Source organism: Lissotriton vulgaris, chromosome 2_1 (assembly GCF_964263255.1).
Source record: "Lissotriton vulgaris chromosome 2_1, aLisVul1.2, whole genome shotgun sequence".
NCBI lineage: Eukaryota > Metazoa > Chordata > Amphibia > Caudata > Salamandridae > Lissotriton > Lissotriton vulgaris.
The window spans coordinates 589,901,203-590,398,686 of record NC_141687.1 but is presented as its reverse complement, the minus strand read 5'-3'; the positions used below and the strand labels follow the sequence as shown (position 1 = coordinate 590,398,686).

At 45.8% G+C, this 497,484-nt stretch overlaps 1 protein-coding gene, 1 non-coding gene and 2 pseudogenes across 6 annotated transcripts; all 4 read left to right on the top strand.

Annotated features, from left to right (window-relative positions):
- The first annotated feature begins 10,162 nt into the window (after positions 1–10,162).
- LOC147730802 (4-galactosyl-N-acetylglucosaminide 3-alpha-L-fucosyltransferase FUT6-like) lies at positions 10,163–266,839 on the top strand. 5 transcript variants are annotated; one of them, XR_015308399.1, is made up of 3 exons: positions 10,163–10,273; positions 149,438–149,563; positions 150,731–150,878. XR_015308399.1 is itself a non-coding variant. In XM_086955626.1 (3 exons), the coding sequence occupies exon 3, from the start codon at positions 263,690–263,692 to the stop codon at positions 264,749–264,751; it is 1,062 nt and encodes a 353-aa protein (XP_086811752.1). In that variant the 5' UTR covers positions 10,163–10,273; positions 149,438–149,563; positions 263,682–263,689; the 3' UTR covers positions 264,752–266,839. The 5 variants fall into 5 exon arrangements, 4 of the variants coding, with proteins under 4 accessions (XP_086811752.1, XP_086811754.1, XP_086811755.1 ...); XM_086955626.1 differs by lacking the exon at positions 150,731–150,878 and adding an exon at positions 263,682–266,839; XM_086955627.1 differs by lacking the exons at positions 10,163–10,273; positions 150,731–150,878 and adding exons at positions 119,125–119,187; positions 263,682–266,839.
- On the top strand, positions 40,880–42,710 carry LOC147730805 (18S ribosomal RNA; annotated as a pseudogene).
- Positions 43,621–43,773, top strand: LOC147730804 (5.8S ribosomal RNA). The gene has a single exon (XR_015308978.1). It is a non-coding gene; the product is annotated as a 5.8S ribosomal RNA (ribosomal RNA).
- On the top strand, positions 49,706–50,668 carry LOC147730803 (28S ribosomal RNA; annotated as a pseudogene; the record flags this gene model as incomplete).
- Positions 266,840–497,484: the final 230,645 nt, after the last annotated feature.

Below are 497,484 nucleotides of genomic sequence, written 5' to 3'. Positions count from 1 at the left end.
GCATTGTAGTCCACTCTTTACAGTTAAATCACAGCCGATCTTGATCTATGTATACAAAGGTAGCGCTGTGACGACTTGATCAAAACAACAAAAGATGTGGACTCATGTGTCGACGTTTCGGCCTTATAGTTGACCAATCCTCAAGGCCACAGTCATGAGTGGACTACAACGCAAGTGGATTTTAAGAGTAACTAATCTAAGTCTTGTCCACCTGTATTTTTGTTGATTCATTTGCACAGATTTTAATGAAATTGTACCCTATGAACTGATATTTTGATATAAAGTGATATTCTACAAATTCTACTTCCCGTGTAGCTTGTTCTATTATGAGTTATTACCATTTACTAAATTTGTTACTGGTATTATGAGTTATTACCTCTTCTGGAATTTACAAGTTCTTATTTAGACACAAACAGGTTTAAATCAAATTAAGGTGGTACTAAATTTTCTCAGACCAACCTCCTGTTTCTGAACACAATCACATTACAATTCCCTTGTAAGCAATTTTCCCTATTAGTTGCAACATACTAATATGCCTGTGTGAGGTGCCTTTTGCTACTGCAAAGTGTCCAGAGCAATTTGTCCAAAAATGCAACGGTATACAGTGTATATAGGCACCCCTTAATTAGAGGGATGGGAGTGATAGGAGGAGTGCTGGGAGGCAGGCTGCTCAAGGGGACATTATACTGAAGACTGTAAAGTCTGTGACAGGTCTGTGGAAAGGTACTGCATGCATTGGCAAGCAGGCAGCATTATAGGGTTTTTCTGGATTATATATCAGTTGTTGGATGTTAACTCGAATAAATATATTATTTACTTTAGCACCATAATGCTTGAGTATTTTATAATACAAAGGTGTGTGCTGTTCCTGGATGAGGGTCTGGATTCTGGTATCTCTTATGTACCATGCAAAAGCTTCTCTTGTTGGTCTCTTTTTTGGAGCATCTCCATCTTCAATTTCCTTTCATTTCACACAATGGAGGAGGTGGGAATTGCTGCCTTCTCATACAGTTGGTGGAGCTGGTTGTTTTAGTAGGCATATTCAGCTTGGCTTCCCTACCTGTTTAAATGCTTGAATTCAATGTTACCGCATTTGTGTGGATTCATTTCTTCCAACACCCACACAATGTTTGTGGTGACCTGTGGCTTCCTGAAGTTGTAAAGTACATCTTCCTAAGGTAAAGGAAGTCATTTTTCTTCTTATAAAAGAATTGACATTTATTTTGTGTGATAAATATCCCAACTGAACTAGGTGTTCCATCCCTTTCTACACTACAGGAGTACCCCACGACTGTTAGGCATGTCATGGGGTACATGACCCAACTTTAACCCAATATTTTCATGGAGAAAAGTGTAAGTACTCCTGAGGCCATCCACCCACAAAAAAAATAGCATATTTGGGAGCCACAGCCAACGGCCAATAAGCCAAGGGAGCCATGGGTTGAAAAAGTTTGGGAACTACTAATATTTTAAAGTTCAAAAACTGCACACTTAGAAGAATTTGCAACTAAGACCAGTCAATGTCAGCCTATGAAAGGAAATTCACTTAGCATGTAAATAGTGTTATTATTACTTTTTCTTACTCAGGGGTGTCTCAAGGAAGGCGGAGAGTTGTTTGTTGACGGTCTTCTCAATGACTTTGGCTGGAAAAGGGAGGAACGAGATGGGGGAAGTTCTTGAGGTCCGTTGGGTCCGCGGTGGGTTTCTTCAGAAGGGCGCTCAGCTCGGCAGGTTTCCAACTCTCCGGGAAGGTGGCGGATGCGAAGGAGCTGTTGATGATGTTCCGGAGTTGGGGTGCGAAGATGGAGTCAGCTTTATTGAAGATGTGGTGTGGGCAGTGGTCGGTTGGGGAGCCGGAGTGGATGGTGTTCATCAAGCGGGTGGTGTCTTCGGTGCTGACAGGGGTTGCTGACAGTGGTCCAGGTGCAAAGGGTGATGGTGGGGGGCGTTGGTTCAGTGGTTGGGTGCGTGGTCTGTGTGCCGAAGCTGTTGTGTATGTTGGCGATCTTGCGGTGGAAGAACGAGGCAAGTGAGTCGCAGCGGTCTTGCGAGGGTGTGATGTCGTTGTTGCAGGCGCTGGGGTTGGAGAGCTCTTTAACAATGCTGAAGAGTTCCTTGCTGTTGTGGGTGTTGTTGTCCAGATGTTCTTTGAATGTTGTCCTTTTGGTGGTGTGGATCAGCTGGTGGTGTTTGCGGTTGGCGTTCTTGAGGGCTGTCATGTTTTCTGTTGTCTGGTCGTGGCGCCAGGCTTTCTCGAGGGTGCGGCAGGTTTTCATGGAGTTTTTGAGGTTGTTGGTGAACCACGAGGCTTTCTTGCTGCCGGGTCTGCTGGGAGGGTTCTTCAGTGGTGCGATGTCATTGGCGCAGTTGGTGAGCCACTGTGTGAGGTTGCGGGCTGCTTTGTTGGGGTCCGTCGTGTTGGTGGGAGGGTTCCGGCTGATGGAGGTGGTGAGCTGGTCGGTGGTGATCTTGCTCCAGCTTCTGCGGGGAACCTGTTGCGGGTGGTGGTGGGTCGTGATTCTCCTGAAGTTGAAGTGGACGCAGCTGTGATCTGTCCAGTGTAGTCCGGTGGAGTGGCTGAAGGAGATGTGCTTACTATGTGATAACTATGGGGTGAAACTGGTCTTGAGGTGCATTGTTAATGGTGTTAACTGTGTGCTGCGTGCCTCATCAGGGTGACAAAGTTAACCGTGGGCTATACTGGCCGGTCAGGACCTGGCCGTGTTGAGTGTCTCAATAAAAATGGGCTTTAACAAGCTAGGGGTACATCACTTCCCCTCTCAATTAAAATTGCATCGATAAAGCTGTGGTAATACTTCTGGCCTTAACACCTTGGACTCCAATGAAATGAGCATCGACAACTAATGTTTTCTCTCTCGACAGAAAGGCTTTTTTTTTAAGTACTGAGGTGATATAACTTCCTGTCTCAGTGTAATGAACTATAAAGGAGACAAGCAGTGCCTTCACGTCATCACCTCTCTCAATATATCGGACTCGAACAAAGCTGGGCTTCATGTCCCGTTACTTCCCGTGTCAACAAAATGCACTCGAAAAAGTGAAAGACTTACAGTCTCAATTACATGCCTTAACTCCAACATATGAGCACAGGGTGACACCATTTCCTGTCTCAACAAAACCCACACTTATTTTGTATTTGGAAAGCTTGAATCACAAGTCAGCCTCCCAGATTACGGATTTGTAAAGTGCACATTCCCCAAGGGTATTTCGGTGCTGGGTAAACAGATGCTTGTTGTTATGAATAAAACCTTGCCATCACAAAGCTTAAAGAGATTCCATTGATTAAAGCCAATACTGGCTCCCAGTCACCTATTTCCTTTGCTGGTTAACCAGCTGCACATTTTTGCATTTCTTTCAGGATGGCACCCACCCTGGCAAGCCGGGTTGTTCGTTGTACAGGGAACAAACCCGTGACTTTGGCATTGGTTTTTTTGGGTTTTATTTTGGAAAACCTTTATTGTTCATTTCAATAACAGTACAGGCATGGGCCTACAACCACAGGGGCCGGCCGCTAATCAAAAATAGGAGCAAGTATACTACGGTATGCCACAGCTCTTCAGCCATCTTCCCTGAGGCCCGGCAGCGATTCAGGATGAAGTTCGTATTAAACGCAGAATTTATTCACAGAATAAAATAAAGGTTTTATTTTTTATATTAACTAAATAAACGTATTGCGTGCCACACAATCAAAAATACTAATACGGTGGCTAGCCAGAGTAACAGGATATGCAGATCAGGAACATCTATAATTGAGACACTGGCGTTAAAGCATACTATCCAGGATATAAGACCACACAATACACAGTCTACATCAAGTGCCAGTCCTCAGAGCCCGCCCCCCGAAGATCAAGATAATGAAAGAAGCAAGAGCACCCAATACGGATACACGATACAAATCAGAACGTTTCGCCAACTATACTAATAAAAAGAAGAAAAGGAACGGAAGAAAAAGGCCATAGAAACAAAATAAAGGCAAAACAAACCCCCCCCTCCAGCCCCCCACCCTGCACCCCTGCAGTTGGCTACAGCCTAACCCCCCTAGCAGCGTGCCTGTCGCCCCGAATAACTAAAACCCTATAAGTAGGAAGAAATGGAGGAGGCGGAAGCGTATAAGCACCCGGTCTCCTTCTCCCCAGCCGAACACCAACCACCCCTATGAATAGCACAAATAATAACTGGAGATATGACGGTGAAAATACCGGGGAATCACTAAACCCCACCCGACCTCACTCTAATACCAGATCCAAGTCCCATGTCCGCCAAGGCCCCAAAGTCAAACCCATCGAAGCAGTCTCATCCTTGGCCCTTCCGATCTTGCACGCAAGCACCATCCGGCAGCAGCACCGCAGTCATTGTAGATCCAGGATACGAGAGGAGTACCGAAGAAGATAGTTCACAGAGAGCCCGAAAAACAAAGTCATTAACAGCCTCGATCATCCATGGGCCCTCTATCATCGGCACCTTGTCCAGGTGATGTTCCCTCCGAAGAAGCGGCAAAGCAAACGGGGAAGGCAGAGATGTTGTGGCAATCCAGTCGGCTCCGACGGGAAGCTCCAGGATAAAGACGCCAAGTGGAACCACCCCAGGAGACAACAATGGCGGGTGCGACCAACTCTCAGGGGAACCAAGTTTGCTACTCTTTGTCGGTACACAACTCAAGGGCTGCACCAAATCATTTTGCCCTGGGCGGTCATCATTGGCCCGCCCAGACCTCATGGGAAGCGTCGATATTTGTAGACGTAGTGGAAGATCAGAGCCCGGTCCCAAGCTGTCTACGTCAGTCCCATCGGCAAGCATATTATCGAGTCGAGATTCAATATGCACCTGTAGCTCCAGGACGGCGGCCAGCACGGTCCGCAATGTCGGCTCTTTATTAGTCAGATGCGCCTCCGCTCTTCCGATCACACGCATAGTGGTAGGCCCCGAGGAGCCCGGTCCTCCTGGGGGGGCCATGACAGAGCGGAGCGGGTCACAACTGAGGGCATCCTGTAGACAAAGTGACCCTGGACAGCAGGTGAGGGCCCCACCCCAGCGGACCCCGGCAAAGTCTAACCGGGTCCCCGGGCGAGGAGTCCCAGAACCTCCACAGACGCTCAGATCAATTGTCCGACGACATCGAGAAAACTACGTCGATCGCCATCAAAATCAGATCTGAAGACTTCCACTGCTGAGACCGGACCCTGTCGTAGTCACACGGCCGATGTTGTTCAACTACGTCCCGGTTGGGCTCAAACTCGAGGCCCCGGCTTACAAGCTGCGTTAGGCCAGGATCCAGAGGATGACATAACTCCGTCAATTCTGGCGACAAAGGTCTGGGGATTGAACCAAACGATTCAGCAAGGCTTCATCTCCCTGGCGGTCGGGCATGATTTCAGGATAAGTTGCAGGATCATCCGGCTGGAAACAAAGGTCGGCGGAGCCGGGCGCCTAAGTGGCCATCTTAGTTGGTGACGTAGCTCCTCCCGACTTTGGCATTGTTAGCACCAAGCACTAACCAACTGAGCTAAGAGGCCACTTTTCTCAGTGTAAATTAATTTACGTGCAGAATACTCGTCTGCTGCCTTAATAATATTAACATATTATTACCCGAACACCTCACTGCTACATTCTACCTGTTTTGTGCAATAGGAGCCCTCGTCAAATTAAGTCTGCCGTCCCATGATAACAGGCCTTTCCTCCCAATGCGAAATATTTTCCCCTCCTGAAAACCGGAAACTCCTGTGGTACAGTGGAAAGGGGCCCGTTTTCAGCCTTCACATGCAGGCAGGGGCACCAAGTTACTCAATATCTATGCATTACGATTTTTTGGGACATGTTCTGGTAAGCGCTGCATTTGATCTCAGAGGGGTGCATATTGCAACATTAGGGCACATTACTCCTTAGTCGTTCATATGAATCGAGGACTTTCCCATGGAGCACCGCAATATTGGCTACCCTGTGAAGTATTTCTAAGCGTAAAGGCCTCAATATGCAACAGCCTCCGGCCGCGAGCCGTGCTGCTGAAGTGGGGAGGGGGGAAAGGGCCCTCCCACCCACGTTCCTCGCACCAGAACCATGCCAAAATTCACCTGGGGATACTTTTTCAGCATTGGTAGGATTCGAACCCTGGCCTGTGAGGGCTGGCGCCACCAAAGGTACAAGACTTCACTTTGAGCTATAGCTCCTTGCAGAAGCTACAATTCTGATGCTCCTTTAACATCTGAGCATCCCTCGGACAAGAACCTCGCCAGCCACAACTACAACTCTGATGCTCCCTAACCTATGTGCCAGTCTCCCTAAAGACTTGCGTCTTTGTTAATGCGCTGTAAGCAATGGCTACATCGCTCTGTTCTCCACTGGGCCCAATGAGAACCAGATTGCCCCTTACAAAACCTATTGTCACTACCTGCAGCCGCCGATGCAACTGCGACAAAACCGGGCACTCAGACTTTCATTCTTCCATTACCGGCAGCTTAGCGGCGGGTGTTTATTTGCTTGTGTTTTAGTGCTAACGCAGCACACGGAAAAAAGGGGGAGTGGAAAGCTGGGTACTGCACCCTGTCCTTTTAAATTACATGAAGGCACGCTACAGTATGGCAACAAAGGATTCCTGCTCCGGGGCCGTAGGACACCCCGGTATTGGATCCTGGTTTGTGGCAGTGTGTTGGGCAGCAAGTAAGTAGACCCTCCTGGTCGTGGCTGTAGGTACCGTTGCCCTCCCTTGCACGCTGTTGGGTGCGCAGTCGCCTGCTTCCAAAGTAAGGTGCGCTGAGAGAGTGAAGTCTTGCCCGCTGCTCCCTGTCCCATGCTGCCTTATCCGTCTCCTCTTCGGGAACAACTGCCCGAGACTTTTCCTCGATCCCGGCCGCATGCTGGTTGAGAGTCCGGACGCTCTTCCGACTTCGTCGCTTGGCTGTACGGGTCCCAGGGGCACAAACTCGGTCGGCCGGCACAAGTGTGGGAAATTGCATCCACGTGGAGCCTGGGGAGAGCTACGCCGCACGGCCCGCGCCAAACCAAGGATCGCAGACTCGAAAATCCTTCTGCTCCCCTCCCCAGCTCCACGATATAGTGAAGAGCTGCAGTGTAGGGAGCGGCGTTTTATAATCCCACACAATTTTCCCACCATGAAACGGGCGCTTGCTGCCATTTGGGGGAGGGTCGAACCTCACCTGCCCCCCCCCCCATTGGCCAGGTGACTAGGCGCCATCCTAGGCCGAGTTCTGTCGCGATGAAAGTGCCCCTTCTGCTTCGGGGCACTTTCCGGTGGCTGGAACCGGATCCTTCCCGGGCTCTGGCGTCCGTTATGGCGCCGGCCCTCAAGGCCCCCTTCGGGGGCAGCCTCTGCAAAAACAGAACGAGATAAATGAAGGTACAGAGACATAAAGTGGATGTAAGACTACTCAAGCTTTGTTTTCACTGCCGCTATATTTAACTACTTCACTAGCCTCGGACTTCTGAACAGAGCTTTGAACACTGGGAGTAATTGTTTTACTATTATTTTAAGCACTGAGACTGATGTGTTGGAGAAAAAAATGGAGTTGCCGTCACAGAGGCCGGTAACTTTGCCCTCTGTCCCGCTCCAAAGCCCGTTCCTCAGCTGGGATGGGGCAGGTGAGGGCGGCGTCGCGGGCCCGCTGTCCCCGGTGAACTCCTGAGCTGCACCCAATGGTTCGATGGGATTGTTGGACGCTGACTGCTGCCGCTCGCTCTCCGAGTCCTGAACCTGTGCAGGGCAGGGTGTGCCGGCAGCATCCACCCAGGTACAGCGCACAACCCACCCAGGTACAGCGCACAAACCACGTAAAGAAACAGCCCCGTATTCACGCCATTGCCTCGGCCGCCTTCCCAGTGACAGCGCTCCACATGCACCACCAACATCAAACATCCGTGTCTAGAGGCAGCTGGTGTAGTGTGACCAACTGGCATAGGTGCAAATTCAGGACGGTGAATGTAAAAATTCAGGACAAAGGGGCAAAATTCAGGACAAAAATTCAGGACAAAGGGGCAAAATTCAGGACAAAACTTCGAGACAAAAGTTAAGTTTTACAGACACTTCAGAGGTGGTAGCGCAATAGTATATAAGTAAGTAAATAGACAACAACCTAAGTACAAGTCAAAATAAGTTTATATTAGGTTGAGACAACCGTGCAGGTATCGATTTTTCAGTATGGCCGCAGCTTGCTACCTTAGACGATTCAAAATTTGCATCTCGCTCCAGCAGGTACTTAAGTCACCAGACAATGGTGAACAACACCTGAATATAAGTGAGGCCGCTTTTATTGTTGATTGAAAACTACTGGATATACAAGGAGCTTTGCAGTGCCAGCCCCCAGTAACAAAACGGCTCTCCCCCCTCCCAGTGAAACACCCAATGCCCAGCCGGCCTTGCTACCACCCTCCATTGGTGCCCCTAATCTTCACTTAGACCGCCTCTCATGTGTATTTAATTTCTTTTATAGTGTTACTCATCCCAAGTATGTAGGGCGGGGTGTCGGAGTACGTTACATCACACACACATTATATAGAGACAATGACTCATATTAACGTGAAAGCCATTGTATAGGAAATGTTACTTAAGATAATGGGTGCTGCAAGGTGTAATCATTCTTCCATCCATCATTCAGTCTTTCACCATTCATTCTGTCCTTCCATCTGTGTGCCCATCTATATCCAAACATATTTAACCATTTGCAAACCTATCCACCATATATCCTTCCATTCATCATTTCACTCATCCATCCCTTCATCCACCCTTTCACTCTTCCATCATTCATCTACCCACCCTTTCACCCCATCCATCCGTACAGTCATCCATCCACTCTTCCACCCATCCATCTATTCAGTCACCCATCCAGCCATTTACCCTTTCACCCATCCAGCTATCCATTCACTTACTCATCCATACACCCATTCACTTGCCCATCATCTACCCTTCCACCCATACATCCATCTATTTACCTTTTCTCTCATCCATACTTTCACTCATCCATCCATCCTTTCTTTCATTATCCATCCATTCATCCTTTCAGTAATCCATCCAGCCATTCACACATTCCTTTACTTATTTACTTTCCCATCTTTTCACATTATGAGCCCAGTCTTTGTCTGCAGAGTCGCAGACAGAAGAGGCCCATCAAGAACTTCACCTTGCTGTAGTTCCTAAACCAACGGGGTGGGGGAGGGTTCACTATGCCCCTGCACACAGGCAATCTGAAAACGTACAAGTCATGAGTCATGCATGATGCACAATACCAGGATGTGAGGTGACTGTGACATGGTGTTGTTTCCATGGCTTTAAGTGGTGTAAAAAAACGTGGGTGTCTCTTCAAAGTGTGTGTTCGATGTAATTAAGGGCGTGGTTTAAAACACCTAGGCAAAAAAATCTGTGCTTAGCATAGTCTTCCGCCCAACTGGTATTATGTTGTTTCTGTCATTGCATCCAGATGTATAATACAGCACGTACCATTACACCAACAAGAAGCCAGGACTATTGGCTTTGTCAATGGGTGTTAGTTGCTTAAAATAAAAAAGTAGTAACCAGGGCTTTGTTGAATATAATATTGAAAATACCTCACTCTAAAATGATGGGACAGTAAAAGAACGATAACCCCTTCTTTTTAACTTGTTTTTTAGGCTTCTTTAAATAAACTATTTTCTCATGTTGCAGCATGGGCGTTTTACCTTGTTTCTAACGGATTGCCCTGCTGTACACTAAGGTAGGAGGAGGCCGCCACATGCTTCAGCACCCCCAGACTGCCACATTGTGATTCTGTATGTGGCAATCAGCCCCATACAGAATGACAATGGGCGGTTGGGGCTGCTCTTGTGCTCAAGGAGGAGAGCGAGGCGCCCCATCAAGGGGGGTGAGGCCTCTCACAGCTGCTGGTGCCAAAGACGAGGAAGTGCACCAGGTGTGGATGAAGTGACAAATGCGCGAGCGAGGACCCAGTGCGCGTGAGGACCTTGTATGTCATGTACATCATGTACAGTAACCTTACGGACCTGCCCTCTCTTACATCACTTGAAAGAGAAGCCGCCCTGAAAAAACACACGGCGCCTCACAATGCGTCTCCTCTACCTTTTCCACCCTGGAGGGACCACTCCCCCTCCCTCCACCTATGCTGCACCTCCCGGGCTTTAGCGCTTTATTCCAGCCCAGGTCTCGACAGGTCAAGGAGACATATTTTATCCCTTACTCCGCCACAGAGGCAGTCTATCCCTGATTGTACTCCGAATCACCCAGAACCTACAGCTACAATTTACTCCCCAAGAAGTAAGCATGTTCTTTTTACTTGCTGTATGTGGTGTGCGCCACACTTACTGTGGGAGGCAGAGTTCATTCTATTGGTGCCGCGTGTGACGGGGCCCTCTCTGGAAGCCTTTCCAGGGTTATCGCCACCTTCCTGTGAAGGGCTGTGCGTGCCCTGCCGCTCTGTGATGTGAGGTTGGATATTGCTGCGTGATAAATGTGAAGTACTTCTCTGGTGCAATGAGCTGCTGTTTAAGGTAGGGTGCGGTTATACCGCCTTTCTGATATTCCCCTGGTGGTCTGCAGGCCACGGGCAGGGCGGACTGAGAGCAAAAAACAGCACTGGCGATTGTATTGAACCGGACAGGGGGGTGGGGGCGTTGCAAGGGGTGGGCGAGTGTGCAGGAGTGAAGCACTGCAGCATCATTAAACCGGCTCCAACAGTGCTACTTTTGATACTGGGGGCTGAAATTGCGGCATCACTGCAAAACCGGTCCCCATCGCTCCATAACCGCCCCCCACCCTCTCAGCCTCCAAGGAAACACCCAGTGCCCGCTAAAACCCGTCCGGCCCTGGCCACAGGACTGCTTTCAGAGCTGGGTGAGCTGCCAATGCCCAAGAATGAAAGCTCCCTTTACCCTTTTCTAGTCGAGGTCACCGCCAGTGAAGCATGTGTGAATATTTCTGCCTCGACAGCTGTTGGATTCCTGCCCTCGAATTGTTATATACTCTGTCTGTGTAATTCTACTCGTGAAGAGTTGTGTAGCCATTGTGTAGGTTTTGTTCCTGCGTGTTATCCTGTGACTAGGTATTTGCTGGCTGTTTCCTTATAGTTCCTTGTTCACTCTGCTGCCCAGTGTCCATGGTTGAGTGCTCTGTCGAGTTCGGTCCCCTGCTATAGGTCGCCAGAAGTCAGGGTTAGGTGGTGTGATTTACCCCCGAGTATGAATGTGCGTTACATGTTGCCTTGGGCATGGGTGTCCGCAGGGGGGGCAAGAGGGGGCGCTTGCCCCTCCCCCACTCCCCCCTGGATCCAGGCCCGGTTCTAGAGGATGGGCCCACATACCTGGGCTGACTTTCCTGCTGGGGCGATACCTGAAAGGCTGCTACAGTACAGCCCGAGTGTGAGTCCCAGCAGGTCACAGAGGCAGCCGTCCCATTGTCATGGGCAGTATGACAATGGGCCGGCAGAGGAGACACAGCATGGAGCATCTCCCCCCATCCCAGGCCTCAGGAGATGACGTTGAGTTCTTGGGGAGCTGCTGATGCTTTCAAGCAGCACACTTAGCAGGGGCCGTGCGCTTTAGTCCCTCACAGCAGGCCACAACGATTAGATACAAAGCTAAGGGGCGTTGGTGGGGCGTCGTTTGGGGAGCGGGGTTAGTGCCAACATTCTTAGTTTAAAAACTATGAAGTGACAGACCGGATTGAAATTGAAAGTTTCATTGTTATAAATTTGTGCAATGGGGAGAATGCTAATACAGCTAAGAGTGGAAATACTCCGGAAAAAACACTAAGGACTGAAATAACTACATTTAAAGAACAATATGACTTAAAATGGAAAAAAAATGAAAATTTGATTTTGACAATGTTGTAGTGGAAAAATGTAACTAACCCTCCATGTTGAGGCTAAGGGAGACGTAAGAGCAGAGGAGAGATAAAAGAGAGAGACAAAGCCAAAAGGAAAAATAAGAGACGGAGTGGGGAGTAGAGACAAACGGAGAGGGGGAGAGGAAAGAGTGAGAAATAATTGACGAGAGAAGATAGTGAAAGAGGCGAGGGGGGGACATTATTATAGATAAGCACAATGAGGCAGGGAGACAGAGGGCGACAGACAGAAGGAGACAGACAGAGGGAAGGGGGAAACAGAGGGAAGGGGGCGACATAGGGAGGGAGACAGACAGACAGGGAGACAGATAGAGGGAGATACAGGGTGGGAGACAGACAAAGACCGACAGAGGTAGAGTCTGAGAGAGAGGGAAAGAGAGGGAGACCGAGATAGAGAGAGAGACTGAGAGAGGGAGACCGAGAGAGAGGGAGACCGAGAGAGAGGGAGACCGAGAGAGAGGGAGACAGAGAGGGAGGGGGACAGAGAGGGAGGGGGACGGAGACTGAGGGACGGAGACTGAGGGACGGAGACTGAGGGACGGAGACTGAGGGAGGGAGACTGAGGGAGGGAGACTGCGGGACGGAGACAGAGGGAGACAGAGACAGACAGAGGGAGACAGAGAGAGAGGGAGACAGATAGGGTGGGGGACAGATAGGGCTGGGGACAGAGGGAGAGAGACAGAGGGCAACAGACAGAGGGAGGGGGACGATAGAGGGAGGGAGACAGACCGGGAGAGAGACAGACAGAGGGAGGGAGACAGACAAAGGGAGGGAGACAGAGAGAGAGGGAAACACAGAGAGAGGAAGACAGAGAGAGGAAGACAGAGCGAGGGAGACAGAGCGAGGGAGACAGAGGGAGGGAGACAGGGAGGGAGGGACACACAAGGGAGAGAGACAGAGAGAGACAGAGGGAGGGAGACAGAGGGAGGGAGACAGAGGGAGGGAGACTGAGGAAGGGAGACTGAGGGAGACAGAGAGAGGGAGACAGAGAGAGGGAGACAGCTAGGGCAGGGGGCAGATAGGGCGGGGGACAGAGGGAGAGAGAGAGAGAGAGAGAGAGGGAGGGAGACAGATGGAGGGAGACAGGGCAACAGAAAGAAGAAGGGGGCGACAGAGGGAGGGACACAGACAGGGAGACAGATAAAGGGAGACAGTCAGAGACAAACAGAGGAAGGGAGACAAACAGAGGGAGGGAGACAGACAGAGAGAGGGAGACAGAGAGAGAGGGAAACAGAGAGAGAGGAAGACAGAGGGAGTGAAACAGAGGGAGGCAGAGGGAGACATAGAGAGAGGGAGACATAGAGAGGCAGAGGGAGACATAGAGAGAGAGACATAGAGAGAGGGAGACAGAGAGGGAGGGAGACAGAGAGGGAGGGAGACAGAGAGGGAGGGAGATAGAGGGAGGCAGGGGGAGGGAGGCAGAGGAAGGGAGGCAGAGGGAGGGAGGCAGAGGGAGGGACACAGACAGAGGAAGGGAGACAGAGGGAGACAGAGGGAGGGAGACAGAGGGAGGGAGACAGAGGGAGAGAGAGACAAGGAGACAGAGGGAGGGAGGGAAAGAGAGGGAGACAGACAGAGGGAGACAGACAGAGGGAGACAGACAGAGAGAGGGAGACAGACAGAGAGAGGGAGACAGAGGGAGGCAGAGGGAGACATAGAGAGGCAGAGGGAGACATAGAGAGAGGGAGACAGAGAGTGGGAGACAGAGAGAGGGAGACAGCTAGGGCAGGGGGCAGATAGGGCGGGGGACAGAGGGAGAGAGAGAGAGAGAGAGAGAGAGAGAGGGAGGGAGACAGATGGAGGGAGACAGGGCAACAGAAAGAAGAAGGGGGCGACAGAGGGAGGGACACAGACAGGGAGACAGATAAAGGGAGACAGTCAGAGACAAACAGAGGAAGGGAGACAAACAGAGGGAGGGAGACAGAGAGAGAGGGAAACAGAGAAAGAGGAAGACAGAGGGAGGGAGACAGAGGGAGGCAGAGGGAGACATAGAGAGAGGGAGACATAGAGAGGCAGAGGGAGACATAGAGAGAGGGAGACAGAGAGGGAGGGAGACAGAGAGGGAGGGAGACAGAGAGGGAGGGAGACAGAGGGAGGGAGATAGAGGGAGGCAGGGGGAGGGAGGCAGAGGAAGGGAGGCAGAGGGAGGGAGGCAGAGGGAGGGACACAGACAGAGGAAGGGAGACAGAGGGAGACAGAGGGAGGGAGACAGAGGGAGAGAGAGACAAGGAGACAGAGGGAGGGAGGGAAAGAGAGGGAGACAGACAGAGGGAGACAGACAGAAGGAGACAGACAGAGGGAGACAGATAGACAGAGGGAGACAGACAGAGAGAGGGAGACAGACAGAGAGAGGGAGACAGAGGGAGGCAGAGGGAGACATAGAGAGGCAGAGGGAGACATAGTGAGAGGGAGGCAGAGAGAGGGAGACAGAGAGAGGGAGACAAAGAGAGGGAGACAGAGAGAGGGAGGCAGAGGGAGGGAGACAGAGGGAGGGAGACAGAGGGAGGGAGACAGAGGGAGAGAGACAGAGGGAGGGAGACAGAGGGAGAGAGACAGGGAGACAGAGGGAGGGAGACAGAGGGCAACAGACAGACAGAGGGCGACAGAAAGACAGAGGGCGACAGACAGACAGAGGGCGACAGACAGACAGAGGGCGACAGACAGACAGAGAGCGACAGACAGACAGAGGGTGACAGACAGACAGAGGGTGTGAGACTGTGAGACAGAGAGAGGGAGGGAGGGAGGGAGACAGAGGGAGTGAGACAGACAGAGGGAGTGAGACAGACAGAGGGAGGGCGACAGACAGAGGGAGGGCAACAGACAGAGGGAGGGCGACAGACAGAGGGAGGGCGACAGACAGAGGGAGGGCGACAGACAGACAGAGGGAGGGAGGGAGACAGACAGAGGGAGGGAGGGAGACAGACAGAGAAGGAGGGAGAGAGAGGGAGGGAGAGAGAGAAAGGGAGGGATAGAGAGGGATGGAAAGGGAGGGGTAGAGAGGGAGGGATGGAGAGGGATGGAGGGAGGGAGACAGAGGGAGGGAGGGAGAAAGAGGGAGGGAGATGGAGGGAGGGAGGGAGAGGGAGAGAGAGTGAGGGAGACAGAGAGAGGGATGGAGAGAGAGGGAGGAGAGAGAGGGAGAGAGACAGAGGGAGAGAGACAGAGGGAGAGAGACAGAGGGAGAGAGAGAGAGGGAGGGAGAGAGAGGGAGGGAGGGAGAGAGATGGAGGGAGGGAGAGAGAGGGAGAGGGAGAGAGAGGGAGGGAGACAGAGAGGGATGGAGTGAGAGGGAGAGGGAGAGAGACAGAGACAGAGGGATAGAGACAGAGGGATAGAGACAGAGGGAGAGAGGGAGAGAGAGAGGGAGAGAAAGAGAGAGAGAGGGGGAGAGAGAGAGGGAGAGAGAGAGAGGGAGAGAGAGAGGGAGGGTGAGGGAGAGGGAGGGTGAGAGAGATAGACCGAGTGAGTGAGACAGAGGGAGACAGGGAGAGGGAGAGAGAGAGATAGAGAGAGGGAGGGAGACAGAGAGAGAGGGAAGGAGACAGAGAGAGAGGGAGGGAGAGAAAGAAAGATGTGTGTATGCCGGGTCTGGTGGCTCAGCAGATGAAGGCGTCCGCTGCAGGGACCTGTGTTCAACCTCATGGTCATGGTTTTTTTGTTGCTCTAGCCCCACCCCCCTCCCTCCCTGACCCCGCCCCCACCAGTGCGGCCCTCGGCCACAAACCACACTGTAATTAAATAAAGTAAGACAGAGTGGTAGCAAACTGGCCAAACTGATTTTATTCACACCTAAACACATTAGCGCCACTTTTACAGAGTTTGCCAGTGAAGAGCTATTTTTGTTTTCTTGTCTTTGTTTCCCCTGGACTTGGAACTCGTGCACCAATCCTGGAGGTACCAAAATGTGTGGATTGGAAAACAAAATGTGTGCTATGGCTCTGCGTCCAGGGATGTGGTCTTTTTACCATACTGCTTACGTTTTGTAAGGATATAAGCAATGGCCATTGAAATGGGTCCATTCAGGGCCCTGTAGTTGTGTCCTTAACTTTTCAGGCAAAAGCACTCACTGATTTCTGAATAGTGAGTGTAAAAGTATTAAGGTAACCATGTTGTTCCTGCTTACATTTCCCATGGTTTACTACATTTTGCATTCCCTATAAGTGTTTGCTACTTCCAGGATGATGTTCCTTTTTTTTTGTAGACCGCATATTGATCTTGTCTAGTGCCTAATTTAAATTGCGCATCCAGGTGTTTATAGCTGACAACAATTGGGTTTTAGTTGGAAACAGTGGGAGTTTTTCTCAGTGGGGCAGTACGGTGTTCAGTGGGGGAGAGGATGTGGCACTATGGTCAGAGCTGCTAAATTTGGAACTGGGAACCAGGTACAGCCTTAATAACCAGCCCACCAGACCACTCTCCTGCGAGAGCACAATCACATGCTAGACCTTAGAAGGCTTCGCAACACCTTATAAGCCCTAGTGTCTACGTACTAGCAGGTGGATCCTAGCATGACAAGTGTAGGTTAACCTTCAATGCTTGTCCACCACTATCCATACTGAAGTTCACCTCTAGTCTTGCGGGCAGGCCTATGAAGCAGCACATCCTAGAACAACAGTCACTGAGGTCACAAGACCCTTGAGAAGGGCCAGCTCTAGGGCGGTGCAACCAGTGTGACCGCACCGGGTGCTGACTTTAGGTGAAGGCATCATGTTTGCAAGTATATTATGGTTTTAAAAACGCTTGCTGCCTCCTTCCTGGCTTCCAGCAATTTTCTGCAACAATAAAAATATCATGAAGACTCTGGTGATTAATGTTCTTCCTATAGAGAGATCAGAATTTTGTCTAGTGGAAGTTTTGACTCATGGAAAGGTAGCTCAGATGGTTAATGTACCGGCTGAAAGAACATGTGCCATGCAGATCACGAAGTGCACATAATGTAAATAGGTCAGTGGGCTACTGCTTTTGTCAGAGATCCTTTTGTTACTTGCAGTTTATAAGTTAAAATCCTAACTTAGAACAGTAAGCTATTAACTGTCATCTAAGAGCTGCATACAAACTGCAAGGTATAAATTTGAGCGTTATGTTCCCCCCGTCCCCCAGTCTTTGATTATCCTAATGTCCCAAACAGTGTTCTTTTGGACAGAAATCAATTCTGATTATTAAGGAGAACCCCCAACCATAGTATTACGTTTTAAATTCCGGGTATTGTGTTTCTCCAGACCAATCACTATAAAACTATACGGGCTACTAGTATGGTTGTCATGTGACTCCTACACCTTGTAGTCCTTAGTCTAATGTAACATTTTCTATACAGTGATTTACACACATATTGATTGTCATTGTGTAATGTGTGTGATGTTAAGTGCTCTGACACCCTACAATGGTATGAGTGGCGCTGTAAATCAAATTAAATCCATCTGAGAGAGAGTGGTTATGGAGACTTGGGGGGCACAGTTAAGGATGGTAGTGAGGGAATGCTTGGGCACAGGTGGTCTTTGGGGGGCACTAACAAACATTAATGCACAGGACACCACCAGTGCTATGGCTGTCCCTGCCCTTGAGGCCAGTCTTCCTCACCCAAAGGTACCTCCATTGGCCTTGTTTCAGCAGCAGTAGCTGCAATTCACCAGGGAATGGCAATGCAGGATTTTCACACACCAAACTAAGTTCGCAAACTTCACAGTCTCCCTGCTTTATTCACAAGCACTTTTAACATGTGCTGCCTGCTGTGGGGCTATTGGAATTAATTATGCAGCAAAGGATGACAACATTATGCCGTAGTGTTGACTAAATTATGCATTAAAAAAAAGGCTGCTGCGTAATGCAGTACATTTTCAGATATTTTATTATTTTGATGTGTGTACACATGCTAACAGTCTCTGGAAGGATTTTGCCTTATTAGTACCAGTGTAACATACAAATGCAGCAGTGAGAAGGGTGACCAGTCAACCTTTGCAATAGGCCATCCACTCCGCAGCAACACAAATCACATTTTATATTAACTTTTGATATGTTTGAGCTACAAATAATTTATTAGTTTAAATGGTCAGATCATGCAGCAGATCTTTAATTATGAGGCAAATATGGCAGAGCCATAATTTTAGAGAAAACATTTGCAAACTAGGATATTTTGTCATTCATGTTTGAACTGCTGTTCTTGAGAAAAGGGTGAAGTGCTGATGACAGAAACTCCATGGCTCGGAGCCAAAGTGCTTGTGTTTCCACATTTTATCATATTTGGTACATTCTGTGATTAGAAGCATATCCCACTTTGTGAATATATTTTAATGTCAATAACTCATTATAACCTTAAATAATCATGTGTATCCATTGGTTGATTAAACTGGGCAGTGAAATGCCAAACAAATACTAAAAATTGGGATGTCTGGGCATTCTAGCCACACCTCTGGCTCCACCCACAGATCCAATCCTTGGGTTATTCCCGCCCTCTGATTCTCCGTCCACTGTTCTACTACTTTTTCCCCCCACTTCGACCACTGTGTAAGACTCAACATCCCTGAACCTGTGATGAGGCGCAGCTGCGGGCGCCGCATGTGCCACACATCTACGGTGCCGGGCTTCCGCATAAGGGAGCTGGCCATTATTGTATCCCTAAATGTGCGCAAGATGTCAGTTTGACATTGACTAGACGTAGAGGGACTCTAAGTTTCTTTTCAAAAATATAGCTAACATTTGGACCTATACATTTTATTTTGTATAAATTAATTGAATGTGTGTAAAATTTAGCAATGCCCGGGGGAATTCTAGTAAAGGGAGCACCAACTGTCAAATCACTAGCGTTTGTGATTGCTGCATTATTTATTACTAACTTTGACGTTGTGCTTTAACTTTGGATAAAAGTTATTATGAATTCTTGCACCAAGAAGGAAATATTGGTAAATATGTGTGCTACAAATAATCCCTAACATACACTATGTCTGTGCATACAGTATATTTAATCTGGTGCTTTAATCATAGGCTGTTTTAAAGTATTCTGATAAAAACCGAATCGTGCTGAAAACAGCCTTGATTGGTGTTGGATCTAGGACCCAGAATTCTGCACACCTAGCAGACAGAGATAAAGCACCTTGTCAGAAAGTTTAGCGTTTTCCCTACAGGTGGTGTTTGTTGGCCCGTGGCAGGGTCAGTCACATGTCCTGGATTCCTGGCATTTAATTGAGTCTATCCTAGTTCTGCGCCCCAGTGTTTCGTGTGCCCCACCTGGCACACATCATGTCGGAGGATGGTGATGACATTAACATTTTGCCCCCCCCTGGAAAAATTTCTGCGGACGCCCATGCCTACATAGGTTTGTTACTGGACTATTTCCCAGGGTAAAGCGTGATTTGTAATGTGATCTCTGTGCAGTGTATAATCTGTGAAAGAAAAAAGTGCTGGTGCGGAAATTCTGCTCAGGAGGAGCCGGCGGCTGGTGCAATAAAACTTCGGGGCGCAGGAAACCAAGGACGCTCATCTTTAATTCACTACCAGGCAGTCCCTGGCCCATTTTCTCACTCTTGCATGTTCCTTCTTTCTGTTTAGGACTGGTTTGCCGTCTTCCCGATCTTTGTGGCAGATTTACAAGCTCCTTGCGACACTTTTATGCCACCGTTGTGTCACTTTTGTGATGCAGTGGCGGCGTAAACAATGTGCCACTATGTGACATATTTACAACGTGACTCATCTAGGGAGATGCGTCACGTTGTAAAGCCGTATGCCACAGGAAACTGGCGTTAGGTTTCATGTGGGGGTTCCGGCCCAGGGTGGGCGTTCCTTAGCAGGAACGCCTCGTAAAAGTGATGCAGGGAAATCTACAAGATTTCACTGAGTCACTTTTATGTCCATGCTGCGTCAAAACCCTGCACCTGCTTGAAGCAGGCGAAAGGACTTTAAACTAAATCAAATGTAATTATTTGTAACATGAATTTTATGTCTGTGTTTACTTTAATTACTAGTCTGGGGTCGTTAATGCAGTTCTAGAATACATTTAAATGTGTTTTCTATTTACTTTTGCTATTTGAAGTATTTATAGAGAAGTGCTAAAAATATCGGCCTGTAGTGATTTGGTTCTTTTTTTACTGGCCAGGACATTAAAATATCGGTGGTGCCGACAGAAAAATGGATAGGTGGTAAACCTAGTAGCACTATATCATAGCTGCAAGGCCCTGAGAAGCCTCCCACCCCCTCTCCTGTGCCTCGAACCACTATACTATAACAGGAGGAGGGACAGCAGAGGTTCACTGCACCAGGGCTGCAAGCGATGGGGCTCCTCTCCTGTGCCTCCTGTGCCTCACAGTCACAGTGTAGTGCTGTGAAGCACAGTAGGCATAGGGGCTCCCTTGAGGCACCCCCCTAGGTTTCTAAGCACTGGACCATGGATGTGAGCCCTAGGAAGGATTAGGTCAGGGCTTTAGGTGGGCCGGGTCCCACCCGTGCTGAGCACCGGCAGTTTTTAAAAGGGGACCTCGAAACGGGTCCCTGTCGGATTCTGTTTTCTGGCCTTGTGCAGGCAGTCTGTTTTTCTGCGGTCTGCAGTGAGAGCATGCACATTGAGGTGCACATGCTCAGTTTGTTTACTTCTCACTAGTTACATAACATGTCCCTTTAAGGGTAATAAGCGGCTTGCGCATTTAAAAGGGGTATAGTAGGAGGCAGGATATTAAATGCCTACATATGCCTTGCCCACAGGTGCAGAAGGAATTTGCACATGCAGGACATTTGAGACTAATAATAGGGCTAATTCAACCCAAGGGCAAAATGAAAACTTGACAGATGGCAGTAGTGTCTTTATATAATCATGCCTGCCCCAGCCCCGCCCAATGGAGAAGTGTGGCTCAACGGTTAGTGGCGGCAGACCCAGAGGTAGAGGTCGGCCTGGGACCAGGGTTCAATTCCCGACGCGGCAGGGTGCAGGACCAATGTCAGCGGGCCCGATAAATCTCGCCTCGGTGCCACTCTAACCATGGGCTCCCACGCTGCAACTCTGGGCAATAGCTTGCTTAATCTCCACTCCGGCCCCATCACCGCCGGGGATGCATGGCTGCACCTTGGGGATGCCCAGTAAAGGGACCATCCCACAGGGAAAGCCAGGAAAGGTTTCCCAGTGGTAAGCGCTGGGATGCTCCAGAGTAACCATGCGCTCAACATTCAATAAATCCAACATTCAATGCCCACCTCCCGCTCAACTTGATGTGTACCTGTGCTTATTCTTTCCCATTTAAAGCACTGACTTCAGCTCTAGTACTTGTGTTCTCTGCGAGATAGGCAGCCAGGGAAGGCTCCTCCAAAGCTTCCACCAACGGGCCTCTAGCGGCATTTTTCTGGGGACCAAAAAAACGTATGTCTCATCATCAGAATTTGACCCGGCATATGAGAGAGAGAAGGGAGAAAGAGGGAAGTGAAAGGCAGGAAGACAGCTAGAAAGGGAAAAAGCATGGGTGAAAAGGGACATGCAAGAGAGAAATTACAGATATTGAATGTAGGGCGGTGGAAAAAAGAGGTATGAAGTAGAATCGAGACTAAGCCGCCTTGGTATTCCGCAGTCTGGGTGTTAAACCGGAACTGCTTTTTCACCTCCAGGAGTGACGTGGACATGGAGGTGCCATCCAGTGGCCTCAAAGAAGAGATTATGATGTGAGCACTTGGGTGGCTTTTCTACGCTGTTTGGAACCTCATGATTTTCTGGTGTGTTTAGAGGCGGGGATACCTTTCTTCACCCTGGTTTGGTGTAGTTGAGGTACACCCTCAGTGGCGTAACAAAACCTTAGGGGGCCACCCTGCAAGGTATGCTTATGGGCCCCCACCCAATAAAGTTAATACTAAGACCCATCATGGACCTGTGATGACCCGTGCAACATGCCCAAAGTTATCGGCATGAGTTTTAATGATATTTATTTTGTATAATTTTTTATTGAAAAGCAGCAGTATATACATAATAATGTCAATTACACACACATATATCTGTATATAGCTATGTATAGACATATAGCGAATCACTGACACAATATCGTGCTAAACAATAATATAGTGGACAAAAATATTGTGTCAAAAATATCCTTTCCCATAATATTGTGCTCCTATACTCATAATAGTAACTACAAAAATATTGGAAAAAAATTATTGCTGACACCAACATCATCAAAAAAAGACAAATATATATTTTTTTCATATAGAGTTTAAAGTAGTAAATGTTAAATATTTTAATAGATAAATGTAACATCGGGAGAGGAGTTGGCCTAATGGCTAGGGAGATCGACCTCTAATCTGGGGAACTGGGTTCTAGTCTCAGCAAACACGTGTGACATCCTGTGATTCTGGGCAAATCACTTAATCTCCCAGTGCCTAACAAAAATCAATGTGTCTTCATGTAATGCAACTGGTGCTAGTGTAAAGCGCTCTGATATCCGATTCCTTCGGGTCAAGTTTGCGCTATATAAAACTCTGCAAAATGTAAATTAAACATATTCCACTAATATTTAATACTATATATAAATATATACCTATATAAACACACAAACACATATATATGTGTTTGTATGGGTATGTGTGTGTGTGTGTATATATATATATATATATATATATATATATATTCACTGAAAAAACCATAGGTTTCAGGAATGTTAGAGTTAGTTGGATATTTCACTCAAACAAAACCATTGAAATTCCGCTGTTATAGTTAGTTGAGCTAACTATAACTCGCGCCCCCGCAATGCACTGCTAATGACATCACATATTACACCATACATGACATGGTCAGTGACATCACTGATTACATCTCAAATGACATCACTGATTACATCATCCAGTGACTATGTGCTTCTGTAAAGTTCAAATATGTTTTATATTTATATCCCCAGATGTATTGAAGAATGAGTGGGCGTATAAGTGTCTGGATGGAGGATTATGTAGGTGCATGATTGACTGTACAAGTGAGTGATTCAATGTATCTTACTGAATGCATGGGTTAGTGACTAAACTGTGTGAATGTCTGTATCAGTCTATCTATTGCAGTGTAAGCTGCTGCATTGGTTGGTGAGTAGCTACGTGAGTGTCTATATGAATTATTGATTGGTTGCGTGAGCATCTGTATGGGTGTCTCAGCGTATGTGTGAGTAGATGGGAGGTGTGTCACTGTGCTTAGATGTGTGAGTGCTTCATTCACTGGGTATATGGGTTCAAGAGTGCATGTGCAAACACCTGTATGAGTGGGTGAGTATGTGTATGGGTGTGTTGGTGAGTGAATGCATATCTCAGTGCTACATGTCCAAGTAACTACATATGTAAAACACAGTGCATGTGAGAGTTTGAGTATATAAATGACTATACCTGAGAGTCAGTGATTGTGAGAGTGGCTGTATTTGATCAGTGGGTACTTGTATCAGTGATTGTATAAGAGAGTAAGTATCTGATAGTATCTTATGAATAACTGAGGTAGTGTGTGTATAACTGTATAGGTGAGTAAGCAGCAGTGTGATTGATTCTTTGCATGACTGACTAGGTGTTTGAGTAACTCTGGATGAGTGGTGGTGTGTGAGTGTTAGTATATGTGTATGACTGCCTATAATAGTGTTGTGTTGATGAGTCACTGCATCTATGAGTGACTGTATGGATGAAGGAGATGATGTGTGTGTAGACCAAAGAATCCATGAATGCATACGTAGTAACAGGTATTGGTGTCTCTATTCTTTCAAAAATGGTAGTCTGTATTTTAGAGTGGGTGTATCGAAGGTTTTATTAACCCCTTGGGTGCTGATGACGGCCCCCGTCCGTCATGCACCGCGGTGGGCGTGTGCTGATGACGGCTGGGGGCCATCATGAACCCGCCCACTGCGGAAAAAGCCGCACATGTGCATCAGATTTTCACATGGATGATGTAATCAGTGAGGTCATCAGTGATGTCATTTGAGATATCATCAGTGATGTCACCAGTGATGTCACTGACCATGTCATGAATGTTGTAATATGTGATGTCATCAACAATGCATTGCGGGGGGGGCGAGTTATAATTAGCTCAACTAACTATAACAGCGGAATTTCAATGGGTTTGTATGAGCGAAATGTCCAACTAACTACAACGTCCCTGAAACCTATGTTTTTTTCATTGAATTTCAAAGGTTTTTTTAAATGCTAATTTGTAACTATAACATTCCTGAAACTTATGGTTTTTTCAGTGAATTTCAATGGTTTTTTAAAGGCTAATTTCTAATTATAATCTTCTTTAAACCTATAGTTTTTTCAGTGATTTTAAATTTTCACTCCATTCTCAGCCTTCCAGCAATAGCTTCCACAAATGTTTTTTTGCCACAAATGAGATCAACAACTAACGGTAATAATATGCAGAGTAGAAGTTCCTGTACAAAAATAACATAAAAGCCACACTTCCCGATATTTTCAACGAGCAACCAAATCTGGGATGCAATCCAAAAATAGGCAATAAGCAGCGTTAGCAGTAGGAATCTAACATTTGCTTTTTACTGGTGTAAACCAGGACAACTACCTACAATGTGAAAAGGAGCCCAGCCCAGAATCACATCTGAAGACAAACACATGTCAAAGAGCTACTGATCATGCAGCTCAGACACCCATGAAGGCCACAACACCCACTGCCACCAGCCTCAGGACATCCCCCCGGACCACCCTCCCCTCCCTACTACCACCGAAGCAGCGCAGAACAGGGCAGCGGACCTTCCAAAAATGGCATGGTCCCTCATCCACACAAAACTTGAATGTTGGCAGATATGGCAACCAAGTATGTGTGAAGGACGCAAGTCACCCATAAATAATAATAATGCACACAACACCAAGTGTAGCAGTGATGTGCTGGACAGACATCACTATGTAGACCACAGACCTCTCCTTGTGTACATATACTGCTGGTGATTGTAGTGTTGTGGACAGTAGATGCAACCATGTTACCTCAGGCAGTGGGGGACGATCTCGGTCATGTAGCTGTGTTGTCCCCCCTGGAAGCGGAAGCGCAGGCAGCTGGTCCAATGTACGCCGCTCCATCATAGGAGTATGAATAAATAAGCCTGGGCTCTGGGCGTGGTTCACTTGTCTGAAGGCCAACGAGTCCAACCCTGCCACGTGGCTGCCACCATGACCGCAGACCGCCTCGACACATCCCCACTGCCAACCCAGCGGCACAGCACCTCAGACTTATGTCTGTACAGACTACTGCCTTCGATCTACACTGCGGATAGCAGGGCTCACAAGTCAAATGGATTGGTGATTGCAGATGACGCTGTCCAGTATGCAAGAGACATTGCGGCCCCCTGGACCATGCATCATCGCAGGGTGCACACACGCTGAGTGCAGGGTATGTAAACGGTGAGCTCCAAAGGCACTACGAACTCAGTGCTACAGAAGTCAGCGCCACATGGCCTTATTAAGGCAGAATTCAATAGACAAAAGACATTGATCCGATTGCGGCTCCCCCGGAACACGCATCATCGCAGGGTACGTACACGCTGAGCGCCAAAGGTACTACTAACTCAGTACACCATAATTCATCGCCACATGACCTTATTAAGGCAGAATTCAGGTGCCATTAACTCAGTGCACCACTTCTCATCGCTGGTTGCATACACACTGAATTGCCAATACTGTGCAACTCTACTCTACGCCACGTGGCTGTGCGACCTTGCTCACTGCTGCTTCCTGTCTACACTGCGGTCATCAGAGCTCACAATTAAAACTGAATTTTCAGTCAGTAAGTACAGAGTGGAGTAGGCAACTAACTACAACATCCCTAAAACCTACATAATATCCTTTTAGTATCTTTGCTTTAAGAACTTTTTTGATATCAATTATAGCATCATCACAGGGTGCACACACACTGAGTTTCTTCTGGAGCCACTAACTCAGTGCAGCACACCCCATGGACCCTTTATGATATAATATTTTGTTATGTTCAACAAAATAGATTACTGCATGCCGTTGATACCTGTGGTCGTTCTTATGAAGTCAAACATTTCTCTCCAATTTAAAAAATCGATAGTTCCTAGAAATGTTGAACAAGGAATAGCTGAAGAACTTCAAGGGAGACATACCCAGGCTCGAGTGTTTACACTGGATTGTAGTAGTATTTGCAGTATACGTCAACAATCTATTGATATTTTACTACATTTACTAAGACAATACAGAAAAAAAACTGTGAAATAGAAGATTAAGATATTACAAGAACTAGGTCCTTCCAAAGTGAGAAAAAATACAGTGTTGCAAGGTCATTCTCTGGCTTGTCTTTCTAGGAAAGTGTGTCAAAGTCGTTTTCATCATTTAACAATGTTAGCAGTACATCATTCCGAAATGCAAAAGTTAGTTAGAAGATTATACTACGTGAAAACTCCTGCTTTATGTCCAACTGAGATTACTTCAGCTCTTTTGCATGGTTCAGTGTTGGATGTAAACCAAGTTTCTGATGATATAGAGTTACGTTTCTTTGTTAGTAAGAGTAGTGTACAGAAAACAAGAGTTTGATAAATGTACATGTTGAAGAAGAGATGGAAGATAGCACTGATGTGAAGTTTGAAAAATAAATAACAAAGTTTAAAGTAGTTTCTGGTGAAAATCCCAACTAAGGGGCCTATTACGATTGCGTTTTTTCCGCATCCTCCGGGCTGGCGGAAGCCACCGCCGGGCCGGAGGATGCGGAAAAACCACAGCGGACCCACCAAAGACCCACCGTCACATTAGGATGGCTGGTGGGTCCTGGTTTCCGTCCGCAGCTTTTCCTCCGCGGTTGGCTTACAACCGCGGCGGAAAAGCTCTAATATGGTGGCGGTGTCTCTCAGACACCGCCAGCAATATTAGGATGGGCTTTAAAAAATGCTTTTCAGCGGCGGGTTTTCCGCCGTGGAAAAGCATATGGAACTTCACTGCGGGGGCCTCTTGCAGGCCCCCTGGGTGAAGGGGGGGGGCGTTGGGGGTGCACATGGTACCCCACCTATGGTACCCCCCTGCATTTGTATGCAGAAATCGGCAGGCACCGCACGGTGCCTGCCGCTTTCTGCATGCAAATGCAATGTATGCATTTTTACCATTGCGGCGGGTGCAGCTTGAAGCCGCACCCGCCGCAATGGTAAAAATAGAGGATGTGACCGCCAGGGTGGCGGTCACATCCTAATTGGACAAGAGGGAACTCCACAGGCCATGCGGAGGTTCCCTCATCCTCTATGGTCGCGGACGGACTCAAGTCCGTCCACGATCATAATGGGCCCCTATGTTTGTATTTGTTCTCAACGTACTCATTATAAAATTCAAACTAGGAATGTAGATGATAAATAGAAGAATTTGCTGATTATCTGTTTATGGAAGGTTGTTTTGAGTTACGTTCTGGACAATGTATTTGTAAATATTGTTACAATAAATTAGAAGAAAACAAAATGCCAGCTAGAGTTATCCATAATGTCTTAGAATTAGTTGCTATACCTCCTAAACTTACAGATTTAAATACATATGAGGCCATCCTTACACAATCGGTGCCCCCTTTTCAGGCTATAATTCATATGTAGCCTAAAACATCTTAGCTGCCTCCAAAAGATCTACAAAGAGTTTTAAAAGGAAGAGTTGTGTATTTACCTTTAGATTTTAAGAAAACTGTTGAAACTGTTGGTGTACCAAAGAGAGGATACTGAACCTGTAGTCATTCTTGTTAATGGTGTACCCACAAAGAGTCGGAAAATATGGCAAGCGTTAGTACATGTCACGAAAGTCCAAAAGGCTATATTATATCTGGTGCAAAACAATATATACTATAAAGTTGTAATTGTAGAAGAAAAAGAATTGCCTTTAGAAGATGAACAAGTGGACAAATAGAAAAAGCGGACAATTCAAGAAAAGAAGAAATGTATGAACATTATACTATACACCCTCAACATTCAAAAGAACTGATCGGAGATACTATTGAATTGTTCCAGATGAAAAAAGCAAAAGGAACTCCCATGAGTGTGTGGGAAACAAGTTTAGAATCTTGTTATTTTCCACAGCTGTTCCCTACTGGAAAAGGTCTACGATATGATGAACAACCAGTTCAGATTCTAGCTTCAGAATACCATACTTTACAACTGTACTCAGAAGAAACAAGATTTCCTCAGTGTATTCCATAAATGTTTCATCTTTTGTTCCATACACCTACACTGTGGTCAGCAGAGCTCACAATTTAAATTGAGACATCATTTATTTATTACAGAGAGAATTGTACTCTATGTCCTCGAACTTTGTCAAGAGGAACTGACTAAAAACATTCCTCGATGTCTGACCACTGTCTCCGATGTACACTACCGATAGCAAGGCTCACAATTCACATCGAGTCACGATTGCAGATAACGCAGTCTAGGAGGCAACAAGCATTGCTTCCAGTGTGGCTCGACCACACCACGCATCATCGCTGGCTGCGCAGACATGAATGCTTCTGATGGTCCCATATCAGTGCAGCACAACTCATGGACCCTTTATGATACAATATTTTGTGTATAATTTCACATCTGCTGTCCTACCTCAGTGCACCACAAGTCATGAACCCTTTGCAATAGAATCATTTCAGTATTATTTCACATCTGGTGCCTGTACCTTAGTGCTGCACAAATCATTGACCCTTTATGATTGCATCTCTGTGCCTGATCCAATGATTACTGTTGTACTTGTTGCCAGCACCAACCATTCCCAGAGGGTTGGCTTACAATCACCCCACGCACATCCAGCACAGACGTCACTGGACATGTGACCCTGGTAATAGAAAGGAGTCGAGCGCACATGCCCGTACCCAGTTCCAATATCTATCTGTGTCTGTGTGTTCATTATGTATGCAACATGCTGCCCCTGGGTCCTACCACATTACATAGTTCTCTGGACAGCATGTGCAACCATCTTTCCTTTGACAGAGGGGGAAAACTTTAGTTATGGAACTTTGTTTTGGTCATTGTACATGTACGTACATAGAGACTGGATCCTTAGAATAAGGAAAGGACAGTGTATAGTGAATTTATAAGTGTGTGGGGATTGACGGAGTGAATGTATAAGTACATATGTTGGCACAGCCTAACTCTGACAACGAGCTGGTCTCTAATTGTCTTCCCTCCATATGCCAAAAACTGAAACTTCAACTTTCCATATCTCTGTATTGCTACAGCTACAATACTCCACTGAATGTGCAATAAACATTGATATCCACACAGATGTCTCATGTCCACCATCTTTCTTGTGTAGAACTATGGATGAATGTAGGGTCAGTGATTCCCCGTACCTTCCATGTTGGTCATGTTGTGGAACTTGGCACAGAGTGACACTTTGGCTTTTGCAACACGGGTGGCAGCACTACTCCAACAGGGACAACCGCATCCATTGTTGTCAGACTTTTTAAGCTTTCTATAGCCCAAAGCCAACCAAAAAGTAGCCCAAAGTAGCCCAATAGTGCTACTTTAAGGAAGGAGGGGCAGGGACAGCATCAAGCAGGTGGTGAATGCATTGAAATTGATGTTGCAGAAGTAAATATTTGTCTAATAAAGCGCTTTGACATACTACTTTGCTGGAGCGCTGTATATATATTTATAATCTGGCAACTAGCATAAACCATCATTTTACCGCTCAACTGAAAAAATATACCCCAATTGTGCATTTTCTAGCCCAATCTGGCAACACTGCCCGCATCTGTTCATTCCTCATAAACCTCACGACGGAGCCACGCCAAAAGGTCTGCAGTCATTCTCCACAGCCTCATGCTGGACAGGCAGACGCCAGTCCAGCCCACTCCGCTTACGCTTACAAAGAAGGACAACCACGCTACATGGCCCAGATTTTCATTGTAGCGATCTGCTGGTCAATGTCTAGTTGTTAGTATAGCCACTCACGGCTGGTATACACCCACACCACACCCATCCAACACAGGCGTCACAGGACACGTGAACCTACTAATAAAAAAGACCGGGTGCACGTGCGCTACGCCATTTTAGAGTTGCTCGCACTGCGGCTGGCACAGTTATACCACTACGATGATGGCCCATCCCGGTGGTCCGGACAACTTATGTTTTGTGTGCTCTGCTGCACCACAGTGTAGGCCTGAACCCAACATTGAGGGCCTAATGCCACGTGCGTGGACTCACTTGTCACTGAGTGAGTGGCACCGCAAGCCCTGAGCGGTGTACAGCCTGTGATGCTGATAGGTGCACTAGTATGTCCTCTGCCACGGAGGTAGCAAGACTCAGTACCAAATGTGAGACCTGTTACCTTTGCAGAGCGGAGCTGTATGATGTGGAGGATACCCTGTCCGCAAAAAGGTGAGCAGTGAGGCCTGGGTGTGCAGCGGCAGGCAGATACCTTTGGGCGGCAGGAGTGGATGGGGTACAGCAGCCTTGATGCAGAAAGATGGCACAGCGATTTAGGCCTATGCAGTCGTATATCCTCTGCCATTACTAATTCTGTACTAAGTTTCAAATGTGGGAGCTTGAGGGCTCCACTACGTCCCGGCACGTGGATGGAGACACAGCTGTGGCGTGAAGGTGAGCTATGACGGTTTTGTCCACAGTGTGGGCACTCAGTGTCCCTCCTCATCTCTTTCTTTCTCTCCCTCACACTATTTCTATCTCCCTTTTCCTCTTAAACTGTTTGTCTCTTTCTCTCTCTCTTCTTCTCTCTCTCCTTCTCTTTCTCTCTCTCTCACTCTTCCTCTGTTTCTCTGTTCCTCTTTCTCACACTCTTTCCCTCTTTCTCTCTCACTTCCTCTCTCTCTCTCACTGTTTCTCTCTCTCTGAAACCTCAGGGGCTCAATTCAAATGAGCAACTAGCCAGCCATCTGAGTTGAGAACTAATGTAGATGTTGATATATTTATGCAGTTTTTCTGATGGGTTCAACGGTTTTCTTGCAATATTTTTATATATTAATACAGGTGCAGTCCCTTTTTTGATAGAGATTAGCATGGAATGGTCTGTCTTCACACACCTCAAGAACTGATCATTGGAGTATAATAACTAGCAATATTATATTATTGCTAAATGCAATCCTGAGACAAAGTGAAAGGAACCAAGAGTCAAACACGGAATGTCTTTTTGTATGGTTTGCCCACTTGGGCGTTATGGGGTTTTAAGCCACTGCATGTTGATATTTTATCAATGGACCTTGAATTTATTGAAATTTATGAAACATGTGACAGTATAGACATTAGCTTGGCAAAGATGGTTATTGGACGTTTGCCTCTTGTTACCATGCATTTAAGGTTCTTAAGCAAATTTGTCTGGTGAGATAGGATGGGGATGCTCTCTCTCGCTAAACATTGAGGGGCAGATTTACGAGCCCCTTGCGTCACTTTTGCATCACTTTTCCCATGTTAAAAATTACGCAAAAGTGGGGCAAGGGGCTTGTAAATCTGCCCCTAAGTATTAATTGTTAAAGACTATATAGCACTTTATTACATGTATTTGAGTGTTTAAATCATTTGTTTTCACTTAAAATTGTGCAATATGTGAGGTAACATTAGATGTGTTAAGATGGCCAACGCCTTTTCTCTGTTAGTGCACGGTAATGTGGGGTGAAGTCAGTTTTTACTTTCTGTAATTAATTTAATACGGAGGTTTGTGGTGTGGAACTGATGACCGTGAGCAAGGCCTAATGCCGAAATGCGTGTTTTTGTCATTAAATTGAATATTTAGCATACAGGAGAGTCTGAGTATTTCTTGCTCTTTGGGAGTAGAATTTTGTGCATACTAAGGGATATCCAGTGAACCGACTCAGTTTTCGACAAAGTCTAACGTCTGCTAAAATCCTGACTTAGCCATCCCTAACATAGGAGGTGGATTATGCTGATACAACCCTGTGAGTCGTATCAGCAAGGTTATCGCCATTTTGCGGGGAACATCGCTGGAAAACCAGCGATGTTACCTGCAAAAGGGAGATAACCTCGCTATCTCTGGAATTTTTATCGCCCTGGAGTAACTCTTTGTTAATTACGCGCTACCAGGACGATCAATACCAGAAATAGCCTGCAATAATATAATTATCGCTAAGCACGGCCAGCGATAATTATCGTTGGCCGTTGTTAATGTGCCCCAAAGTGAGCTTGTCGCACCGAACATGTTATATCAGCAAACTTGTGCCATGGCACCCCAAAGTGGCTCCTATGATGTGAGCCTATTGTGTGCTGACTCACTGTAATGTTACCATGCCAGCAGCATTATTACTATTGTATTGCAAAATGTATGCAGCACTTACTACCCCCATGAATAGTGCTGAAGCGATTGGCTACACGAGTAGAACACTAACCTGGAATGAATAAAAGCAACCACTGACACATGTTTAACTGTCATTACAACTCTTCAGTTGGTTTTAGCTTTGTCCAGACACAAGGGAGCGTCCACTATAAGTCAAAACAATACTCTTTCAGGCTTAGAGTGCCACATAAATAATGCAAAAATCAAAGCAGAGAACTCTGGGTAATTCCCATGTTTAGATGGAGGGGAGGTCCTATATAGGGCACCCTACAACACCAGTAACCCTCCCAATCTGCTCACCACAAATGTCTGTTTTTGTAGCAAAGCTTTTAAGCATACAATTAGCACAGTGCCATCCATGCCTAGTTGTTTGTGAAGGTGCAGTTCCATAATTCTTTCCATAAGTCCTCACAGGTCAAATGTAAATGCATTGAAATTCTCATTTGAAGTTGCAGTTCCACTAGTCATTAATGGGTGTCCATCAAGTCAAGTGCTAATGCATTGATATTCTATTGAGAAGGAGCAGTTCCATACATCGTTAATAGGTGTCTCTCACAAATCAAATATAAAAGCACAGTAAATCTTTCATCAAGTCGCAGTTCGTGTACCTCAAAAGTCAAACACAAAAGCATTGAAATTCTTTCATGAAAATGCAGTTTCATAAGTCACTTCCAGTCAATTGCAAAAGCCTCAAAAATCTTACATGAAGTTGGAGTTCCACCAATCATAAGTAGGTGTTCCTATTGAGTCAAATCAAAAGCATTGGAATTCTTATGTGAAGCTGCATTCCAACTAGTCGTTATTAGATGTACCTCTCAAGTTGCCCCCGTTGTAGATATAGTTAGAATCATTGTTGCTGCCCGCCACACCTACATGTTCGCAATTGCGAACTTACACCGCACGCCGCAAAATTGTATCACCAAGAAAAAAGACCTGCCGGTGACCAGTTGGGCTATGCTCAGACCTCACCTCTCCTCCATCCTGCGGGGCTCCGGACCACGGCATTGCAAAGTGCTCGGGACGGGCTCCATGGTTCCCAGGCAGTCCTCCCCTGGGCTTCCTCCTCCAGGCCAATGACGTGGCAAAGTGCTCAAGATGGGCTCCATGGTTCCCGGGCAGTCCTCCCCGAGCTTCCTCCTCCAAGCCAACGGTGTGGCAAAGTGCCCGGGACGGGCTCCATACGTCCTGGGCAGTCCCCCCATGGCGCCTGGGGTTCCCTCCTCCAGGCCAACTGCATGGCAAAGTGCCTAGAACGGGCTCCATGGGGCACCCTTCTCCAGGCGAACGGCATAGCAGAGTGCCCAGGACGGGCTCCATGGGTCCCGGGCAGTCCTCCCCCTGGCGCCCGGAACTCCCTCCACCAGGACAACGGCATGGCTGAGTGCCCGGGACAGGCTCCTTGGGTCCTGGGCAGTCCCCCCCCCTGGCATCCAGGGCTCCCTCCTGCAGGTCAACCCCACGGACCCATGGTGCCCGGAACTGGCTCCATTGGTCTCAGGCAGTCCCCACCCGGGTGTCCGGGCTCCCTCCTCCAGGCCAACGGATTGGCCGAGTGCCAAGGACGGGCTCCATGGGTCCCGGGCATTCCTCCCACGGGCGTGCCGGGTCTCCCTCCTCCAGGCCAACGGCATGACAAAGTGCCCAGAACTGGCTCTATGGGTCCCGGGTAGTCCCCCCCGGGTGTCTGGGACTCCCTCCTCCAGGTCAACCGCTTGGCCTAATGCCCAGGACGGGCTCCATGGGTCCCAACCAGTCCTCCCCCAGATGGGCGGGCTTCCCTGGAAGTTCCGATGAGGTGCCATTTACCTCCCTGATCCCAACGAGGGCTCTAGGAGGTTGAGCGCCTCCGTGCCCTGGGTTCCCATCGTCACTCTGTGCACGCGGGTTCCAAGAAAGAGGGGTAACCTTCTTCCGGTTTACTAGGGGCAGGGTATGCCCGGACACTCCTCCCAGGCTGGCGGTTCTCTGCCGGGGACCAGATGGGCTATGCCTGGGCAACACCTCCCTAGGTGTCCGGGGCTCCCTCCCCCAGGCCAATGGCATGGCGAGTGCCCGGTACGGGCTTCATGGTTCCCAGGCGGTCCTCCCCCGGGCCTCCGGGGCAACCTTCTCCAGGCCAACAGCAGAGCAGAGTGCCAGGAATGGGCTCCATGGGTCCCAGGCAGTCCTCCACCTGGCGTTTGGGGCTCTCTCCTCCAGGCCAACAGCATGGCCGAGTGCCCGGGACAGGCTCCATGGGCCCCGGGCAGTCCTCCCCGGGCATTCAGGGCTCCCTCCTCCGAGTCAACGGCATGGCAGAGTGACTGGGACGGGCTCCATCATGGGTCCCGGGCAGTCCTCCCCCTGGCGTCTGGGGCTCCCTCCTCCAGGCTAACGGCATGGCAGAGTGCCCGGGACGGTCTCCATTGGTCCGGGCAGAGCTCCCCTGGGCGTCCAGGGATCCCTTCCCCAGGCCAACGGCATGGCCGAGTGCCCAGGACCCGGGCTCCATGGGTCCTGGGCAGTCCTCCCCTGGGCGTTCAGGGCTCCCTTCTCCAGGCCAACGGCATGACAAAGTGCCCGGAACTGGCTCCATTGGTCTCAGGCAGTCCCCACCCGGGTGTCCGGGCTCCCTCCTCCAGGCCAACGGATTGGCCAAGTGCCCGAGATGGGCTCCATGGGTCCTGGGCAGTCCTCCCCCGGGCGTCAGGCCCGAGAGCTCTGGTGGTCTTCCCCGTGTCTGAGACCCAGCCGGGGTCCCCGAGCCCCTGAGCCCTGCCCTGCGTGGGCAGGCAGGAGCCCCATCAACAAGACTCGGGGTGGGCAGCTGGGAGTCCTTTCGATCCAGGCCATCTGGTCGCACCTTTCCCCTCGGCCATCTGGTCGCATGCAATGCTTTCGAAATGCTTTCCTCCTCCAGGCCAACGGCATGGCTGAGTGCCCGGGAGGGGCTCCATGGTTCCTGGGCAGTCCTCCCCCTGGCATTCGGGGCTCCCTCCTCCAGGTCAATGGCATGGCCGAGTGCCCAGGACAGGCTCAATGGGTTACGGGCAGTCCTCCCCCGTGCGCCCATGGCTTCCTCCTCCAGGCCGACGGCATGGCCGAGTGACCAGGATGGGCTCCATGGGTCGCGGGCAGTCCCCTGGGTGTCTGGGGTTTACTCCCCCAGGCCAACGGCATGGCAAAGTGCACGGGACGGGCTCCATGGGTCCCGGGCAGTCCCCACCGGGCGTCTGGGGCTCCCTCCTCCAGGCCAACAGCATGGCCGAGTGCACGGGATGGGTTCCATGGGTCCCGGGCAGTCCTCCCCCGGGTGTTTGGGCCCGAGAGCTCCGATTGTACTCCCCGTGCCTGCAGCCCAGCCGGGGTCCCCGAGCCCTGCCCTGCGTGGGCAGGCAGGAGCACTACCGCAAAGGCTCGGGTGGGCAGCTGGGAGTCCTTTCGATCCCGGCCATCTGGTCGCACCTCTCCCCTCGGCCATCTGGTCACACCTAATGCATTCCCATGGGGCGACCAGAAGGCTGGACTTCCCTGGAAGTCCCGATGAGGTGCCATTCACCTCCCAGATCCCAGCCAGGGCTACAGGCGGTCATGCGCGTTCGCGCCAAGGGTCCCCTGAGCCTCGCGGTGCGCACAGGTTACCAGAAAGAGGGGTAGCCTTCCACCGGATTACTAGGGATAATGTCCTCTGGGACCCCTCTCGGCCTAGCGGTCCATAGCCGGCAGCTGGATGGGCCAGGATGCCACCCCAGCCCTGGGTCCGTCCCTGGGCCTGCCACGTGGCAGGATTCCCTGGATGGGGTCCAGTGGGCCTGGGGAGGCGTCCTCTGCGCCTCCGGGCCTAGGAGACCCAGCTGGGTCCATGGGCCCGGTTGGGCACTGGGTCGGGCCCTGGGTCGGGCCCTAGGTCAGGGGCTAGGGCCCTTGGCCCTCTCCCCCAGCCTGCCGCACTGCCAAAGGCCCGGGACGGGTCTCACTTGTGCCCGGGGAGCCTCCCCTTCCTTGGCTGGATTCAGGAGCTCCCCACCCTGGGCTCCATCCTGGGTCCAGCCACGTGGCAGGGTGCCCGGGACGGGGTCCGGAGGGTCCGGGGAGGCATCCCCTGCGCCTCCAGGCCTGGGAGCCCCGGCTGGGTCCAGGGGCCTGGCCAGGCTCCAGGTCAGGTGCTCAGGCCCTGGGCCTGCTGCACTTCCAAAGGCCCAGGACGGGGTTCCGTTGTAACCGGGGAGCCTCCCCTTGCTTGGCTGGGTTCAGGAGCTCCATCCTGGGCGGCTTCCCCACCCCATGCTCCATCCTCGGTCTTGCTGTGTGGCAGTGTGCCCAGGATGGTGTCTGGTGGGCCCGGGGAGTCTTCCCCTACGCCTCTGGGCCTGGGAGCCCCGGCTTGGTCCAGGGACCCGGGCTGGCCCGGGTCAGGTGCTAGGGCTTGGGCCCTGTCCCCCGGCCTGTAGCACTGCCAAAGGCCCGGGATAGGGTTCCCGGGGTGCCCTGGCAGCCTCCCCTTGCTTGGATGGGTTCAGGAGCTCAGGCTGGGGCCCCTGAGGGCCCCAGGGAGGGCTGCCTCCCACCCCGGGCTCTGCCCTGGATCCTGCTGCATGACAGGATGCCCGGGAGGGGGTCCGGAGGGCCTGGAGAGGTGTCCCCTGCACCTCTGGGAGCCCCGGATGGGTCCATGAGCCCGGCCGGGCCCCGGGCCAGGTGCTTGGGCCCTGGGCCCTGTCCCCCGGCCTGCTGCACTGCCAAAGGCCCGGGACGGGGTTCCATTGTGCCCAGGAAGCCTCCCCTTGCTTGGCTAGGTTCAAGAGCTCCATCTGGGGCCCCTGAGGGCCCCTGGGAGGGTGGCCTCCCCACCCGGGGCTCCGTCCTCGGTCCTGCTGCATGGCAGGGTGCCTGGGATGGTGCCTGGCGGGCTCGGGGAGGCTTCCCCTGAGCCTCTGGGAGCCCCGGCTGGGTCCAGGGGCCGGGCCGGGCCCTGGGCCAGGTGCTCCGGCCCTGGGCCCCGTCCCTCATCCTGCTGCACTGCCAAAGGCCCGGGTCGGGGTTCCGTTGTGCCTAGGCAGCCTCCCCTTGCTTGGCTGGGTTCAGGAGCTCCGGCCAGGGCCCCTGAGGGCCCAGGGGAAGGCGGCCTCCCCACCCCGTGCTCCGTCCTGGGTCCTGCCGCGTGGTAGGGTGCCCGGGACGTGATCCAGAGGGCCTGGGGAGGCGTCCCCTGTGCCTCTGGGCCTGGGAGCCCCAGCAGGGTCCAGGGGCCCGGCCGGGCCCCGGGTCAGGTGCAGAGAGCCCTGGGCCCTGTCTCCCGGGCTGCTGCCATCGGTCCCATGCGGGCCTCCCCTGCTTGTCAAGGTGTCCGTGGGCCCCGGGTCAGAGGGCCTGTCGGGTCCCCCTTGCAGCCTCCATGGCTGGGGCCCAGCTGGGGCCCTGGGCCTCCGGTCTGCCATGCCCCCGGCGCCCGCTAGCTCCTTCGTTGCGGCGCATGGTGTCCAGATGGCTTCCCTTTCGTGCCCGGCCATCTGGTCACCCTGATCCCCTCGGCCATCTAGTCGCCCAGATTCCCTCGGCCATTTGGTCCCCCGCAATGCTTTACTATGGGGCGACCAGATGGCAGAGCTTCCCCTGAAGTCCCTATGAGCTGCCATTTGCCTCCCGGATCCCAGCGAGGGCTCCAGGAGGTCGTGTACTTTCGCGCCTTGGGTCCCCTCTGTCACCTCGTGTGCATGGATTACAAGAAAGGGGGGTGATTTTCCTACGGATTACTAGGGAGAGGGTCAGTCAGACCTCCGTGAGGTCCAGCAATTCTGAATCAGGGGAAGGCAGAACCCGGGCCCGCCCACCGGGGCCCCCACGGGCATTGGTACACTTCTGCCTCTCAGCCCCTTGCCGTCGGTCCTTTTTCTCCGAGTTTGCTCAGGCATACCTCCGTGAGGTCCGGTGATGCTGAGACGGGGGTAGGCTGCACCCCGGCCTGCCCGCCGGGGCCGCCATGTGTCTGGGTATGCACCTGCCTCTCAGGCCCTTCCCAATGGTCTTTTTTCCCTGAGTTTGCTCAGGCAGACCTCCGTGAGGTCCGGTGAAGCTGAGACGGGGGAAGATGTGGCACCTGGGCCCGCCCGCCGGTGCTCCCAGGGGCCCAGGTATGCACCTGCTTCTGAGCCCCCTCCCGATGGTCCTTTTTCTACGAGTTTGCTCAGGCCTCCGTGAGGTCTGGCAAAGCTGAGATGGGGGATGGTGGCACCCGGGCCCGCTGCCGGGCCCCCAGGGGTCCGGGTACACACCTGTCTCTCAGCCATTTCTCGATGGTCCTTTTTCTCAGAGTTTGCTCAAGCAGACCTCTGTGAGGTCCCTCGATGCCGAGACGGGGGAAGACAGCCCACAGGGCCCGCCTGCCATGGTCCCCAGGGGACTGGGTACGCACCTGTCTCTCAGCCCCTTGCCTATGGTCCTTTTTCTCCGAGTTTGCTCCGGCATACCTCCGTGAGGTCCGGCGAAGCTGAGACGGGGGAAGATGTGGCACCTGGGCCCGCCCGCCGGGGCCCCCAGGGGCCTGGGTATGCACCTGCCTCTGAGCCCCTTCCCGATGGTCCTTTTTCTCTGAGTTTGCTCAGGCCTCCGTGAGGTCTGGCGAAGCTAAGATGGGGGAGGGTGGCACCCGGGCCCGCTGCCGGGTCCCCGGGGGCCCGGGTACACACCTGTCTCTCGGGCCCCTTTCTGATGGTCCTTTTTCTCCGAGTCTGCTTGCCCTGGCAGCATGCAGGCAGGGGATGCTAAGCCAGCATACCTCCTTGCTTGGCTGGGTTCAGGAGCTCCGGCCAGGGCCCCCGAGGGCCCAGGGGAGGGCTGCCTCCCCACCCCGGGCTCGCTCATGGGTTCTGCTGCATGGCAGGGTGCCCAGGAGGTGGTCCGGAGGGCCTGGGGAGGCGTCCCCTGAGCCTCTGGGCTGGGGACCTCGGCTGGGTCCAGGGGCCAGGCCGGCCCCGGGTCGGGTGTTTGGGGCCTGGGCCCTGTCCCCCAGGCTTCTGCTCCACCAAGGGCCCAGGACAGGGGTCCATCGGTCCCATGCGTGCCTCCCCTGCTTGTCAAGGTGTCCGGAGGGCCTGTCGGTCCCCTTGCAGCCTCCATGGCTGGGGTCCAGCTGGGGCCCTGGGCCTCCGTTCCGCCATGCCCCGGCGCCCGCTCGCTCCTTCATTGGGGCGCATGGTGTCAGATGGCTTCCCTTTCGTGCCCGGCCATCTGGTCGCCAGATCCCCTCGGCCATCTGGTCACCCAGATCCCCTCGGCCATCTGGTCACCCGCAATGCTTTACTATGGGGCAACCAGATGGCCGAGCTTCCCCGGAAGTCCAGATGAGGTGCCATTTGCCCCCCGGATCCCAGCGAGGGATCCAGGAGATCGTGTACTTTCACGTTTTGGGTCCCCTCTGTCACCTCGTGTGCATGGATTACAAGAAAGGGGGGTAATTTTCCTCCGGATTACTAGGGAGAGGTTCAGTCAGACCTCCGTGAAGTCCGGCGATTGTGAGTCAGGGGAGGGCAGAACCCGGACCCGCCCGCCGGTGCTCCCAGGGGCATTGGTACACTTCTGCCTCTCAGCCCCTTGCCGATGGTCCTTTTTCTCCGAGTTTGCTCAGGCATACCTCCGTGAGGTCCGGTGATGCTGAGACGGGGGTAGGCTGCACCCCGGCCTGCCCGCCGGGGCCGCCAGGTGTCTGGGTATGCACCTGCCTCTCAGCCCCTTCCCGATGGTCTTTTTTCTCTGAGTTTGCTCAGGCAGACCTTCGTGAGGTCCGGCGAAGCTGAGACTGGGGAAGATGTGGCACCTGGGCCCGCCCGCCGGGGCTCCCAGGGGCCCAGGTATGCACCTGCTTCTGAGCCCCTTCCAGATGGTCCTTTTTCTACGAGTTTTCTCAGGCCTCCGTGAGGTCTGGCGAAGCTGAGATGGGGGATGGTGGCACCAGGGCCCGCTGCCGGGCCCCCAGGGGCCTGGGTACACACCTGTCTCTCAGCCCCTTCTCAATGGTCCTTTTTCTCTGAGTTTGCTCAGGCAGACCTCTGTGAGGTCCCTCGATGCTGAGACGGGGGAAGACCCGCCTGCCAGGGTCCCCAGGGGCCTGTGTACGCACCTGCCTCTCGGGCCCCTTTAGGATGGTCCTTTTTCTCCGAGTCTGCTTGCCCTGGCAGCATGCAGGCATGAGATGCTAAGCCAGCATACCCCCTGCGCAGGGTGGCCTGCCAGGGGATGCTCCAGCTGTACTCGGATCGATTGGGCACTCTCGGTCTGTTTAGGGATGGACTGCTTGACCAGCCTCAGCTGTTGTTTCAAGCAAAGAGCTTCCACCCCGCATGGACCGTCCGACTCGAGAGAGGACCTGCTGCATGGTGGTAGGTTGTTCACCCTACACAGCACAGCAGAGCATAGGCTTAGAGGCCCCGGCTGCTCAGGCCCCCCCAGTGGTCTGACCCAAGCGGAAGGGATCAGGTGGCATCAGGCCCTTGGATGCTGCCTGGCCTGCAGGTCTGTGGGCCCTCTGCGCAACGCCGTCACCCCTCTCCGCCCAGCATGTTTCCGCAGCAGCTCGAACAATCGTTCAGAGGGGTTCCGCCGCTGCCAGGCCCCAGCACCTCTGCGTCTCGCTCAGGCTGTGCCTCGGCCTGCCTCTCCCTCCTGGGGGAGATGGCTGGGCCGGCCGGTGCCCATGGGACCGCACCGCTCCACACCCCTCCAGCGAGCCCTCCCACCCAGGGGGGCGGGCTCCTTCCCCTGGCAGGCCCCTGAGAGAAGGAGGGGGTGTGTGAAGGTTGCAGGTCGGGGAGATGGGCACGTGGCCCCCACCCCGTCATCAGGTGCAGCTACATGGTTGATCCTGCCAGTAGCATATGCTTGTCTCAAAGATTAAGCCATGCATGTGTAAGTGCACAGGGCAGTACAGTGAAATTGAGAATGGCTCATTAAATCAGTTATGGTTCCTTTGATCACTCCATCTGTTACCTGGATAACTGTGGTAATTCCAGAGCTAATACATGCCGACGAGCGCTGACCTCCCGGGATGTGTGCATTTCTCAGACCAAGGCAAATCCCGGCTCGCCCGGCTGCTTTGGTGACTCTAGATAACCTCGGGCCAATCGCATGTCCCCGTGACGGCGACAATACAATCGGATGTCTGCCCTATCAACTTTCGATGGTACTTTCTGTGCCTACTATGGTGACCATGGGTAACGGGGAATCAGGGTTCGATTCTGGAGAGGGAGCCTGAGAAACGGCTACCACATCCAAGGAAGGCAGCAGGCGAGCAAATTACCCACTGCCGACTCGGGGAGGTAGTGACGAAAAATAACAATGCAGGACTCTTTCGAGGCCCTGTAATTGGAATGAGTACACTTTAAATCCTTTAAAGAGGATCCATTAGAGGGCAAGTCTGGTGCCAGCAGCCGTGGTAATTCCAGCTCCAATAGCGTATATTAAAGTTGCTGCAGTTAAAAAGCTCATAATTGGATCTTGGGATCAAGCCGGCGCGGTAGCCTGCTGGGACAGGCGGTAGCCGCGAGGCGAGCTACCGCCTGTCCCAGCCCCTGCCTCTTGACGCCCCCTTGATGCTCTTGGCTGAGTGCCCTGGGGGTCTGAAGCGTCTACTTTGAAAAAATGTGAGTGTTCAAAGCAGGCCGGTTGCCTGAATACTTCAGCTAGGAATAATAGAATAGGACTCCAGTTCTATTTGGTTGGTTTTCGGAACTGGGGCCATGATTAAAAGGGATGGCCGTGGGCATTCGTATTGTGCGACAAGAGGTAAAATTCTTGGACCGGCGCAAGACGAACCAACGCGAAAACATTTGCCAAGAATCTTTTCATTAATCAAGAACGAAAGTTGGAGGTTTGAAGACGATCAGATACCGCCGTAGTTCTACCCATAAACGATGCCGACTAGCGATCCGGCTGCATTATTCCCATGACCCGCCGAGCAGCTTCCAGAAACTAAAGTCTTTGGGTCTCGGGGGAGTATGGTTGCAAATCTGAAACTCAAAGGAATTGACGGAAGGGCACCACCAGGAGTGGAGCCTGCGGCTTAATTTGACTCAACGCGGGAAACCTCACCCGGCCCGGACACGGAAAGGATTGACAGATTGATAGCTCTTTCTCGATTCTGTGGGTGGTGGTGCATGGCCATTCTTAGTTTTTGGAGCGATTTGTCTGGTTAATTCCGATAACGAACGAGACTCCTCCATGCTAACTAGTTACGTGACCCCCTGCAGTCGGCGTCCAACTTCCTAGAGGGACAAGTGGCGTTCAGCCACATGAGATCGAGCAGTAACATGTCTGTGATGCCCTTAGATGTCGGGGCTGCACGCGGGCTACACTGAACGGATCAGCGTGTGTCTACCCTTCGCCGGCATGTGCGGGTAACCCGCTGAACCCCGTTCGTGATAGGGATTGGGGATTGCAATTATTTCCCATGAACGAGGAATTCCCAGTAAGTGCAGGTCATAAGCTCGCGTTGATTAAGTCCCTGCCCTTTGTACACACCGCCCGTCGCTACTACCGATTGGATGGTTTAGTGAGGTCCTCGGATCGGCCCCGCCGGGGTCGGCAACAGCCCTGGCAGAGCGCCAAGAAGACGATCACACTTAACTAACACTTAAAAAGTAGTAACAAGGTTTCCGTAGGTGAACCTGCGGAAGGATCTTTAATGGCGGCGCGGCCCGAGTGACTGACGGTGCCAGCCTGAAAGCACACACCTGGCACGCCCCGGCCGGCGGAGCAGTCCGTGGCCACATGGGGTACTTGGGTGAGGACAGGGACTTCAGAGGGCCTCTTCCCTCCCGGGGATGGCCTGACTGACGTGTGAGGGACAGGGGATGGGGGGCGGCCCCTGTTCCCTATCCCTCTCTGAGACGGAACCCAAGTTCACCTGGCACGACATCCCCTCATGTGGGGGGAAACCGAAAGGCAGTGCATCCACCCCTCCCTTGAAAGGCCCTGGTGCCGGCTTGGCCCTCCCACGCCCTAGTCCTGGCCCAGCCTGACTGGGTTCCGGGCTATTGGGAGTGGCCTTTCTCGCATCCAGGGCAGCCTGGATGAGAACGGGCCAAGGGCCTGTGAGGGGACCATGGCTCCTCTCGGTGGGAGGCGTGTGGGATAGGGAGCCACCTGGCTCTTCCCTTCCGGCGCCTCCAACCCGGGTGAGGTTGGTGGTGGGCTAATTGTCAGCCCGCTGGCATGGCTTGGGGCTGCAGGTGGAGTGACCATGCCTCGTTGCCAGGTACCCGATTTGACCCGGTCCCATGTGGCCGGGCCGAGGGGTTTGAAGTCTTGTGTGGTCCCTCCCGGTGTCCCCTGGAGGGCCCGGCGACTGTAGGGCTGCCTGCTCCCGTCGCACTGGGAGTCCCCTTTCCCGCCCGTGGGTGGGTGGGAGGACTCCCGGGCTGAGCGCCTGGCAATGTTTTTTTCTTCCAAGGGTGCAGTCGGACTCCCAGAGGGGAAGCCTTGAACGTGGCGCCCGGGCCGTCTCGCAGCACGGGTGGCGGATGGACGGCGTTGCCTTCCTCCTGCCTCTCCTGCACCCGAAGGTTGGCGAACGTTTTCAAAAAGTTGCCTTTGACTCTTGGCAGTGGATCGCTCGGCTCGCGCGTCAATGAAGAATGCAGCTAGCTGTGAGAATTAGTGTGAATTGCAGGACACATTGATCATTGACACTTCGAACGCACCTTGCAGCCCCGGGTTCCTTCCGGGGAATGCCTGTCTGAGGGTTGCTCGATCGTCAATCGCGCCGGGGCTTCCCCAGGACGTGGCTGGGGCCGTTGCAGGATTAGCTCCGCTTCCCCTTTGTCCCCCCACAAGGTCAGACCCCCGATCGCCCCTGGCAGGGTCGCTCGCCGGGTCCTGCCGCGGAGGTATGCCGCCAGCGCGCCCGGCCCCCGAGAAAGGGGCCCGGGGACAGGTCCACCCCGGGACCCATCCTGGGGCGCCTGGCTGTGTGCCATGCATGGCTGTCTATGGTGTCCCACCGGCTGCCAGCGCGCATGCACCTTGGGCGCCCACCTCCGCGGACGGCTTCCCGGGGAGGGCAAAACCCTTCCAGATGCGATCTGGGGAAAGAGGGCGCGTGCTGCTGGGATGCCAGGCCCCCCTGCTCCTGCAGTGGGGCCTGGCCTTCCCCGGCAACCCCCTTTGATGCTCTAGCATCATTCTTCCGACTACGACCTCAGATCAGACGTGGCGACCCGCTGAATTTAAGCATATTACTAAGCAGAGGAAAAGAAACTAACCAGGTGACTACACAAAAAAAGTCACTTATTTGAATTACCCAAAGGAAAAATATACCTTTGACTTATGTGGAGACGTAATGGGAACTTTTAAAGAACTGAGAAAACATGTCTCCAACAAACACAAAGGCTTCTATCTTAAAATGTACTGTTCAAAATGTGATAAAGTAGCTGAATACCACAATATTGCATGCCATTATGCCAAATGTAAAGGAAGACCTCAAAAAGGAGAGCTGCCCCTGTGCAGCTTCTTCGACCTCAGATTTGGAACAAAAATTGGTGTTTCTCAACATGCTCGGCATGCGCATCCAACAGTGCAAAATGAGGCTAGACTAGCAGCTCTAACAAGCAGCAAACCATCAAAATTATGGTCACAGGAAGAAATACTGCTACTAGCAGAATTGGAAAAAGTATATATTAATGCGCTGATGGTTCCACATTTTGACAATAAAAACAGAAAACAAATTGCAGAAAAAAGAAGAGATAGAAGAGATAAAAGCAAAAAATCCGCAAAAGATGTACTGCAAGCATCAAATGTTTCGGAAAATGACTCTTGCGATAAACCAGAGGTTACAATGGAAGTAACAACAGAAAGACTTTATCAACCGCAAACGTGCGCAAAAAATCAAGAACTTTGATGAACTGGAAGACAGAATCACAGAAATCGAGAAGTACACACAAAACGTAGAGCAACACGATGCTGCTATGGATCTGATGGATGAGGTAGTGGCTTATATCGCAGAAAACACCACTGATATAAGTCCTACACCAGCAAGTGTACCAACAAATGAACCAGCAAGAGAACTCAATAATGAACCTATGAACTCTGCTCAAGATGAGCACCAGAATGCCTCAGTAGAGAACAAGATAACAAAAAAAGACAAGAAAAACGTAAGGCTTAATCGGACGCACAATAAAAATTATGCCAAAGCAAAGGGCAGCTATAAAGAATACCAGGCAATGTTTCAAAAAGACAAAAAGAAAATTGCCAGTATTATCACTGATGGGCAGAAGATGTCACTTGCCAAATCAGTGCTGATGAAATCTTTCAATACTACAAAAACATAATTGAGAAAAGAAAACAAGAAAAATCCTAATTTCATGCCAATTGATCGGATACCAGAGGATTATGAAATTAGAAATCTATGTAAAGAAATAACACTGCTCGAAATAACTCATGCCTTTGAGAACTCCAATTTAAAGAAAGCAGTGGGGCCTGATAAGATTGGTCTGAATGACTTATATAAAGTACACAGCAAACAACCAAGACTGCTGCCCAGAATTCTATTGTCTTGGTTGATGATGTGAAGAGTACAATCAATCAATCAAAAACATTTATATAGCGCACTACTCACCCGGAGGGTCTCAAGGCGCTTGGGGGAGGGGGGTCCGCTATTGTTCGAACAGCCAGGTCTTGAGCTTCTTCCTGAAGGCGAGGTGGTCTTGGGTCAGGCGGAGGTGGGTCGGGAGGGAGTTCCAGGTCTTGGCGGCCAGGTAGGAGAAGGACCTTCCTCCTGCGGTGGCTCTTCGGATGCGGGGGACGGCGGCGAGGGCGTGGCTGGTCGATGGAAGCTGGCGAGTGGGAGTGTAGAAGTTGAGGCGGCTGTTGAGGTATCTTGGGCCTTGGTTGTGTAGGGCTTTGTGGGCGTGGGTAAGGAGACGGAAGGTGATTCTCTTGTTGACCGGGAGCCAGTGCAGGTCTCTCAGGTGTTTGGAGATGTGGCTGTGTCGGGGGATGTCGAGGATGAGTCTTGCGGAGGTGTTCTGGATCCGCTGGAGTCTCTTCTGGAGCTTGGCGGTGGTTCCGGCGTAGAGGGCGTTGCCGTAGTCCAGTCGGCTGGTGACGAGGGCCTGGGTGACCGTCTTCCTGGTCTCTGTGGGGATCCACTGGAAGATCTTACGTACCATGCGTAGGATGTTGAAGCAAGACGAGGAGACGGCGTTGACTTGTCTGGTCATAGAGAGGGAGGAGTCCAGGATGAAGCCCAGGTTGCCTGCGTGGTCTGTTGGTTTGGGTGCGCTGCCCGGGGGGGGGGGGGCAACAGGAGTCGTCCCCGGCGGAGGGCGAGGAGCCCAGGATGAGAACTTCCGTCTTGTCTGAGTTCAGTTTCAGGCGGCTGTTCATCATCCACTCGGCTACGTCTTTCATCCCTTCGTGTAGGTTGGTTCTGGCGGTGGCGGGTTGTTGGTGAGGGAGAGGATCAGCTGGGTGTCGTCGGCATAGGAGATGATGTTGAGGTTGCGTTGGCGTGCGATGGCCGCAAGGGGGCTCATGTAGACATTGAAGAGGGTGGGGCTGAGCGAGGAGCCTTGAGGAACGCCGCAGATGACTCCGGTGGCTTCTGATCTGAACGGGGGTAGGCGGACTCTCTGTGTCCTTCCGGCGAGGAAGGAGATGATCCATTCTAGTGCCTTCTCCTGGATTCCGATGTTGCTGAGGCGCTGCACTAGGGTGCGGTGGCAGACAGTGTCGAACGCCGCGGAGAGGTCCAGGAGGATGAGGGCCGCTGTTTCCCCATTGTCCAGCAGGGCTCGGATGTCGTCCGTGGCTGCGATGAGGACGGTCTCGGTGCTGTGGTTGGCCCGGAAGCCAGACTGCGAGAGGTCGAGGGATCCGTTAGTCTCGAGAAAGGCGGCCAGCTGCTTGTTGACGGTCTTCTCGATGACTTTGGCTGGAAATGGGAGGAGCGAGATGGGACGGTAGTTTTTGAGTTCGGTGGGGTCCGCTGATGGTTTCTTCAGTAGAGTGCTGAGTTCGGCGTGCTTCCAGCTCTCCAGGGAAGGTGGCGGTGTCAAAGGAGGTGTTGATGATGTCCTGCAGATGGGGTGCGATGACAGCGACGGCTTTGTTGAAGACGTGGTGAGGGCAGGGGTCGGTTGGAGATCCGGAGTGGATGGAGTTCATCGTACAGATGGTGTCTTCCGTGGTGATCGGGGTCCAGGCGCGGACGGTGGTGGTGGGGGGTGTTGTTGCGGTCGTGGGGTGCGTCGGTTGTGTGCTGAAGCTGTTGTGTATGTCTGCGATCTTGTTGTGGAAGTAGGAGGCGAGGGAGTTGCAGAGGTCTTGAGATGGGGTGATGTCGTTGTTTCCGGCGTTGGGGTTGCAGAGCTCTTTGACGATGTTGAAGAGTTCCTTGCTGTTGTGTGTGTTGTTGTCCAGTCGTGCCTTGAATGCAGTTTTCTTGGTGGCGTGGATCAGTTGGTGGTGTTTTCGCGTGGCGAGCTTGAGGGTGGTCATGTTGTCTGGTGTCGGGTCTTTGCGCCATGCTTTCTCGAGGGCTCGGCAGTTCTTCTTGGAGCTCTTGAGTACCAGAAATGATCAAAAAGAACCGATCAATTTTGATACCCAAGAGTGTACCGATTATTGAACTTAAAAAAATCAGTAACTGGTATCCAATTACCACCGGTACTGCATTCATGAAGTTATTCACAAAGATATTAACGAAAAGACTCTCATTTTTTGTTGAATTGAATATGAGACAAAAAGGGTTCATGAAGGTGAGAGGTTGTCTCGAGAATCTGACTCTCCTGCAAAATATAATAAAAGGGGCACGAAAAAACAGTCACTCATTAGCAGTTGTGCTCATTGATATATCGAAAGCCTTCAACTCTGTCAGCCATGGTTACATTATACATAGTCTCGCAAGGCAAAGAGTTCCATCATACATCAGAGACATTATAAAAGACTTGTACACTGACTCAACAACATCTTTCAAGGGAAAGAACAATGAATGAACTCCTGAAATAACAATGAAATCTGGGGTCAAACAATGTGACTCTTTATCCCCACTACTATTTAACATTGCCATAGATCCCCTGATCTGTGATCATCAGAAAAATGGCAAGGGCTTCACCTTTGGATCAGATGGTCTTATTGAGCAAATCACCGCTCTCGCCTTTGCTGATGACATCGCAGTACTCAGCCGTACCTGGGAAGGAATGAGTACAAATCTGAAAATCGTTGAAAAGTTCAGTAAAACCACAGGATTAAAACTTAATGTGAAAAAGACACATGGATGTTATATCGGTCACCATAAAGATAAAATCCTGGTTAACAACTGTAAACCATGGTCATTTGAAAAAGAAAATATTGAAAATATTCATCCAGGAGAAAGTGAGAGATACCTCGGATTTAACTTTGATCCACACACTGGTCATACAAGCAACAACAAAATTAATGAGGTTCTTGTCAATTGGGCTAAAATACTTGATAATCTACCACTTAAGCCCACACAAAAAATAGAAATGTGCCAGTACTTGGTACCTAAACTATCATTCAAATTGGAAATGACAGTAACAGAAGCAAAAACTTTAAATGTTCTGGATCAAACAATAAAAAAGTATGTCAAACACTTTCTACACCTTCCTGCATACACATGTGATGGTCTCCTATATTCAAAAAGATCATTTGTGGGCCTCAGTATTCCAAAAATATGTACACAAATTGGTCTCAATAAAGTCAATAGTTTATTGTATCGCAGGGCAGCTCCAGACCTGTACATAGTGCATTCATTCATGTATGCAGGAGAAAATATGAATGAAAAAATTAATAACATCATCAAAACACACAAACTTAACCTTTTAGACAGTAACTTTCTGAGCTATGATTTGAATTTGTTAGCAACATATGATTGGAGAAAAGAAGAGTTTGAGAAATGGGCAAATCTCCCTCTCCAAGGTAATGGTATTAAATACTTAGCAAGTAATCCAACCTCAAACCTCTGGATCAGCAGGCATAATACAATGAAAGAAAACCAGTACATAGCTGCGCTGATGCTAAGAGCAAATGTTTTATATACCAGAGAAACCATCACTAGGGGAAGAAATCGTACATTTGCTGCATGTACGTATTGTAATGATGTCTGTGAACAATTTCTCATATTTCAGGCGCATGTCCTACAACTAAGGACATTAGGATAAAAAGATATAACAAAATTCTGGAATTGCTCATTGATAGAGCAAAAAGGTGTGGTTGGATGGCCTACAGGGAACCTCATGTTAAGAATAATCAAGGAGAACTACGAAAACCAGATGTAGTGTTTACCAAAAATGGTACACCTGTAGTGATTGATGTTTTAATTCGTTATGAACATTCTCAGAATTCCCTTGAATTAGTGTTTGAGAGTAAAGTGAAATACTATCAGGATCTGTCACAGCAAATCAAAGATCTCACAAAATGTAACACTGTTAAATATCATGGCTTTATCGTTGGATGTCGTGGTATTTGGCCTCAATGTAATGATGTTGTTCTGGCTGATTTAGGTCTACAACAAATGGCATTTCCATTCAAGAAAAATGTTTGCCTGACTACTTTAATGGACACTCCTAAAATGTGCCAGGTATTCGTGGACAATTGAGTATCAAGCTTATACTGAGATGTACACTTCCTTGCAGCACACATGTCACCCTTATAAAGCATAAAATAGTTGACACAAGAGTTAGTATAGATGTAAATTTTTATGGATGTGAAGAGACATGAGAGGTGTAGGATAAGTGGGAGGCCCTCGGTGAAATACCACTACTCTTATTGTTTTTTCACTTACCTGGTGAGGCGGGGTGACGAGCCCAGTGGGGCTCTCGCTTCTGGCTCTAAGCGCCCGGCACCCGCCAGGCGCAACCCGCTCTGGGGACAGTGGCAGGTGAGGAGTTTGACTGGGGCGGTACACCTGTCAAAGGATAACGCAGGTGATCTAAGGCGAGCTAAGGGAGGACAGAAACCTCCCGCGGAGCAGAAGGGCAAAAGCGGGGTCTCACGATCCTTCTGACTTTTTGGGTTTCAAGCAGGGGTGTCAGAAACGTTTCCACAGAGATAACTGGCTTGTGGCGGCCAAGCATTCATAGCAACGTCGCTTTTTGATCCTTCGCTGTCGGCACTTGCTATCAAGCGTTGGATTGTTCACCCACTAATAGGGAACGTGAGCTGGGTTTAGACCATCGTGAGACAGGTTAGTTTTACCCTACTGATGATGTGTTGTTGCAATAGTAATCCTGCTCAGTACGAGATGAACCGCAGGTTCAGACATTTGGTGTATGTGCTTGGCTGAGGAGCCAATGTGGCGAAGTTACCATCTCTGGGATTATGACTGAACGCCTGTAAGTCAGAATCCCCCCTAAACCGTAATGATACCGCAGTGCAGTGGAGCCTTCGTTGGCCTGGGATAGCCGGCCTCTCTCGGGGGGCCGGTGCATAGAGCCACTCGCTTGGGGACCGGAGTGCGGCCGGAAGGGGGCCGCCTCCCTCGCCCTTAGTGCGCCGCATGTTTGTGGTGCACCCAGTGCTAAATCATTCGTAGACGACCTGATTCTGGGTCAGGGTTTCGTAAGTAGCAGAGCAGCTACCTCGCTGCGATCTATTGAAAGTCATCCTCTGAGCCAAGCTTTTGTCTCTCTGTGGGTCGGTGCCCATGGACGCATCCCTCCACCATACCCAGGGATGGGTCCCTCTGCTGCCAAGCCGGTGGGAGTAATGCGGAGTGGGTAACACGGGTCCGCGGGAGGCTGCCTCCACCAGGTGACCTTCAGCATGGGGGCCTCCCCCTCATGTTCCTGCCCCACCGGGGCAGGGGGACAGGGGCCACCATCCCTCGCGGGCAGCAGGGAGACCAGAGGGCCTCCCCTTCCCGCTGCTCCCGGGCAAGTCGGGCAGGGAGGTGAGCAGCAGCCACCCGGGGGAAGGAGCCTTCAGAGGGGCTGCCTCGGTGCACCCGGCCATCCTCGCCAGACTGTAAGGGCGACTGGGTACGGCACCCTCCCAGGCCATTTGGGCGCTGGGTCATCCCGGGCCATCTGGTCGCCTGGCTGTGAGACCAGATGGCCCTGCGGGCAGGGTGACCAGATGGCCCTACAGGCAGGGTGAACAGATGGCCCTGCGGACTGGGTACCAGATGGGCTGGCGGCCGGGCTAACTCCAATTTTTGTCCTTCCCCAAAATTCTATAAGCCCCCACTACGAGGGGGCTTAATAGTCAAATAAATGGGCTCCCCGGGCAGGCCGTCGGAGAGAGGATGTGGACTGGGCTTACCCTCCTTGGTTTCGGCCAAGGGTCTGGGTGCTGGGGACAGGGGTCCACCCGGGACCGGGGAGGCTCTCCCCGGCCTGGTTAATGCTTGGAAGCTGGGACCGGTCCCGGGGCTTGAGCTCCGTCCGGCAGCCCCCGGGTTGCGTGAGCCCCCGTCCTGCAAGCCATCAGAGGGTCCAGGCGCTGGGGACGGGAGTGAACCAGGGCCCGGGGAGGCTCTCCCGGGCCTGGCTAGGGTTCTGAAGCTGGGACCGGGCCCAGGGCTTGAGCTCCGTCTGGCGTTCCCTGGGGTGCATGAGCCTCCTGTCCTGCAAGCCATTGGAGTGTCCGGGTGCTTGGGACGTGGGTCCACTGTGTCCCGGGGAGGCTCTTCCCGGCCTGGCTAGGGTTCAGAAGCTGGGAGCAGCCCGGGGCTTGAGCTCTGTCCGGCAGGCCCCGGGGTGTGTGAGCTCCCGTCTTGCAAGCCATCAGAGGGTTCGGGTGCTGGAGAAGGCGGTCCACCGGGGTCCGAGGAGGCTCTCCCCGGCCTGGCTAGGGTTCGGAAGCTGGGATCGGCCCGGGGCTTGAGCTGTGTCTGGCAGGCCTCAGGGTGCGTGAGCCCCCGTCCTGCAAGCCATCAGAGGGTTCGGGCGCTGGGGAAGGTGGTCCACTGGGGCCCGGGGAGGCTCTCCCCGGCCTGGCTAGGGCTCGGAAGCTGGGACCGGGCCCAGGGCATGAGCTCCGTCTGGCAGGCCCTGGGATGCGTGAGCCCCCCGTCCTGTAAACCATCAGAGGGTCCGGCCGCTGGGGACGGAGGTCCATCGGGACTAAGCATGGGCGGAAAATCCGTTACGCTCGCGGATTTTGCGGATTTTCGGGAAATCCGCAATCCGCGAGATTTGCGAATTTCCCGCAAAATCCGCAAATCCGCGAGCAGCGGATTTTGCTCGCGCTGCTCGCACTGTTCGCGTGAGTTCGCGCCCCGCGAATAAGTGCAAAATTGCAGAAATACGATCTTAGCAAAACTGAAAGTAACTACTTACCAGGTTCAAAAGTTCAGGCACATCATTAGTAGCCATTTCCTGTAGTGCTTCCTGAGGGGCCCCTCCAGAGTTCAGTTGCCAGTTGAAACTATTATGTGACCCTGCTCTGAACCTCAGAATAGTTACACATATGCCACAAAGGTCCTGAATTACAGCTAAGGGAGACAAGCAGGAGCCAGGCTGGAAGTTAAAATCCATTAATCAGCCCCTAATTCATTATTGTCAGTTGGGGCAGGGCAGGTGTTGTAACTAATTTTGCAACAATGAAAGCACTTAGCAAGTGCAAAAGATCACTAATCAGGGCGCACTAAGGAAGCAGGTGCCAGCTAAAAAAATTTCTGTGACACATTAATCAGCCCCAAATTAATTCAGGTCACTTGAGGCAGGGAAGGTGTGCTTTGCTTTGCCGAAAATAATGTACACTGGACAACCAGAGGGTGTGGTGATGAAACAGAGGGTGGCATGGGTGGGCCAGAGGGTGGCATGAGTAGTCAGAGAGTGGCAGTGGTGACAGAGAGTGGCAGTGATGAAGAAGAGTGTCCCAAACAGGCTGGACACGTAGAAACAACAAGTTCGCAAAACTTGCGACCCGACAGGTAAGTTCGCAAATTGCGAAATTGTAAAAACCCTCGCGAACTGGCAGAAACACGGGCGAACACAAAAAAAAAAAAATCCGCAAATTCGCGGGAATTCGCGGATTTTGCGGATTGCGAATCCGCAAATCCGCAAAATTCGCGGATTGCCAATCCGCAAAATCCGCTCATGCTTAATCGGGACCCGGGGAGGCTCTCCCCGGCCTGGCTAGGGCTCCAAAGCTGGGACCGGCCCGGGGCTTGAGCTCGGTCCGGAGGGCACTGAGGTGCATGAGCCCCCCTTTCTGCAAGCCATCAGAGAGTCTGGGCGCTGGGGACAGGGGTCCACCGGATCCGGGGGTGGCTCTCCCTGTCCTGGCTAGGGTTGGGAAGCTGGCAGCGGCCCAGGGCTTCAGCTGTGTCCGGCTCATGCCCCGGGGTGCATGAGACCCCATCCTGCAAGCCATCAGAGGGTCCGGGCGCTGGGGACGGCGGTCCACCGGGGCCCAGGGAGGCTCTCCGCAGCCTGGCTAGGGCTCGGAAGCTGGGACCGGGCCCGGGGCTTGAGCTCCGTCTGGCAGGGACCCGGGCTGCGTGAGCCCCCCATCCTTCAAACCATCAGAGGGTCTGTGCACTGGGGACGGAGGTCCACCAGGACCCGGGGAGGCTCTCCCTGGCCTGGCTAGGGTTCAGAAGCTGGGACCGGGCCTGGGGCTCGTGCTGGGTCCGGCGGGCCCCGGGGTGTGGGAGACCCCATCCTGCAAGCCAGCCGAGGGTCCGTGCGCTGGGGACAGAGGTCCACTGGGGCCCGGGCAAGCTCTCCCGGCCTGGCTGCTTTCAGAAGCAGGGACTGGGGAGCAGGGTGGCTGGCTTCATCCACTACGCTGTCAGAGTGGAGTTTTCTGCCCACCCCTAACAATAATGAGTCAATATTTCAATACATTTTTTGTTTTTTATTTATAGGGACATTAATTCACTGGTAAGTACAAGTACAACTAGCTAGCTTTTTATTGGCTGTTTATGTTTTGGAGGGTAGAAGTTTTGACTTTGATTTGAGAAGAGTGTTTACTGCATAGTGCTCGTAAAACACTCCAATAGGGGAGATGCAGTTCCACAAGTGTTTACTAGAGGGCTCTCTCAAATCATATACAAGTAATTGAAATGTCAATCACAATCCTGTGGGGAGTGTGGCGTAAACCGAGCTACTCTAATGATGTGTCAATTCTCAGTAAGATAAATAAATATACCAAGTTGGTTTTGAGTGAGGACTGGACATTGTAATTTACAATAAATGCTTTAAGAGTTATGAAAATAGTTGATGCATCCACAAAACAATTAATGACTATCAGTCATTTGAAAGTGTAAGTGTCTAACAACTTCTATTTTTCGGAGATCAATTTTTTAGGTGCGTGTATTCAACTGCAACAGCAAAATGCAGTCATTCAAAGTGAAATCATCCAGTGGCTGGATTGGAATGGCTCGTTTGTTGATCTATACCTTTTGCTGGGGAAGGAGGGAGTATAATTTGAGTGGAACATCAACAGATCAATGGTGAAAGAGTGTTGATTGGGATCCCATGTATATGTATGTATTTTTTTCTTAAAACATGTAAAATTAAAGCTGTCTTAAGCCAGACTTGATAAATGGTCCTCACCAGGATTTGTACTTGTAACTACATTGTACTTAATATACCATTATGGAGAACTAAAGTGCATTATGGGGAGGGAGAATCAAGAAGATATCAAACCTTAATCTCCTCGAAAAACATGTAAAATCTTTTGGGTATCATCAAAATCAGGTGTGCATTCTCAATAAAACTCATGAGATAAATAGTTACCACTGCATCAAAATATTGAAATGAGCAAGAGTGTAATTTTAAAGATAGAGTGCTCTTGTAAACTCAGTGCCTTAGTTACGAGAAAGTGACAGCGCAGTGCCGCAAGCCATTTTGCTGCACTGCACTGTGTCACTTTCAAAGCAAAGGGAAGAGTCATATCTACAACGATATGATGATTCCCTGTGCTTCCGCCTGTGCTGCTACACAATTGGCTGTCATGCGCCAACGCAGGCACCCTTGCACCATGGTGCAAGGTTTTCTGCATTTTAGGGGAGATTGTTATTTGCAGGAAGGGACACAAGAGGTGATTTCCTCTTTCTATGTGTGCGAATAGAGCATAGAAAGAGGAAAAAACAAGGAGAAATGAAAACATTTCTCCTTGTTACGTCTCCTTACGCCTCCCCAGGGCAGACATAGCATTCTGGCGCATTCCCAGGGTTAAGAAAGGTTGTAAATCTGGGAATGTGGCAGAAGCCCTGGGTGTTGCGCGGGAGCACCCACTGCAACACCCATAGCACGCCCATTTCACGCAAAGTGCTGCGTGAAAAGTGGCCATATTTACAAGGAGACGAAAAACCACACAGGGTGGCTTTATGTGTCCTTGTAAATATGGGCAGCAAAAAGCGCCCCGTTGCGTCACAAAAAGTGACGTCCCGGCCGCGCAAGGGGCTTGTAAATTAGCCCCTGAATATTTTGTGTTTGCATCTGTTTGTGCATGGGTTTATGCAGTCATTGTAGATTTTTGTATATCTCAGCATATTGTAATGCTTCATATATTTAAACATTTGTCTACCAAAATGTTACTGTATTAAAATAAGAGAGTGCCTGAGAAGGTAGGCTGAGTAAACAGATGTGGAAAGGAGATGCTGTACTTATGCAGACATCTCATTCTCTTTAAATATTTTTTGCCTCTTCAAAAATAGATAATGTCCTAAATTACTAAAAAAAACACTCCAACCCTCATATTTGTCACCTTCTGGTTTCATGCTGTCTTTAATATATCAATGCTCCTCAGAAAAGGTGTTAAATTCAATAGCTCCTATTGAAAAAAAATGTTTTTCAGGAGTGCCTCACTTTTGTCTTGAACACAATATTTTGGAGCTGTTGTTGAGCATTAGAACTCTCATATAATCTGATTATCAAAGAAGAACTAGCCTGAGCAAATTTATTTTGCTGGTTTAAGCAGAGTAATTTTGGCAATGTTTGTGTTTCTGTCTTCTAATGCAAAATTATGTGATTACAGCAGTTTGCATATTTATTTGTAAATTGGCACAAAAACCCTACCACAATAGCACAGAAACAATAACTTTAGTAAGTTTGGGTTGGGTGGCTGTTGGTTGCTGTTGTTCATGTTCGGTTTCATTTAGTGCTATTCTTTTTAGTACTAAATGCATCCTTGGATCCATTTTGGACTCTACGGTGCATTTTGCGCTAAGATAATTTGCACTAACTGCTCGATTATGCTCCTTACGTAATTCTGCATAATAGCAGGTAATTTTGATGTAATCTCTTAATATTAAACTCCAGCAAACTATGTGAGTTACGCCCACGCCTAAGAAAACCCCCTGCTCCAGTACCCAATGTTTTATACTATAAGCATCACCCTTTGCCCATTGTTTCCGCTCCAATGGTGACTCAGACCACCCATCATCTGGTTCATGGGGGATGCTACATATTATGGAACTCTAAAACAGCAGTGTTTGCTATAAAATTAGGAACCACTTCATGTAAATGAGTGTGCTTCTATGTGTGCAGGGATGAAGGGATGTTCCATCAACCTTGCCTCAGCTCTAATGTATTAGCTCTGTCCCCAATTATTCTTTGGCCAGACCATGTCCCTGTGTAATTTTCATCCCAATTAGTATATTGTGCTAAGCATGCTCCATCGTGACAGAGTATTCTTAATGCCAATATAATGGTCCAACTGCCAAATTTATATGCGGGTGGACCATAGTTTGGCAATATCAGAGACTATTATGTCTATGCCGTAGCCAAATGCAGGGATATCTATATATATGTCCATTTACCCTAATTATATTGCCAGCAGTAAAATTCTAGTGGTAAGAGACAGTAAAAATAAAAAAATTACCCCATTGCCATTGGAGAAGATTCTCCGAGTGGGGAGGGCATTGTTTTTGTTTTATTTTCACAAACAAAACCCTACTTTGGGCCATGGTCATGTTTAATGGAGCTGTACTGTAAAGCTCCAATATTTATTTATTTAATATTTATTTAGTGTATTTGTAGAGCGCAAACCTGTCACCCAAAGGGCATCCTGGCGCTTTGATCAAGAACCATAGACTTTAACAGCTCAGGCCATTTATGGAAACAGGTGGGTTTTTAACGCTTTTCTAAAAGGAAGGTAGTCCTTGTGAATTCACTGACCAGAACTGCCTTTGCAGCGGTTCCAGTGAATGGTAAAAATGTCAGTCAGGGGGTCAGCTTAAATTTAGCAGGTGGGAACACCATCAGGATAAAGGAGTAATTTACTCTGTCGGCCTGATGGAGTACAGTCTGTCTCAAATATTAAATCAGCCCCTCATTGTCTATTTTTTTTTAAGTACATACATTTAACATTAGCAAGACAATATGGTATCACAGGTCAGCATGATGACAGAATAAAAACATAGCAATGTACATTCAGCCGCAAAATAAATTCCCACCCATCCAGAGCCCCATGACCCATACACGGTAGCACTACAGCATAATGAGGCACTAAACATGTCAGTTTTCCGAAAACCAAGACTGTTCCCATGCCCCTACCCCAATGCCCAGGGACCCTTAAATCCCTACCTCTCTCCACATATGGGCCAACCTTCACAGCTAGCTCAGCTCATGTAGGCCGAGTGTCCAGGGGGTCCACAGATCGGTGAGCATCGCAACGCTTACCCGCAAATCATCTGAAAGTGTATCATCCCTGCGGCTTACTAATTCAGCCATGTCGCTTTTCCACTCAGTAAAAGTGGGGTCCCTTTGGGACAACAATCGTATAGCTAACCTGCGTTTGGCCAATATGTGCCACAATGCTAAAAACGTCCTGCTCTCAGAGCGACTATCTCTGTTTCTCTTCAAATAACACAAGAGCAGAATGCTGCTAATTCTCATTGCCCCCGTCAGAACGTCCCTGCGAAATTTTTATGACTCCCAGCAGGTAAGTACCTACGGGGGAAAGGGGATTGGGGAAAGAGAGGTGAAAGCACTGGATACTCGCTTCATCTTCTTTTCCCCGCCCCAGGTATGTTTAAGTGTAGAGAGGATCATCCACTTCCTGCCCGTCCACCCATAATAACTCAACAATTAGTTTATCCAGTTCTATGAACACCTTCCTGGGGATCTCGTGTAAGCTTCCCTGAAAAATATATACAGGCAGCGAGTCAATACTATGATCTTAACTAGCACCATCTTTCCCATTAAAGATACATGCATAGTGTTCCAGAATCTTTTGGATGGTTTTAGATTCTCCAATACTCTCCTCAGCCCCTAAGTGTCTTATTTGGTCCTCTGTTCAGAGATTGATTCAACATACAGTCAGTCTCATGAAAGTTAAAATTGTGTCCACAGCGGCCATTCAAATTTTCATAACATATAGGGCCGAGGCGCATGGTTAAAACATAGTAGTACATGTCACAATCTCTGGGTTATGTCTGGCTAATGGGTTTCATTGCTGAACATCCTTGTGGCAAATTTATCAGAACCAGAGAACCAAATGTCTGTGTCCGTGTTTTGTTTGATGCCGAGAGCAGCTGTTGCTGGTTAGTTGATTCACGAGCCGAGAGCTACGAGCTGCCCGCCGCCCGCCGCCCGCCGCCCATAGAGTCCGCACAGAGACCGCAGAGACTGCAGAAATCCTCCCGCCCGCCTTCCTCTTGCTCGGCGGATGCTGGTTGTGGGCCCGGAGCGGAGCGGAGTAGGGAAACAAGCGGCTGGGCCAAAGAAGCCGGGATCAAAGCGGCCGAAAGTGGAAAGCGGCTCGCCCCTGATTCCGCCTCTGGCTCGCATCTGACTCTCGCCTCACATTGGAGCGAGCTGCACAACACTGCATCCGCGGAGAAACAGCGGATAGTGGGGCTTGAGAAGGGCCGAGAGCTAGCCGTCTCCAGCTTTCTCCGCCTTCATCGCCTTCATCGCCAGCCAGCCAGTCAGCCAGTCAGCAAGTCAACCTGCCAGCCAGCTAGAGGTAAGCCCGAAATACTGTTGTATCTATTTCTGTTTTACCTGGATCTTTGACTCCGCCATCACTCTGCTTGTTAACTGGCTACCCCCGACGGGTGCTGCTGCTGCTTCCACCCACAAAGGAGTGGCTTATTGATTTTGATCTCACATATCAATGAATGAATTTCTTTGAGTACTGTGTAATTATGTTTATGTAAGGCTTCTCTTTGCTGGGGCTTTTGTGTTGCTGACCTGACTGGGCGCTCTCATCAGCGGAACTTCGGAAGGACTCTGTCTTGCTGTCTCCCGGTCGCGGCTCCCGCCCCACGGTAGCTGCTTGACCCCGGACACCGCCCTCGCCGTCCACACCGCTGCGGGACTGCGAGGCAAACCAACACACCTGCAGCCTCTTCCCGCAGCGACAACGCCCCTCTGCCTGGCTTCAGAAATTAATCTCGCAGCACACGCTGCGCTAGTACTTCTCTTTGCTGGGGCTTTTGTGTTGCTGACCGGACTGGGGGCTCTCATCAGCGGAACTTCGGAAGGACTCTGCCTTGCTGTCTCCCGGTCGCGGCTCCCGCTCCACGGCATCTGCTTGACCCCGGACCCCGCCCACACCGCCTACACCGCTGCGGGACTGCGAGGCGAACCAACACACCTGCAGCCTCTTCCCGTAGCGGCAACGCCCCCCCGCCTGGGAGGATAAAAATAGTGCATCCGTCACGCGCAGCGGGATGCGCGCGGGACGCTGGAGCTGAGCTTACTTACTAACTGGATTTATAGTTTCCTATATTAATATCGGATTTGTTAATAGTTGTATTTGGTTTGTACTATATTCTAGAGCACTTAGATAATTGTACCAGGATGACTGCTAAAAAGCTAAGGTCTGGGAGAGTCCTGGTGGGTAGAGCATGCTCTAAAACTAAATCTAACCCTCTTAGAAATAAGGTAGGTCCTACTACACAGTTAAAGGGGAATTGTCAACTGTTCAGCCTCTGGGAACGTGGTTCGAACAAAATTACAATGGCGTCACCCAAATCCAAAGATGAGGTAGATATTAGTAAAGGTACGCCAGCCCTACTTGCTCCAAAGGACTTTGCTACTCCTGAAAAAACTCTGGGGGAAAATAAAAAAGAAGAAGTTACTGGTCAGACTAAGGTCGCAACAGTGAGCGACTCTTGTCCATAAAATCTCATCTACATCCGAGAGAACAATTTTAAAAGTGAGAATGTGTTACTTCATAATTTACCCTCGAATTCTAAGGAGCTTCCTTCTAAAGATTGCTCTAAAAGGTCTTGTCGTAAATCCTCCTTAAGTTCTTCTACTCCTGAAAGAGAGGGCAGTAATAAATCATTATCTTTTGAAATAGATATGGAGCTTTGTGAGCGGTATGTTGCCGATGAGTCCTGTAGAAATTCTAATTTGGTAAAAACTCCGGCGGCTTTTGTCCCCTCTGGACTCCAATTGTATAGCAGCACGCCCTCCAATAAATCTATTTCCAATAGTGTATCAATGAGCCCTGATCTTAACATAATAGATCCAGATATGTTGAACCTTGCAAATTCTGTTAAACCAGTTTCTGATTCCCTGATCTCATTGGAACGCCTACTCTCTTCTATATTGTCTTTACTTGAAAAGTTTGTTGGGGGGTCCGATTGTGTTTTAGAAACGGTTACGAAAATCCTAAAAGTATTGTTGGATAATTACGCAGAGAAGGTTTCTCCCCTTAATATAGTAACAAGCTCTATGGAGGGGGAAGGGCTGAATGATAAAATTCTATCCGAATGTACAGATGCTGTTACTGATATTCACCCGACGTCTACAGTGGTGGAAAAGATAACTTCCCGCACAACTAATTTCACACCCAACTGTGCGGTGATGCTTGATAGTCCTATAGTTGTACTGTCCCCTGACATGAATGCGGTGGAGCCTGATAGTCCCATTGTTGTACTGTCCCCTGATAGGAATGTGAAACCAGTGAAAGAGTGTTTTGCAATCTTCAATCATCAGAGTGGTAAGGAAGATAAGGCGGGCTTGGAAGTAGCTGTTAGATCAAAAGTTGGGAAATTAAATAAGAAGGGAAGAAATAAAAGGAAGTTAATCCGCAGGATTGAAAAAAATAGGCGGAGGAAATTCCTTTTTGAATCCCAACAAGATATAGCGCCCACAGAAGAGGCCCATATGGAGCCCCCAATCGGCCCAACAAATACATTAAGGGATATAAAAGTAGTTAATGTGCCCTCCCCTCTCCCCCCTCTTGTCCCAATGACAATACCACCAATATTAGACTCTTCTTTACCAGTATCTAAGTTAGCCTCTGTTGTTCATAATGGCATAACGGGAGAATTACAAGTCGAAAAGGGGGAATGTAAGTCAAGACATCTGGGTGTATTGTCTAATAACCACCCGGTCTCAAGTGTGTCTGTCCTCAACCCTTTGGCCAAATCCTTTCCTGGTAAGGCGGTAGGTGTAGAGGTTATAAACAATTCTTCTGATTCTAGAAAAGAGGAAAATGTAAATACTTTTATACTCAAATTCCTTCCACTGTTTGAAGCAGATTGTATCTTGAATAGAACCGCCCTTCTTAAATGTTTCCAGGAGTCCGGAAAATTGGAATTAATTCAATCATCAGACGTGGATCTAATCTTCATATTGGAAATAGAGGGAGGTTTCTTAACGAGGGCTAAGTTCCATTCTAAACTCATTGTTAATTTAATCCTCCAGCATTCTGAGATTTTTCAGAGTAGGGGTATAGATGTTACACCATTTTGGGGTAATTTTTTGTCAGATAGACCTTCTAAATCCCCTAAGGGAGCATGCTATTCTGCTCCGCTCTTTCCATCTGCCTTGGGTAGGAAAGAACGATTTGAGGCCTACAATGACTTAAAAATATTCCTTTCAAAAAATATACGCTGCGTATCTGAAATTACTTCCCTTCCTTCCACAACACGCAGCAAGAATGAGGATGAGTGTTCCCATTGGAATTGGCTTCCAGGCGTCCTCACGAGGAAACACACAGTTAGTCAGGAATTGCAACCTGACGTTTAGCAGTAATTTAAAAATTCTGTCTTGGAACGCTGCAGGATTAAAGAATAATTCTGATAAAATTGCGTTCCTCTTGTCCTCTAAAGCTGCTGTGATTAGTCTACAAGAGATATGGAGTACCGAGAATCTTGTTGTGGGTAGTGATTATATTATCCTGGAGGGGAAAGCCTCTCCCTCCCCTAGAGGACACGCAAGAGGGGGTATTGCTTGCTGTCTCCTAAATCGGATTAAATGGTCCTGTTCTCATTTTCTGGATCCTAGCAATTTATTTCAGGCTGTAACATTATTCAGCCTGGGTAATACGGAATTTCCCAGCCCGATTGTTCTGATTAATGTGTATATCCCTCCTGATGTATGTTTTAATCCTATTCTAAAGAAAGTTTTCTCCTATGCAAAAAAAAGCCAGAGAGGAAATGCCGTCCTCAAATATAATCTTGGTAGGGGATTTTAATTGCAAAATTTCCAACTTAAGTTTATCCCTATTTAGGAATAAATATAGGGAAGAATTTCTGCACATTCCCTAAGCCGTGTTTCCTGCAAACATTAAAACCAACAAAAGAGGGAAAATACTTTTGGAAGAGTTATTTGAGATGGATGGAATCGTGGCGAATGGAAGACTTCCTTCCGATTCGCCGGTGAAATATACACACGACTCATACCAGGGAGAATCTATTTTGGATTATGTATTGGTGGATAATTCCGCCTTTATGTTACTAAATGACCTTGAGATCTCGAAAACTCCTTTAAGTGATCATTCTCTTCTGGCTATTGTAATAAAGATTTGCCCCCCTATGTCTGACCGATGGTCGCTAAGCAGGGATTTGGTAAGCTTTGGTGGTTCATCGGGGAGATGTTTTTGGGATAAAAAGTCCCTTAGCGGACTGGATAGTATCCTTGATGCGACAATAGCTGATCTACCGAATTGGGATGGTTCTGAAATTGATCATTTCTTAGATTTATTGCTGAATGTGGCCTCTATAGCAAGACACCCTAAAAGAACTAGGCTCCCAGCCCCCCTCCCAGTTCCATCCGTTTATTAAATAAAGATATAAATAAATTGGTAAGGGACCAATATTTAAAAAACATACCTGAAAGATCTCGCAGAATAGCCTTATTAAAAAGGAGAAGGAAAAGGCTAAAGCTTAAAATGTGTAAGGAGAGGGAAGACCAAATCTGGATACAATTGAGAGAGGCAGCCTTTCATGGCCGAGTAAGAACATTTTGGTCTTTAATTGGTAAGGGTTGTGGGGCAAGGTTGAGTCCCTCTCCAATTCCTATAGAGGAACGAATCTGGGTTGAGCATATTAAAAATCTGTATGCAAGCAATGGGGATTATTCACTTCAGGGAAGTTACAACGTGGTGCATTTAGCTCATGTGGAACCTCCTTCGGAAAAATCCATTGAGTTGGCCATCCGTGAAATGCGTACATCTGGGGCCATGGGCCCAGATGAGTTGCCTATTTCTGTCTTAAAGCAGAGTAGCACAAAGTGGAGTAAAATCTTATTCCCTGTATTTGCTCGCTGCTTTTTTAATAGGGCTGTTCTCCCATCTTGGAAGGGGAGTATTTTGGTTCCCCTCTTCAAGAAGGGTGATCGACTTCTGCCTCATAATTACCGCCAGATTGCCCTCCTGGATGCCGTCGGCAAGGTCTTTGCCAAATGCCTTTTGAAATTATTATCTGAATGGGTAGTCCAGAACAATATTCTCCCCTTTGAGCAAACGGGTTTCCGTAAAGGACATGGAACTATGGATAATCTAACAGCTTTACAAGTGATTATGGACAAATACATCAGAGTACGGGGTGGAAAGGTATATGCTGCCTCTATAGATTTTTCCACGGCCTTTGATAAGGTTGACCGGCATCTGCTGTGGAGGAAACTATTATTTTTAGGTATCCCCCCCTTACTGTTAGATTTAATTCGGGATCTCCATACGGATACCTGGTGCAGAATATTGTTGGGAGGAGAAAGAGGTTTGTCAGATCCTATTCCCTCGGCCAATGGACTTAAACAGGGCTGTTTGCTGGCACCATTATTGTTCTCTCTTTATGTTCATGATCTTCCTCAAGCTGTAACTTTGAGTGGCGGAATTGCTCCTGTATTGGGGGATATTGCTATTGTGTGTTTAATGTATGCCGATGACATATTATTGTTAGATTTGACACCCAAAGGATTGAACAAGCGTCTACAGGCATTACATACTTTCGCAGAGGCGCACTTTCTTCAGATAAACATCTCTAAAAGTAAAGTTATGTGCATATCGGGGAAGAGAAAATCTGCTCATGGGAGCTTCATATGGACATTAGGTGGCCAAAAGCTGGAAATCGTAAATTCTTACCTATTTTTGGGGAAAATACTTTGCGGTAATATGAGTGATAAGGCCCATATTGAGAACAATAAGCGTAAAGCTCTGATACAGGGCAAGGGTCTAAAGGCTCTTTATAAAGCCACAGGAAAACGTCATTTTCCCTTCCTGCTAGAAGCTTTCCGAGCAAAAATCCCCGCCTCATTACTGTACGGAACTGAACTCATTGATGTGAGTAACTGGGGTTTTCTCCATATTATTGAAGGTAGACTCTTGCGAAAATTATCCTCCATTAATTCCTCTTGTTCTGTGGCCTCTCTTAGGCTTGAGTTTGGCTTAAGAAGTAGCTGGGTCCAAGGACTAGCTGGGATAGTCAGATGGGTCTTCTTTCTAGCTAAATGCGAACCCTCCACGCTAAGACATTTCATTCAAAAAGAATTATTGGGCCCTTTAAAAGAACTTTCTCCAATCGTAAAAAACTTTAGAAAGGCGGTCTCTTTGTTGTGACTGGAGGAATCTTCTTTGTTTTCACTCTCTTCATGCCAATTAAAGGCATTATTAAAAACAGCTTCATGGAGGTTAAGTTTTATGCTGGATAGAGACTCTATTGTATCAAGGAAAAGTAGTCTGCCGGTGATTAATTCCTATGTTTTTAAAACTATGCAATGTTACGCATCTTGGAATCTTCCACACAGCATTAGGAGCTTTTGGTACTTGCTAAGACAAGATATGTTACCCTTGAATAATCTTCTATCCAAATGGTATGGTTCTTCCAACATATGTACCTTGTGTAACCATTCGATTCAAGACCTCTTTCATGTTCTGTTTATTTGCCCAGCTTTGTTATATTTGGGGCGTAAGTGGATAAGACCAATTTGTTTGAAACTAGGTATCTTGTCTGTTAATGCATTTACTGAAGCGATTTTAAGCTTCAAGACATGAAATGTTTTGTTCTAGAATATTTAACTTTTTAAAATGTTTTTTGAACTTATATTAATTTCTGGTCTGTTATTTTTTACCTTGTCATTACTGCATGATTTTATATACTTGTACTGTTTTGTAGCTGTACTTTTTATGTGGACCTCTCACGAGTTCCAAATCATAAAATAAAAAACTTGAACTTGAACTTGCTGAACATCCTTGTGGCAAATTTATCAGAACCAGAGAACCAAATGATCACCCATTATACACCACACACTGTCCGGGGACATATGGTTTGTGGTGTATAATGGGCGATCAACTTAACAGCCCTTCATCCCACTATACATAAAAGCACACCAATGATGAGAAGCCTGTGCCAATGGAATAAACATCCAGAGCAGCTATCTCGGTTAGCTTATGTGAAGTGTCTCCTATTTTTACAGCAACTACAGCTTTTTTCGTTCCACAATCAGCAACATCCCTGCTGAACCAGGCAATGGCTAATCTGAAACACTTTTGGAGTCTAAAGAATGGGCTATGGGTGACGTTTATGGCAGAAAATGTCATGTACTGCAGAAGGATTTTTTTCTTCAATTGTCATATATGCAACCTCATCCCAAAAACAGATGCAAAGAAGCATTTTATGCTAAAATGTAGCGCAAAGTGATGGATTTGAATTTGATGTATTATGCAAAAGTAAATTATGTGAATTTTGCACACTGCAAATTAAAATGTAACTTTTGGTGCCTTTATTCCCCCTCCCTAGCCAGTTGCCCTTCTGTGAAGTCATGCGCCTTCGGGGCAGGGGAAGGGTGGTCAGCTGGGAGGCAGGAACAGGAAGGACACACTGGAGGGGAGGGGCCGCGGGGGCAGCAGTAGTTGGGAGCGCAAGAGAGAATAGAGTAAAAGAAAAGAGAAAAGAGAGCAGAGAGACTAAAGAGAGAAAAAAGAAAAGAGGTCACCAAGAAAAAAGCCAAGAGAGGCGGATTAGCAGAAGAGCAGAGTGCTCTCCCACTAGACCACCAGGAATTAGGTGCAGGAAGGAGCCTGCTGGTGGAGGAGAGCCTCAAACACCTTGTAACCGAGCTCAGGGGTTTCAGGGGCAGTGCTTAGTGGTGGAGCTGACCATGCCAAGTGGAATTGCCAGGTCTAGTTTCTCTTCCCAGTGCAGCCGTGGTAGCACTGTTAGCAATGTTCCTTCTCATTTAATCACATCTTGCAGCACAAACGAATGCTGTACTCCACTGTTTTTTGTTCTTCAGAAAATGCCATGTTATATTATGTGTATTTGTATTGCCCACAACTTACTCTGGAAGGTATCCTGGTACTGACCATCTGCTCCTGGGTATTTTGAGACCTGGCAGCCACAACTGCTATAACTAGCCATAAGTGAGGATTTAAGGTTGAACCGTACACAAGGAACTGGCAGCAAGCACACATCAACACGTTCACAGTGTGCTGATAAAGCCCATACGCTCAGGGATATACATTGTGTCATGCTGAAAGTGGCCTTGGATAAAAGAGAAAGATCATCCCACAGGATTGGGAACATCCTGAGCTTGTTATCATTCAGTCATAGGCTAGACTATCTAGAAGGGACAAGTGGAGATGAGCTGCTGGTGGGGTATCACTCTTGCATTGGGGGGAACATTATGATTTAGGAAACTTTTTGTAAGCCAGACTAAGCTTTTAATCAACACTTGCATGACTTAAAATATAGGATAAGAGTAGGTAGGGCCACATTAACTGGATAACTGGATAGATAAACAGAGTTACATAGCTAGGAAGACAGAAATGCAGCCAGACAGATTCCTTTATGTGGTGCTAGCTTTAAGGACTGGGGCAGATGGCAAAGAAAGAGTCAAAATGGGCCTAAAGGGGAAGGTGTAGCAGGCATTAACTAGTGGTGGTTGTGTAGGTGTAATGTAGAAGATGGCAATATGTCTGCCTATCCTCTTGAGTTGCCGTTTCCCGAAGTCTGATCCTTAGCATCCCCATCTTCTTTTTATATGGCATATCCATGTAAAAGCTAAAAGCACCACATTTGAGCGACACTCCACAATGAACCCCGAAAGAACAATGCTTTCTTTAAAGTATGCAGTTGCAGTTGTTCTATGAAAGGTCTCCATTATTACAACAGCATTTTCTTCTCCAACGGAAAAATATTTTTCCTAGTTTAGAACCTCCCACCCCTACGCTCCCACCAGTGTTTGGGTCATTCTGTTCTCATTATCACAAGGGATATAGATGTACTCCTGCCTTTAACAGCAGCATATCCCTCACCAGAGTGAAAATGTGTAATAGGTAAGTTTGTGAATACCTATACATGTGTGAGCTTGTGGGGGAAAACACATTTTCAAGGTGTTCCAACCCTGGAATGTCGACTTACCCCATCTTGCCTTATGCCTCTAATATACTGTGTGCTGGATTTTCGCCAAAAGCTGATGTGCCAGTTTTGCTGGAGTTGCCAAATGTTTGTCCTGTTATAAGAAAAACGAGTTTCTTCTTTGTCTGGTCAAAATTCCCAAACCACAGTTTTACTCTTGTCAGTTTTATTGGCACCAATATACGTGCAAATGCACTAGACCAGATTGTTGTAAAGCTCATCTCCTGAAACATTGAGAATTTTACCTTTTTTCTGGTTGCTGCAAGTTTATTTTATAACCAGTGTGCCCCACTGAGAGTTTTTTTTTATCTATCCTACCGCTTTATGATAAATCTTTAGAGGCCAAGGGCGTGATCTACAATTTTTTGGACAGGAATTTACTCCGTCAGGGTGAAAGAGTAAAGTACTCCGTCACTCTGAGGGAGTACCTGCCCTCCAAATTTAGAGATGTCTGCTGGTCCAACAGACATCTCTTGCCTTTCCGGAACATCCGTCATGGTGGTTCCTGTAAAGGTAATGAAAGTTTGAGAGATGGCTCTATCAACATGACTGAGCCAAATGTCAAACTTTCAACTTTATTTATTTTCAAAAACCCAAAGCATTGTCTTCATTTTGAAAATTTAAAAAAAAAACAACGAGCCTCCTCACCATGGGAGATTTCTCCCACTGTGTGGGGGTCATTTCGCAGGTTCCACTGCCTGTTATTACCACGTTTTACCTGGCAGTGACAGACTGTAAAAACTGGCCATGTGTTCGCCCACTCTAAATAGTGTGGGTGAACCGAAGGCCCTTTGTCAGGCCATCAAAGGTGTATGTAGGCAGCAGAGAGTGAAAATGTGAAAACAGTTAATCAGAAATACCCCAAATTCTAAATTTAGTATATTTGACTTATTTGTGGTGCGAAAACATGTTTTTATAAAGCAAATTCCTAATGGTTAAAAGCCTTTTCAAAAGGTCAGTGCACTTTAGGTCTGGCTCCGAAAACAACATTAGCTGTTTTGCTAGACTATTGTGTTCCAATAAATACATACATAATATACATAGACGCAGGTGCTTTTGGTCATCAGTTTTCATCCATTGGTCTGTTAAATTGTCGTTCACAATTTGGTTCATCCCACTTCAACAACAACATGGGGCAATGGGTCGGCCCGATCTACAAATTGGCTTCCTTCACTTTGAGAAACCTCACAAAGCTTGTACACACTGTGCACATCTCCTTAATAATAGCTCCGTTCTCTTTAGTGACAAAGCTCTGCCAAACTCAGCTTTTTAAAATTTTGTATTAGTATACTATCATTAAAAAAAGGCTATTTGTTCCTGCACTTCAGACTTCCCATTACATAGTGATTTAGCTATTTTCTTCTTTTTAAAGCTGTTTAAGTGGCATTGCAGCTGCCTGCAATCTGAGTGCTTGGATGCGTTGTGATTGCTTATTTTGCTTTCACAAAAAATAATAGTGCAAATGCATAGCACAACTGAAAGGATTTTTCTCTTATAAAATGATCAGTCATAAAACAGCCACGTTCGCGAATGTGTTTTTAACATTTTTGTAGCAAGCATAAGGTTACCCCATTTAGTTGATGGCCTCTTTTCTATTTGTTTAATTTTGTGGCATACGCTCGCACTAAAAATTAGAAAAAAAATGATTGCACCAGCATTACAAGGCCATAGCTATTGGCTTTGGAAATGCTCTTTTAAACCTTGGACATAGATCATTTGTAAAGGGTTATTCTTTTTTCAGTTGCTGTAAAACAAATGCTTAGGGGCAGATTTACAAGTGGAGCAATGCGCTTAGACTCTCAGCAGGGCCTCTCTAGGCTCATGGTGGCCCTGTGCAGGGAGCGTAGGTGGGGGCCCCGGAAGAGGGGGTCCGGACGGGGCGGAGCTCAGGAAGGTGTTTTAATAATACGAGCACAAGAACAAACGTTACGTTCGTAGGCAAAGGCAATGGTGGCACTTGTGCAAGTATCAAAGCAAACAAAATGCCATTACCACGCAGTCCCCAGCCTAGGGCCGGGCCTGTTTACCTTGCTGCCAACACCAATGGTTAATCTTTTATGTCCAAGTAAGCGTGGGCGGAAAATCCGTTCCGCTCGCGGATTTTGCGGATTTTCGGGAAATCCGCAATCCGCGAGATTTGCGGATTTCCCGCAAAATCCGCAAATTCGCACAGAGCAGATTTTTTTGGCGGCGCGCGGCGTTGGTGATACAATTTTTGCGGCGCGCGGCGTTTATCATCGTTTGCCGAGTTGTTTTTCTCGATATTTTGCGAGTGCTGCGCCATTTTGGATCTTGCTGTGTGATCCCGCGGGAATTTGGCGAGCGCGATTACGTCATCGCGGCTTGCCAACTTGCACAGCGAGAGTTTGTCAACGCGAGTACGGCGAGATCACGTCTCGCGGTACTTCGCAATTGCGAGATTTGAGATGCGGCGAGCGAAAATATAAATTTGCAATTCTGCACAAGAAATCCACCAGCAAGCAGCATAAACCTTCTAGAAATGATGATTTTTATGTGAATAACTCCTTAGTTTGACATTTGCCTGCACTTTTTTAGCGAGGAGTCCATTTTGGGGAGGGGGCAGGGGGGTGGGAGGAAGGAAGTGCCCCATAGTCTTCAACTTCCTGTTCCTGTTCAGCAGGCTCCTCCCAGTGCTTTGTCCATCTCCTGGTCACTTTTCATTTGGATGTGGACCTGGAAGGATTACTTTTTGTGGATGCTGCTGGATCTTTGGATTTGAGGCCTTTTTGACTTTGTTTGGATCACTGTTGGATTAGAAATTTTACAAGTAAGTTTGTTTGGGGCATTACAGTTGCTGCAACTAAAATTTTGGGATTTTCGATTTTTGGGCTGTTTTGGGGCCTTTTGCCCAGGGGTACTCAGTGGTGGGTGGACTGATTCTTTCTGTGGGTTGTCTTGAACTTAAACATCATGGAGGCCATAGATGAATTGGGATTGTGCTGATTTTTCTGTGTTTTTCGATTTTTTTTTTTGTAAAATTTTGTGTTTTTCGATTTTTGACCTGTTGTTGGGGCCTTGACCAGGGGTAGTGAGTGGTGCATGGGCCTAGTCTTTCTGTGGGCTGTCTTGAATTTAAACATCATGGAGGCCATGGATGGAATGGGATTGTGCTGATTTTGCAGTGTTTTTCGATTTTTGGGGGTGTTCATGGGGAGGGACATGCCATGTGGCTGGTGGCCATTTTGAGTGCAGCTACAGGCACTGGCCATGTGCTGGCAGGCAAGTGGCCATTTTGAATGCAGGCTTTGTTGTTAGGCCTCCAACCATTTTGCCTACTTTTCAACCTTTATTTATGCCCAGGGGTAGTGAGTCTTGCATGGGCCTAGTATTTCTGTGGGTTGTCTTGAATTTAAACATCATGGAGGCCATGGATTGAATGGGATTGTGCTGATTTTGCAGTGTTTTTCGATTTTTGGGCCTGTACTTGTGGCCTTTTCACCAGGGGTATTTGAGTCTAGCATGGGCCTAGTCTTTCTGTGGGCTGTCTTGAATTTAAACATCATGGAGGCCATGGATGGAATAGGATTGTGCTGATTTTGCAGTGTTTTTCGATTTTTGGGCCTGTACTTGTGGCCTTTTCACCAGGGGTATTTGAGTCTAGCATGGGCCTAGTCTTTCTGTGGGTTGTCTTGAATTTAAACATCATGGAGGCCATGGATTGAATGGGATTGTGCTGATTTTGCAGTGTTTTTCGATTTTTGGGGGTGTTCATGGGGAGGGACATGCCATGTGGCTGGTGGCCATTTTGAGTGCAGCTACAGGCACTGGCCATGTGCTGGCAGGCAAGTGGCCATTTTGAATGCAGGCTTTGTTGTTAGGCCTCCAACCATTTTGCCTACTTTTCAACCTTTATTTATGCCCAGGGGTAGTGAGTCTTGCATGGGCCTAGTATTTCTGTGGGTTGTCTTGAATTTAAACATCATGGAGGCCATGGATTGAATGGGATTGTGCTGATTTTGCAGTGTTTTTCGATTTTTGGGCCTGTACTTGTGGCCTTTTCACCAGGGGTATTTGAGTCTAGCATGGGCCTAGTCTTTCTGTGGGCTGTCTTGAATTTAAACATCATGGAGGCCATGGATGGAATAGGATTGTGCTGATTTTGCAGTGTTTTTCGATTTTTGGGCCTGTACTTGTGGCCTTTTCACCAGGGGTATTTGAGTCTAGCATGGGCCTAGTCTTTCTGTGGGTTGTCTTGAATTTAAACATCATGGAGGCCATGGATTGAATGGGATTGTGCTGATTTTGCAGTGTTTTTCGATTTTTGGGGGTGTTCATGGGGAGGGACATGCCATGTGGCTGGTGGCCATTTTGAGTGCAGCTACAGGCACTGGCCATGTGCTGGCAGGCAAGTGGCCATTTTGAATGCAGGCTTTGTTGTTAGGCCTCCAACCATTTTGCCTACTTTTCAACCTTTATTTATGCCCAGGGGTAGTGAGTCTTGCATGGGCCTAGTCTTTCTGTGGGTTGTCTTGAATTTAAACATTATGGAGGGCATGGATGGATTGGGATTGTGCTGATTTTGCAGTGTTTTTCGATTTTTTTGTGCTCTATAACTGAACTGATGTTCCTCTGTCTTCCATTTTTTTTAGGTGCACAAGACTCAAGAGAACCACCAGTGCCAGGAAGAAGTCCTGCAGCGGTGTGTGTGTGCAGCATAACGTCACGCGACGTCACGTCTGGCCTCAGACAACTCTACAATTCGTGCAACTGCGGCCTGCTGTCTGACCTGCTCTGAAGAAGATGGCCCCGCCCCCAAAGAAAGTTCTCCGTAGCTCCTCTAGCAAGAAAGTTGCTAGTAAGGAGCAGAAGAAGCAAGTTACCAAGGAGGCTGGTGTGCCACCCGCCACTTTTTTTGGGAGCAAAAAAAAAAGTACGCCTGCAGCAGCAGGATCTGCTGGGGACCAACCTGAGAGCAGCACCCCTGCTCCATTGGGTTCAGTGCCTCCACCACCAAGGCAACTTAAGTCAAAGCCCTTGAGTGCTTCAGAGGCAGTCAGTGTACTTCTCCAATCACCATCGACCAGTGATGTTGGCTCATCGCAAGAAAGTAGCAGCAATGTCCCTGAATCAACACAGGTTGTTGTAACTCATCTGACAAGTGTTGAACAACCACAGCCGCAACAACACCATGTGCAAGTACACGCCCAAGTACATGTGGAAGGAGAGGCAGCAAAAGGAGATGCGCAAGCAAAGGTTCATGGAGGTTCACAAGTGCCCACAATAGTTGTTCCTCCCGAAGTAGGGGCACATTTGGAAATCGACATTGAAGCTGAGGTATCATTGGAAGCCACTCCTCCTGATGATCATTCATTGTCTTCCACATCCCTAGCAAGGAAAAGATCAAGGGGGGTGTCTACATCTTCTTCAAGCCCACCTCGTTCCGGTGCAAGTGATCTGTCTTGGGAACCACAACTGCGGTCTGACAGTGAGGCAGAGGCACACCATGATCTGACACCGGCACCTAAGCGTAAAAGGAAGGTCGTCCAAAAACTCAAACCTATGGAGTGTGATGAGGCTCAACAAGAAGTGACAGATACTGCTGGTGATGAAGCCTCTCACGATGACGACGAGCCAGTCATCACAAAGGTCACTGCAGCCCCACCGGGCATGCAGCAAAGAGACATTTTGACCCTATCCCGAGAAGCTGCTGAGCGTGATGATGATGTCGGCGAGGAGGCAATGGAAATGGAATCATTAGATTTGGAGTTAAGTAGTACACCAAAACCTACCGCTTCCATATTTCTTCGCAAGAAGGTACCCACCTCGTCCTCGACCTCAATTCGTGGTGGTGAAAGTGCAAAACGTACTGAAGTTCGGCAATCCACATCCTCCACTTCATCTGTCATTAGCAGCAGGACCACCACCACCAGTATCGCCGCCTCCTCCGGCCCCCGAAGACATTTCAAGTCTCCAGTTTGGGACTTCTTTAGTGTTTGCCCAAAAAAGGAAAACATAGCCATTTGTAGCCTTTGTAAGCTTCGATTTAGTCGTGGTAAGCTTGGTTCTAACTATGGTACCGGAGGCCAGAGAGGTCATCTTGAGAGAAGGCACGCTGTCGAATGGTTTCCGCACCTAGAGGCGGTCAAGAAAGCCGGAATTGCACGTAATGAAAACGTTGATTTGTCATCTGCTGATGACGAGGAGGTAGAAGAAGACGATCCAAACACTTCACTTACACCCAGTTCCCATGTCAGCAGCACACCCCATGGGAGCCACACTAAGAGTGTGGGAGAGAGTGAGACATCAATGCGGAAAAGTTCATCAGCGAGCGTAACTGGGTCGAAGAGATCATCATCATCCCGTAAATCATTGGTCCAGGGCAACATTAAAAAGATGTTGTTTACAGAAGCGCAATATGAACGCAACCACCCAATGACCCGTCTGTATAACACTAAGCTGGCTAAAATGCTAGCTCTGGACCTTCTCCCTTTTTCTTTTGTAGAAGGGGTTGGTTTTCTAGAATTAGTGACAGCGCTCTGCCCTAAATGGAAGGTTCCTAGCCGGTTCTATTTTGCCCGAGTTGCGGTTCCAGCACTACATGAAGATGTTCTGAAGGTGATTGGGGCAGCTTTGCAGAAGAGTGCTGTTCACACTATACATCTGACAACAGACATGTGGACCAGTGGCGCAGGCGCTGATTACATGTGCATCACTGCACACTGGGTCTCTTTTTCAGGGGCTAAAGCAAAGCTAAACTCAGGTGTTGACACTAACATTGTTTTTAAAGGTGCTCGGAAACATGCAACACTAGCCATGTTTGGTTTGGAGAAACGTCACACAGCAGAAAACATTTTGGATGTCTTTAACACAAAGGTCCTTAACTGTCTGTCCCCACTAAAACGCAAGGTTGGTTATGTTTCCACGGACAATGGCTCCAATATATTTAAGGCCATGAGGGACGGTTACTATTTCAGAGTGCCGTGTTTGGCGCACTGTATAAACCTGGTTGTCCAAAAATTCTTGGGTAATAAACGCAGTGCAGCGTACAGTGTATTGGAGAACTGCCGAAAAATTTGCAAGCATTTCAGGCATTCTTTTAAGGCCCGCAAGCAGCTGAGGAGCATGCTATATCAATGTCAAATGCCAGTGAAAGCACTCATCCAGGAGGTGGTAACACGTTGGAACTCAACCTTCTACATGCTTGAGCGTCTGTATGAGCAGTATACGCAACTCGATCAATATTTCTTGAAAGAGGGTATAGAGGAGCTGAGGATGGGTGGGCCGCAATGGAACATAGTTGAAAGCCTAACACGCATGCTTCGTCCTTTTGAGGTCTTCACGCGTGCAGTCAGCAAGGAGGACTCTAATTTGGGAAAAGCTATCCCATTGTTGTACATGCTGGAGGACCAACTGAAGGAGGTGTGTTCTGTGTTTCGAAAAGATGACAAAAAGAAAGACTCTTTGCTTCTGGCTGAGCAATTATTAGAGCTCCTACAAGGTGATGAACGTCTTAAAAAGATCCACTCAGAACAGCATTACATTTGTGCTACTATTCTGGATCCACGCTACAAAAAGGCGCTGGCAGGCAGAGCATTCTTTCCTTTTGCTGATGAAGATGTTACAAAGTACAAACGTTGGCTAGCCTTGTCAGCCAAGAAGTTTGAAACAGAACGGCTGGAAATTGAAGGAAATGGCAGTACATCAGCAGGCCATCCCCAGTCAAAACAATCCACTTCTGCACCTGTGGCTGTGGCACAAGTGACCTCTCAGCCGTTGAAGACACCGGCAACCGGATCATCTGCACGAAAGACAACAGAAACATTGGAGGCTGAAGAGGATTGGCTAGCTCTGCGTGGGTTTGGTTCTCAAAAGGTCAGAGGCACAGCAAGAGCTACGCAAAGTGGAGGAACCTTGGAGGAGGACCTTGAGTCGATGGTGAAGGACTATCTGAATGACTCCACAGAGGTCTATGTTAATTCTGACCCATTGGCGTATTGGCATGGGAAAAAAGAATTGTGGCCACAGCTCACCAACCTGGCTTTAAACTACTTGTCTTGCCCACTCGCAAGTGTGTCTTCTGAACGGGTTTTCAGTGCGGCTGGTGGGATTGTAACTCCCAAACGGAGCCGCCTCTCGCCCAAAAATGTGGAGAGGTTAACAATGATCAAGATGAATCAGCACCTCATACCACCAGATATAAGAGTACGAGAGAGCGTGCCGGATGAAGAGGAGGTGGCCAGCACCATAGATGAGGGAATTTCTACTCTGTCAGGTGGCACTGACCTCACCCTGGCTGAATTCGCAGAGTATGATGACGAAGCCTTATTCTTATTCCTGGACCGTGATACCGACTTCGAGCCCTGAAAATGAGACAACGAATCAATAACTTTCTTTTTCATCCTTATTCACTTTTATTCCTGTGTGTCTGTCTTTCTTTGTTGTGCACAGTTAATATAATTCAAACTTTAATCAGATAATCACAAAAACAAGCCCATCAGCAGAACTGTCTTCACTTGTTTGCTAATTTATTTGAAGGTGCCGCAGTCTGCATTCCTCAGGTTCACAAGTTCAGAAGAACATGCTCCTCTATCCTCCTCCTCCAGACTCCTATTTCCATCAAAGCAGAGGGCTGGTTTACGCCCAATGAAGAAAGACTCAGCACTTGTGGGGGTGTTGTTCTACCTCTTTGCAGGTGAGTTGACGGGTCTGGGGCCATTGCTGGGAAGCACTAAAAGTGGTTTGTGCCAAATCCGAGGCGGAAAATTTTTTGTGTTTTTGATGACTTGCTTGCCTTTGAGGTGCTCTTAGGGGGAGTTCCGTCTGTTTGTGGGTGAGTTTCGTGGTCTGAGAGCATTGCTGGGACACTCTAATCTTGATTGCATTTGCTTTTCAGGAAATCCGTCGTGCCAACCCCGACTTATGGCCTAGCTACGCAGCGCGTTTGGACCGAAGGCCCAGAAATATTGCAAGTATGAGATTTTGCTTTTGGCCTGTTTGGGGGTGTTATGCTTCTTGGCGGGTGGGTTGCCGGGTCTTGGGGCATTCCTGGGAAGGTCTAATACCGGGTAGAAGTGGTTGGGACAAAATCCAGGCCGATTTTTTTTTGGGCTATTTCTGACATTTTGCTCTATGTAGCGTTTTCGGGGGCCTGTTTGGGGGGCTTCCTGGTGTTTGTGGGTGAGTTTCGTGGTCTGGGAGCACTGCTGGGACACTCTAATCTTGATTGCATTTGCTTTTCAGGAAATCCGTCGTGCCAACCCCGACTTATGGCCTAGCTACGCAGCGCGTTTGGACCGAAGGCCCAGAAATATTGCAAGTATGAGATTTTGCTTTTGGCCTGTTTGGGGGTGTTATGCTTCTTGGCGGGTGGGTTGCCGGGTCTTGGGGCATTCCTGGGAAGGTCTAATACCGGGTAGAAGTGGTTGGGACAAAATCCAGGCCGATTTTTTTTTTGGGCTATTTCTGACATTTTGCTCTATGTAGCGTTTTCGGGGGCCTGTTTGGGGGGCTTCCTGGTGTTTGTGGGTGAGTTTCGTGGTCTGGGAGCACTGCTGGCTATATATACTTTACTTTGCAAGAGGTTTGAAGCAAATCCATGGTGGCTGAGGGGACTTAGGGCCTAGCTGCAGAGCGCGCGCGGAGTGATTTGGGAAATTTGTGAAAAAGTGACTAAGTCCCCATTTTTGTACTTTTGCTCTTTGGCTGTTTGGGGGTCTTCTACTCGTTTTCTCCTGGGTTGACGGCTCTGGGGCCATTGCTGGGAAGCTCTAATACCGGATAAAAGTGTTTTGGACCAAATCCCAGGCGGAATTTTTTTTGTGTTTTTGATGACTTGCTTGCCTTTGAGGTGCTCTTAGGGGGGGTTCCGTCTGTTTGCGGGTGAGTTTCGTGGTCTGGGAGCACTGCTGGGACACTCTAATCTTGATTGCATTTGCTTTTCAGGAAATCCGTCGTGCCAACCCCGACTTATGGCCTAGCTACGCAGCGCGTTTGGACCGAAGGCCCAGAAATATTGCAAGTATGAGATTTTGCTTTTGGCCTGTTTGGGGGTGTTACGCTTCTTGGCGGGTGGGTTGCCGGGTCTTGGGGCATTCCTGGGAAGGTCTAATACCGGGTAGAAGTGGTTGGGACAAAATCCGCGCGGAAAAGCCTTTAGTTTTGGCACTTTTTGTAACTTAGGGTTCGTTAGGGTTAGCCCTAGCAGCAGGATTGCATGTGTTTCGGGGTGTTCTAGATTTTTCAAACTGAGTTCTGGGGTCTTAGAGCACTCGTGAGAATGTGTAATTTTGGTTGCAAGTCATTTGAAGAAAATCCATGGTGGGAAAGGGGGGATTTGGCATAGTTAAAGAAAGCCTTTGCCACTATTCTTAACTTAGGGTTCGTTAGGGTTAGCAGTATTTCTATTGCATGTGTTTGAGTGGGGGGGATTTCGAGTCTTGGAGCGATGCTGGCTATGGCTACTTTTGCTTGGTTGCTTGCAAGTGGTTTGAATGCAATCCACGGTGGGTAATGGGTAATTAGGGTACTTCGGCCTACTTTTACTTTCAAAGTAAGTTTTGTCACCAGTTTTCTGCTAGGCCTCGTTTTTTGAGATTTGATTGGGGGTCTTCTACATTTTTGCGACTGGCTTTAGTAAGGGTCTGGGTGGGAGCACTGCTAGGAAGATCTAATTTTGTTCTAAAACACAGTTTACAGCCTACATACCTTATATTTATTTATCAGTGGTGTTGTAATATTATATCACTTCCTGTTTTTCGTTGAATAATTACAGGCCGGGTTTCAGTCTCTGCAATGGGGAAAAAAGGATGGAGTCAGGCTTCACAGTAGCGAGCCACAATTCAGCATCAGGCAGGCAGTGGACAGGGTGTCTTCTGGTGACCAACATCGATGGACGAAGCGTCGGCTGCAATGGAGGAGTGCCGCTAATAGGAGGATTTTTTTTCTGCGGGCAACTTACTTACCACTTCCAACAGGACCACTACAACCACATAGATACAGTATCCCTTGCCTTTTTCTCTGACTGTGACTGCATTTCTTGGCTCTCTCTCTGCTTCTACATTGATCCCTTAACACATCACTTAGTCCACTCCACTATCACATCTGCACCACACATAGTCATTTGTAAGTGCTCCTACGTAATTCGCAAGTCGCAGCACGCCCCAGGCCGTAGAGGACTGGGATGGCCCCAATGATGAAGCATGTCACCAAGGGGCAACCCTGGTGAGTGAGGGGACACCTAGAAAAAAAGCAATTTCTCCTTTTCTATCTACTATACCTTCTGTCAGGTTACGCAGCCCCTAAGCGCCTACCGTACTATGAAACTACATTTCCCATGAGTAGGCGGGAGACTTGCAGACTATTTAGTGAGACTATATGAGAGTACCCTTGTATGTTAGGACAGCACTTCACTGATGCCTGTCTTGTCTTCTGTTACAGGTATCCTTTCCCTGCTGACCCTACCTTTACCCATCCCACATTTTTTATTTTAGTTTGTTATTTTTCTCCCCCGCCTAATGCCTCGAACACCCTGTGTTTACACTTCTGGGTGTTGGTGACATTTGGAGGTGGAACCATATTTGCATCGACTGGATCACGGGGAGTAAACCTGACACCTTCCAGACCAACCCCATTGAGTGTTGTTGTGAATGGATTTATAGTGACCAGCAAGGCTCTCAGGTATCTGGCTACAGAGACCTTATGTTGAATATAGTTATCAATATTTCCACCCACGCCCTGTACTGTCGCATTCTTTCTTCCACAGTTGTCGAAAGTACTAATTACTTTTAACTGACATGCATGCAGTTACAGTAGTGTATGCACTTTCAAAGATTGATGGATAGGTTTGTACCCAAAGATTTGTTTATGTTCACAATTGTTCGTCCATGCTGTGCTACTTTTTCTTGTCTCCCAAAACCTTTCCCAAAAACCCCCGTACCCATCCATTTTTCAAACCCTAACCCTCTTCCCCCGGGCTGTGTGGTTTTGATTGATGTGTGACTAAATTACAGCAATAAATCCACACACTTGCTGGGGAGGATAAGGTGATAGCAACAGGCTGGTGAAGAAATCCGAGGATATATTCTTACTCTGCTTGACAAAGACCCATGGCTAATGTCAAAGAACTTCAACCGAATTAGTTATACTTTAACATTTGTTAGGCTACAACGTGGCACTGTTCTAGTGTACTTCTGTCACCTGCTATATTCTGTATTGTACCTTTGTATTGCTCAGGAGGACAAACCAGATTTCATTTTCTTTTTTTCATAGGCAAGCAACTGCCACTGTGTCACACCACTAGTACCACCGCTATGAGGAAATTTTATCCGCCCAGGATTGCCAACCTTATTTGCTGTTTCCCGTGGAGCCAGCCCTGGGCCTAGCCCTACTTGCAAACAGAAATTACAGGTAAGATAGGCGTTTGGTTGGAGGTAGTATAATGGAGTATTAGGAGAGACGAGAGATTTGATTGACGGTAGTACTACTAAAGTCCTAGGACTATTCAGGAAAACAAACTTACTGTTATGTTAAACCCCCACCCACCAGACTCAAAAGCAGTAAAAAACAGGTATGGTCAGATAAAGTTTCAAAAAGTATATTTTTATAGCCCTAACAAAAGAATCTCCCGCAAGACCCTCCCTAACCCCAACGATTGTCCTTCAAAAGTCCCCAAAAATCACAACTCCCAATTCCCACCCCCCAAAAGTCTCTAAAAAAGGGGCAAGGGACACTATGGCAGGGTGCTGTTGGAATTAGCAGCCAGGGCATCATGCTCCTTGCGGAGGGTGGCAAGTTCGAAGCGGAGGCCCTCCACCACGTTCTTATAATTATGGACCTCCTGCTCCAGGTAGGACAGTCTGAGGGATAAGCGGCGCCGGTGTGCCTTGCAAATCCTGTGAGGGGCAGCTGCTTTCTTTGCTGCTGGGCGGTGGCGTTTGGCTTTGGTAGCCCGGCTCCGTACCGCTGGAGCACTGCGCTGGCTGGCAGCCCGCACGGAGGAGGAGGCAGCTGTCCCAGTGGACGTTGTTGTTGTTCCAGACTGCGTCTCCTCCTCCTCCAGGGACACCAGCCGCCGATATTCAGCAACAGTGGCATCCAGCCTCCGTTGCCGGGCCATTCGAGCCTGCTCCTTCCTCCTTGATGGTGTCTTGGATTTGGAAGGAGCAACTACATGAAAAAAGAAAGACATAGTCTGTAACCAATGCTCCTTAAGATTAACACAAAATGATTGAGCAGAAAGTTGTCACAGTACAAGTAGCAAATTGAAAGCACAGTGCATAACTATTGAGGACAGTATCTATGTAACCTCCGACTTCTTCATCCTTGCTCTAACATTAGTGGGAGTTTAAGGAACAAATTCTACGAGCACTATGGACTTCTATTACAGTCGACTATGACAGTACACCACTCTTATTCTTCTTCTTCTCTCTTGTTTAGGAAAATTGGTACGTTATCTTATGCAAGCCGGCATAATGCCAGCGCAGTGAACTTGCACCCGAGAAAAACAGACGCACACCATGGTGAGTGAGACAGACTTGCGTTACTGTACCGGTCCAGTACATGCAGGTGGTGAAGCTCTTACTTTTCTATTACGGGTGGCACTGAGAATACTCTGTTAAAAGGGCTACTGCTTAATTAATTTAGCTTTCACCCTACAGTGCAAATGAGTATTAGAAAAGGAAAATAAAGAAGCTAAATTATCTGATTATCTATCACTTCACATGGGATGTATTTGATGACATATGGGATGACTTTAGGTGCTTTGCTTATTATTGAGTGAACAGTGATACCCCCACACATGAATGACGTACTACTACTAAACTAAAGTTATTAAGGGAGGTAGGGAGTGCCCACCGTAATAACTGGATATATGCTGTGCTTGCAGTTGCAATACAAACTACTGCTACTATTCATGGTAGTCTTTGGACAACGTTACAACTTCTTTTCCTTGCCTTTCCTACACTGGAACGGACGTGCGGGACGGGTGCGGTGTTACATGCTCTTCAAAGTAACACTTAGTTCATCCAGTGACCGTCTACTCTCTCTAGATTCACATATGCTATCTAAGAGTCAGATAGTACCATGAATGATCCAGGCATCCATCCATTCAAAGTATATTGCACACATACAGTTTCTGTCTCACCCACCCAGGCTGTTCTCCTTCCACCCATCCTTGCTTCATCCTTCACCCAGCCATGCACCATACCATTTTCTTACCTTCCCAGCCACCTCGGGGACCAAGCAAACACATATCATTCTTCTTTGCCAGTCATCATTACATTTCTCGTGCTTCCACACTTACTTACACCCTTCTTTCGCTTTTCGTTCATCCCATCCATCAAGTTCACCTCAGATCTGATTGGGATTCTTCTCGCCAAAAACTTCACAGCTAAGTCGAAGTACATTTAGAGGAGGCTACTACCTGCTTTTTTTATAATACACCCGTGCAGAAAGCACACTCTGCAGTCTTCAATCTCAATGACTAAGGAATGTATAGCTTACCTCTGCCCGCCACCACCGTGTGAACCCTCACAGGCATGTCCTTTTCCGGCACTTGCACCGCCTCCTCCCCAGAGTTGTCCTCCTCGTCCAATGCCACCACCTCCGCGCTGGCCCCGTCTCCAGATGTTCCACCTACAAAGTACATTTAATAATGTTAGAATACACCACTCACTACTATATAATATTTGGTCTAGGAGGAAGAAAGAAATGTGAAAAAAAGTGTACAATTTAATAATTTTTGACTGTGTACTCTAGAGTAAAAATGTCCCTTTTTCCAGGGAAGGCTGTTGTCTTGCTGCACTTTTTGGCACAACTGATGAATGTTTGCTTTTTACTTTTTAACACGCACCACTTTTTCTCCTAACAGACAGAACCTTGACTTCTAAGAACACGAGCAGGATCAAGTTCAAACCAGGTGAGAGCTCGGCTCGACCACAAGAAATGTGTCCAATTAATCGTCAGCACTAAGCACTTTTCCATTTTCAGTTACACGTTCACTTTTATGACAAACTTGAATTTAATAAATGTGTTTACTTTTAATAAAGCTTTTAAACTTAAATAGACTCTGTGGTTTTTGGTCCTCCAGACTAGAGTGGATGAGCTAAAGGTTTTCGAATTTTTGCAAGCATGAGTCCGTGCCTCTGCCATCGGTGACTTTGGGAGCTAAATGACTCTGCCACACTATCTAGTCAGTAAGGAGATTGGGGGTTCAACTACAAAGTCTGTTATCACTGAGGTATGTGGAAAGTCTAACAGTTACAGCACCTATTATAATTGATAAGCTAAGCGATGCATTATTTAGTGTCCATAGTTCTGTTTGTGCAGATTTGTCCCTGCAACAGTAGTAGAATGGATTGTCCTATCCAAACCAAAAGTAAAGTAGTATCTTATTATTTCTTGGTGGTGGTCATTCACCTTTTTATTGTTGGCAATGGTCAAAGCATAAACATTTAGAATACTTGAAAAGACATTATGGACAATCCCAGAGGACTACACTCAGTGCATAGAGCTATTGCTGACTAGAATGGGAGTCCAATGGAAATGCCAAATGTGCAATCTCAGTTAGCTACACAGACAGACTAATAAGAATAATCTAGTAATACCACACGGAGTCATAGGGATAAGAATTTAGATCCTGTCTACAAGAAGATCAAAGACGATTTAGAAAAAATCGAATGAGGAACGCTAGGAAAAAATAAGTACTCTATATTAAAATTAAAACTTACTGGGGCCAGCAAAGGAGCCCTCGACTGCCCGGTCCTGGCCTGCATCGACAACAGCACCCTCCTCCTCCTCCTCCTGTGTCCTCCTCTTGCCCCTGGGGGAAGCTGATGTACAACATGAAAGAAAGAAAAACAGAAAACATGGATGATATTTATTTCTCAACCAAATCAAACATTTAAAAAAGAACTAACAAAGTAACAAAATATTTTTGCGAAATAGCAAATAGGGAACGACTCCACGGGATATATTATTGACCAATCTCATGTGGTCGACTACGTCATTACTTTAGTATTGCTTGATTTGCGGACCGTCGAATTGGAAACTACCCTATGTAACTCACTAAACAAAGTACTAAAAAGGTTTGCCTAGGATTGGCAGGCAGCAGTCCGCAGCACGCAAAGTGACAGCCAAAGTCCATCGTGATTGAAGATCAGCGACAACACTAAAGTTTCCTACTACATTCACCAGTCATTAAAATACTCAAACTATTAATCCACCACCACTATTTCTTCTTATCGCCATGTGTACAAAGGAAGGACTGGACTTGAGTCTGTAGGGGCTGATTTATAAGGCCCTTGCGGCTCTTTTGCTCCATTGTTGCGTGACTTTTGTGACGCAGCGACAGCACAAAAGAGGCGCAATGGTGCGGCGTATATTAACAACGTGACGCATCTGGGAGATGCATCACGTTGTAAAGCCCTGCGCCAATAGGGGTGTTCCGGCGCAAGGGAGGGCGTTCCTGCGCAGGAACGCATCCTAAAAGTGGCTGAGGGAAATCTACAAGATTTCAATCAGTCACTTTGAGGACAATGATGCGTGACTCAAACCCTGCGCCTGCTTGAAGCAGACGTACGGCTTGACGCAGCATTGGGGAGATAGGGCACCCCAGAGAATTGATGGAGCTGCACCATCGTTGCGACGCAACTCCAGCAATGCGCCACCTTTACGGCACAGATGCGTAACGCTTTGGTGACGTTTTGGGCCCATGGCGCGCCGCATTGTAATACGGCGCACCATGGGTGATGGTGGCGTGACGCACAATTACTGGCGCATCCCTGCAACTTTGCAGGGATGCGCCGGTAATTAAAAATCTGAACCTTAGTGTGTAGCATTGCGCAGTTCTTTCAACTACACTCATACATAATTTCACAGGCCAATGAAATGAACACAAAATCTAAAACAAATAAGCATAGTAGCAACACTACTGAGAAGGAGAGCAGTGTACCTGAAATGCACAGAAGATTTTGAAATAAAATGTACCTACAATGTAATGAGCAGCATTATTGCTCTTGGTAAAAAACAAAAATTTGCAATATAATAACACAGCAGGAGAAAACATAGTAGTAAAGACATAGCTACTACTACTCACCAAGCCCGGGGATCTCAAGGCCAAGGAGGTCGAGCAGATCTCGCTCACGGGTCAGGACATCCGTCCAGCGGTGGGTGGCCTGGTTGTAGGTGCGCCAGACCCGAGAGTGGTGGTAAATGGCCTGGCACACCTTCTCCCACCGCTTCCGGCGCTCCCGGGCCCCGTACCCGGCACTGATCTTGCCGCCTCCCATGATGGTCCTGGGGAGGCGGCGCTGAACATAAAAAATGAGTTGGGCCACCTCCTCCGGGGTAAAGATCTCCCGTGGCATCACTAGCTCCCCCCTCAAACGCCCGCACGGGAGCCGGACACGGGGTGCGGGACCCTTCCCCTTCTCGGGATGCTTCCCGGCTCCCTTCACCATGGTCTGGCCGGAAAGGAATAAAGAAAATAGAATAGGGAAGAGAAGAAAAGAAAAGAGTTTACAAAAGTAGTTTAAAATTAACCAAAAGTAGCAGTAAACACAAAAATATAGGGCTAGAAAAATAGAGGGATAGATAATAAGTAAAATAGATAAAAAAAAACTTCAAACAAGCAAAGGATGGCAGAGATTGACAGAGGATACAAAGACCATGCCCAGAACCATAGCAATGAATGAGAAACAAGATGGCCGCGCCCGTTCACGACCGCGCGGGTAAGTTCGCGCGAGATTTTCCTTGCGAACACGCGCGAGACTGTACTGGCAAACCGCGGACTTTGCGAGATTACACTTCGCGCCCGGAAACGGAAATACGTCAGGCAAACAAGATGGCTGCGCCCTTGAACGACCGCGAGGGTAACTTCGCGTCTTGCGCTACGAGCGGCTCGCAAAAACGCACAAAACCTTGCCAACTAACACGCCGCAAAAAAAACAAATTGCATATTCGCACGAATTTGCGGCTTCCGAATCCGATCTTGCGCGTGTTCGCACCCCGCGAACCCCGCGAAATTGCAGAAAAACGAGTTTTTCAAAAGTGAAAGCACTCGGCAGGGGCAAGAGTTCAAACTCATCATTAGTAACAATTCCCGGTAGTGCTTCCTGACTGGGGCCCCTCCAGAATTCAGTTGCTAGTTGCAACAATTGTATGACCCTGCTCTGACCCTCACAGCAGGCTCATACAATAGCTACAAGTAGGCCACAAAGAAGGTCCTGGGGAAAAAAATGCACTGCAACAGAAAGCAAAATTACAGATAAGGAAGCAGGTGCCAGACTGGAATTTTAAAACAGTGACACATTAATAAACTAACCCCAAATTAATTCATCTGAGTTGAAGCAGGGATGGTGTGCTTGCTTTTCCCCCCCATAATCTACAGTAATGATGAACCAGAGGGTGGCATTGATGTAACAGAGGGTTGCAGTGGTGAAACAGAGGGTGCTGGGAACCTGTGATGATGAACCAGACGTAGAAACAACATAATTCGCGACCGTTGCGCGACGAAATGTAAGTTCGCAATTGCGAACTGGTACGAAACCCTCGCGAACTGGCAGAAATCCTTGCGAACACAAAAAAAAAAATCCGCAAATTCGCAAGAATTCGCGGATTTTGCGGATTGCGAGTTCGCAAATCCGCAAAATTCGCGAACGCAAGATCCGCAAAATTCGCCCATGCTTATGTCCAAGAGGGACAATTCATGAGGTGAAAGTAATTTTAACAATAAATGAGCCAAACAAGCCAGGATTCACAAAGACAAATCCAACATCTGTAGATATGAAGTTTGTGCTGCCAACATAGTCAGATCCAAGAACGAAAGTAAGACCTGCCTAGTGAGCACCAATTCTATCCTGCCTGAAGTCGCCTTCTTTTAATGTTCAACAATGAAACTGAGTTACCACTACCCAGTGACACTAGCAGTAGTACCTGTGGCCTAACAGGAGTATCCCCTGGGTTTTACTGACCCAAGGTCAGTCCAGCTTCCACAGCATGTCTCTGCCGCTGCTCAGATTAATGCACCAACCCCAGGTTGCACCACTGTCCACCCAAAAAAGAAATCTAAACAAAAGGGCCCGCAATTAGGCCATTCCAAATTCAGAAAACTAAAGTGGAGATAAGAGGATTGATAATACGCCCTTAAGAATTCCAATAGAAGCCCATGTTCTGCTGTGAACATGGGCTTCTATTGGAATTCTCAAGGGCGTATTATCAAGCCCATCATTGCCGATTTAGGGACAGTTTTCTGCAACTAAAGCGGCGATAATTTTAACTCAGGTTCTAGATGATATGCCCCTCAGTGCGTGAGGTCGTTTTTTCCAGCCATTAAATCACAAGGAACCCCATATTCCATGTGGATTTGCCACATACATTTACCACCTGCTGTAAGTAGGTTGAACATTTATAGGGGGACCTGTGCATAGGGTAAGGGGTACGAAAGGGTGTAGGTGTTGGGGGGGGTGATGCATTGTATGATTTTTCTGGTTAAAAAAAAGTGGGTCAAGATCTTTCTTACCTCACTCGTGAGTGACTCACTCCAAACTCCAAAGTCTCTATACCAGGTAGCCAGGGGTGGCATAGCTGCCAAGGTTTCAGATTGCTATGTGTGACATTTTTCAAAATGTCAGTGTAATTATGTGTGACATTTCAACGACTAGGAGTGACACTTTCTCACAAGCAAAATCAAGCAATGAAGATGAGGGAAGCATAAATATCAGAAATTACACCCATTTGAGCAACAAGAAACTCCAAGAACATCTTAAAAGTGCTTTAAAGCACTGGAAATGGTCTCTGTCCACATGGGACCTGGCCCAACAGGAAGGATGTGTGAGGCACCAATATGAACAAGTTACCCACAAAGCCATCTCAGTTATCTAAGTGTCACACTGTCTCAGCTGACACGTGCACAGACAGACTAGACTGCCTAGCACCATTCTGGTGCATTAATCTCCCATACAATATGGACGATAGCTTACTGCTGTCAGAAAACCTTTAAATTACCCCCTGCAGTTTTGAGAAATAAACCGCAAACTCAAAGGAAGGCACAGAACCGCACACTTGGTTACAGCTATTATCATTCTTTTAGCACTAAAGTGACAGTGGAAGTGCATACAATATTGCATACATGCTGTTTTGAACATGCTGTCGAATACAGGTTGTTCATTAAGGCATCACATGACATTCACTGCAGACTATGTATGTAAACATTTCTAAAAGGTGGAGGTAAAGGGATGAGAAGGAAAAAGAGAACGAAGAAGAGAAAAAAATGAAGGCGGGAGAGGAGAGAGAAGGGGGAGACAATGCGAGCAGGGAGAGGGGTGAGAGGAGAGGAGGTAGACAAAAGGAGGAGAGAGGGAAAGAGTTAAAAAAGAAGATGTATAGGTGAGATTGGAGGAGAGAGAGATGGCCAAAAGCAGAAATGGAAGGGGAAATGCAAATGTGAGGCACTTGACATGGCTATTGCAGCAAGTAAATATAGCCAAACATGCGCTGGACACCTCAGTTGAATTAGAGATAACATCTCAGTTAAGGAATGGAACACTGGTGAACAGTCATGGAGCAGAGTCAAATTAAGGTTATTTAAGTATTGAAGGGTTTCAACATCATTATATGTATCGATGGTTCACTGCAGCAGTTGAGTAGTTTGACATCTTCACTGCAAAGCGCTCTACCGTCCCACGCCACTTTCGCTCTTATAAAAACACGGACATAAACAAATAAATAAATAACTGTGAAACTGGTAACATGCATTATCGAGTCAATGGAATCTGGCAATGCCCGAGTAGGGCCTTGTCTCCTGTAAAAGGCGCTTTACATCTTAGCAAGCTTTTAACAATGTGCTTTAATAAATGCTTTTAGGAAGCCGGGTGTTATGACAACCGAGGCTCGTTTGTAGGGTGAGATTAGAGGAGGTAATTGCATGCCTATGGTCGGACAGGAACCCTGGTGACTCCTCGCCTTGTCTTGTAACGAGGGCCCCTCTACCTTGCGTTTCGTCACCAATTCGATTGCTTCATACAGAGAAAACAAAAGGCCCAAATCGTGTGTTGCATATATAAAGTACGCAATTCTATGAGCTATAAGCTCTTATGTAATGAGAATATGCCATAACATTAGCGCATTTCATTCTTCTACGTTTCTAATTGAAAGAGGCCCACTTCACCCATCACCTTTCATCCCAATTAGGCAGACTGAGACAAGAACAGTTTTAAACATGGTAAATAAATGCTAAATAAATTAGCACTAGTGCAACATTCAGCCATGCAAGGAGGGCACTACAAGTTACAGTGATTTTTTTACACGACCACCCACTGTGGCAGCTGCCGATCACGCGCTCTCTGAAATAATTAAATAATCACAGCGCAGAGTAGACTCGCACAGTCCGGTCTCTCACTTACTTAACGAAGTAGCAGTAACTCGAACAGGAGCCACTGCAGCATTTACCGTCGCGTGCCTCCAGAGTCTTCTGGGCCAGGCCTGAACTCGGGTCAAGCAAAAGTCCGGTGGATGGAAGAGAGCAGCACAGCGCCGACTGCCCCAGGCCAAAATGAGCGCGAGAGCGCGTAGCGGTGAAGCGCCTGACGACGCTCACTGCTACGTCCTACTCGTCATTGCGACGCGGGGGCAGGGCTGGCAAAAATAATAAATTATTTTATGTCGCCCCAGGGCCGTCATTGGTAGCGAATCTGATTGACGGCCCTGGAGGCTGGGACAGCAGCAAATTCAAACGCAGGAGTCGGGACCGGGACGTTGTGGAGGCCGCCAAATCCTGCCAGGGGGCCGCCACTGCCTCGATTATCAGATCCTTCCGATCCGATCCTCGTCATGGCGGCCCCTGGGGTTTGGCGGCCCTGTGCAGGTGCACACTTTGCACATGCCTAGGGCCGGCCCTGCTCTTAGTCAAAAACAACGGCGAGTAATACGCTATCCGTGGCAAGGCCATGCGAGTAGAACGCTACCCGTGGCATGGTCATGCTTTTTAATATCTGCATTAGTGCGGGCGATGCTGGGAGCACATCCTCATTTACGAACAAGATTGGGGTATTTGTAAGCGCAGCGAAAGTCGAGATTGTACAGAGATTACCAATATGGGCCTTATTGTGGGCGATGCCGGAGCACATCCCATTTACGGGGTACTTATGAGCGCAGCGAGGGCTGGTATTGCAGAGAAGATCACCAATAGAAACAAGTGTGCGTTAGAAAAGGACATGGGTAACAGACTGAGAAAACTGCAACATCGCTCACGCGCTACATCCCAAAGATCAGTAGAGGCAAATCAACACAAAAAGAGATGGCGGATACATCTCGGGTATGCACTGAGATCGAGACATATTTTCCAGCACCCAACGAAGTATATAGAATAACAAGACTAGTATGAGTCGCTTAGGCTCAACAAGCATGCTTGCGTAGATGATACAATCCTGCTTAAAATGAACATGTTTTTGATTTTGTGTGGAGGCGCTTTTGAGCTTGCCTTGGGTGGTAGTTTCAGTTCATTCAACTAGTGTGGGGCTTTATTCTCTTGTATCCATTCTGTAAACGTAGCATGCTAAAGACTTTAACAAGTAATCTGTTCTGTCGGGGTCTGTGCCAAATCAGATTATTCTGCTTGTATTTTGCAACTGTCATTTGATAAATAAAGGTTAAGTTTTGTTTCTAAAAAAAAAAAAAAAATGAACATGTATAGAGGAATATTCAGAACAACAATTATTTCCTGGTGTAAATAAGGAGAGTTTTTAATTAATTGTTTTGACGAATGGAATGCTTCACAGTTTGGTTCTCGCGTGGTCTTTAACTATGACTGTGTATACCACTTTCTCTACACCATAGAGCGGTGCACTATCTTCCTGAGCTGTTGCCAGGCGAGGAGAGGCACGTTCCTCTTACTTTAGAGGTGAGCGAGAGGAGATGTTTTGTCAAAAATTGGCTAACAAGTAGCCCTTCAATGCAGAATTGTTTAAACAAACAGGCAATGACAAAAGATGACTTACACTAATTATGGTAATGTCTATTTTATCTTTGTATGTGTCTTTTATCCATGTTGTTTGTGTCTTGATGACTGTTATCCTGGGACATCCCCTGCACAAATAGGAGGACTACCATGGTTTGAACAGGTGACATCTGTATCAAATCATTTTCATTTTTTCACTTTAGAGCAGTAGCAAAAAACTTAGGCCCTGAAGAAGCGGGAGATACTGTGAGATCTTTAAATTACTGCAGAAACATGTCGACCATTACATCGGGCCAGTAACTATTAGGTCTATTTACTGGCTATTTTGCACTGAATTGCTTTTCATTTTGGAAGTGGACGGCACCAGAATAAAATTAATTTGTGTTCACTATTCAATTTTATTATAGAGCACTTTCCTTTTCTTTCCCACAACACTTTCTTGCACTGCTTTCAGTTACTAATAATATTCCCCTTCAGTCCTTTACCTAACAATAGGAGCTATTTCCACAACAGGTGGCAACATAGATTCTCCACTTTGGGAAGTGGTTCAGATGATGAAAGGGCGGTTAAATTATTATTATTATTATTAAAAAAGATTTGGTACCGCGCACGTACACCAATTGGTTTCTTGGCGCTCTAGACCAGGTGGGAGAAGAACATTCAGGAACAAGGCCGCTAGCCGTGCGCCAGACGGAACAGGTGAGTTTTCAAAGAATTGCGGAAGCAACGATAATCAGTGGTCAGACGGATGGCAAGAGGAAGGGAGTTCCAGGTAACAGGAGCAAGAAAAGAGAAACAGGCTCCCCCATGTTTCTTACGATTGAACCTGGGGGTGATCAGAAGGTTATGAGTCGAAGATCTAAGGTGACGGGAAGGGACATAGGCGTGCAAACAGGAAGAGATAAAGGCAGGGGCACAGGTAAACAAGGATTTAAAGATGGTGCAGGCCATTTTAAAAACACACCGCTGTGCAACTGGGAGCCAGTGTAAAGTTTTCAGCAAAGGGGTGACATGCTGATGTTTAGGTTGCTGAAAAATTAATCTGGCTGCCTGATTCTGGACCAGTTGGAGTCGGGAAAGATGGCAGGCAGGGACCCCCACGTATAGACAGTTGGCATAATCTAGACGTGAGGTAATGAGGGCAAGGATAACAAGAATAAGGGCCTCTTGGGATAGAAACCTGCGAATCTTCCCAATTCGGCGAAGATGAAAGAAACAAGCCGAAGTGACGGTGTTAATGTGTGGCCGCATTGAGAGGTCACTGGAGATGGTGACCCCCAAGCTCTTCACAGTATTAACTGGACAGGGAGGGGAACCCAGAGCTGTAGGCCAAAAGTTGGGAGACCAGGGAGTAAGAGAGCCACCGGTCACCACCAGCTCCGTTTTGCTTGGGTTGAGCTTAAGTTGGCTCAGGTTCATCCACTCATAGATAAAGAGCATGGCATTTTGAAAATTAGAACAGGAAGAGGGAGAGGAATTGAGAGGAAAAATAAGCTGCAGATCATCTGCGTAGTTGAAAGCAGTAAGTGAAAACTGCCGAAGAGAGACAAGAAGGGGCTGCATATAAAGATTAAACAGAAGCGGGGACAAAGCAGAACCCTGGGGAACACCACAAGAAAGAGAGGATAGAGGGGCAGAAAAAGAGGAAAGACGGACGGATTGAGAGCGAGAATGGAGAAAAGATATCACCCATGACAGGGCCAAGCCCGAAATGCCAGCATTTCTGACACGGTCAACCAAAATACCATGGTCGACCGTGTCGAAAGCGGCAGAGAGGTCTAACAGTACAAGGGCCTGTGCCAGATTCCTGTCAGCTCCCTGTTTCAGCGTGTCCATAACTGCCACCACAACTGCCTCAGTGGAATGGGCAGGTCTGCTGAACCCAGCCTGACGATCGTCGAGGAAGTGAGTTTCCTCGACGAAGGCACTGAGGCAGCGGGTGACATAAGTCTCTAAAACCTTTCCCAAATAAGGGAGGAGGGAGATGGGGCGATAGTTAGCCAGCGCAGTAGGGTCAAGACCCGGCTTTTTTAAAATGGGGACCACCACAGCGCTTTTGAAAACATTAGGGACAACGCCTGGCCGAAGAGATTGGTTTAAGAGATCAAGAGGGGGGCCGGGGCAGGCCACGAAGGCAGCTCTTAGAATGGACGTGGGACAGCAATCATTGGGCGAGCCGGAGCTCACCGTCTGGAGTAGTGAAAGAAAGATATCCAGGGAGAAGGGGGAAATTTAGAGAAAGAATGGGGATTCGAGATAGGGAGGACAGAATCATGGGACAGAGTGGTGGAGGGAATATTGTTTTTAATAGCGGAAATTTTGTCAGAAAAAAAAGAGTTAAGAGAATTGCACAGGGCTTGTGAGGGTAGGGGCTGGGGGGTGACCCGGTCAGGTAGGGAGAGCTCAGCTACAATAGAAAAAATTTCTTTGGTCTTGGATGCCGAAGTCAAGACCTTCTGGGAGAAATAAGAAAGTTTGGCCGAGATGATCGATTGTTTATAGGTTTTTAATAAGTCGGAGTATGTGATTTTGAGTAGAGGGTCATAATTCCGCCGCCAGCGGCGCTCAGCCTGTCTAAGGCGAAGTTTGTCCGCCTTAAGAGTGGAAGTAAACCAGCGCTGAGCGTCGTGGGGGCGTTTAGACTTAACAGTTTTGATGGGGGTGACGACGTCACAGGCAGAGGACAGCCAAAGATCAAGAGAGATTGCTTGGGAATTCAAATCAGAATAATCAGGGAGAGATGTTGAAGCAAGGATAGAGTGAAAATGAGGAATGTCGGCGTGTTTCCAGTTTCGGACCTGAAGGTTATGGGGGATAGGGGGGCGGGTAGACAAAAGTAGGTGCAAGGACAAGGAAATAAAATTGATCGGACCAGGGGCAGGGATAAACCAAGGGAGAGGGAATGTCAAGGTTGGTGGACCAGATCTGGTCTAATGTATGGCCTTTATTGTGTGTGGCCACAAAAATATGTTTGGAGAAGTTTAACGCAAGCAGTGAGTCAGTAAACTCACGAGAAAGGGAGGATTCCTGGGGGTCTGAAGGCCAATAGTTAAAGTCGCCCACCACCAAAACCCTAGCAGAATTGATGGCTATTTGCGAGATCATGCTACTAAATAGGGATGGAAAAAGGGGCATGTTATCAGGGGGGCGGTAGACTAGTATGCAAATAAATGAAGAGTTAGGAGAGGTAAATTTCAATGTGAGAATGTCCGTATTAGCTATGGCTGGAGTGGAGAGGGTGGTGAACTGTAAATGAGAGCGGATAATGGCGGCGACACCGCCGCCAAGTCTGCCAGAGTTTCTATTAGAGTGGAGGATATAGTAACCGGTGGGAATGGCGGCCAAGATATCAGGGTAAGAGTCGGCATTTAACCAGGTTTCCGTAAGGAGTAAGATGTCGATGAGACCTCCTTCTAAGAGTTGGAATATATCTAACTGGTGTTTAGGAAGAGAACGAGTATTGAGATAGAGTAATGTGAGGGAATCGCTACCACTGGGACTGGACTGAGTCAGCCGAGGAGCAACAGGTTAAAGGAGAGTAACTGATGGATATCTTCCCATACAGTGTGATATCCTGTTGTGTGCTCTACTAACACACTTAGAGTGCACTTCTAGTCATCACGACACACCTAGACACATAGTTGACCCACAGTTAGTCTTCTAGTAGTATATATTGTGTAGAGGGGGTAGTAACTGTGTGGTCGTTAAACATCCCCTGGGACCCTCGATATATCTGTTTGTTGCTATGTTATGCAGATTTACAAGCCCCTTGCGCCCCTTTTACGCCGCTGTTGCGTCACTTTTGTGACGCAGCGGCGGCGGCAAAAGATGCGTCATGGTGCGGGGTACTTACAACGTGACACATCTGGGAGATGCGCCAAGTTGTAAAGCCCTGCGCCAGAAGGAGGTGTTCCTGCGCAGGGGGGGGCGTTCTGGCGCAGGAACGCCTCCTAAAAGTGGCTGAGTGAAATCTACAAGATTTCACTCAGTCACTTTTGGGCCTATGCTGCATCAAAACCCTGCGCCTGATTGAAGCAGGCGTAAGGATTGATGCAGCATTGTACAAATAGGGCCCCCCAGAGCCTTGCTGGAGCTGCATCATGCTTGCGACGCAACTCCAGCAATGCGCCGCTTTTATGGCACAGATGCGTGATGCATATGTGCCATTTTTTGCTCCATGGTGTGCTGCATTGTAAATGCGGCGCATCCATGATGGTGGAGCCGCGGCGCACAATAACTGGAGCATCTCTGCTGATATGCAGGGATGCGCCACTTATTGTAAATCTGCCCCTTAGTGTACTTAAATGCCGGGGGAAAGACCCTGCATTCCTAACCACCTCTTACTGCTTTTACCCTGCACCGTGCCCATAAACACATTTGCTACAGCTTACTGCAGGAGAGGGGTAGATGGTCGACCCTAGCTCAGCATGTATTGTTTTAGCAACTAGTTAGTTCTACTCAGTATGGTTTGTCATTTCGATGTTTTGTCAGTGTCCTTTTAAATGCACCATGTTCCAATCTAATTTCCAATAACTCCTTCATACATATTAATGTTAGTATGCATGGGAACATGGGGAAAGCTCTTTGAATTTCTGCTATAGAGCCAAATCAGAACAAAGCAGGCGTCATTCCCAGATGCACTTGGTTAGACTGGTTAGACTTGATTAGGCTGGTCTTCTGGAGGGGTGGGGAGGGGGGATTAGGTAACCCGAATGATCACAACAACCTATATTGTTCAGTGTCCCATCTTGTTGAGAGTTTCTCTAGTTTTGCTACTGCAAAACAGGCCACAGAAATTTAACGCTTGCTGCATCTAGGATTCGATTTGCTGTTGGACTTTCAAGGTGAGTAAATAATGCGTGCAACACATGTTTAACCCCTCCCATGCTCATGACGGAGCCGCTCCGTCATGAGCATCGGTTGAGCTGTGCTCATGACTGAGCGGTTCCGTCATGGCCCTGCCGCCGCGCCTGCGCGGCACGTTGTTTTGAGCGGGCGGGGCCATGAAGGAACCGCTCCGTCACAAGCACAGCTCATCCGCAGCTCGTGACGGAGCGGCTCCGTCACGAGCATGCGGCCGCCGCTGCCCCCCCCCCCTAGTGCTGCGGTGGAATTGCCGCCGCAGCGAAGGGATTAAGGAGCAGCTTTCAGGTTTAGCAATGCTCGTTGATAACGATGACTGCCTTTTCATTGAATCAAGCAAAGGTATCTGTAGGCTGGTAATATCGAAAATGCATGACTGACTACTCATTCACCACCGCCCTGCGTCCAAAACCTTTTTGCCAATTACACAATCATTTGTATTTGTTGTTTATACTGCTATCTTGTTCGTGTGAGAGGTTAGACAAGAGGTGCCCGAGTAGGCCGTCCCCTTTTATGATTGTATATCACAGGGTGGCGTTCCCCTTACTTTATAAATTAATCACCCTGCCCTTTTGATTTAGATGGTATATTTGAGTTAAGGTCAGAGGTTACCTTTTGAGGTTGTTTGTTCTAGGCCTACAGTGTTTTCTATGTAAAAAATGTTTATAGTTAAACATTATTTGTTTTTGAAAGATTATTTCAGATGTCCATATCAAATTGGCAATAATGTGTCATTTCTATTAAATGTTTGATATTCACAGTCATATGTTTTGTAATATTTTTATCTATTTTTGTTTTTAGACATGTTTGACACACTGAATTTACATTTTTCACTATAGTTTGAGTGTTGTGTAAGATTATGATTATGTATTTAAGTCCTGAAGAAGTTGGGCAAAATCATATGTGAATACACCAAAATGGGTCAACATATTGTCACAAACTCCTTGCCACACGTATTAAAAAAAGAATTAAAAGCCAATCTCATCAGCAAAAAAATAAATAATGCTGTCTTGTTTTCGCTGTACATGTGAAGGCCGATACTAATTCGCTTCAATATAATTAGGTCAGCTGAATACCAGTGGCGGCCTCCAAACACAAAAAGAGGAGGAGCGGGAGGAGGGGTGGGAGGGAGCATGGAAGGGGGCACAGAAGGAGGTGCGGGTGTGTTTATAATAATATCAAAAAATAAAAAGTTACGCTTACCTGCTGCTGATCGCGCCTCAGTGCTGGGACTTCCTGGTCCCAGGAGGCACACTGTGACTTCATCACAGACTCCCTGTCCAATCCCTGCACTGAGGATTGACCTGAGCATGCTAGAACGATGACCTGCTCAGACCAGAGAGTCTGTGGGCTTTCTACAGCATGGCTACTCAATACAGCCAGGCTGGAGAAACCTAAGTGCACATGTGAGTATTGGTCGGACCTAGACGACCGGCCAAACACACATGAGCACTTAGGGTGTGCTCCTAGAACTCCTCCTCCCCATCCCATCCCTCTGCACTGCCCTTCCCTGTACACGATGGCAGAGCCAGAGGCTTAAAAATAAAACAATATTGAAATATTGTTTTATTTTTTTGCTGATAGCTCTGAGCCAGTGGGGCGAAGCTCCTCCGCCATTGCGGAGGAGCTGCCCCGGTTGATGTCACATTCCACTCCTGCTTCGGGAACAAGAATTATGATTGGCCAAAGCAGTCCCTAAGTCTGCTACATAGAGGCTGAAAAAGAGAAGGGTGAGCACTCCACCTTGTGTCAACCCCCTATAAAAATAGATCATAGAGGATAACGCAGGGGTGCTTTTAACTCTATTTGAACTGAAGTTCCACTTTATAGCTGCCAGATATTTTGATATTTGATATTTGTGGGGTATTTCTAGAGCGCGGCGTTCGCTCCGGAGGGAGCATCTTGGCGCTGAAGATCCTGAAAAAAACCAGTCCAAGAGGATTAGATGGAGGCTTTGGAGTAGTCGTCAGCAGTAAGCAATTCCCAAGTTAGTAAATGTATTCTACAATACGTTTCTATCAACTCCCCAAAAAATGTGCTTTAAAGTTCATGAAGCAAGCATACAGTAGTTTCCCAGCATTAAAATATTTGCAACCATAGGCAGTGCTAACATTGTGTCTGCTGTACCATCAAGGAAGCCGATTTAAAGAATGGCATAAGATGTTGGTGTGCAACCCAAGTTTGTAAAAGATGTGACAACTTCAACATAAATGAATGTGATTAGTCAATAGTTACATAGGTCCTTGCATGAGGCTATTCTATATAGCGGGTGCAGCATTGCCCCCTTCCCTGTTGATTTTTCCTGCTTCCCCATGCATGTTTATGGCCCAACCAGGTGTTTTCATGGTTCACCCAGGTTGAAAATCCTGTTTGAAGCCCTTATAAATTGCTATAGTTTCCGCTCTGCGCCCTTCCTCTAACATCTTTTCAAAAAATAAAGTGCTCTGAGGTAGCTACGAGTGATGAAAAGTCGAACCTGCGCTGCTCTTCCTGGTTCAAAGTATGATGTCACCTATGTTACCCCAGACATTTTAGTGAATTGACCTCCATGGCACGGACTGTCCTAATTCCGACCAGTGTGAGAACCGATTGTTGGTGAATCGTGTATTGGTTGGCCTGAATCGGTGAGCGGGTAAAGATTTGGGGGCAGATTTATGATAACTGGCGCATCCCCAGCGATGCACCAGTTATTTTGCGCCGCTGCTCCGCCACCCATGGTGCGCCGCATTTACAATGCGGCGCACCATGGGTCAAAAACGGCACAGATGCGTGACGCATCTGTGCCGAAAAGGTGGCGCATTGCTGGAGTTGCGTCGCAAGCGCGACGCAGCTCCAGCAAGGCTCGGAGGTGCCCCATCTTTACAATGCTGCGTCAAGACCTACGCCTGCTTCAAGCAGGCGCAGGGTTTTGACGCAGCATTGGCCTGAAAGTGACTGAGTGAAATGTTATAGATTTCACTCATCCACTTTTGCGAGGCGCACCTGCCCCGGAACGCCCACCCTGCGCCTGAACGCCCACAAGTGGCGCAGGGCTTTACAACGTAACGCATCTGCCTAGATGCGTCACGTTGTAAATGGGTCGTAGGGATGCGCCACGTTTACACCGCAGTTGCGTGACGCAAACGTGGCGCATTCCCAACATAAATCTGCCCCTCGAATTTTATTTTCCATCATGGATGTTTTAATTAGACGCACCTGGGGCCTTATTTATGAAGGCCTTGCGCCACCGGTGCGTCACTTTTTCCCATTTTAAAAGTGACACACCAGTGGCGCAAGGCTTCATAAATAAGGACCCTGGGGGCAGATTTATGAAGGCCTTGCGCCGCCGGTGCGTCGTTTTTAACATGGGAAAAAGTGACGCACCGGCGGCGCAAGTCCTTCATAAATCTGCCCCCTGGTTCTTTGAAACCCACACTAAAATGCTGTGTTGTTCGTTCAAGCTAGGTGTTTGAAATATCAATTCCAAAGATTTTGAAAATACACCTAATTTGATTTGCTTACGGTTACAAGGGGTTAACTACCATGCCAAGCATGGGTAGTGTGTCTTACAAGTAAATAATTAGCCTCGCTGGTTGTGAGCATTTACAAACTCCTCTTTGTCCTACCTTGGATATGGTTGTTCGGGTACACTAGTCAATGGTTGGAATGCACACTTTGCAAAGTCGCAGAGAGAAGAGAGTACCATAAACTCTCAGGGGTTGTATGCCAAAGGTTTTATATGCAAGAAAAACAGGATTTTTTGTGCAATTGCTCCCATTAGGCACTGGTTTTCCAAAGTGCAGAATTATTTTTTACAAACACTTCCACACTGGACCACACGACGGAGGATGCCACTGGATGCACCCACCACACCACCGATGCCAGACCATCACAGTGTGTCCAGCGGATGACAAAACGGCGTCGGGGTAGTGGGCAAAGAGGGCGCCCAGTGACGGGGAGAGGTATATGCACCTCATCCCGTCCCCTTTACCCGGAAGTGACGCGGCACACTGGACCCCTGAGGGTCCCAAACACTGGGAGGCTGCCTCCTGTGCCTCTAGTAGCACTAAAGAGGCTTCCCTTTTAGCAGGTCTCCTTCGTGGATCCCGGGCAGCCTGCAATGGCTGGAATGCACACTTTGCAATGTTGCAGAGAAAAGAGAGTACCAAAAACTAAGAGGAGTTTTTGGGGAAGGGTTTATATGCAGGAATTCTTTTTTGTGCAATTACACACCCTTTAGGCACTGGTTTTCAAAAGTGCAGAATTATTTTGTACATACACTTCCACACTGTTGTAATGCAAATGTGTAAAACAGTCACACCTGTCCTAGGAGTATGACTTTAAGCCTGCGACTGTTACAGCTTTCAAGTCATACCTTGAAATCCCAAAAATTGTAGAGGTGTGGTCAGGCTGGAGATGACATTTCCAAAACATAATTCAGAAAAAGGGGGTGGTGATGAACAGAGTGTCTGAATTAAGCAGACCACTCTTACCCAGTCAAAGATCAGGGCTTGATCCATCACCGTTTTTTAGCTCACTGCACCATCCCAGCTCAGAACTTGGCTATATGCAAATTAGTCTGACCCTGGCCCAGTGCATCATGGGAACAGGGCAGACCAAATACCAAGCCAATTCTTATACTGGGAAGGAAACAAGCTACCGGGGACCGATTTCTGGCATTTCAGCCGTCTTCGGCCCGGCTTGCTTGAATCCTGATGGTGCAATGAGCTAGGGACTCACATCTGAGTATACCCTTCCACGCTTATGGTGGACAAAAATGATTCAGAAAAAGGGGGTGGTGATGAACAGAGTGTCTGAATTAAGCAGACCACTCTTACCCAGTCCAAAGATCAGGGCTCAATCCATCACCGTTTTTTAGCTCACTGCACCATCCTAGCTCAGAACTTGGATATATGCAAATTAGTCTGACCCTGGCCCAGTGCATCATGGGAACAGGGCAGACCAAACTACCAAGCCAATTCTTATACTGGGAAGGAAACAAGCTACCGGGGACCGGTTTCTGGCATTTCAGCCGTCTTCGGCCCGGCTTGCTTGAATCCTGATGGTGCAATGAGCTAGGGACTCACATCTGAGTATACCCTTCCACGCTTATGGTGGACAAAAATGATTCAGAAAAAGGGGGTGGTGATGAACAGAGTGTCTGAATCAAGCAGACCACTCTTACCCAGTCCAAAGATCAGGGCTTGATCCATCACCGTTTTTTAGCTCACTGCACCATCCCAGCTCAGAACTTGGCTATATGCAAATTAGTCTGACCCTGGCCCAGTGCATCATGGGAACAGGGCAGACCAAACTACCAAGCCAATTCTTATACTGGGAAGGAAACAAGCTACCGGGGACCGGTTTCTGGCATTTCAGCCGTCTTCGGCCCGGCTTGCTTGAATCCTGATGGTGCAATGAGCTAGGGACTCACATCTGAGTATACCCTTCCACGCTTATGGTGGACAAAAATGATTCAGAAAAAGGGGGTGGTGATGAACAGAGTGTTTGAATTAAGCAAACCACTCTTACCCAGTCCAAAGATCAGGGCTTGATCCATCACCGTTTTTTAGCTCACTGCACCATCCTAGCTCAGAACTTGGATATATGCAAATTAGTCTGACCCTGGCCCAGTGCATCATGGGAACAGGGCAGACCAAACTACCAAGCCAATTCTTATACTGAGAAGGAAACAAGCTACCGGGGACCGGTTTCTGGCATTTCAGCCGTCTTCGGCCCGGCTTGCTTGAATCCTGATGGTGCAATGAGCTAGGGACTCACATCTGAGTATACCCTTCCACGCTTATGGTGGACAAAAATGATTCAGAAAAAGGGGGTGGTGATGAACAGAGTGTCTGAATTAAGCAGACCACTCTTACTCAGTCCAAAGATCAGGGCTTGATCCATCACCGTTTTTTAGCTCACTGCACCATCCCAGCTCAGAACTTGGCTATATGCAAATTAGTCTGACCCTGGCCCAGTGCATCACGGGAACAGGGCAGGCCAAACTACCAAGCCAATTCTTATACTGGGAAGGAAACAAGCTATCGGGGACCGGTTTCTGGCATTTCAGCCGTCTTTGGCCCGGCTTGCTTGAATCCTGATGGTGCAATGAGCTAGGGACTCACATCTGAGTATACCCTTCCACGCTTATGGTGGACAAAAATGATTCAGAAAAAGGGGTGGTGATGAACAGAGTGTCTGAATTAAGCAGACCACTCTTACCCAGTCCAAAGATCAGGGCTCAATCCATCACCGTTTTTTAGCTCACTGCACCATCCCAGCTCAGAACTTGGCTATATGCAAATTAGTCTGACCCTGGCCCAGTGCATCATGGGAACAGGGCAGACCAAACTACCAAGCCAATTCTTATACTGGGAAGGAAACAAGCTACCGGGGACAGGTTTCTGGCATTTCAGCCGTCTTCGGCCCGGCTTGCTTGAATCCTGATGGTGCAATGAGCTAGGGACTCACATCTGAGTATACCCTTCCACGCTTATGGTGGACAAAAATGATTCAGAAAAAGGGGGTGGTGATGAACAGAGTGTCTGAATTAAGCAGACCACTCTTACCCAGTCCAAAGATCAGGGCTTGATCCATCACCGTTTTTTAGCTCACTGCACCATCCCAGCTCAGAACTTGGCTATATGCAAATTAGTCTGACCCTGGCCCAGTGCATCATGGGAACAGGGCAGACCAAACTACCAAGCCAATTCTTATACTGGGAAGGAAACAAGCTACCGGGGACCGGTTTCTGGCATTTCAGCCGTCTTCGGCCCGGCTTGCTTGAATCCTGATGGTGCAATGAGCTAGGGACTCACATCTGAGTATACCCTTCCACGCTTATGGTGGACAAAAATGATTCAGAAAAAGGGGGTGGTGATGAACAGAGTGTCTGAATTAAGCAGACCACTCTTACCCAGTCCAAAGATCATGGCTTGATCCATCACCATTTTTTAGCTCACTGCACCATCCCAGCTCAGAACTTGGCTATATGCAAATTAGTCTGACCCTGGCCCAGTGAATCATGGGAACAGGGCAGACCAAACTACCAAGCCAATTCTTATACTGGGAAGGAAACAAGCTACCGGTTTCTGGCATTTCAGCCGTCTTCGGCCCGGCTTGCTCGAATCCTGATGGTGCAATAAGCTAGGGACTCACATCTGAGTATACCCTTCCACGCTTATGGTGGACAAAAATGATTCAGAAAAAGGGGGTGGTGATGAACAGAGTGTCTGAATTAAGCAGACCACTCTTACCCAGTCCAAAGATCAGGGCTTGATCCATCACCGTTTTTTAGCTCACTGCACCATCCCAGCTCAGAACTTGGCTATGTGCAAATTAGTCTGACCCTGGCCCAGTGCATCATGGGAACAGGGCAGACCAAACTACCAAGCCAATTCTTATACTGGGAAGGAAACAAGCTACCTGGGACCGGTTTCTGGCATTTCAGCCGTCTTCGGCCCGGCTTGCTTGAATCCTGATGGTGCAATGAGCTAGGGACTCACATCTGAGTATACCCTTCCACGCTTATGGTGGCCAAAAATGATTCAGAAAAAGAGGGTGGTGATGAACAGAGTGTCTGAATCAAGCAGACCACTCTTACCCAGTCCAAAGATCAGGGCTTGATCCATCACCGTTTTTTAGCTCACTGCACCATCCCAGCTCAGAACTTGGCTATATGCAAATTAGTCTGACCCTGGCCCAGTACATCATGGGAACAGGGCAGACCAAACTACCAAGCCAATTCTTATACTGGGAAGGAAACAAGCTACCGGGGACCGGTTTCTGGCATTTCAGCCGTCTTCGGCCCGGCTTGCTTGAATCCTGATGGTGCAATGAGCTAGGGACTCACATCTGAGTATACCCTTCCACGCTTATGGTGGACAAAAATGATTCAGAAAAAGGGGGTGGTGATGAACAGAGTGTCGGAATTAAGCAAACCACTCTTACCCAGTCCAAAGATCAGGGCTTGATCCATCACCGTTTTTTAGCTCACTGCACCATCCCAGCTCAGAACTTGGCTATATGCAAATTAGTCTGACCCTGGCCCAGTGCATCATGGGAACAGGGCAGACCAAACTACCAAGCCAATTCTTATACTGGGAAGGAAACAAGCTACCGGGGACCGGTTTCTGGCATTTCAGCCGTCTTCGGCCCGGCTTGCTTGAATCCTGATGGTGCAATGAGCTAGGGGCTCACATCTGAGTATACCCTTCCACGCTTATGGTGGACAAAAATGATTCAGAAAAAGGGGGTGGTGATGAACAGAGTGTCTGAATTAAGCAGACCACTCTTACCCAGTCCAAAGATCAGGGCTTGATCCATCACCGTTTTTTAGCTCACTGCACCATCCCAGCTCAGAACTTGGCTATATGCAAATTAGTCTGACCCTAGCCCAGTGCATCACGGGAACAGGGCAGGCCAAACTACCAAGCCAATTCTTACACTGGGAAGGAAACAAGCTACCGGGGACCGGTTTCTGGCATTTCAGCCGTCTTTGGCCCGGCTTGCTTGAATCCTGATGGTGCAATGAGCTAGGGACTCACATCTGAGTATACCCTTCCACGCTTATGGTGGACAAAAATGATTCAGAAAAAGGGGGTGGTGATGAACAGAGTGTCTGAATTAAGCAGACCACTCTTACCCAGTCCAAAGATCAGGGCTCAATCCATCACCGTTTTTTAGCTCACTGCACCATCCCAGCTCAGAACTTGGCTATATGCAAATTAGTCTGACCCTGGCCCAGTGCATCATGGGAACAGGGCAGACCAAACTACCAAGCCAATTCTTATACTGGGAAGGAAACAAGCTACCGGGGACATGTTTCTGGCATTTCAGCCGTCTTCGGCCCGGCTTGCTTGAATCCTGATGGTGCAATGAGCTAGGGACTCACATCTGAGTATACCCTTCCACGCTTATGGTGGACAAAAATGATTCAGAAAAAGGGGGTGGTGATGAACAGAGTGTCTGAATTAAGCAGACCACTCTTACCCAGTCCAAAGATCAGGGCTTGATCCATCACCGTTTTTTAGCTCACTGCACCATCCCAGCTCAGAACTTGGCTATATGCAAATTAGTCTGACCCTGGCCCAGTGCATCATGGGAACAGGGCAGACCAAACTACCAAGCCAATTCTTATACTGGGAAGGAAACAAGCTACCGGGGACCGGTTTCTGGCATTTCAGCCGTCTTCGGCCCGGCTTGCTTGAATCCTGATGGTGCAATGAGCTAGGGACTCACATCTGAGTATACCCTTCCACGCTTATGGTGGACAAAAATGATTCAGAAAAAGGGGGTGGTGATGAACAGAGTGTCTGAATTAAGCAGACCACTCTTACCCAGTCCAAAGATCAGGGCTTGATCCATCACCGTTTTTTAGCTCACTGCACCATCCCAGCTCAGAACTTGGCTATATGCAAATTAGTCTGACCCTGGCCCAGTGCATCATGGGAACAGGGCAGACCAAACTACCAAGCCAATTCTTATACTGGGAAGGAAACAAGCTACCGGTTTCTGGCATTTCAGCCGTCTTCGGCCCGGCTTGCTTGAATCCTGATGGTGCAATGAGCTAGGGACTCACATCTGAGTATACCCTTCCACGCTTATGGTGGCCAAAAATGATTCAGAAAAAGGGGCTGGTACTTCTTGTGTTTCATGCCACTTTGGGAGAACAACTAGCTGGACCTACCACTCTCTTTTGGAGTGCAAAACTCGCCCTTTTTACTGTCTCCCTTCTTTGAAAACAACATTTTTATTTTACTGCCTGGGCCTATTCTCTGTCCCAGTCCAACCCTGGTCGCATATACAGATATTTGCGGTAGATGCGTTCCTCCCCCCATTGTACAACAAATAGAATTCTGCCAGAGAAATATTTAGCAGTCGCATTATCTTGCAGGAAAACATTTGTTACTAAAAGCTCAATTTTTCAGTGAACTATCTCATGTTGGATATTTGCAGATGCTAATTACAAACTCGCCATTTTTAGTATGTTAGTGGGTTTTTTGGACAATATGTTCACCAAATCATTTAAAAAAGCCCTCACCCCCACACATGGAGTAACCATTTCTATTTAAACATGTAAACTAACTGCACGAGAGAGTTCATCCTTGATACTTTTCCGAGTTGTTACTTAAAGGACCATTTTCAGTGAACAATCTAATGTTTACATATTTGCAAATGCTAATTACAAACTAGCTAGCTTTGGTATTTAGTTAGTTTTCCGTGTACAGCAAATCATTTAAAACAGTCCTCAACCCCCACACATTGAGTAACCAAATCTGTTTAAAAATGCAAACTAACTTCATGAGAGACGTCATGCTTGGAATTTCCAATGGAAACTGAGTCTTCCTACAGTTTGCTTTGCTAAAACGTGCTAAAGGCAGGTGCATCAAACTCCGGCGCTCTAAACCTTTGTAAGTGCACCCCATGAACCTCTTGTCTTGTTTATATCCTCGAGCCTAGTGTTCTGTCCTGGTGGTGTCTGCACTTGCGGTTTTATTGTGGTATTTATATAATGTGAACCTAGCCGAAAGGTGCTCTGAAGGTGAAGTAAGCATCCCCCATGTTGATGAGAGACATGCATAGCACTAGTTCCATGTTTGTGGGTAAACATTTGCATGTGTATGCCTACAGCACCAATGTCTACATGTTTCTGTGATTACAGGTCATTTTTTCACCACAAAGAGTGTAATTCTGGGTTGTGCAGTAACAGTGCAATGTGTTCGAACACAATATCAAGTCCAGAATATCGACCAACATTATATAATCAAGTAAAGGACATAGTTAAGATTGACTACTCCTAGCTTCACATCTTGATGGCATTGATATATCTTTATAGTACATAGATATGGAGTTAACAATAGTAAAGCTTTACTTACTTATTTTTGGCTTGACCATATATTGGGGGTTGATATTCTGGACCTGAAATTATGTCACTCAATAATGTGACATTTAAGCGTGCAATATTAGAGAATCCCGTGCAAAAAGCTGGGACACCACCAATCCACAACATTCTCAATGATCAGCCATATCAGCGATAAGACCCCAAAACAGGCGATAAGGCGCGTTAGCAGCAGATATTTAACACCTGCTCTTACCTGGTGTTAAGTCGGACGACAACCTGCACCATAAAAGGGAGCCCAGCCCAGAGCCAAACCTGAAGAACAACAGATGCCATGGAGCTACTGATCATGCAGCTCGGAGCCCCAAGAGAGCCACAACACCCACCGCCACCCTCCCAGGCCAACCACCCCCCCAAACCACCACCTCCCTCCCCCCGGACTACTACAGAGGCAGTGCAGACAAAGACTGCGGACCTTCAGAAAACGCACCAGCCTCACAGACCTAACACCAGAGGATGCCATTGCCCACTACAGGCTCAAAATGACAACCATCCTCCACATCCTGACCATCATTGCCCACAGGCTGACCATAACAATACTGTGGACAACCAACATCCCTTCGCAGACAAAGCTGCTGGCTGTGCTGCATCTGTTGGCCTCTGGTACCAACAACTGCCAGAGTCGGAGGAGTCTCACAGCCAGCCCTATCAAAGTTCATCACAACTGTCTTGGATGCCATCATCAGCTAGGTACCCCAGAACCTTCACTTCCCCAACACTACGCAGGAACAACTGGAGACCAAGCAAGGCTTCTACGCCATAGCTGGCTTCCCGCATGTGTTGGGGGCAATTGACTGCACACATATCCTACTTATGCCCCTTGTCGACACTGCACACAATTACCGCAACAGAAAGTACACACATTTCAACAATGTACAGGCAATAGTGGACCACCGGGGACTCTTGACCAATGTGGTCGCCAACTACCCAGGTAGTGTGCATGATTCCTACATCTTCCGACACTCCATCTTCAACCAGCGCTTCCAGGGGGGCACCTATGGAAATGCACTGCTTGTTGGTAAGTACCAAATGAACACACAACACACCGCAACAATCATACAACTCACAACTCTGGGAATGCACACGTTACAAACTCACATACAACATGCCAAACAGCATGCCCACCTACCAGACACAACAGCACAACTTACTGTGGTAACCTGGGCTAGCCAGGTACATAAGCCATCAATGGCATGGCACCTCAGCCACACAATAGCAGATTGTGGGGAGAGCTGGGAACCAGGCATGCGCGAAGGAGGCAAGTGACCCATGAATGAGAATGTGCACAATGTCAAGTGTGGTGTGGATGTGCTGGCCAGACCTCAGTATGCAGACCACAGACATATTCATCTCGACATACGCTGCTGGTGTTTGGACTGTAGTGGACAGTGGACGCAACCATGTTACCTCAGCCAGTGGGGAAGATCGTGGAAATGTAGATTGTTACACCCCCCCCCTTGTAAGCCTGAGCAGAGTGGACTGGCCCGGCGTACACCAGGTTAGAGTAAGGATGTAAATAAAAAGCACGAAGCTCTGGGCGTGGTTCTCTTCTGGAATGGCCAACGTATATGCCAGGGCAATGCCTCTTACCCCGCCACGAGGCCAAAGCCGTGAGTGGTGTTGCCTGTGATCTTATGCACCTGCTGCACACCGGGCCGCTGGTCCCCAGGCCCTTCTTGCCCGCCCCTGCACACCCATGCCTCATTGCTCACCTGCCAACAGCAGCGTGTGTCAAAGAGGGCCCACCACGTGCCAGTACAAGCTCCAAGCCGAGGCCCACAACCTTGGCAGCCTCCTCAGACCATCACTGGCCTTCGCGACACAGGCCCTTATCACTCCTTACTTGCTGACATACCCCACCGCAGTCTCCGGCCTACACTGCGGCCTAGAGGTCAAACATTTGGAACTGAGTCTTGATATCATGATGGCCGAGTTCATATGTTAATGGGATGTCCCTGTACTCCCTTCGATGTGGTGCCACAACTCTGTGCATAGCATTCCAATGACACATATCTGTGGTCCCTTGCTGACTACTGCCTTCGGCCTACACTACGGTCAAGTAGGTCACACATTTGGAACTGAGTCTTGATTTCTCAATGGCAGAGTTCATATCATTGTACGCAAGAAGAGAAGTAAGAGGAAGTCTTGGTTCAGTCTGGAGGAAAAAAGGATCATCGTTACGGTGGTGATCGAACACTACCAGCATCTGATCTGGTGTCACTAACTCTGTGCATCGCAGGCCAACGACACATGGCTATGGGCCCCTGCTGAACACTGCCTCCAGCCTACACTGCGGACGAGCAGGTCACATATTTGGAACTAAGTATTGATTTATTTATGGCAAAATTGATATAATTGTACAGGCCTCATCCAGACTGCATCCCCTTTCAGCTCCGGTACCACTAACTCGACATTCATGGACACTCACTGGTTGAACTTTGGTGGCATCTGAGTATATGACCTTGGGGTTGTCTTCATCATCATGTAGCTGATACTGACTTGGTGTTAAGAATGAGTGTCCTCCATTTTGCCTGTTTCTGCTTGGTTCTGCCCTCTGCATCATGCCCTGGAAGAACACCTTCCACTGTCCCCCGAAACACAGCGTGACATTCACCTTGGACTTCGACGAAGACCCACTCAGCTCTCGTGGCCCTAACTGAGTGCACCACAAATCCCTGTCCTGTGGAGGTGTGCCTGTACCGTCCCCAGTGCATCTGGGGCCACTAACTCTGTGCATCTCCAGTCATGGACCCTTACTGTTTGAACTTTGAACTTCTGATTGTCTGATCACTGTTCCAATGACCACTATCTGCCCTTAAAAAATGAAACGAAAATGTTTATTCTTTTCTTTTTTAAATGCATCCCGTTTTCCTTTATTGAAAAGCAGTTGCAGATATGGAGGTCTGCTGAGCCAAGCAGGCCATAATTCCTCGGAGGGCTAGCAATTTATCAATATTCATGAGCCTCGCATTTTGAGACCCCATTGGGAATCGCTGACACTGTTGTACATTTGCTTTTGCGACTCACAATTTTTCGCAATTTGCGAGTTGCAAAAGCAAATAGTCGTACATCTGGCCATATGGCATTTGCTTAACATTGTCTTCTGCAGCCCCTGTGGTGTGGGGCTCCCCGAGCTTCAACAGTCCCCCTTAGGCACTGTGCATGGGTGTCTGGCACCTGACGTGAGAGCTCCTGACTGGGTCTAGGTGGGAGGGCTCAATGTACTTTGCAAAGGGCCCCTCAAGTGTCATTAGACCACAGATTGAAGGCAAAGGGTGTATGCTGAACTGGCTCCCACTCAGCAAAAGAATTGAGTTATTTAGAGTTTTGCAGATGTGGGCCATCTGTGACTATGATGCCCCCTGCATCAAACTTGTAGTGTCCCCGCTCTATTGAGAGTCAGGGAAAGCACCAGGTTTCTGATGACACAGACTCATCTGGCTCCTCCAATGGAATAATTTTCAATATGGGCTTCCACCATGGTCCTGTAGGTCAATTTACTACATTTTTCCTGACAGGGAAAGCCTTGCATTCACAAGCAAGATACAACAGAAATTATTGTTACCTGTTAGACCCTTCGATGATTTGTACAATAGAAATAGACTTCTGCATTTTGCTGCTTGTATTAGCGAAACAAAAATAAAATGCTGACCATCCAGCATGCATGGTGAATGACTGGAATATCAATTATGCTCACAGGCTTCTATTTCCTTTTGGCAAAACTAACCAGCAGTGCTGACAGGCATTTCTATGTATGGTGGGCAATCTGCTGCCCAGAAAACCTTCACCGGCAGGGTGGACCATTTGCAGTGCTCTAAATGACTACATTTGTACCTTGAGCAAAATAAAAGAATTCTTGCACACCTGTCTTTCGTAGCTCATGGAATGTCACCAATTTGCATTCAGGCTCTTAACAATGATTGACAGTTTCCAAATCCAGACTGTAGAATATGCAGCCCTAAATTGTGGAATCCCATCGCTTGTTCTTTAAAATCGATCACAATTCACCTTAAATTCAGAAAAAGGGCAGAGGCATGGCTGTTTTGAATTCATACTCACTACATGTGTGGTGTCCGTAGTCTGTATAGCAACACAAGGATATAGTTAGATAAAGATAGATATTTGTAGAAGACCAAAGCACTCCACCACCAAAAGTGTAAATAAGAAATCATAGAGATTGCTAATCTTGAGCTATAAATTAGTCACTTGTTTCAACCTTAATCACTGAAAACTCGTGAGCGCCCAAGGGTAAAAGAAATAGGCAAAACAAACGGTTTTTATTATAATCACCTGAAATGCTAACGATCAACTGTGGCAATCGCTGACAAAGAGGAAATGTAGATCCCTCTTCTTACGAACGCCTACTTAATGCCTACAAGTTCAGAATAACTCATGTCAGAACCTAAATATGAGAAGACATACCACTGGTAGCAGAATATCACACCTATCCAATAACCTAATATTTTAACTGTCATTCTAAAAATATACAGAAACACGATCCAAAGTAAATATATTTACTATAATATCACGTCCCTTAATGTATTTGGTAAAAATCAAAGCTTCTTAGTAAACTCAGAGAAGATAATTCCCTAATTATTAAAGACACACATATTCAACGAGAGACATTGTGAGATGTATGGTAATCCCAATATTATAAAATCGCACTATACCATGTTGTATCTTTTGAATAAATACAGCGTCTGGAGCAATTCCGTTCAGCTCCCTAAATAAATATAAAGCAAAGTTTGTCCAATTCTGTCCCAGGCTCCGTATTATAGTAATCCGGTTAAGGAAAGTAGTATTCAGAGTTCTACATCTGTCTTTGAACTAACTTGTGCCTCTTGTACTGCGAGATAACCGTCAGGCTAAAACTGCGCTGCCCGAAAACCTTGTCATAGCCTTGACCCGCCCGCCAGTCTCCAGCAGCCGACCGCACGTGATTCTAACTACAGCGGGGCTGCCTGGAGGAGACCGGCGAGGGGCTGGAAACTACAATACCCAGCAGCCCTCACTGGGGTCCAGCGTCATCAGCTTTAAATTGCCATCGAACCCGTCTCGCGGGACGCGAGTGGGACGCCGGGAGAAGCCCGGGCAAAGGGCGGGCCCTCTTTGGCCCTCAGGGGCCTGAAGTGGACGGGACGGGCCACCCCCTTAACACCTCCTCCTAAGGCACCCTGCAATAAGGTAACCCGTTTACTAGATACACGGTACACAGTTATATGTTTACATCGTAAGGATGACCAAAGTTAAGAAAACTCTGATGGCAACGAGATCCACAACAAGATTAAAATCTGTGAGCACACCACTACCTACAATAACTGCCATAGACCTTATGTTACAAAAAACTATTAGGGTAGTGGCGGACACAGGACACAGAGAGACGACTTTCCTTGACCCCAGACCTGTGTTTTCCAAACCTGTCCTGATAACATAAATATTTTGGATGCCGCAATTAACTCTCAGGAATCATTATTAATGCAGGTTGTTTACAGATTTGCGAGGGTCGCATTTAAGGACAATACCCCGAAACCCCTGTTTACATGCCCTGCAGGGAACACCATGGAGAGTAGTCCTCTGGTGTCGACTAGCCATGGTAGCAACATAAGCTGCCTGCACACATCGTCTTTAGATCTAGAGGTTCAACTTGTGGAGGGCCAAATACCTGCTACTCAACTGGCCCCGGCGATAACTTATGAACCAACAAGTATAACTCAGCATCATAAGAAAAAACGAAAGACAAAACACCTGTTGAGAAAAACCTACTGCCCAATAGTTAAACCGAAACACTCAATTAAAGACATGTGGCAAAAACTTAGACAGGGGAAATCTTCCGCAACAACCACAATTGGGACTCCTTTGACACCTACCCAAGACCCGGATACATTCCGAAATGAGAAGAATAATATTGAGAGTATTTCGGTGAAAGATCAGACAAGGCAAATAGATCAGATATCCACAATGAAAGTATCCCTCCTGAATGAAATAGAATCTATGGTTAAATCTCTCTTACAGCCCATCAGTAAACGAGTTATCAACATAGAGAAGGCTCTAGGAAAATTCGAGAGAGCACAAAATGAAGTATCCTCTAGCATTCTTAAAATGCTAAAAACGCCTAATTCAACTTCTATCTTTGTTCCAGCAAGCAAAACCCTCAAAGCTATTAAGACTAAAATCACGAAAACCACTAGTGACACAACAAAAAGTACTATCAAACAGACATCACCTCAGCGACAGGGATCCCCAGCTACATCCAACCCAGTAATAACTACACAAGTAGTGTCCAACCCACCGCAGGTAGTAGCCACACCTGTGAATAACACACAAATCATACAGGTACACGACGAAACTGATGATAGTGAATGGGCTGCTGAGGGTCACTCTCCAGAATCAGTTATAGCAAATGTGGAGTCATTGAGGCACCCCACATTATTAACGCCGAATATTCCCATCAAGACAGCAGGGACAAATCAGCCTAAACCGACGATAGAAAAAAGACCTATCCATATAAATCTTCCACCTGATTCTAATGCATACAAAATTGTCATGATTGGGGTCCCCAAACTGGCTGATAACAGGGGGGAGACCTATGTGGAACTAAAAAATAAGGTCATGCAATGGTTAACCACACACAGGCCACTTCCCTCTCATATAAATGGGTACATTTCTCGTGTGAAGAGACTAGATTGGGTGGGCTCAAGATTTAAATCAACAGAGGGAGACTGTATTGTAGTTAATTTTAAAGACAGACGAGTGGCGAAATTCATCATTAACTGGAGGAGTCCCTCGACAAATACCCTGATTTGCACGATGGGTTTAAGCTATTTCCACCCCTATAATACAAATGGGCAAAGTAAAAATCCCCAACCTTATCATGGCCACGAGTGGTCTTTGGAGCCCCAAGCCCATCTTCAATCATCGGCACCCCCTCTCGCTCCTAGTCAGGGGACGCCCTTAGACTTTGAACAACAAAGAATGTACAATCCTGGGAAGGTAGATCATATAACCACCCCCCTCAAACAACGTATGAAAGAATGGAACCCGCACAATATACATATAAACGAGATCATGCATATCCCTATCTCTTTCAAAATCAATTTGAGGTTCCAACATCAAATAGATACGATGCAGTGTATTCCTATGACCATTTGGACGTAGTGGATTGACTGACATCTGTCCTGCCCCCCAGTACTTTACCTGACCTGTCAAATTGCATGGAAAAAACGAACATAATAAGTACTGATAAACCAACAAGTACTTTAGCCCTCTCAAGAGTGGCACCAGTTACCAATACAATAGAGCCCGTAACACCTTTCCTTGAGAATCTCTCCCTACAAGTAGAACCTACTCTCTCCACTCTCGAATTAGGTAGCTCTTCTTCTACTTCAGCCCATAACATGCTACATAGCACTAGAAATCAACCAGCAGCTGTAACAAGCCGATTTAATCAAAACCCGTACCCGTTTCCTAACACGACTCAAGAGCTACCGAATGATCACGATGTACTTAACACCATAAAAATCTTGTCGTGGAACATTGCAGGACTGTCCGCAAAAGTAAATGACCAGACGTGGATGAAATTTATCAGGAAATTTGCTATACTGTGTTTTCAGGAAACATGGCTCACAGATAATAATGTCTTCATTGAGGGGTTCCAGAGTTTCTTTGTCCCAGCAACTCCATCGCCCAGTAGCAGATCAAAGGGGGGCTTGGCAATATTCATCAGCCTCTCCCTCATCTCCCAGGTCAAAACCAAACAATTGGAAAACAGGAACATTCAGGTCTTGGAGCTTAGGAAGGGTAAAAAAGCACTAACCTTGGTCAACTTTTATAATTCAGTAACATCAGGAGAGTGCAATATCATCAAGCTTCACAATTACTTGCGAGACGAATTGGTAAAATTGCCACGGGACAAAATAATCACTGGTGATTTCAACGCACATATCTGTGGAAATCTGACCATGACAACCTTGGACTCTTTGGGATGTGGGAACAGGTCAGGACTTCACTGTCCGCGAGGTACCAATGTGAATAATCTAATAGATGACCTGAACCTGAGTGTCGCTATGTCCCTGAAAGATGACTCCTTCATCTTTGAAATACCAACTTATAAAGGCTCTGAGCACGGCTCTTTCATAGACCATATTCTTCTTTCTGTTGATCTGGCAAATTTAGCCTTAAATTACAAAATACACGAAAGCATCTTTAGTGACCACAATCCAATCTCAGTTGAACTAGGGGAGGGTCTTTTTGAACTACGGAAAAATCATAAAGACACGGGTGCTTTAAAGTTGATTAACGGAAATCGCCGTTTGAAAAGGTCCATGATAAACAGTGATACTTTGTATAAGTCTGTTAAAACAAGTTGCAAACAGGAACTCAATCTTTGTGTCTCTGAGTCGACACCACCTGAAACTATTTTATCTGCTTTTGCTGTTGTAGTTCAAAGGATCGACCAACTGCTATCTGTTCCAATAAAAGGCCCAACTGTTTATCAGCCAAGATGGTTTGACCACGCTTGTTCGACAGCTAGTCAAAATTTGAAAATGGCTCTCAAGAAAAAGCCAAGGGATTCCGCACATATTAAAATCTTGCGATCTGAATATAAATCAACCATGGCATCCCGTAAAAAGGAGATAAAAGCAAATATCTTGGAGTCTCTGCTTGACCCATCAACTCTGAGTAACCGCTCCAAGTTCTGGAGCATAATCAACAAGCCGATGTTTGATGACCCTAATGCTGCCAGCCTTGGAACTAATATACCTGAGAATGAGTGGGTTTCCCATTTTAGTTCAATCTTCAAGAGCGATGATCCACAGATGTTACAAGAAATTAAATTCCCAGAAGAAGCACCCTTGCAATTCACAGTTAAAGAAGTCGAAAAGGGGATCCGTGGCTTAACCAGTAATAAGGCCCCGGGCCCAGATGGCCTTCCCCAGATTTATTTAAATCAAACATCTCACTTTGGGCCCCAATCCTCACCGCGGTTGTCAATGCTGGTGTCGCAATCGGGAGCCCAAAGTCCTGGGGGGCCTCAACCATAGTACCCGTTTATAAGAAGGGTGACAGAAGCAAGGGAAAATGTTATAGGCCCATCTCCCTGATAAACTCAGTTGCCAAAGTAGTGGCTGACCACGTGGGCTAAAAATAACAACGTAATGTCAAACGTTCAATACGGGTTCAGACCAGGGCACTCAACAATTACTCAATGCCTGAATCTATACTTAATCAGTGGCAAGTATACTTTGGCCAGATATGGAACTTTATATATGGCTTTTATGGACCTTTCATCGGCCTTTGATTGTGTTGATAGAAATAGACTCTGGGACATCCTATTCAAAATGGGGGTTGAGAAGAATCTGATTAACTTTTTAGCCGACCTCCATAGTGACACGCGAGCAAATGTTCGCTATACCAAAGACCTGAAAGTTACTAGAGACATCAAGATAAATCGGGGGGTTAGGCAGGGCTGTATTTTAGCGCCATTTCTTTTTAATTTATATATTAATGGTCTTGAGGAGCACCTTTTAAAAACAAAAACTGACTATCCACACATAGGGAGAAAGGGCGTACCTGTTCTGCTCTATGCAGAGGACGCTGTCCTTATCTCCAGAACTGCACTAGGCCTTCAAATATTACTTGAATCTTTCTTCCTATTTATGAAATCACGGGGCCTGAGCATCAACAATACTAAATCATTTGTTATGAAGTTAGGATCTGGTTCAAAAAAGTCTTATCCCTTTTCTGTCAATGGGGAAAAAATACCAATAACAAAGACTTTCTCATACCTCGGTGTATTGTTTGACCACAAACTCACATGGGGTGTTGCAGTAAGGAAGAAGAAGGGAGAAACAGCAAGGACTAATGCTGCAATAACTGATTTTGCGCGTAAAATGGGAAATACACCAGTGGTTGCTCTGATGAAACTGTAGCAAGCTAAAAGCACCGCTGTGGCCTGTTACGGGAGTGAAATTTGGGGCTTTGTCCCTGTGGGCGACCTTATAACAACTGAAAACAATTTCCTAAAACAAGTATTATGTCTACCTAAAGGCACAGCCAATTTTTCTATTCACGAAGAACTAGGTATGCCTTACCTAGGGGACAAGATTGCTGTAAACTCCTTGTTGTGTTGGTTAAACTGCTGGGTGAATGATGATATACCATTTACCCAAAATATCCTTCTCGAAGAACTCAACTGGGAAGGGAAATTCAAGATACCCTGGTTAAAATATATCAGAAACTGTCTTCATGATCTGGGTCGGTTGGAACTTTTCCTAGCACCACAGCAAGTATCCAAACATGACGTAACTTATGTGAAGGACACTTTCCTGTTGAATCGACAGCTTGCTAGGGAAGAGTTAGAGCTCAAAAAAGGTAGCGTGAGGAGGCATGTCTTAACAAAATCGTGTATGCAAATTGAACCCTACCTATCCTGGCCCATCTCTAGATATGAGCGTTTCCTGTTGTCCAGATTTCGCTTTGACTTATTTCACTTGTTGCTAGCTGTGCCTAGTGGGGCCCACCGGGGACAAGTGTTGCCAGCTTTCGGCTGCGACAGTAAGTCTCCGCAAGATCTGGCTCACTTTTTATTTATATGCTCCTACTACATGATACCACGAAAACAGTTTTTAAAACCCCTTTTTAAACAATTGAACTTTGTTCAAATAAGGGCTGCATTACTTTATCTTCAAATGCTACACTGTGAAAGGACCTTGTTTCTATGTAACTTCCTAAAAACAGCCCTGAAATTTAGAAAAAGTATGGAAGGTTAACCTCTATTTGTATCATCCCTCCCCTGGAAATATGTTTTAGATAAACAGTATATTTATATTTGCTTTAGAAATTATATGCTCTCTTGCGATTTCTTGCTCTTGATGAAATGTCTTTTTAACATTATTATGTATATATATGTTTTTTATTGTACTTTTATGACTGCATTGTATACAGTCGAATAAAGGAATTTTGAATTGAATTGAGTTCTACAATTAAACAAACCAAATGTATGTCAATAAATCTTTCGGATTGGCCCAATATTACAGAAATACACACCTGGTCCGATCCTGTACACTAATCTCCCGACGTACCTAGCATCCATTGGTCTAAATATACACACAACAACTGACTATAATGGACCCTCCTATACTAAAGACACAGGGAAAGACTCTTGATTTGCAAATTCCCAAAGTTACTAAATAGTCGAGACGACTTAAATGGCCGAAGTGATGAACATAGATAAGTGTGAGATTACTGTACACTTGTTTCATGCTTAATGTGCCTATTTAGTAACTTTGGGAATTTGCAAACCAAGAATCAGTTTCAGAGAGACTGTAGAAATTTCGGAAAGAGAAGTGCAGGTTTATTCTTCTGTCTCCGATTTGGGTTTCACAAGTTTGGTTTCCTTTAGGAGTTGAACTTGCTGTAGAAGATCCTTGTATGATGCCAGTTCACTAGGATTTACTGGTAAATCCAAATGGGGAAGAACACTCTTTGGTGTTAAAAGAAAAATGGAACCTTCTTGTTCGGAAGATCTCACTGTTTCTTTTCCTGAAAGACCAGATACACTGGTTTTTCAGGAAAAGCTAAAGATTTATTGGATGAATCATGGACACCAGGTACTAGAAAGAGGAATAAGGGAGTTTGGAACAAATGGTGTTGTTGGTTCATGGAAAGGAATCTGGATCCTGTGGAGGATCTAGTGTCAGAGATGGCAAACAAATCAGCCAAATTATTTCAGTCACGTTTTTCTTACAGGACCAATAATTGCTACAGGTCAGGTGTGTCAGCTGATCATGCTTTGAAGGCCAATACTGCTGTTGGAAGTGATACTTTAAGCCATAGGGTGATAAAAGAAAGGAGGCTTTAGAGGCCACCTAGGGCCCTTTATCTTTCTTTTTTGGATGTAAACTTGGTTTTCAACCTATTTTTATCTTGGCCGGCAAACTCGTCTTTTATTAAAACAGATATCTCAAAAGCTAGCAACTTTTCTATGTTTAATATCCTTTGGAAGGGTCAACAAGTTTTATTCCACAGACGGTGTACACTTTGATATTTGAAAGAGAACTAAGACTATGTCTGAGAATACTTTTATGATCACAAAGAGAGAGGGAAGGGCCCGAGGAGATATTTTAGGACGTAGCACTGCTACAATCCCCAACATACACAGTTAAATCAACAAAATGTAGCAGTGGGTCACACAAGCAAATTGGCTGGCTAAGTATCTGAAAAGGTAGGTTAGACAACAAACATGAGTGATAAAGCTATTGTGTGACTAAGCGATATATACACTAATCAAATGGGTACTCCTATGTGAAAAAAATACCCATCAGTTGTCGATCGATACCGCTCTGTTCATCATCTGGGATCCGTCACACCAGGAAGGTAAGGTTTTTTGTACTCACTGGGGATAAGAAAGATGTATACAACCTATATGACCAGCGAGGCCCTGTGAAAACTATGGTGTACCTGGGTGTAAAGTGACAACTGTAGAGCAGTGCACAAGAAACGTGAAATAAGTGAAAGAAAATGTGCTGGAATAACTAAAATTGGATAGTGAAGAGGGTAAAACCCTTTAATAAAACACCTCTTCACTCCCAAATCAATAAAAGAGTGCGACAAAAGTAGTCTCAAGAAATAACTACTACTTATTGTGTGCGGTCAACATGTTTCTACAGACTACGTGGACCCCAAAAGGTATCCTGCTGCTTTCATCAGGACCATTATCGCTACTGCTCAATGTTCTGGTGAGAAATAAAAAATATTTTTATCACCTGGGTATTATGTAGGTCATCATTCTCCTGGCTAGATGGCAGGAGAGAAAAACTCCACCTCACCTGGCCACACCTGGGCTGTCTCAGGGAGACAGCCCAAAAGGACGTCAGGAGTACCGACCGGAAGAGCGGTGCTCCAATTGCCTGCGCTGTGGCCAGGTGAGGTGGAGTTTTTCTCTCCTGCCATCTAGCCAGGAGAATGATGACCTACATAATACCCAGGTGATAAAAATCTTTTTTATTTCTCACCAGAACATTGAGCAGTAGCGATAATGGTCCTGATGAAAACAGCAGGATTCCTTTTTCGGGTCCACGTAGTCTGCAGAAACATGTTGACCGCACACATTAAGTAGTAGTTATTTGTTGAGTCTACTTTTGTCGCACTCTTTTATTGATTTGGGAGTGAAAAGGTGTTTTATGAAACGGTTTTACCCTCTTCACTATCCAATTTTAGTTATTCCAGCACGTTTTCTTTCACTTATTTCACGTTTCTTGTGCACTGCTCTACAGTTGTCACTTTACACCCAGGTACACCATAGTTTTCACTGGGCCTCGCTGGTCAGATAGGTTGTATACATCTTTCTTATCCCCAGTGAGTACAAAAAACCTTACCTTCCTGGTGTGAAGGATCCCAGATGAAGAACAGGGCGGTATCGATCGACAACTGACGGGTATTTTTTTCATATAGAAGTAGTACCCATTTGATTAGTGTACATATCACTTAGTCACACAATAGGTTTATCACTCATGTTTGTTGTCTATCCTACTTTTTCAGATACTTAGTCAGCCAATTTGCTTGTGTGACCCACTGCTACATTTTGTTGATTTAACTGAGAATATTTGTATCCATCATTTCATGACTGCATGAAGTTGTGATGGTTAGTTGTATGAAAGTGTATGAATAATGAATGTTGGATTTCAGACCTGAGGGTGAAGTAAAATTGTTGATCTCTAATGTCAGACCTTATAAAGCTGTATCAACTGCTGCAATATTGAGATGGCTGAGATCAGTTATGAGTGAAGCAGGTTTAGACTTATCAACTTTTGGTGTGCATTCAGCTAAGGAAGTCATGGTCAGCAAGGTTTTTTGGACTTACATATTTTACAGCGATTTGGAAGGCAGCTGATTGGTCAAATGCTATTACGTTTGCAAACTTTTATCTGAGACTGGTGAAGCTTGTGAGCAGTTTAGCTGTGGAAAGCTTTAAAATTGCATAATGATAGCCACCAGTTTACTAATGAAATGGTAATTCTCCAATTAACATGCAGAGATTATCTTGATTTAATTAAACACAACGGAGGCTATCATTATCCCATCAACCTCGCCCTAAAATGTAAATTAGTAAGGTTCTGTTTTTAAAAAAGGAGAAGTATTTGAAATGAATAGCGTTTTTTAAGTATTGTAAATTAGTAAGGTTCTGTTTTTAAAAAAGGGGGAGAAGTATTTTAAATGAATAGCATTTTTTAAGTATTGTGAATAGGAGTGAGACTACTAAATTCGTTATATGAAATAATTCAATTTGTTTCAAATCAATTATATATTTTGTCCTCAATTCTGCACTTTCGGAGTTATTTGTGAAAGAAGTTCCTAATTGTTTTCTTTCTCTGCAAGAATCAGCCCATAATAGGAGTCTGTTGTTGGGAGAATGACTGAGACATTTTAAGATGTTCCAAGTTTTTGTATCTGAGCCTGTAGGCGAATGTAGCTGTGTGACATGGGCGTATATACCCTGTTAATCATTCCAGAATGGAACTTGTTGTTTTGTGATGTTTTAAGTTATTTAAGGGGCTGCAGTTGAGGGAGCTAATAAAGAGTATTGAATAATGATAGCCTCCTTTGTCTTTAATGAAATCAAGATTCTCACTGCATGTTAATTGGAGACTCTCCATTCCCTTCAATCGAGAAATCACAAGCAGGAGATGCAATCTCTCTCAGGAGCTACCCCACAGAAATGACGTACAGCTTTATTGCATCACCCTGGTCTCCACTCCTCATAAAAAATGCTAAGAATTTTTTCACTCTGGATCTGGTGCCCACCTAATACTTATATTTGCCTAAATCCTCTTGGGTTGATGGATCTTCTGTTACGCATATCTTTTTTCTGAGTAGTTCCTCACTTTGGTGCATTTTACTCCTCACTTACGACTAACTGCTGGGTTTTCAGGAGCAGCACACATGCACTGCTGGGCAAAAAGGTTTTTGTTGATAATCCTCTGTTTTGAGCCCACAATTGTGCATGGATGGTTTGAGTACATTTAGGTTACAAACTCTAGAAAAGCTTGTCAACATCAAAGTGAAATGTGTTTGTTGAGGTAAGGTAGCCCTGCCAACAGAAGTGCTGAGCAGAGCTAATAATAATAACAGTATTAGAGGTAAGGTGGTCGGTAATGTAAAGAACTGATGGTTGGAAAACAAGGCATATATCCATACAGCATGTTACATCCCAAAATTCAATGCTTTTACCAAAATGTATATTATGTACAATCTGGTCAGGGTCTTGTTTGACCTAGGCAGAGGGTAGCAGAAATTGCAGGGCTGCGATCTCATGTTTCAGGGTGCCAGAGTTCAAAAAGGTGCTAGAATGCGCGCGTTATCATTAGCGGAGCTGCCAGGTGGATGCTGGTTGAACTGAGTGGCCTATAGACATTTCTTCATGTCAGAGTTAAAACCACAGAAGATCATGAGGGGTCGAGGAAACAATGCAAACAAGGAATGAGTCAAGGACTTCAAAGACGATTTTGGTGGCAGGTTGGTAGAATACAATAGAATGAAGTCTGAAATAAACAATTATTGTGATGATGATGTCCTCTTGTCTTCAAAAGAGTGTGTCCTTGATTAGTGGCTGTATACAAAGAGTAGGCCCAGGATCTAGATGTTTGGTGCTCCACCTTCCAGTTTTTTCAAATTAGTAAAACAGGTACAATAATCCATGCATATGTCACATGGGTGCACCTCACTCCACCAAGCGTTCAGACAGAGGCACTGGAAGCTTGATTGGGGGCAGAGGGATGCAGTAGCACCCCCCAAATAGCCATGCTGTAGTTAGAAAGTGGATAAGCAAAAAAGATGCCTTTACAATTTGTTTATATCTTGTCTTCATTTGCAGTGCCTTCAAAGGCAAGGGTCAAATGTCAGACTATGTATGGTTGTTTACATTTCTTTTCCTCACAGCAAAGTTGGAGGATTTTGTAAAGTGAAAATGTGAAATCTTGCTAGGGTACACAAAGATTGAAAAGAGAAGCTGCAGGATTGTACTTTTTCCTAGCACAAATCAAAAGTTAAATGCCTGTAAATGAAGTGTAACAATATCAGCCATGGTCCAAGCAGGTAACAGCAGTGGAGCAGTGGGGCCGGGTGGATAGGGGATTTCGAAGGACGATGCAGAGGGAAAATTAAACAAATAATTAATTTTCCCTCTGCATTGTCCTCCAAAATCCTCCCCCACCCCCAACCAGGTCCCACCGATGTTATCTGCACGGACCGCAACTGACCAATGTTACAAAACTATCACCAGCAATTAAAGCACAAATGAGCCACATTTTTAATTTTGAAGAATAACGGAAACTGATATTTTTGATAGGATTAAAGCTAATCAATACACTTTATTTGGTGATGCGCAAATTATAAATTTTTGCTGAAACCTGTTTTTTATACAGTATCATTTGTTCGCTAATTGTTTTATCAGTAACACGGTATGTCTGCGCAAATTTAGTGCCTATTTCAATTAACAATATGCTATTTGTAAATGACAGTGTGCTACCACACCATGCATTAGTAATATATTTGCGACAGTGTGTTCCAAAATGCACTACTCTACACATACTACACCATACCGCTCTCCTGCAACAGTGGTGTGGTTCATTTGCTACACTTCCTTGTGTGGCCTTAGTTTTCACATAGTCCTTGCGATTTCTGTGATGTAACATTGATGCCAGAACACCTACTCTGAAAATTGTTCTAGCATTACTGGTTCAGAAATGTGAGGTTAGCCCAAAGGGAGCTTGCCCTGAATTTGGGGCTGCACTTTGAAGTAATTATGACTTATAGCGTCATTACAAACCATACAATTACTAGAACATTAGAATGAACCACCCACTGTTGTGCAACTGTACGCTGATCGTGACACAAAGCATGACTGACTCGCACAAGATTTCAAAACCAAGCCCTGAAAGACTGGCATTAAGTTGTCACAACCATGGATAATATCTACTTCTTAACTAATGTAGGGCAGAATGGCTCAAATGTTGAAATCAGTGACTGGAGAAATAAGCTTTGGCAAAGCCAATAGGTCTCGGCAATGCAAGCGCTATTGGCTTTATCAATGAGAATGGGCCCCATTTTGAGTTTGGTAATCCAATGGACCACCAAACCGATGGTGGCATTGCGGTTCTCACTGTAAAGGTGGTCAGGCTACCCTATTACAAGTTGGTCAGCCAGACTACCATGGGTCTGCTGCTGCAGCCAGGCATCCGTGATCCCTAGCGGCAGTGCTTAATTTGTGCAGGTGCTTTCAGGTGCTGAGCACCGGCACCTTTTTCTCAGGGCCGGGTCTATGAAATTTCTCTCCCATGCACAGCCAGCACTGTGCACAGGCCATTAAAAAGCCCCAGCCTCAAGCGAGGCCTGTGCAGCTGTACGTTCAGATTTGGTGCATGCTACTAGTGTGCTTGCTTTGGCGCACACCAGTGCCTGGTCCTCAGGGTGGGGGAAGGGCAGGTGTGTTGTGTCATGCGCAGTATAAACTGAACAAACGATTAACTGGGAGCATAATTTCAGCTGCGCTACCCAGCAGTCTGCGCTTTCCAGTGTAGCCAAAGCTGCAAGGTTAGGTGAGTTGTGTGTGCGTTATTTTACACACAACTGTTATCCTACAGGTGACAGAATAATGCTTGGCCGTGGGGCACCATCGATAAATTCCTGCACAGTGGCACCCGCAGGAGACTGTTCAGTAGCTGCCTCCCTCAGGAGCCCAGACAAGGCCTTGCAGCGTAAAAACAATATATGGGAAGCAGCTGAGGGTGGTCCAAAAGTAAAAACACGTCTTCCTGTCAATCAGTGTATTAGTCCCATGCTCCTACCTGTCCCAGTACCATCTCGTCTCTATCAGACCCGTCCTCTCCCTTCTGCAATGGGCACCATTGCAGCCACAAGCACCTTGAAGAACACCTCCCATCCTTGCCACTGTGAAAGTGCCCCACCGCTCCCTCTGACAGTGTCCCTCTCTCCACAATGGCCTTCTTCCACTATCCCAGTGCCTCTATCTCCACAGTGCCTGTCTCACCTATATCTAAGTGCCCCTATGCATACAGTCCGCCTCCCCTCTGTTTCACATTGCCCCTCGCTGCAACAACACTCGCGTACTCCTGTTACAGTACCCCTTAGCTCTCAGAGCTCCCCTCCCCACCATTGCTTTGTATTAAAGCATGCACTGGGCCCTGAGTATCCATCCTTTGAGTTCGCACGTGAGACCGCAAAGCCCCTCTCAGTCTTGACCACACGAACCAGTAGGCTTTCCCAATTACCCCCTAACCAGAGAGAGGATACACAGGGAATTTCTCACCTTTGACCTGTAGAAAAATAGCATTGATTCCAAACGTGCTATCAGAGGGGCTAGGCTGTGTTGGGCGCTCTGTACCTCACCCCACCCCCACAAGCCTGCTGAGAAGTATCGCCTCACAACTTCTCTTTACCTCCAAAGACTCATGTCCCGTAAACCCCTGCTGCATATTTACAGCCTTATGTCCCTGTTGGAGAGAGATCAGAGTTTTGTGTATTTGAAGTTTTGACTGTAGCACAGAGGGGTAATGTAGAACATGTACCATGAAGATGGCAGAACTATATTATGTGGATAGCTCAGTGGGTTTCTGTTTTTCTTCACAGATGTCCTTTTGTTACACGCTGATCATAAATTACAATCCTAATATAGCAGAGGCAGAAGACTCAGTTTAATTTAGTGCTTTATTAGTTAAAAAGTATGTGTGGAAGCTTGTCTGAATGGAGTTGAATGTCTGACTTCATTTGAAAATAGGTGACGGTGGGATTTTGCGACTTATAGTCTGATCATGTAATAGAACTATTTATTTGTAGCATGAAAGTGTGGTTCTCCATCAAGGCATAATCCCAATGGTATAATTGACACTTTATTACGTTTTATCAGGAATGTCTATTGTGACATAACAAAACATTTTTTTATGGCATAAAACTTAACACAGTTAAAGAATCGCTATTGTGTGTCTTGGACAACACTGCTGTGCATTGATGAGACAGGCCAAGAATGATACACACCTGTCACCTCTCTACTTTACATAATTAATGACTGTATATTTAATAAAGCAGAGGCGTACTCTTTGCTTGCTCTATCTCAGTATCTGCTTTTCTTCCTCCCCTTCATATCTCATACCTTCACTTCTCTCCAATCTTACTTCACTTTCTGCCCTACATCTGCGTTTTCTGTAATCGCCACCTCCCCTCATTAAAAGCTTTTCATTGTTCACCTTTCCATCTTTCCCCTCCACTCTACTCTCACATGCTCCCCACTGTTTGCTTTTCTTCCCTTGCCTGTCTCCTCTTTTCACTTTTCCTTCTCATCACGTTCCACTCCAATCTTGTAGTCCCAAACTCTGCTTTCCACATTTCTCTTCACATTGTCTACTGCATCTATCTTTGTCTTTAGACCTCTCCTCCTCCCTCACTCTCCCTTTTAATTTTGTCCTTCTTGCACATATATTTATATTTACTCCAGGAATCTGTGTTCTATCTCAGAGTCATAAATTGAAATCTTGGGTGTGGCCACTCAGTCTTTTATCTTTAGATAAAATCAGTGCAATTGAGCTGGATAACAACATTTTTAATTTGGTGTCAAGGCCCCCTCTAGTAAATATGTACTTTACAAACATACATGGTGTGTTTCTCCCTCCATTCCTTCTTTCTTCCTTTTACATTCTTTTCTTTTTTCCTCCTTCTTTCATCTATTACTTATTTATTTCCTTACTCCAGTGCTCCTCTTCCTGCCTGCATTTGTTACTGCCTTCTATAATGTATTCCTTCCTTCCTTCGTTTCTTTCTTTTAAACAGCCCAGTGCAAGCACATTATCTTTTGTTTGCAAAGTTGCCTCAAGTCCTCAAATGACCTTTCTCTAATTTGAGTACACTTTTAAGTTTTTGTCCTAGGCTTCCAATATGTGATATTATGTTATATTGATTTGTATAGTGCACTAATCACCCAGGAGGGTATCCAGGTATTTGGGCAGGTGTGTAGGTGTGAGGTGCCTGAGTTGCCTTTGTGAAGAGCCAGCCCTATATCTTCTTGGGGAACTCAGTACGGGAAGAGGTGACTCTGATGTGTTGAGGCTTGTGGTACCAATAAAGGGAAGTGGGTGGGGCCACTGGAGGGATTGGGTGGAGCTCAGGAAGTGGGTGTGGCCTTGTTAAAGACTGTGAGCACCTGCACTTCATATTTTACAAATTCAGCATTCCCTGGCGGTCTTACAGCAGTCTGAGGCCCCAAATATGCTGGTGGTGCTGCTGCCGCACAGCCAAACATTTAGGAGTTTCCTCAAGCCTGCCTTGAAAAGTGTGGTGCTAAGGAAACAACGGGGGCCCTAAAAGGCCCCCTGTTCTCTGTGCCAAGGGATACATGCAGGAGGGCACATGGTGTGCCCCCCTGCATGCATGCACCCCCAGTTACTGCAGGGCATGGGACTTGAAAGTCCATGCTCTCAGGAACCTGCAATGGCGTTCCCATTGTGGTGCCTTTCTAAGGCTCAAATGTTTAGGGTGTGGTAACGCACTCTTTGTTTGATGTAATTTTCTGATTAGTAATCAACTTTCACATTTGTCGGTGGTGCATAGGTAGGCTACCCTGCTGAGCTATCAGGGTTAGTTGTAGCAATGCTCTGACATGCGTTTCCTGTGTCACAGGACCCACTCCTATCTTGCACTCCTTTTTTATTTTCATTCAATTATTACTCCACTCTTTCAATTGTTGTTTGCAAATTTTATTTTCATTTCCAAACGTTGCTTGCTAGTGAGTTTTTTCGTTCTTCATTTGTCATTTTTTATGCATTTCTTTTCAAATGATTGTTTAGACTCAATGCATTTCAAGCGTAAAGCCCTTCCTCAGGGGATTTCTTTTATCTGAAAACATTATACATCCTGATGAGTACACGGTAAACCATATTCATATATAATATTACTTCACAAAAAATACTTAACAAAACATTTCTACTCATGTAATGTCCATGCATATTTGACATTTTTCGGTGAGGAAGGGCTTTATGCTTGAAATGCATTGGGTCTAAACAATCATTTGAAAAGAAATGCATAAAAAATGACAAATGAAGAACGAAAAAACTCGCTAACAAGCAACGTTTGGAAATGAAAATATAATTTGCAAACAACAATTGAAAGAGTGGAGTGATAATTGAATGAAAATAAAAAAGAGTGCAAGATAGGAGTGGGTCCTGGAACACAGGAAACGCATGTCAGAGCCTTTCTAAGGCTCACATATGAGCCTAAGCACTGCACCGCTGTGGGCCAGCATCCGCAGGACTGCCCGACCTGGATTTCATTTGGAATCCAGCGGGTAGTCTCATTTTGGCTTTGGTGGTGTGGCAGCGGGGGAGGCTGGAGTGCCAACCCGCTGCTACACCACCAAAGTCATAATAAGGCCAAATGTCTTTTAGATGTGGTGTGTAGCAACATGGCTGCTGTTCACCATGTCTGAAAGTCAGGTAAAAAAGTTCTATGACTCTTCTTCCAGTTTCTTACACTTTTCCATTGACCCCCTCTAAGCATAGGCTGTCCATTCTCGATGACTTATTCATTTGTAACTCAGTAAAAGAAGTTTGAATGCATAGAACAAAAATAAATGAAAAAGTACCTGAATATACCACTGAAACTAAACATTTCCGTTGCTGGGCTGTGGACCAGTGTCCCTCACAAATGAACCAGGAATGTGAACTGATTGAGCCCTTTATAGTGGAAACATAAAGCACAATTTCATGATTGTTTCGGTTTCACATTAGAAGGAAATAACCACTGCATTCTCAAAAGGGCGAGCATTTTACATCTGTGCACAGTGACAGCAGTACCCTGGCAAATTAATGTAGTCAGGATGTGTTTCATACATTGGTTCAGCCGCTCAGTAAATGATCTGCATTTTCAGTGTTAAGAAACGACATTAATTGGTGACTATGTGCTGGTTAAAAACAAATTGTATCTATTATATTCTGTGATATCTAAGTTGATCAATATAATTCTGTTGCAGTCTGAGTATAGAGTTTTAAGAGCTTAACGCTATTCCACATCATACAAGTTGTCACAAGGCAGGACAGGAGGCACGGAGCAGAGCCTGTCACAGAGCAGGCAAACACAACACAAAATAAATGCTTCCCTCAAAGGAAATCTGTAAATAATGGAGTAGGCTAGTCTCGCGAGTCCTTGATTCATACTTAGGATAAAATTAGAGGAAATACCTTTGAGTGTAGAAGAAGGGTTTGCTAACTTTCAAGGAGGGGCATGTTTTTTTACTATCCAAAAAAGAAATTCGGAAGGGAAGATGCATTAAAAAAAATCTGAAACTGACCAGATGGAGTTAAAAGAGTGTAACCAGTTTCGTTGTATACTTTTAGACAGCTAAAACTGGTTATACATGTAAGCTGCCAGGTGTGGTAGAGTGAACTTCTGACCACTTAGGCAGATATGAGTTTTTCATGGCGTACATGAATGTGATATTGTACAAATCACAAGTCTCTTATTAAAAAAGATGTAAGGCGCTTTTACATGGTACATACTGGGACTCGACCTAACATATGGCTTGTTGCAATGTGTAAAGCAAAGCTTTGCTCATTATGTTTTCAGCGACCAAATCATTTTCATATAACAATCCCGCTGGCATATTCACAAGCAAAGAGCTAAATAGTTTCTGTTATAAAAGAAAGGCCGAATACAAAAGTAGAAGGGATTATAGAATTAATTATTAAAAACATAAGAAATAGCTTACACACAATAATAAAAAATACTAGGCAAGAAAGGGGCACAAAATGAACAGAAAAACAAATAGGGGAAAAAAAAGCAACTAAGAATGAATACTAATAATAGTTCATAATGGATAAAAGGAAAAGGAAGTTAATAGAAAATAAACATTTAAATAAGAAAGACAGTCTGAAAAGAACTAAACAGCTATCAAAAATATATGGATAAGCAGGATTTCAGGTCAAATCTTCTAAGTCAAACCGTTTTTGATAATAAGTCATACCGTACACTATGGGCCCGATTCACAGAACTAACTTAAGACAAAATCCTAAACTTACTACTTTTGGCATTCACAGAAGTTAGGATTTTGGCTTAAGTTTGTCTTAAGACAGACTTAAGACAGACTTAAGACAAAATCCTAACTTAAGTCTGTCTTAAGTATGTCTTAAGTCTGTCTTAAGACAAACTTAAGACAAAATCCTAACTTCTCTGAATACCAAAAGTAGTAAGTTCAGGATTTTGTCTTTAGTTAGTTCTGTGACTCGGGCCCTAAAAACTTAAATGGGTATCAAGAGTACAGCACTTTTATTTAGTCGACTGGGTTCAACTGTGGATCATGCTCCACAGACTGCATACCATGGTGTACTGTACTCTGAAATCCGTTGAGTTTGTGATCTTTTAAACAACTGTGAAACAAATACAATTGAAAATAAAACGACTTTCATGTTAGTCCGTGTTCATGCAAGGTATATATGACCGCTTCAGGAAAACTTAAAAGGATTAAGGGTGCTTGAAAGATTGTGTGGTTCAGGTGACTAGGGCAAAGGAGAATTGGTTGCAATGAAGCTGAACTGAGATCAGATACGTTCTGTGATTAGAGAGACCAGCCAGTTTGATGTCTTTGTCTGACGCTATAGTCCATCTGTTGATTAGTGTCTAATTGTTTTTCCTGGACTTTTGAAAGAGATTTTGCTCTCACCTGGCAGCCTTTTGTTCTGGGGAGGCAGTCCTAGTATAGTATAGAAAAAGTGTGGTGCGTTATATTAGGGGGTGGCAGAATGTAGTTCATCTACATTTTTGTAATGTACCTCCTTCAAGGAGGTAGTGTGAGTTAGAGACAGTTTAACAATCCTTCTTGGGGAAAGAGTTGAAAAGTACACCACAAAACGTATCAGCATACCTACGAAAATTGCAGATACAAAACACACTAAAAGTGGAGGACAAGGAAGCTTGCACACACACTTTTGAGCAATAGGAAACATAAATACACCGGAACACAGCATTCTCCTAACACAAGTTCGCCATGATCTAGGGAAAATCCATATCCAGAATTAGCAACATTTCAAAATATAATGCTCTGATTCAAAAATAAACAGTGACTAACCAACTGACATCTAAGTTAGAGGGCTAATGCACTGTGTGTTGATTCACTTTCCATTAGTGTGCATACAATATGCGAATCGCCCCCATTGTCCCCGCAAACCTATTCCACATAGCGACAACGCACGGATATTTGATCTTCACAGCATAGCCTTTAACTTTTTACCTTCAAGGTACTCTTAATTTTCTTTCTTGAATATTCACTTTCTCAATTTTTCAGACAAATGTAAAACACACTTTGTTCATTACTTCACTTATGAACAACCTGAAGAGGCAGAAGGTTGTATATACATTACAGGCATGGCATAAACCATCAAGACACGCAATTTGTTAACCCCTTGCGTGCTGATGACAGAACGGTTCCGTCATCAGCATCGGTTGAGCTGTGCTGATGACGGAACCGTTCCGTCATGACTCCGCCCGCGCAAGGCGGAGTCAGCACAGGCGGGGAATACGCCCCGCACGCAAGGGGTTAATGACTTCGACTGTGCTCGCTGTGCCAGCAGACCACAACTTGCACTGGCCCCTGAGTACCACCAAGGGCATCCAACAGCATAGATGTATCACTTTGACCACCTGTTATTAATGACTTTTTCCAGCCCTCCAACCCAGAAGTACAACCACTAGGGCACCGCATAACGCCTGGGTCCTACTGGGGTTCCTGAACACAGCCCCCCCAATGTCTCCTAACACACCGGCATCTCAGGTAGAGCAGGATTGTCCAGGACCCCCAGCAGGTCATTCCCCCCTCCCGCCAGCTCGGAACCCCGTTGAATGCTCGCCCTGTCCCAAGGGTCGGTCAATCCATGCCAAAAAGGAGTCCACACCATTTTTTGCTGCCAGGGACCTTGCCCTTCTGCCTTAGGGATGGGTGGGTGGGTAACTTGCCACAGGTCCACCACTTTGGAAGCTGCTAGAGAGGATAAAGAGCATTCACCCGTCTGCTTTTATCTTTGTCGCAGACAACTTGCACCCTCCGATGACGTCACTGGTCCTCACCCAGTCTACAATTACTTTCGGGTCATCTTGGTGGGGGGAGAGAAAACAGACTCCTGCCAGTGATGCACCTTTGGGCGCAATGCCCCTAGGTGTGGGTGCCGATGATCATAGTGTGCATACAACATGCGAATCGCCCCCACTGATTGTCCATCCATACCCTCCCTCGCAAACCTATTCCACAGAGCGACAAAACATAGTTATTTGATCTACACAGCGTAGCCTTTTATTTTTTACCTTCAAGGTACTCTTCACTTTGTTTCTTGAATATTCAGTTCATAATTTTTTCAGGCAAATGTAAAACACACAGTGTTCATTACTTAACTTATGAAAAACCTCAAGGGGCTGCCTTTCAAAGGATACATTTAGGCAGAAAATTGTATATACATTACAGGCATTGCATAAATCATCAAGACACGCAATTTGTTATTGACTCCAAATGCGCTTACTGTGCCAGCTGGCCCCAACTTGCACTGGCCCCTGAGTACCACCAAGGGCATCTAACAGCATACATGTATCAATATGACCACCAGGCACCTTTATTAGTAATTACTTTTTCCAGCTCTCCATCCCAGAGGTGCAAACACTAGGGCACACATAATGCCTGGACCCCACCGGGGTTCCTGAACACAGGTCCCCCCTCAAAGTCTCTTACACAACGGCATCTCGGGTAAAGCAGGAGAGTCCAGGACCACCAGCAGGTCAGTTCCCTGACTGTGTGGAGTGAGGATCCATCCAATAACTTTGCGACAGCCTGATTCAATTTCTTTACTGACCTGTTCATCACTTGCGTAGGTGTGCCCTGGCCAACATCTGACGTGGTATCGCCTCAGACCAAAATATGACGGTGACCGGTAAGAGTTTCTTTACCCGTGACAGCATAGAGAACAACGCTTCATTCACTCCCCTCCAGCCTTAGGGTATGTAAATGTAAAAAAATGTAAATTGATACTTGTATAGCGCACTACTCATCCGCAAGGGTCTCAAGGCGCTTGTACGAATACCGCTGTGGAACCCATCCTGGCTTTCCCTGTGAGGCGTCCACTCCTGGGCACCCCCAAGGTGGAGACCGGGCATCCTTAGCGTTGAATCCCCTGAATGGATAACTAGGACGTCTGGGTCGGTAAGACGTGCCAATTTCCAATGCCCCTTGCAAGTGATTGGGCAGCTCGCTTAACCGCTGCCTCCCATTCCCCATCCAGTGGTGTTTGAAGCCCACCGCGATTTGTACCCTCTCTAATTCTGATCCACGAAAATATTGTTATGCTATGCGCACATAAGGATGGCCACACCAGCATACCTGAATCTGTGGCAGCTCGTTGACTGTCGAAAAAAGGTCCAAAAAAAGGGGGAGGGAAAAATTTCTAGTCGCCATCGTGATAAGGAAAAGTGCTGAACAGTCCCTCTCCCATATTACGTAAAATGCAGCCTGACATAGCACTCAAAGCAAGATGAGTTCCACCTGCTTACCCTTTGTATCGCATCCAGTGATAACTCAAACGCAGCCGCTGTGATGGCAGCCCCAATGCGAAAGAATTGTGATGTGAACTGTGACATCTCCTCGCCCAGCACAGTCAAAGAGCACTAACATCATTGTGTGAACTGGAATCTGGGGGCATATTATCAAGGGGGTTTATCTCCGCTTTTTTGGCTTTAAAAGCCAAGAAAGCGGAGATAAAATTATCTCCCTATTACCAAGCTGTCGCTAACACCAGTTAGTGACAGCTAAAAGGAGATAGCGACCATCTTGGGCCCCGCTTTGCATGTCAGTGATATTTATCACTAATGACATACAAAGTGGGCGTGCCAAGATGTTAGCGACTGGAAACAGTCCCTAACATCTCTATCTCCTATTACCAACTTTTGGAGATATTCGCGCTAAGCGCGAATATCTCCAAAAGCTAACACCTGCCCTGAGCAGTTCTTAGCCATGTTATCCAATGGGAGGTGGATAACATGGCTAAGAGCATTTGCTCGATAATGCATGAATATCGCTGACTTTCCAGCGATATTCATGCATTGCGGACGTTTTTTATCGCATTTGCGATAAACCTTGCTAATAGCAAGGTTTATCTGCGATAAAAATCGCCGATGTGCGGCGATAATTTTTGTCTCTAAACAAGTTAGAGACAAAAATTATCGCTAGTTGTTGGTAATATGCCCCCTGGTCAGCGGGGACCATTTGCGTGTATTAATAGCCTAGAGTCCCCACCACCAGGTCTCATATGAAGTAATGCCTGCATCAGTGTTATTGAATAATAAGTGGCCCATGGGGCTGCCCGCAGGTGCACCCAAGTGCCATTCCCCAATGAGTTGTCTTGGATCTCATTACCCTGATCTGCAACATGTCCTTAGATACCATGACATCAGAAAAATTGACTCCCCCACCTCTGTCCCCTTTTGAGGACAGTATTAGTTCCGAAATTCTGAATGCTTCAAAGAATGCAAGAGAATAAGCTAGGCTTAACAGGTGCGCCTCAGAAGGTGATGCACATACCTGGGGTAGTATACCCAAAATAAAAGGACAACCTATCCTCATCAATTGGTCTCCTATTGTCCTTAGCCCCAAGGGCTAAGCCTTCCCAACCTTTCACCACCTGTTGCACCCTGGTATCCTTCGTAAGAACAGAAACCCCCTCCAGCCCGGCAAAGAAGGGAATTGCAGGGAACTGCCTCCGAACCAGTGCTAATGATTTCCCATTCTCATTTTGCTTAACCAAAAATCGCAATACTCCTTGCGGAGTGTTTCGCTCTTCAACCCCTGTAGAACCGAATGAAGACATACTATTAGTGTTGGGGGCCAGTAAGGCAGCTATCAGATCTAGGGCAATGGGGCACCAAGCTTCCATAACTACTCTGAGAAAACTGACATCCTGCTGTCTGCATGTGGCCTTCGTGCTCTTAACTAGTACATAATGCCCATTTGTGCTTCGCTTGCTGAAGGAACTCATCCGCTGCTACCTGGCGCGAAATGTGTATTTTGTTGCCAAGTGTGTGCAGGGAGTTGCTGATGCTCTGTCTCATTCCAAGTTAACAGAGTTAAGAGCACAATGGCCACATGCAGACAGCAGGATGTCAGTTTTCTCAGAGTAGCTGTGGAAGCTTGGTGCAGACATGCTGTTTGACCAACACACAATACGCTTGTTAGCCAACAATATTGGGAAATAGCTCCAAGGAATTCACATTGCGTGTCAGCCCTGGGACACCCATTCAATGGGCCAGTATTTCACACACCACCTTGTGCCCAACTCACGCTGAACCCTATGCTGCCTGCTGCATCTGTATAGAGGGCCACTTCGCATTGGATTTAGCTGTTTGTTGCCAAAGCAAAGCACATTTGAATTCAGTCAAGGTCCCTTGTCAGGTGCACACTCATCTTTTACTACAGAAGAGAGTCTGAAGTGGTGGTGTTTCGCCAGTAGCCCCGCCATTGCACTGGCAATGATCCTAGAGAACACCCTGCCCTTGGGTATCACCCTAACAGTAAAATGTAGCTGCCCTACTAGTACCTGCAATTGATGCAAGATCACCTTTCTGGCTGCTAGACACTCATCAATGGAAGTTTCAGCACTCCGTCCATTATCTCCTTGTGTTTGCTTTGTTTGCCATAAGTTGCCAGGGTATGCCCAGCTGTGGGTCCCTTGCTCACTTTGACACTGGATTCAAGCTAACCTGGCTGATGCAGGGAGTTACCCATAAATCAGTCCCAGGATGCTTGGTTCTGGTTCATGAAAGACCTGGCTTGGCAGTTCAGGCTGGACTGTTCCCATTAAGCACTGGGTCCAGACTGATTTGCATATAGCTGGGTCTGAACTGAGGCGGCGAAGTGCGCCAAAAAATTATGATGAATTCAATCCAGATCTGTGACTGGGGATGAGTGTCTGCAAAGTTTCAGCACTCAGTCTATCATCTCCTTGTGTTTGCTTTGACTCATTATTGGAAGCCCTGAAAGCCAACACTTTCACTTGAGGAACCCTACACACCCCTGCTATTGTATCTATCTCGATGCCCAGGAAAGTCATGCATGTAGCGGGACCCTCAGTCTTGTCTGCCGCCAAAGGAGCTCCTAAGGACCTAGCCAACTGTTGGAATCCCAGGAGGGCCTTCCCACAGGCCACGCTCCTGGGGGCCCACAGGAAGAGAAAGTCATCCAAATAGTGTACTATGTCTTGGGAAGACACCAGATCTTTCACTGCCCACTCCAAGAAACAGCTAATTGACTCGAAGACAGAACAGGCAAGAGAACAACCTATTGGCATGCACAACTCAACAAAGAAATTCCCCTATTGCTGTCTCACCTGACGAGACTGCCTGGGCTTGTGTGCCGCCCACATAACAGGTTCCTGCTAGGTTTCTTTGTATCGAACTGGGACCTTCCTCTGATGTTTAGGTAAGGGGGCAGCCTTCTGCGACCCCTCTTCTGAATCTTGCAACAACAGATGGCATGAACACAAACAAAGCACCAGGCAATAAATCAACGGACTCGGGAAATCCGCTCTTCATACTCCTTTGGCCACCTAGCATCCCTGTCATGACCACCTTATGGCTTCCTGTCCCATGGGTTCATTTACATCATCTCACAATTCCAAAATTGCACACATCTGCGACATGGGTATCTGGGGTACTTACCACCCAATTGCCACCATCGTGAAACAACCATACTCGAGGCACCCGGATTACTTGCTACCCCAGTGCCCCGGTTTATCTTATCACGACAGTAAAGTAAAACTTGCCGTCAAATGCACACGCCGAACATCCCGGGGCACCGGGTATACTCACCCACCTAGTGCCAATGATTAAGTTAACCACCAGTTGGAAATTCACACCATGCATAGAGGTAACATGCGGTCATCTGCATGCACCAAAATGAACCAGGGGCCCCTTGGCTACTCATTACCCTAATGCCTTGGATTAACAAGCATTTACAATGCAATGGTCTGGACATTATTAAAGGTAGAGCTATTGGCAATGCTCATGACATTTTTTTCATTTTTTTATTTTAAAAACATAAATAAATGGTATTGTCATTTACAATGGCAATAGGTGAGCATTAGAGAGTAGTAGAGAGTTTTCGTGGACACAGAGCCACACACACAGAAAGCCACACAGAGCCACACACACACACAGAGCCCCCCCACACACACACAGCAGAGTCCCCCCACACACACAGAGCCCCACACACACACACACAGCGAGCCACACACACACACAGAGCCCCGTGCACACACACACAGAGCCTGACACACACACACACAGAGCCACACACACACACAGAGCCCCACACACACACACAGAGACAAATTCCTTCAGTAGCAGAGTAGTTTGCACTCGCGTGTCTACTGAAAACGTGTCTATCATGTTCTCCTGTGAGTCTGAATCAAAGCTAGTGGCATCAATGCTATCCAAGATAACTGTTTTGGGCAGGAATACCAAAGTAAGCTAGAAATGTTAGGCCGAGCGCTATACTGCGCATTATGGGGTGGGAGCAGGTCAATTCCACAAACCTTCATGTGATTTTAATTGAATGTACAAATGAAATCACAAGGTCATTTTGATTGATTCATAGCTATAGGACATATTCGATAGGGTCACAACAGTACTGTGGCAAAAGTGGTTGCCCAGTCCATAACTTCAACTATAAACAACCTCACATTAACAAACTGGTGTGATACTTTCAATCCTCAATACTTCAATTTGAGTTGCCTGGCTTGTGGTCGAGCATGTCTATTTCATTAAAATATTTAAAGAATTGTTAAATGAATGTACTTACTATGTACATATAATATATCTCTTCAGCATATAATAGAAAATAACCTTTAACCTAAGACACGTGGTGGTGAAAATAATTAACTCATAGAATGCCGTTTGTGGCACAGTACCTGCGGTTTAGTGTCATCAATTTTCGAATGTATCGACATATGACAGCGGTAAGAAACGAGTTTAAAAAACAGTCAATACAACAGTACTGCCCGAGTGTAAAACGTTGACGTAATATTTTAAGGACGAACTCCAGCGTTTCGTTATTACACGCGTAGCACTCCTACACTTTCAATAAAGTTGTGGGTAATCCTTTTGGAACCGACAACCAAGCTTTAAATTCCTAGTCGCGAGTAGGCAAAGGAGTTCACCTTCAAAACATTTGATGTCAGTTTGTACCATGTATGTAGCACAAATGGATAAAACGGTTTATTTATTCCCTGTAAATACTTGCTAACATGGCGAGCCTCTCAAGAAACACCTATTGCACAGAGCACTCTGGGGTAGGGGTGGTACTATCCAATCTTGGGGTTAGCGTTACCGGACCTGCGAATGGGGTTAGCGGGTAAGTAGAAAAACAAAAAGAACAAAAATACAGAAGGGCTAAAAGGTTAAAGCATCACACCTCTGTAAAGAAATCAGCAGCGACAGTTACTAACGGAAAGCTCATAAGACGGCATCTAAGGGGAGGGAGAAAAATAATGTATAGCGGAAAGAGGGATGTCTCACAGCTCCGACGTGGTTACATACAGGTGCCGCAATAAGACTGAACGATATATAGTGGTTATTTTTCTGGAATACAAGTCACTCTCCGATCCTACGTAAAGGTTCCGGAGAGCACCTTAGGTTACCTGTAGAAACAAAGCTCGGGTTGGAAATACGCGTCCTCAACAAGGCCTCTGGCTGGAGTTGAGATCGGCGGTCTGTCTCCGTTGCTCCCTGGGGAACCTACAGAGAACAAGGGGCTAAAAAAGATGCTCAGGTGCTTCAGAGGCAGTCAGTAGAACCACCCTTCTTCGATTCAGATCCAGAAAATGGCGGACGTTTGCCTCTGAGTCACAACGGGGTTTCCCAGACCCAGTGCTCTGAATAACTCTTTCCATTAGTGTGCATACAATATGCGAATCGCCCCCATTGTCCCCGCAAACCTATTCCACATAGCGACAACGCACGGATATTTGATCTTCACAGCATAGCCTTTAACTTTTTACCTTCAAGGTACTCTTAATTTTCTTTCTTGAATATTCACTTTCTCAATTTTTCAGACAAATGTAAAACACACTTTGTTCATTACTTCACTTATGAACAACCTGAAGAGGCAGAAGGTTGTATATACATTACAGGCATGGCATAAACCATCAAGACACGCAATTTGTTAACCCCTTGCGTGCTTATGACAGAACGGTTCCGTCATCAGCATCGGTTGAGCTGTGCTGATGACGGAACCGTTCCGTCATGACTCCGCCCGCGCAAGGCGGAGTCAGCACAGGCGGGGAATACGCCCCGCACGCAAGGGGTTAATGACTTCGACTGTGCTCGCTGTGCCAGCAGACCACAACTTGCACTGGCCCCTGAGTACCACCAAGGGCATCCAACAGCATAGATGTATCACTTTGACCACCTGTTATTAATGACTTTTTCCAGCCCTCCAACCCAGAAGTACAACCACTAGGGCACCGCATAACGCCTGGGTCCTACTGGGGTTCCTGAACACAGCCCCCCCAATGTCTCCTAACACACCGGCATCTCAGGTAGAGCAGGATTGTCCAGGACCCCCAGCAGGTCATTCCCCCCTCCCGCCAGCTCGGAACCCCGTTGAATGCTCGCCCTGTCCCAAGGGTCGGTCAATCCATGCCAAAAAGGAGTCCACACCATTTTTTGCTGCCAGGGACCTTGCCCTTCTGCCTTAGGGATGGGTGGGTGGGTAACTTGCCACAGGTCCACCACTTTGGAAGCTGCTAGAGAGGATAAAGAGCATTCACCCGTCTGCTTTTATCTTTGTCGCAGACAACTTGCACCCTCCGATGACGTCACTGGTCCTCACCCAGTCTACAATTACTTTCGGGTCATCTTGGTGGGGGGAGAGAAAACAGACTCCTGCCAGTGATGCACCTTTGGGCGCAATGCCCCTAGGTGTGGGTGCCGATGATCATAGTGTGCATACAACATGCGAATCGCCCCCACTGATTGTCCATCCATACCCTCCCTCGCAAACCTATTCCACAGAGCGACAAAACATAGTTATTTGATCTACACAGCGTAGCCTTTTATTTTTTACCTTCAAGGTACTCTTCACTTTGTTTCTTGAATATTCAGTTCATAATTTTTTCAGGCAAATGTAAAACACACAGTGTTCATTACTTAACTTATGAAAAACCTCAAGGGGCTGCCTTTCAAAGGATACATTTAGGCAGAAAATTGTATATACATTACAGGCATTGCATAAATCATCAAGACACGCAATTTGTTATTGACTCCAAATGCGCTTACTGTGCCAGCTGGCCCCAACTTGCACTGGCCCCTGAGTACCACCAAGGGCATCTAACAGCATACATGTATCAATATGACCACCAGGCACCTTTATTAGTAATTACTTTTTCCAGCTCTCCATCCCAGAGGTGCAAACACTAGGGCACGCATAATGCCTGGACCCCACCGGGGTTCCTGAACACAGGTCCCCCCTCAAAGTCTCTTACACAACGGCATCTCGGGTAAAGCAGGAGAGTCCAGGACCACCAGCAGGTCAGTTCCCTGACTGTGTGGAGTGAGGATCCATCCAATAACTTTGCGACAGCCTGATTCAATTTCTTTACTGACCTGTTCATCACTTGCGTAGGTGTGCCCTGGCCAACATCTGACGTGGTATCGCCTCAGACCAAAATATGACGGTGACCGGTAAGAGTTTCTTTACCCGTGACAGCATAGAGAACAACGCTTCATTCACTCCCCTCCAGCCTTAGGGTATGTAAATGTAAAAAAATGTAAATTGATACTTGTATAGCGCACTACTCATCCGCAAGGGTCTCAAGGCGCTTGTACGAATACCGCTGTGGAACCCATCCTGGCTTTCCCTGTGAGGCGTCCACTCCTGGGCACCCCCAAGGTGGAGACCGGGCATCCTTAGCGTTGAATCCCCTGAATGGATAACTAGGACGTCTGGGTCGGTAAGACGTGCCAATTTCCAATGCCCCTTGCAAGTGATTGGGCAGCTCGCTTAACCGCTGCCTCCCATTCCCCATCCAGTGGTGTTTGAAGCCCACCGCGATTTGTACCCTCTCTAATTCTGATCCACGAAAATATTGTTATGCTATGCGCACATAAGGATGGCCACACCAGCATACCTGAATCTGTGGCAGCTCGTTGACTGTCGAAAAAAGGTCCAAAAAAAGGGGGAGGGAAAAATTTCTAGTCGCCATCGTGATAAGGAAAAGTGCTGAACAGTCCCTCTCCCATATTACGTAAAATGCAGCCTGACATAGCACTCAAAGCAAGATGAGTTCCACCTGCTTACCCTTTGTATCGCATCCAGTGATAACTCAAACGCAGCCGCTGTGATGGCAGCCCCAATGCGAAAGAATTGTGATGTGAACTGTGACATCTCCTCGCCCAGCACAGTCAAAGAGCACTAACATCATTGTGTGAACTGGAATCTGGGGGCATATTATCAAGGGGGTTTATCTCCGCTTTTTTGGCTTTAAAAGCCAAGAAAGCGGAGATAAAATTATCTCCCTATTACCAAGCTGTCGCTAACACCAGTTAGTGACAGCTAAAAGGAGATAGCGACCATCTTGGGCCCCGCTTTGCATGTCAGTGATATTTATCACTAATGACATACAAAGTGGGCGTGCCAAGATGTTAGCGACTGGAAACAGTCCCTAACATCTCTATCTCCTATTACCAACTTTTGGAGATATTCGCGCTAAGCGCGAATATCTCCAAAAGCTAACACCTGCCCTGAGCAGTTCTTAGCCATGTTATCCAATGGGAGGTGGATAACATGGCTAAGAGCATTTGCTCGATAATGCATGAATATCGCTGACTTTCCAGCGATATTCATGCATTGCGGACGTTTTTTATCGCATTTGCGATAAACCTTGCTAATAGCAAGGTTTATCTGCGATAAAAATCGCCGATGTGCGGCGATAATTTTTGTCTCTAAACAAGTTAGAGACAAAAATTATCGCTAGTTGTTGGTAATATGCCCCCTGGTCAGCGGGGACCATTTGCGTGTATTAATAGCCTAGAGTCCCCACCACCAGGTCTCATATGAAGTAATGCCTGCATCAGTGTTATTGAATAATAAGTGGCCCATGGGGCTGCCCGCAGGTGCACCCAAGTGCCATTCCCCAATGAGTTGTCTTGGATCTCATTACCCTGATCTGCAACATGTCCTTAGATACCATGACATCAGAAAAATTGACTCCCCCACCTCTGTCCCCTTTTGAGGACAGTATTAGTTCCGAAATTCTGAATGCTTCAAAGAATGCAAGAGAATAAGCTAGGCTTAACAGGTGCGCCTCAGAAGGTGATGCACATACCTGGGGTAGTATACCCAAAATAAAAGGACAACCTATCCTCATCAATTGGTCTCCTATTGTCCTTAGCCCCAAGGGCTAAGCCTTCCCAACCTTTCACCACCTGTTGCACCCTGGTATCCTTCGTAAGAACAGAAACCCCCTCCAGCCCGGCAAAGAAGGGAATTGCAGGGAACTGCCTCCGAACCAGTGCTAATGATTTCCCATTCTCATTTTGCTTAACCAAAAATCGCAATACTCCTTGCGGAGTGTTTCGCTCTTCAACCCCTGTAGAACCGAATGAAGACATACTATTAGTGTTGGGGGCCAGTAAGGCAGCTATCAGATCTAGGGCAATGGGGCACCAAGCTTCCATAACTACTCTGAGAAAACTGACATCCTGCTGTCTGCATGTGGCCTTCGTGCTCTTAACTAGTACATAATGCCCATTTGTGCTTCGCTTGCTGAAGGAACTCATCCGCTGCTACCTGGCGCGAAATGTGTATTTTGTTGCCAAGTGTGTGCAGGGAGTTGCTGATGCTCTGTCTCATTCCAAGTTAACAGAGTTAAGAGCACAATGGCCACATGCAGACAGCAGGATGTCAGTTTTCTCAGAGTAGCTGTGGAAGCTTGGTGCAGACATGCTGTTTGACCAACACACAATACGCTTGTTAGCCAACAATATTGGGAAATAGCTCCAAGGAATTCACATTGCGTGTCAGCCCTGGGACACCCATTCAATGGGCCAGTATTTCACACACCACCTTGTGCCCAACTCACGCTGAACCCTATGCTGCCTGCTGCATCTGTATAGAGGGCCACTTCGCATTGGATTTAGCTGTTTGTTGCCAAAGCAAAGCACATTTGAATTCAGTCAAGGTCCCTTGTCAGGTGCACACTCATCTTTTACTACAGAAGAGAGTCTGAAGTGGTGGTGTTTCGCCAGTAGCCCCGCCATTGCACTGGCAATGATCCTAGAGAACACCCTGCCCTTGGGTATCACCCTAACAGTAAAATGTAGCTGCCCTACTAGTACCTGCAATTGATGCAAGATCACCTTTCTGGCTGCTAGACACTCATCAATGGAAGTTTCAGCACTCCGTCCATTATCTCCTTGTGTTTGCTTTGTTTGCCATAAGTTGCCAGGGTATGCCCAGCTGTGGGTCCCTTGCTCACTTTGACACTGGATTCAAGCTAACCTGGCTGATGCAGGGAGTTACCCATAAATCAGTCCCAGGATGCTTGGTTCTGGTTCATGAAAGACCTGGCTTGGCAGTTCAGGCTGGACTGTTCCCATTAAGCACTGGGTCCAGACTGATTTGCATATAGCTGGGTCTGAACTGAGGCGGCGAAGTGCGCCAAAAAATTATGATGAATTCAATCCAGATCTGTGACTGGGGATGAGTGTCTGCAAAGTTTCAGCACTCAGTCTATCATCTCCTTGTGTTTGCTTTGACTCATTATTGGAAGCCCTGAAAGCCAACACTTTCACTTGAGGAACCCTACACACCCCTGCTATTGTATCTATCTCGATGCCCAGGAAAGTCATGCATGTAGCGGGACCCTCAGTCTTGTCTGCCGCCAAAGGAGCTCCTAAGGACCTAGCCAACTGTTGGAATCCCAGGAGGGCCTTCCCACAGGCCACGCTCCTGGGGGCCCACAGGAAGAGAAAGTCATCCAAATAGTGTACTATGTCTTGGGAAGACACCAGATCTTTCACTGCCCACTCCAAGAAACAGCTAATTGACTCGAAGACAGAACAGGCAAGAGAACAACCTATTGGCATGCACAACTCAACAAAGAAATTCCCCTATTGCTGTCTCACCTGACGAGACTGCCTGGGCTTGTGTGCCGCCCACATAACAGGTTCCTGCTAGGTTTCTTTGTATCGAACTGGGACCTTCCTCTGATGTTTAGGTAAGGGGGCAGCCTTCTGCGACCCCTCTTCTGAATCTTGCAACAACAGATGGCATGAACACAAACAAAGCACCAGGCAATAAATCAACGGACTCGGGAAATCCGCTCTTCATACTCCTTTGGCCACCTAGCATCCCTGTCATGACCACCTTATGGCTTCCTGTCCCATGGGTTCATTTACATCATCTCACAATTCCAAAATTGCACACATCTGCGACATGGGTATCTGGGGTACTTACCACCCAATTGCCACCATCGTGAAACAACCATACTCGAGGCACCCGGATTACTTGCTACCCCAGTGCCCCGGTTTATCTTATCACGACAGTAAAGTAAAACTTGCCGTCAAATGCACACGCCGAACATCCCGGGGCACCGGGTATACTCACCCACCTAGTGCCAATGATTAAGTTAACCACCAGTTGGAAATTCACACCATGCATAGAGGTAACATGCGGTCATCTGCATGCACCAAAATGAACCAGGGGCCCCTTGGCTACTCATTACCCTAATGCCTTGGATTAACAAGCATTTACAATGCAATGGTCTGGACATTATTAAAGGTAGAGCTATTGGCAATGCTCATGACATTTTTTTCATTTTTTTATTTTAAAAACATAAATAAATGGTATTGTCATTTACAATGGCAATAGGTGAGCATTAGAGAGTAGTAGAGAGTTTTCGTGGACACAGAGCCACACACACAGAAAGCCACACAAAGCCACACACACACACAGAGCCCCCCCACACACACACAGCAGAGTCCCCCCACACACACAGAGCCCCACACACACACACACAGCGAGCCACACACACACACAGAGCCCCGTGCACACACACACAGAGCCTGACACACACACACACAGAGCCACACACACACACAGAGCCCCACACACACACACAGAGACAAATTCCTTCAGTAGCAGAGTAGTTTGCACTCGCGTGTCTACTGAAAACGTGTCTATCATGTTCTCCTGTGAGTCTGAATCAAAGCTAGTGGCATCAATGCTATCCAAGATAACTGTTTTGGGCAGGAATACCAAAGTAAGCTAGAAATGTTAGGCCGAGCGCTATACTGCGCATTATGGGGTGGGAGCAGGTCAATTCCACAAACCTTCATGTGATTTTAATTGAATGTACAAATGAAATCACAAGGTCATTTTGATTGATTCATAGCTATAGGACATATTCGATAGGGTCACAACAGTACTGTGGCAAAAGTGGTTGCCCAGTCCATAACTTCAACTATAAACAACCTCACATTAACAAACTGGTGTGATACTTTCAATCCTCAATACTTCAATTTGAGTTGCCTGGCTTGTGGTCGAGCATGTCTATTTCATTAAAATATTTAAAGAATTGTTAAATGAATGTACTTACTATGTACATATAATATATCTCTTCAGCATATAATAGAAAATAACCTTTAACCTAAGACACGTGGTGGTGAAAATAATTAACTCATAGAATGCCGTTTGTGGCACAGTACCTGCGGTTTAGTGTCATCAATTTTCGAATGTATCGACATATGACAGCGGTAAGAAACGAGTTTAAAAAACAGTCAATACAACAGTACTGCCCGAGTGTAAAACGTTGACGTAATATTTTAAGGACGAACTCCAGCGTTTCGTTATTACACGCGTAGCACTCCTACACTTTCAATAAAGTTGTGGGTAATCCTTTTGGAACCGACAACCAAGCTTTAAATTCCTAGTCGCGAGTAGGCAAAGGAGTTCACCTTCAAAACATTTGATGTCAGTTTGTACCATGTATGTAGCACAAATGGATAAAACGGTTTATTTATTCCCTGTAAATACTTGCTAACATGGCGAGCCTCTCAAGAAACACCTATTGCACAGAGCACTCTGGGGTAGGGGTGGTACTATCCAATCTTGGGGTTAGCGTTACCGGACCTGCGAATGGGGTTAGCGGGTAAGTAGAAAAACAAAAAGAACAAAAATACAGAAGGGCTAAAAGGTTAAAGCATCACACCTCTGTAAAGAAATCAGCAGCGACAGTTACTAACGGAAAGCTCATAAGACGGCATCTAAGGGGAGGGAGAAAAATAATGTATAGCGGAAAGAGGGATGTCTCACAGCTCCGACGTGGTTACATACAGGTGCCGCAATAAGACTGAACGATATATAGTGGTTATTTTTCTGGAATACAAGTCACTCTCCGATCCTACGTAAAGGTTCCGGAGAGCACCTTAGGTTACCTGTAGAAACAAAGCTCGGGTTGGAAATACGCGTCCTCAACAAGGCCTCTGGCTGGAGTTGAGATCGGCGGTCTGTCTCCGTTGCTCCCTGGGGAACCTACAGAGAACAAGGGGCTAAAAAAGATGCTCAGGTGCTTCAGAGGCAGTCAGTAGAACCACCCTTCTTCGATTCAGATCCAGAAAATGGCGGACGTTTGCCTCTGAGTCACAACGGGGTTTCCCAGACCCAGTGCTCTGAATAACTCTGAATAACATTTCCACTTTACTTTTTAGAAGATAAATAATTTTATGATCTATTTTTTTCAGAAAATAAGTATATTACACAGCCTAATGGAAATTTGATTCTTTAATAATACAAAATCAATTTTAGAACATGTTATCCGTGCATTCCATATATAACAGTGTGCTACCAAACCATGCTTTAATAATATATTTCTGATAGTGTGTGTTCCAAAATGCGCCCCTGGACACATACTACACCCTTACCACTCTCCTGCAATACGAGTGTGGTCATTTGCAACACTTCTTTGTGTGACCTTGGTTTTCATGCAATCCCTGTGATTTCTATGATGTAACATTGATGTCAGCAAGCCCACTCTGAAAATTGTTCCAGCACCACTGGTTCAGAAATGTGAGGCCAGCTCAAAGTGAGCTTGCCCTGGATTTGGGACTGCAAATTGAGGTAATTATGATTTATAGCATCATTACAAAAGATGCAGTTACTAGAACCTTAGATTGAACCAACGGCTGTTGTGTAAATGTACGCTAATGGTGACACAAAGCATGACTGACTCGCAAGAGGCTTCTTGCCAAGCCCTGAAAGACAGGCATTGAGGTTTTACAACCATGAATAATATCTACTTCCTTACTCACGCAGGACAGAATGGCTCAAATGTTAAAATCAATGACCTGAGAAAGTGGAGACTGCTCTCACCGTTTTTGCAATTATATTATCATATTTATATCTAAACCACATCATATATTAGTGAGGCCTATGAATAGTAAAAGCATTGTTAACTTATAGTAAATATGTTATGTTGGTAAGCAAAATATAAATTACATATAATTCACAGGTGACAAACATAAAGGAAAATCAACTTCAGTTGTTACAACATGAAGAAGCAAAAAGACATGAACAGCAAGCAAAACACCTGATCTAGGAATGTGTGACCATTTTATATGTGATCAGTTAAACGTGCGGGCAACATACAAGATGGAGGAAAGGGACATCAAGAATGTCTGGTATTAATAATACAGTGGAAGATGAGACCTGGAATCTATATAGGAATAACAACCAAACAATGGGCAACACCTTGGCCATTCAAACCTATGACATAGACCTGGGTGCGGGCTATGCAGTCTCCCTTTCAGACTAGAAGGTTACTTTAGCATTAGTACTTTTACAAAGGGCATTGCAGTAATCACTTGACCACTTCAGACAGGTGAAACCGATCATCAAGGCCAACCCATGTTTGAACCATCAGCCACACACTTCCGTATCCCAATACCTTATACCTTTAATGAGCCTTCTTTGGAAAAAACAATTGGATTTTATATTGATCTTTGACCACAAGCAACACTGTGGAGTCTATTTTCTTCTGGCAGTCAAGGCAAGAGAAGAAGGCACAGCCATTACTTCCAGCCCTTGGCAGGAAGCTTTTCATCGTTGGTTGGATTCTGAGACTTCTGATCTACACTCAGGAGCATTTTAACAAGTTCTTACATCCACTTCGTCTATCCCAAACCCTTCCAGTGTGGAGAAAAGGCCACAGGGCGCTAGCCCAATGCTCTTCCCTGGACATTACTGGTATCTGATGGCTGTTTTTGAGGGTATGGCAGATAGTTTTCATGGAACACCGCACCTCGAGGAAAGCTAACAGAGAAAACAAAAATGGCCAAATGTATTTTTTAGGATCCATTTAAAAAAAAAAAAATTTTTAGTGACTTTTCACAAAGCAGAATCTCAAACAGAGTTACAAAAGAAAGAAAATTCAAGACCCCCCCACCCTCCTCCCATCTCTCATATGTATTAAAGACCAGTAATACAGGTACACATAAGCATACTCAGTGAGCAAGAATAGAGCAAAATAATATCATAACAAAGGAATATGGCAAAGAAGATATTATGGGTATCTAGTAACCCTATTATGTCTCTGGGTCCCCTTGCCCTTGTTGGTCGATCCATTTAGAAAATACTCCCCAGATTTCAATCCCCATCCTCCTTTTCCTTTGTCCTTTCTTGGCATATACAGATTTTTCTAAATGGTATGTAGCGACTAATCTAGCCAGCCATTGTGCATAGGAGGGGGACTCAGAATCTAGCCAGCCGGAGGAGACACATATCCTCCATACTGCCATTGCAACAAAAATCAGCCCTTCCTCCTTCACGCTTCAAGAGCCAGATTGTGTTGCTAAAAGAATGGTTGTGGGGTTTAGGAGTATTGATTGGTTAGTTATTTCGCAGAGTAAATTCTGTATTCTGAGTAGGGTGGAATTGATAGTTGGACATGTTGCAAATATGTGTATAGAGTCTGCCCCTACTTCAGAGCAGCGTGGGCATAATGTTCCTCTCCCAGATCCCCATTTAATGATTTTGCTAGGTGTCATATACAGAAAGAATATAGTTTTGAAATGTTGTGCTTGGAGTTTAGCAGAAATTAAGATATGTTGTGATAACCGCAGGGAGTTGTAAAATATACTTTTGGGGGAATCAAGTTTAATATGCCATTTGGAAGCAATGGTTTCTAAGTCATCTGGGGTTTCCTTATTTATTATTTGATAGAAAGTCCCAATGCGAACAGAGGTTACGTTCCGGAGAGTGTTCATAAGCTCAACCTCGGCAAATCCGTTGGCTCCTCCCACCTTCCTAGATAGGTAGTCGTGAATGGCCATGTATTTAAATAATTCTTGACTTTTTAGTTTAAATCTAGTCTGTAAATTTGAAAAGGTTTCGATCCCCCTGGTTGTTATAATATCCCCTAGTTTTGTTATACTTGCTCTGTGCCATTCAGATAAATAAGATGAACTAAATATAGCAGGTAAGTTGTTGTTATTAGTTATAGGGGAGTGAAAGTTATATCTACCAAGTCCCAAAATTCTCCGGACATGGCGAAAAACTTTATAAGAGTTCATTAGCGTCTTAAATTTAACACAATTGTAATATCCATAAGCTGTTTCTCGGAGTAGACAGCCCCAATATTGTTCCCCTACCAGAGACCGAAAGGGTGAGGGTAAAGACGGTTCAGTTCCAAAGGTGGAATCTCTTAGTAGAACTGAACTATATTGCAGGACTGCCGCCCAGTAATATAGGGTTATGTTAGGAAAAGCCCATCCCCCTCTGTCTTTTGGTAATGTGAGATGTTTTAGTGCACGTCTGGGCTGAGCGTATGCCCAAATGAATTGAGTAAAAATTTGTTGGAATTTAAGTAAGTCTTTTTTACTAAACTCAAGGGGAATGCAACGAAAAAAATAAAGTAGTTTGGGAAAATAAGTCATTTTAATGACATTGCACCTACCGACCAACGTTAAATGTAAGTTATCCATTTGCTTTAATGCATTCTTCGTCTGGACAGCAAGGGGAGCCAAATTGACTGCGACTATTTCCTCCAGTCTAGGTGAAACTAGTACGCCCATGTATTTAGCCTCTTGTACAACTCTGGTGTCAACCCAGGTGATTTTGCTATTTATTAATATCTGTGTTTTGTTTCTATTTAGGGCGTATCCAGATAATCTCCCAAATTTGTGGGCTTCATCCTCTAGTGCCAGTGTGGAATTGACAGGGTCTGTAGTGGTAATGGCAAGGTCGTCAGCGTAAGCCAAGATTTTACAGCTGTTTTGAAAGTATGTTACTGGAGAAATGTTGTGATTTTTCTCTATTTGTTTGATAAGGGGATCTAGCTAAAGGGCGAACAGTAATGGAGAGCAGGGGCATCCCTGCCTGGTGCCTCGTGATATTTTAAAGGGTTCTGTCAGTTGTCCATTTATGGTGACACTAGCAGTTGGATTATGATAAAGTGCCTGCGTCGCCTGCGTAAATATACCACCGAACCCCATACTGTCCATTACCTTCCAAAGAAATCGCCATGAGACCCGGTCAAAAGCCTTCTCGGCATCGAGTAATATGAGTGACATTGGGTCTCCGGCTACTTGGGCAGCATCAAACAGAGTAATAACTCTCCTGACATGTTCGGTAGTCCCTTTCTTAGGTATAAAACCATGTTGCCATTTTGAGAAAAGGGGTTCCACTACTCTGGATATTCTGGAGGCTAATACCTTGGAGAATATTTTAGAATCGCAGTTGATGAGAGTTATTGGTCTATAAGAACTCATTTCTAGTGGGGATTTATCCTTTTTTGGAAAGATAGAGATCCTAGCACCAGACCAAGAGGCTGGAGGGGAGGTGCCGCTGAAGATGGATATAATTACCTCTGTAAATATGACCTTGATTTGATTGGCAAAGATTTTTAAAAATTCAACCGGGATGCCATCAGGGCCAGAAGCCTTCCCATCTGGGAGGCTATTGAGGGCATTCAGGATTAAGATATAACAGTCCGCTATCTCCTAGGCTCAGTTTGCTTAGTTCTATCTCGCTGAGATATTCAGAGATCTCTCTGTCTAGAGCATCGGCCGTGCAACAGATTTCTTCCTTGTATAGCCTAGCATAGAACTCTTGAAACTCATGCCGAATATGGCTAGGATCCGTAACCTCTGTTCCTGAAGCAAGTCTGATTTTGTGGATTTCACTAGAGGTAGTTTGTTGTCTCGCCCTGACAGCTAAATGATGTTCAATGCTGTCATTACACTCATACGTCTTCTCCCTTGCTGCTGCCCACTTAGCTGCGATTTTTCCCATAAAACCGCCCCTATTTCTGCCCTAACCAAAATTGCTTATTGTTGAATTGGCTGACAATCTAGCCCTGTGTGAATTGTTTGGGTTAGCTTTATTTCTGTTTTTCGTAATTTTTCTTGGAGATTTTTGATCTGGGTTTTTTCCGCTCTATTTTTTAGGACAGAGAACCTAAGGGTCTCGCCTCTGATCCCTGCCTTTAGGGTATCCCAGACAGTCATTTGGGAAGCGGAGCCAATGTTTATCTCCAAGAACACCTGGATCCATCCTTGCATGTGATTTATATAACTAGGGTCGTATAATAAAGCTTTTTCAAAACTCCATCTGGAAGCCTCTCTGGATTGCCCAAACTCCCTTATGGTAAGAATAATAGGGTTATGGTCGGAAATAAAATGGGGTGCAATATCTATAGTGAGGCTGGGGGCCAATGATGCAGAAACAAAAAAATTGTCTGATCTAACCAATACTTGGTGCGGGCTGAGTAAAAAGTGTGCCCAGAAAGTGATGAGTTTTTGCTCGCCCAGCCATCTATCAGACCGTGAGATTGAATGAGGTTAGTTAAAGCTTGAAAGACTTGGGGTTTCCTTCCTTTGTATCTCCAGGTTGTATTGGTATCCCAGTTGCTAGGTAGATGTATGTTAAAATCTCCGCATAGAACTATCGGGGTGGGCCAGTGTACTAATTCACTAGAAACTTGGTTAATGCCCCGGGATCATCAACATTGCTACCATATAGTGAGCAGAGAGTGAAAGAGATGTTATTAGGGAGTTGAATCTGAGTGATGACCCACCTTCCTAGTGAATCTGATTTGGTTCGTGGATTGCTAATAGCAAATTTTCTATCAGTTAAGATTCCTACACCCTTTGTCTTAGCTCCTTGTGTAGTAGCACCCACTACTTTAAACCCTAATGTGTTTAGTAAATATGTTTCGGACTGTTCTACATGGGTTTCCTGTAGGCATATGATGTTTCCCCCAAGTGTTCGTAGACCCATCGCCACTTTTTGTCTCTTTGACGCATTGTAGGAAATGGGATCCCTGGCCGGCCAGGGCTTGCACCAAAGTCAGTCAAAGACCACCACTCCCACGTCAGGGCAAGGGGGTCACACGCCAAGACAACCCCTGCTCACCCTCTAGGTAATGCGGCGCGAGCAGTCAGGCCTATCTCAGAGGTCATGTGTAAAGCATTTGCACACGCACCCCCAGCAACAACCTCCCGGGCCCCCCACAAAAGGAACTCCACACAAGGTATATATGAAAATAGTCTTTGTATTAAAAAGGACACATAGGAACACACACTTTACAAGGTGCCAGAGGCACGGGCAGGGTTTACAAGGGACTAGGTACAGGGCAGGGCCAAGGGACCACTTCAAGGGGTATGCACATGATGGAACAGGCATTTAGAACACATATCAACTGGGAGCTTCCTAGAAATAGTACTAGAACACATAACAACCAGGAGCCGCATGGAACTAGCAGTAGAACTCATTCTAACCAGGAACCACATACATGGGACATCGGGTATTCAGGAGGAAGGAAGGACAAGGTACATAACACAACAGAGGCCCCATCAGCCGGGCAACACGTAATAACTCTCAGAATCACATTAAGATTAGCCAATAGTGTTCCACAGACCAGCTGGCCTTTCTGGGGCTAGGACGCCCAATGTCACGATGTTCAGGGCAGGCTGCAGGTAGCCCGGGACAAACCTACACGTGGCAGCTGCCCACGAAGTGCTGGGCAGCTGAGGGGCATTGTGGGAGCCTCGCAGGCTCGGGGGAATAAATGTGCCATGAAGGAGCCTCTAGGGCTCGGGAACAAGATGCTGGGCTGAGCCTCACAGGCTCGGAGGGACAAAGGACACCAGGTGGAGCCTCTCGGGGCTCATGAACCATGGGGGAGTCCCTTTCAGGGACTCGATCTTACTGGGGGCCCCACGGGCCATGAAGGAGCCACTCGGGGCTCAGGAACAAAGGGGGAGTGGGCGGAGTCCCTCCCGGGGGACTCGGCTTCGCTGGAGGCCTCCCAGGCCTGTCTGCGCAAGGCAAGGGCTTTGCTGAAGAGAAGGGGCGGGCACCGGCAATGTGCCCCGATGCCCCCTCTCCTTCTCGGCACTCACCGGATCGGTGCGCCGCTCTCCTCGGCTCCGCTGGTCTCCTCTCGCTTGTCGGGGCTCCCCCTCAATCTCGGAAGCCCCGGCGGGAGTTCGGCGGCATCTGGTGACAATACAGGAGCGCGGATTAGGCTCCTGCCGCTACCTGTTCTACCCTTTCTTCTTGCTGCTCTCTGACGAGGTGGCCGGGCTCCCTGGACATCCGGGTGCGCGTGGGGAACCCCTCAAGGTCGGGCCACTCCCTGCGCGGCCCAGCAATGACGCAGCAGTAGTCCAGGCGGTCACGACCAATAGGGGTGCGGCAATACTTTCTCCGGGGCCGCCAATGGCAGCGCATCCCTGGATAGGGAGGCGGGCGCAGCGCCTCCACAGCCGACTCCGGGCTGCGGCGGTGAACTCGGGGAGATAGCGAGGAGTAGGCTCCCTCGTAAATACGCCAAGTAAGGGGATAGGTGAGGTAGGCACTCGCTGGGCGTCAGGCACCTCCGTAGAACAGGGCAAATGCCGGGTGGGCACCGGTTTGTTGAACACAGTGCTAGTAACAGGGATGAGGCGCACCCAAGCGCTAGAGCAGGAATATAGCGCTCCCAGCGCTTTAAAGGAAAAATAGAGCGCTCCCAAGCGCTAGGGGTCAGAAGGAAGCGCTCCCAAGCGCTAGAGGAGGATAGCAAAGTCCATAGGGAGTCCAGGACCTCAGGTGGAGCATAGCAGCTCTTAGAAGGGAAAAAGGCCATCAGAAGTCCAGGAGTAGGGCAGGGCCCAGGGAGGCAAGCCAGCCCTGAGCCCAAGCAGCAGCAGCCCCTGGTAGATTCAAGTTAGGAAGAAGAACCTTTTCAGAGTGTCACAGCACCCTTTTTATACACAACATCCTTTGTCTAAAGGGGCAGGCAGGGAGAGAACCAGCTGGAACTGGTTATGGGGGATTCTTTTCACTGGCCAGGCTAGGGACATCAGACGCACCCCAGGGAGTGGAGCCTGCATTGTGTTGGGAAAACCCAGCCTCATTCAGGACACTCAAACCAGACAGTCAATCCACAAGCAGGCCCCGGCTCACTTCTCCCCTCACATCAGCATGCTAAACACTCCATTCACCACCGGGGCAGACCCTCCCAGATTCTGGGAGCCAGGCTCACCAGCCAGCCTCAGCCAATCACACGCCAGGCACACATTCCACAAATATGCCAACTTCTAAAAGTGGGACTTCTACACTAGACACACTCATGCCGCATATACCGTTGCGCAGCATTCAATCTCGCGAGTTCATACATACCAGACTTGACCCTGCACACCCTACGCATCGGGGACTACCAGGGACACATACATTCCCAAAGCATTCCTATGGAAGGGCAGGTCTCTCTCTCTCTCTTCTCACGCACTCAGAGTAAGCGTGGGCGGAAAATCCGTTCCGCTCGCGGATTTTGCGGATTTTCGGGAAATCCGCAATCCGCGAGATTTGCGGATTTCCCGCAAAATCCGCAAATTCGCACGCAGCGGATTTTTTTGGCGGCGCGCGGCGTTGGTGATACAATTTTTGCGGCGCGCGGCGTTTATCATCGTTTGCCGAGTTGTTTTTTTCGATAGTTTGCGAGTGCTGCGCCATTTTGGATCTTGCTGTGTGATCCCGCGGGAATTGGCGAGCGCGATTACGTCATCGCGGCTTGCCAGCGAGAGTTTGTCAACGCGAGTACGGCGAGATCACGTCTCGCGGTACTTCGCAAATTGCGAGATTTGAGATGCGGCGCGCGAAAATATAAATTTGCAATTCTGCACAAGAAATCCACCAGCAAGCAGCATAAACCTTCTAGAAATGATGATTTTTATGTGAATAACTCCTTAGTTTGACATTTGCCTGCACTTTTTTAGCGAGGAGTCCATTTTGGGGAGGGGGGCAGGGGGGTGGGAGGAAGGAAGTGCCCCATAGTCTTCAACTTCCTGTTCCTGTTCAGCAGGCTCCTCCCAGTGCTTTGTCCATCTCCTGGTCACTTTTCATTCGGATGTGGACCTGGAAGGATTACCTTTTGTGGATGCTGCTGGATCTTTGGATTTGAGGCCTTTTTGACTTTCTTTGGATCACTGTTGGATTAGAAATTTTACAAGTAAGTTTGTTTGGGGCATTACAGTTGCTGCAACTAAAATTTTGGGATTTTCGATTTTTTTGCTGTTTTGGGGCCTTTTCCCAGGGGTACTCAGTGGTGGGTGGACTGATTCTTTCTGTGGGTTGTCTTGAATTTAAACATCATGGAGGCCATAGATGAATTGGGATTGTGCTGATTTTTCTGTGTTTTTCGATTTTTTTTTTTTGTAAAATTTTGTGTTTTTCGATTTTTGACCTGTTGTTGGGGCCTTGACCAGGGGTAGTGAGTGGTGCATGGGGCCTAGTCTTTCTGTGGGCTGTCTTGAATTTAAACATCATGGATGGAATGGGATTGTGCTGATTTTGCAGTGTTTTTCGATTTTTGGGGGTGTTCATGGGGAGGGACATGCCATGTGGCTGGTGGCCATTTTGAGTGCAGCTACAGGCACTGGCCATGTGCTGGCAGGCAAGTGGCCATTTTAAATGCAGGCTTTGTTGTTAGGCCTCCAACCATTTTGCCTACTTTTCAACCTTTATTTATGCCAGGGGTAGTGAGTCTTGCATGGGCCTAGTATTTCTGTGGGTTGTCTTGAATTTAAACATCATGGAGGCCATAGATGAATTGGGATTGTGCTGATTTTTCTGTGTTTTTCGATTTTTTTTTTTTGTAAAATTTTGTGTTTTTCGATTTTTGACCTGTTGTTGGGGCCTTGACCAGGGGTAGTGAGTGGTGCATGGGGCCTAGTCTTTCTGTGGGCTGTCTTGAATTTAAACATCATGGATGGAATGGGATTGTGCTGATTTTGCAGTGTTTTTCGATTTTTGGGGGTGTTCATGGGGAGGGACATGCCATGTGGCTGGTGGCCATTTTGAGTGCAGCTACAGGCACTTGCCATGTGCTGGCAGGCAAGTGGCCATTTTGAATGCAGGCTTTGTTGTTAGGCCTCCAACCATTTTGCCTACTTTTCAACCTTTATTTATGCCAGGGGTAGTGAGTCTTGCATGGGCCTAGTATTTCTGTGGGTTGTCTTGAATTTAAACATCATGGAGGCCATAGATGAATTGGGATTGTGCTGATTTTTCTGTGTTTTTCGATTTTTTTTTTTGTACAATTTTGTGTTTTTCGATTTTTGACCTGTTGTTGGGGCCTTGACCAGGGGTAGTGAGTGGTGCATGGGGCCTAGTCTTTCTGTGGGCTGTCTTGAATTTAAACATCATGGATGGAATGGGATTGTGCTGATTTTGCAGTGTTTTTCGATTTTTGGGGGTGTTCATGGGGAGGGACATGCCATGTGGCTGGTGGCCATTTTGAGTGCAGCTACAGGCACTGGCCATGTGCTGGCAGGCAAGTGGCCATTTTGAATGCAGGCTTTGTTGTTAGGCCTCCAACCATTTTGCCTACTTTTCAACCTTTATTTATGCCAGGGGTAGTGAGTCTTGCATGGGCCTAGTATTTCTGTGGGTTGTCTTGAATTTAAACATCATGGAGGCCATAGATGAATTGGGATTGTGCTGATTTTTCTGTGTTTTTCGATTTTTTTTTGTGTAAAATTTTGTGTTTTTCGATTTTTGACCTGTTGTTGGGGCCTTGACCAGGGGTAGTGAGTGGTGCATGGGGCCTAGTCTTTCTGTGGGCTGTCTTGAATTTAAACATCATGGATGGAATGGGATTGTGCTGATTTTGCAGTGTTTTTCGATTTTTGGGGGTGTTCATGGGGAGGGACATGCCATGTGGCTGGTGGCCATTTTGAGTGCAGCTACAGGCACTGGCCATGTGCTGGCAGGCAAGTGGCCATTTTGAATGCAGGCTTTGTTGTTAGGCCTCCAACCATTTTGCCTACTTTTCAACCTTTATTTATGCCAGGGGTAGTGAGTCTTGCATGGGCCTAGTATTTCTGTGGGTTGTCTTGAATTTAAACATCATGGAGGCCATAGATGAATTGGGATTGTGCTGATTTTTCTGTGTTTTTCGATTTTTTTTTGTGTAAAATTTTGTGTTTTTCGATTTTTGACCTGTTGTTGGGGCCTTGACCAGGGGTAGTGAGTGGTGCATGGGGCCTAGTCTTTCTGTGGGCTGTCTTGAATTTAAACATCATGGATGGAATGGGATTGTGCTGATTTTGCAGTGTTTTTCGATTTTTGGGGGTGTTCATGGGGAGGGACATGCCATGTGGCTGGTGGCCATTTTGAGTGCAGCTACAGGCACTGGCCATGTGCTGGCAGGCAAGTGGCCATTTTGAATGCAGGCTTTGTTGTTAGGCCTCCAACCATTTTGCCTACTTTTCAACCTTTATTTATGCCAGGGGTAGTGAGTCTTGCATGGGCCTAGTATTTCTGTGGGTTGTCTTGAATTTAAACATCATGGAGGCCATAGATGAATTGGGATTGTGCTGATTTTTCTGTGTTTTTCGAATTTTTTTTTTTGTACAATTTTGTGTTTTTCGATTTTTGACCTGTTGTTGGGGCCTTTTCACCAGGGGTATTTGAGTCTAGCATGGGCCTAGTCTTTCTGTGGGCTGTCTTGAATTTAAACATCATGGAGGCCATGGATGGAATAGGATTGTGCTGATTTAGCAGTGTTTTTCGATTTTTGGGGGTGTTCATGGGGAGGGACATGCCATGAGGCTGGTGGCCATTTTGAGTGCAGCTACAGGCACTGGCCATGTGCTTGGCAGGCAAGTGGCCATTTTGAATGCAGGCTTTGTTGTTAGGCCTCCAACCATTTTGCCTACTTTTCAACCTTTATTTATGCCCAGGGGTAGTGAGTCTTGCATGGGCCTAGTCTTTCTGTGGGTTGTCTTGAATTTAAACATTATGGAGGGCATGGATGGATTGGGATTGTGCTGATTTTGCAGTGTTTTTCGATTTTTTTGTGCTCTATAACTGAACTGATGTTCCTCTGTCTTCCATTTTTTTTAGGTGCACAAGACTCAAGAGAACCACCAGTGCCAGGAAGAAGTCCTGCAGCGGTGTGTGTGTGCAGCATAACGTCACGCGACGTCACGTCTGGCCTCAGACAACTCTACAATTCGTGCAACTGCGGCCTGCTGTCTGACCTGCTCTGAAGAAGATGGCCCCGCCCCCAAAGAAAGTTCTCCGTAGCTCCTCTAGCAAGAAAGTTGCTAGTAAGGAGCAGAAGAAGCAAGTTACCAAGGAGGCTGGTGTGTCACCCGCCACTTTTTTTGGGAGCAAAAGAAAAAGTACGCCTGCAGCAGCAGGATCTGCTGGGGACCAACCTGAGAGCAGCACCCCTGCTCCATTGGGTTCAGTGCCTCCACCACCACGCCAACTTAAGTCAAAGCCCTTGAGTGCTTCAGAGGCAGTCAGTGTACTTCTCCAATCACCATCGACCAGTGATGTTGGCTCATCGCAAGAAAGTAGCAGCAATGTCCCTGAATCAACACAGGTTGTTGTAACTCATCTGACAAGTGTTGAACAACCACAGCCGCAACAACAACACCATGTGCAAGTACACGCCCAAGTACATGTGGAAGGAGAGGCAGCAAAAGGAGATGCGCAAGCAAAGGTGCATGGACGTTCACAAGTGCCCACAATAGTTGTTCCTCCCGAAGTAGGGGCACATTTGGAAATCGACAATGAAGCTGAGGTATCATTGGAAGCCACTCCTCCTGATGATCATTCATTGTCTTCCACATCCCTAGCAAGGAAAAGATCAAGGGGGGTGTCTACATCTTCTTCAAGCCCACCTCGTTCTGGTGCAAGTGATCTGTCTTGGGAACCACGACAACTGCGGTCTGACAGTGAGGCAGAGGCACACCATGATCTGCCACCGGTACCTAAGCGTAAAAGGAAGGTCGTCCAAAAACTCAAACCTATGGAGTGTGATGAGGCTCAACAAGAAGTGACAGATACTGCTGGTGATGAAGCCTCTCACGATGACGACGAGGCAGTCATCACAAAGGTCACTGCAGCCCCACCGGGCATGCAGCAAAGAGACATTTTGACCCTATCCCGAGAAGCTGCTGAGCGTGATGATGATGTCGGCGAGGAGGCAATGGAAATGGAATCATTAGATTTGGAGTTAAGTAGTACACCAAAACCTACCGCTTCCATATTTCTTCCTCGCAAGAAGGTACCCACCTCGTCCTCGACCTCAATTCGTGGTGGTGAAAGTGCAAAACGTACTGAAGTTCGGCAATCCACATCCTCCACTTCATCTGTCATTAGCAGCAGGACCACCACCACCAGTATCGACGCCTCCTCCGGCGGCGGCCCCCGAAGACATTTCAAGTCTCCAGTTTGGGACTTCTTTAGTGTTTGCCCAAAAAAGGCAAACGTAGCCATTTGTAGCCTTTGTAAGCTTCGATATAGTCGTGGTAAGCTTGGTTCTAACTATGGTACCGGAGGCCAGAGAGGTCATCTTGAGAGAAGGCACCCTCTCGAATGGTTTCCGCACCTAGAGGCGGTCAAGAAAGCCGGAATTGCACGTAATGAAAACGTTGATTTGTCATCTGCTGATGACGAGGAGGTAGAAGAAGACGATCCAAACACTTCACTTACACCCAGTTCCCATGTCAGCAGCACACCCCATGGGAGCCACACTAAGAGTGTGGGAGAGAGTGAGACATCAATGCGGAAAAGTTCATCAGCGAGCGTAACTGGGTCGAAGAGATCATCATCCCGTAAATCATTGGTCCAGGGCAACATTAAAAAGATGTTGTTTACAGAAGCGCAATATGAACGCAACCACCCAATGACCCGTCTGTATAACACTAAGCTGGCTAAAATGCTAGCTCTGGACCTTCTCCCTTTTTCTTTTGTCGAAGGGGTTGGTTTTCTAGAATTAGTGGCAGTGCTCTGCCCTAAATGGAAGGTTCCTAGCCGGTTCTATTTTGCCCGAGTTGCGGTTCCAGCACTACATGAAGATGTTCTGAAGGCGATTGGGGCAGCTTTGCAGAAGAGTGCTGTTCACACTATACATCTGACAACAGACATGTGGACCAGTGGCGCAGGCGCTGATTACATGTGCATCACTGCACACTGGGTCTCTTTTTCAGGGGCTAAAGCAAAGCTAAACTCAGGTGTTGACACTAACACTGTTTTTAAAGGTGCTCGGAAACATGCAACACTAGCCATGTTTGGTTTGGAGAAACGTCACACAGCAGAAAACATTTTGGATGTCTTTAACACAAAGGTCCTTAACTGTCTGTCCCCACTAAAACGCAAGGTTGGTTATGTTTCCACGGACAATGGCTCCAATATAGTTAAGGCCATGAGGGACGGTTACTATTTCAGAGTGCCGTGTTTGGCGCACTGTATAAACCTGGTTGTCCAAAAATTCTTGGGTAATAAAGACAGTGCAGCGTGCAGTGTATTGGAGAACTGCCGAAAAATTTGCAAGCATTTCAGGCATTCTTTTAAGGCCCGCAAGCAGCTGAGGAGCATGCTATATCAATGTCAAATGCCAGTGAAAGCACTCATCCAGGAGGTGGTAACACGTTGGAACTCAACCTTCTACATGCTTGAGCGTCTGTATGAGCAGTATACGCAACTCGATCAATATTTCTTGAAAGAGGGTATAGAGGAGCTGAGGATGGGTGGGCCGCAATGGAACATAGTTGAAAGCCTAACACGCATGCTTCGTCCTTTTGAGGTCTTCACGCGTGCAGTCAGCAAGGAGGACTCTAATTTGGGAAAAGCTATCCCATTGTTGTACATGCTGGAGGACCAACTGAAGGAGGTGTGTTCTGTGTTTCGAAAAGATGACAAAAAGAAAGGCTCTTCTTTGCTTCTGGCTGAGCAATTATTAGAGCTCCTACAAGGTGATGAACGTCTTCAAAAGATCCACTCAGAACAGCATTACATTTGTGCTACTATTCTGGATCCACGCTACAAAAAGGCGCTGGCAGGCAGAGCATTCTTTGCTTTTGCTGATGAAGATGTTACAAAGTACAAACGTTGGCTAGCCTTGTCAGCCAAGAAGTTTGAAACAGAACGGCTGGAAATTGAAGGAAATGGCAGTACATCAGCAGGCCATCCCCAGTCAAAACAATCCACTTCTGCACCTGTGGCTGTGGCACAAGTGACCTCTCAGCCGTTAAAGACACCGGCAACCGCATCATCTGCACGAAAGACAGCAGAAACATTGGAGGCTGAAGAGGATTGGCTAGCTCTGCGTGGGTTTGGTTCTCAAAAGGCCAGAGGCACAGCAAGAGCTACGCAAAGTGGAGGAACCTTGGAGGAGGACCTTGAGTCGATGGTGAAGGACTATCTGAATGACTCCACAGAGGTCTATGTTAATTCTGACCCATTGGCGTATTGGCATGGGAAAAAAGAATTGTGGCCACAGCTCACCAACCTGGCTTTAAACTACTTGTCTTGCCCACTCGCAAGTGTGTCTTCTGAACGGGTTTTCAGTGCGGCTGGTGGGATTGTAACTCCCAAACGGAGCCGCCTCTCGCCCAAAAATGTGGAGAGGTTAACAATGATCAAGATGAATCAGCACCTCATACCACCAGATATAAGAGTACGAGAGAGCGTGCCGGATGAAGAGGAGGTGGCCAGCACCATAGATGAGGGAATTTCTACTCTGTCAGGTGGCACTGACCTCACCCGGGCTGAATTCGCAGAGTATGATGACGAAGCCTTATTCTTATTCCTGGACCGTGATTCCGACTTCGAGCCCTGAAAATGAGACAACGAATCAATAACTTTCTTTTTCATCCTTATTCACTTTTATTCCTGTGTGTCTGTCTTTCTTTGTTGTGCACAGTTAATATAATTCAAACTTTAATCAGATTATCACAAAGACAAGCCCATCAGCAGAACTGTCTTCACTTGTTTGCTAATTTATTTGAAGGTGCCGCAGTCTGCATTCCTCAGGTTCACAAGTTCAGAAGAACATGCTCCTCTATCCTCCTCCTCCAGACTCCTATTTCCATCAAAGCAGAGGGCTGGTTTACGCCCAATGAAGAAAGACTCAGCACTTGTGGGGGTGTTGTTCTACCTCTTTGCAGGTGAGTTGACGGGTCTGGGGCCATTGCTGGGAAGCACTAAAAGTGGTTTGTGCCAAATCCGAGGCGGAAATTTTTTTGTGTTTTTGATGACTTGCTTGCCTTTGAGGTGCTCTTAGGGGGGGTTCCGTCTGTTTGTGGGTGAGTTTCATGGTCTGAGAGCATTGCTGGGACACTCTAATCTTGATTGCATTTGCTTTTCAGGAAATCCGTCGTGCCAACCCCGACTTATGGCCTAGCTACGCAGCGCGTTTGGACCGAAGGCCCAGAAATATTGCAAGTATGAGATTTTGCTTTTGGCCTGTTTGGGGGTGTTATGCTTCTTGGCGGGTGGGTTGCCGGGTCTTGGGGCATTCCTGGGAAGGTCTAATACCGGGTAGAAGTGGTTGGGACAAAATCCAGGCCGATTTTTTTTTGGGCTATTTCAGACATTTTGCTCTATGTAGCGTTTTCGGGGGCCTGTTTGGGGGGCTTGCTGGTGTTTGCGGGTGAGTTTCGTGGTCTGGGAGCACTGCTGGGACACTCTAATCTTGATTGCATTTGCTTTTCAGGAAATCCGTCGTGCCAACCCCGACTTATGGCCTAGCTACGCAGCGCGTTTGGACCGAAGGCCCAGAAATATTGCAAGTATGAGATTTTGCTTTTGGCCTGTTTGGGGGTGTTATGCTTCTTGGCGGGTGGGTTGCCGGGTCTTGGGGCATTCCTGGGAAGGTCTAATACCGGGTAGAAGTGGTTGGGACAAAATCCAGGCCGATTTTTTTTTGGGCTATTTCAGACATTTTGCTCTATGTAGCGTTTTCGGGGGCCTGTTTGGGGGGCTTGCTGGTGTTTGCGGGTGAGTTTCGTGGTCTGGGAGCACTGCTGGGACACTCTAATCTTGATTGCATTTGCTTTTCAGGAAATCCGTCGTGCCAACCCCGACTTATGGCCTAGCTACGCAGCGCGTTTGGACCGAAGGCCCAGAAATATTGCAAGTATGAGATTTTGCTTTTGGCCTGTTTGGGGGTGTTATGCTTCTTGGCGGGTGGGTTGCCGGGTCTTGGGGCATTCCTGGGAAGGTCTAATACCGGGTAGAAGTGGTTGGGACAAAATCCAGGCCGATTTTTTTTTGGGCTATTTCAGACATTTTGCTCTATGTAGCGTTTTCGGGGGCCTGTTTGGGGGGCTTGCTGGTGTTTGCGGGTGAGTTTCGTGGTCTGGGAGCACTGCTGGGACACTCTAATCTTGATTGCATTTGCTTTTCAGGAAATCCGTCGTGCCAACCCCGACTTATGGCCTAGCTACGCAGCGCGTTTGGACCGAAGGCCCAGAAATATTGCAAGTATGAGATTTTGCTTTTGGCCTGTTTGGGGGTGTTATGCTTCTTGGCGGGTGGGTTGCCGGGTCTTGGGGCATTCCTGGGAAGGTCTAATACCGGGTAGAAGTGGTTGGGACAAAATCCAGGCCGATTTTTTTTTGGGCTATTTCAGACATTTTGCTCTATGTAGCGTTTTCGGGGGCCTGTTTGGGGGGCTTGCTGGTGTTTGCGGGTGAGTTTCGTGGTCTGGGAGCACTGCTGGGACACTCTAATCTTGATTGCATTTGCTTTTCAGGAAATCCGTCGTGCCAACCCCGACTTATGGCCTAGCTACGCAGCGCGTTTGGACCGAAGGCCCAGAAATATTGCAAGTATGAGATTTTGCTTTTGGCCTGTTTGGGGGTGTTATGCTTCTTGGCGGGTGGGTTGCCGGGTCTTGGGGCATTCCTGGGAAGGTCTAATACCGGGTAGAAGTGGTTGGGACAAAATCCAGGCCGATTTTTTTTTGGGCTATTTCAGACATTTTGCTCTATGTAGCGTTTTCGGGGGCCTGTTTGGGGGGCTTGCTGGTGTTTGCGGGTGAGTTTCGTGGTCTGGGAGCACTGCTGGGACACTCTAATCTTGATTGCATTTGCTTTTCAGGAAATCCGTCGTGCCAACCCCGACTTATGGCCTAGCTACGCAGCGCGTTTGGACCGAAGGCCCAGAAATATTGCAAGTATGAGATTTTGCTTTTGGCCTGTTTGGGGGTGTTATGCTTCTTGGCGGGTGGGTTGCCGGGTCTTGGGGCATTCCTGGGAAGGTCTAATACCGGGTAGAAGTGGTTGGGACAAAATCCAGGCCGATTTTTTTTTGGGCTATTTCAGACATTTTGCTCTATGTAGCGTTTTCGGGGGCCTGTTTGGGGGGCTTGCTGGTGTTTGCGGGTGAGTTTCGTGGTCTGGGAGCACTGCTGGGACACTCTAATCTTGATTGCATTTGCTTTTCAGGAAATCCGTCGTGCCAACCCCGACTTATGGCCTAGCTACGCAGCGCGTTTGGACCGAAGGCCCAGAAATATTGCAAGTATGAGATTTTGCTTTTGGCCTGTTTGGGGGTGTTATGCTTCTTGGCGGGTGGGTTGCCGGGTCTTGGGGCATTCCTGGGAAGGTCTAATACCGGGTAGAAGTGGTTGGGACAAAATCCAGGCCGATTTTTTTTTGGGCTATTTCAGACATTTTGCTCTATGTAGCGTTTTCGGGGGCCTGTTTGGGGGGCTTGCTGGTGTTTGCGGGTGAGTTTCGTGGTCTGGGAGCACTGCTGGGACACTCTAATCTTGATTGCATTTGCTTTTCAGGAAATCCGTCGTGCCAACCCCGACTTATGGCCTAGCTACGCAGCGCGTTTGGACCGAAGGCCCAGAAATATTGCAAGTATGAGATTTTGCTTTTGGCCTGTTTGGGGGTGTTATGCTTCTTGGCGGGTGGGTTGCCGGGTCTTGGGGCATTCCTGGGAAGGTCTAATACCGGGTAGAAGTGGTTGGGACAAAATCCAGGCCGATTTTTTTTTGGGCTATTTCAGACATTTTGCTCTATGTAGCGTTTTCGGGGGCCTGTTTGGGGGGCTTGCTGGTGTTTGCGGGTGAGTTTCGTGGTCTGGGAGCACTGCTGGCTATATATACTTTACTTTGCAAGAGGTTTGAAGCAAATCCATGGTGGCTGAGGGGACTTAGGGCCTAGCTGCAGAGCGCGCGCGGAGTGATTTGGGAAATTTGTGAAAAAGTGACTAAGTCCCCATTTTTGTACTTTTGCTCTTTGGCTGTTTGGGGGTCTTCTACTCGTTTTCTCCTGGGTTGACGGCTCTGGGGCCATTGCTGGGAAGCTCTAATACCGGATAAAAGTGTTTTGGACCAAATCCCAGGCGGAATTTTTTTTGTGTTTTTGATGACTTGCTTGCCTTTGAGGTGCTCTTAGGGGGGGTTCCGTCTGTTTGCGGGTGAGTTTCGTGGTCTGGGAGCACTGCTGGGACACTCTAATCTTGATTGCATTTGCTTTTCAGGAAATCCGTCGTGCCAACCCCGACTTATGGCCTAGCTACGCAGCGCGTTTGGACCGAAGGCCCAGAAATATTGCAAGTATGAGATTTTTCTTTTGGCCTGTTTGGGGGTGTTATGCTTCTTGGCGGGTGGGTTGCCGGGTCTTGGGGCATTCCTGGGAAGGTCTAATACCGGGTAGAAGTGGTTGGGACAAAATCCGCGCGGAAAAGCCTTTAGTTTTGGCACTTTTTGTAACTTAGGGTTCGTTAGGGTTAGCCCTAGCACCAGGATTGCATGTGTATCGGGGTGTTCTAGATTTTTCAAACTGAGTTCTGGGGTCTTAGAGCACTCGTGAGAATGTGTAATTTTGGTTGCAAGTCATTTGAAGAAAATCCATGGTGGGAAAGGGGGGATTTGGCATAGTTAAAGAAAGCCTTTGCCACTATTCTTAACTTAGGGTTCGTTAGGGTTAGCAGTATTTCTATTGCATGTGTTTGAGTGGGGGGGATTTCGAGTCTTGGAGCGATGCTGGCTATGGCTACTTTTGCTTGGTTGCTTGCAAGTGGTTTGAATACAATCCACGGGGGGTAATGGGTAATTAGGGTACTTCGGCCTACTTTTACTTTCAAAGTAAGTTTTGTCTCCAGTTTTCTGCTAGGCCTCGTTTTTTGGGTGGGAGCACTGCTAGGAAGATCTATTTTTGTTCTAAAACACAGTTTACAGTACACCTAGCTTGAGGGGCAAGATCCGCTACATTAATTTGCCCATACTTACTTATCCTTCAAAAGGTGACTCAGAGTACGCACTTTCAAAAACATTGTACTGTCTGTCTACTAGGAAAAACAAATTGTGACTTTTTGCACTCCACAGCCTACATACCTTATATTTATTTATCAGTGGTGTTGTAATATTATATCACTTCCTGTTTTTCGTTGAATAATTACAGGCCGGGTTTCAGTCTCTGCAATGGGGAAAAAAGGATGGAGTCAGGCTTCACAGTAGCGAGCCACAATTCAGCATCAGGCAGGCAGTGGACAGGGTGTCTTCTGGTGACCAACATCGGTGGACGAAGCGTCGGCTGCAATGGAGGAGTGCCGCTAATAGGAGGATTTTTTTTCTGCGGGCAACTTACTTACCACTTCCAACAGGACCACTACAACCACACATAGATACAGTATCCCTTGCCTTTTTCTCTGACTGTGACTGCATTTCTTTGCTCTCTCTCGGCTTCTACATTGATCCCTTAACACATCACTTAGTCCACTCCACTATCTGCACCACACATAGTCATTTGTAAGTGCTCCTACGTAATTCGCAAGTCGCAGCACGCCCCAGGCCGTAGAGGACTGGGATGGCCCCAATGATGAAGCATGTCACCAAGGGGCAACCCTGGTGAGTGAGGGGACACCTAGAAAAAAAGCAATTTCTCCTTTTCTATCTACTATACCTTCTGTCAGGTTACGCAGCCCCTAAGCGCCTACCGTACTATGAAACTACATTTCCCATGAGTAGGCGGGAGACTTGCAGACTATTTAGTGAGACTATATGAGAGTACCCTTGTATGTTAGGACATCACTTCACTGATGCCTGTCTTGTCTTCTCTTACAGGTATCCTTTCCCTGCTGACCCTACCTTTACCCATCCCACATTTTTTATTTTAGTTTGTTATTTTTCTCCCTCGCCTAATGCCTCGAACACCCTGTGTTTACACTTCTGGGTGTTGGTGACATTTGGAGGTGGAACCATATTTGCATCGACTGGATCACGGGGAGTAAACGTGACACCTTCCAGACCAACCCCATTGAGTGTTGTTGTGAATGGATTTATAGTGACCAGCAAGGCTCTCGGGTATCTGGCTACAGAGACCTTATGTTGAATATAGTTATCAATAATTCCACACAGGCCCTGTACTGTCGCATTCTTTCTTTCCACAGTTGTCGATGATATATTCTTACTCTGCTTGACAAAGAACCATTGCTAATGTGAAAGAACTTCAACCGAATTAGTAGTTATACTTTACCATTTGTTAGGCTACAATGTGGCACTGCTCTACTGTACTTCTGTCACCTGCTATATTCTCAGTTGTACCGTTGAATTGCTCAGGAGGACAAACCAGATTTCATTTTCTTTTTTTTCATAGGCATGCAACTGCCACTGTGGCACACCACTACTACCACCGCTATGAGGAAATTTTATCCGACCAAGATTGCCAACGTTATTCGGTGTTTCCCGTGGAGCCAGCCCTGGGCCTAGCCCTACTTTCAAACACAAATTACAGGTAAGATAAGCGTTTGGTGGTTTGGGGGTATAATGGAGTATTAGTACGAGAGACGAGAGCCTGAAGGTAGTACTACTAAAGTCCTAGGACTCTTGGATTCACTTCACTTAGTCTGTGAGAGGCACTTAGTGTTGAAAACATTTGGGCATTTACACTTAAAGGAAGAAAATGGAACTAAACTTTCAGGAAAACAGTCAACGTTAAACCCCCACCCACCAGGCAAGCAGTAAAAAACAGGTATGCTCAGATAAAGTTTGAAAAAGTATATTTATATCCCTAACAAAATAATCTCCCGCAAGACCCTCCCTAACCCCAACGATTGTCCTTCAAAAGTCCCCAAAAACCCAACTCCCAATTCCCACCCCCCAAAAGTCTCTAAAAAAGGGGCAAGGGACACTAGGGGTGGATGCTGTTCACTTTTTGGGCCAGGGCATCATGCTCCTCGCGGAGCAAGGCGAGCTCCTGCTGAAGGCGGGACACCATCAGGGTGGTGCGGCGCAGGCGTGCCTTCACTGCCTTGCAGGTGCAAGGCCTGTGAGAAGCAGCTGTTGGCCTTGCTGCTCGGCGGTGGCGTTTGCCTTTGGCAGCCCGGCTCAGTCTCGGTGGACCACTGTGCTGGGTCACGGTGGCAGCCGGTGAGGCCACGGAGGACGACGTTGTCGTTGTTGTCGACCGCACACTTTCCACGTCCTCCAGGGCCACCAGCCGCCGATATTCCGCAACAGTGGCCTCGATTCTCCGTTGCCGGGCCGCTCTAGCCAGCTCCTTCCTCCTTGTTCGTTTGGAAGGAGAACCTATATGAAGAAAGAAAGACATAGTCTGTAACCAATGCTCTTTAAGATTAACTCAATCATTCAGCAGAAATGTGTGCTGCAGTACAACTAGCAACTTGCAAGCGCATTACATAACTATTGAGGCCAGTATCTATCTAACCTCACACTTCTTCATCCTTGCTCTAACATTAGTGGGAGTTTAAGGAACAAATTCTATGAGCACTGTGGACTTCCATTGGAGTCGACTATGAAAGTACACCAGTCTTATTCTTCTTCTTGTCTCTTGTTTTGGAAAATTGGTACGTTATTTTCTGCAAGCCGGCATAATGCCAGCGCGGTAAACTTGCACCCGAGAAAAAGAGACGCACGCCATGAGGAGTGACCTAGACTTGCGTTGCCGTTGCGTTACTGTACCCGTCCAGTACATGCAGGTGGTGAATCTCTTACTTTTCTATTACGGGTGGCACTGAGAATACTCTGTTACAACTCAAGGGCTACTGCTTAATTAATTTAACTTTCACCCTACAGTGGAAATGAGTACTAGAAATGGAAAATTGAAGAAGATAAATAATCTGATTATCTATCACTTCACATGGGATGTTTTTGCTTATATATGGGATGACTTTAGGTGCTTTGCTTTTTATTGAGTGACAGGCAGTGATACATCCACACATGAATGACTGAGTACTACTAAACTTATTAAGAGAGGTAGGGAGTGGCCACCATAATAACCGGATCTATGCAGTGCTTGCAATACAAACTACTGCTACTATTTATGGTAGTATTTGGACAAAATTAAAAGTTCTTTTCCTTGCCTTTCCTACACTGGAACGGACGTGCGGGTGCAGTGTTAGTGTTACATGCTCTTCAAAGTTACACTTACTTCATCCACTGACCGTCTACTCTCTCTAGATCATGGGTACTCACAAACTTTCTCTCAGGGGCTACATTTACAGTGTAGTTTGGGGCCGAGGGCCGCACTGGTGGGGGCGGAGTCAGAGGGGGCGGGGCTAAAGCAAAACGATAACTTGTGACCATGAGGTTGCACACAGGTCCCTGCAGCAGATGCCCTCATCCACTGAGCCACCAGACCCAGCATTTACATACATCTCTCTCCCTCCTGCTGTCCCTCCTGCCCTCCCTCCATCTCTCTCTCCCTCCTGCCCTCCCTCTCCCTCTGTCATCTCACTGTGTGTGTGTCTATCTGTGTCAGCCTTCAGCCCGGGTTGAGACCGCTTCCTCAACGCGCACACACAGACAACAACACCAAAGTACTTAACAGGTCTTTAAAAGACCATTAACATATTATTGAGGCTTTGTTTGTTTTAGCGCCCCTGCTTCTCCACCCTGACAATCACTGCTTGCCCGGCCCCACAGAGCAGAGGCTTAGTTCTATTTCACCTCTTTGTGGCCTTGCATCTCCACTCTGCTCTGTGGGGGCCGGGGGAGCAGTGATTGTCAGAGTGGAGATGCAGGGGCGCTAACAGGTGAAATACAAAAAAGCCTCTGCTCTGTGGGGGCCGGGGGAGCAGTGATTGTCTGCAAGGTCAGCGCACCGCCAACGAAGGCTTGCCGGGCCACCACCGGCCCGCGGGCCGTACTAGGAGTACCCCTGCTCTAGATACACATATGCTATCTAAGAGTCAGATAGTAGCATGATCCAGGTATATGGACACATACAGTTTCTGTGTCACCCACCCAGGCTGTTGTCCTTCCACCCATCATTGCTTCATCATTCACCCAGCCATGCATCTCATATTCTTGCCTTCCCAGCTAGTCTTCAATCTCAATAAGTAAGGAATATATAAGAGCTTACCTCTGGCCGCCACCACCACCGTCTCAACTCTCACAGCTGCCGCCGCCGCCTCCTCCCCTGAAGCATCGCCCGATTCGCCCTCCGCCTCGGTGTCGAGCACCACCACCTCCACACTGGCCCCGCCACCAGATGTTCCACCTACAAAGTACATTTAAGAATGTTAGAATAAAGCAGTCACTAGTATTTGGTCTAGGAATGAAGACATGTGAAAACAATGTAATTTGTGACTGTCGTTAAAGTTAAAAAAAAAATGTCCCTTTTTCCAGGGAAGGTTGTCTTGCTGCACTTTTTGGCACAACTGATGAAGGCTGTTTTTTTAACACGCACCATTTTTCTCCACACAGACAGAAGATGGACTTCTAACAACAAGATCAAGTTGAAACCAGGTGAGAGCTCGGCTCGACCACAAGAAATGTCTTCAATTAATCGTCAGCACTAACCACTTTTCCATTATCAGTTAAACGTTTAGTTTTATTATGACTTCATTTTAATAAATGTGTTTACTTTTAATAAAGCTTTTAAACTTAAATACAATCTGTGTTTTTTGGTCCAGACTAGAGTGACTGAGCGAAAGGTTTTGCAATTTTTGCAAGCATGAGTCCAGATAGAACACTTCAAAAGACATTATGGACAATCCCAGAGGACTGCACTAAGTTGATAGAGCTATTGCTGACTAGAATCATGGGAGTTTCGCCAACCGTGCAATCTTAGTTAGCTACACAGACAGACTAATAAGAATAATCTAGTAATACCACAGGGAGTCATAGTAGAGGCAGGATAAGAATTTAGATACAGTCTACAAGAAGAGCAAAGACAATTTTGAAAAAAGTCAAATGAGGAACGCTAGGAAAAATAGGTACTAGTCTAAAATGAAAACTTACTGGGGCCAGCAGAGGAGCCCTCGCCTGCCCGATCCTGGCCCTGTTGATGAACAGCATCCGCCGCCTGCTGCTCCTGTGTCCTCCTCTCGCCCCTGGGGGGAGCTGACGTACAACATGAAAGAAAGAACAGAAAACATGGATGATTGTTGCTTGTCAATGTCAACCAAATCAAACATTTCAAAAGAACAATAACAAAATATTTCTGCGAAATTATATTGATTATGGTTACTTTTCATTTATATGCGGACCTGTGACTTCGAAAGTCACGTAACTCACTAAACAAAGTACTGAAACGTTCACCTAGGACTGGCAGGCAGCAGTCCGCAGGCAAGACGCAAAGTGACAGACAAACTCCATTGTGATTTCAGTCAGATCAGTGACAACACTAACAGTTGCCTGCTACATTACCAGTCATTTAAATATTCAAACTATCAATCCACCGCCACTATTTTTCTTATTGTCAGGGTTACAAAGGAAGGGGCAGATTTAAGCCCTTGCGGCTCTTTTGCGCCGTTCTTGCGTGACTTTTGTGACGCAGCAGCTAAACAAAAAAGGGCGCCATGGTGCGGCGTATAATATTATAACAACGTGACGCATTTGGGAGATGCATCCCGTTATAAAGCCCTGCGCCATCAGGGGGCGTTCCGGCGCAAGGGAGGGCATTCCTGCGCTGGAACACATCCTAATAGTGGCTGAGGGAAATCTACAAAATATCAATCAGTCACCTTTAGGACAATGATGCGTCACACAAACCCTGCACCTGCTTGAAGCAGACGTACGGCTTGACCCAGCATTGGGGAGATAGGGTACCCCAGAGCATTGATGGAGCTGCGCCATCGTTGCGACGCAACTCCAGCAGTAAAGCTTCGGTGACGTTTTGGGCCCATGGGGCGCCGCCGCCGCATTGCAAATACGGCGCACCATGTTTGGTGGTGGTAGCGGGCCGCACAATTAATGGCGCATCCCTGCTACTTTGCAGGGATGCGACGGTAATTGCAATTCTGCCCCTTAGGGGCATACTTACTTACGCGTTCTGGCGCATCTCCAGAGATGCGCCAGATCAAATGCGTCACGCAAAACTACCCTTGCGACACGGCAGATGTGCCTCATTTACAATGCGGCGCGCCCTGGCGCAAGGGTAGGCACTTGCGTGACGCATCTCGTCACGTAAGAGCGGCGCATCGCTGGAGTCACGTCGCCAACGCAATGCAACTCCAGTAATGCTCAGGGCCACCCAATACTTTACATGCTGTGTCAGTCCTTTCGCCTGCTTCGAGCAGACATAAGGAATTGAATTGACGTAGCAGCGGCGCAGAAGTGCCTGCGTTAAATCTTGTAGATTTCACGCAGGCAATTTTGCGAGGCGCACAGCCGCTGGACCGCCCACCCTGCGTACTAGGAACGCACCCATTGTGGTGCAGGCCCATGGCTTTATAACGTGACGCATCTCCCTAGATGCGTCATGCTGTAAATGACTTGCAGGGATGCGGCACGTTTACGCCGCTGTTGCGTCACGCAAGGCAACGTAAACGTGGCGCAAGGGGCTTGTAAATGTAATCTGCCCCCTAGTGTCTAGCATTACGCAGTTCTGTTAAGTACACTCATACATAATAGTTACTCAGGCCAATGAGACCACGAAATAGAAAACAAATAAGCATAGTAGCAACCCCACTGAGAAGGAGAGCAGTGCACCTGAAATGCACAGAAGATTTTGAAATATAATTTAACTACAATGTAATCGTCATCAGCGGCATTATTGGCTTGCTCCATGTAAAAAACAAATATTTGCAATACAACAACACAGAGCAGGAGAAAACATCATAGTAGTGAGTGATTAAATGCCAATGGCTACTACTACTCACCAAGGCCGGGGATCTCCAAGCCGAGCTGGTCCAGCAGGTCGCGCTCGCGGTCCAGGAGGTCCGTCCAGCGATGGGTGACCTGGCTGTAGGTGCGCTGGACCCCGTAGAGGTGGGATATGGCCCAGCACACCTTCTCCCACCGCTTCCGGCGCTCCCGCATGTTATAGCCGCCGGCCGCGATCCTGCCGCCTCCCGCGATGGTCCTGGGCAGGCGGCGCTGGACAAAGTACACCAGCGCGCCCACTTCCTCCGGGCTGAATATCTCCCGGCGCGTCACCTGCTCCCCCCTCGATCTCACGCCTGCTGTCCTGCCACTGGGTCCAGCACTACTCCCCGCCGCCGCTGCGGCCCTCAAGTGCCTGGGCAGCTTCACGGCGCCTGGCTTGACCATGGTCTGGGCAGGTAAGGTAGGAAGAAGTAGAAAATTAAGAAAGAATAGGATAGGGAAGAAGAAAAGAAAAGAGTTTACAAAAGTAGTTTAAAAGTAAAGAAAAATAGCAGAAAAGACAAAAATATACAGCTAGGAAAAGAGAGGGATAGATAAGAAGCAAAATCGTAAAAAAAAAACTGAAAACAAGCAAAGGATGGGAAAGATATCAAGAGGATTAAACACCATGCCCAGACACAGGAAATGAATGAAAAACAAGATGGCCGGCGCCCGTTTCCGAGCGCGAAAGTCAGTTCGCGCGAGATTTTCCTCGCGATCTCGTGCGAACCTCTAGATTTCCCGCGCGATCTCGTGCGAACCTCTACTCGCAATGCGCTTACTGCGCGAGATTATACATAGCGGGCGGAAACGGAAATACGTCACGCAAACAAAATGGCCGCGCCCGTACTCGACCTTGGGGTAAATTCGCGTGTTGCGCTGCAAGCGGCTCGCGAATACTGCAAAAAAACTCGCGAAACAACAAGCCGCAAAAAAATAAAATGCTCATTCGCACGAATTGGCGGCTTCCGCGGTCGGTTTCGCACGACGCCGCGCCCCGCGAATAGCGCGAAAAAAACCGCAAAACGATTTCAGCAAAAGCAAAAGCAATGAGCAGGTGCAAAAGGTCAACCTCATGATTTGTAACGATTCTTTGTATTGCTTCCTGAGGGGGCCCTCCAGAATTCGGTTGCCTGCTTGCAACTATTGTGTGACCCTGCTCTGACCTTAACTGTATGCCACAAAGGTCCTGATTTACAGCTAAAGGAGCAGACAAGCAGGTGCCAGGCTGGAACTTTAAATTCTTTCAGTGACACATTAATTAGCCCCTAATTCATTATTGTCAGTTGGGGCAGGGCAGGTGTTGTAACTAATTTTGCAACAATGAAAGCACTTAGCAAGTGCAAAAGATCACTAATCAGGGCGCACTAAGGAAGCAGGTGCCAGCTAAAAAAATATTCTGTGACACATTAATCAGCCCCAAATTAATTCAGGTCACTTGAGGCAGGGAAGGTGTGCTTTGCTTTGCCGAAAATAATGTACACTGGACAACCAGAGGGTGTGGTGATGAAACAGAGGGTGGCATGGGTGGGCCAGAGGGTGGCATGAGTAGTCAGAGAGTGGCAGTGGTGACAGAGAGTGGCAGTGATGAAGAAGAGTGTCCCAAACAGGCTGGACATGTAGAAACAACAAGTTCGCAAAACTTGCGACCCGACAGGTAAGTTCGCAAATTGCGAAATTGTAAAAACCCTCGCGAACTGGCAGAAACACGGGCGAACACAAAAAAAAAAAAAAATCCGCAAATTCGCGGGAATTCGCGGATTTTGCGGATTGCGAATCCGCAAATCCGCAAAATTCGCGAACGCGAGATCCGCAAAATTCGCCCATGCTTAACTCAGAGGGGGAATCACCATCCCAAGGTCACATATAGCAAGCAAAAACTTCAGGGGTGGACCTGCCAGAAGGGCCAGTCCAACACGCATCGTTCAAGCCACAAACATTGACAGAGACGATTTGTTATGGTTCTATCCTAGCCATCTAAAGGGTATAGCAGTACCCATCTACATTCCGTAAAAAGAAAGAAGACAAAACTAGTCATCAAGGTTTGATGTTTATGTGTATGGTTAGTGCACGTATGTGCCTTTTGTGACCCTACCCACCCTTCCCACCACTCCCCCCAAGGTCCCCCCTCCACCCACCCACCCACCCCCCCCTTTGTGTGAGCAATCAGGCAGAGCCTGAATGATGGCGATCAGTCATAAGCCACGGCCGCCAACCACGCCTGGCACCTAAGAAGAGTAAGTGGTTGACTATCTAGATTACAATCATTCCCCAGTTCCTTTCATCCCTTTTTCCCTCCTTTTCCCTCACCAACTGAATCATGTTATAAGAGGTACTAGAGGATGACTGGGAAAGAAAAGACAAGAGAGAGAGTAACAATTATCTTTCAGTAATTTTCTCTTTTTTCCCCCTGTCCCTCTATAAGATAGAAAATAGCATCATTTTTTCCCCCCATTTTTCAATTTGCTCCTCTATGTCCCCTCTTGAGTCTGATCTCTTCCAGGTACTCTTTGTCTTTAATCTCAGATGTAAAGACCTTGGTGGTGCAGTGTAGAATAACCTTTAACCTAGCCGGGTTCATGAGATTCACCTCTGCACCTAGTTGTTGTAAGGGAGAGATCAGCTGCCGCAGATGCCATCTGCGCTCAACAGTCTGATGGCAGAAATACGGTTTGGAAAAAAAGGTAATTCCATGAGCCCCTTTTTTTGAGTTGGGGCGGGCCTTGTCATAAACCAGTTATCTCAGGAGGAAATTGCCAAAGTATACAAGGAAGAGCCGGGGCTGACCTTCAGTCAAATTAACGTTTTTGTATTGATTTTTTTAAAGAAGGGAAACCTGTGAGCTCGCTGTACTTCGCAGTCCCAATCCCATTCAGTATTTTCTGGAAAAGAGTCTTGCAGTAGTTTGACAAAGACTTGTCTAGGGTCTTCCCCCTCCTTTCCTTCTGGAATCCCCAGCAGGCGCAAGTTATTCCGGCGTTGTCGGTTTTCATTTTCTTCATTTTTCACCATTAAATCCATGAGGCAAGCAGAATTGGAGTCAGTGGCCTGTTTAGTTGCCACTGCTTCAGTTTCCAAAAGTTCAGTCCTGGACTCGACCATGCCCACTCTCTCACTGATGTCTGTACAAGTCTTGTTCAGTCGTCTGAGACCACCCTGTCGTTTTTTCGCGGTGTTTTTAGCTGCCCTATTTTCACCTCTCACCTCCTCCTGAAAGTCTTTGAACGAGGCGAGAATGGCAGCAAGTGAGGGCTCCAATGTCTCGTTAGTTTTTGCTTGCAATCTTCTTGGGCTGCGTCCTTGTGGTATTGGTTGTGACATGGTTGGTTCCTCTTCCTCCAGGTGGTATGACATCTGCGAGTCCGAATAATCCCATTTAAGCTGGCTCCTCAGTTTGGTCTTCTTTCTTGATTTTTTAGGGCGAACAATTGTACCAGTGTTATCACGGGAAGCCTCACTTTCCTCTTCACTGGTTCTGTTAGTATTGCCTTCATCTTCCTCAGTCTCCTCTTCCCCTGATGAACTCGGAGTACTGTCTGATACCGAGTAAAAGGCCTCTTGACCAACTTCTGGGGTCCAAGGGGCAGTAGAGCCAGGAGGGACTTCCAGGTTTCGGATGGCAGATTCCGTCTTTGTGGGATAATCCCTGGTATTCAGGTTCGCAAAGTGAGTACATAAGGTATTGCCAGTGTTTCCTTCATCGGGTTCTAGGTGTTCACCCTCGTTAGGGAGTGGGGTTAAAAGAGGATTAGGGCGCATAGAGGGGTCAAGTGTATAATCATGTTCTTCAGTTAAAGTAGGCAATGGTAGAGAAGGTTCCGCTAAGTGTTCCAGATTGCAGGTCGAGGTGGGGATAACTTCTGGTCTGGAAGGGGCGTTACTGGCTTCCATACTAGCAGCGGGTACTCGATTGATATCGCCATTATCGCAATTCTGTTGAGAAGAGTCTTCAGCTCTATTAAGACATTGCGTGTTCTTTGTGTTGTTTTTAGCATTGGTAGCCTGATTCTTGGCCACTAGAAATATTTTGTCTGGAAGGGGTAACATTATTGTCTTTATTGTCTTTAAGGTCTTCGCTGGAGACTCCAGCCCCAGCCACTGCCCCTGTCTGGCCAGTGTTTTTTTTGCCCCAATAGCCCCACTTACCTGTCTGGACTTGGTCTTGCCGGCATCATCTCCCGCCGAGGAATCCTTTCCCATGGTGGGTGTCTTTACCTTTAAGCCTTTTTTGCCACGATAGCTCATTTTTTCCTTCTGCTCCCTTCGCCTGAACCTAGTCTCTCCAACGCGCTTTGCTGCTCCCAGAGTTCGAAAAATGTTAAATAAGTTGCCCACACCAGCGCTAGACAGTTAAGACTCCAAAAAAGCACTTCTTGTCTTTCCAGACAGTGCCTCTTCGTCCAATTCACAGAGTGCTCACCAGGTGTCCGTGCCTTGGCTCCGCGGCAAGAACGAGCAGAGACCTCAATCCAGAAAAATGATAGTGTTTTAAACTTAGCCGCGGGAAAGGCAGACAGGACCGCGATGCAAATCTCATTCCGTCTCTCCAGCGCTCTATCGAGTATCCCGAGCGCGGCTCCGTTCGCGTTCCGCTGTAAACGCCGCTGTTTTGACACTCGGTGTGCGCGATGCTCCTGGGATCCTAGCATCACCGATTCACAGGGCAGGTAGCTGATCGCCTCGGGTCCGGTAGCTAGCGTGGCGTGGCGTGGCGGCGTCCGCGTACACAGGCTTACGTTGACACCATCTTGCTCCCCTGCCGATGTCCCAGACCATTTTTAGGATCCAAAGCAGCCTTTACTTCTGAAACAAAGCAATATACATGATTCCTTGAAGTTTACCCCCCAGCTCATCAAGGACCTTGTTCCGTTTAACCTTTGCAGCACCACCCCACCTTGCATGGCGGACTCAGGCAGGAAAATCAGCCTCAGAAGACATCCCTAATAGGGTAGTGCTTAGAATGCCATAGAAATGGCAGTTGTGCAGCAGATGGCACTCCAGCAGGATAGCCATGATGGTGTAACTAACTGAGCCTTCAGTATCAGAAACTAAGCAGTTCCCCCACAGCTCAATGAGGTAGGATAACCAAGAATGGTGGAATTCAGAAATCTACTTCTCTGTTCTGAACAAAGCTGAGCAGAAAATCTTCCTACAGTAACATGCACTTGCCTGCACCGGCTTTGGTTTTGATCGAAACCAACAGATCTGAACTCACATCACCTGCTCTTCAGAGCAGCATCCCCAAGAGTTCTGGCTCTCCGTCTACTACTCAATATCTATGCAATACACCTAACAAAGGGACGTGGGCAGCATTGTCACCAGTCTCCAGAAAAAGTCATAGGTCAAAAGTCAAATTCATGATGGCCTCCAGCATCACAGCAAGGTACCACAGGGTCTTAGACCCATTTCCACTGGATGAAGTATAGCCCAGCTGTTAATGTAGACGAAATATCCGGTGAAGTTAGGCAGAGATCTGATACTGGTGCCCCTCAGTCTCTGCAGTATTGTCTGTGGGGAGGGGCAATGAGAAAAGAAATGCAGAAGTTACAGGGACTCCAGAGTCAACCAGACAGATTATATCATAACTTGAGGGCCCACACCCTACCTGCACTTGCACCTGTTGGTGAAAAAGGCCTGGAATAATTTTGAAATGTGGCCCTTCACTTAGGGCCAGATGTATCAAGATACCGTTTTGCGAATCCTAAATAGCGATTTTTTTTGAATCGCTATTTAGAATTCGCAAAACGGTATGTATGTACAAAATCGCATTTTTTTTGCGATTCCTTATTATTCTTTATTTGCGAATTCGCATTTTGCGAATTCGCAAATAAAGAATAATTTTCAATGCATTCCTATGGGCCAGGAGGCCCATAGGAATGATAGTGCGATAATTCTCAAATTGTGAATTCGCAAATTGCTAATCGCAATTTGAGAATTATTTCAAGGGTGCAGGGGTGTCTCAAAGACACCCTGCTGCACCCCTCAAATCTACATGTGTGTGCATGTGGCACACATACCTGCCCTATGGGCATGTATGAGTGTCACACGCCACCCTTACAAATGCCAATTAGGGCATTGTTAAAAGAAATCGCAATTTACCACCAACTACAAGTTGGTGGTAAATTGTGATTCTTTAACACAAATTCGCAAACCAAAAATGTGTCATACATATCATTTAAGGAATCGCAAAATTTGCGATTCCTTAAATGCTGTGGCAAAATAAGAAATCGCAAATATTTGCGATTCCTTAAATTGCGATTTTTTGATACATTACAAATATCGCAAATCGGCCGTTTGCGAGTCGCAAAGGCCGAAATTCTGCGAATCTCGGCCTTTGCGAGTCGCAAAAGCCTTGATACATCTGGCCTTAAATCTTGAGAAAAAACCTCAGAGAAAGATATTCGAAATGGAGAAACCCAGCCAAAATGAAATCCATCATGACTTATCAATCACAAACCTCAATGCAGATAGGAATTGTGACCTAATGGGCCGGAGGATGGATGAAACTCAGGAAGGTTGATTTCAATATTTGTGTTGCAAAACCATTTACTTACATATATTTGTTTTCTGTTCTCATAAATGTGAAAATTTCATTGTGACCCATTTTTTAAATTAATGTTTTTCCTACATTACAGTTTACTACAGTGTTACTTTTGCAAATGAGTCTGGTAAGTTATGTGAAAGGCAGGAGATCCTCTTTTCTAAGCACTTTTTATATGTAATCAAATTTAAAGTTCTCCTGAAAAATAATGGTTATCACGTAAGAGTCAAGAAGTCCTAGCAAAAGAATTTCCCAGGCAAAATTTCAAACCAGAATCTGGAGCAATCCGAAATGAGAACTTAGAAACCAGGTTTCCAGTCCTTTTGCTCTGGTTAGTGAAGGATACCTTTTAACCTCATCATGCATTTTTTATGAGCTGCAGCTGAGGTACCACGTGTGAAGTTAGCCCCTATACACCCTGGAAACGTGTGATGCATCATCCTTGATGCTACAAATGCTTACCTGTAGAATAAAACGCCTATCCAGTGATCCATTGCTTTGTCCCACCTCTTAGTAAGGACCAGTGTTCACTCATTTCCTCTTCTGCCACCTTATGGAGAGGGCAATGGGGAAAAACTACTAAGTGGTCTTTCTGCTCCGCCATATCTCTTAATTGTCTACAGAGTAGATAGACCTCAGCTGGCCTGCTCCTTAATATCCTGCGTAACAGACACACGCTATAGTTCACCAACTCTTCTCCCTTCATCCCTTTACTGAGGCGCAGACCACATATATTATGCATGGTTTGTATTCCCTAGATCCACACTTGCTAATTTCATAAGGGGGGGGCACTCTATTGTAACTGTACATCACCAAACAGTAAGAAGCAAAGCTCTTCAGAAAAGGCATATGTTCATATGCATGCATTGAGTCACAAATGGATTGTTACAGAAATTAAATTCGGTAATGGAGTAAATTGTATGTAGCATCCTAGTAAACTGTGACGTTTATTTAAAACTGCACTAAGGTCATTTTATGTATAAAAGTATGACATAGTAAGTAATGAAAGAAGAACTTTGACACTTATTGATGAAACAGGGGTACACCATAAAAATCCTAATATTCTCACAAACATGAATAATGCTAACTTCAACTCGCCATACATCTCGCAGAAAAATGTGTCATACTATTTTGTATCATATAAGAAAATATATTAGTTTAATTATGGACTCCATCACATATGGTGGTATCATCAGTGGCGACACCTCACGTATATCATTGCCGATTACAGCATTGAAGACAAAATGCAGATGGTGCTACATTAAGAAGGCTTCTAAAGATTTGCATTTTGTTTCAGTTCCACGATCGAGTTTTCTATCTAGTGTGGACTTTTTTCACTAAAGTTTTTTCTCCTCTCTACCGTACACAAATTCTTGTAGATTCTTGTCTCTACAGGAAGCTTTTCCAATGTGATTCCACAAAGGTTTTCTTTTTTTCAAACCTTGTTCATGTTTTCGTGTACTGTAGAAACGTAAGACTTTTTTCTTTAGTGGGCGGTTCCTACTAATTTATAAAGGCATTCTTCCTTGTTGCCTCTATCCTTTCATCATTTACAGTACTCCCTCTAGCACTACTCTCAGAAACTAATTCACTTTCAATCGTTCCTCACAACCAGATGTTCTATGTTTCTTCCTACACTTGTCACACTCATGCTGAGTGCATGGTTTATTGTCATACGTATGTCTTCAGAATGGAATAAAACGGAAAGAAACACATTTTCAAACTTCTCGTCCGGCTTTTCAAAGGAATTAATGAAACAACCCTTACTTACCTCTTTCAAGGACTCTCTCAATGGACGCTGCCCCACTCGCAACGGCGTGCTATTTACTGCCTCCTAAAAGTGCATAAGCCACCATGCTGTATCTTCTTGTCTTAGAGATTTCTGATGGTTTGTCCCTGTTATTTATAACCCTCCCGCCACACAAGGATATAAACTACCTCCTATGGTAGAGTTCAAAAGACTCTTAGAATCCCAGCTACTTGTGCTGGTAAAGCGGAAACCAACCAAACATGTCCCATTAGCCAGTGGAGGAAAAAAACTTGAGGGGGCCCCCCTGCAAACTACATGGAGGGGGCCCCCCTCCCATCCTCCGTGCCAGTCTAGAGCTCTCAGGCCAGCGACCCGCCATACTGCAGTAGATGCGGGGCGATTGTTACTCCACTGTCACCAATACAGCCGTTATAAGTAACACTGGATGGTGGAGTTAAAGGTTGGGCTTAGTCTGCCGGCAGGCTATCATAGGTGGTGGTCCATTCATTACAGGGTCGCTGCCATCCGTACGCCAGGGAAGTTTGCTCAATTTTAGGTGGGTTTCCTGATGCAGACTCCGGTCATGATATACAACATCGGGCCCACTCATCGTTCAGTTTTGACAAAAGTGCATCCACTGCTCCTTCTCGTTTCCGTTTTAAAACATTAGACAAAGCAACAATGCAGTATTTCAAAAGCAGATGTAACTGCAAAGAGCACATTTTGATAATACATTTTTATTAGTAGACAATAGCAATCTTAAGAGGCATTGCATAGCTTCATACACACTGTGACTAAGCATGGGCGAAATTTGCGAATTCGCGTTCCGCAAATTCGCGGATTTCCCAGCGAAATCGCAAAAAAATCGGCGAATTTGCAAATTTTCCCACGAAATTGCTGATTTTTTTGCGATTTGCCCTGGAGTACTTTCTGCTGGCTAATCCAGTAAGTGCTCCCTCATTGGGTAAATGTATAGTGCTTTTACTACACTGCAGCTGCGTAAAGGGCCAGAAGATGTGTCTCCAGTGACCATGTGTGCCTGTAACACAGACACAGGCACACATGGTCACTGGAGACAAATCTTCTGCCCCTTTACGCAGCTACAGTGTTGCAAAAGCACTATGGGGCAGATTTACAAGCAGCTTGCGCCTCTTTTGCGCCATAGTTGCGTCACTTTTGTGACGCCGCGGCAGCACAAAAGATGCGCCATGGTGCTATGTATTAACAACGTGACGCATCTGAGAGATGCATCACGTTGTAAAGCCCTGCGCCATCAGGAGGCGTTCCGGCGCAGGGGAGGGCGTTCCTGCGCAGGAACGCCTCCTAAAAGTGGCTGAGTGAAATCTACAAGATTTCACTCAGTCACTTTTAGGCCAATGCTGCGTCAAAACCCTGCACCTGCTTGAAGCAGGCGCAAGGCTTGACGCAGCATTGGGGAGATAGGGCCCCCCAGAGCATTGCTGGAGCTGCGTGGCGCGGCTTTTATGGCACAGATGCGTGACGCATCTGTGCCGTTTTTTCCACATGGTGCGCCGCATTGTAAATGCGGCAGACCATGGGTGGCGGAGCTGCGGTGCACAATAACTGGCGCATCCCTGGGGATGCGCCAGTTATTGTAAATCTGCCCCTATACATTTAGCCAACGAGGGAGCACTTACTGATTAGACAGTAGAAAGTACTCCAGTAGAGGTATTGCACAAAACAGTGGCATCTTCGTGGACAAACACGCAGGGCGGGATTCATTCTACCCCCTGATAGACTCATCTTTTGTGCCCTTCTGCCCTCTGTTAGACTCATTTTTCCCTTGTTTTTGTGCCCTTCTGCCCTCTGTTAGACTCGTTTTTCCCTTGTTTTTCTGCCCTTCTGCCCCCTGTTAGACTCGTTTTTTGTGCCCTTCTGCCCTCTGTTAGACTCATTTTTCCCTTGTTTTTCCGTCCTTCTGCCCTCTGTTAGACTCGTTTTTTGTTACCTTCTGCCTTTTGTTATTCCCTTGCTTTTCTGCCCTTCTGCCTTCTGTTAGACTCGTTTTTTGTGTCCTTCTGCCCTCTGTTAGACTCGTTTTAGTGCCTTTCTGTCCCCTGTTAGACTCGTTTTTTGTGCCTTTCTGCCCTCTGTTAGACTCGTTTTTCCCTTGTTTTTCTGCCCTTCTGGCCTTTGTTAGACTTCTTTTTGTGCCTTTCTGCCCTCTGCATCACCACATCATCACTCAGCGCTACCCCAGCATCCCTCAGCACTACCACATTATCACTCAGCACCACCACATTATCACTCAGCACCACCACAGCACCACTCAGCACCACCACAGCATCACTCAGCACCACCACATTATCACTCAGCACCACCACAGCACCACTCAGCACCACCACATCATCACTCAGCACCACCACAGCATCACTCAGCACCACAACAGCAACACTCAGGACTACCACAGCATCACTCAGCACCACCACAGCACCACTCGGCACCACCACAGCACCACTCAGCGCCACTACAGCATCACTCAGCACCACCACAGCATCACTCAGCGCCACCACATTATCACTCAGCACCACCACAGCACCACTCAGCACCACCACAGCATCACTCAGCACCACCACAGCATCACTCAGCACCACCACAGCACCACTCAGCACCACAACAGCACCACTCAGCGCCACCACAGCATCACTCAGCATCACTCAGCACCACCACATTATCACTCAGCACCACCACAGCACCACTCAGCACCACTACCGCATCACTCAGCACCGCCACAGCATCACTCAGCACCACCACAGCACCACTCAGCACAACCCCAGCATCACTCAGCACCATCCCAGTATCACTCAGCACCACTACAGCACCACTCAGCATCACCACAGCACCACTCAGCAGCACCACAGCACCACTCAGCGCCACCCCAGCATCAATCTGCGCAACCATGATTAAATAACAACTGGTTCAAATATGTTCTCTCAATGTTTCAAGCTTTATTACAAATGTCACAAAAAGATGTTAATATTTCACTTCTGTTCTTGGATTTTCGTCACAATAAAATACACTCAACATAATCTTCACAAAAGTTATTTACAAAAGTTTAAGCTATTGCCATTATAAATTAAAATCACTTATATTTAAGTACTAGCAGCCCGTCCCGACCTTGTCCGGGAGCAACAGGCTTCCCCGCCCCCTGCCCGCCCCGACATTGTCCAGCAGCCCGGGCCCCCGCCCGGCCCGTACCCTGCCCGGCCTGTACCCCGCCTGCCCCGACCCCCGCCTGCCCTGACATGGGTCCCCTTTCCTCAGCCGCCACTCCTCCCGCCCCAGCATCCCTCAGCACCACCACATTATCACTCAGCACCACCACATTATCACTCAGCACCACCAGACTTTTTTGCCTTCTTGTAACTAATCTCTGACCCTGCTTCAAGGGTCAGAGCAGGGTCAGAGAATAGTTGCAAGTAGGCAAGGAGGCGCCAGGAAGCACTTACAGGCTTACAGCAGCAGGTGCCCAAGTTGAAGTTAATTTCTTTGTAACTCTTTTGTAAAAGGTTACAAAAAATTAGGTTCAAAATTCGTCCCGCTAATTCGCGGATTTTACCGCGATTTTTGCAAGATTCGCGGATCGCGAAATCGCGGAAATTCCGCAAATTCCACAAGCGGAACAAATTTTCAGCCCATGCTTAACTGTGACACCAATTCCATCACAGTCTCTCTCTCTCTCTCTCTCTCTCTCTCTCTCTCAATGAGTCACTCTCTCTCTCAGTCAGTCAGTCTCTCTCTCTCTGTCATTCAGTCTCCCTCAGTCAGTCAGTCTGTCAGTCAGTCAGTCAGTCTGTCAGTCTCTCTCTCTCTCTCTCTCTCTGTCAGTCTGTCTGTCATTCGGTCTCTCTGTGTCAGTCTCTCTATCTGTCCGTCAGTCTCTCTCAGTCAGTCACTCTCTCTCTCTCTCTCTCTGTCAGTTTCTCAGACAGTCAGTCTCCCCTTCAGTCAGTATTCAGACTCTGAGTCAATCAGTCTCTACTCTCTCTCCGCTCTACCTCTCTCTCCATTCTCTCTCTCAACTCTGTCCACTCTATCTCCACTGTCTCTCTCTCCACTGTCTTTTCCTCCACTGTCTTTCCCTCCACTGTCTCTCCCTCCACTGTCTCTCGCTCCACTCTCTCACTCTCTCTTCTCTCCCTCCAATCTCTCCACTCTCTCTCTCTCCACTGGATCTCTCCACTGTCTCTCTCTCCACTGTCTCTCACTCTCACCACTGTCTCTCCACTCTCTCTCTCCCTTCTCTCTCTCTACTCTCCCGTCTCTTTCTCTACTATCTCTCCACTCTCTCTACTCTCTCTCTACTCTCTCACTCTCCGCTCTCTCTACTCTCTCTCTCCACTCTCTCGCTCTCCTCTCTCCACTCTCTCTCTCCCTACTCTCTCTCCACACTCTCTCTCCACTCTCTCTCTCCACTCTCTCTCTCCATTCTCTCTCCACTCTCTCTCTCCACTCTCTTTCTACACTCTCTCTCCACTTTCTCTCTCTCCACTCTCTCTCTTCGCTCTCTCGCTCCACCCTCTGCATCTCTCTCTCTCTCTCCACTCTCTCCACTCTCTCTACTCTCTCTCTCTCCACTTGCTCCACTCTCTCCTCTCTCTCCACTCTCTCCTCTCTCTCCTCTCTCTCTCTCCACTCTCTCTCTCTCCACTCTCTCCACTCGCTCTCTATCTCCACTTTCTCTCTCTCTCCACTCTCTCTCTCTCCACTCTCTCTCTCTCCACTCTCTCTCCACTCTCTCTCTCATTGCTGTCTCTCTACTCTCCCTCCTCTCTCTCTCTCCACTCTCTCTCTCCAGTCTCTCTACTCTCTCTCCACTCTCTCTCTCCACTCTATCTCTCCACTCTCTCTCTCTACTCTCTCTCTCCACTCTCTCTCCACTGTCTCTCTCCACTCTCTCTCTCCACTCTCTCTCTCCTCTCTCTACTCTCTCGCCACTCTCCCTCCAATCTCTCTCCACTCTCTCTCCGCTCTCTCTCTCTCTCCACTGACTTTCTCTACTCTCTCTACACTCTCGCTCCACTCTCTCTCTCCACTCTCTCTCTCCACTGTCTCTCTCTCCACTGTGTCTCTATCCACTGTCTCTCTCTCCACTGTCTCTCTCCACTCACTCTCTCTACTCTCTCTCTACTCTCTCTACTCTATCTCGACTCCCTCTATTCTCTCCACTCTCTCTCTACTCTCTACTCTCTCTACTCTCTCTCTCTCCACTCTCTCTCCACTCTCTCTCTCTCCACTATCTGTCTCCACTCTCTCTCTCCACTCTCTGTCTCCACTCTCTCTCTCCACTCTCGCTCTCCACTCTCTCTCCACTGTCTCTTTCTCCACTCACTCTCCTTACCCTCTCTCTCTACTCTCTCTCTCTACTCTCTCTCTCTCTCTCCACTGTCTCTCTCCCCTCTCTTTCCACTCTCTCTCTCCACTCTCTCTCTCCACTCTCTCTCTCTCTGCACTCTCTCTCACAAAGTAGTGTGAGTTGCCATGGGCGACCGCAGAAATGTTTCCAGGGGGGGGGGGGGCACATTTTTTACTTCATCACCATCCCCCTTGCACGCTTCTACCCTCTGCCTTGCACCCTTCTCGCCCTCTCCCTTGCACCCTTCTCCCCCTCCCCCTTGCACCTTTCTCCTCCTCCGCTTTGCACCCTTTTCTACCTTGCACCATTCTCCCCTCTGCCTTGCACCCTTCTCCCCTCTGCCTTGCACCCCTCTCCCCTCTGCCTTGCAACCTTCTCCCCTCTGCCTTGCACCCTTCTCCCCTCTGCCTTGCATTCTTCTCCCCCTTCCCCTTGCACCCTTCTCCCCCTCCGCCTTGCACCCTTTCCCCGCTCCTCCTTGCACCCTTCTCCTCTCCGCATTGCACCTTTCTACCCTCTGCCTTGCACCCTTCTCCTCTCTGCCTTGCACCCTTCTCCTCTCTACCTTGCACCCTTCTCCCCTCTGGCTTGCACCCTTCTCCCCTCTACCTTGCACCCTTCACCTCTCTACCTAGCACCCTTCTCCTCTCCGCCTTGTACCCTTCTCCCCTCTGCCTTGCACCCTTCTCCTCTCTACCTTGCACCCTTCTCTCTACCTTGCACCTTTTTCCCTTCCGCCTTGCAGCCTTCTCCTCTCTACCTTGCTCCCTTCTCCCCTCCGCCTTGCACCCTTCTCTCTACCTTGCACCCTTCTCCCCTCTACCTTGCACCCTTCTCCCCTCTGCCTTGCACCCTTCTCCTCTCTGCCTTGCACCCTTCTCCTCTCTACCTTGCACCGTTCTCTCTACTTTGCACCCTTCTCACCTCTACCTTGCACCCTTCTCCTCTCTGCCTTGCACCCTTCTCCGCTCTGCCTTGCACCCTTTTCCTCTCTGCCTTGCACCCTTCTCCTCTCTGCCTTGCACCCTTCTCCCCTTTGCCTTGCTCTCTTCTCCTCTCTGCCTTGCACCCTTCTCCCCTCTGCCTTGCACCCTTCTCCTCTCCGCCTTGCACCCATCTCCTCTCTGCCTTGCACCCTTCTCCGCTCTACCTGGCACCCTTCTCCCCTATGCCTTGCACCCTTCTCGGCCTCCCCTTCCCCCCCTGCGGACGCTCACATGGTGCTTCTAACAAGAGTGCTTACCTGAGCGCACCATTTTGCTGCCTCATCCCTTCTCATATGAGCTTTGTCCTGGAGAATGCTCTCTCTGGGGGCCCCCACTCCCACCCTTGTCAGGGTCCCGAGCAGTGCTCTGTGCTGCCTCCTCTCTCTCTGGGGCCCCCAGCCCACGTCCTTGTCAGGGTCCTGAGCAGTGCTCTATGCTGCCTCCTGCTCTCTCTGAGGCCCCCAGCCTCGGTCCTTGTCAGGGTCCTGAGCAGTGCTCTGTGCTGCCTCCTGCTCTCTCCGCGGGGTCCCCAGCCCCCGTCCTTGTCAGGGTCCCGAGCAGTCCTCTCTCTGGGGCCCCCAGCCCCCGTCCTTGTCAGGTTCCCGAGCAGTCCTCTGTGCTGCCTCCTCTCTTTCTGGGGCCACCCGCCCCCATCCTTGTCAGTGTCCTGAACAGTGCTCTGTGCTGCCTCCTCTCTCTCTTGGGCCACCAGCCCCCATCCTTGCAGGGTCCTGAGCAGTGCTCTGTGCTGCCTCCTCTCTCTCTCTGGGGCCCCCAGCCCCAGGTATTGTCAGGGTCCCGAGCAGTGCTCTGTGCTGCCTCCTCTCTATCTGGGGCCCCCAGCCCCATCCTTGTCAGGGCCCGAGCAGTGCTCTGTGCTGCCTCCTCTCTCTCTGGGGCCCCCAACCCCCAGCCCCCGTCCTTGTCAGGGTCCTGAGCAGTGCTCTGTGCTGCCTCCTGCTCTCTGGGGCCCCCACCCCATCCTCTTTCCTGGCACCTCTGATTGAAGAGAAACAATGTATGTTGATACTTTGCTTCTCTTCAGTCAGAGGGAGGGGGCGAGGGGCTCAGAGCAGGCTGCAGACAGCCTGCCCCTGCTTTAGAGGGAGAGAGGCTAGCTTAAGCACAAGCTTCTCTCACAGCTCTCACTGAAGAGCTGAGGGGGGGGCCGGGCCCCCTTCATTTAATGAAGAGAGTGGGGTCCCCCGCACCGCGGGGCCTGAGGGGGCGTTTGTTATGTCCTTGTCATTAGCATCACTCCTTGGATACCCCTGATTTGGGACTCTTTTGCCTGCACTGCAAATAAAAGGTTACTGAAAGCTTTTGTTAAGGTCATGTATATATCTTCCAAATGCCTTTTTTGTTACGTTCCTGTGTGATCTATATCAGCATGTTTTACCAGGTTTGACGTCTAGATGGTTTGACTGTTAACATACTGCCCTCCCAGTATTATACTAACTATTGGCCATATGCATGAACACGTTTTCCCATAGACACAGAATGGGCCAATCCCTTTGATGCATCTGGCTCTAAATCTATACAACAAAATCTTTCTTGTGGACATATGATTGTCTTACGAAATATATAATGTTATTTTTGTAGCAGACAATCATGAAACTAAAGACATTTTCAGATATGTAATTGGTTGCCAAAGGTGATTTGAATGTTTTCTTAGGTGGTGTCTTTTGTGGTGTCATCATTGATACGATATGTCATGCATGTTGTCATGAGCAAAGCGTAAAGGGGCCTGGTTGTGTTTTCCTGAGGCATGTATATTTGATATGCTGAGGGAAATCACTAGCTATGAATGAATATGCATGATCAGAACAGACAAAGGAAAATGGTGTTGTAGATTGAAGAAATCCTTAAGTCTACCAGTTTTGGAACCTCTTCTTGTTGGGAATTTCCAATGTAAAATGAGGGAGGGCATATATTCTACTAAAAGGTACACAAATCCCAAGGCAGTGTGGCTAAGTCCCTCAAAAATTCTGTGAGTGGACCTATTGTTGGAGACTGTGGTGTAGTTCACTCAAATTATATATTAAACATTGGTTCGTTGTGTCACTTTTTGCACAACACTTCGAAGTAACATCAAATGCAATTGTTGCAAGGATTGTGGTTGATACATGGACTAATCTTTCACATGAATTACCTATCATAAGTGCAACCATCCCCCCCTAAATTGGAAAATAGTCTCCGATAGCTGATACAAAATAAATTAAAAGCCTTTCTGTTGCAATCAATGTAAGGGGAAGAAGGGGGGGGCACTAGAGGGCATATGGCAAGATGGCTGCACCTTAGTGTAGCTCTGCCTGGCTGATCCTCCATCCGCCAAATATATACCTATAATCGTTGCCTCACCGTCTTCAGAACTACAGGCCTGAATGGTGAAGCACCCCTGATCAAAGTGGGGGTATCGCAGACTGCCCGAGGCCGCTGCATCGCCCAGAAATCAGTTGTGAGCGGGTCGGATGGTGAATACGTAAAATGGCTGTCGCTATGATGCTGTGGTGAAAGGGTGCGCAAAGCTGTTGTGCTGAGCGACAGGGAAAAGTTGTGACTACTGTGTAGCGTGCAGTGACAGATAGTCATGCTGCTGTCTGTGCCCGCATTACTTCTCCTCCTGAGACACAGAGCCATAACACCCATCTGGGAGACACCCGGCAATCCCTGTACAACCGCGAAGCTGCCGGCAGAGGGCAGCGAAGTGCGGAAGTTCGCTGGAATTGGTGGGGCCCGGCGCCAGTCCCAGAATAGACCAGTGGGAGCTTTGGAGTGCCTGGACCTTGTGGCAGTGAGTGGAGCACGGCCTTGCCTGTACTTGTAGCTGCAGCGGAGGGTATGGGCCTGGCTGTGGGACTGCGGCCTGCGAGCAGCGACTGGTGCGTGAGGAGCTGAGGCCTGTCTGCAACAGTGACGCACCTGTGTTTGGCCGTTGACTGGCCTGAACCTATCTGGGCTATTGATCTGCCACATAGCCTCTAATTGCCGTATTACTGTTGAACCTCTGTTAATGGGCCCAGGAGGTCCTAAGACTGGTCTGCAATTTACGGCCTGCTGCCGCAGCGGACTCCTATGAGCACCCCTGGAGCCGCTTTATTATACTTTGTGAACAAACGTGGTGGGGACATTGGACTGTGATTGCGGAGACATAGGCATTGTGTGCCCTTTTGGACAGTAGCTGCCCATAAGTTGGGCCTTTTTGTAAGTGAAACTAAAGGGGATGATGAACAGAGTGTTGAACATTGCAAGCACTCAACCCCAGTCAACTGATCTGGGTTTAATCCATCATCATTCTTTAGCACACTCTGCCACCGCAGTTCAGACATGGCCATATGCAAATCAGTCTGACCCTGTGCCTCATGGGAACAGTCCAACCCAAACTACCAAGCCATGTCTTCCCTGAACCAGAAACAAGCATCCTGGGACAGGTTTCTGGCTAATCAGCCGTCATCAGCCAGGCTACTTGAATCCAGTGGCAAAGTGAGCAAGGGATCCACGTCTGGGCATACCCTGCCAACTTAGGGCAAACAAATCAAAACCAAAGGGGATGATGAACGGGAGTGTTGAACATTGCAAGCTCTCACCCCCAGTCAACTGATCTGGGTTTAATCCCTCATCATTCTTTAGCTCACTCCGCCACCATTGTGCATACATGGCCACATGCAAATCAGCCTGACCCTGTACCTCATGGGAACAGTCCAGCCCGAACTGCCAAGCCATGTCTTCCCTGGACCGGAAACAAGCATCCTGGGACCATTTTCTGTCTAATCAGCCATCATCAGCTAGGCTAGCTTGAATCCAGTGGCAAAGTGAGCAATGGTCCCACGTCTGGGCATACCCTGCCAACTTAGGGCGAACAAAGAAAAACCAAAGGGGATGATAAACGGAGTGTTAAACATTGCAAGCACTCACCCTCAGTCAACTGATTGGGGTTTAATCCATCATCATTCTTTAGCTCACTCTGCCACCCCAGTTCAGACATGGCCATATGCATATCAGTCTGACCGTGTGCCTCATGGGAACAGTCCAGCCCGAACTGCCAAGCCATGTCTTCACTGGACTGGAAACAAGCATCCCAGGACCGTTTTCTGGCTAATCAGTCGTCATCAGCCAGGCTAGCTTGAATCCAGTGGCAAAGTGATATGGCCATGTCTGAACTGGGGTGGCGGAGATGGAGACCTTTACTGAGAACCTTATCAGGGATATCTTTGGCCCAGAGAACCTGTCAAACATGTTTATCGTCGAGCGGGCCCATCGATCCCTGACAGCGAGACCAATACCGGGCACTCCACCTTGCCCTATAATTGCTCGGCTATTAAATTATAGGGACCACAATGTCATTTTGAGAATAGCAAGAGAAAAGGGCGCCATTGAACACCAGGGGAACTAATTCTTCTTCTTCCCTGATTTTACTGTCGCAGTCCAGTCGGCGCGAAGGGAGTTTGGCACTGTGAAGAAATTCCTACAGTCTGAGGGTATCCCCTATGCTATGTTGTATCCCACTCGTCTACGTGTTGGCCAAGTTGGGGACTTCTAACATTTTCACCACTCCCAAAGCGGCGATGGACTATGCGAAGAAAATAAAACGGTAGCATAGTGAGGCCCCAGCTGATATTGAGGTCGAGGAACAGTAGGCTGACAGTGGGATGCCAAATTATGTGCTTGCTTACTATTCACATGCAGCCTTGTTGGAGTTCATAAATCAGGTTTGCTGTTTTTGATATAGGCCTGTTGAGCGAGGCTCACTCTTACTGGACAGACCTTATTGATGCAATATGTCCACTCACATGTTTTTTGTATCCTATCACAGGTACTAGACCTGATCAGCCACCTCCTACATTGTAGGAGGCAAGTAGCACTCTGACTCTCCCCACATGGGAGTTCCCTACCTTTTGCGAACTGTTTATTTTCTATGTTGGGGAATGTTTATCCAGGGAAGGGATGGCTATGGCAAGTTGGGTACGCTGAAGTGGGTGGGGGGATTGCATGTGGTGGTGGGGTGGGGGAATTTCCTGGCACTTTGTTTTTGCACAGAGCCTGCACCCTGGCAACACATTACTGTAATTGGACCTCAAAATGGTATGCATATCCTTTTTAATGCAATGCGCTGGTGGTAATATAAAGTTCATTACTTGGAATGTGTGAGGCTTGAACAGTCCCAAGAAAATCCGCTTGGTATTGGCGTATCTTGACAGGGTAGATGCCCAGGTAGCCTTTTTGCAAGAGACTCACCTCACAAAGCTCTCTGAGGAAAATGTAGGCAAGCGTTGGACGGGGGTTAAGGTGGCTTCCTTATGTTACTCCCACTCACGTGATGATTCTTGTTAAGAAGGGAGTTCCCTTTACTGTCCTCAGTTCAGAGACGGATGAGCGGGACAGATTTGTCCTTGTGCATGGCATGCTTGGTGGTGTGAGAGTGCTGATGGTCAATGTCTATGGCCCAAAGTTGATGACTATTCTTTCTTTGCTGATGTTGGGCGCTACATTTCTAGGTTCCCTCCTGCTGATCTCTTATGGCAGCGACTTTAATACCTGTTTAGATGTGAATATAGTCAGATTGGGGAGTGGGGCTGCATGACACAGGCAGGCGACAGATGCTTTATTAGGGCTTTTGGAGGCTGGGAACATTCATGATATTTGGTGTCTGTGGCATCCTGGGGCACGAGAAAGCACCTTTATATCCACTGCACAAGGTACGTACTTCCGCTTGGACTACTGGCTTTTTTCTGAGGTTGCATACACCTGGGTGATTGATTTTCGCCACTTGGCCAAGGCACTGTCTGATCACTTCCCAGTATTGCTTGAGATGCGGGTGCCCAAATGCGAGAGGCCCCCGTTCATGTGTGGGTTGCAGCAGGCATCTCTTGATGTGGTGAGCCTCAGCTAGGCCTACCAGTGCTAGGGGTTCGTCCTTCCCTGCACAAAGTCCTTAGACCAATAGGAAGAAGTTGGCATGGAAACTGCAATGCAAAATAAAGTACTTTATTGACCTCAAGAGGTGGAACTACATTCACACAACACCCTTTGGTAGTGTATGAAGTAGCACACCGAACAGTAGGAACATGGACCTTTTTATACCCACACAGGGGCTCAAAAGAAGGCGGTATAGTAACAGAAAGAAGGTTTTAGGTACATATAAGGTCATACAGAAAATGCACAATCAACAGGTGGGAGGAGCTAACAGTTGCTAATTCTAGTAAACACATCCTGACAGTTACAGACTAATGGCAGCTGCATAGACAGCTGCAAGCTCAACTGAGCATGTGCAAAGTAGAAAAGGCTAAATGTACCTTGTCACTAAGCAGAGTACAAGAGCAGACGACAGAAAGGTAGGACAGGGCACATGGTAAGCATGTAGTAGCACATGACATACAAAATGGCTGCCAAATCCAAGATGGCTTCAGCTAGATGCTAACCTCGATCGCTGCCAAATTACAACAGGCAACCCTTTTAGCATTAGCTGAAGACATTAGTTACTTTGAGGTAATCTAAATATGCATCCTGTATATTAAGTTGCATAATTTCAGTAATTTTTTTATTTAGCATTTGTTGGGCTTATATTTCTGCAACAATTCGCTTAGCAGGTGTACAAACAGTAATGCACATAGAGTAAAGCATGGGACCACATCGTATACATACACAGCATGTAAATAGTATCACCAGTAGTATACATAGAATAGTCGGTAGCTTCCAGCCCCAAGTGATAAATAGTGTCCAAAACCAGCTCGAGAAAGTCCAGATACCAGTCTCTGGGTGAATCTGTGTAGCAATTTTATGCAGTTTTGATATTGCATCATATACTGAAGGTGAGTGACCAGGAATGTAAACGCAAAACTGCTGCCGATGATGCGACATGCACCACATCTTGCATCTTGCAGCTATTCTGTAATGTTCCCAAGTGCCATAGCTGTCTGATTGGTAACAGCTTCCACAACACGAGTCAATCGCCTTATCTTCCTACTGTTCAATGCAGCACCCACAAAGAAAAACAAGCCCAAATTAAAGTCGACATATTGTTGCAAAGTGGTGTCAGTCTGATCAACCTCATCTGTACTATTGTTCTTTTATAGCTGTTCTTAGAGATATCATTATATATCTTGAAATCACGGTGATACGATGGAGGTATCAGGAACACAGGGGGTAACAGAAAAGATACATAACATACTCCGGACAATCCAATTGGGAGTTCATAACATCCCTTATTACCACATACAAAATATGTATTATGTGATGATGTTAAACTACTATTATTGGCACCTTCAATAGTTAATGTCACATTACACTCACTCCTTCCCACTGGAACTTTCCCAACACTTTCTATACATAAATCTGCTTTGGCTCTTGTCACACAGAAATTACAAATAGTCCAGTGTTCTTTATAGTTCTTGTGTTATGGTACAGAAATATTGTCCAGTCGATACTCTTCCCATTCCCATTTAGTACCTTTAGCTTGAGGTTAACCATCTTCATCAGGGTGACAAACTTTATTAGGATGATAGTTAATCCTTCCAACTGCCGCTTCCTTTGAAGGAATTAAAAGCGCAAACCAAGCTTGACCAAAATCATTGTGCGAGAAAGGAAGAGGAATAAAAGGTGTTCCCCCTTTCTTCTGGTGAGCAGGTATCATCCCACACACCCAACAGTCGGTGGTATTTGTGGCAATATGTGTGTGATGCAACATCTGAATGAATGTGTTATAAAGGTAGGATTGTCGATGCTTCTGCTCATGGCAGGGAAGCGTAAAGAAATGATGCTCAACTGGTACAGGAGTAGTGGCAATCAGCAATTGTCGAGCAGGAGCTACTTTCTCTTTGAACCAAGTTAGTACTGCTATAGCCACCATAGCAACAACAAACCCTACAGCACAAATGGTCCTTTTGTTAGTCATTTTAGCAACAGCAACAGTTGATCTCTCTGCAGACATGATTTGACCATTGTTGAAGGCAATCGTTAGAGCTCTAAAGACCTGGGCAGCCATTGATTTCTTCATCAAGGGTCAAGGAGGGTGTCACTACGCAGGACTAATTCCCCCCCCCCTTGCCACATTGGCGCTCCATTTCACCAACCCGGGACGGCAGCTCAACCAGTCTTTTTCAACAAGGCAGATTTTTTCCTCGTCTCAGTTGGTATCGTGATACTCCTTGGATCGTGTGGTCCGGGAAGACTCCCTCAGATTCATCAGGTGAAATAACGTGGCCCATCTCCGTTTCCAGGATCTCTCGATGATCGGTCAACACAGCAGGTTCCACCAAGGCAGGCGACACTCGTTTACAGTGAGTGCTACCTGTTGATGAATAAAGATCAAACTATCAGTCAACTGTGCCAAATATTCATTCACCAGAACACATGGTACATCATGTACGGGGCATGGCTTTGGAACTCCCCAAATATTCATCGGTCTTCCAAATACCACTTCATTTGGAGTAAGCCCAGATCGTGAATGTGGCACTGATCTTATGGACAATAATGCCAAGGGTAGTGCATCTGGCCATTTCAAGGACGTGGAAGCACGTATTTTCGCTAACTTTAATTTCAACACATCCTGCTGATTGTGAGTGGAAAACTGCATGGAATTTCTGTTTGATCCCTAATACTTTCAGGACATGCTCAACAACTTGCCTAATAAAATGAGGTCCGTTGTTACTCCATAAAAGTTTGCAAACACCCTATCTAGGGAAAACTCTATTAAAAGCACCTTTGCTGTAGTAAGAGCTAAATTATCCTTTGTAGGATACACCTCTATCCATTTACTGAAAGCACATACCACCACTAGGACATACTTCAAGTTATTGCAATGTTCAAGTTGGATGTAATCCATTTGCAAAACTTCAAAAGGTGCAGTTGGTGTAGCAATCCCTCCTGTAGGAGTTTGTATCCCGTTTCCAGGATGGTACTGTCAACAGATCAAACAGGATTGTACTATACTTTTAGCTGTACCGGCAATCTCTGGATGCTACCAAAACTTGCGTAAGCAATTTTGTTATCGGTTATCGCTAGAGCTCCAACATGTGACGGCCCATGTGCCATTTGAACCATAGGCTGTAAATAAGCAGCAGGCAATTTCCACGTATTCATCTCTTTGTTGCACCAACAGCCCTCATCGTCTAACATTCCTTCTTTAGACCATTGCTCAAGTTCTTCCACAGAAGCAGATCTCTGTATATCTAATACTTCTTATCTAGCATCATGCCAATGCTCAGCTTGTGATTCCACTACGTACATGGATGTAGTACTTCGTTGCATCACAGTCTCATGAGCTACGCGGTCTGCAAAGGCGTTGCCTTGTCCTGTCTTATCAATCACTTTCTTGTGCGCTATACACTTAACGATAGCTCTTTTCTTCAGATATGTCAGTGCAGTGAAAAGATTATGCACCAATTCTCAGTGCATTATCTGCATCCCGTGGGATGTAAGAAAGTCTCTTTCCTTCCAGAGTAGGCCAAAATCATGGGCCACTCCAAAAGCAAAGTGGCTATCTGTATAGATGTTCACACACAAATCAGTGCTAAGTTCACACGCTTGTGTCAAAGCTATTAACTCAGCTGCTTGAGCCGACTTTTGTTTTATACGAGCTGTCTCCACTACTGTCTCAAGTGTCGTAATTGCATATGCAGCTGAACTCGTGCCATCTGGTAACTTCAAACAGGACCCATCAACCCACAGTTCCCCATCAACATCTAAAAGGGGCGTATCTTGCAAATCAATGCAACCCTTTGTCTGTTCCTCAGTAAGGAAGATACAATCATGAGATTCCTGTGACTGAGTCTGAGTCGCAGGATATGGCAACAAAGTAGCTGGGTTCAGTGTCGCACATCTCTTCAGTGTAATGGGAGGGGCCAACAATGTCAATTCGTATCCTGTCAAGCGATCACTAGTTAAGTGTTGGGTTTTGGTCTGATTCAAAAGGGCATCAACCGCATGGGATACTAGCACCAACAGTTTATGTGACAAAACTATCCCTTCACTCTGAAGTATGGACACAGCTGTTGCTGCAACTGAACGGAAGCACCCAGGCAATGCACGAGCAACAGGGTCAAGAACTGCTAAAAAATATGCACAGGGACGCTGCTTGTCACCGTGTGCCTGTACTAAAACTGACAATGCGCACCCATCTTTCTCGTGTACATAGAGTGTAGAAGCCTTTGTGTAATCTGGAGTGCCTAACACTGGTGCAGAACAAAGAGCTTGTCGTAGCTGACGAAAAGCATCCTGGCATTCATCTGTCCATGGAAGGGGCATTGGAGTTTCTTTAGTCAAATGCGCTAGCAAGGGTTTAACAATGTGTGAAAAACCTAATATCCATTGCCTGCAAAACGAAGTCAAACCAATGAATGCACGGACATCTTTCTGAGTAGAAGGCACTGGTGTGTCTAAAATTGCTTGTATGCAATCTGGTGTAAGTGCACACCCCTCCTTAGACAGACGGTGACCTAAGTATGTAACCTTCGGTCTACAATATTGAAATTTCTTTCGTGACACTTTATGGTGGTGTGTAGCAAGAAAAGAAAGCGGAGACAAAGTAAATTTTTCACACTGCTCAGGCGTATCGGCTGCCAACAAGATGTCATCGACATATTGTATGAGAGCCACTCCTTCAGGCAAAGTAAAAGAATCAAGTTGTCGTTTCAATGCTGACTATAAATGCTTGGACTCTCGGTGTACCCTTGAGGAATTCTACAAGATCTGTACAATCTATTATTCAAAGCGAAATCAAACAAATATTGGCTATCAGAATGATTAGGAATCGAGAAGAAAGCATTCTTCAGATTTATTACAGAAAATGTAGTTTCTGTTGGAGGAACTAAGGTAAGCAGTGTCATTATATCAGAGACCATAGGGTATTGCGGTACTACAATCTTGTTGACTTCTCGTAAATCAATAATAAATCTGTAAATCCTAGTGTCAGTGTCTTTTTTCTTCCACAACCCCCACCTTAATCAAATCATGGACAATGCGTATAAGTGCTTCTTCGCCTTCATGAGAAATTTTATATTGAGGCAATCGTGGCAATAAAGCACCCTCCTTGGCACTAATATGCACTGGCGGATTAACCATTTGCCCTACATCGGTATCTGAAGTAGTCCACAAAGTACTAGGGAGTGAAGCTAATGCAATGTCCTCTTTAACAATATAGGATCTCTCAATCACAGGGTAGTTGTCATTCAAAATGACTCGTACTCCTTCCGTAGAACATCGTATTGAAGCCCTGAATTATTTGAGCATATCAAGACCCACAATATTGTCTGGTGTGTTTGGAGAAAGCAAAAATGGACATGGAGCAATAAACTTGTCAGCATGAAATGCAAGTGATTGTGAAAGTGGGTTAAGGGAAGGTGTTCCATCGAAACCTATTGATGTAATAGTTAAGCCAGACAGTGGGGCCCTTGGAACCAAGTGTTAAGATAAGGCGCAATGAGTAGCTCCTGTATCAACCAGAAACTGATCAGTAGAGCCCAAAGCATGTGCTGTAACATAGAGACTCTTATGATCTACTGGAACTTCAACTGAAAGCATGTGCTGTAACATAGAGACTCTTATGATCTACTGGAACTTCAACTGATTCCTTACCCCATCCTAGGCAATCCTATGCATAAACAGAATCTTTGAAATCAGACGGCTTATAATCGGACATGTGATATTGATTTTGTCTGTCAAAAGTATTAAACCCATCTTGTCCACGCATATTAGAATCATCCGTGCTCCCTCTAGGCCCTGGATATTCTGAACGATTTTACATTTGTCCCTGTCCACGCGGATACTGCTGAGCATGTAGTGCCGGACAATCGGAAGCCCAATGTCCAAATTTCCTGCAGTACGCACACTGGTCAACAGACAAATTCGAACAAGTATAAGAAGGGAAGGACAAACCATAAGATCCATGTCCACCTCTATCATTGCCTCCAGAGGGTGGACCATAAGCCTGAGCCAACATAACCTTCGTATTTAACTCTTTAGTCTTTTTATCCTCATTGCCCTTCGCTTCCAACTCTTGTAGTTCATAATACTGAGCCATAGTTAAAAGGGAAACCGGAGAAGAGGTAGTCCATGAACTCTCACTGGCTTTTAGGCGACTAGCTATTCCTGGCAACAGGTTGGCGACATATTTATCGACAAACAGATGCCTGTCCATATCATCTGTCAATGACTGGCCACTGAAATCGTGGAATGCCTACTCAAAGCGTGTGAAGAAATCAGAAACAGATTTGTCTACTTTTTGCTCACAAGATGCTAACACTGTCCAGTCTATCTTTTTAGGGGGAGTAATCATTTTACCATAATAGCTGTGGGGAGATCTAAAATTAGCTGACATGGTTTCTGTGCAGGTTGCCTTTCTTTATCCATTAGTTCTAAATCTTTCCACTCCACACCAAAAGCTGTACGATCATTAACTTTACAAACAGTTCTACACATATCAGTTGGTAGTATCAATCCGAAAAACAGGTCAATATCATGCAGAGTCATGGTACAAGAGCTAATAGCACCCTCAACTTCCTCATAAAAGGCTGCTGGATTCTTCCGTGGAACAGGTAATGCAGTTTTAAGAGCCATGACATCCGCTCTATTCCAAAGAGTGTAAACCCAATTTTAAACAAAGTAACCCTTTGCATCAGTAGAAACTTTATCACCACTAGTTCCTGTGCCTCTAGGAGGAACATACAAAGGTGCAGCTTCCCGCATAGGTTTCGCATGAACTATCATAGTCTTATCTGTTCCAAAGATAGAAGCTTGTGCCACGACGGTCTGAGGTGTTTGTGCAGCTGTTTCTGCTGCCTTTTTCTCCTCTCGCAAACGGACTGCATCAGCATGCAGTTTAACTAAACGTCTGATTGTGTCAGCCACCTGAGAGAAGACAAAATGACCATCAAGCATTTGCTTACAGTCATTTGCTACATCACGGGCTCCAATTCCTCAGAATGTCTCCTAAACCACTCAATGACCTGTGCAGCAAATACCTCGGTAAAATATATTTGCTCCCTTTCAAGCCAATCTTTCATGTCATCTAAAAGTCCAGAATCAGGGGCACCACTACGAACAGCTTTACGAGCAGTAGATCTAATTTCAGACGCACAATCAGGAGACAAAATAGAACAAGTTACCCGTGCTTTCTCCTGTTCTATAGAAGAGTCTTCATCTAACTCGTGGGGAGCAGAAGGAAGAGTATACGGAGGCGGAGAACGGTCTAACAAAAGAGAATCATCTTGGGGTTTATTAAGGATAGGATAGAGAGGTCTACGAACAGCATATTGGCCATTTACCTGTAAATGATGCTCCCTATCTTCTCTCTCTTTAATTTCTTTATTTTTCATTTCTAATGCTTTCGCATGAATGCTCCTACGCTGTTCCTTTTCAATCAAGGCTTACTCGCGCTTCATTTGTTCACGTACTTCTTTCTCCCACATTCGTACACAGGCAAACATGTCTTGCCTCACCTTTTGCTTAAACATTCGTTGTTCAACATACTGAATCTTTCGCAAATCAAATGACCCATGAATAGGGCAACGCAATTCGGGATCCTTACGAGTATATTGATTCCATGACGTGCTGTACAACATAGAAGAAATACCATATTTAATATACATATCCCTATTTGGCGTCCCTTCTGGGGGAGCCGGTTGTGCTTCATCAATTCCAAAACTGGTACCACTACAAAAGCAACACATTCTACGAAGTGACCTAGAAACAGGCATGCCAAAAATAATGCAGAATATGCAGTATTATATCCAAAGTAGCACTTAAAGTACTCTTGTATGTTGTACCGTTCAAATCAATTCAAAACAGGGAAAATTCTCCTCATTACCTGCCTATATAAATTGCAATTCATATATATCAACTATTCACATACCCAAATTGGCCAATACAAATTTCAAAAGCCACAGCAAGCGTCGCAAAATGACCTTACCAATCCCAGGTGTTCAGATTCCAACTGCCAAGTTCTTGAATCGACCAAATGGTCACTGCGCGGCAAATCAACAGAAGAGATCTCAGTCGAGGACCGACACTACCTGGATGGTCAGATCAGAAAGAGAGGAAAAACGCAGTGGTTTGCCAAGACGTGGGTCTCCTCGGGCAATGATCGTCCGTAGCGAGATTCCAATTCTTCGTTTCGACCAGTCCTTTGGGCATCCGAGTCGCCGATGAGCCCCACTGGTTGGGCACCAATTTGTCGTGGTGAGCCTCAGCAGGCCTACCAGTGCTAGGGGTTCGCCCTTCTCTGCACAAAGTCCTTAGACCAATAGGAAGAAGTTGGCATGGAAACTGCAATACAAAACAAAGTCCTTTATTAACCTCAGGAGGTGGAACTACATTCACACAACACCCTTCGGTAGTGTATGAAGTAGCACACCGAACAGTAGGAACATGGACCTTTTTATACCCACACAGGGGCTGAAAAAAAGGTGGTATGAGAACAGAAAGAAGGTTTTAGGTACATATAAGGTCATACAGAAAATACACACTCAACAAGTGGGAGGAGCTAACAGTTGCTAATGCTAGTAAACACATCCTGACAGTTACAGACTAATGGCAGCTGCATAGACAGCTGCAAGCTCAACTGAGCATGTGCAAAGAAGAAAAGGCTAAATATACCTTGTCACTAGGCAGAGTACAAGAGCAGACGACAGAAAGATAGGACAGAGCACATGGTGAGCATGTGGTAGCACATGGCATACAAAATGGCTGCCAAATACAAGATGGCTCCAGCTAGAGCTAACCCTGATCGCTGCCAAAATACTCTGACAGACGCAGATTTTAAGTGCACTGTTGGCGAGGCGATTTGCTTCCCAAAGGACACTGTGAACAGCACAGGCGTCCTTTGGGAAGCATTTAAAGTCACGATACGGGGTGTTTGTATTGGTGTGCAGGCTGGAGTTCTGAAAGATTTGCGCTGCAGGATCAGTAAGCTCGCTGCTGATATATCCACACAGGAAAGTGGATATGCATGCAACCCTGTTCTAGAAAAGCTGTCCATGATACGTGATCTTGTGTCAGAGCACAATGAAACGTTAGACCAAGAGATGGCGCATAGGTCACGTCAAAGCACTGCTGGCTATTATGGGGCAGAGGTAGGCCCAGCCGTTCGCTGGCCCAGAAGTTGGCGGTGCCCCGGAGTCAGGAGTACATCACTGAAATGCTAGACGGGGAGGGTGAGGCACACTTCCATACACCTGAGATCAGTAGGGTGGTGCTAGATTTCTACTCTGATCTCTACGAGGACCGGCCTCAGGCACTGGCAGCTAACATAAACACCTACCTAGATGACACTCTGCTTGGTTGGCTTTTAGTCGACCAGCGAGAATATCTCACGCAGCCCTTCGATGTTGAAGATGTCAAACTTGCTATTATGGCCCTCCCTACATGCAAGGCAGCGGGCCTTGATGGACTCCTGAGTCTTGTCTACAAGGCCTATGCTGAAGAACTGTCTCCTAGGATATTGGACGCCTTTGCGGACGCATATAACAAAGGCAGGCTCCCTCCCACACTCAAAGAGGGACTCGTTACATGCTATTGAAACCAGACAAAGCGGTACAAAAGGGGGTGGTGATGGACGGAGCATCTGAACCAATCAAACACTCACACCCAGTCAACAGATCTGGGTTTAATCCATCACTGTTCTTTAGCCCACTCTGCCACCCCAGTTCAGACATGGCCATATGCAAATCAGTCTGACCCTGTGCCTCATGGGAACAGTCCAGCCCGAACTGCCAAGCCATGCCTTCCCTGGGCCGGAAACAAGCTTCCTAGGACCTGTTTCTGGCATTACAGCCATCTTCAGCCAGGCTTGCTTGAGTCCAGTGGCAAAGTGAGCAAGGGACTCACGTCTGAGCATACCCTGCCAATTTATGGTGAACAAAGCGGTACAAAAGGGGGTGGTGAAGGACGAAACCAGACAAAGTAGCAAATCTGTTTGACTCCTACAGGTCCCTTTCCATCATCAACATTGACGCCAACATTTTGGCAAAAATGATAGTCAGCAGGCTCCAGCCCCTCATTCCCAGCCTGGTACATCCGGACCAGTCGGGATTCATACCCACTAGATCGACCATGCACAATCTTTGCACTGTCTTTGCTACTTTGCATTATTTCGAGTCAGACTTTTAGACAGTGGCTGTGCTGCTTGTTGCAACAAAGCCATTTAACTCTCTGCAATTGGAGTATATGTTTACTGTACTGCTGAGGATGGGCCTGCCACCTTTCTTCCTCAAATGGATTCACTTGTACCTGGGTGTCCGAAGCTTTCCCTATTAAATGAGGTATGCGACAGGGATAACCCCAGTCGCCAATACTATTTGCCTTTTGTGGCTGCTGTATGTCTGCGAATTGGCTATGTACTTACCGGCATTCCTGTGCGAATACGTGAAGTTTGAAAGATATTCAGGTCTCGGCATAAATTGGGTGAAGTCGACGGTGTTTGCGCTGACGGCTGGTACCCATGAGGTTAAATTGGACTTCCCACTGATGTGGTCTCTATAATTTAATTGCTTGGGTATTAAATTATAGGGATATAGGGACCACAATGTCATTTTGAGAATAGCAAGAGAAAAGGGCGCCATTGAACACGAGGGGAACTCATTCTTCTTCTTCCCTGATTTCACTGTCGCAGTCCAGTCGGCGCGAAGGGAGTTTGGCACCGTGAAGAAATTCCTACAGTCTGAGGGTATCCCCTATGCTATGTTGTATCCCACTCGTCTACGTGTTGGCCAAGTTGGGGACTTCTAACATTTTCTTAAAGAGGCGATGGACTATGCGAAGAAACTAAAACGGTAGCATAGTGAGGCCCCAGCTGATATTGAGGTCGAGGAACAGTAGGCTGACAGTGGGATGCCAAATTATGTGCTTGCTTACTATTCACATGCAGCCTTGTTGGAGTTCATAAATCAGGTTTGCTGTTTTTGATATAGGCCTGTTGAGCGAGGCTCACTCTTACTGGACAGACCTTATTGATGCAATATGTCCACTCATGTGTTTTTTGTATCCTATCACAGGTACTAGACCTGATCAGCCACCTCCTACAGTGTAGGAGGCAAGTAGCACTCTGACTCTCCCCACATGGGAGTTCCCTACCTTTTGCGAACTGTTTATTTTCTATGTTGGGGAATGTTTAGCCAGGGAAGGGATGGCTATGGCAAGTTGGGTACGCTGAAGTGGGTGGGGGGAATTGCATGTGGTGGTGGGGTGGGGGAATTTCCTGGCACTTTGTTTTTGCACAGAGCCTGCACCCTGGCAACACATTACTGTAATTGGACCTCAAAATGGTATGCATATCCTGTTGAATGCAATGCGCTGGTGGTAATATAAAGTTCATTACTTGGAATGTGTGAGGCTTGAACAGTCCCAAGAAAATCCGCTTGGTATTGGCGTATCTTGACAGGGTAGATGCCCAGGTAGCCTTTTTGCAAGAGACTCACCTCACAAAGCTCTCTGAGGAAAATGTAGGCAAGCGTTGGACGGGGGTTAAGGTGGCTTCCTTCTGTTCCTCCCACTCACGTGATGATTCTTGTTAAGAAGGGAGTTCCCTTTACTGTCCTCAGTTCAGAGACGGATGAGCGGGACAGATTTGTCCTTGTGCATGGCACGCTTGGTGGTGTGAGAGTGCTGATGGTCAATGTCTATGGCCCAAAGTTGATGACTATCATTCTTTGCTGATGTTTGGCGCTACATTTCTAGGTTCCCTCCTGCTGATCTCTTATGGGGGCGACTTTAATACCTGTTTAGATGTGAATATAGTCAGATTGGGGAGTGGGGCTGCATGACACAGGCAGGCGACAGATGCTTTATTAGGGCTTTTGGAGGCTGGGAACATTCATGATATTTGGCGTCTGTGGCATCCTGGGGCACGAGAAAGCACCTTTAAATCCACTGCACAAGGTACATACTTCCGCTTGGACTACTGGCTTATTTCTGAGGTTGCATACACCTGGGTGATTGATTTTCGCCACTTGGCCAAGGCACTGTCTGATCACTTCCCAGTATTGCTTGAGATGCGGGTGCCCAAATGCGAGAGGCCCCCGTTCATGTGTGGGTTGCAGCAGGCATCTCTTGATGTGGTGAGCCTCAGCTAGGCCTACCAGTGCTAGGGGTTGCCCTTCCCTGCACAAAGTCCTTAGACCAATAGGAAGAAGTTGGCACGGAAACTGCAATACAAAATAAAGTACTTTATTAACCTCAAGAGGTGGAACTACATTCACACAACACCCTTTGGTAGTGTATGAAGTAGCACACTGAACAGTAGGAACACGGACCTTTTTATACCCACACAGGGGCTCAAAAGAAGGCGGTATAGTAACAGAAAGAAGGTTTTAGGTACATATAAGGTCATACAGAAAATGCACAATCAACAAGTGGGAGGAGCTAACAGTTGCTAATTCTAGTAAACACATCCTGACAGTTACAGCCTAATGGCAGCTGCATAGACAGCTGCAAGCTCAACTGAGCATGTGTAAAGTAGATAAGGCTAAATGTACCTTGTCACTAGGCCGAGTACAAGAGCAGACGACAGAAAGGTAGGACAGGGCACATGGTAAGCATGTAGTAGCACATGACATACAAAATGGCTGCCAAATCCAAGGTGGCTTCAGCTAGATGCTAACCTCGATCGCTGCCAAATTACAACAGGCAACCCTTTTAGCATTAGCTGAAGTCATTAGTTACTTTGAGGTAATCTAAATATGCATCCTGTATATTAAGTTGCATAATTTCAGTAATTTTTTTATTCAGCATTTGTTGGGCTTATATTTCTGCAACATTTCGCTTAGCAGGTGTACAAGCAGTAATGCACATAGAGTAAAGCATGGGACCACATCGTATACATACACAGCATGTAAATAGTATCACCAGTAGTATACATAGAATAGTCGGTAGCTTCCAGCCCCAAGTGATAAATAGTGTCCAAAACCAGCTCGAGAAAGTCCAGATACCAGTCTCTGCGTGAATCTGTGTAGCAATTTTATGCAGTTTTGATATTGCATCATATACTGAAGGTGAGTGACCCGGAATGTAAGCGCAACAACTGCTGCCGATGATGCGACATGCACCACATCGATCATCTAGAACCACGTCAAGAACCATACGATTTTGGAGTGCTACAATCCTTGCAACTTGCAGCTATTCTGTAATGTTCCCAAGTGCCATAGCTGTCTGATTGGTAACAGCTTCCACAACACGAGTCAATCGCCTTATCTTCCTACTGTTCAATGCAGCACCCACAAAGAAAAACAAGCCCAAATTAAAGTCGACATATTGTTGCAAAGTGGTGTCAGTCTGATCAACCTCATCTGTACTATTGTTCTTTTATAGCTGTTCTTAGAGATATCATTATATATCTTGAAATCACGGTGATACGATGGAGGTATCAGGAACACAGGGGGTAACAGAAAGGATACATAACATACTCCGGACAATCCAATTGGGAGTTCATAACATCCCTTATTACCACATACAAAATATGTATTATGTGATGATGTTAAACTACTATTATTGGCACCTTCAATAGTTAATGTCACATTACACTCACTCCTTCCCACTGGAACTTTCCCAACACTTTCTATACATAAATCTGCTTTGGCTCTTGTCACAGAAATTACAAATAGTCCAGTGTTCTTTATAGTTCTTGTGTTCGTGAAAACATATGGTACAGAAATATTGTCCAGTCGATACTCTTCCCATTCCCATTTAGTACCTTTAGCTTGAGGTTAACCATCTTCATCAGGGTGACAAACTTTATTAGGATGATAGTTAATCCTTCCAACTGCCGCTTCCTTTGAAGGAATTAAAAGCGCAAACCAAGCTTGACCAAAATCATTGTGCGAGAAAGGAAGAGGAATAAAAGGTGTTCCCCCTTTCTTCTGGTGAGCAGGTATCATCCCACACACCCAACAGTCGGTGGTATTTGTGGCAATATGTGTGTGATGCAACATCTGAATGAATGTGTTATGAAGGTAGGATTGTCGATGCTTCTGCTCATGGTAGGGAAGCGTAAAGAAATGATGCTCAACTGGTACAGGAGTAGTGGCAATCAGCAATTGTCGAGCAGGAGCTACTTTCTCTTTGAACCAAGTTAGTACTGCTATAGCCACCATAGCAACAACAAACCCTACAGCACAAATGGTCCTTTTGTTAGTCATTTTAGCAACAGCAACAGTTGATCTCTCTGCAGACATGATTTGACCGTTGTTGAAGGCAATAGTTAGAGCTCTAAAGACCTGGGCAGCCATTGATTTCTTCATCAAGGGTCAAGGAGGGTGTCACTACGCAGGACTGATTCCCCCCCACCCCCCTTGCCACATTGGCGCTCCGTTTCACCAACCCAGAACGGCAGCTCAACCAGTCTTTTTCAACAAGCCAGATTTTTTCCTTGTCTCAGTTGGTATTGTGATACTCCTTGGATCGCGTGGTCCGGGAAGACTCCCTCAGTTTCATCAGGTGAAATAACGTGGCCCATCTCCGTTTCCAGGATCTCTCGATGATCGGTCAACACAGCAGGTTCCACCAAGGCAGGCGACACTCGTTTACAGTGAGTGCTACCTGTTGATGAATAGAGATCAAACTATCAGTCAACTGTGCCAAATATTCATTCACCAGAACACATGGTACATCATGTACGGGGCATGGCTTTGGAACTCCCCAAATATTCATCGGTCTTCCAAATACCACTTCATATGGAGTAAGCCCAGATCGTGAATGTGGCACTGATCTTATGGACAATAATGCCAAGGGTAGTGCATCTGGCCATTTCAAGGACGTGGAAGAAAGTATTTTTGCTAACTTTAATTTCAACTTAGCCTTATACCTATCCACCAATCCTGCTGATTGTGAGTGGAAAACTGCATGGAATTTCTGTTTGATCCCTAATACTTTCAGGACATGCTCAACAACTTGCCTAATAAAATGAGGTCCGTTGTTACTCCATAAAAGTTTGCAAACACCATATCTAGGGAAAACCCTATTAAAAGCACCTTTGCTGTAGTAAGAGCTAAATTATCCTTTGTAGGATACATCTCTATCCATTTACTGAAAGCACATACCACCACTAGGACATACTTCAAGTTTTTGCAATGTTCAAGTTGGATGTAATCCATTTGCAAAACTTCAAAAGGTGCAGTTGGTGTAGCAATCCCTCCTGTAGGAGTTTGTATCCCTTTTCCAGGATGGTACTGTCAACAGATCAAACAGGATTGTACTATCCTTTTAGCTGTACCGGCAATCTCTGGATGCTCCCAAACTTGCGTAAGCAATTTTGTTATCGGTTATCGCTAGAGCTCCAACATGTGACGGCCCATGTGCCATTTGAACCATATGCTGTAAATAAGCAGCAGGCAATTTCCATGTATTCATCTCTTTGTTGCACCAACAGCCCTCATCGTCTAACATTCCTTCTTTAGACCATTGCTCAAGTTCTTCCACAGAGGCAGATCTCTGTATATCTAATACTTCTTATCTAGCATCATACCAATGCTCAGCTTGTGATTTCACTACGTACATGGATGTAGTACTTCGTTGCATCACAGTCTCATGAGCTACGCGGTCTGCAAAGGCGTTGCCTTGTCCTGTCTTATCAATCACTTTCTTGTGCGCGCTACACTTAACGATAGCTCTTTTCTTCGGATATGTCAGTGCAGTGAAAAGATTATGCACCAATTCTCAGTGCATTATCTGCATCCCGTGGGATGTAAAAAAGTCTCTTTCCTTCCAGAGTAGGCCAAAATCATGGGCCACTCCAAAAGCAAAGCGGCTATCTGTATAGATGTTCACACACAAATCAGTGCTAAGTTCACACGCTTGTGTCAAAGCTATTAACTCAGCTGCTTGAGCCGACTTTTGTTTTATACGAGCTGTCTCCACTGGTACACAGACAAGATATCGAGTTTTAAATATCGATATACCAAAATATCGAAGTTTAAATATCGATATACAAAAATATCGAAGGTAAGTAATATCGACAGTCTAAATATCGATATTGGTATGATATCAGTAATATCGAAGTTGTAAATATCGATGTTAACAATATCGAAATTAATAACTTTGATGTTACTAATATCAATTTTTAAATACATTTAGTGTATATTATATTGTATTTATTATGTTTTAATATTTATTTTTAATGTAATTTAATTAAATATTGTCTTTTACTACTGTAGCGGGTTGTGGGTTTATAGGGGAATAGGGTGGGAAGTAAATTAATTATGTTAAATTAATTATTAATTAGTAGGAATTATTAATGAATTAATTGAGAATTAATTTTTAATTATTTTTAATTAATTGATTAATTGATAAATATGTTCTGTAGCGGGTTATGGGTTTATAGGGGAATAGGGTGGGAAGTAATTTAATAATAATTAATTAATTGATATATGTTTGTACATCTTTTAATTAATAATTAATTGGTAATTAATTTCTATTAATTAGTTAATTAATTATTATAATTTTTTACATATTTATAATTATTAATTAGTTGGTAATTAATTATTATTAATTATTTTATTACATTAATTATAGTAATTTTTTAATATATAATTTATTGTTATTCTTAATTAATTGGGCAAAATAATATTAATTATTAAATTAAATTAATTACAGCAAATTTGCTAATATATTTACATTATTGTTATTGTTAATTAATAATTAATTGGTAATTAAATAATATTAATTAATTTTGGGTACAGGGGTATTTTTAGGGTTCAGGGTCAGTTTTCAGTTCATGGGTACAGGGGTATTTTTAGGGTTCAGGGTCAGTTTTCAGTTCATGGGTAAAGGGGTATTTTTAGGGTTCAGGGTCAGTTTTCAGTTTTTGGGTAAAGGGGTATTTTTAGGGTTCAGGGTCAGTTTTCAGTTCATGGGTAAAGGGGTATTTTTAGGGTTCAGGGTCAGTTTTCATTTTTTGGGTAAAGGGGAATTTTTAGGGTTTAGGGTCAGTTTTCAGTTTTTGGGTAAAGGGGTATTTTTAGGGTTCAGGGTCAGTTTTCAGTTTTTGGGTAAAGGGGTATTTTTAGGGTTTAGGGTCAGTTTTCAGTTTTTGGGTAAAGGGGTATTTTTAGGGTTCAGGGTCAGTTTTCAGTTTTTGGGTAAAGGGGTATTTTTAGGGTTTAGGGTCAGTTTTGGGTTTTTGGGGTACAGGGATATTTTTAGGGTTCAGGGTCAGTCTTGGGTTTTTGGGTAAAGGGGTATTTTTAGGGTTCAGGGTCAGTTTTGGGTTTTTGGGGTACAGTCGTACAGGGTAAAAATAAAATAAATTTAAATTAAATCAATTAAATGAAATTAAAAAATATAAAATTACATTAAATTATTAAGTTTTTAATTTATTTTAAATGTATATGTATTAGTTTTAATTTAATTATGTTTTAATATTTTTATTTAATATTTGTAACATTATATGTATATCATAATTATTTTTACATTATTATTAATACATTTAAAAAACAATATTTTTAATTTCGATATTTTTGTACTACGATATTAATTTTTCGATAATTTTGTACTTACCTTGTTAGGGATAGGATTCCGATATTTTTGACTTCGATATTTTTGTTCCGATATTTTTGTATTTCGATATTTTTGATTTCGATATTTTGTCAGACATTCGTCTCCACTACTGTCTCAAGTGTCGTAATTGCATATGCAGCTGAACTCTTGCCATCTGGTAACTTCAAACAGGACCCATCAACCCACAGTTCCCCATCAACATCTAAAAGGGGCGTATCTTGCAAATCAATGCAACCCTTTGTCTATTCCTCAGTAAGGAAGATACAATCATGAGATTCCTGTGACTGAGTCTGAGTCGCAGGATATGGTAACAAAATAGCTGGGTTCAGTGTCGCACATCTCTTCAGTGTAATGTGAGGGGCCAACAATGTCAATTCGTATCCTGTCAAGCGATCACTAGTTAAGTGTTGGGTTTTGGTCTGATTCAAAAGGGCATCAACCGCATGGGATACTAGCACCAACAGTTTATGTGACAAAACTATCCCTTCACTCTGAAGTATGGACACAGCTGTTGCTGCAACTGAACGGAAGCACCCAGGCAATGCACGAGCAACAGGGTCAAGAACTGCTAAAAAATATGCACAGGGACGCTGCTTGTCACCGTGTGCCTGTACTAAAACTGACAATGCGCACCCATCTTTCTCGTGTACATAGAGTGTAGAAGCCTTTGTGTAATCTGGAGTGCCTAACACTGGTGCAGAACAAAGAGCTTGTCGTAGCTGACGAAAAGCATCCTGGCATTCATCTGTCCATGGAAGGGGCATTGGAGTTTCTTTAGTCAAATGCGCTAGCAAGGGTTTAACAATGTGTGAAAAACCTAATATCCATTGCCTGCAAAACGAGGTCAAACCAATGAATGCACGGACATCTTTCTGAGTAGAAGGCACTGGTGTGTCTAAAATTGCTTGTATGCAATCTGGTGTAAGTGCACACCCCTCCTTAGACAGACGGTGACCTAAGTATGTAACCTTCGGTCTACAATATTGAAATTTCTTTCGTGACACTTTATGGTGGTGTGTAGCAAGAAAAGAAAGCGGAGACAAAGTAAATTTTTCACACTGCTCAGGCGTATCGGCTGCCAACAAGATGTCATCGACATATTGTATGAGAGCCACTCCTTCAGGCAAAGTAAAAGAATCAAGTTGTCGTTTCAATGCTGACTATAAATGCTTGGACTCTCAGTGTACCCTTGAGGAATTCTACATGATCTGTACAATCTATTATTCAAAGCGAAATCAAACAAATATTGGCTATCAGAATGATTAGGAATCGAGAAGAAAGCATTCTTCAGATTTATTACAGAAAATGTAGTTTCTGTTGGAGGAACTAAGGTAAGCAGTGTCATTATATCAGAAACCATAGGGTATTGCGGTACTACAATCTTGTTGACTTCTCATAAATCAATAATAAATCTGTAAATCCTAGTGTCAGTGTCTTTTTTCTTCCACAACCCCCACCTTAATCAAATCATGGACAATGCGTATAAGTGCTTATTCGCCTTCATGAGAAATTTTATATTGAGGCAATCGTGGCAATAAAGCACCCTCCTTGGCACTAATATGCACTGGCGGATTAACCATTTGCCCTACATCAGTATCTGAAGTAGCCCACAAAGTACTAGCGAGTGAAGCTAATGCAATGTCCTCCTTAACAATATAGGATCTCTCAATCACAGGGTAGTTGTCATTCAAAATGACTCGTACTCCTTCCGTAGAACATCATATTGTAGCCCTGAAATATTTGAGCATATCAAGACCCACAATATTATCTGGTGTGTTTGGAGAAAGCAAAAATGGACATGGAGCAATAAACTTGTCAGCATGAAATGCAAGTGGTTGTGATAGTGGGCTAAGGGAAGGTGTTCCATCGAAACCTATTGATGTAATAGTTAAGCCAGACAGTGGGGCCCTTGTAACCAAGTGTTTAGATAAGGCGCAATGAGTAGCTCCTGTATCAACCAGAAACTGATCAGTAGAACCCAAAGCATGTGCTGTAACATAGAGACTCTTATGATCTACTGGAACTTCAACTGAAAGCATGTGCTGTAACATAGAGACTCTTATGATCTACTGGAACTTCAACTGATTCCTTACCCCATCCTAGGCAATCCTATGCATAAACTGAATCTTTTAAATCAGACGGCTTATAATCGGACATGTGATATTGATTTTGTCTGTCAAAAGTGTTAAACCCATCTTGTCCACGCATATTAGAATCATCCGTGCTCACTCTAGGCCCTGCATATTCTGAATGATTTTACATGTGTCTCTGTCCACGCGGATACTGCTGAGCATGTAGTGCCGGACAATCGGAAGCCCAATGTCCAAATTTCCTGCAGTACGCACACTGGTCAACAGACAAATTCGAACAAGTATAAGAAGGGAAGGACAAACCATAAGATCCATGTCCACCTCTATCATTGCCTCCAGAGGGCGACCATAAGCCTGAGCCAACATAACCTTCGTATTTAACTCTTTAGTCTTTTTATCCTCATTGCCCTTTGCTTCCAACTCTTGTAGTTCGTAATACTGAGCCATAGTTAAAAGGGAAACCGGAGAAGAGGTAGTCCATGAACTCTCACTGGCTTTTAGGCGACTAGCTATTCCTGGCAACAGGTTGGCGACATATTTATCAACAAACAGATGCCTGTCCATATCATCTGTCAATGACTGGCCACTGAAATCGTGGAATGCCTACTCAAAGCGTGTGAAGAAATCAGAAACAGATTTGTCTACTTTTTGCTCACAAGATGCTAATACTGTCCAGTCTATCTTTTTAGGGGGAATAATCATTTTACCATAATAGCTGTGGGGAGATCTAAAATTAGCTGACATGGTTTCTGTGCAGGTTGCCTTTCTTTATCGATTAGTTCTAAATCTTTCCACTCCACACCAAAAGCTGTACGATCATTAACTTTACGAACAGTTCTACACATATCAGTTGGTAGTATCAATCCGAAAAACAGGTCAATATCAGGCATAGTCATGGTACAAGAGCTAATAGCACCCTCAACTTCCTCATAAAAGGCTGCTGGATTCTTCCGTGGATCAGGTAATGCAGTTTTAAGAGCCATGACATCCGCTCTATTCCAAAGAGTGTAAACCCAATTTTAAACAAAGTAACCCTTTGCATCAGTAGAAACTTTATCACCACTAGTTCCTGTGCCTCTAGGAGGAACATACAAAGGTGCGGCTTCCGCATAGGTTTCGCATGAACTATCATAGTCTTATCTGTTTCAAAGATAGAAGCTTGTGCCACGACGGTCTGAGGTGTTTGTGCAGCTGTTTCTGCTGCCTTTTTCTCCTCTCGCAAACGGACTGCATCAGCATGCAGTTTAACTAAACGTCTGATTGTGTCAGCCACCTGAGAGAAGACAAAAAGACCATCAAGCATTTGCTTACAGTCATTTGCTACATCACGGGCTCCAATTCCTCAGAATGTCTCCTAAACCACTCAATGACCTGTGCAGCAAATACCTCGGTAAAATATATTTGCTCCCTTTCAAGCCAATCTTTCATGTCATCTAAAAGTCCAGAATCAGGGGCACCACTACGAACAGCTTTACGAGCAGTAGATCTAATTTCAGACGCACAATCAGGAGACAAAATAGAACAAGTTACCCATGCTTTTTCCTGTTCTGTAGAAGAGTCTTCATCTAACTCATGAGGAGCAGAAAGAAGAGTATACAGAGGCGGAGAACGGTCTAACTAAAGAGAATCATCTTGGGGTTTATTAAGGATAGGATAGAGAGGTCTACGAACAGCATATTGGCCATTTACCTGTAAATGATGCTCCCTATCTTCTCTCTCTTTAATTTCTTTATTTTTCATTTCTAATGCTTTTGCATAAATGCTCCTACGCTGTTCCTTTTCAATCAAGGCTTACTCACGCTTCATTTGTTCACGTACTTCTTTCTCCCACATTCGTATACAGGCAAACATGTCTTGCCTCACCTTTTGCTTAAACATTCGTTGTTCAACATACTGAATCTTTCGCAAATCAAGTGACCCATGAATAGGGCAACGCAATTTGGGATCCTTACGAGTATATTGATTCCATAACGTGCTGTACAACATAGAAGAAATACCATATTTAATATACATATCCCTATTAGGCGTCCCTTCTGGCGGAGCCGGTTGTGCTTCATCAATTCCAAAACTGGTACCACTACAAAAGCAACAAATTCTATGAAGTGACCTAGAAACAGGCATGCCAAAAATAGTGCAGAATATGCAGTATTATATCCAAAGTAGCACTTAAAGTACTCTTGTATGTTGTACCGTTCAAATCAATTCAAAACAGGGAAAATTCTCCTCATTACCTGCCTATATAAATTGCAATTCATATATATCAACTATTCACATACCCAAATTGGCCAATACAAATTTCAAAAGCCACAGCAAGCGTCGCAAAATGACCTTACCAATCTGAGGTGTTCAGATTCCAACTGCCAAGTTCTTGAATCGACCAAATGGTCACTGCACGGCAAATCAACAGAAGAGATCTCAGTCGAGGACCGACACTACCTGGATGGTCAGATCAGAAAGAGAGGAAAAATGCTGTGGTTTGCCAAGACGTGGGTCTCCTCGGGCAATGATTGTCCGTAGCGAGATTACAATTCTTCATTTCGACCAGTCCTTTGGGCATCCGAGTCGCCGATGGGCCCCACTGGTTGGGCACCAATTTGTCGTGGTGAGCCTCAGCAGGCCTACCAGTGCTAGTGGTTCGCCCTTCTCTGCACAAAGTCCTTAGACCAATAGGAAGAAGTTGGCATGGAAACTGCAATACAAAACAAAGTCCTTTATTAACCTCAGGAGGTGGAACTACATTCACACAACACCCTTCGGTAGTGTATGAAGTAGCACACTGAACAGTAGGAACATGGACCTTTTTATACCCACACAGGGGCTCAAAAAAAGGTGGTATAAGAACAGAAAGAAGGTTTTAGGTACATATAATGTCATACAGAAAATACACAATCAACAAGTGGGAGGATCTAACAGTTGCTAATGCTAGTAAACACATCCTGACAGTTACAGACTAATGGCAGCTGCATAGACAGCTGCAAGCTCAACTGAGCATGTGCAAAGAAGAAAAGGCTAAATACACCTTGTCACTAGGCAGAGTACAAGAGCAGACGACAGAAAGGTAGGACAGAGCACATGGTGAGCATGTGGTAGCACATGGCATACAAAATGGCTGCCAAATACAAGATGGCTCCAGCTAGAGCTAACCCTGATCGCTGCCAAAATACTCTGACAGACGCAGATTTTAAGTGCACTGTTGGCGAGGCGATTTGCTTCCCAAAGGACACTGTGAACAGCACAGGCGTCCTTTGGGAAGCATTTAAAGTCACGATACGGGGTGTTTGTATTGGTGTCCAGGCTGGAGTTCTGAAATATTTGCGCTGCATCAGTAAGCTCGCTGCTGATATATCCACACAGGAAAGTGGATATGCATGCAACCCTGTTCTAGAAAAGCTGTCCACGATACGTGATCTTGTGTCAGAGCACAATGAAACGTTAGACCAAGAGATGGCGCATAGGTCACGTCAAAGCACTGCTGGCTATTATGGGGCAGAGGTAGGCCCAGCCGTTCGCTGGCCCAGAAGTTGGCGGTGCCCCGGAGTCAGGAGTACATCACTGAAATGCTAGACGGGGAGGGTGAGGCACACTTCCATACACCTGAGATCAGTAGGGTGGTGCTAGATTTCTACTCTGATCTCTACGAGGACCGGCCTCAGGCACTGGCAGCTAACATAAACACCTACCTAGATGACACTCTGCTTGGTTGGCTTTTAGTCGACCAGCGAGAATATCTCACGCAGCCCTTTGATGTTGAAGATGTCAAACTTGCTATTATGGCCCTCCCTACATGCAAGGCAGCGGGCCTTGATTGACTCCTGAGTCTGTTCTACAAGGCCTACGCTGAAGAACTGTCTCCTAGGATATTGGACGCCTTTGCGGACGCATATAACAAAGGCAGGCTCCCTCCCACACTCAAAGAGGGACTCGTTACATGCTATTGAAAACAGACAAAGCGGTACAAAAGGGGGTGGTGATGGACGGAGCATCTGAACCAATCAAACACTCACACCCAGTCAACAGATCTTGGTTTAATCCATCACTGTTCTTTAGCCCACTCTGCCACCCCAGTTTAGACATGGCCATATGCAAATCAGTCTGACCCTGTGCCTCATGGGAACAGTCCAGCCCGAACTGCCAAGCCATGCCTTCCCTGGACCGGAAACAAGCTTCCTAGGACCGGTTTATGGCATTACAGCCATCTTCAGCCAGGCTTGCTTGAGTCCAGTGGCAAAGTGAGCAAGGGACTCACGTCTGAGCATACCCTGCCAACTTATGGTGAACAAAGCGGTACAAAAGGGGGTGGTGAAGGACGAAACCAGACAAAGCAGCAAATCTGTTTGACTCCTAAAGGTCCCTTTCCATCATCAACATTGACGCCAACATTTTGGCAAACATGATAGTCAGCAGGCTCCAGCCCCTCATTCCCAGCCTGGTACATCTGGACCAGTCGGGATTCATACCCACTAGATCGACCATGCACAATCTTTGCACTGTCTTTGCTACTTTGCATTATTTCGAGTCAGACTTTTAGACAGTGGCTGTGCTGCTTGTTACAACAAAGCCATTTAACTCTCTGCAATTGGAGTATATGTTTACTGTACTGTTGAGGATGGGCCTGCCACCTTTCTTCCTCAAATGGATTCACTTGTACCTGGGTGTCTGAAGCTTTCCCTATTAAACGAGGTATGCGACAGGGATAACCCCAGTCGCCAATACTATTTGCCACTTGTGGCTGCTGTACGTCTGTGAATTGGCTACGTACTTACCGGCATTACTGTGCGAATACGTGAAGTTTGAAAGATATTCAGGTCTTGGCATAACTTGGGTGAAGTCGACGGTGTTTGCGCTGACGGCTGGTATCCATGAGGTGAAATTGGACTTCCCACTGATGTGGTTGATTGATCCAGTGAAGTATTTGGGGATATGGTTGCATAGAGATCCCGATGTGGTAATTCCTAAGTACTATGGCCGAGCCATTACTAAGATTATTGACCAAACGGCAAATTGTTGCTTTTGCTAGCAGATCAAATTGCAGTCACAAAAATGACGATTTTGCCCAAACTTCTCTATTTGTTCGTTAACATCCCCATCCGACTGAATATCTTGCTGTTTAATAAGTTTCAGTCAGCCCTGCTGACCTTTGTCTGGGGACCTTACAAAATTTCATAAACACAAGCTTGGAGAGATGCTATTTAATAAACATCCTCATTGTGCTAAATAATTACCATCTCTTCCGACAGAACACTTTTTAGAAATTCAAAAAACATGCCCAGGACAGAGGGCGTGGGAAGGAAATAAAGGGAGGAAAAGTGCAGGATAGTGCAACAAATCAAATTAGTCATACAAATAAGTAGTCTATGGTCCCATACATATTTCACATTGAGTACCACATTAGACATGTATACATTGTCATATATCAATTTGTTTATTTGGAAGCCTATCCTGTTATCAATTTGCACAGTCACCAATGATCCGTTGCTAACAGGTGGGAGCAGACAAGGGCGTGTCGACGTTTCGACCCCAAATATGTAGGCAACGCTATTGCCGTACGGCGGGGTCTTCCTCAGGACAGACAGTGTAGTGGTGTGGGGGGCGTGGGAGGGCACCTATGAAGAGAGAGACTTTTTAAAAAAAATATTGTTTACTATTTTAAGAGGAGGAATGGGGGCTAAATACGCCACACCAAGATACCTACAAAAAGAACAGTGGTTTCCGTAACTCCGTCTGGTGTAGAAGGTGGGCCAAGGGCTCCTGATGTAAACGAGAGTGTGAACCTAAAGAAAAATTAGGCTACTGTAAGGTTGTGGGCAGCAATTGGCTAAATACCACAATTGAAACATTGTATTCCTACTGTATGCAATTGTATAAAAATGCTTAGATTAGTAAGCATTAAACATGACCCAGCCGGGTTAAAATCATTGAAACACTATCGTCCGGTCATGAACGAATGTTTAAAATTCATGTATTTTGAAAATCCAGTCTCGTAAGTGGGATGTCTCTTGTAAATGCATTTTTCTTGTCCGAAAGTCTAAATGTCTGTTTGATCAGGTATAAAATTTAAGGCTCGAAAAATGTACTTTGAAGGGTTTGCTCCACGGGATACCCGTTTAGTCCACCAAACTACTTAGAATCCTATTACTGTGATTCATGATTCATTACATGTTATATACTGCATTTAGGTATTCAAATATAAGATTTAGATGAAATATTGAACTGTGTACCAAAATTAATATGTTTGTCAAATCATGATCGAATTTTAAAATTCATGTATTTTGGAAATCCAGTCTCTTAAGTGGGATATCTCTTGTAAATGCATTCTTCTGGTCTGAAAGTTTAAATGTCTGTTTGGTCGGGTACAAAAATTTAAGGCTCGAAAATGTACTTTGAAGGGTTTGCCCCACGGGATACCCGTTCATTTCACCAAACTACTTAGAATATCGTGATTCCTGTTTGCTGACACTCTTTGGGTTCCATTTATTGCTTCACGTATGAGTATTATAACTCTTATGTATATTGGCGCATCCTTCGGGTTATAGCTGGTTTGACATCGAGGATCTTTTTTCTAAAAAACTGTTTCTGAGCTTAATTTCGGCCGGAGTTAAGTCTATTTTTCATATCTATTGCACCCTGATTGGGTGTTGCAGCAGAACCGGCATTTAGCTGCTGTTTGCTCGCGTCAAACCCCTCCGGCGGTCTGCATCTTGCGCTGAGACGCTTCACGAGTTTGCTCAGACACGCCGAGCAGCTTTTCAAAAGCACGGATTCATTCCGTCCCTCCAAGCTCCTTTTCGGTAAGTTAAATAAACCCGCTGGCTTAATACATCGTGTGACAATAGGCATAAATTGTTTATGAAAAACAAGTACCCTCTCTTATCCACGTACAGGGACTAACACGTGGAATAGATCCCGCTTTAATAATGGAAGCTTTGAATGATTTGTGAAAAAGATAAAAATAACACGGGGATTCTTTCCGCCCTACATATTTTCCGTCGTGGGTGAGTAAACAAATGCGCTGGCCGTATATTGTATATCCCCTAACAAGAGTAAAACAATGAATTAAAAACGAGTCCTATGTTTTGCTTAACCTATAGGATCCCTGTCAAAATAATGGAAGCCAGTTTTCGGTTTGTGTAACAGTGGATCTTTTTCTGGAAAACGACACAACAGAGTTTTAGCGTGAATAGGTGAGCCCTGTCCAATCTGTTGGGTGCCTTTCATATTTCATGGCTACTTCAGGTGTTGTGCATATCCGATCTGATCTTTGAATAACATTTTGATCATGACTTTTCCTGTTTTTGGTTGATGTGGTTCGTCCTCCACCGTACGATAGTGTTTCAATGATTTTAACCCGGCTGGGTCATGTTTAATGCTTACTAATCTAAGCATTTTTATACAATTGCATACAGTAGGAATACAATGTTTCAATTGTGGTATTTAGCCAATTGCTGCCCACAACCTTACAGTGAGAAAATTACAAAAAACAATTTGATGGACAGAATGTAGATCAATGTCTTACATTCACCCCAGTACAAGGATCTGGGCCTAAATCCATCATTATTTGCACTCCACACCACCCTGGGTCAGATAATGGCTTTATGCAAATCAGCTCTGACCCTGTTCCCCATGGGAACAGTCCAGTCCGAACTACAACAGCCATATCTTTCCCAGACCGGAATCAAGCATCCGAGGACCGGACCGGTTTCGAGGTAACACCTCTCATCAGCCCGGCTAGCTTGACTCCAGTGGTGTGCAGGCTCTGGGACCCACGTCTGAGCTACCCCAGTACACTCAGGGAGAAAATTACAAAAAACAATTTGATGGACAGAATGTAGATCAATGTCTTACATTCACCCCAGTACAAGGATCTGGGCCTAAATCCATCATTTTTTGCACTCCACACCACCCTGGGTCAGATAATGGCTTTATGCAAATCAGCTCTGACCCTGTGCCCCATGGGAACAGTCCAGTCCGAACTACAACAGCCATATCTTTCCCAGACCGGACTCAAGCATACGAGGACCGGACCGGTTTCGAGGTAACACCTCTCATCAGCCCGGCTAGCTTGACTCCAGTGGTGTGGAGGCTCTGGGACCCACGTGTGAGCTACCCCAGTACACTCAGGGAGAAAATTACAAAAAACAATTTGATGGACAGAATGTAGATCAATGTCTTACATTCACCCCAGTACAAGGATCTGGGCCTAAATCCATAACTTTTTGCACTCCACACCACCCTGGGTCAGATAATGGCTTTATGCAAATCAGCTCTGACCCTGTGCCCCATGGGAACAGTCCAGTCCGAACTACAACAGCCATATCTTTCCCAGACCGGAATCAAGCATCCGAGGACCGGACCGGTTTCGAGGTAACACCTCTCATCAGCCCGGCTAGCTTGACTCCAGTGGTGTGGAGGCTTTGGGACCCACGTCTGAGCTACCCCAGTACACTCAGGGAGAAAATTACAAAAAACAATTTGATGGACAGAATGTAGATCAATGTCTTACATTCACCCCAGTACAAGGATCTGGGCCTAAATCCATCATTTTTTGCACTCCACACCACCCTGGGTCAGATAATGGCTTTATGCAAATCAGCTCTGACCCTGTGCCCCATGGGAACAGTCCAGTCCGAACTACAACAGCCATATCTTTCCCAGACCGGATTCAAGCATCCGAGGATCGGACCGGTTTCGAGGTAACACCTCTCATCAGCCCGGCTAGCTTGACTCCACAACCTGTTCACAACCTTACAGTAGCCTAATTTTTCTTTAGGTTCACGCTCTCGTTAACATCAGGAGCCCTTGGCCCACCTTCTACACCAGACGGAGTTACGGAAACCACCGTTCTTTTTGTAGGTATCTTGGTGTGGCGTATATAGCCCCCATTCCTTCTCTTAAAATAGTAAACAATATTTTTAAAAAAAAGTCTCTCTCTTCATAGGTGCCCTCCCACGCCCCCCACACCCCTACACTGTCTGTCCTGAGGAAGACCCTGCCGTAGGGCAATAGCGTTGCCTACATATTTGGGGTCGAAACGTCGACACGCCCTTGTCTGCTCCCACCTGTTAGCAACGGATCATTGGTGACTGTGCAAATTGATAACAGGATAGGCTTCCAAATATACGAATTGATATATGACAATGTATACATGTCTAATGTGGTACTCAATGTGAAATATGTATGGGACCATAGACTACTTATTTGTATGACTAATTTGATTTGTTGCACTATCCTGCACTTTTCCTCCCTTTCTTTCCTTCCCACGCCCTCTGTCCTGGGCATGTTTTTTGAATTTCTAAAAAGTGTTCTGTCGGAAGAGATGGTAGTTATTTTGCCCAATGAGGATGTTCATTAAATAGCATCTCTCCAAGCTTGTGTTTATGAAATTTTGTAAGGTTCACTTTATGAGTTCTGAGTCAGTACTGTTTGATTTGGTGCTAACTGGGACCCCCTTCTCATATACTATTGACTACCCGGGTCCCAGTACTTTTGGGTCAACCCGTATGTTATAACTTTGTCTGGGGAGGCAAGAAGCCCAGATGTAGTTGGGATGTGCTGGTGCAATCGTTTTAGCAGGGTGGCTTTGAAGCATCTGCGGAGGCACAGTTTGCGCATTATTGGTACTTTCCGCAGATGTTCCAATCGCACACTGCAATTTAGATGGGTTTTGGTGCTCCCAGTGCTACTGGTGGCGGCTGCCTTGTTGGGCAGAGGTGGTGAGACGCGGGCTGAAATCAACCCTGTTCAATTCACTGCATGGGCTTGGAAGACTCTTGCTAAAAGGGCGCAACTAGGTTATCTCTATGCCCCAGAGCTACCTCTGGCTGCACATCTGGACATTTGTGTAACGCAAGAGCAAGTCGCCTTGAAAGCACTGAGGGCTGCGGGTATTGCACAACTAGGTGACCTATATAAACAGGGACAGTTCCGGTCGTTATCTGACATACAGAAAGGGCAGGACCATGGTATGATGTTGGGGTTCACACATGTACGTGTGCGACAAGCGGTCTGATCTATTTATCCTGACTATTCAATAGAGCCGGGAACGCTGCTGGTACTGCAGGCAGTGGTAGCAGAAGGAGAACGCACTGGTCTGATTGCTAAATTGTACAATGCGTCACTGAGGGAAAGAGACCGCATTGAAAGTCCCTCATACAATAAATGGAATACAGTACTAGGGGCCTCACTGTCACTTGGAAATTTTGCTGAGCGCTGACTGGTCACCTGACAGCGAACTGTAACCTCCTCATTATACATTTCAAATACTTTTATCAATTATACTATACACCTCTTCAATTGCAGAGATTAGATCTGCGGGAGAGTGCATGCTGTGTGAGGTGTGGGCAGGCTGATGCAGATTTTATGCATCTTGCATGGCACTGTGATGGTATACACACATTCTGGATTCAGGTCACGAGAGTGCTTACTGAGGTTGTGCTGGAAACTGTGCTGTGTGCGCCTGCTTTCTAGGATGGGTAAAGAACCTCAAACCATGTAATTGGAGGATTGTGGCATTCTACACTTTGTTTGCCAAGTGGGCGGTAGCGCAATACTGAGGTGCAAAAACTATCCCGACAGTAAAAAAGTGAGTCCTAGATTTGCTATATTACAGGGATACAATTGGGAACCTATGCAGAGGAACTACCCATGGCCTCGTGACCCAAGGACTTTTGGGCTCTACTCACGGAGTACCTACTTGGATATCCTGATTTGCAGTAAACAGTTGTCATAGCGTGCTTGCTATACGAGTTGGTGGGATTGGGCTTCTATTGAGAACTGGTATGAGAAGTAATGTATAAGCTGCCTTGGGTTCAAGAATAACGCTTACAGTGCCAGGAATAGGGGTGGGGAGGGTGGGGTTTGTTCTTTGGGGTGTTGTTTCTAATGTAAAATGCATGTATCACTCCATCGATACAAATAACTTGATTGGCCCCGGCTAAGGGGCGTTCTACACGTATGTTACAAGCTGCTCAATAAAAATATATGTTTTTAAATGTAAGGGGAAGAGAAACACTATTGAAAATATGGTTTCACAAGGGAACTACCGATATCATATATTTAAACTGTTCGAATCAATATACTGAGGAGGGTTGGTATCCTTCTTTGGAATAGACAATCCAAAATAGTAAGACCCTCATTTACAGTATTTTGATGCACAACAGCACAGAAAGCCTTCTTGCAGCGCTGCTGTGCGTAAAAAAAGGGCAGGATTGCACCATATCTAAAAGATGTGACACATCTGCCCTTTTCCCCTGCTCTGGTGCGCAATGGGCTGCCATGCACCAGGCTATGTCCACCCCTCGGAGCGGTGGCTTTAGGGCCTCCCAAACCGTCCTCGCATCTGACACTGAACCTAGGTTCTCGTCCCAGTAGCATGCAATAGCCTCCCCCATCTTCTGTTGGTAGTCTTCCTGTTGTAGGGTCCAAGGCGAGAGGCGCCTTCTAAACGGCTGCCTCTCTTTGCCAAGAGTGATCTCTACCAAGGCCGGGGAGTGATCTGATAGCCTAAGCGGTAGGATGGACGCCGAGGTAACCCTGCGTATCACGGTGGTAGGGACAAAAATGTAGTCTAGCCTTGAAAACGAATTGTGCACCGCAGAGACATACGTGTATTCATGTTCATGTGTGTGGAGGTAGCGCCATGTCTCCACCCATCCCATGCCCTGTACCATGTTTCTCAGTTTGGTGGGAGTGTCTGTAGTAGATTCGCCCCCGGGCCGAAACTTGTCCACTCGGCTATGCATAACGTTGTTCCAATCCCCCCCAATTACCGCCAGCCCCTACGGGATCTTGGCCCAAATCATGAATAGTTTCTCAATTAAGGCCCATTGTAGCGGGGGCGGGGCATACACGCTTCCAATTATCAACTGCTCTGTGCCCAGCATCCCTTGTATGAACACATATCTACCCTGTGGGTCAAGCCATTGTTTTGTGTGGACAAAGGACAGTCTACGGTGCACTAGTATTGCCACCCCCCATGAGCGCCTCGTGAACCCTGCATGGTAGACCTGGTCATACCCATATCTCTGCAGGCTGAGCGTTTTGTTGCCCAGTAGGTGTGTTTCTTGCAATAGCAGTACATCCGCTTTCTCCCTCTTCCCCACCCTTAACACCGCACTCCTCTTGATCTTATCAAGCATGCCTTGCACATTCCAACTCAACACCTTCATAGAGGTACCCTCAGCACAGGAACCTCAGCCACCATCGAGGCACAAACACAACATCAGGCACAGCAACGGGCATAGCGGACTAGTGAGCGAAGATGCCTGGTCTTAGCAGACTTGGAATGATATTTGGTTTTGGTTGTACTAGGGATTCCCGATTGGAGGATTCGTGTGCGCTTCCTCGATTGGAACTCCGACTTATGAGCTTTACGTGAAACATGGAGTGGGCCCCATCGCGTATAATGAAATGTGGGTTAAATACACTAGGAAGGACGGCGTCCTACAGTGGCCCCGTTATGGTAGCTTTGAAACAGAGATTTTAGATAATCCCAAAGTTAAACTGTTCAAGAAGAAAGCCCGGCCCGCGATGTCTGACTCTTATGGCGAAAGGAGGCCAAACAGAAAGAAATTAAGTTAGCGAAGAAGAATAAACGTGAACGAGGTATGTCAATGGTGCAAGCTGCTATACAGTTTAGGGATAATGAGGAAGAGCAAGAGAGCGAACAGATGCTTAGGGTCCGTAAACTAGCGGTAGACAAGTGCTACCAGCTTTGCCACCTCAACAGCAAGACGAGAAGAAAGATCTTGTGAAAGATCCTTTAATGTTGCTTCTATTGAGTTCGCCACCCCCATATGCGCAGGATGCTTGGCACCACCGCCACCAGTTGTAGTTGCGCAACCTCCGGTTGCTTTGCCACCTGCGATTCCTCAACAGCCATCTCCTCTTCCGTTGGCTCCTAATCCTTTGGTGCAGCCTTCTCAAGGGCCGCCGCCTTTGCTACCACCTTCGTCTGCTATTCCTTCGCCTGTCTTGTATACTCCTCCTGTTCCGACTTTGGCTTCCTCTCATTCTGCTTCGTCTCCTCTTCTTTGGTCACCTTCTCCTTCTGCTCAACATAGAATGACTGATGCAGTTGCGAGTATCTTTTCTCCTCTGTTGGGTTCATTGGGTATGTCTCCTGTTGTCGAGCGTAGGCAATCGCGTAGTCAGTTGCCTAGTCCCGATGAAAGGACAGTGTTATGAATTAATGAATGGATGAATTGTCTCTTATATCACGCTAACTTAGCCCAATGGGCGTCAAGGCGCCTAGATCAAATAAAGGAACAAGCCAGGTCAGACAGCAGTATCTCATTGATAAGCTCTGGTGAAATGCAAGGTTTTCAGTGCTTTTTTAAACAAATCGATAGAGGGTGAGATTTTTATTTCCATCGGAAGAGAGTTCCAGAGCTGAGGAGCGACGACAGAAAAAGCTCTTGCTCCCCATCTGGTCAATCTAGCGCGAGGCACTACCAATTGATGTAACCCGGCCGAACGCAGGCATCTCGTGGGTACATAACGGGTGAGCAGGGTACCAAGTGCGTCTACAGGGCCAGCTGCAAGTGCTCTATAAGTGAGACATAGGAGCTTAAAGGAAATTCTAAACTGGACAGGTAGCCAGTGGAGATCTCTCCTAGCAGCAGTGGCAGATGATGCTGTGGGAAGGGCCAGAACGAAGCGCGCTGCGGCGTTTTGTACAATTTGCAATCGATGGATAAGGCCCTTGTTGGACTCCACATAAAGAGAATTACAATAATCTAGCCTGGAGCCAACAAGAGCAATTGCAATTTGTTTGCGTGCCTGAAAGGAGAGATAATGAAGGATTCTCTTTAAGATCCTGATAACACCCCAGCAGGTGGCCACGGTCCTATTCACATGGAGCGTCATGGAAAGTGAGGTGTCAAAGATGACGCCGAGGTTTCTGGCCGAGTGGGAAGGAGTGGGGTAGATGCCAAGAGACGAAGGCCACCACTCGCTCGACCACATGTGTTGTTCTTTACCAAAGACCAAGATGTCTGTCTTGTCGCCATTCAGCTTTAGGGAGTTGAGAATCATCCACTCCGCCACACACTGCATGCATGACCTAAAGCTGAATGCGGATGTACTGACAGAGTGGGCCAGTGACACCATGATCTGGGTGTCATCGGCGTAAGGCACCACCTCCATCCCGTGCGATCTTACCAGTCTGGCAAGGGGGGCCACATAAATGTTAAATAGGGTCGGACTAAGAGCCGACCCCTGTGGCACCCCACATTGCAATGACTTGGCAGGGGTGAGGAAATCTCCAAGCATGACTCTCTGTTCTCTGTCGTGGAGAAAGGATTACTTGGCGCGTAAATGGGTTACATATCCTTCGCATTATGATCTTAAGGGTGTTATGCATGTTTTCCCGCAGTGGGAAGCACCGAAACAGAGACACGTATTTGATATGATGTGTTCTTTCCTTTGTGAACAATGGGAAGATAGTGAGGTAGGTCAAACTCCGCCTGAGTTGTATCGTATACGTTCTGAGTTTGCGAAAGGGACTGTTGTGGGTCTCAAGATTGAGAAAGCAGTTGGGACGTTGTTGTCATTACGGAATGCATCTCCTTCTGACCGACTGTTTGAGCCTGATTTGTCAGTTAGGAGAAAAGCGCGTCAATATCCGATGCGTGAGGTTCCTCCAGTTTGGACACCTGATGATGCAGCTGTTAATCCAACTATTCCGCCACACTTTCAGCGTGTTTGGGTACATGTTCCGTGGAAGCATGCTGAAGTTTTAGCCCTTAAGCAGTCTGCCTGATCCGCGCAAAAATCCAGCAGAGTTTTATAAGGAGCTAACTCAGACCGCGGGTTCATGTATCATGTATCTGGCAGACATAGACATGTTGTTTGGGAATGTTGTTCCACAGCCTATTTGGGGTAAGATTCGTCATACGGATCATGCGCAGGAACTAGGTGAGACATGGAATAATCTTAGAGATGCAGATAATAGGCAAGTAGGTGGTGCTAAGCCAGAGGATTTGATTGCTGATCTTCCTGGTAGGATTAATAATTATATGAAGACTCAAATGCCTGAAGTGCGTGTTAATTGGGACAAGTTGTCTGCTGTGCAAGCACAAGAAAGACGAAACTGTGTCCGACTTTTTCACGTGGTTTGAGGAGACCTTTGTAGACCACAGTGGTCAGGACATGAGTACTGAAGGTGGTCAGAGATTGTTCGTCGATAAATTTGTTCATAATTTGCTTCCGGAATTGTGCAATAGGTTGAAGGATTCTGAGAGTGCTTGGGCTGTTTCCACGTCAGCGCAGATTTTAGCTACTGCCCAGTACTATGAAAATAGGAACAAGGATGAGATAGAAAAAGCGGATAAGAAGACTAAGGAATTGAAGACTAAAGTTCTTCTAGAACAAGCTTATCCGCCCCGTAATAATCAGCGCTATTATCAGCAGAATCATCCAAATCAGAAATATCAGAGAAACTCGCAAAGGTTTGAGTCTTCTCAACCACGTTTTACTGTAGGTCCTAATCAGTGTGCGTATTGTAAAGAAGAGGGCCATTTCAAGAGTAGTTGTCCGGTTCTGTTACAGCGCACAAATGGTGCTTCTGGTGTGAGAGGTCGAGGTGCTCAACAATCTCCTAGAGGTAGAGGTCGTGGTCAGAATACGCGTTCTTTGCCTCTACAGAACACTATAAATAGCTTTGACCAGCAGAATGGTGCGTCTGGTAGGACGGCACAGTACTATGCGGATGATTATTATGCTGAAGGTGAGGAAGTGGATGGTAATGATTGCTAGGACAGCCATAGACAAAGAGAGGGAGTTGTTTCAGTTGCAGTAGATCAGAGTGGACCTTATGTTGAATTTATTGCATCAGGTGTGCCAGAGCCTTTTCTGTTGGATACTGGTGCTGCGAAGAGTTCTATTATGCATTCTAAACTCCCTGGCGCACCTTTATGTGGCTTAAAGAAGGTTTCAGTAAGTTTTTCTGGCGCCCCGGTTCCGAATCCAATTTCTAGTCCATTGTCTCTTTCTGTTGGACTTTGTAAATTCGAAGCACCCCTCATTTTGACGACTGGTTGTAGTGAGAACTTGTTGGGATTGGACTTGTTAAAGAGATTGTATGTGACGCTATATCAGGAGTACACCTTACATTGGGTGAGAGAGTGATCTCTCCGATGTACTTGTCTAAAGATCGACTTCCACCTGAATTGTCTTCTCTCCCTGATTCTCTTTGGGCTACTGGTCCGAACGATGTAGGCCTTTTAGAGATTCCGCCATATGTTGTGACGTTGAAAGCAAATGCTAGGTTACCACGCATTCCACAGTATCGTATCTCGAGTGATGGCGAGAGACCACTTTTGGCGATCATTTATGATTTGATTGAAAAGGGTGTGATTGAGGAAACGAGAGGTAACGTGTGCAATAGTCCGGTTTTGCCTGTTCTGAAGAGAACTGAGTCTTCACAGCCTCCTGTATATAGGTTCGTGATCGATCGCCGCGAGGTGAATAAGATTGTTGTTCCACAATTTCCTGTTGTGCCTGATATCACCGCCTTGCTAATTTTGATACCAGCTACAGCCACGTGGTTTTCGGTGATTAACTTGAAGAATGCTTTCTTCAGCATCCCGATTGCCGTGGAAAGTAGAGACATCTTTGGCTTCTCTTTAGGAGGACGAAGCTTCCGCTTTAAGCGCGCTCCTCAAGGCTATTGAGAGAGTCCATCGATCTATAGCCAAGCTTTGAAGATGCAACTTGATTTGTTGGTTTTACCTGATGGTGCTGCTCTTATTCAGTACGTTGACGACTTGTTAGTTGCTGCCGACAATGAAGAGATTTGTAGAGAGGCTACTTTGTCATTGTTACGCCATTTGTCTGATTTTCATCACAAGGTTTCTCTTTCGAAGTTGCAATATTGTTGACAAGAAGTTACCTACTTAGGTCATCTCTTATCGAAGGAGGGAAGGAAACTGACCCCAGAAAGAATTCAAGCTATTGCGAAAATGAGTGTGCCTACGACACAGAGAGAAGTGTGTGCTTTTTTAGGTATTACATCGTACTGTAGACAGTGGATCCCAAATTTCTCATTGTTAGCAAAGCCTTTGATAGCTCTTACTGTTAAGGATACTCCAAATCCTATTCCTTGGACTGATGAATGTCGAAAGAGCTTTTCAGAATTACGCAATGCGTTGTGTTCGGCTCCTGTGTTGGGTACCCCCGACTACAGAAGCCTTTCACATTGTATGTCCACGAGAGAGATGGATGTGCATTGTCAGTCTTGACTCAACAGTTTGGCGATAAGCAGCGTCCATGTGCTTATTTTTCATCGACCTTGGATCCAGTAGCTAGAGCATTGCCGAGTTGCTTGAGAGCTACAGCAGCAGCGCTGTTTCGATTCGACAGTCTGCTGGTTTGGTTATGGACAATACACTGATTGTGATGGTTCCACATGCAGTGGATACCTTGTTGAATCGTACCAAGACACAGCACTTAACTAGTGCTCAGTTGTCAGGTTACGAATTGACCTTGTTAGCGAGTCATGTGCATATTAAGAGATGCAACACGTTGAATCCAGCCACGTTGTTGCCGATATCAGCTGAGACAGATGACACAACATGATTGTTTCCTTAGAACTGAGGAAGGAACGAAAGGAAGCATAGTTCTTAGGGATACTCCTCTTCCAGAGTGTGATGGTACTTTGTGGGTTGATGGTTCGTGCTTCAAGCTTCCGAATGGTGATACGACTGCGGCATATGCTGTTACGACTTTGCATACGATTGTTGAAGCTGCACGTATCCCACACAATTCAGCACAAGCAGCAGAGTTGATTGCATTAACGAGAGCGTGTGTGTTGACGAAAGGAAAACAAGTGACTGTGTATACTGACAGCCAGTATGCGTTTGGTGTGGCTAATAGTTTTGGACGTTTGTGGAGAGAGCGTGGGTTCCTGACTTCGCATGGGACTAAGATCCAGCATGGACAGTTGGTGAATGAACTTCTTGAATCACTTACTTTGCCATTGCAAGCAGTGATTGTGAAATGCAGTGCGCATAAGAAAGTTACGGATGGTGTTGGTCGTGGAAATGCGTTTGCAGATGAGGTCGCGAAAGAAACTGCGAGAAACGTGATGAGCGGAATGTATGTTGCAGGTCCGGCGAGATGGGTTCCAGATAGAAGTATGTGTGAAGATACGATTGAGAGTGTGAAATCCATCCAAGCTGAAGCTACAGAGAAAGAGTTGAAGTACAGAGAGAGTAAGGGTAGATTGGATTCGAATGGTTGTTGGATTGATTTGTCAGAGCATCAAAGATGGTTGTTACCCGATGCGTATGTACTTCCAGTTGTTAAAATGGCGCATGGAATGGCATATATCAGCGTGAAAGGGATTTGCAAGTTGTTGGCTCCGGTTTGGCAGAATGATGGAATTCCTAAGTGTACAGAGAATCTTGTTAAGAACTGTTTGGTGTGTTTGATGTACAATCCTGGTAAGGGAATTCCAACTCCAGCTGGTCATTTTGCTCCTCCAACGTATCCGTTTGAGGCTTTGCAGCTAGATTTCATCCACATGGAGAGGTGCAACAACCTGAAGAATGTGTTGGTGGTTGTTTGCTCTTTTTCTAGATGGGTGGAAGCTTACCCTTTGAAGGACAATACTGCCTTGTCCACAGCGAAAGCCTTATCAAAGAGTTCTTCCCTAGGTTTGGATTGCCGAGAATGGTCTGGAGTGACAATGGGAGTGAATTTGTGGGTCAAGTGATGAAGAGAGTGTGTGACGGGTTAGGAATACGGCAGAAGTTCCACGCTGCAAATCACCCCCAATCAGCTGGTTTAGTCGAGTGCTACAATGGCACCCTTAAATTAAAATTGGCCAAAATTCAAGCGAGCTCTGGTTTACAATGGCCAGATGCTTTGCCCCTAGCCCTTCTGTCCACTAGAATGACTGTGCATTCACGAATGGGTTTTAGTCCATATGAGGTTGTGTTTGGCCGCCCGGCGAACATTTGGGGTGTGCCAAGGCCGACAAAATTCAGTGAGATTGAACATCCTGTGTTGCTCGACTACTTGTATGAATTGACGGCTAAATTGCGTGTTTTGCATCAACAGGTTCACGATACCCTACCACAGGCTTCTGAAGATCCAGGTCACGCCATTGAACCTGGAAGCTGGGTCCTTATAAAAAAATTTCAGCGGAGCAAGAACGAGCAGCCCCGCTGGACAGGACCCTACCTCGTTTTGTTGTCGACACGTTCCGCAGTACGAGTGCACGGTAAAAAGAATTGGATCCACGGCGTACATTGCAAAAGGGCTCCTTTGCCTCTGCCATACGACCGGTGGGTCCAGAAGGGACTTCCAGACTCTGAGACTGAGACCGTGCCTCGTTTTCTGCCATTCAGCGATGCCCGTTTCATTGGAACGAACACCAAGAAAGAAAGTGACGATCTTCTTCAAGAAGCTGTGCCTCCAGTGAACCGTTTGAACACTACTGAGCCTGAACTCCTTTTTCGTGAACAGACATTGCCTGGCAAAGACCGTTATAATTTGCGACCAAGAGTCGCTGGACTAATAAAGAATGAAATGTTCTTTTTATGATTTTTTTTTGTTTGCAGGTTAACTCTCCTCCGAGGAACTACTTTGATTTTTGTTTTTCGAACCGCCATCCGGGTTCAGCTGTAGGGTCACAGTTGACAAGTCTTTGGAGTGCAAGCCGGAGACACTAGGTCGAAGGTTCTGGTTGACCTAAGGGAGTTGCCCTGGGCTGACAGAGGCATTCCTTAGCATAGAACACCCTACCACCACGAACAGCATATTAGTGAGGATGGAGTTTTTTGAGATGGAGAGACCTGTTGAGACAATAAGCTTCAAGAGCAAAATTTGCAAACTGATGACTCAAACGATTTTTAATATTGTGTTTATTCGTGTTGCTTAGCTTAATGATATTTTTAATTGGTTATGTGACATTCTCTTTTAAAGTGATGTTTATGCCCACTACGCAACCCATACCCCCTCCTACTATTTCTTCTCATTCTTTTCACCCTCTGCCCGAACATGAAATAGCTAGAGGATTGGAATTTGCTAACAATTCCTTTATTCAACTTCTGCACCAACACCAGCTAGTTATGAACACGACAAATTGTTGGATTTGTGGCCTAATGCCCCATACGACCGATAAAGGTATTTCTTACTTGGTTTTGCCTTTCAGCCTTAATGGTTCTATTTGGGCATATAGAACGATGTTCATTTACGCTCATAGTGTCTTTCCCCAATGTTCAGCGAAGAATAGTGCTCTGGCCAAGGGTATAGTCGACATGATTAAAGGAACTAGTTTGTATGAGACTATCCCTAGATATGAGAGACAAGCATACATTGGTTGGAACGTTACTGGATATGGAGTTAGTTTGAGTGTTAACCAGCGAGCGAAAAGTTCTCCACCGATTTGGATAGTGCCCCATCAGGGTCGCTATTGTCTGCAAGGTAATGGCAAGAATCCGAGAGCTCAGTTAGGGAAGAGTGTCTGCACTGAGACTTATGTATTTGCGTCTCAGACTTCCCCAGCTTTCCTAGCAGCCAAGGGTACCTACTTCATCTGTTATGATAAAACGTATACATGGTTGCCCCCTGACTTCTCGGGCACATGTTTTGTTTCTTTCCTGTTGCCTCCCACTTTTACAGCTGCGGCAGATTACCAGAAGACGAGAGTTGCTAGAAGTGTCTTCAGTAAGGAAGATACCACAGGGCAAGAGTTGGGAGATTTCTTTAAGAGTTTTCTGTCGTTCTGGGGACAGATGGCTAACAGCAGGAACATTCGCCAGTTGACGAGAGTGGTTGAGTCCACCATAGTCGAAACTGCCGGTGCCCTTAGTAACTTGACTGCTGAGCTCCAGTCGGATCGACTTATGACACTTCAGAATAGAGTTGCTCTTGATGTCATACTTGCAGACAGAGGCGGAGTGTGTAAACTGATTCAATCGAGCTGCTGCGTTTTCATTCCAGACAACGCTCCAACAGTCTTCCAGGCCATTTCCAAGCTACACAAGATCTCCAAGTCTGTACATATATACGAGGGAGATTGGTCATTGATGAGATGGTTTTGGGGATTGAAATCCACGTGGGGATGGAAGATTTTGATGGTCATTGGGATGATCTTAGCTATCCTTTTCCTGTTCTGTCTCTGTGTACAGTGTGCTCCTGCTATATGTGGCCTCTGTGCTACTTCATGTGCTAGGAGACCTGCCCAGAGAGAGTTGCTAAGTACAAGGATGATGCTACAGCAACATCTTGATGATCTGATGAAAAAAGACCTGGATTCAGACTGACATTGGTTTGGGTTTATTGCCTATGTAAGGGCAAAAGAAGGGTCTGTGGTTCCGTAGTTCGAGGGTCCGTGGTTCGTAGATTCTGAACCCGTTCAATAAAGGTCGTCGGATATAGATGATTTTGGTATCAGCGGACCGCAAATCACGAGTGCGGTGTGTACGAGTGTTTTCATCATAACGGATCAATGAGAACACTACGTAGTCAGGGATTTTGTTTGAACCCTCGGGTTCCATTTTGTGTGCGGCAGCCATTTTGTGTGGTTGCCCTCACATAGGCCGATGACTATGGCCGAACGAGTCCTTGGGACACGTACACCTTAGCTGACTTTTGTGTGACCTGGCCGAACTGACTCCCTTGCCCGAGGCTGACCTCGCTGAGCCAGTTCCTTGTTAAGCAGCTGGTCAGATAAAGATCAAAGAGCAGGACATTGCTGAGTTTATGTTACACGCACACACCCCTCTATCTTGCTTCTCATCTGTTTCTGTTCCTTCCTTTATGGCTTAATCACTGTTTTGGGTTGAGGTCTTTATGATGGGTTTGTCCGGCCTGATCGAACAGGATATTGGAATGTGCTTAGTCATTTCTGGTGGGCTGGACAGCGGAAAGTGGGATTGTCGTCATGCGCTACTTTTGAAATATCATGTTTCCATTGGTCAGTTTGTACGTAATTGATGCTAGCCTGGAATGTGATTTTTGTCATAAAAGACCATGCTCCGCTCATTGAATTTGTGCAGTCTCTAGCGAACCACCCGTGTTGTGCTTCGTAGACCTCTGTTCCTGGTTGCAGCCAATAAACTTGGTCTTTGACGTCATCAAGAAGTGTCCCGTGTCTCTGTTTGCCAAGGCAGGGGAATCCGAAGACATCAGGCGTTATCCCTGGCGCCGCTGGGTTCTAAAACCCGGTTCTTCGTTACGGGCTTGTAAATATGTCCCTTTTTTTACTTGTTGAGTGGTGTTTGTTCGTAGCTGATCATTTGTTATCTGCATGTTTGATTCATCTGGTTTTCCTCTGAACACTTTGTGGCTTTCAATGTATAAAGAGCCTTTTTTAGGTCTACCCAAGCGCCGCACGCATGCGCTGCTCTATGGGGAGGCTTCTTGTAAGAACTCCCAACTTCTTAGAGATTTTTCCATGTGGATTTGTTTGCACCCACACATTTGATTGGCCATTTCAAATGGCTTTCACAAAAGAAAGCAAGCAAATGGCCAAAGGCCTGGGTATGTCCCGCCTTTTCTTTGAATGTTCCCTCCCATAGCCTAGGTGTCAAGAGAGCGAGAGGAGTGAGAGCGAGAGGAGTGAGTAGTGGCGCGCAGTGTGCCAGCTACCTAGCAGGCTGCATTCCAATATCAGCTTACTTTTACTAATTTCCCCAGCACAGGCGCTTTGATTTTCAGACCAAGTCTACAGAACGAGCTCTTTAAATGCGCTGCTCAGCATGCTGACAGAAAACCCCGTAGTAACACAAGGATGTCCTTCTGTGCTGAGCTTCCATTTTCTTAGGTTCATCCCTGTATGTGATATACAATGCCCAGGGTTAAACAAGAACCTGTGGTCGTTTGGAAAACTAACAATGCTTCAAAATTGTTTTGGAAATGTCTTTGTGCCTTGTTATAAAAAAATATTTTTGGTATTTGATCCACGATCGAGGTCTTCATACTCAGATTTAGAACGCACATGCAAGGCCGGTGCTGTAGCATTTGTCTTGCTGTCTATTCTGAGCCACTGCTTTATCAAATTGCATGTACCAGGCATGCATGTAGGCTTTTCCATCCTGCAATATTCTGATAGGGTGTGTCCTTGCACAATGGAAAGAGAATATTTTGCTTTGATAGTCAGCTCCCAAGATAATGGTGCCGTTCAAGTAGATAAAAAGTCCTCGCCACCAAACATACATCGTAAGCAGTGATGAAATGTTGTCGAATACTATGTTTTATACTTCTACGAGCTGTATGCTGAAAAAGAACTGTTTCCCTGTTAACAAATTGCCTTGAGTTGGTAGATCAGAGAGAATGGGGGATTGCTAATTAAGTCAAAGAGATTTATAGTGCTATGCCAGGGCTTAATTTGAGCCGGAGCTTGCCGGTGCTTAGCACCGGCACCTAATTATGAGGGCCCGGTCTACAGTCACGGAGGCATGCTGCATTAAGAAGTGCACATGTCCTAGTCGTGCCTGGCACTGGCACACACAGAGAGCGTGTGTACTGTGTTACTGCTGTGGTGCCAAGTGCTGTGCTGTTTCGTGAAGTTTAAGAGCGTTACCGCCGACGAGTCATACAAACAGTACTGGTTGTAGTCGATCATGCATGCTGTAAATTGTAAACACAAACACTTACTGTTGTGTCGGTCGGTGACGTCACGTGACTGACAGTGACACTGACTGCTCCGGAGTCCGATTCGATCGATTCTCAATTTAAATTATTTCCTCCTCCTCACTACAGACTACTTCCGGACGAGGATGAGGCCCAGTGGGGGGACACTGCAGTAGTTGTTGTTGGGCAGGCCTGGCTTTGCTGGTCTTTTTCTTGCGGGGTTGGGGTTAGAGGCAGTGACGCCTGCGCAGAGTATGCAAATTAATGCGCGCGCATTTTCGCTGCACGCCCCAGCATACCCGCACCTCTCCGTCCTCACCAGTAGCCACCAAGTTTCCACAGTCAACGCAACCAACGCACGCCCTTTGAAAATATTATGTCGGGACTCGGGAGCGACGACACAGGTGAGGTTGGCTACAGTTACTGCTGCTGCGCTGCAGTACATTAGAGCCCCTAGGTCTGGACTGCTCGGCAGGTGAGGGTGACCTGAGCGAGCGAGGCTGGCAGCAGGGCCTGGCAGCGTGATGGTGATTTCTGCTCAGGTTTTTTAAAAATCATGATGATCTTGATTGGTAGGCCGGCGCCGGCGGCCAAATCATCATGGTTTTGTTTAAATAAATCAAGCTGCGCAGATGAGGCAGGGCAGGGCCTGGTAGGCCGTAGGCGCAGGGTAATTTTTCATTTTTATATAATTGTTGATTGTGACAGCCAGGTTTGATCAGACCGTCGGCCAAATCATGAATTAAAAAATAAAGCTGCACAGGTGAGGCCTACTGGTTTAGTTTTTTGTTGATGATGTTCACGTCAACCAGATCATGAGAGTTTGTTTTTTATTATTATCGCCTTGTTTGATCATCACGATCATGTTTTGTTGGCAGTAGTGGGTGTACTGATTGCAGTGGGCAGTGAGTCACAGTGGCTATTTGTTGTGCAGTTCGCGGGCCGGACCGGGCTGCCTGGATGTATAGTACTATAGGATGGATTCAGTTTCGTTTCAGGGCAGGGCACGCTCATCTGTGGGGTGGGGGTTGGGTTGGGGCTGTGGCTGTGCGCGGCAAGCAGCGTGCGTGCGCACATTTTTTCACATTGTAAAATGCGCGCCCATTCACTGCTTTGCCACCCCACCCCAGTGATAACGACGGTCAGTTCATGGTCAATAAATTAGAAAGCTCTGATAGGAGTTCCTTAACTTTGGTGATATCCTATGGGCAGTGTTTATATATTTAGGTGCGCGTGAGCCCTCTTTGCCTTCGGGAGCGGTGCTACCCTTCATCTTCTGTGTTTGACCATTCACATAGAACGTGAGGCAGATATTGCGTTACACTTTCCATTCTCGTGCCCGTGCCCGTGTTAATAAGTTTCAATCATACTGATTGAAAATCCAGTGAATAAATACACGGCACCAACAAGAGAAAGACCACTGCCTCGTGAGGTCAAAGTATAGGCATTTCTTAATTTAGAGCATTGGACCATGCGTAATGATGGCACTTGTTTGTACCTGGTTTGGAGGCCACAATGGACGAAAAAGTGTGAAAAAGCTGAATACACGGTTTAATTTCGAGGTGCCAATTATGCTGTTTACCATTCACAAGTCCTAAAAACAGAAGTGGGGGGACGCTGGCACCTCGAAATTATTACCGTGGAGGCAGCTAACCACACACAGTATGTAGTCAGACCATTTAATATGTTCCTCATCAGAGCCTGTAGCGTTTAAAAGATACATACACTTTGTGAGTGTGAAGGGCAGTGCGGTGGTGAGGGGTAGGAAGGGATGAGGCAAAGGTACGATGGGGTGAGGTGTAACACAAATCCCTCAGCAAAGATCTGTTTCAATCTTTCATGTAACACTATGGGGGTTGGGTGGGTGGGTCAGTTTGCCAGTATATTCTTGTTTTAAAAGCAGCTGGTTCAGAGTTCCTGGGCTCCAGTAATAATCAGGCATAAATTAAAATGTCAAGATAACTCGATTACTCGTCTACCTGGAGAGAGCCAGGAGCTTTGTCTAGGGGAAGCTGTGACTACTTGATAGGTAGTACAGGGTTATATACCTGCTGCAAAGATCGTTTACCATGCAGATCAAAAAGTGCATATAATGTAAAATCGATCACTGTGTTCAGAGAGATCCTTTTGTTGCTTGCAGTTTGTAAGTTAAAATCCTATCATAGAACAGCAAGTATTAACTAGTCTGTCTGGCATCAAAGAGCTGCATGCAAAGGGCAAGTTATATATTAGAGCTATATGTTTTTTGGGGCCAATCTTTCGTTATCCTAATCTTGCAAAAATGGTCTAATGTGGGTAGAAATCAATTCTTATTCAAGAGAACCCCTAACAATGCTGTTATGTTTTAAATTCTGCATTTGCGTTTTTCCAGACTTTGACCTCTTAAACTATATTGCCTACAATGACAATCATGGATGACATGTGACTCCTACACCTTGTGGTCCTGTCTGATGTGACATTCCCTATATACTGAGTTACACAGGTAGGATTGTATTTAAGCAATGTGTGAATGATGCAAAGTGCTCTGACCATTTACACTAGTATGAGAGGCGCTATTAAACTAAATTAATTTAAAAAACTGGGTACTCTGCTACATAATGCTCCCAAACAGGGCATTACACGTCAGTGATTGTTCAACAACTTTGAGGAATTTTTTAAATTTTTAGGACTGCCGGAATGAGCAAGGCTCATTTGCTAAGTTTTTCCTTAGTGTATGTTTGTATTTTTTCACAATCTTATGACTTCTTCAGTGATGTAACATTTAGGGCAGCACCAACACTCTAGAAATTGTTCCAGTACCACTGGCTTGGGTGCCTTTCTTTGACTTTTTCATGCTTTCTCGCTTGTATGCCTTTGTGTGATATTTCTATGCTTTCTGGCCTGGTTGGTTGACTTTGTGTTACGTTTCCATCATTTCTTTCCTAGGTGTCATTGTGTGACGTTTTCATGATTTCTGTCCTGGTTGCCTTTGTGTGATATTTCCATGATTTCTGGCCTGAGTGCCTTTGTCTGACGTTTCCATGATTTCTGGCCTGGGTGCCTTTATCTGACGTTTCCATGATTTCTGGCCTGGGTGCCTTTGTCTGACGTTTCCATGATTTCTGTCCTGGGTGCCTTTGTCTGACGTTTCCATGATGGCTGGGTGCCTTTGTGTGACTTTTCCATGATTTCTGGCCTGGGTGCCTTTGTCTGATGTTTCCAATGTGTGTGGAGCTAATATAGTAAGTGGGTGGAGCCAGTGGAGGAAGTGGGTGGGGCCATAGAAAAGTAGGTGTGGCCTCCGACAAACATTTGAGCATCTGCACTTCATATTTTACAAATACTGTGCTATGATAAGAACGGTGAGTGCAATTAGCAGCTCTGCCTCCTGGTGCCCTGAGCACTCTGATCACTGTAGTTTGAGATCCCCCCTGCTGGCAACCCACGCAGCAGGAACGGGAGACATGCTTTATAGCGCTGTGCCAGGAACAGGTGGTTCAGTTAGCAGGGCTGTGTTTTCTTGCACTCTCCTTTGTGTGTTTCCCCTGCCAAATACTTGTGGTTTGTGTGAAAGGTTTAAGAGGCAGACTAGTCTGCAGACATATTCTGCTCCTTTGTTGCTGCCTCTCGCGCTCTGCGGTGTGGGGCAGAGGTGGAGCCGGGATCGCTGCACCTCCTTTGCAGCTTTGTTCTGTGAAACCCTTCATTAACTTTCCAGAGGCATCAGAGGCAGACCGGCTGGCTGAGACACTCTTTGTTACTCAGGGTATCTGTTTCATTTTGCAACATTACTTCTGTCAGCCTGTTAGTTCATAAATGCATTTAAGAATTATCAGGCTGACAAAAGAAATGTTGCAAAATTATTTATTTATTATTTATTTATTTAAAGTTTTGTAGAGCGCGTAGTCACCCAGTGGGTATCCCAGCGCTAAAAAACCATATTACTCACGAGGGGGTGTAGTCCGGACAAGTGACAGTTTTAGGGGAAGAGAAGAGTTTTGAGGGCTTTTCTGAACCGGAGGAGGTTAGGTTCTGTTCTGAGACTCAGAGGGAGTGCATTCCACTTGTTTCCAGTGTTTACCGAGAAGCGGCGGCCACCTATGCGGGCCTTTTTCACCTTAGGGATCGTAATCAGGTTTCCGTGCTCCGAGCGAAGCGCTCTAGTGGGTCTATAGGGGGTGATCCAGTTGTTTAGTATCGGAGGGCCGGTGTTATGAAGAGTCCTGTGGGCAAGGCAGAGGGCCTTAAAAATGACCCTTTCCCTGATCGGGAGCCAGTGCAGCTTCCTGAGGGCGGGCTTGGCAGATGATCTGGCCGGGGTGTTTGTGAGGAGTCGGGCGGCGGCATTTTGGGCTTTCTGCAGAGTTTGAAGAGTGGATTCTGGGGCGCCCAGGTAGATGGCATTGCTGTAATCCAGCCTAGACAGAATGAGGCCCTGGATCAGCATGAGACGCGACTGAAAAGGTAGAAGTGGAATTACCTTCCTGCAAGATTTGAGTAAACCGTAGCAGGTGCCGACCGTCTTTCTAGCCTGGGTCCTGAAGGTAAGGTCGGTCTCCAGCCACACTCCGAGACTTTTGACCTCCTTCTTGGGAGTGGGGGGTTCACCCATACAGGTGGGCCAGATGTTAGGGGGGAGGCTCGTGGTTTTTTGTCCAAGGAGCAGGATCTCTGTTTTGGAGCCATTAAGCTTTAAAGCAGAGTCACTCATCCACTGATATACGTTGGTAAGGCAGTCGTGGAGATTAGAGGGCTCAAGCTTGGGGTGGGAGAGAGTCACCACCAGTTGTGTATCGTCGGCGTAGCTGACGATAGTGACTCCAAAGGGTGAAACGAGTTCCTCCAGTGGGGCCATGTAAACGTTAAACAACGTAGGGCTCAGGGAGGAGCCCTGAGGCACACCGCACTGGAGGGGGATGGAGGGGGAGCGGCTTTCGCCTTCCCATACTTGGTAGGAGCGTCGGGAGAGAAAGGATGTAAGCCACTTCAGAGCACTGCCTTTAACCCCGACAGACCCGAGTCGATGGGTTAGGACCTGGTGACTGACCGTGTCAAAGGCCGCACTAAGGTCTAGGAGGACCACTGCCACTGATCCTCCTGTATCGATGATTTCCCTAGTTCTTTCTACTGCCACGAGGAGGGCAGTGTCCGTGCCCTGACCTGGTCTAAAGCCTGTCTGTGAGTCGTTAAGAAGATGGTTTGACTCGAGGTAGTGAGACAGCCTTTTGTTTACCAGTTTTTCGGCAACTTTACCTATCCAAGGTAGAAGTGAGATAGGTCTATAGTTGGAGAGGTCTGAGGGGTCAAGCGACGGTTTTTTGAGCAGCGCTTTGACGACAGCTTCCTTCCAGTTAGATGGAACCTCTCCCTGTTCCAGTGAGATATTGATCAGGGCTGTCAGTTGGGGCACTATAGTCTGCGGGATGTTTTTAGCGAAACGTATGGGGACTGGGTCGCTAGGGGCTCCGCTCTTGGTTGAGGTAAGTATGACTCTTACTTCTTCTTCTGAGACAGGGCCAAGTGACTCCAGGGAGGGTTTGTCGGCGAGGGGTATCTGCTCCTTGGCTCTCACCAATGAGTCAGAGTTAGGAGGTGGGAGGGAGATGAGAATTTTTTTAATTTTGTCGTCAAAGAAGGTGGCCAGCTTGACGCATCTTTCCTCGGCTTCTTTGGGGTCCATAGGTTTCTGTGGGGGTTCCGGGACGTGGAGGAGTTCTTTGAGAATGGAGAAAGTCTCCTTGGATGAGCAGGCGGAGATTTTTATCTTTTCCTCATAATAAGTCCTTTTGGCGTCGTGTAAGGCTAGTTTGTAAGCTTTCATGGAGCGGTGATAGGCGCTTTTCTCTTCTGTTGACTTGTTTTTTCTCCACGAACGTTCCGTCTTTTTACATTGTTTTTTAAGGGCTGTGAGGGCGGGTGTGTACCAAGGGGAGGGACCGATTCTTTTCACGTGTTTTAGCGTGCTGGTCAGTGGAATGCAGCTATCTAGGGGTCGGACTAGCCAATTCATGAATTCTCTGTCTGCGCTGTTTGGGTCCGTAGGCAAGGGGGCGATGGTATCGCGTAGTTTGGCCTCCCATTCCTCTGGTGCTAACTTGTGCCATCGTCTGGCTTGTACCCTTGTTTTTTGTTTGGGCACTGGTGTCGTGTCGAGTGACCAGTGCATAAGAATCAGCATATGGTCCGTCCAAGGCAGGGGGGTGGGATCCTGGGCATACAGGTTCCCAATGTTGGAGAAGATCGGGTCTAGGAGCTGACCTTTCTCATGGGTTGCTTTGGGGTTTTGCAGATGGAGGTCAGCTGTGGTGAGGTCCGCGAGCAGGTTTGCTGCGGTATTGTCCGTGGGATCCAGGAAGTGCATATTAATGAATCAGACTCGCTGTGTAACCTAGAGTGTCTCAGCCAGCCGGTCTGCCTCTGGAAAGTTTTTAAGGCAGCTCTGATCACGGTGCCTCCGGTGTTCCGATATTCACTGTATCCCCGTGTGTGGCTGCACCCCCTGCGTCACGGGGTGGAGAAGGGCAGAGAGCGCCCGCAGGGTCCTTGTGCCAACATTGTTCACAGCCTCGAGCCGCCAGCAGCCCGAGGCGGTGTACGAGGCTGGAACAGTTCTAAATTCATGTTAATGAATGTCATGTTAATCACCATCTACGATGGAGATTTGATTACAGCAGGAAAGGGACAGGGGTCTGGGAAGAGGCACGCTGATGTTGTTGTAATGCAGGCAGCTTAGCATCGCAACATGCACTGTGATCTTTAGTATAATAATTTGTTTAACACGCTTCCCGGGTACACGGTTTACATTTTAAATAAATATGTAGCAGCTTTAATGCGGGGCAATACCGGCCTGCAGGTGGGGGGTCCTGCTTGTACGGAGACGGGCTGTGTACAGAGGTCGGCACAAGGACCCTGCGGGCGCTGTCTGCCCGAGACGCGAGCCATGTTCGAATAGAGCATGCGCAATGATGATGACACGGAATGTGGGCGTGGTACCACGTCATCTGCCGTAATGTGCACATGCGTACGCATGCGCAAAACGGGGAGGGGGGGGCACTGCCACACGGGGGGCAGCGGATTATGGAACACCGGCAGAGGCCAGAACTTGAAAACCAAATATCTGCTAAGTGCAGCAAGCACAGAGCACTCTCAGTTCACAAAAAGAAACATTTAACAAGCTGTTAACAAAAAGAAACATATGAGACTAAAAGTAACAATATACCATCTCACATGCAGGCTTTAATCAAATCTGTTAGAAATCCCTTCAATTGCACTGCACACTGTCTTTTCTTAACCTCTTTAGATGTTCTTTTCCACATGGACCAGTTGGTCTCCCTTTGTTCTACCAATTGCATCCTAACACCATCATACTAGTGGTAAATATAAACCTCTTATATCTTCAATTTTTTAAATTTTGATGACATAAAAGGTCTCAGAGGTGTGTGTGTACATGGGAGGATCTCTATGGGTTATTTTTGTGTGTATCTGTGTGTTCTTTCTGCCCGTGGGTGTGAAACTTTGCAAGCATGTAGGTCTGCCTATGTGTACTAATGACCATCTGTTGTTTGCTTTGAATAGTGCATGCATGTGTTCATATGTGTGATTATTTGTTGTATAGCTCTTCAATCCCTGGTAAAACATGCACCAAGGATAATATCCTACATAGCTAAAACTTATAAGGTCCCAAATGTGAGATCTATTGGCTATGCCTTTTTTAAAAAAAAATTGTATTTATTTATTTGAAGAGGCAAGAACTGTAATCAAAAGAAGTCGTATCAACTTGTAATACTTATACAGCAGGGGAAGAGAAAAAAAAACAACAAGAGGGAGAGGGGGTGCCATTGTACATTGAACAAATGAATAAACGAGTAAAATATAAGAGTTAACGAAAATATATATTCTTACTTGTTTAATCTATCAAGGGTCCCCAAATTCGATAGAACTTCTTCCTAGATCGAGTGCCTCTGATCTTGGCGATGGCCATCTCTCTCTCTAGAACCTCCCTTAGTGTTGCCCACCATTCAAAAGCTCTAGGCGGAGTTTTAGATATCCAGGCACGGGCAACACAAAGTCGTGCTGTTACTAACATAATTGATATTATAGGTCTTAATCCTAGGGATACACCTGCCTTATAGCCAAGCATAATCTCTTTCTCTGTTAAATAGAGATCCATTTTTAGATGATCAGCTATAATGCCCCGTATCTCCTACCAAAAAGCAGCTAGGTCCGGGCACGTGACAAACATGTGTAGGCAGTTTGCAGCTATCATTCCACACTTGGCACACTTACATTTATCATTCGTGTTTATGTTACTAGGCTCTATCCACTTAACTATACGTTCTGGTGTGTAGTAAAGCATAAACACTGTTTTAAACTGTTGCACCTTGAGGTTAATAGAGTGGACTGAGCTATCTAAATTCTCCAATGATTCTTCTAAGTCAGCTGAGCTAACATCTTGGCCTAGTAGCTCAGTTGATTTAAGTGCTATGTTTGAATTATCATTCCTCCAAGTTTGGGAAAGTAATTGGTACGCCTTACTGATAGTCAGTTTTAATTCTGAGTGTATATATTTCAGTTTACCTGATCCCATAGGTTTTTTTATACCTTTAAATCCATTAAGTAATCTCTTATCTGCAAGTATTTATAAAACATGTTTTTAGGAAGACCGAATGAAGTCTGCAAATTTGAAAACGTATGGAACCCAGCGGAATTATACAGATGGCTAAGCTATCTAATACCAAATCTATCCCAGGATATTGCTAACATATCATGAAAGATATCAGGGAGCATAGGATTACCCCATAATGGCATGTTAAGATGTATCAGAGGCAAAGAGTGATGAACTGTAATTTCACGCCATATATAGGCTATATCTTTAAGAGTTTTAAGTCGAACTCTCTTAAAGTAGTTTGGGTCATTTATTCTGTATATGAACATAATACTATCATTACGGATAGCAAGTTTACAGCAACTTTGTTGTCTTCTATCGTCAAGGAGATCTCGCAAACGTCCTACAAAAGAAGCCCAAAATATAATTTAAAGTCCGGTAATTTAAGCCCGCCCTGTCAGTAAGGCAGTTTTAAACACTTTATAGTGCGTCTTGGCTGTTTGTAGCTCCAAATAAAGCTACTAACGGCCCCCTCTAGTTTTTTAAAGAAGTAGTTCAGGACTCTCCAAGGTATTGCCCTGAATAAGTAAATAAATTTAGGCAAAATATTCATTTTTATAATATTGCAGCGAACTATAATACTAATTGCCAATTTACGCTAGACCCTCATTTTAGAAATCGTTGATTTAAGTAGAGTATCATAATTCAATTTTATGACCTTCCGTATGTCTGAAGTTATCTGAACACCTAAATAAGTGGCTGACGCACAGGCCCAAGTTATAGCCCTTTCTGGTTGAAAGTTAAGGACAGTCTGAGTTTTACTGACATTAAGCGTATACCCTGAGAAATGACCGAATATACTAGCTTCAGTTTGGATTGCTTCCATTGCTTTTGCTAGGTCTATATAGAATACAGCAATATCATCGGCATAAGCCGTAATTTTCAGTTCTTCAGAGCCTAGCCTAAGTGGCAGGATAGATGGATTAGAGAGCAAAGATGTAATTTATGGTTCTATATATAAAGCAAAAAGTAAGGGTGATGGGGGCACCCTTGTCGAGTGCCCCTACAGATCTTAAATGGTGTGGACAGGTAGGTTAGATAGATTAAATTGGCATTCGGACACCATTATAAGGCTCTTGCCCAGTCATAAAAATGACCATTAATCTTATATGCCGTGAGTGTAGCCCTTAGGCAGTCCCAAGTTACACGGTTGAATGCCTTTTCTGCATCAAGCATAATCATTCCTATGTCTAAACTAGTTTTAGAGACAGCTTCAAAGGCAACAATAGCAGTATTCACCTGCAAGGTTGTATCTTTTCCGGGTATAAAACCATGTTGTTGGGCAGAAGCAAGTTGTACCATAAAAGGTACAAAGGCAGACTGACAGTATTTTTGCAAAGATTTTTGCATCAGCATTTATTAATGATATCGGGCGGTATGATCCACACTCTTTACTCAACTTGTTTTTCTTTAAGTATTTGTCATATCCCAAGTCTTAGGTGTTGTTTTGTTTACAGTGGTATGGTTCATAACTTTAAACATTACAGGAATTAGACCAGACTTAAAACTCTTAAAAAATTCAACAAGTAAGGTATCTACACCGGCTGCTTTCCCAGAGGGAAGAGCATTAATAGCCGCTGAAATCTCTTCTGCTGAAATTTCTAAATTCAATAAATCTGCCTGCTCTGTTTCCAATCTATAAATCGTTTCATTAAAACCACACTTTTCCAAATAACTGAAAAATAATTCTTGATCAAACAAATTAGAGTTACTGTATAAGTTCTGATAGAAGCCATAACCTTGTTCGACAATCTCTTCAGGTTGTGTATAAAGTTTCCCGCCATCACCTCTTATGCCCTTTATTACCTGTTCTGCATGTTTATTGGAGAGTTGATGGGCAAGCACTTATCCAACTTCTTCACCATATTCATACTGTAAGGTTTTATGTTTAATGTAATTTGCGGCCATTATTTCTTTTAAGGACCGACTTAATGCTGCACGTTTTTCAATTAGAAGAAGGTATATTTGGGAGTGTATAGGAGCTGCCAAATGTTGAGTAGTACCTTTCATAATTTCATCTGCGTGTGCTACTTCTATTTGTCGAATGACTTCTCTGATATCTTCATTTACCTGATTTTTAATTTGATTCTGTCTTAAAACATATTGCTGAGTAACTCCCCTTATGTAAGCCTTAAGTGAGTCCCAGAGAGAAAAAAGAGGCAGAACCTTCATTATCCTGTATAAAATTACTAATGCATTCCAACATGAATACTTTATATTCTCTATCGAGGCAGCGAGAATTGACAAGCTGGTGTAGCAGATGAACTAAGTGTTCAGGTCAAAAGTAAAGGTTTGTGATCTGAGACTATTTTAGGGCAGACTTCACACCTGGATACATTGAGGAGGGAGTCACAAGTAAAAAACATATTGATTCTTGAATATGATCGATGTGGTGCACTATAACATGTATAGCCGGGTGATGAAGGATGCTGTATCCACCAGACATATTTCAAGCCGTGTAATCTAGCCATTTCCACAATGGTCGCCGTAACTTTCCTCTTTCTAACCAAGACTACTTGGTTTGTCGAATCAATACTAGGATTCATAGTGCAGTTAAAATTGCCCGTAATGTTTAAGTCTCCATGCCAGTCAAAAAACTACATGGTTAAGGTCTCAAAGATAGATGGATCATCAGTATTGGTTCCATAGATAATACATAACACATATTTATGACCATTAATAAGTAGCTGCACTATTATCCACCTACCTTGGTTATCATAAGAGGTTCTAAGCAAGGTATAGTCTAGCCATTTATCTACTAAGATAGCAGTCCCTCCAATATATACTGATTGAGATGTACAAGCAACTATCTTATAATCCAATTGTTTAAGTAAATGTCTATCTTTGTACGCCAGATGTGTTTCAACCAATGCAGCAACATGAGGTTTATAATTATGAATTTCCACCCAAACCAACTGTGGCTTATTTGCTGAATTCAATCAGGCTACGTTCCAACATAAGCACCTTATAACTTCCATTATTTTAATATTAGAATCATACAGAGGCCCCAAGGCCAAAAGACTGTAATCCCTTTATCATCATTTTTAAGTAGAGTAAGATATGTTAAGCATACATAACATTCCATGCTGGATATGTCATTACAAACATAAAATATTAAATGAGCCATATTCTTTCAACTTGCGCCTTCCAATATTTTCTGTTTAACCCACCCACCCCAACATCCCCAAGCCCCAACCAGCCCTACACTGGTCCAACCTGGGGGACACCCTTCCACCCCACCCTGTTCCGTAGGGAAAAAATCACCCCATCCAGGAACTTGCACCACCCGAGTGCTACCCGCTCCACCCTTAACACACCATGTAGTTATTTAAAGTAGGTTACAAAAGGAGAGAAAACCCGCCCCCCACTAGGGCCTATTGATAACGCTAAGTCATTTAAGCTATCATAAGCATTATCAAAATATGCATTCAATGCTTATAAAGTCTTAGGAGACTGGTTGATTTGGAGACTTCCATTGATCGAGAGTTTGTTGAGCCTCTTTAACTGAATGGAAAAGCCAAGTGTGGCCACCACGAATAGCCTTAAGTCTGACGGGCTCTTGAAGAAAGACTTGTGCGCCTGTGGCTTTCATAGGGTCAATCAGCTGACGTAAATTCCATTGGCGCTCCATGGTTTCCTTACAGAGAACTGACCTCACAGAGAACGGGTATGAATTGGATTAGATAGGCCGAGCACGAAAAAAAACAGCCTGCCTAAGCAAGAAATTCCCGAAATAAATAATCGGGAAATAAACAATCAAAATAAATATTCAAAGGTCTGGGATGCTGGCGGCTGGCTCATACCTCTTGGTTAAGGAACAAAGGAAAACTATGAGCCTACTGGATCTGGGAGTTCCTATCCCAGTCAGAAAGATCTGTACAAGATTTCTGGAATAGCTGGACCACATAGGCCCTAGGATCAGCACCCTCCTTTTCCTCAGGAAATCCAAACAGCTGTAGGTTATTCCTTCGTTGTCTGTTTTCGCGGTCCTCAACCTTATTTTTAAGAGATATAATTTGAGTTTCATGTGTCTCTATTGTAGATACTGACACTGCAACAGTGTCTTCAATGTTCGACAAACGCTGTTGCAAACGCTATTGCAATTCCGTTATTTCTTGAGTAAGTCCATTTACATTAGTTACTATCTCAGATAAACTCTGTTGTATCATGCTACTATCAGCTCTGGCTTGACTAAAGCTATTTAACATCTCCGTTCTCTGATTGTGAAGTAATTAAAAAATAGCGGATATAGTAGGGTTGTCTTTAATATCGTGCCTTTGATCGCATGCATTTGTAGAACTGGTAGAAGTGAGGGCAGTGATAGTTGAAGAAGATAAGTCCCATCCAGTACCTTTCTTATTGCCAGTAGGGTACGTTTCACCAGTGAAGAACCGGGTTTTAGAACCCAGCAGCTCCAGGGAAAACTCTCGAAGTCTTCGGATTCCCCTGCCTCGGCAAACAGAGACACGGGACACTTCTCGATGACGTCAAAGACCAAAGTTTATTGGCTGCAAGCAGGAGCAGAGATCTACGAAGCACAACACAGGTGGTTCGCTGGAGACTGCACAATTTCAATGAGCGGAGCATGGTCTTTTATGCCAAAAATCACATTCCAAAGTAGCATCGGTTACACACAAACTGACCAATGACAATATGACATTTCAAAAGTAGCGCATGACGACAATCTCATTTTCCATTGTCCAGCCCACCAGAAATGACCAAGTGAATTCCAACTTTCCTGTTCGATCAGGCCGGACAAACCCATCATAAAACCTTAACCCAAATTAGTGATTATGTCGTAAAGGAAGGAGCAGAAACAGATTGGAAGCAAGATAGAAGTGTGGGTGCAGTGTACCGTAAATTCGGCAATGTCCTGCTCCTTGATCTTTATCTGACCAGCTGCCTAACAAGGAACTGGCTCAGTGAGATCAGCCTCGGACAAAGAAGTCAGTTCGGCCAGGTCATTCAGGAGTCAGCTAAGGTGTACGTGTCCCAAGGACTCGCTCGGCCGCAGTCATCGGCCTATGTGAGGGCAACCACACAAAATGGCTGCCATCCACAAAATGGAACCCGAGAGTTCAAACGAAATCCCTGAATACGTAGTGTTCTCTTTGATCGATTAAGACGAAAACACTCGTACACACCGCACTCGGGATTTGCGGTCCGCTGACACCAATATCGTATATTTCTGACGACCTTTATTGAACGGGTCCGGAACCACCAAACCTCAGACCCTCAAACTATGGAACTACAGCCCCTCCTTTTTCCCTTACATAGGCAACAAACCCACACCCATGTCAATCTGAATCTAGGTCTATTTTCATCAGATCATAGATATGTTGCTGTAGCATCATCCTAGTACTTAGTACCTGTCTCTGGACAGGTCTCCTTGCACACGAAGTAGCACAAAGGGCACAAATAGCAGGAGCACACTGTACACAGAGACAGAACATGAAAAGGATAGCTAAGATCATCCCAATGACTATCAGAATTTTCCATCCCCAAGTGGATATCAATCCCCAAAACCATCCCATCAACGACCAATCTTCTTTGTCTATATGGACAGAATCGGAGATCTTATGTAGCTTGGAAATGGCCTGGAAGACTGACGGAGCGTTGTCTGGAATGAAAACACAGCAGCTCGATTGAATCAGTTTACATACTCCACCTCGGTCTGCAAGTATGACGTCAAGAGCAACTCTATTCTGAAGTGTCATAAGTCTATCCGACTGGAGCTCAGCAGTCAAGTTACTATGGGCACCGGCAGTTTCGACTATGGTGGACTCAACCACTCTCGTCAACTGGCGAATGATCCTGCTGTTAGCCATCGGTCCCCAGAACGTCAGAAAACCCTTAAAGAAATCTCCCAACTCTTGCCCTGCAGTATCCTCCTGACTGAAGACACCTCTAGCAACTCTTGTCTTATGGTAATCTGCCGCAGCTGTAAAAGTGGGGGGCAACAGGAAAGAAACAAAACATGTGCCCGAAAAGTCAGGGGGCAACCATGTATACGCTTTGTCATAGCAAACAAAATAAGTACCCTTGGCGGCTAGAAATGCTGGGGAAGTCTGAGACGTAAATACATAGGTGTCAGTACAGACACTCTTCCCTAGCTGAGCTCTCGGATTCTTGCCATTACCCTGCAGACAATAGCGACCCTAATAGGGCACTATCCAAATCGGTGGAGCACTTTTCGCTCGCTGGTTAACACTCAGACTAACTCCATATCCAGTAACGTTCCAACCAATGTATGCTTGTGTCTCATCTCTCGGAATGGTCTCATACGAACTAATTCCCCTAATCATATCGACTATACCCTTGACCAGAGCACTATTCTTTGGATTATCTTTCACTGGACGTTGGGGATAGACACTATGAGCGTAAATGAACATCCTTCTGTATGCCCAAATAGAACCATTATAGCTGAAAGGCAAAACCAAGTAAGGAATACCTTTACCGGTCCTATGGGGCATTAGGCCACAAATCCAACAATTCGTTGTGTTCATAACTAACTGGTGTTGGTGCAAAAGTTAAATAAAGGAATTATTGGCAAATTCCAGTCTTCTAACTACTTCATGTTCAAGCAAAGGGTGAAAAGAATGTGAAGAAATAGTAGGTGTAGGTGTAGGTTGCACAGTGGGAATAAACGTCACTTCAAAAGAGAATGTCACATGACCAAATAAAAATATCATTAAACTCAATAGCATAAATAAACACAATATTAAAAATCTTTTCCGTATTATCAGTTTGTGTATCTTATTTTTAAAACTCGTTGTCTCTACAGGTCTCTCCAACTCTAAGAAATCCATCCTCACTAAATATGCTGCTCGCGGTGGTCGGGTGTTCTATGCTAAGGAATGCCTCTGTCAACCCAGGGCAACTCCCTTAGGCCAGCCAGAACTGTAGACCTAGTGTCTCGGGCTTGCACTCCAAAGACTTGTCTACCACAACCCTACAGCTGAACCCGGATGGCGGTTCGAAAAACAAAAATAAGTAGTTCCTCAGAGGAGAGTTACCCTGTAAACAGAAAAATCATAAAAACTTCATTTATTTTTTATTAATCCCACGACTCTTGGTCGCAAATTATAACGATCTTTCCCAGGCAATGTCTGTTCCTTAAACAAGAGTTCAGGCTCAGTAGTGTTCAATCGATTCAAAGGAGGCACAGCTTCTTGCAAAAGATCGTCACTTTCTGTCTCAGTGGTCGTTCCAATCAAACGGGCATTGCTGAATGGCAAAAATCGTGGCACAGTTTCTGTTTCAGAGCCTGGAAGTCCTTTCTGGACCCACCGGTCATTCGGTAAGGGCAATGGAGCCCGTTTGCAGTGTACGTCGTGGATCCAGTTTTTCTTGCCTTGCACTCGAACTGCAGAACGTGTAGACAGGAGGACCAGGTGCGGTCCTGTCCAGCGGGGCTGTTCGTTCTTGCTCCGCTGAAAGTTCTTCACGAAAATCCAATCACCGGGTTCAATGGTGTGACCTGGATCTTCAGAAGCCTGTGGCAGACTATCGTGAACCTGTTGGTGTAAGACACGCAGTTTAGCTGTCAGTACGTACAAATAATCAAGTAACAAGTTGGTCTTGGCACGCCCCAAATATTCGCCCGGCGACCAAACACAACCTCATACGGACTCAAACCCATTTGTGAATGCACAGTCATTCTTGTGGACAAAAGTGCTAAAGGTAAAGCATCTGGCCATTGCAAACCAGAGCTCGCTTGAATCTTGGCCAATTTCAATTTTAAAGTGCCATTATAGCACTCGACTAAACCAGCTGATTGGGGGTGATTTGCAGCGTGGAACTTCTGCCGGATACCTAATCCCTCACACACTCTCTTCATCACTTGACCCACAAATTCACTCCCATTGTCACTCCAGATCATTCTCGGCAAACCAAACCTAGGGAAAAACTCTTTGATTAGGGCTTTCGCTGTGGATAAGGCAGTATTGTCCTTCAAAGGGTAAGCTTCCACCCATCTAGAAAAGGAGCAAACATCCACCAAACCATATTTCAGGTTGTTGCACCTCTCCATGTGGATGAAATCTAGGTGCAAAGCCTCGAACGGATACGTAGGAGGAGCAAAATGACCAGCTGGTTTTGGAGTTCCCTTAAGGGGATTGTACATCAAACACACCATACAGTTCTTAACCAAATTCTCTGCACATTTGGGGATTCCCACATTCTGCCAAACCGGAGCCAACAACTTGCAAATCCCTTTCACGCTAATATGTGCCATCCCATGAGCCATCGTAACAACTGGAAGCACATACGCGTCGGGCAACAACCATCTTTGATGCTCAGACCAATCAGTCCAACAACCATTCGAATCCAATCTACCCTTACTTTCTCTCCATTCATTCAACTCTTTCTCTGTAGCTTCAGCTTGGATGGATTTCACACTCTCAATCGTATCTTCACACATACTTTTCTCTGGAACCCATCTCGCCGGACCTGCAACATACATTCGGCTCATCACGTTTCTCGCAGTTTCTTTCGCAACTTCGTCCGCAAACGCATTTCCGCGACCAACATCATCCGTAACTTTCTTTTGGGCACTGCATTTCACAATTGCTACTTGTAATGGCAAAGTAAGTGATTCAAGAAGTTCATTAACCAACTGCCCATGCGGGATCTTCGTCCCATGCGAAGTCAAAAACCCACGCAAGCCACAAACGTCCAAAACTGTGAGCCACACCAAACGCATACTGACTGTCAGTGTACACATTCACTCGCTGTCCTTTTGCCAACACACATGCTCTCGTTAATGCAATCAACTCTGCTGCTTGCGCTGAATTGTGTGGGATACGTGCAGTTTCAACAATCGTATGCAAAGTTGTAACAGCAAATGCCACAGTCGTATCATCATTCAGCAGCTTAAAGCACGAACCATCAACCCACAAAGTACCATCACACTCTGGAAAAGGAGTATCCCTAAGGTCTATCCTCCCTTTCATTTCTTCCTCAGTTCGAAGAAAACAATCATGCTGTTCTTCAACGTTATCTGTCTCAGTTGAAATCGGCAACAACGTGGCTGGATTCAACGTGTTGCATCGTTTAATATGCACATGACTCGCTAACAAGGTCAATTCGTAACCCGACAACCGAGCACTCGTCAAGTGCTGTGTCTTGGTATGATTCAACAAGGTATCCACTGCATGTGGAACTATTACAATCAATGTATTGTCCATAACCAAGCCAGCAGACTGTTGAATTGAAACAGCCGCTGCTGCTGTAGCTCTCAAATAATTCGGAAACGCTCTGGCTACCGGATCTAAAGTCGACGAAAAATAAGCACATGGACGTTGCTTATCACCGAACTGTTGAGTCAAAACTGACAATGCACATCCCTCTCTCTCATGGACATACAATGTGAAAGGCTTACTGTAGTCAGGGGTACACAACACAGGAGCCAAACACGACGTGTTGCGTAATTCGGAAAAGCTCTTCTGACATTCGTCAGTCCAAGGAATAGGATTTGGAGTATCCTTAACAGTAAGAGCTATCGAAGGCTTTGCTAACAAAGAAAAATTAGGGATCCACTGTCTACAGTACGACGTAATACCCAAGAACGCACGCACTTCTCTCTGTGTCGTAGGAACATTCATTTTCGCAATAGCTTGAATTCTTTCTGGGGTCAGTTTCCTTCCCTCCTTCGATAAGAGGTGACCTAAGTAGGTTACTTCTTGTCGACAATATTGCAACTTGAAGAGAGAAACTTTGTGATGAAAATCAGACAAGTGGCATAACAACAGCAAAGTAGCCTCTCTACAAATCTCTTCTTTGTCAGCAGCAACTAGCAAATCGTCAACATATTGAATAAGGGCAGCACCATCTGGTAAAACCAACAGATCAAGTTGCGTTTTCAAAGCTTGGCTATAGATTGATGGACTCTCGCAATAGCCTTGAGGAGCGCGCTTAAAGCGGAAACTTCGTCTTCCTAAAGAGAATCTAAAGATATCCCTACTCTCCATAGCAATCGGGATGCTGAAGAAAGCATTCTTCAAGTCAATCACCGAAAACCATGTGGCTGTAGCCGGGATTAAAGTGAACAAAGCTGTGATATCAGGTACAACAGGAAATTGCGGAATAACGATCTTGTTCACCTCGCGAAGATCGATCACGAACCTATATACAGGAGGCTGTGAAGAATCAGTTCTCTTCAAAACAGGCAAAACAGGACTATTCCACACATTACCTCTCGTTTCCTCAATCACACTCTTTTCGATCAAATCGTAGATGATCGCTAAAAGTGCTCGCTCACCATCACTCGAGATATGGTACTGTGGAATACGAGGTAACTTAGCATTCGCCTTCAGTGTCACAACATATGGTGGAATCTCCAAGAGGCCTACATCCTTCGGACCAGTAGCCCACAATGAATCGGGTAAAGAAGACAATTCCGGTGGAAGTCCATCTTTAAATATATACATCGGAGAAATCACTCTCTCACCCAACGTGAGATGTACTTCTGACGGAGAACAATACAACGTCGCATACAATCTCTTCAACAAATCCAATCCCAATAAGTTCTCACTACAACCTGTAGTCAAAATGAGGGGTGCTTCAAATCTACGAGGTCCAACAGAAAGAGGCAACAGAGTAGAAATCGGATTCGTAACCGGGGCGCCAGAAAAACCTACAGAAACATTTTCAAAGCCAGACAAAGGTGCGCCAGGGAGTTTAGAGTGCATAATAGAACTCTTCATAGCACTAGTATCTAACAGAAAAGGCTCTGACACACCTGATGCAATCACTTCAACATAAGGTCCACTCTGATCTACTGGAACTGAAACAACTCCCTCTCTTTGTCTATGGCTGTCCTAGCAATCATTACCATCCACTTCCTCACCTTCGAAGTATTAATCGTCCGTATAGTACTGAACTGTCCTACCAAATGAACCATTCTGCTGATCAAAACTATTCATTGAGTTCTGTGGAGGCAAAGAACGCACATTTTGTCTGCGACCTCTACGCACTTGTTGAGCACCTCGTCCTCTCACACCAGAAGCACTATTCGTGAGCTGTAACAAAACCAGACAACTACTCTTGAAATGGCCCTCTTCTTTGCAATACGCACGCTGATTAGGCCCATAAAGAAAACGTTGTTGAGAAGACTCGTTACTTTGTGAGTTTCTCGAATATTGCTGATTCTGCTGATAATCGTGTGGATTATTAGTACGGGGTGGATAAGCTTGTTGTAGAAGAACTTTAGTGTTCAATTCCTTAGTCTTCTTATCCGCTTTCTCTACCTCATCTTTGTGCCTATTTTCATAGTACTGGGCCATAGTTAAAATCTGCGCTGACGTGGAAACAGCCCAAGCACTCTCAGAATCTTTCAACTTATTGCACAATTCAGGAAGCAAATTATGTACGAATTTGTCAACGAACAATCTCTGGCCACCCTCAATAACCATATCCTGACCACTGTGGTCTACAAAAGTCTCTTCAAACCGCGTGAAAAAGTCAGACACCGTTTCATCTTTCTTCTGCTTACACGCAGACAACTTGTCCCAATTGACACGCACTTCAGGTATCAAAGTCTTCATATAATTAATAATCCTACCAGGAAGGTCAGTAATTATATCCTCAGGCTTAGCACCGCCTACTTGTCTATCATTCGCAGCACTAAGGTTATTCCATGTATCGCCCAATTCATGTGCATGATCCGTGTGACGAATCTTACCCCAAATAGGCTGTGGAACAACATTCCAAAACAACATATCTATATCCGCTAAATTCATGATACATGAACCCACAGTCTGAGTCAACTCTTTATAATATCCCGCCGGATTTTTGCGCGGATCAGGTAAAGACTGTTTAATAGCCAAAACTTCAACATGCTTCCAAATAACATGTACCCAGACACGCTGAAAATGTGCAACAACAGGTGGAACAGCATTTGCATCAGCAGGTCTCCAAACTGGAGGAACCTCACGCATCGGATATTGACGCGCTGCTCTCCTAACTGACGAATCGGCTCAAACAGTCGCTCAGAAGGAGTGTCACTATGAAATGACAATAAGGTCGTGAGTGCTCTCTCAACATCATGAGGACCCACAACGCTTGCAATTCAGGCAAGACTGAGATCCTCCCTTTTGGTCAGAATAACCTCTTTTCCCCTAACAACTGGTGGCCCCAAGACGCCGAAGTTCCACCTAATACCATCACGTCAGCCCGAAACCTCGGGATAAGTTTTGATGAAGCCCTATCCTTCAAAAAACAAGCAGGGACTGTGGCAGGGTCCTGTTTCAACATTATTAGAGGCCTCAGAAGGTTCTTTGACCTCCTCCCCTTGACAGCCAGAAAAACGGTAGCAGTAGCCCTCATTACATCGCGGCTAGATTACTGCAACAGCATGTATGCAGGTTCCAACAACGCTGTCTTACACAAATTGCAGATGGTTCAGAATGCTGCTGCCCGCTTAGTGCTAAGACTACCTAGGAAATCATCTGCATCCATGGCACTCAAAACCCTGCACTGGTTACCCATTCATAAGAGAGTTTTATTTAAAATCCTACTCATCACTTTCAGAGCGTACCACCAGTCGGGCCCCTCATACCTATCCCAAAGGTTTGGAAGATACACTCCCTCCAGGTCACTCAGATCATCCAACCTAAACCTATTAGCTGTCCCCAAATTCAGACTAACCACAAAAGGTGGAAAATCCATCGGAGTGCTAGGAGCTAGAGCCTGGAACAAGCTCCCACCCCAGATGCGTCTGATTCATTCAGAGAATCTGTTCCGAAAAGCCCTTAAAACTTGGATTTTTAAGGCCACTGACACACTATGTCTAGCGTTAATTTAATTTAATATCACTCACCCTCTCTGTATTAAGTACTTCTCCACTTTTCCTTTATGTTTTCGGACAACTCTCCCTCCTTTCTCACCTATGACACGTGATGTTTCTAGCGCCAAGATGCTCCATGGAGTGTAAGTAGCGCTTTATAAAAGCCAATTCATCATCATCATCAACGGTCCCTTTCGCAAATTCGGAACGTATACGGTACAACTCAGAAGGAGCTTTACCTACTTCTTCAACCCATTGTTCATGAAGGAACACACACATCATCTCAAAGACGTACCGTTGCTTTGGTGCTTTCCATTGAAGGAAAACATCCATAACACCCTCAAAGTCATACTGTGTAGCGTACGTAACCCATTTACGCGCCATGTGATCCAAAACAGTACGCTCATTGGCATCAGGCAACTGACTACGTGATTGTCTACGCTCGACAACAGGAGACATACCCAATGGTCTCAATAAAGGAGAAAAGAAGCTAGAAACTGCAGCAGTCATTCTCTGTCTAGTAGAATGAGAAGGTGAAAGAAGAAGAGAAGACGGAACAATGGTAGAAGAATCCAAAGTCGGAACAGAAGGAGTATTATAGATAGGCGTAGGAGTAGCAGACGAAGGGGGAGGCAAAGTTGGCGGCCCCTGAGGAGGCTGCGCCAAATGAATAGCAACCAACGGCAAAGGAGCTGGCTGTAGAGGAATCGCAGGTGGCAAAGAAACCGGAGGTTGCGCAACTACAACTAGTGGTGGTGGTGCCGTAGCATTCTGTGCATAAGGGGGAGGCGAACTCAATAGATGCGACATTAAAGGATCTTTCGCAAGATCTTTCTTTTCTTCCTGCTCTTTAGGTGGCAAAGCTGGGTAGCACTTATCTACCGCTAACTTCCTAACCCTAAGCATCTGTTCGCTCTCTTGCTCTTCCTCATTATCCCTATATGCTATAGCAGCTTGCACCATTGACAAACCTCGTTCTCATTTATTCTTCTTCGCCAATTTAATTTCTTTCTGTTTGGCTTCTTTGCGCCATATGCGGAAAGAATCAAACATTGCCGGCCGGGCTTTCTTTTTAAACAGTTTAACTTCGAGATTGTCTAAAATCTCTGTTTCAAAGCTACCGTAATGGGGCCACGTAAGACACCGTCTTTCTTCGTATATTTTATCCAGATGTCATTATAACCAATAGGGCCCACTCCATGCTTCACGTAAAGCTCATAGGTCGGAGTTCCAATCGGAGGAACCGGACACGAATCCTCTAACCGGGAATCCCTAGAACAACCACAACCAAATATCTTTCCAAGTATGCTAAGACCAGGCATCTTCGCTCACTAGCCTAGCTTCAAACTTCAAGGGAAATCTCAAAATGATAGCCTCGTGAATACACGAGTCCCTTGGCTTTGGGGCCTGCAGGTACCAAATCAAAGCGATCCACGAAGGGATACTAAACAAACTAAGGACTGGGAGACGCTCCACTCATACTTAACTGAAATGTCGATGGCGTCACCAGAAGACCTGTCTATCGTTTCACTCTACAAATCGTCTATGTCTCCAAGACAGGGCGACACTCAGGGCAGCAGTCCTTCGTAGCTGTCGGAAGGCGGGGAACCTCGCAGCAAAGACTTTCGGACCACGACAACATACAGGGGTCGATGAAGTGGCAGGCCTTCCTCCAGAATTTCCACACAAAGCTCTCCACGATCTTCGGGCTTGGACCGGTACCGCTGAAGTCGCCCAACGTTGGGCGCCAACTGAAGAACCGGGTTTTAGAACCCAGCAGCGCCAGGGAAAACGCTTGAAGTCTTCGGATTCCCCTGCTTCTGCAAACAGAGACACGGGACACTTCTCGATGAAGTCAAAGACCAATGTTTATTGGCTCCAACCAGGAACAGAGATCTACGAAGCACAACACGGGTGGTTCGCTAGAGACTGCACAATTTCAATGAGTGGAGCATGGTCTTTTATGCCAAAAATCACATTGCAAAGTAGCATCGGTTACACACAAACTGACCAATGACAATGTGACATTTCAAAAGTAGCGCATGACGACAATCCCATTTTCCGTTGTCCAGACCACCAGAAATGACCAAGCAAATTCCAACTTTCCTGTTCGATCAGGCCATCATAAAACCTTAACCCAAATCAGTGATTATGTCGTAAAGGAAGGAGCAGAAACAGATTGGAAGCAAGATAGAAGGGTGGGTGCAGTGTACTGTAAATTCGGCAATGTCCTGCTCTTTGATGTTTATCTGACCAGATGCCTAACAAGGAACTGGCTCAGCGAGGTCAGCCTCGGGCAAGGGAGTCAGTTCAGCCAGGTCATTCAGGAGTCAGCTAAGGTGTACGTGTCCCAAGGACTCGCTCGGTCGCAGTCATCGGCTTATGTGAGGGCAACCACACAAAATGGCTGCCGTCTTCAAAATGGAACCGGAGGGTTCAAACAAAATCCCTGAATACGTAGTGATCTCTTTGATCGATTAAGACGAAAACACTCGTACACACCACACTCGGGATTTGCGGTCCGCTGACACCAATATTGTCTATTTCCGACGACCTTTATTGAACGGGTTCGGAACCACCAAACCTCAGACCCTCAAACTACGGAACTACACCAGCATGAGCACCAGGACCAGGGCCCAAGCATGATCCTGGTCCCAAACCCGTTGATTCTTGCATTTGCATTTCATTGTTGGGAGAAGATCCAGAAAGCCTTGAGATCATAGCTTTTACATCCCCTTTAGCAGTAACCCATTTTCTAAGGGGGCTAATTCTGTTAGTGCATCCATCAGTTGCTATTGATTTTAACGCAACAGAGTGCAGCATAGCCTGTTCTTTAGCCTTCTGCTTCTTCTTCGGTTTTGCCCCTTTTTTATGGCTGCTATCAGCCTCAAGTTGTCTCAATTTTATGTCGGCAGTACCCTGCATATCAGATGAAAGATTTCTACCTTTAGAAGCTGGGTCATATGTAGCGGCAGAGGCAGGGAAGTAGTTAGGGGAGTGAGCAGAGACCGAAACTGCATTCACAGAGGAAGTTATTGCTGAGTCAGTATCCTGTTCTGAGTTTGGTGTAGATATATGACAAGGCTCACCTGCGTGCGTTATTGTTTCGTTGAAATCTGCTTCCCCATAATCACTGTGTGTCTCCTGACCATCCCTAGCTTCATGACCTCTATTTGTTTCATTATCTGGTAAAAAAATTATTATTGTATTATGAAACTCTATCTGCTCTGTAGCAGAGTGTGCGTCAGCCAGCTCCTTAAGGTTCATAGTTAGCCTATTACAAGTATCATGCCGGTATTTAATAAGCTTGATTGGGCTACAGTTGCAATTGTATATAGCTCCGCTACAGTGTCATGCGATACAGATTTCTGCAGGTTCTCATCAGACAAGCATTCAGAAGCAGATAGGTTGTATCCAACATTAATTTTTGTTATTGAGTCATTACCTTGTATCATTGCTGAAGTCGTCAAACTAGCATTCAGTTTGGTAGAAGGAGAGCAGGTTACAAAAGTATCTTGATCTGTCTCCTGTTCTCTCTCCTGTTCTGTCCCCACTGCCTCCAGCAAAGCTGCTGCCATAGATTACTCCATAGAAGGGGCTGCACAGGACTGTATGATATCAGCCACCTTGCCTGATTGTAGCAGTTTGAGAACAGGTCTCCATGCAAGAGGATTCCCCTCGCACATCATTGATGACACGCAAACCGGTAGGCTTGTTAATTTCCGTGCCCCTGCTTTCTCGTACCGGTGAAGCATTGACAGGCGCTGTAACTGGCTGTGCTGTGGAGTCATAATCTTCCTCAGGTGAGGCAGACACTGCAATCCGGAAAAACCGAGGGAGTAAGCGTTCCAAGAACTTTGGCCACAATTCAGATTCTGCTGCAATACACCCACGAGTCAGACAATAGAACGGCAAAGTCGCAGCGGTCAAAAGGCAGCACTTATCATCTGTACTTTCACCTTAAAGTCTTCCAGGCCAGCAATAGCGGGAAAACCAGAAAACTAGAGTCAGCGATAGCGGGAGCAGGGATAGAAGCGGGAGCAGCTGGGGTCACAAGTTTACAGCGGCGAAATCAACCCGCCATCTTCCTTCCCCACGTGATGAAGCCCATTGGCTATGCCAATGCTTGTCATAAAAATATTTCACCCTATACTAGTTCTAAAGATTTTGCTTGCTTGGGGAAATTAAGGTGAGAGTAAGTAGGTCCAGTTTTGTGAAGATATGAAACCTTTTGTTACACTATTTCTCAGACTTAAATAGGTTTTAGTCAAGTATTGGGGTAAATGTCGACCAATGAGAATGAGTGAAAGTGCTGGTCAAGCCCCACTTGAGGTGTAGTATCGGAAGCCCTACTATTTCAGCAGAATATTCAATTGAGCAACTTTTGTTTGTAATATCTTCAGCCTCCGTTGTATTCATGGAATCAAAGGCAGTCTAATGCATTGAGGAAATCTCTGCCTTGTGAATAGAGGGCTCCTCAAGCCACTTGATATATTTGGGCAGGACCACTTTATAGATGAGAGAAACCAACTCTTTGATGGAAGAAGTCCAAACATTAGATGGTCTATAAATATTGATTGTGACCAGGGTTTGGATTCTGTTCGACACCCATTATTTTGTAAGGAGTGGGATTGTTTTCAGACAAATAATGAATGATTGGTGAATTAAGGCGACTCCTCATCTTTTGTGCTAGGATTGCTTTGACACTGGATATTGTACTCTATTTGGAGCATAAAGGTAACAGCAAGACCAGCCGCAGGTCGTACCTAGATCTCCTTCTGACCTGTAACATGTCAGATGGAGGAAGCCAGTAGCCATTCATGTCTATAGTGCACGCATGGGATAAGGTTGACCATTCACAATTGCTGTGCACAGGAGTCAGTCAAGCATCATTTACATCCACTGCATGCACAGAAGTAGCTCTACCACTCATTCTTAGCCACCAGAGACAAAGAAGAAGCCACATCATCCATTTACTTCTACAGGACACACAGAAGACGCCATCAGCTTCTCACTTACACAGTACATACAATGAGTAATTCCCTTTCAGAGCAAGCAGAATGGAAGGTACTAGCTAATGACATCCACCATACAACACTGACAAAGAGGAATTTAACATCCATTCAATACCACTGTGTTGACACAGGAAGATCTCCGTAGTTCACACTCACAGTCTCTGCAGAGGGCAGATGTGAGCTACCATACACAAACATATACATAACTACATAAGATGCATGCCAGTCCTCCTGGTTTCCTTGATCTTTTTTCTGTGAATCTCATTACTAACAGGCAGCCTTTTAAGTTGAGTTGTATCTTGGGGCTCCTCTATCTCCCTTTATTCTTCCCATCTTTCTCCTCTCAACTGATACAAGTCCCATTACTAGTTCAGGGAATAGTTATCTGTAGAGTCTGTTGGATGTGAGAACCAAAACGAAGAAGTGGGGGTACATGCTCTAAAGGCTAACGTCAGTGTGCAGGGCTCATGACCTGTCTCCAAAACTGTGTCATTTGTCACTGTAGACATATTATTGGTCACAGAAAGTTGGTGAACTTCAGCATGTTCATATATGGCCTGAGATGTGCACAGTCACAGGGAGACCTTAAAAAGCTGTGCCTCTGCAAAACATCAGTTGGCTCATGTGTTGAAATGTCCCTGCCTAGGAGTGCTGTCATTGTCGACTCCCTTCAATGCCTGTACTAATGTCTTCCCCATGTTCTGTCATTCTCTAGGGCCATCAATGCTTCTTCCCTTTGTTGCTGTTTATTAATATTACTATTCAGTGACTAATCTCCTTCGTCTTCCTCCTCTCTAGGCACTGGCATGGAGTACAAGATACTGTCGCATCTGGCTTCGACCAGACATATATTCTTCCTCTTCTTCATACAGTTCTTGGTTGGCTTTTGTATATTCAGCTATGTTCGAATCTACGACGACACCAGCATCGTCATATGTCCAGCAAAAACACCTGAGCTTAGCGATGAAGCCAAAAACAAGGTGGTCATCCTCCTCTGGACCTTGCCTTTTGGGGGCCACTTTGACCTGGACAATTGTGAGGCGCTGTATGGAATCTCAGGCTGTTACCTGACAGCAAACAGGAGCTGGTACGGGCAGGCAGATGCTGTGGTTTTCCATCACAGAGATGTGTGCAATTCTATCAAGCAGCTGCCCCAGGATCCAAGGCCTCCCAATCAGCGCTGGCTTTGGTTCAACCTGGAGTCACCCAGCCAGAGCCTCAGTCTGGATCTGATGAATAACCTCATTAATATCACTATGTCCTACAGACGAGACTCTGATATTTTCACTCCCTATGGTTGGGTAGAAACAATGAAAGAGCTTCAGAACTTCACCATCCCACCCAAGTTAAAACTGGTGTCCTGGATGGTCAGTAATTGGAACCCATCGTCCAAGCGTGTGCAGTATTTTCAGGAGCTGCAGAAACACATCACTGTAGATGTCTTTGGGCGGGGGCATATCCCTCTGCCTAGGGACAAGAAATACTCAACTGTTTCGCAGTACAAGTTCTACCTGTCCTTCGAAAACTCGCAGCACGAAGACTACATCACAGAGAAACTTTGGAGTAATGCTCTTCTCTCAGGAACAGTGCCCATCGTCCTTGGCACCACCCGCGAGAACTATGAACGCTTTCTTCCCGCGGAAGCTTTCATCCATGTGGACGATTTTCCTACTGTCAAGGAAATGGCAGATTACCTGAAACTGTTGGACTCCAATGATGAGAAGTACCAGCAATATTTTGAATGGCGACGCTGGCTTCGTGTTGTGGGTGAAACTAACTGGAGCACTCATTACTGCAAAGCCTGTCGACACCTGGCACAGAACCCAAACTACAAGACCATCCGCAGTGTGGCAAAGTGGTACAAATGAACAGTCACATAGTAGAATTGAGAAGGATTCTGGCACAAGTAGAGAATGGGGCCAATTACTATGAGCGCAGAGCACTTGAAACATTTGACTAACTCAAAAATAAGTTACATATAATTAATAAATATGTTCGAGACAGCCACCAACGTCCTCTACTAACCTTGTTCTCTACTATTATGACCTGGAGATGATCTGTCATCAAATCTCCCTCATCAGGACCCATAGACAGGCTCTAGCTCTAGTCAAATTGCCAACTATATCGCGCGGTTTGGCCAGGTGGTTTCATAGGTGAAGGGAGACTCTGCAGAAAGGTCTAAATCTGTAAGTGCAAAGTAGGGATAACAAATTCATGAGGTAGCTGTAGAGCTGTAGATCAGGAATGCATTTTCAGGCATCAGACGATGAAAGCCTCAGTCTCTCAGAAAATCAATTTCTATATTAACATTATGTCTAAATACCCACTCAACCTGACTTCAAATGTGTTATGACTTGTCATAGTTGCTATGCATCCTCTCCATAGTTTCCAGTTCCCTGCTGCTCAGCCAGTGTGTGTGTGAGTTCAAGTAATGCTGGAGAGTGCCTTGTTGGTGTGAATGTCAGTTGGTGAAAGTGGGCTGAACAGCAAGCGCGCTGCTGGTGGTGGAGGGTTACCTCAAACCCGTAAGCTGTAACTAAGTGGTATCTCCTTAAATAAACATACATCAATTAACCTACAAAGGATCTATCTTTACTTATAACACCAGCGATGACTGGAGAACAAATCTACATGAAAAAGGATACAATACAGAAAGTCTACTGCAAAAACAAAGTGAGTGAAGCCTTAAAAGGAAAACATGAGACGCATGAATTGAAAAGTAGACACCTTGAGCTCCACCAGTGTCCCTTCCCATCACACAGCCTGCAGAGAGTGGTCTACTGAACTGCACATACTGAATGGCTCTAATTGGCACTAACTCCAACAAAAGGTACTGTTTTTTTTTTATTTACTACCTGTGTTGGTAGGCTTAGGGGCATGAGGCTTAAGTGCGTAGTTTTTAAGGGTGCAGGTCACGGGAGGATTATACCATTAAGACAGTGCCTGGCATGTGTGCTGAATCGTTAGTGGTGTGTGAAGAAACCTGAGGTGTGTATCTTTAAACTTTGAGTCAGAGGTAATTATTGAGCCTCGGAGAAGTGCGTGTTTCCGAACGTGCTGGTAATTGTGAGTCTACTGCCACTTTGAACCCCATCGACTAACGGCTGAGGACAAATCATTTCAGATGCCTGTGGCCGTTTGAGAGGAAAGCTGTACAACTGAAGCGCATTGCCAAAGAAGGCATTTCTACAACCACATTGCAACTTTGAGCTCTGATAGAAATTGACGAGCATGAAGAGGGGAAAAAATGAACACAGTAAACATATGTAAGTACCACCTTGTGAGGGTTCTTTTGAACCTGAGTGTCGGAAGAGGCAACATTACATGGCATCAGGAGATGCAACTGCTGTAGCGCCTAGGGCCCATTTTCTTTTTCTCAATATTCCTGGCACTGTACTTCAGAGGCATATGTTAGGTCCACTGATTAATCATTTAATCGTGCTGCAAGGGGTGAGATATAGAGGATCCACTCCCATTATCCAATAAGGACCAAAATTGGACAACTGACCTAAAAACTCATAATTAGATTCATGAATATATATAACACTTAGAATTATGCTAAACAAATACAGGGTGATTGTCATGAGACAAAAAGACGCCACAATCGAAGGGAAAATAGTAATTTCAGGTTTTGTAAATGATCAGATCATGCAGTAGAGTTGGACCTTTAAACAAAGACTTTTTAACAAAACCCATGAACAAGTTTGAAAGGGCAGCTTCCCAGGAAGATGTTCCTGGTCTAACACATTTTGTATCCAGTGGTTCTGGTAAAACTCTTGGGAAACTCTGACACAGGATACCATTGCAATACATTTGAGATACTAAAATATTTTCTCACAGAGACAGAGTCAAGCAAGAGGAAAAAGAGAAAATATGCATGAAAATCAGAACGACCTATTTGAATTTAGGCTAATATCAGAAAGAATATAAGCACCCAACTATGCACCTTTATTATGAACAGCCGCAGCCCGTGGAGGGTGTTTCGGTGGGACAGAGAGGCGGGGTGAGGGAGGGGCAGGGTGGGGGAGGGGTGCTAAAAACCGGAGTATGGATAATTGAAGGTAAGTAAACAATTTAATTAATAAAACAAATTTCGTAGCGCACCCTGCATCACATTTTGCGATGCAGGGCGCGCTATGAAATTCGTTTTATTAATTAAATTGTTTACTTACCTTCAATTATCCATACTCCGGTTTTTAGCACGCCCCACCCTGCCCCTTCCCCGCCCCGCCTCTCCGCCCCACCGAAACTCCCTCCACAGGCCGTGGCTGATAATGAATTATGACATTTAGATATCATTTGTGGTGCATATATGGTCACATGTTAATGTTAATGTTAATGCTAATGTTAATGTTAAGGGGGTGTTTTGTATAGCGCTCAGCTACTCCGAGGAGAGTCCCGGCACTTATTTTAACCTACAGCGGACAGAGGGCAAGCCGGTGCAAGGGCGCGCCTACTGAACAAACAGCCAGGATTTCAGATCTTTCCTGAAAGCCAGCAAGTTTGTATTCCTGTGAAGGGTGACCGGCAGGGTGTTCCACAGCTGAGGTGTAAGACGCTGAAAAGACCGGCCACCCATCCGAGCTCTTCTTATGACTGGGACCGAGGCAAGAGCCAGCGACTCTGACCTCAGAGAGCTGGCGGGCTGATAGAAAGCCAACCGCTTTTGAATGTATTTGGCCCCGGTAGCATGCAGAGCCTTATGGGCCAGAGTGAGAGCCTTGAAGACTATCCGTTTCCGAATGGGCAGCCAATGGAGAGTCTGCAAGAGGTCAGAAGCCCTGGCTCGCCAATGAAGCCATAAATGGCCCGCGCAGCTGAATTCTGAACCACCTGCAGACGTTGAAGAAGGTACTCAGGCAGACCAAAGTACAGGATTTTGGCATAGTCAAGGCGTGACCCAATAAGGGCCTGCACAGTGATTTTCCTGTGTGCCACCGAGAGCAGAGGAAGGAATTTGCCGAGCATTTTAAGGAGGCCAAAACAAATTCCTGCTAAACCAAGAACCTGGGGTTTCATCGACAGAACGTTATCGATTACTCCGAGGTTTTTGGCCATTGTGGAGGCAGCCACTGGAGGAGACATATTTACTGGCCACCAGGCTTGCCAACTAGGGTCAGACCGACAGCCGAAAAAGAGCACCTCAGATTTGTCCGGGTTACACTTGACGCTGTTTTTCTGTTTTGCTGTTTTGCTGGAACCATTTAAAGACAGCCCCAAGGCAACCTCTGATGCTCTCCCCGTCAAAATCAGACCCCTTCCCACAGTTAAAAAGAAGCTGGGTGTCGTCGGCATACAACACGATCTGGGCACCAAAAGACTCTGCCAGTGCCACCAAAGGGGTCATAAAGATGTTAAAAAGAGTAGGGCTCAAGATAGAGCCCTGAGGAACTCCGACCTCCAGTGGCGGCACCACAGCAGAGCAAGGAGGGGCCCAGACCTTTTGACACCGGCCCGCTAGAAAGGATCTGAACCAGCTAAGCACCGTCCCCCGCAGACCGATCTCACTGAGTCTGATGAGAAGACCCTCGTGGGGGACAGTATCAAAGGCCGCTGACAGGTCGAGCATTACCAGCGTAGCCTAGCCTCCTACATCCAATACCTCCTTGACTGCTTCACATAAAGATATTTCCATTGCAAATGACGTGTAACTGTAGAGTACTACTGCATTTCGAAAATACTGATGTATATTACTTTCAAAATTAGGTAAACTAAATCATTTTTCATAAAATCTCAATAGTACATTCATGCAGATTATTTTCTGAAAGTTTCAATAAAATTGGAATTGGTACAAATGTGTAGTACCTGTTTCTCTTCACTTACATGGTGCACTTGGTGCACATTTTTCACATAAACAGAACATGGAGTATTAAATCAAGCCTCCTAAAATACACATAATGTTACCTAAATTGCATTAGTTTTATTAAATCTTTAACACAATATTCTTTTTAATAGAGGATGGTCAATAACATTTCGATATATGTGAGTTACCACATTATGTTCAACCTTCTGTTACATATTTAAATTAATAATAACATTGCTGTTTGGTATAACACGAAGCTATGTTAGTAAATTGAGCATTTCTGTTTACTTTACACTCTTCTGCTTGCTTTTACGATGCAGTAAGTTTCTTCATCATCGTTTTCCAAGTCTCTTCAATGTATAGTTAGCACATTTTATGCACGTTTGTCGTTTTCTTCACAAAGTGTCTAAAATCAGTAAAATATGTCAAACCCGAATTCAGCAGTTGATCTACTGCATCACAACTAAGAACTTAGGGACTTGGCAAACTCGATCAAAGCCTTGAGCCTTGGGTACAAGTGTGGAATTTAGAAAAAATAAATAACAAGTAGAGAGAATTCGTTTACCCCTGTAAAATTCATTCTTCCTGTTTACTGTGTTGCTCCACCCCTTATTCTGCAAGCGAGGTCATGATATACCTGATCTGTTGCCAGAAATTTTCTGAGAAGAAGACTAGAGCACCGACTTGGCAAATGGGAACAGTTTGTGTGCAGGGAGAACTTTTGTGCCAATTTTTTGTATGAGAATAAAGAACTGTGAGTGCTTCTTCAATGGAATAAAATATGGAATGGCAGTGTGTTCGGGTGAGAAGTCGCTCACTGGTGTGGAAGATTTGATTATTCTGCAGGGAATATTTAACATTAAATATAATGTAGTATGCATTTTACTTTATAGCATACGTTGATGGAGTGTATCTTTCTATGTTCTCATACAGTATTTTAAATATGTGATTATGTATGTTGTATGGTGGAATCTAATGTAGTTTTGTAACTTAGTAGTAGTACTGGTTGAAGAGTCCAGTGGTCATGATTGTGGTTAATTTTGAGTAAATACCTAAATACCCAATGTCCAGTAGGAGAGTGAGTGTAGTATAGTCTAGTAGATTGAGGCTAGGGAGATGGTGTTGGCTCTAAATGTGCATTGAGCCTGCTGTATTTCACACTGCAATGATTGGAAGACACCAATTGTTATTTTCACAAGATGCCCTGTGTTCTGGGGTTACATTTAAAGTCTTTCCTAAGGGGTTAAGGGTGTGGTGTAGTGTTCTTCCTAAGAGGTAGTAGGGGCATGTATGTTGCACCCTGACGTGGTTAAGGATGACGTGTTGTAGAGGCTCGTGTTTTGCACCCTGACGTTGAGTAATGTACTTCTTTTTAAGGGTTAAGGGCATACAGTGTGACGTAGGGTTAAACTGGATTTATTTATTGATGTTTTATGAGTCTAATATTAATATGACTGATTGATAATTTCTTCCATCTTTTGTCTTTTTATTTGGTGTTTTATGAGAATTAATATTTATGGGACTGCTGATTGAATATTTATATTTTCAATTGTTTCTTTAAGGGGGAGATGTGTTTTGACTACTCATGGCTGCTATGCACCCTCTCTGTTGTTTCCCGTTCCCTGCTGCTCAGCCAGTGGGTGTGAGGTCACAGAAGTTGATGAGTGCCTGGTTGGTGTGAACGTCAGTTAGTTAGAGTGGACTGAGCAGCAAGGATGCTGCTCCTAGTGGGGCGTGACCTTAAACCTGAAACTTGTAACTAAGCTGTGTCTCCTTAAAGATGCCTACGTCATACAACCTACCAAGGATCTATATTAACTTCTAACAAAATGTAGTTCTGTTCGACTTTTATAATGACAGTGATTGAATAAGGCTTTCATTGACGATTCACTTTAGCTTAGTTTCATTTTCACATATTAGCTGGAATTTCAAATTATGGGACAGCAAAATATGCAAGAAGGAGCTGGTAGACCAAAGTACTTATGGTGCTACAGAGCCTTATTCTTTTTATTCTTTTTATTTAGAACAAAATAATACACAATGGAGTATAATATAGTTAAAGAGTGCCCAAATATGTTGCTACTTGGCTAATTAGGATACCTGCTACAAAGGGGGTAGTGATTCTTATCAGAAGAGGCCTGGGCAGCTCAAAACCTACTAAGTCACACCAGTACGGCCGGTGGATAATAACTGAAATCCATATCGACAGTATCCCTTGGACCATCTGTTCAATCTATGGTCCAAATTCGGATGATCCAGATGTTTTAAACCTGCTCAGTATAGAATTAGCTGATTGGCCGGCCCCACTAATACTCTGTAAAGATTTCAGCATACATCTTGAAGAAATATTTGATATTCGGGCAGACTCGCTGTATACTGGATTAAAAAAAAAACTATAAAACATTAGTAGGTTTATTAAAACAATTTGGGCTTAGTGATGTTGGCTTTTTAAAAAGATCCACTTCATTGGGTTATACTTTTTTCTCCGTGCCCCATCAGAAATTGTTTTTTCGTGCCCCCGCGTTTCATCGTTCTTATCCTCAATTCAAATGTTTCTGCTTTTATTATGTGGGTCTACAGTTGTCTTGACAGGGAAACTAGTGCTATTTGGAATAACATCTGATAAATTTTCTGATGGTCAGAGAAAATTCTTATTTATTACCATCGCAATACTACGGGCATGTATCACTCAAGAAGGGATAAGCCCAGATCCTCCCTCTTTCTTTACTTGAAGAGCCCGACTCCTAGCTACTTACAATATAGAAATGGCTATTTATAGGACGAAGGGTCGGAAAAAAAGAGCCCTTGGTGCAAAGATCTGGGCGCCTTTAGAGCTCTGGATTCAAGGGGAGTTGAAGTGATTGTATATTGCTTTTGGTTTAACTTAAATATTTTCTGTATGTAACCCTTTTGATCTCAGCTTTGTATATCTGCTGTGAAAGATTTTTCGATGTAACTGTGTGATGCCTGCCTATCTATTCTGTAAAGATTTTTTTTCTCTTCCTGTTTCTTTGCTTTTTGCGGGCTCCTGATATGTCTCTCATTCAGGGGTTATGTGTTCCTGCCCTGCTTACATTAAATGACAAAAACTCAAAAAAGAAAAAAAAAAGAAGGATACCTGCTTAGATATCAAGAACAAATAGAACGTGGGTCAGATGTATTACCTGATTATTTACAATGGTGAGTGGCAGAACAGACACAGGTGATCATTGGATACTGTTTTCAATATAAATTATCACAATTATAAAGGGGTATACCAAAATAAAAAAACACCCTCTCAAAGCCTTATTCAGTGGAAATGTCAAAAAATGTATCAATGACCCACTAGTTACTTCCCACTGAAGCGTTAGTCAAGTCACTTCAAAAATATCCTTCCCAAATTCCACCCTTGCAGAGCGGTATAGAGTCTGAGGGATTCTTCTTTTGCAGACATGATGAGGATGCCCAGGGATTGCAAAGGGCGGCATTGATTTTACATGGGACATGGGCAGCTCCATACAATCATGTGTGGGACAGAAATAGCATCCGGACTAACCCAGGCGGGCTATTTGTTTGGATCACAGTGCCTCAAATACCTCAGGACAACCTCAAACAGGCTCTTTGTCTGAACAACACAACAGTGACTTGGACAACTTAAGATAACCCAGGTAGGCCGTTTGTCTCAACAACACCACAGCGTCTCGGACTTCTCAGGACAACCCCAGGCAGACTCTTCGAACAACACAAGGGGGCCTCAAAAGTCCCAGATCAGCCTCAGGCAGACACTACATACTGCCTCTCACTGCTGAGGGCCCCCAGCTACAAAGAACAAAGGGGCAGATTTACTCACATTTTGCATCATGGTCGCACTACTTTTGTGATGCATCCATGATGCAAAATGCTAGTTTATATATATATATATAATATCTCCCTTTCAAACTAAAGTCTCACACTTTCTTGATTTGAAATGATGCTCTCGACAATTTGCACGCTCCGTTAATCTTTTTTGAATGAGCTGGTGTGCCCCAGAAGAGAAATAGATTTTAATATTTGCCTTCAGGGCTTGAAGGAACATCTATAATGCCCTGAGGGACCCTTTTATTTCGACATCGACAGTTAAAAAGAGACAGACCACGCACAACAGTTGCCCATACTTCCAACTCTTGTACATTTATTATAAACATTTCACTTTGGTCGCCTCTTTCTGAAGAAAATCAAATATGAAACAGAAACCGCTTTTTATGTTATTTATTTTTCACTATAGAAGTATAGGTTCTCTAAAAATATTCACTTGGGACACACTTTCACTTGATATACTGTGTATGTATATGTTTTGTATACTATGTATTGATAATCCCCGCTGTCTATGTGTGTATAAACTAACCCTGGGCGGAGTTGGCGGAGTGGGGCTTCGCGGAGCTACGCGAAGTGGGCGAGAAACTACGCCCACCTCCGCACTCCGCGTAGCCCCACTCCACAAACACCACCCGGCTGCCAGCCCCGCCACCCGCCTCCCGCCTCCCTCCCGCCCTCCCTAAATACTTTAAATGAAAGGAATAAATTAATTTAAAACGCACTTACCTTGCCGGCCGCTTCCCGCCGCGTCCCCGGGGCTCGCTATCTTCCGTCTTCTTTCGTAATGCGCATGCGCGGGCGGCCGCGCATGCGCATTTCTCACGAGAAAATGCGCATGCGCGGCCGCCCGCGCATGCGCATTACGAAAGAAGACGAAGACGGAAGATAGCGAGCCCCGGGGACGCGGCGGGCAGCGGCCGGCAAGGTAAGTGCGTTTTAAATTAATTTATTCCTTTACTTTAAAGTATTTAGGGAGGGCGGGAGGGAGGCGGGTGGCGGCCAGCTACGCTCCGTTTGCGGAGTGTGCGTAGTGCCGCCTGGCTCCGCAAAATGCGGAGTAGGCGGCACTACGCACACTCCGCAAACGGAGCGTAGCTGGCCGCCCACCCCTAGTATAAACTATGGAAATATCTTAACAACTGACTAAGTGTGTATGCAGCTACTTTATTTGACGTCCACCCTAAACACCCACATTGCCATTGTGCAAAAATACTTATTATATATGTCCCTTATCTATACACTGGAGCTGTTGTGGTTTTGCCATAACCTTATACCCAGGCTCCAAGTGAGTAGGGATCCCTTGTTCTCCTTCCCACTAGTAAATGAGGGTGCGCAGTCATTAATTTATTCATTTCCTGCTGTTTACTTTGCCCACTCCAAGCCCAGAGATAGGCCATAGGTGAACGTTATTCCTGTACAATAAAAGCACCATACAATGTTATTACCAAACATTATAACGTAATACATGGATGTCAACGGCCTGTACCATCAGCGTGTCTTGCAGGATAACGTGCTTCCTTTCTGGGTTTAAGGATGTTTGTAAAGTGATGAGACTGTGGGGACTGCTTTAGGCAGTCTAGATATCTGTGAACAAAGCAACATGTACTCTCACAACCTTGTTGTCTGATGATGTCTGATTGGAGAACCAGCTGCCTTGTGGAGCTAATGACAAGCTGGGTTCAGTCGCCCGAGTGCTTTGGTAGAATGTGGAATTACTAAAAAAGTCCCAGTTTATGGTGTATCTCCGTGAGTGAGTGTGCTCTACCTGTGCAAGCTAACTGACCTGTAAACAGGGCATACATTAAAAAAAAACTGAAGTGGAGGGACTTATCAAGTTAGGCAGTATGCAAGTGACATCATGGCATGTGCCATCACAGTGCATGGCATGACTGCACATGAATTCACATGTGGTGTCGCAGGAAGTGACCTAACTGGAAGTGAACCAACATAAAGTGACATCAGAAATGAAGACCTCACACATATGTTTTTCAGGTATGTCATAAGTACATTTCAGCGCATTACGAGATTTAACAAATTAGATTTTGGTTCGGGGTTGGGTCAAAAAAGTGGCGCAAACACTGGGCCTCAACTAATACATGTAGTTTTTCTAAACTCTCCCACAAAGAAATTGGCAACAAGGATAAGGATGGTAGTACATCTGTCTACTTAGTTGGTTGCAATGTCTGCATTGAAAAATATTTTAGGGGTTGAAAGCACCTGCTGCAGGGATCTTTGTGTGTCCAGTAAACCTAAAGGAATAGTAATAATGATAGGATAACTCAAAAGGGTAATGCTAATGCTGGAGAGAACTTTGTTTTGTGTAGTCCCAGATTGTAATCAAAGTTGTATAGATGGTTAATGTGAATACCTAAAAAGCAAAACGTGTAACATGCAGATGACAGATTTTTATTTTATGTAGCTAAGTAAGTGGGTTACTGCTTTCAAAATAAATTGTTTTGTTACTTCCAGTTCAAAATTTGTGATTTTTTTTAATATAGTAGAGAGCTATAAAGGATATGTGACTCCTATACCAATGTAACCCTTACTGTCTTATGTAATATCTTGTACATTTATTTATACACTTACATGAGTTATTCTCAATGTGAAATGTGTATGTTACGTGAAGCACTCTGACACCCTGCATTGGGATGAGTAGCACTATAAAATGTAAAAAATAGTGCCATTTATATTGTTATTTGTGTAAATACTGGGACAAATCAATACATCTCATATTCTTACAGTGCATACACAAAAATACAGGGACGAAAAAGTGTCAAAAGCATGCCTCTCTTAAGTACCTGTGAAGTCAAGCTGTGAGCTTTCGTTTCCCATCTGTTGAGTGTGCATGTAAGTATGAGGCTCCAGACCTCCTCCAACCACAATACTCGAATGAAATGAAGCCGATGGCCCCTTAACTTCGGCCTTTAAATTTGGGTACGCTGGAGCTGAAAATAAAGAAGTCGCCCTCACTGCCTGTAAGTTGCTACTGGGAATGGAAAGCAGACAACCTCCAGGCATGCTGAATGTGTCCTGGTTTCTGCAAATAACACCGGTACAAGTTGAGCATATATCTGTAGGGCCTAACTTCTTGGCAGGGTGAAAATAGTGGGTGGATTCTGTCTACCTGTGTGTACCCTCGACTTGAGCTCTGCCTTTAATTATGCACAGTAAATGAGGGGGAGTGGCATTAATCACTGCAAAACACCCCTTGGAATGTGTACAACATAAACTAACAAGCAACAATGTGATAGAAGAACCACTACTTGCAAAAAAATGTGAATTATAAAAAGTCATATAATAAACCACCTAAAACAGAAATTATTAGCCAAAGCAAATATATCATACACAAATGGCAAATGTAGGGGAAACCTTTGTGTTCACCATCTCCTTCTCCACCCAGGTGTCACTGACATATTAATGTTGTCATGTAATGGGCTGAATTCCATGGTGTGAAGGGCGCTCACCAAACGTTGAGCTTAAGAAGTTGAACAGTGCACAGATTGGAGGCGCAGGACACCATTTTGATGCTCCGGGCGGAAGTGCCAATTGCTATGACCTGGGAAAGGTGTAAGAGATTCAGGACAGTTGACACACTAAAACATTAAATGAGTCAGGATGAGTCCATCAAGCTTTTTTCCCTACAAACCTTCTTACCTGACCGGCAGAGTTCACCATTTTACAAGAATCTAAATCAATTTTCCTGTAATTACAGTCTCAATCAAATACACAAGGGCAATTAAACTGCAACAAATAATTTCTTGAGAGTCTTTAGTGTTCTTTTTACCCCTTTCGCTACTAGGTTTTTCTCCCCCACTGGTGCTACGCTTTTGGCTATTTGAGATAGTTTGTGCTTAGGCCCTTGTTTTTTTTATTCAACATAAGTTATCCACGCCAAATTTGTGTCCCTTTTTTCCAACATCGTCAGAATTCTAACGGTACCTAGGGTTTATGGATTCCCTTGAAGGGGACTGAAGGGGACTGAGAAACTAACCAAAACATAGCTGCATTTTGGGTTTTTGTGGGGAAAATGGGAAATAGTGCTGCAGAAGATAGTGGCTGATTTTTTCCTGCAAATGGCATCAATAAAGGGCTCATGGTGCTAAAATCATCATCATCCCAGCTTTTAGAATAGGTAGACTTTATACAGAAAACTAAATGATTTACCGCCGTTTTGACATTTTACTGGGAGATTGCCCATTTCTCCTATTTTGTATGCTTTCAACCTCCTTCTAGTTTGTGGTAGAAATGGTGGTAAAACCTACAGTGGATATCAGAAAGCTATATATTTCTGATTTGAAAATTAGTATTCAAAAAATCTGTTTGTGACAATGTTTTTATTTGTATCTCCTTATGCTGTTACCTCTGCTAGGCCTTTCTGCTTGCAGGAATATATAGGGTTTGCAGGTTTTCTAAGAACCTGAGGTACACAGAGCTAATCACTGAGCTGCACCTTGCAATGGGTTTTCATTGTTTATTGGGTATGGAGCAATTCATATGGTAAAATATGAAGATGTAAAAACAGGTATCAAGGAAACATAAGTATTTCTGCAATGGGCACTAGATATGGTGTTTAGAAACAGTGGTTATTTTCAAATCTCTGAGTTGTGGGCAGCTACTTTACGCATGTAAATTAGAGGACATTTCTCAAAATGTCTTCTTTCTTACACACTGCCTTAGATTTGCCAATACAATTGGTAATAACACTTAATCTACTCTTCTGTGTTACCTTAAGTATTCCAATAAAAATCTTACCACACTTGTGTGGGTAGGTCTTGTGCCTAAGATAAGAACAATCCTAAAACGCAACATGGACACATCATATTTTTCCACTGAAAGCTGACCCTTTATTTCCAATGTGGCTACTTGTAAATTTTAGGCCCTAGCTCAGCTGGCACCTAGGGAAACCTAGCAAGCCTGTACATAAAAACTAGGCACCTAGGAGAATCCAGAGTGGGGTGACTTGTGTTGCTCCCACTACATTTACCTATCCAGACGCCCTTGCAAACCTCAAACTTTAACTTAAAAAATAAATCTCGAGGGCGTGGCCAACTGCCAACAGGGATGGCTGCACGGTAGCCGAGCTCCGGCGCGCCACTCACAAAATATCTGCCTAAATTCATCAGCCCCAACCGAAACATCGCTCCGAAGGGTTTCCTGCATGCTGTGGATGCTTGCCAAGACACTGACAGACTTTGGGGCAGATCGCGACTGCTGTTCGGGGACGGCTCCAGACAGCGGCTCCAACTGCAGCGGCCTCGCCCTGCTGAAGTATCGCCGTGGGACAAGTGTGCAGAGCAACAACGCGGCTGAGGCAATGTCCACGAGTGGAGCAGAAGAGCCGGCCGGGCGGTTCCCCCACCTAGACTGCATTCCATCGCCCCGGAGCCTGTCAGCATGACATTGATGCAGGTTGATGAAGACTGCGGGTGGGGTTATTATCGGCGTTGATTTCTGCGGACCCCCCTGAACTGCTGTGTGTCTCCGTCATCGGGAGGTGGCATGCCCGGGCGGAAGTCTCCCTGCAGACCCTAGCAACCATAAAGACTATGACCCCTTGCGCTCCACAATAGACTAGAAAATTCAGGGGGCCGCTGCTTATTTTGAGAGGTGGCGTGCTCTGACACTGCGAAGACCCTTGACTGCCACAGGGCCTCTCCAGGCTTACATGATACTCCGGATAGAATGCTGGGTGCCCAGCAGGGACAATGAAGGACTGTTTGTCGCCAGTCATGTGCGAGGACCCAGCAGTGCTTCCCTGAGGGGGCCTGCGAGCGTCTGTGGCCCTGTTTGAAATTGAAGGAGTCGCGAAGGTAGAGATTGCACACCAAGAGAGGGGCTGCTGCTACTTTTGAGAGGAGGTTTGCTCTGGAACTGCAGGAACCCTTGACTGCTACAGGGCCGCTTCCGGTAAAAGCGATACCCAACATAGTACACTGGGCCCCCGGTGGGGTCAGTAAAGGACTGCTTGTTGCCCGTCATGTACTAGGACCCAGCAGTGATTCCCTGGAGGGGGATTTGGGCATCTGTGGCCTGGTGGGAGATTGAAGGAGTGGCAAAGGCAGCGGTTGCATACCACGCAAGGGGAAGATGTGAAGCATTACTACGGCTGGGATTAGATCTGGGCCTAATACATTTGTGTTTGGCAGACACAGAGATACTGGACTGGAGACCCATGACGCGCACCTAAGTGGTGCTCTTCACGCTTGGAGCTGGAGGCGAGTGATTGAAGCCCCAGAGAGAGCTTGTGGGGTGCTTCATCAACCCAGGGTTGGAGGGCCGAGTGCTGCAGCCGATAGTCCAAGTGGGTTCCCACGGCAGGCGGCGGTGAGTGGTGTGTGCCCCCTAGCCCTGCAACCTCACCCCTCCCACAGTGCTGAGATGGCGACGGGCCGTAGCGGGAGAACGGCGACACAAGCCAAGCTTGACAAATTCGAGTGGCAGAAGTCTCAGGAGGAAAGGCCAAGCAGGGCCGGATCTCAGGTGGAAGATCTGGAGCCTTCAAACAAAGATCTCCTAGCGGCAATAACCACAATGCGGACTTCTCTTGAAAACTGAATCGACAGTCGCCAAGGAAATGTCTTTAAGGAGGGAGGACATGAGGAAAATGGCTGACCGGGTGAGCACAATCTACAGTACGAATTCAGACCTAGTGACTGACACCACCCTCCTCAAGACACAGATCACTAAACTGTGCAACTCCCAAGAGGCGATGGAGATACAACTTGATGACTATGAAGGAAGAATGCGGCGCAATAATGTCCTAAGTCTTGCTGTTCCGGAACGGGTGGGGGGGCCAGCCGCAGATTTGCTTGTCGGGGAGCTGATTTTAAAACATCTCCAGCCAAGAGGACACTCCAAGTGCTTCTCCATTGAACAAGCCCATCGAGTGATGGGGGGGTAAGCCGAAACCAGGGCCCCCCCAGCCGCTTCTGTCCCGAGTATTTAATTTTCATGACTGCGACATGATCCTAGAAACTGCGAGAGCTGCCCCTCCACTGACGGTGGAAAACATTAGAGTTTCATTCTTCCCGGACTTCACTTTGAGGGTCCCGAAACAGCACCAAAGTTATTCTGGAAGTGAAACGCGCACTCCAGGACCAAGAGATTAAATATGCCATGGTATTCCCAGCCAAACTTCGAATTGAAGCAGATGGAAAACTGTGGTTCTTTACCAGGCCTGGGGACGCTTGGGACTGGCTCGATGGCTGGCACACAGTGGGCAAGAGATCAGATAAATCTACTCCTGTGGCTGGAAATATCAATGAGTGGTTCCAGCAAAGATGTTCCCCACCTCCCTCTCATTCAGAGTCTTGGAGCCCACCAGGATGATAACGAACAATGGACCAATTCCGGAGTGGTTAAAGTTCTTTCTGGTTCTCTTAGGTTGCAGGGACTAAATATTGTATTCCTATTATAGTTCCCTCTTGTGTCGTTTGCTGGACATGATTGCATGCCAGGAATCCTCTGAACTCCAAAAATGTTTGACATGTTGGATTTATACCTCTATGCTGCTATATAACTTGAATATGATGCAGTACGTTTCCCCCTTGAGGGCTTTTGGCAGAGGCTGGGTATTTGGTTTTCTGTTTGTTGCCTCAGGGAGTGGGGTTGGGCACGTTCCGGTAGTTTCTAAAGGTGGGTGACAGGCACTCTGCAAGTTGGGGGTAGAGGGTGGTTTTTGACTCATATGCAGGGAGGGGGGATTCACCTGAGGCGGGAGGGGTTGTTTTTGTTGTATTTTCGATGTTTTGTATCATTACTACACAACAGTTGGTTCTCCAATGTCACCAATAGGTCCACAGCATTTAGTCACTATAAAGGCTGTTTCCGCTGCCTCTGGGGATCAATGATACTCTGCTATGTGATGGAGGGAGGCCCTGGGGATGCTCCAACGGGTGAATTCATCTGCCTGCACATATCGCTTAATGACTGGAGTGATGAAGCGTGGCTTAACACTTTATTTGTCCATGTGGAATGTCAACGGTCTTAGGATAAGATCAAGAGGGTTATTGTATTGCAATATATTAAACGACAGGAGCTTGACATGGTGATGCTGCAGGAGACACACTTGGTCTGTAACTCCTGAGGGGTTCTGAATAGAAAAGGTTGCAACATGGTAGTTCACTTTGGATTTACCTCGGGCTTCAGGGGGGTGGGGATTCTCCTTCGAAAGAGTTGTCCATACATTAACCATAATGCCAGCACTGATGCTCAGGAAAGGTACGCAGCAGTTACGGGCTCCTGGGAGGGGCGTGCCCTTAATGTTGTCTCCGTCTATGCTCCCCCAGGGTTACAGCGACTGACATTACGTGACATAGGCACCTTGGTGTTGGAGATGCCTCTGTGGGTGCTAGTGCTAGGGGGAGACTTCAACCTCACAATGGATGGTTCTTCAGACCGTCTGCTGCCTCGGGAAGACCCTCCTGGAGGCTTGCAGCTCTCAGAATTTGTTAATGCACTGGGAGTGGTGGACATATGGCGGTGGCTTTCCCCACTGCGTACACACTTCACATTCCAATCTAGGGCGCATGGTAGCCAATCTCGAATAGATTGCATATTCACGTACGCTCAGGATATCCTCAACTTCATCAGATCTGGCCGCCTGGCCCGAGGGATCTCCGACCATTCGCCAGTCCGTGCGACTTTTGGTATACAGCAGAACAGGCGTCCCGGTACCATTAAAATACAGCCGTGGGTTTTAAAGATACCTCAAATAAGAGAGGCCCTCCGAAAAGATACAGAATACTATTTCTCTGAGAATGTGGGATCTGTCGACTCGGCTGTGACAATATGGGCAGCATTCGGAGCTGTCGTAAGGGGCAGGGCGTTGTTGTTGACTGTGGGGTATAGGGCTGAGCAAGCCAAGAGGTTGGCTGAGTGTTAGGGGTTATGCACAGCAAAGAGCATGTCCCCTCTCATTGCACTAGTGGTCTCTGTAATAGTTCTCTTTAAACATACTACTGAAAGCCTTTCTTGTTATCTCAGCCCCTCCCTAAGACTTCTGTGTATGTTGCTCAATGTATTCACAAGTTTGTACATTGCTGTCTTGTTTGCACATTGGACCTTGCTTTTACCAAGGCTTATTTAGAACACTCCTCCCTAGGCCATGTGTTACTTCAACTCATTAGCATAATACCTGAAGCTCTGCACACCTGCTTGTGAGAACCACACCCAGTTCTTCCAACCACACCCAGCTCTTCGAACCACACCCAGCCCTGTCTATAAAAGGCAGCTCCTGAGCCTTACCCAGTGCTTGTGCTCGCCTACCTCCCTGAGAACAGATCCTTCGGCGCTGGCACTCCTGCTCTCTCCAGACCTTCATTGACTTCAACGGGCGCAGCTTCTGGCTTTTCCTTCTTATGGTTTCCGGCTACTTCTTGCCTCAGCCCCTCTTCTGTCCACTGCAATCGTCCTGCAAAAGAGAAAGAGGTCAAGGTTAGACTGATCAGTATCCCTTTTCAGCAACAAATAAGTGCAAAACCTTTTATTACCTGAAAGAACTTTATCGGCGATTTCTGGATTCATGTAAAGACAATTTGGAACAAGATATCTCCCACAAACTCTGTGGTTCAAACCCTTTGTTACAAGAATACTTAGTGGAACTTTGCAAAATAAACATTGTTTTACATGGAACTTTTTTAAGAACCAAACAGAGGAAACCATTGACAGCAAGGCAAACAGTAAATCAAGGACTTGCACAAATTACCTGCTGTATTTTGATGTAAAAGTACAGTATTTGTTTTATAAAAAGTCTGGAGAAGTGTGAAAAGTGAGTTTGCTAATAAGAATTTAGGCTTTAGTTATATTAAGATGAATGTTAGACGTTGGTAATTCTGATGATATTCGTTTGATTTTACAGAGGTTTTACAGTAATAGAAAGCACATCCCAGAACAGCAACACATTCCAAACCTGCAAGCTTGAGACCAGGATCCAAGAAGTACTTTTAGAAGAGAATTTCTAATAAGATTAAGGTTTAGTCAGGAACACATTTAGGGATAGGTTGCACTTATCTGTTCTTTGTTTATGTTTCATTAGGCACCAGTTTCAACAGAAGTCAGAGAGGGCAGCTCTTCTACAGTGGAAACGCAAGAACGGTGTTGTCTCTCTTTTTTTATTTTATCCACTTCCCCCCTTCCCTTGAGCTTCTGGTTCTTAGTGCACTGTTTTAAAACTAGTGTGCTGGAACAAGCAGTTTCAGGGTGGGGTCGGACTGTCTTCAACCTCCATCAGAACTGAACAGAAACTCAGGTGAGCTGGGCTTTGACAGAAGCACAAGCCTTTAAAATATTCATTTCTGTTGGACGATGAATGCCGGGGAAGAAACAGAGGGCATTGATGCCACGGATATGGCGCAGGCCCTATCCGAGGACTTGGCCCATAATGAATCAGTGTCTGGCATCTTGCAACATATGCAAGAGGAAAAGGAGAAATTAAAGTTGGAAAACACCTTTTTAAAAACAGGATTTAATCAGGTATTAAACTAGGGAATCTCAGTGGAACACAGCTTTTACTCCTTTGTTTAAAACCACCTCAGAGACAGGGGTGCGAGCAAAACATGGAACTCCTCCCCCCCCCCCCAGTTGAGGTTACTGTTAATGCTGTGCCTTTAGCATCACCTGAACGTTTTCATGGAGATAGTAACAAATTCCATGTTTTTATCAATCAATGTCAATTACACTTAGTTTGTAAACCACAACAGTTCCCTACTGATGCTATGAAAGTGGCATTTGTCTTGTCTTATTTGGGCGGTACAGCAGCCAATTGGTCAATTCCTTTCGTGGATAGAGAGGATCCCATCCTCCATAACTGAAATCAATTTAAACATACTATGACAAGTCTTTTTGCAAAACACACTTTTATGCAGGCAAGCGATAATGAGCTTTTAAATCTTAAACAAGGTAACAAGGATTTATTGACCTATCTCACTAGTTTTATTCGTTTACTCACCGAGACACGTTGGCCAGAAGAAAAGCGTGTCTCCCTTTTTCATAAAGGTTTGAGAGACGAGTTAAAAGACGCGCTGGCTCTTATCGTTGATTTGCCAGAAGACTATTCTGACTTTGTAAATTTAGTCGTGAAATTGGAACACAGAGTAGGAGAAAGAAAGGAAGATAAATCCAAACTGGAATCGCGGTTAACTTTTTTTAGACATGAGAACAAAGACACAGATAATAAACTCCCTGAACCTGAGCCTATGCAAATAGGGACACTCAGAGGTCCACTCATGTCAGAGAAAAAAGAAAGAAGGAGAAAACTTTAATTATGTTTAGATTGTGGCAAGGCAGGACATGTTGCCAGAGAATGTCCAGTAAAACTTAAAACTTCACAAAAGGGTACTGTTTCCTCTATCTTCTCAACTGAGTCGGGAAACGATTAAGCTCGACAAGGGGGAAGGTTACATGTTCGAGAAAACATCTTAATCAAACCTCTAATTCTGCAGCCTTCATGGTACCGCACATACCTAGACATTTCATAATTCAGATCTTTTTAATTGTTACTACCCAAGTTAGAAATTCTCTCCCTGTCCTACTGGACTCAGGAGCAACAGGACATTTTGTGGATAATAAATTAGCTAACACATTAGGTCTTCCTATTTGCCTAAAGCCTTGTCCAGAAGCAGTATGTGCAGTGGATGGGTCAGACTTGACCTCTGGATTAATCACAAAATAAAAAAGTCCCCTTGTCATGGTCTGTCAAAACGGGCACACAGAGATGATTAGCTTTGATCTGATAGATACCCCTAATTTTGGCTTGATTCTCGGGGTACCCTGGTTAACAACTCATAACCCAGAAATTGATTGGGTGAACAGAACAGTTACTTTGGATTCCTCATTCTGTAGAACCAATTGCTATCAAGGAGCAGGTACAGAATAGAGCTCAGTAATACATCATATATAAGTAGGGGGATGCAAGCACCAGAGGCAAGCCCGTCTGCACCCGCCCGCGCCCCAGAGGCGCTCGGCGCCGGTAATGCTGCCCTTCAGATAGAGCTCAAGGACGCATAATCTTTGGCAGAGAACAACTGCTAAAGCTTGGTAAGGTAGAATGTAAAGCGACCCCAGCCCGGGCTTTTGTGAGAAAGGCAGGAAAGATCCTTCTCGGGGGACTGATTAACAGCCGATGCCTGGTTAAACAACCTACTGAGGTATCAGGCCTGTTAGAGGATACGGGACTTGACGCTCTGTTCTTAACAGAGACTTGGACTAATGTAGAGTCAGCTGTTGACATAGGTTGCGCCTGCCCTATTGGTTTTAAAATTCTTGATAAGCCCAGAACTACAGGCAGAGGAGGAGGTGTGGGGGTGATATTTAAGGAGGAGCTGGACCTTAGACCCCTACAGGTAGATGAAGTAGAGGGGGTAGAAATGTTGGGGTTCTCTCTACACTCTTCCAGTGGTAACCTCCTCACAGGACTGCTGTGCTCTAGACCTCGAGGCGGGACCGTAGATTATCAAAATTTCCTTGAATCCATCACCAATCTGGCACTGACACACTCCACCATGATCATTTTAGGAGACTTTAATCTCTGGGAAGATGGGAATGTGAAAAGCCATCTACGTGACTTGAGGCAAATATGTGAAAACTTGAATCTTTCCCAGTTGGTGGAAGGTTCTACACATCGGGGGGTCATATCTAGCCCTGGGCGTAGTGGGCGTAGTGGGGCTTCGCGGAGCTACGTGAAGTGGGCGAGAAACTACGCCCACCTCCGCACTCCGCGTAGCCCCACTACGCACCACTGGCCGCCACCCGCCTCCCTCCCGCTCTCCCTAAATACTTTAAATTAAAAGTGTAAAGTAATTAAAAGGCACTTACCTTGCCTGCCGCTGCCCGCCGCGTCCCCGGGGCTCGCTATCTTCATTGCTGCCGTCTTGTTTACTAATGCGCATGCGCGGGCGGCCGCGCATGCGCATTTTCTCGTGAAAAATGCGCATGCGCGGCCGCCCGCGCATGCACATTAGTAAACAAGATGGCAGAATGAAGATAGCGAGCCCCGGGGACGCGGCGGGCAGCGGCGGGCAAAGTAAGTGCCTTTTAATTAATTTAAACTTTTCATTTAAAGTATTTAGGGAGGGCGGGAGGGAGGCGGGTGGCGGCCAGCTACGCTCCGTCTGCGGAGCGTGCGTAGTGCCGCCTGGCTACGCCCGCTACGCAAAATGCGGAGTAGGCGGCACTACGCACACTCCTAGTCATATCCTAGACTTGATATTCTTCAATCAGTCAACTACTAGGATACTAAATATAGCACCTCAGACCTGGTCTGACCATTATCTTATCAATTTTAAAAAAAGGCTGAAAAACCTTGGGGATAGTGCTGGTCAGCAAAGGTCTTATAGAAAGGGCAGGGAATGGGCTAAACTATCCAATATCTGACGTGGATGTTACCCACTTTGAACCTACGTTTACCGTAGAAGAAAACTATGATGTGTTTATAAAACACATAGATGACATCCTGGAACAGATAATCCCCATAAAGGATATAAAAAACAGAAGCAAAATGTTGGCTCCGTGGTTCAATGAGGAGCTTACACAGCTCTGTGCGCGCCGCAAGAAGGCAGAAAGAAAATGGAGAAAAGGCTATGATGAGGATGACAAGAAAGATCTTAGACGGATACAACTGCAATACAAAGAGGAAATCCTCAGGGCCAAGGCAGCTTTCTATGCCAGCTCTATTATACAATGATTCAGAAAAGGGAGTGGTGATGAACAGAGTGTCTGAATTAAGCAGACCACTCTTACCCAGTCCAAAGATCAGGGCTTGATCCATCACCGTTTTTTAGCTCACTGCACCATCCCAGCTCAGAACCTGGCTACATGCAAATTAGTCTGTTCCTGTCCCAGTGCATGATGGGAACAGGGCAAACCAAACTGCCAAGCCAATTCTTATACTGGGAAGGAAACAAGCTTCCGGGGACCGGTTTCTGGCATTTCAGCAGTCGTCCGCCCGGCTTGCTTGAATCCTGATGGTGCAATGAGCAAGGGACTCACATCTGAGTATACCCTTCCACGCTTATGGTGGACAAAATGATTCAGAAAAGGGGGTGGTGATGAACAGAGTGTCTGAATTAAGCAGACCACTCTTACCCAGTCTAAAGATCAGGGCTTGATCCATCACTGTTTTTTAGCTCACTGCACCATCCCAGCTCAGATTCTGGCTACATGCAAATTAGTCTGTTCCTGTCCCAGTGCATTATGGGAACAGGGAAAACCAAACTATTAAGCCAATTCCTATGCTGGGAAGGAAACAAGCTTCAGGGGAACGGTTTCTAGCATTTCAGCCATCGTCGGCCCGGCTTGCTTGACTCCTGATGGTGCAATGAGCAAGGGACTCACATCTGAGTATACCCTTCCACGCTTATGGTGGACAAAATGATTCAGAAAAGGGGGTGGTGATGAACAGAGTGTCTGAATTAAGCAGACCACTCTTACCCAGTCCAAAGATCAGGGCTTGATCCATCACCGTTTTTTAGCTCACTGCACCATCCCAGCTCAGAACCTGGCTACATGCAAATTAGTCTGTTCCTGTCCCAGTGCATGATGGGAACAGGGCAAACCAAACTACCAAGCCAATTCTTATACTGGGAAGGTAACAAGCTTCCGGGGACCGGTTTCTGGCATTTAAGCCATCGTCGGCCCGGCTTGCTTGAATCCTGATGGTGCAATGAGCAAGGGACTCACATCTGAGTATACCCTTCCACGCTTATGGTGGACAAAATGATTCAGAAAAGGGGGGTGGTGATGAACAGAGTGTCTGAATTAAGCAGACCACTCTTACCCAGTCCAAAGATCAGGGCTTGATCCATCACCGTTTTTTTGCTCACTGCACCATCTCAGCTCAGAACCTGGCTACATGCAAATTAGTCTGTTCCTGTCCCAGTGCATGATGGGAACATGGCAAACCAATCTACCAAGCCAATTTTTATACTGGGAAGGAAACAAGCTTCCGGGGACCGGTTTCTGGCATATCAGCCGTCGTCGGCCCGGCTTGCTTGAATCCTGATGGTGCAGTGAGCAAGGGACTCACATCTGAGTATATCCTTCCACGCTTATTGTGGACAAAATGATTCAGAAAAGGGGGTGGTGATGAACAGAGTGTCTGAATTAAGCAGACCACTCTTACCCAGTCCAAAGATCAGGGCTTGATCCAACACCGTTTTTTAGCTCACTGCACCATCCCAGCTAAGAACCTGGCTACATGCAAATTAGTCTGTTCCTGTCCCAGTGCATGATGGGAACAGGGCAAACCAAACTACCAAGCCAATTCTTATACTGGGAACGAAACAAGCTTCCAGGGACCGGTTTCTGGCCAGGGACAGACTGATTTGCATATAGCCAGGTTCTGAGCTGGGATGGTGCAGTGAGATAAATAACAGTGATGGATCAAGCCCTGATGTTTGGACTGGGTAAGAGTGGACTGCTTAATTCAGACACTCTGTACATCACCACCCCCTTTTCTGAATCGTTTTTGGCCACTATAGATGTGGCAGGGTATACTCAGACATGAGTCCCTTTCTCACTGCACCATCAGGATTCAAGCAAGCCGGGCCGAAGACGGCTGAAATGCCAGAAACCGGTCCCCGGTAGCTCGTCTCCTTTCTGGTGAAGAATTGGCTTGGTAGTTTAGTCTGCCCTGTTCCCATGACTGGGCCGGGGACAGACTGATTTGCATATAGCCAGGTTCTGAGCTGGGATGGTGCAGTGAGATAAATAACGGTGATGGATCAAGCCCTGATCTTTGGACTGGGTAAGAGTGGTCTGCTTAATTCAGACACTCTGTTCATCACCACCCCCTTTTCTGAATCGTTTTTGGCCACTATAGGTGTGGCAGGGTATACTCAGACATGAGTCCCTTTCTCACTGCATCATCAGGATTCAAGCAAGCCGGGCAGAAGATGGCTGAAATGCCAGAAACCGGTCCCCCGTAGCTTGTCTCCTTTCTGGTGAAGAATTGGCTTGGTAGTTTAGTCTGCCCTGTTCCCATGATGCACTGGGCCAGGGACAGCCTGATTTGCATATAGCCAGGTTCTGAGCTGGGATGGTGCAGTGAGATAAATAACGGTGATGGATCAAGCCCTGATCTTTGGACTGGGTAAGAGTGGTCTGCTTAATTCAGACACTCTGTTCATCACCACCCCCTTTTCTGAATCGTTTTTGGCCACTATAGGTGTGGCAGGGTATACTCAGACATGAGTCCCTTTCTCACTGCACCATCAGGATTCAAGCAAGCCGGGCCGAAGACGGCTGAAATGCCAGAAACCGGTCCCCGGAAGCTTGTCTCCTTTCTGGTGAAGAATTGGCTTGGTAGTTTAGTTTGCCCTGTTCCCATGATGCACTGGGCCAGGGACAGACTGGTTTGCATATAGCCAGGTTCTGAGCTGGGATGGTGCAGTGAGATAAATAACGGTGATGGATCAAGCCCTGATCTTTGGACTGGGTAAGAGTGGTCTGCTTAATTCAGACACTCTGTTCATCACCACCCCCTTTTCTGAATAGCTCTATTATACAGGCGCCGAATAGTACTAAAGTACTCTTCAAAATTATCAAGGACCTCTCCTCCCCTATATGCATGGAAAATAAAGTGGTAGCCTCCCAAAAACTATGTGATGAAATAGATATACATTTCCAAGATCAGATTGCAAAAATTGTGAGCAACCTGCATGTCAACGATAAGGGTGGACAACCGCATCCTGAACAAGGGATTGAGGCAGTATTACACCAGCCTGTATATCTAGACAATTTCCAGGGTCTAACAGAAGAGGAGTTTGTCTGCCTGGGAGATAATGTATCCTCTGGCTCCCCCCTTGATCCTCTCCCTTACAAAATATGGAAATCTCTTGGGCATAATAACTTTCCATGGCTGAGGCAGATATGCAATCAGTCTCTGGAACAAGGAATAGTCTTGGAGCACTGGAAACTGGCGGTGGTATCCCCACTGATTAAAAAACCTTCTCTGGACCCATCAATACCGGCAAACTTTAGACCCATCTCACTTCTCCCCTATCCGGTGAACATACTTGAGAAGGTAGTCAGCAGGTCCTTGTCACGTTTCCTGGAGGAGAATAATCTACTAGACATAGACCATTTTGGCTTTCGCCCCGGACACGGGACTGAGGCTGCATCTGAGTATGTGAGCCGACAAAAGGAATGCTACTGTTCTAGTACTTCTCGATATGTCGGCCGCATTCGACACAGTGAACCATCTCATACTAGTGGGCAGATTGAAGAGGACAGGAGTGAAAGGCCGGGTGCTGCAATGGCTTCAATCCTATTTAGAAGGTCGACAGCTGATGGTAACCCTAGCACCATTCTCCTCTGGCAAATCTTTAGTCGCCCATGGGGTGCCGCAGGGTTCTGCGATCAGCCCCATCCTATTAAACGTCTACCTGCAACCCCTGCTCTCCATCATAAAGTCTTCCGGGGTCTGTTTAGTCAATTATGCCGATGACGCACAACTAGCCTTCTCTTTGGAAGGGGACCATGCACTATCTCTGGACTCGTTCCAGCATTGCATGCGCCAGACGATTGAATGGCTCAGGAGGAACTCATTGCAATTTAACAGCGGAAAGACCGAGCTAGTATATTGTTCTGCAGGTAGAATGTGTAGACCATTTCCATCTGACTTTAGACTGACACCAGAGGAGGCACCTTGATGTGTTTTATCTAGGAACCCAATTCAATATTGTGACCTTATGCCCCTATACGGCTAACATCAATACATATCCCTATAATGGCATAATATTCAGAGCCATATTTTCAGTAAATCGCCTCTGCAGTCCATGACACAGCAGAAGCAACTTCCCTAGTTTCCTAGAGAGCACACTGAGTTCTTTCGACACACCAAACCCTTAGCAACCTGGGAAAGCCCCGCTTGCTTTGTTTTGATTTGTAATAGAACTCCTGCGAACACTGTAAGAACGACCAGTTCTTAGTGACATCTTTATTGACGTCTTATGTCCAAACCTAATGTCAAACTCGGCACCTTTCAGGTATAAATATACCAACGCTGCCTTAAGCAAATATGCGGTGGTGATTCTGGAGCAGAGCAGCTAATCTACTTTCTGAGAGCCCAGCAGAAGCGGACCCCACGGATGCTGCCCCTCCTCTTTGATGCGCTGAGAAAGATGCTGTCTTTTCTCCTGCCGAGAAAATCCAGCTCTGGCGTTTCCAGCCTACCCTTGCGGGTGACTGGAATATCGAGTCCTGAGAGCGAGATACAACACCTCCTACATTCCATTCCCAAGGTACGGTGCTGACTAAACCCTTAGAGAGAATTCTTGAACAGATCCTTGGCAACAAACCTACTTAACTTGAACTGCTACTTACTTAATCCTTCCCACGTATTAGGCTTAGGTCAGGTACACCGGGGTAGGAGTATTTTAGAAGCACCAGTTGAGCACGTTAGCCTATGTATATATGTATATATATTTTATCCCTTTAAAGTGTCTTATGGCTAAGAAACCATATCAATGCTTTTACAGTATTATTTCGTAATGCTACTTTTACTGTACGTACTTTACCTTATAACAAGTCTTGCAATTGTGGCAATTCATTTCTCTTGCATGAGAAGGAAGACTGCTTAATAAATAATATCTTTTATTGAAAACGCCCGTCTCTCTATTCTCTGCACCCTGGTGAAACTAAGTATGCACAACTGACTGAGTGAAATAGCTGTCTATTGTTTCACACGACTCTAGAGATTGACTCTTATTCTGAGGGAGCAAAGTTGTCATGTTTATGCGGTTGTCGGAAGCTGAATCCCTTCTTGTCTGAGCCAGGGAAGCTGATCACTTCCTATTCAGTCAAGAAAGTTTCCAGTGACCTCTGAGCTAGCTGGCGCAAACCTAAATTAAGTCTAACATAGTCAGTAGAGACCTAGAAGACCTCAGTCCTACGTCTAAACTTCTGTTTATGTTATTCCAATGCGCAGGGCCTATAGGGAAAATAGGAACTACACTACATGGTACCCAACGTGGGGCAAGGCGATAAAACTAACGCAAGACGTTAGAGTAACTTAGTCGTGCTTTTTCACACAGGCCCTGTCTCCCGTAAATACTCCAATAGACATCTGGAGTGGGTGAAAGGTTAAAATCCACCGGAACTTAGTAGGAAGAGATTCCTATGTAGAGTTTTTGGTTTAGTCAACGTTGAAGGATACAGTGTTCCAAAATATTGTGCACCTAATATTTGTCTCCTTGAAACCTGCTCTGCAACAAAAAACCTTTCTGACAGTAAAATGCCAGACAGTGATGATGATAGGGATGCTGCTATATTAGCAGCCCAACTAATGGAGGATGGCACAAGTCTCCTACAGAATGACCAGAATGCTATCCTCATTCCGGTCAATATAAGAAAAACTATAACTTTAAAACTTATAGAAAACGGACTGTCATCACGAGGTGGTACAGTCATTTTCGTGATAGAGGCACACGAATATCGGCAGGCAGAGGTATTCTATTCATGGATATACTTTCCAGCGGCAAACGCTACAACACACGAGTTCCACTATTACAAAATAGAGGAACCACCGTGAAGGACTTAAGGCCCAGCGGTGCCAGGGGACAACACCTGAAACCTTCGTGGATATACCTGTTCCGGCGTACAAATCACAGAGACACGGGACACTTCCTTCGGCGTCAAAGATCAGCGTTTATTTACTGCAGGGATACAGAAATCGCTAGAAGTATAACAGAGTGTAGGTTCAGAGAGTCTGCTTCGAATTGCAAAAAGTGGATCACTCCTTTTATACACATTTTCGCCATTGCATAACATAACGAACAAAAGGTTACAACTCAGTTCCCACAGTAAACTTCAAAAGGATTGCATTCATGTTTTCAGAAGCCCGGAACATAATTACAGAAACATTGCCGGTTCCCAACTGTAAAAGCACGCTATCCCACCATTAGGCACATTCCATTCTGGTCGTAAATGAGCTAAGAGAAGAGACAGAAACAGGTGCAAGGAAGACAAAGACAGACAACAGATTGAAAAGAGTGTAGGGGCAATATCGGAAGCGTGATCACAGGATCAAAGAATTCAAGCCTAACGTATGCAAGGCTGAAACAATAGACCGGCACGGCAAGATGAGCCTCGAGCGGAGCCATCTGCCTTTGCCGTGTCATATCCTTGTCATAAAGGCACACTCAAAGGAATATGCATCTTCCGCAAGAGTTTGGGAATCCCAGGGTCATTGAGCGGACATTGTCCATCCGCCAGCTACGTGAGGGCAAGAAACAAAATGGATGCTGTATCTAAAATGGAACCCGAAGGTTCAGATGGAGAAACCAGTAAATAAGGCGAACCCTTCCAAGTAGTGTAGCGAAAACGCATATACCTACTAAACTCATCATTTGCGGTTCGTAGATACCAAACTTGTCCATATTCGAAGAAGCCCAAAACGTCGTTCCGATTCTCACGGAACCGCAGACGCTCCTTTTGCCCTCATGTAGGCAAGCACTAGTCGATATCAGAATCAATATCGATATTCATCAGATCGTTTAGATGTTGCTGGAACATTATTCTATCCATCAATGTCTCTCTGGTAACAGATGGCCTTCTTATACACGTTGTAGCACAAAGGCCACATAAGGCTGGACCACACTGCACACAAAGACAACACGTGAACAGAAACATCACAACAACCCCTACAATCATCAGAATCTTCCAACCCAAGTCGACATCAGACCCCAAAACCATCCTAGAAGCGTCCAATCACCTACGTCCACGTGTATGGACTCGGAAATTTTATGCAACTTCGAGATGGCTTGATAAACAGTTGGAGCATTATCAGGTATGAAAATACAGCAACTCGAATGGATCACCTTGCACACACCACCTCTATCTGCGAGTACAACATCTAGAACCATACGGTTCTGCAATGTCATAAGTCTATCGCCTTGAAGCTCTGCTGTCAGGTTACCAAGAGCACTTGCGGTTATGTGAGCAGTCGATTCTACCACACGAGTCAACTGTCTCAGGTTCCTACTATTGACCATAGGTGCCCAAAACAGTAGGAAACCCTTAAAGAAGTCTCCTGCTTCTTGACCAGCAGTGTCCTCTTTGCTAATAACGCCTCTCACAACTCTTGTCTTGTGATAGTCTGAGGCAACTGTAAAAGTCGGTGGCAAAAGATTCGCGATGTAACATGTGCCCGAGAAGTCACGGGGCAACCACGTATAAGCGCGATCATAACACACAAAATAGGTACCCTTGGCAGTCAAAAATACAGGGGAAGAGAGCATCGGTAAAACGTATGTCTCAGTACAAGCACTCTTCCCAAGCTGAGCTCTCGGATTTCGACCAAGACCTTGCAGACAAAAATGACCAAGGTGGGGTACGATCCAGATCGGAGACGAGCTCTTAAGCTGTCTATCACCCACTGACATACTATATTCGGCCTCACTCAGATCCTTGTAGGCTCGCACCTCTTCCTCTGGAATAAGCGATGAATCAAAAATATCTCTATCCAGATCAGCAATCGCTATCGTCAAAGACTTATGTTACGGGCCAGAACCAAGGTCTGTGGAGCGTGGCTCTCGACGGGGGCAGGAATCTAGTGCACTACGGAACATGGTTTGGAATGCTCGAGCTGACCCCTGGGAGCTGTAAGGAAGAACTAAATACGGAATACCCTTATCCATGGTATGCGGTATTAACCCACACACCCAACAGTTGGTAGTGTTCATCACCAACTGGTGCTGATGCAAAAGTTGGACAAAGGAATTGTTCATAAATTCCTCACGTCTGACCTGTTCATGTTGAGGCAGAAGATGAAAGGAATGTGGAGAAATAGTGGGAACGAGAACAGAATTCAGATCATGAGAAGGAGAAGGAGAAGTAGGTGAAGTGGAAGGCAATAGCGACTGGATCCCAAAATACACTCCACCCACTAATAACATAGACACAGTTAGGAACAACATGAAAACCTGAAACAAAAAACATTTTGTTCGTAAAATCTTATGCAATTTGGATCTTTGCGCCGACATCCTCTCTATTTCTGACAGCTTAGAGAACTCCATCCTCTAAAAGACCGTCCATAACGTTCTTGACGCACCTGGTTCTGAGTAGCGATTATCAATTCCCAGGAGTTCCCAGAAACCGACAAAAGTAACCGACCTAGTGTCAGAAACCTGCTAAACAGAAGTAGGTACCCGCACGGCCCTACGGCCAACCCAGATGGTAGGTTTTAATCAATTAAACATTCAATTTAATATAAGTCTCCTAGCTGCACAGAAGAGGAACACACGAGATATGTAAAACAAAATTAAAGAACTCAAAATCAAGGAAAAATGCAGATGTCCACAATGTTCATAGCAACAGTGAGGGGGGTAATGTATATTCAAAAACAAAAGGGAATTTTATTTGTCCTTATCACGCGATCGAAGGAAATATCGACATTTTCCAGGTCGAGTTTGCTCATCAAACAACGGTTCAGATGGCAAAACAGTGTTTGATCGTTCAGGTGACAGTTCAGAACTTGAATTCTCCAGTGCTGAAGATGAAGGTACAGTTCCAGATGATTCAACAGGTGTATCTGACTGAGCTGAATCGTTCTCTACAGGTTGAGCATCACTAAATGGCACATAGTTTGAAATTACATCGGTCTCAGTCGGGGCAAACCCTTTCCTTATCCAGTTATTTGCTGGCAATAGGAGCGGGACTCTTTCCGTATGGGTGGCATGCACCCAGTGTTTTCTGCCGTCCAGCCGAACTGCAGTCCTTGTTGCAAACAAGACTTGGTAGGGTCCCACGAACCTTGGCTCAAGATTTCGTTTTCTCCCAAAATTGCGGATTAACACCCATTTACCAGGTTGGAGCCAATGTCCGGGTCCTTCTGTTTGTGCCTGTAGAGCTTCGAAAACCTGTTGATGAATCAAACTCAATTTAGCAGTCAGATCGTAAAGATAGTCAATCAACATTGGATATTCAATTCTGTTAAATTCTGTAGGCCTCGGAACTCCCCAAACATTCGCAGGACGGCCGAACACAATCTCATATGGGCTAAGCCCTACTCGAGAGTGCACAGTCGCCCTGGTCGATAAGAGAGCTAGAGGCAATGCATCAGGCCATGATAACCCAGTCCTTGCTTGGATTTTGGCAAGTTTCAGTTTCAGAGTACCATTGTACCCTTTCCATCAAACCCGCCGATTGAGGATGGTTAGCTTTATGAAATTTTTGGCGGATACCCAAACCCGCACACACACTCTTCATCACACTTCCCACAAACTCACTTCCATTATCTGACCATAGGATCCGTGGCATTCCGTATCGGGGGAAATGTTCTTTGAGTAGAACTTTTGCTGTGGACAGGGCAGTATTATCCTTAAGAGGGTAGGCCTCAATCCATCTGGAGATCGCACAAACCACAACCAATACATATTTCAAATTATTGCATCTCTCCATATGGATGAAGTCCAACTGGATAACTTCAAAGGGACATGTAGGAGGAGCAAAATGACCAGGTGGAGTGGGGGTGCCCTTGCCAGGATTATGCATCAAACATACCATACAGGTCTTGACCACTCTCTCAGCACACTTAGCAATTCCATCATTCTTCCATACAGGAGACAACAATTTACATATACCTTTCCCGCTAATATGTGACATGCCGTGGGCCATAGTAACAACGGCAAGCACATACGCATCCGGTAACATCCATCTCTGATATTCTGACAAATCAACCCAACATCGATTCACGTCTAACTTACCTGTGCTTTCTTTCCACTTAGCCTTTTCAGTTTCGGTGACCTCATTCTGAATTGATTTCACACTCTCAACTGTGTCCTCACACATACCAGTCTCTGTAGGCCATCTCACTGAACTCGTAACATACATTCGATTTGTCAGATTCTTGCCCGTTTCCTTAGCAATCTCGTCTGCAAACGCGCTACCATGACCAACATCATCTGTAACCTTTCGATGCACGCTGCATTTAATGATTGCCACCTGCTTAGGCAATGTAAGTGCATCCAAAAGATCGTTCACGAGCTGTCCGTGTTGGATCTTCGTGCCATGCGACGTCATGAATCCTCTTTCTCTCCACAATCGACCAAAACTATGCGCTACGCCAAATGCATACTGACTGTCGGTAAACACATTCACTCGCTTCCCTTTAGACAAAACACACGCTCTCGTTAAAGCAATCAATTCTGCCGCTTGCGCTGAATTCTGACTCAATCTCACAGTTTCCACTACCGTATTCAACGTCACTACAGCATAGGCAGTTGTCACATCACCTTTCGGCAACTTAAAGCATGAACCATCAACATACAAAGTACCATCGGGATCTACCAATGGAGTGTTTTTCAGGTCAATACGACCCTTCGTCTCTTCTTCAGTTCTCAAGTAACAGTCATGTGGTGCTACATCACATGATTCCATATTAATCGGCAACAATGTCGCTGGATTCAACACATTACAACGTTTTATCTGTATATGACTTGCCAAAAGTGTCAACTCATAACCGGACAACCTTGCACTCGTCAAGTGTTGAGTCTTCGTTCGATTCAAGAGAGTGTCAACTGCATGCGGAACCATCACTGTAAGCATATTATCCATGACCAGACCTGCGGACTGTCGAATGGACACCGCAGCTGCCGCTGTCGCTCTTAGAAAACTCGGCAACGCTCTAGCTACTGGGTCTAAGGTCGAAGAAAAATATGCACATGGAAGCTGTTTGCCGCCAAATTGTTGCGTCAAAACACTCAACGCACAACCTTCCCTCTCGTGAACGTATAGTGTAAACGGCTTACTGTAATCAGGAGTACCTAACACAGGAGCCGAACACAACGCATCACGCAATTTAGAAAAACTTTTCTGACACTCTTCAGTCCATGGCAAAGGAGTCGGAACATCCTTGCACGTGAGAGCTAACAATGGCTTCGCTAACAATGAAAAGTTTGGAATCCATTGTCTGCAGTATGACGTGATACCTAGAAAGGCACGTACATCTCTCTGAGTTGTTGGCACAGTCATTCGAGCAATCGCTGCAATTCTTTCTGGGGTCAACCTTCTTCCCTCCTTTGACAATAAGTGACCTAAATAGGTTACTCCTTGACAACAATACTGTAGCTTAGAAGGTGACACCTTGTGATGTAAGTCACATAAATGCTTTAACAACGATACTGTAGCAGTTTTGCAAATTTGCTCAGTGCCGGCAGCCACTAACAGATCGTCAACGTACTGAATCAGGGCCGCACCAGCAGGTAGCACAAATGCATAAAGTTGGCTCTTAAGGGCTTGACTGTAGATCGATGGACTCTCACAGTAGCCCTGAGGTGCGCGTTTAAACCTAAAACTGCGACCATCTAATGAGAAGCCGAATAGATCTCTGCTTTCCTCAGCAATCGGAATACTAAAGAAAGCATTCTTTAGGTCGATCACCAAAAACCAGGAGGCAGAGGCTGGAATCAGGGTCAGCAAAGCTGTAATGTCAGGCACCACTGGAAACTGTGGAATCACGATTTTATTCACTTCTCTCAGATCAATTACAAAACGGTACACAGGAGGCTTGGAGGGGTCAGTCCATTTCAAAATAGGCAACGCAGGACTATTACACACATTTCCCCGAGTTTCTTCGATAACATCCTTTTCGATCAAGTCATAAATGATCGCTAATAGCGCTCGCTCGCCTTCAAGAGAGATACGATACTGGGGGATACGTGGTAATCACACATTTGATTTCAATTGGACTACATAAGGTGGTATGCCCAGTAGGCCCACATCATTGGGACCTGTTGCCCATAAAGACTCAGGAAGGGAACTCAATTCCGGCAGGAGCTTATCAGTTGACAAGTACATAGGAGAGATCACTCTCTGACCTAATGTAAGCTCCACTCCCGTAGGAGAGCAATACAGAGTCGCATATAACCGCTTCAACAAATCCAGACCCAAGAGATTCTCACCACAACCAGTAATTAAAATCAAAGGAGCCTCTAGCTCACGTGGCCCAATCGTAAGGGACAAAGGGCTAGAAACTGGATTGCTAACCGGGGCACCAGAGAATCCAACAGAAACGTTCGTTAAGCCAGACAAAGATGCGCCAGGGAGTTTCAAATGCATGATGGAACTTTTTGCTGCACCAGTGTCCAACAGAAAAGGCTCAACTACGCCCGATGTGGCAACTGCGACATAAGGCCCTCTCTGATCAACCGGAACTGATACTACTCCCTCTCTTTGCCTATGGCTGTCCTAGTAATTGTTGTCTGCACCAATCTCATGCTCAACATAATAGTCATCCACATGATACTGTGCAGATCTACCAGACGAAGTATTTCGCTGATCAAAACAATTGTTCGTGTCCAAAGAAGGAGCAGAAGGCTAGTTTTGATTTTGAGAGGTACCACGACCTCTACCTCGAGAAGCTTGCTGATGTCCACCACGACCTCCTCGGACCGAAACACCATTCGTTCGGTCACGTAAAACAGGGCAATTAAACTTTAAATGGCCCTCAACCCTACAATATGCACACTGATTATACCCAAGCATAGATCTGGATGCAGAGGAGTCAGAGAGCGACTGCATCCTAGAAGACTGCGCTTGCGGTCGATACTGCACATGCTGCTGTTGTAAGTCATTCTGATTCGAGCGCGGAGGATACGCTTGCTGCAATAAGACCTTAGTTTTTAGCTCCTTTGTTTTCTTGTCTGCACGATCATTCTCCTCTTTTTCTCTATTTTCATAATATTGAGCCGTTGCTAATATTTGAGCTGTGGTTGAAACAGCCCATGCACTTTCAGAATTTTTCAATTTGTTGCATAACTCAGGCAACAGAATTAACACGAACTTATCGACAAACAATCGCTGACCTCCCTCAGTGCTCATATCCTGACCACTATGATCGATAAATGCCTCCTCAAATCTAGTAAAGAAATCGGAGACACTCTCGTCTGTCTTTTGTTTGCAAGCAGACAATTTATCCCAGTTCACCCTCATCGCTGGCATAAGTGTTTTCATGAGCGTAATGATTCTTTGGGGCAGATCCGTAATTAACTGTTCAGGTTTAGCCCCACCAACGTGCCGTCTGTCAGCCGCTACAAGTGCAGCCCAATCACCACCTAACTCAGCTGCATGATTCTCTTGACGAATTTTCGCCCAAATCGGTTGCGGTACTACGTTACCAAACAACATGTCGATATCAGCAAGGTTCATAATAGAAGCATCCACAAGTTGGGATAACTCCTTGTAATAACCTGCTGGATTCTTCTGGGGGTCAGGCAAGGATTGTTTCACCTGCAAGACTTCTGATCGCTTCCATGGGAGGTGTATCCAAACTCTCTGGAAGTGTGGCAAAATTGCAGGATTAGCAGCAGCATCACCTGGCATCCACACTGGGGGAACCTCTCGCATGGGATACTGACCAGATTTCGCTTTCGAATCATCGGAGTCGTAGTCAAACGACACTCGTGAAGGCACTGTGGATCTAAAAGCTAACAAACGCTCTAATGCACGTCGTACATCACCACCTACAATCATACCATTCGAAAACTGACTCTGAAGTTCAGTCAAATCGGGCGGTACGATATCTAGCTCATCATATTCATTATCCCACTCTTCTCTCAATGATTTGCACATCTCTTCGAACACGAATCCTTGTGTGGGCTTATTAAACTGAGAGAACGTATCGAAAACTATGCGCGGAGTGTACTTAGCAGGATGTCTAATCCACCTACGCACCATAGTGACTAGCGTCTCACTCTCCCTACCACCAGGCATTTGACTTCGTCTCTGAGAAATATCAGAGACATCGGATTCGAATAACGGTCCGAAAAGTGGAGGATAGAGAGTAGCAACAGAATGAGGGATACGATTACGAACAGAAGGGGTAGAGGAAAGAAGAACAGGAGCAACAATATTAGGACTAAACGTAGGAGCAGTAGGAAGAAGAGGGGGTAAAGGAGCAGGACCCACTTGAGGAACAAGGGGATTCGGAGGAACAGGGCCAACTACAGGCTGACCAGCAGCCGCCGGAACGACAGGCGGAAGAACAGGAGGAACTACAGGGGCTGTAGTACCCTGTACATAAGGAGGTGGTGACTTTAGTAAATAAGATAACAAAGAATCCTCTTTCGATGCTTCTTCCTTCTTTTCAGAATTCGCCGGTAAAACCGGATAACATTTATCCACCGCCATGTTATGCTGTCTAATAGAAACTTCCTTTTCCTTCTCTGCTTTATCTTGCTGATGCTGTTCTGCACCTTGCATCATCGACAGGACACCCTCCTTCTTATTTTTCTTAATCTGCTTGATTTCTTTCTGTCTGGCCTCTTTGCGCCATAATCGAAAGGAATCAAACATTGCTGGCCTAGCTTTCTTTTTAAACAATTTTGCTTCGAGATTATCTAAAATCTCAGTTTCAAAACTACCATGGGGTGGCCTACTAAGGACACCATCTTTTCTGGTATAACGGATCCAAAATTCATTATATACAATGGGGCCCACTCCATGTCGACTATAGAGCTCATAAATCGGAGTTCCAACTGGAGGTATCGGACATGAGTCCTCCAACCGGGAATCCGTGCTGCAATATTTAAGGAAACCAAACAAAATACTACGGCCAGGCATCGTGCACACTAACCGAGTTTCAAACTTCAAGGGTTATCGAATTAGGATATCCTCGCAAAAATACGAGACCCTAGGTTTTTGGCAATTGCAATTGTCAAAGAAAAAACCCAAAAAGAGAGAACCAACAACTAAGGACCACAAATGCAATGGAACCATGCAATCAACCAAGTTTCAACAACAACAACCAAGTTTCAAAGTACGAAACAAATGTCCCAAAAAGGAACCAAAGAGTTAACCTAAGGACTGGGAGCGACCCACAAATACTTAACTGAAAGAACAATGGCGTCACCAGGAAGGCCCGTCTATCGTCTCGCCGTACAAAGGACTACGCCAGGCGCCAAAACAGGTCGACAGTCAGGGCATCAGTCCGTCGCAGCCGTCAGGAAGCGGGAATCTTCGCGGGAAAAATCTTCGGACCACTTATTTCGACAACAGGATCGATGAAGCGGGGTGCACCTTCCCTCGGAGATTTCACACGAAGTTCCTCACGATCGTCAGGCTTTGAACCGGTACCGCTGATGTCGCCCTGCGTTGGTCGCCAACTGAAGGACTGGGCTAATTTAAGGCCCAGCGGTGCCAGGGGACAACACCTGAAACCTTCGTGGATATACCTGTTCCGGCGTACAAATCACAGAGACACGGGACACTTCCTTCAGCATCAAAGATCAGCGTTTATTTACTGCAGGGATACAGAAATCGCTGGAAGTACAACAGAGTGTAGGTTCAGAGAGTCTGCTTCGAATTGCAAAAAGTGGATCGCTCCTTTTATACACATTTTTGCCATTGCACAACATAACGAACAGTAGGTTACAACTTAGTTCCCACAGTAAACTTCAAAAGGATTGCATTCATGTTTTCAGAAGCCCGGAACATAATTACAGAAACATTGCCGGTTCCCAACTGTAAAAGCACGCTATCCCACCATTAGGCACATTCCATTCTAGTCGTAAATGAGCTAAGAGAAGAGACAGAAACAGGTGCAAGGAAGACAAAGACAGACAACAGATTGAAAAGAGTGTAGGGGCAATATCGGAAGCGAGATCACAGGATCAAAGAATTCGAGCCTAACGTATGCAAGGCTGAAACAATAGACCGGCACGGCAAGATGAGCCTCGAGCGGAGCCATCTGCCTTTGCCGTGTCATTTCCTTGTCATAAAGGCACACTCAAAGGAATATGAATCTTCCGCAAGAGTTTGGGAATCCCAGGGTCATTGAGCGGACATTGTCCATCCGCCAGCTACGTGAGGGCAAGAAACAAAATGGATGCCGTATCTAAAATGGAACCCGAAGGTTCAGATGGAGAAACCCGTAAATAAGGCGAACCCTTCCAAGTAGTGTAGCGAAAACGCATATACCTACTAAACTCATCATTTGCGGTTCGTAGATACCAAACTCGTCCATATTTGAACAAGCCCAAAACGTTGTTCCGATTCTCATGGAACCTAAACCGGAAGAATATACTCCTTTCAAGGATATTGAAATACCAATAAATTACCAAGAGCACCTGCTCTGGTTTAAAGGCGCCCTAAAACATAATGATCACATCACCAGGCTCAGTCCACTAGGTAGACCAGGAGCAACATGGCCGGTTCTTGCCAGCTACACACCACATCCAGACATTGATTAAATGTCACGTGAAGAACTTTTAGCACAGCTAAAATTACTGATTAAAATTCACAGACAGTTAGTCCAATATATAATGCGGATTGCAACAGTCCAACCAGCTGTTAATATTCCACAGCTGACCCCTCATCAGAGGAACACAAATAAAATTACACCACAGAAAATACATTCATGTCTGGGGAAAACACCCGCAAAACGGGAAAAAATTCCATTCTGGCTGGCACAGAAAATAACTCAGATAGAGGCAGTATTCCCGAATACTACCCCTGTTGAGAAACACAGAATTCTGACTATCTGCCTTCCAATGGGGGTCGCACCACATGTGGAGGACTGTGACACCTGGGGCACAGTCTTTGCTTCCATTTACACAAAAACACATGGTGTTCCGTCCATGGCGGTAATACCAGATGTGCTAAAACAAATTCTGAATGAATACGGACCAGAACCTGCTTTAACTCTTGGTATGAAATTACTGAAAGACTTCAAGCAGGTCTCGGCTATATTACTAGCCAACATAAAAGGAGAAGCAGCATCTGTGGCGATCCGCCAAAAATTGAAAGAGACAGATATAACAGATCAAACAATTGAGCTTGCCAGAATCATAGAAAAATGCTATGAAGAATTAGGTAGAGATAGTTTGGGTGGGAAACCAGTAAAACCACAACTACTTGAAAATCCTGAAATATTATTTATTAAAAATAATCTAAACACTCCTAAAAAGAGCTGGGATGGAAATAAACAATCCACTCCCAAAGAAAAAGTTTTCCAGTCCAGAGGAAGGTCTCCTCGGCGGAGAGAAAGAACTCCGAATCGAGAACACCAGTCTCCCTAAAGGGAGCCCTCTGAAAAAAGATACAACCTTAGAAATAGGGATAATTTGAAAAAGCCTGATAGATATCAAGATATTGATACGCGTCCCTCTCGATCTTTTTCGCAGAAATCGGAAAGAAGAGGACGGTCAGAACACAGGGAAGAGCACGCCAAGTCCAAAGACAAGGAACGTGCTCAGAGTAAAAAATTACAATTTCCAAGAAAGAAGGTAGCCAGTATTAAAGTAATCAAACATGCCGAGGATACTGAGGACACAGCTGAAAAACGGAGAGTGGGCACAGACAATGCTAGATAGTGCAGCAGAAGTCAGCATAACTCGCAAGATCCTGATGAATCATCTGGAGACAGTGGACATGAATGAATACATTCAAGTGGAAACTGCAGATACCAGAGTTAGCGAACCTCATAAAATATATGAAATAACATTGCGTATAGAGGGAGATAAGCCTAGGAAAATAAGGGGTCTGTTTTGGGATAACCTCTCAAAAGGCTATGACATCCTGTTAGCTGAGAAAGATTGGCCCCCAGAGTTTGTCAGGGAGTGCCCTTATGGCGAAGAAATGATTATGCCTGCCTTCTTAAATCATATTCCAATTCACACTAAATATATATATATATATATACGCAAGAAAATGGGCAGTAGCTCAAGCTCCCGCACTATATAAGAATCATGTAGAATGGGATGAGGACTCTCCTCCTCACAAAATCCAATTAAAATGTCAACCTACTGCACAAAGGCAGTACCCGATTAAGCAAGAAGCTAAAAAACAAGTCAATGAGATTTTAGATCAACTTGAATACCAAGGGATGATTGAAACATGCACCTCTCAAATGAACAATCCTTGGTTTCCTGTCTCCAAACCGGACGATTCATATCGTCTAGTCTTGGACTACAGACATCTTAACTCATGTTGCAAAACATTTGCGGTACAAAATTTGCACAGTGTGGCACTAATGAATAACATAGTTCGCAAAAAATACAAAACAACATTAGACATTTCTAATGGGTTCTTCTGTCAAAATATTGGACCAGAAAGCAGGTACTTAACCGCTTTCTCAATAATGGGGTCACAGAAAAATTTCTGTCGACTCCCACAGGGATTCAAGAACAGCCCAGGATTATTCTCAGCCAGAGTAACAGAATGACTACAAATGTATGATGATGAGGCATTATCTTATGTCGATGACATTTATCTCACAGACGACGACTTGGATACTCACTTGAAAAGAGTGAACACCATAATACTTGGGTTCGCAGCAGAGGGTTACAAATTCAACTTTAATAAGTCACGAATTGCCCATCTAGCAGTCTTATTTTTAGGATACAAATTATTAAGTATGGGCGGAAAATCCGTTCCGCTCGCGGATTTTGCGGATTTTCGGGAAATTCGCAATCCGCGAGATTCGCAAATCTCCCGCAAAATCCGCAAATCCGCGAGCAGCGGATTTTGCTCGCACTGCTCGCACTGTTCGCGTGAGTTCGCGCCCCGCGAATAAGTGCAAAATTGCAGAAATACGATCTTAGCAAAACTGAAAGTAACTACTTACCAGGTTCAAAAGTTCAGGCTCATCATTAGTAGCCATTTCCTGTAGTGCTTCCTGAGGGGCCCCTCCAGAGTTCAGTTGCCAGTTGAAACTATTATGTGACCCTGCTCTGAACCTCAGAATAGTTACACATATGCCACAAAGGTCCTGAATTACAGCTAATGGAGACAAGCAGGAGCCAGGCTGGAAGTTAAAATCCATTAATCAGCCCCTAATTCATTATTGTCAGTTGGGGCAGGGCAGGTGTTGTAACTAATTTTGCAACAATGAAAGCACTTAGCAAGTGCAAAAGATCACTAATCAGGGCGCACTAAGGAAGCAGGTGCCAGCTAAAAAAATATTCTGTGACACATTAATCAGCCCCAAATTAATTCAGGTCACTTGAGGCAGGGAAGGTGTGCTTTGCTTTGCCGAAAATAATGTACACTGGACAACCAGAGGGTGTGGTGATGAAACAGAGGGTGGCATGGGTGGGCCAGAGGGTGGCATGAGTAGTCAGAGAGTGGCAGTGGTGACAGAGAGTGGCAGTGATGACAAAGAGTGTCCCAAACAGGCTGGACACGTAGAAACAACAAGTTCGCAAAACTTGCGACCCGACAGGTAAGTTCGCAAATTGCGAAATTGTAAAAACCCTCGCGAACTGGCAGAAACACGGGCGAACACAAAAAAAAAAAAAAAATCCGCAAATTCGCGGGAATTCGCGGATTTTGCGGATTGCGAATCCGCAAATCCGCAAAATTCGCGAACGCGAGATCCGCAAAATTCGCCCATGCTTACAAATTATCAAGTGAAGGGAAAAGCCTAGCAGACAACTTCTTAGAGAAGTGCGCTGTACTCCAAGCAAAGAAAACGCTGAAGAACTTACAATCGATTCTAGGCTTCCTGAATTTCTGAAGAACTTACATTCTAAATTATGCAGAAAGAGTTAAACCTCTCTACGAATTAATAAAACCTGATTTTAAACCAATCAACTGGACTCAAAAACACACTCTTGTATAATCTATACAGACAGATTTGTACAGCATTTCAATGTAGATGATAAATCCTACAATGCAGCCTGCGCAATTGTTAAAGGTCGCTGGCTCTGCGGTAAATTCAGACCGAAAATAAACAAAAACTGAATCACTGAGAAAATGTTCGGCTCAGCGAGCTGAAATCAGATCTTTAAAGATGGCGCTTGAAAATGCCGAACGTGAATTCCCGACACTAATCGTGTGCGATTCGCATTTTTGTGTCAATTCTTACAATAATGATTTGCAGAACTGGGTTCAAAATGATTACAAAGATGACACAGGTGCCACAATCAAGCATAACATGCTTTGGAAACAAGTATTTCTTTTACAGAAGGAACTACAAAAGACTCACGTGATACACACTCTGAGTCCTCGACGTGATGGCGTTCATGTTGCAGGGAATTCATTGGCTAATACTGCCACAGCGGAAGCAACTAAACCGGCTTCCGTAGCCACAAAAAAGCGCTCAGAAAAATACATAGACGGGGAAACCATGCTGGCGGTAAAAACATCTTCAAAAGGCAACTGTGCAGCACTACCTGTGAACTATCCACTCAATTATACATACGTAATTGATGCAAACTCCGTTCCTTTTGTTCGAATCCCTGGAGTGGGGGATAGGGTAATTCCAAACACGAACCAGATATGGCCGGGATGCCCGTCACCCCCTCCCAACACAATCCCCAAGGATGGGAAGTCGGATGCAGTTTTGAACTTTTGGAAGGCGGGAGGGAGTAACCCTCCCGGCCGTATTTATTAAAATATGAAACAAAATTTAAAACATTAAATAAAACTTTCATAATCATGTACAATTTTACATTTATTACATTTCGATGAAGACATGTTCTTTGGCTAACCTTAACAAATCTCTAATACAAAGGTTTCCTAGCCGAGTCTAACATCCTGCAAATGCATACATTCTAAATTAAAATTCTACATCCTAGCATTAAGGGGCAACGGCAAGGTCTTAACCGGTGTCAGATCCCTACTACCAAAACTGTCGCCCTCACGGTGTGAATGACGCATGCGCAGAGGACTGTACCCTCATTGCCAACTGCAATTTCCCTTGTCTTGTTGGGGGCCCCCCTTTCCGCTCGACGCCATCTTAAAGGTCGTCCGAGCTCCCGTGTGAGGTATCTGTAGGAAGGACAGCGTGGACTCCCCCCCATCCCCACACTCTCTATCCGCCGTCGCGGATATCCGGGCCCCGGGAAATTCGTAGGAGGGGCATATAGCCGCCTCCTCCTCCCCTTAGGCGACCCATCCTTAGTGGGTTCCGCCTCTCAGTGGGAGGGGCCAATGGCCGCCTCCCCCCCGGGCGCTCCCATCCATAGTGGGTGGCGCCCCCTCTAGGGACCTTGAAATTACTGCTCACCGATCATGACCTTACCGCCACAGGCCGGATAGTTGACTGGCTATCCGGCCCCCCCACAGACTCCTCCTAAAGGTCATGCTTCCTCAAACCCCTTAGCCATGCTATGAAGTCTCCTTTGAGTAAAACATTCCCCTCCCGGGACAAGTGAACCCCATCATTCAGATACATGTGATCACCCCGAATACACCCATGAGGAATACTATGCAACTGAGCAGAGCGAAACAATCTACCAATTTTATTGTTAACCTTTTTTACCGAATGGTTCAGTGCTGACACCGAAAGGCCCCCCGCCATACTTTCCTGGGAATCATGTGAGACCAGGCAATTGTGCACCCCAGGATTCTTTTTGCCAACCAGCTAACGGCAGACAAAACTTGCTCGAACAATACTCGTCTACCCAGAGTCACCAAGTCATTGCCCCCCAGGTGTACTATGACTACAAATGGCGGTGACCTCTGCCGCCCTAAGAGACCCTCAACAAAAGATTCGAATTGGTCAATACAGAGCCCGCCCCTTCCGTGGAAGGCCACTCTGTACCCGTATTCCCCAGCTGCGCGAGTCGCGTCACCTGCTTTGAATACGTCCCCGGCCCGCCTCACGTATGAGTGGCCCACGAGCCACACCACTCTCTCCTCAGACGGTGATCCATGACCGCTGGTCTCCTGGTACTGGGTCGACTGCAAATTCCGCCCCGCATGATATGCTCGCGAAACTGTAATTCAAACAAAAGACAAGAAGCGTGAGTGCATGTCAATTGGCTTACAACATGTGCAATCGCACATACCTTTTGAAGCAATTCGAGGACCATCGCCCCAACTGTTTTACTTCCTCCGCACTCTGACCAATGGCTGTAACCTCAGTAGCAGCCCCTACCCTAAAGGAGTGGGTCCCAAAATCGCTCGGGTCCATGCCTGCGGCAGCGATTGTCAGCGCCAGCACCCTCTGAAACTGAAACCTCGTCAGTGGGGTGCCATCCCTGTGCCTCAGCAAACTTCCCCCCCACGTAGCAGCCCTCAGTGCCAAGTATTCCTCTATACACAGTATCGGGCACGTGGGGGACCCTCGCATGCGCTGCACAATAACACTGTTTCCCGTAGCCCCCTGGTCGGTTTTGGACCTGGCTATCGTCACTACCATCGAATCACCCCTAATTAGGACGTGATTCCTGCACAGGCCTCCCTCAACGTCTTTTTTATTCCTAGCGACCAGTTCGCTCACCCGCATCGCCCCATGGAACGCTAATGCGAAAGCTGCCCGGAACAAAACCGCCTCGAATTGGGAGGAGCATGTCTCGACTAGTTTCGCCATAAGTAGGGACAACCTTTCTAAGCCAATCGGGCGCCTCTCATCCTGCTTGCGGCCTTCAAGACGCTGCCAGCCGCGAAGGGCTTTTCTCGCCAAAAAGGAACTGGTTGGGTCTTTTACGCCATGAATGAATTGGCCGCCCTGTGCCTATTGGCCGTTGCCCCTGATCGGCCTTTTCGGTGTAGAGCTACCAAGAACCCCAGGAAGGAATCCTCCTGACCCCAGTTCTGACTCCCTGTCGGACCCAAAAATGCGCAATAGGAACGAATCGCTCCTTCGTATGCTTTCCTTGTCCTGGGGGCTAAACTTGCTGCCACGAGGTCTTGTAATCAGGGGCACCGATTAGCCAAAGCGCCTCGGGGAATGGTGCCGCCACTAGGTCCGCTGTAGGTAGATAACCCCTGAAAGCCTGCATATGTGAACGAGAGAGGGCATCAGCTGTATGATTCAGTACGCCCGGCACATGTTTCGCCCTGAACTGTACATTCAGTCTCATGCAAAGCAGCACAACTTCCTTCAACAATCTCAAGATCCATTTGCAGCGTGCTGCCTGATTGTTAATGCATTCGACAACAGTCATATTATCAGACCAAAATACCACAGAGCGGTCTCTGAACTCGTCCGGCCATGCCATCAGAGCAACAAAAATAGGGAATAGCTCAAGGAACCCTATGTTACTTGTGAGACCGCAGGAATGCCACCACGCCGGCCATGTTTGCGCCGACCATCGGTTACCAAAGATGGCGCCAAATCCCAGTCAGTCCACAAACCCAGCTCGTCCGAAGACGCTGACGGCTTGTTCCACACGATTCGACCGTTGAAGTCCGCCAGACATGCCAACCAAATGCGCATATCCTGGCGAACCTCTGCAGACAGTCTCGTGCGGTGGTGTCCTTCTTTGAGACCAACCATAGCTTGTGCAATAGAGCTTGAAAAGGGGCGGGCCATTGGTATCACCCTTAAGGCAAAATTAAGCTGACCCACTGTTTGCTGTAACTGGTGCAGGGTCACTTTCTCCTTACTAAGGCAAAGTTCCAGGGAAGCCCTAAATTTAGCTACCTTTCCCACTGGCAAACGGAAACATCCCTCCACAGAATCGAGCTCAATTCCCAGAAACTCCAGTGAAGTAGATGGTCCAACCGTCTTACCTGGTGCCAATGGCACTCCAAAATCCCTCATGAGGATGCAAAAGTCCTGTAACGCCTGCGCGCATTTCGTGTCGCCGGCTGCTCCCAAGAACAGAAAGTCATCTAGATAATGCATAACATGCCTATGCCCTGTGGCCTTGGTAAATGCCCACTCTAAAAAACAGCTGAATTTTTCAAAATAAGCACAAGAAATGGAGCAACCCATCGGCATGCATTTATCCATATAATAACTCCCTTGGAATGCAAAACCTAGCAAACGCTGATCCTCTGGATGTACCGGGAGCAACCGGAACGCTGATTCGATATCTGATTTTGCCATCAGCGCCCCGGGGCCCAGGCGATTTAACATGGTGACGGCATCATCGAATGATGCGTACCGCACCGAACAAATGTCTGGGTCAATAGCATCGTTCCCCGAGAGACCCCTTGGAGCAGACAGATTATGGATCAGCCTAAACTCCCCCGGGTCCTTCTTGGGGACCACCCCTAATGGGGAACAGATGAAACCCGCCACTGGCGGGCGCTGAAAAGGCCCAGCCACTCGGCCTAGGCTCACTTCTTTAGCAATTTTTCTCTCCACCACACCTGGATTATGCTGTGCTGAAAGCTGGTTTTTACAAAAAGGTTTCCCACGAAAATCCCCCGCCGGGATGTGGAAGCCATATAAGAATCCCTTCCTCAACACCCCAGCAGAGACATGATCAGGGTATTTGTTTAACCAAGGAGTCATAGCCATGAGATCAACGGGAGTAGGCAATTGTTCACAACGATCCACCTCAGTCTTGCTTGGACCCTCCTTTACCTCCCGACCCGCTATTTTTCGATCTGCATGAACTCTCCGGGTGTGAGGAATTCCCACAGCCCGCACACACATGCTTGAACCTACATGTACCTTGCGGTCTGTTACAGTTGCCTCGATTGAAGCCCCAACAGACCCCCCGCTTTCCACCATTCCCGCCGGTTTTCGGCTGGTGATCACCACCGGCGCCTACTCGAAAGGGCACCAATGGCTTTTGGCGGGAAACCCCCGACCCACTCCCACCTGGCGAGGATGTCCCTGCCGTCCCAGGCAGGAGCTGCTTATGCCAAGAAATTGAGTCGAGGCAGTCCCATGTCAGAGATGAATCATACTCTTTTGCTTTACGGAATTTCATGTCGTAACCTTTCCATTCATCCCCCTCATACATTTCATAAAAATCCATTATACGGGCTTGATAACAAGACAATTCAGTCAATACCTCGGGCTTACGTTCACCAATAATCGCAGTAAACATTGCAAAGGCCTTCGCCCAATTCGTTATTGTCTCCTCCACCCTGAACTCCGCCATCTTGGCGCGCCAGACGCTCGGGTGCCACAAATCTTTCTGTGTTTTAGCATATTCCATCTCGCGATGGTCAGTTAATAACGAAAACATATTGACATACTTGTCTGCCCATATCAATTCTTTCGTGGCAATAGGGATATGTTGTACCACCCTCTCCCGCCTTGAGGGTAATGAGCCCTCCCCCGCCAATGGCAAAGCGAGCTTACCGGGTTCGGTCGTTGTTCCCGCCGTATTCTCGAGACCAGCTGCTGGTCCTTCCGGTGTCACCTGTGGGGAAACAAGAGGAAGATTCGCCTTCGCGGCATCTCGCGACTGCCGCAACTGCTGGATTAGTAATTTGGCCTCCTCGGCCGTGTCTCTGGGCGCCGTAGCACCCCCTGCCTTCTTATTGAGCCATGCGGCCAACTGGGTGGCCAATTCAGGAGGCATATCCTCATCGTTAGCGGGCGTAATCACAACCGGAATCGGTTGACCCTCGTCTGGGGTTGGTACCGGGTCATTAGCTGGTATGGCAGGGGTGACCGGGGGTACCTCAGGGACCGGAACCTCCCCTGCAACCACCCTCCTCTTGACCCGCTTCCCTCTACCCTCGGGGACGATTCCCGGCAAGGCCAGGCCTATTACCTTTTTCGGGTTACCAGGCTTGTTCATTGCGGCCAGTTGCTTCTTGACGACCGCCAAATCTCGACCAAGCGCTGGGACTTGTCCAACCTTTCGTTCCATGCCCGCTATTCTGTTCACCAACATGCGTAGCACCTTGTCTGACTCGGAACCCTTTCCTGCCTTCTTGCCAGACATGGTTTCGATTATCCGCTCCGAGTTGATCAACACGGTCCTGGATCCTTCGCTTTAAGTCACTGAAAGAGAAACACAAGAATAACAAGTTCTCAAAAACGCTCCTTGTTCCGTCGAGGGCTCACGAGCAACGAGTGGGTGCAGCCTTCAGAGCACAGGAACAAGAGGACGCTTCTCCGGATTCCCGCTCTATTTATTCTTCTTTGGGAGGGCGTGTACCCTCCTCCGGTACGCCTACTGGGCGTGGTCATCGGTGTAGGTGTCTAGGACAACCCCTCTTGGGCGGGAAAAGGCGCACCCTGGCTACGCCGCTTCGGGCATACCAGCCGAGACAAGCCCCCCGCCCAAAATGGTTTCCCGGGAGGATCGAGGCACCCAACCATACTTTCGGGGGGACCGAGTGGTCGCCCCTTTCCAGAATCTTTTTAATAGCAGACGCACACATGGGTGTAGGTCCAAGGCACAAACAGATGAAGGAATCTCTGACAGAAGTACAATCAGAATACTGGTGGCCAGGGATGAGCCTGCAACATTACAAATTTGCAAAGAGCTGTCCAGACTGCAACAGAGACCGCAGTAACGAGCCAACCGGAGTAATGCCATGGCCATTTCTGTAGCATAAGGCTATCTACACATGAAATCCAGCATCCTATTAATTACTTTTAAGACTATATTCACTTAAAAATGTGGCCCCAGTGCTCGGCTGACGCCAGAACTGTTATAAATGATTTGGGAGTCTTTATCGGCACATACGCAATTGCCATGCTTCATTCCGACCAGGGTCCTGCTTTTAGCTCTCGAGCTTATAAAGAGGCCATGACCAGCATGGGCATTGGGTTGCGGTTCTCTTGTCCCTTCCATCCTGTGGGAAACGGGGTTGTGGAAAGAAAAAACCGAGAAATAAAGCAATCTATAACGGCAAAGGTATTAGGTCCGGGTGATAGGTGGGTCCAGCATTTAACAAGTGTCCAACGTAGTCTAAATAACTTGCCAAGAAATTTTCTAAAAGGTTTCAGCCCGTACGAACTATTGTTCAGAACTAGAATGTATGTTCAGGACTTAGATAGTCATGCTTCAGTGGTAGAAGATAAGAAAAAATGCTTTGACATCAAAGATCGTTTGGCTGTTTTACAGGACTTAAATAAAACAAGAAAAGCCCTGAGCAACATAAAGTTAAAACAGCAGCCAACAACCACTGAAGACACACCACCAGACCCAGCAAGACCTGTCTGGATTCCAAAGATTGGGGATCTGGTCAGAGAGAAAATAGCGGTTAAGAAGGAATGTGGGCCTTCTTACAGAAAAGCAGTACCAGTCTTAGCAATCAACGGAACAAGATCAGTTGTACTACCGCCCCTTGATTGTAAAAAGGAGAACCGAGTTGTATCCATCGACCTGGTAAAACAACAATCATGTGGCCAATAATAAGTAGTAGGCCCAGTGGACTCCCCAAAAAATAGCAGAATATCAAAATTTGCTACAATCCAAGAGATTCAAACTGAGAGACTAATCACATTTAATAAACCTGCAGTGAATAAAAAAGGACTATGCAGAAATGACATGGAACTTGTGCCTCTTGAAACCCAAATTGAAACAGTTTGTCAAGAAACACCAGTCTACAATGATGTAGCATCAGAATATGCTAATGAAAGGCAAATTGAAAAAAATTCCACCAATTGACAGAACTGCATCTGGCTACTTCATCAATTTCGATACCTTTTCTGAAGATCAAAGCGAGCCTGAAGTAACGCCAGCAACAATGACTTTTAAAGACAAAGCAACAGAACTCTTTCATCAACTCAAAGAAACCTATCTCATTTCTCCATGGTTAGAATTTTGGATTGTGCCAGGGAAAGCATATCTCTTAAGCGTCAGTTCCATTATCACTTGCTGTATGCAAGCATTGTATCCTAACGGCCCTGGAGACTCAGAGGCGACGATTTGGCCTCAGTTGAATATCTCTTCTATACGAATTGATACTTCAAGCAGAATGAAGTCTGTGCTTTTACAGACAACAGTGCACATCACGTCATCAAAAGAAACGTGTGATCTTCAAGTTGCAAGGACAACAGCAGAGATACATACACTTTTATCAACTAATTGCCCCGTGCATTTCACAGAAATGCTCAGCCAAATCCTAAATATGTCGAATGCCAGGGGTATCTCGAATGTATTTAAAACAATTTTTTCTGGACTGTTAACACCCTTCGAAGCAGTCCTGGGCATCTTTCCCAATTTCGTCCATTCGATTTTTGGTGGCCTACCACTACTTTTGGGACTCGTAGCAGGAATCTTATTTCTGACTCTTCTGCTCTGATATGGCAAGCCAAAACGCAGACATGACTTCCGCAAGGATGGAAGAAACGATCCTAGCAATACGCTACCGGGACTGCATAACTAAAGTCCTTGGATTAGCCCGGCTAAGAGATCTGAATATGACCTGGTTTCTTTCCTTCAGACCTATATGGCAGAACTGCATCCTACCTGTGCTTCGATGTATGCTATGCGGAGAAGAATGCATGTTAGACACCTGTCTTACACTACAATCATCAGTACCAATGGATGTCGATACTTTGCTAAGTCCAGTAACGGCTCATGCATCGTGTTGTCCCCAGCCGTTACCAATCCTGATGATGGCATTCGTTGAGACTTCTGCACTACGATTAGGTGGTGGCAGTGAAGCAAGGAATGAGAGCAGCATCACCCAGGTACGACCTTCTGTGAGCATTGCTGATCCTGAAATCGATGATAGCAATCATCTGCACAACTGACTGAGTGAAATAGCTGTCTATTGTTTCACACGACTCTAGAGATTGACTCTTATTCTGAGGGAGCAAAGTTGTCATGTTTATGCGGTTGTCGGAAGTTGAATCCCTTCTTGTCTGAGCCAGGGAAGCTGATAACTTCCTATTCAGTCAAGAAAGTTTCCAGTGACCTCTGAGCTAGCTGGCGTAAACCTAAATTAAGTCTAACATAGTCAGTAGAGACCAAGAAGACCTCAGTCCTACGTCTAAACTGCTGTTTATGTTATGCCAATGCGCAGGGCCTATAGGGAAAATAGGAACTACACTACAACCTTTAACACCGGTCAGCAAGGTTCGTAATTTGGGGGTGATGTTTGATGACGACCTCCAGACTGCCAGCCTTTACTTTGCCTTAATTCGTACGCTACGCAAGATACTTCCCGTACTATCTAAAGAGGCTTGTTCTCTGGTGGTAAGTGGCATTGTGGGAAGCAGGATGGACTATTGCAACTCCCTATATTTGGGGGCCCCTGCTTATATTCTCAAGGTACTGCAAAGAATCCAGTCTGCAGCAGCTAAACTGGCTCCTGGTAGGTCACGGAGTTCCTCTTCTTCCCTGGCTTTGAGAGAGCTACACTGGTTGCCGATTAGAGAGAGGGACCATTTTAAGACTGTGCATGGTCTTTAGAGCGGTGCATGAGCTAGGCCCTATTCCCCTTCAGGAAAGGTTCACATGGTATCTCCCGACAACACAGCTCCGATCTTCCAGTGCATTAAGCATGGGCGGAAAATCCGTTTCGCTCGCGGATTTTGCGGATTTTCGGTAAATTCGCAATCCGCGAGATTCGCGAATCTCCCGCAAAATCCGCAAATCCGCAAGCAGTGGATTTTGCTCGCACTGTTCGCGTGAGTTCGCGGCTTCCCAGTACAACTTCGCGCCCCGCGAATAAGTGCAAAATTGCAGAAATACGATCTTAGCAAAACTGAAACTACTTACCAGGTTCAAAAGTTCAGGCTCATCATTAGTAGCCATTTCCTGTACTGCTTCCTGAGGGGCCCCTCCAGAGTTCAGTTGCCAGTTGCAACTATTATGTGACTCTGCTCTGAACCTCAGAATAGTTACACATATGCCACAAAGGTCCTGAATTACAGCTAAGGGAGACAAGCAGGAGCCAGGCTGGAAGTTCAAATCCATTAATCAGCCCCTAATTCATTATTGTCAGTTGGGGCAGGGCAGGTGTTGTAACTAATTTTGCAACAATGAAAGCACTTAGCAAGTGCAAAAGATCACTAATCAGGAAGCACTAAGGAAGCAGGTGCCAGCTAAAAAAATATTCTGTGACACATTAATCAGCCCCAAATTAATTCAGGTCACTTGAGGCAGGGAAGGTGTGCTTGCGTTGCCACAATAATGTACACTGACTGGACAACCAGAGGGTGCTGTGATGAAACAGAGGGTGGCATGGGTGGGCCAGAGGGTGGCATGAGTAGTCAGAGAGTGGCAGTGGTGACAGAGAGTGGCAGTGATGAAGAAGAGTGTCCCAAACAGGCTGGACACGTAGAAACAACAAATTCGCGAAACTTGCGACCCGACAGGTAAGTTCGCAATTTGCGACATTGTACAAAACCCTCGCGAACTGGCAGAAACCCGCGCAAACACAAAAAAAAAAATCCGCAAATTCGCGAGAATTCGCGGATTTTGCGGATTGCGAGTTCGCAAATCCGCAAAATTCGCGAACGCGAGATTCGCAAAATTCGCCCATGCTTACAGTGCATGCCTGTTGACGATTCCCCGGTGTAAACCTGAAAACCTGGCTCTTCCCTAAGGCCTAAGTTTTGGCTCCTTTATCCGGCCCTGATGCAAAATGTTCCACTCTGGTCTTAGTCTGTCAGTCTGATGCGCCAGGATACCCGTAGGGTGACAGTATGCACTCTGCAAGCTCTAAAATCAAATCAAATCATATCTATCGCCCTCACTCTATCTATCTGTCTATCTATCGCCCTCACTCTATCTATCTGTCTATCTATCGCCCTCACTCTATCTGTGTATCTATTGCACTCACTCTATCTATCTATCTATCGCCCTCACTCTGTCCATCTATCGCACTCACTCTATCTATCGCCCTCCCTCTAACTATCTATCGCCCTCACTCTATCTATCTATTGCACCACCACAGCATCACTCAACACCACCACAACATCACTATGCACTACCACAGCATCACTGAACGCCACAGCATCACTCGTCGCCACCACAGCATTACTCAGCACCACCACAGCATCACTCAGGGGCACCACAACATCACTATGCACTACCACAGCATCGCTGAACGCCACAGCATCACTCGGCGCCACCACATAACTCAGCGCCACCACAGCATCAATCTGTGCAACCATTCAACAACAACTGCTTCAAATATGTTCTCTCATTGTTTCAAGCTTTATTACAAATGTCACAAAAATATGTTAATATTTCACTTCTGTTCTTGGATTTTCATCACAATAAAATACACAGAACATAATCTTCACAAAAGTTATTTACAAAAGTTTAAGCTATTGCCATTATAAATTACAATAACTTTTATTTAAGTATTAATTATTACAAAAAATAAAAGCCATTCTTATTTGTTATATCAATACATATAAGTCACGTAAATACAACACGTATTTCATTACAAATGCTATAGGTGTCATATTTGCAAAAGTTAAAAGTATTGGCATTGTAAATGACAAAGCTATTAATTTCTCTATTTTCAAAACCAACACATAAATAAAAAATGTGTCATTTACAATACCAATAGCTCAAACTTTCCTAATGTGAGACCTATTGTATTGCAAATGCTTGTTGAAGTTACAATGGCACCAGCAGCACTGAAAACACGTTCAGAAGACAAGCTTGCGAGTGGGCAAGACAAATAATTTAGAGCCAGCTTGGTGATCAGTGGCCATTGACCCCTTTTCCCATACCAATACAGTAAAGGGGTTGTGATCAAAGAAGACCTCTGTTGGGTCATCCAGATAGGCCTGCACCATCCACTCAAGGTCATCCAGGGGTGCTGAACTTTGCGTACCATCTGAGGCCTTTGCATCAACATTGGAACAAGCAAACCCTTGATGAGTTATTCAAGCTGCTTCCGACAATATTGTGGCTGGGCCTGATGCAGGTGAGGATGATGATACGGTTGCTGGTGTCGGTAACGGCTGTGAGGAAAAGTGACTGCCTTCGGCCACAGAGGTGGACCTTGACGCCAGATGGCCTGCTGATTCAGTAGTACTTCTGCCGGTTCCTTCAATTTCCTGCTACTTTTTTTGAACCGAGTGGCTGACAGAGCTAGCCAATTTTTGTACTTTGAAACATTTGCTTCCGTAAAAGAAATGAATGCATTGCTGGCCAGTGCCTTTTTATACAGTGGATCCAGAATAGTGGCACAACTGTAATGTTGTTCTGTATGTATTTTTTTAAGCCTTTCATTGTCAACTAGGCGGGTTAATAAGCTCTCCGCCAACTGATATGCATCTTGCTTGTAAGTATCATCTTTGAACGTTGAAGACACCGCCTTCAGTTGGTGCTCTAGCATGCGCAACTATGGGATAGCTTTGCCCAAAGTACAGTCCTCCCTGCTGACTTCACTTGTGAAGACCTCAAAAGGACGAAGCATGTCTGTCAGGCTTTTAACTAGGTCCGATTCCTCCACCTCTAGCCTCATGTCTTTCATAGAAGAACCCGGTGCAAAGACATACTCATTGATTACCAAGCACTGCTCAGACAGACGCTCAAGCATGTAGAAGGTTGAGTTCCAACATGTTACCACCTCCTGGATGAGTCCTCTGACTGGCACTCTACGGTCATGTTGAATGATCCTCAGCTGCTTCCGGGCCTTACAAGAATGGCTGAAATGTGTGCAGATTCTTCGGCAGGTGGTCAGTAACTAACTGACTTTGTTTTTTTTTCAAGAAATCTTGAACAGCAATGTTAATACTGTGCGCCAAACATGGCACTCTGAAATAGCCACCATCATTCATGGCCCTAACTATATTACTGCCATTATCCGTGGAAACATAACCAATCATGCGCTTTCTTGGATGCAGCCATTCAAAGACATTACTGTTAAACTCTACCAAACTGTTTACTGCAGTATGAGATTTCTCCATGGCAAACATGGCTACTGTTGCATGTTTCCGACCAGCTTGAAAAATGGTGGCACTGCCAACACCTGCAGATAACTTGTCTCTAACCCCTTGTCGTGATTGGCAGTAGTGCAAGAACCAAGAACACCACTAACCTTATCCTGTGGCCAAGCAGAGACGATATCTGACGCTAAGTCCCTTATTTCCTCACAACACGAAACCCAGCAGAGAATATAAACTACTCTGTCAGACTCCGCGCCCCAGAGGAAAAAAGGGAAAGAGGATGAAGGTGTGTTCCCTCCTTTTCTCGCAGGGACTTGCTTTACTCTCTGGGCTGGGTCTAGTATACCTTCAAGGCTGTAGGTGGGAAGACAAAACACACAATTACTCATATACTCAATGACCCCTATTCACTATATTGGGCAGTGCCTTCCTTCACTCACCAGGATTCCTCTATTCCCTTCCTTTAGAACATCAGAATAAACCCAGTCTTCTTTTCTGTGATGCCAAAATCAGAAACTCCATAAAATGCAGGTTCAGGAGGCTAATACCAAAACACGTGTCTCTCCACAGTACTAGTCTCTTTCACATAAGGCACTTCTCTTTTCTTCTTGCTCCCTAGTATTGTTATTCCCACAATACTGGAACTAAAATTACCCACAACCAGATGCAGTGTCTCTGGCACAAAGAGTTAATGGAGGTTTCCTGAGAAAATGCAAAATGTCTCGTAGAACAAAGAACAGGCGGTTGACTTTCTTTTCTCAGTACCGGCTTCTGTCCACAAAAAGAACCTCTCTATTCAAGGAAAGCGTTTTTCCATGAACGCGTCCGGAATCCGGTCGCGTTATTGAAATTGACACGCTTTTGCTTTTCTCGCGGGTAGAATAAAAGCGGCTCGCGCCTTACTCTAACACCGCGGCTACAATCACTAATAAGAGGAAACAATGTATCCAAGTTCGCTGTTCACCATGCAGGGAGAGGAAAGGCGCGCCCGCGCTTTCCTCACAAAAACAAACAGAATGGGTTTACGATACCAGCCGGTCTGCAATCCCTCGTAACCCAAGACAAACAGGCTTCCTGAAAGCGCTATTCTTCACGCTGGGATCCGGCGGGGAACACCATCCGCCCTTCCTAGAATCCAACAAGTTAATTGACAAGCACCTTCCTTTTGGAAAGGAAGTGCTTATGTCCCACAAGGAAATCCCAGGGCAGTCTGGGACTTGTAGTTAACATAACTCTTCCCGTTTTCTCTGCATATCTGGAATTCCGCCCTCGGGATTTCAAAATCGCCACAGAACCCCCTCTCGAGGACTGCCGTCCCGGCGGTCGTCCAGGCTTCCCAGGATACTTTTCATGAAATTGAGCGACCAACTCAGGACAATTCAGATTGGCCAAAGGCTCCCACGTTCTCTCCTCAGGTCCGTAACCCTTCCACCCAACCAAGTATTGGATCCTACCCCTAACCATCCGGGAGTCAAGGATAGCCTGCACCTCATATTCCTCCTTCCTATCAATGTCAATAGGATGTGGCCTATCCAGTATTCTCGCACTAGCAGGACAAGGAAGGAGGAGGGAAACATGAAATACGGGATGTATTTTCCAGGAATCAGGGAGGGACAACCTCATAGCTACAGGGTTAATAACCTCCACTATGCTGTAAGGCCCCACATACTTAGGTTTCAGCTTGTTTTCCCCTTTCAAATGTATGTGCCTAGTGGAAAGCCATACCCTGTCTCCCACCCCATAATCAGGTGCTGGTGATCTCTTCCTATCAGCAAAGCGTTTCTGGGAAGACTGAGCACTCGCCAAGCTGTTACGTGCTGCCACCAACACCGCCTTGAGATGGGCATGATGTTCATGAATGCTGGGTACAGGGGAATGCACTGGCACCTCAAAGGGAAGTGCATTAGGATGATAACCATACAAACAAAAGAAAGGAGAACAACCCAAGGTGGAGTGTATGGCAATATTATATGCAAACTCAGCCATCCAAATTAACATAGTCCAGTCCATATCATTTTGCAGAGCAAAGCAGCGAAGATACTGTTCCAACGTCTGGTTCAGACGTTCCGTTTTGCCATCAGTCTGGGGGTGATAGGAGGAAGAGAGTCGAGCATCGACGTCCATGGTCTTACAAAGAGCCTTCCAGAATCGGGAAGTAAATTGAGTTCCTCTATCCGTAATGAGCACGCAAGGAATGCCATGTGCTCGAACGATATGTTGCAGAAACACCTGCGCCAGTTCAGCTGAAGTAGGAAGACTCGTCAATGGAATGAAATGACCCATCTTTGTTAAATGGTCGACGACCACTAGGATCACGGTCTTATCATTACAGGGTGGCATTTCAACTATGAAGTCCATAGACAATGTGTGCCAGGGTTTAGGAGGAACAGGCAGAGGCCTCAGAAGTCCCATGGGTTTGACATGGACGGATTTCCCTTGCATGCAAACAGCACAGTTTGTGATATACTGTCTCACATCATCTCTAAGGTTGGACCACCAGAACTCACGTTCCACACCAACAATGGTCTTGTAGATCCCCAAATGGCCTCCTAAGGGGGAGTCGTGTATCCATTTCAAGACTTGTAGCTGCAAGATCTCAGTGGGGACATAGATAGCGGACCCATGGTAGGCAAGATCATCTTTTTCCATTCGATGTTCCGGATCTTCTTGTATCCATGCCTGTACATCCAACTCTGCAAGAGCTACTCGCACTTCGTCCAAAAAGTCCTGTGTAGCCAACAAGGCTATTGAGGATAGGCGACCACTTGTTTCTTTCAGGATTAGTGGGGGTTCTTCAGCGGCTCCTGCACTTTGGTCTTCAGTTTCACCTATGCGAGACAGGGCGTCCGCTTTACCATTCTGTGGCCCAGGTCTATACTTGATCACAAAATCATAATCCGAGAAGAATAATGTCCATCTCAATTGCCGAGGCGTAAGCGCCTTCGCGGTTTTCAAGAATAGAAGATTTCGATGGTCTGTGTAGATTTCAACCGTGTGAACAGCTCCCAATAGGTAGTGACGCCATTCCTCACATGCCCTTTTTATTGCCAGGAGTTCTTTATCCGAGATGGAATAGTTAATCTCGCAAGGCGTAAGTTTCTTGGAGAAAAAGGCAACAGGATGCAATTGACCAGTGTCAGGATGGCGTTGTGATAGAATACCCCCTATTGCATATTGCGAAGCATCCGTTTCCAGCACAAAGGGTATTTGAGGATCCGGATGGCGAAGGATGGGAGCTCGGGTAAACTGATCTTTCAAGAACTGGAAGGAGATAGCAGCTTCCTGGTTCCATACAAACTGAGTATTTTTTCTCAACAAGCTGGAGATTGGATGGATTATCTTTGAGAAATCCTTGATAAACCGTCTATAATAATTGGCAAAGCCAAGGAAACTCTGAACGGATTTAACATTTTGAGGCGTACTCCATCCGATGATTGCCTCGATCTTACTAGAATCCATTTGAAATCCGTTTGCATTGATGACATATCCAAGGAATGCAACCTCCGTGACATGAAACAGGCATTTTTCAAGCTTAGCATACAAGGAATGATGCTGCAATTTCCTGAGAACGATCTTCACATGCTCCACATGTTCAGGAAGTGTCGATGAATAGATTAAAATGTCATCGATATACACGATACAAAAGGTTTCCAGACAACCTCTTAACACTTCATCCATGAAATACTGGAAGGCGGCAGGGGCGTTACAAAGCCCGAAGGGCATCACTCTATATTCGAACAACCCAAACTTTGTTCGAAACGCCGTCTTCCACTCATCTCCCTTCTGGACTCTGACCAGATGATACGCCCCTCTAAGATCGAGCTTGGTAAAGAAACGGGCACCCTTCAATTGATCCAAAAGCACCGGTATAAGAGGGAGCGGATATCGATTCTTGATGGTCATTCTATTGATGAATCTGTAATCGATGCATGGTCGTAACTCGTCGCAGTCCTTCTTCGGGATGAAAAACATGGGGGATGAGGCAGGAGATGTTGAATGCCGAATAAATCCTGTAGCCAAATTCTCATCGAGGTAATTCCTCAGATACCGCGTCTCTTTTTCAGTCAGGGCATATACTCGACTACACGGGATGTCTGCTCCCGGAATGAGTTCAATACGGCAGTCGTACACTCGATGTGGAGGTAACTCCGTTGCCTTCTGTTTATCAAACAAAGATCGATAAGACTTGTATTCTTCCGGAAGAACCGTGGCGCAACAATAATGTCCTCGGGTACACTCTGTTGCCAAACACACAGAAGGCGTGATGTTATTCTTTTCCAGGTCAGGCAAAGCTTGTCTACAATTCTCTTTACAAAAATCCGATGACAGAGTGATGGTACGCGCCGCCCAACTAACCTTAGGATCGTGAAGGGTCAACCATGGCATTCCAAGGATGAGCCGGAACTGTGGCGCATCAATCAGATCGAATTGTATATGTTCCTGGTGATTCTGGTTCGTCTGCATCAATAACGCACGAGTATGATAGGACACAGGGCCCGATGACAAGACAGTCCCATCTACTGCTTTCACTAGCTCCGGTTTGTCCTTCTTCTCGCAGACGATTCCTATCTTCATCGCATATTCTTGATCGATGTAGTTGCCTGTAGCACCGGAATCCAATAACGCATCGATTTCCATGGCTTCACGAGAATTAACCCACAGGGTGACCTTCAGATTCATATGAGCTACAGCGGGATGCAAGGTGTTCGCAAGTATTGGTGAGATCTTTTGTATTTGACAACCCAAGGCAGAGACCTCTTCCTGATTTGGGCTTTCTAGTTTTCCGCCGGTCTTCCTGATTGAATCATCGCTTGGTTATTTGGCCCTTGGAATCTTCCCGGCAAGGCATTTCTCGCTCTACAATCCTTAACGAAATGGCCTCCTTTGCCACAATACAGACATTGTTTCAGTCCTCTTCTTTTCTCCTTCTCTTCCTTTGATAGGGGTCCCCGTATACCTCCGATCTGCATAGGCTCTACCCCATCAGGCATTTTCGGATGCTCCTCTGTGGTACTCTTAAACCGGGGATAGAAGAAACGTCCTTCTCCTCTGTTCCGATCACCCCTTCTTTCTAGGAGTCGGTGGTCCAATTGGACTGTCAGGTCGATCAGTTCTTCACAGGTAGAAGGGAGCTGCACTACCTGGGCCAACACGTCTTTAAGCTCCCCTCTTAGTCCTTGATAAAAGATGGATATTCTTTTCGCCGTGGGCCACTCTGTTTCGACCACTAGTCGATTAAACAAGGTGATGTAGGAAAGCAAGTCTTGAGACCCTTGGCGCAATGTTAATAATTCCCTATCCAAGGACAACATATGTAGCTTCCTATCGAAAAGTCTTCGTAATTCTAAACAAAAGTCCTCGAAATTGTGTAGCACAGGATCATTTCTCTCCACCAAGGGAATCGACCAACTTGATGCATTGCCTCCCATATACGACATCATGAACGCCGTTTTTGCTGCATCTTCCTGAAACACCCCCGGTTTACACAGAAAGTGCAACCTACACTGGTTCAGGAAGGTCTCAAACTTACGGGGATCCCCATAGAACCTTTCAGGGGGCGCAAGAGGAATACCAGTGTTTTGTATCACATGAACGGTGGGTACAGTGTCAGAAGGTGAGGAAGTGTCTGAGGAGGACAGAGAAAACTCCCCCCCCCTTCAGCTCCCTGAGTGACCGTAGATGAAGGGGGTTGCAACGTGGCTGGCTTGATGTAAGACGCCACTCCTGTGTTTTTACGTGCTAACCCTGCCACTTCTTTCCGAAGCACACCCACTTCCTTATATAACACCTGATTCTCAGTTCTAGAAGTAGTGACCTCCTGTTGCAGAGCAGCAAGGCTCTCTACCACAGAATTCAACACACTTTCTATATTCATCGTCTAGGCCGGGCTCATACACTTGGGCTTGTCAATCTGTCGTGATTGGCAGTAGTGCAAGAACCAAGAACACCACTCACCTTATCCTGTGGCCAAGCAGAGACGATATCTGACGCTAAGTCCCTTATTTCCTCACAACACGAAACCCAGCAGAGAATATAAACTACTCTGTCAGACTCCGCGCCCCAGAGGAAAAAAGGGAAAGAGGATGAAGGTGTGTTCCCTCCTTTTCTCGCAGGTACTTGCTTTACTCTCTGGGCTGGGTCTAGTATACCTTCAAGGCTGTAGGTGGGAAGACAAAACACACAATTACTCATATACTCAATGACCCCTATTCACTATATTGGGCAGTGCCTTCCTTCACTCACCAGGATTCCTCTATTCCCTTCCTTTAGAACATCAGAATTAACCCAGTCTTCTTTTCTGTGATGCCAAAATCAGAAACTCCATAAAATGCAGGTTCAGGAGGCTAATACCAAAACACGTGTCTCTCCACAGTACTAGTCTCTTTCACATAAGGCACTTCTCTTTTCTTCTTGCTCCCTAGTATTGTTATTCCCACAATACTGGAACTAAAATTACCCACAACCAGATGCAGTGTCTCTGGCACAAAGAGTTAATGGAGGTTTCCTGAGAAAATGCAAAATGTCTCGTAGAACAAAGAACAGGCGGTTGACTTTTTTTTCTCAGTACCGGCTTCTGTCCACAAAAAGAACCTCTCTATTCAAGGAAAGCCTTTTTCCATGAACGCGTCCGGAATCCGGTCGCGTTATTGAAATTGACACGCTTTTGCTTTTCTCGCGGGTAGAATAAAAGCGGCTCGCGCCTTACTCTAACACCGCGGCTACAATCACTAATAAGAGGAAACAATGTATCCAAGTTCGCTGTTCACCATGCAGGGAGAGGAAAGGCGCGCCCGCGCTTTCCTCACAAAAACAAACAGAATGGGTTTACGATACCAGCCGGTCTGCCATCCCTCGTAACCCAAGACAAACAGGCTTCCTGAAAGCGATATTCTTCACGCTGGGATCCGGCGGGGAACACCATCCGCCCTTCCTAGAATCCAACAAGTTAATTGACAAGCACCTTCCTTTTGGAAAGGAAGTGCTTATGTCCCACAAGGAAATCCCAGGGCAGTCTGGGACTTGTAGTTAACATAACTCTTCCCGTTTTCTCTGCATATCTGGAATTCCGCCCTCGGGATTTCAAAATCGCCACACCCCTGCAAAAGAGACGCAGTGTGCAGTGATGCACATGTAATCAAGGGCTTGGCAACTGGTCCACATGTCTGTTGTCAGTTGGATTGCGTGAACAGCACTCTTCTGCAAAGCTGCCAAAATCACCTCCAGCACATCTTGATGTAGAGCTGGAAAAACAACTCTGACAAAACAGGACCGGCTAGGAACCTTCCATTTAGGGCAGACTGTTGCCACAAATTCTAGAAAACCCACCCCTTTCACAAAAGGAAGAGGGAGAAGGTCCAGCACTAACATTTTAGCCAGCATTGCATTATAAAGACTTTCTTTTGGGTGGTTGCGTTCAAATGGTGCTTCCAACCAAAACATGCTTTTAATGGTGGTCTGGACCGTTTTCATACGTGATGATCATGATCCAGACTTCTTCAACCCAGTTAGGCTCATTGATGTACTTTTTCGCATTGGTGTCTCTCCCAGACTCTTAGTGTGCCTCAAAGATGTTGCTGGGGTAGAGAGTGTGTGCGCTACCACTGCAGTGCCAGGGGTACTGTGTGTACCAGAAAAAATGTCTGTCGCTTCTTCACCTCCCCCTGCACGATCATCAGCCCCTCGTCATCATCAGATGCAATATCAATGGATACATTTGGATTTGTTATACTTTTGGCTTCCCGGATCTTACTTAGGTGCGCCTCCCACTGGATAGTGTGGTGTTTTTGGAGATGACCTCTCAGGCCTCCGGTACTATAGTTGGTACCAAGCTTACCACGACTAACTACAGTTTTACAAATCAAACAAATAACTAGGTTTTCCGCCTTTTTGCTAATACTAAAGAAGTCCCAAACTGGGGAGTTGAGATTTCTGGTGGTGGTGGTGGAGGTGCTACTTTCAATGCCAGATGAAGTGGAGGATGGCATCGCCGAATTTGACTCTGTTGTGCACTTACAGTTACAGCACCACTACTTGAGGTAACGGAGGTCGAGCTGGATGGAGGTCCCTGCCGGCCCTTCTGAAGAGAAAATATGGCAGCTGTAGGTCGTGTTGGTGTAGTAGTTACCTATGTTGGTGGAGGTACCAGTGCCACGCCGCCCACATCCCGCTCAGCAGCAATTTGGGATAGGGTAAAAATGTCTGTCTGCTGCATGCCCACTGGGGCTGGAGTGGCGACTGTGATGAATGGGTCGTCATCGGCAGACTGTTCATCAGCAGCAGAATACACCACTTCTACTTCTTGTTCGTCATCATCACCCATAAGTGAAAGCCTTGAGGGAACATTCCTTTTAGGCCTAGCTACCTTTGTCGGCTCATGGCGTGCCTCACTCTCAGACTGCATTGGTGGGTTCCAATCAAGATCTAGATCATCAGAAGAAAGGGGGCTTGAAGGAGAACTTGTACTGGCCCTCCTTGACCTTTTAACTTGTTGGGGATCTGGAAGACAATGGATCATCAGGAGGAGTGGCTTGCACGAGTTGCAGAGTTGACTGTGGCCGCACGTGAAGTCAAGTGACGTTGTGCTGCACACACAGCAGCAGGACTTTTTCCTGGCACTGATGGTGAACGATGAGGATGATTCGTGGTTCTCTTTGTGCACCTAAAAGCAAGGAAGCCAGAGGAACATCAGTTAAATATATGTTGCATATGTTGTGTTTCAATTAATATTTGCAACTAGGCATTTATTATTATTACAACACACCCAAAAACGGAAAGCCCAAAAATAAAAATTTCAATTATTTCTAATCAAAAATGGATGTTTACATTAATAGAAGAGAGACCAAACAGAGAGCGTTGTTTCATGCACCATTGAGTACCCCTGGGCATAATGGAGGAAAGGAGACAGACTGGGTGCAGGCCTATGGCACAAAGCACAGTGCCTGGCTTAAAAATGGCCCCTTGACCCCCACCCACATGGCCAGGCCCTGCCTGGACCAGGCCTCAAAATGGCCCCACTCACATGGCCAGGCCCCAAAAACACACCAAAATATCGAAAAACACACAAAAAACACCACAATCCAATGCTATCCATGCCCTAAATGATGGTTAAATTCGAGAGACTCCACTGAGATATGAACTGATACAATCGTAAGACAGAATGCGAAGTATAATACGTACAGCTTTAGCAGTAAGATAAAATAATACTGCAATAGCATGGTTTGTAGCTATGACTTATATTCATAAAAATGAATACATAACTAACGCGATATTGAGCCGTGAGGGGCTTTCACTGCTGACATTTGTCCTGCAACCATAATTCCCGTTTGGGCGCCTACCTGTGCTTTTCGCCCGCTGTGGATTGACGAACTTGCCGCCGGATACCGAAGTGACAGACCAGGGGGCTACGATGCCAGTGCCTGCATCATCTACTACCCCCAGTGAGATCCGGAGATCGGGACTCCAATTCCCAGCAACACCGGTGGCAGGCTCACCGCGTCATAGACCGCGACGGGAGGTGCTTAAAAACACCTGAGCCCTTCTGCAGCGCGGGACGCGATATTGAGCCGTGAGGGGCTTTCACTGCTGACATTTGCCCTGCAACCATTATTCCCGTTTGGGCGCCATACTTGCGCTTTTCGCCTGCTGTGGGTGCCGAACTTGCCACCGGATACCGGAGTGACAGCCCAGGGGGCTGTGACGCCAGTGCCTGCATCATCTACTGCTTCTAGTGAGATCAGGAGATTGGGACTCCAATTCCCAGCAACAACGGGCGCAGGCTCACCGCGTCATAGACCGCGATGGGAGGTGCTTAAAAACACCTGAGCCCTCCCGCAGCGCGGGACGCGATATTGAGCCGTGAGGGGCTTTCACTGCTGACATTTGCCCTGCAACCATTATTCCCATTTGGGCGCCATACCTGTGCTTTTTGCCTGCTGTGGGTGACGAACTTGCCGCCGGATACCGGAGTGACAGCCCAGGGGGCTGCGACGCCAGTGCCTGCATCATCTACTACCCCCAGTGAGATCTGGAGATCGGGACTCCAATTCCCAACAATACCGGGCGCAGGCTCACCGCGTCATAGACCGCGATGGGTGGTGCTTAAAATCACCTGAGCCCGTCTGCAGCACGGGACGCGCGCGGGCGAAGCCCGGGTGAAAGGCAGGCTCGTCTAAGCCCGTCCACGACCGGAAAAGGCTGGGCTGGGCCATTCCCCTTGGTACTTCCCCCAAAAGGACATTATAACTGTAAGCATATTGTTATTTCTATGAGCGATTATGCACTGCTAGTTATCATACCGTGGGGACTCCACACATAACTATTATTAGCACCCAAATCCTGTTTCTTTTGTTTTTTGTGCGTTTGCCCTTAAACGAAACCTGTCACTGCTATCGGTTAGCTGTTGGTGTAGCCTATGTACATACGATAGGAAATGGCCACTAAAACTAGTAAAGTATCTACAATTCTGGTGGCGGGAGGTGTCAAAGGGACTTTGGATGCTTTCCTGACAAAGGCGGTGTAGAACTTAGACCGCAAAATTTCTGTGGCATAGAGCCGCCTGTCCTTTGAATTCCAGAAAAATAAATGACCCTCTTTGGGCTCAATAAGGCTAACGGCGGCCCCACCCACACACAGTACGCTAAGTAATGAAAATATTTCCATCACAGACATTGGCATCCCCTTTATATTCCAAGATTATTCACCTCCACAGAAATTATTTAGCAGGATGCCCGCTGAGGTGGTTAACTTGGACCCCTCTGTGGATTTTTCCCTGGAGGAGCCTTCTTTGTTACAGTTGCCACAGCCCACTCCCAAAACTAACCAGTGCAAAGTCATCGCCACTAAACCAGCTCCAGGAGCTTCTTTAAAAATGAAGAGAGGGGGACTTTTTCAGCGAAGGAGGAAAACCAAAGCACCTAGAATTTGTCCAAATCCACTCGCGGGAGAGAACATAGTAGTAAAAAACATTCAATCACAGAGGATGCTAAAACTGCAGGACAATACTAACCCGCTTAAACTATACCCCCCAGATAGAGTTCAAAAGCAATGCACCCTGGAAAATATGGAACACCTAGTCAGGTCCCTACTTCTCCAACTAACAGAGAGGATAAAAAGGATGGGTAGCAACTTGAGTGGCCTAGTGGAAATTACTAATTCAAACACTAAACTTCTAAAATAATTATTAGCACTTATATCGGACAACACTAGTAGCGGGCACAACCCCAGTAAGACAAATGGTCCTCTTACTGGGGATATGCCCACGCTGCCATGCCCTAAGCTGTTTAGTAAGGCAGCTGAGAAAGTGCCAACAGGGGGTGTGAGAGCCCACACAATGCCAAAGAAAGCAGCCACAGGGGACGTGAAAGCGCTTATGGGAGCCAAGAAACTAATAACAGAGGTATCAGGAAATGAGGAGTCAAAGACTAGAGAGACCGCTGACACTATCCCCAACTCACATCCACCTTCTAAAGATAAAGTTAAAGATGTACTTATTGAAACGGCCCATTCCCCAGAGAAAGTCTCAAAAAGAAGACCTACCACCTGAGGCGGCTCCTTACGCTATCATTCTCACAGGGGTCCCCAAACTTTTAGATGGGAAGAAAGAAGGCTACTTTGAATTAAAGAACAAAGTGGTACATTGGCTCACGAACAACAGGCCACTGCCCCTCAATATTGACGGAGCGATAGTGCATGTGAGAAGACTGGCCTGGGTGGGACAGAGAACCAAAGACTTACCTGGGGATGTAATAAACAGCAACTTTAGAGATCAAAAGGCGGTTACACACATAACAGACTGGTACCTAGAGCGGGGAGACAAAGGTATATCGACCAGGAACTTGAGTTACTTTTACCCACAGTCTTTGATGACATCCTGGGGTAGACTCGATTCTCGCAAAAATTTTAAACACACTACTTATGCCCCTTTTTCATCAAAGAATATAAATACTAATCAATGGAGACACACACACCATGGCCACAGGTTCACAGAAAAACCAGATAGTTATTGGGGTGGGAATTTACAGCCCGCCCAATTCACTTCATTTACCTTATATACTCCACATTGGACAATTCCCTTAACGAATCGATATGATGCTTTCTCGGCTTTGGATGATCTAGATTGACAGGTAAGAAACTCCCGGGGGATCACGTAGCAACATCAACAACTCTGTTAACTATAGTGCCGCATCAGAACACGAGGGAAGACACCCTCAGCACCGTAGAGGAGCAATGTGATTTAAATGTAACTGCTTTACGCAGTGATACAGCCGTGGAAGAAATTATCAAGCCATTTGGGGCCCATAGCCACCTTTTAACTGTCCCCCTGGATCGTGCTCCATCAAAGGAAATTAGAACCAGAGAAAGAGCTATCTTAAAGAATACAGGCGTTAAGCTGACCAATTCTTCTTATGGCCTCCTATCTTGGAATGTGGCGGGTTTGTCAACTAAGGTTTCCCAGCAATCATGGTTAGATGTTGTGACGGTGCATAGTGTAATATGTTTACAGGAAACATGGACGACAGAGGAACGCCACATTATAGGCTACCAAACTTTTCACACCCCAGCTTGGGTAAGTGTACAGGGCAGAAACAAAGGAGGTCTCTGCACTTATGTTGCAAAGACAGGGGACATAAAAGTTCACAAGTTTCTGAGTACGGCGTTTTTTCAGGTATTGGTGTTTAGATGGGGCCAATCACAAAAAACAAAAATCATACTAGTAAATTTTTATAATAACGTGCCTCCTAACACAATATAGCCTATAATTCATAATCTCATGACTAGCTTAACATCTTTAAGAGACGAGACAATAGAAGAGAAGGTGATAATTTGGGTCGGCAATTTTAACTGCACTGTCTGCCCCCATCACACAACTGGCCTCTGTGGCCTGGCCGACCACAGGGAAGACAGCCCTACTCATTTTCCCCACACAAAATTAGGTAATATCCTTAATGAAATCACCTTCCACTATAATCTGTCCTTTGTGAATGAGCTATGCAACCCAAACGTCCCTTTTCAACCGACCTACAATGGACGTGGGAGCAATTCCGTAATTGACTTTACTTTAATGTCCTCTGAACATGCGGAATTTGTGAGTACATGGGAAACAGGTTCAGCCCTATTCAGTGACCACTACCCTATCTCTTTTACAGTAAAAATTAGTGTGGAGAAACAAATTACAAAGGGTAATCTCCCTTATACCCCAAAGATCAAATTGGCTGCAAAAAATTGCTATGTCATTAAATGGGAGAAGGTTGAGCCTGCTGGGTTCCTGAAAAAATTAATATCATCATCTCTCGAAGATATTTGGGTATGTTTGGCGCATGACGAGGAACCAGCTAAAGTAATGGCTTCATTTTCAAAAATCCAATTAGCGGTAAAGAACGTATTGTTTAGAGAACATGTATGCGTCGCAAATAAAGTGCAGGGGTGGTTCGACAGTAAGTGCACCAAGGCACTAAAACTTTTAAAAAAGGCCTTGCAAAGTACACCCAATAATCCTGACCTAATCCACCAAGCCAGAGGGACATATAAAATGACTATTAAGATCAGGAAAGCCACCCTAAAGAATGAGGCCTAGGCGTCCTTACGTGAGGCCGCACACAGGAGAGATAACACGGCTTTCTGGAAAGTGGTAAACGCTCCATATTTGCAAAGTAGAGTGGAGGATTTTATTGACGTAGCAATAACAGGAGACACCTGGGTGACGCATTTCAAACACCTTTACAATAGTCCGACACGTGGACCCAGTACGAACACTCCTTACAACATTATATCTGGTTCCACCGATCTTATCCATCCAACCACATTTCCCTTTAGACATAACTTTGAACTGCCACGAGGTCATCAAAGCCATTAAAGAAAGTTCATCTGGCAAGGCACCTTGCCCGGATGGTGTTCCGATCGATGTCTTAAAGGCAGAGATATGTCTCTGGGCCCCCTTGCTCACGAATGTGTTAAATAAAGCCAACCAATGTGGGTTCGTTTTATCTTGGCCTGACGCTATCGTCCTGCCAATTTTTTAAAAAGGCAATAGAAATGACCCTATTTGTTATAGGCCAATACACTCCTAGATGCACTTATGAAAGTGGCTGGCAGAATGATCTTAAACAGGATCCACAACTGGGAGTAGGAAACTCAGGCTATTTCTAACCTGCAGTATGGCTTCAGATCAGGGAAAGGGACCGTGGAACAGTGTCTGAACCTGGCCTTACTTATTTCCAAATACACCCAGGCCAGGAGCGGAAAACTTTACATCACTTTTGTTGATTTAACCTCCGCTTTCGACTGCGTGGACCACGACCTATTATGGAAAACCCTTCCTGATTTGGGCATCGACAGTCATATTGTAACCTTTATTAAAGAATTATATAAGGACGCAGGAGCTAGAGTGAGGTTTGGACGCCAGGGGGAGTGCTCGGATAAATTTCCCATCTTGAGGGGGGTCAGACAGGGGTGCATATTAGCACCCCTGTTGTTTACTATATATGTCAATTCCATCGTACAACATTTAAGAGAGTCACAACATGACTACCCCTCCATGAATGGGACACCCGTGCCATTACTGTTATACGCCGATGATGCAGCGATAATGTCCCGGACCAGGCTAGGATTACAGCAGGCCGTGGTCAAATTTACCAGCTTTATGAGGGACAGAGGTTTAAAAGTGAACACCTCTAACACTTACACAATGTCCTGTGGCCCAGGGTTAAAGAGGGCGCCTTGCTCAATATTCTTAGAAGGTCAAAAAAGAACGGACAGGTTTTGTTATCTGGGTGTAACCTTCGACAGGAGGGGCAGCTGGCATTCAGCGGTAGCTGCTAGAAAATTAGTTTTCCCACGGACCATCGGTGCCTTGAAAAACTTCTCCGCCAAAGTTGGCGGGAAACCGGTCATGGAACTGATAATTATTTACAAGGCCAAATGTATATCTACAGCTACATATGGTGCAGGGCTATGGGGGTTAAAAAATGCCCAGAGGCTACAATGTGGTGAGAACCAGTTTATTTGTCACCTACTGGGGGTTTCTAAATTTACATCAACTTACATGACACACATTGAAGCAGGAATCCCATATATTTGTGACACCATCAGGATCTCCCCCATATTGTTGTGGCACAAGGTCTGGGTCACCAAGGAGACTACTTTAAATAGAGACTTAATAACTGATTGTCTCGCATTGGACGGGGTAGCAAACATCAGATGGCTATCTTATGTGAGAAACATCTTAACGCAGATAGGTCACCCAGAGTTCTTTGAAAACCCAGCAACCATGGAGGTGATATGAAGAGGTTCTTTGAAAAAGATGGTTTCTGCCCATCTAGTAAGTGTCAGATGGAATCTTGAGAAAAAGAAACACACTGTACTCAGATACCAGGAAATTACTCACTGTGAGGGTCTCCAACATTATCTCACCCTGGTTTTAAGCCCCTATGCTCGTATGTTGCTGACCCACCTTAGATTTGGTTTTTTTTCCGTCTGGTTACTTTCCCTACTTGTAATGATTGGTCTACTGATAACCTAACTTGCCCTTGTAATGATACCTCAAAGCAATCAAATATACACTGCATGTTTTTTTGCAAATTCTACCAGGGACCACGAAGGGCCTTTTTGATACCTGTCCTTAAAGCATGGGGAATCGATACTTGTTGATTATCATATGTGAAATTGCAACGATTAGAAGATGATCATGTTATTTATGCAGTTTCAAGCTTTTTAAAACGTGTTAATAAATTCAGGAACACTATGTAAAGCCTTTGAATTTAACCCCTAAGTATATAAGTTTTTATGTATTTAATCATGAAGTTATTACAAGAATCGTTTGATCAAGCTTATTCTAATTTTATGGATCGTACCTTGTTCCTTTTAAAAACAAGAAAATGATTTTTTAATGTTATATCACGCTTTTATGATTTTACTCTGAAAATCGAATAAAGCTTGTTTTGAATTGAATTGAATTGAATTGAACACAGGCTAAAATGTGAATACTCATCTGATGCTTCTAGCTAGTTCTACCCCAGTGTACCTAACCTAAGTGTAGTACGAGGTAAGAAGTAGGTGTTGTTTATCTATTGTCTAGTTGGGCTATAGTTTGGATTGGTGTTGCCAAGCTTTGCCAAAAGTCCCTCTAGGTTCTAGTCCGCTCCATACCGTGGAATGAGTGAGGTTGGAATCTCTTTTTGTGTCTCGATCTCTAACACCCCGCAAGGGGAGTCAGAAACACTGGAGCTGGATTCTCTGCGAGGAGGATAACAGCGTCTGGTCAGTGCGTCAGGGGGGACTTGACTTCCTTTCGAACATACCGTGGTGAGCCGCGGTGTGCAAGTAGGCAGCTTAACCGTGGTTTGCCATGGTAAGTGAAGGTATATTTATACCTTGAAGGTGTTTAGAAATGCCAGTATTGACGTAAAAGATGGACAGAAGAACTACATGAATGAACCCCTAAGAAATAGATGTTCATGCATAATAAATAAGTTCTTGGAAAAATCAATATCCAAGCAAGGGGAAGTCTTAAAGGCTTAAGAGTCTGGTTTTCCAAGAACCCATTGTTACTTTGATGGATGGATGTTGGTAGCCATGCCTATATTTGGTTTAGCATGGAAATGACTAAATGAGGGTAGGATTTCTATGCCTAATATGGGCAATGCAAAGTGTGCCTATATAAGGTCATAAATCGGGAAACCTATATATGGTATCTAAATCGACACACAACACTCACTCCGCTTTCGTATGAACGCCATTACTAAATTCTAAACATGCTAAACATATCTAAAATATAGCCACATATAAATGGCTATAAACATGTCTAAAATGCATTGTAAAATGCATAAAAACTGTTTGCTATGCATAAAATGCATTGGTACTGTACATATTAAAGCAATGTTTCATTCCAAACAGATATTTACAGTGAATGCTAAATGAATATATATATATATATATATATATATATATATATATATATATGTATATGTATATATATATATATATATATATATATATATGTATATATATATATATATATATATATATATATATATATATACTAGCAGCCCGCCCCAGCGTTGCCTGGGGCAGAAGGGGGCCGGGGGCAGCATTTCAGGCTTGCGTGCACTCATGTCTCCCGCCCGTCCCTCCGCCCGTCCCTCTGTGCCCACCCGCAGCTCTTGGCTGCTTGACTTACCTCACCCGCCGGCGTTGCCCGGGGCAGAAGGGGGCTGGAGCAGCATTTTGGGCTTGTGTGCACTCATGGCTCCCGCCCGTCCCTCGGTGCGCACCCGTGGCTCTTGGCTGCTTCAATTACCTCACCCGCCGCCCCTCCCTGCGCTGCTGATTTTACCGCTCCACTGCTCCTCCGCTTCTCGCTGCTCCTCACCGCTTGACCGCAGCTTGCCGCTCCTCCCCCCACTCATGTCCTCTGCTCTTCCTGTTGCTCCTGAACCCGCTGCTCCCCGCGCTCCCGATGTCATCACGCAGACGTCGGGCCGGCGCTACTTGCAAGGCACTACTTTATTTTTATTTCTAAATTTTTTAAACAACGTATTTTTATTTTTATTTTTATTTTTATAAAGCCTATGTCCTTCTGCTTGCCCTGTGGTTTTCAAATATGTCTTGGGTGTTTGGATTGGTGATGTACTTTTCGAGTTTACCTGGCTCAAAGGACACAGTTCTCTCTTTATAATAGTAGTATAGATATATATATACACATTATGAAATGGCTCGTAAATACAGAAAAAAAAGCCGAAACCATTTCATGTCAAGGTACATAAAACAATTGTTATTGACAAGGTGATTTATTGTCTCTGAAAGTGTTTCCAAGAATTCTGTTCTCTATGAATAGTTCTACTATTAGCAGATTACTGTGCCATAAAAAAAAGTTCAAATTTGGAGAAAAAAAATTACTCATAGGAAAAAGTTCCAAGTTTAGTTTTTGTTTTGATAAATAAAGGACAAATTCAGAGTCTTCCCGGTACACTGTGTGCTGAATCAAATGTCAGTGTATAGGGATGGAGAAAACATAAAATCTTCTAATCCTGTAGACAAAAAGTTGTCTACTGTTGTAGGTGAAAGTTGGATTACCTCATTTAGAAGACTAATCACACATAGATGAGAAGCATCCCCGTCAGCATTGGTCGCATCAGCAATGTTCGTATCGGATGTTACCTGTGTGCCTGTTGTTTCCTCTCGTACCTAAGCAGTAGCAATTTGCTGTTAGGGTGTGTGCACAGCAAAGAGCATGTCCCCTCTCATTGCACTAGTGATCTCTGTAATAGCTCTCTTTAAACATACTATGAAAGCCTTTCTTGTTATCTCAGCCCCTCCCCAAAACTTCTGTGTATGTTGCTCAATGCATTCACAAGTTTGGACATTGCTGTCTTGTTTGCACATTGGACCTTGCTTTTACCAAGGCTTATTTAGAGCACTCCTCCCTAGGCCATGTGTTACTTCAACTCATTAGCAAAATTACTGAAGCTCTGCACACCTGCTTGTGAGAACCACACCCAGTTCTTCGAACCACACCCAGCTCTTCGAACCACACCCAGCCCTGTCTATAAAAGGCAGCCCCTGAGCCTCACCCAGTGCTTGTGCTCGTCTACCTCCCACTTACCTGAGAACAGATCCTTCGGCGCTGGCACTCCTGCTCTCTCCAGACCTTCATTGACTTCAACTGGCGCGGCTTCCTGCTCTTCCTTCTTCTGGTTTCGGGCTACTTCTTGCCTCAGCCCCTCTTCTGTCCACTGCAATCGAGCTGCAAAAGAGAAAGAGGTCAAGGTTAGACTGATCAGCATCCCTTTTCAGCAACAAGTAAGTGCAAAACCTTTTATTACCTGAAAGAACTTTGTCAGCGATTTATGGATTCATGTAAAGACAATTTGGAACAAGATATCTCCCACGAACTTTGTGGTCAAACCCTTTGTTACAAGAATACTTGGTGGAACTTTGTGAAATGAACATTGTTTTACATGGAACTTTTTAAGAATCGAACTGAGAAAACCATTGACAGCAAGGCAAACAGTAAATCAAGGACTTGCACAGATTACATGCTGTATTTTGATGTAAAAGTACAGTATTTGTTTTATAAAAAGTCTGGAAATGTGTGAAAAGTGAGTTTGCTATTAAGAATTTAGGCTTTAGTTATATTAAGGTGAATGTTAGACGTTGGTCATTCTGATTATGTTCGTTTGATTATACAGAAGATTTACAGTAATAGAAAGCACATCCCAGAACAGTAACACATTCCAAACCTGGAAGCTTGAGACCAGGATCCAAGAGGTACTTTTAGAAAAGAATTTCTAATAGATTAAGGTTTAGTCAGGAACACATTTAGGGATAGGTTGCACTTATCTGTTCTTTGTTTATGTTTCATTAGGCACCAGTTTCTACAGAAGTCAGAGAGGGCCGCAGATTTTAGCAGCTCTTCTACAGTGGAAACGCAGATCTGCGAGGAGCTTACCACCTGGTTCGAATAAAAGAAGGGGATGAGTGGAAGACAGCTTTCAAGACAAAGTTTGGTCTATTTGAGTACACAGTAATGCCCTTTGGGTTGTGTAATGCCCCTGCAGCCTTTCAATTCTTTATAAATGAGGTCCTACACAAATTCCTGGACGTTTGTGTCATAGTATACATAGACGTTTTTACCAAAACAGCGTTAACCAACATGTACACGACGTCAACACATACATCCCTTTGGACACCGATCCTACTGAAGAATATCAAAAAACTCTTGCACTAATTTTGGATCACGCCCTGGAACTGAAATGGATAGATGAAAGAACATATAAATTTTTGGTAACCAAATACCCCCGGAGGCCAAAACTATATATGCTACCGAAGATTCATAAAGACTTGAAAAAAACACCCTTTAGACCCATAGTGTCTGCTTGCGAGTCAATATCTGACAGCATTGGTAAATACTTAGACTGTTACTTACAGCCAATCGTACAAAAGGGACAAACCTACATAAAGGACACAACAGCTTTTCTTAATTTGCTCAGAACGATCGAGCTGGAACCTAACACTGAATATTGGCTTGGTACAATTGACGTAGTGTCACTATACACTTCCATACCACACAATGAAGGCCTTGAAGCTTTTGAATGGAACCTACTAAGAGATGAAGAATGTGAAGCCAACAAGATTTTCCTCATTGAACTAATGCACTTTGCGCTATACCATAGCTATTTTGAATGGAACAACACAATTTTTAATCAATGCAATGGCACTTCAATGGGCTTTGGGGGAGCTCCCTCGTATGCGAACTTGTTCATGTCAAAATTTGAACATGATAACATCTTGAACAATACCAATTGGACAGACCACCTTGTAACATTCAAAAGATATATAGACAATCTGTTTTTGATCTGGAGAGGAGAAAAAGAACAATTTCTAACCAACATTATGGAATTGAACCAACTGAACCCCAGAATCAAATTCACGCATACTATTCACAAGGAAACCATTTCTTCCTAGATGTTCAAATAACCATCATCAACCACAAACTACACACCCAAGTTTACAAGAAAGCTACAGACCGAAACTCCAGCTTGCTTTTCCAAAGTTTCCATCCTGAAACCTTAAAAAAAACATCTTCTGACATCACAATTTATCCGCCTGAAAAGAATCACTTCTGATCCACACATACTAGACGAAACCATTGAAGATCAACAACAACAATACCTTGACCGTGGATATCCTAAAGAGATCTTGGATAAATCAATCAAAAAAGTTGCTACTCTTTCAAGAGAAAATCTTTAAACACCCAAACCACAGACCACAGAAAAAAAGACAGTATGTGTTCTAAAATTCTCAACAGCAGCCAAACAAATCAAGAAAATCATTAATCAACATTGGGTCTTGATTAAGGAAGAACCAGATTTGACAAACCTTTACAGTGATCAATTAACTTTCGCATTCAAGAGATCAAGAAATCTAAAGGAGGTTCTCACTTCAAAAAAAGCAACCAAAACTCAACACAAAGGCATGCCTTAGTCATAAAACGTGTTGCACTTGAGCAAGTTTGAACAGTGTATTCCTGCATAAGACACAGTGGTGTCTGTGAGTTCAGTTATTTTAGAAACCTGACAGGGGTTAGTCAGGGAGCAGGTCTGCACCAATTTGTTGAATAATAAACCGAATATAGGCTTCATACACGGTGGTGTGCAGGTTACACACATACCTTATTAATTTCAACACATAACTGACCTCCATTTTACATATCATCATCCCGATCAGATTTGCGATTTAGAATCTTTGCACGAGTGTTTACTCATTCCCCGTTAACCTTCTTCACGAGGGTTTGTTTACTTTCTTATGGCCGATCACGTGAATAACTTCCACCCTATCACTGAGTGGGTGTCATATCCTTTACGGTGATTTCTACTGTGGTTCTAAAACGCTGATACTTTTGCCTTTATTACATTTGGATCACCGTATCTAATAGCCTAACTCTTCATAAACCACTCTTCCATTACATTTGATGTGTACACCCATATCCAACACTTCACTCCGCGTCTGTTTTATCACGTGACCGCAGCACAGGCCTATAACCCGCCATCTGATTGGTCCTTAACGAATCCGACCGGTTCCGCGTTTGGAACTGTGAGAGCACCGCGCGTTACCTTCTCGGTAAGTCCATCAGGGTTCCCCTTATTCCGGTTTCCCACATTCGTGCATTATAACCTGTCATCTTCACTCACGCACCCGTACTTGTTTTGTTTTATTTTCCCGTGCATTTTCCCCGCATTACAGCGTAACAAGTGTAGTTGGCATGCCGTTTTCTTTCACTCGCTTAGGACTTTCCCCAACACACACACTCTATTTAACTGCTGGCTATCCCAGCCATATTCCACTTTGAAGACTGTTTATCATTTTGAGAATGTTTGTTCAACGTTTTAAAAACCTTGCATGCAATAGGTTCAATTGCATTATGTACAACAGTTTCACTATGTATTATTGTTTTGAATTACCTAAAGGTTCGTTTGCTGAACGCTAAGGTCCTGTATGTTTTCATTTTAGGCCCCTGACGAAGGGTTACTCTGCTTAACCCGAAATGCATTGGGCAGGCATGAAGTAATGCAATTAATCATTCATGACTGAAATGAATTTCGACTATTAATTTTGCCAAGGAATATCCTTCTGGAATGAAATAAATTCTACATGATGAGCTCAAGAAAGATTTGAGTGTTTCATTTGAAAAAAGACTGAAGCATCACGAAATTTATGAAGAAACTTGGTAGTTTCATGTAAAACAAGCGCGCCTTTCAGTGATTTCCCAATCACATTTTGGTTCTTTAGTATACATAGACAACATCCTCATTTACTCTAAGAACCCGGAAGCACATACCCAAGATGTTCGTGCAGTATTATCCAAGTTAAAAGAAAATCATCTCTTTGCTAAATTAGAAAAATGTACTTTTAATGTCAGCAAAGTGGACTTTTTAGGATACTGCCTGTCACCTCAAGGAATAACTATGGATGAAAAGAAAATTAGTGCTATTACTGATTGGCCAGAACCATCAACTGTGAAGGATGTTCAGAAATTTCTGGGTTTCGCCAATTTTTATAGGAGGTTTATTTCTCATTTTGCAGACATTGCGGCCCCAATAACCAACTGGTTGCGGAAAGGGCAACGATTTCTTTGGTCTGATGAGGCGGCTCACACCTTTCAACTCCTGAAACAAAAGTTCACTTCAGCCCCAATTCTGAAATATCCTGATCCTTACTTGCCATTTTTTGTTGAAGCAGATGCTTCACAAGTAGCTTTGTGAGGAGTTCTCTCTCAACGAGATGCAGTAGATGGCCAATTACATCTTATAGCCTTCTATTCCAAAATGTTATTACCAGCTGAACAAAATTACACTGTAGCCTTTCTGAATGGAGGCACCATTTAATGGGAGCCAAGTACCCTGTTACCATCTTTTCTGACCATAAGAACCTGCAGTTCTTTTGGATCACTGAAACCATTAACTCCACGTCAGATGCGCTGGTTAAATATTTTTAGTACATTTGACTTTGTTATAACCTATAGACCAGGTGCACAACAAATTCAATCTGATGTGTTATCTAGATATGGACATACCTCGGACATGAAACAAGACAAAATAGGAGAACCCATTTTTCCTCCCCAAAAACTTTTGGCACCAGTACAACAGAAGGATTTAATCACAGATCTATATAATGCACACGTGCAAATAGCACCTCAAGATTGGTTAAAGGATTGCCATAACTCAATACAACAAGGTTTATTGTATCACGACAACATGCTGTTAGTGCCCACCACAGAATTAGAAACACAGGTGATAATTTGGCATCACGCCTCACTGTTGGCAGGTCATCCTGGCTGGGTAAAAACCCTGGAAAATGTGCGAAAACACTTTTGGTGGGACAATATGAGTAAGGACATTAAGCAATTTGTCACTGCCTGTCCAGTTTGTGCAAGACATAAATCTTCTCATAAGGCCCCTGACGGTTTGTTAATACCAATGCCATAACCCAAACAACCTTGGCACACTGTGAGTGTAGACTTTATTGTGGGTTTATCACCAGTAAAATCCTTCACAACAGTATTAGTGATAGTGGATTTTTTGTCTAAAATGGCACATTTTGAACCATTAAGGAAATTGCCAATGCGGCAGAATTTGCTGATATTTTGCCGATATTTTTATAGGAGAAATTGTGCGTTTACATGGTTTGCCAAGTAAAGTGGTGTCAGACCGAGGTAGCCAGTTCAACTCTAGATTTTGGAAACAATTATGCGAAAAACTGAAAATAGATGTGGCATTATCCACTGCTTTCCATCCAGAAACAGATGGACAAACTGAACGACTGAACCAAACCTTACTTCAAACGCTACATTGTTTATTGGCTGATTATTCTAGTGAATGGTTGGAAGCTCTCCCTGTAGCGGAGTTTGTTTATAATAATATTGAGCATGCAGCGCTACAGTGAGGTAGTGTGGCTCACTGGTTAGAGGCGGCAGACCCGAGAGCAGAGGACGGCCCGGGACCAGGGTTCGATTCCCGGCGCGGCAGGTTTCTGGACCAGGGTCAGCGGACTCGATAATTCTCTCGCCTCGGTGCCCACTCTGATCAGCGATCACACTCGGCAACTCTGGGCATTAGCTTGCCTCATCCTCACTAACGGCCCCACCAGACCGCCGGGGATGCCTGGTCTCACCCTGGAGATACCCATTAAGGGACCATCTCTCAGGGAAGCCAGGAAGGGTTTCGCAGCGGTTGAAGCGCCTTGGGACCCTCCGGGTAAGTAGTGCGCTATATAAATGCCTATACATACTTTGCTCACCATTCTATTTCATGCAGGAGTATCATCCGAGAGCTATACCCATTTTATTAGAAGATTCCCTGTTGCCTACAGTAACAGATAGACTAATGAGATTAGGTGACATACAAGACAAGGCCATGAAACATTTATTAAAGTACAAAGAATGCATGAAAAGACAAGCAGACAAACACAGATCTGAGGCCCCAATGTATAAAACTGCCATAGTAAACCCGGTAACAGTAAAATTGGACTTACCAAAAGAATACCCAGTACATGCTACATTCCATGTGTCCTTGCTTAAGCCGTACAACCCAAATACCCGACCCAAACCACCACCTCCACCCATACCAATTAAGGGAAATCTAGAATATAAAGTGAAAAGCATAAAAGACGCAAAAAGAATACCTCACTAATTAAAATAGAGGAGTTATTTGCAAAAGTTTTGCAAGATATGGTACAACATTAAGTGATTAATCTACGGATGCCTTTGTGGTCTAGGTCATTTTGTGTGAATACATATATTGAGTGGAGGGCGACCAATGACCCCTGTTCCCTGTAAGCTCCTCGTTGTTAGTCCCAATATTTATACCCCAAAAAATCCTTTGTCCCCTGATGGCAGAGGGGCCTTTGCCCAGTCCAAACCAGTTCTGGAGCACTCTGTTTACAAGACTTCTTCTTTCCTTTCACAGTGCAGGACAGAGACATCAGCCACACCACAGGAGGTGGAGCCAGCATTGTGGAGGGAAGGCACAGCTCTATTCAGGTCCCATGTGCAACTCCTCCCACCCACCTAGATGCATATCTCTCTATTCACCACTGGGCTGACTCATTATGTCTCCTGGAATCCCCCAGCCCTGAATTGAATTCTGAAAAATATGGAAACTTCATTGCAAAAGTTTTTGAGCTACCCTTTGGAGGTGTAGGAAAATGTTCCCATTGGTTATACATAAATACATTTCTAGGTGATGCAGTTTGGTGCAAGAAATTATGACCATAATGTTTATAACAGTACACTTGTTCATAGTCTGAGGAACCATCTAAATATTCATGATTTGTGAATACTGCAGACATTTCTAGATCAGACATCATGTTATTAACAGTCTCTAAGTCCCAATCATCATAAAAGGTACTAGAGGTAATAAAGTCACTTAATGAAATTTGAAATAAGTGTGGACTCTTCAAATGTTCCGACGGGCCAAAAATGTCATATTCAGTTCTGTCCCAAACTATACCATCTGGTATAGGTATGGCTGTGATGTTCACTGCTGACAAGTCTCTTGTTTCACGATGGGAGGATTTGTGTGGCTGGAGAAGTAAGTTCACTCTTTTACTTGCTGTGTCCATTAGAATATATATCTTCCATTTATCAGCATACCCAGAGTTATTACCAGAGATAACCAAAGTAGAAACAAGAATATTCCCAAAACAATCCATAGTTCAATCCATGATGAAACCAAATAAGACTTTTTCAGGAGATGAAAAATGTCTGTTGCTTGTTCTTTGAAAGTTCTTTGTTCTGGTGTAATTTCATGTTCGCTGGATCCTCAGAAAACATATCAAAGTTAATGAAATAGCCAGAGGCAGTTCTGTCAATGGTTGGAATTGCATCAGGATTTGTTAAAATCGCTGGAACCAGTTGATCACTGTTAGAAATGGGATTTCCGGTTGGCTGAGTCTTGCGCCAAAGCCAGGCAGAAAACACCACTCTAGTCAGGGCAAGGGAGTTACACCTCAAAGATAACCCCTGCTCACCCTCTACGTAACGTGACGCGAACAGCAAGGCTAATCTCGGAGGCAATGTAGGTTAAGTGTTTGCGCGTGCACCCAGCAACAACACCCAAGGCCCACTACAAAGGAAACTCCACACAAGGTTATATATAATGATAGCCTTTATATTATACCAAACACAATGTATAAGAAACACACACATTACAATGTGCCATAGTCACTGGCGGAATTTACAGGGGATTATATACAGGGGACTGGGCCACATGCACCACTTTCAGGAATAGGCACTTTTAGAACTAGCACTTGGTAGGATTAGCACTTTGTAGGAATAACACTCAGAACATGGAAAATGTCATAACTGTAGCACCAAATAGCAAAATGTAGCACACAACCAGTAACCACTGGTAACAGCTAAGTACCACCTACGCAACCCTTACCACCTTAGGAAAATATCACGCAGGGAACCATGAACTAACTAGCATCACTGTATTAGGCAAAATAACCTCCTAAGCATCACATACATTCAGAGGTATGAAACATTACACATGATGCAGAAATCACATTAGGCTGGTAAATCACAATTGCGCAAAAGATCACATAGGGCCAAAAACATGTACCCCACGCAAGGGCATAACACCAGAACTGTCCCCAGGCCAACTGGCCTCTCAGGGGCTGAAACGCCCTGTATCCAGAAAGTCAGGGCAGGCTGTGCAGGCAGCCAAAGAGATTGCGCAAAGCCTAAACATAGCAGCTGCCCACTAAGTGCAGGGCAGCTGAAATCACCAATGGGGCAAAACACATGTGGGAGCCGCGTGGGCTCTAGACACACAATGGGGCGAGAACCAGCGTAGGAGCCTCCTAAGCTCGGGATAACAAAAGTGCCCCCTGAGCCTACTGGGCTCTAAACAAAGCAGGCGCCTGCATTGGAGTCCCTCCTCTGAGGACTCGAAATGAACAAAATGCCCCTGGGGCCCTCGTGGGTTAAATCAAGATGGCCCCCTTCATGGGAGTCCCTCTCGGGGGACTCAACACGGACAAATGCCCCAGGTGCCCTCGTGGGCTCTACACACAACGGCACCTCTTTCTCGCGTTGGAGCCACCGGGCTCTGAAAAGAAATATGCCCCCTCTCCCTTTAGTACTAGGGAGCTTCGTGGGAGTGGCCCACTGCCAGTCAGGGCCGCTCGGTGATCGGAACGAGGAGCCCTACACCTCCCCGAACCCAACAGCGTGGATCTTCACTCACCGGGTCTCTGCTGGTGGGGGAGAGTGGCGCGAATCCTCTCACTGCGGCGGGGGCAGGCACCGACAATGTGCCTCAGACCCCCTCCGCCCCACCTCTACTGCTGCTGCCCGTCACGGGCTCTTCTCCTCGATCTCGCCAGCACTTTTCCTCCTGACACCGGAGCGAGGGGTGGGCTCCCATCAACTTCTGGTTTTTGGAGGCAGTACTTCCGCGGCCCTTCCAGGCACTACAGGCTGGGGGATAAATCAACCGAGGGGTAGGCTCCTTCGAGAACAAAAAGCCACAGCAGCAGCGGGGTTGATCCCACAAAACCAATCACAAGACGGGGTGGGCACCTGTGTTAAAATCAGCAATCTTGCGGGGAAAATGCTGGGTGGGCACCGGCTTGCAAATGCAGTCAAGGGGGATCCTCCCACTCACTGGGGGATCCCTTAGGGCAGGGATCACCACTCCAGTGGCGCAAGTGCGCTATTTCCAGCAGAAGGAGGCCAGCGCTTCCCAGGGGCTGGCAGGCAGGGATCCCCACAGTCCCGGAAAGTCTCTAGTAAGGAAAAAGCAAGGGGGGGCAAAGGCTGGGTCCAGGGGCCAGCTCACTGGGCCCTCCAGGCAGGAAGGCAGTCCTAGTGGCGGTCCTTCTGGCAATCAGCAGCAGGAGGCCAACCTCCAGTCAGGATCAGGAACAGAGAACCTTTTTCAAGGGGTCACAGCCTCTTTTCATTACACTAACTCCCTTTTCTACATGGGTGCAGGCAAGGGGCGAACCAGATACAACTGGTTCCTGAGCACTTTGTTTTGCTCAGCCCCTCTGCCTATTCACAGGCCAGGCTAGCGTCATCAGTAGCACCACGGGGCGGAGCCAGCATTGTGTGGGGAAAGCCCAGCCCTATTCCGATCCCAGGTGCACTCCTCCCCAGCCATCAAAATGCAAATCTCCCATTCACCACCGGGGCAGACCCATACTGACTCCTGGAGCCTGGCACACCAGCCAGCTCCAGCCAATCACAAGCTAGACAGCCAATTCACATATTTTACTCAAACAGGCCAACTTCTAGAAGTGGCACTTCCACACTAGACACAATCATGCCGCACACATCATCGCACAGCATTTAATTACACGAGTCTGCACATACCAAACTCGAGTCTGCACACCCCACACATCAGGAACTACCAGGAGCACATACATTCTCCATGCATTCCTATGGGAGGGCAGGCCAACCTCTCTACACGCACACACTTACCCTAAGATATAGTGGTGACGTTCGCCGAAGCCAAAAATCACTAACACTGGCTCACCTTAAAAAGCAACAATCTGCTAGAAGGGCCAAGTCCAACACAACCCCCTTCCAGCCAAAATGCAGGGTAGACCAATCACCACTGTGATGGGCTTCCCTGCTTGGGGCAATAGAATATGGACGTGGGCCCGCAACTGCAGGGACACCCTCCTGTTCTACACCACGGTGAACCCATGGGGTTCCTTCTAAAACCACTGTCTGGAACAACTAGGCTACCCCACTGGTAGGCAACTCAGGTGCCACTGGTCCTTGCCTATTCACAGAGTAGGGGGTAGTAACCCCTGGTACATAGTAGCCATTTTCCACTCTTCCTGTCTGTAGGACAGGGCTAGACTGCCACTGGTTCTCGAGCCTAGGTTCTACAATCTCAGGCGGACCAGGAGTCACAGGGGAGGCTCTCCTCCCCCTACCTCTCCTTCTAGGTTCCCTCCACCTCCTGTGAGGGGTACCCTTAGAATGCCATTCTCCCAACCTAGGGGTTAACCCCTCAGTTTGCACCGAGGTCAGAGGAGGGCTCTCCCACCCTCTGCACCCCCTTCTAGAGTTCCGCACCCTCCCAACTGTAGCTGTACCCCTGGAAGATGAACCGGTCAGGACGCTAGTTACAGACGTCCTACCATTCAGGTCAGGCAGACCCTGAATATGGCCTCCCAACCTCTGGTCTAAAACCTTTGGTGGAATACTTGCCTGGCACTCCAGGACTTCTGGGGACTTACACACCATCCCCCTGAGGCTAACACATGACTCATGTGTTGTGTGACTTTCTGTCTGGCGCAGATCTCCCGTCCCCTGTCCACCTGACAGTGCGCGAAGATCCCCCAGAAAAGAAGTTGTGTTACCCTGGTCACAACACGGGAACTTAGCCCAACTGGGTAGTCCCTGACCCACTGGTTCTTCCACTGGGGAACTCATCCCCCAATCACTCCTCACTTCGGGCTCCTGTGCCCTTCCAACTGGAGTAGCACTGCCGGACAGTAGAACCACTAGAGCTCTACTTACAGACGCTCCAGGTGTATTTTTTTAGTTATTTATTGCATTTGTAAAGCACATCTATCACATAAAAAAGGCATCCTGGCACTGGCAGACTCATAACAGCAAAGGCGGCCGGTGGCATACTAGAATTTCGGGAAGAGTAGTATTTTCAATCTCCTCCTAAACAGGATGAGATCGGAAATGTGTCTAAGCTCAGCCGGAAGGGCATTCCACAGTTTCGCCACGGCTACGCCAAACGATCTTCCTCCTGCTTTGGTTTTCTTAAACCGAGGTATTGTCACCAACCTATCAGAGGAGGATCGTAGGCTGTAGGCTGCGGGCTGGAGCTCTAGACACTAGGAGATCCTCCTCAAATGGACTAACAGGACAGCCTAGGTCCCCAACCTGGTGTTCCCTAAAGAAACCACCCAGGTTCTGAGATAGGGCTACGGGCATCTGGGGACTCTCAGTCACACACTCACTACTGCTCCACTTAGACAGGTAGTAAGCCCCTACACCCCTCTCGCAATACTGGGACCTAGCTGGGCTACTCCGAACCTCTTCCATCAGGCAGGGCTGGAAGATACCTGAACCACTACTTTTGGAATCACTCACCAATGACTCCTCAAAACCTCTGGCCCTTTCCCAGCGGTCTGCTTCCTTGTCAAGCGTCCAAGGGCAAAAGGAATCATACCTCAACAGGTGCTGGTGCAACTCCGGCAAACAACGACTGAGCACCTGCTCCTTGAGAACAATATCAAACAGTTTGTTAAAATCAGGTCCCGTGGGAACCTTTAACCACTCAATCAGTGCCCACTGACATTCCTCTGTGAAGTCCTCCCAAGACTGGTGAGACAGTTTCCTACTGTCCCTGAATTTCAACCTATACTTGTCTTCTTGGGAAAAAGGCCTCAGCCAACCGGAAATCTCATTTCTAACATTGATGGCAGTGGTGGGATCCCCACAGTCCAGGAAAGTCTATAGGAAGGAAAAAGCAAGGGGGGGCAAAGGCTGAGTCCAGGGCCAGTTCACTGGGCCCTCCAGGCAGGAAGGCAGTCCTAGTGGCAGTCCTCCTGGCGCCCAGCAGCTGCAGGCCCCCCCTCCAGTCAGGATCAGGAACAGAGAACCTTTTTCAAGAGGTCACAGCCTCTTTTATACACTAAATCCCTTTGTCTACATGGGTGCAGGCAAGGGGCGAACCAGATACAACTGTTTCCTAAGCACTTTGTTTTTTCTCAGCCCCTCTGCCTATTCACAGGCCAGGCTAGGGTCATCAGTCGCACCACAGGGGGCGGAGCCAGCATTGTGTGGGGAAAGCCCAGCCGTATTCAGGTCCCAGGTGCACTCCTCCCCAGCCATTAACATGCAGATCTCCCATTCACCAACGGGGCAGATCCATCCTGACTCCTAGAGCCTGCCACACCAGCCAGCTCCAGCCAATCACAAGCCAGACCGCCAATTTACATATTTTACTCAGACAGGCCAACTTCTAGAAGTGGCACTTCCACACTAGACACAATCATGCCGCACACATCATCGCACAGCATTTAATCACATGAGTCCGCACATACCAAACTCGAGTCTGCACACCCCACACATCAGGAACTACCAGGGACACATCATTCCCCATGCATTCCTATAGGAGGGTAGGCGAACCTCTCTACACGCACGCACTTTATCCTGGGACACAGTGGTGAAGTGCGCAGAAGCAAAAAATCTTTAACACTGGGTCACCATAAAAAGCAAAAGTTTTAGGGGTCAACCTGCTAGAAGGGCCAAGTCCAACACAACCTCCTTCCAGCCAAACTGCAGGGTAGACCAATCACCACCCTGATGGGATTCCCTGTTTCGGGCGATAGAATACGGACGCAGGCCCGCAACTGCAAGGACACCCTCCTGTTCTATGCCACGGTGAGCCCATGGGGTTCCTTCTAAAACCACTGTCTGGAACAACTGGGCTACCCCACTGGTACTTGGCCAGGACCAGGCCCTAGGCCACCCAGGTGCCACTGGTCCTTGCTTATTCACAGAGTAGGGGGTAGTAACCCCTGGTACATAGTAGCCATTCTCCACTCTTCCTGTCTGTAGGACAGGGCTAGACTGCCACTTGTTCTCGAGCCTAGGGTCTACATCTCAGGCGGACCAGGAGTCACAGGGGAGGCTCTCCTCACCCTACCTCTCCTTCTAGGGTTCCTCCACCTCCTATGAGGGGTACCCTTAGAACGCCATTCTCCCAACCTAGGATGAAACCCCTCAGGTTGCACCGGGGTCAGTGGCGGGCTCTCCTACCCTCTGCACCCCCTTCTAGAGTTCTGCACCCTCCCAACTGGAGCTGTACCCCTGGAAGATGAACCGGACAGAATGCTAGTTACAGACGTCCTACCCTTCAGGTCAGGCAGATCCTGAACCTGGCCTCCCAACCTCTGGTCTAAAACCTTTGGTGGAATAATTGCCTGGCACTCCAGGATTTCTGGGGTCTTACACACCATCCCCCTGAGGCTAACACATGACTCATGTGTTGTCTGACTGTCTGTCTGGCATAGATCTCCCATCCCCTATCCACCTGACAGTGCGCGAAGATCCCCCAGAACAGAAGTGGTGTCACCCTGGTCACTACACGGGAACTTAGCCCAACTGGGTAGTCCCTGACCCACTGGTTCTTCCACTGGGGAACTCATCCCCCAATCACTCCTCACTTCGGACTCCTGTGCCCTCCCAACTGGAGTAGCACTGCTGGACACTAGAACCACTGGAGCCCTATTTACAGACTCTTCAGGTTTATTTATTTATTTATTTATTGCATTTGTAAAGCGCATCTATCACATAAAAAAGGCATCCTGGCGCTGGCAGACTCATAACAGCAAAGGAGGCCGGTGGCAGACTAGAATTTCGGGAAGAGTAGTGTTTTCAATCTCCTCCTAAACAGGATGAGATCAGAAATGTGTCTAAGCTCAGCCTGAAGGGCATTCCACAGTTTTGCCGCGGCTACGCCAAACAATTTTCTTCCTGCTTTGGTTTTCTTAAACTGAGGTATTGTCACCAACCTAGCAGAGGAGGATCGTAGGATGCGGGCTGGAGCTCTAGACACTAGGAGATCCTCCTCAAATGGACTAACAGGACAGCCTAGGTCCTCAACCTGGTGTTCCCTAAAGAAACTACCCAGGTTCTGAGATTGGGCTTCGGGCATCTGGTGACTCTCAGTCGCACACTCACTCCTGCTCCACTGAGACAGGTAGTAAGCCCTACACCCCTCTCGGGATAGTGGGACCTAGCTGGGCTACTCTGAACCTCTTCCACCACGCAGGGCTGGAAGATACCTGAACCACTACTTTTGGAATCACTCATCAATGACTCCTCAGAACCACTGGCCCTTTCCCAGGAGTCTGCTTCCTTGGCAAGCGTCCAAGGGCAAAAGGAATCATACCTCAACAGGTGCTGGCTCAACTCCGGCCAACAACGACTGAGCACCTGCTCCTTGAGAACAATATCAAACAGTTTGTTAAAATCAGGTCCCGTGGGAACCTCTTACCACTCAATCAGTGCCTACTGACATTCCTCCGTAAAGTCCTCCCAAGACTGGTCAGACAGTTTCCTACTGTCCCTGAATTTCAACCTATACTCCTCTACTTGGAAAACAGGCCTCAGCCAACCGGAAATCCCATTTCTAACATTGGTGGCAGCAGGGGGGATCCCCCTCAGTCCAGGAAAGTCTCTAGGAAGGAAAAGGCAAGGGGCGGGGGCAAAGGTTTGGCCCAGGGGCCAGCTCACTGGGCCCTCCAGGCAGGAAGTCAGTCCTAGTGGCGGTCCTCCTGGCGCCCAGCAGCAGCAGGCCCCCCTCCAGTCAGGATCAGGAATAGAGAACCTTTTTCAAGAGGTCACAGCCTCTTTTTATACACTAAATCCCTTTGTCTACATTGGTGCAGGCAAGAGGCGAACCAGATACAACTGCTTCCTGAGCACTTTTTTTGCTCAGCCCCTCTGCCTATTCACAGGCCAGGTAGGGTCATCAGTCGCACCACAAGGGGTGGAGCCAGCATTGTGTGGGGAAAGCCTAGCCGTATTCAGGTCCCAGGTGCACTCCTCCCCAGCCATCAACATGCAGATCTCCCATTCACCACCGGGGCAGACCCATCCTGACTCCTGGAGCCTGGCACACCTGCCAGCTCCAGCCAATCAGAAGCTACCAGGGACACATACATTCCCCATGCATTCCTATGGGAGGGCAGGCCAACCTCTCTACATGCACGCACTTTACCCTGGGACACAGTGGTGAAGTGCGCAGAAGCCAAAAATCACTAACACTGGGTCACCATAAAAAGGGGTGAATCTGCCAGAAGGGCCAAGTACAACAATCACTTGTTACTTCATCGTAGACAGGTGTATCAGGATGAACTGTTATTTGGGTCTCAAGAAGGACGAGTTCCATAGCTTTGTTGCTTAGTCCTTCATTTCTCACTGTAGAATCTTCAAAAGTGATGAGTCTTTCAGTTTGAACCTCTTGGATTGTAGCTAGCGGAGTGTGTCTGCTAATATTTCGGAGTCCACTTGGCCTACTGCTTAGTATCGGTCACATAGTGTGGTCTGATCAGGTCGATGGACACAAATCTATTCTCCTTTTTACCTGCAAGGGGCGGTAGTAGCACTGTTCTTGATCCGTGGATTGCTAGGACAGGTTGACTGTAAGAAGGCCCAAATTCCTTCTTGTCCGGGATCTTTTCTCTGACTAGGAACACGTTGCTTTGTTTCACTCCTAGTTCATTTAAGTCATATAAACCAGCCAAACGATCTTTGACATCAAACTTTTTATTTTCCACCACTGTGCATTTCATGTCAAGGTCGGGAATCAACGTTCTAGTTCCAAATAGGACTTCATATGGAGTGACGCCCCCTAGAGAACTTCTTGACAAATTGTTTAATGAGCGTTGGACCTCATAAAGATGTTTGACCCACCCATCACCCGGACCTAATACCTTAGCTGTTATAGACTGCTTTATGTCCCGTTTTTTTCTTTCCACAACAGAATTTCTCTCAGGATGGAATGGAGAAGAGTACCAAAATGATACGCCCAAACTGGCCATGGCTTCTTTATAAGCTCAAGAGCTAAACGCAGGACCCTGGTCAGAGTGTAGTGTGCCAATTGCGTATGTGATGATAAAGACTCGCAATTCTTTTATAACAGTTCGAGTGTCAGCCGAGCGCTGAGGCCACATCCAAAGGAACCTTGAACACAAATCCACTGCGACCATGATATATTTATTGTTACCCTCCCTTTGTAAGGGACCTCAGTGGTCCAGGTAAACACACGCTAATGGTTTAGCTGAGAGTGACAGGGGCGTCTGCGCAGGACGTTTCAGAGTAGAGACTTTCATCTTCCGGCATATTTCACAGTCCAACACATAGTTTCTTGTCTGTTTCCTAATACCTGTTTTAAGAATGATACTGTGGCGGAATCACCTGCATGAGCAGAGGCTATCCCTTCATGTGCTGCTAGGAAAAGTTCTAATCTATGTTCCATGTTTGGTATTACACCATCTCCCACTCCAGGGATTCAAGCAAACAGAACATTGTTTGCATCAATTGTATATGAATATTTGAGTGGAAACCTTTTAGGTAATGCTGCTCCGCTGTCTTTGCTTGGAGCATTGACAGCCAGTAATATTTCACTGTCTATTTCTGTTTTTGAACAAGTGATTGCAGCTACGGAAGCGGTTTGCACAGCCCCCTTTGCAGCTTCATCAGCCAATGAATTCCCTTCAACGTGAACTCCATCACGTTGATGACTCAGCGTGTGTATCATTGGAGTGTTTTGTTATCCATTTCGCAACTGAACTACTGTTCCCAAAGCGTTTTATGCTTGATTGTGCCACCTTTTGCATCTTTGAAACGATTTTGAAGCCAATTCTGTAAATATTCATTGTAAGATTGAACCCAGTAGAAAGAATCGCACACTATGAGTGTGGTGAATTTGCGATCTGTATTTTCAAGTGCCATTTTGAATGCTCGTAGTTAATAATACTGATTCTTGTAGAGCGCGAACAGCTACCTCTCGAGGAGGTGTCCCAGCGCTAAAAGAGTACTTCAGCAGGGCAGGATGCATGGTGAATTGCTTAGGTTTTCTGCAAAAAGAGCCAGGTCTTTAGAAGCTTCTTAAAACTAGCTTCTGTCGTAGCAGATTGGATGGCAAAGGGAAGGGTGTTCCAGAGTTTCGCCGTGCCAGCAGAGAAAGACCTGCCCCCAAGTCTAGCTTTCCTAACTCGTGGAACAGCTAACTGAAGCAAGGAGTTAGATCGCAGTTGTCTCTCTTGATGGTGGCGGGGAAGTCCGAGTTTTAGATAGTTAGGGCAGGTCCCTTTTAGTGCTCTGAACACCAGGGTAAGAGCTTTGAATTTTATTCTGCTCGCCACTGGGAGCCAATGCAGTTTGCGCATATGCGGAGAGACATGATGTCTGAAAGGGATGTGCTTTATCAGTCTCGCAGCCGCATTCTGCACGATCTGCAGGCGTTGCACCAGATATTTCGGCAGACCAAGGTAGAGGCCGTTCGAGTATTCCAGTCTGGATGTGACTGTCGCATGGACGACCATTTTGCGACACTCAACTGGTGGAAAGGAAATACATTTTTGGAGGTTTCTGAGTTTATGGAGGCATCCTGTAGTGACCTGTTGTATGTGAGAGGAGAAAGAGAGATTCTCATCCCATCTTACGCCCAGATTTTTTGCACTGGTTCCAGGGGTTGGTGCTGGGCCCATTTCAGGAGGCCACCATAGGTCGGGGAGGGGTGCGTACTTTTTCCAAAGAATAGTACCTCCGTTTTGCTTGCATTCAGTTTTAATTTGTTAGTATTCATCCAGCTGGCTACATCTCGAAGGCAGCCCTTTATTTTACTAAAAGCTGCCTCCGACACCTCCGCATAGGGGAAGACTAATTGCGTATCATCTGCATACGAAATCGCCTTGACCCCCCATTTGGCAATCAAGGTGAAGAGTGGGGCTAAATAGACATTAAAAAGTAGCGGGCTGAGTGTGACCCTTGGGGGACACCACACCAAAGGCGTTTTGGCTTAGAGGAGAAGGTACCCAGTGCCACTTTCTGAGAGCGGTCTGTGTGGTAAGAGTGCAGCCAGCTCAATGCCTTATCTTCCAGACCTATGTCCTTCATCCTTAGCAGCAGTCTGCCGTGATCCACTGTATCAAATGCAGCAGATAGATCCAGGAGCACCAGCATAGCTGATGCTCCTGAATCTAGGGACCACCTGATCGACTCAGCAACCTCGATAAGGGCCGTCTCGGTGCTGAAGCCGGACCTGAAACCTGACTGTGTTTCATGTAGTGTTCCTTTTTTTTCGATAAAGCTGTTGTCGTTGAATCAGCTTTTCGAGCATTTTACCTGGGGCTGCTAGTAGGGAGATGGGACAGAGATTACTCAGGTCATCGGGAGCACCATTTGGCTTTTTTTTCAAAGGGAGAAGTGTAGCACGTTTCCAGCAATCAGGAAACGTGCCGGTCTCGATGGACGTGTTCCAGATATGTAGGAGTGGTGCAGCAATTGCATCTGACATCATTTTCCAGAGTTTGGGTGGACAGGGGTCATCAGGAGCCCCGGATTTGCATTTTTGTAATTCTCTCAGTGCCTCATCGAGGGTGATAGGATGAAATTGAGCTAAGGGAGTGGTGGGCAGCTCAGTTTTATCTAGGTCTGCCATAGCTGTAGGCTCGGGGCATGTAAAGGAGTCATAGACCTTCATGATTTTATTTCAAAGAAATCAGAGATGTCTTCACAGAGTCTAGCGGATGGGATGATTTCCGTCTCGATACCCCTAGGTTTAAAAAAGGATTGAACAATTTTAAAAACTTCTTTGCTAGATTGCTCCGCTTGCTGAGTAGAGGACACAATGAATCATTTTTTGGCTTTTTTTACGGATTGATGTAGACCGTGTAGGGCTTTTTTGTAACAGATTTTTGCTGATTCAGAGTAGTTTACCCGCCAGAGGCGCTCTAGCCTTTTGCATTTGCTTTTTTCAGCCATCAGTTCTGTGGAGAACCATGGGGCGGAAGGGGATTCTCTGCGTGACGTGGTGACTTTAGCAGGAGCAATAGATTCCACTGTGTTGCCTATCCAGTGATTCAGCAGCATTGCATCAGAGTCCATGTCTGAGGTCAGTAGTAGGGGGGCAGCTGCGAGAGGTGGGCATAGGGTCTCAGCTGATAAGTTATCCCATTTTCTCCGCACATAGGAACGTTTCCCTGTTGTCTGAGAGTGGGATGGGAATGAGATTGAGAATGGGATTAGGAAGTGATCCGTCCATAACAGTGGCAGCAGGAGTTTAGCTGAAGTATCCAATATGTTGGAAAAAATGAGGTCCAGCATATGGCCCGCCTGGTGCGTTGGTCCAGAAATAATTTGGGTTAGATTAGCGGCTTGCAGCGTGGTAATAAGTTGAGTGGCCTGAGGGCAATCAGGCCTGTCTGCCTTCTGCCTTCGGCTCTCTGATCTGTACAATCTCCTAGAGATTGCGTTTTTGTGACCATAGGTCTAAATTTTCCATTGCGCATACGAACTTCAGCGATCACGCATCCTGCACTATAAGCTTGCTTACCCCACATAGCGGGTTGTGTAGATCTGTCAGTACAAATTATACATTCGTACTGGTCAAGAGGGAGAATTTTAGTAGGCAGAGGACATTTGTGTTTGTATTGCAGGAATGCTTGTGAATTCAAATAAGGATCAAAAACATATTCAACATCAGTTGCAGCAAGATAATTAACCCATTGTATCCATTTTGGATGTAAAGCTTTAGCATTCAGAATACTAGCTTTTGAAACTGCCTCTAAGGTTGGTACAGGATTTACGACAATAATGTGTTTCACCTGTGCTAAGGCTCTTTCTTTTGCTACAGCGGTTTGAACTGCTGTCAGAATTTTTTCTGTCAATGTAAATTTCATGTCTGCTTGTGTATACAAATGTGTTGTTGTAATTGTTTATTTGTTGATTAATTAAAATCATTACCAAAATAAAAGGTACATATCAAGCACAAAGTCTGATTGAACATATATGAATACAATGCCAAAAAATAAATTTGTCGACAATTGTTTAACCATTTTCCAGTTAGGGATTAAAGTGCATGATGCTAGCAGTAAATATTATCCAATTTTTGATAGCAGTCTAGAAGATCTAGATAAAATGCAATGAGCTCACATAGCAAAAACTAAGGTACAATGTGCTAGCAGCAAATATTCAATAATAGTAGCAGAGTAAAAGAACAAATTTGCAGATTGTCTATAATTATTGGCAGCAAAAATAAAATAGAATTTCAAGATCAATACTAAAGTGACTTATGCTATCAGCAAAAAAATGAAAAGTGCATTTAATTTTTCACCAGCAAAGCTAAAGTGCCTTATGCTAGCAGCAAAAAGTTATTATTTGATTTTAAAAAGGATCTATAATACATAGCGCCTTACGGGGATAAGGTGCACGAACTCAGGTCTTTAAAATCATAAAATAAGTGGACATGATGAGCCAACCATAGCTATAAAAGTTGCCTAACAACATACAAATTTTACACAATTTCAAAATGAATTAAAAGTGCCATAAAATAGACCATCTACTCCCTAGAAACAGTGAGATCATTGTTTCGCAGCTGTAACAGATTTAACATTTACTTTGGATGTCAACCTTACATGGTTTCTTGTGCACTCTAAAAATGAATTGAACAAATTGATGTATAATATAAACATTGACACCACTTAAGCAGAATATTATTGCCGATCTACAAGTTCTGGCTCCCATTTCTTTAAAGATAGGTTTTAAAATTGTTTTCCGTTCCTGCAACATTTTTGGGCATAGTGTTACTATGTGCAGCAAAGTTTCCTCATACTGCCTGCAAAGCCTACAAATATTTGATGACCATTGATACTCCCACTTAGGGGTTCCATCTTTGGTTGGATATATGCCAAACCTTAATAGCATAAATTTCTTTTTAATCAAAGGTTTTACATGAAAAAGTAAATAAGGTTGGACAAACATTTTCTCAAAAGAGTTTGCGATAGACCAGAAGTGTTTTTTTTTCTCAGCTCATCTTTATCCATTATTTCTGACAACAGAGCAACGGTTGAATTAATTGATTTTTTATAAACCGTTTTGCTCCTCACTTCATCTACCAAGTTAGGGCATTCGAAATTTAAAAGACACTCAGATAAATAATCCTGCCAGCTTCTCGAATATTGGCCTTTCGAGATCTCGCGCCAGCACACATTTGCTAGCGTGCCCTCATCGGCTCGAGATATTGCCAATAATGTTTTTAAAAATGTAGCTTGGCAGACCAAGAGCTGTTTCCTTAAACCATATTCAAGTCTTAAATTGGCACGAGGAATCTGTCTCGGAATTCTAAAAACTGATTTATATGTCCTTAGCACTATACCCTCAAGCAATTTCGCATCCCTACCCCTGATAATTATTGACCCATAGTCCAGGGAGGGGATAAGCTTTGCTCTTATGGCTTTGAGCAAGTGATCGTAATTGGGACATAATAACTTATCCCTCAGTTTTTGAAAAGCAAAGGCAAGTGAGGTACTAAATTCTTAAAATTCTTAAAATTTTCCTCTAAATTATTAAAATACTGTCTGAATTTCAATCCATCATCAAATGTGATTCCCAAATATTTATAAGACTTTACACAGTCTGTAGTCAAACAATTAATATTCAAACCCTTTACCCCTAATTTGCCTTCCCCTATTGACATTATTTATGTTTTTTTTGTATTGATTGTTAAACCATTTTGAGTTACATATATATTAAATGAACATATTAGTCTTTTTATTTCTATGAAAGTTTGACTAAGTAAAATGGTATTGTGTGCGTACTGTAAGTATTTGATTTCTTTACCCATCACAGCAGGGGAGTGCAAGATTACATCATTAAAATGGGCTGGGAGTTCGGACATAATTAAATTAAAAAGGCAAGGAGCGAGCACGCAACCTTGTTTTAACCGACATTTGTTTTCAAGGAGATGGGTGATGTGTCTACCGTCTCCAATTTTGATCTGAACCCAAGTATTGGAGTACAATAATTTAATCATTTTTAAAAGTGTTTCTGATATACCCCAATTAATTAACTTAATCCAAAGAATATTTCTGGGGACAGAATCAAAAGCGGCGTTTAAGTCGATAAAACAGATGTACAATTTTTGTTTCCAACATTTTGCTCTTTCGCCTAGTAATGTCAATAAAATCAAATTAGTGACAGTTGATTCACCCTTCCTAAAACCCGTTTGAAAAATTGGAATCAGTTCTTCTCTTTGTGCCCAAGACTCCAAATCCTCTAAAAGAGAAAACGTGCAAATATTTTCGCCTCTACGTCTGTGAGGGTTATTAAGTGATAATTTCCAGGGTTGTCCTGGGGGCCACATTTGTAAATCAGCTGTATAATGCTTCCCTGCCATGATTCCGGGATACAACCAGATTTAAGAACGTCATTAAAAAGCAGCGTTAATAACTCTGGCCATTTCGTAATTTTAGCTTTAAAAATAGCATTAGGGATTCCATTAGGGCAAGGTGCTCCATTAGATCTGATCTTGAATAAAACTATTTTAACTTTGTTCACCGACCATGGCTCAATATCGTGGGAGCATAGAGAGTCACTGATACTAAGGGAAACACACCCTTCTACTGGCTCCAATATGCAGTGATGGTCAAGACATTCAGCATCATCGATCGGTTGGCTTTGGGGAGCTGTTTTCAATGTATTACATTTTTTTATCCAACTGAATTCATCTATATTGGCACTATTACTTCTAAAAGTACCATTTTCTAAATCATTAATATTGCCCCAGAACAGTCGCAAGTCCTTAAATTTGCATGCAAAATGTAGTTTGGCCCAAGTTTCTTCATAATACAATTGTTTAGCCCTCCAGATTTCATTCTTATAACCCCTCTTTAAGTCTCTAATTGTAAGTGACATTAAAAAGTAGGAAGTCCCTTTTTCTTTTCTATACAATGATCTTATTGTTTTATTAAGTGTTCGTTTCAAGTACAATAAGCGATGAGAAAACCAACCAGGGTTCTTTGGGTTCAAAATAACACCCCCAGAGGGTTCCTTGTTAGAAAATGTGTCCAAAAGGGAATCACATAGGGAGGGCCAAAGAGCAACCATCGAATTCCCTTAGTAGTATGAAGCCTGGGCTTTAAGAATTAAATGAGAAAGAAATTCAATAATATCCTTCTAAGTTTTGTCGCTCCATATTAGCCTTTTGAGATTAAAAGCAACGGGGGCAGTTCCTAATATTCTAGCTTTTGGTAAATACTCAAAGGGGAAACTAAAGGCAATAATTTGGGGATTGTGGTCACTCTCAATCCTTGGAGTTTTATAAAATGTTGGAATATGCTCTCTATCATGCAAAATCGTTAGGTTATATTTAATAAACTCACAATTAGACCATTGGGCCAAAAGATCTGATTGAATTTCACGCTTTTTATATAATACAAGATGGGTATTAAAATCCACAGAAATTATCATCTGTGAGTCCATATGACATAATAAAGCACTTTCACCATTTCCCATAACTGGATAAGTTGTAACGATCTAACCTTTTTTTTTAACTTAAATAAACATTTTTTTAAAATTGCGATTGTCTAGCAATTAATTTAACGCACTGTATCCATTTGACTTGAAGATCTAGCTCATAGTGTTCAACATCTAGACTTAAAGAAACATATATAGAGAGACCACCACTTGGTCGACCAAAAGCGGCCTCCCTAGATGCAGCATTCAAGTATTCATAATAGGCGATCAGTGGTATGCTACACATATTTCATGTTTCTTGCAAAATTAACATATCAAAAGATTTTAAAAAGCCTACATTATTTACATCCTCTATAAGTGAATTAAAACCATTTGTATTCCAAGAGCAAAGTGTAAAAGAAGTTGATTCATTAACTAGAGTACCCCAGCATCAATCTATCTTTACTGTATTTTTTCTTGATAGTGTACACAGGAGCCAGCTCCAATCTTCAACCACCTAGGGGACCCTCTTTAACTCCTCACATACACGTGATCCTGGCTGACAACTTTTAATTTTGATGCCACATAACCTGTTTAAGTCTGATGATGGGCCTGAGGCGCCTTTCAACACTCTAAATTGATCAACTTCAATGAATTTTGGAGCATCCTTCTTCACTATTGGACTGCACAAAAATTTAATCGGTATTATTGGGGTCGGATATTGCAGACCTTGGAGTCTCCATACCTTAATCCCCCAACTTTCAAAGTTGTTAACATTAGCTAATATTTTTCTAACAATGTCATCAAGTCGTGACGGTTATCTCCCTATTACCACCATCGATCTTAAACTCCACAGAATCCAGATCTTCAGATACTACATCCTTTAGATCTGGGGATGCTTTTAGTAGTTTCAAAATGTTACCCCTATTCAAAATATCATGAGTACCTCGAGTAGAATATTGGGGACAAAAAACACTTTTCAACCGACACATCGGGGGTTCTATATCGCTCCTTACCCTTGAATCAGCTAATACCATCTTCCCAGCAACCATTGGCAGAGCCGAATCTGACAAGGTTTGTTTGTTCAGTCTGCTCTGACAGCGATTGGAACAGAATACGAAGCCGATCCTCCTGTTCATTCATATTACATTGCAGGTAATTGGGATTTACGAATTTCCCATTAGGAGGAATTTGATCTTGGATACAGGGCTGTTCGCTCCGGCTAGTCTGGTTATGTTGTAAACAGATGGAATTTACAATTTTCTCATTAACCATATTTTGGAATCCCTGTGAGACTATTCCATCATCTCTAGACCGAACTGGCACTGTCTCCCCTGGATTTTTTTGGGTATTTTCTTTAGGACCTACTATTACTTGAATAGGAATAATCGGGTTCTGCTTAGTAAAATTTTGATTACCATACTGGGAATCTGAATCATAAATTGGCTGGGTTTGCCCTCCTACAGTCTCTCTAATTGCTTGGGCCTGGGTTTTGGACCCCACATTAAGGGCCCGATTATGATGGCGGTTTTCCCACCGCCGGCCCGGAGGATGCGGGAAAACCGCAGCGGACTGAAAAAGACCCCCCGCCAGATTAGGATGGCTGGGAGATCGTTTTTCAGTCCGCAGCTTTTCCGCCTCGGTCGCCTCCCGTCCGCGGTGGAAAAGCACTAACATGGCTGGCGGTGTCTATAAGACACCGCCAGCCATATTAGGATGACTGGAGGAACATGCCTTTACACTGCGGCATTTCCGCTGTGTAAAGGCATACGGATTTTGGTTTGGGGGCCAGTTGCGGGCCCCCAGGGGTGAAGGGGCGGTGGGGGGTGCACATGGGAGGTACCTATGGTAACCCCCTGCATTTGCCTGCACAAAGCGGCAGGCACCGCGCGGTGCCTGCCGCTTTGTGCATTCAAATGCACAACTTACATTTTTATCATTGCGGCGGGTGCTGCTTCAAGCAGCTCCCGCCGCAATGATAAAAATACAGGATGTGACCACCAGGGTGGCGGTCACATCCTAATTTGCACGGAGAGACCGGCGCTGCCCCTGCGGATGGTCCCTCCTACTCCCATCATAATCGGCCCCTTAGTTTGGATTCCTCCTTTGTCCCACTACTCCCATCTTTACTAGATTGTTTTTCCTTTTTATCGACTTCAGAGGCGTTAGTTGGTCTAAAAATAGGGAAGAGAGCCACAGATTTTAAAAAAGTGGTTAAAGAGAGACTATTATTAACTACCCCACTATGGAGTTTTTTTATCCTGGACTGATTTATTGTGTGCTTTTCTTAACCTTTTTCTCGCCCTTTTTGATAAAACCTCGGGCTTTGCAATAACTTCTGTAGCCTTACTTGCTTTAGTGCAGATCTTGTTTGACTCCGGTTTTTTCGTTGAATTTGGGGATTGAGTGGGCTCAGGAGGTACACAAATGTTTCCAGCTACTGTCAGGGGGGCCTTATTTTTGTCACTATTGATCAGCCGGCGGGAAAGTTTTAAAACTAGGGGATTATTTACTGCAATTCCCGGGTTTATTAATTCGTCACACCCCTCAACTTTTCTACCGGACAACAATTTTACTTTGTGGACCATAGAGCTAACAATTGACGGCAAGTCAGACATTTTATCAATCAATTGAGCACATGTGCAAGATAATAACTAACTCTCTTTATCTGCTTGTACTTTAGAGATCAGTTTAGTTAGTTGAAAAAGTTTTGCGTCAATTCCTACATGTGTTGGTAAATCATTTAAAATGTCCACCTGTATGTCTAACTTGGCTGAATGAAAATTAAGGGTGTTTGTTATAGAATCCATAGTAATTAGCATACAATCCCATACACCAAGCTCAGAGTTGCTGGCATTATTTTCCAAGGCACCAGATCTTGCCTGAAAGTTCCATAAAACTGTGTTAACAAAGATAAATCAACTAAGTTCAAAGATTTACATTGATCATTTGTATTGGTCTTAGGGTTCTTACGCCTACTAGCCACACCTGGAATAAAAATTTACTTATTGATAGAAAAACTATTCTCCAGAATTATACTAGGCTGGTCCAAATTAAAAGGACGTGCATCACCAGTTGGTACAGGTTGTTCAATAGGGTGTGATACTAAATCATCCATACCACCTTTATTTTTTAAATTGTCAACATTATGATCCAACACTACGGCCACATGACTCACATTATGGATCGAACCAGAGGAGATATCAATTACTGAGCCGACAGCATTTACGCTCTCAGTGGTGTTTTTGCTGAGATCCTCCGGTCCAGTACTTTGTGAGTCCTCCACCAGGATTGGCCCGGTAGGGTGATCCACCATATTTTGACAGTTAATTTGTGCTTGCGTCTGCAGCCTGCCAGAATGTCCCAATAAACATTCAGGCAGTCAGAGCACTGAATCCTGTACCACTTTATCTGGCTTTAGACTCCTCTCCTTAAGGCCAGCCACTTCATGCGACTTGAATAATCCCGGGGTAATTTTGGACACTTTTACTGTACTGAAATGATCAAAATGTAAACTCCTATCTGGAGAATCAGTCTCTTCACATGGCTTTGCTACTACCGAGTCGGTTTTAGACTCAGTTGTTTCACAAGGCTGAGCACTTTTTAGACACAGTAACGGAGATGATGAGTCGGATATTCTACAATCAGTAATAGAATCGATATTCTTAGTTGTGTTTCTTTTTTGTTTTTGAGTAAGACTGTGGTGGTACTTAAAAAAGAAGCTCTTAATCGACGGTTGGGCGTCAGTCTTGGAGATCTTTTGAATATTCCCGGGGGTTACGAGGGATATGGGGGATAAAAGTGAGGAATTCAACTCAACTGACTCACTCAAGTGCTCCCTTGATGAAGCACCACCTCTACTTGCACGGCTTGTTCCACTGACCCCCTCATTTTTTTCATCTGGCTTTAACTGGGACCCCACATTAATTGATGCATCAGACTTCTGGCGTTGTTTTAGTTTTGGCAAAGCCCCACGCTGACGGCAAGATCTCATCGTCAACGACTCCAGGTGGGGCCTCAAATTATAACAATAACAAGAACTGATACCGACACCAGATAAAAACAGACTGTGTAAGGCTGACTTCAAATTTTAGATTTCACAACTCACTCCTTCTAATAGATTCCCCAAAAAATGTCAAAGCACGTATAGAACTCGTACAGGGCTCGAACATGAATGCGCCCCCCCAATTAACACATTCCCCTCATTGACAATCTCCAACGATCTACAGCGACTAAGCAAATCCTAGCTTTTCCTTTCTACTGGGATCAGCTTCGGACCACTACCGACCCTCAGGGGCTGCTACCTCACGACACAGCTTTGCATCTTGCACAGGACACACAGTTCAATGTTCAATGTTCAATGTTCAATGATCAATGTTTAATGTTCAACTACCCAAATGGATCTTCTTTGCAGCTTGGACACAGTGATTCTCTCTAACTAGAGCTCTTCGAAGAGGTATAGCATTGTAAGATTGCAGCACTCTAGCTTGGCTCAGCAGGGGCACAGCAGGACTCCAGACACTACTGTTCCTACGGAGAGCTAAGCAGGTGCTGAGAAGCAGAAGGTGATAAGGAGTGCCGGAGCACCAGGCCTCCCTTGCTCCCTTGTTCTCTTGCTCTAAGTCTTGCTCTAAGTCTCAAGTCTCAAGTCCTGTAGTCCCAAAAAAAAAAAGAAAACTTCATCTGTCTCTCCTCCCTGCTATGACTCTGCCCTGTACCGCTTTGCAGCTGTTTGCTCTGTTACGGCAGAGAGTTCAAGCAGGGACAGCTGGAGTTGCCAACACTTTCGAGGCAGCCTGTGCCTGTGCCTGTTTTAGCTTGTGCTAGCGTTTGAGCTGGGTGATGTAGAAGAGCGGAAGCCGCGGAACAGCCGGACACCGGCCTTTGGGTGTGAATGTGGCCTGCAGATCCTTTGTTCGCGAGCCTCCTCAGAACCTCAGCACCTCAGTCGTGTTTTTAGCGGCCTCTGCAACCTCTTCTCCCCTCTCTCTTCTTCCTCCTTTTTTGCGAGCCTCCTCGGAACGTCAGCCGTGTTTTTTGTAGCCTCAGCAACCTCTTCTCCCCTCTCTCCTTTTCCTCCTTTTTTTAGGGGGGTTTTCAGGGTTTTTTCCGTTTTTGTTTTTTTTTGCTGTGAGCTACGGACTGCGGGCCGTTCGAAAACGTTCAACCCGTTCAATCCCCCCTCACAGTGCAACGCGGCGTCCCTGCAGCACTCACTGCGTCTCTGGAGCTCAGGGCTCGCGGCGCTCGTGACCTTCACAGACCCCGGTGCCCCCGCTACTACCCGCTGTAGAGCTGAGAATGGGGGGGTCTGAAGCAAGCTTGAAAAGGCTGGAGGGGGCTGGAAGATGCTGGAAAAAGCAAAAGGGAGCCTCCTTGCCTTGCCGTCTCACTGTCGGCACAACACTGCCGGGGAAAAAACCCAGGGGGTGCTTGGTGGAGGAGTTAACGTGGGGAAGGGAGCAGGAAAGAAAGAAAAAAAATAACTACAGGTCAAGGGTGTGACTGTGTCAAGAGCAAAAAGGGACTTGGACCGGTGGAACAGGTTCGGGTAAGAGGACCTGGACAGCTTCACCTGTGACTTCGGCCTTGTCATCATGTGATTTGTATACAATTGCTACTTTTTCACCTTCGTTAAAAGTTAAGTAGGTGAATCCGCATTGACCCGCAATTATTCAGAGTATGTTTACGCGTGTTTGTAAGTGTTTTGTTGCTAACATTTCAGCTTGAAGTAAACGCAGGATATCTGTGTGTTCCTGTGTCCAATGTGTGAGTTTAAAATCCGGTTTGAATAAGTCATAGAGAGGTTTAACCCTTTCTGCGTAGTTTAGAATGTATGTTCTTCCAAAATTCAGAAAACATAAAATCGACTGTAAGTTTCTCATTGTTTTAGGAGGTTGGAGCAGCGTTCACTTTTCTAAAAAGTTGGCTGTCAGTCTTTTGCCTTCACTTAATAGTTCATATCTTAGGAAAAGGACATTAAGATGGGCAGTTCTTGATTTTTTTAAATTGAATTTATAACCATCAGAAGCTCAGTAAAATGGTGTTCACCCTTTCAAGTGCCTGTTCAGGTCATCGTCTGTCAGAAAGATATCATCGATGTATCACAAATTTGTAGTAACTCTGTTACCCTTGCTGAGAATAACACTGGACTATTCTTGAATCCCTGTGGGAGAGGACAGAATTGATGCTGGGTCCCCATTATTGAGAAAGCTGTCAAATACCTACTCTCAGATGCTATGTTTCGACAAAAGAAACCGTTAGAAATATCTAATGTGGTTTTATGTTTTTTACGCACAATGTTATTTATTAATGCTGTACTATGTGCATTTTGCACTGCAAATATTTTACAACAAGAGTTTAGGTGTCTGTAGTCCAAAACTAGACGATATGTATTGTCTGGTTTGGAAACAGGAAACAAAGGATTGTTCATTGATGAGGTGCATGTTTCAATCACACTTTGGTATTCAAGTTGATCTAATATCTCCCTGACCTGTTTTTTAGCTTCTTGCTTAATTGGATACTGCTTTTGTTCAGTTGGTTGATTTTTTAACTGGTTTTTGTGGTGAGGTGACTCCTCATCCCATCCTACATGATTTTTGTATAATGCTGGGGCTTGTGCAACTGCCCATTTCCTGGCATAAGTATATTTTAAATGTACTGGAACATGGTTGGAGAAGGCTGGCATAATGGTGTCTTCGCCATGTGGGCACTCCTGACAAACTCTGGTGGCCAGTCCCGTTCTGCTAGAAGTATATCATAACCCTTTGAAAGTTGCTCCCAAAAAAGTGCTTTCCCTTTTCTTGGTATGTCTCCCTCCATCCGGAGTGTTATTTCATATTTTCTATGTGGAGAACTAACCCTGGTGTCTACAGTCTCAACTTTAATGTCTTCATTCAGGTCCACTGTCTCCAGAAGTCCCTTCAGGTTCCGGTGAGCTATTGATACTTCTGCTGCGCTGTCCAACATTGTCTGAGCCCATTCTCCGTTCTTGAGCTGTGTTCTCAGAATCCTCGGCACGTCTGATCTTCAGACCTGCTACCTTTTTCTTGGAGAATTAAGGTTTTGGTTTGTTTTTCTGAACATGTTGATCGTCTTCGTACTTCACACGTTCTTCTTTTTGATCTGACCGTCCTCTTCATTTGGATGTCTGTGATGATATCTGAAAGGTACGAGAGGAACGTTTATCAGTATCTTGATACCTGTCAGGTTTTCTCAAATTATCCCTATTCCTGAGGTTATACCTACTTTCAGAGAGGCTCCTTTTGAGGAGACCTACCTCAGGATTGAGAATCTTTCTCTGTCGAATGTGTTTGTTATTTTCCCACTTCTTTTTAGAAGAGGTAGGAGTTTTTTTAGTAAAGGCCTTGCCAGGACTTTCGGACAGTTGTGGTTTAACTGTGTAATTTTATTAATTTTTGTATCTGATTGAGTAATTCTACGTCTGACCTTGCTTCAATGTCAGGATGACGTGTATAGTTGGCTAAAACCGGCCATGTTGCTCCTGGTCTACCTAGTGGACCAAACCTGGTAATGTGATTGTAATGTTTTAGGGCGCCTTTAAACCAGAGAGCATGCTCCTGGTATGTGAGTGGAATTTCAATATCCTCAAAAGGAATATATTCCTCAGGTGGATCATCTTCGCTGTAGAAGTGAAACACATGTGTTTCTGGATTTGATTCTGGGAATCCTATTCATGAGTAGAATACTTCTGTCTGGTGAGATTCATGAGCCTCTATCACAAAAACTGCTCTACCACCTCTTGGTGTTAGGCCATGTTTAATATGTTTTAGAGTGATGGCTCTCCTTAAATTTAGAGGAATGATTATAGCATTCTCATCGGGTACAGCTCCACTGTGCATGGTGTTAGTCTCGGTATCGGACATTTGTTCAATGAAAAATGCAGAGCAAGTTTCAAGGGAACAAAGATAAGGTGCACAATATTTTAGAACACTGTACCCTTCAACATTGAACAAACCAAACAGCTAATACACAGGATTTTTGTCCTACTCAGGTATGGCGGATATTATCCCTACCCACTCCAGACGTCTTATGGAGTACTATGAGTAGAGGGTCTCTGAGAAAAGCACGACTGAGCTACTTCAGTATCTCGCATTAAATTAATGCCTTACCAAACCGTTGGGCGCTATGCAGTGTAGATCCTATATCCCTGATAGGCTCTACGCATTGGAATAATATACACTATAATTTTGACATAGGACTGAGGTCAGTATGTCTCTATCGAGTACATTAAACTTAATTACTTGTGTGTGCCAGCTAACTCAGAGGTCACTAGAAACTTCTCGAATAAACAAGAAGGGATTTGTTTCTGATAACTGCATAAACATGACAACTTTGTTTCCCTTAGAATCTGAATAATCTCAGAATCGTGCATACAATAGACAACAGTTTCGCTCAGTCAATTGTGCATGATTTGTTTCAATCAAACAATCAATCAAAGACATTTATAGAGCGCACTACCTACCCATGGGGTCTCGAGGCGCTTGGGGGGGGGGGGTGCCGCTACTGCTCGAACAGCCAGGTCTTGAGCTTCTTCCTGAAGGAGAGGTGGTCTTGGGTCAGGCGCAGGTCGGCCGGGAGGGAGTTCCAGGTCTTGGCGGCCAGGTAGGAGAAGGACCTTCCTCCTGAGGTGGCTCTGCGGATGCGTGGGACGGCGGCGAGGGCGTGGCTGGCGGATCGGAGGTGGCGTTTGGGAGCGTAGAAGTTGATGCGGTTGTTGAGGTAGCTCGGGCCTTGGTCGTGGAGAGCTTTGTGTGCGTGGGTAAGGAGGCGGAAGGTGATTCTCTTGTTGACCGGGAGCCAGTGCAGGTCTCTTAGGTGTCCGGAGATGTGGCTGTGTCGTGGGATGTCGAGGATGTTTCTACAGAGTTACACAGAAACAGATAGACGGGCATTTCAATAAAAAAGATTTATTGAACAGTCTTATTTCTCGTGCAAGTGATATGAACTGCAACAATCGTAAGACAGAATGCGAAGTATAATACGTATAATACGTACGGCGGTAGCAGTAAGATAAAATAATACTGCAATAGCATGGTTTGTAGCTATGTCATATATTCACCAAAATACATACATAAATAACACAGCCTAAAATGTGGATACTCATCTGATGCTTCTAGCTAGTTCTAATCCAGTGTACCTAACCTAAGTGCAGTAGGAGGTAAGAAGTAGGGCTGTTTGTCTATAGTCTAGTTGGGCTATAGTTTATATTGGTGTTGCCAAGATTTGCCAAAAGTCCCTCTAGGTTCTAGTCTGCTCCATACCTTAGAATGATTGAGGTTGGAATCTCTTTCGGGGTCTCGATCTCTAACACCCTGCAAGGAGAGTCAGAAACACTGGAGCTGGATTATCTGCAAGGAGGATGACAGTGCTGGTCAGTGAGTCAGGCAGGGACTTGACTTCCTTCCGAACTTGCGAGCCGCGTCGTGCAAGTAGGCAGCCGAACCATGGTTTGCCATGGTAAGTGAAGGTATATTTATACCTTCAAGGTGTTTAGGAATGCCAGTATTAATGTAAAAGTTGGGCAGACGAACGTCATGAATGAACCCCTAAGGAATAGATGTTAATGCATAATAAATTAGTTCTTGGAGAAATCAATATCCAAGCAAGGGGAAGACTTAAACGCTTAAGAGTCTGGTTTTCCAAGAACTCGTTGTGACGATGATGGATGGATGTACGTAGCCATGCCTGTATTTGGTTTAGCATGGAAATGCTTAAATAAGGGTAGGATTTCTATGCCTAATATGGGCAATGTGAATTGTGCCCATATAAGGTCATAAATCGGGAAACCTATATACGGTATCTAAACCGACACACAACAGCAGTGAGACAACTGACGCTGGAAGATCTGTTGGATCAGGTGGACACAACCCCCCAGGGTTTGGCCTAGGTTAGTGAGTCGAGAAGGTACGAAGAGCTGACCTCCACCCATGTGCACCATCACGGTTGCAGGCTCCTCCGTAAAACCGGTGGTGGAGAGAGTGGTGGACAAGTCAACGTGAGGGGATGCAACAGTGGTTGGACAGGGGAGCCACAGCCAAGCTTGAGGAGAAATAAGACAAATAATAAAGTGCAAAAAAAGTCTGAATTGAGGAAGCAAAGGATGAGCATGAGGTTGAGGGAGAAGGGAGCCACATAGAGCACATGGCTGGAGTTGGGCTATTTGGTTTATTTGAAGGAAGGTAGTGACAAGAAAGCAAATCCAGAGCCCAGCTGTCCATATGAAAACTAGACTTAATATAAAAAGAAATTGCCGATGTTGGGTACTATCCACAACTACATTTTGTAGTACTTTTCGTAGTACTACAAACATACTACAAAATGCTATTCGAGTCAAGTCACAAAATCTTTATTCGGATAACATCCATAAAAGGGGAATACAATATAAAAACAGTAAAATCAAGAAATATCTCACATTTACAGTGATCTCTGATAAATATGACTTAAAAATCAATGCTTGACGCAATTGTATACAGAAAAAAAGCAAAGTTAAAAGAGACATCAAAATATTTAAAAATATGGAGATCATATCCATACTAATATAATAAAGAGAGAGCCCAAACCTTTGAGGCGGGTAATCTCAGGAACCACAGCACCAATCACAACACCCAATACAGCAGTTGCAGTAGAAAGATCGTGCCAGCAACGTAGTCCCTTGTGGGCGTCTCTGTGTTGTGCTGTGGGCGTGTGCTGGGGGTGTGACAAACGCTGGGGGTGTGTGGTACGTTCCGCCCTTCATGCCATGTCTCATATCGTGTGCTAATCCCACCCTGCTCCCTTTAAATACCCCTGCACTCCATAATCATAACCCACCCTTTCTCCTTAAAATACCCCAACACCCTTAAACACTAACCCATGTTAACCCTATACATATACCCTGTACCCCAAAACCCAAACCTATCCCTAAACCCTAAAAATACCCCTCTACCCCAAAAGCCAAACCTAGCCCGGAACCCTATAAATATCCCTGTACCTCAAAACCCAAACCTACCCCTGAACGCTAAAAATACCCCTGTACCCCAAAACCCAAACCTACCCCTGAACCCTAAAAATACCCCTGTACCCCAAAACCCAAACCTAGCCCTGAACCCTAAAAAACACCCTGTACCCCAAAACACAAACCTACCCCTGAACCCTAAAATACCCCTGTGCCCCAAAACACAACCCTAGCCCTAAACCCTAAAAATACCCCTGTACCCCAAAACCCAAACCTAGCCCTGAACCCTTAAAATACCCCTGTACCCCATAACCCAAACCTACCCCTAAACCTTAAAAATACCCCTATACCCCAAAACCCCGAACCTAGCCCTGAACCCTAAAAATACCCCTATACCCCAAAACCCATACCTATCCCTAAACCCTAAAACTACCCCTGTACCCCATAACCCAAAACTATATCTGAACCCTTAAAATACCCAAACACCCCAAAACATATACCTCAGTACCCCAAAACATATACCCCTATACCCATACTTACCTTATCCAACCATTAAAAAAAAACATGCTTTTAACATTCATGCATTTAAAACGAATTTTGTTGTAAATGTATGCGTGGTAAAATCATATAAAATGTAATGCCATGCATTATAATGGCATTGCGGAGTCATGGTACTTTCGTAATGAAAGTATGCGGAGTGATGGTATGCGTAAAGAAAGTTGTGGAATAATGGGTGTTTACGCTCCCCTGGTAAGTACATTGGTGGCACGGCGGCCCACATCTCCAGCAGCATACTCATATTTTTTCACCACCCATTTGAAAAATGCACAGGTCTCTCTCATTTATGGCCAGCACCGACATACACTTTTAGACAAACCTCCCGCCACAAGTTCTAGAATTGCGAACTTTAGAGCTGGGGAGCTACGTTCGAATCTCGGCATCAGCTCAACATCCTGTGATTCCAGGCATATCGCTTTATCTCCCCGTGCCTACCACAAATGAATGTGTTCTTCTGTAATGTAAATTGTGCTCATGCCATGTTGTCGAGTTCGCGCTATATAATATTGCAAGTGAAAATAAAGTAGGGAATCTCGAGTTCACACACTATTGAACGCGCACTCTTAAGTGCATCAGCAGTGCACTGTGAATCGGAGCGTTTCACAGGCCTGTCACAGATAAGAAATGCTATCAAAACGAAATCCTACAAAACAATATTCTACTGTCCGGCAGCAATTCCGACCCGAATTTGGGACGGGCTGCTAGTTGTCTTATAATTCCGTTTACTTCCTAATCCATTTACAACAGAGTTGCAAGGTAAAAATGTGATTCGCAGTGCAAAGAAAAATACATCATAATATTTTATATATTGACGACGTATTGTCTTATGATTTGATTTGCTTCTAATCCAATTAGAGACTTTTTACAAATGCAAAGTGCAATTCTCAATTAAAGTGCAAAAAAGGAAAGCAAAGTGCAATTGGTAGCTAAGGTGCAAAAAGGATCGCATATATGTCGCATGTTTGATATCAAGAGTCACTCCTCTTAGAGGCTAAAACCAGGAGCAGCTTTATGTATTTCTTTTTTTATTTAAAGGGTGATTTTATTTAATTCATGAAAGGAATACAATCATAGAAATACATATGAATACAATATTAGAAAAGAGAAAGGAAAAGAAGAGGGGGATTGTAAGCACAAGTTAACTAAAATCACATATCTGTCTGATTGACATAAAAACATTAAGATAGATAGATAAAAGAATATTGTAGGGAAAGTGGAAGTCAGGGAGGTTTGACTACTTCTTGAGTTGCAGGTAGAGGTGAAAAGGATTTTTTGACAAACTCTACCAAAAACTCAGTAATGGTGTCCAAAGTGCTTGCCGTTTTAAAACAAGAGACATAGGGGCCCATTATGATAACGGGCGGTTCGCCACCGCCTGTATGACGGTGGCGATCTGCCCGCTGAAAACCACCATCTGCTCCATAATTCCCCCCGCCAGATTACCATGGCGGGGAGGACCCCGGCGGACTTAAAGACCGTCTGCCGGTTTTCCGCCCGGTCGCACAGTCGACCAGGCGGAAAAGCAGCTATGGTGGTGGATGTGTCTGGGAGACACCATCATCCATATTAGCATGTGTGCGGGGATGTGCCTTTTAGTGCCGGCAACTCCACCACAGAAAGGCAGGTGGTTTCTGCCATTGGGGGCCCATTGTGGGCCCCCAGGGACTCTGGTGGGTGGGGGAGTAGACCTGGGGGGTACCTACGGTACCCCCCAGCAGTTCCATGCACAACACGGTAGGCACCGCGTGGTGCCTGCCATGTTGTGCATGGAAGTGCACAACATGCCTTCCTGGCATTGTGGCGGGCGGTGCTGAGTGCACCGCCCATCACAATATCAGGAATGCCGGATGCACCGCCAATGTGGCGGGCGCATCCTAATGTCCCCCACGGGACCCCCGCCCTTATGGTGGGTGGTCCCTTTTTGCATTGGGATGGCGAGCGGACTTTAATGTGCCCCATAGTTTGCATATAGACAGTGTCTAATCTATGATTATAACACACTGCATACAACAATGCTTTAGAAGACAATTGCTTAGAGTCCTTCCAATGCTTTGTAATTTGTTGAAAAGCAAGTTCTAACAAAAGATCTTCTAGTTGCACATTAAATGCAACATTGACCCACTCATATGAAAATCTTCCTAAGAATTAATTTAAACTAGAGGAAGGAGTACACCAACAATTGAGCTAATTTGATCTCAAACTTGTAGCCAAAAAGTAGAGACATAGGGACAGGTAAAGATTAAGGGGCATATCAACAAGGCCCGGAGGTAAAATTATCGCCGCTTTCGCATCCGTTTTTGGATGAAAAGAGGCAATAATTTTAACGCCCTATTAGCATGGACATGCTAACGCGTAAATCCATGCTTCGTCTCCCATTTCCTTTGTGCCTCGCCTCACTTCGCTAATGAGATGCGAGGTAGGCGCTAACTCAGCTTCTCCATATTTACAAGGGCATCGCTAACCTGACTAGCAACATATAAAGTTGCACTAACAAGGTTTTTCGCTGTTTTCTTACACCTGCTTTTTTCTTGTCTATGCCATATCTATCATGGGAGGTGGATTATTATCCTGAGTCCACATTTCCCTATTTACTGTTTTCTTCCCTAACGCTATTCCTCATCTCTCGAATTCCAGTGATAGTGGCCCTTATCGCCGCTATTGGCCGGATTTCTATCACCTCGGCAATGCGCCTTGTTAATAATGCGCTGACCGGGCGATAGAGTCCGGGGATAGACGGCGTTAGGATATGTCACGCTAAAAGCGGTCAGCGATAAATATCACTGCCGTTTGTTGATATGCCTCCCAAGTGCTGAAGGTCGCCATGCTGTGTTGAGCATGTCCAACACGTATCTGGAGTATTTGAATGAATCATATGAAGGAGAACAGGTGTTGTAAAAAGTTTGTTATAGACAAAGAAAATTGTTTGTGTTGTATTTGCTGCAAGAGAGGATTTTCTCATTTCGATCTAAATCTGCTTCTAGGTAGAGACAGGCGGGTGATTTGAAGATCGTTTTCACAGGCAAGTTCTGTTAGTGATTTAGCGCAATTATCAAGTGAATGTTGGAGAGTTGAATAAATAAAAGATGCTTTTGGATTTGAATATAAAACATTAGTGAGAATAATGGAGGATGCTGAATTACTGAGGGAAACAGACTCAAAGTGAGTATATGATTGAGAAATTATATGCTGTAGAGTTTCAAATGTATGGTGAAAAGTAGATGGTAAGACAAATGTTATTGAAGCTTCTGAGAAAGAAAGAAAAGAATCATTATTATATAGTTGTTTGACCCAAACTAGTCCTTCACGTCTCCAAGATACTGTATAAAATTATTACGCCAAATTGAGGAAACCAGAAAAGTTTCCAGATTTATAGGATATCATTGAGTAACAGAAATCAGTAATTTGCAGGTGTGACTAAAGATTGGGGAGTATATTTTTTGAGGTTTGCGCATAAATTTGATAATTTCACCAAAAGGGATGGGAGAAAGGAACTCTCCCTCTAAATCTACCCATAATGGAGTAAATGAAGATGAAATTCAATGTACAGATTGATTGTTTTAAAATGAATGCTTTATGATAATTGGCAGAATACAGGAAACATACACCTCCCTCTGCTTTAGGATGTTTCAATTTGGATAGTGACATGTGAGATTTTTTATTATTCCAAAGAAAAAGGGGATAACATAGAGTATTTTTAAGGGATTTAAGCAGAATATTTAACAGAATATTAGAAATAGTAAAAAGAATAATAGGGACTAACATAATTTTAATGGTGTCTAACCTGCCCCAACAAGATAAGTGTATGGATGCATACGTCTAAATTTATGGAAATGGAAGCATTGAGTGATTGAGTAAATTGAAGACTAAGATATTTAATTTGAGTAGGTTGCTATTTAATATTGGAAAAATAAATGTCATGCTTGAAGGTTAATGCATTTAAAGGTAAGATTTAACATTTGTCAGTGTTTAATTTATATCCAGAAACCAGAGTGTAGGATGCAACCTCTAAAGAAAATCCGGGGAGGGAAGAAAGGGGGTTTGATATAAACAATAAAATATCATCTCCATATGCAACTAGATTGATGAGTTGAAGATTATATGAGAAACCCTTAATTAGGGATGTTTGTCTAATTCTAGATAAAAAAAGGTTCAGGCGCCAGATTAAATAGAAAAGGAGAAAGAGGGCATTCCTGCCTTACTCTCTTACCTAAAGCAAAGAAGGCAAAAGTAAGGCCATTTTCACAAATGGCAGCTTGCAGAGAGGAATGCCAGATGTATATTAAATTAAAGGTTTTAGAGCAAAACCCAAATCAACAAAGGGTATGAAATAAAGAAAACACCAATTAATCCTATTGAAAGCCTTCTCAGCAACTAGAGCAAGGCTGCCAAGGATTCGGGAAATCAGAAGACTTTGAGATAATATTGTAGAACAAATGGGTGATATCTGAAAGATATCTGCCTGAGACAAACCCTGACTGCTCCTTTCCTAGAAGACTAGGAAGAAAAGATTGTAATCTGGAAGTCAATGCCGTGGCAAAAATGTAATAATCTAATTTGACCAAAAAGATAGGTCTATGGTTTTTACAATAGTGCAAATCTTTACCATCCTTCAGAATGAGGCAGTTAAGAACTTTGAGAAAGGAGCCTGGGGATGTAGAAGAATCAGAAAAAGATTGGATTAAGGCAAGTCATTTGGATAAAAGAGTTTGAGAAAATGAATATAAAATTCTGCAGTAAAAACCATCAGGCCCACAGCTTTATCTTTCCTAAGGGGAAGCATAGCAAGATACAGGTCTGAAAAAGATAATTCCTTTACCAAATATGAAAAATCTTTTTAGAAGTTCGATTTTGAAATAGAGTAGAGATAGTGGAAAATGTCTTGGTGTGAAGGTGAATGATCCGGTGTATATAAGTTAATATACAAATTATGAAATTGGTCCAGAATATCCATATCAGTGGAATAAGTCAGATCAGTATCAATTAAAATTGAATCAATAAATAGTCTAATCTGTTTAATTTTGAGATAATGTACTAACAACTTAGCAGACTTATTTTGACCCCTGTAATATTTGGCACTAGATTTAACAAGGTAAGATGAGTTATATTCAACAGAAACTTTGTTAAAAAGTAATTTAGGCTTGATGAGCTATAGCAAAGACTCCTGTGTGTGAAAGTATAATATGCATGCTCAAGACATTTGATATTCTGGAGTAATGTTTTAGAGTGAGCCTGACAGCCTTCTGTTTTTAGAGACAAAGGGCCCGATGTAGGTAGGGCTTTACCGATCGGTATCGGCCGAAAATACCGATTTTTGGCCCTTACCGATCGGTAAACAGCCATCGAGATGTAGGGAACCAAAAACAGAACGAATCGGATAGAAAACCGATTCGGAATGAGTACCGAATGGGAAAGAATCCGATACGTACATACCGAAAATCGGATATGTAACGAATCGGAAAAACACCGATTCGGTTACAAAGACCGAATCGGTCCATGTACCGATTCGTTAGTGACACCGAATCGGAAAATCACCGATTCGGTCCTACTACCGATTCGTTAGTGACACCGAATCGGAAAATCACCGATTCGGTCCTACTACCGATTCGTTAGTGACACCGAATCGGAAAATCACCGAATCGGTCCATGTACCGAATCGGAAAAAATACCGATTCGGACATGAGCCGATTCGGAAATCATGCCGATTCGTATGATTCTCCGATCGGGAAATTCCCCGATTCCGACAGTTGGGGAGATGTAGGGAGGCACAGAAACACCGAAATCGGCTCAAAATCGGTAGAATTCACTCGGTATTTACCATGGATTGCAATCAGGTGGTAACCAACTCCAACCCATATAAACAGTCCCAAAATGCATTGCAACTTGCAGGATGGCAGCTTTCTATGTCATTGCGAGGCGGCTACGGCTACAGCAGGAAGGACAGAGGGAATGGCTAAGAAATGAACAGGTCTACAGACAGAGGATAACCCTGTTCATGCTCACTGAGGCTGAGATCCTACAGAGATACAGGCTGGACTCTGACACCATACTTGAGCTCATCAGGGACCTAAAGCCATACTTGGACCACCACACCCCAAGGGCACACGCCATCCCTGCGCACGTCCAGGTGCTATGCAGCCTACACCTGGTAGCGTCTGGCAGCTATCAAAGTGGAGTAGCAGCAGCAGGAGGGGTGAGCCAGAGCAGCCTGTCAAGGTTCTTCCACATATTCCTTGACGCCATGATAGACAGGATGGACCAATACATCTCATTCCCTGCAACCCACGCAGAACTGCTACAAACCAAAGCTGACTTCTACCAGATGGCGCAATTTCCCCAAATCATCGGTTGCATAGATGGCACGCATATTCCGATTTGCCCACCAGCGGACACCGAATACATATACCGCAATCGGAAATCTACACACACCATCAACGTGCAGGTGATCTGCAATGCCAAGTGCACCATCACAGACCTGGTAGCAAAATTTCCAGGAAGTACCCATGACTCCTATATATTCCAACAGAGCGGCATATATGCACGGCTGATGGCTGGCGAATTTGGAGAAGGATACCTCCTAGGTGAGACACATCATCAGACCCCCATAACACATAGTAGGTAGGTGTAATACATGTATGCATGTGTCTAATGTGACCCCTTTCTCTTCCAGGCGACAGTGCATATGCCCTCCGCTCATTCATACTCACCCCCTACCTCAACCCCTCCACACCCAGCCAAAGGAGGTATAACCGGGCCCACATACGCACCAGGAATGTTGTTGAACGGACCTTTGGCATCTGGAAAAGTAGATTCAGATGCCTGCACAAGAGTGGAGGTGCAAGGCAGTATACCCCTATCACCTGCTGCAAGATCATAGCTGTATGTGCAATGTTACACAACCTTGCGGTCAAGAAGGGCACTGAGGTGGAGTTGTCTGACTACGAGGACTATGACGACGACGAAGCTGTGCCACTGACACAGCCAGCTGGGGTGTGTACGCCAAGTGATGGCAGATACAGACGTGAGGAGATCACTGAGAACTATTTCTGACTGAGTACAGATGCAAAGACAGCTAAATGTTGCTTGAAAAAAAAATTTATTAATAGTGATGCACCACAGTTACAGCACTGATGTGCATCAAAAAATGGAGAATGTAAACTCAAATAAAGTCCAGGGTTCTGGTTTGCACATCCCCCCTTGCCAGTCTATTTTTTGGCCCGCTTTCCAGACCCACTGGGGTGTCCCTCGGCCCCCTCCGAATGCCCAGCAGCATCAGCGGATCGCCTGGTGCTCCTCCTTGGCTCTGATGCAGCGCTGGCCGGGCTGCTGCGGCTGCTGCTGTCTCCAGCATCACCCAGGTCCAGGGCAGGATTGGAGGCGGCGTTTGATATTAACATGGCCTCCATGGCCGTGGTTATCCTGGCCATCCCCCTGGTGAGCTCAGCCGTATGCTGACTGAGCACTGACTCTTGATTTGAGCTGCGATGGCACAGCTGTGCGGTCGCCGCTGCAAGGCAGGCCATGGCCCGGTTGAGCACCCGGGCATCCCTCCTGCGCGCAACCTCATGCTCCTCCTGCCTGGCAGTTGAGTAGGTGATGGCAGTGGTCAGCCTGCCCAACCCTGCTGCCACCTCCTTGTTGCTGTCCACAACAGCCTGGAAACCCTTCACCAACTCCTCCATCTGCATGTTGTGCTGCAGGAGCTGGCGTTGGCAGGCCATGGTGGATCTGGCCTGTTGGCGCTGGATTTTTACCATCTGGCCCTCCAGGCCCAGGAACACACTGCCCTCCCGTGCTGGTGCAGCAGTGGTGGTGGTGGTGGCACGGCGTCTGGCACTGCTGCCTCCGGCCTGCTGAGTGGGCTGGGGTGCCACTGGTGGTGGTGTGGTGCTGGCCGGTCCCGGAGCCCCTGCTCCCACGACAGGTTGGACGGGTGGCAAGGCCACGGTTGTGGCAGGAGCTGTTGTCGGCGGAATGGTCTGCCTTGTAGGGGAGTTGTCTGGTGAAAATTGCAAGGGGGGTGTGCTGGACAGTACTGGGGAGTGCACTGCCTGGAAATCAATCACCAGGACTCCCTCCATTCCAAGCCCTGGGGTGTCTCCTTCCTCATCCTCATCCTCCTCCTCCTGGCCAGCCGGGCAGGTGCTCGGCCCTGCGACTGCAGTGTTTGATGTTGATGCTCCCTCTGCTGCCACAGTGGTGCCGCCTGATGGTGCCCCTAGGTACAAAGAAGCATTTGTAAACTGAGTGCCGATGTATTACAGTCAGTACAATTATGGCATTCCACATGTCCTTGCATCTCCTTACACCGTGTCACACTGTTTCCTGTCTTGTGATTCTGCACTGACATATTTGGCTAACTTCTGCTGACTACATGTACCATGATGCTTGTCTCTTGTATGTTGGTGACAGTACAGTGCTGGTGTTTGCCTATGCATTGTGTCTCATGGGGAGGTGTCTGGTAGGGTGTGTCATGATGCGCATGCTTCTTACCTGTAGCTGTGGCTCTCGCAGAGCTGTCCAGGGTCCCGATTCCTACAATGCTCTCCCTCTCGATGGTGCTGGAGACAATTTCCTCCAGCTCGGTGAGGGGTGGCGCCGGGTTCTTGCCTCCTCCGGTGAGACCAGCCTGCTTTTGAAGGTCAGCCAGCTTCCTCTTCGTGAGGCTGCGGAGGTCGTAAAACCTTTTCTTAAGTTCCTCAATGGACCTGGGGGTGACACCAGCAGCATTGACCTTCTGGGCGATGTCGGCCCACATTCTCCTCTTGGTGCTGTCTGGCACGTTGAGGGACAGCTTGCCAAAGAGCTGGCGGTGCACCCTCACCACCTCCTCAACCAGCACCTGAAGTTCGGTGGTGGTGAACTTGGGCTTCCTCTTTTGGGAGGACTTCTGGCTTCCTGCCTGATCTGCCATTTTCTGCTGTTCAGTCTGCAACCTCCTTCTCCCACTGCTGCTAACTGTGTGTTGGGCTCAGGCAGGCTTTCCAGAAACTTCTAGAAACTTCTTAATTAGCTGCACCTGCCAGGGTTGCCACTCCCTGTTTGGGTGGGGGAGGGGGAGCCACCTCATTGGCTGAATCGCCTATTGCCGAATCGCCTTTTACCGAATCGGTAAAATCCGAATCTGTAAAATCCGAATCGGTATTATCCGATTTGGTAAAAGCCGAATCGGTTCATTCAATGCATTCCTATGGGCTTTTTCGCCATGGGTCTATGATTGCCGATTCGGATTTTACCGATTCGGCTTTTGCCGAATCGGTATTCGCCGAATCGGGAATATCCGAATCGGTGGTAGCCGAATCGGTGTTTTCCGATTCGTTGTTGGCCGATTCGGTAATTTCCGATTCGGCCCGAGCAGAATCGGAACGTACCGAATCTCATTACCGATGCCGGCCGATTCGGTATTCATTCGGTATTTTTTTCCTACATCTCGTTTTCCGATTTCAGAATACCGATTCGGCCCGCCTCGGTATTTTGAAATCGGAAAATCGCGTTTACCTACATCGGGCCCAAAATGTATGATAAAATCTTGGGTTGAAGCTTTAAAACCATCCCAAATGGTACGAAAGGGAATACTATCAGAAAGGTTTAGATTAAAATATTCCTGGTAAAATGAAGTAAAGAAGATGTTAAATTGATGACTAGCAGTAAAGAATTGTTTACTGTCCACCGTTTAGGAGAAGCCCTTTTAGGTAAAAGGTCTAACTGGATTGAAACTAGAGCATGATCTGAAATTAAAATGGTACCAATGTCTGCAGTATGTAAAGACTGGTTGAGAAGATGTGAAATGAAAATTTGATCTAGTCTAGATTGTCTATGATGAACTGGAGAAAAATGTGTATACTCCCTTAGGGTAGGATTGCATAACCGCTAAACATCTGTCAAGTGTTGTTGACTAATAGCCGTACAAATGTGTTTTATGATTTCTTGGGATTATAGTGTGCTGAAGAGTGCCTGTCTACAATGGGATCAACACAATGATTGCATTCTCCAACTAATATTACATTATTAACAGAGTGCTGTAATCATTTCTGGGCAATAGTGGACCAGAACTAATAGTATAGAGCAGTAGGACCATACGCATAACTTTGTTAATAGATAGTCTAATTCTTGTGAAAGCAGTTGAACCTGTAACAATTTGTGGCATAAAATGATAACATCATTTTTCCTACCATTTCCTGGCAAAAATAACACATTCCCCACCAAGGCCCTACATATTTTCATACTATCCTGTTCTGTAAGATGTGATTCTTGCGAAAATGTAATGTGGGCATTACGTTTTGACAAGTGTGACAGTACTCTTTGACTTTTGATAGGGGAGTTTTAACCCCTGACATACCAAGAAACTACAGTTAAAAAAATACAATCAATGCAATCATACTTTTCTTCAAAAAGATTAGAAAGCAATATACAGTTCATTAGTAAAAAAAAATACAATAAAATTTAAAACAAAAATTGCATATACAGATGAGATATACAATATTGAAGAGAAATGAAAGAAAAAACAGGAAGGTTAAAGAGGAGAGATAAGAAGGGAAAATGAGGATAGGATGCTTGAAAGAGAAAGAGTGAAAGAAGAAGAGGATAACAATAAAAATAAACATACCAACAAAAAATGGTGATGAGGACGGGGAGGAAGGGAGACCACAAGAGAAGATGGGATGTTGAAATCCCACAGGCAAGGGAAGCACATGAACGGCAATGATTCACATGACAGGAGACAGGAACATGAGACAACACGAGATCAAACCAGTAGGGAAAAATTATTATAATTTGTGAGAGGCAACAAATATTAACAAAATAACTATTCCAATATTGTATATAAAGTTCAAACTGCAGGTTATCTATGGGAATACATCTATCTGATATCTCTAGAAAATTCAAGCAAAAACCAGTACAGAAGAAGCAAAAAGTCAAAAACCTTAAATCATCAATTTGACAAATAAGATGATGGTGTCAAATCTTTATTTTCTGTCTTCTGACTTACAAATAAGTCTTTCAAGCGAGATGGATCATCATATGTTGTAGTTTTGATGTTGAAGAGGCAAGAGTAAAAAAGCCCAAATCGATCTCCAAGCGAGCGAAGCATTGGGCACATATTCAAGAATTCCTTTTGTCAGTCTGCAGTTGCCTTGGCATAGTCCTGCGAAAAGGCTAGATCATGTTGAAATGACTGGCATTAGTTTCCTGTATTCTAGAAAATACATGATGACTTCTCAAGGTTTGTTAGAGGTGGTCGGAATTTTAGGCGGGGGACCAAGTATATGAGCCCGTTGGATGTTAAGAGACGGGCCTTCTAGAAGATTTAAAATCTATTGTTGAAAAGTCTTGAAAAAGGATATAGGGTTAGTGCCCTCAGGCAGCCCATGAATGTGAAATTTGTTTCTTCTGCTACAACCTGTCTGCACTAACTAGTTATTTGTTCCTGAAGAAGATAAACCTTTGGAGGAGTATCCTTGAACTTACAGATTTACTGTTCCACGCTGGAGACATGTCCTTCATAAGGTTCCATCTGTCTGAAAGATTTTGTAGGCAAACATTAGTTTACTCCATGAATGGGCGCAAAGCTCTAATTGCCTCCAATAGCATATCAAGAGAAGCATTAGGAGGAGACTTAGAAGGTTTTGGTGGATCTTTCCTGAGACCTTTAATTGACTTTTTGCTGATATTAGCTTTAGCAACCGAAGCAAGCGTGACTGAGGGAGGAGATACTCCAGCATTCTTGTGTTGCGAGGCATTCTCCATTTTGAAGGTGTTGCGAAGCGAAGGCGTACCTTTATGAGACTTGTCCAAAGAGAGGCTTGTAAAGCACTTCCTATTTTCTAATCTGCCCAAACGTGAGAGCCAATTATGAGTTGCTGAGAAAAAGTGCCTCTAATGGAGAAGGATAAGAAACACAGACCTAACCAGTGCTTGAAAAAAGAAATGGAAAAATATGCCCTTATATGAAAATAATTCTCCTCAGAAAAAAGTGTTATGTGTAATGAATACACGTTCGAATGTACCATTTTAATCCTTAGCAAAAAATAGAAGAAAAAATCTATGCAAATACTTACTAAGGCAAATGTATACACAATTGAGGTGAAATATCCATGAAGTATCAGTCAGAAGAGGGAACAGCTCAGAAAAATATAAACTGCTAAAAATGTTACAAATGTGAAGAAATATCAGCTACAAACTTGCCTCACTAAAAGAACTAGACTTAAATTAATTAACATAACCTTTGTTATATAAGGTAAGCAGCACAGCAACATACACTGAGCCTGTACAAAGTTTCTAGTCAAACTGTCTAACATGCAGTTTGGTGTTCTACAAGAACATTCCTAAAGAATCAGAACACTGAGTGAAAGAAAACACTCTTAATTAACAAACATATATAAATGTAACATATCGCCCTTATTAACATGAAAAGTAATTACTATATGAACACAGATACAAAAACACCCTGGATTGTAACACTGAAGTGTTATCTAACATAATCTACAAGTTATGTAGGTAACAGTCTTGAATGTGCAGAATCTTTAACTCTATTAGCAATAGAATCAGAATGACCCTCAGAATCATTAAAAGTAGGAGTTTGACAATCATTAAACTTAATGGAAGTGTCATTGTTGTAAAAATTGTTGACCCTGAAGATATTAGGACACTTAGACACATGTGTTGTTTGACCTTCCATTTTTTATCATACCAGTTTTTATACTTATCTTGTTTTTCTCTCACTCTCAAAGCTGTGTCTTCTTTGTTAACAGTAATTCTAATGTTATTACCCGGCTTCTCTTTAAGCCACCATCGACCTCTCTGCAGCCTTCGACACAGTCTGCCACAGCACCCTTTTACAACGCCTCAGAAACATCAGAATACAAGGAAAAGCACTTGAATGGATCACCTCATTCCTCACCGGAAGAACCCAGAGAGTCCGCCTTCCACCATTCAAGTCCGAGGCCACTGAAGTCATCTGTGGCGTACCACAAGGATCCTCACTCAGCCCCACCCTCTTCAACGTATACATGAGCCCCCTCGCGGCTATCGCCCGCCAACACAACCTCAACATCATCTCCTACGCGGATGACACTCAACTGATCCTTTCACTCACCAATGACCCTAGCACCGCCAAAACTAACCTACACAAAGGAATGAAAGAAGTTGCCGAATGGATGAAACACAGCCGTCTGAAACTGAACTCAGATAAAACAGAAGTCCTCATCTTAGGTACATCCCCCTCTGCATGGGACGACTCTTGGTGGCCGGAAGCCCTTGGAAAAGCACCCATCCCGACAGACCACACACGGAACCTAGGCGTTATCCTGGATTCTTCACTGAACAGACAAGTCAGCGCCGTCTCCTCATCCTGCTTCAACATTCTTCGCATGCTCAAAAAAACATTTCGCTGGATCCCCACCGAAACCAGGAAAACAGTCACCCACGCTCTGGTCACGAGCCGACTGGACTACGGAAACACCCTCTACGCAGGTACTACCGCTAAACTCCAGAAAAAACTCCAACGAATCCAAAACGCCTCAGCCAGGATCATATTAGACATCCCGCGTAACGAACACATCTCTGGTCACCTGAAAAACCTCCACTGGCTACCCGTCAATAAGAGGATCACTTTCCGACTCCTAACCCACGCACACAAAGCACTCTACGAAATCGGACCAGAATGCCTCAACTCACGACTGTCCTTCTACACCCCCTCCCGCCAACTACGATCTTCCAGCCAAGCCCTCGCCACTGTACCTCGCATCAACAAGACCACTATGGGAGGTAGATCCTTCTCATACCTGGCAGCTAAAACATGGAACTCACTTCCCACTTACCTTCGCCTTACCCAGAACCACCTAGCATTCAGAAAGCAACTTAAAACGTGGATATTTGACAAGTAATCCTCCTCCCCTCCCTAAGCGCCTTGAGACCCTCTGGGTATGTAGTGCGCTATATAAATTTTATGACTTGACTTGACTTAACTTGACAAATAGTTGATGCAGAACCTCTTCCTTTCAACAACCGGAAAGGACTAATCTCAGTAATCGAATGTGGCGTAATGTGGTATGTCCACAATCTTTCTCTCAAAAGATCTTTCCATGATTCCCCTTCCTTCCTGACTTCAGTGATGTAACCCTTTAAAACCCTATTGAAACGTTCCACTTGGTCATTTTCATGTGGCGAATACAAAGATGTGGTGATATGTTTTATATTCATACCTCTGAGATACTCTTCCATCTCATACAAAATTAGTTGCACACCATTATCAGTAACCATTACAGCAGGAGATCCTTCTCTGGCAAAGACCTCTTTAAAAAACTCTAAAACCTTATTGGTGGTAGCGATTGGAACCATCTTCACTTCTGGCCATTTTGAGTGATAAACCACTATGCAAAACGTGAATCCACCGGTAACTCTAGAAAAGGACCAGAAATGTCAAATACTAGTTTCTTCCATGGTTCATGTGGCCAATCTACACTCTTGAGAGGAGGAACATTAACTTTACACACCTTATCACTAGAATTGCAAACCACACAATCTCTTACCACCCTGTATGCCATTCAATCCATTCCTAGCCACCAAAAGTAACTTCTGATTAAACGTTCATTGCAGACATACCTAGATGAGACTTATGCCAGATTTCCAAAATCATCTCCCTAACACCAAGGGGAGGAACACATTTTCCATATTTGTAAATAAAATTTCCGTCTAGCACTAACTCATCAGATATTTTAAACCAAGGCATGATTTCCTCCAGTACCTTATATCTTTTGGGCCAACCTTCCAGAATATATTTCTTAACCAAATTAGCTACCCCATCTTTATCATCATAATCCTTCCATGTCTCTTCTGAAATAGTCGAAAATTCCCCAACAACAACATCCTGTATAGAAGTAATCACCTCCAAATCATTATCCTTTGTCTTTAAATCTGACTCACATGGAAGTCGTGACAAAAAATCAGCTGTTACATTCTTCTTCCCAGGCACAAATTCCATCTTGAAACAATATTCCTGCAATCTAGACGTCAGTCTAGCAATCTTTGCTATTGAATTCCATCCACCCCCAGGTGACAAAATATTAACTAATGATTTGTGATCAGTCCTCAGAATAAAGTTTGATCCCCAAATATAATTCCTGTAATGCTCTATAGCCCACACACACGCAAGGAGTTCCCTCTCTATGATCGCATAACGTCTCTCAGTGTAATTCAATGTTCTCGAAGCAAAGGACACGTTCCACTCCTCACTTTCACTTTTTTGTGACAATACAGCTCCAACCCCATACAAACTTGTATCAACTGTAATAATACACTGCTTATTCATGCAAAATGGCTTGAGATTGGCAGCATTAGCAATGAATTATTTATTTCTATAAATGCATTTTCTTGCATGTCTGTCCATTCAAAACAGACATTATGTCTTAGCAATTTCCATAATGGTTCCATTTTAGATGCAAAATTAGTGACAAATTTAGAGTAATACTCACACATACCTGCAAAGGAAAGTAGTTGGTCTTTGGTTTTTGGAGCTGGAGCATTCATTATAGCTTCTACATTGGATTTCTTAGGTTCCACACCATCCCTGTCAAATTATGACCTAAATAGACCACACTTTTCTTAAACATTTTGCACTTATTAGCCTTCAAGGTTAAACCATTCCTTCTTAACCCATCACACACCTCAGATAAATGTTTTAAGTGATTCTCATTGTCAGAAGAAAATATAAGAATATCATCCTGGAAGCATTTTACACAGCCATCCATATCCCTAAAAATGTTGAACATTATTCTTTGGAATACAGAAGCCGCAGAGGCCAACCCAAGAGACATCCGCGTATATTGATATAAACCTTGTGGGGTTATAAAACAGTTAACATTTTTGAATCATCTGTCAGAAGCACCCGATGATATGCTGATCAAATCAAGTGTTGAAAACACCTTGGTACCCTCTAACATCGACACTACCTCGTTGATGTTCAGTACTGGGTGACAATCCACAACAATTTCTGAATTATCGTCCTTAAATCAACACATAGTCTAAATTTTGTATCTGGTTTTTGTACCAAAACAATTAGAGAAACCCATTCCGATGAATTAATGGGTTCTATTATACCCTCTGTTACAAGTTCCATTAACATCTCTTTAAGTTCTTCTCTCACATTAATGGGAACTGGTCTTATTTTCTGTCTAACAGGTCTAACATTTGTTTTGAGTTTAATCTGATGCGAATAATCCTTAAGCCTTCCCAATGCATCGGAAAATACATCCTTGAATGAGCTTTTCATAAACTCCTCCATGTCTTCTACACCTGTAAATGAAATGTAATTATCTCTTACAGAATCATCCAAAATCACAGGATTCTTTAGCCTCGGGTTCAACATTATACCCAGTTTGTACTGATCCCTCCAACCAAGAACATTAATACCTTTCCCAGCAATGTACAGTTTTATATTTGCTAATCTACTTTTATAAGTGAGCGTCATCTCAAAATACCCAAACAGATCAATCCGTGACCCATCATAACTAACAGGATTAATGTCTGGTAGAACAATTTCATTAATGTTAAACACTTTATCAAGTTTCTCAGTGAATTATTGCTTTGAAATTATGGACCATGGTGATCCCGAATCAACCATGAGCCTTAATTCCTCCTTTGCGACTAGAACATTACACATACGTGAACTAGTCACCTGATTGTCATTGGAATTATCCAAATTTGCAATACTGTTCCTAAGAGATACTACAAAACCTGAAGAGTTTCCATGCATTGGTGCATTTCCAATTCCTGTTGAGTTCCCATCATGAACTGATCCTTCTACGATGGAAGAAATTCTTGGACGGAACTGTGTAGATACGCTTCTTTGATCTCTGCACATATTAGCAAAGTGTCCTATTCTTCCACAAATTTTACATTCCCTCCTGATGGCAGGACATGCATTGGAGGATGACAAATGATTTTTATTACCAGATCTGTAGCTAAATATATTTTTCCCATTCCTTTCCATAATTCTACTAGCATTAGAATTAAAATTTCTTCCTTGAATTGCATTCATACATTGTGTGTCATGTCTTACTTCATCTTCACGCTTTATTACAGAAACTTCTTCATATTTTCCACTCTTACTGTTACTATCTTTAACAGTGTGCATCCACTTTTCCGTTTGCTCAAATGCTTTGGCTGTTGAAATTGCCTCTGTTAGTTTTGGATCTCCCATTACCCACAGTTGTTCCTTTGGTTTTTTAGATCTGACATGAACAACTATCTGATCTCTGATCATTTCATCAACAATATTTCCGAAATTACAATGTAAGTTCAAAGTGCGTAAAGCAGGTAAAAAGTCATCAAAAGATTTGTTCTCCTCTTGTTTCCTTGTATAAAATTTAAACCTATTTAACACAATATTACTCATGGGTTTAAATCTTTTCTCCATTCTAAGTATGGCCTCATTACTAACATTTGTTGATCAGCATTATCATTTGCCAAATTTGAGGTAGAGCTCTAAACACCATCTGACCTTCAGATCCCAGACAATGTAACAAAACACTTTTTTTCTTTCTGCTCCCATCCTTGCTCCATCTATTGCCTTCATATAGTTTATAAATTCTTCTTTCTACCTAGATCAAGGTAATGGTGGTACTCCTTTGCACTGTAAAAACTTCGCTGGAGGATCAAATTGCATTTATTTTAAATTATATAGTAGAAATTGTATTGAATTCCTTCTTATTTCCTTTTATCAGCCCTTGTGTACACATATGCTTTTGTCTCCAATGTGTACTAAATTCCTTCTTATTCCTTTTATTTACTCTTATGTATATATATATTTAATGTGTCTCTTTTATTTCTCTCTTCAGGTTTCACAGAGAAATTATTGCACACAATGACAATCCATAATATACTAATAAAGAAGTACTTGACTTGCCTTTTTTCTTTTGTTGTAAAATTGCCAAATATATTTACTAGACTTGCTCAAAAATAATGATGTTGGTAAAGCAAAGCTTCCTTGTTATGCTTCAATTTTAAATTCAATGCGAAGTCCTTTCGTCGATATAGCACAAACAATTATTCACCTTTTCAGCTAGCGTTTCCGTTGCTATGCTGTATCCATGGTGAATTAAGATGTCTCATTATACACAAGGGAAGGGGAGAGGGTCAACCACATACAACTCTACCAACCCGAACCCGCTGAGGACCAATTATTACACACATAGAGGGTTGGAGAGAATCAAGATCAAACCCCAAACACACCGTACAACAAAACATAAAGTGTTTGTTTTGATAATACTGCCCTCACTCACACACCGAAGTGTGTGACATGCTTCATCATCAGGTCAGCTTACAATATGCCCAGGTGTAGCCACACTCTGGACGGAGCATAAGGGAGGGGGTTTGAACATAAAAGACAACTGGACACAATATAACAAAACACAACATATATACATGAACGGATATGTGATCAGTGAGTGTTACCCTGTGACTGAAACTAAAGTGCAACACTTGCAGGTAATCAGGAAGTGTTAAAACTGGTTAAAGGATACCAAACAGGAATTTTATTGACAGGTTCCGCAACCAGGATTAAAAGAAAAGAAAGGATGGGTAGTGTTTACAAGAGAAAATCAAGTTCTCAAAACAACCCTCCTTATACCACTGTTGTCAACATGTTTCGACCGACTTACTGTGCCATGAGAGTCACCCCGGTCTTCATCGGGACCTGTGTTGCTATTACTCCTGCAATTGGTCAAGCCGCAATTCGGTCAAAGTACCAATTCCTACTGATCACCTTGGATTCTAATCAAATCAGCATGAGTGGAGGGGATCCCGACAACACGGGAAACATAAACTGGAATATAATAATCCAAAATAAATATGTTGTAATTGGGGATGTGCACACACCATTGTAACATCACCCGGATTCTAAGAAAGAACCCCGATATTGGTCCATTAGCGCAACTCTGGGCATAACATGATCATCGCTTAACAGTATTAGTAAATTAAATATATGCGCAATGCTGTCGTCAAAAACAAATTAAATACATCTCTCCATGAATGAGGGCCACATATCCCATGTTGGTAATATCTACAAAGGAATATGCCCCACGTTTAAAATTATCGGTCGTTGTGAAGGAATAATACCATTTAAAAAACTCACCGAGTTTATTACTAATGTAAACTCGACATGGTGTCCTGCAGGTCCGTCTCCCAAGAACACAACCTGTATGTACGAGAAGGAAATAAGCACAAAAACAGGTAGTGTCCCAAAGGGACTCCGTCAGGTGAAGGACTTTGTCATGGCAAAAGATGAAATAAAATGAAATAGGTATCGAAAGCGGCTTGTAAGTCTGAACAGCATCGCGGGCAACAATCGTGGTAAATCATTAGATGCAGCCTATGTCTAAAAATAGAATGGTTATCAAACTTTTATCAATCAATCTTGATTCTCTATGTGTGTAAAAAAGAATTAAAATGGCTGCCACGTTATGCGCGCTGATGTCATATCCTCCCAGAATTCCTTGCGCCAGTATGACGCGTCAGGCTTCCGACGAGGTTCCTGCTGCAGCACCGAACTAAGATGCCTGCCTGGCAACAGACTCGAGCAGATCCAGTTCGACAATGGCCCTCCTGTGTACACATGAGTGATTTGTAAAAAATGCACTGTTCTTCATTTCTGAGCCTCCACTATCGCCAATAAATGGAAACAGTATAACTGTTTAACATAAGACACAGTACCTTAAACGACTCCGGAAAGCTGCTCCACGTCAGTTTTCCCTTTAAATCGCAATTACAGAGACGATTTCCTTACGTTGTAATCTTTCAGATTTCTCAAATTCCGTTTTTTTAATGTATTAAGTAACAGCATACAATAAATCTTCCTCACCAGTATGTCTTAATTCTTTGTTGTTTTCTTCTTTTCTTCAGTAAAAATAGTTCCTCAGAAATCAATTTTCTTCCAAAACAATTCTTTTTGCCTTAAATATAAAATTTCTAGAACACCCCTCCTCTGTGCTGCTTCAGGCTGTTGTGAGAAGTGTTCTTCCCTCGTTGTCAATTTAAAAGAACTAGACTTAAATGAATTAACATAACTTTTAATATATAAGGTAAGCAGCACAGCAACATACACTGAGCCTGACAAAGTTTCTAGTCAAACTGACTAACATGCAGTTTGGTGTTCTACAAGAACATTCCTAAAGAATCAGAACACTGAGTGAAAGAAAACACCCTTAATTAACAAGCATATATAAATGTAACACTCACTTGAAAGAGTTACCAGCTCCAGTCAAGCCTCACTTGAAAAGGTTAAAAACAGAGACCATTGGGTAAACGCATTTTGCAGCGCGCCGTAAAATACTGGCAGCTTATGAAAGAAAGACGTGCTCCTGAATTATGCTCCCCCAGATCCAAAAAAATATTGAGCAGCATCCTGTGAGCTTCGTGAGTAAATACCTAGCAGAGAAGCCGGTTTTGGAAGAGGAACGCCACTCTGCCAAAGCCTCTTTATGTGCCTTCGCACGGAGCCACAGAGGCGTGCCACCATCTTCTATCGGTGTCAAGCCACACCGCTGCTTTATGCATTATATCTGTTTCATATACAAAGGACTCTAGATGTAAATAAGCTTTCATCCTTTTGATAGCGGCTTGAACATGAATTGACATAGTATGGCACAATACCTAATTTTCAAATCTACAGATAAAATTAAATGCATCTTTATAGAAAAATATTTTTCCATGAAGAAAAAAGGTTGTACAATTTGCTTCCTAATATACTTATAAACATTGCAAAAAAAGGATAAAATGCACAGTTGACCAGCGGGATTTGGCATAGCATGGACACTTAGGTAGCTTTGGATCCCATGTCCCCATATTGAGGAAAAATATGAGAAAGTCAGGGTGCCTGTTCGTAATCTAATAAGATAAAATCTATGTTGTAAATTGGATACCAATAGCAAATACCTTTGGATTCCTTGCTCTATTGACCCTTCACAATATCTTTTCACAGTAATCTTTGCACATTCGCTAGCTTCTCATGCAGACTCTCTAGACAAGTGGTCTTCAAATGTTTCCATACCGCACCCCTCCTCCATGAAAAAGAAATCATAAGGGATCCCCACTCAGAATTTGCGTAAATTATTCTATTAAATAGGCAATTTATAAATATGTCTAGACTGATTTAAAAAATGCAGTTAAGTTTTGTTGCCATTGTAAAAATGCAATCAAATTACATGATTGGCAAACATACTATTCTGGTCAGGCAGGCCATATTAACATGTAAAAGTATCCGCAGTGTATGGGGATGATGGTTTTTAAGAATATTTAGATTTTTTTCTCTTTGGACACATACTCCAAGCTAGGACATACATTTCAAAAGATGTTAGTAATGGCCCATTACAGTGTGGCTTACTGCCACTAATTTTTTTCCACAAAACAAAAAGCACTGTTATCACCATAATGCTTCGTTTGGCCAGAGTCTGGCACCCCCCCCCCCCTCCCTCCATCCCCAGGAGCACTTGAAGCCCCCCTAGTTTAAAGGCCCCTGCTCTAGACAATATGAGGACCATCTTTAATTTCTTTGTTGCTATAGCAGAAAACGCCAGTAGGGTCTTCGATACTAATATTCTCATCCAACGCCTTTAACCCCTTCGCCGCGGGGCTAATTGCCCCGCGGCACTGGGGGGAGGGGAGGCGCGTGCAGTGCTACAGTGCTTGTGACGAGCTCAGCTCTTCACGCTGCACGGTGGTGCTGTGCTCATGACGAGATTAGCTCGTCATGACCATGCCCATTTTCGTGCAATGCTCAGCACAGCAGGGGAATTATCCCTGCCTGTGGGCGCCGCGCGGGTCATAACGAGCTCAGCTCGTCATCAGCACAGCACAACCGTGCCTCATGAGGAGCTGAGCTCGTCATGAGCACGGGAGGAGTTAAAAGACTATTAATATATGCCAACAAGGGGATGTTTGCACTATATTTGAGAGTTAGGCAATCAACCATGATTTCTTTGGTAAACTTAGTCCCAACTTTGCTCCAGATAGTATACCGGATAACAATTAGGCTAATGCTGATGCTTTCTTCTACATAGGGATCAGCAAGCTCTTAATGTATAATATAGGTGCAGGTGAGCTTGGAACTGCCAATAGTCTACATAAGAAAATATTCTCTTGAGTCTGTAATGATGAACAGTTAGACATAATGAAAAAAAAAAAAAAAATGAAATGAAAAAAGATTTATAAAGCGCATGGCTGCCCTTGAGCGTCCCAGCGCTAAAACAAAACACAGGACCACCACCCAAATACAACTGAAGAGAAAGCCTAAAGGGGGAAGAGATAAGTTTTCAATGCCTTGCGGAAACGCACTAGATTGGGTTCTTTCCGCAGGGCCATCGGCAGGGCATTCCATAATTGGCCTGCATTAATAGAGAACCGGCGACCACCGGATCTCACCTTTTTGGCTCTGGGTATCACCACAAAATTACCATCATCCGAGCGAAGGGCTCGCGTAGGTTTGTAAGGGCGCACCAGGTCTCTAAGGATTGGAGGGCCTGATCCTTGCAAAGCTTTAAACACGATGCAGAGGGATTTGAATTTTATGCGAGCTCGGATTGGAAGCCTATGCAAGGCCTTGAGAGCAGGCTTAGCTGATGATCTTTTGGCAGTACCAGTGAGCATTCGTGCAGCCGCATTCTGAGCTCTTTGGAGCACATTCAGAGTGGATTCTGGTGAGCCAAGGAATAAGGCATTGCTATAATCCAGCCTTGACATGACTAATCCTTGCACCAGTAGTTTCCGGGAGTTTTCAGGGAGTAGCGGGAGGATCTTCCGTACTGACCTATGCAGTCCATAGCAAGTCCCTGCCACTCGTTTAGCTTGAGTGGTCATTGACAGTTCAGGTTCTAGCCAGACCCCTAGACTTTTTATTGCTTCTTTGGGAACTGGGGGGGCACCTAGACTATCCGGCCACATGGATTTGGGAAGTGTTGTGCACAGATTGCCAAGAAGCATCAGCTCCGTTTTCGTCCCATTTAGTTTGAGCCGGGAATCCGACATCCATGACATGATGTTAACTAAACATGATGCGAACTTTTCCCCCTGGCTTTCCGAGAGGGACAGCGAGACGATCAATTGAGTGTCGTCTGCGTAGGTTGCGATTTTCACCCCGAAGGGTGAAACCACCGCCTCCAGTGGGGCCATGTAGATGTTAAAAAGCGTAGGGCTCAATGAAGAGCCCTGCGGTACTCCACACTGAAGGGGGGTAGGCAGAGATCGAAGATTGCCTTCGCAGACCTGATAAGTCCGGCCACTCAAATACGACGCGAGCCATTTGAGGGCCGAACCTCTCACTCCAATCTTCCCCAAACGGTTGATCAGGATATTATGATCAACCGTATCAAATGCAGCGCTTAGATCCAGGAGGACCACCGCAGCGGATCCTCCCGAATCCAAGATGCATCTGCCTTCCTCCACCATTGAGATCAAGGCCGAGTCGGTTCCCTGGCCAGGCCGAAAGCCCGTCTGAGTACGACCCAGTAGATCATTAGATTCCAGGAAGTGCGAAAGCTGGCGATTGGCAAACTTCTCGGCGATCTTATTCAGCCCGGGCAGAAGCGAGATAGGACGGTAATTCGCCAAATCAGCCGGGTCAAGGCCTGGCTTTTTCAGAAGGGCCTTGACAATGGCTTGCTTCCAACTAGGTGGAACAATGCCATGGGTGAATGAGGCATTCAGCAGGTCGATTGCTGGGCCTGCAATGATGTTCGTAAATTGCTTGAGGATCCGAATGGGCATGGGGTCCAAAGGGGAGCCGCTCTTCAGGGCTGAGAGCTCCTCACAAAAAGCCTCCTTTGAGATGGGGGGGAAGCTATCAAACACCTTTCCATCCAATGCGGCCTCCGGAGCTGCTTTGTCTACCCTACCGGTACTCAGAGGAAGGCTGGCTAAGATGTTCCATATTTTGACATCAAAAAACTGGGCCAGTTGGTTGCATTTATCAGAATTTACTTCATGAGTTACCGGGGGAGTGGGGACAGTGAGAAGCTCTTTAAGGATCTGATAAGTTTCTCTAGGAGAGTTACCTGCCATTCTGATTCTTTCCTCAAAATGGGCGGCTTTGGTCAAATTGCGAGCCACCTTGTATGCTCTCATGGCTTCACGATAGTTGTCTTTTTTGGTGGTCGCCCAGTTCTTCCGCCATTCTCGCTCCAGCTTTTTACATTTCTTTCTCATACATCCCAGCTCAGGGGTGTACCAGGAGGACTTGGGGCCACTCCTTTTATTTGAGATGGCTTTAAGAGGTAGTTCCATATCTAATGCTTGGCGGAGCCAGTCATGGAATGCAACATCGGCTACCAGAGGATCGCGTCCAGATGGGGGGACTGATTGTTCAAGAATAAGGGAGAGATTCTCAGTTGATAGTCGTGACCAAATTCTCTTATAGGTACGGGGTGCCGTAGGACCGGGGGGAGGAGGAGGATCCCTCCTAAAGTTCAATTCAAACGGCACCAGGAAGTGATCCGACCAGGGCATAGGGAGAGGAGGGCTCGTCTGAAGATGTGAGATATTAGAGAACACACAGTCTAACAAGTGTCCCTTCACATGTGTAGGTTCCAGGTTGTGGAGCCTGAGGTTAGCTGTCATAAGTTCAGATCTCAGGTCAGATGCTATTTTATCCTCCTGTAGGTCAAAATGAAGATTCAGATCCCCCAGTAGAATGAAATTGGGAGAGGATGAGGCTAAGACGGGAACATGGTCCAGAATGGAGGTGGAAAACTGTTTTATTGTCCCCGGGGGGCGATAGACCAGAATGCCCGAAAGGGAATGATTCGGCGATGACTGGATCCGAAAATAACAGCTTTCTGCATCTTGGATGGGCCCTTTATCTATTCTGCAAGACAGCTTCTCCCTGTGGATTATAGCTAAGCCACCTCCCTTTCCCAATGGTCTATGGAGGGACTGAATGAAATAGCCAGATGGAAGGACATTGACTAAGTCAAAATCTGAGTCAGCCGACGTCCATGTTTCGGTAAGAAACAGGATGTCTAAGTTAGTGTCTTCAATCAAATGTAGGATTTGTAGTGCGTGTTTAGGCAGGGACCTACAATTCAGAAGCCCTAGCCTGAGGGGGTCTTTAGTAAGAGCTTTGTTTCCCCCAACCTGGTCCCTAAATGAACAATAGACACATGGCGTGAATAGAGCATCAGCTCTGAATCCTTGACGACAGTAACGCGAGTTTGACGGATTTAAAAGGACTAATTCCTCTTTCGTGTATATGATGGGAGTAGCTTCAGACACGGGCAGGGTCTCTGGCCCTAGGTCCGTCCTGGCCCGGACGGGCACAGACGGGCTTGCCTCTGGCGCGCCCACTGCGCCCGCCCGCTGCGCGGGCGACGAATGGTCGCCATTTATGAAGCGCGAGGTGCAGGAGACGCCCTCGCACTAGACCGCTACCAGTCCGACAGCCTACCCAAGATGGCGGTTGCAGTCGGTGAAGCTAGTGGTCAGCCCGACGTGACAACAGAGGCCCTAAGAACCGTTCTGAAATGCCCCCACAAGTAAGAGCAGTGCACAAATTACGAAGATTAAAATTCTAATTCCGAACACAGTTAAGTTTGTACAAATAAAACAATGCTTTTTAAAAACGATTTAAAGGCTCACAAGAGCAGAGGGGTGTGTGGCCAAACTCCCTGTGTGTGAGGGGAGCAGCCTGTGTAAGTAACACGGGCGAACTAATCAGCCCGATTTATAGCGCGAGGGGCAGGAGACGCCCTCGCACTAGACCGCTACCAGTCCGACAGCCTACCCAAGATGGCGGTTGCAGTCGGTGAAGCTAGTGGTCAGCCCGACGTGACAACAGAGGCCCTAAGAACCGTTCTGAAATGCCCCCAAGCCCCCACAAGTAAGAGCAGTGCACAAATTACGAAGATTAAAATTCTAATTCCGAACACAGTTAAGTTTGTACAAATAAAACAATGCTTTTTAAAAACGATTTAAAGGCTCACAAGAGCAGAGGGGTGTGTGGCCAAACTCCCTGTGTGTGAGGGGAGCAGCCTGTGTAAGTAACGCGGGCGAACTAATCAGCCCGATTTATAGCGCGAGGGGCAGGAGACGCCCTCGCACTAGACCGCTACCAGTCCGACAGCCTACCCAAGATGGCGGTTGCAGTCGGTGAAGCTAGTGGTCAGCCCGACGTGACAACAGAGGCCCTAAGAACCGTTCTGAAATGCCCCCAAGCCCCCACAAGTAAGAGCAGTGCACAAATTACGAAGATTAAAATTCTAATTCCGAACACAGTTAAGTTTGTACAAATAAAACAATGCTTTTTAAAAACGATTTAAAGGTTCACAAGAGCAGAGGGGTGTGTGGCCAAACTCCCTGTGTGTGAGGGGAGCAGCCTGTGTAAGTAACGCGGGCGAACTAATCAGCCCGATTTATAGCGCGAGGGGCAGGAGACGCCCTCGCACTAGACCGCTACCAGTCCGACAGCCTACCCAAGATGGCGGTTGCAGTCGGTGAAGCTAGTGGTCAGCCCGACGTGACAACAGAGGCCCTAAGAACCGTTCTGAAATGCCCCCAAGCCCCCACAAGTAAGAGCAGTGCACAAATTACGAAGATTAAAATTCTAATTCCGAACACAGTTAAGTTTGTACAAATAAAACAATGCTTTTTAAAAACGATTTAAAGGCTCACAAGAGCAGAGGGGTGTGTGGCCAAACTCCCTGTGTGTGAGGGGAGCAGCCTGTGTTAACCTCTTAATGGAGCCCCATACCAGGCCCCAGTTAAACACTTGCTCTTATATAGCGACAGCATTTTTCCGATTGGTTTATTTCCCATCTTAGCAGCGAATCTAAACATTTCTAGCTGAGGACCCTAATGTCCGGTACTCGAAAAGTGTATGCCCAGGTATGTAAAAGCTCTCGTCCTAAATATGATGAACTCTCTTTTAAGATTTCCCTTTCCCACATATCATTGTGTATGTTTTCCTTAGATTTAGCTTAAAATAGTTTCCATCCATATACACCTCAAAGCTGTCAATAAGACACTGTGCAGTTTTGGATATTAAAACCAAGTTGTCTGCGTGTAGGAGAACAAGGGGGGGCAGTGTTCGCTTGCCAACCTTAGGAGCATCGGCATTTAGCTTTTGCAGTGACTCATCTATCCCCAATAATGTAAAGGAAAAACAAAAGGGGAGTGAGAACGCATCCTTGTCAAATCCCACATGTAACACTGAAGCATGTTGTACATTCTCCTTTTGACCCATATCTCAGCCGAGCAGACAGGCAGTCATATAATTCCGACAGATAAAGGGTGATCCCCTTGGGGGAGCCCATTTTGTCCAACATCTGACATACTTTGGCATGATTTACAAGGCAAAACATACTACTTAAATTAGTGTAACAAAAATGGATGTGCCCTCCTTTAGAAAGAGTGTATTTACTAATAATAAGATGTAAGTTAATTCATAGTTCCATGGTCCCTATCTCTCTTCTAATTTCATTTTGGGAATTCGTAAGCACATTATTCTTATCCACCCAGGTCTCCAGCCTCTCTAAAAGGACACTACACATCTATTTGGCTGTCAAATCAAGAAAGGAGATGGGATGATAACACCTTGCATCAACCGTCCCCTTCCTTGAAAATCGGTACAATAATACTTTCGGTCAAGGTTACAGGCAGAAAGCCACTAGCCGCTGCATTACACACTCTTGTCATTATGGTTCCCCAAAGAAGGATATTAGATTTAAAAGTATCTAGTATGGGCACGGATTCAGGGCCAGGCTGCTTACCATTAGCACATTTGTGCAGAGCATTAATTACTTCTTCTTGGCTAAACAGTATTAGAAGGGAGGGGCCTATCATTAAGATCACTTTATTATGCACTGCTAACCCATCATCAGTAGGACTGAATCTCCTACCCTAGTGTTTCCGCTAGTGTGACTGTTGAACTAAGGCCTTCACCTTAGAATATGTCTGGTCCTTGAGAAAAGGCTGATTCATTATTTTCCAAAATAAAGTCATATTGTGTATCCGCTGCCTGGACTTGGCTATCCCATGCCGACTCTTGTAGCACTATTTTTCTCTTGTTTAGAGTCTGTTGATCGAGGTTTTAGGGTTTTGATCTTTTCACTATTTCTTGGCTTAACTGTTAGGGATTTATTAAGGTCCTGACTTGCTTTTGAGCAGTGATGAGCGAACCAACCAGTATTTCTTTTTTAGATATTCTTACCCGTGGTTTTTAAGTTGTTTGCAATTGTAGCTGTGATTTTACAAAAGGCAGAGATGATATGGGGCAAAGTGGTATTCCCATCCATACATGCTTTAAATTGCAAAAGGTTGTGCTGTACTATTTTATTAAGGTAGGAGGTCACATCTGTACCTGACCACTTAATGCTTACTCCACTATTACCTTGTGTTTCACTATGTGATGCTAAACATTTCCCCCCTATCATTTGTTCTAATTCTAAGTACCAATAGTAGGGGCTGGTGATCACTGGACGTACTGCTGACATCATCAAAAGTTTCTATTTCTCGTAAGACATTTTTCAGTTTAAAATATGATCAGTGGGGCGTGGCCAAGATGGCGGAGTAGGAGGACGTGTTCTCCGGAGCTCCTGTTCCCATCCTAGGCCCCAAGCCCTACTTTATGCTAACTCTCCCCCCCGGAGCCGTGGAGTGGAGCTGAGACGGCAGAGGTAGCGGCGGGTGTGTCGACCGCCACCGACTGAGCCCCGCAGAGCACACACTCACCGAATCCGGAGGGCTGAGTGTCTGATCGGTGCCGACTGGAGCCGGAGAAGCACCTCAGTCTGGACGAGGCAGCAATCCGCGGAGCGGCGGAAGAGCGAGAGTCCAGCTGGCCGGAGTGTAGCGGTGTAGGTCAGCGACAGCAGACCAACGGGCTGGTTGCAGATAACCGGCGCCGCGCTGTGTCCGAGGAGCTCCCACCCCCTGAAGACCAAGATGGCGGCAAGCTGAGGCCGAGGTTCTCACCCAGACTTGAGGAGAGCGCGAGACCCGAACCGTGGGTGGGCAGACTGGAGCGGCCGATCACCGGAATCAGGTCAGAGCCCACAGCGGCGGAGCGGGCGGGGAGCCTTAAGCGGCAGGACTGGTTGCTGGAACCCGGGGATTGCTTCACCCCGGGGCTCGGGCTCAGCCGGTGACAGAGCAACGCGAGCGCCCGGCTTGAGGGCCCTCTACAGGAACAGCGGGAGACCAGTAACAGCAGGCGGCGGTGAAACGGAGCACCCACGCACCGGACTAAGCCGGGGAGCCCCCTGTGCCTAACTGACCAGTAACGCCCACAACCTCCGGCACCGGCTATATTCCGTACGGCCTCACCAGCGGGGCCCGAGCAGACCAGGCCACGCAGAGGGCAGAACGAGGCCGGCGGCGGTGCAAAGGGAACCCCTCCGACACACCTCTCAATACCACAGGCACACTGGAGCAGTCGGAAGGGGGGGGGCAAAGCCCGGAGTTGCAGCTCTCACTCAGAGTGACCGCAGATAGCACGCAAGTGTCTGGCATTGGTCGGAGCGGGGGGACAGCTGGAGGCCTGCTGAGGAATCGGCGAGGGGCACCGCGGGGAGGCCCGATGGTGGGGTGCCTTGACCCTGGGATCTTGCTGGAGATTTGACCGGGAGACCAGGACAGCACAGTGGGCTCTGCATCACTACTGGCGAGGAGGCACAGTGCTTAGGGAACCTCGAGGAAAAGGGACGCAGATCACCCGCCTCAACCTGAAGTGCGGCGGGTAAGCACAATCAAAGACAGCCTTTGGGGGTGACGCAAAACGGCAAACACCCCGGACTGGGCGCAGAAACCTGGAGAGGTGCCGCTCCGGAAGGCCTAAAGCGCGAAAGGCACACAGGACAGTGGAAGTTCTAGCGACATGGCCGGTCAAAGGGGTGGTAAACGCAATGATCGCACACTGCCGGAGATGCTCAGCAGATCTCAGAGCAAAGGGGATAACCCCGACCTCACCCGGAGCGGCTGGAGGCTCGCATTCTGGTGCTACGGCGGAGCCCCCGGTTACCAGATCCTTTTTGGAATCCCTCTTTGGCACACTGAGAGAAGACTTCCAGGCCCTGAAACAGGAAGTGGCGGGTGAGGTGCGAGAAATACGCAGGGAAGTGGACGGATTGGGCGAGAGGGTGGCCACAGTTGAGGGCTCCACGGAACGACAGGATGAAGAAATCACCTTTCTGCAGCAGGAGGTGTTGACACTTAGGGAGCAACAACTAGACCTCCAATTGCATAACGAAGATTTGGAGAATAGGTCACGAAGAAACAACATAAGGGTCCGGGGTGTACCATCCACGGAAGAAAGCCCAGATATAGTCAAGTACTTGCAGGAGCTCTTCCAGGCTGTCCTGGGAGAAGGAGCTGACTTTCCCATTAGGATTGACAAAGCACACAGGGTGGGACCCCCTAGACGGCGAATGGCCCCCCACCGGACATCCTGGCCTTCCTCCCGGACTTCCCACTGAAGGAACGAATAATGGCGGAGGCACGGAAATAACACTCACTCACATTCCGCGGTCACCCAGTGGCACTGTACCAGGACCTCTCCACAATCACGCTTCAAAAGCGTAAGGCATTTAAGATAGTGACGGACTTCCTCAGGCAGCATGAGACGCCCTACTCCTGGGGTCACCCTTTCCGTATTATCTTCAAGTGGCATGGAGAGACACACCAATTGCGATCCCTGCAGGACACCTGTGAGGTACTGGGCATCACCACGGAGGAAGAGGAACCCCGCACACCGCGGAGAAGACGCACGGCCGACGGAGGATGGCAAAGAGTTGCACGGAGAAGGACACCGGGGGTATCCCGGAGGCCGGGATCTCCGACTATCAAGGCGGAAATGGAGGAGGCTGTCCGGATCGCCTCCGGGGAGCTGGGAGTAACAGAGGAAGTAGCACTGACCGCTTGAAAGTGCTCCGGGGGGAGTTCACCATGGCATCACTGCAACTGCTGGCTTGGGGAGGGGGGGAAGGAGCGACGGATTGGACACGTGTGGCTGGACGTCCACTAAGGTAACATACCACAGACTGGTCCACTTGGACTTGACTGGGACTACTTCAAGAAGTTCTGGGAGGTTTTGGGGGAGGGGAAGGATGGGGGGTTGGGGTGCGAGTTGAGGGAATGGGGGGAGTTTGGGGGTTGGGGGGGTAGTTGGGGGGAGGGGAGTTTGGGGCTACCCTGTCCAGTGCTTCCGGAGCGTCCACACACATCTGTCAAGGCTCTCAAGCCAATTTGAATGTCATTTCACTGCCACGCACTTCAGATCTACCGCACAAGGAAGGTAGTCCTGACAAGCTATGGCGGAACTGAAGGTAGTGACCCTGAATGTTAAGGGGTTGAATAATCCTACAAAGTGGAGGGCAATCCTATCACTATTAGAAGGCTCACAAGCAGACATCTGTCTGCTTCAAGAAACTCACCTACTGGCTGGCGACTGTCACAGGTTACGGTCCCGCCATTTCCCTACACAGTTCTTCTCTTCCAACACAACCAAAACAGCCGGGTGGCTATCCTTGTGTCCAAGTCCTTTAGGGGGGAAGTGTTGCACAAATTTGTAGAACAGAAAGGAAGACTTCTAGCCTACCGATTCAAACTGGGGACCCTGCAGTTTACTGTAGGAACGGTTTATAGCCCAAACGAGCAGCAAGATAGATTCCTACGCACCGCATTGGAGGACATTACAGCATCACCAGATAGGCACATAATACTGGGGGGGACTTAAACATGGTCTTTGACTCCTCAACGGATAGATCAGCGCAGTGACACCCACAAACTGGGGAATTATCACACGCAGTGAAAACACAGTTAACTGACTTGGACCTGCATGATCTCTGGCGAGGGCTCCACCCATTAGATAGAGACTACTCCTACTACTCACATGCACATAAGATATACGCCAGACTAGACCATTTGCTGGTCTCTGGACCGGTCCGAGACATGACCACCGCTTCAGAAATAGGGGTTATCTCTCTCTCAGATCATGCGCCGGTTTCGGGAACCTTTCTTCTCCTATCGAATTCTGCTCGGCGAGGGGTTTGGCGGCTTCGTGACACGCTCCTACATAAAAAGACAGTAGTGCAGCATATAATAGACTTGGTGAAAGACTTTCAGCTGCATAACTCTAACTCTGATACTCTATTGTCGACTCAATGGGGTGCTCTTAAGGCAGTGTTACGGGGAGAATTCATGGCGATCTCAACAGCAGACAATCGAGACAGAAAACTAAAACGGGATGAGCTCACGCAGAAGGTCAGGGAGCTTGAACAGGTACACCGCCGCACTGGGGCCCCTAGGGTCTGGAGGCAGCTGAAAGCGGCAAGGAAACTCCTGTCGTCATTAGATTTAGATAGAGCTGAATATGCCGTGCTGCGTCTAAAACATGCCTATTATACAGGAGGGGATCGATGTGGCCGTCTACTGGCAGCCAAACTCAGATCTGCGCACCAGAGTCGTCAGGCGAAAGAGATAGAGGGGGACGCGGGGCAACGGATTACGGATGACGCTGAGGTAGCTGACGCCTTCCGCCGGTTCTACGCTGAACTGTATGCGGAAGGGGTTTCGCGGATGGAGGAGCCGGAAGCTTATTTGGATTCGGTGCCTCTCTCATCCCTGACCCCAGAGCAAGCTAACTATTTGGAGAGAGAAATACGGATTGAGAAAGTTGTTGCAGCGATTTCCAGACTTAAACATGGAAAGGCCCCAGGCCCAGACGGTTACACTGCCCTCTTTTATAGAACGTTTAGCTCAACACTAGCGCCAATTTTGACCAGGCTGTTTAACTCCTTCTCCGACCCAGGGGCTATCCCTCCAGACCTCCTACAGGCAACGGTATCGGTTATACCCAAACCCGTGAAGGGCAGGACTCAGTGCAGCTCGTATAGACCAATCTCCCTCTTAAATGTAGATCTTAAAATTTATACAGGGATCCTGGCAGCAAGACTAGCGCAGTACCTCCCCGGCTTAATTGAACCGGACCAATCCGGCTTTGTGCCTGGGAGACAAACTGTGGATAACACTAAGAGAATAGTGCATGTTTTAGAAAAGGCCTCGCGAATTCCGGGGGAGAGGATGCTGCTTTCGGTTGACGCTGAGAAAGCATTTGACCGAGTGCATTGGCCCTACCTAGAGCGAGTGATGGCACGGCTGGGAATGGGCGAGAAATTTCGACGCATGGTGTTTAACTGCTATAAATTCCCATCGGCGGTAGTGCGAGTGAACGGCTGTGGTTCAAAGCGATTCAATATTGAACGCGGAACGAGACATTTCTCTCTCCTTTTTGCGCTCTACATGGAGCCCTTTGCCCAACGAGTGCGACAGAATCCTGACGTGACTGGAGTGAGAATGGGAGGTTATACCCACACGATCAGCCTTTATGCAGATGATGTAATTTTCACGCTGGAGATCCTGAGGCGGGCTTTGCCCGCATGTATGGCTGAACTTAAGGCTTTCGAGGGTGTAGCCGGCTTTAGGATGAACGTGGTGAAGTCCACGGCACTGGATGTCTCCCTGACGCCCGCAACGAGACACGAACTGCAAGGGCTCTTTCCTCTGCGCTGGTCGCGGGACCACGTGCAATACTTAGGGATTATGCTGGCACCAACGTTACAGGCGATGGTATCCATCAACTATGAGGCGATGAGTAAGAAAGTTAAGGAGGAAATGGGGAGATGGAACAAAGGGACGATATCCTGGCTTGGCAGGATTGCGGCGATTAAAATGACAGTTTTACCCCAAATTCTGTACTTATTCCTAGCACTGCCCCTACAGCCCCCAAGAGGATGGATTCAGCAGATGCAAACTGAAGTGTCCCGTTTTGTGTGGCAGGGCCGCAAACCCCGAATGCGCCGCGCCCTTACAACTCTGGCACCAGAGTCGGGGGGACGGGGGGTCCCGGACCTGCGCAAATACTTCCAGGCATCACAATTGTGGTACCTGGTGGAATGGAGTAGGTGGGAGTCAGACAAACACTGGCTATTCCAAGATCAGGCGGTAGCGGGGCGTCCCTTACAGGAAATACCGTTTCTCCATAGATTACACCGCCCCCCGAATCTCTATGCATCTTATATAACGAGGGTACCGCTGAGAGTGTGGGACACCACCAACCAAACATTTGATCTCACCACATTCCCTTCTCCGTTCACACCTATTGTGGACAATCCCGATTTTATGCCGGGGACAGAACCTGGGGCCTTCTCGCACTGGAGGGTGAAGGGCTGCAGAGGAGGGGATCATCCCCTTTCAGAGCTTCAAAAACAGTTATCAGATGGCCAAAACAGACCGAATGAGATACTGGCAGGTCCGACACTGGGCCCTGCAACCACAAGTTAGGGAGTCGGGAGACAGGAAGCTGTTGCCGTATGAAAGATGGCTGGTGACACGCACTTCGGACACAAAACTCATAACTGATCTCTATAAGATGCTACAGCTCCCATCCTCCCATTTCCATATTCTTGGTAGGGAACGCTAGAACAGAGAACTAGAAAGAACACTTAGCCACAAGGAATGCGAACAGATCTCGTACCGGGCAAGTCATTCAGCTTACTATGTAGGTCTTACCGAAACCTTCACCAAGGTCTCCACTTATTGGTACCACACCCCGGAACAACTGCATGAGATGAACCGGCTCATAGATGATAAGTGCTGGTGCGATTGTGGGCAGGTAGGCACATTGACACACGTCCTATGGGACTGCCCAGTACTACAGGCATACTGGACAGAGGTGATTAATGAGATAGATGCATGCTTTGATATTGAACTGCCCCGCTTTCCGGCATACGCCCTGCTTGGTCTCCCCAATGGCTTAATGTACCCGTTGAAATCTCGAAGGGGAAGGCAGATTGCTATCATGTTGGGCTCAGCAGTTCAAAACATCCTAATACACTGGCGCACACCGACTACCCCTTCTCTCACGGGTTGGCTACACAGGCTGTGGCATGTTCTGGGGATGGAAAAGCTATCACTCACACTGGCTGGGGACGTGGACCGCTTTGAGGAGCTGTGGCAGCCTTTTCACACACTACTAGCCACAGAATTCAAGGAAATTACATGCCCGAGATACCTGAGACTTCTGAGACTTACACCGCCGTTGTAATGTACTGTCCAAATGGGGGGGACGTGAAAGTGACTCTGAGAGCGACGTGAGGGAGGGAGAAGACAGATGGGACAGTACCTATGTTCTATACTACACAGCACTGGACAGGGGGGAGGTGGGGGGGGAGGCGGAGGGGGGTTGTTGGGGGGAATTGTTTATTCAAAGAAGGGTACGATAAGTTGGTGAGTTGTTCCTTAGATTCTTTTGCACATCTCCGCACACGGCGCCAGATACTAGGGCAGCCCTTACAAGGCTGGGACATTCGAACTATATTCCTGGGACGCCCCCTGGCGTAAGCACTGACTCCTTGTATAATTGTTTCTTTTGCTGCTGTACCTTTCTAATAAAATACTTTAAACCTAAAATATGATCAGTAATAGAGCAATGCCTATTTCCCTTAAGGTTGGAAACACTGGCCTTTCTGTGTCATGGGTCTGCTCTATTAGCTCTACCTATATATCATTTCATTAATAGCCTCACGATAGGGGTTATGGGAAAAATGAGGGCAAACATTTCCATATTCATCCCTATAGCCAAAGGTATTTCCAGCTAGGGTGTCTCCTTTACAGCTGTAGTGTAGTTCCTATATTCCCAATAGGCTCTGCACATTGGAATAATATATCCTGTAGTTTAGACGTAGGACAGAGGTCTACTAGGTCTCTACCGGCTATATTAGACTTAATTGTGAGTGCCAGCTAGCTCAGAGGTCACTTGAAACTTTCTTGAATAAACAAGAAGGGATTCGTTTCTGACAACTGTATTAAACATGACAACTTTGTTTCCCAAGAATAAGAAATCAAATCTCTAGAGTCGCGGAAACAATAGATAACTATTTCACCTAGTCAATCGTGCATGCTTAGTTTCACCAGAGGTGCAAGAGAAATAGAGAGACGGGCGTTTTCAATAAAAAGGTATTTATTGAACAGTCTTTTTTCTCAAGCATTGAAAATGAACTGCTACAATAGTAAAGCTTACTATGAAGTATAATGCATATAATACGAACAGTATTATAAAGTAGTACTGTAATAGCATGATATGGTTTCTTAAGCCATAAAGTGAATAAAATGTATAAAATACATAAAATACATACAGTGATAAAAGGATGACTGAAATACCCAACTGGTGCTTCTAGAATACGCCTACCCTAGTGTACCTAACCTAAGTCTGGTAAGAGGGAGGGTGTATAAGAGGAGGAGTTTAAGTCTCAGAGTTCTCTGCCAGGAATCTGATTACAATAATTCTCTAAGAGGTCCAATCAGTTCCGTACCTTTGTTCTAGAATGAAGGAGGTCTTGTATTTTGTTTTCTGGACTCGATTTCCCAGATACCTGCATGGGTAGCCTGGAAACACTGGAGCTGGATTTCTCGGCAGGAGAAATAACAGAGTCTCGCAGTGCGTCTGCTGGAGGGTCGGCTTCCTTCGGCACTTGCTGCTGCAGGGCGTGGGGCAAGTAGATAGTCAATCTGCTCCAAACCAGTGTGTGTTTGTTTAGGCAAATCAAGGCACATTTATACTTTGAAGGTGCCGAGTTTGAAGCATGTTTGCACTTAATAACGTCACTCAAAGGCTAATTTCTTGGAAAATGCCGGGAGTTCTAGGAGAACTTAATATTCAAGCAGTGGAAGTCACGAGCTGCTGAAGGCGGGTTTTTCCAAGAAAACCTTGTTAATTCTTGGAGCTTAGTGGAAGTATCCATGCCGTATTTGTGCTGTATGATTTAGGCCAAATATGGTAATGATTTCTATGCCTATATAAGGGAATGATAAAGTATACCTATATAAGGGCAGGAATCGGGAAATTTATACTAGGGTCCGAGATTCATTTACAACACAGCAATTACAAGCTCCTGCCCATATATAAATGCTTTCATCCCTCATTTATTTAGTAAAGATTCCCAATCCACTTTTTAGGGCGGCAATTACTCGGCATGAGGGGGCATATTATCAAGAACAGCGTTACAATTATTGCTGGCTTAGCGGCAGAAAACTGCTTCTAAAGCGGCGATAATGGGCTTTATAATATGCTCTGGAGAATTCCAATAGAAGCCCATGTTCACACCAGAACATGGACTGCTATTGGAATTTTCAAGAGCATATTTTCAAGCCCATTATTGCCGCTTTAGCAGCAGTTTTCTGCCGCTATAACTGTAACGTCGTTCTTGATAATATGCCCCCTAGTGTTACCGTAAATGTTATCATAAAAGTTTTTTACACTATATTCAGCTTTTCAGCAGTTTGAAGCAACAGATCTGAAAGAAAGGCTAGATGGAATAGGTCTTCTTTAGGGTCAGGGGGGCTTATGTAGATACCATGGTAGCTAAACCTCCCTTTGCAGTTCCACTTTTGAAGATATAGCTAGAGTTAAGACAGAAAAATTCCCTTCAATATGGAAAAACCCCACATGACAGGTTTCTTGCAAACATATCATATGAGAGGTTTTTACCATATTCAGCCATTCTTCAACCTCTAGCTTATTTTTAACCCCAGCAACTTTCCAGTACAACTCAGGATTAATCATGTGCTGGAATCTCCTGCAGTCAGTCCAGGTCATTACAACTTCCAGTGGGGCAAATCTATTAAATGTAGATAAGGGGCTATACAAATTAGTTTTTAACATATGTAGTTTCTGAGCCAGTCTATTATAAGTAGGATTTCCTGCAGGGGATTTATCAAAGAACCCAAGTGTTAGCGCTGTAATGGTACCTGATTGGCGTTCTTTTGGTTTTTGTCTCCTGTAGAGGTCGTTTCTACCATAGATGGTGAGCAAAAGTTAATGTCAACTCAATATCCTTGGCATGTTTTCCTAACAAAGCCAATACAGTTCATTCTTCTCACCATGATAACCTCCTAGTATAAAAGATGTGTTTCACAGTTATACTTCGCATGCTAACGTCAATCTTGTTTTTCAAGTTCCTCCAGGGCTCCATTACGTGGGGCGCCAACTTTAGCACATTCTTTAAGGATGATTACAAATGGTGTTGCCTCAGGCAATAGATGTCTTTGGTAATCTTAGATGTTCTGAATTTATTACTTCTGTATTGTCAATAATATCTATACCGGCAGCCTCTCTTACTGCTTGACATGGGATTAAATGCCTCCTCACGTGATCCAATGGAGATAAGCCAAATAGATTATTCTTTGGCTGGTAAAATGTTCATGCGATTCCGTGTAAGCCAATTCTGAGCTGGGGCATTGGACAGCCGGTGCAGCTGTTTGACTAAAGACAGTTTCCTTGTGAAAATATAGTTCACAAATATACAAGCAGAATTTAAGCCTTTGCTTCTCTTATTTATTTTTGTGCAGATATTTCTGCCCCCACTGAGGGGTTTCCAACCCTGTAACTCTACATTTTAGTAGTACATTTCAGAGGGGCATTGGGTAGTGGCTGGAACATTTAAAATAATTACTACTCAAGGGAAGGAGATTGGGTAGGCGTCAGGTGATGTTAAGTGAGGTTTCAATGGGGGCTTAGGGATGGCAGTTTAACCACCTACGAAAGAGGCAGACTATTTGTATTCACAAATTGCACCTCTAAAGCTACTACATCTAAAAATAGACTCGGAACTTTAGTAAAGTACTACAGCTCTTGCCTGAAATCTAGCACCACACATGACCAACCTCTGGTACTACAGCACCCTCCATATAGAAAATATTGAATTTAGGCACTAAAATAAAACCTTTGAGGAAATATTGTTAAATTAAATTAAAATTATTTAAAAAGTTAAAACTGTAAACAGAAATATTGTAATGTTTAAAAATATATTAAAATAGTATATAATTATAGTTTAATTATGAAATATCTAAATTTTTTGCATTTAAAATAAAAGTAACAATATATTTTTATTAAATTACTTTAATTAAAAATGTGTTTCATGTATATTTATGCCACTGAAGAGGGTGTTGGCCCAAAACACGTTGTCAGAAGTGTACCTGAATTCCTTTGGTTCTCCGTGGGAGCAGACGACGTGAAGGGAGGTCCCAGCTGAATAGTCCCCCAACTCCCTCACCTCCCTGAGCCCAGATCTCTCCGAGACCAGGAACGAAAGGGAAAGGGGAAGTGGATAGACAAACAAGAGAGACGTCCACACAGGTGTCTTCTGGTTCTTCAGCACAGCAAGTTACACCTAAAACATTAAGGACAACATTAATACCGTTCCAATAACTACTGGCCTATTCTAGCGCTAAACTCCCACAGGACTAGTCTCCTACCTTGTGCTTGTGTGTAATTAGCTGCTCTCTTAGATTGTCCAGTATCTCTCTCAATTGCTGAAGATATTTTAGTGCAACAGATCGGTGTCTGGGGCTACTCCTCGGGTTGATAAAGATGATAAGGTGGCACACAGCAGTATTAATTATATGCATACAATTGAATACCCCTATCTACTGGAGCACATGAACGCTCTCTCAAGTGTTGATTGAGGCGAAGAGAAAACCCTCGACTACCAATTGTTCCAAATGTAGACTTTTCTTGGTTGACAAAGTTCCAGAACAGTACAAGTGTTACCAACTCCAGTAACAAGTTTCTCAGGAATACTCAGTAATTGCTTGGAGCGATACGCAAATAAAGTCTTTGCAATAGTCTCTCAAGATGACATTACAGTCTATAGCTCTCAAATCGAAACACAAAGGAAACCTCCTACTTGTGGTTCAGCTGAGGTACTGGATTCTCTCCGCAAAGCCGACCCTCAGGAATCCGCTCAACAACCAGTAGCTGGAAGATCTTCTGACTGGAATAACAGGATACCGGATAGAACTCAGCTCCAGAATCAGAAGTGACGGGAATTGGGAATAGGCGCAGCAGCACCTCAGAATACAATATCCGTCACGGAATTCAATGAGAACGAAGGTCTCAAAAGACGGAAATGGAGGGGGAAAGGGTTGGTCAAAAACCCCGCACTAATGGTAGGGTCAAAACTCAGGATATTACGGAAATTGGACGAGCCTCAGAAAGAAGCGACCGTCCGTCAGAAAATGGCAGTTGAAGTGCGCAGTACTGAAAGAGCGAGCGCACGAAATGGCCGACAGTCAGCTGGGAGCTAGAACGCTGACCGCCAAAACATAATGGCTCACCCGGAACCGACCAACCTAAACAGACCACAGTTGAGCTACTCGCTGACGCCAACTCCACAAGGATAGAGTAGGTAACGGACCAGAAAGCTTAGGATATCGGGGTCTCCTAGACTGATTATGACTTGCTGCAGTTCGGGACCTGACAGTACCCCCCACTAAAGCCCCCTCTCTAGGCTTCTGCGGATGGGTCTTGTGGAATTCTGCCACCAATCGGGGAGCGTGAACATTAGAGCTAGGCTCCCAAGAGCGGTCCTCTGGGCCATAACCCTTCCAATCAACTAAGTAGTACAGTCTGTTCCGTCTCAATTTGGAATCCAGTATTCTTTTCACCTCAAACTCTTCTGCTGACTCTACTTGAACTGCCGAGGGAGGTGACTCACATCTCAAGTCTGGTGGGTTTTGCTTGATCAAGGACACATGGAAGGTAGAATAGATTTTCATGGACTTAGGAAGTGTTATCCTCACACTGACTGGATTTACCATACGCTCAACTGGGAATGGGCCTACATACCTAGGTTGAAACTTTCGATTCCCCACTAACTTCATGTGACGGGTGGAAATCCAAACCAAATCCCCAGCCTTAAAAATTGGACTTTCCCTCCGTTTTTTGTCAGCTTGTTTCTTATATCCAGATTTCGCCTTGGAGAGATTGAGAGAAGCAGACTGATAGATTTTCTGCAAATTCTGAATCACCTCCTCAGCGGCTGGGACCTCAAGTTCTTCTTTGCCAACCCACATGTCGGGATGTCTGCCTGAGTTCAGAAAGAATGGAGTGTAACCTGTTGCTGAATGCACTGAGTTGTTATAAGCAAACTCAGCTGTGCTTAACCCCTTCTAAGCTAATGACGAGCTGGGCTCGTCATGGCGCTTACCTGCCGTGCGCGGATGACAAGGCCAGCTCGTCATGATTTATGGTGTTTTAGATTTTTTAGCGCAGGGCGGGAAAACGCCTAGCAGCCATGTGGTTAAGTAAGAAGGCCACTCTCCCTCCTGATCCATCAAATACAAACAAAGGTACTGCTCCAAGTCCTGGTTCACTCTCTCAGTCTGCCCATCAGTCTCTGGATGGAAACTGGTGGACAAACGTGAGTCCACCCCCAGACCTTTCAGAAATGACCTCCAAAATCTAGAAATGAACTGGGAGCCCCGATCTGAAATAACCACCTTAGGAATTCCATGTAACCTGACTATATGCGGTACAAACAAGGTGGCCAATTGTGGAGCAGTGGGCAAAGACTTTAAAGGGACAAAGTGACTCATTTTAGAGAATTGATCTACCACCACCCAAATCACTGAATAACCTTGACTAGATGGCAATTCTACTATGAAATCCATGGAAATGGTGTGCCAATGGGACGGGGCCAAAGGCAAAGGCATGAGGAGGCCCTGTGGAGACTGTCTAGAACTTTTCCCCTTAACACACTGCTCACAAGTGGCTACGTGCTGTCTCACCTGAGTTTCCAATCCAGGCCAAGAATAATTTCTCTTCACCAGTTCCAAGGTCTTAAGGCTACCTTTGTGTCCAGCCATAGGATGATCATGACAGAGCTGAATAACTTCCTTCTGCAATTTATCACCAGGCACGAATATCTTTCCTTGATGATACGGCATCTGATCCCTGACTTCACGATTCGGGCCTTCTTCCACCCAATTGCTGTATTGTTCACCACGAAATTCCTCTCGCATCCGATGTCCCAGTTCATCTTCGACAACCGTTGCCGCAACCTTTTCTTGTGGAATGATAAATCCTTTTTGAATCTCTTAAACCTCACCTTCTGAGGTAAGCCGAGACAAAGCGTCAGCTTTCCCATTCGCAGAACCTGGTTTATAGGTCAATACAAAATCATAATCTGCGAAGAAAAGAGACCACCGCAACTGGCGAGGTGTGAGGGTGCGGGCGGATTTCAAAAATTGCAGATTTCGATGGTCAGTAAAAACGGTAATCACATGTCTAGCACCCAGTAAATAATGCCTCCAAACCTGAAAGGCATCTTTTACCGCCAGCAATTTCTTGTCAGCAATGGAATAATTAATTTCAGCCGAAGACAATTTCCGAGAATGATAAGCCACGGGGTGCAACTGGCCAGTCTGCTTATGGCGTTGAGAAAGAATTCCCCCAATGGCTAAATTGGATGCATCTGCTTCGAGGAAGAAGGGTTCTTTCAAATCCGGGTGTTGAAGAACAGGTGCTGATACAAAGGCTTCCTTTAAGGTTTGGAAGGCATCTTCCGATTCTTGACTCCAAACAAATCGCTCATTCTTCTTCAAAAGCCGAGTGATGGGACTAACCTTCTCCGAGAAATTCTGGATGAACCTACGATAAAAATTGGCGAATCCCAAAAAGCTCTGCACTTCCTTCACCGATCTCGGAGCAGGCCAAGATCTAATCGCTTGTAGTTTGGAATCATCCATGTACACTCCCTTTGGAGACAAAATAAATCCCAAACATTCCACTTTGGAAGAATGGAAAAAACATTTCTCCAATTTAACGAACAGCTGATGTTCCAGCAAACGCTCCAAGATCACTCGAACATGCCCAACATGCTCCTCCAAACTGTTCGAAAAAATGAGAATATCGTCAATATAGACCACCACAAAGCGGTCCAAGAATTCTCGGAGGACATCGTTGACAAAATGCTGGAAGGCGGCTGGGGCGTTGCATAGACCAAATGGCATGACTTGATATTCAAATAACCCCAGCCGCGTTCGGAAGGCTGTCTTCCATTCCTCACCCTCAGCCATGCGCACAAGATGATATGCACCTCTGAGATCAAGTTTGGTGTAAATGCACGCATCTTTCACTTGATCTAACAATTCTGAGATTAAAGGTAACGGATAGCGATTTTTCTTGGTCACCAGATTCAAAGCCCTATAATCTATGCAAGTCCGCAAAGATCCGTCCTTCTTCGGGATGAAAAAAAGAGGGGAAGACACTGGTGACTGTTGGATCTTTCCACAACCCAGCTCACACCACGGAAGCGAGGATGGCCCCAGCCCTCTGCCCTCACTCGAATCGCCACACGCACTATTATACAGTGTGACCGCGAACCGAGCCAAGGGAGAAGGTAGGAAAAATAATAAACCAAAGAAAGAGTAACGTCCAGGCTCTCTCTATGATTCTTCTAGGCAGCCCTGCAAGCAGTGGGTAATGGTCTTTTATCCTGCAGTCAGAAGAGAAAAGAAAACACAGAAAAGAAACAGATCAATACCTCAATGCCCAGTGTTCTCTACTCTGCATCCCTATTCTCAACCCGGAAAAATGCCCAACACACCCCAATTCCCTTCTTACTTGTGTGTCCAGCTGATAATTCCAAAAGAGAGCGAGAGTCCAGCAAATCCAGAAATGATTGACTCCAAAAATCAGACGTTACTCAAATGAAGGGGAAAAAGTCATTCATCTGACACAAAAAAACCCTGACAAAAACGGGTATTCCAAATAACTACACTATTTTCAAAAAGGCATTCTATCTGTGGCCACAGACTAAAAGCGCATACACAGGGAAACGTTTTAGAAGCTGTAAAAGCACCCTAGAAACACGTCCCAGCGCTTCCACAACAACGTACCTCGGGTACTCAATAAACCCGGAACTCCGATTCTCAGTGGCTCCCTCTTAAAAGAGGAAAACCGTCAAGCCCAAAAGTGCAAAAAAACACATTATTGTCACCAGTTCGTGATCGCGCATATTTGCACGAATGCTCCGCTTACGCGTCCCGTGAAGTAGACTCGAACGGGAAGGCGTCTGATGTTAAACCCAGCCGGGCCGCCGATACGAAGCCTCGTCCAGCGAAACGCCGCCTCCAGGAAGGTCGCGTTGAGCAGCAGAGCTCCTTTCAATGCGCACACGTGAAAAGACACTTATCCCAATCCAGGCTCCGAACAAAGGAAAAACGCCAACCGGGTTAGAAACCAAGCACCGAGACAAGGTGCTGGGGTTTCTTTATCAACTTGAGAGGAAGGGGGGCGGGGCTACCAAAACAGGGAAACAGAGGGAGGACACCGGGGATTACCGGAGAAACGAAAACAGAGGAAAGGAAAGGCTGACTAAACCCTAACAGTACCTCCCCCCAAAGGCCTCCCAACAGGACGGGGTTTAGATGGATGACGGAGATGGAACTGTCTAACCAATCTAGGAGCATGTACCCCAGTAGCTGATTCCCAAGTGCGTTCTTCCGGAGGATACCCCTTCCAATCAATCAAGTACATCAACCTCCCCCGTCTCCTCCGGGCATCAAGGATAGCGTTGACCTCAAATTCCACTTCGCTCAACCATAACAGGAGGGGGAGGAGGTAAAGTCTGATCGGTGTCTCTATAGGGTTTCAACAATGAGGTATGAAACACCGGATGAATGCGATATTCATCAGGCAGCTCCAACCTCATCGCGACAGGATTGATAACCCTAGCTATAGGAAAGGGACCCACGAACCGCGGCTGCAATTTCCTAGGGCCATCCAATCTCAGGTTCTTTGTTGACAACCACACTCCCTCCCCCACTACAAAGGATGGGGCAGGGACCCTATGCTTATCAGCCTGCCGCTTCATGTCCTCCTTGGCCCGCACCAGATGTTCCTGGGCCAACCCCCATATCTTGCTCAAAGCTATTCCCAGAGAATCAACAGCAGGCACATGACCAGAAGGTTGAATAGGGATAGCCCTTGGATGAAATCCCATGGAACAGTAAAAGGGAGACATCCCAACTGCGGAATGAATGCTGTTATTGTACGCAAATTCCGCAAGTGGGAGGGCTACCACCCAATCACAAGTCAAAGTAGTCAGCAAGCAACGTAGGTACTGTTCCATAGTTTGGTTCACCCTCTCTGTCTGCCCATCGGACTGAGGGTGATAGGCCGATGAAAGGCAGATCTTCATTTGTAACGCCTCACATAACTCAGTCCAAAACCGGGACACAATCTGCGAACCCCTATCGGACACAATGGCTGACGGTAACCCATGCAATCGCACTATAGATGATACAAATACCAAAGCCATTTCCCTTGCGGTAGGCAGTTTAGATAAGGGGATGAAATGGCCCATCTTCGTAAAAGAATCAACCACCACAAGAATCACCGTACAACCAGACTTCAAGGGCAGGTCTGTAACAAAGTCCATACTAATTGTATGCCATGGCGCAGGAGGTACCGGTAAAGGAAGTAATAGACCAGACGGACTGGAGTGCGATGACTTACTCACAGCGCATATAGGGCAAGCCGCTACAAACTGTTGAACGTCAGGTGTCACAGACTCCCACCAGAACCAACGTAAACAGAATTCCCTGGTTTTATGGATTCTGGGATGCCCTACTAAAGCAGAGGAATGACACCATTTCAACACTGTGTCCCGTAAAGCAGGTGGGATGAACAGTTGAGTATCATGATACAACAATCCGTCTCTCAATGAAAAGGAAGGCTGGGAAGACCAAGGAGTCAAATCTAGTCCCCGCAACTTATCCTTCACTTCAACCAAAAAACCATCCAGAGACACACTCCCTACAATCTTTTCAGATGGAATAAAAGACCCCGTGTCCCTGTCAGTCCCCCACTCTGTATGGTTCACATGTATACGGGACAAGGCATCCGATTTCAATTGCTGAGCTGCAGGTCTGTAGGTGATTATAAAATCGTATTCATTAAAAAATGAAACCCACCTCATCTGCCTAGGAGTTAGGGCACGAGCCGACCTGAAGAACTCGAGATTCTTGTGATCTGTGAAAATAGTAACGGAATGGCGAGCCCCCCACAGGTGATGTCTCCACTCTTCAAATGACAGCTTGATGGCCAACAATTCACGTTCAGCAACGGTGTAATTCCTTTCAGCCGGCAACAGAGTCTTTGAAAAGAAGGCTATGGGATGCATAAACCCCGTCTCGGCATTACGCTGAGACAAGACCCCCCCCACAGCACCCAAGGAAGCATCCGCTTCAACAAAAAAGGGTAACGATGGATCAGGATGTACCAGAACAGGGGCTGAAGTGAACCGTTCAATCAACTGATCTAACGACATTTGAGCCAAATAGGACCAAACAAAAGGAACACCCTTTCTCAACAACACAGTCATGGGGGCCACTATCTCCGAGAAGTGGGAGATAAACCTCCGATAGAAGTTTGCAAATCCAAGCAACACCTGCACATCTTTCACACATTTTGGCGATGGCCACGAGGTAATAGCCTCAATCTTCCTCAGATCCATTCGGATGCCCTCAGCAGACACAAGAAAACCCAAAAACTCCACTCTTTCAGAATGGAAACTACATTTCTCTGGTCTCACAAACAACTGATGTTCTCTCAAGGTCTGTAGAACCTGGCGAACGTGAGTTCCATGTTCCGCCTCAGTGGTAGAAAAGATCAAAATATCATCAATGTATACTATTACACTCACATCCAGAAATTCCCTCAGCACCTCGTTGATAAAAAACTGAAAAGCAGCCGGAGCGTTACATAGCCCGAAGGGCATAACACAATACTCATACAGACCAAACTTAGTCCGGAAGGCAGTTTTCCACTCGTCGCCTTCACGGACTCGTATGAGATGATACGCCCCTCGGAGATCCAATTTAGTAAACACCTTTGCATGCCTCAGCTGATCGAGCAAAACGGGAATCAAGGGAAGGGGATACTTGTTCTTAATAGTACCCTTATTGAGTGCCCTATAGTCCACACAGGCGCGGAGACCACCTTCCCGTTTGGGAATAAAAAAGATAGCGGAGGAAGCAGGAGAGGAAGATGGACGAATAAACCCCTTTGCCAACATCTCGTCTATGTATTCCTTCAAATGCTGTTCTTCTGGCCCTGATAAGGCATAGATGCGACAACAGGGAAGAGTGGCCCCTGGTATCAAATCAATTCTACAATCAAAGGAACGATGGGGAGGCAAGTCCCGCGCTCATCCTTTGTCAAACACCTCGGCAAACACTACATAAGCCTCTGGTATCTTTTGTACGTCACACCTCAACCCATCACTTGCTGCACAAGATAAGGGAGTAACCCAATCCGTGGCGACTTTGTAACAACTCTGCAGACAATAGACCGAATCAAGGGTCACGGTCCTTCGAAACCAATCAATCCGGGGATTGTGAGACTGCAACCAAGGAACCCCCAACACAATACCAAACGAGGGGGCATCAATTAGATCAAACCCAAGGTATTCAGAATGTCCGTTATCACAAATCATACACAAGGGTTCTGTCTGTCTAGTGATAGTACCAGAGGACAACTCTGTTCCATCTATCGCCCTCACTGGTTCGGGTTGGTCCTTCAAAAGCCAGGGCACCTTCAATTGTTCCGCCAGCTTAATATCCATGAAATTGCCCGTGGCCCCCGAATCCAATAAAGCTGAAACAGGAGTCCTATGGCTGTTGGAGATTACCAAACAGACAGTAATCATAAAATGTTTAGGGACTCTCTTGACTGTACCAGATATCTGATAAGAAAGATTGAGTTTCTCACCCATCAACAACTCCGCAGGAGGCTGCACACAAGCTACCACTTTTCTAGAAGTCATGGAAGAAGGTTTAACAGAACAATCTCTGGCATAATGACCTCCCTGCCCACAATACAAACACAGGTTCTGGGTTCGTCTTCTACTCTTCTCTTCAGCAGTTAGGGGGCCCCGTACCCCTCCTATTTCCATAGGCTCCGGAGTGGCTCGACCCTCACTGGGGTTCTTCACCTCGCCTCTTGCAGGAACCACTCGGGATATCTGAAAGCGGGATCTCTCCCCTTTCCTTTCCAGTAGCCTATGGTTCAGCTTCACCACTAAATCAATGAATTCAACGCAATCTTCAGGAGGATTCACCACCTGTGAGACCACATCCTTCAGGTCTTCTGACAACCCTTGATAGAACAAAGACGTTCGTTTATCCACAGGCCAATGGGTTTCAGATACTAACCGATTGAACGTGGACACATAGGTCAGTAAATCCTGTTTTCCCTGTCTCAATTTCAATAATTCAGAATCGCTTGCTTGCATAAATGCATGTTTTGCAAAAAGACAACGCATTTGTTCTTTAAAGGCCCCATAATTATATAAAACAGGGTCATCATTGTCCACCAATGGCACCGCCCAAGACGCTGCAGTACCCGCCAAATAGGAAATAACAAACGCCACTTTTGACGAGTCGTTAGGGAATGAAGCAGGACGACACATAAAGTGTAAATGACATTGGTTCATAAACACGCTATATTTACTGGAATCTCCAGTAAATCTCTCAGGAACTGCCAAGGGGACAGGGGTGGGAGTGGTAACATTGACCGTCAAAGGGGGATTACTGGCGCTCGCACTTCTATCAAAATGAAAAGTAGCAGGCTGTAGTACAGAGGGCTTACCCATTCCCCACACCGGATCCTTAGCCTTCCCCGCACTCATTTCCTGACGCAACCCCTGATTCTCATGTTGTAACTCCTGTACTTTGATCTGAAGGGCATTAACAGCCCCCATTAGTTCCTGCACTGTAGGGACCCTCTCTTCCCCTTCCTGCCCATCCTCATCCATTCTCGCTCGGGTGGTGATTTTTTCGTGGGCTTGGTTTTCTGTTGGATCTTTCCACAACCCAGCTCACACCACGGAAGCGAGGATGGCCCCAGCCCTCTGCCCTCACTCGAATCGCCACACGCACTATTATACAGCGTGACCGCGAACCGAGCCAAGGGAGAAGGTAGGAAAAATAATAAACCAAAGAAAGAGTAACGTCCAGGCTCTCTCTATGATTCAGCTAGGCAGCCCTGCAAGCAGTGGGTAATGGTCTTTTATCCTGCAGTCAGAAGAGAAAAGAAAACACAGAAAATAAACAGATCAATACCTCAATGCCCAGTGTTCTCTCCTCTGCATCCCTATTCTCAACCCGGAAAAATGCCCAACACACCCCAATTCCCTTCTTACTTGTGTGTCCAGCTGATAATTCCAAAAGAGAGCGAGAGTCCAGCAAATCCAGAAATGATTGACTCCAAAAATCAGACGTTACTCAAATGAAGGGGAAAAAGTCATTCATCTGACACAAAAAACCCCTGACAAAAACGGGTATTCCAAATAACTACACTATTTTCAAAAAGGCATTCTATCTGTGGCCACAGACTAAAAGCGCATACACAGGGAAACGTTTTAGAAGCTGTAAAAGCACCCTAGAAACACGTCCCAGCGCTTCCACAACAACGTACCTCGGGTACTCAATAAACCCGGAACTCCGATTCTCCGTGGCTCCCTCTTAAAAGAGGAAAACCGTCGAGCCCAAAAGTGCAAAAAAACACATTATTGTCACCAGTTCGTGATCGCGCATATTTGCACGAATGCTCCGCTTACGCGTCCCGTGAAGTAGACTCGAACGGGAAGGCGTCTGATGTTAAACCCAGCCGGGCCGCCGATACGAAGCCTCGTCCAGCGAAACGCCGCCTCCAGGAAGGTCGCGTTGAGCAGCACAGCTCCTTTCAATGCGCACACGTGAAAAGACACTTATCCCAATCCAGGCTCCGAACAAAGGAAAAACGCCAACCGGGTTAGAAACCAAGCACCGAGACAAGGTGCTGGGGTTTCTTTATCAACTTGAGAGGAAGGGGGGCGGGGCTACCAAAAACAGGGAAACAGAGGGAGGACACCGGGGATTACCGGAGAAACGAAAACAGAGGAAAGGAAAGGCTGACTAAACCCTAACAGTGACTGGGATGGTCGAATGAACCCACTAGCCAAGTTTTGCTCGATGTACTCTTTCAGGTGCTGATTTTCTGGTTCCGATAGGGTGTAGATTCGGCTACAAGGCAAGGTTGCTCCTGGCTCCAATTCTATTCGGCAGTCATAATCCCTGTGGGGAGGTAGTTTCTTGGCTTCTTGTTCACTAAACACTTCAGCTAAATCTCGATATTTGTGTGGAATCTCGGGGACTTCTACTGCGCAAATCATCTGAACTTGCTCTGCCAAGCTGGAAGACAAGGTGGCCTGGGCTTCTTCTTTCCGCTCATGAAAGCAATGCTCCTTGCAAAAGGTCGAATTCAGCTCCACTGTGCGTTTTGTCCAATCAATTTGAGGATTGTGATCGGTTAACAAGGGCAGACCCAATATCATCTGGAATTGAGGAGCATCAATTAAATTGAAACTCATATAGCTCCGATGTTCTCCAGGACCTTGCACCAACATGGACTCAGTGTCAAAAACTATAGGACCAGAAGATAAATTGGTGCCATCCACTGCTCGAACAGACTCAGGTCTGGGTTTCCTCTCGAATTGAATTCCCAAAGATTTTGCAAATCGAATATCACAGAAATTTCCTGTGGCACCTGAATCCAACATAATGGCAACCTCTTTTTCCAAATCTTTTCCAAAGAAAATTTTACAGGAGATTATCAAATGCGGTGCAGCAACCTGGAGAGTGTTCACTAAATGTAGAGGTTTGGGAGTTGACTCAGAAGGCGCTCCCATCAGAGCAACTCCGTCTACTGGTGAAGCCTGTCTTTTACCCATTGCCGTGATTTTGATCTTTTAGTACAATCTTTTACAAAATGACCAGACTGACCACAATACATGCAAAGTTTTACCGCTTGACGCTTTTCTCTTTCTTCCTTGGAAAGAGGTCCTCGAACTGTGCCAATCTGCATGGGTTCTTCGCCAACGCTCCCTTCGGCACTCTTCGCAGGCTCAGATTTAGCCCGATCAAAACGATCAAATCTTTTCTCTTTTCACTTCTTCTTTCGGATAGGCGCTGATCTATTTGGAGCACAAGGTCTATGAGTTCAGATAATTCTGTAGGTCGTCTTGGAATTTGTGAGAGCCCGTCTTTCAGTTCATCCTTCAACCCTCTATAGAAGATAGCGGCTCTCTTTTCAGCAGGCCAGCTGGTCTCTACAATCAGTTTATTGAACTGGGCTAGATAAGCCACTAATTCTCGATTTCCCTGTTTCAAATCCAATAATTCATTATCGGTGGCTTGTGAAATGGTTCTTCGGTCAAAGATTCTGAGAAATTCTGCCTTGAAGTCTTCAAATTTATACAGGACTGGATCATTTGCTGTTACCAAAGGCATGGACCAGGCTGCGGCATCACCACTCAGGTAAGAGAGCACGAAAGCCACCTTGGACTGATCCTCCTTAAACAATATGGGCTTGCAAAGGAAATGCAGAGAACACTGCGTAATGAAAATTTGGGCCTTATTTGGATCCCCCTGAAATCTTTCCGGAGCCGCCAAAGGAATGGTGGGGGACATGGCATGCACTACTTGGGTAGTAAGAGAAGAAGAAGTGGTAGGGGAAGAATCAAGGACAGGTGTTTTTGACCCCCAAAGTTAGGACTGGGACTCTCAGATAATTGATCTAACCTTTGTCGCAGATAACTAGCCTCTTGGTTGGACTTCCTAACCTCTTCTCTGGTTTCGCTAAGCTGTTTCTGTAACCCTTCCAAAATTGACGCTAGCGCCTTCACATCAAATCCTTCAGCCATCTTGCTCAGACGGAGGAATTTTAGGGCACTTAAATCTGTCAGAAGTGTACCTGAATTCCTTTGGTTCTCCGTGGGAGCAGACGACGTGAAGGGAGGTCCCAGCTGAATAGTTCCCAACTCCCTCACCTCCCTGAGCCCGGATCTCTCCGAGACCAGGAACGAAAGGGAAAGGGGAAGTGGATAGACAAACAAGAGAGACGTCCACACAGGTGTCTTCTGGTTCTTTAGCACAGCAAGTTACACCTAAAACATTAAGGACAACATTAATACCGTTCCAATAACTACTGGCCTATTCTAGTGCTAAACTCCCACAGGACTGGTCTCCTACCTTGTGCTTGTGTGGAATTAGCTGCTCTCTTAGATTGTCCAGTATCTCTCTCAATTGCTGAAGATATTTTAGTACAACAGTTCGGTGTCTGGGGCTACTCCTCGGGTTGATGAAGATGATAAGGTGGTACACAGCAGTATTAATTATATGCATACAATTGAATACCCCTATCTACTGGAGCACATGAACGCTCTCTCGAGTGTTGATTGAGGCAAAGAGAAAACCCTCGACTACCAATTGTTCCAAATGTAGACTTTTCTTGGTTGACAAAGATCCAGAACAGTACAAGTGTTACCAACTCCAGTAACAAGTTTCTCAGGAATACTCAGTAATTGCTTGGAGCGATACGCAAATAAAGTCTTTGCAATAGTCTCTCAAGATGACATTACAGTCTATAGCTCTCAAATCGAAACACAAAGGAAACCTCCTACTTGTGGTTCAGATGAGGTACTGGATTCTCTCCGCAAAGCCGACCCTCAGGAATCCGCTCAACAACCAGTAGCTGGAAGATCTTCTGACTGGAATAACAGGATACCGGATGGAACTCAGCTCCAGAATCAGAAGTGACGGTAATTGGGAATAGGCGCAGGAGCACCTCAGAATACAATATCCGTCACGGAATTCAATGAGAACGAAGGTCTCAAAAGACGGAAATGGAGGGGGAAAAGGTTGGTCAAAAACCCCGCACTAATGGTAGGGTCAAAACTCAGGATATTACGGAAATTGGACGAGCCTCAGAAAGAAGCGACCGTCCGTCAGAAAATGACAGTTGAAGTGCGCAGTACTGAAAGAGCGAGCGCACGAAATGGCCGACAGTCAGCTGGGAGCTAGAACGCTGACCGCCGTAACATAACGGCTCACCCGGAACCAACCAACCTAAACAGACCCCAGTTGAGCTACTCGCTGACGCCAACTCCACAAGGATAGAGTAGGTAACGGACCAGAAAGCTTAGGATATCGGGGTCTCCTAGACTGATTTTGACTTGCTGCAGTTCGGGACCTGACACGCGTCTGGCAGGAAAGGGACTCTGTTCGCAGCTCACGCCCTTGCATCAATTTCTACCTGTAAGGGCATCCTCACCTAGCGGCAACTCTTTCTTTCCATTTTTTGCGGCCTGCCCGGTCGCGGGGTTGCACTAACGCTTACAACTGCGGGTCCACAGCTGCCTTACTTGGGCAGCTTTCTGTGGTACAGGAGGTGCCTTTACTCGCGGGGTGCTTGCGGGGACATTGGCAATCCCTTTAATACTTTTTTTGCATATGAATGGCGGCGGCGACCCACTTGGGTTTTATGGAACCACCAGTCCCAGAGAACATTGCTTCAGGTTTTACACCCTTGCATAATTACTGAGGGTATTTACTGGTGCCTGCAGCTTGCCGTCATGTCACATGTGCGGCCACTGAAGAGGGCGTTGGCCCGAAACGCGTCTGGCAGGAAAGGGACTCTGTTCGCAGCTCACGCCCTTGCGCTGGCATCAATTCCTACCTGTAAGTGCATCCTCACCTAGCGGCAACTCTTTCTTTCCATTTTTTGCAGCCTGCCCGGTAGCGGGGTTGCACTACCGCTTACAACTGCGGGTCCACAGCTGCCTTACTTGGGCAGCTTTCTGTGGTACAGGAGGTGCCTTTACTTGCGGGGTGCTTTGCGGAGACATTGGCAATCCCTTTAATACTTTTTTTGCATGTGAATGGCGGCGGCAACCCACTTGGGTTTTACGGAACCACCAGTCCCAGAGAGCATTGCTTCAGGTTTACACCTGTGCATAATTACTGAGGGTATTTACTGGTGCCTGCAGCTTGCCGTCATGTCACATGTGCTGCCACTGAAGAGGGCGTTGGCCCGAAACGCGTCTGGCAGGAAAGGGACTCTCTTCGCAGCTCACGCCCTTGCGCTGGCATCATTTCCTACCTGTAAATGCATCCTCACCTAGCGGCAACTCTTTCTTTCCATATATATATATGTCAAATGTAGTGAGCAAGGCAGACGTGTGCGCCGAAACACGTCTAGGTACATCTATGGAATAAACTTCATCTTTGATTTACTGCATCCCACGGAGTCAGCACCTGCTTTGCATGTTTAGAAAACAGGACTGCTAAAATATTACCTTCTGGCGGTCGCCAGTAGGTAATTATAGTTAAAACCTAGTTCCATAGGAAATCCGCAACATTCTATTTGGAATAACTTTGGCGCCGGTCAACGAATATTCATGAAATTCTCCAAAAAGATGGCCCGCTCCGCTCCTTCCCTGAAAGTTTAGGGGTGATTCATGAAGCGGGGGCCGAGAAAAATGGGGGGTACCAAAACGTGTTTTCCCTATGCAATTTTCCACAGGCCTGAACTGTTGAACGGAATTACACCAAATTTGGGAAAAAGGTAGAGTTTGGTCCGTAGATTGTGCTTTTTGTTAAATGGTGTAAATCCGTTCAGTAGTTCCTGAATAAATTAAAAGTAAAATCATAGATATATATGCAAATTTGTTCTGCACGCATACTGTCCGAGGCCTTTTCGCGTACTATTACGAGCACGAGAGAGAACCGAGGCACAAGAAAACAGAAAAAGAAACGCAAAAAACACGCAAAGGGGGCAGGGTAGAAACACCCTGACACCCTAGGCCAAATTTTTTTTCATTTTAATTTTTTTTAAAAGTGGGAGTACGCGTACCCTGCCGATAAAAAAAATGATGGATTGCACCACTCACTCTGCAAACGCGCCCCCTGGCGCGTTTGCAGAGGGAGAACTAATTCCCCTTGAATACTGGGGGTCCCTGGGGGCCCACTAGCCCACCAGGAACCTCCAGTATGTGCCAGGGGGCTGCGTTACAGAGAGGTGTAATGAGGCCATGCCCCTTTTTACACCTCTCTGCAACGCAGATCCGTGGCGCTTACTGGAGGTACGTGGTGGGCTAGTTGGCCCCCAGGGACCCCAGTATTCAAGGGGCATTACTTCCCCCTCTGCAAACGTGCCAGGGGGCGCATTTTCGGAGTTGTGCAGGGAGGGGGCGGGGCTTGAGGTTTCGGATTGCACCACTCTGTGCTTGGTATTTTATGGCTTATACTTAATAAATATAACTTTTTACCTATTTTATTATGCTTTGCTGGATGCGACTTCATGATTTTCTTAAGCACACAATGCTAGTTATCTTGATTTAGACCACGCCCCTACTCGGACAGGCCGCACCCCTTTAATGAATTTGCCATGCCCCTTTTAGAGCACCCCCAGGTTTTTTTTTCCCACTTAATGCCCTGGACATAGTATTGTCGGCTTTTAGCAATATATTACACTTGTAAATTTGGCTCCATCCCTCAACTTTTATCTTACATTTGGTGACTGGCCAAAAAGTAAAAATGTTAGTCAAAAGTGTAAGACTGAATTTACATGTATAAATTACTCATCATTGTAACTTACCTTAGTGAAAAGCCCCATCTGTTTTATATTTTTAGTTGAGGGAATACAAATCTGTTGCATAGAGTTTGGTTTCCACCCAGTGGTGACTTTTGTGAACGGCTGCTACAGCGGCAGAAGTAGTTATATGTATCCACAAGAAATTCTGTACATATTTTCCTGTTGCTTTGGAACTTGAGGTGCTGAAGGTGCTGTAGGACCCCCACATAACCTTGCTGGGTTTCAGATCACATGATCTTTTAAGAGTTGTATTATGGTTTCTTGGATAATTTACTGTGCATTCAAAACACTGTAAAATGTCGGGCAAACTGTCCAACAAATTGCTGCTAGTTTTCTTAACATGGCGACCTCGGTTTAATATTTATTTTTTGTATTGAGAAAGATAATACGCTTTTCTTCCTTAAAGTGACACTCCTGCTGAGGAAAGAAAGCGCTACAGTACTGTAATTGTTTTCTAACACATGTTCATGAAAGTAGGTGTTTGTGTTAGATAAGGAACTTTCTTCAAATATAGTTCACCACATGAAAAGCTCAAGTGAGGCACATTGTCTGTTAAACTTACACTGTGATGGAACCAGTTTTTAATACAGTCAAAACCAAGCAAGAAACATTAATTATACAGTCTGTGACGCACACAAGATTAAGCCCGTTGATATTTGTTCTACTCCATTAAGAAAAAAAACGAATTATATTTGAAATAGACACAATACCAAACCTCAAACCACTGTAAACAAGTCCGAACTATAATTCCCAAGTGATTTCATTTAACTTAACGTTACATTTTTGGAATTATACAGAATGTCAGGCAAATGGAAAATGCGTGCGTAAAGGAAGATTTTTTTTTACATATTACCATTTTCATACATCATGTGTTTCACTTGTGTGATGCGATATTGCCACCTTAGAAACAAGGAGCACCTAACGACATGCCTGATTACCCCTACAAAAGGCTGATGGCAAGTATACTGGTGAGCAAACACATGTGGTGATCATGTTACCACATCCATGCTCCTTTTTACTTTTAACAAAATTATAAAAAGAGAAATAAAGCAAAGCAAAAGTATTTTTAGTTAGAAGTAACACCTGAATCAATGATGTGCTCTCAGCGAGCAGTATTGTATTCGGTTCAGTTTTGTAGTCTCAGACCTTCCACATTGTTTGAATGTATCATGTTATACTGATTTTTTACTTATGGTATTCATCATTTCGCTCTATATCACACATGCACATTAAATGCGTTAATCCGCTGAACTGTACCCGTTCTTGGTATTCAAATGCTGATTCAAAGTTGACATCTGGTAATTCAATCCTGTGTTTTAATGACAGTAGTTGTTTGTTATATGCATGGTGTCAGAAACATAGTGGTATCCTATCCAGAGTATACAAATAATACAAAAGATTGTCTCCATTGTAATTTTGATCAGAGCACATAAAGAAAAACTTACTTAAACGATACCCTTTAACAAGAAGAACAGAACCACAACAAATATTCGGAAACAACAAGTTCCAATTTTTTTAATAAATGATAGCTAGCACAAAATGATATACGAGCAATGCAATACACAACGTTACAGTGACCATTTATTAATGCTTGATTATTAAAACTGACGTTATGCAGATTTGAAGAGCGCACTAACAACTGGGAGGGTATGCTGGAACTCAGCGGGTGTGCGCATAGACACACATAGGGCCAAGTGGGACTACTCGAAAAGCCAGCACTTTAGCTTCTTGCAGAATTCAAGGAGTGAGGAGGAAGCTCTTATGTCTAGAGTCAAGTCGTTTCAGTCATGTAGGGGAAGATTTGACTGCCAGATCTGGTTTTTTGTATGCGTGGGATTTGTGCAAGTAGGAGTCCTCACAAAAGCAGGTGCCTGGAAGATTTCTGAAAGTAATTGCTATTGCTGAGTTATACTGGGTCTGGGTTATGTAGTGCTTTGAAAGTGTGAGTGAGAAGTTTGAATTGTGCTTCTTTGTGAATGGAGTCAGTGGAGGTCCTTCAGGTGTGGTGTGATGTGAGTGCGATGTGGGAGGTTTAGAGTGATTCTGGTCACTGAGTTCTGAATGGGCTGCAGCCTTCTGGTGAGTGGTTTGGTTTGGTGGTTTGTTGATCCCGGCACAGAGTTCCCATAGTCCAGGTACTGTTTGGGAGTCATTTGGAAATCTTCATTAGCATCTTTATAGTATGAGCCTTCGACAGCATTGACTTGGGGGAACATGTCAAGTTTGCTGTCAATAACAATCGAGAGGTTCTTGGCGTAGGTGGTGGGGGTGGGTGTTGGTCCTAGCTCTGTTAGCCACTAAGGTGAGTCCCATGGTAATGTACTCTTCGAAAAGATCATGATTTCATTCATGTCCTGTGTTCAGCTTTAGACAGTTGGTGTTAGAAATTGGGATGCTGGTTTGCAGAGGTATGCACCCTATCCAAGCAGGAACAACAATCCTAGTCAGGGTAAGTCAGATACACACTTAAAGATAACCTGTGCTCACCCTCGTGTAGCTTGGCACAGAGCAGTCAGGCTCATCTAAAGAGGCAATGTGCATAGTATTTGTGCAATACAATGCACAGCAACACAATGAAAACACCACAAACATATTCCACACCGGTTTAGACAAATAGAAAATAAATATATAAAGAATTCAAGATTAAAATGACAAAAATCCAATAAGTAGAAGCGAAATATGAATTTTAAAGAATAAAAACAGTTCTAGTGCTTAGAAGCAATTAGCACCGATGAGGGTTATCTGGTTGACCTGGACGGGGGCAAAGTCAAGAGTTCAGGTCAACCGCGATAGAGTGCAGGCTGAGGATAGGAGCCACACAGGCCCGGTGAACAGAGTACCTTGATCCTGGTCGCAACAGTGATATGCTGGGAGCAGATGAGCGATGTGTCGATGTCAAACCACAGTCAAGCTTATTTTCTTCACGCAGTGGTAGCAATGCATTGGTTACATATACAAAGCGCTAAGATGCATTGGTTTTAAAGTGTGATGGGCTGGGTTTCTCCACACAGTCGAGGGAATGTTTCGATCCCTCCACACTGCTGCAGTGGTGATATGCAGTTTTGATGCTTTGGGCGCTGGAGCTGATGTGTTGGTTCTGAGAGTGATGTGCCAATTCGACTCTATCAACTAGGTCGATGCACCAGTTTTGCCACATGCAGACTGGAGATGTGTTGATTTTTCAGGTGCAAGTATCTGGGTCCACTTCCAGTGAACCAGGCACAGGAGCAGGTGTGGGGACTTTGATAGCCCTGCATCTCAAGCAACAGGAGGCAAACCAACAAGCCTGTGGAGCTCACTTCAATACAGCTCTCCCTTAGCAGGTTCAGAGTGTAGCAAAGCAGCACAGTAAAAAAGCAGGTCTTCCAGCTCAGCAGTCCAGCAGAGTGTCATTTCTTGATACAGCACAGCAGTTTTTCTCTCAGAGTTCAGTTACAGGTCCAGAAGTGTCTGATTTGGTGGAGTCAGCGACCACGTACTTATACCCAGTTGTGCACTTGAAGTGGGGGGCACTTCGAAGAAGGGTCTTTGAAGAGCACAGAGGTCCTTTCTTCCCAGCTCTGCGTCCAGACTGTCAGTAGGGGGTAGTGACCCCTTTGTGTGGGGAAAGGGCACTGCCTATTCAGGTGTAAGTGTCAGACCCTGCTTCCAATCCTGTTCAGGAAGAGCCATCAGAATTCGGATAAGTAAGCATACTCCTAACCTTCCTATGTTCGTGGTTGTCTAGAGGGAATACACAAAGTGTAGCTGTCACCCACCCCACACATCTATTGGAAACAGGCTGCAGACACACACAGCTGTAAAAGCAGAGAAATGTCCCATTTCTAAAAGTGGAATTCTAAAACAGTAATGTGAAATCCAACTTTACTATTAAAGAGGATTTAACATTACCATTCCAAAGATATAAAACATGGTACAGCAACTCCTTTCTAATCAGGAATTACAGCTTAGAATTGTATTAAGCAATTTTCAATGTTAAACTATGATAGGAGTAGGCCTCCAAGTAGTGAAAAACAAATTTAGGGGGTTTTCACTGCCAGGTCATAAAAGTGCATGTCCTACCTTTTAGTTACACAGTTATGCCAGTTGTGTATACACCAATGTTACCACATTGTAAGGAGAGAGCATGTGCACTTTACCACTGGTTAACAGTGTTAAAGTGACCAGAGTCCTAAAGCCAATAAAAACAAGGTCAGAAACAATGGAGAGGATGGAGGCAAAAGGTTTGGGGTGACACTTCAGGGAGTGCCATTTTCTAACACAACCGTCATCCAGTCTAAAGCAAGGGTAGACTAATCAATACCTTGATGGGCTTCCCTGATTAGGGCGATAAAACATGAACAATGGCCCACTACTGCAAGGACACTTGCCAGCTCTTTACCTCTCTAAACCCAATTGGATCCCTCTGTCTATACTCTCTGGGGAAAATCTTCTGATTTATCTCCTCACCTGTGGGCTCCATCTGTGCAGCACCTAACCGTAACTTGCTCACAGATGCATCCCAGTAGGCAGACAGTACCACCATGGCCAGCAAGTTGATGTGGCCCGTTCCACCCCTTGGATCTGACTTCTGACCGCAACCCAAGGAAAACTCTGTCCACAAGGACAACAACTACCAGAGGCCACTGGCAGCTGTCTGTGTCCGGGGCCAGGCCAAAGGCCAATTAGAGCTCTCTGACCTCTGAAGTTTCTCGGAGTGAGGGGCAGTAGCCCTAGGTGACCTGCACCCTTTTTACACTCTCCTTCCCAACAGTTATGGGGTGGTATCCAGAAATTGATCATTCAACCCAGGGTCTGTACCCTGAGGCTGTATATATTCCTGGCAAGCCAGGACCTCTAAGGGAGTTGCAGTAAGGTGGCTCTCTCTAAAGTGCACTAAAATGAAGTACACTGTGCAGAGAGTCCAGTGGATCCCAGATTAGTATACAGAGGGCAATAGAGATAATACTAATGCTCTATTGTGATGAGCTCCTGCCTGGAGCTCCCTGCTAGAGATTGCCTTTTTGGCTCAAATCCTCGGGAATCTTCACCCTCCTTGGTCCTCTTTTACCCACCTGGGCTTTCCTTGGACCGCGGTCTTTCTGATTCACCAATCTGCCCATGGCCGTGGCCGATGACCAGTGGAGCGTGGCTTTGATGGCAGCCTAGTCACGTCTCTCCGCCGGACACAGCGACAACAGTACAGCATTCGCTGCACATCAATTAATCTGATGAGACCTGGAATTAGTTTCAGTATCCGCATGCTGTTTGGCAATTTCCGGAACCGTCTAGCATCAGTTGTGCAAAGCAGTGATCGAGTGGAGCAGCCTTGAATTACACAGGTCTGAGGCCCTCTCGCTGAGCACAAGATGGTGGAGTGCTCATCGGCGATGCTTGCTGCAAAACAGAGCTCTGGTTTCCCTCCTCGTGCAACACAAAACTCAACGGGGCATGCACCACACAAGGCACTCTGCAATTTCGGTCTCTTTGAGCCCTTTATGCTCAGAGGCACACCCCAGTTCTCTTCTCAACTCTGCCTGTCCCTAAAATGGCGCCTGCTCAAAATTGTGATGGTCTTAAAATGTCTGTCGAAAAACAACAGTGACTGCGGTTTGCTGATGAAACAGCAAGGGACCTGATTTCCATTCCGAGTGCCCGTCAATGGAGCTTCATTGCGGCCTCACTTTTCTTCACTAAGGTATAGTTTTCTGACGCAGATATACAGTATGATCTTAACATTTTGGCGATCATTGCTTGAATGGCCTGACCCTAAGATGGTGAACATTTGAGAAGTACGGGGAGTGCTTCTCCTTCCCCTGCTGGGCTGCGCATTTGAACCATATGGTTCTGGGCAAGTGTTTCAGTTGCAGTGCCTGTTTATAGGGCGTGATCTATTGCTGAGCCATTCTAACCTGACACCATGTTTCTCATGAGGGCTGAGTCTGACCTTAGGGTCGTGCCTGTGTTTTGGAACTTGAAGTATTTGGTGAATGATGTGATCATCCATGATCAGCTTTGGGGTTGCTGCAAGACTCATAAGTGGCCGTATTCTACCCCTAATCTCCATAAAGTATGTTGCCTGGCCTCCACATCTTAAGGATTTCCCCCCTGGGACCCAGTTCAAACAATTTCAATTTAGATGCCGAGATGACCCAGCGTGATGTTTGAAATTGGCAATGGACCAAGTGACTATGTGGCCCCACCTGGGTTGTGGTACCGCTTACTCTAACTTTGTGGGCCCCCATGAAGTACTTTTCTTTCATTGCCGGTCTAACAGAACTGATCTGCTTCCCAGCCCCCTGTTTCTTCGCCCCTCCCATATTCCCACCATCTTCTACTGGGGACTTGTTCTCCTATGTTTGATTATGCAACTGTAACTAACGTAACCATGCAAAACTGGTATTCCTGTTATCCCTGACCACAGAAATCTGAGCAACATGGCTAATGCCCGGTGGAGCTGCTAGACAGCTATAGAAGAGATCAGCCCTGGTTCACTCCCTCAGCCGTCACCCACCCAGCCGGACATTAGGCACAGTTCTCCTCGTCTCCCCTCTTATTTCTCCTTCGCCCCCTCCCTATGATGAACTACTGTAACATTGTTCTTTTTCCTGTGTTTTACTATGCTCTTGTAATTTATTACGTGTAACTCAACGATCCTCATGTAAAGCACTCTGATACCTCCATGTCTAGCCAGCACTATATAAAACTCATCAAATAAAAAACAAATAAAATGTGGGAAAGCAGTTAGGATTATCAAAAGGTAGGGAAAATTATTTAATGAGGGACGCGCACGATTGTGAAAACAGGATGGCCGTCGCCCGGAGAGCTCCGTGTTGAAGGGGCCCATTTTTAATGACGAAGCAGTTGTTTCCTGTCAGAATTTACTGGAAAATGCCCTAACAAGCATATGAAGCCTTACCTGCGGCTGTGGTGCTTTTCCTTGGTGTTAAGGATGTCAGAAGAGGTGTTTTTCTCCCTCCTGGTTCTGTTTTGAAACTCTACTCTCAGGTAATGCCCAGATTTCCTGTCAGGGGGCGGAGCAAGTACTCAGGAAAGAGCCTGGCTTTGGCCTAACCATACCCACAGTCTGTTTTAGCTGCTGCACCAGATTTTTCCTTGAAGCATTTTTACTGACTAAATCTAATTTTCCTATACTTTGCATTTATTTACTCCTTTCATTTTTATAATACAAAAATAGAGAATAAAAATATGCAAAATCCTAATAATAATAAGAAACAACAGATTTCTCCTCCTCCAGTAAAATCTAAAGTGGTGGATTCTAGTGAGCTTTTCCTTGCCATTAATTCTTGAGAACTTCATGCACTTTGTGCCAACACTGATACAATTGCATTGGAGATTTAAAAGCCTGCGCAAAGATATGGCTAGTATGTCAATGAGAGTTTCTGATAATTTATTAAAATACAAGATAACAAAGCTAAAATTGATGCTTTTACACCATTTGTGGCAAAAATTTCTCATATGTCTTCTTTTCTTCTGGACATGGAAAATGGTAACAGGCAAATGAATTTGTGTATTTTTAATTTAGCAGAGGATGTTGAAGGTTCTAATTGCAGACTATACTTGGAGAATTCGATACCTGGACTTTTACACATTACATTTCCGGAGAAATTTGAAATCGATAAATCGCATAGGATTCTATCTCATCGCAATCCTTATCACACTAAGCCAAGACAAATAATTTTAAAGGTTTTACGTCACCATCATTTTGTCTTGATACGGAAAGCAGCGAGGGAAATTCCATCCTTAATGGTTAATGGTTATAAAAATGTTATTCACCAAGACTTTGCCAAAGAGTCTGTTAAGATTTGTAAAGAATTCACTGACATTCGTCCATAATTGAGCAGTTTTGTATTTAAATATAGCCCATTTGATACTTTAACAATGCGTGTCTGGAAAGATCATTTTTCAAAGTCCTTCCAGCGTCCAGATGATTTGAAATTATTCCTGGAACAGCATTCACAGCATTCTATGGATACGCATGATTCTGCTACTTTAATATCGTTTTAACCTGTATTTCTGACTAATTTTATTGTTCTCTCCATGCTGGGCTCCAACGGGTCAGTCATACTTGTAAAGCACGTGTGCATTTCAAATCTGTTATTAATGTTTATTTGTGGTCGTCTTTTTTTATGGTTTGTCTATTTTCATTTCCATCCTTTTCCTTATACAATATTCTAGAACTACTATTTTCCATAATTTCCTTCAACTTTTTCTCCTCTTCTTAAATATTATTTCTTTTTTCTCCCTATCTTATTATGTCCAATGTTCATAATGTTAAAATAACCTCTTTAAATGTCAAGGGTTTGAGACATCCGGTAAAACGTACAAAGACTTTAGACTATTTAGAAAGTTGTAAAGCAGATATCTGTTTTATTCAGGAAACACATATTGAAGATAAAATATTAGATTATATGAAGAAAAAGTGGGTTTGAAACTACTGTCCCTTCTCCTGCTAAAGTTAGGAAAAATGTTGTTGCTATTATTTTTGCTAAAAGACTACATTGTCAAATGTTAAGTATATCATCAGATTTAGAAGGAAGAAATGTTATAAAGTTAAAATCTATGATTCTGTTATGGTTTTACTCAATGTTTATGGTCCAACTGCTGATGATCCTATGTTTTGGTCTAATTTAACTACAGAAGTACTCAGGTTAGGTAACGTTCCTCTTTTGGTTGGAGGAGACTTCAACCTTATTTCTGACCCTTTATTGGATAGATCTTCTCTCACTAAATTTAGACCTCCAAAAGCTTTTCTAACTTTTAAATCTTTCCTCAAAAGTACAAAATTAATTGATATTTGGGGATTACATTTTTCTACGTAATTTATTTTAACCTTTTCTCTAATCCACATAACTCACATTCGAGACTTGATTATTTACTATTTTTCAGACAATTAATCAATTAATTCTGTGATTACTCCTACTATTGGTAATAATAATATATCTGATCATGCTTTAATAGCTTTTGTTTTGCAATTTAATTCAAATTTTAAAACACAATCCAGATGGAGAATAAATACTGGTATTATACTCAATGAACAAAACAAACTGAACATCTTAGATGCTGTTCAATATTACTTTCATGTTAACCTAGAAGGTTCTACATCGCTGGTGAATAGATGGGACGCATTTAAAGCTTATATTAGAGGAACATCTATTTCTCTCATGGCACATAAAAATAAAACTTGCAATGTAAGAATTAAAGAATTGGATAAGCAAATTGCAAAATTGGAAAGGATTTTTATTACTTCTAATGACCCTCAATATAGGTTGAAATTAAAAAAAACTTAGATATGAATTTAATTCCATTCTTAGCAGAAGAGCGGGTATTCAACTCTCCAAATCTAGAGCCAAATTTAGTTTTAATGCTAACAGATCTGGATGGATTTTAACCAATTATCTATCCATTAAAAAAGATAAAACTCAAATAAATTTGATTCATGGCCCCAATGGGAAAATTGCCCTATCGCAAAACGATATTGGTAATGAATTTCTAAATTATTACACTACTTTATACAATAAAACTAACTTTGGTGATTCTTCTTTAATTGATTTCTTTTTATCTACATGTGGATTACCCAAGATTTCCCTCTCAACTAAAAATAAATTAGATCTGCCCATGGCTGAAGATGAAATTCGATTAGCCATATAGGGCCAGATGTAGGAGCCGAAATACCGGCCGGTAACGGCCGATTTCGGCCGTTACCTACCAGATTTTAGTAATTGGCATGTAGGGGCCCTATTTTACTGATTCAGTAAATTTACTGAATCGGTACATTTACCGAATCTGTAAAATTACCGAAATGGTAAAATACCAAATCAGTATTTTTACCGATTTGGTAACTTCCTGATGTAGGTGGGACTCTTCTGAGTCCCAAACACCTTACAGATTCGGTATTTTACCACCCAATCCAATTGGGTGGTAAAATATTGAATCCAGGTGTGCATGCACATGTGTGCATGCACACCTATGCCATGTGACAGACAGACATGTCTGTGTGCCACATGGCACACATGCCAGTATTTGGGGTGCTAGAGGGTGTCAAAGTGACACCCCCTGCACCCTTTCTGGAATCGGTATTTATCGAATCAGTAAATACCGATTCGGTAATGCCCATTGATTCTGATGGGCTTCAATGCCCATAGGAATCAATGGGCATTACCGAATCGGTATTTACCGATTCGGTAAATACCGATTTTCACAGAATCGGTAATTCAATTACCGATTTTACCTACATCTCCCCCCTTCTATTTTACCGATTCATAAATACCGAATACCCTACATCTGCCCCTAAATCTCTTAAACAAAATAAATCCCCATGAGCAGATGGTATTCCAGCAGAATTTTACAAGGAATTTCAAATACAACGAATTCCTCATTTATGTAAATTATTTACCTTTTTTAGCTCCAGAGGAACTACTATAGGTTCTTTTACTGAAGCTTTAATTGTATTACCCAAACCTAACAAAAACCCTACACTTCATTCAAATTACAGTCCTATTTCGTTATTAAATCAAGATTGCAAGCTGTATGCCAACATTCTTGCAACTAGGTTAACCTCTGTTTTAGATTTTATCATCTATTCAGATCAATCTGGGTTTATGAGAAATAGATATTCTGCAAATAATACAAGAACTTTATTACATGTTATAGAACAAGGGTCCAATTTACCTTTACCATCAGGAGTGTTGGCATTAGATGCTGAAAAAGCCTTCGATAAAGTTCATTGGCAGTTTTTATTTCATATTTTATTTACATTTAATTTTGGTAAAATATTTATTTGTATGATATCTGCACTTTACTCTACTCCTACAGCTGGTTTATTTGTTAATGGGCAAACTTCAAACCAATGTTCTCTTTTCATAGGTACCAGACCGGGTTGCCCCCTCTCCCGCTCCTATTCCTTCTTGTTATTGAACCTTTGCTTGTTTCAGTTAGGAAATGTAAGGACATTAATGGTATTAATATTAAGGAGGTTAAAGTTAAAATGTTAGCATATGCAGATTATGTACTTTTATTTATTAGCAACCCTATCTCCTCACTCCCTCCTTTGTTTGAGATTATTTTATCTTAGTTCAAACTTTCTGGTTATAAATTAAATACTAATAAATCTGAATGCTTCCTATAAATATTTATTGCAACCCAGATATGTTACCCTGGAAGGATATCATTTGGCAAAGAGAAAAATGTAAATACCTAGGCATTTTATTTTCATCTTCTTTGAAAACTGCAATATCATTAAATTGTGATTCTATTTTAAGTTACATTAAGGATAAAATAACTAAATGGTCTTCACTTCATCTTTCGTGGTGGGGAAAAATGGACTCCATAAAAATGACTATAGCACCAAAAATATGTTACTCCCTAGCCATGATTTCTACCCAATTTTCTATTAAGTTTTATAAAGATGTAGATCAACTTGTTCATATATTTCTTTGGAGCTATAAAGCATCTTGTATTAGTTATAAAAAAACTAAAATTGCCAACAAGTATTGGAGGTTTTGGTTTTTAGCTTAATCACTCTCATTTGATTAATCCCCTACATGGCTTTCTATAGAAAATAGTTTAATTGACCCATTCCCTCTAACTTCTTTGTTAACTATGTCCAATAAATCAATATTTTTTTATAAAAACTAGTTGTTTTAAAATGCACTAAATTAATATTACATGATTTTGGTTTTATTTTTTCCATCACCCATTTCTATTACTGAAGAAATGTCGCTATGGTATAATTCAAACATAAAACGTACTAAAAATGTTAGATTTTGGCATTTTGGCATTCACGTATTAAAGCTGGTATTTTTAGCCTCAAAGATATCTATCATAACAATGTTTTTATCTCTTTTGATGTACTACAGGAAAAATGTAATTTACCTTCCTATGATTTATTCAAATATGAATTTTTATGAAATTCTATTTTAGATTAATTTCCTCATTATTTACCTTCTAATGTTAAATCTGATTTATCAATTTATATCCAACCACTTTGCCTCATGGTGTTTCATTATTGTATAAAAAGATGATTACTTTTAAAGGTAACAATATTAATATGCCGTGTACATTTTGGAAAAATGAGCTTTCTTTATTTTTATCGAACAAAACATGGAAAACTATTTGGCTTAATAATATTTCAGGATGGTTAGCTATTTCGCTTTATCAAACTAATTCATATATTTTATAGAACTGTTTATGGTCTCCTTTGAGATTGTTTTAAGCTAAACTCCTTCCGACGTGTTAACACTGTAATTTACATACTGGTTTGTTAAAACATATGCTTTTTGAATGTCCTTATATATTTAATTTTTGGACTGAAGTTTGGGACGTTATAAAAAACATACTTAATATTAATGATGATTTATCATTTAACTTGTTAATTTGTAAATCTGTCGTTCTTTCTCAAAAATTAAATGACTTAGAAGGTAAACTTTTTAATTTCCTGTTATCAGCAGCTTTAAAATCCATTACCTCACGTTAGAAAGACGTTACATTATTATCTGTTCATGTTTGGTGGTCATGGCTTATTTTTACTTCAAGAGGAGCCCATTTATCCTTGAATGGTGTTATTCATAATTGTAATTCTTATAATTTATTTTGGAAACCTATTGATAATTATCTATCTTCTTAGAATGTATTTTTCAATACGTTAAGTATTTCTCTTTATTATTGCATAGTTTACATTTGATAGTAGTTCTGTCTTAATGACTATTAATAATATGTATATGCTGCCCCTCAAAGGGAAATGGGAAGCCGACGAGCTGGAAATAGATGAGGAAGAACGGAGAATTGAGCTTTCCTCCCCTAAGGAGGTAGCCATATCGGCCAGGCTCCGGCTGATTCATCTTAAAATTCTACACCGAGTATATCTCTCAGGAACTAGATTGCAGCAAATGGGCCGCAGTGAGGCTGGGCTCTGTAGGAGGGGTTGTGGGGAGGTAGGGACCTACTTCCACATACTGTGGGAATGCCCACTGCTGAGAAATTACTGGGCCCGGGTGACCCGCTGTATGCAAGAGGTGTGGGGGATGGAGCTGCGACTGGAAGCAAAGAGGTGCCTGTTAAACGTATGGGAACCTACAGATATGCCACCTCGTGGGAAGCTATGGGCGACACTGGGATTTGCGAACACCAAAAAGGAACATAGCTAGGCTGTGGGGGTCAGTTAGGCCTCCTAGAGTGGGCTCATGGAAGACTGATATAGACTGGTGCATGTTCCAGGAGAAAACTGTGGACATGGCACGGGGATGCCCACGGAAATGGATAGAAGTGTGGTCCAATTGGAATGAATATAGAGGTAACATCTGTGATCCCCCCCCAAGTTGTCCCGATTGACGAACCGCTTGCACTGTAAATGCTATGTGATGCACTGCTCCGACTATTTTTATACTATGTATGCTATGTATGTTCGGTGAATTCCTTTGTTGCACATGTGAATTTCCTATGCCTTGAATGTGATGATCACCATACATTTTTTGTTGTTAATAAAAACAATTAAAAAAAAATAATATATGTATAATTGGTTTTTCTCCCACCTTTTTTATTTTTCTGTAACAATATATTATATTGTACCTGCTAACATTATAGTGATGTTGATAATCTTCATATATTATCATTGGGTACTTTTATTTTACTATTGTTTGTTCTGTCTGTTTGTTAACTTCCAATTTAATAAACTATTCTGAACTAAAAAAAAAACATTTAATGTAATTACAGAGGTAATAAATGATAAACACACTCAAGAATAAATCCAAGACTAATTTGCAAAAATAACACAGATTTTTATGTAATTTTCAAGAAATTCGTTCACAGGCAAATACTTTTTAACCAGAGAATAATGCACAGTTGTGCACAATTACGCACAGTAGATGTCAAGATTCAGTATCTGAACGGAGTGGCCACAGGAGCGAAAGGCCCGAAGTTCTTCTGGCTGAAAATGTCCCAACTCCCCTACACCTCTAAACCAGATTCTCTCTGATCTTAGAAGAGGGGGGGAAAGGGGAATGGGAAAAAACAGAGAGACTGCCACACTGGTGTCTTCTCAAGCTTCTATCTCAGGAGCTCTGCACCTGTAATAACCAAGCAGGAGATTACTAACATTCTTAATCTGCGCAGTACCCTCTACTCTCTCAACTCCCACCCAATACTATACCTTGCTTATGTGTGATATTAGCTTCTCTCTATGTTCTTTTCTTTATACTTGTAGAAGAGCGAAGATTTACTTTTTCTTCTTTTCTTTCAGGTAGTTGACTAGATACAGAGAACTTCTTCTGTCGGTAAGTATAAGTATATATATATATATGTATTATATCTACATGTGTTTCATCCTGTTCGCTGAACTTGGCTCTAGTTCTTGGTAGGCTTCTGGGTTATCTAGAGCAAATGCTAAATGCGCTCAGTGCTCTGAATTGGAGTGCCGAAAAAGTAAAGTACTGTCTCTAAAGTCCTTATGCCAGTAAATTGTTAAACTAGATTTTGCTCTTTGCTGAAGCTGTTTCCCTTAGTGCCCAAAAACACCTCTCTTAACTTCTCTCAAAGACACTATATATCCCAACTAATATCAAGAGAATACCTGAAAAGTCTGTGGAAATTCTTTGTCCTGGAAAATACCTTTGGGCTTGGCGGCTACTACGAAGGAGACAGGAAAGAATCTCTCTGGTGAAGACTAGTGGGAAGCCTGCATAAGGAAACCTGGAAAACTATCGAGAATGTGAATTCTCGATCACAAAACATTAAAAATTCAACTGCGTGCTAACTGAGACACGTCTTCTCAGTGTGGAATACAGTGGAAGTGCATCATGCCACAGGTGTGAATGCATGAAGGCTAGCTGTGAGAAAAATAAACTAGAGCACTAACTACCGTGCTTAGCTGTCACTGAAGGGAAGCAATTCCAACATGGATGAATTAGTAAAGGGGAAAGCGACGGGCAAAGTGCCTTGCCACCAACTGACTCCAGGTAGGGACCCAAAGAATAGGAATTAACTGATGGAGACCTGACAGTAGAAGTCTATGGAGAAAAATTCCAAGTGCCTATAAAATCATGGAGTCGGTTCTCAGGCTTCACCTTCTGGATTTAGGATAGCAGGCCAATGCCTAATGTTCCACCAGCGGATCATCAAGAGCATCCGGAATTTGGCCAGGAGCAGGGTGCAAATGTCATTGGTAGCTGGTGCGCTATGGAGAAGAGAGCCACCTCAAAACAGGCTACACAAGGGGACTTACAGGTAAGTTCAGGAGACCTCAAATGAGGGATCAGATCTCAAGGGCCTTCGGACCATGGGAGCACAGACGGTTCATCATTATTTAGGCTAGGAGAGCTGGGTGCTGAGCGAGTAGGTCCGGCACTCCTTGTGTTCAGGGGCAAGTGGGTTGCAGGGATGATTTACAGATAGCTGGGCCACTCACAAAGTGGGTCTCAGGGGTTCCAATGTCTTTTGACTGGGGATTGCTTCCTAGGCAGTTGGAATCCAAATTGGACTCTTCGTCTCGGTGCAGGTTGCAGGGCATCCTGTACCCCTGGCATTGGCTCTGCATGGCTCCGGTAGGTCCTCTTGTCTTCACACTTGGTGGGGAGGCAGATCTGACCCTCTATAGCTGGTGTACCACTTCTGGTTTGGTCCTGAATTGGCGTTGCTGGGGAGCTGCAAGTCAGGAAACCGGCATCTGTGAGTTTGGTGACTGTGGACTGCAGGGAAATAGCTCCTCTACTCCAAGGGAGTTGTCTGGCAATTGGTAAAGGTCTGAGGGTGCTTCATGGTTCTTGGAACCCTCACAGCAGCAGGACAAGACAGCACGCCATGATAGTCAGGCTCTTGTAGGCAGCAGGCAGGGTTTCGCAGCAACAAAAATTCTGCAGCACAAACTCTGTTCTCAGGTCAGCAGCTCTACTTTGTGCAGTTCTTGTTTGTGTCCATTGAATCTAAAGGTCAGTGTGTCACCTGAATACTAAATTTAGGGGTATTACAGGGGGAGGCAGGAAGTGGTTAATGGGCTACCTACCTTTTAAGGTGTTTACACCCTCCAGGTGACCACTTCCTTTGGGGAGTGGGCACAGCCTTGACCCTCATTGGCTAATTCACTCTCAAACAAGATGGAGGAAACTGGAAAGTGGGGCCCACATGACCTGCCGCACCTTAGGGCTGGTACTGGCTTAATGTGGGCCCACCTCCCAATCTAACTAATGTTACCGCCTGTCCTCCTGTCAAATGTGTAGCAGATCAGGGCAGCTAACATCCTCCACTTTCTGGAGGTGCATTGGTTACAGTTCAAAGAAGGCTCGAAGCTTCCCACCTTGGAAGGTCATCCCGGCCTGAAGGAGGTGTGAAACACCTCCACCCAGAGCAGGCATTGCTCCTGGCATCTGAGATCGCAGGCTTTCTCCCCATGAGGTCAGAAGCATGTCTGGGGGTGGCAGGCTGGCTAAGACTAGTCAGGGACCACACCAGTGTTGGCAGGTTTTCAGGGGCCACCTCTAAGGTGCCCTCTGTGTGCATTTATTAATAAATCCAAAACTGGCATCAGTGTGGATGTATTAAGATAAGATGTGTGGTACCAAGCATCTTAGGTTACAGTGAAGCAATTATAGAACTTGAAAACTCGTTAAGTCAAGTATCCAATCCATGTACTCTCTATGGCTTCCGTGGGTACTTAAAATATCCAAGAATGACCGTAGATAATGTAGGGTTATATCTGCTCAGGCAGATATGTCCACACATGGGATATAGTGCACCCTGCGTTAGGGCTTTAGGGCCTGCAGGAGGGGTGACTTATCCATGCTTCATGCAATGTCTGTGGAAATGTAATCATTGATACAAGATACTAGATCTTTTAATATACAGGGAGGATCAATTACACAACAACTCAAGAAACTTGTATTCAACTCCAGAGGATCACTAAATCAACGACTCCACACTCATACAATATCATAAGGTACAAAGAATTCCACGTGGCTTGAAACTTCCAATTAAACCGATGCTGTTTAGATTTCAATTCAATAAACTGTTCATGGAAAAATGGCAAGCTATTTTGAACAAATGTTCATTGGATCTGATCCTTCTTTTAGTAGAAGAACTTTCCTGCACAATCAGGGAATTAGAAGAATAAATATGCATCATTAAATCTGATTTGACTGCAAGGTGTACACCAGACATTTGGCAAAATACCCTCGAGGATTTGAATGAGAAATTGTACACTTATTGCAAAGAAATTCAGGAACCCAAGTTAAGAAAGTTGAAATGTGATACAAACGATTACAAGCTCAATGAGGTGTATACCTTGGCTGAGGCATATGCCCATAGAAGAACCATCTAGAAACCGGTAACATCTTCATAGGGGAGTAAAGTATCTGACCATGAAATTGCAACAGACAGAACACCATTAAATATGGAATCTGATTCTAGGAGACAACCATCAACAGTACAACTCCAACCAGAAGATAATATAGTTGCTACAGGTGCTCAATCCACGAGTTTTTAAGAGATTGGCCAGACCACAGGTCATCCATTGAATCAAAGCGGGTCCAAAAAACATGCAGAGGAAAGAGAAAAAGAAAAAATCTGCAAAAACCTCCGGAGCAAGAACAAAACGTAATCATTAACATATCATCCACAACATTGACAACACAACATAGTGCTGAACAAAAGTTCATTGTTTGTACGAACATACCACACAAATACATTAGTATTGTAGAAGTCCATTTTTGTATTCATGAGAGCTTTAAGGTTTTTACTGACACAAGACAAAGAACAGCAACGACTAGCTGTAATTCCAGAAGAAGAACAGGTACAATACAAGGAATTCAAAGCACGTACACTGCACCACTTTCACACAAAGTGTTGGACACCATTGAAACTCTTATCAAAAAAAGTCTTAGCGACATTAAATCTACATGCGACTAGCAAACCCAACTTAACAAACAAATTACATAGAATTCGTAGAGACTTGTCTTCTAATAAAAAGATAACTTTTTAACTAGCTGATAAAGGCGTTGCTCTAGTTGTAATGGACACAAGTTTCTGTTTGAAGAAAGTACGAGAACAAGTTATTGATTCTTGCACTTACCCACGATTAGAGCAAGATCCTACACTAGACATTCAGAAAACTTTCATGATGATCTTGGAAAGAGCTACAGAAATGGAATGGATTCCACCAGTTACACGTAGTTTCCTCACAGTACAATATCCCAGACGCGCTTAGCTGTACATGCTTCCCAAAGTCCAGAAGAATCTTCGAGATCCGCCATTTAGACCAATTGTCCTATGGTGCAATTCCCTATTTGAACCTCTGCGTAAATATGTTGATAAATTCCTGCAACCATTCGTACAGAATTGGAAATCTTGCATAAAAGACAATACATATTTCCTACAACTAAGGGACCCATGATCATTGGAATCTTTGCACTATGGATGTAACATCATTATACCTGTCCATTCCTTTGCAAGAAGGAATTTAAACATGTGAATGGGCTTTATTACAACAGCCAGAGATTAAAGCAAACAAAGTTTTCATCCTGGAACTCCTTCAGTTTTGTTTAAGACACAGCTATTTCCAGTGGAACAATGAGTTTAACTTGCAGCTAAGTGGCACTTCAATGGGCTTCGCAGGGGCACCAGCGTATGCCAACATTTGCATGTCCTCATTTGAGCAAGATTATATTCTGACTCACCCTGAATGGTGCTTGAAACTGATTTTTTATTGTCATTTTATTGATGATATTTTATTATATATATGGAATAACACCGGAGAAATACTGGAAATGAAGATCGAAGATATCAACCAAAAAAACATAAGGGTCCAATTCACACATAATATTAGCAATAACAGCATACCGTTTTTGGACATCCAAGTCACTAAAACAGACACAAGACTTGAAACCAATGTTGACAATTAAAAAAACAAATAGGAATAATTATTGTTGTTTCGCAGCTTCAATCCACACAACCTGATCCAGAGCTTACTTTTCTCACAAATGCTGAGAACAAAAAGAATATTTTCAACAAGACAGCCGTATAAGACAGCCTTAGCAGAATCAAAAAGCAATTTTCAAACAAAGAGGATATCTGGACACAATAGTAAACAAAGAAGAAGCAACACTCGATCTCTTAACATCCAGAGTAAAACCTCAGTAGAATCCTTTGGTCTTTGTTTCCAAATTCTCAACTAAATCTGTTCTTATAAAAAATATTATTAACAAATGATGGGACCTTCTCCAACATGAATTGAATGATTTTGAAACAGTCACGAAAAATGCTTTAATTGCATACATTGCAACAATATCATTGTAGACTGGAGAATCAGTGAAACTGATACTTTCGGGTGATTGCAACTCAACATTTGTGATACACTGCATCAAATGCCCTTGTGGCTTAATGTATATAGGCTAACCCTGGGCGCAGTTTGCGGGGTTGCTGTAAGCGGAACACTGTGAAATGCAAAAAAACTCCGCCACACTACACAGAGCTGCGCCAGCGGTGCAGCATTATAGAAAAATGCTGTTCGTGGTGATTGCACAGTGCCGGATTCTTCTCTGCACTGTGCAATAATTGCACAGCGTAAGCTTTCCTTTCCTGCCGCTCGAGTAGATTTTTACTTGAGCAGCAGCTTTCTCAAGGCAAACAGGCAGTTTCTCAACACGGGCGGTCGTGAGCATACGCGACCACTCGCAATGAGACACCTGCCCCTCCCCCCGAGTTAAGAAATCTCCCCGAGAGGTTGATTTTCCACGCTCGCGCTTGCCACCTTGATGTTGCAGATTGCGAATGAGGAAAAATATCACCGGGAGGTTGATTTTGCTCACTCGTGCTTGCCAACTTGACGTTGCCAAACGCGAGCGAGGAAAAAAAACTCTGCTACGCAGGGCGGAGTATTTCAGATCTCCGCGAGCTCCTCGTAATGCAGACTGCCGAAAACTCCGCAAACTTTGCTAGGCAAGACAGATGGAAAATTAAAATAAGAATAAAAGAACACAAAAGTATGATACGGAACCAAAATACGTACTTCAATATTGTTTTTCACTGGTTAGAAAACAAACACAACTTAGATCAATTGAGGTTCCTAATTTTAGAATCACTAAGAATTGTTCCTGACAGATACAACTTGAAATTGATGTCCCAAAGGGAAATTTGGTGGATCAAAAAATTCTATACAGTTACCCCATCAGGCTTAAATGTTAAAATGGACATAATTTGTTTTTTATAACACATAGAAGAGACAAAGGCGTGTTCACAAACATTCAATTCATATATACGGTCGTATTATGATCCTTGATTAGGATATTGGAGATGAAAATGTCATCATACATTTGACAAAATTATGAGGCCATAAGTAATTGTATGTAACAATAGGTAGGGGAAGACAAGGATCAATTGTGATCCAGTAGGGCATTGATTATCATTCACAAGAGAAGGGAATGGAAGGTCCGCCACAGTCGTAGCCCCAGATATGAAGACAACAAAAGAGATGACTGGGCTGTTCCTAAGGGAAGGAAGAAGGAAAGGGTCACTAGGGAAAAAGGGTTAGTGCTCAATGGAGGACAACCCCTGGGTATCCAATTTGTTGGATATAATGGCCAACAACACCCTTGCGAGTGTCGTGCTTCATCATCGGCAATGCTCCTCGTTGGGCAGGCGGTGCAATGCCCAACGGGCTCTCCTCAAAGAGTGGCTCTTTATCGGAGATCTTTTATCCAACTGCCTATGGGTGAAGTGGGGGTGAGGGACCAGGACAGAGTAGATAGTGTAGGTGAGGATAAAATGTGGCACAAGATACCGAAAAGCAATTTTATTCTGGTGGTCCTCTGCCACAAGTAAAATCAAGGATAGCCGGTGCTCATGGGGACTATGGTTTCCCAGAGTGGACCAGGGCTAAAGTGCAAATGGTGTGGTCAACATGTTTCTCGCTTCTAGTACATTGACTGCGATTCTTCAGGACCTAATAAAAACCTACAATCTACAAAACATGACCTAATAATTAGCATCAGTTTAAATACAGCACATAAGTTGTACTACCTGTATGACACTGCTCTTGCCTAAGGGTTAGAGTTATAGGGTGTCAACAGTACCCGGTGGGTCTGACATCAAGGGAGAAGCCATAAAGTTTGAGGTTTCTACTGCTTGTGTCAGGGCCAGTCAAGCCTACCCATCTCACCGGGTCCGTAAGTAATTGTACTCATGATTTAGAACCCCAGGTTCATAACAATATTTAAACTAACTGTAAGCACGTTGGATCATCACAGTCATGATGCAGTACTATATTTACGATGTACAGTGTTATGAACGAATGCATTTTGTTGATTGCATTTTTTTTCACCTATTGTACCTCATTTTTTTAACACTATGCATGGTGGTTTATTCTTTGGAATAAGGGCACTAACACATTTTTTCTTTGCTATTCTGGATAATTTCTAACTCTCTCAGCACTACTGGATGATTTATTCACACCGGTGTTTCACAGAGCTTGAGTTCGTCACAGCAACAGAATTTTTACCCGAATTTTTCAGAGCCACTAACATTTTCTGATGACACATTCCTGTCATTTCATCTTTGAAGAATGACAATTTTTGCATACAACAGTTGTGCACACACTTGAAAGACACTTCACAATCCTTTTGATTTTCAGCCATCTTCTGTTGACCGCTCTTTATGACCTTTAGTCTTGGCAGTATACCCATTAAGTTTATTAGTGCTCTGGTACACTTACAAGATGGCAACTACCACATTTACAAGTTAACAATATCTCACGTTTGCAGTCCTGTCTCTATCTCTAACTGTGGTTTAAGGCCACGGGACTTCGGTTGAGCAACAATTTTCACATACAATAGATAAGCACACATTTGGATGACACTTTTTAAAATGCATTCACGATTATCTTTTTGATTTTCAGTTATTTTCTGTTCTTTATGACCTTCAGGCTTGGCAGCACACTCATGAAGTCCATTAGTACTTTGGTACACTTACAAGATGGCGAGCACCACATTTGTGTGTTAACAGTATCTCACAATTGCGTTCTCGTTTCTATGTCTAACCAGGGTTTAAGGTCATGGAATGTTGGTCAAGCAATGCAATTACCTAAATATGAGACGCTTCCCCGACAGATTTACACTATCACTTTTCGGGTAAGAATCTTTGATTATTTTTGGCTATATTAGCAGCATGCTAAACTATGAATACATATGAGCCAAAAACGTTCTAATTTTTCTTGCAGACATGGCAAAACTTTTCTCATGGGGGTTTAGCCGCTTGAGCATACAACGGTTACCCAAGGGATTTAGAGTATAAGGTACTGAACATTCAGTATGCGTTGTTTTTCGGTTCATTCAGGTGAAGTCTTTAACCAACATCTTCTATATTATTCCATAGGTCACATTTTACACGTGTGAGTACCTATTTCAACTAGTGGCATTATATACTTTACTTCGAGTAAGTGGTCATCTTTTAAACATCGCAATCTAATCTCAGCTAAGACACAACATCTTTGACTATTTGCACTTGTCTCATGGTACAGATTAGCCCCCCTGTTGGTGTTCCCTCTGGGAACAACCCAAGCTCTGGGGCTGGGAATAGGACACTCTGGGTCTATGCACATCCTCCTACTCTTATAAGGGAAATGGGACCCTCCCCCCCACTATTCTAGAAACTGTTTGGGTTACTGTGAACCTTAGCCTCTGTTCAGGGGAACCTGAGCCACTCCCTTAGGATCACTAGCAAATGTCTCCTCAGACACTCTGGTATTCACCCAGAGATCTGCCTCCTTTTCAAGTTCCCTGGGGTCAGAGAACTTACAATCAATAAGGCGTTGGCATAGGACTGGAAAACAGTGACCAAACATGTGCTTTCTGGCAATCAAATTGTACAGCGCCTCAAAAGTGTTTAACATACTATCCTTCGCCCAACCATCAAGTCCCTTGCATAATTACTGCACACAATCCTCCAATGACAGGTGAGACAGTTTTTGCCCCTGAATGCAAACCTGCACTCTTCTAGGGTGAACTCATACTTCCTGACAAGGGCCTCCTTCACTATGGGATGCCTCAACCTGTCCCCCTTCCCTAGGGCAGTAGGGCACCTCTAATACCCAGGCATGTGACTCCAAAGGCCAGCTCCCCAATCCTCCTCAGGGATCCTGTGTACTTCTAGAGTTACTTCATTTGTCTGAAACCACATGTTTATGTCATCCCCCTCCTTGAGCTCAGGCACCAAGTCTCTGGGTATGTGGACTATTTCTTCTGCACAGGACACAGTAGTTTTGCTGCCACAATTTTTGCTAGACTCTAATAGCTGTTTGGCCTTTAAGTCCAGCTCCTTTAGACTCAGTTCATTAGCCAGCAATACATTTTTCTCCACCAATGCCCTCTCAGCATTATCTTTTATCTCCTCTACAGCCAGCTGGGCCAGATTCAGCCTCAGGTCCCACTCAGCATGTCTGTCCTGGAGCTCCTCAGGGGACAAGGTTTGGGAGGAGACACTGCTTCCTGCATAGGATCCAGCAGGGGGCTCCATCTGGGTGGATCCCCTCTCTCGTCTGGGGGCATTGCCCAGTCATTTTTATGTTCCTCTCCCTCCTTCTCAGGGCAACTACCCTCTTGGGGCCCTGATTCTGAGTTAAGGTATAACCAGGGTTCTGCATGCTCTAGAATGCTGAAGTAGTCCTCTTCAGACTCTTCCTGTGGTGCAGATTGCATTCTGCAGACCTTCTACCAGGCTTTAAGAGGTATCTGATATGCCAACTTTGAATACATTTTGGGGATTTTCTGTCTTCTCTCTGCACAATTTCTTCGGCTCAGCCATACTGCCGCTCTCAGTCACATTGATGTCCAACTCCATATGTGACAGGTCCCTAGTAAATACATTGCTCCCTGCTCTATCCAGGGTATCTTAATTCACCTTCTAGGGGCAGGTGGGGTCCTCCCCTCAACTCAGGGGTTTGCCCCTCTGTTGATGCTTGCAGCCTCTTGAAGTCCTCATAGGCTAGCTGTAGGTCTATTTTGGAAGGTCGTTTTACAACATTCAGCCTCCTCTCCTTGCAGAACTGCTTGAGTTGAGATCCATGGACATTATTACAAGGTATCACAAGTGCAACAACAAAAAAGTCCCAAGTTGATGAAGGGGAAGCAGGAGTCAAATTTAGAAAAATTACCAATTGAGAAAAAAGGATAATTTGAAACTTTGAAATGGTCTTTAGGATACAGTAGTAGTTAACACTGAGTTACTATATGGTATTGCACAAACACAAGTCCTAACCTCACCACTGATCACCAATGTTAGAAATTGATTTTCTGGTTGGCAGAGGTATGCACCCTTCCAGGCAGGAACCACAGTCCTATTCAGGGTAAGTCAGATATGAACTAAAAGATAACCTGTGCTTATCCTCTGGTAGCTTGGCACAGAGCAGTCAGCCTTATCTAAAGAGGCAATATGAAAAGTATGTGTGCAGCAAAACACACAGGAACACTATGAAAACACTACAAAAAGACTCCATGCTAGTTTTGAAAAATAGACAATATTATGTGAAGAAAATAAGATCAAAAATGACAAAAATTCAATAAGCCAAAGTCAAGATATGAATTTTTAGTATTACATATGTTTATTGAGAGTACAACTGGTGGTGATTCAACTACTGGCATTTTCCGCATGACAAAAACCATCCGGAGGCAAACCCTCCATGCAGTGTTGAGGAGTACACACAGCCCGACCACCTTGTGAGAAAACAAACTTATACACAGCAAGCCGCCTACAACCCAACCAGGGCCGGACGCGTCATAAACAAAGATATTAATTTTTAAAGAATAAAAAGAGTTCTAGCACTTAAAAGCAGGAAGCGCCAAATGGGGGTTATCCGGTCTTGCTCGACCGGGGCAAAATCAGCAGTTCAGGTTACCCGTGGTGGAGTGCAGGCTGGGGACTGGAGCCAAGCAGGTCTGGTGAATAGAATACTTCGATCCTGGACGCAACAGAAACAAGCACAGTCGGACGAGGGATGCGTCAATGTCAAGCCCGCGATTGAGGCCATGGACAGATTATCTCCACGCATTGGTAGTGATGCATCGGCTCTATAGATGAAGTGCTGAGCCGAGATATGTTGGTGCTGAAGTGCAATGTGACGGGTTTCTCCACGCAGTTGAGGGGATGCGTCAATCTCTCCACACTGCTGTGACGTCAACGCACGGTTCCGATGTGTCAGGCTCTGGAGGTGATGCATTGGTTTCTAAGAGCAATGCGCTGATTCTACTCCTGCAACAGGGTTGATGCACAAATTCTGCTTCACACATACTGGAGATGCGTTGATTCTTTTGGTGCAAGTATCTGGGGCAATTTCCAGTGAACCATGCACATTAGCAGGTGTAGAGACTTTGATGGCCCTGAGTCTCAAGCAAAGTAAGGCAAGCTAGCAAGCCTTTAGAGAACACTTCAGTTACAAGACAGAGCCAGCTCGCCCGCAGAAGGATCAGAGAGCAGCAGGCAGCAGGGCAACACAGCAGAAAAGCAGGTCTTCCAGATCAGCAGTCCAGCAGAGTGTCAGTCCTTGATGCAGCACAGCAGTTCTTCTAACAGAGTTAAGTTACAGGTCCAGAAGTGTCTGATTTGGTGGGGTCAGAGACCCAGTACTTATGTCCAGTTGTGCCTTTGAAGTGGGCGTGACTTCAAAGAAAGATATGCATGGAGGTCCTTTATTCCCAGCACTGGTTCCAGACTATCAGTTGGGGGTATTCAGTCCTTTGTGTGGGGACAGGGCACTGTCTATTCAGGTGTAAGTGTAAGCCCCTCCCTCCCTTCCTGCACAGGAAGATGCATCAGAATACAGATGAGTACTCAGACACACCTAACCTTCCTGTGCTCGTGGCTATCTAAAAGGAATGCACAAACTGTGACTGTCACCCACCCAGACGTATATTGGAGACAGGCTGCAGGCACACAGAGCTGTAAGAGCAGATACATTTCCACTTTCTAAAATTGCCATTTTAAAACAGTAATGTAAAATCCAACTTTACCAGTAAAAAAGCTACTTATTTCTAATCAGAAATTACAGCTTAAAATTGTATTACGTAATTCCCAATGTTAACCTATAAGAGGAGTAGGCCTCACAGTAGTAACAAATGAATGTAGGGGGTTTTCACTACCAGGCCAAGCAAAACTTACCAGTACATGTCCTACCTTTCACTCACACAGCACCCTGCCCAGTGGGCTACCTAAGGCCTACAGTCAGAACTGATAAAATATTGTTGGGTTCCTCAGGAGCAGTACCCCCAAGAAGCCCACCTTCCAGCTGCCTTGACTCCGGCTTAACTGCACTGAGTATCAAAGTGGCTAGAAGGGAGAAGGAAATTAGGGTGGGTACTGTGGGGAGGGAGACCTGGAATGAGACATTGTCCTTGATTAGCTTTCCTTTTGTGCTTCATAAGCTCTTTGACTATATTTAACATCGGTCAAGAAATGACAACATACCTGTAAAAGAAAAGCAGGTTATGCATAGAACAGTCGTTGTGTAAGTCTTCTCATGCTTCACTGGCAATTCCTGTTCCTATGATTCTCAAGTATACAATGTTATGGCTAAACAACCATTTTCTTATTTATAAAGTTTTATATAGCGCGAACGTGATCCCAAAGGCTATCAGAGAGCTTTACAATTTGAGAGAGAGGAAGGTAATAGTTGCTGTACAATCATCAAAAGGAATACCAACCCAAATAAATCAAATATGCGTATCAAACAAAAAGGTCACGAACAAAAGGGACAACAAAGGGTGAGATAATAATTGGACCATAGAGAACTGGGAGGGGAGCAAGTGACTAATGAAGCAGAATAACACCAAAGGCAGGATTTAGGGTGTAAATCCAGAACATTAGCGCATACGATCCAAGACACTTTTAAGGTAGGAACTTGTTTATGAGGAATCATTTTACTTCCAATTTGATGGCAACCTTGGAGGCAATTCTGCATATTTCCGGTGGGAGAGAGTTCCAGATCTTCGATGCAGAGATGGAGAAAACTCATTGACACGTTCTCTTTTTGTGAAAGATCTGTGGTTTCAGGAGGAGAGAGTTAGCACTCCGAGAAGAACCATGTTTTAAAACAAAGCACACATTCATAGGAAAAGCCACTTGGCTTTTGGACACAATGTTTCCGTACAGATGTGCTTTGACCACTGTTAAATATCACAGATGTACAACCATTTTGCAACACACAACACGTTACAAATGCTAATGAGGCTGATTAATATTAAAACGACCAAGGGAGCACTTCATTGTTATGTACCAGAGTTCAAAATATGCAAATGGCCAGGAAGCACATCAACGTAATGTGATCCAATGCCAAAGTCATCAGGTATACAAAGGTCTTCAAGAGCGTTTCAGGGCTATGTGCCCAAAATGCCAGAATCATCAATATATAAATGTCCAAAGAGCGCTTCAGCGCGATGTGCCAAATTGCCAAAATCACCAAACATGTAAATGACCAAAGGGTGCTTCAGCGCGATGAACGAAAATGCTAAAATTACCAAACATGTAAAACAGTGCCAAAATTACCAAACATGTAAATGACTAAAAAGAGCACTTCAGCGTGATGTACAACAGTGCCAACATTACCAAACATGTAAATGACTAAAGAAAGCTTCAGCACAATGTACAACAGTGCCAACATTACCAAACATGTAAGTACTCACAAAGCACTTCAGCGCGATATGCAACTTTATTTCAAAATGCAAAATAACAAAAACAGCAAGTAGTTCCTTTCACTATGCTGTTGGTTAACCCCTTTGATGCTTATGACGGAACAGTTCCGTCATCAGTGTTGGTTGGGCTGTGCTGATGATGGAACCGTTCCATCATGACCACACCCGTTTTTCGAATCTTCAGCACAGCGCGAAAATTCGCACCGCGCTGAAGAGGTTAAGAAAGGAATGATCCTACCTGAGTGTAGCTGAGAGAGGATCTACAACCTGGGTAAGAAACAGAAGTCTTCTTGTTGCAACTGGGATCTTCTTTCAGCAACTGGAGAACAGGAATAAATGCTACTCAGCTCAGGGTTCTCAATAACCAGCAATGAGAACAGGGTGCAACCCCTATGTAAAGGGCTCAAGAAGAAGCTTCCAGATTCCAGCTCACAGGTAAACTACTGGAGCTGAGAAGGGACAATAGGCCTTGCAATAGTCTGCAACTAGCATTGGCGAAAGCAATAGGAAACAGTAAACAGATAACATCATAGTCTGCAACAAGTATTGTCACAGACAAGGGCAAAGTCACAACAAGCATTGGCAAAAACAATAGAAAACTGTAAACAGGTGCCAGACAAGGTGCACCAGGAATCTGACATGGCAGAATCATGACACCTTCCTTATGAGGTGACATGTAATAACAGGGGAGTTTAAGGCTTGGCAAAGGGTTTTAAATACCAAGTCAAAGTGGCAGTAAAACAGCACACACTTGCTCTGCAGTGGCGGGCCTTAGACACATTTACAGGGCTACTGGTGTGAAAGGCACAATCAGTGTTGCAGGCCCACTAGTACTATTTAATTTACAGGCCTGGGTATTTTGTATAATACATTACAAGGGCTTACAAGTAAATGAAACATGCCAATGGTGTAAACACCAATGTTAGCACATTTTAGTCAGAGAGCACAAGCACTTTAGGGCTGGTTACCAGTGGTAAAGTCCCCATATTCCTAAAGTCAACAAAAACAAGGTCAGAAAAAGGAAGGAGGAAGACAAAAAGCTTTGGGTGACCCTTCAGAGATAGACATTTTTAAACAGTTGGTCTTAATCCAGTGGCCGATTTCTGTTATGCAGGCATTGAGCATGAGCTGGGTACTTGGCATTTTGTCCATGAGGGAGAGAATGAGTTGAATGTCATCGGCAGTAAACAGTTTAGATATTGTGAGAGCAGATGATGCTAGCTAGAGGGGTCATATATGTGTTGAAGAAGGTTGGGCTCAGGGCAGATCCTTGTGGAATTCCGCAAATGAGGTGAGGGCGTCCGAGGATAACTAACTGGGTCCTTCCAGTGAGGAAGGAGCAAATCCATTGGAGTGCTGCTTGTCCTTGAATTCCAATATTGTGTAGGTGTTAGATGAGAATGGTGTGGCAGATTGTGTCAAATGCTGCATAAAGATCCAGGAGGATGAGGGCTCCCATGTCTCCTCTGTCCAGAGTCATGCAGGTGTCATCCATGGCAAAGAAGTACGCAGGTTCTGTGCTGTCGTTGGGTCTGAATTCAGACTAAGTGGTGTCAAGTAGCTGGTGGTCATAGAGGTATTCGGAAAGGTGTCTGTTGTTGATTTTCTCTTAGACCTTGGCTGGGAATGGCCGAAGGGAGATCAGTCTGTAGTTGGAAAGCGCAGAGAGTTTGCAGAAGGTTTCTTCAATAATGGGAGGATAGTTGCATGTTTCCAAGCATCTGGGAAGGTCGCAGAAGAGGCGGAAGTATGTCAGTGATGAGTTGTAGTTCTCTGGAATGTGCATGGTAGGGGCAGGGGTCCAAGGGAGTGCCTGATTGAATGACCTTTATGTGGCAAAGTTTTCCTTGGTGATGATGTGCCAAGTGGTTAGCATTATTCTTTGTATAAGATCAGGAGGCTTTTGGGGAGGTCTGTCGGATTCAGCTGTGGGCTGAAATTGCTTTAAATAGCAGTGTAAGATAAGAACACTATTGGCCTTATTACGAGTGGCCCAAGTCGGATGCATGAATTATTGCAGATGATTAAATCCAACACTGAGGAGTTTGTCATTGATTGACTGTAGTAATTTATGACTGTTCTGACGTTTTAGGAAAAAGATACAGATTGTGGTGCTTACCACAACAAAATTCACATTTGCCAGTAAATACTCTGCTATTTCTCCTGATTTAAACGTTGGCAGGTTTAACACAGTGAAAGTTAATGAAGGGTGTAAACTTTGTTGCACCCAATAATTACCTGGTGTGATAAACATCACACCACTTGCAGTTACAATTCCCAAGCAGGTGTTTGTACAGGGATCAAAATATATTGGGCCATTTGTATTCAGGCCCTATGTGGGTTGGCAAGTGTTGGGACGGGAAAGTCCCTTGCATGGTGACTGACGTGTCCCCCTGTCTGAGTGCCTGAGCTGTATGGATATCTGGACCCCTGGTAGTGACTTATGGTCATGGGCAAACATGGATCATATGTGTGAATCATGACCTAGGCCTCTCCCACGTTGATTCAGTCTTGTTGACCAGGAAACAGTGGTGGCAGTATACCAATTTTATGTTTTATATTAATCACTTTATAGTAATTAGTCACTTTATAGTAATCAGTAGTGTGAACAGGCCTTGTTACCTGTGTCATGGGAGTGATGCCTACCTGCCCACTCATGTAAAGTCCTGCGGCTGTGTACTTAACATGCTGGGATGAATGTGTGCCTGTCGATGGTATAAGACATAGAGGCCTGTGCATTTCTAGGCCTGGAAAGGCCAGTTGCAGGTGAGGACTGCAACCCCCTGGTGTGGGTTGCTGACATTCCTGAGGCCTGGGTTGGGAACACACATACTAGAGGAAGGGGAGGAGAGCTTACTCTGTTCACATCAACAGTCTTTTTGATTCAAGGAAGAGCTACTTTACTTGTCAGTGGGACATGTGCTCACTGTCAAGCAAGATGGTATATCTGATAAGGTTGGCATTGTAGGACCATAGGACCAGGAAATCTTAATAGAAGTGAGGACTTAGGCCTTTGAAACTTTTACGGGCATATTGAAATAGAGGCTGACATCCAGGTGTGATCCCCAGTTACTTCTTCGGACTCTGTTGTGAATCAATTGGAACCACAGTTGCTCTTGTTGTCAAACACTGTGCTTACAGAATAGACAGGACAAAGAAGAGGGTACCTCAAAGAAGTTTACACCAACAAAATGAATTTCAAAGGGCCAGTCACAAAATCACATTTATGTCTGGATAGGGACTAGAAAGGTGGGAGCATGAGTCCTGCAGATGATCAACAGCATTGTGCACCAGCACGGAAAGAAGATCCTTAAGATTCTAGCTGCTGAAACCAGAACTAGAGACAAAGTCTGCTAGTCTCCCTGCTGGGTGATGGGCTATCACATATAAAAGTCAGGAACAGTTGCCCTGAGCCTGGAGCACCAGCTTTGTGTCTGCACGCTGAGACCAGCAGGCCATGTGAGAAGGAGAGCGTCTGGAGGGAGTAAAGCCTACCAGGGATCCTGTAGAATGGATCCCGGTAAGTGAAATGTGGTGCATCCAATCTAGCCCGTACCATTTAGAGTGTGTGGACCTCGACCCAATCTTATGAAAGTCAGCGATCCCCGCTACCAGGTAGATATCAGTTAGTGTTGTCATTCTTGCTGTGCAAAGTCAGTGGCCGCTGTATGCCATGTGGGGCCCCAGTGAAGTCAAGGCCATCTCCCTGGAACATCATTTCAAGAGGATCCAAGCTGGGGGATCAGCCACGAAGGATTTGCATCAGAAGACCTCTGCCATAGTAACATTTCTTGACAGCCGAAGGAGCCGCAGGAAAAAACCATGACACGGATCAGTGTTAAAATTTTCAATTGTACATTTTGTATCTTTATTTAAATACAATGTATTAATCTGATAATAATATTTAATTTTGTAAGCATCCCCAAGCCCCTTGAGTAGGCTTCATGGTTCGCCAAGGGTCCCTGCACCACAGGTTAATAACCACTGGTCTAGTGCATCAACACACTGTTGGTAGTTTCTGTTTTTTAGACTCTTCGGGTTCATCACTGGTTCTTCCATTGAGAAAGGCTTGTAAATCATTCACTCACTTGCCTTGCTATGGTTTTCCACTCTGACTTTAGTTCATAACTCAGCTTCTCCTTACGTCATGTTTGTTTTCTTTCTCCTTTTACAGTACCTCAGTCCCCCTACTCCAGCTAAGTCTGGCAAGTTGTTGATGACTGCTCATTGTCATTTGCCTAGTCTCTGCAGTTACTGGTACTCATGTCAGTGAATTTTTTTTTTTTTTTTTTTAATTTTTGAAAACCTTTATTTAAATCAGAACACACAGCTATTCAGCCTAACATCCCGGAGGCAAGGCAGCAAGGTTACGAGGAGAGAAGTAGTGTCAAACAATTAAAACATAATCATCGAAGGTTAATTTTTATTAAGATGAAGTTCAACAAAAGAGCGCCCGAGGGCGCGAAAGTGGCAGCGGGAGCAGTGTGACGCTGGGTGTCAGAGATGGGCAGGGGAGAGGCAGGGAAATATGCAGCAAGGAGAAGTTACCAGAATGGAAAAGCGGAGGGGGTGGGGGGGAAGGTAAAAGGAGAATATAGTACAGTAGAGCTCAGTTGGCGTCACAGGTTAGGGAGACACAGTATCATGTAGGCTGACTGATTCAGGCGGTAAGCACACATCTCCCCTGTACTCATTCCATGCTCCCCAAATTTTAGTCCAAGTTCGAGGTCTCCCTCTGGCCACATAGACTGTCTTCTCCCTGAACATGCACCAGTCCATGTTAGCCTTCCACTGCACCAGCAGGGGGGCCGCGGATGCACCCCATTTCTGGGCTATGTCCCTCTTAGCCACCATGTTCCCGAGGGTAACCCATCTAGTCTGTGCAACGTTATGATCTGAGGGCTCCCATACGTTCAGGAGGCATCTACGGGCCTCCGCTTGGGCAGCCACACCAGTCACCTCCTCCATAACCCGGTGCACTCTCCCCCAGTAGGAGGCGATCACCGGGCATTCCCAAAGGATGTGCAAAAAGGTTGCAAGAGCTCCGCAGCCCCTACGACAGAGACCGTCAGGCGAGAAACCCATGCGCATTAATCGGGGCCCTGTCATATACACTCGGTGCAAGATCTTAAATTGCACGAGACGAAGACGGGAAGAAATGGCAGCCTCCTTAGGGGAAGAGACTGCGCTCTGCCAATCCTCATCGTCCAATTCAAGGCCATCCGCCACCCACTGGTCTCTCAAACTAAGGAGGAGGTCCGTGCGCACATTGATCAATTTTTTATAGGAGAGGGAGATTGCACTATCCGGCATGTGCCCGTCCAGTATCCTGTCTTCCAGAGGGGAGCTCTCAGGAATGACGCCGTCCGGCGGAGAGGCCGAAAGCAGCGCGTGTCTCAGTTGAGCATAGCGAAAGAACTCCGTCGTGCCCAGCTGGTATTCGGTTTGTAACTGAGGGAAGGTCTTAATTGAACCCCTGGAGAGAATATCATCAACCCTGCTGATGCCGATAAGGTCCCACTTATCAAAACCCTTGGTGTGCCATAGTCTACCCAGGATGTCCGAATCAAAGAGGGGAGTGAACCTCGTGAGTCTGCCCTGCCACCCTTGTGCCTTAGTAACCGCCCGCCAAATGCGGACCGCCGTACGGGAGGGGCCCGTCAACCGCCGGTCAAAAGACTTCGAGTATAGGGCCCGGTAGTAGTTACCGTCGCCCATCAGCCATCTATCCATGGCATATCCGGGGCTTCCCACAGGGCCATAAAATCCGTGGTTGAGGGCAGCAAGTTGCGAAGACCAATAGTAGCGGCGCACATCTGGGAGGGCGATGCCACCGTCGTACCAGGGGAGTGTGAGTTTGTGGATGGCAACACGGGGCCGACCATCCCAGAGGAGGGTCCGAAGGAGGCCTTCAAGAGACCGGGTCTTGGGCGTTTTGGAGTGCGTATAGGAACCTGGGCAGGGACATCATCTTAAACAGAGCGGCACGGCCAAGAAGGGAGAGCGGCAGTTTACGCCAGCTGTCCACATCCCGCCGCAACCGCTGGAGAGGGGGGAGTAAGTTGTTATCATACCTCAACTTGGGGTTACCAGAGATGTAGATGCCCAGGTACTTGAAACCGCGTGCGGCAATCTGAATGTTGCAGCCTCTGGGGAGACGCGGAGTATCTCCTTTGAGGACATATAGGGAGGACTTGGCCCAGTTGATAACCAGGCCAGAGTACCTTCCGAAAAGTCGGAGCACATCACAGGCCACAATAAGGGACCTGCAGGGGGAAGTCAAATAGAGCAGGATATCATCGGCGTACAGGGAGACCCTGTCCTCGAAGCCAGGGGTCCACGTTATGCCTCGCAGGTCAGGATGCACACGCAGTAGAGCCGCAAGCGGCTCAAGGGCCAAGGCAAACAGAAGGGGCGACAGGGGGCAGCCCTGTCTAGTACCCCGACGTAGGGGGAATGACGCCGACAGGCGGCCGTTGACCGTGACATTGGCCATCGGGTCCGCGTATAGTAGCTTCACCCAGCGCACAAAGACCGGTCCGAACCCGAGTTTAGCAAGCACTGCCCAAAGGTAAGGCCACTCGAGAGAGTCGAAGGCCATAGAAGCGTCTAGGGACGCGAGGACAGCCGGCTCCTCGAGAGTATGGGCCCTAGCCATGACACCATGAAGGCGCCGCAGATTGAGAGCGGTGTTTCGGTGGGGGATAAATCCCGACTGGTCGGGGTGCACGAGGTCGCTAATAACGCCAATTAACCGGTTGGCGAGCAGCTTGGCGAGGACCTTGGGTTCCACGTTAAGGAGAGATATAGGACGGTACGATCGACAGACGTCCCGTGGCTTACCCTCCTTATGAATGACCACGATAGTGGCCAGTCGTTGATCCAGGGGGAGACAGCCCCTCTCAAAAGACTCCAAGAACATTTTCCGGAGATGCGGGGAGACCGCATCCGAGCGAATTTTATACAGCTCCACCGGTATGCCGTTAGGCCCGGAGGCCTTTCCGGTCCGTAGGGAGCGGATCGCAAGGTCAATCTCGTCGGCGGTGATGTCCCTATCCAAGTCCGCTCTCTCATCATCGGAAAGGCAGGGTAGGTCAATATCCGAAAGGAAGGCCGATGAGTCCGCCTCCGAAAATTCCGAGGCAGACTCATAGACCCCCCGAAAGTAGCCAGCGAATGAATCGACGACGGCACTAGGGTCCGTAAGGACCACGCCGTCGTCTCCGAGGAGTTCGGGCACCACACGGCTGGCCATCTCCCTCCTGTCTAACCAGGCCAGCAACTTCCCAGCCTTATCGCCCACATCATAGATGCGGCCCTGCTGTTCCTTGGCCAGGGCAAGTGCGGCATTCGTGGCATTCCGCCTGTTTCAGCGAGAGGGTATGCAAGACAGAGGGGTCCGGTTCGGGCCCCAGCTGGGCCTCGAGACGCAGGACCTCCTGCTCAACCATCAACATGTCAGAATCCCTAGTCCGGCGGGCCTCAGCGATGAGCGCCTGGGCCTCACCCCGGAGCACCGCCTTGAAGGCCTCCCAGAGCGTAGTGGCCGACCTCACCGAGCCCACGTTCTCGGAGAAATAGAGATCAATGGCTTTGGCCAGGAGGGAGCGGGTTTTGATGTTACGAAAATACCACGGATTGACCGCGGCCGGTCGCTCCGACAGGGCCACCCCAAAGTAAAAGGAGACCAATAACGGGGAGTGGTCAGAAATGCCCCGCGCCAGAAAGCGGGCTTCGGAAACAGCCAGTGCGTCCGAGGCCAATGTGAGGACATAATCAATGCGAGAAAGGCTCCCGTGTGCACCCGAAAGGAAGGAAAATTGACGGAGCGTGGGATGTAGGAGTCGCCATCCGTCTACCAGACCCATGGATTCGAGAAAGGAGGGCAGCCACATCTGCGGACTACGCAGGTCGCGGGGCAGTTGACGATCAAGCAGACCAGAGCAAACTGAGTTAAAGTCACCCCCCACTATCAACCGGCCAGCCGGCATAGACAAGATGGCACCACCAAGGTCCTGGAAGGTACTGGATTGAAGCCCCGGGGGGACGTACACAGAAAACAACATGAGGAAACGCCCTTCCCATCTACCAGCCACGGCGGCGTACCGCCCCCTGTCATCAATCAAGGTGTCCTCTATCTCTAGGGGAAGGGACGCACGCACGAGGATGCCCGCCCCCGGGAGCCGGAAGAGAACCCCGAGTGCACCACCATTTTGTATCCCTTGCGATTCAAAGCCTTACAGGCGTTGCCCACCAAGTGCGTCTCTTGGAGAAGAACAATATCTGGCATGTGACGTTTGATCAATTGTATCACCACCCCTCTCTTAATTCGGTCACCCAACCCGTTAACGTTCCAACTGAGAATTCTTAACATTCTACCCCCCATCCCCCCGCTGCCCGCCCCACCCGATGCCCAAATACACCCGCATCAAAAACAGTTCAGGAGCACCAATGACCCATTGCCACACAAGAGAAAGAAAGGAAAAGTCAACACACAAAATAACTGTCCCCAACATACCCCCCACCCTGCACCCCTGCAGTAGACTAAAAAGCCCCCCCAACCAGCAGTGTGCCTGTCGCCCCATTAACTACTCTACGAAAGACCCAGAGGAGTAAGGAATCCCCGTGAAAACGTCCCGCCACCCACCATGTAAATAAAGGAGAGACCATTAAGTAACAAAGCACCAGTCCGGCGGCCATTCGAGGCGGGGGTAGCATCAGCCCCTAGTTCATTCTTGCCGCTCCGCTCCGCCAGAGGCGCCTCCAGCTTCATCCTCCTGTTCATCACGAGTAGGTGAAACAGTGTCCAGCCATTCACTGACATTTTCAGGATAGTCAAAGAAGAGGGCACGTCCCTTGTACTCAATACGGAGTTTCGCAGCGAACATCATTGAGTACTTGAGACCCAAGTCTCTGAGGCGTCTCTTCACCCCCGCGTAGCTCAAGCGCTGACGCTGCACAAGCCTGGTGACGTCAGGGTAAAAGTGCACCTCCACATTTTGGTACTGAAGTGGTCCATGCGATCTGGAAGCTTGAAGGATCGCATCCCGGTCCCTGAAGTTGAGGAGGCGCGCCACAATCGGGCGCGGCGTCGCTCCCGACTTCGGCGGGCCTCCCGGTACACGATGGGCACATTCCACTGAGAAGAAATTACTCAGTCCAGAGGGCGCCAAATGAGTCTTAACCAAGTCCTCCACAAATAGGTCAGCTGCGTCATTCTCGGAGCCCTCCGTTACCCCTACTATGCGGACGTTCTGCCGCCTGGCTCGCCCCTCAAAGTCCTCCAGCCGCTTCGAGAAAAGATCAGCGGTCGTCCGCAGATTGCGGACCTCAGTCTGTAACTCGGAAACGTCCGAGGTGAGGCTGGAGGTCTTGATGTCGAGAGCCTTCACACGCTCGTTGGTCTTGCCCAAGTCGGCCCTTATAAGGGTGATATCAACCGCCATGGAGTCAACTTTGTGGGTCAGAGTCTCGTGCTGCTGCTGCATGTCGGCACGAAGGCTAGTGATGGCACCCATGATGTCCACGAGGGTGGGGTCCGATCCGTCTAGTTGGCTAGTCGACGGGGTCCCTTTGGAGACGGCCCCTGATGTAGGTGGCGACTTGAGATTCACGTATCGCTCCATGCGATTATGTTGCGTCTGCGATTTGCCCCGACCACCTTTATTCGATGCCTTATCCGGGTCCCCTCTGCCCGCCATGATGGGTACGAGAGAACAAAGGCGAGGTGGCAACAGTTCCGGGTCCACAGCCGAAAGGCAGACGAATCAAGAAGGCAAGACCAGGGTGTAGAAGGCTCAAGCAGGAGCGCTATTGCTTCACCAACAAGGGCGGCAGGCGGGCACTACGCAGTCCAATCGTGCGAAGTGACGAAGTCCGGAGGGACAATTACACCGTCACGGAGCGAAGTTCAGCTCGACGTAACTTTGTTCAGGAGCCACCGATTCGGAAGCCGATTGCAGTCCCCACCTCAGCAGGCCACCAGCATTACAATTCCACCAATGTGGACCAGGATTTCAGGCAGGATAGTTGCGGTGGATCGGACGTTCCACGGAGCTCCGAGCTTACGCGGCCATCTTGGTCGCCCGCGAAGCTCCTCCTCATGTCAGTGAATTTTACTTAGTTTTTAGGTCTTGCCTAGGCAGCGCATGCACTGCATGCGTTGTTTCAACCAGACATGCATTATCTAGGATATGGGCTTCAAAAAAATGAAAATGTTACATTAGTTCCTTTTACTGTCCTTTAGAAATGCTGGCTTATTACTTGTAAGTACACTTAGTAGTCTTCGTTTTGTTCTACCCTGGAGACTGACCCTGCTACATGAATCTTTTCACTCTGGGCCATTTGTTTTGCTTCAGTGCACTACTTTGTCTTTCGCTCTATCCTCGCTGCTGCGCGCAGTCACACAATTACCTGTGCCTTCTCAGAATAGCACCTCCCACAACCGTGCAGCTTGTTTGTGTTCAGAACAGCTACTCTGTATTCCCTGTCATGGGCTGCAGCTGCCTACCCCTCCCAATTGCTTTTATGTATGTTATATTGTAATAGTTTATTTTTTTTAATGTTGTGCTTGAGAATTAAAAATATGCATGGTTGGGGAGGAGCCACGCGCCGGTCCAAGATGGCCACGTAAGAGCTTGGTTCCGTCGGCCCTTTCCACCAGCCCCACTATCCTGGTACTGATCCTGGAATCAAACCCTACCGCCTGACAGCGGAACACGAGCGACACTCCCCGCTGCGTTGCTGGACCCTCTACGACGTCGGGAACTGTAGATACACCGTCTGGCAACTGTGGCCTACTCGCTTCCTGAGCCGGGGGCTCGAGTGTATGCAGTGCCCGGCCCCAAGTTGAACAACACAGGGGCCGCAAACCGGAAGTTGCCGGTCCGGCCCCGGAATCTGACTGTTGGCAGCTGGCGGCTGGGAATAGTGATGCAGTGGAGAGGAGCAGGACCGGGGCTTACTTGGGGGAACCCTGCCTCGACTGGGAAGCACAAACTGCACGCAGTTTGTGGAGCGCTGTGGGCCAGAGCCCGATCGTGCGGCCTGGGTAGAGCCCAGCGGCCCGCATCGGAGGTGCCTTGGGTCTCAGGCACTTGCAGTGGAGAGTGGCTGCGATCTACAGTAGGAGTCAAAAACTCGCTGAAGCCTCTGCACGCTACAATTCTGTCAAGTGGGCCCCTGCTGTTGGTGCGGTCCCGCAGTGCTGATGTGACCGTGCCGGGGGGCCAGGGCCACCGTGGAGGTGGGGCTTTGCCGGCATGGTGCTAGAGAGGCCTTGAACACGTCATGGTGTGACCTGTACACCGTCGGCTGCCTGCGGCGGGGCACGGGCGGTGCCGCCAACGCGCCCTGGTGCTGCTGTGGGACAGGTGGTGCGCCCGGGCAGCGGTGGCCCTGTGGCGGCTCTATCCTTGTGAAGCTGGGCTCTTGATCGGTGGCGGGGCTCTTCGTGATTTGACAGCCTCGGGGGAGCGTCCATACACATTTGACCTCACTTTGGCAGTGGGCATTTATCTGGTCGCCTGTCACGCCGAGCCCCAGACGTTTATGGAAATACAGTACACGTGCCTCATAATCTTGATGACCATTGAGGCGTGATCAAGGTATGTGGTCTATGTATATGCTCCCAGCTTGGCCCTCCGCGTCGCAGGTTGTCGCCATGGAACTCTAATGCTCCCATGTGTCTGGATTCGTTGGCCGTATGCTTGGCAGACCTGCTGCCACATTGTCGCTGAAGCTTCATTGGCACTGATAATATCAGGATTACTGCCTACATCCTAGCTTGTTGACTGTGGTGCTCGGGCATTCTACTGGCTCTGAGTTACTGGGTTGCTGCAGGGCTGCCACCGGGTGCGTTGGCGCAATAATTCACACCGGGGGACCTGGGAGCCTGGGACCCCACATACCTTAGCGGAGTTTGTGTGCTGGAACGGCGTGTGGCCGGCTCCCAGATGGCGACCAAACCTGACAATAACAAGCACCTGCCCAGATCCTCCAAAAGGTCAAAACAAATCCAGACTAACCAACTGGATCCCTACACGATGCCCAAAGGTTCCCATATAGACTTGAAGCTGGCCCAGTCGGCGGGGAGTGGGGACACTTCGGCTCACCTGTTAAACCAACGCTAACCGACGTAATGACAGCCATCAATGGAGTCCAGTCATCGCTAGGACAGAAAATGGAGTTGTTGGACAATTAATTAGACACTGTCACGATAGAGGTCAATCTTATACAGGCAGACCTTACGAAAGCGAACGAAAAAGTCAAATCGATTGATATAAAGCCTGCTGGCCTAATCGATGATATGGCATTGCTACAACTGGAGGTGCGTGATCTTAAAACCTCTCGTGATTTGACCAAACGGAAACTTGACGAATACGAGGGGAGAGCCAGACGCAACAACATACGCATCCTCGGGGTGCCTGAGAAATCAGAGGGTCGGGCCCCTGACCTGTTCATTGAAGATATTATCCTTAATCACCTCAAGCCCAAGGGACTGGGTAACTTCTTTACAATGGAACGTGCACATAGGGTGCCGGGGGGTAGACCCAGGCCTGGGGCTCCCCACCGCCCGATGATTGCGAGGGTCTTGTACTTAAGGGACAGGGATGCGATCCTGCAGGCGGCTCGCTTGGGGGCTCCCCTGCGGTACGAAAATGCCACTATCTCCTTTTTCCCTGAATTCACGCAGATAGTGCAGAAACAACGGCAGAGCTTTCTCCCGGTGAAGAAGAAACTCAGAGACAAGGGACGGAAGTATGCAATGATGTTCCCGGCTCGCTTGCGAGGGGAAGGCCTGGTTTTTTGACAACCCAGAGGTGGCATCGGATTGGATAGACAGCAGACCCCCGGACAGGCTGGAGGGGCGGGTTTGTGGTGGAGGAGGCAGACTGCAGAAGCAGGAATGAAGGAGGCCGCAAGACCTATCATACTGTTGTGAACTGTCAGGTAGTGGGGTTAGGCCCGCAGTCAGTTTCTTTGCTGGAAGTTGTTGACTATAAGATGCCTGTGGGCTGCCCCGGGTTCGGGGGATGTATTCTCCAGGGGCCTGGGGGGGACGGGGCATTGGCCTTCCTCCTCATTACTACATTTAGTTAGTTAGTAGATTTAGAGTGTGGGGTGACAAGCACACTGTCATTTGGGGATGGGTGGAAGCCATGAGCAGGGGTGTTTTTGGGGTTGATGGGGCTGTTTGCAATGTTTTTTGTTTTCATTACATCAGGAGACAATGCTGCAACTGTAATGCTTCCGTACCAGTTTAATGTCGAATGTTAGTCAGGGATCAGGGATAAATATGCTTAGTTGGAATGGAAACGGCCAGGGGGACAAAATAGAGAGGGGGCTGGTCAGCCAGTTCGTTAGACGGCACTCCCCATATGTCGTGCTTCTACAGGAGACAGATCTCATTGGGAATCGGTGCATGGCCCCACACAAAGGGGGTTACAAGTTGGTAACGCATGCCGGGTTTACCACAGGGTCGAGGGGGGTTGGCATATTGGTGAAAATCTCCTTTTCCCCGACCATTCAGGCTTCGTGGTCTGATCAGCGAGGTAGATACATTGGCATAAAAGAGCAGGGGGAGGGGAGAACCGTCACCTTTGTCTCCATCTATATCCCGCCCGGCCTCCAATCAGACACATTTCACGACCTGGGCTCTATTTTCCTAACTTTACCTTTGGGCCTCCTTGTGCTGGGTGGTGACTTTATTGCGGTAATGGACGGTGAAGTTGACCGGCATCCCGCCCAAGCACTGAGACCGGCGCAGCGGTGGCTTTCTGACTTCTTGGACAAAACGGGGTTAGTGGATGGCTGGAGAGTGCACAATCCGGGCGGGTGCAGTATAGGCATGTGTCCGCCGCAAACCATAGCCTGTCTAGGATAGATTATGTGCTGGTACCGGACGCTCAGACGTACGCTATTCAGGATGCGCGACATTTGGGGAGGGGCATCTCAGACCACTCTCCGGTTTGGCTCCGGTTGGAGATTGACCAGTTCAATGCAGGCAGGGTCCCCCCTATTAATATATGGCACCTGAGGGACCCCACTACAAAGAAAGATATAGTTAAGGCCATGGACAGGTACTTCCAGGAGAATAAGGGTACGGTAGACTCGGCGCAGACCCTGTGGGAGGCGTATAAAACCACCATTCGGGGGGAAGCCTTATCCCTGATCGTAAAGAAAAAAAGGAATGGCAGGCTGAAATGGAGAAGGCAGAGGACAAAGTGACAAAATCAGAAAGGGAGGTATCTCAGGCAGTGACTCCTGAGGGTCTGCACTGGCTAAAACTGTGACAGGATGAGTTTAGGGGCCTTGCTAGAGACAGGGCCAGGGTGCAGAATGGTGAGACACAAAGCAGGGTGTATGAGCACGGGGATAAAGCTGAAAAATTAATTGTGTGGCTTGAAAAGGGAAAAGTGCGTACGGCTGGTGCCGGGATTGCAGGGGGAGATCTCCAGTAAAATCACAGACCCACAGGCCGTAGCGGATAGGTTCGTTGAATATTATCGTGGGGTACATACCTCGGCTGGGGTGTATACGGAGTGCGATGGTCAAAGACATCCAATTGCCCACGCTATCGGATGACAACCGGGAATATCTGGAATCCCAAGTCACAGATGACGAGGTGGCGCAGGCCATCAGGGGAGTGCACTCGGGAAAAGCCTCGGGCCCGAACGACATTCCCAGAGAACTTTATAAACTGAGTGCCAACAGACTTGCTCCATTTCACCGCTCCATGTTTGAAGAAAGCAGGGAGAGGGGGCAACTTCCGTATGACCAGCGGGTGGCAAATATTGTGGTCCTTCATAAAGTGGGTAAGCCCAAGATGTGTTGTTTGTCGTACAGACCTATCTCATTGCTGAACGTGGAGCCTAAGTTCCTGGCGAAGCTGCTGGCGACGAGATTGGCCAAAGTCATCACCACCTTGAGACACCCGTACCAATCTGGTTTTAATCTCAATTTGCGCTGGCTTCACCTGGTCCTAGGTAGGACCCCAACGATTCAGGAGCCAGTGGTGCTGGTGTCATTAGATGCCACCATGGCGTTTGATAGGGTCGAGTGCTCCTACCTAATTGCAGTAATGGGGAAGCTGGGTTTTGGTCCGGAGTTCATGAACTGGGTGCGCTTTCTGTACACCGCTCCTTTGGCCAGAGTAGTAGTAAATAATTGCAAGTCCTCATACTTTCACCTCAGCAGGGACACAAAACAGGGATGCCCCATGTCCCCGCTCCTTTTTGCTCTGGCCATGGAACCATCGGCGGCGTGGGTTCATTGGGAACGTTCGATACGCGGCATGCGATGGACGATGGAGTGGGAGGATAAAATCTCACTATATGCCGATGATATCCTGCTTTATCTTATCAACCCGGGCGGGTCCCTGATGTGTTTTCTGGATGTGCTGGCCATCTTTGGGAGGTATTCAGGCTTCTCCAAAAATTGGTCCAAATCAGTACTCTTCGAGCCGGTAGGGTTCTGATACCTTGGTATTTATATTACCCTTGACCCGAAGCTTCGATACGCTAATAACCTGGGCCCCCCCTCTGCCCCAATTTAAGGGGGATGTGGCATGTTGGAAGGCGCCTGCTCTCCCTTCTGGGCAGAGCGGTGCTTTTTAAAATGATGGCCCTGCCCAGGTTCCTATAAGCACTCCAAAGTGCGATGGATTCGGTTCCTGCGTCCCACTTCAGGGAAATAGAGGTCCTCCAGAGACAGCTTCTTTGGGACGGTAAGCCCTGTATAGCGTTCTCTAAACTTACCCCTCCCTGGTATGACGGGGGATAGGATTGCCGGACCTAAGAAAATACTACTGGGCTTCCCAGTTGGCAGCAGTGAATCATGCTATATATGGACTCCCCCGGGGACCCTGGATACGCTATGCACCACTGGCAGCTACCGGGAGGTGACTACACTAGAGCAATTTATGCTGGGCCTCGTCGGTTTCCCCTCGCGGGACCAAAGGCTCATGCCATCCAGGTGTGGCATGTGGCCTACAGACACCTCAAGTGGGAGGGGAGGCTCACACTTGCCACCCCCTTGTGGAGTTCAGAGAATTTGGGAGTTTATGGAAGTCTAAAGGCTTCAACAAATTGGACCTTATATGGATCACACATATTAAAGTTGTTTGGGGGTAGGGCACAGTTCATACATTTAATTCCCTTAAGCAACAATACCAACTTCATGACTGTGAGTATTTCTGTTGTCTTCAGATCCGACACGCACTACTTACGTACATTCCCTGGGGCACGATAATTCACAACGCTTCCCCTCTCGAGGACTGGATGTTGGGCGGTCATCTCCCAGAGAAAACCACCTAGCTAATATATAAGAAGCTTAATGAGGATGGGTTGGAGTTGGATGATGAGGACTGGCAAGAGGCCGTTTCCTCCCCATGGGTGGTGGCGATTCAGATTAGGCTCAGATTGGTTCAACTAAAGATTTTACACAGGTCATATGCCACGGGGCCATGTCTGGTCCGTATGGGCCGCTCAGAGGGTGGGGAATGCAGGAGGGGGTTTGGAGAATTGGGGACGTTCATACATATATTGTGGCACTGTACTGGTGTGCAGGTGTATTGGGGGAAGATCCATGACACACTGCGCGAAGTCCTAGGGGTGGAGATACGGCCGGAGGCCTGCAGGTGTATTTTGAACGTCTGGGAACCCACGGATCTGAATGTATATAGAAGCAATGGGCAACGTTGGCGTGCATGATAGCTAAGCGTAATATTGCCCAGTTGTGGGGAGCCAGACAGTTTCCCCGGATCGATAAGTGGGTGGAGGATTTAGATTGGTCGGAAAAGTCAGTCTGTGTTGCTAGGGGGTGTCCTGAGAAGTGGGGCAAGGTCTGGGATACTTGGAATCATTACCATGGAGAAGTTTGTGTACCTCCGATACGTCTAGTATAAGTGGAGGTTCATTTGTCCCCTTGATCCATTATCTGTTTCACGTATATATTATTTTAAATGTACGGAATGTCATTATGGAAATTTGTAAGAGCTGCTAATGTCACCTGATTTTTTGATTTTTTAAAATTTATTTTGGATTTGTAAAGCGCATGGCTGTCTCAGCAACGAGGCGTCCCAGCACAACCAGAAACCAAGATACAGGAGACCAAGGAGAGCGGGGTCAAGGATTAGACGGCCAATGTAGGAAAAAGCCAGGGGCCTCATTTATGAAAAGTGACGCATCGCTGCGTGAAAACAGCGATGCGTCACTTTTCACTGCGCACTCCTTGCGACACCAATGATGCGTCATATTTATTGTATGACGCATCATGTCGCAAGGACTTACAGATACGTCAGTATTTCTGACGCATCTGTAAGCGCAAAAGTGACGCATTGCTGGAGTGTGTCACAAAAGTGACGCAACTCCAGCAATGCGTCCTTTCACATGGGGAAACCCCCATGTGAAAGGGCTTGCGTCAGTCTTACGCCTGCTGTGAGGCAGGCGCAAGATTTTGACGCAACCGCATCCTAAAAGTGACGCAGTGAAATCTCATAGATTTCACTGCGTCACTTTTACGATGCTTTTTGCGGGGGAACGCACCCTCTGCATACATTATACCTGACGCAGGTATAATGTGGCGCAGGGGTTTAAAAAGTGACGCATCTACCTAGATGCGTCACTTTTTAAATATGGCGCAACAAGGCGCATGTTTTACGCTGCCGATGCGTTACAAAAAGTGACGCATCCGCAGCGCAAAACTGACGCAAGGCGTCATAAATGAGGCCCCAGGTCTTTAAGGCTTACGAAAGGCCAGATGATTCGTGGTGCTTCTCATAAAGACTGGAAGTGAATTGCAAAGCTTCGCCGCCAGGTAACAAAAGGAGCGACCTCCGGCACTCGCTTTCCAGACTCACGGAACGCGGGCCAGCGCAAGATGTGTTTTCTTTGTTGGATTTTTGTTTAATGAAAAATAATTTTAAAAATATGCATTGTTCCTATTTGTTCATTATCAAACGGAGTGTGTTGCTCAATTGGTTTGCCACGCACTTTTAAATTGCTCAAAGGCACCGACATTGACACCGGATTTTGAAACAGCCCTGCACTGCATCTGGCTGCCGTCCCCTTTACATTAACACCGAGGCACCTGATAAAGGGTGCTGTATCTCTTTTCAAAATGCCTCGCCCCCTTTTCCTTGAATTTCCTATTTCGGAACTCTGCTTCCAGTGTATGTGTCAGCCTACTGTTTTCTTTCCCTGTCAAGCTTATTCTCTGTTTAATTACTACCCTGCGTGCGTGTTTTCAGAAGTGTCCTCCATAACACTCATTAGTAAGTTTGCTGCTCGTGTTCCAAGCCTGCCGCCTCCTTTCACATGGCACATAGCTCTGTTTCTCTTACGTTAATTGCTCTTTTTTTATTACTTTTCTGTCATTTTTTTTCTCCAAGTTGTGCCCCGTAATTTGAATGTAATGCTTGCAAAGTTAAAGTATTGATAAGAACGGAAAGGCACACTACACTGCCTTTCATATGCCCTTAGCTGTAAAAGAAAGTGAACCAAGAATAGTACTGGACACATAGGTTGAAAGCCTAAAACATGTATTGCGCACGTCAGAGTGACAATGTGGAAAGAAAGCAGGCTGGCTCGCTCTTTAGTCTGCAGAGAACGTATACCCCCTATACAGTCTCTACAGTATGTATGTATTTAATGCTTGTTAAGCGCGGCTGTCACCCAGAAGGGTATCCTGGCGCTGAGACCGTATCCAATCGTCAGTTAATGGGCGCTAAACACCGAATTGACAAAAATGACCATATGCTAAAGTGATTCCCACACGTGAATGGATGTTTTCTACTTTAAGTTCTCCCAGCTCTGCCCAGAAGAGAAACATTTTCGTTTCAAATTAAGTTGCTCAATGCTGTTCTATTCACTTTAATTCTAAATTTGGAATCGTGCTTGCGTGCAATAATATTGTATGAGTGCAAACTAACGTAATGGATATGTTCCTAAAAAACAGGGTATAAATAAATGTCATTTTGTCGTGCATTAAAGATAAAAGCATATTCGGGAATTAATTTGCAGGAGTGCCAGTGTCAACCAGGGAGACCTTGAGGACAGATGGCAGTACTTTCAGAAACATCGTACAAAACATGACTTTCTAATGATATTGATTTATTTTTGATGAGTGCTTGAGTTAATGTTTTGTGGCTTGGAGATAACACCCATAAATCTAATCAGGGTGTTGGAAGGGAGATGGTGAATATAATTTCAAAGCGTTAGCACATTAAAGTAAGGTTATTTACCTTCAATAATGCACATTATGAGTGTTATTTCGCCCTGTGACAGTTTGTGATTCATGAACGGCAGCAAACAGCTGTTAAGAGATACATTTGCGTTAAGAGATATATTATGAGCAACCACAGATAGCAAATTGTGCAGCCCTCCTTATGTGTAGTCTGGGTGCAGACTCAAATTTATAGCATATCTAGTTTTAAAAGCCACCATATTATTCGTATTTTACAGTAGTAGTCAGCTGCACTTTAAGCAGGACTTCCTGTGCACTGACATGGTCCCAGCCCTTTCAGTTTATCCGACGTGGTAACATTTAATATTTTACTTTTACTATAAAGCACCATAGTTTTCACCTTTTACAGTGGCAGTGAGTTGCACATCGGTTTGCCGTTTCACGAACACTGCCCCTGCCCTTCCAGTTTTTCCAAAACACAATCCCACTCTGCAAAATTCCAGTACACTCAAAACCACATAATCACTATTCACATAATTCCACTCCACACCATGCCACATAAGCCCACTACACACATCCATTCCACACCACACATGACCGCGCTACACAAAACCACAACTAACAATTCCAATCCAACCCACATAATTCCACTCCAAACCACATACATCGACTCCACTCCATATCATGGGTAATTTACAACACCAAATAGCTCTAACTTTTGCAAATAAGAGACCTATTGGCATTGCACAAAATAAATTCAACTTTACAACCTGCCAAATAATTCCACACCATATAATACTACCCTACACCATGCCACATAATTCCACTCCATACCATCCAACTTAATTCCACACACCACACAGTTCAATGCCAAACAATTCTACACCACACAACATGATTACACACAAGATAATACCACTCATTGTTGTATAATTACACTCCACATAATTACACTCTCCTGAACACAACATAAATATACCCCACACAAATGCACTCTATGCCACATACCACAATTCACATAAATGCTCTCCAAACCATGACACAGAATTCCAATAAGCATACTTTTACTTAATGCCGCACACTTCCAGGCCACACAATTGAACTCCACACATTTCTAATACACACCACATAATTCCACACCAAACAACATATTTCAAATACACAGCAAAATTCCACAGCACGCCACATACCCCAATCCACACCACAGATTTCCACATCTTGCCACAAAATTTAATAGCACACCACATAATTTAAATCCATAACATGCCACTCCACAACACACAAAACCATATCACATAAGAAACTCAATAACGCACAAAATCACTCTACATGATTCCAGTACACCTAATACCATTTAATTACTATCCACATAATTCCACCGCACATATGCCACATATTTCCACTACAGGAAATCACACCACACAATACCAAAACTAACTAATAAAATACAACCCACAAAATACCACTACACACCACACACATACACTAGGGAAAACATAGCCATTTACAATGCCAAATAGCTCTAAGTCAAACAAATGCGAGACCTATTGTATTTCCATTGCTTGTTGAGACTGTGGCCTTCTCTTGCAGAGAAGAATGGGAGGGAGAGCGGGGCGAGAGATGGGAAGAGAGAGAGAGAGAGAAAGAGGGAGAGTGGAAGGGGGAGAGCAAGAGCGAGAGAGAGGGAGAGGAAGAGAAAGAGAGAGACAGGGAGGGAGAGAGAACGAGACAGGAAGGGAGGGAGGGAAAGAGTGAAAGAAGGAGAGAGAGAGAGGGAGGGTGAGAGAAAGAGTGAGAGGGAGGACGAGGGAAAGAAAGAGAGGGGAGAGAGAGAGATCTCTCTATATGCCATTGCATCCAGTTGCAGAGGGTCATCATCAGACCTCACCGCAATTCGTACATTAGTCATAATAAAGAATATATCAGCTGCAAGTGCTGTCTTCAATATCTAGAAAGGAATACAACTAGAGCTGAGATGGGACGTTATTAGCTATGAGTTCTAGCTTGGAGCTCTTAAGGAAGAGTTTAAATGCAGTTAGGGCTCTTTCTGAAAGTTAAAATGAAGAACTTTGAATCAACCTATTTGAACTGTGATTTTAGAAGAATAAGGCAAGCGTAATTCATGCACTCATACCCTACAATTTTAGATGAGATGAAAACGTCGTTCTTTGCAGTGTTGCCCCCCTCCACTAAGGCAGAGGAGTGTCGCCCCACTGCTCTTTTGCAGTGAAACACAGAGAAAATAAAATGATAATACCTCAAGTTATTATCTTTTATTTTCTCCTACTTCTGCCCACAGCCTTGCGTGAGGGTGCAGAGGTAGGGGAGGAGTGGTAGAACCCTCCTAAAGGACGCCATGACTGCTCGGACAGCCTAAACCAGTATTGCGCACTTCACATGTTCTCCATGCAAGCTGCATTACAGCCTAAGTGAAGAACATGCCCAGGCTTCCAGTCAGCATCTGAGTGATGAAACATGGCGCTCAGACCAGTCACAATGCTACTAATGCAGCATTGTGATTGGCTGACAGGGAGCTTGGGTGTACTTCCTGTGGCCGAGCAAGGGATGGACTACAGATAAGAGATGAGGCAAGGAAGCAGCGAGAAGGTATGGGTTTTTTATAGCCGCGGGGGCATCCACCTCCCTCCTGCATCCTCCCTCCTACCTCCTGCGTCCTCTTCCCCTTCTGCCTCCCTACCTCCGATCTATGCCGGCCACCGCAGGCTATTTCTAGAGGCTCATATTGAATCTACAGAAAGTGCACATAGATGTCGTTTTGCATTGTAAGCATTTAAAGTTGCAGTCACAGTGGGAGGGTTTTAACGTTTGCAGAATGGGATCGTGTTACGGTATCAGTGCTGATAAACACAGGGCAGTAACTGCCTTTTTAGGGCTCGCCTATCCCATTCCGCAAGGAATGGATAGGGGAGAATTTTAGTGGGCAAAATAAGTTATCAAACCATCGGGCGGATTTCCGACATTTCACGTGAACACAAGCACGCACTTTTCCCTCGCTCCCGAGCCGCCTGCATCGGGCTTCACTTCAAAGGGCTCCCCCGCCCACTGCTTCACACTTCACGGCCGCCAGGCCGTGTCTCGTATTTCTCCTCCCCCGCCCACTGCTTCACACCTCACGGCCGCCAGGCCGTGTCTCGCATTTCTCCTCCCCCCTTCCGCAGCAATGAGAAAAATGTTATATATTATCCTTTGTGTACATCACAACAGCGGTTTGCAAAAGCGTCTTAAAAATCTTCTATTTCAAAAGTCCATCACCAGAACTTTCAACCATTAGCATAGCTTTTATTTTACCGCTAATTTAATCCTGCTCGCGCTTAAATAATATTCTGACTGAAAGAAACAAATGCAAGTTATCTTCGAGTTTTTCTCGAGCACAATCTCCGCCTCTTTTGTTATTCGTATCTGGGCTGCCAGAACACCAGACAGGCTTCCTTTCACATGCAAATGAGGTACATGGGAAACACTAGTTTCAGCGCTTGCTTTCATCCTGACCTAGTTTACACTGAAGTCACGTGGCTCAGCTAATCAATACGCACGTGCCTTTCAGCAGGATTCCAAACATGTTGCGGTGCTGATTGCATTAGAGTAACCCAAGTCTAAGTGTAGCTTTCTCTTTGATAATGCACCGTGGGTCCTGAAAATTCGCATGTGAAGAATACCCATAATTCATTTGTCACAGGGCAATTAACCCCCATTTCCGTTTCACCTAAGTGCAACTGAGTACTTTAAGATGAATAATAGAGCGTTGTTTGTTATCTGACCTGGGGAGTCAGATGTGATTGAAGTGTTTTTTTATGTCAGCGGGTGAAACCTCCTAAAATTTCACCGGTATTGTCATTTCACATCTAACTAACGCTGCATGCTTGAAGACCCCTCCAAAACTGAAGAATACAATTTATTTCGAAGCACTAATATGAAGCAAGCGCGCCACCTAGTGTCGACCAACTTCAAGTTTATTATGACAGTAAGAATTCCATCTGTTTTATTGCATATTTATTGGGTGGAGGCAGTTTTAGCTGTGTCGTCATCCTACTGTAATAAAAAAAATCGATCATAAAAAAAATCTTTACTCTGGTTTTTTCTTGTCTTGCCTTCTGCTCCCCTGATTGTCCTTGTTTGCTTGCCTTCTGCATATTTATTGGGTGGAGGCAGTTTTAGCTGTGTCGTCATCCTACTGTAATAAAATAAATCGTACATAAAAAATAAATCTTTATTCTGGTTTTTCTTCTCTTGCCTTCTGCTCCCCCGATTGGACTCGTTTTCTAGCCTTCTGCTTCCCTAATTGTACCCGTTTTTTCTTGCCTTCAGCTCTCCCACTCCATCCATCCCCCAATTCCATCTATCCATCCATCCCACTCAATCCACCCATCCATCCCACTCCATCCATCCATCCCACTCCATCCATCCATCTCCATTCATCCCACTCCATTCATCCATCCCCCCCTCCATCCATCCATCCCCCCACTCCATCCATCCATCCCCCCACTCCATCCATCCATCCATCCCACTCCATCCATCCATCTCCATCCATCCCACTCCATTCATCCATCCCCCACTCCATCCATCCATCCCTCCACTCCATCCATCCACCCCCCACTCCATCCATCCATCCCCCCACTCCATCCATCCATCCCACTCCATCCATCCATCCATCCATCCATCCATCCCTCCATCCCACTCCATCCATCCATCCCCCCACTCCATCCATCCATCCCACTCCATCCATCCATCCCACTCCATCCATCCCCCCACTCCATCTATCCATCCCCGCACTCCATCCATCCATCCATTCCCCCGACTCCATCCATCCACACTCCATCCCTCCCAAGCCCCACACTCCATCCATCCCCATCCCTCCCCCGCCCCACACTCCATCCCTCCCCCGCCCCACACTCCATCCCTCGCCCACACTCCATCCCTTGCCCACACTCCATCCCTAGCCCTCTTGCCCTGCCTCTATCTCTCACCCTGACTCTATCTCTCGCCCTCCCTCTATCTATCTTTCACCCTCCCTCTTTCTATCTATCGCTCTCACTATTCATAGCATCACCACAGCATCACTCAGGGGCACCACAACATCACTATGCGCTACCACAGCATCACAGAACGCCACAGCATCACTCGTCGTCACCACAGCATCAATCTGTGCAACCATTCAACAACAACTGATTCAAATATGTTCTCTCAATGTTTCAAACTTTATTACAAATGTCACAAATAAATGATAATATTTCACTTCGGTTCTTGTATTTTCATCACAAAAAAATACTCTAAACATGATCTTCCAAAAAGGTATTTGCAAAAGTTTAAGCTATTGCCATTATAAATTACAATACATTTTATTTAAGTATTAATTATTGAAAAAATACAACCCATTGTTATTTTTAATATTAATTCATCTAAGTCATGTAAATACAACACATATTGCATTACAAATGCTATAGGTGTCACGTTTGCAAAAGTTAACACTATTGGCATTGTAAATGACAAAGTTATTAATTTCGCTATTTTCAAAACAAAAACATAAATACAAAATTTGTCATTTACAATACTAATACCTCTAACTTTACTAATGCGAGACCTATTGCATTGCAAATGCTTGTTTAGTTTCCGAGCTCTGCTGTCGGCAGCACAGGCTCTAATTCGGAGATTATATTAATGTATGCACTGGAGACAGAAGAAAGAAACACGTTGGCACTGTGCGAAGAATGGCCTTGTGCAATGGCCGGACTGCTTCTGTCTGATCCTGCCCGGGCTGAGTTTATTCTCCGAAGAAAGCCGAAGTGCAGGGGATACACGATACCAGGGGGATACCACATATTACACAACACCAGCCCCTGCTGTTTTCTTTCACCAATTGTCTTTTAAAACTGAAACTCTTTTAGTTCAAAGAGTTCTGTGATCTGTATGAGCTTGCTGGGCAGAAAACATATTTGCAACGTTCAATTGTCATTAGGAGCCATGATTTCTCTGTAATTCTTATACGCTATTTTCTTTTAAAATCAAGTGTTCACTTTCTCCTTCTTAGCACCCAAATTGTACTGTACCTCTGTGTTCTGCTATGTAGCAGGAAGTAGTTAAACAACATTAATTGAATTAGAAAGGTGGTGTTTCCAGGAAAAGACAAACATTGTGAGTCCCAGGTTCGACTGCCACAGTATGAATAACTACATGTGCTACTCTTGTCTTCCTCATCTAGTACTTACAAATTGAGGTGTGCATTCTTCAGCATACAGAATCCCCCTAGCCTAAACAACGGTATTTCAAAGAATTATCCAAGTGCAATTTCATATGCAGTGCAGGGGAGTGGTGCAATTATGGTTTGCTCCTTGAACCATAACTTGCGACATTCTATGGTTTGTTATGTTTGAGCAAGGGCAAATCTTAGGGCCTAATTACGCCTTTGCGGTGCTATGCCGGCTCTCCACCTACACAGCACCGCCAAAGCCACCCAAGGACCGGCCACCGGATTACGAGTTTTTCTCGTACAGGCAGGCGGCTCTTGCCATTCCCACGGCGGTGCCCTGAAAAAGAGCACCGCAATGGGAATGACAAAAATGTTCTAGTACGGCATGTATGGTGACGCTCATGCCAATCTGGAACCCGGGGGAATACATACGCTCCCCTGAATGTATCCCTCTGGCGGGGAGGCATTTGGGCCTTCTAGAGCCCACTTTGTTCCTCCACTGCCAGCCTTTTCATGGCGGGGGTTCCTGCCATGAAATGGCTGGTGGTGGCAGGACTCGTAATATGCTGAGCTGGACTGCGCCAGTTATGCTTAGCGTATTGCATTGAGCCTCCACTGGGCAACTTCCAGAGAATGGCTGTTCCCTGGCGCAGCCGGTGGTCCTACACAGCTACTACTACATGTAGTCATAATGCAGTGGAGAAACCACCATCACCGCACTTGCGGCGGTCGTAACTCATAATCAGGCCCTTAGTTTCTAGCTGTGCTTTTGAAAAGTATTTAATAGGATTTCTTTTGATTTTAATTACCAACTCTCACATCGCATGGCCGTTGGCATGGTAGGAGGCCACGCTTGACTTGGCCTCCCACCAGGCCCTGTGCCTTAGGCCCACATGGCCTAGCCTGCAGCCTGCAGGTAGTGCATCCAATTCGCCGCATGCGAGCAATCCTCAATTCACACGGCCTTCAGCTGAGTGCAGCGAGTGTTGGATGCAGAGCCTGGCCTCTGGCAACACCCTGAGTCCAACTCACCACTGTACCCAACTCCCATCTGGTCAGGCAATATGACCAACACACTGTTTTGTCTGTGATTTTTCTATATAAGGTTCTTTTGGTGGGCACCTTTCTTTGGTTAATATTTATAAAACCTATGATTTTTAAAAAACTTTATACACTTTTTAATACTGCTTAGTTATGTTGTTTTTTTTCCTCTTCTTCAAACTTGTGAAGAAGGTTTTCTGGTATTGTGGTATTTAATTTACATGACGGGCTTGTTTTTTTCAGCAGAACATCTGCAACCTTGACTCTTCCTCCCCCTCTGAAGCTTGAAGTACTTCTGGTGGATTCGTTTGCTCCTCCCCATCATTTTGTCACTCATTTTCCCTTTCTGTGCAAGAGTACTGATTCAGGACCATTGCTCGTCGGTATTTGATCATTCCACTTGTGCCAGAAGACTGTATGTACCCTGTGAGTTTGCTGCAAGACCAGTCGTTTGGCCAAGCCCCGCGGCCAACCTGCCGTGGGTGTCTGGGTGAATAATGAAGATTGCGAGCATGTGCTGGTGAATGATTGATGTATGAAGTTAGATGTGCTGAAGTATGATGGTCACCGTGGGTTGTATGAAGGTGGTTGTTTGGGCAATTTATAGTGTTTTTATGCAAGCAAATGTTGAATGATTAACTGTTACCACCTGGGAAGCCCAATAAGAACTTTGCAAGTCAAGCTAAATGAAGCCTCACAAATAGGCTACCATCATCATGGTAGTGAGGTTAATCCTTGCTTCATCCCCATTCCATATGTCTTCATTATTCAAAAACGCAGTACATTCCACAATGAATAAAATGCTAGGTAGGGTTAAGATTTGGTATTGAAATGTTCTTACCAGTACAGGGAGTCGGAGTGCTCTCCAGTGTGACACATACTCCGTGGATCTCGACAGAACTGGTTCCAAGTGCTCATCTATAAATGTCTGCTTCTTTCTAGGGACAACGATACCAACAAATTGAAAGCCTTCCCTGGAAACTCAAATAGGGCAATGCATACCCACAGCAGGAGACCATTTTGTAAGTGGGTATAGTACTGACTTAGTCCAATTGACATGGAACCCCGATTGCTTGCCATACATTTCCACTATTTCTAGGAGTTAATGTATTGATGAGGTATGACGGGCAGATGTACACATACACAATCAATATATCTCAAATTGATATCTTTCCAGTTATGATTCCATTTCAAGACTGGACCAGGGCATTCTTCTTGATTCGGCATGCTAGAGTTTAGGAATAAGGGCAAATAGTAAAGGGGAAAGAGGGTAGCCTTGTCATATACCTCAATCCAAGGGAAATACAACAGCATCCCATAAAACCTAGCCCTGAGACAGGTATATTACAGCAACTCTGATGAAAGAAAGTTAGGGCCAAATTCCATATTTTGCAGGGCTGCCAACATAAATGGCCATTTTACTGAGTTAAATGCCTTCTCAGCATCCAACAAAAGGATCACTGCAGGCGACATCAGGTGATGAGCATAAGCCAGTGTTAAGACGTCTATGCCTGGTTGACCTAAATGACATAGCCCTAAATTAATTAGGCAGAATCAATTACTCTGTCACTGCATAGAGTCTATTCTCAAATACTTTGTTAAGCATCATGGTTTCAGCACTGGTAGAATTCTTGTTGCATTTCGATTTATGAGGCAAGCCAAAGAAAGAGAGATTGCAGGAGTAGCAGCAAGGGAGAAGGCTGGAGTAGAATCTAAAGTTTAGAGCGAGTTAGAAGACTTGAATCAGTGTGTGTTGAAGTGGAAAGAGGCCAAGTAATGGGTAAAAGGGTAACCTTTACGTGCCGCCATCTTGGATCTTTCTTTTCGTGAGGAGTCGCAATGCAGTTTGAGCGAGCATAGTACAAATTACTTGTTTTGCATCCTTTCTGTGCGATAAGTGAACTGCTTCATTGCTTTTAATGGACTTATGAGTAAAGCTGATGAATGACTCCAAGGCCAGCAGGTGAGGAGCTTCCTCTGCTCCACCTTATCAATAGCCCGGCTTTTGAGTGCAAGGATATTGGCAACTGAACAGCTACTTGCCTTGCCGCCCACCGCCTTTGATCCCAGGAGGGTCCGGGAGTCTTGCGGCCATCACCACCGCCATTTGCCGCAGCTTCCGGGTCGGGACCACAGTACCCAGCAGCACTCGCGGCGCGCATGCTGCCAGCGCCTTGGGAAAGCACCAGGAGGGGCTTATAAGGATTGCAGGGCCCCCGCGTTGCCCGGGCCAAGGGCGGGCCCGTCCTTGCCCGTCAATGGCTCTTGCTCTTGGGACTAAGGTAAAATTGTTTTAAGATGCCTACAACTAATGTAAATGTAAATGTGTTTGTATTTATATAGCGCCTTCTACCCAGAGGTCTCGTAGCGCTGTATTCATACCGCTGTGGAACCCTTCCTGGCTTTCCTGCGAGATGTCTACTCCTGGGCACCCCCAAGGTGAAGCCAGGCATCAAAGCGCTGCTGGGGCCGTTGTGGAGATTAAGCAAGCTATTGCCCAGAGTCACAGAGTGGGACCCATGATTAGACTAGGCACTGAGGCGAGAATTATCAGGTCTGGGGAGATTGAGTCCAAGAGCCGCCGAGGCGGGAATTGAACCCTGGTCCCGGGCCAGACCTCTGCATCAGGGTCTGCCGCTCTAACCATTGAGCCACGCTTCTCCACATGCTCTTTCTCGTACCCAAAGAAAGCGTGCATGTACTGTTAAAGGGCCTCGCACTAACCCAGATACTTCCTCAGTAACCTTGCCTACAGCAATTGACTTAATGTTACAAAAGGCGATTGGGGTAGTTACTACGTAAATTGAACTTACGGAAAGACGTTTATCTATTACTCCTGACTTCTCCCCCTTGGTAACATCAACTTCAACTAATGCTCTAAACCCCTCTGAATCATCTGTAATTGAATGTCTCCCTTTGTATGTCTCTGTGTTAACGTCCTCATCTAAGGCAGAACCTGCTAGAGAGGCTACTGTCAAAACACTTAAAACATCTAAGAGAGATAGGAAGAGAAAACAGGGCAAAGTTAGGGGGTCTAAGGGGAAAACGGCAGGGGAGGGCAATGCAGAAGGTACTTCAAATGGTCCTAGATCAGAGAATTGCTTGGGCAGTAATGATGTGTCTCTGGCATCCCAATCATATCCATCTTGGGCCCAAGCATTATTATCAGATCTTCTTACTCAATGTAGGATCATTGTGAAGGAAGAGATTGCCCCACTTTATGCCCATGTCCAAAACATAGTGGCTAGTGTGGGTAAAATTCAGGCTACCAAGCAACAGAGCGCTAATACCAACTCACTACCCAGACATCAAGTAAGGGCTGAGATCCACCAGAATCCTATTGAGACCCAACAAATCCAATTCTGCCCAGTAACTACTCCGGCCCCGGCTCCAGCAAACTCTAAAGAGGTAACTTCTATTACTGAAAGGGTAGATAAGACTATCCCTCAATTGGTTGGGCAAGCCCCGATAGAGATTCATCCCAAACCAACGAGGTAGGACCCAAAACAAAATCAGTGTATAGGGGCAAACCCAATTTACAATGGGGAAATGGGTAATATAACCACGGAGGGTAATAGAGATGGGGCCCCCCCACATAGGGAAATACAAAAACTGTTCCTTCCAACTATCAATTTACCTCCAGTGGCAGCACCTCATGTAGTTATTTTGGCTGCAATTCCCGAACTTAAATATGGCCAAAATGAGTCTCAACTAGACCTTAGAAATAAGATATTGTTCTGGTTGGCTAGACACAAACAATTCACCTATAATAGGGCTGGTGAGATCGTGATGGTGCGTAGGGTGGCTTGGGTAGGTCCCAAAAAAAAAACAATCACAGGGGACTGTGTGATTATTAATTTTAGGTATCCTGAAGCCGTTCGCAGATTGATAATCTATCCCTCCCGCCCTTTGGGCCAACAAACTGCCACCAGAGGCCTCTCTTTGGACTCTTTTTACCCCTCCTCCTGAAGTGTTGGTGACCCTTTGAGGGGTTATCTATATTGGTAGCATCACACTTGAGCTGTATGGTAACGCAACTACCCACTCTAACTATAGATCTTCAATGTGTCACACTTAAGTTTCCATCCAATCTCAGGGTGACTTTTATTAATGTGTATTCTCGTCCTGTTAGTATAGGGAAAGAATCTGCAACACTGGCCCTGCTTGATACTTTTATTCCCACTGTTTCAGGTAATAGCCAACTGGATATTGCTGGTGATTTTATTTGTCAATACGAGCCCTTACCTGCCATTGGAAACTCTATTAATACAGAAAAAGACGAGCAATGGTCCATACCCGAGCTCCAAATTACTCCAATTAAGGCCTGGTCACCACTGGCTGTCCAAATGAATTCAATAACTATGGCCCATTCTATGAGAGCCTGCAACGGCCGTACCCAGTCCGATCGTGAAGGAAAGGCCACGTTTAATCGCATTGGCCAAACATGCCGGATAGATTACATCTTGGTCGAGACAAGGTCATGGCCCATGGTCACCGATCTTGAGATTTTATCCTGACATGATAGTGACCATAACGCTCTGGTTCTAAATTTGAGACTACTTGACACTGGCATTTCCGATGGGAGTAAACCAAGCCAGAATTGTGAATTGAATCTCTCAAATAATAGGAGAACGCTTAAATGGCCTGCAGTGAAACAATCTTTTGGTAAAATGAGTGCCTTATATTCAGTTGTCTGTAAGACCTTTATAGAGATTAGTGGCTGTATTGAGCTTGGACAAGAAGAGGTGGCAAATAAAATTGCTAAATTACATCTGGGGTTGGTGGCAGCATTGGCTGATTTACTCAACCCGGTAGTGACTAGGCATAGGACAAACCAGAAGACTCAATCATGGTTTAATGATAATTGTAAAATGGCAAAGTCTCTTTTGATTGAGTCAATTAAAGCCCCTTCTAGGAGTTCAGTCAAATTGAGGAGGCAGGAATACAAGCAGACTATTGCTGAGGCCAAGCAGCAATGGGAAAACAATAGATGGGATAGTATAAAAAGTGTCCTCGGTAATAGGAATATGCAGGAGTTTTGGGCAATCGTGAGAGCAGACAGCAGTTATGGATATGTTGTAGATGAACTGAGTATTGCACCCAAGAGATGGATGGAGCACTTTGGGGTGCTATACTCGATGTAAGTAGGCTCTCGTATGAGCCAGGGAACACCCAGAATACCCACATTGATGTTCAACGTAGATTGGAAGATGACCCCACAATGATTACTTTTAAACCAGCTCTAGACATAAAGATCACACTGCTCGAGATGGAGGGTGTGATAAGAAGACTCCCGCCAGGAAAACCCCCTGGCATTGATAAAATCACCGGGGACTATTATAAAGACCAACCCAAGATTTGGACTGCGTACTTCTGTCTGGTGTTTAATGCCATACTTCAGGGCTCCCACATACCTGAAACTTGTCTGATGCGAAAATTGTCCCAGTATTCAAAACGGGCTGTCCATTAATCCCTGCAAACTTCCACCCGATCAGTTTGATCGACGTGAGTCAAAAACTGTTTGCTCGGATTATTCTCGATCGCCTCCAGACTTGGATGGAGGAATCGGAGATGCTGAGCCCCTACCAAGCTGGATTTAGGGAAAAAACAGCTACCGTTCACCAAATTTTATGATTGCAACTATTATATTGGAAAACGGTTAAAGTAGAGGGTGGCAGCCTCTACTTAATTTTCGTTGACCTTAAGACGGCATTCGATTTCGTACCCCGGGATATTCTGTGGGATGTATTGGCGGACCTGGGGATTCCAACCTACCTCCTTAATATTCACAGGAGACTCCATTCTAACAATTTCGCGCAGGTTAGAAGTGGCAAGAAGGGTTCCTTGACTCCTAGGTTCGTGGTCAACAGAGGAGTGAGGCAGGGGTGAGTCCTGGCGCCCACCCTTTTTTGTCTCTTTGTTAATGCCTTAATTGTCCATCTCAAAGGGGTCAAAGATATTGATGCACCTAAGATACGATGACACCCACCTTTTGTACAAATCCCCAATGGGAATACAGCGTGCCCTAGATAGTTGCCAGTTTTTGTCAGAAAAGGGGGTTGGAGATTTATGTCTCAAAAACAAAGTACATGATCAGTAATCCACCAAAGATCACCCGCTCCAATCCCTCTCTAAATGGCACTGCTCTGGATAGGGTCACTGTATTCGAGTATTTGGTCATCACCCTCAGCGATACTATCGAGTGGGGCCCTCAGATAGCCACGGCCAAACTTAAGCTGGTGCAGTTGACAGGGGGTGTTCTAAAATTGCACCGGGAATCGACAGCTAAGCCGGTTGCTTCTGTCCTGGAAATTTATAAAGCTCAAGCCCGGGGAGCCATTTTGTACGGGACAGAACTGTGGGGTCACTGCCCAATTGAAGATATCCTCAAGGTGCATAACTGCTTTCTGAGATCTTTGCTGTCCCTTCCTGCTAGCACTCCCCTTATCCCTCTAAGAATGGACCCAGATATCAGACACATAGACGAGGTAATTGGTCTTCGCCCTTTAGCATACTGGCGTAGACTATGGGTAACCCCTGAATTGAGGTACTTCAGAGAGGAAGTCAAAGAACTTATGAGACTCCCCGGAACAGACAAAATCCAATGGTTTGCTCATATAATAAAGGAGAGCAAGAGGTTGGGTTTCTTGGATCTCTGGAGTAAGCCTGAGGTAGCGTGTATGAAAATGTCCCAGGCAGACTTGGTGAAACTCCATCGTAACCAACAACTGGAGGATGTTGTCACCAACTCTGCGCTGGGATCCCTAACCCTAGACTTTCTCAGTCATAAAGATGAGTATAAACTTGAGCCTTTCTTGGATGAGATTGTCCCTAGCCAAGCAAGGAAACTCTACGTCCAATTCAGGCATGGCACACTACCCCTTAGGGTTTTCTTGCATAAATGGTCTGATTAGAAATTGCTAGAATGTCCAGCGTGTGGTGCAAAGGAGGAGTCTGTGCCCCATGTCCTCTTTTTCTGTCCATCTTATAAGAATCCCAGACAGCAATGGCTAATTCAATTAAGTAGAAATGTGGGGCTTAAGCAGTACCATCAGGCACTTAGGATCCTAAAATGGGATACTTCCCAACCAGTTGTTGTTTCTGTTTCTTGTTACTTACATGCCATGTGGCGAAGGCGCTGGTCATTTATTAAGAACTAGTCTTGAGGTCAATGTTTTGCCTAGCTCTGCCCGCTGTGTGATATCTCCGTCCTGATCATATAATATTTTTAACTTGTATATATCCTTTTAATTTTTTTAACCTCTTTTTATTCTCTTAGCTTTTGTGAAATGTAATCTGTGTATTTTTGCAATTAATGAAGTTACTCATATTTGTCATGATGCTTTTTATTGAGTGTATTATGTATTTTGCATCTTTTAAGGTCCTCGACCGAAATAAAGATTACTTGACTGACTGACTGACTAAAAGGGGGAATCAGAGCTAACTGTGAACAGAAGCATTGGCAAAGGTGGTCACAACAGGTAGTTTTATTTTGTTTTGCCTCAAGCAGCCTAGAAGAATCCTTCCTCTAGGTTTCCTCACCCTTGTGCAAGGGTACCACCAAAGCCCCTCCCGAGCAATCTGTCAGCTCCTTCATTGAGGGAGGCACAAAGCAACTTTCTCCAGACATGCTGTTGAACTCCCCAGACCCCCAAACCAAGCAAAAGGAAGTGGTGGTCAATAACTCAACATTGGAGCACAAAAGAGTTTCTTGGTCAGTACTGTGGGTATTGCACCGTTACAACGCAACTTTTACAACGCACTACCACTACATCGCAACTTTTACAACGCAAATACCATTACAATGCATGCCATTACAACGCATGGCATTACATAGCAGATACTATTACAACGCATGCCATTACATCGTAAGTATAGGTAAGTATATAATTTTATTTTAATTGTATTTAACATTATTGTATTAATTTAATTAATATTAAAATTAAAATAAAATATTAAAATATTTTTTTAAGTAATTTAGGGGTATTTTAGGTTTTAGGGCTGGGTTTGGTTTTTGGGGTACAGGGGTATTTTTAGGTTTTAGGGCTGGGTTTGATTTTTGGGGTACAGGGGTATTTTTAGGTTTTAGGGCTGGGTTTGGGTTTTGGGGTACAGGGGTATTTTTAGGTTTTAGGGCTGGGTTTGGGTTTTGGGGTACAGGGGTATTTTTAGGTTTTAGGGCTGGGTTTGGTTTTTGGGGTACAGGGGTATTTTTAGGTTTTAGGGCTGGGTTTGGGTTTTGGGGTACAGGGGTATTTTTAGGTTTTAGGGCTGGGTTTGGTTTTGGGGTACAGGGGTATTTTTAGGTTTTAGGGCTGGGTTTGGGTTTTGGGGTACAGGGGTATTTTTAGGTTTTAGGGCTGGGTTTGGTTTTTGGGGTACAGGGGTATTTTTAGGTTTTAGGGCTGGGTTTGGTTTTTGGGGTACAGGGGTATTTTTAGGTTTTAGGGCTGGGTTTGGGTTTTGGGGTACAGGGGTATTTTTAGGTTTTAGGGCTGGGTTTGGGTTTTGGGGTACAGGGGTATTTTTAGGTTTTAGGGCTGGGTTTGGTTTTTGGGGTACAGGGGTATTTTTAGGTTTTAGGACTTAGTTTGGGTTTTGGGGTACAGGGGTATTTTTAGGTTTTAGGGCTGGGTTTGGTTTTTGGGGTACAGGGGTATTTTTAGGTTTTAGGGCTGGGTTTGGTTTTTGGGGTACAGGGGTATTTTTAGGTTTTAGGGCTGGGTTTGGTTTTTGGGGTACAGGGGTATTTTTTAGGTTTTAGGGCTGGGTTTGGGTTTTGGGGTACAGGGGTATTTTTAGGTTTTAGGGCTGAGTTTGGGTTTTGGGGTACAGGGGTATTTTTAGGTTTTAGGGCTGGGTTTGGGTTTTGGGGTACAGGGATATTACGACTTTAAATAAATTAAATTAATTAATTTAATTTAATTTAATTTAATTAATTACAATATTTACAATTAATAAATTTATTGAATTAAATAACTTATATTAAATAAGTTATTACTTTTTTTATTTATTTAACTTATTATAATTAAATTATATTATTTAAAATTATTAAATTAATTAAATTTCTTTAATTATATTATATTTAATTATATTAAGTATTATTTTAAATTTAATTAAATTATATTTATTGTAATAAATTACTTTATATTATTTACTATTTATAAATGTATTACATTTCATTAATTATATTACTTTAAATATATTACATTAATTACAATTTTAATATTAATTAAATTACTATAATTAAATTATTTACTGTTTTTTAAATTTTTAAATCATATTTATTATTTTAAATTAATTAAATTAACTTTATTATTAAAAAGATATACTTACCTATACTTACGATGTAATGGCATGCGTTGTAATAGTATCTGCTATGTAATGCCATGCGTTGTAATGGCATGCATTGCAATGGTACCTGCGTTGTAAAATAACGCGTTGTAACGACATAGATCCGTACTGTGGAAAATTCAATTCTGGAGACATTTTGGCACACTGGCTGGTAGCTTCTGCCCCATACTTATGCTACCTTTGCAGACAGAGATTGTGTTTTCGACAACTCCACCTGGAACAGGTTTAAAGCAGTTGCTGACTTTTTCACATTCCTGCCAGACTTGTCCAGCCACATTTTATGTCTCACAGTGAATGAACCAATGCAAAGGCATAAGCACAGGAGAGGCTTCCACACTTTAACAACTAAACCTGTTTTTTATAACAATTTAGGAAAATAATGAGGCAGGAAGGGACAAAGCATACTGGGGAGAAACCCTGCAATTCACATTACTGACCCTCTCTAATCCTCCATCCTAGGTTTCATGCAAGTGGAGGAAATCAAAATACATTCCTCTGTGTCCCCAGCCATATGTAACGAACTCCCTCCTTGCACAACCTACTGTTGTTTCATGTCATCAATATCACACAAGGATAAGAGAAGAAAGCAGTTGCAAGGGCAAGTAGACAATTTAAAACACAGGAGAGACTGTAGGCAACTGTGCTTGGCAGAAAACAAATATAAAGGCCTGCCCTGCAGCTATAATTCATTGCTGACATTACTCTCAGTCCTACACATCCTGGTAAGCTGATGGTATTCACTTTCAGTAAAGGTAGTGTACATATAGTGAGCCCTCCAGAGCACACAGCCCTTTTTGGGCCGCATTGCATGTCATTCCATGTCAGAGAAAACTCTCTGTGCACAAGTGTGATTTTTTGTACTCTGGACAAAAAAAGTCCAAAAACTTTATTTTGCTCTGAAGAACTCGAGACAGAGGTGAACACTGTGCAGAACCACGCAATGGAACAGTTTGCCTTAAAAAATAAGTGTTAGGACTAGAACTCCCCTTGCCTGGTATACAAGCATGTTCCACAGGCCCAGTGGTAGTCATGAGGGAGGATCTTGAGTCGAATTGTATGACCTAGGGCAGGAATTGCTTCATGAATAGTCATTTAGCGTCTTTTTTGAAAGAAGCCGAATCAGTCTAATATCAGGCATAGGGTGGGAATTGGTTCATAAGTAGTAATTTAACTTCTTTTCTGAAAGACACAGAATCAGTCTGATTTCAGGCAGAGGGTAGTTACATATTTTGGGGAAATATCCAATAAGTCTCTGTTGCAAGTTTTTTTAATGGAATTTCTGTGGTTTCAGTAACAAGGTGCTGTTGCTTCTAGAGGATCTGCATCTATCAGATAATGTTAGTTTTTTGTACCAGGTGCCTTGGGGTGTTGTAATGTAGGGCTTTATGGGTCTGCAGCATTTTATGACTCTATCTTTGCCCCATAAGGGAGCCAATTTAGGGTTTTAAGATCTGGGGAGATGTGATTGTTTCTTTTTGATCCTGTGATGAGCCTTGCAGCATTTAGAGTGGCCTTTAGATGTGTTAGCTTGGATATGAGAAGACCACACAGTGTTGCACTTTCATAGTATAGTCAAATCTGGGGGTGACAAAGGTCTGGACCACTAATTTAAAGTCGTCCTGAGGGAGGAAGGATTTTAATTTCCTCAAAATGTTCAGTTGATAGTTCGCGTCTTTGATGGTGGTGCTGATCTGTTCTTGCATGTTCAGATTCTTGTCAAGTGTTGTTCCTAGAGATCTTGTGGAATCTATAATGCATGGAGCGCAGTTAAGAACGATTAGCTGAGTCATCCATAGGTCAATCTCGAGCAAGTGATTGGGTGGGATGATTAGGAGGAATTCCGTTTTGATGGCAATACGTTTTAGGTGGCCAGTTTTGAATTTTTGGAAGGGTTGTGTTGAGGGACCTAATATCATCATGGGTGCAAAAATCTAGGTCTGTCCCTAGGAGAGGTCCTGGACCTGTCCTGTGACCTGAAGGGGAGCACAAAGAATGTCACCTGACAGTTGAATGCTGTCTGTTAGAAATGGGGTTTCTGGTTGGCTAGGGTATGCGCCTAAGCCAGGCAGAACCCGCCACTCTAGTCAGGGCAAGGGACTTATGCACGGAAGATAACTTCAAAGTAAATTATTATCCATCAGAATGGACCTCAGGTTCCCTTCTCTGCCAATACCTCAGATAAAAACTTGATTACAGCTGTAGTATTGATTTCATTAGCAATTCCAATCTCAAGCCAACGAGATAGCATGTCCATGGCAACCAACACATACTTGAGAGCCCTACCCACATTTATGGGGCCAATGAAGTCCAGAGCAACGTCTTCCAAAACCTCAGCAGGAAGATCTCTGCAAATCATAGGAAAAGTGCTCACCCTATTACTCTTATCACTCAACCTACAGTCACAACAGTCTTGATCCAACCTTTCCATGGGGATGTCCATTGTAGTCCACCAATACACAGATCTGAGATGCTCCTTAGTCTTGCAAATACCCTGATGTCCCTCATGAGCTAACTGAATCAACCGTTCTAGGATACCCGTCGGGGGAATCCAACCTTCCACCACTCTCCAGGACACCATTGATGACCGATAATTCATCAAAAAACCTTAACAAACCCAAAACCGGTTCCAATTTCTTCCAAGAACCATCAATAGACAAAACATTCGTGATCATGTCTTTCACCACGTCATTCCTCGCCACCTCCTGACCCCACTCCTCCTCTGACACACAACCAACAGTAAGACTGCAAACCTTGACATCATCATCATTCCACCAGTTACCCACTTCCTCACAGTCACAAGCATCGGAACGCAACCTAGATAGCAATCTGCCATCTTGTTATCCACACCTGGCAAATAGGTAAGAACAAACTGATAATCCAGTAAAGCAACAAGCCATCTGCAAATCTTAGTGAAGACCTCTTGTAAAGGTTTGTGGTAAGTACACACTGTAAATTTCACTCCCCACAGAAACTGCCTAAACTTCAGAATGGCTCAAAACCACAAGAGCCTCTCTTTCAATGGTGGAATATCGCTCTTCTGCACCTCTTAATGACCTGGATGAGAGCACTATGGTAACTTCCTCCTCACCCTGCCTCTGTTTCAGCACAGCTCCAAGACCTTTAACGCTAGCATCAGTGTACACAACACAAGGTAACCCAGGCACAAACCTTTTCAAGACCTGGACTGTTGCAAGTGCCATCTTGAGATCCTTGAACTCCTCTGACCAATTAAATTGGACACCCTTTCTGAGTAGATCTCGCATTACAGCAGTACGTCTCGCCAAGTTGGGAACAAAGCGAGCGTAGAACTCCACCATCCCTAAAAAGGTTTGAATGTCGTCTTTCTTGGACGGTGAGACAACTCCATAATTGCTCAGACCAGTTCAGGCGTGGGTTTGACACCTTCACCTGAGATGAAATGACCCATATAAGTAATTTGTGTCAATCCAAATCTGCACTTACTTAATTTCAAAGTAATGCCCTATTGCTCAAAAATATACAGTCCCTCTTTTACTCTGCTCACATGACCCAGCAAATTGTCACTGAAAATCAACACATCGTCTTAAAAGAATTGATCTCAGTCCAAACCTTTCAATAGACTAGACATCAGCCTCTGAAAAACTGATGCAGCCAAACAGAGCCCAAAAGGCATGTGATTAAAATGAAAAACATCAAAGGGCATAACGAAGGAAGTAAGGTCCTTTGAGTCACCATTCAACCTAACCTGGTAATGTGCTGCCATCAGAGAGTGGTAAAATACTTAGCACCACCGATCAATGTGACCATCTCCTGAATGTTAGGCAAAAGGAAATTTCTCCTTAACAACCTCTTTATTGTGGTGGCGAAGATCCACACAGAGATAAGTCTAATCAGAGCTCTTGGTCGCAATATGGACAGGTGCCAACCATTCTGAGGCCTCCATAGGTTCCATGGTTCCTTCCATTTCAAGCCTCTTTAACTCTTCCTGTACAACACCATGAAGACTGAGAGGCACATTCCCGACCTTGCACTCTACCGGGGTGGCACCATCCTTGATCTTTATGTGACGTACATACCCTTTCACAGAACCCACCTTATCAGTGAACACACCAGGGTACTCACTCCATAGCTGTTCAGCCATGGTGTCTACCTTTCTGACCTGCACAGGGGAATCTAGGTTCGCATATATAAAAAAATGCCAACTTCTTCTGTTGCTGTGACCTCAAAATAGAGTCTCTGCTCACAGGTACATACAATTTTCCAGTTGCTTTGTTACCACGAAACTCAAAGTCAGCTTCAAAATACCCAACTAACTCTATAGGTTTTCCACCATATCTGTGTGGAGTGACATGAGGAGCCAGAAGAGGCACCTTTCCACTGAAACGTTTCTCAAAATCTCTATCAGAAATAAGAGACAGTCTGGCCCCTGAATATATCATCATCACAACATCTAAACCATTCACACTCACCCCATCAGAAGGATGCGAGCAAGCTGCTTCATGCATGTCATTGATATTGACATCGGAAATAACATCATGCTCATTCTCACCTATGACATGACCTTCTCTTTACTGGTGTTAGGAGACTTGCAACACTAAGCGAAATGTCCTTTTTTTCCACACAGCCGACACACCACTCGCACAGCAGGAGAAGTCCTTGAAATTCGCCATATGATTGGGATTGCCGAATCTGTAACAACAACCTTTGAGTCTGGAAGATACATTGGGGCAGATTTATGAAGGGCTTGCACCACGTTTACGCCGCCGTTGCGTGACGCAACGGCGCGGAAACGTGGCGCATCCCTGCGCCCTATTTACAACGTGACGCATCTAGGAGATGCGTCACGTTGCACAGCACTGCGCCATGAGGAGGCGTTCCTGCGCAGGGGGGGGGCGTTCCTGCGCAGGAACGCCTCCTGAAAGTGGCTGAGTGAAATCTATGAGATTTCACTCAGTCACTTTCAGGGCAATGCTGCGTCAAAACCCTGCGCCTGCTTGAAGCAGGCGTAAGGCTTGAGGCAGCATTGAAAGAATAGGCCCCCCAGAGCATTGCTGGAGCTGCGTCGCGCTTGCGACGCAACTCCAGCAATGCGTCACTTTTACGACACTGGTGCGTGACGCATCTGTGCCGTTTTTGCCCCATGGTGCGCCGCATCATAAATGCGGCGCACCATGGGTGGCGTAGCTGTGGCGCACTGTGGCGCATGTTAACTGGCGCATCCCTCGGGATGCGCCAGTTAACATAAATCTGCCCCAACGTGTTTACCCTTGGAGTATGCACCCACATTAACAGACATCTCACTCTTATACTCACTCTTACCCTCATTCATAGACTTTTGCAGCTCACTTATACACTCCATAGAATGCTCAACTTCTGAGCACTTCCGTAAGGTTGGGATCATTTCTACAGCACAATTCTTCCCAAACTTTATCACTCCTCCATTCCAACATGAATTGATCACATATTCTCTCCTTGCTATTCTCCCCAAAAGTGCACAGAGCAGTAAGTTTTCTGAGAGCCGTGACAAAATCTTCAACAGACTCCCCCCTCATTTTGTTTTCTTTTACCAAAATACATTTTTCGTAGCATTATAGAAACCTTAGGTAGGTAGTGTTTGTCTAATTTCTTGAGTGCTGTGTCACATACACTCAGACCATCTCAATCCCCCTCTCCAACCAATTCAGATAGATTCTCATAAACGTCTTGACCTTCTACTCCTAAATAGTGGACTAACATAGAAGTTTTCCTTTCAAATGACAAATTCGGTCCAGTTGCTTTTTTGTAGCAGAGCCCTGGCTGCCAATAACTAGAAGTGCAGCAGGAAGCACAGCCGGGATCGGGAGAGCGCTTCCCTTGACTTGGCTCTCCCCTCTGCTGCTCAGGCCACAGAGTAGAGGGTGGCACTCCCCACGCTGCAGGGCAAAAATCGCTCCCCCCTGAGTCAGCCCCACATAAGCCCACTCTTTAGTCAACAAAATTAGAAAGTGCTCACCAGCTCTACGACCCTCCAGCACAGGGGCAGAGAACAGGGCACAGACAGGACAGCACACAGGGCCCCTTAGCATAGGACAGTCCCTTAAGCCACCCAGCAGGTAGCAGCTGAGGTATGCACCTGTTACAACGCATTTTTTACAACGCACTACTGTTACAACGCATCTATTACAACGCAGATACTGTTACAACTCATGTTTTTACAACGCATTTTTTTACAACGCAGGTACCTTTACAACGCATACCATTACAACGTAAGTATTGGTAAGTATATAATTATATTTTAAATGTTATATGTTTGGGGTAAAGGGGTATTTTTAGGGGTTAGGGTCAGTTTTGGGTTTTAGGGTAAA

Bases quoted from the DNA above. Each gene is read 5' to 3' on its own strand.
- LOC147730802 (XM_086955628.1), top strand. From the start codon at position 263,690: ATGGAGTACAAGATACTGTCGCATCTGGCTTCGACCAGACATATATTC.